The 539,508-nt window shown below is 42.4% G+C and overlaps 1 protein-coding gene across 1 annotated transcript; it reads left to right on the plus strand.

Annotated features, from left to right (window-relative positions):
* The first annotated feature begins 100,529 nt into the window (after positions 1-100,529).
* On the plus strand, positions 100,530-384,208 carry LOC126176401 (uncharacterized). Its single transcript, XM_049923558.1, has 6 exons — positions 100,530-100,586; positions 113,115-113,231; positions 222,045-222,169; positions 307,996-308,167; positions 325,962-326,140; positions 383,800-384,208. Exons 1-6 carry the CDS (start codon positions 100,530-100,532, stop codon positions 384,206-384,208), a joined length of 1,059 nt encoding a protein of 352 aa, XP_049779515.1.
* Positions 384,209-539,508: the final 155,300 nt, after the last annotated feature.

Here is a 539,508-nt window from a genome sequence, read left to right on the forward strand (position 1 = left end):
TATTTCACTGATGATAATTCTTTTTATTTTTTCAGAAAGAAGCTCTATTATTTCATCACAGATTGTTGGAGAAAGATAACTTGTATGTCCCTGCCCTGGATTTCCATATCGTTCAATGTGCTCCACGAGAAAAGGATCAAACTCGGCTATAAGTTCAAGGGACATCATAAATTGGCCATTATGTAATGAATGGATTCTATCAACGTGTCCAAGTAGGGGAAGTCCACGACTTGTTAGCTTATTCACTACTGCAAACACCCTTTTCAACACACTGCGCCAGTACATTTTTCTGTCTCAACATATGACTCGAAATGGTTATCTGTTGTTCCAAGTGACTTTTTCCTTGTTAAGAGTGCTAACTCAGAATTTTTGTGTTCAAGTGAATTCTCATGATGAGATAAAATATCAGAAATATTTTTCGAATCCGCAATACCATTACAAGCAATCGCGGCCTTACCTCCGAACAATTTACGTGGTGCACAAAAAAAACAGCGTCGGTGCTACAGGAGTATACTAGAAAATCGTAAAGTTGATTCACCATTTAAAATTTTAAGATAAAATACATTTTTGTTCAAGTATCTGGTTTTATCGCCTATTGATCTTCTTCAATTAGAAAAATCACCGTTAAAATTTTTAATAATGCCACATTGTAAGAGCATGGCGATTTGCTGATTCATTGACACACCTTTCTGCAGGATTATCACGAACGAGGTTATTTCTTTTTGTAATGCCTGACTCGATACTTAGTTTTCCGTGAAACTCGAAATCAGGAACAATTTGCTTTTTTTCGTTTTTAACTTTTGTTTCGTCTGTATTTACTTCTTTTACATCAGCTGCAGTGCCAACAGTGCCAGAAATGTCATCTGTACTACTTGGACTCGAAATCGAACCAGCAACATTTTCTGCGAAAAATTTATCTATTCTGCCAAGCGTTTTTAGAACATTGGCTTCTCGCTCTCGCCGTTACTTCGATAATGTCCGAAATGCCGCCCCACTTAATTTTGCACATTTGATTTTTACACTGTTATTCATGTTAAGGTACTTACAAAATTGTCAGTGAAAAGTCAAAACAAAAGAAAAAATTTGTAAACGGAAAGAAAGACTATCCATTTCCAATCGTACTACACCATACGTTAGCACAAAGCTTTTATACTTTAAACACGGCACACGATAACAAAGATTTTTCCTTTAAACAAGGAGCGCTGAACTGACCAACTCGGATTACTCGACGTAACTGTGCTATGGAAGAACGATAATGCAGAATAATTTAATTTAATTGTCGCCTGTTTCTCTGTTGTCAGGGTACAATAGAAGCACACCTGCTGTCTGGAATTTGTCTCGTAAAGAAAACGGGACAGTCGTTTTTTTGGCTTCTGTTTCCCGTGTCGCCGGAATTTTAGCTGAGACGCAAATCGGTTCTGAATATTCTTGACAGTCTTTCTAATTTAAAAAGCAAATAATTTTTGCAATTTCTCGCAGTGAGGTGTGCTGGATCGACTCTTATCCCACTTATTCTTATAACACTGTAGCGGTTTCTGTGGGCAGAGAAGACAGACTACAAAGTTTAAGTAGTCTTGATGGCAGTTGATGTGGTATGTTGTCATTTGTGTGAACACTGCTGTTATGTCTACACGCAAATGCACCTTTTGTTCCAACATAAAATAAAAATCTTTCCTCGAAGAAAAAAAACTTAGTTAAGAAGTTTAATGTAAAATATGCAATGCCACGTACTATTCGATTGCACAGAGTGGGAACTTTGATATCGTGCAGGCTGCAGCACAATAAATGAGACAAACAGAAGTTGGTTACTTCATTTTCGCCAAAAAAAGTAACTAAGTAAATAAAAAAACTTTTTAAAAACTGTTTTGAAGTGTATTTCAAACATTATTAGAGATTATGCTTATGTTCTTTTCGTATAAACATGTGTTTAAAAATGTAAAACATTCCTAGTATCAACATGTTTTGTTAAACGGGTGTCATTAAATCAAAGCTCAGATATTGAAGACCACAGAACTTTCACATTAATTACAGTAATGGAAGGTCGACTAGATACTTCTCCGTAATTTCTACAAGAAAGCTGTGAGGACGGGGCGAGAGTCGTGCTTGGGTAGCTCAGTTGGCAGTCTGCTTTCGGCCGGTGAGCGGCGAGGACGTCTTGTTTACGTCCCGTCCGCAGAATCGCGAGCGCGCGTAGTTTGTTTACTTCCTCACCGCAGCTAATACTCGCGTTCGTTTACACTTGAGTCGCCATGGCTCATTCGTACAGAAAAGCTACCATCAAGATCAGCTTCCAGACCGACTACGCACGACCACGAGCCTTTGAAGTCGAACGATTCATCCGTGACGAAGTTCAAATACCAACACAACACATCATCGGTATCCACCTATCCATCACAAGTAGCGTCGTTTGCGTCAAGATGGTCGATGACGAGTTATGTCACGCAGTTGTGAACAGATGCGCGAACACTCTCAAATTCAAACACTCCGATGGTCACATCGGAGAGGTTACTGTTGACCATGCTGGACTAGGATTACGCACACTAAGAGTCTTCGAACTCCCTTTCGAAGTACCACCGGACGTCGTTACCTCAGCTTTCCGCCCTTATGGGACGGTAATTAGCCACGTGGCCGAAAAATGGAACACCTTCGAGACGTACCAGGTCCTCAACGGCGCCCGACAAGTGAAAATTGAATTAAAGAAACATGTGCCATCCTACTTAATCATAGGTGGCTGTCGAGCAATTAGTAATGTACGACGGTCAACCTCGTACTTGTTCTGGTTGCGGCCAGGAGGGTCATGTGCGCTCGGCGTGTATTCAACATCGGGTTACACAACTCCCATTACATGGCACGACACCACCTCCTACGCTCACGGCCCTCCCCGTCAATTACGCAGAGGTGACACGATCGACCGTCATGACAGACAACACCCCCCCCCCCCCCACCCGGAAGACAGGAAGCGTTAGAATGCGCACCTGTCGCCGGTCTTGGATTGACCAACACCATTACGGTGTCTGCAGAGGTTGAAGAGCGCCGCCCATCGACTCCACATCAAGATTCGGACGAGCGAATGGAGCTCGACGCTAGGGTTGTACCGACCTCTGCCTTTCTACCTGAGGGGGATGCTATACGGGAACCACAAACTCTTTCGGACACAGAAACCCACTCCCGCAAACAAAGGTCACCGAGAAAACATAAAAAGCAACGTCGCACACCCTCAGACGATTGCCTCCAGCGGACGTCTTCTCCAGTTGACGACCGAAACGACGAGGAAATTGGATGACACGAGATAGCCCTCACCTGTCACTTTGTCTGATTTTGACAAACCCGATTCCGCTCTCTAGGGCAAACGGATGGCCAGCACAGCGCCCGCCGTTGGTACACAACCGGAAACAACTGCGGATTCACCCTTAGTCACTCAGCCCACAAGTGTTCTACCGCAGCCACCGTTAATTTCCGGACCTTGGGCGGATGACATTGAAGACGACTCTACGACCGCTGTGGTGGATGAGGAGAGGGGTCTCTCCTCCCACACCTCGGCCCCTCCCGAGTAGCAACAGATGACGGCGCGGACGCGGCCGGCAGATCACAGGCCCCACCTTTTACGGCGACACTGACGGCGGCCCCCACCGCAGGAGACGATCTACAGATCGCTTAACGACCATCAACATTAACACCATTCGGACACGTACGAAGTTGTCGCTGCTCCAAGACATGCTCAATGCAGCAGACGTTGACATTGTCTTTCTCCAAGAAGTCCTCGTCGCCGATTTCCCGGGTATGTATGGTTATACGGCTCATGTGTCCCACGCCTCGCCAACTAACAGTGGAGTCGCAATTCTCCTCAAAGAGGGCCTCGAGGCGGACGAAGTCCGATATCTCCCCGACGCTAGAGGAATGGCCGTAACGGTGCAAGCCGTCCGGTTTATCAATGTGTATGCCCCTTCCGGAACGAATCGCCGTCGTGACGGATCGCTCTTCTTCGCAGAGGAAGTAGCACCGCTTTTTCAGGGCAGGCACGATGACTTGATATTAGGGAGCAAAAAAATGGTTCAAATGGCTCTGAGCACTATGGGACTCAACTGCTGAGGTCATTAGTCCCCTAGAACTTAGAACTAGTTAAACCTAACTAACCTACGGACATCACAAACATCCATGCCCGAGGCAGGATTCGAACCTGCGACCGTAGTGGTCTTGCGGTTCCAGACTGCAGCGCCTTTAACCGCACGGCCACTTCGGCCGGCTGATATTAGGGAGCGATTTCAATTGCACCCAAGCACCTAAAGATCAGCTGCCACGCCATTCACCGTGCCCCGAACTTGGGACACTCATCGGTGATCTCCAGCTGGTAGATACATGGGAACATGTCCGAGGAAATAGACCGGGAGACACCCATTTCACGAGTCACTCGTCTAGTCGCATCGATAGGATTTACGTCTCCCGTTCTCTCGCGGCAACGGTGAGTGACGTGGAGGTGTGGCCAGTAGCCTTTTCTGATTACGAGGCCTATATATGTGCCGTCACCCTTCGTCGCCAACGGGTGTGGCGCAGCCGACATCCCTGGAAATTAAACCTTGCTCATCTCGCTTCTCCGGATTGTCGACGCGCCATCGAAGACACCTGGAGTTTGTGCGTCCGCCGCCTCCCAACGTATCCTACGTCGATTAGTTGGTGGTTAACCTGCGCCAAGCCGGCCCTACGGCGAACCTTTACTACGTATGGTCGTGAGACTGCTGCTTGGAGGCGGCAGACCCTTGATTTTTATTTCACCGTCCTTCGCGAATGCGCCTCCTTGCCACCCACACCGGAAAGACAGTTGACAGTTCAGCGTGCGAAAGCACAGATCGTAGCCCATATGCGCCGACACCTCGAAGGGACGATCGTCCGAGCGCGCACACAAGACAGACTCGCAACGGAACGACCCACCATGTACCACGTCATTCGAGAACGTACACTGCGAAGACGGGCGCTGATACATGCCATCACCACTGAGGACGGCCGTCATCACACCACACAACGCGATATTGCTGCAGCCTTCTTCGACCATTACGCACGACTTTATTCTGCTCAATGTTCCGACCCGACGACGGTGACAGCAGTCTCACAACTGGTGGTACGGCATTGTCCCACAGGATTTACAAACTGAGTTACTGAACAACATTACGGAAGACGAAGTTATCGACGCCATCGGTAAAGGAGCGGCGAATAAGTCTCCTGGCCCCGACGGGCTCCCTGTGGAGTTTTATAGAACATTCCAGTATTTACTGGCTCCCAAGTTAACAGACATCTGTCGGGAGCTTATGTCCCCCGCGGTGCCGCTCCCTGCGACCTTCGTAGAAAGAATAATTATACCGGTTCACAAACCTAAAGGAGGGGCTCGAATACAAGATTACCGCCCGCTAACACTCGTCAACTGCGACATGAAGATATTCACCAGACTATTAGCAACCCCCCCCCCCCCATTAACCATGGACCTTGCCGTTGGTGGGGAGGCTTGCGTGCCTCAGCGATACAGATAGCCGTACCGTAGGTACAACCACAACGGAGGGGTATCTGTTGAGAGGCCAGACAAACGTGTGGTTCCTGAAGAGGGGCAGCAGCATTTTCACTAGTTGCAAGGGCAACAGTCTGGATGATTGACTGATCTGGCCTTGTAACAATAACCAACACGGCCTTGCTGGGCTGGTACTGCGAACGGCTGAAAGCAAGGGGAAACTACGGCCGTCATTTTTCCCGAGGGCATGCAGCTTTACTGTATGATTAAATGATGATGGCGTCCTCTTGGGTAAAATATTCCGGAGGTAAAATAGTCCACCATTCGGATCTCCGGGCGGGGACTACTCAAGAGGATGTCGTTATCAGGAGAAACAAAACTGGCGTTCTACGGATCGGAGCGTGGAATGTCAGATCCCTTAATCGGGCAGGTAGGTTAGAAAATTTAAAAAGGGAAATGGATAGGTTAAAGTTAGATATAGTGGGAATTAGTGAAGTTCGGTGGCGGGAGGAACAAGACTTTTGGTCAGGTGAATACAGGGTTATAAACACAAAGTCAAATAGGGGTAAGGCAGGAGTAGGTTTAATAATGAATAGGAAAATAGGAATGCGGGTAAGCTACTACAAACAGCATAGTGAACGTATTATTGTGGCCAAGATAGATACGAAGCCCACACCTACTACAGTAGTACAAGATTATATGCCAACCAGCTCTGCAGATGACGAAGAAATTGAAGAAATGTATGATGAAATAAAAGAAATTATTCAGATAGTGAAGGGAGACGAAAGTTTAATAGTCATGGGTGACTGATATTCGAGTGTAGGAAAAGGGAGAGAAGGAAACGTAGTAGGTGAATGTAGATTGGGGCTAAGAAATGAAAGAGGAAGCCGCCTGGTAGAATTTTGCACAGAGCACAACTTAATCATGGCTAACACTTGGTTTAAGAATCATGATAGAAGGTTGTATACATGGAAGAACCCTGGAGACACTAAAAGGTATCAGATAGATTATATAATGGTAAGACAGAGATTTAGGAACCAGGTTTTAAATTGTAAGACATTTCCAGGGGCAGATTTGGACTCTGACCACAATCTATTGGTGATGACCTGTAGATTAAAACTGAAGAAACTGCAAAAAGCTGGGAATTTAAGGAGATGGGACCTGGATAAACTGAGAGAACCAGAGGTTGTACAGAGTTTCAGGGAGAGCATTAGGGAACAATTGACAGAAATGGGGGAAAGAAATACAGTAGAAGAAGAATGGGTAGCTCTGAGGGATGAAGTAGTGAAGGCAGCAGAGGATCAAGTAGGTAAAAAGACGAGGGCTAGTAGAAATCCTTGGGTAACAGAAGAAATATTGAATTTAATTGATGGAAGGAGAAAATATAAAAATGCAGTAAATGAAGCAGGCAAAAAGGAATACAAACGTCTCAAAAATGAGATCGACAGGAAGTGCAGAATGGCTAAGCAGGGATGGCCAGAGGAGAAATGTAAGGATGTAGAGGCTTATCTCACTAGGGGTAAGATAGATACTGCCTACAGGAAAATTAAAGAGACCTTTAGAGGAAAGATAACCACTTGTATGAATATAAGCAGCTCAGATGGAAACCCAGTTCTAAGCAAAGAAGGGAAAGCAGAAAGGTGGAAGGAGTATATACAGAGTCTATACAAGGGCGATGCACTTGAGGACAATATTATGGAAATGGAAGAGGATGTAGATGAAGATGGAATGGGAGATACGATACTGCGTGAAGAGTTTGACAGAGCACTGAAAGACCTGAGTCGAAACAAGGCCCCCGGAGTAGACAACATTCCATTGGAACTACTGACGGCCTTGGGAGAGCCAGTCCTGACAAAACTCTACCATCTGGTGAGCAAGATGTATGAAACAGGCGAAATACCCTCACACTTCAAGAAGAATATAATAATTCCAATCCCAAAGAAAGCAGGTGTTGACAGATATGAAAATTACCGAACAATCAGTTTAATAAGCCACAGCTGCAAAATACTAACACGAATTCTTTACAGACGAATGGAAAAACTAGTAGAAGCCGACCTCGGGGAAGATCAGTTTGAATTCCGTAGTAGTACTGGAACACGTGAGGCAATACTGACCTTACGACTTATCTTAGAACAAAGATTAAGGAAAGGCAAACCTACGTTTCTAGCATTTGTAGACTTAGAGAAAGCTTTTGACAATGTTGACTGGAATACTCTCTTTCAAATTCTAAAGGTGGCAGGGGTAAAATACAGGGAGCGAAAGGCTATTTACAATTTGTACAGAAACCAGATGGCAGTTATAAGAGTCGAGGGATATGAAAGGGAAGCAGTGGTTGGGAAGGGAGTAAGACAGGGTTGTAGCCTCTCCCCGATGTTATTCAATCTGTATATTGAGCAAGCAGTAAAGGAAACAAAAGAAAAATTCGGAGTAGGTATTAAAATCCATGGAGAAGAAATAAAAACGTTGAGGTTCGCCGATGACATTGTAATTCTGTCAGAGACAGCAAAGGACTTGGAAGAGCAGTTGAACGGAATGGATGGTGTCTTGAAGGGAGGATATAAGAATGACATCAACAAAAGCAAAACGAGGATAATGGAATGTAGTCGAATTAAGTCGGGTGATGTTGAGGGTATTAGATTAGGAAATGAGACACTTAAAGTAGTAAAGGAGTTTTGCTATTTGGGGAGCAAAATAACTGATGATGGTCGAAGTAGAGAGGATATAAAATGTAGACTCAAGTATCCCACTTCTTTCCACGTTTATTTCTCCTGTCTCTTAAACTTCAGCCTGTTCTTCATCATTACTAAATTTTGGTCGGAGTCTGTATCTTCTCCTCAGTTTGCCTTACCTTCTAATGTCTGATTTCGGAATCGCTGTCTGTCTATAGTGTAATCGATCTCTAATCTTCCCGTGTCTTCGAACCTTTTCCAAGTATACCTCATTCTGTTGTGATTTTCGAACACCTCATACGCTGTTACTAGCTGAAATCTATTACAGAACTCAAGTAGTCTTCCTCCTCTCTCATTCCTACTACCGGCCCTACATCCTCCCTCAATACTACCAACTCCTTCACCACGATAGAGTTCCTGTCGCCGATGATAATTAGATTTTCTTCTCCATTTAGATACTGAGTTTACCGTTCAGTGTCCTGATATACTCTATCTCTTCATTATCTGCTTGTGACGTCGTCATGTGTACCTCATATACTGATGTTACCGTTGGTTTGTTGTCTATTCTTATGAGAATAAGCCTATTTCTGTACTGTTCAGAGTAACTCACTCTCTGCCCTGCCTCCTATTCATAACGAATTATACTGCAGTTATACCACTTTCTGCTGCTGTTGATACTATCATATATTCGTCTGACGAGAAATCCTTTTTTTTAAATTTTTTTTTGTTCATTTCACTTCACTGTTCCCCACTACATCTAGTCTGAACTTTCGGATTTCCCTTTTCAGCTTCTCTGTCACGTTCAGGCTTCTGATTTCCACGCTCCGACGCGTAGAATGTTAGCTTTTTGTTGTTATTCAATTTTTTTCTCATGGTCACCTCTCCTGTGAGAATTCTCTCCTGGATGTCCAAAGGGGGGACAATTCCGGAATCTGTTCCAAATGGAGAGATCATCATGACCGTTTTCAACTTACTGGCCACATATCTAGTGGATACACACTAAGTGCCTTTAATGCAGTGGCTTCTGTTGCTTTCTGACTCATCATACCGTTGATCATTGCTGATTCTTCGGCCTTTTGGGAGCAGTTACCCGCTCCAGTGGCAAGAGAGCGCCCTGAACCTCTGTCTGCTCAACCGCTCTGACAAGGCCGTTGGCAAAGTGTAGGTGCTGCCATATGCCGGACATCTTGGCGATGATTTTTTTTTCAGAATTTAAGCTGTGGGGGAAATCGAACCCGAGACTCAGGCCTTTTTGATTAGTAGTCAAAGACGCTACCTCTAGATCTATCAACTTTAAACATAATTTCATCTGATCAACAGAATTCTATGGAATTTGTAGACTACAACAATGAATAGAGTACAATCGTTAAAAAACAACGTAATTGGTAGGCACCTGGTTCCTCGTTGGACCATCTGGTTTCACGTGAATTCCCGAAAGTATTTCTGGTTCCTCACCCGTCGCGCCTCATTACTTATACAGCTGGATTAGAATTCCCTCGACGTCAACGAGACTTAATTCCTAAACTTTTTCGTTTTCGCTGCAATGCTTAGGGTCGTTTCTATAACTGTAACGTTAACTTTATTTCTCGTCTAGTTGAGAGCAAGAAATTTATTTGGAGTATTTTAAACTGTTGTTTTGGTGAGTTCACTCTGGCGACCATAAAAAGACCAGAAAATTAGAAACAACAGAGATTGTATGTGAAGAAGAGTCACAAAACTTCTTTCATTGAATGGAAAGCTAATGAACAAGTATTACAAGAAATAAACAAAACAAAAACAGGGTATTGAATATCAAATACAAAGTAAAATGTTAATTAATTCTACAATAACACCAATAGCTACTGTACATCTACATACACACTCTGTATGCCATCATATGGTGCATGGCAGAGTGTACCCTGTACCACTGCTAGATATTATCTCTTTGCTGTTCCACTCACAATTGAAGTGAGGGAAAAACGACTATCTATATGCTTTCTTACGTACCCTGGTTTGTGTTTCTAGTGTTTGTGGTCCTTACGCAAGATTTATGGTGGCAGCAGTAAGATCGTCCTTCAGTCTGCCGCAAATGCCGGTTCTCTAAACTTTCTCAATTGTGCTCCAAGGAAAGAACGTTTTATTCCCTCCATTGATTTCCAATTGCGTTCACGGAGCATTTTCGTAACAATCACATGCTGATCGAACCTATGGGTAACAATTATACCAGTACTCCTCGGAATTGCCTCTACGTCTTCCTTTCAACTGACCTGACGAGGATCCCAAACACTTGAGCAGCACTCGAGAATGGGTGGAACGAATCTTCTGTACGCAGTCTCCTTTATAGATGAGCTAAAGTTCCTTAGAATTTTCCAATAAACCGAATTCGACCATAGCCTTCCCTACAACCAACATTACGTGTTCATTTCATTTCCTATGGCATGTTGCGCCATAGGGGAGTGTGTGTCCAGGAGCACACCATTGAAACTGTATTCGTACACCATAGGGTTGTTTTTCCTACGCATCTTGAACAACCTTCATTTTTTCGCAATTACAGTAAGCTGTCATTCATCACACCAAATGTAAATACCATCAAAGTTGTACTGCGCCACCCTAAAACTCGTAGGAGATGTACTGTATGAGCACGCTATAACGGCACAGCAAAACGTAGGTGAGAAGCAACATTTGACAATGTAGCTCACTCTCGTAATGCCTCAATAATCTGTACTGAAAAGACCTTGCCTACACTCAACGACATAATCTGCGTAACTTGAAATAATCGTCTGTACTAACACGACGACGTCACGTTAAGATTTGATATTCAGCTTCTCACGCTATAAATCACACTACAGCTCGCTACGACATCACTATTTGCAAAAAGATGGAAGCAGTAACAGTCTTATCGATATAATGGGGTCAATGGTAGCTATCTGGATATTAATTTCAACAACGCGACTATCAAGGATCACTAGGTTCGAAAGATAAACTACCACCAAAACTAGCATCACTCACCAGAAAAATACCAAATGCGAGAGTCTACGGCGAGTAGGAATGATACATTTACTTTACCAATAACAGCAACCTATAGCGAAGAATACTGTGAGTACTCTGACAGCACAACTGAACACTTTCTCAACAACGGAGGTGCCAGAAACGCCAGCTTTCGTATGTAACCGATGAATACGTCATATAGATCCGTTGCCTCTTGTAGTTCCTCCTCTTTTAAAGCTTCAACGAATAATGGTACATACAAGCAATCACTGTGAACGTTATAAATTCTTACATAAATTGGAGAATACGGTCACAAGGCAAAGATATAATTTAATATTATTTATGTATCGTTGTCAATCAACGACAACCTCTATAAGTAGCGCCTTGCTACAATAATATCCTTCACTTTATTGAAATTTTGTCGTAATAAACTATATCGATGATCTCAGCCTTTCAGAATTAAATGGAATAACTTTTGATTAATGCTTAATCGCTTTACAATAAAACGTAAACTTGCTTTCCTTGTCTAAATAAAGAATAACTATTTTTCTTGAACATTGTTTTTACCAATTTGGATCTACTTTGATACTAAAAGATGTATTCGAGATATTAGTCTACTTCGACATAGATTTTTCAATATTTTTCTTGTAATAGTTTAGGGAGGAAGGGCAAGTCTTGTACTGACTTTTTCAGTTTAAAACAGTTAATTATTTATTTCCTACCATTAATTAGTTCACAGCTAAAAGTCAGCGTTGTACTTGACGAGTGTTGGTTCTCTATTCAAAACCCCACTAAGCGGAAATATAATAATAATAATAAAAAACAAAGAACCTGAGTGTCACCGCCACTTTTCAATTAAATGAACTTTAAATTATCAAACATAGCTCAACCACGTCAGGCGTTGACTTCCGCGACCCACTAATATTTAAAACTTGAAACACAGCAATGGATGATATCTTTTAGAGACAATTAGCGTGTTCTGTAATAAATGGTTCTTGATTTGCCGCTTAGGGACAAGGGGAAAAGCTGTCAAATTCTCAATTGACTTCCGATTGTTTCTCAATAAATAACTGTTACGTAGATCGACCGCTCTCTTTAATATAGTCTACACATTCAGTGTGTGCAACGAGATTTCCGGAATTTACTATATCACGACGCTTGTACGCAAGTCACACAGTAAATCCTAACCAAATATCGCTAAGTCATTACTCCTCAGTGCTACACCTATACAGCCACAATAATGCCTTGCAACGCTGCTGCCCCTCAGTACGTACTTTAATCCTCAACCACGAAATAACTAAACGACTTCGCGTGAACACGTCTCTTCACATACACCGTCCAACGGAAAATCTCCCAAAAATATTGAAACACGGTTCTCCTACAAACACGTGGCTATTAAGCAGCACAGGGCACCATTAATCAGAACTAGGAGAAACTAATCTCACACTTCAATAACTCGGAGCTTTTCCTATACCTGGCGAGTCTACACTTTACCAAAACCGGCGAAATAATCGTTTTCTAAACAAGCTGACCATCTTCTCAAAATATCTTTGTAAACGATTTAGAACTGCTTCGGCCACACTTGAGTTCTATCCCGTTGCAGACTAATTCACGTATCGTACGTGTGAGCCGATCTCATCAGACTCTTGAGATAATCTCTCTCGAGTCTCATTACTCGAACAGTACTCGGATACTGAACTAAAATTCTAAAAGGAAAAGCCTATAACCATGCTCTGCGAACAAACATATCACACTAATTCTCTCTTTAACAATAAGTACTCCTCAGCAGTCGCCGGCAAACGTTCGTAGTGGTCATCTGCATAGTAGCTGTTATCTTTGCCGCACGCCGCGCTTCAGCAGTCGGCTGGGCGTAGCAAACTCGCTGAATTCACAGGCACAGCTTTTCTCGAAAATTAGGTGTAACATATCTGCAACATTTTAACACAAAGAAATGTAAGAAAACTTGACAAACCTCTTAACAGTCTCTTCATTCACTCAAAACATTAAAGTCGATAATAAGGTGAGACGATGTTAACAAGTGATGCGCTTTTTCGAGCTGAAGGCGTTTGACGCATTACAGAATGATATGTAAACTTCTAAGCGACTCAAATACAACAATTTCCCGTACAATATAGCGTCATCAGCAAACAGTCGCAAATAGCTGCTCAAGCTGCCCGGCAGATCGTTCATGTATACAGGTAGTCCCAGGAGGAATAGCCACTGTTGCGAAATATGACAGGAACGATTATTCGAATCAAGAAAGTCTAGTAAACATGGGCTCTAAAGCGCATACGTTAATAGATATGAGAACTTTTTTTTAGACATTGTGAAATAAATCTCGTCTACCGTAAGCTCTATGATTTCCCTATTTTCAGAGGTGGTAGTACGGGCTAAAACAAGAAAAAAAGCTCCTAAGGGCATACCTCAAGAGCTGTGTGCACTATCATCTTCCCTATTGTGAAAAACATCTCTTGTGCCGAACAAGTACTCATAGCTCCTAAGATACATATTTTAGAGTTCATGTTTACTAGACAATTTTTTTGTTCTGGTTCATACTAGCTCCTCCCAGTGTATGGAAAGCAAAGAGCTTGCAGTAAAAGAGATTAATTACACAGTGTCGAAGATGAAAAAGTGATTTAGCTCCTAACGTATGCATTTTAAAGCCATCGTTTACTAGACATTTTTGCTTCGAATGATCGTTCCTGTTACGCTGGTGTCCAAAATTAAAGCAACAAATGGAAAGCTTTGCAAGGTTGCATTTATTTTGCCAAAAACCAGTTTAAACAGGTAGCCTAATAGTTAAGTAGGAACAATGTAAAGAGTACAGAACGTAAACAACTGTAACATGGATAAGGGTAGACAAAAATGTTCTTAGTTTTTTCCAAATTAACGGATTTGTATACACATTTCGACAACTGGCTAATTGCTCAGTATGGGGTGTGAAAATCTAATAGTCACGGGGGACCGGAATGCAGTTGTAAGGAAAGAAGTAGAAGAAACAGTTACAGGAGAATGTGGGCTTGGGAAAAGGAATGACAGAGGAGAAATACTAACATAGTTCTGTAGTAAATTTCAACTGGTAATAGCGAATACACTGTTTAAGAATCACAAGAGGAAGTATACTTGAAAAAGGAGCAGATATAGACTCAGATCACAATGTAATAATGGTGAAGAGTTGGCTGAAGTTTAAGAGATCAGTCAGAAAGAATCAGTACTCAAAGAAGTGGGATGCGGAAGTACTAAGAAATGACGAGATACGTGTGAAGTTCTCTAAAGCTATAGGTACAGCAATAGGAAATAGCTCAGTAGACAGAAGAGTTGAAGAGGAATGGACATCTCTAAAAAGGGCATGACAGAAGTTGGAAAGAAAAACATAGGTACAAAGAAGGTAACTGTGAAGAAACAATGGGTAACAGAAGAAATACTTCAGTTGATCGATGTATAAAGAAGGGAAAATTCAGGGAAATTCAGGAAGACAGATGTACAAGTCGCTGAGGAATGAAACAAATAGGAAGTGCAGTGAAAAAAATGGTTCAAATGGCTCTGAGCACTATGGGACTCAACATCTTAGGTCATAAGTCCCCTAGAACTTAGAACTACTTAAACCTAACTAACCTAAGGACATCACACACACCCATGCCCGAGGCAGGATTCGAACCTGCGACCGTAGCAGTCCCGCGGTTCCGGACTGCAGCGCCAGAACCGCTAGACCACTGCGGCCGGCGAAGTGCAGTGAAGCGAAGACGAAATGGCCACATGAAAAATGTGGAGAAATCGAAAAAGGAATGAGTCGAAAGGACAGATTCAGCATATTGGAAAGGCAAAACAACCCTCGGTGAAATTAAAAGCAAGGATGGTAACATTAAGAGTGCAACGGGAATTTCACTGTTAATTGCAGATGAGAGAGCGGATAGGTGGAGAGAGTACAATGAAGGGCTCAATGACTTGGAAGATTCCTCTGATGTGATAAAAGAAGAAACAGGAGTCGATTTAAAAGAGGTAGGGCATCCAGTATTAGAATGAGAGTTTAAAAGAGCTTTCGAGGATTTAAGATCAAATAAAGCGTAAGATATAGATAACATGCCACCATAGTTCCTAAAATCATTGGGGTAAGTGACAACAAAACGACTATTCACCTTGGTGTGTAGAATGTATGAGTCTGGCGACATACCATCTGACTTTCGGAAAAATATCATCCACACAATTCCGAAGACTGCGAGAGCTGACAAATGCAAGAATTATCGGACAATCGTCTTGAGAGCTCTTGCATACAAGTTGTTGACAATAATAATATTCATAAAAATGAAAAGAAAACTGAGGATGTGTCAGCTGACAACCAGTTTGGCTTTAGGAAAGGTAAAGGCACCAGAGAAGCAATTCCGACGTTGCGGTTGATAATAGAAGCAAGACTAAAGAAAAATCAAGACACGTTCATAGGATTTGTCGATCTGGAAAAAGCGTTCGACAATGTAAAATGCTGCAAACTTTGTTTTCTGCCTCATGGCAGGTCTTGTCATGGGGGAAGCCTCGCCAGAGAGGTCCACCGCATGAGCTTCTTGGCTTCTTGGGAAGTGATTCCAGTGGTGGTTTCCCTTTGTCTTCCACTGGTGATGATGCAATGATAATGAGGACAACACAACACCCAGTTCCTAAGTGAAGAAAGTCTCCGACCCAGCCGGGAATCGAACCCCTTGGCTTGACAATCCGCCGCGCTGACCACTCAGCTATCGGGGCCGACAAAATGGTGCAAGATGATCGGAATTCTAAGAAAAATAGGGGTAAGCTATACGGATAGACGGGTAACATACAAGAGAGGTGGTGGTTGTTGGGATGTTTAAGGGGGACTAAACAGCGAAGGTCATCAGTCCCCCATTCCAAAATCAGGCGAGCCGAAAATCCACGGAGCAGGTAAAAACCAAAGGGGGAGGAGACGTCCCCCCAGGCGCTAAAAGAACACAAATGGAGCAACAAACATTACAGACAAGAACAGGACAGAGGAACACCAGACAGAAAGAAACAGAAGAAAGGAAGACGGCCGGAGACTGGTTGACTGACCACGAGAACAAAAAAGGGAAAGAGCCAACCATCTCACGGCGCACCAGAACAGCAACAGACACAAGGACAAAAGACACAGAAAAGGAAAGGTGCAAGACCTCCCTAAATCGAACCATAAAACGGACTACCACGGATAAAATTTAAAACTGCATCAGCCATGGAGGCATCGTCAGATAAAATCAAAGCCAAAGTGCCCGGGAGATTAAAAGATTGCCGGAGTGTGCGCAGTCGAGGACACTCCAGCAAAATGTGGCCGACCGTCAGCCGGGACCCACACCGACACAAGGGGGGATCCTCCTGACGCAACAGATGGCCGTGCGTCAGGTATGTATGGCCGATGCGCAGCCGACACAGGACTACCGAGTCCCTGCGAGAAGCCCGCAGGGAGGAACGCCACACATCGGTCGTCCCCTTGACAGCCCGCAGTTTATTCGGGGCTGTCATGCCACGCCACTCAGCAGCCCACACCCCAATCAGCTTACGGCGCAACACCGTCTGCTGGTCGCGAGCCGTAAGGCCGACCTCCAAAGCCGGGGCGTCGATCGCCCCCTTGGCCAGCCTGTCTACACGTTCGTTCCCTGGGATGCCAACATGACCGGGCGTCCAAACCAGGACCACCGAACGACCAGAACGGGCAATGGCGGAAACACTCTCCTGAATGGAGGACACCAGAGGAGAGGAGGGATAACAGCGGTCGATGGCCTGAAGGCTGCTCAGGGAGTCACTGCAGATGACGACAGACCTACCTGAGCAGAAACGCATATGCTCAAGAGCGCGCAATATGGCCACCAGCTCTGCAGTAAAAACACTGCAGCCAGCCGGCAAGGAGCGCTGCTCAACATGAGCAGCATGAGCATAAGAGTAGGCAGTGCGACCATCAACCAGGGAACCATCAGTGTAGACAGTGTCACTGTCCGAAAATGAGGCGAGGAGAGCAAGAAAACGGCGACGGAGGGCCACAGGCGGAACCGAGTCCTTGGGTCCCTGTGCCAAGTCCAGACGGACGGACGGCCGGGACAAACACCAGGGAGGCGTAGGTGCACGGACCCGGAAGGGAGGCGGAAGAGGGAAGGAACCCAATTCCGACAGCAGGGACTGAACGCGGACAGCGACGGAAAGCCCAGACCTAGGTCGCCGTTCGGGCAGATGGAGGACCATAGCAGGGAAAAGCAGGCGACGATTGGGATGATCTGGCGAGCAATGAACGTGGACAGCATAGTCGACGAGCAGACGATGGCGGCGTATCCGCAGCGGGGGAACCCCGGCCTCCACCAGTAGACTATCCACGGGGCTGGTGCGAAAAGCGCCAGTGGCAAGCCTAACCCCACAGTGGTGTATGGGGTCTAACAACTTCAACACTGAGGGGGACGCAGACCCATAGGCCAGGCTCCCATAATCAAGCCGGGACTGCACTAGGGCTCGGTACAACCGCAGCAGCGTGCAGCGATCTGCACCCCAAGACGTGTGGCTAAGGCAGCGGAGGGCGTTGAGGTGCCGCCAGCATTTTTGCTTCAGCTGAGTAACATGAGGAACCCATGTGAGCCGGGCATCAAACACGAGTCCCAAGAAGCGGCAAGTGTTCACCACTTCAAGCAGGTGGCCGTCGAGGTAAAGTGCAGGATGAGGGTGGACCGTCCGACGCCTGCAGAAGTGCATAACTCGAGTCTTGGGTGCAGAGAACTGAAAACCGTGAGTCAGAGCCCATGATGCTGCCTTGCGAACGGCGACTTGCAGCCTGCGTTCGGCGACTCCCGTAGTCGTGGAGCTAAATGAGATGCAGAAGTCGTCGGCATACAAAGAAGGAGACACCGACGACCCCACTGCTGCTGCCAGACCATTAATGGCCACTAAAAATAAGGAGACGCTCAACACCGAGCCCTGCGGGACCCCATTTTCCTGTATGTAAGAGGAACTAGAGGTGGCACCGACTTGCACCCGGAAAGAGCGGCGCAATAAAAAGCTTTGAATAAAAGCCGGGAGCCGACCACGAAGACCCCACTCATGCAATGTGGCGAGGATGTGATGCCTCCATGTGGTGTCATACGCCTTCCGCAGATCGAAAAACACGGCAACGAGATGCTGACGTCGGGCAAAGGCCGTACGGACAGCAGATTCCAGCCGTACCAAATTGTCCACTGCAGACCGGCCCCGGCGGAAGCCACCCTGGGATGGAGCGAGGAGACCGCGCGACTCAAGGACCCAACACAAACGCCGCCCCACCATACGTTCGAGCAATTTGCACAAAACGTTGGTGAGGGTAATGGGACGATAGCTGTCCACCGCCAGTGGGTCCGCACCGGGCTTCAAGATGGGGACAATAACACCCTCTCGCCATTGCGACGGGAACACGCCTTCGCTCCAAATGCGATTAAATATCGCGAGAATGTGTCTCTGGCACTCCCTGGAGAGATGCTTCAGCATCTGTGCGTGGATGCAGTCCGGTCCTGGTGCTGTATCAGGGCAATCGGCGAGGGCAGCGAGGAATTCCGTCTCGCTGAAAGGAGCATTGTATGTTTCATAATGACGCGTGTGGAATGAGAACGGCGTCCGCTCGGCTCGCTCCTTTAGAGAGCGAAAGGCGGGGGGATAGGAAGCAGTCGCAGAGCTCTGAGCAAAGTGCGCGGCTAGCCGTTCAGCAATGGCGGCAGCGTCCGTGCAGACAGCGCCGTCCAAGGAGAGCCCAGGGACACCCATAGGGGTCTGGGAGCCATAAATCCGCCGGATCCGGGACCACACGTGCGAGGACGAGACACGGGAGCCCAGGGAGGAGACGTACCTCTCCCAGCACTCCTGCTTACGCCGTGCAATAAGACGGCGGGCGAAGGCACGGAGCCTCTTAAAGGCGATGAGGGTCTCCAGAGACGGGTGCCGCCTATGACGCTGGAGAGCCCGCCTACGGTCGCGAATAGCTTCAGCAATCTCCGGCGACCACCAGGGGACAGTCTTCCTCCGAGGGAGGCCAGAAGAACGGGGGATGGAAGCCTCGGCCGCTGAAATGATGGACGTGGTTAAAACACGAACCACCTCGTCAATGTCACCCTGTGGGGGAGACTCAATGGTTGCAGCGGAAGTAAAAGCTGGCCAGTCAGCCCTGTGGAGAGCCCAGCGGGGCAAACGCCCAGAAGAATGACACTGGGGCAGTGACAAATAGATGGGAAAATGGTCACTACCACACAGGTCAGGGTGCACTCGCCAGTGGAGGGATGGGACAAGGCCAGGGCTGCAAATAGAGAGATCGATGGCCGAGAACGAGCCATGGGCCACACTGAAATGCGTGGGAGCACCGGTGTTCAAGAGGCTAAGGTCGAGCTGAGCCAACACATGCTCCACGGCCCGACCGCGAACATCGGAGACAGTCCCACCCCATAGAGGGTTGTGGGCATTGAAATCACCCAGCAGCAAAAAAGGTGGCGGCAGTTGGGCTATCAGAGCAGCCAAGACATGCTGTGCGACAGCACCATCAGGTGGAAGGTAAATACTGCAGACGGTGATAGCCTGTGGCGTCCACACCCGAACAGCGACAGCCTCTAAAGCTGTTTGTAGAGGTACAAACTCGCTGTGAAGAGAGTTAAGGACATAGATGCAGACGCCACCAGACACCCTTTCATAAGCTGCTCGGTTCTTAAAATAACCCCGATAGCCACGGAGGGCGGGGGTTCGCATTGCTGGAAACCAGGTTTCCTGCAGAGCAATGCAAAGGAAAGGATGACGGCTGAGAAGTTGGCGGAGCTCCGCTAGATGGTGGAAGAAACCGCTGCAGTTCCACTGAAGGATGGTATTAGCCATGGATGGGAAAGGCGTGAAGGGACTGGGGGGGCAGATTACGCCTCCGGGGCCCCTGCTGCTACTGAGGCGCCACCTGGACAACAGCTATCCACTGCATCTGAGGGACTGGCGAGATCCATGTCCTCAGCGGACGCCAGGATCTCCACCTCATCCTCGGACGCAGAGGGAGAAGGTTGCGGTGGGACAGGTGCCACCGCAATTTCAGGATGCTTGGGAGCCTTTTTCTTTGACTGCTTTGCGCGCTGAGCCTTAGGTGGTTCTGGCTGGGAGGGCCTCACTGGGTCAGTCTCTGGGACTGAAGACGACCGTGACGCCCTACGACCAGCGACCGGTGGTTGTTTGACAACCTTGCGGGTGTCCACTTTGGCACTGGGCAAAGCCTGGGATGGGAGGGCCCCAAGGGACCCCTTCCGAGCGAGAGGAGCCGAAGAAGGCTCACGCTTCTCCGGCTGTGAAGGGGGAACAGATGTCCCCGGTGGTTGGGGTAGTGTTGCTCCTGAAGTAGATGGAGCAGGAGCAACAGGGAGTGAAGTGCCCCCCACAACCAAGGGGGCCGGTGAATGCTGACCGAGCTGAGATCGAACTGGTGTTGCAGCAGCGGCATAACTAGTTGGCATTGGCACAGGATGTAGCCGCTCAAATTTCCGCCTTGCCTCGGTGTAGGACAGGCGGTCCAGGGTCTTATATTCCATTATCTTCCTTTCTTTCTGGAAGATCCTACAGTCCGGCGAGCAGGGGGAATGGTGTTCTCCGCAGTTAACACAGATAGGAGGCGGGGCACATGGAGTATCAGGATGCGAAGGACGTCCACAATCCCGACACGTGATGCTGGAAGTACAGTGAGATGACATGTGCCCGAACTTCCAGCATTTAAAACACCGCATCGGAGGAGGGATATATGGCTTCACATCACAACGGTAAACCATCACCTTAACCTTTTCGGGTAAGACATCACCCTCAAAGGCCAAGATGAAGGCACCGGTGGCTACCTGATTATCCCTCGGACCCCGATGGACGCGCCGGACGAAGTGAACACCTCGTCGTTCGAGGTTGGCGCGTAATTCATCGTCGGACTGCAGAAGAAGATCCCTGTGGAATATAATACCCTGGACCATGTTCAGACTCTTATGCGGCGTGATGTTAACTGAAACATCCCCCAACTTGTCACAATTGAGCAACCTCCGTGACTGGGCAGAGGATGCCGTTTTGATGAGCACAGAACCAGAGCGCATCTTGGACAAGCCCTCCACCTCCCCGAACTTGTCCTCTAAATGCTCCACAAAAAACTGGGGCTTGGTTGACATAAACGATTCCCCATCAACTCGCGTACACACAAGGAACCGGGGTGAATAGTCTCCACTGCCTTCTTTTGCCATACGTTCCTCCCATGGAGTGGCCAGGGAGGGAAATGATCGTGGATCGTATTTCCTGCCGTTGAGGTTAGACCTCGATCGCTTAGAGACTGCTGGTGGTGGCCCACCAGCGAGAGATGATGTACCACGCTTCATTGCGGGTCATCCGCCCTGATGCCACCTACTCCGACCAAGGGCCCTCCCCACGGGCGCCACCCAGCCGCAGCAATAGCCACCTGGCAGGATGGCCATTGCTGGGAGTCCTGATGCCCCAGGGAGATGGGCATCTACTCCTTGGCATACGTGGGGAGTGAACGGCGCAGGCATCAGTAGAGCGATCCCTGTGTTGTCAGGGGGCTACAACCAAGAGGGTACATGGCGGCCCCACCACAACGGGCTGGCTACCGTGCTGGATCTTAGGTGCATAAATGGCCAAGGTCGTCGTCGCAGTTAAAAGAAACACTGCAGAGTGCAGTGTGGTAATCGCCCAAGAGATCGAAATCGAGCGGGACACCATTGCAACGACGAGAAAGACGGCTAAAGGTCTAATTGCACGACGGATACAGTGCACCATGTAAGGCGCCCTTCCCCAATTGGCTCGCTCTTCGGAATAATTTAGAAAGATGGAGGTCAAACCCGAGAGGGGACCATCACATAAGGCCGAAACATGTGAGACTCCTTTTAGTCGCCTCTTACGACAGGCAGGAATACCGCGGGCCTATTCTAACCCCCGAACCCGCAGGGGGGAACATACAAGAGAGGATAATAAAAGCCAAGAGGGAATAATAAGAGTTAACGACCAAGGACGATGTGCTCGGATTAAAAAGGATGTAGTGCAGGGATGTAGTCTTTCACCACCACTGTTCAATCTGTACATCCAAGAAGCAATGATGGAAATAAAAGAAAGCTTCAGGAGTGGGATAAAAATTCAAGGTGGAAGGATATCAAAAATACGACTCTATGATGATATTGCTATCTTGAGTGAAAGTGAACAAGTATTACATGATCTGCTGAATGGAAGGAACAGTCTAATGAGTACGGAATATCGGTTAAGACTATATCGAAAAAAGACGAAAGTAACGAGAAGCAGCAGAAATGAGAACATCAGGATTGATGATCACGAAGCTTACTACCTAGGCAGCAAAATAACCAACGACGGGTGGAGCAAGTAGGACGTTAAAAGTAGACTAGCACTAGCAAAAAAAGCTTTCCTGGCCAAGAGAAGTCTACTAGTATCAAACATAGGACTTAATTTGAGGAAGATAGTTCTGAGAATATACGTTTGTAGCACAGCATTGTATTGTAGTGAAACATGGACTGTGGGAAAACGGGAACAGAAGAGAATCGAAGCGTTTGAGACGTGGTGCTAAAGACGAATGTTGAAAATTTGATGGACTGATAAGGTAAGAAATGAGGAGGTTCTGCACAGAATCGGAGATGAAATGAATATGTGGAAAACACTGACAAGGAGAAAGGACAGGATGACAGAACATCTGTTAAGACATCAGGGAATGACTTCCATGGTATTAGAGGGAGCTCTAGAGGGTAAGAACTGAAGAGGAAGACAGAGACTGGAATACATCCAGTTGCGAGTGTTACTCTGAGATGAAGAGGTTGGCACAGGAGAGGAATTCGTGGCGGGCCGCATCAAACCAATCATAAGGTTGATTAAAAAAAAAAGTGGGGTGTGACCGTTTCTGGCACCAATACAGGCCTGACAACGAGGGGGCACTGTAAATGATGTCATCAGTAGTCTGATGTTGAGACAATAACTCCCATTCTTCCTGCAGAGCTGCTCGCAAATCATGGACAGTGGTTGATGGGTGCTGACCTGATGCAACCCGTCTCCGTAGTGCATTCCAGACGTGCTCTATCGGTTTCAAATTGTGAGTACGAGGAGGCCACACCATGCGTGCAATGTCCTCCGTTTCCAAGAAAACATCAACCAGCTGTGCTCTATAAGATTGAATATTATCATCCATCAGTATGAAGTCTGGGTCCACAGCACCTCGCGACGACCGCACATGAGGCCCCACGATCTCATCAGAATACCTGACAGTAGATGAACCTTGCCGATTCACCCATACAGTGTCGTGATGAGGTGTCGGAGTGCTGAATATAATCCCTACCCAAACCATTAGGGATCCTCCTCGAAATCAGACTCTTTCCACAATGTTTGGATCCCGAAATACTGTTCCACTTTCCCTCCAGATGCGAATCCGTCGAGAATCACTCTCCACACCAAATCGGGACTCATATGTGAAAAGAACATTGGCCCATTATTAGACCCTTCAGGTGGCATATTGACGACTCCAACCTAGACTTTCGCCTCTGTGAAGACACGTCAGAGGTACAGTACAACAGGTCTCCGACAATGAGGGACACTCTGCCGAAGCCTTCCGTATACCGTTTGTCTCAATACAACACGTCCAGTGGGTGCTGCGAGGTCAGATGCCAGCTGCCGTGCAGTACTAAGGCGGTACCTTCGTGCCCTTACAGCCAAATAACGGTCCTTTCTTTCTGATGTCACACGTGGTCGGCCCTGTCCTTGTCTTCGGGATACAGTTTCGGTCACTACTGTCACTACTGTCGCCACAGCCGAGAAACAACAGAACGATTCACATTAAGCCATTTGGCTACATGAGCTTGTGACCGTCCTGCTTTCATTCTTCCTATGGCTCTCCACCACAGGCAGTCTGGTGGGCGTCTTTTCTTTGCCATACTGCACCGTCTGTGATTGTATTCACAGCGATTGTGGATGTGGGACTACCTGGCAACCTCGTTTGTAGATGACCTGACGTCATTGGCTTGGTTGTCTGCTGAACCGAACTCCCATCTTCCGGGCAGGAGACGATCGCACGGACAGATGTTGACAGTTTGTATGACTATATCGTGAATTAAACACAGTACGGGGAAATAGCGGTTTGTTCCTTTATTTTTGGATAGTTCAAAATGTTCAAAGGTGTGTGAATTCCTAAGGGGCCAAACTGCTGAGGTCATCGGTCGCTAGACTTACACACTACTCAAACTAACTTATGCTAAGAACAACACCCACAACCGTGCGCGATTGAGGACTCGAACCTCCGGCGGGAGGGGCCGCGCAATCCGTGACATGGTGCGTCAGACCGAGCGGCTACTCCGCGCGGCTGGACAGCAGTGTATATCGCTGAATACCATTACTGACCATTCCTCCTTGGACACCAAGAATAAAGTACAATATTTCTCTTATCTTAGTTCCTCGAGGCACTTCCGACGATACCTTTGTCTCCGATGGACATTCATCATTCAGAAGAACATACTGTGTTCTGTTACTTAAAAAGTCTTTGAGACTCTCAGATACCTGAAAAACCTATACCGATTGCTCAGACCCTCTTTAACAGTCTGCAGTGTGGCACTAATTGAAACCCTTTCCGGAAACCTAGGCATATGAATATTCCCGATCCCTTTCATCCATGGCCGCAGGACTTCCTGTAAGAAAACGGCAAGTTGAGTTTTGAAAGAGCGATGTTTTCTCAATCCGTATTGATTTGTCGATATAGGCTTTTCTCCTTCATGGAAATTTATTATTTTCGGATTTAGGATATGCTGAAGAATTCTGAATCTAATTTGGTGTAATGACTTCGAGCAGGAGATCGATGTTGATCCTGGAAAGGAAAGAAAAAGGCGAGCACAGAACATATGTGCGTAAACAGCGTAATCAGTGAAATGAACTCATCCCTTCATTGTCTTTTGTTATTTCTATCATGAAAGAGTACTTTCAGAAATATGGAACGAGTTATAGCATACATTTAGAACGTGAAGCAGATATTATGCATTGCATTAATAAATAACTGTTGAAGGACTGTGAATTATTTTTAGTGACTCAAGCTAAAATTAACGTATCAAAATGAAAAGGAAAGACATTGCTTCGAAATAATTCACTTCCATTTTTTTTAGATATCTGATGTTAAACTCGTATTGATATTTTAACGCCTAGATGACCTCAATGAAATTTATTATTGAACAACAGTTATTCAGTAGCTCGAAGAATAAGGTCTGTGTCTAACAATCGTTCCTATTTGTCATGTGTTGGCTAACAGCAGTTAGTCTTTGAAATTAAATGATGGAACCGTTTGTATCTTCATTTGATCCTTACTTTCTCTCACTATGCTGTTACCTTATCTGGATAGTGAATTAGAAGTTTGAAATTTGGCTCAAAGGTGCCTATAACCTTCCTCTGTAATGGCACAGAAGTTTCAAACAGAAAGGTGTAGACACATGTGAATAAAAAGGGCCAGAGCTCAGAAGTTCATGTGACGTTAGGTGCTTTAATGATGTAAAATTGGCACCAAGTTTCATCAAAATTCTCCCCAACGCCGCCTTGGACGTATCACACTATGGGAAGTTCGTAACACCCCTCTTACCCTCAACTCATCCCTTTTTTTGACGCCTCTACGATGGAGGCCAGAAAGGCGACTCCCAGCGTTGAAACACATGGTTTTCTCGTGGGTGGCAGAGGACAACGTTTAAGACACACCGCCGTTGGGAATCGGCACGAAAACGCCTCAGGGGGCGGTATGAAGGGCGTCAATGCAACCATCCCTTCCCCTGGGGCATCGATTCCTACATATTTCGGGATTGGAAATGAGCAACAGAACGACGTTCTTGACACTGCTAATACTCACGGATGTTTCAACCCTTCTGTAAGTACATTGTGGAGCTGCATCCCTGTTGAACGTATTCACTCCCATTTAGAGTGCAGTGCGACCACTGTTTCTGATATCCTGTACAACTTGGAACCACTAGGGACCGTTCAAAACCATTCTACGAAATTTGAAGGTGATCTGAAACAACAAAGAGTGCTCATGCTGTGTAAAAACATACCTGCACAGAGACATCCTGAAAAATATTCCTGGGTATCTGCAAACAGGCTACCACTTCAGCACCTATATAAGCAGGGTTTGCCTGCCTTCAGGTGCTAAAGTAACCGCGAAGCTGTGTGTGTGTGTGTCGAAGTTCCTGTCAGGTACGTTTGTAATATGCTCACCAAATGCGCGTGGTTGGCACTGAAGGTGTTGCCGAAATGGGAGATCCTTTGTCGTTTTATTCACGCATGTGTTAATGGCTGCCCTGCCCTCGGCACCTCACGCCTCCCCCAGACACCTGTGATCACTTCATAGAAGGGCGTGAACAGGACGGCTGAAAAAGCGTGAGAACCCTTTAATGCCGGCCGGTGTGGCTAAGCGGTTCTAGGCGCTATAGTCTGGTACCGTGCGACCGCTACGGTCGCAGGTTCGAATCCTGCCTTGGGCATGGATGTGTGTGATGTCCTTAGGTTAGTAAGGTTTAAGTACACTACTGGTCATTAAAATTGCTACACCAAGAAGATATGCAGATGATAAACAGGTATTCATTGGACAAATATATTATACTAGAAGACATGTGATTACATTTTCACGCAGTTTGGGTGCATAGATCCTGAGAAATCAGTACCCACAACAATCACCTCTGGCCGTAATAACGGCCTTGATACGCCTGGGCATTGAGTCAAACAGAGCTTGGATGGCGTGTACAGGTACAGCTGCCCATGCAGCTTCAACAAGATACCACAGTTCATCAAAAGTAGTGACTGGAGTATTGTGACGAGCCAGTTGCTCGGCCACCATTGACCAGACGTTTTTAATTGGTGAGAGATCTGGAGAATGTGCTGGCCACGGCAGCAGTCGAACATTTTCTGTATCCAGAAAGGCCCGTACAGGACCTGCAACATGCGGTCGTGCATTATCCCCCTGAAATGTAGGATTTCGCAGGGATCGAATGAAGGGTAGAGCCACGGGTCGTAACACATCTGAATTGTAATGTCCACTGTTCAAAGTGCCATCAACGCGAACAAGAGGTGACCGAGACGTGTAACCAATGGCCGGGTGATACGCCAGTATGGCGATGACGAATACACGCTTCCAATTTGCGTTCACCGCGATATCGCCAAACACGGATACGACCATCATTGAGCTGTAAACAGAACCTGGATTCATCCGAAAAAATGACATTTTGCCATTCGTGCACCCAGGTTCGTCGTTGAGTATACCATCGCATGCGCTCCTGTCTGTGATGCAGCGTCAGGGGTAACCGCAGCCATGGTCTCCGAGCTGATTGTCCATTCTGCTGCAAACGTCGTCGAACTGATCGTGCAGATGGTTATGTCTTACAACAGATGGGGATCTGTTAACTCAGGGATCGAGACGTGGCTGCATTCCATATTCTGCTAACAGCCATTGGATCACGACCAACGCGAGCAGCAATGTCGCGATACGATAAACAGCAATCGCGATAGGCTACAATCCGACCTTTATCAAAGTCGGAAACGTGATGGTACGCATTTCCCCTCCTTACACAAGGCATGACAACAACGTTTCACCAGGCAACGCCGGTCAACCGCTGTTTGTGTATGAGAAAATGGTTGGAAACTTTCCTCATGTCAGCACGTTGTAGGTGTCGCCACCGGCGCCAACCTTGTGTGAATGCTCTGAAAAGCTAATCATTTGCATGTCACAGCATCTTCTTCCTGTCGGTTAAATTTCACGTCTGTAGCACGTCATCTTCGTGGTGTAGCAATTTTAATGGCCAGTAGTGTAGTTCGAAGTTCTAAGGGACTGATGACCTCAGATGTTAAGTCCCATAGTGCTCAGAGCCATTTTGAACCATTTGATGCTTCGGATCACGTTTAAATTTCGTTGAATGGTTTTGAAACGTCCCTTGCGGATCCAGCCTGCACGTTATTGCAAAAAGTGTGGTCGCGTTGCACTCCAAAGGCGTCCAGTCACGTTCAGTGGGGATGTAGTCCCACAATGTACTTATAGAAGGATTGAAATATCCTTGGGTATCAACAGTGTCAAAAGTTATCAAGAACGTTGTTGCGAACTGTCGTTTTTGCCTGATAAATGTGTGGGAATCAACGTCCCAAGGAAAGGGGTAGTTGCATTGACGCATTTTGTACCACCCTCTGAGGAGCTTTCGTATCATTTCTGAGCTTCGGTGTGCCTGAAATGGTTTCCTCGGCCACCCATAAGAAAACCGCTTGACATCAAGGCTGGGATCACGCTTCTGACTTCCATCGCAGAAGCGTCAAAGTAAGGGGTGAATTGTGGGCAAGATTGGGTATGAAGAACTATCCATAGTGCGACACGTGCACGGCGGTATTGGGCAGAATTGTGGTGAAATTTGGTGCCAATGTGACATCATTAATTCACCTTATACTTCACATGAACTCTATGGCTATTTTTTTTTCAGCTGTGTCACACATTGCTGTTTCAGGCGTCGTCGAGACCGAGGGTGAGGGTGAGGTAGCGCGTCGCTACCCTTTTGTGCCATTACAGATGAAGGTTGTAGGCACGTTTGAGCCAAATTTCAAACTTATCCGTCGCAATGGGAGACAATTACATGGTTCAGAGAAAGTGCTCCTTCAATTATGTTGGTCAGCGTATCAAGTGTGTGTCAGTTACGGATAGGAAATACCGACTAGTTAAAACGGATACCGGTATTTTATTTCTGATTAACCGGTATTTTTCGGTATTTGTTAGGTCTTGATTTAGCAGGTGTTTTTTTAAAAATCGAAGTATCAATCAGCCATAGATGCAGTGCTAAAAATTTTAGTTTTTATATAAACCGTTTTTAAAAAATCAATAATTTTTTATTCGTAAAATTTGCATTTCTTTGAAACATTGGGTTATTACAAAAAAATGGTTCAAATGGCTCTGAGCACTATGGGACTCAACTGCTGTGGTCATAAGTCCCCTAGAACTTAGAACTACTTAAACCTAACTAACCTAAGGACATCACACACATCCATGCCCGAGGCAGGATTCGAACCTGCGACCGCAGCGGTCGTGCGGTTCCAGACTGTAGCGCCTTTAACCGCTCGGCCACTCCGGCCGGCGGGTTATTACAGAATATGGGAAAAGCGATCAGTGCTATTTTAATAACAATGTCGACAAAAAGGGCACAAACACATGGCACAAGAATTTCTACAGCATTGCTGAGACATTAATGTCCCTGGTTGTGTGTCGTCTCTTAAAGTACGCGTGTACGTGCAGTGTGCAAGATTAGCCCCCACCTGGTCTATATCGTAGTTTCTCGCTGTCGTCGTTGGACATGCATTGTATTACAGAATGGCATCCACCATAGTCTGGAAACGTTTTTACTGAGTGATGCAGCAATGAAGTATAGTGCTTCGTTTGCTTTAAGAGGTCAATGATTTGTCTGTCATTTCTCTGAAATAATGAGAGAGGAAGGAAATTATCATAACAGTAATGAATAAAAATCTTAACAACGCTTCATTCATAGTACACAATAAGAATATATATATATATATATATATATATATATATATATATATATATATATATATATATAGTTCTTCAGCCTCAGTTTTCTCCTTTTAGCATTGAATATTCATAGTGATAAAGTGGCGGTCTCTTTCTTTCTTTCCTGTTGCCTGATTCCCGCGACAATGCGGGGTCGGCCTTGTTACTATTAGTTTGGCAGTGTTGATTGCGGAGGGTGGCTGGATGCCCTTCCTGCCGCCACCCTGTAGCCCCCGGGACAGAATTGTGTACCCCAGTTGTCTGCATCTAGTATAAGCCAACGAATAGTGCGAACGTGTTTCAAATGTCTGCGAGTCGTGTAAAGGAGGCGGAACGCGGGGACCAGCCCGGTATTCACCTAGCGGGATTTGGAAAACCACCTAAAAGCCACATCCAGGCCGGCCGGCATACTGGTCCTCGTCGTTAATCCGCCGGGTGGATTCGATCCGGGGTCGGCGCGCCTACCCGAGTCCAGGAAGCAGCGCATTAGCGCTCTCGGCTACATTGGCGCAACTACAACAAGATTTTTGAGCAGAATTTCAAAAAATTATAATTGATAAGAGAATACTGGTGATTTTTTGAGGTATTCAACCGCGAACAGTGGACGGACGAAGTTTTCTTTTATTTGCTTATCTAACGTAATATTTTCATTATATGTATATCGAAAGTGAGAGAGTCAAAAGTTTTCACTCCTTGTTCGATTTCTACGTTCATTACAGGAAATAACAGGAATAAAAAACCACAAATCCCTTATTTCAGAAACTGGTTATTTTGAGAGGTTTTAGCCCTCAGGTTAAAATGTTCTGGAGGAAAAACCGATGTAACTCAAAACCGGTTGTTTCAGCGATAACCGTCACCCCTAGTATCTATACCAAGTGGATAGCAGTAATGTGTGTTTGTGCAGTACAGTGTTGCAATTGTTTCGTTCTTCATTGAACGAACAGAGAGAGTAGAACACATCTTCACCACATAGCTGAGTCATCTCGGACTGCTGCAAGGGTGCCGCTGAGCGTAACATACTGACGGACCACCATTAAGTGTCACATGCTTCCACTTCACAAAACATTCTAGAGGCGTTTGAGATATAACCCAGGACATTGGCAGAAGGCAGAAGGTTTCATGAACTTTGTAAGGTGGGCATGACATTTTGATTTTTGAAGTTATCAGTGTGTACGTGAGAGAGAGAGAGAGAGAGAGAGAGAGAAAGAGAGAGAGAGAGAGAGAGAGAGAGCGCAAGTTATGTTACTGTTACACAATCTCTGGTCTTGTTGTGACACAATCTGTGCCTCTGCGCAGTCTGATACGTTATTGGTTGAAGTGTGGTGGGTAGTGGATGTAACGGTAGTGCTGTGTTAACTTGTGATTGTATCCGTTAGGTGAAGAACGATTTGTTGTGAATAACAGAAAGAATGAATATGATGTATATATTGAAGGGCGAAAAGAATATCAATTTTGAATAATGTTATTTTTTTAAGAGAAGTTGAGGCAAGACTGCATCACTGAGCATCTGGTTTGTCGGAACGATTATTGTCAGCTAGTTAGCTTTGTTCACTTGCTCAGAGCTGAGAGAAAGGTCACCACACTTCACTGAGTCATACATTAGTATATCAATTAATAAAGCTGTTTGGTTTTTATAGAAAGTCTCTGCTGACATTGTACCCTTTTTAAATCATTGTTCACTTTGTTAAGCATAATATTGTTCAGATCAATGTTATGTCGTTTTGAATACATACTTCATTCTAAAATCAGTGTCTAGAATATCATTTCTCCCCAATGCACGGTTTAAACAAGGTTTATCATTACACATTAGTACATTGCGTCATGAGGTATCCAACAGACTGAAGATTGTTTAGAAATTTTATTTAAAAATAGAAACCCAGCTTAGCCACTGCCTGCTTGCTGTTGTGCTTTCGATAAATCTGCAACAATGTTGTTGATATGTCTGTGTAAGCAGGAGAAACTAACGATCAAACTCCGAAAACAATTTATTGGACTGTTCAATGAAGCAAAATAAATTCTCCAAGTATAACACCAACAGTGATCCGTCTTCGAATCACAACTACATACAAGAATCATATAGAAAACAACTGAAATAATTTCCTACTAGTCTCCGCCAGAGACTTCTCCGATATACCAAGCCTAATCCAGAGATCAACGAGAAGATCCAAGTCGGACTAGCAGCTATCCATGTCTGCTGGCTGTCGATGAACTGCCGATGTGCTGCTGCTGCTGCCGCCTGACAGGGACAGTTGAGCCCCTGTGGGCCGGTGGAGTCTAAACCGGAAGGCTATTCCTCCAAACTGACGGAGCGTGTGATGGGGCCTGACTTCATGTGTGATGTCCTGTCAGTCTGCGGGGACGGTGGTAACTGCCGATGTGCGGCCGAGCGCCGGCCTTTATAGCGCTTCGGCGGATGAGTACCTCGGAACTATTTTCTATCACGTGGTTTGACATGTGAAAATAGTTCCGGGATCTGCAGCGATCTCTTCCTTATGTTTATGTGGGCCGGTAGTGGCCCCTTGCGGCCGCTGGTGTCTTTGCTGTGGTGTTGTTCTTGTGGTTGTTGTTGTGGCCGTTCATCAATATTGCCTGTTGGTTGTGTAGTGCTTCGGTGTGCGTGCGAGGTGGGCAACCCGCGGCTGCAGGCTGTCAGTTTGGTTGCTGATACTTTAGGCGCCGTGCTGTCTGGTGGAGAAGGCCACAGCAGTTGTCAAGACGCGAAGTAGATGGAAATTGTGATTAGAGCCAGATATTGTTTTACTTCAGTTGCACTTTTAATATAAAGAAAAGTTGTATTCAGATCAGTTACAGTTCCATTCAAATTAGAATACGAGTTTAAGTTGTATAACAGTTTGTCAATACATAGTTTTGGTAATACACAGACTTTTCATAGAGTAGGAGGTAAATTTGGGCTAAATTACATAAAGAAACACAAAGTGGGGAAGTTATAACATTTCACTAGCACCTAATCTACTCTTGCCGGCCAAATACTGGCGACGAAAATCTCTTCTGCTACCAGGACTCGAACCCACTACTTTCAGATCGACCGTCACTGCATAAACAGGCGTGAGCGATCTCGGCTGCCAGGTACTTTTAATTGTGAACAGCAGAGCAGTCGTGTAGGTGCAGATGAGGTAAAATTAAAATTTAATAGTCTGTGTTAATAAGAAAAGGAAAATCTCTTTTGATACGTTAGACAGACGAGAAGCAAGCTCCATTAGTTTATACATTTGTGGGCACGATTCTAAAGACAGGGCATTAAACCCGAATATTTGCTTCTTCCAGGCTTGCGGATGAAACTCTACGCCCGGTAACTTTTTACACCGTCGCATTAGGTACTTGCGTGCGACTTAGCCATATTTCATTTCAAAAGGTCCCAAAAACTTAAGGTGTACAGAGTAAGTTCTGTAAACTTACTTGAGTATTCCTGTCGTACTGGTTATGAAACTTTCACTCTAGCTATGGAAGCTTACTCATTCGTGACCCGTCCTGGCCAGTTATTAAGGCCAGTAAATAAAATACACCACCACCACACTTTCCTTTATTAAAGGCTACCGGCTTCGCAAGATTAATCTTCCATCTCTAGCTCTTTTATGGAAGGAAGAAAGATTAATGTTTATCCTCCTATCGACGGAGAAGTCATTACAGACCGAGAACAAGCTCGGATTGGTGGGGGGGGGGGGGGGCGGCGGAGGGGAGGAGAAATGGGTATTTGCGTTAAGCGGTTTAGGGAAACGTAAGGAAATCCAAATCCGGATGGATGGCCAGAGATCTGAACCACTGTCATACCGAATGCGAGATGGGCTCTGTCTGGCACCTCGCCAGTTTCAGGCATTCGACTTCATACATAACCGAACGGCATAGGATGCGCTACCAGCCTTCGATAGCATAGACCGTGATAGTTATTCCTGTCTGTCACTACTTGTCCATGATCAAATGCCTGACGATAGCAAATCAATTTTCCGAAAGTGGTAGCTTTTAATGAAGTGAGGCAGATGGAAATTTTGTTGCCTTCATTTCTTTTCATAAAAAAGAATCACACAGGAAAAACATTCCACATTAGAGAAAGATTCTATGAACACTAATATCAACATGTCTCAGTTTTTAAGAGTTTGTAATTCGCTTTGATAAATTTTCTGTGAAGATTGAAATAACCTGAACGTGAATTTCCCTAAATGCAAAGAGTCTTCTAAACTGGTCGGAAACTAAATTCAGAAGAACACTTACAACGGTCGTCGAGATGAACGATCATTTGTTACTGCAGGAATCGTGTAAAGTTCCCAACATAGTGTCTCAGCACAATTTCAGTAAAATTCTTCAGGGTATGTAACCTCATCGTCGATATATAAACCCCTACGACATTGTTGCCACTGGTGCAAATGACCATATGCTTAGAATTTTATCTACACTGATAAAGACCACGGAAGGCTACGCTTACGCCTCATCACGCTGTTATATCTGGAGCGTTATTGACAAAACACATTCACAATGAAAAATCTTTCGATAAGTAAAATTACTAGCCTCGAGCGTCTGCAATATAGTTTTATTTTGAATCATTTTATCGAATTTTATGATTGGTTTCTGCAAACTCGCCTACTGTTGAAGCATCAAACACCAAACGGAACATCTGCAAATGCCGATTACAACGTGTTAGTGCGGGGTATTACTGCGAACATCAGACTGTGTTGCAAGCTGTTCTCTCAAGATTTATGCTTTCCCTATATACATCTTTCTTTAATCATCGCTACAAGAAAACGTCTCAGTACGTTACTGCTGGATCTCGGGTTGGCATTCATGTGTCCAACGCTTGTAAACATAAACTGATAATACAGTCGAGAGAGACATTCATTTGCTGAGTTGGATACATACCATTGTACATAGATAGAATTAGTACGATTTTGTCTCAGTGTGAAACTACTGACCACACAAGATATTAAAAATTCTCTGCATGTTTGTTGCCAATCGCCGTTGCGAGCGAAAACATACTTCCTACCTTTGGACTTCGCTGTGTTCCTTATACACTCCTGGAAATTGAAATAAGAACACCGTGAATTCATTGTCCCAGGAAGGGGAAACTTTATTGACACATTCCTGGGGGCAGATACATCACATGATCACACTGACAGAACCACAGGCACATAGACACAGGCAACAGAGCATGCACAATGTCGGCACTAGTACAGTGTATATTCACCTTTCGCAGCAATGCAGGCTGCTATTCTCCCATGGAGACGATCGTAGAGATGCTGGATGTAGTCCTGTGGAACGGCTTGCCATGCCATTTCCACCTGGCGCCTCAGTTGGACCAGCGTTCGTGCTGGACGTGCAGACCGCGTGAGACGACGCTTCATCCAGTCCCAAACATGCTCAATGGGGGACAGATCCGGAGATCTTGCTGGCCAGGGTAGTTGACTTACACCTTCTAGAGCACGCTGGGTGGCACGGGATACATGCGGACGTGCATTGTCCTGTTGGAACAGCAAGTTCCCTTGCCGGTCTAGGAATGGTAGAACGATGGGTTCGATGACGGTTTGGATGTACCGTGCACTATTCAGTGTCCCCTCGACGATCACCAGTGGTGTACGGCCAGTGTAGGAGATCGCTCCCCACACCATGATACCGGGTGTTGGCCCTGTGTGCCTCGGTCGTATGCAGTCCTGATTGTGACGCTCACCTGCACGGCGCCAAACAGGCATACGACCATCATTGGCACCAAGGCAGAAGCGACTCTCATTGCTGAAGACGACACGTCTCCATTCGTCCCTCCATTCACGCCTGTCGCGACACCACTGGAGACGGGCTGCACGATGTTGGGGCGTGAGCGGAAGATGGCCTAACGGTGTGCGGGACCGTAGCCAGCTTCATGGAGACGGTTGCGAATGGTCCTCGCCGATACCCCAGGAGCAACAGTGTCCCTAATTTGCTGGGAAGTGGCGGTGCGGTCCCCTACGGCACTGCGTAGGATCCTAAGGTCTTGGCGTGCATCCGTGCGTCGCTGCGGTCCGGTCCCAGGTCGACGGGCACGTGCACCTTCCGCCGACCACTGGCAACAACATCGATGTACTGTGGAGACCTCACGCCCCACTTGTTGAGCAATTCGGCGGTACGTCCACCCGGCCTCCCGCATGCCCACTATACGCCCTCGCTCAAAGTCCGTCAACTGCACATACGGTTCACGTCCACGCTGTCGCGGCATGCTACCAGTGTTAAAGATGGCGATGGAGCTCCGTATGCCACGGCAAACTGGCTGACACTGACGGCGGCGGTGCACAAATGCTGCGCAGCTAGCGCCATTCGACGGCCAACACCGCGGTTCCTGGTGTGTCCGCTGTGCCGTGCGTGTGATCATTGCTTGTACAGCCCTCTCGCAGTGTCCGGAGCAAGTATGGTGGGTCTGACACACCGGTGTCAATGTGTTCTTTTTTCCATTTCCAGGAGTGTATATGAATATTCCGATTCACACACATGCGATAACGACAGCTGCTTTCGTTGAGGACCACTTTCCATTCAAAGCGGTTTCCAACTATAGCCGGCGAATCGCTATGCCGTCTTTTTCATGACGGATACCACGGCCAAAAAAGAATTAAAAAGTGAGGCGTTTTTTCACTGAGGTTGTATTTATTTAGACTGCTTCTTCGTTGCGCAATTGGTTTAGGCATATCTGCAGCAACTACCAGTTAAAACATTAAAAACAGTACGATCTGCAAACCAAGACGAACGGAAGCAGATAATGTGCATACGCCGTCGTTTTCATACTTAAGTAGGGAAACCAGGGTGACGCCCGATTTTGGAACAGATATTCAAGGTTCCTTTCAGTAAAATAAATTACAAGACTGACTTTAGACCTCTATTGTACACGCTTAAGATTATATTATGCATTTTTTGAGTAGGAAACTCGCACCCAGAGGACGCGACATCGACGAAAGGCCTTCGCGGAGTGGGAGGACAGTTGGTGGGAGCTCTGAACGCCATAGTTTTCAACCAAGAACAAAATTTCAAAAACTGCTTTGAAACTCATGAGATTGTCTAACGTAGTACCTAAGAATATTTAAAAGAATGGTTTTTAACAAAATCTCGGACTCTGCAATAAAATTCACTTTTTTCGATAAAAATATCGTTATAAAAAGGTGCACCAAAAATCGAAGTTAAAACGTATAGCAAAATCATAAGTACTACAGTAGAAAAAACGCCGACTCACAAGTTACAAAAAGGTAACTGCGTGCATGTTTCATGAGGCATAGCTCTCGCCAATTTGAGAAACATTGTCCTGAAAAAACAATTTTAAAGTTTCAAAACCCTTGATCGACAATGCCAGCACCTTAGAGGTGACTTTTCTTTCTCCGATGTCGAAAAACTCTCATTTTGACGAAATTATATTGATGAACTTGCTTCCTCTTACCAATCGAAGCGCTTTTTGCACGACTGGGATTGCTTTTCGAACCCCTTCTATCCGTAGAAATGGGTTTGTTTGTCGTTTTCTAGCATTCATATTGTACTTCGTGCAAAAACTAAGCGGAATAACAACTTAACTAGAAGCGAGAGAAGCACGTGCTTCCAGGTTGTTTGTCACGAATCATGTTACAAGAGACATTTTGTTGGGAATAACATTTTAGTTGATTTTGATGCCCTCTGTGATATTATCAGAAATTAACAGAACCCCCATTCCGTCGGTATTAGAGTATTACATCGGTTGCATTCGAGTGCTCGGAGGCGCCAGATTCTCATGCAGTAAATCGCCGTTTTAACATATTTTAACATTTATGGCACACTTTATGTGAATGAATCTTAAAAAGTAGGCTCTCTAAGGAACATTTTTATCCAATAAAAAAATGAAGCTAAACAAAATTTCTGCCCTGGTTTACCCCCTTAACAGCACGTTTTTCCAATTAAACAATAGATAATGTCTTTAACAATCGGAACTCGTTGTGGAACGGAGAAGAAGTCTAAATAAATGCTGCCTGAATGCAATAATGCAGTATTCATGTGTAATAATCACTAAGACATTCCAAAGACATTACACAAAACCTCATCCTGTGGTCAGTCTTCTGAGTACTAACCGCGGCTGTAACGTAGATTTCATTGCATGAAATAGTTATGTTCTTAATTATGCAGCCTGTATGAAACGAAAGGCAGTCGTCACGAGGTGCATGACATGATTGCAAAATTCAGATGTTTTCTTATAATAATAAGAATCCTGTAGTCGAGTTAAATCAGGTGATGCATAGTGAATTAAATTAGGGAACGAGACACTAAAAGTAGTTGATGAGTTTTTCTGTTTGGGCAAGAAAATAACAGACAATAACGTAAGTTCAGTTGATATTCAAACCAGTCTTCAGACGGAAGAAAACATCAACAACAGTTATAAGGAGATTTAAGACTTCCGTGTAAAGGTATGTTTTTAATTAGCTATTTGAGATCGCGAAGCTATTGAAATATTACCGATTTCGGGTTACAGACAATCCATCTTCATATTTTTACTTCTTACAAAGAAGCTCTCCAATTTAGCTGTTAAACAGTTTTCCCATATCAAAGGAACTCTCCCTTGTTGGATGTGTGGACGCTGCTTAGGTCCTAACTTGATAGCTTTGTAACAAGGATAGCTATGAAAAAAGATTGTTCGTAATCCTAAAGCGGCAATATCTTAACAGATTTTGTAATTTCAGCCTATGACACAAAACCCCTTAGCGACTCAAATGCGTCTATCGACTTCTCTTGAATGTGTCATTACAGTTTGCAACTTTGTCGTGCATTCTCGAGGTTGTCAGTGATATTATGTATAGGCGACACATGTCATTGTTAAACACTTTGTTGTTTCGGTATTCTATTCTATGCGATTTCTAGTCCAGTTCGTCCTCTAAGTTTGAGCACTCAAAAAGAAGGTTAGGGTTTAACGTCCCGTCGACAGTGGAATCAGTAGAGAAGGAGCATACTCTCGAAATTGGGACGGATGAGGAAGGAAAACTGGCCATACCTGTAAAATTAGCCTTTCCGGAATTCGCGTTAAGCGATTTAAGAAAATCACGAATACCCTGTTATGGATGGCCGGGCGTGGATTTGAACCACAGTCGTCACAAATGCGAGTCCAGTGGCTGGACACTACTGCGCCACATCGCTCGGGTTATGCGCACTTCTCCACGGGTACTCAAATGTCATACTGGACCGCCATCTCGGACCCGTCTTTCAAACACGACAGGAATTGGTGTAGTCAGCGAGTGAAGGTTCATCCCAACCTTTCAGTGAGAGGACATTGTGACGGCAACAGCATCACTGAATATTTGGAGTCACCTTGCAAGAGACCATTGCTCACACAGCTACATAAAGACGACAACAGCCTGAAGTTCATCGGGCTGTATGAAAATGCGAGTGGTTTTCTGAACGCTCCACCCGCCCTATTACATTTCGACTGGCCTGAAAAATCACCTGACTTGAGCGCCACAAAAGATCTGTGGCACATGTCGGAACAGCGAGTAAAATGCCTGTATCAGCATCTACACAATTTGGTGGAACTGAGCGATGAAATCCTCAGCGCGAGACTTAACCTGGATACGTCATACCTGTACAAACTTACGGATCCACATCTTAACCGAATCCAGACGGTTATCCAGTCCACGGGCGCTGTTACACGGAATTAAATGTTACCTGTAACGAGTTATCTAGGGGTGACTCATTTTTTACCCGGTAAGCTTATGTTGCAGAGAAAGGGGGAAAACACAAGTTAACCACAGTCACTCGATATATGGAGTCAGAAGCTTGCTTCATTAATAGCAAAGAGAGATGGACTTGTACTGAAAGCATAAAAAGTCCAATATGCACCGTTAATTTAATCTAGTTATAACAGAAGTATCATTGTTCGCAGACTCTAACTTCACTTTGAGATGATTGTTTTAATTTTTTAAACTCATTAATATTAGAAACGACACGAAGTAAGTGTAAATCACCGAATGTACGTGAACCTATCGGATCTAAACAGTGCTTTTTCTTAGATAAACAGACTAACTTCAAATTGAAATGGCTCTGAGCACTGTGAGACTTAACATCGGTGGTCATCAGTCCCATAGAACTTAGAACTACTTAAATCTAACTAACCTAAGGACATCACACACATCCATGCCCAAGGCAGGATTCGAACCTGCGACCGTAGCAGTCGCGCGGTTCCGGACTGAGCTCCTAGGACCGCTCGGCTAACACGGCCGGCCAGAAACGTACTAACTGGCAGTAGTTGGTTGCTTTTGTTTTGCATTCAGTAAGATTCCACCTATATTTCAAACAGGCAGGTCTCATTACGTAGATGGCTCTGAGCGCTATGGGATTTAACTACTGAGGTCATCAGTCCCCTAGAACTTAGAACTACTTAAACCTAACTAACCTAAGGACATCACACACATCCATGCCCGAGGCAGGATTCGAACCTGCGACCGTAGCGGTCACGCGGTTCCAAACTGACGCGCTTAGAACCGCACGGCCACACTGGCCGGCATTACGTAGATTTTCGACAAATTAGGATTAAGACAGTGTAATATGTAAAGCTTATTCCGAAAATCCAATAACAATACGAATAAGCAAATAAATTTTCAAGTGACGACGCTACCACAAAGCATGTTAACTTCGCTTTAGAGACGCTAAATGTGTGTTCATAACGTTGGCTTCCAGACAGCTTCTGTCCAAAGCTTCTGGCAGTTGTTAAAGACCGCTAAAGAAGACTGAAAGGCAGCGAGTGTCGACCGTGTATCCCACATGCTTATAGCGTGACCTCCGACATTATCACGGTTGCCGGCAAGAGCCTTCCTTGCGATGGTCATGGGACGGCCGACCCCTCTCCCTCTCCATAAAAAACAAGTTACGATCTTCGCAAACATGTCTGTAGCAGCTCATCGACATATATCTTCTATCTGCGCTGCATAGTAATGTTATGTATTTTCGTCGCCATTAGTTATTGTTTCATGGTGCTGCAATTTACAGACTCACACAACGCGGCTTATGTTGTAACACTATTATCAATACGACCTTCTTTGTTTTTAATTAATGTGACTTCCGTACCATCAAGCTCGTTGATGTAACATCTGTGTAAGTGTTTGATTAATTATTTATGACGATTTATGTTCAAATGGGTCTGAGCACTATGGGACTTAACAACTGAGGTCATCAGTCCCCTAGAACTTAGAACTACTTAAACCTAAGTAACTTAAGGACATCACACACACCCACGCCCGAGGCAGGATTCGAACCTGCGACCGTATCAGTTGCGCGGTTCCGGACTGAAGTGGCTAGAACCGCTCGCCCACAGTGGCCGGCGACGATTTATGTAATTGTAATTAATGTATGGATGTTTTTCTCAATAGAAATGTGCTGTAAAGGAATGGAAATATTAAAACGTTACTTGTGGTACTTGTTCACGCAGAGGGAAAGCAGGTTTTCAGTCATGTAAAACTTGGAGGGAAGTCCGTCTGCAACGAAAATGGTTTGGCGGTAATAGTAAAGGTTCATGTGAGAGTTGAATTACAAGGCTCCCTTGTAGCTTGAGTCAGTCGGTGGCCAGCAGGCAAAGTGTTCGCGTCTTGCGAACTGAACAAGGCAAGAACAGCAAGATCATATAATATAGCCTCCGATGTGGACGTTTTTGGTTTGTCGTTCATGGCATACTTTGACTGGCTCTGTACTACGAAAATCCGACACTAAGAAGAGAATTTTCAGAGCCAGTTTGCACAACAAGAACTGTGGATTCTTTTGCCGTCTTTTTCTGAATGGCGCAGGGAGACCGACATAGCCACCACCGTCACCTCAAATTACCAGTTGAGTACTGTATTACTGAGTGGAGCAGTTATGCAGCTCCTTCTTCAATAATAAGCTTGTGTTCTGTAAACTTTATGTCGAGCGCCCGTATTTTATCTTTAGTCGTTTACCTAGACAGGATCGTATTCAAAGTGCTACGATATTTCCGAGCATCCTATTTTTCAAGCTGAAGAACATTCATTTCAGTAAGCTTTCACTACAGTTAATAAAACTTGCGGAATGTTGAAAGTTTAGCGTCTTACCTCCTTGCTTAGGGACGCTAGATGAAAGTTGATGTTGTCAAGCCCTGAATGAAAATTGCGCAACGGATAACTGGGGAGGGGAGCTTGAGAGCGCTACCTAGAGAGCGTGCCCTTTCTGTATGATACTAGGCAAGGGGCTGGAGGGCTCACACGCTGATGTGTGGGTCCCTGCATTCTATAGGTTTTGTTTTAAATAAATTCCTTTAACTTGACTTCTTTGTGATTTTTAAGGTATGTTAAAGATTGATGACAGTTGATTACCTATTTATTTTAAACATTATCACTCGACTTTACAGCGATTGCAGCAATTGTTTCGGTTTACAGATTACAATTTTACAACTTATAGCTCGTGTATATTATATACTAATCTGCACGCTCATTTCTACGGGTAAGACGGAATTGCGTTGGCCAAATGTATACCACCAACGTCTCCCAATATTTTACAAAGGACATTCACTATCTGAGGAGGATAACGGGCAAACTGGGGACCAGATACTTTAACACAGGGGGTCAAATTTCCGGTTAAACGAGCACATTCATTTCCTTACACAATCCGAAGCTGGAAATAAAAGAATTTGTACAAATATTCAAATACCTCTCTTACATGCGTGAACATTGAGACAGACGCACTGAGGGCACGTCTGCTCACTTACCCGTCTTCTGTAACACTCTACGAATATCGCGGGCACCCGGAGGTCTTCCTGGGGCCCGGTGGAGGGGGTGGTCGAACCACTTGGCTGTGACCAACCTCTCCACCCCAAATCTTGTGACACTGGAAAGTCTTTGACTTTTACCTGCCTGTGCTGTCTCTCTGATCCCCTACCCAGGAGTAAGGTTGACCTACTATACTACAGAACTACTTCCCAACAAAGATTTGGCCACGCTTTACGGAAAGGTGTGAGGAGGATTAGGAAAGTTCATGTGCAGATTCACATTCACGTACAAGAAATGCATAATACACGACACATATAAATACGTATTATGAAGCCTGACACATTTCTTTCCACCCGTGCACATGGGTTCTGTTGCACCCGCGGCCGTCCGCGTCGTGTGATCAAATTGGCTGCGGAGCCGCACGCCTCTGTTTCTATTTCCCGGTGCGAGCGAGCAGCGAAACCTGTTGCTTATAGAGCGGAAACTACTGTACCGTTTCAATATTAAATTTCATAATTACTCTGTGAGCGTAAGTTTTGAAGTGTTCCACATATTTATCATAAACCGGTAGTTGCAGTTTCATCCAAGTACAACTACTAAGAGAAGACTTAAAGTATTCAGTTTAAAAATTCTTCTTATTGAAATAACAGTAACTATAATTTCATGTGTGATGTTGTGTTGTGACTAAAAATGTTCAGCCTAGATCCGAGTCTACTAATAGACTAGTCTCTGGATTCCCATGCTAATAGCTGACCCAGATTTAAATCTCGTATTACAATAGCACTACTTAAGAAGTACAACTTTAATTCTTATAACTTTCGTGTACTACAGTCGACGAATAGCTACAACTATTCAAATTATACTGTATTCAGATTCATATGTTCCATCTGAGCTAAATAGTATAAGGAAGTGAATGCTCCTTGAGAATAATAATCACTACAAAAGATACAGTTACTTGAAAAGTATTTCAGTGGTAATAATTTGCAATTACTAAACTAACTAAAGAGTCTCTTGCCCAGTTTAGTAGTGCTCCACCATTAGTAATCATCTACCTGTAATGATCATTAGTTTCCTTCTGTAATGTACAGACAGTGTTACTGAGAGCCAGTTGTTAGCTAAACGTGTTAATACTCCTCCCGTGTAGCTCATGTCAAACCACTGGTACTTTACTTGATAAATCGCGCTACTGGCTTGTATCTTATCAGCAAAATAGAATTTCAGTATCACGTAAAGTCAGTCCCAATAGTTAACTTTCTTTGTGAACTATGCCATCACGTGGTACAGCTTTGCCTAATTAGGCTCGCGACCGTTTCGTTTTACGTAACTGCAGTTTACTTTATTAATAATAGAACCTTGGTTAGGTTCCAGTTTATTCTGCTACTGATCTCCTTACTAGAAATCCTTAGAGAGTCCGCCCCAGTAGCTGAGTGGTCAGCGTGACGGATTGCCGTCCTCCGGGCCCGGGTTCGATTCCCGGCTGGGTCGGAGATTTTCTCCGCTCAGGGACTGGGTGTTGTGTTGTGTTCATCATCATTTCATCCCCATCCGGCGTGCAGGTCGCCCAATGTGGCGCCGAATGTAATAAGACCTGCGCCACGGCGGCCGGACCTGCCCCGCGAGGGGCCTCCCGGCCAATGACGCCAAACGCTCATTTCCATTTCCATCCTTAGAGAAAGAAACAGTCCGATACCTTTCCATTACGCTCGATGACGGTCAAGTAAGCATACTTTCACAGGAGTAACGTTATCGGTGTATTGCTAGTTTTGTGGTAGTTGGTACTGTTATAATGTGTACATTCTGAAATATACCTCTTCCTGGACGCCCATATGCTCTAGCCTTGTTCGCTGTTGTAGTCGCGACTGCCAGTTTTCAGCTACAGGAGGAAGGGAGTTCTTGTTTGGACTGAGAAAGATGGAGCGGTCTTTCGGTACTGCTCATAAATGTGTTGTGCCCAAGAGCGACTAAAAATCAGAAGTGCGTCTGGAATTCGGTTGAAGTCAGAACGAAGTCACATGTGATGCGATCTTTGCTTGAATGACAAATTTACGAAAGCAGTGTGAAGAATTCGATTTCAGCTAACTATTTATGATAAGTAAGGCTACTAGTACTGTTGGTTCTCGTTTCATTCGCAGCAATGTATGTTGTTCCCTTTCTGATACACCATGTGTATACCCTAATTTTACACGCACCTCAATAAAGGTTTGGAATATCATAGTTTACTACAATGACTTCTAATAGTGCACCAACTGAGGTTTGTACGCCTTTTTAACAAAATAAACATAATTTCTTCTGAAAACAACAAAGATTTTCCTTACTTACAGAAAATCATTACAAAACAAAGCAGGCTCTTTCCTAAGTATACATCTTTAAAACAAAAATAGCGAAAACCTTTATCTCATGATGATGATTATCAGTCTTTAGTACTCAGTATGTCTACCCCACGTACGGATGAGTTCTTTAACTCTGCAAGGCATGCTTTGGATGTGACGATCAAGTTTATCTTGGGGTATGAAGTCCAATTCCTCAATAGCAGCTTCCGTGGGGTTCTGAGGATTGTCAGGTGGATTCGGACGCTGTGCAATGGTCACCTTCAACAGATCCCATGCATGCTCAATTGTACTCACGTCTGGGTACTGTGTCTGGTCAATGCATTCGGTTGATGTTGCAACTTTGAGGATACCGAGACACTGCTAGAGTACGGTGCGGTCTTGCTTTCTGATTGACTAGGATGGGCGGCCGGTGTGGCTGACCGGTTCTAGGCGCTTCAGTCTGGAGCCGCGGGACCGCTACGGTCGCAGGTTCGAATCCTGCCTCGGGCATGGATGTGTGTGCTGTCCTTAGGTTAGTTAGGTTTAAGTAGTTCTAAGTTCTAGGGGACTGATGACCTCAGATGTTAAGTCCCATAGTGCTCAGAGCCATTTGAACCATTGTGACTAGGATGAAGTTGTCACCGACTTCAAGTCTGTAGGGCGTCATTATCGTTTGTAGGACCTCTTGAAGTCGTCGAGGTCCAGTCAAATTGCCCTAGATGGGAATTAGAGAGGTCAAACGTACCACCATTATTGCTGCCCTTCCACTTCCACCTGCAAACGGATGGACTTCCTGAACGTATCGGCGTTCCTGGTGTCGTCTAGCACTTCTCCAACCCCTAACACGTCTAGTGTCCGTTTTCAGACCAATCCTAGTCTCGTCAGCAAACCGTTCTGCAATGGCCAGTGTTGATGTGCAAGAGCCCAGGTCCTTCGACTGCATCGGTTCAGTGCAAAACTTCTTATTGGTGTTCTTGAACGAAGACCGCCATGATGCAATCTTCTACGCTCTGTTTGGTTTGAGATACGAATCCTTGTTGCCCAGGAGAAGTCATTTCCAAAATTTCTGGCAGTTCATGTTGGGCACCATTGTGCCAACATTTGGGGGAAACGATCCTGCACTGGTGTTGTCGTACGAGGACGACCACTGCAAGGTCTATCTTTCACATTTGCCGTCTTTTTGTATTTTCTCCACGCCAGTTTGAGTGACATGTAACTGATCAGCAACAGCTTGCAATGTGTGGCCTGATGAAAGTGAAGCCTGATCCTATGGAAGGATTATATGCCCCTACATGGCGTGTCACTGCAGGGCGGAACACGAACTAAATGAAGCTGTTGTCGGTACTGGACTGCTCACAGCGTACTGCTGCGCAGTATGTCTGCCTAACCTTGTTCGTTACACGCAAGTTCTAATACAAAGCCAGTCACAATGCGCCTGCGTGTAACAAATGTAACGAGAAGTAAATAGCTTGTAAAGAGTAGATGGTACAATACCGAATGCATGCTTGTGACACACACAGTGGTTACGGTTACTACAAACCACAACACAAGTTGGGAAACGGGGTCAAATTTCTAATAGTTTACCGTCGAGTTGAGATTTTCACACACAGATGTTTTATTCATATCTTACAGAAACTAACAGTACGGCAATAAACAACCTTTTAAACAAGCCGCTAACGGCAATCAAATCATTTATAGCAATACAACAATTTAAAAAAATTTTTTTTAAAATTACCAGTACGGCAATCAAGAACCTTTCAAAACACGCTGCTAACGGCAATCAAGTCATTTACAGCAATGCAACAGTTTAAAAATTTCTTTTAAAAACGGCAATCCAGTCATTTATAGCAATACAACAGTTAAAAAAATTTAAGAACATTAGTAAACAGGCTACTAAAGTAAATATAGAACTTGTTAATAAAGTACGGTGAGGTAGTGAAGCTACCAACAGCGCCATTAAAAAAATTAAAAGTCTCAGCAAACACACGATTACTGGCTATAAAGGAATGGAGGAATTTAAAAAGTTTTAAACAAAAGTGTCCTGGAATATCATTAGAACATCACAAATATGACGGACGTGTAAGGCGGCCACAAATCACCCACTCAGGGATGCTCAGGCTAGGCAGAATACTGACCAATTTAAATACGCCCGTAAACACAATTGCCACTCTCAGGCTGGTCACTGCACCGACTTTTAGCCAGCGAAAACTTGTAATAATATGGCTTAACTTGCTGACAGAATTAGAGCTAACCTCGTGCAAGGAAACATTACGACACAGTCCTGAATGAGCGACCTCATGATCAACCAACAAGAAGCATGAATTTTCTCATAACCCACGACAGAATAGCGAAACAATTAAACTGCCAAAACTACACCTCCCATCGATCAGTAACGAGAGGAGGAGGAAAGATCACTGTCTTCAATTACACCGGTGCCAGGGACAGAAAACCCGATCGCCGGAGGCCACAAGGCAGAAGAGACTCTGGTTACGCAAACTTATTACTTAATGATTAAACCTTCCACTAACGTAACCGCGCTGGCGAACAGGAAGTACACGACCTCCGATGGCAAGGATCCACACATCCGACCGCGCACGCGCTGCCGGTGTACCCAACACGCCACGGTCACGCGACAACACGCTCTGTCATCGGAGTTCACGTCGTCTCTGCAACGTTGACGGGTAGTGACCGCTCCTTCATGTTAAGTGTCTCCTTTTTAAACTCCAGTGTTGAAACGGAGGGTTTAAAGCAGCTTGTTAACGTCCCACCAAGGTGAAATGAACAGCAACTACTCGTGGAGCGATTCTGCATACAACCAAACCGCGGGGAGCTCTTCCGTCAACTCGACACGCTCGTTACATACAACCGACATACATCACGTGGCGACTCGGTACAACCGACCACGCCTGGTCCGCGCTGGCGAACCACACTGCCCTCCCGTGTCCACCAGACTCTCGGAGCGCACGCCCCTACTTCCGCGCCACCACACCAAGTTACCACCGGTCAAAGATCTCACTTCCTCCATAGCAGCTTCCCGGAAGCAAAAACGCAGATATCGACAGCCGAGGGAAAAGACAACCAAGCAGCCACTTAATGACAGACAACATACCAATCAAACATGTCAGGGGAAGCAAAGGAAAACCAATGCAATGTAAACAGAAGGTGTCGCACGAGTCGATACACGGCTCAGCTTGTTTAAGTTGATACCTTGACAGTGTACACAGGCCACTGTGGAACCGTGCGCAGTCGCAGTGAGCACGTGCCGGATGCTGACCCTGACCGTGCTCCGGCGCTCCGGTTGCGTCAGGCCGGTGCGTGGGGCGTGAGGCGCGGCGAGTGGCGCTTAGTGGGCCGCGAGATTCGCAGGGGTGAGGGCGGAGCGCGGAGGGGCGTATTGATTTCGCGCCCGCGGGGGGCTCGTCGCAGTCGCAGTCGCGGCCCAGTCCGTCAGGAAGCCAGCAGGCCAGCGGGGCAGCGGCTCTCTGCCAACCAGCCCTACCCACCGAAAGCGGCCGCACTCTGCAGTGACCCGCTACGGAGTGTTTGAATGGCGCCTCAGATGCGTTAACAGAAAAAAATTAAAGACTTGAATTGCACAGTAATGATGTAGATGTAGATAAAGGGCCGATAAATTACCTGTCCGGGCGAATCTTCCTCGGCCTCGTTATCGGCATTTCCTTTGCGTCACACGGCTGGAATCCGCGTGCTGGTGTCGGGCGGGGCAATTTACGCGACGCACAGACATGAGGGTTTAGGTGGGAAATGTATATTGGCGGACCGAGGTCAATTTTAAGCACCGCTACCCTATTAAACTCACTCTAAGTAAGGGTAGCAAACTAACTTGACTGAGTAAACCCTGAAACTTCCTGGCAGATCAAAATAGTGCACCTGATCGGAATTCAAACCCAGAACATTGCCTTATGTGGTCAGTGCTCTTCTGATACAGCGTGTCTTACCTTCGTGAAATTAATAATTACATTTGGTTGTACTATAATAATAATTTTAGTCAGTTCAAGGTTACGGTTTATTTACGTATAAAGGCGGTGATCGAGGGCAGGAATGCTCGCCTACACCTGAAGTTTGAAGAACTGGGGCAAGCCTTACGTCTGAATTGCAGTACAGATATTTTTTAAAAGCTATTGTTATATTTTCTGTTTTTACGTCTTTACTAGATTATTTTGAAGGTGTTTACATTATTCCTTTAAAACGAAAACACGTGTATTAAGATTGGAATATGTTATTCCTTCTTTATATTGATTATTATTTTTCTTATTGACTTCAGTTATGATTATTTTTCCTTTTTTCTTGTTTTGCTTTCTTAAGGCTTACATACCTCAGTCGGTGAAAACGGAAACCTTGTACGATCTCTTTGTTGTTCGTCTGTCTGTCTGTCCATCCGACTTTTAAGACCTTTTTTCCTCAGGAACGGGTAGAGGTATCAAGTTGAAATGCTTGTCTTACACTAAGTTCTACGGTCCCTTAAGCTTCTATGTCAATGCAGTCAAAAAACACTGCCAACTACGTTAATTTTTTTTGTTACAAACTCACTCATCAAAACCTATAGTGTACTTCCCGTTGACCGACAACCATGAAATTTAGCAAGAAGTATTGCGACACGGCACAACTAAAGAAAAAATCCGAAGTTCGTTAATCTGTATTTATATCACATTTTTTTGCCTTTTGTTGTCTGTCTGTCTGTCCGTCTATTAACACACCTTTTTCTCAGATACTCGGAGCTGAAATTTATGTCAAATACTGAAATCTATGGTCCTTTGGCGGTGTGAGGAATTTAAGGTCTGTCAATGTAATAAGAAGTTACCGCCGTCTGTAAAGATACATTCTTTTCAGGAACAGGTGGAAATGTCAAGTTAAAACGTGAGTTACATTCTCAGCTCTTACAGTCCCTTGGCGACGTAACTAATTTGAGCCTGTACGTCAGTGCAATCCAAATACGCGGCTATGTATGACACATATTTTGATACTCGCAAAATCACTCATGAAAACCTATGAATGAAGTCTATATATATATATATATATATATATATATATGTCGGGCATGATGGTCTAGCGATTAAGGCTTGCATGGAAACTGAGAGGAGGCGGTTTTGAATTTCCGTTGTCCCACGGGTTTTGCAGTCTTCGTTTTAATCTGACCATCACTTCTTAGTCATGTGAGGAGTCGCCAAAAGCAACATTTGATTCGGGTTAAGCTCTAGGTCCCATTTCTCCTGTTGGATAACTGGGATAGGGTACACGCAAGTCACCGAAATGGTGTCCAACAGTAGTACTTGCACCAGACCACTGAGTACATGAAATTATTATTATTATCATCTATATACGTAAATAAGTTTGTACGAACCTCAGAGCATAAGTCCTACTGGTACCGTCCGGTTTGTTTTCTTTTTTTATGTTCTGGTTGTGACAGCACTTTGGAGCTCCCTATTTTAATTTCCATTATCTGTTCTCATAATCACTATTTTTTTTAAATTCTTGTGACTTGTCTTAGTATTAGAGTATTTTTCATAGCAATTTCCTATTTCTCTTTGTTTATTAAATAAATCTTGACGATTAATTAATTCTTTGATGTTTGTGTCTATTTTTGATTTCTATAATTTGAGTGGGAATTTAAGGAGATGGGACCTGGATAAACTGAAAGAACCAGAGGTTGTACAGAGTTTCAGGGAGAGCATAAGGGAACAATTGACAGGAATGGGGGAAAGAAATACAGTTGAAGAAGAATGGGTAGCTTTGAGGGATGAAGTAGTGAAGCAGAGGATCAAGTAGGTAAAAAGACGAGGGCCAGTAGAAATCCTTGGGTAACAGAAGAAATATTGAATTTAATTGATCAAAGGAGAAAATATAAAAATGCAGTAAATGAAGCAGGCAAAAAGGAATACAAACGTCTCAAAAATGAGATCGACAGGAAGCGCAAAATGGCTAAGCAGGGATGGCTAGAGGACAAATGTAAGGATGTAGAGGCTTATCTCACTAGGGGTAAGATAGATACTGCCTACAGGAAAATTAAAGAGACCTTTGGAGATAAGAGAACCACTTGTATGAACATCAAGAGCTCAGATGGAAACCCAGTTCTAAGCAAAGACGGGAAAGCAGAAAGGTTGAAGGAGTATATACAGGGTCTATACAAGGGCGATGTACTTGAGGACAATATTATGGAAATGGAAGAGGATGTAGACGAAGATGAAATGGGAGATACGATACTGCGTGAAGAGTTTGACAGAGCACTGAAAGACCTGAGTCGAAACGGCCCCCGGAGTAGACAACATTCCATTGGAACTACTGACGGCCTTGGGAGAGCCAATCCTGAGAAAACTCTACCATCTGGTGAGCAAGATGTATGAAACAGGCGAAATACCCTCACTCTTCAAGAAGAATATAATAATTCCAATCCCAAAGAAAGCAGGTGTTGACAGATGTGAAAATTACAGAACAATCAGTTTAATAAGCCACAGCTGCAAAATACTAACACGAATTCCTTACGAATGGAAAAGCTAGTAGAAGCCGACCTCGGGGAAGATCAGTTTGGATTCCGTAGAAATATTGGAACACGTGAGGCAATACTGACCTTACGACTTATCTTAGAACAAAGATTAAGGAAAGACAAACCTACGTTTCTAGCATTTGTAGACTTAGAGAAAGCTTTTGACAATGTTAACTGGAATACTCTCTTTCAAATTCTAAAGGTGGCAGGGGTAAAATACAGGGAGCGAAAGGCTATTTACAGTTTGTACAGAAACCAGATGGCATTTATAAGAGTCGAGGGGCATGAAAGGGAAGCAGTGGTTGGGAAAGGTGTAAGACAGGGTTGTAGCCTCTCCCCGATGTTATTCAATCTGTATATTGAGCAAGCAGTAAAGGAAACAAAAGAAAAATTTGGCGTAGGTATTAAAAGCCATGGAGAAGAAATAAAAACGTTGAGGTTCGCCGATGACATTGTAATTCTGTCAGAGACAGCAAAGGACTTGGAAGAGCAGTTGAACGGAATGGATGGTGTCTTGAAGGGAGGATATAAGATGAACATCAACAAAACCAAAACGAGGATAATGGAATGTAGTCGAATTAAGTTGGGTGATGTTGAGGGTATTAGGTTAGGAAATGAGACACTTAAAGTAGTAAAGGAGTTTTGCTATTTGGGGAGCAAAATAACTGATGATGGTCGAAGTAGAGAGGATATAAAATGTAGACTGGCAATGGCAAGGAAAGCGTTTCTGAAGACGAGAAATTTGTTAACATCGAGTACAGATTTAAGTGTCAGGAAGTCATTTCTGAAAGTATTTGTATGGAGTGTAGCCATGCATGGAAGTGAAACATGGACGGTAAATAGTTTGGACAAGAAGAGAATAGAAGCTTTCGAAATGTGGTGCTACTGAAGAATGCTGAAGATTAGATGGGTAGACCACATAACTAATGAGGAAGTATTGAATAGGATTGGGGAGAAGAGAAGTTTGTGGCACAACTTGACCAGAAGAAGGGATCGGTTGGTAGGACATGTTCTGATGCATCAAGGGATCACCAATTTAGTATTGGAGGGCAGCGTGGAGGGTAAAAATCGTAGGGGGAGACCAAGAGATGAATACACTAAGCAGATTCAGAAGGATGTAGGTTGCAGTAGGTACTGGGAGATGAAGAAGCTTGCACAGGATAGAGTAGCATGGAGAGCTGCATCAAACTAGTCTCAGGACTGAAGACCACAACAACAACAACATAATTTGAGTTTATTCTTATGCTGGTTTAAATGTTCTTTGATATTACTTTAGTGTTAAATACTTTTTGCTTATTTTATATTATTAAGTTTTTGAATTTGATCTTTAATGACTAAAGTTAAAGATTAAGGTTTTTATCTTCCTATCATTAATTTATATTTTTGTTTTGTTCTTATGATTTGATTTTCGTGATTGTGTTGTACTGTTAATTTTCTGGATTAAGTTCATTATCATTTACAACAGTGGCCGGGGGATACAACTGATTCTATTGCCCTGTTGGTATGGGCATTTACTGCGTAAGACAACATTCTGGGTTCAAGTTACAACACTGCAGACAGTTTGTATGTGGCAAGAAGTTTCAAAACTGAGCATACTCCGATTTTGAGTGAAACATTAATTTAGGGTTAATCTGGTCATTGCTCCAATGAAGGTACGTGACTACATTCAGCAATATCCCGAGATCCGAACAATGGACTGCAAAAGTACGCTGCTAATAGTCAGCATACCTCCTCGACTCCGTTCGGAACAACTTAGGCCTAAAATCTTCACAAAGGCAAAACAGGTAGAAAGTTTGAAGTCAATAAGCAAAAAGCACATACAAATTATATTTTAATTAAAATGCAATTAATTTAATCACATTAGACCTCAGCCAGTCATCTTATACTACATATCAGTTCCAGCAAACTGATGTTTCACTTTCAGATTCTTGTACGCTTTCCCTATTGGAAAATTAAGTTTGTTGACCACCAAGTGTCACTAACTCTCGATTTGAGAAATGTCAAACACCTTAAAGCATCTTTCTGATCTGGAGGACGCACAGCCTGCCTCCTGCACCTTCGAAGGCTGCTAGCTTTCTCCTTTTCCGTGAACTCCATAAAACTCCGCAAAATTGTTTTAATATTCTGGCCTTTTAGACAATCACACTCAGCAGCAGAATGCAGCCATTTTTCGTCGGTCTTCACATGCTCTCCTCCGCAAAGTGTTTCTTCCTACCACCACTTTACACTTATGTCCAATAGATGCAGCTAAACACTTAGCTTCATAGCAAAGTCGCCAGTACATAAGTCAGACTAGCAGGGTCCAACCGCAAACCACATAGAAGGACTACAGAAAGACTGACCGACCCCCACAAAGTGTACAAAGCCCCCTTTCACCAGGTACCAGAAACTGATTCTGGATTCTCCAACAGTCAATAAGATGACCGAACGTTAAGGCTAGAAATGATGTGTTATAACTCAACTATCGATACAGACCTTAACTATTCTCTCGGTACAATATATACAAGGTTAATTACAATGAGGTGACAAACGTCATGGGGTACCTCCCAATATGGTGTCGGACCTCCTCTTGCCAGGCGTAGTGGAGCAACTCGACGTGGCATGGACTCAACAAGTCGTTGGAAGTCCCATTCCGGGCGATCCGGGTGGCCAATTCATTCGCTCGAATTGTCCAGAATCTTCTTAAAACTAGTCGCGAACAACTGTGGCCTGGCAATATAGGGTATCGTCATCCATAAAAATTACATAGTTGTTTGACTTCAAATGGTCCTCAAGTAGCCGAACATAACCATTTCAAGTCAATGATCAGTTGAATTGGACCAGAGGAGCCAGTCCGTTCCATGTAAACACAGCCCACACCATTATGGAGCCACCTCCAGCTTGCACAGTGCCTTTTGGAGAATGGCTTCGTGGAGTCTGCGCTACACATGAACCCTAACATCCCGTCTGAGCAGGCCATGGTTTTCAGTTGTTTAGGGTCCAACCGACATGGTCAAGAGCCCAGGAAATGTGCTGCAGGCGATGTCATGTTGTTAGTTAAGGCACTCGCGTGCTTCACATTCCGTTAATTCCTGTGGCGTGGCCATAGTCACGTGGGAAACCATTTCATATGAATCACCTAACAAGGGAACCTCCCTATCGCATCCCCCTCAGATTTAGTTGTAAGTTCGCACAGTGGATAGGCCTTGAAAAACTGAACACAGATCAATCGAGAAAACAGGAAGAAGTTGTGTGGAACTGTGAAAAAATAAGCAAAATATACAAACTGAGTAGTCCATGCGCATGATAGGCAAGAGAAAGGAAAGAGCAAGCGTAGAAGTGCCGTGGTCCCGTGGTTAGCGCGAGGAGCTGCGGAACGTAAGGTCCTTGGTTCAAGCCTATCCTCGGGTAAAAGTTTACCTTTTATTTTCAGTTTATGTGACAAATGCTTATGTTTTGGTCACTTTTTTGGGAGTGATTATCACATCCACAAGAAAACCTAAATCGGTCAAGGTAGAAGAATCTTTTTACACATTCGCTAAGTGTACAAGTTAGGTGGGTCGACAACATATTCCTGTCATGTGACGCACATGCCGTCACCAGTGTCTTATAGAATATATCAGACGTGTTTTCCTGTGGAGGAATCCGTTGACCTATGACCTTGCGAGCAAATGTTTTCGGTTCCCACTGGAGAGGCACGTCCTTTAGTCTACTAATCGCACGGTTCTGCGGTGCGGTCGCAAAACACAGACACTAAACTTATTACAGTGACCAGATACGTCAATGAACGAACGGACAGATCACAACTTTGCGAAAATAAACTTTTCACCCGAGGGAAGACTTGAACCAAGAACCTTTCATTCCGCAGCTGCTCACGCTAACCACAGGACCACGGCGCTCCGGAGCTCAGACTATCCTTGATGTTGCCTGTCTAGCACATGGACTACCCAGTTTGTATATTTTGCTTATTTTTGCATAGTTCCACACAACTTCTTCCAGTTTTCTCGATTGATCTGTGTTCAGTTTTTCAAACCTATCCACTGTGCCAACTTATAACTAAATCTGAGGGGGGTGCGATGGGGAGGTTCCCTTGTAAGTACAAATGCCAACTCTGCCAATGCGCTGCCTTTTTATACTTGTGTACTCGATACCACCGCCATCTGCATATGTACATATTGTATCCCTTGACTTCTGTCAGCTCAGTGTAAAACTAAATGTACAAATTTCATGAGGAAACAGGACTTCCTGCACTATGCGTACACATTGTTTGCCACTACAGAACTTTGGCTGTTGGTTCAGCCTTGTAAAACTGCACCGTTGGTGATAAGTCACTGGAAATGGTAACGACAATATAATATCTAAGAATAAACCCCAGGAGCGACCCACAGTGGAATGACCACATAAAACTAGTTGTAGGAAAAGCACATGCCAGACTGAGATTCAGTGGAAGAAGCTCTTAAGGTTTTTGAGCCTTGATCATGAGTCTGGAACCCTTACCAGGTTGGATTAACAGGAGAGATACGGAAGACTCAACGAAGAGCGGTGCGTTTTGTCACAGGACCGTTAAATAAGTGCGCAATCGTTAAGGACTTACTTAAGACACTCCACTGGCAAACGCTACAAGACAGGTGTCGCGCTTCTTGGAGAGCTTTAGAGCTGTCGGCGTGTTACTTCCTCCCAATTAAGCCTGTCGTGAAATGAACCCGACCAGAAACTAAGAAAAATCAGAGCTCGTCTGGAGGCTTAGCCAACTCTCGTTCTTCCCGTACGCGATTTTATAATGGAACAGCAAATGATAGAATGGAAACGATACTTGTACCAGAAGTTCCATCTGCTTTAGGTTAGGGTGGAGCCTTCTGAATCGTGGGGATATGTGGACAGAAATAAGGAAATATTCTACTGCTCAGCCAGTGCGCGCAACTCGACGCCATTCTGCTACAGGACTATTGTTAGATAAGCTGAGCACAAGCAGCTCGAAGCTTTTTCCAAATACACTAGTGTCCAAAATTAAAGCAACAAACCATATTTCCCCGTCCTCTGTCTAATATACGATCTAATCATACAAGCCGTCAACAGACATGCGTAGGATCGAGTCCTGCACGGAAGATTGGATTCTGGTCAACGGACAATCACGCCGACGATGACGTCAGGGCAGGATAGTGTTTGCAGGGTAGTCCCGCATCCACAATCGCTGTGTACGCAGTCACAGACGGTGTAGTATGGCACAGAGAAGACACCTACCAGGCTCTATGCAGTGGAGGTCCGTGGGAAGAATAGAAGCAGGACAATCACAGACTGATGTGGCCCGATGCATTAATATGAATTGTTCTGCTACTTTTCGAATGTGGCGACAGTTTATAGAGATCGAAACTGTATCCCGAAGACCAGGGCGCTGCCGACCACGTAACATCACGAAGAGAGAATCGTTATTTGGCTGTAAGGGCACGACAGTACCGCCTTAGTGCTGGACGGGAACTGGCGTCTGACCTCGCAGCACCCACTGGACGAGTTGTGGCGAGGCAAACTGTATACAGAAGGCTTCGGCAGCATAGCCTTTATTGTCGCAAAATGGCTCTGAGCCTATGGGACTTATCTTCTGAGGCCATCAGTCTCCTAGAACTTAGAACTACTTAAACCTAACTAAGCTAAGGACATCACACACATCCATGCCCGAGGCAGGATTCGAACCTGCGACCGTAGCGTTCGCGCGGTTCCAGACTGTAGCGCCTAGAACCGCTCGGCCACTCCTGCCGGTTTTATTGTCGCAGACCTGCTGTGTGTATACCTGCACATTCGAACATTGGGCCAATGTTCTTTCCACAGATGAGTCCCGATTTGGCGTGGGGAGTGATTCTCGACGGATTCGCAGCTGTAGGGAACTTCGAATACGATTTCGTGAGCCAACCATTGTCGAAAGATACTAATAACTAGGATGATCCCTAATGGTGTGGGCATGGATTACGTTGACCACTCGAACACCTCTTCATGAAGTTATACGGTTAAATCGGCAAGGTTTAATTGTTGACAGGAATTGTGACGAGATCTTGGAAGCTCATGTGCGGTTGTTGCAATGTGCTGTGGGCTCAGACTTCCTACTGCTGGAAGATAATGCTGGACCTTATAGAGCACGCGTGGTTAATGTTTTATTGGAAACGGAAGATATTGCACGCATGGTGTGGCTTGCTCGCTCACCCGGTTTGAATCCCATAGTGCACGTCTGGGGTGCAGTAGGGACACGGGTTGAATCACGCCAGCGTCCACCAGCATCCAAGACTTGCCAACAGCGCTGCAGGAAGAGTGGGCGTAATTGCCTCAGCATGAGATTGATGACATCATTCACAGCATGCCCCGTCGTTTGTCAGGGCCGTATTGCTGCCAGAGATGGTCACACATCATACTGAGTGCATTAATCAATTGTCGGAATGTGTGTGTAAATCCGTCACGTTGGAAAAAGGAACATTTTTGTCTACCGTTATGTATGTTGAAGTTGTTTACGTTCTGTGTTCTTTATCTTGTTTCTACTTTACTATGGTCTGATTATACTGTTTTGTAGCAAAATAAACACAACCTTGCAAAACTGCGGTTTGTTGCTTTAATTTTTATCACCAGTGTATATTTGATCCAGACAGCAATCATCCAGAAGGGAATAAAGTATTGTCGGTATTGCTGATGACAATCGGCCATGTTATATGAAGTCAGTTTAAAATGAGGCATGTTTTTGAAATACACGAATGCTATTATAAATCTGTCTGCCAGTTGTATAAGATCCACCAGGTCGGTCAACATAACAGCTGGCGAAATCTACTATAAATTTGAGCAGTTGATTACATTTACAAAGTAGTAAGGGATGGGGCTGGATGTATCATTCTTCGTGGGGTTTTGTGCATCGCAATACAATATGAATTCTTCCTTCTTTGTTGAAGTATTCGAGTAACCTAATTATACGCAATAATCCCTCAGCATCCATTACAAAATTTGTTTTTGTTAAAATTTTTGACGTCAACCGGAGACGTGGTGGTAATGTAAGAAATGCTGTGAAGGGTTTTAAGAGTACGGGAATTTTCGCTTTCAGTCACAACAAAATATCATACAAGTTCTTTTCTTCTTCCACATTCTTGAATAACGAGTTCCATCCTGTTAACCAGACTCTGCAACTCCTCCTAATCCTCCAATAAATTCGGAAGACCAGAGCTCAGCAACATCATCATCAGCATCATTTTCTTTTGGTTTGCCAACTCGAACGAAAACCCCCGATTTCACATATGCGAGGAGAGAGAGAAATTCAGACTTTTCCAGTCCATCTCAATCTTACGAGCGGGAAGGGAAAACTGCATTTTGATAACTCCCAAAGTCGAGGGTTGCAGAAATTCTCTGGATATTCGAGAGATACTTTCAAATCCAGAGGAGGATTCATCTTCATAATCATCTGAAGCAGACTCGGGGGAACAAAACGTACCTTGTAGTTTTTGCAACGTCAAATACACTCCTGGAAATTGAAATAAGAACACCGTGAATTCATTGTCCCAGGAAGGGGAAACTTTATTGACACATTCCTGGGGTCAGATACATCACATGATCACACTGACAGAACCACAGGCACATAGACACAGGCAACAGAGCATGCACAATGTCGGCACTAGTACAGTGTATATCCACCTTTCGCAGCAATGCAGGCTGCTATTCTCCCATGGAGACGATCGTAGAGATGCTGGATGTAGTCCTGTGGAACGGCTTGCCATGCCATTTCCACCTGGCGCCTCAGTTGGACCAGCGTTCGTGCTGGACGTGCAGACCGCGTGAGACGACGCTTCATCCAGTCCCAAACATGCTCAATGGGGGACAGATCCGGAGATCTTGCTGGCCAGGGTAGTTGACTTACACCTTCTAGAGCACGTTGGGTGGCACGGGATACATGCGGACGTGCATTGTCCTGTTGGAACAGCAAGTGCCCTTGCCGGTCTAGGAATGGTAGAACGATGGGTTCGATGACGGTTTGGATGTACCGTGCACTATTCAGTGTCCCCTCGACGATCACCAGTGGTGTACGCCCAGTGTAGGAGATCGCTCCCCACACCATGATGCCGGGTGTTGGCCCTGTGTGCCTCGGTCGTATGCAGTCCTGATTGTGGCGCTCACCTGCACGGCGGCAGACACGCATACGACCATCATTGGCACCAAGGCAGAAGCGACTCTCATCGCTGAAGACGACACATCTCCATTCGTCCCTCCATTCACGCCTGTCGCGACACCACTGGAGGCGGGCTGCACGATGTTGGGGCGTGAGCGGAAGACGGCCTAACGGTGTGCGGGACCGTAGCCCAGCTTCATGGAGACGGTTGCGAATGGTCCTCGCCGATACCCCAGGAGCAACAGTGTCCCTAATTTGCTGGGAAGTGGCGGTGCGGTCCCCTACGGCACTGCGTAGGATCCTACGGTCTTGGCGTGCATCCGTGCGTCGCTGCGGTCCGGTCCCAGGTCGACGGGCACGTGCACCTTCCGCCGACCACTGGCGACAACATCGATGTACTGTGGAGACCTCACGCCCCACGTGTTGAGCAATTCGGCGGTACGTCCACCCGGCCTCCCGCATGCCCACTATACGCCCTCGCTCAAAGTCCGTCAACTGCACATACGGTTCACGTCCACGCTGTCGCGGCATGCTACCAGTGTTAAAGACTGCGATGGAGCTCCGTATGCCACGGCAAACTGGCTGACACTGACGGCGGCGGTGCACAAATGCTGCGCAGCTAGCGCCATTCGACGGCCAACACCGCGGTTCCTGGTGTGTCCGCTGTGCCGTGCGTGTGATCATTGCTTGTACAGCCCTCTCGCAGTGTCCGGAGCAAGTACGGTGGGTCTGACACACCGGTGTCAATGTGTTCTTTTTTCCATTTCCAGGAGTGTATTACGTATCTAGATCTGTGAAGAAAGTGGAATGGATCAAATACGATAAGTTCAAGATGCGGTTCACGAAATTTTTGAAGGGGTAGCTGGTCGCAAACAATTCCTCTGTGGGAAATGCGTGTAACAACTACTGGAACAGTTAAAAAGTGTAATCTTCCGTAGTGATTTACGTAACACTGTTCACGACTTTTATAGCTCCACAAGCTTTTAATTTTTCCGTTGTTTCAACATTTTAAATTCTGCTATTTACAATGAAGAATAATAGATTTTGAAGCAGTGTGCCTTTATCACATAAAACTTGCAATGATGACATATTCAACATTATAGGTTAACCTGCGTATTTAAATATTTACAAGCACTTTATGGCCCAAAAAGTAGAAACGATTCAATTAGCCCCACCGTACCCCACGTATATAAATGTAAAGGTAGAATATGATCAGAATGGCCTCCAGACGATGCATCGCATCATTGTGGACTCTTTTCGGATGTCCCAGCGTGTTCCCGAATATTGTGAAGGCTGAATTAGTATTGTGTTCGTGTGTACTCGTCAGTATCTGGATCAGAATGCGAGGTATCTCCGTAACCAGAACTGAAAGGCGTTCGAGTCCGTTAACACGTTGAGAGCGGAGTAGATTTTACAGGCCTTCCGTTGACGCGGCAGATCGGCGTACCTACTATTTGACGTGTGCTGAGTTCAACGAGGTTAGAATCTTTGGAGATAACTCCGAAAAAGTGAAGCCAGCGACTTACGCAAACCGCCATATGTTTGCGACCAAAACATTGTGAACAGTATGTCTGTAGTATTATTAAATGAAATAAAAACGTCAAATTACGTAAAAATTACTATTCTTGCTATCTGTGAGAGCATAAACAGATGCGGTAAATCTGCTGTTACTTTCTACAGTTAAATGCTTTAGCTACAATAATACTTTTACTTAAAAGATCGACTGTTTGTTTAGTCGTTTTCGCTCACTGACTTATGTTTACAATATGTAGGTTCACAAACGACAGCGCAAGGAAACGATTGTGGATCAAGGTTTTGCGAAGAAGTGTAGCACATCAGTAAAATACAGCGCAATATAATCAAAACGTTTCCACGGCGCTGTTTGGTCGAACCTCAAAGTAATGTATTCGCATCATAGTCCTGCATTTTTTCATCCTTTCTCTCATATACGCAGAATGTGAGTTGCATCCATTTTTTCGTAAATGACCCTCTGCCACACACCGTCAGGTGGCTTGCTGAGTATGGATGTAGATGTAGATTGTAATGTTTCAGTGTATGACCCCCGTTTTTTGACAGAATTTGACGTTAAATTCGTTTTCCTTTGCTGTTGGCAGCTGGTGTAACAGAAGCTGTCTATGCATTGTATATTGTACTTAAATTTTGCTCTTTGCTAATTGTTATGTTGGAAGATCTTCCTGCATTTTGGAAACTTCTGTTCCAGAAAGTAATAGTAAGTGTATCAATAACGTTAACATGTATTACTAATTTTATGCGTCTGTTTGTTTTCTAGTGTTGCGAAAAGACCTTCCCCTTAACCCTGATGCACCATCCTGTGACACTGCTGTTCATGTCAGGAGAAAGTTGTACACTGTGTGTGAAGTACACGTGCAAAACAGGAAGAAAACCGAGCTTCTTCAGCAGCCTCAGGCAGTGAAATAGTCATTTGAATCATGCGATGAAGGTCTTGCAGAAGAAGAACTACCCAGATGAAGAGTGTTTCAGTGCAGAACAGTACGCCCAGTGTAAACGAAGAGTTGTCCCATCAGTTTGTCAAGAGAACATGTTCTCTCGATCTTACAAAAATGTGGCTGAGCTTTAAGATCTTTTGCATGAACATGTAACTTTTATTCTACAAGAGTACATTATGACTGTGTCAGGGTTACATTTGATACTTGCTTGTTACGTTCTAGAACAGTAAGGAGTAGCAAAGTGTGCCACCTGATTTCACAAGTGATGATACGTTTATGTCCACGGAATTACGGTGATTTAATCGTTAGCTAAGTTACAAGTGTTTGTGCAAGACTTTATATGTGACCTCGAGTGCTTACGTGAGACATCAGTGGTCACTTTATTGTCATTGGGTGCTAACAGTTCAGCACAGCTCATGCAGTGAGAATGCTGAGAACCTTTCCTCACAGAAACAAAAGTGAATGTAAATACAGCGGTCTAATTGCATTTAAAGAACAGTGAACTAGATTTGTAATAAAGTGCATTGGTTAATAAGTTGCAAAATTATTTTGTGAAAGTAAAATAAAGATTTAATTTCACAAAGCACTGGAGTTTTTTTTATTGTTGCATGCAAAAAGATCATTTAAGCGCAAAACCCATTTGTTGTTTAAATCCATTATTACAGACATAATAACTAAATATGTACACACTAGTGATTGTAATAATGGTAACTTAAAATCGTGATTGAAATATATGTTCCTGATTGTGAAAACTGTCAGAAGCAAGTGGTAGTACGTAGAATGACCTGAACATCCTTAGCAGGAGGGGGGGGGGGAAGATGTGTGTGAGCGCGTGTGTGTGTGTGTGTGTGTGTGTGTGTGTGTGTGTGTGGGAAGAGAGGGAAGAGAGGGAAGAGAGGGAAGAGAGGGAAGAGAGGGAAGAGAGGGAAGAGAGGGAAGAGAGGGAAGAGAGGGAAGAGAGGGAAGAGAGGGAAGAGAGGGACAGATATTGGATTTTGATTTAAGAGGTAATGCTTAACTGTACATACGCTCAATCAACCAGTTTCAAACAATATTTTCGCATTCCTCTTAGTGTCAACATTCTGAAAATCGTACATTTTGGTAGTTAAATGATTGGATCTTGTGCTGCTCGTACTGTTAAGTACTCTGAAGAACCAAAGAAACCGGTACACCTGCCTAATATCGTGTAAGGCCCCCGCGAGCGCGCTGAAGTGCCGCAACACGACGTGGCATGGGCTCGACTAATATCTGAAATAGTGGTAGAGGGGATTGATACCATTAATCCTGCGGGGCTAGCCATAAATCCGTAAGGATACGAGGGGGTGGTGATGTGTTCTGAACAGCACGTTGCAAGGCATCCCAGATATGCTCAATAATGTTCATGTCTGGGAGTTTGGTGGCCAACGAAAGTGGGCGTTCCTGGAGGCACTCTGCAGCAATTCTGGACGTGTGCGGTGTCACATTGTCCTGCTGGAATTGCCCAAGTCGGTCGGAATGCACAATGGACATGAATGGATGCAGGTGATCAGTCATCTGTCAGAATCGATCTAGACGTATCAGGGGTTCCATATCACTCCAACACGCCCCACACCATTAAAGAGCCTTCACCAGCTTGAACAGTCCTCTGCTGAGTACAGGGTCCATGGATTCACGAGGTTGTCTCCATATCCGTACGCATTCATCCGCTCGATACAATTTGAAACGAGACTCGTCCGACCAGACAACATGTTTCCAGTCATCAACAGTCCAATTTTAGTGTTGACGGGCCCAGCCGAGGCGTAAAACTTAGTGTCGTGCAGTCATCAATGGCACACGAGGGGGCCTTCGGCTCCGAAAGCCCATATCGATGATCTTTCGTTGAATGGCCCGCACGCTGACACTTTTGATGGCTCAGCATTGAAATTTGCAGCAATTTGTGGAAGGGTTGCACTTGTGTCACGTTGAACGATTCTCTTCAGTCGTCGATGGTCCCTTTCTTACAGATCTTTTTCCGGCTGCAGCGATGTCGGAAATTTGCTGTTTTACGGGATTCATGATATTCACGGTACACTGGTGACATAGTCGTACGGGAAAATCCCCACTTTATCGCTACCTCGGAGATGCCGTGTCATATCTCTCTTGTGCCGACTATAGCATCACGTTCAAACTCACTTAAATATTGACAAACTACCATTGTAGTAGCAGTAACCGATCTAACAACTACGCCAGACACTTGTTGTCTTATATAGATGTTGCCGACCGCAGCGCCGTATTCTGCCTGTTTACATATCTCTGTATTTGAATACACAAGCCTATACCAGTTTCTTTGGTGCTCCAGTGTATTACAGGTAATAGTTCGACTTAAACTGCCGCGATATAGTCAGTCTTTCACGAATTAAATTTCGTGTTCACAGATTAAGTTCTCAACTGTCTGGTTATGAGTAAGCCACTACGAACGTATGAGTTATCTAAGTATGTACTTATATGTGACTGTCAATTCAGTGTCTTTAAGTACAGAGGTCAGGTTTAACCCAGAGTGTTAAGGGAGATACCCTTGTTTTGGTGTCATCAAGATGGCAGACTACCCCGCGCACTCACTTCAGCCAATGCCTGTTCTTAGCATAGATAACGCCACCTCCATTTATTCTAACATCCTTGATTGAGTTAGACTACGAGGGTTGTCCAGAAAGTAAGTGGCAACTTTCGGCGGCACGGTCAGAGGGATTGTAGGGACCTGCTTAGCTGACGAGAAGACAGCGCCGGATTGTCTGACGTAGCTGCTCGCTTTTGTTGAAGTGTCCCATGGTTGCTAGTTCACGGTGTCGGACTCTTGGAAACTGGAGTGTGGTTGCTGGAACGGCAGCTTGCTAAGTTATGCTTGCAACTTGAGAACGCTAGCGAATATCACGGTATGAGCCCCAAGTGTTTCACTCAGGAACGCAGTCCGCAGTTTTGCCAACCACCGTGGCCAGCAGATGCTCTGTGGCCGCAGTGCGAAAAGCAGCTGGACGTAGCCCAAGGCACACACAGTTAAGCTGCACGAACTGCCGGTAAACATCTTAGCCATCTCGTGGGAATGTACTTTACAGCTGCCAGTTAGGTTTTGATGTTCCCCTAAGCGCCTGGCTGTCGCCAAGTCTGGAAGTTTACTTCAGGCCGGGGGAAACCTAGAGCTCAGCAGCGTTCCTCCAGGACCGTCATAATGTTTGAAGTTAGAATATACTCTAGTACCCTGCAACAAATAGACGTCAGCCATATTGATACATCATTCTATGTGTCTGACCTTTTGTCCTTTTTGTAAAAGGGAGTGACCTGTGGTCTTTTTCAGTCACACGGTGTTATTCTACTACCAAGGACTTCTCGATAAATCTGAACTTGGTAAGGAGCTAATTCCTGGGCGGATTCCGCATCTTCTCACTATATACAAATTGAAGTCGCCCCCTCTCGTCCGTCTGAATTGCAGTCTAATCTCAGGAACTGCGTAAGGATTTTAATCTGGTTTGACGAATAGATACACTGATTGACGAAGAAGGTTTTTGTAAATAATTTATAAATATTTCTTACAAATCGATTAACATGTGATGCATTACAGTTAATTTGTGAAAACGAGACCTCTGTCACCTACTGAGCAGCCGCCGTAGCTCCAGAGCCGCAGTGCGTTGAGGTAGCAGAAAGCGTGATCAGAGTCGTATGCGGTGTTGTGGTCTAATGGTAGAGAGCGAGGTGCAGTGATTAGCACACTGGACTCATATTCAGGAGGACGATGCTTTATACCCGCCTCCGACCATCCAGATTTAGGTTTTCCGTGATTTACTTAAATCGCTCGGGGCATATGCGGTGAGGGTTCCTTTGAAAGGGCACGGTCGAGTTCCTTCCCCATACTTGACACATTCTGTGCTTGTGCTCGGTCGCTAATGACCTCGATTTCGACGGGACGATGAACATAAGCTTCGCTACTTGAGTCCTGCAGGGTGGGAACGGGACATGATGGCCAGGCCTTGGCTTGTCCACTCTTTGCCCTCACATCTCCCTTTGGGCGACAGGAAGGTTGCATTGAAGAAAAGGGGAAAAAAGTCGTAGAACTTTTGGCTAGAAGTATGTATTTTGTAGGATCGAATGTGGCTAGCTTACCTTTTTTGCACTCTACCTTTCGACCTAGCATTCACGTCTCATTGATATGGAGATTGGCCTGAAACGAAAGATGGCTCGTAATCCACGTTACACTGTAGCTCACTTTTCCCGGTTGTATAGCTGGTTAGGGACAACTAAGTCGCCTACGTGACATCCAGTTGATTGCAATTGTTTCAGAACAACTTCATAGCGAAAAAACATGCGAATGAAAAACCTGTGGTTTTCAATTATTTAAGCATGAAGTAACACGCAGCATGAGATGCTAATAGCGCAAAATCATGAAATAAAGTACTGTATTGTATTAAACTGGGGAGCTAGAAACGACGGAGAGGCTTCGTCCCGCCGTAGCCCTCAGTGGTTCACAACTCCACAACAGGCTACAGCAGTCCACCCACCCACCGCCGCGCCGTCCCACACCGAACCCATGGTTATTTTGCGGTTCGGTTCCCAGTGGACACCCCCCCCCTCCCCCCTCCCGGGAACGCCTCATACCAGACGAGTGTAACCCCAAATGTTTGCGTGGTAGAGTAATCATGGCATATGCATACGTGGAATCAGTGTTTTCCGCAGCAATCGCCGATACAGTGTAACTGAGGTGGAATAAGGGGAACCAGCTCGCATTCGCCGAGGCAGATAGAAAACCACCTTAAAAACTATTTACGGGCTGGCCGGTACACCGGATCTCGACACTAATGCGCTTGGCGGATTCGTTCCGGGGACCGGCACGCCTTCCCGCTCGGGAAGCAGCGCGTTAGACTGCGCGGCTAGGCGGGCGGGCTATGAAATAAGGTGTTCATTACAAAAATAAATCAGCCTATACCGGACAATGACTTCCATGAAGACCTTTGAAATGTGGCGCTACAGAAGAATGCTGAAGATTAGATGGGAAAATAGAGTAACTAGTGAGGGGGTACTGATTCGAACTGGAGACAAAAAAAATATGGCAAAACTAGACTAAAAGAAGAGATGAGTTGGTAGGGCACATTCTGAAACGCGACTGAATCATCAATTTGACAACTGAGAGAGGTACAGGAGGTAATACTTGTAAATAAATCCCACGGAATTAATCCAGTAAACAAGTTCAAATGAATTTAGGATGCGGGTTTTATTCGAAGATGAGGCTTACACAGAATAGAATAATATGGAAATCTGCATCAAACCAGTTTTCAGACTGAAGAGTTTAACAACAGATTTTGAACGCCACAGGGTGTATAACTCCAAAAGATGGGTGGAGAATTAAAGGACAGAGAAATTCGGCAAGACATCCAGAATATCTGCCGCACATTGTTCACAGACCTTACCTTAACGCAGGAGCTACGAGACACAAATTAAATATTGCTTCGAGATGTTTATGATATGTTATAAAAGTAACCAATAGAATCTCGAAGTTCAGAAAATAGCAGTCAGTTGATGCTCTCAGGATATTCGTTATGTCATGTACGTCTTATCCTATTGTAATTATTTCGTACATATTTTATTAACTGAGTTACTTATCCTGTCAAGAGATGGACATTTTGATAGGCCGATTCCGATACCACGCAGACGACATGAAGCCACGACTCTCGAGGCCAATAGCAGCTTGCTGCAAAGAGCTTAATCATAGACTGAAATTCTGTGCTGGACCGGAATTTGAACTAGTGAATCCTGAGAGCCTCGCACTTACTATCGGATAAATCCAACCATCCGTTGCGCTCCGATTCAAAGCTTCAGTCCGCTAGTAATTTTTCAAACTACACACGCCATTGCTTGTATCGTATTGGGCTAGTACCTAGGAAGGAATGATCTGATCACGAACTATGGATCAACGCATCCTTCAGTCTGTAATGGAGCGTGCGCTGAAACGAAAGAATTGCTGCATGGTTAAGGGTCTGAGCCGGGTTTGGCACATATCTAACAGTTCACTTGGTAAGAGAACTCTTAATGCACTCGAATGCCAAGGTACTGAATTCAATTTTGGGTTCGATTGCCGGCCGGGGTGGCCGAGCGGTTCTAGGCGCTACAGTCTGGAACCTCGTGACCGCTACGGTCGCAGGTTCGAATCCGGCCTTGGGCATGGATGTGTGTGATATCCTTAGGTTAGTTAGGTTTAAGTAGATCTAAGTTCTAGGGACTGATGACCTCAGAAGTTAAGTCCCATACTGCTCAGAGCTATTTGAACCATTTGGGTTCGATTTTGGATCTGTCGCCCTATTTTAATCTGTTATTTATAGCGTACACCACACTACGGAGATAAGGATTCATTACCGTAACTCGTTAGTATTTGAACCTAAACACACAAAATTCTCTCGTGGCTTGGGTACGGTTTTACGATCTTGTAACGCATGTCAGTTGTTTTTGACCGCTGTGAAATGATACTTGGAAATATTCATACTTCCCTATGGAGATCATGTGCTCCTTTTTTTAAAAAAAAAAAAAAAAATACTAGCTCAATGAGCACCTAGTAGAATTAAAAAAAAGTGGCTTCGGTCAAATATTCGTTATTTACGAACAAAGGCAAAGGCAAAGGCAAAGGCAAAGGCAAAGAGAGTTTAACGTCCCGTCAACGACGGTGTGGTTAGAGATGGAATACAGGCCCCGGTCGGAAAACGATGCTGATGAAACTTGACCGTCTCATTTTCAAGAGAACCGTCCTGGCATTTGCTTTAAGAGGTGTAGGCAGAGCACACAAAATATGACTCGGGGTGGCTGTGAGGGATATAAAGCGTTACTCTCGCGAACCAAGTCCATTCTCTTGCCACTGCGCCACCTCACTCGGTTTTCTTACGAAGACATTTATGGGACACGATACTGAGTTCAGTTGAGTGTTGATTATTGAGACCATCTAACTGAAAATATGCAACTGGTGTCTGCTATAGAAACGATATGCCACTATGCGAGGGCCATTCAATAATTAAAGAGACAAACTGATGTGGAAAAAGTGTGTCGGACCCTTACCACACAGGACTAGCAGGGAATATTGAACGTATACAGAGTAGGGCAACACGACTGGTCACTGGTTTGTTTGACACGTGGGACAAAGAACTGAAAAAAAGTGAACTGGCAGACTCCTGAAGGTAGACGTAAACTATCCCGAGAAAGCCTACATACGAAGTTTCAAGCACTGGCTATAATTGCTTATTTCGGGAATATACTACAACCCCCAACTTGTAGCCCACATAGGGATCTTAAGGACAAGACTAGATTAATTACAGCACACACGGAGGCATTTAAACAATCATTCTTCCCGCGCTCAGTACGTGAATAGAATGGGAAGAAAACCTAATGACTGGTGCATTGGGACGTACCGTCTGCCATGCCCTTCACAGTGGTTCGTAGAGTATAGATGTAGATGCAGATGCAGTTGTTGAAAAAAACTATATTTTTAGAAAATGAGACTTTTACTATTTCGCAACATAATCTCCACGAACATTAATACACTTGTCCCAAGGATGAGCTACTTTTTTTATACCTAATGCGGGGAAGTCTTCATCTTGTTGTTTGAGTCACTTTCCCACAAATTCTTCGAACCACTTGTTGTTGCTGAACTTTCCACGCAATGCCTCTTTGAGTGTACCAGACAAAGGAACGTCTTGTTAAAAAAAGGGTCACCTGCCCTTTCATAGCGTTCTTTCAAGTCTGTATACACTTTGAGTCTCGGTTCCTCATGTTATTGCGTTAACTCTCTCGGAACGCATCTTGCACTACGTCGATCTTCACGAATAATGTCTTCAACACATTTTTCAAGTGAAGGAGTTGAAACTTCAAATGGCCAGCTAGAATACTGCTCGGCAGTCACTGTGGTCCTAGAGTTTTTGAACACTTCTACCCATTTAGAAAAATTCCCGCTGTTCATACAACTTTCACCATACTGTAAAATTATCCGAGAAAATATTTGGCCGGTTTTTAAACTTCAAAATCCAGAAACGAATCACTGAACGCTGTTCAATTATTGTGGAAACTTCAAGGAGACACGCCATCGTTAAATGGAATGTTGAGCTTATGAACAAAACAATTTTTATCCGTCAACTGTTCTCAACTCATCCCAGTTTGTCAACCTAAATTTATGATAGCACAAGTCTCCTCCTACAAACTGTTTCATATCTACATCAATTTGACCCTCGTATTTTGTAGTAATAGTTCTGTTTACTTGTTGATATATCTATTTTCTACAGTTAGCAACACTTAGGAGCTCCTACGTGATAGTGGATAAAGGTCTTGTTACACTTCACGTACTGGTCAATGTGCCACGAATTACTTGAGCAAAACAATCATTAATGACCAATAGGGGTTTTATAGCAACAGCGATTTTTACTACCGTTCCTAAGGTCATAAGCCCCAGGTTCGATACTAGTCACTGCTTAGATTAATCAGATATTACATTTCAATATTTCCAGTATAAGAAGTTATCCTCATTCTCCTAAAGATCTTGTCAAAAGAGGATGCAGGAATCGCATGCAGCCTCATGGTACCGTTTTGCATATGGGGTGGTGGACTGATCCTAAAAGCTAAAAATCGATAATGATCAATGGCACGAGGATGCAAAAGGCTTTGGAAACCACCTCATTAAAGACAAATTAAGTGTATCCACAAGACACACAGTGTTCAAAAATAATCTCATGGCGACTTCCTTCGAACAAAATTTGGAGGCAAGCCAGTCCTCTGTTCCGATCAGCGGGTGGAGATTGCGCTGGATGGGGTATTGGAAGGAGAACGAATAAGCCACAAATTAGACTAACAAACTAAATTCTAAGGGATTACAGTCATGAGTAACTCAGATTGAAAGGATCACATAGATAGTGTTGTGGGGAAAGAAAACCAAAAATTCTGGTTTATTAGCAGAACACTTAGAAAATGCAACAGGATTCCTAAAGAGACTGCTTACACTATGCTTGTCTGCCTTCTTTCGGAGTATTGGTGTGAGATGTTGGATCCGCATCAGTTAGGACTGACGGAGGGCATTGGAAGAGCACGAAAAAAAAAAAAAACAAAAAAACCGCAGCACTTTCTCTATTGTCACGAAATAGGGGAGAGAGTGCTACGGATATGACACGCGAACAGGGGTGGCAGTCTTTAAAACGAAAGAGTTTTTCTTTGCGGAACTATTTTTCTCCTCGGAGGGTGAAAATACAGGGTGATTAAAAAAGAATACCACAACTTTAATAATGTGTATTTAATGAAAGAAACATAATATAACCTTCTGTTATACATCATTACAAAGAGTATTTAAAAAGGTTTTTTTCACTCAAAAACAAGTTCAGAGATGTTCAATATGGCCCCCTCCAGACACTCGAGCAATATCAACCAGATACTCCAACTCGTTCCACACTCTCTGTAGCATATCAGGCGTAACAGTTTGGATAGCTGCTGTTATTTCTCATTTCAAATCATCAATGGTGGCTGGGAGAGGTGGCCGAAACACCATATCCTTAACATACCCCCATAAGAAAAAATCGCAGGGGGTAAGATCAGGGCTTCTTGGAGGCCAGTGATGAAGTGCTCTGTCACGGGCTGCCTGGCGGCCGATCCATCGCCTCGGGTAGTTGACGTTCAGGTTTCATAACTAACCTTTTTCGTAGGAGTCTCCATACAGTTGATTATGGAATTTACAGCTCTCTGCTAGCTCTGCGAGTCGATTTTCCTGGGCTGCGAACAAATGCTTGCTGGATGCGTGCTACATTTTCATCACTCGTTCTCGGCCGTCCAGAACTTTTCCTTTTGCACAAACACCCATTCTCTGTAAACTGTTTATACCAACGTTTAATACACCACTTATCAGGAGGTTTAACACCATACTTCGTTCGAAATGCACGCTGAACAACTGTCGTCGATTGACTTCTGCCTTACTCAATAACACAAAAAGCTTTCTGTTGAGCGGTCGCCATCTTAGCATCAACTGACGCTGACGCTTAGTCAACAGCGCCTCAAGCGAACAAATGTACAACTAAATGAAACTTTATAGCTCCCTTAATTCGCCGACAGATAGTGCTTAGCTCTGCCTTTTGTCGTTGCAGAGTTTTAAATTCCTAAAGTTGTGGTATTCTTTTTGAATCACCCTGTATTTTCCTGGCCGCCACTTACATGGGGAGGAATGATCATCAGAATCATACAATAAGAGGAGTCAGAGATTTAACTGCTCCCGAGCGCCGTTCGAGAGTGAAACGCTAGAGAAATAGCTTGAAGGTGGTCCGATGAACACTCTGCCAGGCACTTAATTGTGAATTGCAGAGTAATCATGTAGAAGTAGATGTAAAAGGTCTGAATGCTGTAGAACAACTGGAGAATCTGAAAGGAGAGAGAGATGAGCAGGAAAAAAAAAAAAAAAAAAAAAACGTTGTAGGGATTAGTTAAGTGGAAAGGAAATAAAACAGAGATTTCTGGTCAGATGATTACAGGGTAATAACAACACCGTTGAATGGTGGAACGTTATTATTTCCCTGCTTTGTGTTACGATCAAATTATGGCTGTACTGCAGAACTTAAGCCCACGGTCAGCCACAGAAGTCTATTCGGTCCTATACACGGGGCACTCCTTCACCGCCAGCCGACCGCGACATTGGATGACAGAGTAGTAGCAGCACAGCGTTGACCTAGTCTCGGAAACCATACCTGCTACTTTTTAGTAGGTTTCAGTAGTTCTTGTAAGTGTGCGTAGACCCGATTCTGCCGGCCAGTGTGGCAGAGCGGTTCTAGGCGCTTCAGTCTGGAACCGCGCGACCACTACGGTCGCAGGTTCGAATCCTGCTTCGGGCATGGATGTGTGTGAGGTCCTTAGGTTAGTTAGGTTTAAGTAGTTCTAAGTTCTAGGGGACTGATGACCTCAGAAGTTAAGTCCCATAGTGCTCAGAGCCATTTGAACCAAGACCCGATTCTAGTACTCACACTCGCACCATAGCAGTACGGGAGCTCAAACACGGGCCCTTCATGTGGCAGTTTGACACACTGCATACAGAGCCGCTGGGGCGGACCGCTGTGTTTGAAATCGAGAGTTGAGATAATTGCGGGCCAGGCAGCGAAGGTGGCACAGAGAAAGCCGGCTGTATCGGCTGAGGCGCCGGCCGCAAATGTTTTGGTTCCCTGTGGCGGCGGCACTCGACCCTGCGAAGCTGGCTTCCTCGCAGTCCACAATCGATAGGCGAGGGCCGCGCTGGAGGACCGCCTCCCCCTGGGGCGCTTCCGCGCTCAGACTGCAGCCGCGGCGAGAGGGCCGCGCCACCCGCCACAGGCTGCGGCTTACAGATGCGAAAAACCGACACCGGAATTTTAGTTCTCAATAACCACTATTTTTCGGTATTTGTTTGGTCTCGATTATAACAGGTATTTTCTTATTATTTACTAATAATCGGGCAAAAAAGAAATATCAGCGTGAATTTTTTTCGTTTTTAAATAAACCTATTTTTAAAAATGAGTAATTTTTATTCGGAAAGTTTGCATTGCTTTGAAATACTGCATTTATATAGAAAGTGGGAAAAGCGATCAGTGCTGTCTTCAAAACAAAGCCCGACAGAAACATGCAACAGGCACATGACATAAGAACTGGTACACCACTGTTGACACAATAACGAACCTTTGCCATGTGGTGTGGCTTATGATATGTGTGTACACGCAGTGTGCAAGACTTGTCCCTTCTGGTCTATAAGATATTTGCCCACTGTCATCCATTGTAGATCAGAATGGCAGATACAGTGCTTCATTTGCTTTAAAAGATTAAACATTTGTCTGCAATGTCTATGAAATAATAAAACAGGAAGGAAATTATGCTAACAGTAATAAATTAAAAACTTAACAACAACTCATGGTTTACAATAAAAATAGGAAGTAGCTAATCTGTGGCCTGCGTCTGCTTGTATCCATTGGAAAAATTAACATGAAAAACAGAGTTCTGTAACCTCAGTTTTCACCCTTTAGAACTGTCTATTCATAAGGATTAAATAGTGGTATGATCCCTGATTACTCATACAATGATTTTTTGGGCAGAGTTAGAACCCACTGGAGAACACTGATGATTTTTTGTGGTATTCAACTATTTACAAGTTTTCGAGAAAATGAGCGAACGATAGAGGAATTAAGTTTTCTTTTATCTGCTTACTTAATTTTATGTTTTGATCTTATGTATCTTGAAAGTGAAGGAGTCAAAATTTTTCAATCGTTGTTCGGTTTCTAAGTTTATTACAGGAAGTAACAGGTAAATATATATTCTCGACATATTGCCGGTAGAACAACGACCAGCACTGTACTAATAAAGTGTATGTTCGTTTCTACAGTCGCAGTTAATTTAGTTTGCGTACTGGCTACTGTTTCCGGTACACAGTACCATCCTCAGGCCATCGCCTGGCAAACAGGAGTCACGCTTCCTTCCCATGCTGCTACGGTCGCAGGTTCGAATGCCTCTGGCATGGATGTGTGTGCTGTCCTTAGGTTAGTTAGGTTTAAGTAGTTCTAAGTCAGATGTTAAGTCCCATAGTGCTTAGAGCCATTTGAACCATTTGAACTTCCTTCCCAGATAAGTTTATCTAAAACTTGACTTGCATTTGAGGCATGTATTTGGGAAGCAAGCGTGACGCCTGCGTGCCGGGAAAATAGCTTGAGGATGGTACTGTGTACCGAAAACGGTATCCAGTATGCAAACTAAGTTAATTGCGACTACAGACACGAACAGACACTTCTTTTGGAAATAATAGGAATAAAAAACAGAAAAACATTATTTCAGAAACCGGTTATTTTAGTAACTGTTTTGGCAGTCGGGTTAAACCAGCGTGGAAAGAAACCGATATAACCGAAAATCGGTTGCTTCAGTAATAACCCTCATACCTAAGACGTCTTCTACATTTATATCTTCACCGATGATTCACATTATAATCACCTGGTTAGGAGCGTGTTGGTGCACCTTTGTGACGCCATAAAGCAGTAGTTCTGTGTGTCATGGATTCGAAGAGCTTTATGGAGGTACTGAAAGGTGTCTGTCGGTTCAGCCACCATTTCGATTACGGGAGAGTTCATAGGTATGTTTCCGGACCGCTTGCTGACCCGATTTCGATATCTCTCTGTAACATGGGTTACTTAGGTTTCACTGGCGATCTTTGGAGTGAGTTTCTCGGCCAATGAACACCTAGAGCGTGGTAGTGCCCCTTAAGCGCGTTGTATTTGAAGGAAGGAAACGAATCAGTTGCAAGGTGGCAGTTTAAAGAGTCAATTGTATGGAAACAGTTGTGCTGAGGCAGTCAGCCTGTTGTTGTCGGATGTGTGCAGTCCTAAGTGTGCAGTCCTAAGTGTGCTTGCTATAAAGCGCGGTGCAGGTTATTTCGCGCCCGAACTGCATGTTATTAAGAGTTGGTGCGAGCAGGCAGTGCTGAGCTGGAAGAGGTTGATTGGAAGTTGTTTGTACCGGACGAACTGTGATCTGATAATTCTGTTGCCACTCACTTGAAGAGGAGTGCACGCTATTGGTATTGGCACTGAGAATGACTGCAGTGTTAGTTTTAAGAGAGCAGGCTAGTTTTTTAAACTGATTTCCACAAACACATGTAGCTCCACACTATGCGTTCTGCTCAGCGATGCGAGATAACGTGTTACACTGCTTCCCTTTTATTACGGTTCGGAATGTATCTAGAGGCAGTGTGATTGTTTAGGTATTCTGATGAACCACGTAGCAGAGTGACGTCAAGTCTGAGGTCAGTATTCAGCAATGGTTACTTTGGCGTCCAATATTTAACCCGCGATCGGAAATTAGTAAACCATTGTTTTCATTCACCAAACAGATGGGAAATATTTCTGTATTTTCTTAACATTACCGATTGCGCAATCGAGCCGATTGTAATATTGTATTACGTGTAACAGACGCTACGTGTTATGTTGATTTACGAGATGGTTTGTTGCAGTAATTATTCTAATAAACCAGAAGTTTATATGAATTTTCCAATTTCTTTACCTCGGCCAGACTAATGCTCACATCTCATGCTTTTTATAAAATAATAATCAATAAATATTTTTTGCTTGACGATAGTAGGTGTTATTAACTTTTGCTCCTTCAGTACGTCGTCTAGGAGGAGTCTCAGTTTTATAAAAGTAAGGTAAGTCACGCTCCCGGACGACGAGGCAGCGCCTGCCGAGTTCTTATTCTTTACAGGTGGTATGGCGTTGTTAGTCCACGTATGAGTAATAATATCTGTTATTTGAATTTTTATTCTCAAATGTAAAATAAATATTCCAGAATTCGTAGCCAGAACAGCTGTTAACATGAGTGACGTAGTAGATATCTTAGGTGTTGCGAAACAACTCAAATCACTTAAGAAAGGCAAGTCTTCCGGTCTAGATGGTATATCAATCAGGTTCCTTTCAGAGTATGCAGACACAATAGCGCCTTTCTTAGCAATCATATACAACCACTCACTTGGCGAAATGTTTGTTCCTAAAGACTGGAAAGTAGCACAGGTCACACCAGTATTCAAGAAAGGAAATAGGAGTAACCCATTGAATTACAGACCCATATTACTGACCTCAATTTGCAGTAGGATTTTGGAGCATATACTGTACTCGAACATTATAAATCACCTTGAAGAAAATTATTTATTGATAAATAACCGACATGGATTCAGAAATTATCGTTTTTGTGGAACACAGATAGCTCTTTATTCCCATTAAGTAATGAGTGCTGTCGCCAAGGGATGTCAGATCGATTCCATATTCCTAGATTTTCAGAAGGCTTTTGATACCGTTCCTTACAAGCGACTATTAATCAAATTGCGTGCCTATGGAGTATCGTTGGTTGACTGGATTTGTGGTTTCCTCACAGAGAGGTCATAGTTCGTAGTGATAGACGGTAAACCATCGAGTAGAACAGAAGTGATATCTGGCGTTCCGCAAGGTAGTGTATTAGGCCCTCTGCTGTTCCTGATGTAGATAAATGATTTAGGTGGTAATCTGAGCAGCCCCTTAGATTGTTTGCAGATGACACTGTAATTTACCGTCCAGTAAAATCATCAGACGATCAATTCCACTTAGAAAATGATCTAGAGAGAATTTCTGTATGGTGCGAAAAGTGGCAATTGGCACTAAACAAAGAAAAGTGCGAGGTCATCCACATGAGTACGAAAAGAAATCCGATAAATTTTGGGTATACGATAAATCGCACTAACCTAAGGGCTGTAAATTCGACTAAATACCTAGGAATTACAATCACGAGCAACTTAAATTGGAAAGGCCACATAGATAATATTGTTGGGAAGGCGAAATAAAGACTACACTTTGTTGGCAGAACAACCCACTAAAGAGACAGCTTACATTACACTTGTCCGTCCTCTGCTGGAATATTGCTGCACTGTGTGGGATCCTTACCAGGAAGGATTGACGGAGGACATCGGAAAAGTGCAAAGAAGGGCAGCTCGTTTCGTGTTATGGGGCAATAGGGGTGAGAGTGTCACTGATACGATACGCGAGTTGGGGGTGGCAGTCACTGAAACAAAGGCGTTTTCTTTGTGGCGAGATCTATTTACGAAATTTCAATCACCAACTTTCTCTTCCGAATGCGAAAATATTTTGTTGACACCCACCTACGTAGGGAGAAATGATCATCATAATAAAATAAGAGAAATCAGAGCTCGAACGGAAAGATTTAGGTGTTCCTTTTTCACTCGCGTCATTCGTGAGTGGAATGGTAGAGAAGTAGTATGAAAATGGTTCGATGAACCCTCTACCACGCAATTTGAATTAGACAGCAATCATGTAGATGTAGATGTAAGGATATGAGCTGGCCGTTAGCAGCCTACAGAGGTTTTTTCTTAATCGAACCACACCAGAATATGTCTGAAATACTGATGGGTTGTACCGTTGCGTAATACATATACTGGTGTCTGTAGGACCATGCTTGGATTTAGTCAGATGCTGATCATCGATATAGATATGTTGCTTTTAATGGAGCTACGCAGTATGTGGTACCAGCTGTCTACCCACAGCTACTTTGCAGAGCGTGCAAACCTCCGACTTCCACGTTCTTGTGGCCACCTCGCGGTTTCAGACACCTTCAGTCACTTTTCACTGATGCTCACATCAGTAGCATGCGATCAGCAGACCAAATTCGCCGTCAACGAGCTTCAACACTCTGTCCCTTGCTAAGTCGCTTGAGTCAGCAGATTTCCCCATCTGCGGTTCGTCTTGTCGCTAGAATGGCGCCACATTCGTCTCTGTTCCATTTGAATATTTTCCTTACTGGGTCACGTGTCGAAAACGCCACCAGGTGCACGTCTAAACTTCGCAAGCCAACTTATGATGTGCGGTCGAGGTTACTTCGTATACCATTTTCACATTCCCCCTTTCCCTTTGATGTAGCGAATGATGCGCCAAGTTCCGTGATGGTTATGATTCGACACAAGACGCCGGTCGATTTGGGAGGCCAGCCTCATCTATTATGGACAACAACAAGCGGGCGGTTGATGATATGATTAGGGCAGACTCGTACGTAACCGTTCGTGCGCTAGCCAAGGACCTCGACATCAGCTGCACACTTTCCGGCAGGAGTTAGGTTAGGTCCGCCAGCTAGTCGATATCCTGGGCTTTAAATGCCGAATAAAACCCAAACCAGATGGCTGTTTGCCTGAAGCACCCGATACGTTTCAATGTTAAAGAAAGCACGTTCCTTGGCGCACTGTTGCAGGCGACGGAAGCTGGTGCCACCCCTTGGAACCGAAGTCCAAAGCGTCGACGATGCAGTGGTGATATCCATCGTCCGATCGTCCCAAGAAGTGTTCCTTGATTACCGGGTCCAATTGCGGGCCGGCCGCTGTGGCCGAGCGGTTCTAGGCACCTCAGTCCGGAACCGCGCTGCTGCTACGGTCGCAGGTTCGAATCCTGCCTCAGTCATGGATGTGTGTGATGTCCTTAGGTTAGTTCGGTTTAAGTAGTTCTAAGTCTAGGGGACTGATGACCTCAGATGTTAAATCCCATAGTGCTTAGGGCCATTTGAACCATTTGAACCCAATTTCGGTTTCAAGGAACTTTGCGTCTCCATCATTGGGGAACAGTACTGCGCAACACTGGAGAAATTACGGCTTACAAATAAGGCGAAAAGTCCGGGAAAACTGCGCCAAACGGTGCTGCTGCTTCATGATAACGCAAGTCGCCATTTCACGAATGTCGAGCACCCGCCCTATAGTCCTAATGTCTCCACATGCGAGTGTCACGCCTTCGGTCCCTTAAAAATAAGCCTCGAAGGATCGCTGGTTCCCTTCGGACGAGGATGCGCAGCAAGCAGTTACGAACTTCTTCACGTAGCAGGACACAGTGTTTTACCAAATGGGTGCCTTCAACCTGGTGCTTCGGTAGGATGATTGCCTCAATTCTCACGGCGATTTTGCTTGATTGGCACACTGATTCTGGACTGTACGGTCTTCGAAGTGAAACTTCTTGATTGCCCCTTATGTATGATAGACTAAAGAAAGGCAAATCTATGTTTCCAACGTTAATAGATTTTGAGAAAGGTTTTGGTGATGTAGATCATAACACATTCTTTGAAATTCTGAAGGTATTAGGGATAAAATTCAGAGACCTAACGGTTACCCGTAACTTTTGTAGAAACCAGACTGTTATATGATCTATTGTTATAAGAGCTGAGGGAGATTTAGCAAGCAGTAAAGGAAACTAGAGAGAAATGTGAATATGTGGAAAGACAAGGGAGTACAAAGAAAAATGTTCAGGTAATTCTGTTAATGAGGCCAAGGATTTGCAAAATCAGTTGAAAAGAATAGATAGTGTCTTGAAAAGAGTTTATAAAGTGAACGTAAACAAAGGTAAAATAAGGACAATTGAATGTAAGGAATAAAAGGTAATCGATTGCGTAACATTAAGTAAAGTGATACTGATGGAGTTAGAGTAGGAAATGGGACACTAACAGTTGTAGAAGAGTTTTGCTACTGGTACAGCAAGATAATAGACCGTGGCCGAAGCAGAGAGGATATAAAATTGTGAACGAGAACAATACACGTGTTTCTGAAAAAAGATATTAACGTTTAATGTAAATGGCTGACAAACCCAGCATTGACTGGGTATTCATTTAGTCAGTTTTCTGTTAGAAACGAAAACAAACAATGAACTGTGTTTGTAGCGTAATATAGAAAAAATTCTTTTTCATCTATTCGTTAAAACAGCTTTGAAATTATGCAACAGAATCGATGTGAGATGATCTCGAACAGTTTCTGTATTCTGGGCGAAGCTGCTTCGCATGTGGACAACGCGATTTTGTAAACGTCTCTGTGGCAACGCCTCTAACGGCTCTTTGTAGTCTATTGTTGCTGTTTGAAAGCTATCGAAAGCGCTGCACGGCGTGAGGGATTTCCTTGACTCGACAATATATATAATGTGTGTGTGTGTGTGTGTGTGTGTGTGTGTCGTAAAATGATGTATTTGAGTACGTACCTTCAGCGGCATGTGCGGATACTGACTGCGAAATTTGTTGATGTGAATATAGTTCGTAGCAAAGATGTAATAAATTTAAACGTCATGCATGATGCGGCAGTTTTTCATTCATCTCAGTGTTTATATTGCCATATCTCCTGAACTATGATAGGTAAGTGGTTCTTACCCTATAGCAATCGCTGCCTGACTGTAAGGGATACGTGTACCATGTTTGGTTGAAATCGGTTCCTTGGTTTAGGAAGAGATGTGGGAGGTGTACACACACACACACACACACACACACACACACACACACACACACACACACACACACACCACATACACACACTTCCACTGCTATAGTATGTATGGATTTAAGTTTCAGGAAGTGGACTATAAATAGTCAGGCAATAAGTGAGTGGAAACTTTTGAAATGTAGTGTTACGGATTAAATGTGTAGACGGCGTAAATACTGAAGAGGTATTGAATCAGAGTGGGGAGAAAAGAGCTTTATGGCAGAGCTCGACTAAAAGAAGGGATCGGACTATAGTGCACAGCCTGAGACATGAAGCAGCAGTCAGCTCCAATATGGAACGAGATGTGGGGATAAAAACTGTCGAGCGAGACCAAGGTTTGAATGCAGTAGAAGGTTCAAGTGTATGTAGATTGCAGTAATAATACAGTGACAAAGAGGCTTGCACACGAGAGACTGTGTGGAATGCTGCACCAAAACGCTCTTCGTCCTGATGACCACAATAACAACAACTGATGAGAGGTATCAATATCAATCAGTTGACGTCCACTGCTCTTCTAGAAATTTTCACATATTCATAGTGATGCTGATACTGCAGGTTTTCTAATTCTATGTCCAAGCCGAAGATTGAGAAACTGCATTGACCTTGACTAAAAAATTTTCAGCGATATTTAGATCGCCTTGCGAAAACGACTTTCAGAGTTATAGAACTCAGTTTTCGGGAAGAAATACAGACCTCCATTCGTGTATGGAACAATAATAAAGCTTAATGCTGTCAGCTACCCAGGGAGGAGACTGTGATTGAAAATTGTGACTTCTCACCTACAATTTTGTCATTAGAATTTCTAAGCATGTGTTACAGTTTCATTTGAAGAAAGTAAGCGAGATTGAAAGTGGATTCCGACTTGTAGTAAAGTGGTGAAGTAAGGCATGGCCCAACAGTGCACATGAAATCTAACAGGTAATGGGAAGCATGAAAATGCCGATGTCGAAGATATTGATTGCTTTTGTATGAGTCTATCAGAATACTCTTGATTTCACAGATCGTTACGCCTAAGTATAATGAGCAAGTTTCGGTACCGTGCAGATATATCGTAAAAATATTTTATCGGCGGATAGTTGGCGAGTCCACCACTAGGTGGTGAGACGGCCAGTGACTGGTGAGCGATTTTATGCCAGTATCGAGGGTCAGAAATGTGTTGAAAGAAGGTGAGCGGAAATGGTGCCCTTTGGAAGACGGCCAACATCCACCCTCCAGCAGTGTGGACGTGGAAAAAGAACCATAGAAGGGAAACTGTCAGCGAAAGAGCTGCAGAGCGGCTGATAAGGCAGACGTGGCTACTAGCTGTGAACAAACAGGCGCTATCGTATCGTGGCGCTAATACTGGAGAGTGGCAGCGACTGTGACTCCAGGCAAGTCCAGAACTGTGCTGCCGCGCCGCGTCGTACTTGACACCTCATACACTGTCTGGCAAAAAAAGCGAGCACCCGAACGACATGGTCAGAGGTCAATGTAACTTGATTCAAGTACACATCTGTTGGTTTGTAAATAATTCGAGCTGCAATCGTCTGTGACAGGCAGAACGGCAACCAGGTTGCTTTAGTCTTGTTCGTGTTTAGTGGTGTTAACAAGCGTGGTAGGGTATATAAGGGGAGTGAACAGCGTCAGATGTTGAGCGATCACTGTGAAGGACACCGAAGTACGGCATACTCGTGTGAGACAACGTTATCAGCGCCTGACGGAGAACCCACCCTGGTCAGTGTTGTGTAATCTCCGATACGCTGGATCCGATTACAGCCTCACGTTCAAGGGTGGTCGTCTCGCGACGCGCTACCACGTTCTCTGCGCAGCGGTCTGTAACAAACCGCTCGGGGACTGTGTCCAGACTCGCACCGTTCACCGCATGTAGCTGCAACAGTCAGGCGTGATACAGGGCAGACTGCCCTCAACTTTTCAGCCACTCACTTTATTTTATCTTGCTAAAAGAATACTTCATTAGCCCAAAATGTTTCGAGGCTGGATTAATAAAAAGTGGAGGAGAGTTAAGCTTGTGGTTTTAATACTTCAGGTGTTCAACATAGCCTTCCCCCACTTGATTGCAACGCACAGAACGTTCATAAAACTATGTAAAACTGTCAGAGAAGTCATTCCATTGGATGTTGGTAAAGTTGCGCCTACCGGCCGTTGTGGCCGAGCGGTTCTAGGCGCTTCAGTCTGGAACCGCGTGACCACTACGGTCGCAGGTACGAATCCTGCCTCGGGCATGGATGTGTGTGATGTCCTTAGGTTAGTTAGGTTTAAGTAGTTCTAAGTTCTAGGGGACTGATGATCTCAGATGTTAAGTCCCATAGTGCTCAGAGCTATTTGAACCATGTTGAACCTTCATGTGAATTCCAGCACTTCGTCGTCCTGTGGTAGGTTCGTATTGATAACACCAGGTATCGTCATCCGTGATGATTTTTTTCCAGAAAAAACTTGTCAGCGCTTTGCATTCCAGCCAAATCGCGGCAGATCTCCAAGCGTCGATCTTTTCGTTCGGGAGCCAGGGGGAGCAGGACACGTGGCACACATTTCTCTTTTCTTCAAAACATCCTGGAGAATATACTGAACATTTTGTTTAGAAAAGTTGCTCTGTTGCCGTTTGTGAGACGACGTTGAAACAATACATGCCGCACGTCCACTACTTAATACTGCTTGCCAACAACTGAGTGGTCGAATGCACATTTGTTGTTTAAAGTTATTAGTTTAAGCTACCACCCTTGTTCCCGAGCTGGCGTCTTTTATACGGTGGAATAAAATAAGTTTGGAAACTTTCTGGACTGGCAGTGTAATTACCCTGTTACGTTAAAAGAGTTACCAAAATGGTTCAAATGGCTCTGAGCACTATGCGACTTCTGAGGTCATCAGTCGCCTAGAACTTAGAACTAATTAAACCTAACTAACCTAAGGACATCGCACACATCCATGCCCGAGGCAGGATTCGCACCTGCGACCGTAGCGGTCGCTCGGCTCCAGACTGTAGCGCCTAGAACCGCACGGCCACTCCGGCCGGCGAAAGAGTTACCACATTGCTGCGAATGCTCTTGGCCACACGCACTTAGTGTACGCTACCTCGATGAATACAGATTCTAAGCATTTGAAGATGCAGTACTGGCAGCTTTTAGACATTTGTCGCTGAGAATGTACATTTCCTTGCAACAGTCTTATAAAATTTAGATGTAGGGAGCTGGAGAATATAACAAGAAATTCGAAGTGGCAAGTGAAAGCAGCAAGTCGTAGGGATGGTGCCGAATGTAGTTTTACAGCAGTTTGTTACAATGTTTGTACTGTTTCTGAAATTATGTGTTTACGCTCGGTCGTACCTGGGAAACACAAGGCAGATACATCTGCTGATAAGCGTCCGAGTCGTAATACCATGCGTCTGGAGCAAAAATGATCTGATTTGGTTTAAGGACATGCTTCTGTTTGCTTCATGTCATATATTAGTAATATCGAATTATTACCTCTGAATCTGCTTCAGCCGGCCGCGGCGGTCTAGCGGTTCTGGCGCTGCAGTCCGGAACCGCGGGACTGCTACGGTCACAGGTTCGAATCCTGCCTCGGGCATGGGTGTGTGTGATGTCCTTAGGTTAGTTAGGTTTAAGTAGTTCTAAGTTCTAGGGGACTTATGACCTAAGATGTTGAGTCCCATAGTGCTCAGAGCCATTTTTTTGAATCTGCTTCATTAATTTCTCATTTGAATTTTATTGCATCTAGAAGCTCCAAAATTTATCTCATGTTTCAGCATATTAATTCCGAGTGACCAAATATTGAAGTCAAATGAGTGATGCAGAAGCATTCAGAGTACACATGGAGCGCTATCGGTATATGTGTCATTACAAATAATGAACACATCAATTGATCTCTTCTAGCAGACACTTACGTCGCTGGTGCAGGTGGGACAGACGAGCCAGATTTAATTATTTATTGCAGAAGAGAAAGAATTCTGAAACGGATGCATGTACAAACCTATCTACAAATGCTTAAAGAAAGCTCACATTTGTTAAAAATTAAGGGTCGCATTCATTGGTGACTCAATATGGGCAAGAAAGCAGCGTGACTGCAGAGGGAGACACAGGGTTCGTACGGTTTTGAAGTTACGCTTTAGTCTCAGTCAGTATGGAAACAAAGTTTATTGCCCCTCAAATTTCCATATTACTGCTGTCAGCAGTCGATACGTGCAGTACTAGACAATGTATTCAGCATTAGCAAAACCAATTTATTTCAGCTTGCTTGAAGATTGCTTGCCATATTCTGTTCGTTCTTCTCTGCCAACATTCATCGCCTCCTGAATATGTTAATTCAGAAGAGGATATTGTCACTCAGTAATTTCGCAGCAGGTCAGAACAGTCAAAATCAGTGACGGCCTCATACATCCGGACGGAAAACTAAAAATCGACATCGCAGGTTCAGCAAATGTTTTTGCAGCACTTTTGTAGTATGATAAAAGCCAGACAATTCAAACTAAATCTTCTTCGTACTTTTGTCGCGTTTCCGAGAAAATTGCTATGTGTTAATACCTTGCGCTCTTACTCGGTTATGGTGCCAGATCAAAGATCCACATTTAGTACTTCTGTAAACTCTATCGGGCTCGTTTTGACTGAGTAGTTCAATTGCTATTGCCAGCATGGAACTAAGACCTCATTACTTTCAACTTTACTAAAGAAATGGGAGTTCTACATAAAAGAAAACTGGAACTCTTCCTTTGACACTAAAAGAAACTGTCAACTGAGTATGGAGTTGTCATTAGAGTGACAGAAATGTAGCAGTTTGGAGACAAAATGAAGAAATTCTACGATGATAATAGTCGCTTGGAACTGAAACATGACAGAAGCTTTCCACGAAAAATGTCGCTCATCATCAGTGCACCACAATCAATAAATGCATCGTGACACGCTTGATAGTGTCGTACGATTTTTGTTATTGACTTGCATTTACTGGATGACTTACCAATGTGCACGGAAAGTCAAAAGACATGCATGCTGAAAGGACTCAAAAAGTTACGTATTTGTACCATTTTCCACGCAAAACGTTATCTGCGTAGTTCTCGCTACTTTTTCGTTACTAAGAAACGACAAGTCAGAAGAACGTAAAACTAATTCTTTTTTTTCTTAAATTCTTAAACGCGAATTCTGAGATTTCGTCAATTTTCATCCCCATCCTTGTAGAATCCGAAGTTGAACTCCCTGTAATGTTCTCGCCGTCAGCACTCTGTTAACGCTTTGAGTATCAGTGGATACTGCCTGAAACCACTATTTTGTTAATTTTGATTTGAAATACCATCGTCTTTCGCGTGAAGCGACCGATGTTATTGAAAGACAGAGACATCTAGCAGTTTACTGAGGTACTTCAACGTATTTAGTGCATTATAATAGTTAATTTCAGCGTCCAAAGAAACATTCGGCCTGGAGTTCGCGCCACGTCATTGTAGGAGATTGTGACAGATACTTTTGTTTTGAAGTGATGGTATTGAGGAGATCATTGACAGTGAAAGTAAGTATATCTAAAGGTATTTTTGTGTAAATTTGAGTCTGTACTACTGCTTTTATAACTGGTTTGCAAATGAAACCACGGGGACACTTTTAATGTACATTTATTAAATTTGAGGCCAATTTTTGCTTGTTATTTAGGACTATAATTTATTTTAAACATTAAGAGTTAATGCAGGTTTCTAGGTGTGGGATCGTGTCCAGGAAAAATGCAAAATAGGTTTCAAATATATCTCAGGGACTCCAAAGTGTAACCACCTATACAAAAAATTGATTTTAAAATTTTTGCGAATTTCGTGTTGTATTTGTTGCTTACCATGATTAAATTTTTTATGTTAGTGAGACACAAAGGATTAAACACTAATCTCTCATTTTATGAGTGATAGTATTTGTTGCGAACAGCACGGAGTTATTGGTGTAGTGTGGTAGGTGCTGAGAAACAAGGTGAGGGCCGAGGTGGTGTCCGACGGCTCCACTGATTTCATCAGCTGCTGTTTGAAAGTGCGGACCAGGCGTTCCGCCGCGCCATTGGATGAAGGATGGAAGGGGGGAGAGCGAATGTGTTTGATACCGTGAGCAGGGCAGAAGGTCTGGAACGAGGACGCCGTGAATTGCGGCCCGTTATCTGTGACCAACGTCTGAGGAAGGCCTTCAATGGCCAACACCTGGGCCAAGGCGGTGAGGGAGGCATCAGTGGTGGTGGACGCCATGCGAACCACATATGGGTATCTGGAATAGGCATCAATGATGAGGAGCCACATGGAGCCTAAGAAGAGACCTGCAAAATCGAGATGGATCCTGTCCGAGGGTTGGCTGGGTGTTGGCCAGGGCGCGAAAGATTGTGGAGGACTAGCCTGATGACGCGCACACACTGTGCAACCACGGACCAGGTGCTCAATGTCTCCATCGATCCCTGGCCAATAGACATGTCGTCGAGCCAACGCCTTCATGCGAGACATCCCCCAGTGTCCGTGGTGTAATAAGTGCAGGACGCGGTGGCGTAAGTCCGGAGGGATGATCACCCGATGGGCGTCCGAGTCCGTGGAGGACGTCCTCGATCAACGAAAGTCTGTGTGAGACGTGACGCCGCGGGCTGAAGTCAGTTTTCAAACGTCGGGTAATGGGAGGTGCGAAAAGGGACACTAAGGGCTTGTGATCCGTGAAGAGGGTGAACTGTGCCCCAAACAAATAAATGTGAAATTTCTGAACTGCAAAAATAACGGCAAGAGCCTCCTTTTCGATATGCGCAGGGGTTAACGTCTTGGATGCATATGGCACAGGTTGTTCCGACCCATCCTCATTCCTGTGTGCCAGGACTGCCCCAATCCCGTACGCTGAGGCATCGGCCGCCACCACCAAGGGACGATCCGGAGAGAAAGGCGTCAGGCAAGGGGCAGATTTCAGCACCGTCTTCAGGCGGGTGAAAGCCTGATCGCAGGTAGAAGGCCACGTGTAAGGTACCCCTTTGCGACGCAGGCGATTTAGGGGATGCGCGACGTGGGCGGCTTGGGGTAAGAACTTCAAGTAATAATTGACTTTCCCCAAAAATACCTGGAGTTCGGATAAGTTTTGTGGACGTGGAAGGGCATCGATGGCTGTGACATTGCGGTCCGAAGGGCGAATGCCATCTGTACTGAGCCAATGTCCTAAGTACTCCAATTCCGGTTGAAAAAAACTGCACTTCTCCAGTCGACAACGTAAACCCGCAGCCTGCAGGGCGTGAAAAAAGGTACTGAGGTTGCCCAGATGTTCCTGGCGCGTGCGCCCCGTGACTAAGATATCATCGAGGTAATTGACACAAGCCGGTATTAGTTGCGTAAGTTGCTCGAGATACCGCTGGAAAATCGCAGGCGCAGAGGAAATGCCAAACGGAAGATGCTTGTATTTATAGCGACCGAAAGGCGTGTTGATGATGACGATGGCCTGTGATTCCTCATCCAACGGCAATTGGTGATAGGCTGCTGCCAGATCAATCTCAGAAAAGTACTCGCCACCTGCCAGTTTAGCGAGAAGGTCTTCCAGTCGAGGAATGGGATAAGTTTCGACCAAAGACTGAGCGTTGACCGTAGCCCCAAAATCCCCACAAAGACGAAGTGATCCATTGGGTTTCTTGATGACCACTAAGGGCGTTGCCCAGGCACTCGATTCTACTGGCTCGAGAACCCCCGCAGCCTGGAGCCGATCGAGTTCCTGCTTGACGGCCGCACGCAAAGCTACCGGAATAGGCCGACCCCGACAAAAGCGAGGCCGTGTGTTCGGCAGTAAAGTGATGTGTGCCTGGAAATCGGAAGCGCAGCCCAGGTCTGCCGAAAACAGGGAGGAAAAGGACGCGCACAGATCGTCTAGGTCCTGAAATGGAACCGTAGTTGAAACAAAATGCACTTCGTCTTGAATGGAAAAGCCAAACCGTGTAAACGCATCTAGTCCAAAAATGTCCGAAGCCGACGGGTGGTCCACCACAAATAGAGTAAGGGGCCGGGAACGTTTTTGTAGATGGCCACAACAGAAAACTGCCCACGGAGAGGGATGGAACCGTCGCTGTAGACGACCAACCGCCGAGAGGGTGGGGACAATTCTGGAGACCCGAGACGTGAATACGTCGTCAGATTGACCAAAGAAACTGTGGCCCCCGTATCGACCTGGAAACGGACGTCCTCGTTAAAGATGCGTAGGGTGAGGAATAACTTTTGAGCCAATGTGTCGGTCCGAGGGGCGACTGCGTGTAAAGCATGGACGGCCTCCTGTTGGCCCGCAGGGGCGGAACGGAGGCGGGTCGAGCGGCTATGACAGACAGATCGAAGGTGGCCCTCTTTCTCACAGAGCGAACAGGTCTTCCAGTGATGGGGACAGTCAGCTCGAGTGTGGGCCGAGAAGCACTGGGGGCACGACGGGCGGGGGCCACGCGGCCGACGTCGAGGGGCGACCGGCGGTTCGGACGCCATAGAGACGTCAGACAGCGAGGAATCTCGACGGCGGTGCTCTCTGGGGACTGCGCCCCGTCGACGACGATAAGGAGTGGAGCGGGAAGTGGACTCGACCGCTGCCACCTGGGGCCGCGCCACGAGACGTTCGTTCGCTGCTTGAGCAATTTCGAAGGAATGGGCAATACGCAGAATGTCTTCCAACAAGGGTTTGTCCAACTTTAACGCCGCAGTGTGGACCTCTGGATCGGGCGCCAGTTGAACGACAACATCCCGATTTAACGAATCTGCATATGACGCCTTGCACTGTTGATTGGTGCACGTAAAGTTGCATTTGCGGCTGAGGCCTTGCAAATCCGTCACCCAGGAACGGTAGGACTGACCCGGCTGCTTGTGGTATTGATGGAATTCCAAGCGAGACGCAACCACGTGGTATCGCTGGGAATAACAGTTAGCAACACACAGATCTCGTGAAAGGAGAGAGCCACGGGGTCGGTCAACGGTGCCAACTTGCGGAGCAAGGAAAACGTGTCCAATGAGGCCCAAGACAAGAACAACGACCGCTGCAGAGAGTCATCCGACACCCGAAAGGCCGTGAAATGTTGCTTCAGACGATGCAGGCACGTTTCCCAATCCTCCTTTGCGTCGTTGAACGGTGGGAACGACGGCGGACGTGGAAAAGTGTCTGAAAGCGGGGCACCTGGGGAAAGAGGTGGGAGAGAATCCCGCTTATTGACCCTGTCCGAGAGCAACTGCAGTGAGGTCTGTAAGACCTCCAACTGCTGCTGCTGCTGCTGTCACATGAGCTGCTACTGTTGCTCTAAGAGAGTGAGTAATTTCTCTTCCATACTCCTACGTTCCGTTTACCTCGTCGCCAAATGTAGTAACCACAACCAACAGCGGGAACGCCTTGGGCTGCGGATTGGAGCCGCCAGGCGAGGAAGCCGCCGGCGGTGGAGCACGCACCACCGGGTAAACACAGGACGAGTCGGATGACAGACCAACGACAACTGACAACAACCGACCACGACCGTCTCTGAGTGACACAACAAGGAAGAGATAAACAACGGAGGCTTGTAGAAACCACAACACCAAACAACAAACGTAAATCCACTCGGAACCAGAGCCAGGCAAATGTCAACAACGAGCAACGACCAGAACGCAGTTCCGCCGAGATAGAAACGAAATCCAGAGCGAGTACCAGACTGGCTGGACTAGGGCAGAGTGGGTCCCTATATACGAAACCGGAGGGAGCGGCTATTGGCCGCTGTCTGCACGTGGCTTGGCGGTGGCGCCCTCGCTGCGCAAGAGCCGCTACGTGGAATAGCCGCCGCAGAGGCGGAGCCCTCTATGGTCTGACCACGTCCATTTGTTCTGCCGCGTGTTCGACTTCCGCGGCGGAAGGTACTAGACTCCCAACAATATGTACTAGCACTATTTTATGAGGTCAGAATTTTACCAGGGACCTTCCAAAGTCATGGAACTTCGAAGTACAGCTGCCACAGCTCCAGTCTGCCAGCTTCTCTTCGGACCAACGGTAGTAACAAGACGACTTCGAAGCGAATGTGATGTATTCTTGATACTTGCTGCCTTGAGTCAGATTACAGTTTGCCTCTTCATTAGCTTTAGTGGAAGGGGCATCAACAGGACTACTGACACAAATCCGTTAAATGCCAGTTACACGTTAAATTACACAAACTTAAAGGCCGTAAATTCAACTTCATACGTAGGAATTACTGAACCGTGAATTTATTTTCAAAACCTTTTCTTAAAGAATTTACTTTATTTAGTAGCGATTCATCAAGAACATTAACACATTTAATCACTCTAGGTGAGCGTGGAAGTAGTTGCCAGGGAGTAACTGATGAAAATGAAATTACCTTTAACAAATGGGAATTTTATTCGTAAAAGCCTTTTCAAAAACAGATTTAAAATTTATATGCAGAAAAGCACCCTCGAAATATCAAGTTACAATTTTATTTTGAGCCAGAAAGAACAATATTGACAGTATGAACCTTCGGGCTGAGAAGCTTGCCGCTGCTTTCCAACACGGCCGTAGTCACGACCGCTCACAACAGCCTCTGAAAGACTACACTGGTGCAAATCTGCAACACACCAAATTACTTTAAACTAAAAATTTTAACAACTCACACAAACACATTAACTATGCACCCCGTAAGAGGGATGGAAATGGTACAAACACTCACACTAAGAAATTATTTGCCACCGAAAGTGCAATTTGTTTTTAAAAGGACTCTTACGGTGGGAGGGTGGCAACTTTATAAAAATGACTATTTAAATAAAACCCATGAAATTCAGACTTACATAAAATGTACAACATGCTCTACATTACACATATACTGCCTCGCAAGATGATAGGCAAGATAAAATATTTCAGGAATTCGGCCTTTCTACCTTAATTCTATAAATTCATCAACACCGAATCCGACAAACACGACGACAGAGTCAGCTATTACCGTATGGCAGACCGACAGACAGACACTAACTGCATAGCAAATGCGGACGGAAGACAAAAAATGGTTCAAATGGCTCTGAGCACTATGGGACTTCACGTCTGAGGTCATCAGTCCCCTAGAACTTAGAACTACTTAAACCTAACTAACCTAAGGACATCACACACATCCATGCCCGATGCAGGATTCGAACCTGCGACCGTAGCAGTCCCGCGGTTCCGGACTGAAGCGCCTAGAACCGCACGGCCACCGCGGCCGGGAGACAGACGAGCAAGCTGGGGACGAGAGACTGACCAAGAAAACAAGTAGAATTTAACAAGTAAATGAAACAACATTTCTCCGGTCACTTAACTTCTAATAAACTGCGATTTCTGGCGAGGGACCTGGCGCAGCACCCCCAAAACGCTCTACCGAACTGTCCGCTGCCAGCCGCTTCGACGGACGCAGGAAGGCGCGCCGATCTCCCGTCTCACGGCGTCGAAGCTCGCGCCGGCCAGACTGATGTCCTGGGTTGACTCCTGTTGCTCTCGTGTCGGCCGCGAAGCCAGTACTCCTCGCTATACGGCGCGGCCCCCTGGACTGACGTGGCATCACATGCACCGACGCTCAAGACGGACAAGTCATCTTGTGTCCCAGTGCGCGACCAACCAACCGATCGATCCAGCCGCCAATGACCATATTGCCTGAACAAACTCTAACAGACTGGCGGCCTAACACATACTAGCACTCCGGACGACAGACAGACACTGACTGCCCCACACTGGCCCGGCTGACCAACTGACCAGAGTCGCCGAGACTCACAGACTGACTCACCCCCTGCCAAGCTCATAGCGCCCCTTAAATGCACGTGAACAGGCAACTTTTCCCCTTTCCCGCCAGAGGGAGATACCAAAGCTGCGATTGCCACAGCGGCGCCACCGCCAGAAACGGAAGGCGGCTGCTTTACACTACGCGCTGCGGCGCGCTCTTCAAAACAGTAAATTTTACCACGGCTCAATTGCAGTCACAAATAACGACCATATAGATAACGTTGTGAAGGCAAACCAAAGGCTGCGTTTTACTGGCAGAACACTTGGAAGATGCAGTAGGTCTAATAAAGAGACTACCTACACTATGCTTGTCCGTTCTCTGCAAGAGTATTGCTGTTCGGTATGAGATCATTACCCTACAGGACTGACGGAGGACATCGAAAATGTCCAAAGAGGGGCCACATGCTTTGTATTACCGCGAGAGTATCACGGACATGATAAGCGAGTTGGGCTGGTAGCCATCAAAACAAAGGCTCTTGTTGTAGTAACGAGATCTTTTTACGAAATTTCAATCACAAACATTCTCCTCTGAATATGAAAAAAATTTGTTGGAGCCAACCTACATAGGAAGAAATGATCATTGTAGTAAAATAAGAGAAATCAGAACTCGTACACAAGGATTAAAGTGTTCATTTTATCCATACGCTGTTTGAAAAAAATGGTTCAAATGGCTCTGAGCACTATGGGACTTAACATCGGAGGTCATCAGTCCCCTAAAACTTAGAAATACTTAAATCTAACTAACCTAAGGACGTCACACACATCCATGCCCGAGGCAGGATTCGAACCTGCGACCGTAGCAGTCGCGCAGTTCCGGACTGTATCGCCTAGAACCGCTCGGCCACACTGGCCGGCCGCTGTTTGAGGACGGAACGCTAGAGAAGTACTCTAAGGTGGTTCGAAGAACCCTCTGCCAAGCGCTGAAGTGTGAATTTCAGAGCATGATATCGATGTAGAAGTAAATGTAGAAGACATTAATGTCGCTCGCGTATAGGCGTGCCGCTTGCAGTCGGCATGTGGCTACGTCGTGCTGTTGCAGTGAGGCGACCCCCTCCACCACGTGGTAAGCAGTGATCACAACCACCCCACGTCCATCGCTACCTCATGGGTTCACCTCTCTCTCTAGCATGTAGGATTCTCTCAGTACTTTTCTCAAGTTCGTGAAGGATACGCTTGTTGTTTGATTTCCTTTAATAATTAATTATGTTGATTCCTGCTTTCTCTGATTACTTCGTGTGCTAGTAGTTTTATCTTGTTAATGATGGCTGCTCTCGGCTGTAGTAGAGTGTGTACCATTGTTAAACTTTAATCTGTTTTAATTAGTGTTGTGGTCTCCTAATTAACTGAGACGCAAGTATGAACCATGTTGCCTTCTACAGTCGAGACTTAGGTAGATCTCATGTTAATTCCTGGCAGCATGCAACTTTCCGCCTCAAGAGGCGGGGCCAGTGCTACGGCCTGAAAACTTTATGGCGAACAGCTTACGAGCGGCTGCACGGCGTTTATTGACACAGCAGCGGGGCTACTTCAGATTACTAGTACGTAGTCCACTGCAAGCGTGGCTTTTGGACCAGTTCCGTCACACTACCATAGTCAAATAACCGGTTGTTCCACAATGTACACCTCATCCGTTACGCACTGAAATTTACACCACAATTTCTTTTGAGCCAAGTTCACGGTAAACTTCTTATCTTTCCTCTTCCTTTTGTGTTACTTAACCTCCAGCTTTAATCATTTCTCTTGAAATCCTATTATCTTCAAATGTCTTTCAGCATGCCCCAAACGGCTTTATGTACTTCATCTGGAATTACATCTGGACTGTCACTATTTTCATTATTAATTATTTGTGTTTCATTTAATATCTTGCACTATACGAACCATCGAATGCTTGTTCAATTTTATCTCCGTTGTTAGCTATTGTGTTATCTGTCATCTTGACTACTGACATGATTATGACATCTGCCCAACCTAAATTTCTGTATTATCTTCTTCATACACTTTTTAATAGTTTCCCTTGCCAAACTTTCATTATTTCTTTTGCAGGCTCTCAAAGGCGTTGCCGAATACTGTTGTTTAATTCAGCATGTTCTAGCATATTTCTATTACCGGATCATGTATTCAGACAGATGAACGGATAGCGCGCACCCAAGGAGAAGATGATATATGAATATGGGAAGGCAATGCCGGCCGCGGTGGTCTAGCGGTTCTAGGCGCTCAGTCCGGAACCGCGCGACTGCTACGGTCGCAGGTTCGAATCCTGCCTCGGGCGTGGATGTGTGTGATGTCCTTAGGTTAGTTAGGTTTAAGTAGTTCTAAGTTCTAGGGGACTGATGACCACAGATGTTAAGTCCCATAGTGCTCAGAGCCATTTGGGAAGACAATTTTTAGGCAAGAACACTAAAATGAAACAAGGGCTGTACGACCATAGTTAAGGAGAATTAGAATTGACAGAGAGAAGATAGAGACGTTAGATGACAACGCTAGGCTACCATGGGCAACCTACGCTGAAACGATCGTATCCCAACCATCGTTCAGCCCAAACTTGGTACTTTGTTTCCTATCTTTTGAATAATTCAGTTTTTGATCTCAATGATATCAACAACATAATAAATTCGTATGGCATGATTGGGTGGAAATCCCACAAAAAGGATGTTCAGTTGCCTGTTCTCAAGTTCTTTCTACGGTCGCAGGTTCGAATCCTGCCTCGGGCATGGATGTGTGTGATGTCCTTAGGTTAGTTGGGTTTAAGTAGCTCTAACTTCTAGGGGACTGATGACCTCAGATGTTAAGTCCCATAGTGCTCAGAGCCATTTGAACGAAGTTCTTTCAATTGGATAGCACTTCGGCGACTTGCATGTCCTTAGGTTACCCAATAAACCTACTGCGGACAGGGGACCTACAGTTTAAAGTCAAATCAGAATCCCGCCTTGTTCCTGGCACATGTTCACATTACTGATAGTAAAGGCTAGCGTAAAGTTCGACTGAAACTTACGGGACTGGATATCGCGACCTTACGGTTTCCAGGCTTCCAATTTGCCAGTAGACCACCAAGCCCAATATACACTGAAGAGCCAAAGAAACTGGTACACTTGCCAAATATCGTCTAGGGCCACCGCGAGCACGCAGAACGGCTACACGACGTGGCATGGACTCGACTAATGTCTGAAGTAGTGCTGGAGGGAATTGAAACCATGAATCCCGCAGGGCTGTCCATAAATTCGTAAGAGTACGAGGGGGTGGGGATCTCTTCTGAACATCACGTTGCAAGGCATCCCAGTTATGCTCAATAATATTCATTTCTGGGAAGTTTGGTGGCCAGCGGAAGTGTTTAAACTCAGAAGAGTGTTCCTTAAGCCACTCTGTAGCAATTCTGGACATGTAGTGTACTGAATTATCCTGTTGGAATTGCCCAAGTCCGTCGGAATGCACAATGAACATGAATGGATGCAGGTGATCAGACAGGATGCTTAAATACGTGTCACCTAAAAAAATGGTTCAAATGGCTCTGAGCACTATGGGACTCAACATCTTAGGTCATAAGTCCCCTAGAACTTAGAACTACTTAAACCTAACTAACCTAATGACATCACACACACCCATGCCCGAGGCAGGATTCGAACCTGCGACCGTAGCAGTCCCGCGGTTCCGGACTGCAGCGCCAGAACCGCACGGCCACTGCGGCCGGTTACGTGTCACCTATCAGAATAGTATCTAGACGTATCAGGGGTCCCATATCACTCCAATTGCACAGAGTCTCCACTAGCTTGAACAGTCCTCTGCTGATACGCAGGGACCATAATTCATACGATTGTCTTCATACCCGTGTGCGTCCATCCGCTCGACACAATTTGATATAAGACTCGTCCGACTAGGCAACCTGTTTCCAGTGATCAGCAGTCAAATGTCGATGTTGACGGGCCCAGGCGAGGCATAAATCTTTGTGTCGTGCAGTCATCAAAGGTACACGAGTGGGGCTTCGGCTCCGAGAGCCCATATCGATGATGTTTCGTTGAATAGTTCGCATGCTGACACTTGTTGATGGCCCAGCACTGAAATCTCTAGCAATTTGCGGAAGGGTTCTACTTCTGTCACGTTGAACGATTCTCTTCAATCACCGTTCGTCCCGTTCTTGCAGTATCTTTTTCCGGCCGCAGCGATGTCGGAAATATGATGTTTTACTGGATTCCTGATATTCACGGTACACTCGTGAAACGGTCGTTCGGGAAAATTCCCACTTCATCGCTACCTCGGAGATGAAGTGTCCGTTGGCTCGTGCGCCAATTATAACACCACGTTCAATCTCACTTAAATCTTGATAATCTGCCATTGTAGCAGCAGTAACCGATCTAACCACTGCACCAGACACTTCTTGTCTTATATAGACGTTGCCAACCGCAGCACCGTATACTGCCTGTTTACATATCTCTGTGTTGGAATACGCTTGCCTATACCAGTTTCTTTGGCGCTTCAACGTATATAATTGAAATTCAGTCTCCGTGTTTCTTTACGCTTTCAGAAGGTGACGTTGTTCCATGACGGTTTCAATAAATTATTTCATCTCTGAGCAAAATGCATAGCTCTGTCTGAAGGTTGCGTAAGAATTATGTAATGTCAATAAATATAACATTCTGAAGAACTTGCTATTACATCAATATAAGTATTCCCATTTAATCAGTCTTAATGGACACGAAGGCTTCCGTTATTAGTCAATCCTCTTCATCATCAGTGAAACATATGCTTCTTGACAGCCTGGCAGACCTGTAACGAAAAGAATGTACAGCTAGTATCGTTTGTATATCGTTCTCTTTCCGATATTAGAGATGTGCTCTGATACAGCGCCTATTGAAACTGCCACTTGCGCCAGGAGAGGTCAAGAATACAAGCTGAAGACGCTCGATGAAGGAAAACAAAAGTCGCTAGTTCGAATACAACGTCGGCTATACACTCTTCTCATTTCAGTTCACGAGTTATCAGCCGCGTTTCTATGCCTTGTAATTAGCCATACACTGTTTGTAAGTTGAATCAGCCAAGAGAAATACTGCCCATTAGGTGTTTCATGCGACGTGCTGCTTTAAATGGAAAACATCTGTTTGTTTCTGACAGTAAGCAAAATGATTTTTAGCGTGGAATTGTATGTGCCCTTTCGATAGTAAACAAAAGCAAAGCTTCAAGTTCTGGCCCTGATGACTCAGTGGGGCCTGACTACGTTGGGAATGGTGTCATTAGGTTGTGATATGGAGTGTCGTGGGGTCAGCTGACTACTGTCCCGGTCTTCGTCGGCGTTCTTGATGATGGAGCCTCTACTTTTCACTCTAGGAGCTTCTCAGTTGGCATCACGAAGCGGCATGCAGCCCGTTCCAGACCTCCCACCAAGGAAAAGTGTGTGGCGCTGCCGAGAACTAAACTGCGATACACAACAGACCAGCCAGACAGGCTGACCACTGATTTGCTCATTTGATACATCGGTCCCAATGTATGTAGTGCATTATGTCGTTTATGGATATCTATTCTAACACTTCTCATCCAGGGCGAGGCAGCTAACGCAGTCCACCCCAAATATACCAGAATGAATAAATGTATCGAGGTGTGGTTTTCGCTGGGTTGTAGAAGACAATATGGCGAATTTCCAGGCTTTCGCAAGTAATTTTTATCGTTTATAGTTGCCGAATTGCATAAGCGACTTCATCTTTTTCTAATGGAATTACATAATTTTTTCTGAGGCATTTCAAGGATACTTCTAAGAGAACCACAACGACATAACATGTATGGGACTTTATCAAATAGTATCAAGATAACAGAGCCGCAAACTACTGTCCCTCCGTCAGGAGAAGAGGTTCTACAGACTGCTGCCCTATTTAACCAGATGTAAGCAAACGCGTAACTCAGGTATGGTTCTTGTGTTTACCTTGCCCTCGAAGCCCATCAGTCTGCGTTCTGATGTTGTACCAATCGGGTAACTAGGTCGTAAAGCAGTTGAGGCATTCACAGTGTGTACGACTGTCGGAAAAGCGAATATCATTTATGGCGAATGTCGTCAAACCATTAAAATAACCGTACGGTTGTATGCTGAAGAGCATCCAGATCGTGGTAAGCACTCATGAACTGTCGTTGCAAACATTACAAAAAAGTTCTAGTAGCTGGAAGCGTGGAGAATAAAATTCGCTAAGCAAAAAGAATAGCCACTGATGAAAGAAATGAAACTGACCCTTTAGCAGCAGTAACACACAATGCAAATGTCACTAAGAGACACCTCGGAAGTACGAGAGGGATCAACCGGACGAGTGGTCTGTGAACACATTTTCCATCGAATTTCATCTTCATCACATTTCGCTGCATAGCTTCACGGCAATGACGTCCAAAATTGGTTACGGTTCTCCGAAAAGTGCTAAGTGATGTGACATAACTATGCAAAATTTTGTTTAAGGAAGAAGCACCGTTTACAAACCATGGCCAAATATATCTTCGCAACATGCACTAATCGTCAGTTGGAAATCCACGATGAATCGAAGAGGCGGATAAAAACAACACTCTTTGTCTAACAACGATTGGTACATGTTTTTGAAGACCCGCATCATTGGTCCGTACTTTATTGATGAGAATCTTAATACACGCAAGTTTCTCGACCTCCTAAGACATGCAGCTGCCGCAATTATTGGAAGAGATCCCACTGGACATACGGCAAGCAGTGTACTACCTATGTGACAGATGTCCTTCCAATTCCGCACATGTAATGACAGACCTTCTTAAGAGAACATTTACAGAGCATTGGAACGGTCTGCACACTCATCAAACATAACACATCTATGTTTTATCTGTGGCGAAATTTAAAACAGGTGGTCTGTTAGGAAACACCGGAGACTACTGAAGGCATGAAATGCCTTATAACACGCCATTCGCTCTAGAGATGAAATTTAACGTGCTATATTGTTCCGCCAGAATCACTTTCTAGCGTGTAGCAATTAGAAAAAACAAAGTCTGTCTCATAATTCGGCGCCTATAAACGATAAAAATTACTTGTGAACGTCAGGGAAGTCACCATATTGTCTACTATAACTTGGCTAAAACGTCACATCGATCTATTTACTCATTCCGGATATATTTGGGGTGGCCTGTCTCAGCTGCCTCGCTCTGTACGAATTTTAAAGTGCTACAAGCCTAGGACGCGGACATGTCCCATCTGCAAAAATTCTGAAAAGCATTTAGCCGTTCGCGTCTAGACTATGGATGTACAAATTATGGTTCAGTTCGAAATTATTATATATTTTCTCAATACATCCAAATGTCTTGGAAGTGCTTTGCAAGTATTTCCAGTTCTTGGTACCATTGAGACCAATACTCCGAAGCAAATAATGGGATTTGACTGGCCTTTAGTGTGTTCTTGAAGGTCTAAGAGAAATTCCGTGTTTTAAAGAAATTCTCCTGTACCACAAGTTGCGACTTGTTCGCGGATTAAAACAGTGATCCAAGAAGTGTAGAATGAATTTCTTTTATTTCTGGCAATGATCGCAAAACTTTTGGTCCTTTGACTACCGGTTTTGGTCGGCAATGTCCATCTTCAGATCTGCAGAAATACATGGGAAATGAAGTACAAGTAGTGAACAGATTATGTCTAACAACAATAAAATGTGCCCCTCACTAAAAATTATTACTTTCAGGGATGTGAAAATAAGCGCTTAAGATATGACGAGGCATACCTGTGTTACAACATGCTGTAATATAATAAAGGCATGGTGGTATCATCACAAAATGTATAGAAAATCAGCATTTCATCGTCGCACATATTTGAAATAAGGTGTAGTTCCACTTTGTTTTACTATAAAGTTAAGCAATTTTAATTATTTAAGAGTTTTCAGAATTTTTGGCTAAATTGTCCAGTACGGTTATTAACCTGAGATATTTTGGAGTGGGACAGTGTTGGCATTGATCTGGTTTGCAGGGTCTTGTCTTTCCCAAAGATATCTCTATTCGTCCTGAATGTTGTCACTGCATCGGAAAAGCCTATAATCTAACATACGAGTACTTCCATGGTACACCAATACAGTTTTATTATTCGTAGGAGAAGACTTCTGGCTCGCTTCATAGAATGTTTCAGACCGATCAAGAGTACTGGTAACCTTGCCGTTGAGCGCACTACACAGAATCATCGATCAGACGCCGTCATCATCATCATCATCATCATTACCGTCACGTGGAACTGGGACTCCCTCGGCTGTCCCTCGGCAGCGTCGCGCTGTAAAGGAGGTGAAAGCCCCCGGGGCCAGGTGAAATCGGTCGGCAGTGAAGGCTGCGCGCCCTGGTGTGGGGTGGCCGCCCTAAACGCCGGGGCTGCTGCATAAGGCATGCGGCCGGTGCGCGCTGTGGCCATGAAGGGCTACCGCACCCTCCTGCTGCGGCCGGTAGCGATGGGAGAAAGCGACCGGTTAAGCTGATACCAGTACTTTAGTTCCAAATAACGGGTATTCTTCGGTATTTGTTTGGTCTCGTTTATAACAGGTATTTTTATTTTTTGCTAATAACTGAGTAAAAAACGAAATATCAACTAGTCGTAGCAAAAGTGCTGAAACATTTCATTTTTAAATAAACCTTTCGTAAAAAAAGAAGTAATTTTTATATGTAAAATTTGCACTATTATGGAGTATTGTGTGTTACAGATAGTGGGAAAAGCGATCAGTGGTATTTTAGTAACACTGTCGACAGAAACGAGGAAGAAACACGTGGCATAAGATTTGATACGGCACTGCTGACACAGTAACGTCCCTGTTGCCGTGTTTCGTGCCTTAAGGTGCGCGTGTAAGTGCAATGCATGAGACTCGCCTCCACCTGGACTGTACGGTAGTTTCTCGTTGTCGTCGGTGGACATCCATTGGACTGCAGAATGGCACCAAACTTAATCTGGGAGTATTTTTACCAAATAAGGTTACAATGAAGTGCAATTCTTCGTTTGCTTTAAAACCCTGAAAATATGTCTCTCATTTCTATGAAATAATAAAAGATGAGGTTATGGCAACAGGAACAAATTAAAAATTTAACAACTATTCATTCATAACGCACAATAAAAATAGAAAATAGCTTATCTGTGCCGTTGTCTACATGATATACACGTATCTGCTTGTAGCCCTTGGAAACTGACAGGTTAACACGAAAAACAGACCTCGTCAAACTCAGTTTTCATCCTGTAGCACTGCCTTTTTGTAATATCCAAATACTGATGCGATCCCTGATTACAACATGATTTTTGAGCAGAACTTTAAAAAAATTAGGATCAGTACCATAATACTAGTGAATTTTGCTAGTATTCAATCACTTAGCACTTTTCGAGAATAGCATCAAATGATGGACAGACGATGTTCTCTTTTATTTACCTATTTATTTTGGAAAAAACGATATAACCGTAAACCGGTTGTTTCAGCGATAACCAGCATCCCTACGCGACGACTCACTGCGGTATCCCTAGCTGCTCACCGGCTGCCGACTAAGAATTAGAAAAAAAAATCGCGTTCGTAGTATACTTATCCTGATAAAGCTTCTATCATAATTAACAACGAAAACTGACTTGGGCCAAAGAATAAGGAATAGAAGTTAGCAAGTTGCACCAAAACTGTATCCGCAAAGGGCTCTTTTCGGAATAACTGCGAATGTGTGGTTACAAGCCGCCAATACCATCACTATGAAATATTGTCCTAGATGCTAGATGTCATATAGAGATTGTGTTGCCGCACTAAAATTGGCAACTCGAATCGACAGCACAGATTTTAGCGAGGGCTCGCTGCAGTCCGGAACGACGTGTGGGAGGCGCTCCTGAAAACCACGCCTCTCCTGTCAGCGCTGCAGCGCCCTCACGTTGAGGTCAACAAACAGCCGAGCATTCAAGAGCTCAGACCCAGTTCGTGGTCTCATCTGAAGGAGTCAACATCATAGTTTATGACCAACGTAATAGTCGAAGTTTCTGATGGACATGTTCATTCAAATGTGGAGCACTGTACTGCAAGAGAACAGTTTGTTAATCTGTGCATCAAGTGGTGTTTTAATAGTCAGTAACACATCGCTGTCATTGATAAATAAATCTTTTATTCTCTTATGTAATAAAGAGCTGGAATACTTCATGTATTCCAGTTTAACGTGCCAGCTCACTGAGCAGTCAAAGAACCAACAGTTGTGTCCGGAAGACGGTAGTTTCGTCTGGTCACAACACTTGTTACTACGAATTTTAAGAAACTTTTAAGCGACGTAAACGAAAGCTGATAGGCGTGTTCCAAGTCTAAAAGATGATGCCTGTTCAAATTTCGCTCCATTCGCATCAGAGTGGCGCTAGCTGCACCACTATCAGGATGCAAATCATATTTGCTTTAAATAGACGCTGTAACTGCCGTGGGCGTGAGTTACCTTTGAGACTGGACGCGGTGAGTTGATGATAGTCAAGAATGCCTTTAAGGCAACAAACACGTCATTATCACTGAGTTCGAACGAGGTCGTGTAATACGGCTATGAGAAGCTGGATGTTCCTTCTGTGATACTGCAGAAAGACTTGGCAGGAATGTAGCCACTGTACATGATTTCTGGCAGCGGTGGTCACGAGAACGTACGGTCGCAAGAAGACCGGGCTCAAGATAGCCACGTGGCGCTACCAAGAGGGAAGACCAGCATGTTCGGCATATGACTCTGGCGCATCGCATTGCATCTGCAGCAGCAATTTGAGCTGTAGTTGGCGCCACAGTGACACAACGAACTGTTACAAATAGGTTACTCCAAGGACAGCTCCGAGCCACACACCCTGTAGCGCGCATTCCACTGACGCCAAACCATCACCGTTTGCGACTTCAGTGGTGTCAAGCGAGAGCTCATTGGAGGAAAGGGTGGAGGCCTGTTGTGTTTTCTCACGAAAGCAGGTCCTGCTCCGCTGCCAGTGATGGTTAGGTTAGGAGGCCAGTTGAGCACCTACACCCAACCTGTCTGCGTCGTAGACACATTGGGCTTAGACCTGGGGGTTATGATCTGGGATCGATTGCATATGACAGCAGGAGCACTCGCGTCGGTCGCCTGTTGCCATAGCCCATTAATGCCAAATTTCGCTACATTGTCCTAATGGATTCGTTTGTTGTACGTCCCACATAAATTTCTTCCGTTATTTCACGCAGTGTTGATTTATGTGAGCACTGGAAACCCTATGCAGGTGCCGCTGCTCTTGGTCGTTAGGTGAAGGCCGTCGGCCACTGCGCTGTCCGTGATACGATGTAATACCTGAATTTTGGTATTTTCGGCACACTCTGGACTCTGTAGATCTCGCAATATTCAATTCCCTAACGATATCCGAAATGGAATGTCAAATTTGTCTAGCACCAACTACCATAATGCTTTCGAAATCTTAATTCCCATCGTGCCCCATAATCACGCCGCAAACCTTTTCACACGAATCGCCAGAGTACAAAGAACAGCCCTACCTACGCACTGCCCTTTTACACCTTGTGTACGCGATACTTCTGCCGTCTGTACAAGTACATATGATTTGTCACCTCAGTGAAACTTATGAAAGCCATTTACTCTTGCAAGAAATAAGCCTACTCTAATAATTTTTTACCGAAATTTGACCCGAATTCTCAAAAATCTTTCCACCTACTTAAATATAATTTCACTCTTCTTCGAGAGATTATAGTAGTTCTGAGGATCACAAGGGGTATGTTTACGCGTGCAGCATTGGCAGTAATGCGAACGTTTAATGAATCTGTTCTGTTCACATTTTCTGTGTGTACTTCGTTTCGATTCAAAAATCTAATGATATAGTGTCCGGCGACTTTCGTGCCCTGTATCTGTGACTGATGCTGGCGACTGATCAGTCAAATAACTAATATTTAAGAGACTTCTTGAGTGACAAAATATGCTAAGCACCATAATGCTGAAAGAACACACCTAGTTAAGATGACCTTTTCTATTAACTGCGGTAGCTCATTCTATAGTTCATCTCTATATTTCAGTCCCCCAAATGTCCTCCGCTGGGTCGGGGATTTTCTCCGCTCAGGGACTGGGTGTTGTGTTGTCTTCATCGTCTTTTCACCCCCACCTGGCGCGCAGGTCGCCCAATGTGGCGTCGAATGTAATAAGCACTGCACCCCGTAGAGGGGCCTCCCGGCCGATGAAGCCATACGCCTATTTCCATTTCCAGTCCCCCCAATGATTCGGTAAATCAACAGGACCAGTTAACAGATAGTTTATCACACCGTACTTCCCAGAAACGATGTGAAATTGCCTCATAACGGCCTTGTGTGTTTTCGTCCCGTCACCGGTGTAAGTTACGGATGTTATTACTGTCGTCAAGTCTATATTTACTTTCATCATTGAACAGTATCAGCTAAATTAATCAGCAATTTACCATTGCCCTTTGATAAAATTTTGCTCTTCGACAGACTCCTCCAGCATGAAGGTGGTGACCTCACCGATAATGAAAAGTATACGCGTGATAATGACGTGATGTTCGCCCTGGGGAACACTGATGCGTTAAAAAAATTTTCGAGTGCTTTTAATAGGACTACTCTATCTAGTGAAAACTATTTTTCTACTTCATCACATTCCACACGTTTCGCAACCCAAGCTGGATACCGCAACGGTCTTATGAAGTTTGTCTGGTATTGATAAACTTGATGAAAGGTATTCTGCGGCTAGAAAACTATTCTTATTATAAAGCAGGAGCAGCGTTGGCATAAGTACCGCGTCGGCATGTGAGTTATGGATAGACGGTACTGTTCTACGTACTTGAACTAGTGTACAATTACAGCTCGAAACTGCATTTTCTTTGATTCAGACATTAGGTTTTCCTGTACTAATCGCCTCTTTCGGTCTTCTACTGCCGGCCATTCTGACCGAGCGGTTCTAGGCGCTTCAGTCCGGAACCGCGCTGCTGTTACAGTCGCAGGTTCGAATCCTGTTTGGGGTATGGATGTGTGTGATGTCCTTAGGTTAGTTAGGTTTAAGTAGCTCTAAGCCTAGGGGACTGATGATCTCAGATGTTAAGTCCCATAGTGCTTAGAGCCATTTGAACCATTTGAACCTGTCTTCTACTAATCAGCGGTAAGTCTATATACAGTATGATTCAGCTAAGTTGTTTACCTTAGATGTTACCGGATCCGTGTAAGATATCGTAATGCTTTTTTTGAGTCAGATGAATTGTGAGAAAGTCCCCACTGAATGTCATAATTTCTTTTCATAACTATATTAATTACAGACATGTCATTGCCAGTTTCGTTTTATCTAACAAAACTATGGTAATTTCTGATGCTAATGTCGCAGTTCTAAACGAGGCAAATTAAACGGTATTTCACTCTTCAAAATCCGAGAATGTTTTGGGGAAATTACAATATAGAACTGAGCTGTTATCTGTACTGAACATGAAACCGATTGCTGATTTATGCGGAAGTTCATGTTGTTACACAGTATGCAACTGTCGCTTCAGGCTGATGAATAGCTCCAGCTAGAAAATCGGAATGGGGAAGAAAAGTTTAGTTTAAAACCGAAACTAATCACACTTCGCTACATCCGGTTGGAATTCAATACGAACTGGAGGGTGAAGAGCGTGGAATCCTAGAACGATTCACCAATTAAGTACGGTAACAGTTCTACTCTTATTTCTGCCAGAATCGTGAGAGAAAGGTGCCAAAAACGGAATGGATTAGAGAAAAGAGGAAATTGAAATATACAGATTGTTACATAATAACATATTTACCTGAATTTAATGACAAGGTACAAACTTACATTGTAACTTTACATCAGCAAGAGTAACAGAAAAGAAATCACAAAAAATTTAGTCATAAACACTTCAAATTTCATTTATGTTGTGAGTGTTCGAAATGCCCACCGCCTAGGGCACTACACTTTTGCGGTCACCGACGCAAGTACTTCTGGACTAAATGAAGAGATTCTTTCGATATAATTTCACTAGCTGTAACAATGCGGTGTTTTAAGTCCTCTTTGGTCGTCGGAACTTGTGCGTAATCTTCATCACTGATTTTACCTAAGAGAAAGAAGTTCAGTGGCACCAAATCAGGGGAACGCGTAGGTCCTCTGACTAAGTCGTCACGTCCAGTGGAGCGACCAGGAAAGGGCTAGTAGCGTGCTATCCTAGCCACAATCTAGTAGTGAGCTGGGTCACATCGTGCTTGTACCACAGACACATGTACGTATTTCAAGTTTTACTTCCTCTAGGAGAGCCAGTAGCATTTCAGCAAGGAACTTTGTGTACCTTTTACCCATTCAGTCACCTTATTCTTATTTCGGCAAGAAACTTTGTGTACCTTTTTCCCATTCAGCCACCTTATTCTTCTTCTTTCTGAAACGTTTCTTCTAAGGCTGGTCGTTCACAGAGTCTCTTCGAAGCTTCTCTTTTCTCCCCACAGTCTATCATTTAGCATTCCCTCCCATTACAGTCTTCGTTTCACATCATCCTTCACCTGGTCTCTGTGTCTTGTTCGTGGTCTTCCAATTCGTCTTCGCCCAGATTCTGTCCATTCTAGGATCCTTCTCGGATATCTTTCTGGTCCCATTCCTCTAATGTGGCGAAGCTATTTGAGCCTGATTCTCTCCATAGTTTCTTTGAGGGGTTGATCTGTAAGGTGTTTCGTATTATTTCATTTCTTATCCTGTCTCTTCTCGTCTTAGCCAGGATCGCTAGTAGAAAGCGCATTTCTGTTGCTTACATTCTGGTGGGATCATACTTTGTCTAACATTCTGATCTATAGATCAAAATTAGCTGGTAATACGACATGTACGCCTTGCTCCTTGTTTTGGTAGGTGTTTCCTAATTTCTAATTATGTGTGATACACAATCGCCTAGTCTCCAATAGCCCTGCAGCAAACGTTCACTGCATCTGATGCTCATCTTGCCTCAGATGGTGCGGTTTCTCAGCGGTCCAATAACACATATTTCTCACAATCAGCTTTCTATGATTTATGAAGGTGGCTTCATCGGTAAAGAAATTCTTTGAAGGAAAAAAACCGATTGTCTTGATGTCGCATCATCAGAACCGAATCGTAAAATTCCGTGCGTCTTCTACACACCCGATGGTTAATCTGCTGGCGAAGTGATAAGCGATACGGATGGAAGCTGTATGTGGTAAAACGCGAACACCACTGCGATAAATTCTTCCAGAGGCACTCGCTGTCTCTCTGGAACAAACGTGCGGATTATCTGAAGCCGCGCGGGATTAGCCGAGCGGTCTCAGGCGCTGCAGTCATGGACTGTGCGGCTAGTCCCGGCGGAGGTTCGAGTCCTCCCTCGGGCATGGGTGTGTGTGTTTGTCCTTAGGATAATTTAGGTTAAGTAGTGTGTAAGCTTAGGGACTGAAGACTTGGCAGTTAAGTCCCTTAAGATTTCACACACATTTGAACATTTTTTGGCTATCTGAAACAGTAAGCAGTAGATCTATTCCGTTCTCTCCGCTCTTTGCATGCTTGCTTCTTACCCTCTGTGTAATATTCCAGTGCCTATCCAATAATAAGTTTTTTGCACGTTTGCTGAATTGTCATTCTCGTTGGACACTGTCTCTTGGGAAACCTTTGCGCGTACAGCTCAACCGTGCGCTTCGGGCTCCTACTGCAATTTCCATAAAGAAATGGTATTTCTAATTTCTCTCAGTTTAGTGGAAGACTTTTTTTGCAGACTAACCAGCAACTGGCGCAAATGAACGACGCAGACAAAGTCAGAGGTGCATATACAATGTGCTCCTTCTATAACGGTATCGCGCCAGTAAAACACTCCTTCACCCGACGTGACGTATTTCCTTATTTTGTATGACATTAGGATATTTCACTTAACACATCAATCGTTTTCGTGTTCCAACGCATAAATCTTAAGATCTAAATATTGCAATTATTCCGAAAGAATTAATCCGATTGGGAACAGTAAAACTCTGTTGAATTCGTCTCTTTCTAACTACGATACCAGTAACAGAAATTACTGTAGTTCCGATATATTTATCAACCAATTCAACCTTTAGAACGTGCATCCTCTGTAATCTTAAGCTAAGAAACATCATTTCAATCGTTGATTCCATGTCTCTCCGTCTTCTGCTGTCTTCTGCCAGTTCAAGCCTGCGACTTTCTTCTCTTCTTACTTCAAAGACCTTTTCGTCTTTGCCTTTCTCTGGGACTCCACACTAGCACTGCCTTTGTCCATCTTCTGTCATTTCTCCATATTTCCGGCTCATTTCGACTTTAAAGTCTTTTCCCTTTTCAGAACATCCTGAATTTCTGTTATTGCTCTTATGTATTCACTTCCTTTCCGATCCTTATTAGTGAGACCTACGAGTGACCTTTCCATAGCTCTCTGAGTTGTTCGTAGCTTCATTTTGACAAACCCGTTAAAAATCCAAGTTCACACCCATATGTTAAGACGGAAAGAACACACTATTTAAAATAAACTTATTTTAAGTCTGTCGGGGTACTACATTGAAGAAGGTTGCGTTTCTACCATAAGGCGTCCAACCTAGCTTCATTCGGTGATAAACTTCAGTCTCCTTGAATACCAATTAACTGTCCCATATCAAAATATTCGTTAACATTTTTAGATAGTTGTTTTTTAGTATTATTTATCTTGCAGTTACTCACTTGTTGTGCGTAGAAAGTGTTTTGAATAGGTTTATCTTAAGTTCCACTTTTTCTCAACTATCTGGTACATTGTTTGTACACGATTTCCAATTCTTTCAATTCTTTGGCTAGGACTACTATATATAGCTCGCAAATCTCAAGTTAGAGACTCTTTTGCTACTTATTCTAATTAGCCTTTCTGACAGAATAATTTTGCACAATGCCATCTCAGGATTGCTATTTTATTTATTTATTTATTTAATCGTATGGCTAGGGCCCCCCGTCGGGCAGACCATTCGCCGGGTGCCGGTCTTTCAATTTGACACGACGTAAGCGACCTCAGTCGATGAGGATGATAGAATGATGATGATGAGGACAGCACAACACCCAGTCCCTGGGCGGAGAAAATTCTCCAACCCTGCCGGGAATCGGACCCGGGCCCAGAGGATTGACAATCCGTCACGCTGACCATTCAGCTACTGGGGGCGGACGAAGGATGGCTATAAACAGTTTAGAGGATATAGGATCACCCTGCTTTACTCCTCGTCCAATGGAACACTTCGTACAGTCAATGCCTGCATAACAGCAGTTAGGTGACATAACCAAATGCAGTCGTATAATTTCAGGTCCGCATTTAGGAACCAATATACAGCCACTAGTCGTACACTTGTGGTGATCCAAGCCGTGAGGAACCATCTCAAGAGTCCAGGAGGCGAGTTCCTGTAAAGAACCGCCCAATATACAAGTCCAAGTACAGTTTATTTACAACGTCAGGTATATTATCCTCTTAGCAGCGTTATTTATACCGATGTCCAAATTATACGGAGGGCGACTTCGGAATTATAAAACACCATCTTCACGTATCTGAAAAGGTTCTGAGCAATCGGGAATCCAAAAGTTAAACACTCATCTACGATTTTAAGAACAAAAACTGGCATTGGTCAGGATCACGACCAGGCTCCGCAACTAGTGACCACCTTGAACCTACTTACGCCAGAAATACTTCCTACGTTTCAGAACATTGGCAGCATTTGCGGTCGAAGGGGGCTCGTTGTGTAGCCTCTGCCGGGGCATGGAGCGGCCTTGCCAGCAGCAGTAGAAGTTTCTGTTTATGCATAGGATTTATTTTACTTATTCTTCTCACGTGCTTATGCGAAGAAGTGAATTGTATCTGTGTATTTTACTTCGTTGACTAGTGTATATTAAGTTACTCTAACCACACTTTAGTGTTACCTTACCTTCTGGTGTAGCTTTACGCCACCACAAGCGCTACTATTGCCTGATTCAGTTTGAATCTCGTTACCGTTGGATACAGTGCTCGCACAATCAGTGTAGCCGCAGCTGGGTTTCTCCCGAAGAATTCTGGACTGGATCAGGAAAGGGGGAAGTGACAGTAGTATAGAAAGTACCCTACACCACACACTGTAAGGTAGCTTGCGGAGTATAGATGTAGATGTAGAAGATGCTCTCTAGTTACATGTTGTACATGTGTATCCATACGCCACAACACACCTTATGGTTTGTGGCTGAACGTTCTTTGTATACTACTGTCACTTGCTTCCCTTTCCTGTACCTATAGCGAATGGTGCGAGAGAGGACAGATTGTTGAAAAGTCTCAATCTGAGTTTGAATCTCTCTAATTTTATCTTCATGGTCGTTTCGCGAGGGGAAAGTAATACATTGGTTGACCAGCAGGAAGCGATACATTGCTCGAGTCTTTTAGTAACGTAGGCTGTTGGAATTTTAAAAGTAAACTACACCATGATGCAGAAAATCTTTCTGGAATTTCGCACTTTTTATACGTATCAGTGGCGAAAGCGCTGCTCTTCTTTCGATCTCCTCCATTTCCAGCGCCCATCTCACCCGATAAGATTTCCAGACTGATGAGAAGTACTCACGTGACTCTCTAACTAGGGTTTTGTACGCTATGTCCTTCGTGACTCCACTTCCTGAAGCTTCTGACAATGAATCTACGTTTCCTGTGATTAGTTTTATGGAGTCATTGCACTTTAAATTCCTTAGTAAGCATGCGTCCTAATATGTGTTTGACTGCTTATAGTTATTGTTTGACAATCATGTAACCAAACAACGACGGGTCTGTTTCACTATTTATACATAATACGTTACATTTGTTTCTGTTGAGGTCCAACTGCCAATCCCTGAACCAGGTGTTTATCTTCTGCAACTATTTTTGTACGTAATTACAATGTTCTCCTGATGTAACTTTTCTGCTTACACCAGAATCATCCGTGAACTGTGTCACTTTACTTCCTAGCCATCCATTAGTGCAGTATCCAGAGTGATAGAGTGATTCCGTAATGATGTTACATTCTTTCAGGGATGATGAAGGAGATTAATTGTATCAATTTGAGATAAGAACCGTGGTCTGAAAAATATCAAGTTTCAAGTTATAAGCGAAGATGGTTCTGATACTTCTGACAGTGAACCTCTTCTACTGCAAGCTCTTCTTCGGCTCCCATATTTTGGGAGGAGTTAGTATGGACTAAAGGAAGAAAAAACCGTCCAGTAAACTTGGGCTCTAAAATGCGTTTCTTATATGCTAAGAGCACTTGTTCCGTGCAAGGGATGTGTTTCGCAATAGTACAGATAAGCAATTACACATAGCTCTTAAGGTATGTTCTTCAGAGCCCATTCTTGTTTTGGTCCATACTACCTGCTCCAAAAATATGGAAAGCAAAGAGCTTGCAGTAGAAGAGTTCCACTGTCGGAGGTAACAGACCGATTTTCGCTTATAATTTCCGACTCGGTCGTTTTTGGAGCAGGGTCTCTCATCTCAAACCGATACATATACACTTCTTCATCATCCCTGAAACTTTGTAACATCATGACGGAACGACCCTGCATATATTTTGAACTGTCATTCTCCTCTAACACTTTCTTTCATATACGTAACAAGCTACAAAATTGTTAAGGCTTTCGTGGCCACTTGTTGACAAACTGCCTATTGGCTTCTGTCTCGGGTTATTCGGCCGACGTTCATCTAATGATTTTTCTGACGTTTCGCCAGCACGAGTGCCTGGCATTGTCAAAGCTTCACCCTCCAGTTCACCACCGGCAATGGAGGGTGAAGCTTTGACAATGCCAGCCACTCGTGCTGGCGAAACGTCAGAAAAATCATTAGATGAACGTCGGCCGAAGAACCCGAGACAGAAGCCAATAGGCAGTTTACGTAACAAGTTATTTTTCCACATTAAGAAAGGCATGCTTCTTATGTTTGCTAGGTACTCTTCAGTCTAATCAGAAAGCTGGGCAGGTTATCGGGTCGCTCGTAGTCTGTTCGTTTTAAATCAGCATATGGTACACAAAAAGCAAGACGAGGATAATGGAATGTAGTCGAATGAAGTCGGGTGATGCTGAGGGAATTAGATTAGGAAATGAGGCACTTAAAGTAGCAAAGGAGTTTTGCTATTTGGGGATCAAAATAACTGATGATGGTCGAAGTAGAGACGATATAAAATGTAGACTGGCAATGGCAAGGAAAGCGTTTCTGAAGAAGAGAAATTTGTTAACATCGAGTATAGATTTAAATGTCAGGAAGTCGTTTCTGAAAGTATTTGTGTGGAGTGTAGCAATGTATGGAAGTGAAACATGGACGATAAGTAGTTTGCACAAGAAGAGAATAGAAGCTTTCGAAATATGGTGCTACAGAAGAATGCTGAAGATTAGATGGGTAGATCACATAACTAATGAGGAGATATTGAATAGAATTGGGGAGAAGAGGAGTTTGTGGCACAACTTGACTAGAAGAAGGAATCGGTTGATAGGACATGTTCTGAGGCATCAAGGGATCACAAATTTATCATTGGAAGGCAGCATGGAGGGTAAAAATCGTAGAGGGAGACCAGGAGATGAACACACTAAGCAGATTCAGAAGGATGTAGGTTGCAGTAGGTACTTGGAGATGAAGAAGCTTGCACAGGATAGAGTAGCATGGAGAGCTGCATCAAACCAGTCTCAGGACTGAAGACCACAACAACAACAACTTGGTACACCATAGATATCTTGACATAAAAATATTTTTAGATGTATTAATTTGCATATATATATTTATTTACTACAGTTTATTTTTATTTACCGAGACCATCGACACGCACTGCAGAAGGAATGAATGACTGTCTGTGACGTAACAGTATGTTATTCGTCTGCTAGTAATTTGCTGCAAGCTTCACACAACAGTCTTTTCTAGACGTAAATGTTTGTGGATGGAACAGCATCGCGGCGTCCAGTTGTCACAAGCTTGACATGCCGCGCACCGCCATTCTGAGAGAAGGCAGAAGGCTGCGAAAGCACGTCACACCTGTGACGCACCGGACTCAAGTCTTCCCGTGTTGCAGGTGCTGCCCGGGCTGTACGTGGGGAACTACCGGGACTCCAAGGACGCGGCGCAGCTCGAGCGCTTCCAGATCACCCACATCGTCGCCATCCACGACGCCGCACGCAAGCTGCACTCGGTATGGTTTCGTTTCGTTTCTGCTCCTCGCTTCTTTACCTCCATTTCTACTCATTATACTGAATTCATGCAGCAATAAATCATCATTTTATGAGACATATTACCTGCAGCAGTACAGGGTGCCGCACTTAAATCCGGTGAAATTTCAAAACGAATTTCCCGCCACATCGTAGTCCCGCCGGAGGTCGCGATTGGCGTTCTTGAAAACCATTGGCATCTAGTAAACAGTCAGAACCTCGAAATGATCGAGATGTTACGGACAAGAGCCACGATTGTCTGAGGTCTTTGCGCCGAGCGTTCGCCCACTGAAATACACTGACGCGTCGCAGAAACTAGTATAAGGATGCGTATTCAAATACAGAAATACGTAAACGAGCAGAATAAGAAAACAAACGTCTGGCGCAGTTGTTAGATCGGTTGCTGCTGCTACAATGGTAGGTTATCAAGATTTGAGTTTGAACGTGGTGTTATAGTCGGCGCACGAGCGATGGAACACAGCGTCACCGAGGTAACGATGAAGTGGGGATTTTCCCGAACGACCGTTTCACGAGTGCACCGTGAATATCAGGAATCCGGTAAAACATCAAATCTCTGACATCGATGCGGCCGGAAAAGATATTGCACGAACGGGACCAATGGAGACCGACGAGAATCGTTCAACGAGACAGAAGTGGAACTCTTCCGCAAACTGCTGCAATTGTCAATGCTGGGCCATCAACAAGTGTCAGCGTGCGAACTACTGAACGAAACATCATCGATATGGGCTCTCGGAGCCGAAGGCCTACTCGCGTACCCTTGATCACTGCACGACACCAAGCTTTACGCAAATCTGGACCCGTCAACACCGACATTGGACTGTTCATGACTGCGAACATGTTGCCCGGTCGGACGAGTCTCGTTTCAGATTGTATCGAGTGGATGGACGTGCACGGGTATGAAGACAACCTTATGAATAATGTACCCTGCATGTCAACAGAGGACTGTTCAAGTTAGTGGAGGCTCTATGCAGTTGGAGTGATATGGGACACCTGATACGTCTAGATACCATTCTGACAGGTGTCACATACGTAAGCATCCTCTTTGATCACCTGCATCCATTCATGTCCACTGTGCATTCCGATGGAGTTGGGCAATTCCCAGCAGGAGAATGCGATAACCTGTACGTTCAGAATTGGTACAGTATGGCTCCAGGAACATTCTTCTGAGTTTAAACACTTCCACTGGCCACCAGACTTCCCAAACATTATTGAGCATATCTGGGATGCCTTGCAACGTGCTGTTCAGAAGAGCAGGATTCGTGTTGTCATTTCCGTCCAGCACTACTTCAGACATTAGTCGAGTCCATGCCGCGTCGTGCTGTGGAACTTCTGCGTGATCGCGGTGGCCCTACACGATATTAGGCAGTTTTACCAGTTTCTTTGGTTCTTCAGTGGAGTTCGATTCTTCGGGTACCCGAGATCAACTGTTTACGATGTTGTGGCCAAGTATAATGCTTTGGAGAAGTCTGAGGAAGGTTCCCTCACCCAGCGAGGAAACATCATTCGAGGAAACGCGTGTCACGGACTGCCGCAGTCGTCGAAGAACCTCAGACGATGATTTCGGAAGACACAGGATAATCGCTGAGGAATTTGGCGTCACTATTGAATGTCAGCAAGCGAACAACGCGTCGGATGGCAGAGGAGGACCTAATACGAACCCTTTAGTCCAAAACTGGCTCTTGGATAACGTTGCCGTGTTTTGGTGAAAGGAGTTCTGGCCCCGAAAAGCCCGGATGTGAACCCCTTCGACTACTATGTTTGGAGCGTAGTAGAAAGAGAAACTAATAAGACGAGGCACTCTAATGTCGCTTCTCTACGCACCCCTATCTAAGCAGCATCCGCTTCAGGACAAAATTGGAGGCGGTCATTACGGCTGAAGGGGGTTACATCGAGCAATGTTACTCTTGAAAGATACCACTAATCATATGTAAAAGGATTTTCATTTGTATTTGGTTTTAATAAATTTGCTTTTAAAAATGTTTCATTTGTCTGGATTTAAGCGCCGCACCCTGTTGTTTCGTGTCTCTCTAATACGTGACCGTTCGTTGGCCACACCAGTTTTTCGCAAAGCATCCGCGCCCTGCGGATTGCATGCCCTTGGCCAGCAGGGGCTCCTCCCTTCGGAGGCTGTATACGCGCCTCGTAATACAGCGCGTATTTGGATTCTATACAGAATACAAACTATCTGTCGCCAGTGTACGAGCGTTGGAACTTTAATAGTGGCAACTATTTATTTACAGCTCGTACAAAATAGATACGTGTTTCAAAGTTTTACAGACCTTCACAGTAGTCACCAGAATTGTGTACAACCCGTTGCCAGCTATGTGGAAGTCGTAGGATACTTGTAGCAGTGCCAGTTGTGTTGACAGTTCGACGGTGCGGTCTATTGCTCGACGAATTTGTAGCAGTTCTCAAGCGAATACCGTGAAGTGTTTCTTTCAGTTTAGAAATCGAGTTGAACTTACAAGGGCTTAAGTCAGGGGAGTGCAGTAGGTGGTATAGCACTTAGCAGCCCCATCAGTCAAACAAATGAGTAAGAGCTTGCACTGTACGTGGTTGAGCATTTTCCTGCAAAATGATGCCCAGGTCCTGCAGAAGGTATCATCACTTCTGACTATAAGGTGATCGTAAGTTGTGTTCCAAAAATGAACAGCATGCTAACCTTAAACATGTTAAATGCGAAGCAAAATTTGGAAATTTATGGTAAGATCTTATCTGAGGCCATCGGTCCCTAAGCTTACACACTATTTAGTCTAACTTAAACTAACTTACGCTAAGGACAACACACACACACACGCCCGAGAGCGGACTCGAACCTCATACGGAGGGAGCCGCGTAGACCGTGACATGACGCCCGAGACCGAGCGGCTACCCCGGGCGGCAAATGTGTAGCTCCGGCCCGTGTGGCCGAGCGGTTCTAGGAGCTTCAGTTTGGAACCGTGTGACCGCTACGGTCGCAGGTTCGAATCCTGCCTCGGACATGGATGTGTGTGATGTCCTTAGGTTAGTTAGGTTTAAGTAGTTCTAGGGGACTGATGACCTCAGATGTTAAGTCTCATAGTGCTCAGAGCCATTTGAAACAAATGTGTTGCCCACCCATTACATCGAGAAGCTGAAGCAGTACGTCTAAAGTATGACAATGTGAATACGTCTAATATCTCCACAAACAAGGTAAATAGACGTACAAAATATAAGCGTTTGATAATTCCTACACTTTTTCCTATTGAAGGTATTCTTGAAATCACTATCCGTTTTGCCGCATTTACGGATATACGGTCAAATTTAGCTTTACAACTACAACCTATTTCAACCAGATGGGCTACCTGGACGAATGCTGCCAGCTTTTTCTGTGCTAATCTTGGAGTTAAGTAGGTAAGGGATCGTAAATTCCCTCCAATTTATTGAAGTTAACACCCATTTGCTTCATTCTGTTGAAAAGCATTAAGTTTTCGCCTCTCAATTTTATTTCCGGTTTTGGGTCGTAGATACTTTCGAAGCCTCTAATGTGGAAGTGACAGTCAAGAAAATAGATGTGAAGCAAGACCTGATATACATAAAATTAAGTTTTGTGAAATTGCCCGAAACAGGTAAACGGTGGAATCTCTAATAATTGTTGAAGAGTTTGAAAAATCTTCGCAGTTATTCTACGGAGAAGAGGGTATTGCAGCAAAAGATAGGACGAATAAAGTTATCGGATCACATCCTGATTTCGAGTTTATGAAGATGACACAAACAGAAACTTTGGCGAAAATGTAAAACGCATTCATCTATTTTTGACTTTCTCCGAAATTTGTCACCTAAGTATGCACCTGTCACTTATTGTGACGCAGGAAGGTCATTTTATACGTATCTTCTGTCTGACAAATGCATGGGCTTAAGTGAAGAAAATTTAGAGAAACTGGTTATTATATTGTATTTTAGAAGGAAATAGAAATAAATATAGAACCCAATTCTGATTTGCATATTTTATTGTCTTGATGGCACACTGTTCATATTTAATGATATGATAATGCATGAATGCATGCATGTTTTACGATTTGATAGTGAATGAAAATCCGGGCTCGAATGATGATACAAAAATGTACTCGAGATTGGTAGCGGTTTGATGTGAGCACTTCATGTCCAATACCAAATACAATGAAATCTGTATAACTTCACTGTCTCTTGGCAATCTATGAGACTGTTACTAGGTCTAAAAGTATAATGCAGAACCTCATAGTCTACTGTATGTACTACTCTGTAATTAACAAATGGTAGGTCGGAAATGTTGGCTTCTGAGCAGAACTCGCAGAACTGTGCTCCGTAGCATAATTGCAGGAAATCGTGGCACTGTGAGTTCTGCTGCACTACACTGCTGGCGACGCGTCGTCTTTTGCTTGCATCGGCGGAAGAATCTCCACCCTTGCCAGTACTGGGCAGAAGCGAAATAGTCCACTGTTGAGAGCGCTCTCTCTGGTGGCTGGCAATACTATCTGTGGAAGAGTATGAGACGCTGATGGGCATCGTGTGGGAAGCGGAAGGTAGTTCCGAATAGCGAACGCCATTTGGAACCAGCTGTGCTCAGAACGGAGATGGGCCCAGCCGAGTGGTTGTTCGTGTGTGGTAATGGTCCGTCGTGTTACCGTAGTGTACCTCTTGAGCTACGTACAGAACACTTATTTGGTAATTTGATCTATAATACTAAGCAACTGAATCAAAAATATTTACCACATCTGAAAGAAAATGATCTTCTCCCATCAGCTAATGGAATAAATTATTCTGGTGTGGCCCGTGCTGCACTGAGCCTGAACCGAAATCAAGTGCTACATGAAACCTCGGCACATTAGACTGCTGACAGATCATCGCACCGCACACATTGAACACTCCATCTCCAAAGCCTTGTAGGTTCCCAGATGGTCACTACGTACACAGTCTATTCTCAGTATCCACCGTACACAGTATAAACTGTCGTGATCAACTGCATATCAATGACAGATATCACTGTACACACTTGTTTCTGCAACGGACAGACGACCCAAAGGGTACAAAGTAGCTGAATATGAAGACAGTAGCAATATAAGAGATTCTTTCCATTAGAGGCGAGCGGAATTATCGTCCCCGACGCTCCTTTCTGCTAACTGCACATCAAAGAGTATAATGACAGCAGGAAGGTTTCAAATGCTTCTAGATTTTGTACCTTACGAGCCACCTTACGGTGTATGGTCGAGGGAACTTCTCGTACCTCCATCTACATCTACATCTACATTTATACTCCGCAAGCCACCCAACGGTGTGTGGCGGAGGGCACTTTACGTGCCACTGTCATTACCTCCCTTTTCTGTTCCAGTCGCGTATGGTTCGCGGGAAGAACGACTGTCTGAAAGCCTCCGTGCGCGCTCGAATCTCTCTAATTTTACATTCGTGATCTCCTCGGGAGGTATAAGTAGGGGGAAGCAATATATTCGATACCTCACCCAGAAACGCTCTCTTTCGAAATCTGGCGAGCAAGATACACCGTGATGCAGAGCGCCTCTCTTGCAGAGTCTGCTAAACATCTCCGTAACGCTATCACGCTTACCAGATAACCCTGTGACGAAACGCGCCGCTCTTCTTTGGATCTTCTCTATCTCTTCCGTCAACCCGATCTGGTACGGATCCCACAGTGATGAGCAATACTCAAGTATAGGTCGAACGAGTGTTTTGTAAGCCACCTCCTTTGTTGATGGACTACATTTTCTAAGGACTCTCCCAACGAATCTCAACCTGGTACCCGCCTTACCAACAATTAATTTTATATGATCATTCCACTTCAAATCGTTCCGCACGCATACTCCTAGATATTTTACAGAAGTAACTGCTACTAGTGTTTGTTCCGCTATCATGTAATCATACAATAAAGGATCCTTCTTTCTATGTATTCGCTGTACATTACATTTGTCTATGTTAAGGGTCAGTTGCCACTCCCTGCACCAAGTGCCTATCTGGTGCAGATCTTCCTGCATTTCGCTACAATTTTCTAATGCTGCAACTTCTCTGTATACTACAGCATCATCCGCGAAAAGCCGCATGGAACTTCCGACACTATCTACTAGGTCATTTATATATATTGTGAAAAGTAATGGTCCCATAACACTCCCCTGTGGCACGCCAGAGGTTACTTTAACGTCTGTAGACGTCTCTCCATTGATAACAACATGCTGTGTTCTGTTTGCTAAAAATTCTTCAATCCAGCCACACAGCTGGTCTGATATTCCGTAGGTTCTTACTTTGTTTATCAGGCGACAGTGCGGAACTGTATCAAACGCCTTCCGGGAGTCAAGGAAAATAGCATCTACCTGGGAGCCTGTATCTAATATTTTCTGGGCCTCATGAACAAATAAAGCGAGTTGGGTCTCACACGATCGCTGTTTCCGGAATCCATGTTGATTCCTACAGAGTAGATTCTGGGTTTCCAAAAACGACATGATACTCAAGCAAAAAACATGTTCTAAAATTCTACAACAGATCGATGTCAGAGATATAGGTCTATAGTTTTGCGCATCTGCTCGACGACCCTTCTTGAAGACTGGAACTACCTGTGCTCTTTTCCAATCATTTGGAACCTTCCGCTCCTCTAGAGATTTGCGGTACACGGCTGTTAGAAGGGGGGCAAGTTCTTTCGCGTACTCTGTATAGAACCGAATTGGTATCCCGTCAGGTCCAGTGGACTTTCCTCTGTTGAGTGATTCCAGTTGCTTTTCTATTCCTTGGACACTTATTTCGATCTCAGCCATTTTTTTCGTTTGTGCGAGGATTTAGAGAAGGAACTGCAGTGCGGTCTTCCTCTGTGAAACAGCTTTGGAAAAAGGTGTTTAGTATTTCAGCTTTACGCGTGTAATCCTCTGTTTCAATGCCATCATCATCCCCGTGTGTCTGGATATGTTGTTTCCAGCCACTTACTGATTTAACGTAAGACCAGAACTTCCTAGGATTTTCTGTCAAGTCGGTACATAGAATTTTACTTTCGAATCCACTGAACGCTTCACGCATAGCCCTCCTTACGCTAACTTTGACATCGTTTAGCTTCTGTTTGTCTGAGAGGTTTTGGCTGCGTTTAAACTTGCAGTGAAGCTCTCTTTGCTTTCGCAGTAGTTTCCTAACTTTGTTGTTGAACCACGGTGGGTTTTTCCTGTCCCTCACAGTTTTACTCGGCACGTACCTGTCTAAAACGCATTTTACGATTGCCTTGAACTTTTTCCATAAACATTGTCAGTGTCGGAACAGAAATTTTCGTTTTGATCTGTTAGGTAGTCTGAAATCTGCCTTCTATTACTCTTGCTAAACAGATAAACCTTCCTCCCTTTTTTTATATTCCTGTTAACTTCCATATTCAGAGATGCTGCAACGGCCTTATGATCACTGATTCCCTGTTCTGCACTTACAGAGTCGAAAAGTTCGGGTCTGTTTGTTATCAGTAGGTCCAAGATGTTATCTCCACGAGTCGGTTCTCTGTTTAATTGCTCGAGGTAATTTTCGGATAGTGCACTCAGTATAATGTCACTCGATGCTCTGTCCCTACCACCCGTCCTAAACATCTGAGTGTCCCAGTATATATCTGGTAAATTGAAATCTCCACCTAAGACTATAACATGCTGAGAAAATTTATGTGAAATGTATTCCAAATTTTCTCTCAGTTGTTCTGCCACTAATGCTGCTGAGTCGGGACGTCGGTAAAAGGAGCCAATTATTAACCTAGCTCGGTTGTTGAGTGTAACCTCCACCCATAATAATTCACAGGAACTATCCACTTCTACTTCACTACAGGATAAACTACTACTAACAGCGACAAACACGCCACCACCGGTCGCATGCAATCTATCCTTTCTAGACACCGCCTGTGCCTTTGTAAAAATTTCGGCAGAATTTATCTCTTGCTTCAGCCAGCTTTCTGTACCTATAACGATTTCAGCTTCGGTGCTTTCTATCAGCGCTTGAAGTTCCGGTACTTTACCAATGCAGCTTCGACAGTTTACAATTACAATACCGATTGCTGCTTGGTCCCCGCATTTCCTGACTTTGCCCCGCACCCTTTGAGGCTGTTGCCCTTTCTGTACTTTCCCGAGGCCATCTAACCTAAAAAACCGCCCAGTCCACGCCACACAACCCCTGCTACCCGTGTAGCCGCTTGCTGCGTGTAGTGGACTCCTGACCTATCCAGGGGAACCCGAAACCCTACCACCCTATGGCGCAAGTCGAGGAATCTGCAGCCCACACGGTCGCAGAACCGTCTCAGTCTCTGATTCAGACCCTCCACTCGGCTCTGTACCAAAGGTCCGCAGTCAGTCCTGTCGACGATGCCGCAGATGGTGAGCTCTGCTTTCATCCCGCTAGCGAGACTGGCAGTCTTCACCAAATCAGATAGCCGCCGGAAGCCAGAGAGGATTTCCTCCGGACCATAGCGACACACATCATTGGTGCCGACATGAGCGACCACCTGCAGATGGGTGCACCCTGTACCCTTCATGGCATCCGGAAGGACCCTTTCCACATCTGGAATGACTCTCCCTGGTATGCACACGGAGTGCACATTGGTTTTCTTCCCCTCTCTTGCTGCCATATCCCTAAGGGTCCCTCCTCCATGCTCTATTCACGAATGGTGCGTGACAAGAATGAATCTCGCTTAAACGTCTGTATAAGCTCTACTTTCTCTGATTTACTTGTAATTGTCATTTTGCGAAGATTATCTGGAAGGAGTTAATATGTTGGTTGACTCTTCTTGGAATGTACGCTCTCGGAATTTTAAAAGTAAACGTACTACTCGCTTGTATCATCTGACACTGGAATATGGTGAGCGTCTCCTCCACGACGAAATATACCTCCCCTCTCCGTAAACTCAATCAATCCTACCTGGTAAGGACCCCAGACTGGGGAGGAAAACTCAAGGACTGGTCGAACGAGTATTTTGTAAACTACTTTCTTACACTTCTTCCAGTTTCTATTATCCTGGCATATGTTTTTCCGGTGACATATTACCCATAGTATAATCGAACATTAATCTGTCTCCCCGCCTATTCACGCGTAGTACATTACATTCATTTATAATGAGAGCCAACTACCAGTCGCAGAACTAGTAGTCCATGCTCTGCAGGTCTTTCTGCATTTCGCCAAAGTTTTCTAGCTTGTCTATTAGCCGTACTAGAAAATTATTGTCTGTCTTTAAACACAGCTAAGTACATATCACAAGAAAATAACTCTGGTTCCTTCATGCATGCTGTTTGTGTAGAGCCAGTATGTTGTCATTCGTAAAATATAATTCACGTTTATATCATCGTTTCCTGAAATCAGTAACTCCGATATGAGGATCGGTTACAAGCTTTGAATTTTTTACATGTTGCAGCCCTGTCAGCAACTGTTGTTGTTGTGGTCTTCAGTCCTGAGACTGGTTTGATGCAGCTCTCCATGCTACTCTATCTTGTGCAAGCTTCTTCATCTCCCAGTACCTACTGCAACCTACATCCTTCTGAATCTGCTTAGTGTATTCATCTCTTGGTCTCCCTCTACGATTTTTACCCTCCACGCTGCCCTGAAATACTAAATTGGTGATCCCTTGATGCCTCAGAACATGTCCTACCAACCGATCCTTTCTTCTAGTCAAGTTGTGCCACAAACTCCTCTTCTCTCCAATTCTATTCAATACCTCCTCATTAGTTATGTGATCTACCCATCTAATCTTCAGCATTCTTCTGTAGCACCACATTTCGAAAGCTTCTATTCTCTTCTTGTCCAAACTATTTATCGTCCATGTTTCACTTCCATATCCTCGTTTTGCTTTTGTTGTTGTTCATCTTATATACTCCCTTCAAGACACTGTCCATTCCGTTCAACTGCTCTTCCAAGTCCTTTGCTGTCTCTGACAGAATTACAATGTCATCGGCGAACCACAAAGTTTTTATTTCTTCTCCATGGATTTTGATTCCTACTCCGAATTTTTCTTTTGTTTCCATTACTGCTTGCTCAGTATACAAATTGAATAACATCGGGGAGAGGCTACAGCCCTGTCTCACTCCCTTCCCCACCACTGCTTCCCTTTCATGCCCCTCGACTCTTATAACTGCCATCTGGTTTCTGTACAAATTGTAAGTACCCTTCTCTCCCTGTATTTTACCCCTGCCACCTTCAGAATTTGAAAGAGAGTATTCCAGTCAACATTGTCAAAAGCTTTCTCTAAGTCTACGGATGCTAGAAACGTAGGTTTGCCTTTCCTTAATCTAGCTTCTAAGATAAGTCGTAGGGTCAGTATTGCCTCACGTGTTCCAATATTTTTACGGAATCCAAACTGATCTACCTCAAGGTCGGCTTCCACTAGTTTTTCCATTCGTCTGTAAAGAATTCGCGTTAGTATTTTGCAGCAGTGACTTATTAAACTGATAGTTCGGTAATTTTCACATCTGTCAACACCTGCTTTCTTTGGGATTGGAATTATTACATTATTCTTGAGGTCTGAAGGTATTTCACCTGTCTCATACATCTTGCTCACGAGATGGTAGAGTTTTGTCAAGACTGGCTCTCCCAAGGCTGTCAGTAGTTCTAAGGGAATGTTGTCTATTCCCGGGGCCTTTTTTCGACTCAGTGCTTTGTCAAACTCTTCACGCAGAGTCATATCTCCCATTTCATCTTCATCTACATCCTCTTCCATTTCCATAATATTGTCCTCAAGTACATCGCCCTTGTATAGACCTTCTATACACTCCTTCCAACTTTCTGCTTTCCCTTCTTTGCTTAGAACTGGGTTTCCATCTGAGCTCTTGATATTCATACAAGTGGTTCTCTTTTCTCCAAAGGTCTCTTTAAATTTCCTGTAGGCAGTATCTATCTTACCCCTAGTGAGATAAGCCTCTACATCCTTACATTTGTCCTCTAGCCATGTCTGTTTAGCCATTTTGCACTTCCTGTCGATCTCATTTTTGAAACGTCTGTATTCCTTTTTGCCTGCTTCATTTACTGCATTTTTATATTTTCTCCTTTCATCAATTAAATTCAATATTTCTTCTGTAACCCAAGGATTTTTATTAGCCCTCGTCTTTTTACCTACTTGATTCTCTGCTTCATCCCTCAAAGCTACCCATTCTTCTTCTACTGTATTTCTTTCCCCCATTCCTGTCAATTGTTCCCTTATGCTCTCCCTGAAACTCTGTACAACCTCTGGTTTAGTCAGTTTATCCAGGTCCCATCTCCTTAAATTCCCACCTTTTTGCAGTTTCTTCAGTTTTAATCTACAGTTCATAACTAATAGATTGTGGTCAGAGTCCACATCTGCCCCTGAAAATGTCTTACAATTTGAAACCTGGTTCCTAAATCTCTGTCTTACCATTATATAATCTATCTGAAACCTTTTAGTATCTCCAGGGTTTTTCCATGTATACAACCTTCTTTTATGGTTCTTGAACCAAGTGTTAGCTACGATTAAGTTGTGCTCTGTGCAAAATTCTACCAGGTGGCTTCCTCTTTTGTTTCTTACCCCCAATCCATAGTCACCTACTACGTTTCCTTCTCTCCCTTGTCCTACTACCGAATTCCAGTCACCCATGACTATTAAATTTTCGTCTCCCTTCACTATCTGAATAATTTCTTTTATTTCATCATACATTTCTTCAATTTCTTCGTCATCGGCAGAGCTAGTTGGCATATAAACTTGTACTACTGTAGTAGGCGTGGGCTTCGTGTCTATCTTGGCCACAATAATGCGTTCACTATGCTGTTTGTAGTAGCTTACCCACACTCCTGTTTTTTTATTCATTATTAAACCAACTCCTGCATTACCCCTATTTGATTTTGTATTTATAACCCTGTATTCACCTGAGCAAAAGTCTTGTTCCTCCCACTACCGAACTTCACTAATTCCCACTATATCTAACTTTAACATATCCATTTCCCTTTTTAAATTTTCTAAACTACATGCCCGATTAAGGTATCTGACATTCCACGCTCCGATCCGTAGAACGCCAGTTTTGTTTCTCCTGATAACGACATCCTCTTGAGTAGTCCCCGCTCGGGGATCCGAATGGGGGACTATTTTACCTCCGGAATATTTTACCCAAGAGCACGCCATCATCATTTAACCATACAGTAAAGCTGCATGCCATACAGAAAAGCTGCATGCCCTTGGGAAAAATTACGTCTGTAGTTTCCCCTTGCTTTCAACCGTTCGCAGTACCAGCACAGCAAGGCCGTTTTGGTTAGTGTTACAAGGCCAGATCAGTCAATCATCCAGACTGTTGCCCCTGCAACTACTGAAAAGGCTGCTGCCCCTCTTCAGGAACCACACGTTTGTCTGGCCTCTCAACAGATACGCCTCCGTTGTGGTTGCACCTACGGTACGGCTATCTGTATCGCTGAAACACGCAAGCCTCCCCACCAACGGCAAGGTCCATGGTCCATGGGAGAGGGGGAGGGGTTCAGCAACTTTCATAAATTAATATGTCAAACATCCGCTTCAGTTGTGAAATGTTACTGGTCTTTACCCAGGTTTCAGCTATAGTAATCTAGCCTTCTTCAGAAGCATAAAATAAACTAATACTTGCCAGAGTAGGGCACGGTCAAACATAAAAAGCTAAAGAACCGTGGTACCATGTCAAGCTACGTTACTTAGCTGAGGAATAGCCCCGGCCCCTCTTCGTGGAAAGCGGTCGGTTAGCCGCGGACGCTACGTTGGAACTGTTTTAGAGATACCAATACATCTTCAACTGTACTACTTACTGAGCTATTCCTTAATGCTGTATCTATAGCTTCATAGAACTTCTGTACCCCACTTCTTTGCGTATTGATTCTTCCTGGATAATCTCTTAAACTTCAACCTACTCTTCATCACTACTACATTGTGATCTGATATCTATATCTGCTCCTGGGTACGCCCTACAATCGAGTATATAATTTCTGAATCTGAATCTGATCGTGACGTAATCTAACTGAAATCTTCTCGCACTACTTGGCCTTTTCCAGGTATACCTCCTCCTCTTGTGATTCTTGAACAGAGTATTTGCTACTACTAGCTGAAATTTATCACAGAACTCAATTAGTCTTTATCCTCTCTCATTAGTTGTCCCAAGCCTACAGCTCTTCTGTAACCTTTGCTTCTGCTCCTTCCCCTACAATCGCGTTCCAGTTTCCCACGACTATTAGATTTTCATCTCCCATTATGTACTGTATTACCCTTCCAATATCTCTATATACTTTGTCTTTCTCTTCATCTTCGGCTTGCGACGACAGCATGTATACTTGTACTATCGTTGTCGGTGTTCATTTGTTGTCGATTCCGATAAGAACAATCCTATCACTGAGCTGCTCACAGAAACACGCCCTCTGCCCTACCTTTCTATTCATAACGAATCCTACTCCCGTTATACTATTTTCTGCTGCTGTTGATATTATCCGATTCTCATCTGACCAGAAATCCTTGTCTTCTTTCCATTTCACTTCACTGACCCCTACAATATCCAAATTGAGCCTTTGCATTTCCCATGACAGATTTTCTAGCTTCCCTACCAGGTTCAGGCTTCTGACATTCCACTCCCAGACTCGTAAAACGTTACCATTCCATTGGTTATTCAATCTCTTTCTTATGGTCGTCTCCCCCTTGGCAGTCCCCTCTCGGAGACCCGAATGGGGGACTACTTCGGAAACTTTTGCCGATGGAAAGTTCATCTGGACACTTTTTCAATTATAGGTAACATGTCCTGTGGATACACGTCATGTGTCTTTAATGCAGTGGTTTCCATCATCTTCTGCATCCTCATGGCGTTGATCATTGCTGTTTCTTCCGCCATTAGGGGCAGTTTCCCACCCCAACGACAAGAAAGTGCCCTGAACCTCTGTCCGCTCCTCCGCCCTGTTTGACACGGCCTTTGGCAGAATGAGGGCGACTTCTTATGCAGCTAAGGATAGAAACTTTAAATTGGAGAAGGTGGGGATCTTATACTGTAGGCATTGTTTAATAAGGGATTTTTCGAAGATCTAACCTTAAGAGGTTGAAATAGGGGATGAAGTTTTTTTTTATTTTTAAATGTCGCTATTAAGGCAATTTTGAGGCTAGACCTACAGACCTACGAAAATTGGTACTTGTTTTCTCGATCAGAAATAAAGAAATATGTGTTTCAGCATTATCGGAAATTTAACGCTGTGGGGGTGAATCAGCAGTCTTGGAACCCAACGCACACAAATACCTCTCATGTGCAAATTTTCTGTCACCAACGTGTGGGTGGCAGTCAATGAAATTCTCATTATTTCAGAAAGGGTTGGTAAGGTTATTCGTCAATCCTCTCTCACAATGGGAAGTGCGGTGTTAATATTTTCTTCAGAGCAGTAACTTTAGCGCCGAGTCTTCTTTCTTTTGAAATTATTGATTTTCTCCTGTATTTAAACATTTAAACCGTCTTCGAGCTTGTTGTACGGAAGAACAGACTCTCCACAGGATTCCTGTAACATTGCATAGGGCTCCACTGAAAATCCGTGGAGACGAAAGCAGAATTTCAAAGCAGCAGATTGTTCGACGCGCGTCACCTCCATTGTTACAGTAGGCGACACTGAACATGCACCAGCTTGCCCGCCTGGTAATAAGCGGGAATCAGGAATGCCAACGATGGCGTGTTTGTCACACATTAAGCATGCAGAGAGCCATAAGATTAAATTCTAGTGCAAGAAATTACGGCCGTAAGAAAATTATGATCAGTCTTTACTGAACAAGCCAACCAAAAGTTGGCGGGCTTGTTCATACTTCCTCTCTTCTTGATGCTCGCATCTTCTGCCAGCTTAAATTTCATCCATGAACTCTAGACTAGGACCTCGTTCCTATCATCTTCCTTCCATCATAGCTTTAATCGGAATAGTGAATTGGGATGAATGGCGATGTAGATAGCTCAGCACGTCGCTCCTCCTAGCAGTGAGTGTTCAGCAAAGGCACCTCGTCTCTCCTCCTCTTGTTGAACGCCCTATCTCGAAAACGTGCAATTCTTTCTTTCTCGTCTTCCTCAGCATCCAAGTTTCTGCTCCAAGCAATCACATACTCCTGCTCTTTGAATCGTTTCCTGGGAGTCAAGGAGACACTGTTCGAAATCAGTAATATTCTTTTGGGATAAGTGATTCTTTTTCCAGTGGCGTTATAACATTAAAATCTATTACACTTGAACCACCCGCAGTGAGACATCTTCCGAAGTACCTGAAGCTACTGGCAGCTTTTCGCCTTAAAGGTCCACGACTGTGTTCTACTTTCAATTTCTCGAGTGCATAATTAATTTCTCTTTTTCTTCTATTGATGTTCATCTTGCATGTCTTGCGCCTTCTGCAGCTTGTCTTCATTTTTGACCAATAAGGCAATGTCATCTGCAAAACGGATCGTTTTGAAGCATACTCCATTAACTGCTATGTAATTACTGCTCGTTTCCGAGAATTCTCTACGTACAAACTAAAATAATGACGGAGACAAACAGTATCGCTGCCTTACACTCTTTAATATCTGTGGGTCGTCTTCTCATATAATAGCATTCAGATTCTTGTTGAGGTTCAGAATTATTCTTTTGTTACTGATGTCGTTTCCTATGTTCTTCCTCTCTTTGAACAATTTATTTCAGTTAATATTCTCGAACACTTTCTCTATGTCCATGAAAGCGATTAAGACTGCTGTGATGAGCCTCAAATGTGTGTCTAACTAATGGTGAAATAATACTGCCTCTCGTGTTTCTCGGTTCCTTCGGAAACCGTACTAGTCATTTTGTAAACAGTAGTCTACTTTATACTCCATGCGAAGACAGATAATCCTGATTAGTACTTTTGTGGTATGTAATATGAGGCTGGGTGTTCTGTACTGTTTGCACTTTCTTGCTTTAATGATCTTCTTAATACATATCATACCTCTGTGCTCAAAATCGTGCGGTATTACTTCTTTCATGTACACATCATTCAGCATCTGAAACATGTCTTTAGGTTTTTCTACTGTTATGTTCTCCTGGAGTTTTATGATCTTTTAGCATTTAATGCTCCACTGAATTCTCTCAATATTTGTGCACCTAGTTCATTTTCGTCAACTTCATTCACGTTTTCCAGATCAGCATGGACGTTAACAGATTTTGATGTTGCTGAGCAACCGTCATACAATTATTTTTTCGTTGATTATTTAATTACGACCCAGGTTTCGGTCTTTTATCCCATTTTCAAGTGATGACATTAGCTCAGTCACTTTAAACTGACATATAAGGCAGAAACCTAAGCAATTAATTTTTAAATGAACACACCACCATTTGACTGTATTATTGCATTATTTAAATACTACCCAGATTTCGGCCTTTCATTCCATTTTAAAGTGAATGTTAATGCTACAAACTCTGTCACTTGAAAATGGCATAAGGGGTCGAAATCTAGGTCGTAATTAAATAAACAATAATACAGTCAAACAGCGGTGTGTTCATTTAAAAATAAAAAAGTTTGGAAGTTATATGTAGCATTGTACTACTAACATTTTCATCTATTACTTTAATTTATTTTCAACCCATTCTTCGTATGCTTTCTTCGTCTCTCTGTTAATGGTATTTCACGAACCTCGAGCCTCATCCCTTGCTTTTTTTCCCTTTTCATTATCATGTTTAGAATGTTTTCCTTTACCCAAAGATTTTCTCCTTCCCACAGCATTTTCTTGCTGTCTGCATACTTAAATAATTTCCATTTTTTCTGCATGCTGTCTTCATCCGTACATTTGCATGTCAGTTCATCCGTCATATTTTCGAATGTGTCAAATGCATCTGTGTTATCAATTTTTATTTTTATTCCACATCTTTCTATTGGCGTGTATGGTTGTTCTTCTGGAGCGCAACTGACTGTCCACGCCAAGCGGATTATGATCTGAATTTTCGTCAGCGCCAGTTAAGTTTTTAGCACCTTTTATTTGACTCTTACCTCTGTTTTTTACTAATATGTAATTCAGTTGGTAGCGGTTACAGTTACTTGGTGCAGTGCAAGTGCATCTTGTTCTTTTCGGCTCCCTGAGTAATGTGTGTGCCACAACAAAGGTGTGGCCTCTCCAGAACTCTGGCAGCTCATTCCTGACTGAGATCTCACATTTACCTGCTGTGTTATTATCTCCTATCACTATATTCCAGGAACCGAGAATGCCTATGTTGTCCCTTCCTTCATTTTTCATTAAAACATCTTCGAGCTATTCGTAAACTTTGTTTACCTGGTAGTCTGCATCAGTCTGAGGTAGGTACATATGTCTGAAGAAACAAATATCCGTGAGTTCTGCCCTGATTCTAACGATGGTTATTCGCTCATTGTATCCTCAGACGCTTATTATGCGTTGTTCTACTTTCTTTTCCGATATAAAACCAACTTCTCCTCTTCAGCAAACATTCTACACTCGATACAAAGAACAAGTCAGAGAATGGAACCATGGGACAAGCCAATTAACTTTTGTAGAACACAGAAAACCTGCCAACTTTTCAAGAATATTATGAAATATATAAAACAAAGGCAGAAAACAAGCTACTACTAAAGGACCAAGTGAATATGACTAAGCGCTCACTGTTTACATTAACTGATTATACACTCCTGGAAATTGAAATAAGAACACCGTGAATTCATTGTCCCAGGAAGGGGAAACTTTATTGACACATTCCTGGGGTCAGATACATCACATGATCACACTGACAGAACCACAGGCACATAGACACAGGCAACAGAGCATGCACAATGTCGGCACTAGTACAGTGTATATCCACCTTTCGCAGCAATGCAGGCTGCTATTCTCCCATGGAGACGATCGTAGAGATGCTGGATGTAGTTCTGTGGAACGGCTTGCCATGCCATTTCCACCTGGCGCCTCAGTTGGACCAGCGTTCGTGCTGGACGTGCAGACCGCGTGAGACGACGCTTCATCCAGTCCCAAACATGCTCAATGGGGGACAGATCTGGAGATCTTGCTGGCCAGGGTAGTTGACTTACACCTTCTAGAGCACGTTGGGTGGCACGGGATACATGCGGACGTGCATTGTCCTGTTGGAACAGCAAGTTCCCTTGCCGGTCTAGGAATGGTAGAACGATGGGTTCGATGACGGTTTGGATGTACCGTGCACTATTCAGTGTCCCCTCGACGATCACCAGTGGTGTACGGCCAGTGTAGGAGATCGCTCCCCACTCCATGATGCCGGGTGTTGGCCCTGTGCGCCTCGGTCGAATGCAGTCCTGATTATGGCGCTCACCTGCACGGCGTCAAACACGCATACGACCATCAATGGCACCAAGGCAGAAGCGACTCTCATCGCTGAAGACGACACGTCTCCATTCGTCCCTCCATTCACGCCTGTCGCGACACCACTGGAGGCGGGCTGCACGATGTTGGGGCGTGAGCGGAAGACGGCCTAACGGTGTGCGGGACCGTAGCCCAGCTTCATGGAGACGGTTGCGAATGGTCCTCGCCGATACCCCAGGAGCAACAGTGTCCCTAAGTTGCTGGGAAGTGGCGGTGCAGTTCCCTACGGCACTGCGTAGGATCCTACGGTCTTGGCGTGCATCCGTGCGTCGCTGCGGTCCGGTCCCAGGTCGACGGGCACGTGCACCTTCCGCCGACCACTGGCGACAACATCGATGTACTGTGGAGACCTCACGCCCCACGTGTTGAGCAATTCGGCGGTACGTCCACCCGGCCTCCCGCATGCCCACTATACGCCCTCGCTCAAAGTCCGTCAACTGCACATACGGTTCACGTCCACGCTGTCGCGGCATGCTACCAGTGTGAAAGACTGCGATGGAGCTCCGTATGCCACGGCAAACTGGCTGACACTGACGGCGGCGGTGCACAAATGCTGCGCAGCTAGCGCCATTCGACGGCCAACACCGCGGTTCCTGGTGTGTCCGCTGTGCCGTGTGTGTGATCATTGCTTGTACAGCCCTCTCGCAGTGTCTGGAGCAAGTATGGTGGGTCTGACACACCGGTGTCAATGTGTTCTTTTTTCCATTTCCAGGAGTGTATAATGGGCAAACATTCCAATAGTTAATCACAAATAACCATCCCTCTCAAAAGTATATTCCTAATAAAAGTATATGCGCAAACACTTTCTCTCTCTCTCTCTCTCTCTCTCTCTCTCTCTCTCTCTCTCACACACACACACACACACACACACACGCACACACACACATGCACGCACACACACAAAACTGACATCAAGGCATACACAAAAAGAACTAAAACAACTAAAATAAAAAACCGGGAAGTTTGGCAACACTTACAGAAAGAAAACAATCTAGACGCAGGAAATGGCAATTGAAGTGTTATGTTATGGAAGTACAGTGACCATACAAAAAATTGGAGACTTTCAACAGGTTTTTCTCATTTTCCATTTTATTGTAAAACAATTCCATGAACTGTTTTAAATCTATAAGCAACAAGTGACCTAATATCAACAAATATCCACGAAACCCACTGAAAATGCCTTATTGAAAGGTCGAAACGCGTCTGGGTGCATAAACAAAATAGAAATAAAAATTAATGTGCAGTGTGCAAAAGGCGTTTTTCTGTAAACTACTGCAATTTATATACAGCTGCTACGAAAGTAGCCACCATAAGAAGCTTGTTAAATGAATTTCTCTTATCTCGTGTACATCGACGGGCAACCGAATAGTGCAGTCTGTCCCTAGGTCCTTGAGAACGATGGTGTGTGTCGGCTCACAGTAACAAGGTTTAAATGAGCGGACCCTCTTGTTTATTATTCCGCTAGTAGAACAACGTTATTATAAATGTAAAACACAATACTGTGTATGTTCTATAGGACTAATTTATTTCATTCGCCGGTTTTCGGCTTACAAGACCATAATCACACTTTAACTATCGTCACCAAAGAAGTTACAAGTATGTAAACAACGTTGCAAAAGATGTTACTCATCTGATTGAAGACACAAACATATTACTAGACTGGCAATACCATCGAGGTAAAACAAGAAAGGAGGTGGCATAACGTCACAAACTTGAAACCGATTTACGCCATCTTAACTTGCCCAAAACAAAAAAATGGTTCAAATGGCTCTGAGCACTATGGGACTCAACTGCTGTGGTCATCAGTCCCCTAGAACTAGAACTACTTAAACCTAACTAACCTAAGGACATCACATACACCCGTGCCCGAGGCAGGATTCGAACCTGCAACCGTAGCAACAGCGCGGCTCCGGACTGGAGCGCCTAGAACCGCACGGCCACCGCGGCCGGCTTCGCCCAAAACATATTAGTTCAAATGGCTCTGAGCACTATGGGACTTAACTGCTGTGGTCATCAGTCCCCTAGAACTTAGAACTACTTAAACCTAGCTAACCTAAGGACATCACACACATCCATGCCCGAGGCAGGATTCGAACCTGCGACCGTAGCGGTCGCGCTGTTCCAGACTGTAGTAACTAGAACCACTCGGCCACTCGGACCGGCAAAACATATTAGGTTCACCGCATTCTTACCCCCATAGTCCACGGCGGTGACACTTCCCCGTGACGTCCCTCTGTGTCGTATTACGAGAGCAAATACGCATTCAAGTACAGAAATACGTTCAAAATTGCCTTTCTGACACTTATGTTATTCATGTAAGTTCTATAATTTTTAGTATTTGAAACTGTTGTTGCTCGCACATGACAGAAATAATGAACGTGAAACACTCGTATACAGTAGTCTGCTAATGGCTCTGAGCAATATGTGACTTAACTTCTGAGGTCATCAGTCCCCTATAACTTAGAACTACTTAAGCCTAACTAACCTAAGGACATCACACACATCCTTGCCCGAGACAGGAATCGAACCTGCGACCGTAGCGGCCGCGCGGTTCCAGACTGCAGCGCCTAGAACCGCTCGGCCACCACGGCCGGCAGTCTGCTAATGTTTTGGGCTACTTAAAATGACGGCTGCCCGCCCACTCTGATTTCAAAACAACGTACAGCGTAAGTCTGCATTGCCACCTCCCTTCTTTTGTTTACTTCCGTGGGCAATACCATACACACTGTCATAGATCACTGAAGCCAGCACGTGGGATGACTGAAACACGAATGCAAAGTAAATGCCATCTTTGGCAGTGCAGCGGTAATGCTGTTAAAAAGGTCAAAAGGAAATAAATATACAGAGAGCAAACAAGGAAAAACAATACTGGCAGAATTAAAGCTGTGAGGAGAGACCGTGAGTCGTGTTTGGGTAGCTCAGTGGTGCCGGCACGGTAGATCAGCATGCTCGGTCAGACGGTTAGCTGCCGTCTGTAATTAAAAAAAAACTTAGTGAATGGTTCAATAATGAACTTCAACAGGCATCAGGGGACGTCCACCACGAACAAATGCAACAGATTATAACGAACAAAATGAGATTACCAAAAAAAAAAGTGGTAGAGCACTTGCCCGCGAAAGGAAAAGGTCCCGAGTTCGAGTCTCGGTCCGGCACACAGTTTTAATCTGCCAGGAAGTTTCAAGGAAAAAACAATGCTTGAATAACAAAGATAATAGATACTGTTTTTCGAGTTTGGTGTTAATGGTTTTTCTTATTTGCTCCCTTTGTATTTACTTACCGTTCCTGATCAAAGTTTTACGTTTTAAACTGCATTACCGATGCACAATCAGAAATGGCCTTTATTGTGTGTTCGTGCCTTCGATGAGATGCTTGACATCCTTTCCAATGGTGTTTACAAATATTGTAACTTCTTTGCGGACGACAGCCTTACGATGCCTTTGTAAGCCGAAAACCGTTTAATAAAATAAAAGTTACATAGAACATAAACAAAATTGTGCTTTTAATTTATAAAATAAATCTCACAAACAAACTGCTTGCAGAAAAACGAAACATTAGCAAAAGTTTTCGAACCCTGCTGCGCCTAGTTGAATGTCAGAGTATAAACGCAAACTCGAATGAAGTGCCGTTAACGATAACTGCGCTAGGATAAAGTGCCTGTATCGAGCTCGTGTATCATACATCCATTACACTCAGCTACCAGTCCCTTCGGCGTCCGTTCACTAGTTAGGCAGGACAATGAATACAAATATTCAGTGAAGTGGAATAGGACAGAAAGAGTGATCTATAATTTATCGCTTCCGTTGTGAAAGCTTTTGAGAAGCCATAGCACAGAAACTATTGCCGCCACCGAAAATGGAAACGTCAAATATTGGACAGATAGCAATTTAGCCGAGCGAGGTGGCGCACTGGTTAGCACACTGGACTCGTATTCGGGAGGACGACGGTTCAAACCCGCTTCCAGCCATCCAGATTTACGTTTTCCGTCATTTGCCTAAATCGCTTCGGGCAAACACTTGGATTGTTCCTTTGAAAGTGCAGGGCCGACTTCCTTCCGTATCCTTCCCTTATCCTATGGGATCGATGATCTTGCTGTTTGGGCCCCTCCCCCAAATCAACCAACAGCTGTTTACAGAACCTGCGCTCTGCCACCTGTCGTTTTGTTGTAGTATGAGGTTTCTTAGGTAAAAGTCAACCTCTTACGAGAACGGTGGTTAGTGTAGCCAACGCTATAAGCCAAAATTCGTATTAAATTTTTATGTTGTTTTGAAGTGGACATAATGCAAAATGGTTCAAATGGCTCTGAGCACTATGGGACTTAACATCTATGGTCATCAGTCCCCTAGAACTTAGAACTACGTAAGCCTAACTAACCTAAGGACAGCACACAACACCCAGCCATCACGAGGCAGAGAAAATCCCTGACCCCGCCGGGAATCGAACCCGGGAACCCGGGCGTGGGAAGCGAGAACGTTACCGCACGGGACATAAGTGCACAAAAGCTTTATCTGATCATATGTTTTGGGATAAAAGGTGAAAAGAGATTTGTAGCCAAACAAACACTCAGCAAGAAAACTCGACAGGTTCATAAAAGTGTCGGGTAGTATGGGCCATACAACAAAATACAGGATCTTAAATAAAATAGGTACCATTTTTGTAGTACACAAACGAATGTAATCCGTTTATACATTAAATGTACAATATAATAAAAATTTAAGTAAAAACTTACTCTTAGAAAGTAAAATTTACTATGAAATATAAGATTTTGGTTGTTTCTCGCAGTGCCAATTAACTAAACAATACTTTTAAAGCTTTCTAGAAATAACTGCAACCAGTAGCTTTTCGTGTCTCCTCAGTTTCTATTTACTACGAACCTCGCGATACATCATCAGATGGTACATATTTATTGAATGTTTGCAGCATTGCGAGGGTCATGTAGCTGTGTTAAGATATAAAAACGAAGCAACTAAGCACTGAATACGTCGAGAAGCATTTACGAGACCCATTTAAACGCATTCCGATGGCATACTCCTGCCTTCAGGTGGATTTCATGATGTAAATAATTTCATTTGTCCGTTGCAGTCTGCGTTGTTGATGGGTTCTGCTCGATGGAAGCTGACGCAATGTCATTTGTGCCACCAGTCCAGCCCGCAGCAGACGATGTCGAAACGTCGACGGAGAAATGTCAACACCCGTTGCAGTGTTCCAACGTCGTGCCGACACTGTGGACGAAGCTATCCTGCCCACTACAGCCGAGTGGACAAGATGGCACCCAACAGGCGCTTTGATCACATTGTATCGTCGGCGCTATGTATGGCCCTCTTCTCTTCTCTGGTTCTACATATGTCTCACTGCTGAATTAGAGTGCCCTTTGCGAGCCGCACTGCCACCGAACAACAGATCCGTCTCCTGGAGAACCATCATTCTGCTCCGTTCTAACGCACTCACGTGCCAATATTCCAGCCCGTGATGTCGACGAAGAGTACTGGAACTTGACTACATGTTTCCACTTCGTGCGACGGCACCAACTGAACGTTACATAACATTGCTGACCTCTCCGGTCACATAAAAGGAGGCGCTGTTGGGCTCAAATGGCTCAAATGGCTCTGAGCACTATGGGACTCAACTTCTGAGGTCATTAGTCCCCTAGAATTTAGAACTAGTTAAACCTAACTAACCTAAGGACATCACACACATCCATGCCCGAGGCAGGATTCGAACCTGCGACCGTAGCGGTCTCGCGGTTCCAGACTGCAGCGCCTAGAACCGCACGGCCACTTCGGCCGGCCTGTTGGGCTCATGTGCACGCCGCCGCCCTGCCATTTAAATCAATAATTATGGTTCCACTGTTCTACACGTCCTCTTATTGTGGCACGTTGCAGACTGTTGCTTCTGCGTGTTTCACTTTTTACAAACAGTAGTGTATTAGAATTCACGCCTCTGTCCGAGACGTCTCCAGACACGTCTCCGGCCACGAACCACACTGATTGGAGTAAAATTGTCTTCAGCCATGAGTCCCGCTTGAGATTTAGCCCCGCTGTCCAGCGAAGACGTATCTGCAGACGCCCTGGACAGCAGTGGGGTACCAATCTGACTGGCGCTCACCGTACGGCCCGACAACCAGAACTTATGGTATGGGGTGTGATTTATTTTCAAAGCAGGACACCTTTGGTTGTCATCTGTGGTACCCGCACAGCATAGTGGTACGTCGACGATGTTCTATGCTCCATTTTGTTGCCCTCCACGGCAAGCCATCCTGGGCTTACGTTTCAGTGAGACAGTGCCCACCCACACACGGCGAGTTTGCACTGCTCGGCTTCGTCTTTACGAAACCTACCTTGGCCTGCAAGAACGTTTGGAGAATTGTGGGCAGTGCTCTCCAAGCAGTCCGGGATTTTGACAATATAATAAGTCAGTTTGACAGAATTTGGCACAATATCCCTCCGTAGGTCATCCAACAACTCCGTCAACCAAAGCCAAGCCGAATAACAGCTCGCATGAGGGCCAGAGCTGGAATAATGTTACTGACTTTGCTCAATGTGTGAAGCTCTTTCTCTTGAGAAAATCATGAATTTTTTCTGAAACTGTAATAATTTGTTTATTTTTACATGTACATCACATCTATCGATTTTCGTCCCATTTGGATAATTCCATAGCGGTACGTGGTTTTTTTTTTTTAAATCTTGTAATGTATGTAAAGCCGTAATACTTATTGACTTGTTGCAATATGTAATCCGTTTCATTTGTACAAAATTCATAGATAGTAGAAGCAATAACTCGGAGAAAAAATGATTAAATGCTGATAAAATTGAGAAATAACCTAAACACCGTGAATATTACCTAAATTGGTCAAAAATCGGTTCGCTTGAACCGAAAGGCAAATGAAAGAAAAAATGGTGCGAAGAAAACAAAATCTAGTAATGTCCGATGGTGAGCGTAACAGAACTTACAAACATTGTGGCAGTCATACAACTCTTGAACTGCTCTCGCAGTTAGTTCCTAAAAGTCACTCTCAGTACATAAAAATAAGCCGTCTGCTACCAACCCATTAAACTCTGCAGAAGGACTACACTGAATTCAAAATGCCCTCCGTTAGCACTGACACAATCGTCAATCGCCCCTTACTACTATATGAACAGAGCAGGTAGGGTGTTGTCTAAGAACGCGTTGTAAGTTCGTCCTCTGAGTTTGGGTATAAGAACAGGGAACCCTAAAAGTCACCGACAATGTCTCAGATATTAATGGTGTACAAGGCTGTAATGTCTCTATTTTTCAGTGTCTGTGTAATACTATACAGGCATGCAAGTCTGCTGACGATCTACAGCCGTATGAAACAGGAGAAATGTATCCACAAATTGCGAATACCACTAGACATCAGCTATGTGTGTGTGTGTGTGTGTGTGTGTGTGTGTGTGTGTGTGTGTGTGTGTGTTGGGGTTGATGGGCGCTCAACATCGAGGTCATCAGCGCCCTGACACACATTAAAAGGAACGAATGGACATCATCTATAAAATTAACTAGTGACACATCAGAATTTGCGCCAAACAGAACTCGAAACCGAATTTTCCACTTAAAGTGAGCCATCGCTTTAACCACTTTTTTATTTATTTTTTAGATATTCATGAAATACTTAAAACTACAAAAAAAGGAGAAGCTAATGCCACCGCCACTTTTAGCCTAAATTTTTAAGAAGAAGCCCAAAAAGGAAAGCTCTACTACTTCAGGTGTCGGCCCGTTTCAACAAAATCTCGAATAACTTCTGCCACAAACAGAACGAAACCACTTCGGCTATATATGTACGTCTTCCGGACCAATCGAAACCTCCAAATATCGTAGTGTGTACATTTGTTAGTGTTCGAACACTTTTTGTGATTCCCACACAGGAAGAGACAATATTACTATCGCCGCTGTGGCCTGTCTTTACATGTAATATCAAGTTGCAATGCCTATATTTTTCAGTGTCTCTATAGCACAACGCTGTGTCCTTCAGACATGCACCTACATGTCAATAATATGTAAATATATACCTGAGAGAACTGCATAATCTTATAAACATACTCAAAACTACAAACATTCCAAACTTTTATTACATGCAAGACAGGCCAAGACGAAGATAGTTACATTGTCTCCCCATGGGCGCGAATCACGCGAATTAAGGAAAGTGTGTGAGCACTAAGGGACGTAGACTGTGATATATGGAGGTTTGGACCGATCTGAGAGACGTACACGGATAGCCGAAGTGTTTAAGGCAACCGTTTGAGTTAAGTGGGAAGTCTGAGTTCCAGTGCCGGTCCAACACAAATTTTCAGCTGTCACTAACAAATTGTATAGCTGACGTCTAATCGTATCCGCAATTTCCGTATACATTTTTTTCTATTAATGGTATGGTTTCGAGTATTCCTCTGACTTGTAGATTCCATTTTCTTATGATTTCTTATTTATAATTGGTGTCTGTTTTTATAATTTTTGTGGCAAATCGGCATGAGCTACCATTTTAAAAAAGAAACGCACTAGAAAGCACTTTGTGAAAGGAACAAATTCTGAGAAACACAGTCCACTTTCATAAGCTGATTGCCGTTAAGGAAAACGAGAGGTCTGAAGAATTAATTTTGACCATGAAAGAATAACAAGGATGGTTTTGTAGACGTTTTGAGGACACTGAACAACTTACATCTGTTGGATAGCTTTAATAGAGTCCATTTTCCATTTCAGTTGAAAGCACCCCTGAGCACGTGCAGATGTAACTGATTGACCTGCGAGATAATTCCCTTTTTACCTTCAAACTGTCCAGGATGTCCACATTGTTTTCCTCAGGCACACTTTTCACTTTTCCATAATAAGGTTGCAGAAGTGCTACAATATTTCACTCAACGTGTGTGTGTGTGTGTGAAGACCCTTTTTCAATTACAAAACTAAATAAGAACTAAATAACTGACGATTACATTGCAATGTGAGAGCAAAAATCTGCGAAATTGTTTGCAACTGTTTGTATGTAAACAGTTTTGTACTACACTACTGGCCATTACAATTGCTACACCACGAAGATGACGTGCTACAGACGCGAAATTTAACCGACAGGAAGAAGATGCCGTGATATGCAAATGATTAGCTTTTCAGAGCAGTTACACAAGGGTGGAACCGGTGGCACACCTACAACGTGCTGACATGAGGACAGTTACCAACCGATTTCTCATACACAAACAGCAGTTGGCCGGTGTTGCCTGGTGAAAAGTTGTTGTGATGCCTCGTGTAAGGAGGAGAAATGCGTACCATCACGTATCCGTCTTTTATAAAGGTCGGATTGTAGCCTATCGCGATTGCGGTTTATTGTATCGCGACATTGCTGCTCGCGTTGGTCGAGATCCAATGACTGTTAGCAAAATATGGAATCCGTGGGTTCAGGAGAGTAATACGGAACGCCGTGCTGGAACCCAACGGCCTCGTGTCACTAGTAGTCGAGATGATAGGCATCTTATCCGAATGGCTGTAACGGATCGTGCAGCCACGTCTCGATCCCTGCGTCAACAGATGGGGACGTTTGCAAGAGAACAACCATCTGCAGAACAGTTCGACGACATTTGCAGCGGCATGGACTGTCAGCTCGGAGACCATAGCTGCGGTTACCCTTGACGCTACATCACAGACAGGAGCGCCTGCGATGGTGTAGTCAACGACGAACCTGGGTGCACGAATGACAAAATGTCATTTTTTCGGATGAATCCAGGTTCTGTTTACAGCATCATGATGGTCGTATACGTGTTTGGCGACATCGCGGTGAACGCACATTGGAAGCGTGTATTCGTCATCGACATACAGGCGTATCACCGGGCGTGATGGTATGGGGTGCCATTGGTTACACGTCTGGTCACCTCTTGTTCGCATTGACGGCACTTTGAACAGTGGACGTTACATTTCAGATGTGTTACGACCCGTGGCTCTACCCTTCATTCGATCCCTGCGAAACCCTACATTTCAGCAGGATAATGCACGACCACATGTTGCAGGTCCTGTACGGGACTTTCTGGATACAGAAAATGTTCGACTGCTGCCCTGGCCAGCACATTCTCCAGATCTCTCACCAATTAAAAGCGTCTGGTCAATGGTGACCGAGCAACTGGCTCGTCACAATTCGCCAGTCACTACTCTTGATGAACTGTGGTATCGTGTTGAATCTGCATGGGCACCTGTACCTGTACACGCCATCCAAGCTCTGTTTGACTCAATGCCCAGGCGTATCAAGGCCGTTATTACGGCCAGAGGTGGTTGTTCTGAGTACTGATTTCTCAGGGTCTATGCATCCAAATTGCGCGAAAATGTAATCACATGTAAGTTCTAGTATAATATATTTGTACAATGAATACACGTTTATCATCTGCATTTCTTATTGGTGTTGCAATTTTAATGGCCAGTAGTGCAGATAAAAATTATATAACGTCGTGAGCGCGTCAAAGAAAAATAATAATCAAAATTTGTTTTTCCGTGATCCTTGTTGATTAGAAATGTGAAATACAAAACCAAATGAAAAGCAGTGTATCTGCATTGCCGTTTAAACGCGACGCATTCGCAGTTTTCCCATCTTCCTCCTCGTCACGTTCAGACAGGGTGCCCTGGCGGTAGCGCAGAAGTACAGGCAGGGTGAGTGCTACGGCACTCGTGCCACGACACGGGCCAAGAGCCAAATTTGTGACTGCTAACCACTGGTCGGCGAGCTGTGGACTAGTGGACCCCTGACATAAAGAAACAAGAAAATATCGACATAGGACGCTCTATGAATGCGGATCGAGTGTTATGTGTAAGGGAGTTTAGGCAGACAGCGATTACTCGTTGGTTTTTGTTAGATTACAAGAAACTTCTGTTGTAAATGTTAACCAGTGCAGAGCGCATCGCTGCAGAGAGGGAGACCGTGTTTCGTTGTAGCCTCAGCCGGCGAGAGAGGAGAGCAACTGGAATTAAGGCGCGCCGTCAGAGATTGGTGGCGGTCAGCTGTCAGCTGTCAGGCAGGAGGGCGTGGCCTGCTCGCCATTCTGACGCAGTGCGACGTGACCTCTCGCTACTGCCAGCTTACGAGAAGCGTCGCCAGATTTCCCATCTGCCACCGTCCTCACGTCCTAGAATTCTACTCTTCCCAACAGTCAGAAACTTGTAGGAAGTCTGCAAATGTAATGAAACCTTTGCTACATTCAAAGCAAGTGATTAGGGGCAGGCAACAGTATTGATATAAATGAAATGGTGTTTTCGAAACGCTGGTACATATGTAACAATAAGCTTCGCTTGCCCAACGGCGCGAAAGCACTCCCGTGCCGCGGTTCACGCGCTCCAAGCTGCGCTGATGCACGAGGTCCCACAGTACACAGAGGTGACAAGTCACAGGACAACAATGTGCGCGTATGGAGATGGCGGTAGTATCGCGTACACAAGGTATAAAAGGGCAGTACATTGGCTGGGTTGTCATTTGTGCTCAGATGATCCATGTGAAACAGTTTCCGAAGTGATTATGGCCACACGACCGTAATTAACAGACTCCGAACGCAGAATGGTAGTTGGAGCTACCTCTATCGGTTCTCCCTTCTATTCCAGTCTCGTATTGTTCGGGGAAAGAAAGATTGTCGGTATGCCTCTGTGTGGGCTCTGATCTCTCTGATTTTATTCTCATGGTCTCTTCGCGAGATATACGTAGGATGGAACAATATACTGCTTGACTCCTCGGTGAAGGTATGTTCTCGAAACTTCAACAAAAGCCCGTACCGAGCTACTGAGCGTCTCTCCTGCAGCGTCTTCCACTGGAGTTTATCTATCATCTCCGTAACGCTTTCGCGATTACTAAACGATCCTATAAAGAAGCGCGCTGCTCTTCGTTGGATCTTCTCTATCTCTTCTATCAACCCTATCTGGTACGGATCCCACACCGGTGACCAGTATTCAAGCAGTGGGCGAACAAGTGTACTCTAACCTACTTCCTTTGTTTTCGGACTGCATTTCCTGGGGATTCTTCCAATGAATCTCAGTCTGGCATCTGCTTTACCGACGATTAATTTTATATGGTCATTATATTTTAAATCACCCCTATGCCTACTACCAGATAATTTATGGAATTAACTGCTTCCAGTTGCTGACCTGTATATTGTAGCTAAATGATAAAGGATCTTTCTTTATGTGTATTTGCAGCACATTACACTTGTCTACATTGAGATTCAATTGCCATTCCCTGCGCCATGCGTCAATTCGTTGCAGATCTTCCTGCATTTCAGTACAATTTTCCATTGTTAAAACCTCTCGATATACTACAGCATCATCCGCAAAAAGCCTCACTGAACTTCTGATGTTATCCACAAGGTCATTTATATACATTGTGAATAGAAACGGTCCTACGACACTTCCCTGCGGCACACCTGAAATCACTCTTACTTCGAAAGACTTCTCTGCATTGAGAATGACATGCTGCGTTCTGTTATCTAGGATCTCTTCAATCCAATCACACAATTGGTCTGATAGTCCGTATGCTCGTACTTTGTTCATTAAACAACTGTGGGGAACTGTATCAATCGCCTTGAGGAATTCAAGAAACACGGCATCTATCTGGGAACCCGAGTCTATGGCCCTCTGAGTCTCGTGGACGAATAGCGCGAGCTGGGTTTCACAAGATCGTCTTTTTCGAAACCCATGCTGATTCCTACAGAGTAGATATCTAGTCACCAGGAAAGTCATTATACTCGAACATAATACGTGTTCGAAAATTCTACAAATGATCGAAGTTAGAGATATAGGTCTATAGTTCTGCACATCTGTTCGACGTCCCTTCTTGAAAACGGGGATGACCTGTGCCATGGGACATTCCATTTTCGGAATCGTTAGGGAATTCAATATTCCGAGTTCCACGGTACGAAGAGTGTGCCGAGAGTACCAGATTTCAAGCATTACCTCTCATCACGGACAACGCAGTGGCTGACAGCCTTCATTTAACGACCCAGAGAAGCAGTGTTTGCATAGAGTTATCAGTTCCAACAGACAAGCAACAGTGCGTGAAATGACAGCAGAAGTCAATGTGGGGCGTACGACGAACGCATCAGTTGGGATAGTCCGGTGAATTTGGCGTTAATCGACCATGGCAGCAGATGACCGCCGCGAATGCCTCTGCTAAGAGCACGACATGGCCTGCAGTGCCTCTCCTCAGCACGTGACATATTGGTTGGATCCTAGACGACTGGAAAACTGTGACCTCGTCAGATGAGTCCCGGGTAAGAGCTGGTAGTAGGGTTTGAGTGTGGCGCAGACCACACGGAGGCCATGGGCCCAGGTTGTCAACAAGGCACAGTGCAAGCTGGTGGGTGCTCTATAACGGTGTGGACTGTGTATACATGGAATGGACTTGGTCCTGTCGTCTACTGAACCGATCAATGACTGGAAATGGTTATGTTCGGTTACCTGGAGACCATTTGCAGCCATGAATGGGCTTCATTTTTCCAAACGGCGATGGAATTTTTATGGACAACAATGCGCCATGTCATCGGGAAACAGTTGTTCGCGATTGGCTCGAAGAACATTCTGGGTAATTGAAGCTAATGATTTGGCCACCCATCGAACATTTATGGAACATAATGAAGAGGTCAGTTCGCGCACAAAATCCTGCAGCGGAAACACTTTCGCAGTTATGTACGGCTGTAGAGGTAGCACGGCTCAGTATTTCTGCAGGGGACTTCTTCCACCGACATGTTGAGTCCATGTTACGTCGAGTTGCTGCACTATGCTGGGCAAAAGGAAGTGCGACACGGTATTAGGAGGTATGCCGCGACATTTATGACCTTAGTGTACAGTGGAGTTGTACCGCTATCGGCGGATGAGAAAATAAGCTCAGCGCATAAAACATTAGTGCACCTTAAAAGACCAGCCTGGTCGCTTTGGAGCGCTTCGGTGGTGCAGAACCAGTACCCGGCGCTCACGTAACCCTCCACGTACTCATCATGACAGTGAACGGTGTTGATAGTCGCGTAGTGCTGGACGAAAAATACACTTGAGACATTAGCTTGGGCGCTGTAGTGGGTTCCAGCAAGCCTAGATTTACTTCTAGAGGAGATCGAGCTGATACTGCAACAACACGAAATGTTAGCTCACTTTACTAAGAGTGGAAAAACATGAACTACTTAACTTGGAGACAATCCATCTCCACAGAAATTTCTATGTACCGGTTGAGTCAAAAAGAAAGAACGGATTTCAGTTGTTTGTTACACACAAACTATGAAAGACAAAAGCATTGTGTATATCACTGAATAGTGCCAGGTTCAAAGTTTTATGGTCGCACAGACTTTATACCATACACTCAACCTGAGCACCATATGTTGCTCGAGAGACATCTGAATGTTAGTCCATTTCATTCCACACACGAATCGACAGCTTCAGCAATTCGATTTCTCAGCTCTTGAAGGGTGGTGGGACAGAGATACTGTCTTTTATGTAACCCCTACAGTCAAAAATCGCAAGGTATGAGGTCTGGTGACCTGGAGGGCCAAAAGCAATGAACAGGAATTAGTTGTCCATCTCTTCCAATCCAACATTGTGGGATGGTGTTGTTAGGATGACGCCGCACCTCAAGGTGAAAGTGAGGCGGGATGCCGTCATGCAGAAATGTAAGCCGGTCGCTGTAGCCGATATTCGTGACATAAGCGCATCTGTCCGGAACCGCGCTGCTGCTACAGTCGCATGTTCGAATCCTGCCTCGGGCATGGATGTATATGATGTCCCTAGATTAGTTAGGTTCAAGTAGTTCTAAGTCTAAGGGACTGATGACCTCAGATGTTAAGTCCCATAGCGCTTAGAGCTATTTGAACCATAGAAGTAAAATCATTGGAATCTTCGTGAAATTGAGGAAACAACCTATTTTGTAGCATCTCCAGGTATGCCATTCCATCTCGCAGTTCCCTCCGCAAAAAGAACGATCCTTAATATTTGTGACCAGAATGGCACAAAACAAATTCAGTTTCGGCGGGGCTCTTTCATGTTCGAAGGCGAAACCAGGATTTTGTGATCTCAAATTTTTACATTATGACGGTTTACTTTACGCGTGGGATGAAACGTTGATTCGCTCGAAAACATCAGTCGTTCGGAGAAAGTGTTCTCTGCCATATCCTGGAGATCTGAAATACAATACCTTCTGTTACGGCGCTGTGACGCAGTTGCTGCAGTAACTGCAACTTATAAGGCTTCATATGCAGTCGTCGTTGCAGAATACGCCACACCGTTGTTTGGTGGAGTTGACATTCGTGGCCTGCCCGTCTTGTGGACTTCCGAAGGCTCTGTGTGAACGCATCTCTGGTACGCTCAGCATTTTCTTCAGACGTGCGTGGCCGGCGAGTACTTTTCGCTTTGCATATGCAACCAGCTTCAAAGAATTTCGTTTGTCACTCATAAATCTGCTTGTACAAAGGCGGATTCGTGCCGAACCTTTTATAGTTTGTCTCAAATAAACAGTTGAAATGTGTTCTTTCTTTTTGAATCATACGGTTTTTTTTACTGTCGCTGAACTCTTAAACTTAATCGCTCGATACAATTCAGGATGATAGTCCCCCAGTGCACCGTTGCCTGTCAACTTTGGTACACAGTTCTGACTAGCTTCACTGTGTGATTGGGGTTTTTCCGAGGCAGGTCTGAAAGCAGGTAGATCGACGTTTTTGGCTGTAACTCTGGTTCTGGTTACCTGAAACATGAAATTAACATACCACTCTGATCCTTGCAGATGTAATTTTAGCTCACCTTAGGTATTAGCTCAAATAATTTTTTTGGCGAGATTAAGGATACTTGAAAGAAAATGACCGTTTTGGATCCCTCTTTTATGACCGAAAGAAATACTAAACATAAGAAAAAGAAAACAACTACGAAGAACTGAAGAGAATTAGACTTACTTTACGGGAGACCAAAAACCATTAAAATCGGATGAAAACTGTAGCGTGGGCGACGACAACCATGTCGACAAACATGGTTTTGAGAAAGGCGCGTTTTAAGTTTGACAAGTATTTATCATATTAAGAAAAGGACAAAGCTTTACATTTACGGAATGTCACGATGCCTGGATCCATAATAACTGCCCCCCCCCCCCCCCCCCCCCCCGACTAGTGGATAGCCGCTTTCTGGTAACTTGACCTGATAATCCCTCATTTTCGTCCTCAAAGCCGTTTTCGTCGCAGAGCGCATCGCCGCTGGCGCCTCTTAGCCTCACAGAATCTGTGCATTTCATCGCCGATTTTGATTTTACGGGCATTAACGCAGTATGGCCTACACTGAATAGACATACGGCCAAATTTGAAGCAGTGTTGACAATTTCGGCTGGATGTTATTTTTGAAGCGTATCTCCATATGAGACTGTTGAAACTTTCGTTTAATTTTGAGTAAAACAGTCCAAACAACACTTCAGCAAATTAGGTTTACTCAAATCGATGTAAATAGAAGCGTGAGCGCGGAACCGGTTCTGTAAGGCCGAGGCGTGCCGTGCGTGCTCGGCTTCAAACGCTCCTAGAATCGTTACTTTTTGGAGTTCGCATGTAATATTTTGGGGAATAAGTCTTCAACGTATATAAATTCGAATTCCGAAATAAAAAAATTCGATTTTTTTTCGACAGACCTGTCGTTCCTCCTCAAGTACTCTTCCATAAGCAGCGGCCTGTGGATCCTCCTGAAGGCGTGTCTACGCCGACGTCTCTCATCAGTTGCTTCGTTAGACAGAGACTTTTCTAACTTGTGGTTCCTTGGTGAGGTACCAACATTGATATGGGACCTCGTTCTTCGGACGGTTGCATAGAATCAGAGTAGTAAGATGTGTCGAAGTTTGAACGTGACAAAACGGCATTAAGTAGCTGTCGTTTTTGGACGTTCAATATGCTACAACGTGAATTAAGTTGCCCGTTTTTGTATGTGTCAATACGTATACAAAGAATGACGTACCACTGGTAGGCACGTAACAGGACTTAGGACAGGCGCTGACTGACAGAGATGGGACACATGTGTCACGACACGTCGGTGACAGTTTTGAACCAGACAGGAATTTTCGCTGCTAGTGAATGTAGGTCAGTCCCAACCAGTTTAAGAGCGAACAATGCGAACTTAAGTCGTGCTATGGATATTTGGAGTCGGATACCTCGTAAAGGGCCATTGCTCGTGACGAACACCAAGCTCTACGTCCGCTGAGGGCCAAACTACACAGAAACTGCCTGGAGGCGGCTAGTGTCGTCAGACGAGTTTCTGTTTTGCCTCAATCAATGCAAATCATCGACTGCACTGGCGGGTCGTTTAACCAGGGTTATTGTAATTTAACCTGACCCAAACAAAACGATGCCTTTTTTTAATTCTTAAGAAAACCCATTAAAAACATAAAACCTAGCTATATTTAACTACGAAAATTTAATTAACAAGGGGTAGGGTGGGGCTTTCTGAATAATGGGTCTGCGTGGATAAAAATAAGAAAACACTTCACTGCCCAGCCCGTGTGCGCAGCACACACATCATTTACAGGACCGTCGCTAGACCATCAATCGTCCAGAAGGAATTAGAAGAGATAAGGCAATACTGCTTGCTACAATCCGCGAAGAAATATTAAGTAGCTTTGAAGTAAGTATGTTGTTGAAATTCATGAAGTACATGAACGCTAGTTATAAATCTTTCCGCTACCAGTTGTATAGGATTCACCAGATCGTTCAACAAGACAACCAGTGGCATCTATTATAAATTTGAGCAACTACTTACACTTAAAAAGTAATAACGGAAAGGGGCTATGTCAATCAGTCTTCGTGGGACTTTCTAAATTGGAATGCAAAATGTATTGTTTCTTCTTCATTAAAGCGTTCATGTAGACTAACTATATATAATAATCCCTCAGTGTCCATTACAAAATTTGTTTTCGGTACAAATTTCGACGTCGTATGGAGAATTGGAGTTAATGTAGAAATGCTGTGGAGGGATTTGAGTGCTCTGGAAATTTCCTTTTCAGTTCCGAAATACCTTCACACAAATTCTTTCTCGACATATAACTAAACTCACCTTTATAACATGGATTCAGTGCTGGAACAAAGAATGTATTTCCACAACTACATGTTCTTATAACCATGTGCTTAAATAAAGGGTTGTGATAACTGTACAAAGCTCTGGTTGCCTGCAGAAGAAAATTTAATTTACCAATTTTTGCCTGTTTAATTTAGCCGTTTTTCCAATTGATAAAGTAATTGAAGGAATGGGTTAGTGCACTGAATAAATTAATCATAAGAATTTAAATTTCCATTTGAGTTCCCAAACCATCTCCCTAACACTGCGTGTTCTTCGAACCTACGGGTAACAAATCTAGCAACACGCCTCTCAATTGCTTCGATGTCTCCTTTTCACCTGACGTGGTTCGGATCCAAAGCACTTGAGCATTACTCAAGAATAGATCACACTAGCGTCTTACATAAAATCCTCCCAATAAACTGAAGTCAACATTTCCATCCTTCACTACCGACCTTAAGTGCTCGTTCCATTTCATATCGCTTTGCAACGTTACGCCCTAATCGACGTGATTCTGTCAAGCAGGACGCTACTAATGCTGTAGGCCAACATTACAGGTGTGTTTTTCTTACTTTTATCCGCATTTGTCTACATTGTCTACATTCGAAGCTGGCTTATCTTGTATCCTCCTACACTCACTCAACGCCGACACCTTCCCGTATACCACAGTATCATCAGCAATCAACAGCAGATTGCTGCCCACCCTCTCGGCCAGATCATTTGTGTATATAGAAAATAGCAGCGGTCCTATCACACTTCCCTGGGGCACTCCTGATAATGCCATTGTCTCTAATGAACACTCGCCATCGAGGACAACATACTGGGTTCTCTTACTTCTTGAAATCTTCGAACTACTCACTTATCTGGGAACCTATTCCACATGCTTCTACCTTCGTTAGCTGTCTGCAATGGGACACAATGTCAAATGCTTTCCGGACATCTAGAAATATGGAATCTGTCTGCTGCTCTTCATCCATACTATTCAGTATATCACGTCCGAGAAGGGCAAGCTGATTTTCGTACGAGCGACGCTTTCTGAAAACAGTGCTGATTCGTGGACACGCTTCTCGGTCTCAAGAAATTTTATTATATTCGAACTGAGAATATATTCAAGGATTCTGCAGCAAACCGATGTTAGGGATATTGGTCTGTAATTTTGACGGTCCGTTCTTTTATCCTCATATATAGGAGTCACCTGTCCTTTTTTCCAGTCGCTTGGGACTTCGCGCTGGGCGAGAGATTCGCGATAAATGCAAGTTAAGTTAGGGGCAAATGCCATGGAGTACTCTTTGTAAGACTAAGGCTAGATGTAGTGTTTCTTTATAAGGTATTGGCGCCTTGCTTGTTGGGAATGACTAATTATTTCTTCGTAAAAAGTAAACTTTCAACTTTACCTACGCAATAGTTTTATTTATATGACTTTCAGAGTAGTCCTGTTCCGTGCGACTAATTCGGTGGATAAATTCAAACACTTTACTGTCATTAAATAATGTTTGTTTGCAAAATTGGTGACAGTATATGAGCAGTTTGTAACGTCCCCCTTCCCTTCTATCGACAATGTTAGAAGTATAAGACCGTGTAAGCCTGTGCCTAAACCATTGGAATAAAATTTTGAAGTGGCTATCGTTACGAATATTCAATAAAAAGTCGATAAATGAGGGGGAGGTTAACAACAAGATACCTTCTAGGACAACTTCTTCCGCCTACTTAATTACTGTAACATTTAGTATGGTTGTTCGAAAGGTTTGTGCTATCATTCACGTACTGTGCCAACGTGGATTGGAACAGAATAATAAGAGTTATTGAAATAATTGTAGCTAGAAGAAATACGGTCGGCAGCCCAATTAGGCAAAATTTCTGTTCGGTAGGTGAATTAATGAGCCGAACAGTCAATGTCAAGAAATACTCTAACACGCGCGGCAACAGAGGGCTGCACATACGTTAGCAAAAACAATTGAAACATTTACGTAATAAAGCGAGAAAGAAAATAGTTTGCACTCGAAATATCATTAACTAATAGATCTGAAATTTTGAAAACATACAAGATAACACATAGGTTAATGGTTACTTACTGTTGTAAGTGACAATGACGCTACCTCACAATAACGTCTACTATTTTCATATGAATTTTGGAAAATAGCAAAAAATAATTAAAAGAAACTCATTGACTTCTAAACAGGGAAGCAGAAATTGATAATTACTGTATCAAAAGGTAATTATTATACTTTAGCATGACTGCAAGCCAAAATGTGAACCAGAACTTTACTAACAACAAATTACAATAATCACTGAAATTTGCACTCACTCATTAATTCTAGTTAGTGCTTTTGTTCATAGTGCCAGGAATCATTTTAATTTGATTAGTTGATTTACTATTTGCAATAATTAGATCGCCTCAGATTAAAGTTCAAATTTAAAGTTAGTGAGACTGAAATTACTGAATGCTGTAAGTTCAAGTTCAAATCTTTAAGCTAACTGAATCATTTAGTTCATAAGCAAAATTAACTGGCACTGCAATTTTCATTTTTCATGAACGGTACTCGGATTATTGTAACAATAGGACAGGACGTAGGTGAACGATTTTAGGAGAATCACGGGTAAACAGTTTTGATTAAACTATGGTAATTATTCACTCGCAAAACACCACAAACCTGAGTAACGCCGTTACAAAACTAGTTGACAATAAGCTGTGATGCAGCAATCTTACTTCAGTCGATTCTCGCCGTGACGAAGTTGCTGACGACGATACTGCTGCTGGCTCCTTTCCTTGATAACTAGAGAGCACGGGAGTTATTGGCAATTATATTGGCGTGGCGGGTTCTTGATGTTGCTGCAGCCAATATTTCCACCGCCCACGCTCATCACTTGCCACGTGCCGCTAACAGTCACTCCTCCAGTACAGTGCACGCCATCCATGCGTCCGCACTTCACCAAGTTCTCTCTCTGTGTAGCGCGTGCTCTGACGTAACATCCTCCCGCACCCAGAGACGCCGTTATTCCAACGATTCTTATTCGTTGACAAAAACCTAACGTTTCCCTAACAATTCCTCAGCGATTACTCAGCGAAATTAACATAATATACATAATTGATTATGTTGTTGTTGTTGTGGTCTTCAGTCCTGAGACTGGTTTGATGCAGCTCTCCATGCTACTCTATCTTGGGCAAGCTTCTTCATCTCCCAGTACCTACTGCAACCTACATCCTTCTGAATCTGCTGAGTGTATTCATCTCTTGGTCTCCCTCTACGATTTTTACCCTCCACGCTGCCCTCCAATACTAAATTGGTGATCCCTTGATGCCTCAGAACATGTCCTACCAACCGATCCCTTCTTCTGGTCAAGTTGTGCCACAAACTTCTCTTCTCCCCAATCCTATTCAATACTTCCTCATTAGTTATGTGATCTACCCATCTGATCTTCAGCATTCTTCTGTAGCACCACATTTCAAAAGCTTCTATTCTCTTCTTGTCCAAACTATTTACCGTCCATGTTTCACTTCCATACATGGCTACACTCCATACAAATACTTTCAGAAATGACTTCCTGATACTTAAATCTATACTCGATGTTAACAAATTTCTCTTCTTCAGAAATGCTTTCCTTGCCATTGCCAGTCTACATTTTATATCCTCTCTACTTCGACCATCATCAGTTATTTTGCTCCCCAAATAGCAAAACTCCTTTACTACTTTAAGTGTCTCATTTCCTAATCTAATGCCCTCAGCATCACCCGACTTAATTCGACTACATTCCATTATCCTCGTTTTGCTTTTGTTGATGTTCATCTTATATCCTCCCTTCAAGACACCATCCATTTCGTTCAACTGCTCTTCCAAGTCCTTTGCTGTCTCTGACAGAATTACAATGTCATCGGCGAACTTCAAAGTTTTTATTTCTTCTCCATGGATTTTAATACCTACCCCAAATTTTTCTTTTGTTTCCTTTACTGCATGCTCAATATACAGATTGAATAACATCGGGGATAGGCTACAACCCTGTCTTACTCCCTTCCCAACCACTGCTTCCCTTCCATGTCCCTCGACTCTTATAACTGCCATCTGGTTTCTGTACAAATTGTAAATAGCCTTTCGCTCCCTGTATTTTACCCCTGCCACCGTCAGAATTTGAAAGAGAGTATTCCAGTCAACATTGTCAAAAGCTTTCTCTAAGTCTTCAAATGCTAGAAACGTAGGTTTGCCTTTCCTTAATCTTTCTTCTAAGATAAGTCGTAAGGTCAGTATTGCCTCACGTGTTCCAGTATTTCTACGGAATCCAAACTGATCTTCCCCGAGGTCGGCTTCTACAAGTTTTTCCATTCGTCTGTAAAGAATTCGTGTTAGTGCTTTGCAGCTGTGGCTTATTAAACTGATTGTTCGGTAATTTTCACATCTGTCAACACCTGTTTTCTTTGGGATTGGAATGATTATATTCTTCTTGAAGTCTGAGGGTATTCCGCCTGTTTAATACATCTTGCTCACCAGATGGTAGAGTTTTGTCATGACTGGCTCTCCCAAGGCCGTCAGTAGTTCCAATGGAATGTTGTCTACTCCCGGGGCCTTGTTTCGACTCAGATCTTTCAGTGCTCTGTCAAACTCTTCACGCAGTATCGTATCTCCCATTTCATCTTCATCTACATCCTCTTCCATTTCCATAATATTGTCCTCAAGTGCATCGCCCTTGTATAGACTCTCTATATACTCCTTCCACCTTTCTGCTTTCCCTTCTTTGCTTGGAACTGGGTTTCCATCTGAGCTCTTGATGTTCATACAAGTGGTTCTCTTATCTCCAAAGGTCTCTTTAATTTTCCTGTAGGCAGTATCTATCTTAACCCTAGTGAGATAAGCCTCTACATCTTTACATTTGTCCTCTAGCCATCCCTGCTTAGCCATTTTGCACTTCCAGTCGATCCCATTTTTGAGACGTTTGTATTCCTTTTTGCCTGCTTCATTTACTGCATTTTTATGATTATACAGCAAAATAAACAAATTAATTCATACATCGTGTACATATAAATTTACATAAAGATAAAAGCAAGTATATATACAATAATAAATGGTCAAAGAGCACATCTGCATGAAAGTGTTACAGGTTCCCTTTTTTTCCCAGCATTAAATCAGTGACTGCCAGAGTTCAAACGTGGCTGCACTAAATTCTAAAATAATCCATATAAAGCACAACGAACAGATGCAGAAAGATCACAGTGGTATTAGATCATCGACCATTAAAGGCCTATGCAGTATATGATGTGGGCAACTTAAGTAACGTAGCGTTTCTGTTACATGAGGACTCTACTGGCACAAGACCTTTGTGTAGTGCCGGATTTGCTAAATAACGAGAAAAGAATAGGCAAAAACCATTATAGTAGCAATTTTTGGATCAAGTGTTGCTGATGGCAAACGCAGCCATACACAGATTCGTTTGATGACCTATACTTTAGTGACCTAACTGGTTGCGGGCTATCATGCCATCTGTAGATCGCTACACGTGTTTTACTACAGTATTAGATTCGTCAATAGTATGACATCTGATCCCTTTCTGTTTAGCGCAACTTCTTGTACAGTACAGCAGCAGGAGACGTTCTACTGCAGAAACAAACTCACCCATCTGGAGACCTACGCGATATCCGAAACCGGTCAGGGCACTAAAATGGAGCTTCTTAAGAGAATCTGTGGCTGCGTGCTTTCTCCTTTAACAGTCCCTAACCGAATAACAAGACCCAGCACTGATAAAATAACAGTGTTTCGATTGTTTTATAAGGATGATTTCATGCACCGATTTTTAATGTGTGTATGGCGTTTTCAAAACGCAGCCATCAATTAATAGAGCAAGGTGGTATTGTGGTTATTAAGGTACGAGCTTCCCATTCGAATGAGGGTAGTTTTCTTCCAACCCCTTTGAAGTAACACCCCTTTGAAGTAACACTCATGTCCGAAACGAGACTAAAAGCCGTGACATCCGTTCTACGATGTATCGACACTGTACCTGGACGATAGCGTAAATGGCCTAGTAAACGTCAAATCAAAACACCTTTGGCCATATGTATTTCGAATTTTATTTTATTTATACGACCAGTTTCGGCGATTCACTACGTCATCTTCGCACCCCCTGGCCGACGTGTGGGTAGAGTCCCACCTCATGTGAGATCGAAATAGGGGCCAGTATTTAGTAACTGGTATCTGTAGATTACTTTTTAGCAAGGCGATCCCTTCGTTTATCAATAGCAAGTGTTTTTTCTCTGTCGTTTTATATTGAACAGCCGAAGTCCCTTAACCATCCTGCAGAAAGGTGGACTTACAGGTAGCAAAGTCTTGTCTTAAGGTTCAAAAACCAGGATCTTAACAATGTAACGTGGAAAGTCGTCGCACCAACTGCACTCAGCACTACTACTTCTTATGTACTTACCTAACAGAACCACTCATGAGAGACAGGTACTAGACATATGAAAATATTACAAGATTCTCATAACAGTACAGTGAAAAATAATGTTAGTATGTCACAAGATTCACATAAAAGCAAAGTGAAAAATAATATTAATATGTTGCATCAGAATATCAGGGGATTAAAAAACAAAGTAGATGAGCGTCTTGTTTGTTTAGAAGATTTAGAAACTGAGGGTGGAATAGATGTACTATGGCTGTCTGAACATCATATAGTCACAGGTAAGGAAATGGTAAATGTAGGTGGATAAAAGCTTTCAGCACATGTAAGTAGAGACACTATGGAGAGAGGAGGAGTTGCCATATACGTTAAAATCTGTCATAGTGTAAAAAATTTGGAAACTAAAAAATGTTGTGTAGAGCAACATATAGAAGCATGTGCATGTGATCTTAAATTAAATAATGGCACTTTTATTATTGTAGCCGTGTATAGGTCCCCAGGGGGAAATTTTCAACTATTTTTGAAAAACTTGGATTCTTTGTTGTGCTGTCTGTCAGATAGAGGGAAGCAAATTACTGTTTGTGGGGATTTCAATGTAGATTTACTGGAAGAGTCCGATAGAAACCTTGACCTTGAAGTATTACTTGGTTCTTTCAATTTGACATCAGTTATTGATTTTCCTACTCAGGTAGTACAGGAAAGCAACACACTGGTAGATAATGTTTTCATAGACCAAGACAAATTTAATAAAAAAAAACTTTTCCTGTTATGAATAGTCTGTCTGATCATGATGTCAAGCTAGCTACAATATGTGATATAGCTCCATACAGTAATGCAAAATAATCCTCCAAAATAGTGCAGTCGATTAACGATTTAAAAATTTAAAATTTTAGGGTAAGCTTGCAACTGTTAGACTGGGATGAGGTGTACAGGGAACATGATGCTAATTTAAAATTTAACCTATTTCATGATATTTTCGTGAGTATAATTGAAAACAGTTTCCCTAAGAAAACAATGAAATATAATTGTAAGAAACCATCTAAAAAGCCATGGCTAACTAAAACGATAAAATTATCTTGTAAACAGAAAAGGGAAATGTATTTTATAGATACGAGGGGTAATGACTCCGAAACAGTCAAACATTACAAAAACTACTGCACTGCATTAAGAAAAGTTACTAAAAAGTCCAGAAGTATGTGCATTATGTCTGAGATTAGCACATCTGATAATAAAATTAAAACAATTCGGAATATTATTAAAAGGGAAACAAGGAAACAGAGAGCACAGGAATACTGTCTTTCTATCAGACGCGATGAGAAGTTTGTTAACAAGAAGTCAGAAGTGGAAAATATTTTTAATAATCAATTTTTAAGTGTTGTAGAGGAAATAGTATCCAGCTATTCATTAGAAAATGCAAGGCAGTATATGGAAGAGGTAGTACATCTTCATCTACATCATTACTCCGCAGTTCACATTTAAGTGCTTGGCAGACGGTTCATCGAACCACAATCATACTATCTCTCTACCATTCCACTCCCGAACAGCGCGCGGGAAAAACGAACACCTTAACCTTTCTGGTTCAAATGGTTCAAATGGCTCTGAGCACTATGGGACTCAACTGCTGTGGTCATAAGTTCCCTAGAACTTAGAACTACTTAAACCGAACTAACCTAAGGACATCACACACACCCATGCCCGAGGCAGGATTCGAACCTGCGACCGTAGCGGTCGTGCGGTTCCAAACTGTAGCGCCTTTAACCGCTCGGCCACTTCGGCCGGCTAAATCTTTCTGTTCGAGCTCTGATTTCTCTTATTTTATTTTGATGATCAGTCCTACCTATGTAGGTTGGGCTCAACAAAGTATTTTTGCATTCGGAAGAGAAAGTTGGTGACTGAAATTTCGTAAATAGATCTCGCCGCGACGAAAAACGTCTTTGCGTTAATGACTTCCATCCCAACTCGCGTATAATATCTGCCACACTCTCTCCCCTATTACGTGATAATACAAAACGAGCTGCCCTTTTTTGCACCCTTTCGAAGTCCTCCGTCAATCCCACATTGTAAGGATCCCACACCGCACAGCAATATTCTAACAGAGGACCGTCAAGTGTAGTGTAAGCTGTCTCTTTAGTGGACTTGTTGCATCTTCTAAGTGTCCTGCCAATGAAACGCAACCTTTGGCTCGCCTTCCCCAGAATATTATCTATGTGGTCTTTCCAACTGAAGTTGTTCGTAATTTTTACACCCAGGTACTTAGTTGAATTGACAGCCTTGAGAATTGTACTATTTATCGAGTAATCGAATTCCAACGGATTTCTTTTGGAAGTCATGTGGATCACTTCACACTTTTCGTTATTTAGCGTCAACTGCCACCTGCCACACCATACAGCAATCTTTTCTAAATTGCTTTGCAACTGATACTGGTCTTCGGATGACCTTACTAGACGGTAAATTACAGCATCATCTGCGAACAACCTAAGAGAACTGCTCAGATTGTCACCCAGGTCATTTATATAGATCAGGAACAGCAGAGATTCCAGAACGCTTCCCTGGGGAACACCTGATATCACTTCAGTTTTACTCGGTGATTTGCCGTCTATTACTACGAACTGCGACCTTCCTGACAGGAAATCACGAATCCAGTCGTGCAACTGAGACGATGCCCCGTAGGCCCGCAGCTTGATTAGAAGTCGCTTGTGAGGAACAGTGTCAAAAGCTTTCCGGAAATCTAGAAATACGAAATCAACTTGAGATCCCCTGTCGATAGCGGCCATTACTTCGTGCGAATAAAGAGCTAGCTACGTTGCACAAGAAAGATGTTTTCTGAAACCATGCTGATTACGTGTCAATAGATCGTTCCCTTCGAGGTGATTCATAATGTTTGAATATAGTATATGCTCCAAAATCCTACTGCAAACCGAGGTCAATGATATAGGTCTGTAGTTCGATGGATTAATCCTACTACCCTTCTTAAACACTGGTGCGACCTGCGCAATTTTCCAATCTGTAGGTACAGATCTATCGGTGAGCGAGCGGTTGTGTATGATTGGTAAGTAGGGAGCTATTGTATCAGCGTAATCTGAAAGGAACCTAATCGGTATACAATCTGGACCTGAAGTACCTATGCAATTTGATAAAACTGAAATTCAATCCACCTCTCCTACTGAAATTAGGAAAATAATAAATTTATTCAAAAGTAAAAGCTCACATGGAATTGATGGCATTTCCAACAGATTACTAAAAGCTTGTTCCCAACATAAAATTAGGATTCTCAGTCACATATGTAGTAGCTCACTGAAACAGGCATTTTTCCAGATGGACTGAAATACACTATCGTTAAACCATTGCATAAAAATGGGCATACATCAGATGCTAACAACTACCACCCAATCTCACTTCTGACAGCTTTATTCAAAATTCTTGAAAAAGTAATGAATTCAAGAGTAGCATCACATATTTGTAAAAATGAAGTACTAACAAAATGTCGATTTGGTTTTCAGAAAGGATTTTCACCAGAAAATTATGTATATGCTTTCACTGATCAAATATTAAATGCATTGAATAACCAAACATCAGCCATTGGGATATTTTTGTGATCTCTCAAAGGTTTTTGATTATGTGAACCATGAAATTCTTCTAGATAAGCTTAAATATTGTTGTGCGATTGGGACAGTGCACAGATGGTTTACTTCATACTTAACTGGAAGAATGCAGAAGGTTGAAATTAACAGTACAGATAGTCTGCAAAAACCAGCAGAGTCCTCTAACTGGGGAGGTATCAAGAATGGTGTTCCACAGAGTTCTGTCTTGGGTCCCTTATTTTTCTTAATATGTATTAACGACTTGCCACTCTATATTCTTGAAGATGCACTGCTAGTTCTTTTTTATGATAATACAAGTATATTAATCACACCCAAGAAGCTGGGGAAATTGCAAAAAATGTCTTGCAGAAAATTATGAAGTGGTTCTCTGCAAATGGACTCTCACTAAGTTTTGAGAAAACATAGTTTATATAATTCTGTGCAATAAATGGCATAACACCATTGATAAATATAGACTACAAACACAAGTCTTTTGTAAGGCAGAATACTCAAAATTTCTGGGTGTGTGCATTGAGGAGAAATTGAATTTGAAGAAACATATCGATGATCTGCTGGAACGGTTAGGCTCAGCTACGTATGCTATTAGCGTGATTGCAAATTTTGGTAATAAGCATATCAGTAAATTAGCCTACTGTGCCTATTTTCATTCACTGCTTTCATATGGCATCATATTTTGGGACAAATTCATCATTAAGAGAGGAAGTATTCATTGCACAAAAGCATGTATCTAAATAATACTGTAACTGTAACACATGATCACCTTGCAGACATTTATTTAAGGAGGTCGGGATATTCACAGTACCTTCGCAATACATATATTCACTTATGAAATTTGTCATTAATAAGCCATACCAACTCAAAAATAACAGCATAGCGCGTAGCTACAACACTAGAAGAAAGGATGATCTTCTCTATTCTGGATTAAATTTCACTTTGCCACAAAAATCTTTGGTTATTTGCCAAATAATATTCAAAGTCTGACAGATAGCCAGCCAACATTTAAAAGCAAATGAAAAGACTTTCTGAATGGCAACTCCTTCTACTCAGTAGATGAATTCTTAGATATGAAGTTGTTGTTGTTGTTGTTGTGGTCTTCAGTCCAGAGACTGGTTTGATCCAGCTCTCCATGCTACTCTATCCTGTGCAAGCTTCTAGTACCTACTGCAACCTACATCCTTCTGAATCTGCTTAGTGTATTCATCTCTTGGTCTCCTTTTGCGATTTTTACCCTGCACGCTGCCCTCCAATACTAAATTGGTGATCCCTTGATGCCTCAAAACATGTCCTTCCAGCCGATCCCTTCTTCTAGTCAAGGTGTGCCACAAATTTCTCTTCTCCCAAATTCTATTCAATACCTGCTCATTAGTTATGTCTTCTACCCATCTAATCTTCAACATTCTTCTGTAGCACCACATTTCGAAAACTTCAATTCTCTTCTTGTCTAAACTATTTATCGTCCATGTTTCACTTCCATACATGGTTACACTCAATGAAGTAAAAAAAAAAACACATAATAATAATTAATTATTATGTGTAAAGAAAACCTATGTTAAAGTGGCACGTTTCACATCATTACGAAATGTCGTATTCATGATCTATGGAACAAGGATTAATGTATGTATGTATGTAATTACAACAGCGTAGGTACACATCGTCTGCAGCTGAACTCGATTTTCATTGATGTTTTATCATCTGTGGGCACCAAAACGCTTGTCTTCCCAAGAATCTTATTACAAATGAAATTGTGGTTCGTATTATGGTCTATTCTGTTTTTTTAATTCTCTTTGGCACCAGCAGCAGTGCTGTTGATACGATGATTTTCCACGTTGCATTGTTGTGACTTTTGTTTTTAACCTTAAGACAATACGTTACCATCTGTAAGTACATCTTTATACAGGTTGGTTAAGGGCCTTCGGTTATTCAAACCAAAAACATTATCGATGAACGAAGGCCTAAAGATGGCATAGTGACTCGCCGAAACTGGAAGCATAATTAAAATAAAATTTGAAATATAGATGGCTGAAGGTGTTTTGATTTGACCTTTACTTTACTAAGCCATTTAGGCTATTTAATCACATCGCCTGTCCTCAGCTGGAAGCTGCACTATCACATTCTTCAGAAATTCACAGCATTGTCACATAGCCGTATATCATATTACTTCATTTAAAGGAAACAGTGATGATGGGTGTGCGAAATTATAAGCAACCATAGTTTAGATATCCATGTTGCGCGTTGTAATAGTGCCGTCTTAGGTGACGTTGCGTTACCCGCTTCTGGTGTCTTCCTGACATTCGTATAACAATTAAGAACCTAAAGTAAGGAGACTGAACAAACTAGCACAATCCTTCCGCAAAATAAACATTAACTGGTGACAAACACTTTAATGTCTTCATACTTCCACATAATTTATTAATGAAAATTCATTTATTAAAGCCAAAGACGCTAGGCAACAGCGCTTACAGCAAATTACTTAGTACGTACCAACCCTTCCTCGAATAATACTTGGAGAACAATGCACCCTTGCAGCGATGTGTCTTTAGCTTTACTACTAAGCGCAGAAATACATCAATTGAGCGAGAGAGTTTTGCTGCCGTTATCCATTAAATCGTTTTCCATCATTGTCTGTAATTAATTATCCTCTACGAATATCCTTCCTTCGTCTATCTTTGGCCGCTTTTATCCTAATGTCACAGTGAAACTCTCAGGTACCTATAAGGTTTTTTGTAAAAAAGTACAACATTGGTTTATGTAGTGTATGTTTCGACTGATAGCCTTCCAGGTGTCTCGTGCAGCGGCTACAAGGCTAGAAGAAGACTCGTTTCAAGTTCCTGTGGGACTCCAGGAGGTATGCCATCCCTGTCGTTGTCGCTGCTGGTGGGAGATCGTAATGAGAGTCAGCTTTTACTTTGAATTCTTCCACTCGAAATCAACTGCACTCAGGAACTCGCGACATTTAATCAAATTATTACAGTTTTTAGTATGTGTCTGTTGTTCTTGGGCATCCACGGTTGTACAGAGTGTAAAAGCACGTAATGGTCTCAACCTATAACAGTGTCATAAACAATTTTCGTTCTCCCCAGTTCTCACAAAAGTCATACCAGTCTCATTTATTTCTTTTCTTAATAAGCCTGTTGCAATTAATACTGTTGCAATTGTCTTTTTTTATCTTTTCTTCGTTTTCTTGACATGGTGGTTATCGTCGAAATACTGGTCATTAACACAATTTACGCCATTTTATTTATTTATTTATTTATTTTTTGATAAGTGATAGCGATTTTCGCTCGAGTCACATTTTCTCTCTTTCCAGTGTGTATTGAAATCCCGTTTCGTACCGGCAAAAATGATCATGGTTTTTCGTGAAACTGATGACAGCACTTAGTTTATCGCCCAGCGCTAGTAATGCGTATTTTTGCTGTGAAGACTCGGCTGCCGCTAAACTGTGAAATACATTGGCTATCCGCATGGATACATGCCAACAAGCTGGCGGCCATTAGTGCTGACGGCTGCTGGGAGCTTTACGCATACGTAGCTCTCTTGCCAGTTTCGTTCCCACCATCTATACTTCAGAGAATAATAACGATCTGTAGTTCGTATCATTTATTCGGTTCTTGCATTTGGTCGCGTTTTTAATTCTATTTTTATAAGTGAAAAAACGCATTAATTTATTTAGTTAGCCGAGTAACTGACTATCGTCTATATAACGGAAACAACACTGATTAACAACTTAAAAATTTTTTACAAACAATGAGTTAGATGTAAATATAGAGAAAATGTCACCTACGACAGGACAGTTGAACATATTAAAATATTCAAGCTAGACAGTAAATAAATGTTTAAGTAACGCACCAGAAACCCTTGAGGTACTGAAAAATCTGTGCGCACACGCGTTAGGATGAGGCAGAAGGAGAGGCGGACAAAATGCGTGAAAAATCATGCCAGACCTGAATCGAAATAGGCAACAATTTCAAGAGTATTCCATAAATGGCGCTTTTATAAATGTTGGTATGCATAGAAGGGCTGAATAGAAGAGGACATGTGCACGTGATAACAGAAGGTATATATAAGGGGTGATCAAAAATTTTTCGTTAGAAAGCCACACAGTACCGCTACGGTCGCAGGTTCGAATCCTGCCTTCGGCATGGATGTGTGTGATGTCCTTAGGTTAGTTAGGTTTAAGTAGTTCTAAGTTCTAGGGGACTGATGACCTCAGCAGTTAAGTCCCATAGTGCTCAGAGCCATTTGAACCATTTCAGCCAAAACCATACAGTGCAGAAACGATATGCCAAATAGGCAAAAACACCGTGGGCGTTGAGACAATCACCCCAGTGGGGCACCAGGTTGAAGATACCCACTTGGTAAAACCCAGTGTCCTGCTGCCTGAACAAGTCCGTAACTGCCTGCTGCACATCCTCGTCCGACACGAGAAGAACAGTGGACCCTACAAGGCCTTTTTTAAGTGACTGATGGCAAGATAATTGCATGGGAAGAAACCAGGCCTATAGGACGGGTGCTTGAGTGTGTTTCGCTTGAGTTGGCGTAACTTCTAGTTACGACATTTGCAATACGGGGACGTGCGTTGTTATGAAGTAGCAGCGCTCATTCCGCAGCGCTAGTTTTTGGCACACCTGCTGCCCCATACACATTCTTTATTTTCCGGTGTTTGCACTTTGGCAGCCAAGAAAGAATAACAGCATGTTGGCCCTGCTTGGACGAATTTGGTAATAACGTCACCATAGTTCACGTTTCCACATTTACCGCATGCACATGAGAAAGTCTTGAATGTCTCACTAATCCCTTGCCTACATGTCGGTGCTTATATACCCGATAGGAGTCGCGTTACGTTGCAGATACGCTACAGCATCGCCTTCAAACAGGAACTTTTTGATCGTTCCGCCTAATACTACAATTAAATTAACGATCATTGTAAAATAAGTAGAAGACATGTGCTCTACAGTACTGGAAATTAAGTTTCAAGGTGTTGTGTAGGGAAAGCGATGCAGAAATAGAGTAAAATATATCTCCGACATGTAGGTTATGTATCTGAAAACTATGTTAAAATTCCCAAAGGTGTCTGTACTCTGTATCATTCTGTAACTGTGGTCCAAAGAATCAGTATGTTTTCCTTTTTTTGTGCGAAGTTCCGTGCAAAATAATATTTTCCGTTTTTTGAAGTTACATGCAGAATAATATCATTTTCTGCTACTGTAGCAGAGTTCCCGGCGTGTCTGATTACTTTGAGGAGGACTCGAGACCAATTTAAATGCATTAATAACACCTCCGTTGTTACGCATGTCTTAACCAGAGGTTGACACAGAGCTTGACAGGTGCCGTGGTCCACGAAAACTGACCATTGATCCTTTATTACTATTTACTTATTTTAAAATAGTGAATGAAGTGTCTCAAATTTTACGAATAAATTATTGGCTCTGCTCTTTTTTTGCTGTGTTTCAGAAGATCGTAACTCAAAGAAGATACTTCTGCCTAGATAACATGTTATTTTGATGTGCCTTTCTACACACAAACTGCTAGGCAAATGTGACATGCTGAGAACGTTCCCCTCGCTTGTTGGTTTTGAAGGTTTATGACAGCAGGAACCAAGAAAAAAGTTAGATGGGGCCCTAATTTTGATTCATGATGGTTATGCTTCGATAAAGCAAAGTATGTGACTCTAGTCAGGATAGCAACGGGTAGAAATGACTTAAAAGCAAATTGGTCTACTTTCAGTTATGCCATCAGTCTCCCTCCATCCCCCTCCCCCAGACCACTCCTCCACCACAATTCTTTGCTACCCCCCCTGGCAGAAATTCAAAATAACAGACTTATTCGATTCCTCAATCGAAGATTTTCTTCTGGAAGCTTTTGGGTTTCAGTCCCCAGATTGGTGGCCTTTTCAGATTCCATTAATTTTTAATATTTTTCTGGAAATTTTCTTCAATTTCGACACTTACATATATGTCTCGCTGTTTATTGGGATTTCTGTCCAGAAGGTACATCCTGCTGTCTCATTTCAAATAGGTTGCCCACTGATATAATTATAGTTGGTGATGACTTAAATCTTGCCTCGTCTTCTTGGCGAAAATACACGTCCAGAGCCGGTAGCAGGAATAAAACATCGTCCGAAATTGTACCAATTGCTTTCTCCGAAAATTATATTTAGAAACTGTTTCAGAAGCACACTCGAAGTGTAAATAGTTGCGAAAACATACTTTACCTCCTAGTAACCAATAATACTGAGAAAATAGTGACTGTCATGACGCATGCTAGGATTAGCAACCACAAGGTCGTTGTAGCAAAACTGGATAATAACCAAATCCACCCCAAAAATAAACGCAAATTATATCTATAAAGCGGATGAAAATTCGCTTGACTCATTCCTAAGAGAAAGTTTCCATTCCTTCACAAAATAGCTATGTAAGAACAGATGTTCTTAAATTCAAAGAAATAGTATCGGCTGCAATTGATACATTTGTACCAAATAAATTTGTAGAAGACGGAACTGATCCCCCATGGCACACAAAAATGTTAGAATATTCCAGATGCAACGAAAAGAGCAAGCCAAATTTAAAAGAACATAAAATCTCCAAGATTGGATATGTTTTATAGAACTTCAAAAGTTAGGACGTCTTCAATGCGAGAAGTGTCTAATACTTTACACAATGAAACTATTCGAAATCTGGCAGAAAATCCAAACAGATTCTGGTCGCATATAAAGTACACCAGTGACAAGACACAATCATTACTTTCACTGCGGGATAGTAGTGGTAACGTTAACGATGAAAATTCCACTAAAGCGGAATGGCTAAGTACGGTTTTCCAAAATTGCCTTACCAAAGAAGAGGAAGTAACTATTCCAGAATTCGAATGAAGAACCGCTGCCAACATGAATAACTTAAAGGTAGACATTCACGGTGGAGTAAAGCAACTTAAACCATTTAATTAAGACAAATGTTCCGGTCCAGACTGTATCCCATTTAGGTTCCTTTCCGAGTATGCCGATACAGTAACTCGTTCGACGAAAGATCTGTACCTAAAGACTGGATAGTTGCACATGTCAACACACAAGGAAAGAAATAGGAGTAATTCGCTGAATTACGGATCCACATCACTGACATCGATTTGTAGTAAGATTATGGAACGTACACTTTGTTCGAACATTATGAATTACCTCGAAGAAAACGGTCCATTGACAGCACGGATTCAGAAAATATCGTTCTTGTGGAACACAACTAGCTCGTTATTCCCATGCAGTGATGTGTGCTATCAAAATGAAATCTCAAACTGATTCCATATTTTTAGATTTTGAGCTTCAAATTAGATTGCGTGTCTGTGGAGCATAATCTCAGTTATGCGTCCGGATTCGTGATTTTCTGTCAGAAAGGTCTAAGTTCGTAGCAACTGACGGAAAGACATCGGGTAAAACAGAAACAATATCTGATATTCCCCAAGGAAGTCTTATAGGTCCTCTGCTGTTGACTAACTAAACGATTTAGGAGACAATATTAACAGTCCTCTTTAATAATTTGCACATTATCTGTCATTTACCGTCTTGTAAAGTCATCAGGTGATCAAAACCAACTGCAAAATGATTTAGACAATATATCTGAATGGTGCGAAAAGTGTCGACTGATTCTAAATAAGAAAAAACTGTGAATTCATTCACGTGATTTCTAAAGGGAATTCGCTAAATTTCGTTTACACGATAAATCACAAAAATCTAAAGGCTGTGAATCCAACTAAATACTTAGGGATTACAGTTACGAATAACTTATGTGGGAACGATCTCATAGATAATGTTGTAGGGAAGGTGCACCAAAGACTGCGTTTTATTGGCAGAACGCTTAGAGGATGCAACAGGTCTGCTAAAGAGACTGCCTAACTACGCTTGTTAGTCCTTTGCTAGAGCATTTATGTGTAGTATGGAATTATTACCAGACAGGGTTGATGGTGGACATCGAAAGAGTTCAAAGAAGGGCAATTCGTTTTGTAGTCTCGCGAAATAGAGGAGAGAATTTGATGGAGTGTAATACGCGGGTTGCGGCGGGAAATCATTAGAACAAAGACTTTTTCATTGCAGCGAAACCTTTCCGCAAAATTTCAATCGCATACTTTCTCCGGCAAATGCGAAAATATTTAGGTGAGACCAATCTGCAAAGGGAGAAATGATCATCCTAATAAAATAAATTAGAGCTCGCACGAAAATACGTAAATGTTAGTTTTCCCTTCCGCTATTGTGGAGTGGAACACTAGAGAAATAGTCTAAAGGTGGTCTCTGCCAGCACTTACGTGTGAACTGCAGAGTAGTCATGTAGATGTAGGCATCATACATAAAATGCATGTCTTCAAGCTGCCCTTAACGAGAAGTGGTTCATTTTCTACATCTTTTCATAAATTTCATATTGCACTGCGGACAAATCTCACACTATCGTGTGTTATTTTTGAAAGTAGCACCACTAATGCCATTCGGCGTACCACGGTGGACGCTAAACAAATAACCACACACATTTAGTGCACAGCCCATGATCGGTTTATCAGTACACCTCATATATGTATCGCTGAGTCACGTGCCATAATGTTGCAGGGACATATATCTGATCGTCGTGTTTGGTGTGTCGCGAAAATTAACTTACGGGGACGAGTACGATTACATTCGAGGACAAGCTCAGGGTGGCAAGACGTCGAGAGTAGTCTGTTGAGGGACACCTGCTCCTCTTAAAGTCAGGTAATGTTTCCGTTGCTTAGGAGCTTGTTTCGTGCATCAGCTGGGAGAAGAGGTGACAGTTTAGGGTTGACAGGGAGTGGAAGGGATCCCCGAACTGCTAAAATAAGGTAAGGTCTGCTGCGTCTGTTAGGATGAGTGTCGTGGTCAATATATGATTAACATCGCAGGTGATTTCGAGGTATGCAGGGTGCGAGATGTAATACAGAGCTTCCGCGTCCGGCAGCAACAACGACTGCAGCCCGACTGGCATCGAGGCGAAATGAACTTCAGCAACAAATGTGGGTACGTCATTCACGCTTCAACTCTGTCACAGTTTGTCGGTCGTAGTGGCTGGCGAGTAGAGGCGTGTCAGTTTCTCGGCAGCCCACTATCGATGTTTGCAAAGTGTGAGCGTGTGATGCGTTATGGCAAGGGACAACAGTTCAACATCTTTTGTAACGAGAGAGGTCAGGAGAGCGTGGGCAATGTGCGCTCTTGCGTTATCATGTTGAAAGAAAACGTGTCGAGTAACGTAGAAGTAAATATCCTCGGAGTAGTGAAGCAACTTAAATCACTTATTAAAAGCAAGTCTTCTGGTCCAGACTGTATACCAATTAGGTTTCTTTCGGAGTATGCTGATGCTTTAGATCCATACACAACCGTTCGCTCGACGAAAGATCCGTACCCTAAGGCTGTAAAGTTGCACAGGTCACACCAATATTCAAGAAATGTAGTAGGAGTAATCCACTAAATTATAGGCCCATATCGTTAACGTCGATATGCAGCAGGACTGCAGGAGACTGCTTAAACTAACCTTGTCCGTCCTCTCTCAGAATACTGCTGCGCGGTGTGGGACCCTTACCAGATAGGACTGACGGAGCACATCGAAAAAGTTCAAAGAAGGGCAGCATGTTTTGCATTATCGCGAAACATGGGAGAGAGTGTCACAGAAATGATACACTATTTGGACTGGAAATCATTACAAGAAAGGCGTTTTTCGTTGCGACGGAATCTTCTCACGAAATTCCAATCACCAACTTTCTCCATCGTATCCGAAAATATTTTGTTGCCACCGACCTACGTAGGGAGAAACGATCACCACGATAAAATAAGGGAAATCAGAGCTCGTACGGAAAGATATAGGTGTTCATTCTTTCCGCGCGCTATACAATATTGGAACAACAGAGAATTGTGAAGGGGGTCGATGAACTCTCTGCCAGGCAGTTACATGTGGTTTACAGAGAATCCATGTAGATGTAGATGTAGATGTAGAACGTCACAGACACCGAAGATGCGGCTCAGCGGCCGGCGTTAACGCGTCACAAATACTGTTCAAATTACCGGCTATGCTGACCAGAGGTGATCATGTGTACGTTACGGCACCGCATACTGTCACGCCCATATCTCTACGACGAATACAATCTGATAACATTTGCTCTCCTCAGAGCCTCCGTTCGTTGATGCTTGCATTTTGATGCATTACACTGAGCTGGGGCTCGCATGAAAAAACTCCTATGTCCAGTGTTGGGCGCACTACTGTCGGCACTTCTCTTTCTACTTCAGCGTCAAGAAAAGCCGAAACTATTGTCGCCGCACTAACAGTCCATGTTGCTACAAACGTCATCGCAGCGTGGCCGCACACACCTTTCGTAATGCAAACAAGCCCATTTTCTGACTCTCAGGTACGTAACACGGCTGGGCGATCTTGCAGGATCCTGTCCTCCCGGGCGCCAGTCATGTGGGTCGTTGACATCCTGAATGGCGTTGACTGTGGCTCTCGATTACAGTTTCGCTTAACAGTCGTGTGATCACCACAAATGCGAGCAGAAACATCGCGGAACGATAGATCGGAGGCTCGCTAACGACGAGCCTGCCGCTGTCGAATTCCGACACTTGCTGGTATATGGTATCCTCGTCATACGAGGCAAGACACCATGTTCTCATAAACCGCCAATATTCAAATGTAATTTCTAAATGAGAAGTCCACTGCATTTCTTTCCTTGTGAACAGAATGTAAATGGTATTAGTTCTACCTGATTTGATGCAGTTGTGCTGAAATGCTAATCACTGCCTATCCAATTGTGTGGAAAACTACTTGCAGTTGATATTCATAGGGTGCCGCCTTGGGAGTGTTGCAGTTTTAGTGGCCAACACTGTATCACAAGACTCATTAATAAAAAGGATAAAGTGCAAGGAAAAAATGACAAGGTCATTTATTGACAAGTGAGGTGACAAGCAGTTCATCATTGTGGGAGTACATGATATGAAATTCAGATCAAATTAAACACACATGTCACAGTAAAGTGTACCGAAACAATCATATCAATACACAATGTAAGCCTCCCCCCTCTGGCGACAGCGTAGGCGTGTATTCTCGCAAGCAAACAACCATAAAGGCGCCGAATGGTATCCTGCAACAGATTTTCGCAAGAACCTTGCGCATTTTGTAGCAATTCGCCAAGAGTCGGTGCAGGCCCTGCTGCACACATGAAGTTCCCAACTCATCGTGTCCCATACGTGTTCAGTTGCTGAGAGATCCGGTGATGTTGCTGGCCAGAGACTCTGTTGTACACCACGGAGAGCGTTTTCCGTCACAACAGCCGTGTGTGGAAGTGCATTGTCCTGCTGATAAAGCACATCACCTACCTGTCGAAGAAATGGCAGCAACACGAGGACAAAAGCCTGTGTAATGTAGTGGACACTGATTAGCTTACCCTGCAGAAACACCCATGCGAGTGCGAGTTGTAAGTGATGTCCCCTTCCCCGTCATACAATGAAACCGGGGATGGGGCCTTCGTGTTGTGGGCGAATACACAATGGAATAGGCAGATCACCAGGTGTATGTCCATCATTCGCATACGAACAGAGGCTGCTGACGTCACTGAGGACAAAAGGAGCCACTCCACTCTCCAGTCAACACTTTCACGACACCAGAGTAGCCAGGCTTGGCAGTGACGTAGTGTCGGCCAGAGGAAGACATGGTGTTAATCCTTCTGCAAGCAGACGTTCCGCAAAGGCTCCTGATGACACAACTTGTGCAACACATGGCCGGATTTCGTCCCTCAGTGATGTTCGCCCGACCACCACTGCTCGCACAGTGCGTCCAGTATTCCACAGACCGCTCTCGAAAGTAGCGACACTTCCGATACACTGTGAATAAAATGCACAGCAGTCCGCCGGTACGTTAGTGGAGCGTCCTGCAGGCCCACATTACGACTCCATTCAAATAAATCAAGCTGTTCAACTGCAATTTGTACTCGTAGTTGGGGGATGATTATGCTCTGGAACGAATACTGCTAACACTGTTCACCTCTAAACACAATTAGTGCCTGTAGAGTCAAAACTGAGGGTACCAGGACAAGCCTCTTAGCGTCGTCTAATCGCCGATGACCGTGGCAAATGACTCGCTAACACTCAGTATGCCCGTATTATAACCTGGTGCCACTGAACACAGTCATTAAGGATGTTGCATTTTTTACAGCAATGTATTTGCATGATGAAAGATCAATACATCAGTAGATGCATTGTTCTTATCAAACAACCAAGCGTATATTATTGAAAATTTTATAGATATGTATTGATTGATACAACCTAATGTTATGTTACTGTAAAACCTGTAAGGAAAAAGGATGAGAAGCGAATATGCATGCAAAAATTCCTAGGACCTTCAGGTAGATGAATATGATACGGAACAGCTATTTGAACGCTGCGCCGCAATAGTTTTTCAAGATATATACAACACTGATAATTAACAGCCAACCATCAGGAAATACTTTACGCTTCATAAAGCAACTAGAGACAGTTTTAATAAGATCATGACATCACAAATGATATTCTGGCTGAGCTTTGAAAAATCATCGTATTGGCGTATTTTGTCACTTTAACAAACCATTTGACAGTGTGGATCACAAAATTCTTCTTAGTAAATTGGTTTAGTCACTGATGACATCCATCTTATGTGGATGCTGCCTTACCTTTGTAACAGATAACATGGTGCCTCAATGACATACCGTGTCGCATGCATAAACATCTGAGAATGGAGAAACCTAACATGTGCGGTCCCGCAAGGTTCGGGACTGCGACCTACGTGAGTGATCTTCCACTGACCTTCAGGGAGGATTCGAAAACTGCAAAGTTTGTTGATCAAGGGTCCAAGCTCAGCCTTACCATGCAAAGCTCAGATGATAGCTGAACAGGCCTATAAACGGTTCATATGAAACAGTTTAATTTTTAAAATCCTTAAGACAAACATATTTCTATTTCAAACAAGCAAAAACGACCTGCTAGTAACAAAGAGGACACTCGTCGTACACTAAACGAAACAGTATGTGTAAAATACCATGGGGGCTCGACAAGACAGCAAGCTAGAATGGAGTTAACATATAGAGAAACTAATTAAGAAGCTATATTAAGTATACACTGACAGAAAAACACCACAGTACCAAAAATATAATTACTGTAGAGTAATGCAGTTTCTGGAACACATCAGTCTAGGTAATACATTAATGTGATTAACATTGCAAGATGACAGATTAATGTGAGCGCGAGGTGAACCACCGGAAATGTCAACTAGTGGTACATTAATATCCGATGTAGACGCCAGAATGTTGAATGCAAGCATGCAACTATGCGTTAATTGTGTTGTACAGGTGTCAGTTTGTGGGATGGAGTTCCACGCATGTCGCACTTGATCAGTCAGTACAGTGACGGTTGATGCTGCTTGCGGATGACGCTCGAGTTGTCGTCCGATGATGTCCCACATGCGCTCGATTGCAGTCAGATCTGATGATTGAGCAGGACAGGGCAACAGATCGGCACTCTGTAGAGCACGTTGGGTTACGACAGTGGTATGTGAGCTACGGTTATCCTGTTGGGAAACACCTCCTGCAATGCTGTTTATGAATGGCAACGCGACAGGTCGAATCTACAGACTGATGTACAATTTTACAGTCAGGACGCGTAGGATAACCACGAGAGTGCTCCTGCTGTCATATGAAATCGCACCCCATATCATAACCCCAGGAGTAGGTTCTGTGTGTTTTATGGGGCAGTGCACCAAACTAAATAAAATATTTATTCAGCAAGAACGAGCTACATGGATAGTCTCTAAAGCAAATATCCACACATCTTGAAGACGCGGGCCTCATTAAGGGTCATGAAATGAATAAATTCACTTCCGAGAAAACTTATGATTAATATATTCTACTGACAATGATAAGAATCAGTGTCGGCTGCCTTGTGATATGAACAATCACAATACAAGAGAAAAAAATTGTCATGGAGAATTTGCCTCTTTATGCACGGTTCATCATTTAGCCACGTAGTCTGCTACAGAGGTATTCAACGCTCTCGTCCAACATAAAGAAAGAAATAAGAAATCCCTACTGATTCCAAAGAAAATTAAAAACATGTATCTCTTGAACAAATATTCTGATTAATAAAATTCACATACCGAAAATTATTGTTAGCTACATGGCAAGTGGAACACATCATTCTACAGCTGTATGGTAAGTGACAAGTTGTAGTCTATTTGCTGTGACGGTTATCTTAGTTACTGGACAGCAAACGTTAACCATATTATATCGACAAATCCTTGAAATACAGAAAAATTAAAGTCCACAAGAAAATAAGCGAAGTAGAAGAAATTGGAACTTGAAATTCCAGATATTCCGCGTCTATCACAGGGCGCCCCCCCCCCCCCTTCCCCCCACCACCGCCACCCAAGAATCATGGACCTTGCAGTTCGTTGGCACACTTGGGTGCCTTAACGATACAGACAGCCGTACCGTAGATGCAACCACAACGGAGGGGTATCTATTTAGAGGCCAGAAAAACGCGTGGTACCTGAAGAGGGGCAGCAGTCCTTCTCGTAGTTTCAGGGGCAACAGTCTGGATGATTGACTGATCTGGTTTTGTAACATCAACCAAAACGGCCTTGCTGTGCTGCTACTGCGAACAGCTGAAAGCAAGCGGAAACTACAGCCGTAATTTTTCCCAACGGCATGCGGCTTTACTGTATGGTTAAACGATGATGGCGTCCTCTTGGCTAAAATATTCCGGAGGTAAAATAGTTTCCCATTCGGATCTCCGGGCGGGGACTACTCAGGGGGACGTCGTTATCAGGAGAAAGAAAACAGGCGTTCTACGGATCGGAGCGTGGAATGTAAGATCCCTTAATCGAGCAGGTAGGTTAGTAAATTTAAAAAGGTAAACTGATATGTTACAGTTAGATATAGTGGGAATTAGTGAATTCGGTGGCAGGAGGAACAATTCTGCTCAGCTGAATACGGGGCTATAAATACGAAAACAAATAAGGGTAATACAGGAGTAGGTTTAATAATGAATAAAAAATAGGAACGCGGATGAGCTACTGCGAACAGCACAGTGAACGCATTATTATAGCCAAGATAGACGACGCCTATACCAACCACAGTACTACAAGTTTATTTTCCAACTAGCTCCGCAGATGATGAAGAGACTGAAGAAATGTGTGATGCGATAAAAGAAATTATTCAGATGGTTAAGGGAGACGAAAATTTAATAGTCATGGAGGACTGGCATTCGATAGTAGGAGAAGGAAGAGCAGTAGATGAATGTAGACTGGGGGTAAGGAATGAAAGAGGTAAGCACCTGGTAGAATTTTGCATAGAGCATAATTTAATGACAGCTAATATTGGTTTAAGAATCATGAAAGAAGGTTGTATACGTGGAAGAGGCCTGGAGACACTGGAAGGTTTCAGATAGCTTACATAATGGTAAGACACTGGTTTAGGAACCAGGTCTTAGACTGTAAGACATTTCCAGGGGCAGATGAAGACTCTGACCACAGTTTATTTGTTATGAACTGCAGATAAAACAGAGGACACTACAAAGAGGTGGGAATTTAAGGAGATGGGAGCGGGATAAACTGAAAGAACCAGAGGTTGTAGAGAGCTTCAGAGAGAGCATTAGGAAACGATTGACAAGAATAGGGGAAGAAATAGAGTAGAAGAGAAATGGGTAGCTTTGAGAGATGAAACAGTGAAGGCACAGAAGATAGACGAGGGCTAGTAGAAATCCTTGGGTAACAGAAGAGATATTGAGTTTAACTGATGGATGGAGTAAATATAAAAATGCAATAAATTAACCAGGCGAAAAGAAATACGTCGTCTCAAAAATGAGATCGACAGGAACAGCAAAATGCCTAAGCAGGAATGGCTAGAGAACAAATGTAAGGATGTAGATGCATATATCACTAGGGATAAGATAGATGCTGCGTACAGCAAAATTAAAGAGACGTTCAGAGAAAAGAGAACCACCTGTATGAATATCAATAGCTCAGATGGAAAATCAGTCCTAAGCAAAGAGGCGAAAGCAGAAAGGTGGGAGGAGTATATAGAGGGACCACACAAGGGCGATGTACTTGATGGCAATGGAAGAGGATGCAGATAAAGATGAGATGGGAGATACGATACTGCGTGAAGAGTTTAAGACTTGAGACGAAACAAGGCCCCGGGAGTAGAGAACATTACATTGGAACTTCTGATAGCTTTGGGAGAGCCAGCCGTGACAAAACTCAACCATCTGGTGAGCAAGATGTATGAGACAGGCGGAATACCCTCAGACTTCAAGAAGAATATAATAATTCCAATCCCAAAGAAAGCGGGTGTCGACAGGTGAGAAAATTACCGAACTATCAGTTTAAAAAGTCACGGTTGCAAATTACTAACACGTATTCTTTACAGACGAATGGAAAAACTGATAGAAGCCGACTTCGAGGAACATCAGTTTGGATTCCGTAGAAATGTTGGAACACCCTCCGCAACACTGACCCCGCGACTTATCTTAGAAAATAGGTTTTTCAAAGGCAAACCTACGTTTCTAGCATGTGTAGACTCAGAGAAAGCGTTGGGCAATGTTGAGTGGAATTCTCCCTTTCAAATTCTAAGGCGGCAGAGGTAAAATACAGGGAGCGAAAGGCTATTTACATTTTGTACAGAAACCAGTTGGCAGTTATAAGAGTCTAGGTGCATGAAAAGGAAGCAGTGGTTGGGAAGGGAGTGAGACAGGGCTGTAGCCTATCTCCAACGTTATTCAATCTGTATATTGAGCAATCAGTAACGGAAACAAAAGAAAAGTTTGGAATAGGAATTAAAATCCATGGAGAAGAAATAAAAACTTTGAGGTTTGTCGACAACATTGTAATTTTGTCGGAGATAGCAAAGTACCTGGAAGAGCTGCTGAATGGAATGGACAGTGTCTTGAAAGGAGGACATAAGATGAACATCAAAAAAAGCAAAACTAGGATAATGGAATGTAGACTAATTAAACAGGTGATGCTGAGGAAATTAGATTAGGAAATGAGACACTTAAATTAGTAAAGGAGTTTTGCTATTTGGAGAGCAAAATAACTGATGATGGCCGAAGTAGGGTATAAAATATAGACTGGCTACGGCAAGGAAAGAGTTTCTGAAGAAGAGAAATTTGCTAACATCGGGTATAGATTTCAGTGTCGGGAAGTCCTTTCTGAAAGAGTTTGTACTGAGTGTAGCCATTAATGGAAACGGAACGTGGACTATAAATAGTTTAGACAAGAGGGGAATAGAAGCTTTCGAAAGGTGGTGCTACAGAAGAACGCTGAAGATTAAATGGGTAGCACACTTTGCTAGAAGAAGGGATTGGTTGGTAGGGCACGTTCTGCGGCATCAAGGGGTCACCAATTCAGTATTGGAGGGAAGCGTGGAGGGTAAAAATCGTAGAGGGAGACCAAGTAGATTTACAAAGATGTAGGGTGCAGTAGTTATTCGGAGATGAAGAGACTTGCAGAAGTTAGAGTAGCATGGAGAGCTGCATCAAGCTAATCTCTGGGCTGAAGACAACCACAACAACAACAACAACAACAACATCGCAGTGTGCAATCAGTGACATTTGATAACATGAACAAGTTCAGAGTTTTCTGCGACACAGGGCAGGATACAGGATAGCACAGATGTCGTGAGGAAATGTTTCGCAGTCCACCATCTGTAATCGAGCTTTGCTGACAGAGTCAAAGCGGCGTGACAGCACAACAGGGCGTGTCGACGAACTTGGCGGAGTCCAACGATCAGAGCAGTGTCGTAAACAGAGTGAGTGGCTATGGCAGCGAGAAGACTGTTACAGAGAGGCTTTCAATGACCTACTTGAGGTAAGGTGGCTCCTCCAAGAGAACAGGCTCCTGCTGGCTCTGCGCCCAGTTACATTGTCATTTTCATTGTTTCCCAGGCAGCAGACTTGCGTGGCCGACGGTCACGGACCACGGTTACCTCCGGTTGTGGCGGAGCCGTTAAAACTATAATGTCCACGATCTCTACCATCGATACATCTTTGTCCATCTATGGCAAAAATATTGTACCTCACTTCCCCAAAGATTCCAGTTACTGCTGGAATACTGCTCGAGGTCTTGCTGTGGTTCATGTGGCCTGCCGTCTGAAGGTACTGGTACTGGCGCAGCTGTTAATGCTGCCGTTTCCCGCCGATACTAATTTTGCTTCATCTTCAGGAGGGCATGGTGATGGATCTGGTATGTTTGGTTCTACCATTTCCGTGTTTGGCTCTCATGGTGGTGGGGTTGATTTGCTGGCTTCGGGATCCAGATGTGCTAGTGTTGTTAGTAGAGGGAACGACTACTCAGCCATTCTGACACCTTGGCTGCACATCCGATTGATATGTTGCTGAACAATTCCCATTTATTTTTGTACAGTAGTCATTACTGTGCCTTAGATTTCGATGAGAGTGCCCAGGCGTCAATAAAGTTGACGCCCATATCCACGAATGAGTAATGGATTTGTTCTCTGAAGGTATTCTGGGCTGCTGTTGCTGCTGTACATAGCTGTTTAGTATGACACAATTCTGCTCGATTTTTTCATTGATTCCACATGTAGAGCCAAGCTGCCGTTTCATCACACCGTACAGAAATTCTATCCCCCATATCCTCCTGCTGTCATATAAAGACAATGTTTTCCCATATACCACATCTCGATTAACAAGCAGCCGTCAGATCATTTGTGTATATGGACAACAGAAGTGGTTCTATCACACTTCCCTGGGGCACTCCAGAGGATACCTTTGCCTCTGATGAACACTTGCCGTGCACGCCAGTTACATAGCTGAGAACCCTTTCCATAAGTTCAGACATTCGTTAACAGTCTGTAATATTGCAGGATGTCAAGCGCTTCCTCATTGCTGTCTCTATAATGTGTTTGACAATCACGTTTGATGAATAGCTTGTCACCCACATTCCCCTGATATGCATCCGCACCATCTGAGACTAACCAGAACGCCACTTTTTTGAAAGACACTTTGCTTCGCAAAAGAAGTGTGATGGACTGGGGACATTTTACACTCAAAAATGGAGGGGACATTCCTTTGTGTTCGCACGTTGGTCAGCAAGCTATCAGAAACGGCAATGTGTGCCAGTAAGGCAGAAGAAAGGGCGCTAAATAAAGAGTCGGCGCCCATAGGTGGAGGTGGAGGCCCGCAGGCAGTGAGCATCGATCCGCGTGTCTAGCTGTCTGCCTGTGTCTGCCTGCCTGCCCGCCTGCCTGTGTCAGCTGCACAGCTGCAGAGGCGAGAGCTGCCGCCGCGGGCGGCGCGCCTTTGTCTCTCCGCTCGCAAAGGCAGCCGCCACGCCGCGCCTCTACGCGGCCCGCAGCTGCCACAATAGGCTTGTTGCAGCACGTCTTACGCCAAAACACGCCAGTTCCTCAGAAATTAACCAGTATTTCCATACACGACGTCCCAGAAATGTTGTGACAAACTTCAAGAGACTGTGGAGGGTGTCTCGAGGAACGAATCGAGGATAGGAACAAATTGATTCAAATGGCTCTAAGCACTATGGCACTTAACATCTGAGGTCATCAGTCCCCTAGACTTAGAACTACTTAAATCTAACTAACCTAAGGACATCACACACACCCATGCCCGAGACAGGATTCGAACCTGCGACCGCAGCATCAGCGCGGTTCCGGGCTGAAGCGCCTAGAACCGCTCGGCCACAGCGACCGGCCCCGAGGATAGCAACCCGTGTCCAGAAACGTCACCTCTCGACGCTACAGACCAACTAAGTTACAGGCTGCGACGCCTAACATTAGGCAAATATGGCTTTGTACGCTGGCGGACCATAGACAGAACTTCCCGCAGTGTTGATGGTTATTCAGTGATCGCGACTGATTCCCAGAATCACCACTGAAGATGGAACTAGTTGCTGCGTAGAAAGGTCTCGTCTCCTATGAATGCGATGATCTGTTGTCTTGGTGGATGACTGTTTCGCAGAAGGATTTGCAACTGCAATTTATTTTTCTCCTTTAACCCTCTAAATTTTTTAATGTTTTTCGGTACACAGGGGAAAAGTAAACTTCTGGTGGAAACCAGTGTCCGAAATCATTGCCAAGACTATGGGGCGTCGCGTTGGTGGCAGATAAGGCCTGCCTATGCAGTAGTTAGCTCCATCCACTGCACTGACAATTGTGCTGATCAATCGCCATCACTGAGTAACAAACAACAGTGCGACACGTTCCGCCTACGGTCCGTCATGATACAAAGTCATGCTTCATAATTGGCAACCAATGCTGTACAGTCGCAGATTGCTCTGCTTCAACAATGCTTGTGTAGCAGCTATAGTCATATGTTATTCGACACTCTCTTTGAGTTGTCAAGGCTGTACGCCTGGTTGGTTAGGAAGGAGTTGAAGATTGTGGTGTCTGATGAGGGTGTAATCCCGAAACCCGTAACATGTTCTAATAAAAGAGACAGTTGAACATCTCATGACTTTATTGCTATTGTACAGCATTGGTTGCCAATTATTAACATAAAAATGATCGCAGGCCTCAGACGGGATTTTATGTCCTATAGGCCGGCTGGAGTGGCCGTGCGGTTCTAGGCGCGTCAGTCTGGAACTGCGCGACCGCTACGGTCGCAGGTTCGAATCCTGCCTCGGACATGGATGTGTGTGATGTCCTTAGGTTAGTTAGGTTTAATTAGTTCTAAGTTCTAGGGGACTGATGACCACAGATGTTAAGTCCCATAGTGCTCAGAGCCATTTGAACCATTTTTGAAATTAGCGGAAGTAACCACTCGTGAGTTCAAAAGCGCTAACAGCAGTGAAGCTAGCACAATGAGTGTGCATAGGGTGTTAAAAAGAATGGTGTGCAACGGCCGAGCAGCTTCCCATAGGCCACACATTTCTGCAGCCGGTGATAAGCCACGCTTCACATGGCGTAAAGGGCGACGCCAATGGGCAGTGGGTGACTGTAAACGAGTGATTCTGAGTGATGAATCACGCCATAGCCTGTGGTAATCCTAGAGAATGTTATCTGCCATCATGTGTAATGCAACACTGAAGTAGAGAGGAGATGGCTTTACAATATGGTTGTGTTTTTCATGATTAGGGTGTGGTTTCTGAGCCGTGCACGGCTCGCGTTTATGTCATTTATGGTTTGTCATCTTCTATTACGGTAATACCGCCTCGTTTTCTTATTCCATTTACTGGTATCACTAACTTCCTGCCTTACTTACCTGTGAGCGGCAGCAGCAGCGCGTATCGATATGTCCACTGTCGTACCATCTCTGGAGCGACCGATAGTATTTCTGGGTCGTCGTGTGTCTGGCAGTCAGTTGGAGACGGACCAGCAGTGCAGTCGGGATGCAGCAGCAGTGAAGTCGGGGACGGAGCGCCGGCGAGGCGCTGACAGCCAGTGCTCGCCGACTGCTGGCGACGCACATGAACTGTCCGACGGAGGCAGATTGGAGCGGGACGACCGTTGGTTGGTCGTTCGGTTGGTCATCTTATCGGCCGACGTATATCTGGTTCTTTCCCCATTTCCGGGCCTGGCAGTTGGTCGGTTACCGTGGAGCAGCGAGGAAATCTCCGCGGCGCTGGCGGCCTCTATGCGGTGTCGGAATGTGTGGTGCTGTTCCCATTGCTAGGAGGTTCGTGGCTCACCGATCCTCGGCATGAAAGTTGAGTTTTGACTTAATCTACCAGCAATTCACGACTGTTCACATTGTGTCGTTTGGAGTTCATTGTCGGCTGTTGGGATATTCCCACGAGCAACAATGTGTGTTTTCAAGTTGGCAAATTTTAGCCACCCTCCAGTGGAGTTTAACTGTACTTGGTTATTTGAATTGAAGTGCACCAGCGGAATCTTCTGCCTTGTGGCCGTTAACATTCCGGTTACCTGCCCTGGGCGTAATTTCAGGCAGTATATTTTCCTCATCGTGTTCTTGCTGTCCAGCACGGTGTGTAGTTTGACAGCTCAATGTATAATTGATTGCGGGCGCCAATAACTTCGACGTTGTTCCATTGAACTCCCTGTTGTGTGCTGGTCAGGGGAAGCGGAGGTTATCTTGTCGGTGGGTCCGTTGACTGTCTGTCGGTTGGGTTGGCGTCGGATCGACAATGGTTCGGCCGACTGCCTGTCTCACCTAAGTGAGCGTTAGTGTTTGAATTGAAGGCCGACCCTCGGAACTTCTGAGCGCCCTTGGGTGTACTGCCTTTTCTAGTTTGCTCTTGTTGTTTGTACTTGTATGGCTTCTAGTCGATTTTTAGATTAAGGTTGTTTTGCCCTTACGGCGTCAAATAGTTTGGGCCTTCAGCCTAATTTAAGAACTGTTATACGTAAAGCCTTTGGCGTTTTAAAAATTAATGTTATTGAGTATTAAGTGCTGGGCCTTCAGCCGATTTTGAATTTATTTGCCCTCAGAGCGTCAGATTCTTTGGGCCTTCAGCCTAATTAAGAAACTGTCTTAAGATAAGGCTATGCCTTTTAAATTTCTGACTTTGGTTGAGCTTTAAGTTATTGGCTTTCAGCTGTTTTTAAATTAAAGTGGTCTTGCCCTTAAGGCATGAGATTGTACGGCGCATTCAGCCGCTAATGAAGTTCCAAAACTAAAGCTGTGTTTTTTTTTTAATTCTAGGCTCTTGTAATGTTTGATCAAATAAAAGGTTGTATGTTCGAGTGTAACTGACAGCCGCTTATTTTGGCCCCTTTCCACAATTTAAACTACCTGTCCTGTCCTGTGGGTTTAGCAGGGCGTTTCAGTTTCCTTATTGCACAAGAAAACGCTAAATGCGGACGGATGTAAACATATTTTTCAGCATTGTGTATTGTGTACAGTAAAGAAACAGTTCGTAGACGATGATTGATTCTATCAGCATTACAATGCGGTCTGTGTAAAGCAGCACCTGTGAGGCAATGATTTGTGGACAATGGCATAGCTGAAATGGACTGGACTGCCCAGCGTCCTGACCAGAACCCAATGGAGACCTTTGTGATGAGAACGTCCACTTCGTTCCAAACCCCAGGGTCTGACATCACCATCTTCTCTTATTTCGGATGCTGAAGATGAATGGTCTGTCATTGCTCCACAGACATTCAGACATCTCATTGAAAGTGTCTCCAGAGGAGTTAAAGGGGTCATAAAGGCGAAGGACGGATACGTCCCATATTATTGTAGACAAATTGGTGTTCAGGTAATTTCTATAAGATAATATACATTGTGCCCCATTTATCTTTATAATCATAAACAATTTTTTCCTTGGAGCAAAATAATAAAATGTAATAAGTAAATGTTATTCACCTATCACAGGGACATTAACCAACATGATTGCCTTTCTTGTGACTTTGTTCGTTACGAAGATACGAACAGCAGTACGTCTTTTTTAAATAGCACCATATATTTTTATTCAAGAGCTTTTGATAAATGTATCACAGTGTACCATTATCTTAAAGACATCCTTATTAAAAACGAGACATGTTTAAAAACGTGTCACAGTGTACCATTCATTTAAAGACATCCTTATTAACAACGTAACACAAAATGGCTTTGACTATGCTGTACACGTGAATTTAATGTCAAGTAATTAGCATGTCATGTAATGAAGATTTCAGTAACCTTTAATTATCATTAACCACGGCCAATTTTGACTACAGCTTAACTTTGAACAAAACATTCGGCAATTCTGATGTACACTCCTGGAAATTGAAATAAGAACACCGTGAATTCATTGTCCCAGGAAGGGGAAACTTTATTGACACATTCCTGGGGTCAGATACATCACATGATCACACTGACAGAACCACAGGCACATAGACACAGGCAACAGAGCATGCACAATGTCGGCACTAGTACAGTGTATATCCACCTTTCGCAGCAATGCAGGCTGCTATTCTCCCATGGAGACGATCGTAGAGATGCTGGATGTAGTCCTGTGGAACGGCTTGCCATGCCATTTCCACCTGGCGCCTCAGTTGGACCAGCGTTCGTGCTGGACGTGCAGACCGCGTGAGACGACGCTTCATCCAGTCCCAAACATGCTCAATGGGGGACAGATCCGGAGATCTTGCTGGCCAGGGTAGTTGACTTACACCTTCTAGAGCACGTTGGGTGGCACGGGATACATGCGGACGTGCATTGTCCTGTTGGAACAGCAAGTTCCCTTGCCGGTCTAGGAATGGTAGAACGATGGGTTCGATGACGGTTTGCATGTACCGTGCACTATTCAGTGTCCCCTCGACGATCACCAGTGGTGTACGGCCAGTGTAGGAGATCGCTCCCCACACCATGATGCCGGGTGTTGGCCCTGTGTGCCTCAGTCATATGCAGTCCTGATTGTGGCGCTCACCTGCACGGCGCCAAACACGCATACGACCATCATTGGCACCAAGGCAGAAGCGACTCTCATCGCTGAAGACGACACGTCTCCATTCGTCCCTCCATTCACGCCTGTCGCGACACCACTGGAGGCGGGCTGCACGATGTTGGGGCATGAGCGGAAGACGGCCTAACGGTGTGCGGGACCGTAGCCCAGCTTCATGGAGACGGTTGCGAATGGTCCTCGCCGATACCCCAGGAGCAACAGTGTCCCTAATTTGCTGGGAAGTGGCGGTGCGGTCCCCTACGGCACTGCGTAGGATCCTACGGTCTTGGCGTGCATCGGTGCGTCGCTGCGGTCCGGTCCCAGGTCGACGGGCACGTGCACCTTCCGCCGACCACTGGCGACAACATCGATGTACTGTGGAGACCTCACGCCCCACGTGTTGAGCAATTCGGCGGTACGTCCACCCGGCCTCCCGCATGCCCACTATACGCCCTCGCTCAAAGTCCGTCAACTGCACACACGGTTCACGTCCACGCTGTCGCGGCATGCTACCAGTGTTAAAGACTGCGATGGAGCTCCGTATGCCACGGCAAACTGGCTGACACTGACGGCGGCGGTGCACTAATGCTGCGCAGCTAGCGCCATTCGACGGCCAACACCGCGGTTCCTGGTGTGTCCGCTGTGCCGTGCGTGTGATCATTGCTTGTACAGCCCTCTCGCAGTGTCCGGAGCAAGTATGGTGGGTCTGACACACCGGTATCAATGTGTTCTTTTTTCCATTTCCAGGAGTGTATTTATTAAATGGCACGTGGACAGTAAAACTGTGCTACCAGTATTAGCATGCTATTAAGGTGACGGGAAAATTCCATTAATAAACAAAGAAAATAAGCGCAAGGAATAGACCAGTTTGTGCTGTTACACTTCCCGATTCTTTTAAAACCGCTAAAAATTTTGTCATGATGACACGATCTTTTATATTACTGTGAAAAGGACTTTTACTACTCTCTTTGTGACTTGGGACGACGATGAGCACTCTTTGCGCGATATGGTGCTTTTTTCGGTCAAATATGGAAAACTGGATGATTATTGGGGTGTATAAAATATATTGAGCCTGAGATTGACTTCCTCTTGCATCGGATTTTACTGGGCGTATCATGGCAACAACTACTTATCGTGCTAAACCCATACAGCCTGTTACGCACTCTTCCATGTATATTTAGCTACACCTTTTTCAAGCATTAAACTACGTATGGCAGACACTGTACTTTTCCGCAATGCTGAGATATACTGGTGAGCCAAAACATTGTGATCAATGCCCACCGCCAGACTGAATGACGCCCGGTACTGGTGGGGCAGTTTATGTCGTGAGCATCTACGGAAAATGGTTGAAGGACGGTGAAACCACGAGTAGGCGAGAAGGTGTGGACGACGCCGCCTCATCACAGAACGAAGAGTTCGAAGGCTTCCCTGCTCTGTACGGCGTGACAGGTGATCTCTGTGGAGTATCTGACTTCAGGATACACTCCTAGTGCAGACAAGTGTTTCAGAGCTCACCAAAGCGCACTTTGTTGGATGTGGGGCTCTGCAGCAAGATGAATGCTACGTTTCCCCATGTTGACCTGGAAATATCATGAATGCTTGCAGTGTGCAAGGGCTGAACCAAGGTTGGACTGTGGATCAATGGAAACGTTTCCCTTGATTCAAATAAGTACCACATATCATCGGGAACGACATCAAGCAGGTTGTCCGCAATAATATTCACTGTCACGGTGACTTTGGTTACTACCACAGGCTCCATGATAAATCCCAGGCGGATTTCCAACACAGTACAATACTGCCCCTTGGTCTGAGTCTGTGGCGCTGTGCATCATTAGAAAAGCTGTTCATATGGATGATGGCATATCTGGAACCGACCATCGACCTGGTGTAACAAAAAACGTTGTTCATCTGACCACGCATACAGTACACAGCATACGGACGAGCTAACTACTTGTAGATCATCGAAATAATGCATGTCTGGTGTCATGCAAACATGCTCACATTGCTTAAACGCCTGAAAACAATGCACTGCACAAACAATCAGTGCACGTAAAAAAGCTTAAGTTATCAGCGATTCGAACCCTGGTCTTCCTGGGCGGAAAGCCCAAGTGTACCACCTAACACAATTAAACCACCAGAGGCGTTTGGAATTGACGGGAAATTAAAAATGGTGGTTCCGTTTCCGGGACTCGAACCCTGGTGCTCCTGGATGGCAAGACCAAGTGCACCCCCTAACACATGGAAACCCTGCAGATGTGGGAGAGGAAGATTAGACTAGTGTACTTTATTTATTTTGGTTGGGAAACTGACGCAAATATCGATCCTAATTACGTAATTAATCACAAAGATCGGCTCTAATTATACAACAATTTGCATAGCACTACACAAGGACGGAACAAAATCGCAATACAGCGCAAAAACTAACGATAAAATTCAACTGGTGTTAACTTGCTGGAAGAAATTTCGCAATATCACCCAAAACCAGCGAAAGAAACACTCAAACTCTACCCTGTACCTACAAGCTGGCGGGAAAAAGGCTGGGGTGTAAGGTACTATCTTTATTCTTTTTGGCGGGAAATAAGTTCAACTGACGAGATGCTGGTGTTGGACCGTGAGGAGATTAAAAAGTATATTACCTCTAAGCGTACAGCATCTGTCGCTGTTTGACATCGGAGTTTGCTACACCACACCTACTAAAAACCACTCTACAACCGAGCCAGCCAAAGCCAATACAGGCAGTCACAGCTGATGGAAAAAATGCGTCACAGTTCTATTTACACTTCAAAATTGTCGTGAAGAAACCAGCACTTGTAACGAATGGGTGATAATGCAACACATGTACAGGGGAAAGCCGTTGTACTAAAAGACTGCAGAGGAGATGTAGGATCAAAAACTTCCGAAAACCGAGGCCGTCGGCCTTCCCTACCTCGAACCACCTACGGGATGAATGGATGGATGGAGGGAGGGAGGGAGCTACTCCGCCAGCAGGCTTACAACATGTGCTGGCCACTTTCCGCCTTGAGACAATGGCCCTTTGCCAATAAAAAAGTAGGTATATTTAATTAAACAATAGGAGATAAAAGAATGGTTGCTCCAAATGCTTCTTGGTCGTCTAAAGTATAGTGATAATGATTAGAGGGCGCAGGTGCAGTGACGAGCTGTCAGAGACTAGACAGGTCCCCTGCGCCACCAACAGGCCTCTCGTTCTGGGATGGAAAACACTTTTGTTTAACGTCACGTAGGATGCTCCAGCTGGAACCGGGGCAGAGCCGTGGTCTCGGAAAAAATGGTCAAATGATCCCCACCAATATACCCCTCCCTCTCAAGAATGCACATCCTACCATTAAATCGTACCTCGTTACAGCTCCATCTCAATCGATCACTCCATCCACTCTCTGTTATCCTTTAATGCAGATGCATGTAACATTAGAGGCAGATGGTTCTCTGTTTTCCTGAAAAGCGTCAAATACAGTAGTCAACTCGCGTGTATCACTGTTACCTCAACAGACATACAGTAGAATGCTGCGTCGACAAAAAAAAAGTGACTATTTCCCTGGTCCCCACATTATCTCAGATTCATCTTGCTGTCGGATGCTTGTTCCCATGTACAAGAATTGTTCTGCTCCAACCAGAACACAGAAAATTACTTCCTCAATTTCCCCGCATTTCAGTGTATTTTCGCTCAATTTATACGAATTTTCCATCATTTTTCGCTATTGTATCGATTTTTTATCTCACTTCTATCTATGTGATCATGGCGTAACCTCTCGTTCCGTGTTCTCAAACAGTTTGTAAATGTAGTACAGCTGCCAACAACTAGCGCAAATCCACTATTTTTCTGATCGGGAGACGTAGTATAGCACTGTACTCGATTGCATAGTAGGGAGAGGGGGCTTCTGGTGCATGACGTCATCCAAAGTACAGCGTACAGGCATGCAAACTACTCGTAGATCACCGAAATAATGCATGTGTAACGCTGTGCAAACACCCTCACAATGCTTAAACACCTGGAAATAATGCACTGCACAAACACTCAGTGCACGTAAAAAAACGCAACACATCAGCGACTTGAACACTAGTCGTCCTCATCGGAAAGCCCTAGTGCACCACCTAACACAATGAAACCACCAGAGGCTCTTGGAATCGACAGGAAATTATAAATGGTGGTGCCCTTTCTGGGATCGAACCCTGGTGCTCCTGGATGGAAAGCCCAAGTGCACCCCTTAACACATGGGAACTCTCTAGATGCGGGAGAGGAAGATTAGGTTAGTGTATTTTATTTATTTTGTCAGGAAATCGACACAAATGTCGATCCTAATTTCGTGATTAATCAGTAAGATCAGCTCTTATTACACAACTATATGCATAGGGCTGCACAAGGATGGCATAAAATCGCATTACAGCGCAAAAACTGACGATACCATACAACTGATGTTATCCTGCTGGGAAAAAATTTCGCAGTGTCAATCGAAATCAGCGATAGAAACACTCAAAATCTACGCTACACCTACAGGCTGGCGGCAAAAAGGCTGGAGTGTAAGGTACTATCTTTATTCTTTTTGGCAGGAAATGTGTTCAGCTGATGAGATACTGTTGTTGGAACGAGATGAGATTAAAAGGTATATTATCTGTAAGCATACAGCATCTGGCGCTGTTTGACATCAGAGTTTGCTACAGACGCCTACTAAAGATCACCCTACAACTCAGCTAACCAAAGCCAATACATGCAATCACAGCTGTTGGAAAAAATGGACCACAGTACTAATTACACTTCGAAACTGTTATGAAAAAAACCAGCACTGGTAACGAACGGGTCTTAATGCAACACTTGTACAGGGGAAAACCGTTGTCCTAAAAGACCGCAGAGGAGTCGGTAGTTGAACGAGCATTCACCTCGATGTAGAATCACAAACTTCTGAAGATCGAGGCCAACCCTCCTCCCTCCCTCCCTCCAACCACCTATGGGATGGATGGATGGAGGGAGGGAGGGAGCTACTCCATCAGCAGCCTCGCAACATGTGCTGGCTGCTTTCTGCCTTGAGAGGATGGTCCTTTGCCAATACAAAAGCAGGTATATTTAATTAAACAATAGGAGATAAAAGAACGGTTGCTCCTAATGCATCTTGGTCATCTAAAGTATAGTGATACAGTCACCCCTAATTTACAACTACGGAAAAAACAAAAACAAAAATTACTCGCCATGAAAAGTGACTCTCATGATCAATTTAATTTCAAAATAACGAGGACATTCTGCGGTGATCGGTTGATTTCATCAAAACAGTCGAAGTTTCTTTTTCCTGATTTTACGCAGGGTGGGTATGTCTCTGCTGATCATTCGTGATCAGTGGCGGTACACTTCGCTAGACGTCACAAAATAATGAGATGAGACTGAAGTGCAACATAAAAAGCTAGACCCATTTTGCTCATAAAACTAAATGAAAATGGACTATGTCTATTTTCCTGGAAAGAGGACATTTATTATCGTCGCGAATGTATTTTTTCCTATTTTTAATAGTTTCTTTGTTATAGGAGTCGAATTGATGTTAAATAGTGCATCAGTCATATGACATAGCCTGCATTTGACTTGTATACAACCATGTGTTCGGTATTTGACTTAGAGCACTGTCTACTTGCGATCATTAACAGCAAACCTCTCTGTCATCAGAGGACTTCTATCTCATGTTTGATGAAACGTGACCATGCTGTTTCGACACATTCCTCTAAACGAATGAAGATTTATGTGATGTACTCCATTCCCTTGTCCCATCTTGGGTATAAAATCAGTACTTCAGTTTCATAACTAAGATGATTCTAAGTTAACGACAGGTGTTTGTGAGACAGTGCAATCCCCATGTATACATCTGTTTGACAGATGTCCTGTTTACAGAGTTAGTGGCAGCATGACATGTAACTTCACATGTCGGACGCCACTGCTATGCTTTTATCTGCTTCCTTGTAAGAGGTATTCTCTGTGACTAATGATGCAAGCATAGTATAATTTCTGAACTGTGATTGGATGTGAACAGTGGATGCTGGTGGGGGGACTGCCAGGAGACCCGTAGAAGCACATAATTTAACTTCCTGCCAAAATTCAAACTTCCTGCCAGGGAGGCATGCCACTTTCCCACCAAAAGCCGCCATCTTGGATAACAGTCCTCACATCATCATCTGACTTCACTGCCGCCATCTTGGATGACATCCTGCGCTGTTGCCAAGTCTACATGCGGCCATCTTGGATGACGTCATCGCCACCCTCCTGTATGACGGTACTTGCGTCAGCAGTTGATGTCACAGCCGCCATCTTGGATGACGTCATGCACCAGAAACCTCCTCTCCCTACTACTTACAGGAACTTGCGGGCATATATGTAATATATGATGCAGCATCACATGATGTCCAGAAAGTGAAATGAATGTACAGATGGAGGTTTCACAGCAGTTGTCATCCTAAATGGAAGAAATTTAAGCCGGCCGTTGTGGCCGAGCAGTTCTAGGCGCTTCAGTCCGGAACCGCGCTGCTGCTATGGTCGGAAGTTCTAATCCTGCCTTGGGCTTGGATGTGTGTGCTGTCCTTACGTTAGTTAGGTTTAAGTAGTTCTAAGTCTAGGGGACTGATGACCTCAGATGTTAAGTCCCATGGTGCTCAGAGCCATTTGAACATTTGAAGAAATTTATCGCCATCGATAGCAACTTACAGGACAGTAAGTTTTTCATGTTAGAAGGAACAGACCAAGGTTCTCGCCAAAGAATTGTTGGCACAACAGAATTTGTGATGTTGGTGCTGGTTGGTGTAAAAGACTGGTATCGAGCCAATGAAATACATATTTCAAAGAACGTAGTGTGAAGAATACTAGCGATGCAGAATTACCACCCAGCTGTAAACAAAATGTGCGTGCAATGAGACCACATGATTTCGAACTCTGAGCTATGTTATTCGATTATCGAACGCAGTACTGCATTGATAAACTTTTTAAAATTTATAATGTACACCGATGAGATCTCTTTCAACCGTGATTGTGTTTTCTGCCGCCACATAGCCATCTCTAAAATAATACAAATCCATACATTACGCTCGTCTCCGAGATTATAAACGGTTCACTATCAATTTTTGCTCTGAAATACTTTGGGACGTCAGAAACTAAGTTATACATGTCGTCCCAGGCAACAGGAGTAGCACGTTGTTAAAAGAGAATACAGCTTCTAGATTTCCTACGGACACTGATCTGTTGCGGTACAGATTACATTTGCATCACAGTGTGCGAGTGAAGTGGCGAACCAGCTGTTACAACGATGAGGTCGCTCAGACAGCCATTCTGGAATAGATCCGTGACCAAGGACCGGATTTCTATATTTGAGGAACGGAACGGTTGATAGAACTCTGCGACTATTGTTTACAGAAACTTGGTTCAAAAATGGTTCAAATGGCTCTGAGCACTATGGGACTTAACTTCTGAGGTCATTAGTCCCCTAGAACGTAGAACTACTTGAACCTACCTAACCTAAGGACGTCACACACACCCATGCCCTAGGCAGGAATCGAACCTGCGACCGTAACGGTAGCGCGGTTCCAGACTGTAGCGCCTAGAACCGCTCGGCCACCCCGGCCGGCCAGAAACTTGGTGACTATGCTGAAAAATAAGTGTCATATATCTGCGTGACTTTGAAATGTAGTGCAGTATTCATTAAAAGTTACAATAATGTGTAATTTTCTCTGTGAAGTTTCCTCGTTGAACAAGATCAATTAATACAGCGTCATTTCATGGCGTCGTGTTGAAATGGGGCACGTTGCCTCACGTTTATTCGAAGTGTCTGCCACAATTGTTACCCGCGAGACGACGTGCTTTGAAGACAGCGATGCATCATCCCAGTTCGATATTAATGGCAGAGTGCGCCTGAACAACATATTTCCGCAGCGCGGTGTGGCCGCGTGGTCTAGGGCGCCCTGTAACGGATTGCGCGGCCCCTCCCGCCGGAGGTTCGTGTCCTCCATCGGACATGGGTATGTGTGTTGTTCTTAGCACAAGTTAGTTTAAGTAGTGTGTAAGTTTAGGGACCGATGACCTCAGCAGTTTGGTCCCTTGGGAATTCACATACATTTGAACAGATTTTCTAGTCGTCAGGTTGGAAGGGGAGCGCCTGTTCTATGGCACATGCGATCGCGCGATCTCACTCCTATCAACTTTTTCGAGTGGGGTTACGTCAAGTCTCTGATGTATGGGCGACCAGTAGAATCCTGAAAGGAACTGACTGTTAAGGTCATAGATGGCAGTCTTGTTATGCAACAGACAAGACGGATGTAATTTTATGTACCCTTATGTATCACTGTAAACGGGTCCAAATAGTTGTAAGTTGTTTGTCATTGTCAACTCTAGTTCGAAAACTGGTTTGATGCCGCTCTTTACAATGATGTAAATTGTGCAAGCCTCCTCATCTGTGCGTAACTGCTGCCACCTTGGCCCATTTGAATCTGCTCACTGCAGTCAAGCCTCGGTCTTCCTACAGAGTCCCAATCTCCCCATTCTCCCCTTCTTTACCAAACTGATTATTCCTTGATGTCTCAGGACGTGGCCTAACAGCCGATCCCTTCTTTTGGTCAAATAACGTCACATATTTCTTTTCTCCTCAGTTCGATGTAGTACCTCTTCATTAGTTACACGATTTAACTACTTTCTTCTGTGGCTCTACATTTCATAAGCTTTATTCTCTTCTTGGCTGATTAATTATCGTTCACATTCTACGTCCGTACAAGGCTACACTCGAGATAAATACCGTCAGAAAAGATTCCGTAACATTTAAATTCATATGGGATGTTAATAAATTTCTCTTTTCCAGAAATACTTTTTTGATTGCCAATATCCATTTCATATCCTCTTTAATTCAGCCATCATCAGTTGTTTTATAGCCCAAATAGCAAAATTCATCTAATACTTTTGTTTCCCATTTCCCAATCTAGTTCCCTCAATATCGTGTGATTTCATTCGCCTACGTATCATCACCCTTGTAAGCTTCACTTTCTTCCAAATTATTAGCTGATGGAACAGTTCATGTGTGTACTCAGATCCATAGTGTCCAACAGGCACAGGTAAAACCACGTGTATAACTGATATCCACGTGCAGGTAAAAAAGAACTGATCTCCCGGACAGAGAGTGTATTTATTTATTTATACATACACCAGAAATTCTAGAATGCTAGTACGAGGACGTCCTGAATATTTTTTTTTTTTTATTCTTCTCTCAATATCGTTCAAGTTTTCCGCTTCGCCGATGAAGGTTGGAATCCTCTGCCGCTAGAGATCTCCGAATTTGTGGTCTTTAACATGGCGATGTGTAATGCAACTATGTCGGTGCGTGAAAAACAGCGTGCTGTTATCGAAAGCACGAATTCAAAGAGTTCGTCCACACGCGGAGCACCTTCTCCTTCGCCAGGACAATGTCAGACGACACACGCGCTCTGCGACATGTACTATAGTCACTGTCATCGATCACCCTTCATACAGTCCCATCTTGACCCCACTCGATTTTCATGTTTCCAAAACGTAAAGAACACCGTCGAGGATTTCACTTTGATAGTGATGAAGCGGTGCAAAGGCGAGTTTGTGGCTCCGTCAACAGAGTCAGGCATTCCACAGTGGAGGTATAACAAACTGGCCACTTGCTAGAAGAAATGTGTTCGTTGCCACGATGACCATACTGAGATATAAATATTTAGACATTAAGAACAAAGATGTAGAATGTTAATGACATGCGTTCTCTTTTAAAAAAGGATTAAGAGTTTTCGCAAAAAAATTAGGAGGCATGGCTTGTCAGCCCGCCCTCATATTTATACAACCATCAGACATTCCAAACACACAAACAAAAGATATTTCAAGAACTTTTCTGCGAGCTGCAGCACACACTACAGCATATCCATTAGACCCTATGAACCGGCAGCGCATCCGTGAAATGCTCGACCAGTCATTATCCTCGTTTTACGTTTGTTGGTGTTCTACTTCTTATAACTTCTTTTCAAATCACTGACCATTTTCTTCAACTGCTCATCCAGTTCATTTTACAATCTGACGTAATTACAATGTCATCGCCAGACCTCAGATATATTATTTCTTCTCGCTGAACTTTAATTCCCTTTGCAAGCTTGATTTTCGTCATTGCTTGCTCAATGCACAAACTGAATAACATTGGGGCTAGGCGACAATCCTGTCTCACTCCATTCTCAACCACGGCTTCCCTTTTCATGTGCTTCAACTCTCATAACGACAGTCTGATATCCGTACAAGTTGTAGATAATGTTTCGTTTTATGTATTTTATCCATAGTACATTGAGATTTTCAAAGAGTATATCAAGTCAATATTGTCAAAAGAGTTCTCTAAATTTACAAAATATGTAGATTTTGTCTGTTGCACTTTATCTTTTAAGTTGTCAATGAAAAACTAAACTTTTATTTGTAGTAGTTAATCATGCCAAAAGTACTCATGAGTAAAAAATCCTAATAGTTTGGGACACAGTATTTATAAAGTGGGTAGTAACGGCCCTTTCGCCGATTGCTCCCTCCGACACCAATACGCCACGTTAAGGAACTCATCGTAACAATAAACCTGTGGTAAACATTACGCTTCTATTCCTCCACGATTGCTGAAAGTTCACTGGATTTCTTTTCACTTGGATTAGAATCGACGCTGTTTCGAGTGCAGTCAACTACGCTACTAAGGATACGTTTTATTCTGTGCGTTACGCACACATCGACTCAGCGATGATACGGGGCAACAGCTTTGCCGACGCATTTAATTTGTACAGCACTGGCCATCCAAGTAGTTCAACTAACGTGCAGTGATTTGAACAGTTGCAGATAAGATGTAAAAAGGGACGAGCAGAGAAAAAATATAGCTTCGAATCTGATTAAATTTTAATTGAATAGAGTGAAATAAAATATGTAAAAACTCGTGCAATGCGCTTCTTAGATGACAAAATGGAAAACATAGGATGCTCTCGTTCTTAGCTAACATAGGATTTTAATTAAAAACATGAGCAATGAAAACTCCTAACTTAAACACAGGGTAATTTTTATGCATGAGTTATGTATGATGATCAAGCGTATTGCAGGGATTTTGCCACATAGATAAATACTGAGACTACGGAAAGTATCACCTGCAGTCAGTCACCCGGTAATCTCTGAACTTCTTCCACGTCCGGATCCTAGGAATGCATTTCAATACTGGAACTGTCATCTGCTACATTGATAACGAGGCGATCAACAACAGAATCTACGATGTCACCCAAAACCCACGTTTTCTCCTCTTCTTTAATGACGTGCTATTTTACATTTTGCCAGCGTTCAGCAGTCACGTGTGACAAAGCTTCGTGCATTAGTTCCAGTATATCCTGAAGTTTACGTTACTCGATATTTCCCGCTACGAATTCCTTAACGTGACTCCGGATCAATTCTATTGAGTCCAGATGGCAATGAAATGGTGGCAGCTGTAAAAATGCATTTGTATGCTGCGCTCGATGCTGTGTTTCTACGACACTTATTACTTTGGCTCATTTGAGACCACATCTGTCGTCCGAATAAAGAGTATATGATTTTTTACATTTCTTACAAAAATTTAATTATTAATGTTTTCTTAACTTAAGCAATCTTTATTAACAACCTTATATAAAACATCGATAGTCAAGAATTTAATTTTAGAATGAAAACTGGATATTTGAGTACGATGTGTAGTTAGAAACAATAAGACGCGCATTTTTCATAAAGGTGATTATTAACTATGTGTTAATTAGCATATGTTTGATGAATTTCATATTTCCATTATGTAAGAATTCGAACTGAAGGAAAGAAAGATAGACTAAAGCGAGAATAGAACCAGAGACCCACACAATACTTACTCACTAGACTCCCACGCTACCGATGTTTTTTTCCTTCCACATCTGCATTATGTTTAGTAAATACAGTTTGTCGAAAGACTTCAAACCCCATTTTATCTACAATCTCATGAAAAACATTAAGAACAACATGTTCCTCGCCATTTTTAACGAAGTTTCTCGCTTATTTCTCTACGAAGCAGGAAAGCGAGGAACAGTGTCGGCTATTTTCACACAATCAGATCACATCTAGTGTTTGCAGAGTTTGCGACTGTATACAATTTTTGAAATGGAAACTATAAAGCTAAAGTATAACTAAGAAAAACGGCTGTTAATAGATTAGAATATTTTAAAATGTTGTACAAGGCTGGAGCAGCAACCGTAGAATCAAATATTCTTGCCGAAATAACAAACAGCCAGTCAGCTGCAAATTGGAAGGTTTATTAAAACCCCTTTACTATGGTTTCAACTTTTATAAAAACGTCTTCTTCAGAAGCAAAATATCGACAACTGGATTACATGTTGTGGGAAAGTACGTTAAAATGCAGCAAAAAGGCATCGTCAAATATAAAATTTCACCTCCTTATTAAATAAATTAAAGTACCATATGGTACTTCCTCATCAATGTAGAACCACTCATAAACGTTGAAACAATAGTTTTAGTAAACCTAAACCATAGTTTTACTAAACCATAGTTTTAGTAAATCTTCCAATTTGCAACTGACTGGCTGTTTACTATTTCTACAAGAACATTAGAATATCTTAATGTTTCATTTACGTGATATATTAATAAGATATCTACTACATAAATTGGATCCATTTCCAAGAGCATAACACCATCAACGTACGTGTGCTATAGCTGTTGACCAATCATCGCGTTTGTGTTTGTTTGCATCACGTTTACTCTTATGATGAACGAAATATAGTCACAGTGCATACAAACAATTGTACGAGCACCTCATTTGGCTTGCAGCGATGTTTCCCATAGAGAATCAGATAAATTATGTTTGCTAAGGAGTCGTTAGTTCTATATCTGGGCAAGATTTGTTTCGTATCTGCTACCCAAATTGCCCGGCAACATAATTGTATTATAAAGAGATCAAATGCGACGCAAGCCGTAAAACAGATGGACACTAATAGTGTGTGCTGATGGTGGTTTGCCGTGCCCGCGGGCTCGCTTGTCAACCGGCGACAGCAGCGCCCCTCGCGGCATAGCAGGGAGTCGCGACCTGACTGCGGCCTGGGTGCCGCCCACGCTTCGGTATTCTTAGCTCAGGGCAGACCCGCAGCGCCGGGATGCTGCGCCGCACCTTTAATGTCGGCACACCCGCTACACGCTCTCGCGTCCAGCTTTAAACAGATTTCCCTCCTGACGCTCCTCCGTCACAATGAACAGCGGAAATACGAGGGGAGTTCATTAAGTAATGTAACACATTTTCTGAAAGCAGATCGATTTTATTCGGGATTTAGTACACCACAGTATTTCTCATTCTTTTGGATACAAAACCCTATTTTTCAACATAATCCCCGTTCAATGTAACGGCCTTACACCGCCTTACTGGGAAGGGATGTATGTCCGCATGATACCACTCTACTGGTTGACGTCGGAACATCGTCTTGCTGCATAAATAGCCTCCCCATTACCCACGTACTGCTACCCACGGAGTGCATCCTTCATTGGGCCAAACAGATGGAAGTCGGAACTTGCGAAATCCGATCTGTAGGGTGGAGCTTCACTCGGGAGCGTAGACTTTTGTGAGGCCTTGCGTTGTTATGGAGAAGGAGAAGTTTGTTTACATTTTTGCGGCGACGAACACGCTGAAGTCGTTTCTTGCATTCCATGAGGGTAGCACAATACACTTCAACTTTGATGGTTGCACCATTAGGGAGGACATGAAACAAAATATCCACTTCAGGGTCTCACAAGACCGTCGCCATGAATTTAGCTGAAGTATGTCGTTGAACTAATTCTTCGGAGAAGAGGAGGTGACGCGCCGCTCCATGCCTTGCCGTTTTGTTTCTGGTTCGAAGTGATGAACCCAAGTTTCATCGCCAATGATGTTCGACAAAAAATTGTCACGATTAGCCTCGTAACGCGCTAGCACCTCCTGACAGATGGCCTTCGTTCCTCTTTATGGTCTTCTATTAGGCGGCGAGGAACTCAAGGGGCACAGACCCTTTAATACCTCAACTGGTGCACGGGTGTTTCAGTATTAAGAACAGAGATATCCAGTTGAGCGGCGAGGTGTTTCATTGTGATCCGTCGGTCGCCTCGAATGAGTGTCCGCACGTTCCAACACTGCAGGTGTCACTGCTGCGTGGGGCCGGCCGGCACAGTGTTGCGATGATGCAGACGCCTCGCCCTGTGACTCACGGTGCTTTTATTCATTGCCAGACGTCTGTAGATATTCTGGAAGCGCCTAAGAATGTCTCGATGACCTGGTTTCCCGCCAAAAGAAAGTCAGTGACTGCTCTCTGCTTGGAACGCGCTTCCGTTACAGTCATTTTGAAAGAAATATATAGCGCTGCCACCTACCGTAACTTCACGAAACTATAGGGGCTGAAGCAGGAATATTGCACGATGTCCCACAGCAAATTCCAATTTTTTTTAACCGGTACTGGCCGAGAAACAAAATGTGCTGCATTAGTTATTGAACGTCCCTCATAGCACGTACAGGTGCACAAAACGCTAACCAATACTTACACTTAACGTCTCCTTGGAATCCTGCTAGTCCGACAAAGTCAGTCGTGGTCTTGTGATAAGCTCTATTCGTCTGTAGTGATTTCGGAAATCGCGAAACAACTACAATTTCTGTTCTTCTTTCGATATTTTTAAAATGTTGCCACAGTACAGCTTAACGTCTATAGGAAAATAACTACAGAAATTTGGGAAATTTTAGGATAAGGATACGAAATTGGATTTCTCGAGACAAGCGGGATGCTTTAATGTGTAATCTTTATCTACTTGTCAATGAGGTCAGAAGTAATGTCTCGATAATGTATCCCAGTAATGTGTCAATGGGCTACACTCTTTGAAATTCTAAAGGATAAAGTACAGAGAGCGAAACGTTTGCTATAAATTACAAATGGTTCAAATGCCTCTGAGCACTATGTGACTTAACTTCTAGCGGTTCCAGACTGTAGCGCCTAGAACCGGTCGGCCACTCCGGCCGCCTATAAATTACACAAAAACCAGATTGCAGTTATGAGAGTCGCAAGATATTAAAGGAAAACATTCGTTGAGAAGTGAGTGAGACAGAGTTGTAGTCTGTCCCTATCGTTATTCGAAGCCAGCAGCTGTGGCCGAGCGGTTCTAGGCGCTTTAGTCCGGAACCGCGGGACTGCTACGGTCGTAGGTTCGAATCCTGCCTCGGGCATGGAAGTGTGTGATGTCCTTGGTTACTTAGGTTTAAGTAGTTCTAAGTTCTAGGGGACTGATGACCTCAGATGGTAAGTCCCTTAGTGCGTAGAGCCATTTGAACCTTTTTTTTTTTTTTTTCGTTATCGATCTGTGTATTCAGCAAGCAGTAAAGGAAACCAAAGGAAAACTTGGAAATGGAATTATCGTTCCGAGAGAACATATTAAAAATCCAAGATCTGCCGATGACGTTCTAACTCTTCGATAGTCAAGATAGGGCTTGGAAGAATAGTGTTATAGATATCTTAATTTATCAACAATACTTAGAACATAATCATTTCAGTAAAACTAGTAATCGGAACCAAAGTATTTGGACACCATGACTGAAAGACCTGAGTTGCTTCAAAAGGCTTTTCTGAAAGTGTCAAAATGAAGACGACTATTTCCTTCGTACAGCGTTGGTGGGATTATAGCTCACGGAAGCTGTCACCCACAAAACCTACCAAGTCACTGTAAACAAGAGGCGCTTCTGAGTTCCACTACATGTTAGTAAAGAGAAATCAAATAGGAAAACTAGAATCACACAAAGAAAACTAAGTGAGTAAATGCAAAAAAAAAAAAAAAACATACCAATATGGAAAGAGATGGATAATCTCAAATAATTTTATGTAGTGGCCAAAAAGGGTCTGTTACGGCACATCATAAGCTACTTTTATTATTTAAAATTTTAAGCAATATTTTACAAATGAGTTTTCTTCTGATGCAATTGAATAAATGTAGGTCGACAGCTTGCAATCGATATCAGACTGACAAAAGTCTGCGGGTCATTCAACACAAATAGGAATAACTTGTATCACATGCTGTCTTATCAGAATGAAGCAACCTCCGGTTCCCATCACGACACATTAATCTTACTTATTAAAGCATTCTGCTCTCCTCCTCTGGCGTTAATAGCTTAAAGTAGTTATGAAAACATACAAATAACTCGCCGTGACACTGATTGATGTAACAATTAGGTATTTAATATCATTATAGATGTACACAAAAGAAGAGATACATCGCATGCTAAATGCAAAGTGCACTGTAAAGGAGAGAGATATGGTCAGTACAGTCCACTTTCAGCTCTGTTCCGCAATCCTCACGTCTGCAATCGAAGTAAAATACACTCTAAGACAAAATATGCAACGCATCATGAAGAAATTATCCCAATGGGACGCAAATCTGTTGACTTGGTGTTCATGTATAGACAAACAAATGATTACAGTTCAGAAAAATTGGATGATTTACTTAAGAGCTTCACAAATTGAGCAGCTCAATATCGCATTAACAAACTGCCTATTGGCTTCTGTATCGGGTTCTTCGGTCGACGTTCATCTAATGATTTTAGTGACGTTTCGCCAGTCACTCGTGATTTTACTGACGTTTCACCAGTGACTCGTGCAGGCGAAACGTCAGTAAAATCATTAGATGAACGTCGGCCGAAGAACCCGATACAGAAGCCAATAAGCAGTTTGTCAACAAGTGGCCACGAAGCCTCAACAATTCAATAACGCATTGCTCTAACTCTGGCCCTTATACAAACTGTTATTCGGCTTGGCATTGACAGAGTTGTTGGATATTCTCCTAAGGAGTATCGTGCTGAATTTTATCCAGTTGGAAAATTGGATCGTCAAAATCCCGAGCTGGTTGAAGGGCCCTGCCCATAATACTCCAATCGTTCCGAATTAAGGGGGGGGGGGGGGGGGGGGGGGAATACGGGGACCTTGTGGGCCAAGGTAGGGTTTGGCAAGCACGAGGACAAGTAGTAGAAACTCCCAGAGTATGCAGGACGGCATTATCTTGCTGAAATGCAAGTCCAGGGTAGCTTGGCATGAAGGGCAACTAAACGGGGCATAGAATATCGTCGACGTAGGCTATCGCGGATGACAAGCAAAGGGGCCCTGCTATGGAAGTAAATACACTCCTGGAAATTGAAATAAGAACACCGTGAATTCATTGTCCCAGGAAGGGGAAACTTTATTGACACATTCCTGGGGTCAGATACATCACATGATCACACTGACAGAACCACAGGCACATAGACACAGGCAACAGAGCATGCACAATGTCGGCACTAGTACAGTGTATATCCACCTTTTGCAGCAATGCAGGCTGCTATTCTCCCATGGAGACGATCGTAGAGATGCTGGATGTAGTCCTGTGGAACGGCTTGCCATGCCATTTCCACCTGGCGCCTCAGTTGGACCAGCGTTCGTGCTGGACGTGCAGACCGCGTGAGACGACGCTTCATCCAGTCCCAAACATGCTCAGTGGGGGACAGATCCGGAGACCTTGCTGGCCAGGGTAGTTGACTTACACCTTCTAGAGCACGTTGGGTGGCACGGGATACATGCGGACGTGCATTGTCCTGTTGGAACAGCAAGTTCCCTTGCCGGTCTAGGAATGGTAGAACGATGGGTTCGATGACGGTTTGGATGTACCGTGCACTATTCAGTGTCCCCTCGACGATCACCAGTGGTGTACGGCCAGTGTAGGAGATCGCTCCCCACACCATGATGCCGGGTGTTGGCCCTGTGTGCCTCGGTCGTATGCAGTCCTGATTGTGGCGCTCACCTGCACGGCGCCAAACACGCATACGACCATCATTGGCACCAAGGCAGAAGCGACTCTCATCGCTGAAGACGACACGTCTCCACTCGTCCCTCCATTCACGCCTGTCGCGACACCACTGGAGGCGGGCTACACGATGTTGGGGCGTGAGCGGAAGACGGCCTAACGGTGTGCGGGACCGTAGCCCAGCTTCATGGAGACGGTTGCGAATGGTCCTCGCCGATACCCCAGGAGCAACAGTGTCCCTAATTTGCTGGGAAGTGGCGGTGCGGTCCCCTACGGCACTGCGTAGGATCCTACGGTCTTGGCGTGCATCCGTGCGTCGCTGCGGTCCGGTCCCAGGTCGACGGGCACGTGCACCTTCCGCCGACCACTGGCGACAACATCGATGTACTGTGGAGACCTCACGCCCCACGTGTTGAGCAATTCGGCGGTACGTCCACCCGGCCTCCCGCATGCCCACTATACGCCCTCGCTCAAAGTCCGTCAACTGCACATACGGTTCACGTCCACGCTGTCGCGGCATGCTACCAGTGTTAAAGACTGCGATGGAGCTCCGTATGCCACGGAAAACTGGCTGACACTGACAGCGGCGGTGCACAAAGGCTGCGCAGCTAGCGCCATTTGACGGCCAACACCGCGGTTCCTGGTGTGTCCGCTGTACCGTGCGTGTGATCATTGCTTGTACAGCCCTCTCGCAGTGTCCGGAGCAAGTATGGTGGGTCTGACACACCGGTGTCAATGTGTTCTTTTTTCCATTTCCAGGAGTGTAGTACCCCTAGCCACCACTCCTGTTTGTCCGGCCGTATGGAGGGCAACAGTCATACTAGTATCCCGCAGCTGCCCAGGTTCAAATGGTTCAAACGGCTCTGAGCACTATGCGACCTAACTTCTGAGCTCATCAGTCGCCTAGAACTTAGAACTAATTAAACCTAACTAACCTAAGAACATCACACACATCCATGCCCGGGGCAGGATTCGAACCTGCGACCGTAGCGGTCGCTCGGTTCCAGACTGCAGCGCCTAGAGCCGCACGGCCACTCCGGCCGGCAGCTGCCCAGGTGGTTTCAAGACACGTCTTCGCTGTTCATCAGGCTTCAGTTGGAGGAAGGACTCATCACTGATCTACTCCAATCAGTGAGATTATAGGCCGAAGACGTATTTGGAGACGCTCCAAACAGCGTTGGGATACTGACCTGTCTGTCACGCGTCGTACGGCCCGACAACAAGAACTGATGGTCTGGAGTTACTTTTCGTTCCACAGCAGGACCCATTTGGTTGTGATCCGCGGTACCCTTCCAGCACAGTGGTACACTGACGATGTTCTGCGCCCTGCGTTATTGGTCTTCATAGCAAGCAATCCTGGATTAATGCCCTCGCGCACACGCCGAAAGATTCTACTGCTTGTGTTTGTGCTTGCCAAACCCTACGTTGGTCAGCATGGTCGCAGCATCTCTCCCCAGCTGAGAACGTTCGGAGTATTGTGGGCAGGGCTCTCCAACCAGCTCGGAATTTTGACGACCTAACGCGCCTGTTGGACATAATTTGGAACGATATCCCTCAGGAGAACATCCAGAAACACTATCAGTGCCAAGACAAGTTACTGCTTGGATAAGGATCTGAGGTGGACGAACACGTTACTGACTTGTACGATATGTAAAGCCCTTCATCCCGAATAAATCATCCAATTTTTCTGAAGTTGTAATTGTTTGTCTGTACATGTACATCACATCTACCAATTTCCGTCCCATTCGATTGAAAATAATAATGGACAGGTAGGTGGTGCAAATCACTTGCCGTGTTTACTGTAACAATTTCATACCTACAAATACGCTGTTTTCACGTTGCACTTCGGCGCCGTCTAAAGCGTCATTGTAACGTAATTAATTAGAACAGAGATTCGACAATATTAATAATTGCAACAGAAAACGTAAACAAGTATTGTTGGCTGTCACTTTTTATCCCGTTACCGAAAACACGTAAATAAAGTGGAATCTGAGCTATGATACTGCAGCGAAAAAGCACAATACCATGAATATTCACATGTTTAAGCCAATTTCAATTCCTGGTATCAAATTGTTAATGTCTGTAAAGCGCGTATACAATGTTTCACGATACTTCTGAAGGTGATTGATTTATAGCAGCGAAGTAATAACACTCAAAATACACCAAGCGCTATATGAACTAAAATTCGTCCGCAGCTCGTGGTCGTGCGGTAGCGTTCTCGCTTCCCGCGCCCGGGTTCCCGGGTTCGATTCCCGACGGGGTCAGGGATTTTCTCTGCCTCGTGATGACTGGGTGTTGTGTGATGTCCTTAGGTTAGGTAGGCTTAAGTAGTTCTAAGTTCTAAGGGACTGATGACCATAGCTGTTAAGTCCCATAGTGCTCAGAGACATTTGAACCAACTAAAATTCGTCGTCCCAAAATCACGTGACTTGAGATGCAGCAGATGTCATGGACAGAATTCTCCTTCTGCACGTCTGAATGCTCACTCTATGAACATTTATTCTTTATGTGTTCACGAGTCAGTTCATTTGTTATTGCGCCGCTATGGCCAGACATTATTTACAAAAGATTTAAAACAAATATTATCAAGTCTTGTATATCACTGTACCCCTCTTTACAAGAACTCTCGAATTCCGTTGATAAAGTGTACCGTATTATAGAAAAAGATACTTACTTTATTACCTATAGTTCAGAAAAGATCTCTTGCATTACAGTTCACTTGCCGTGGCTATTCCGCGGGTCTGCCACTACCAATCATGTTAAGAAACTTTGTTTTACATTGTTATAAAAACGACTACGTTTTGCCCCAGTCCCAGGCAACCATGACTTTCGGTCAGTGCTGCAGTACTATTTTTCATTTCGCAGTTGAAAAACTGGCAAGAACGCTGACAGCTGTCTCTCGGCGAAGGGAGTATAGATACACGTAAACGTTCTCTCTACGCTACTTGTCGAAAACTTAGTTTAGTATCACCTACTGGCCATAATTAATTTGCCGGCCGCGGTGGTCTAGTGGTTCTAGGCGCGCAGTCCGGAACCGCGGGACTGCTACGGTCGCAGGTTCGAGTCCTGCCTCGGGCATGGATGTGTGTGATGTCTTTAGGTTAGTTAGGTTTAAATAGTTCTAAGTTCTAGGGGACTGATGACCATAGAAGTTAAGTCCCATAGTGCTCAGAGCCATTTGAACCATTTTTTTATAATTAATTTCTATTAATCAATATAAACCCTGCAGCAGCCTCTTTCCAGAGTTACTGTAGGATTCTACGTTTTTTGTGAGTGGGTTTTCCTATCAATAGGTTAGATTCTTGGATGTGTGACTACGTCACTCTTTGCCATTCTTTGTTCTGGTTCCAGTCTGGACTGTGTTCTGAAGTCGATGGTTCCGATGTTGAGAGGAAGATTACCTCTGTCTGGCCTACGATGTTTTACAGACACTATAATGAACAAGGTACTGGGTGAGATTACTTCCATTCATTCCTGCGGTGACAGATATTGCGAGAGGCGAGGGTAGACTAGCATTGCTTAGTTGTGATTACGCCGCGCTCAGGCATGGGGCCGTATTCCTACGCGCAGTAAAATGGGTGCTTATAAGTCGAACATATTTAAATGAATGGAATCTGATTATCGAACCGAGAATTATTTTTTTGTATTCGTCGTGGTGAAAATTCAAGATTGCTACTCTACCCTGAAGAAGAAAGTAGTTTTTTGCTTGTTAATAATTATGAGATCGAACGTGATGTTTCGTTTGTTTATCGAGAGTAAGGGATTACAATTACGAAAAAAATTAAATTGGAACTGTCACATACGAAACGTTGTGGGGAAAGCGGAACAAAGACTGCCTTTTATTGGCAGGACATTTATAAGACACAACATATCTGCTTTAGTGAGTGCCTACAATATGCTTATCCGTCCTCTTCTGGAGTAGCACTGCGCGTTAAGTGGTTCTTACCAGGTAGAATGGACGGAGAACATCGAAAAAGTTCACAGAAGAGCAGATCGTTTTGTATTACTGCGAAATAGGGGAGAGAGTGTCACGGATGTGACACGCTGTTTGTTGTGGCAAAGACACTTCTCGTTGCGGTGAAATCTTTTCACGAAATTTCAATCGCAAACTTTCTCCTCCCAACGCGAAAATATTTTGTTGATGCCCACCTGCATGGGGAGCAATTAGCATCAAAATAAAGTAAGAGAAATAATAGCGCGGACGGAAAGATTTAAGTGTTCGTTTTATCCCGCGTGCTGATCGAGAGTAGAACTGTAGAGTAGTAGTCTGAAGGTGTTTCGATGAGCCCTCTGCCAAGCACTTAAATGTCAACTGAAAAGTAGTAGTCGTATAGATGTACACGTAAATGAAGGTTTGTATGCCTGTGTTGGTTTGTAAAATTACTTTCTTATGTGATGAGATAATACTCATGCACACCTTTACTAATGTACATCTTTCGGATTTATTTCAAAATACCTTGCCGTTCTTTATATTCAGTCTTTGGAATCTGTGTCACGTCGCATGTCAGCCACCCTGCTTTATTTCACATGAGCTAACTAGACGACTTCCATGCACGCTGATGGACAAACAACCACCTGTTGATCTGCCACTGAGAAATATCTATATCTAAAATAATAATAAAAAAACTGTAACATCGTCGTGTATATTTGAACACGCTAATATCTAAAACTATTTGACGAATGTTCATCGAGTTTTGACTGGTAACTTGAGCATAGCTCAGGGCAACGTATAGGCTTTATGTAATCAAAATCGTATCACAGAGAAAAATATATCGTCATTTAAATTTTTATTCGAACCGCCACGTCTGTATGTTTGTACATGCTAATTTGCAAAACTACTATACAAAGTTTCGTGGGATTTTCACAGTTAACTTGAACAGGTAGCTAAGGGCAACATAAAGGCTTTATTAAATCAAAATCGGATCACAGAAAAGAAAGATATCATAAAGTCGTATCTAAGATAGGCTGCTCAAATTAATAGTTCGGGTGTAAATGCGTATAATCACCACAGAGTAGTACACCAAAGAACTAATAGATGGCACTGTTAGTTTTATAGTACAAAGAACCAATAGACGGTGCTGTTAGTTTTTAACCCAGTGACAGTTGTATTTTCTGTCGTTTACGTCTGTCGTTTACCTCAGAATTAGGCGCCGCACTCTTATCTTTATGAATACAGACTAACAATCAATTTACTTGTTTACGGTATACCGATTCACTGATTTTCCTTCATGTATTAAAAACGTAGCGACATTGCTTTGCTTCTTTCAATAGTTTTTATTTATATTCTTTGCTAGAAGAAACGAATTTATTGAGTTTGTGATTTGGGTGCCTACACATTACATTTTGATTTCGTTTTGTTTATGAATAAAAATGTCTTGCAAACAGTCGAGCTGTTCTGAATAATCCAGATGGGTAAAACACTGACGACTAAGCGGTCTCAAGAATTCAATGAATATCGTCAGGCGAGACTTGCTGTAGCTCGAGAACATCAGACTCTAACTTGCTCTTTGATAACTTCTAAAAGTGAGGCGCAACGTAACTGATTGAGAGCGTCAAGCATTATCTTGCCCCTCAGAGCCTTTCACTCACTTAGGCTGAAAGTTATTTCTGTCCAACGTAACACTGCACAAGTTTGGATGGGAATTGGTGGAGGCGAGCAAGTTTTTATACCCCGAATATCACTTATGCCTAACGATTTACTATATCTCTTTAAACACTTAGAATTCCCGATACGCTTATGTTATCCAAAAAAAAAAAAAAGGTTCAAATGGCTCTGAGCACTATGGGACTTAACATCTTAAGTCATCAGTCCCCTATAACTTAGAACTACTTAAACCTAACTAAGGACATCACACACATCCATGACCGAGGCAGGATTCGAACCTGCGACCGTAGCAGTCCAGCGGTTCCAGACTGCAGCGCCTAGAACCGCAGGGCCACCGCGGCCGGCATGTTATCCCATGACCATGAACAAAGCAGAAGGCCAGACGCTGTGTGTTGCAGGCGTAGACCTTAGTGTCAGACATTTTCGCATGGCTGACCATAAATTGTTGTTCTCGTGTTAGCGAAGCTAACAAGCTCTACGTTCATGCCCAAAATCATACAACTTCGAACATTGTGTACAAAGAAGTTTTATAAGTAAAAAATAAATTCTGTTTGTACGACGTCGTGGGCACAGCTACCAATAAGTAAAGCAACGCTGGGTTTCTCAGCTGGTTAGTAATGAAAAATTTTGCTCTGCATGCTGTTAGGTTTCAGGTGCTGATAAAGGTTAGTCGACGTGTACTGCTTTGCTGACTGCTGTGCGAAAGGCATTTTACTTCGTAACCCTGTTCTTGTAAGAGAGATAATCAGTATTTAGATACTTACTGAGATTACACAATTGTTTTTACGCACCAAATCTATGTTTACAAAGATGAGTAGACAGCTTCATGGCGCAGTTGGACTTTTTAAGCAGAAAACCACCCTTTTCATTTTGGTTCCCCATTATGTAAGTCAGTAGTCGCTGATTAATATTCAAATTCGTATCTACGCAGTGCCACTTTTATTAGTTGCGCATCATTAAGAAAGTACATAAGGGTCACTATTTCTATTAAACTTCACGAGCAGATAGGGTTTCCAAATTGTTTTTCTAGGGAATGAAATCCATACATATTGCCATAATTCGTGACAGTGGTTAGACTCGACTGTGTACAAAAATTGGGCTGTGTAAAAATTGGGACATTGTACGGGCGCTGATGACCTTTGAGCGCCCCACAAACCAAACATCATCCTTATCATCATCATACATCTTGCATAAGTTTAAAATTTTAGGGCTTAGTTATCATCACTTGTGGGAGTAGTTATTGCTATTCTATTCACACACACGGCTTGGACTTGCTGAATCCAGCGTGTAACTCTGACCTCCGTTTGGGAAGTCATGACGCAGATTGTGTGGCAGACCTCGTATTTAATGGCCTGAAATACTGGGTTTCACAGATGAAAGTCCAGCCATGAGTTCCCGAACGCTCTCTTCCTATATAATTTAAGTTTTGCTATTCTGATTTGGGTGAACTGTCCATAAAAGGACCCTAAGATAAAAATTCCTCATTATGCGCTCTAAATTTGCATCCATGTAATTCTTACAATTAATAAAATTGCACCGCTCCGAGGGAACAAATATTTCATGTAGTGAATACCAGATTCAAAAGATAATTATCTCTCCCCTGAGTGGCATAGTAGGACATGGGGACAACAGTGGTTCAGGATAAACTGACCCACAAGAAAATCTTTGAAGCCAGTAGAATAACTTTTTGCTGAGTGGAAACTCATGGTTCTGAAAGAAAATGTATTACCACTTTTACACGTTAAGTTGGGTTTGCTGAAGCAATTTGTGAGCGACTTAAAGACGGAGAACATTTCAGGTGTCTGCGAGAACTTTTCTCATTTGTTAGAAACGAAATTTGAAGAATCTGTATTTATTGCACCTGAAATTCCAAAAATATTTCATTTCGACTGAATAAAAAGTGAGCGTACGTGAGTGGGTGGTCTCGGTATCATTCAAGGAGGTGGTTTCTAAGTTCTTAACCAGAACACGGACTCATGATGTGTTTTTTTGTATTAAACATGCCGGAAAAGTTAAAGAATCAGACTGATAAGCCTCACGTTCACTTTCTGAACAGTCATCTCGTTTTTGCCTTGAAATTCGGAGTGATGTCAATCAGAAACAAGGTGAGCACATTTATGACCACATGTAAATGATGAAACGACGGTATCTGGTCCTCTGGAATACTAGTACGTTGGAAGACTACTTTTAGTCATTTTACCGAGACGTACAACAGCCAATTTTTCGGAGAAAAATCTGTATTAGTTTCCTTTAAAGAAAAGTATATATAGGCCAAGTAATACGTAATTATTTTTTCGTGTTTATACTGACCTTAAAAATTCCTTTGTATTGAAAAACTAAATCATTTTTCATTCCAATTACTTGTATTTTGCTAATTTTCTAGTTTATAACGGAGTGAAATTACGAGAAAAACTACACGATACAAAAAACCAACGTCAGATATGGACTCAAGGTAAAGAAACACAGAGTATTAAACTATCACCAAAGAAAAAATAATCAAAAATGTTTTCCTTTGTTCTGTGTTACCAGCTTATTGTCTCCCATTATAGTAACTGCTTTTTATCCTGAACTGTCTGTATGCATGTTCCTTCAGTTTGGGCTGTTTGCTATGAAATCACCAGGAGTGCTTCTAGCTGGAACAACACGGCTTTCCTTTACACTTTGCTTATCCTACATTTTGGCGTGCCATATACTGATAACACGGTGAACCATATAGTCCGTAAATGAATTCGCACGATCTTGTTGTGGGAGATGTTAACACACGTTTCTGAGAATGTAATATCTACCCACGTGAGAATGAGCACTGACCTATTCTACCTGATAGAGAATGCTTTAAAGAGGATATGTCTGTTCGGTTTGACCACGTTTCAGGAAGGCATGCTGTACAAATGTTTTTGCGTTTGAAGGCCTCTTAGCTGACCGAGCGCTCCACATCCTGAACAACATTATTAGAAATAATACTTACATTTGTTCACTAAATCTGTGATTTCTAATTCCGCTCTGATCTGTTAACTGTCTCCCATTTGATGATAGGCAGTTGCTATTGATGAAGACGTTTGTTGTAATGTCAAAGGTACGACTAGGAATACTGCAAGGATTTGTGTTTATATAGCTTTCGACACATCTCATCGTTTCGAAGGACAGAGGTTAAACTTTCTAGGGTTGGAAACTAATATATTTACTGAACTGTCAATCGAGTGGTATTGAAATGGAACATGAGGATTTTTGCCTCTAGAATAAGACTGACATTCTTTATTGTCGGTGTTAGATATTTCCAAGAGGGCCTATTTTTACCAGTTTCTGGGAAGTTCTAGAAGTATTAGTGGGGTAATGGCAGCCTTGTTCTTGACGAACATATTGGTGAAGCCGAAGGAATGGTCTGTAATACCATACATCGAATAACATTGTGAGCGTGATAACTGTATACATATTTATGTCTATCGTCAGGGGCGCTACGACCAAGGCTTCAGTAAGTAAGCGTCTTTGAGCTGCTGTTGTTGAGTAAACCAACATCTTTCTCTTTGTGCTTCCTCATTAAGACGGGCAGTTCTTATCCTTACCGAGAAGGCTTGCTTCACCTTATAACAGTAGATAGGTAGCTATGTTTGATGTATGTTCTCCACGTTTGGAACACCGCTCGTCACTGCAGCAGTGGCTAATGTTATTCAGGGATCTGAGGCATTTATGTCGTTGACGAACACTGGGAATACACCACGTTGTTTATATTGTGCTGGAAGCATATCTGATCTGGCTACACTTTGGGTCTTGTTCCATACAAATAATGTGCACGGAAATTATCTACGATTCTAAAGTTAGACAAAATCTGAAGTTTGCTAACAGTTAATTTCCTTTCACTGATTATTTTCTTGATGAATCTCTTCACGTTCATAACTTCAACAACCGATTCAGTGTCAGATAGCATTTCCTGCTCGTGAACTTCAAAAGCTACTCCTGGAATAGCACCTTGCTTACGTACCATGCAAGTAGGAATGAATTTTTCCCAAAAGAGGGTTATTAATAATTTTGCCTTTGGTTCCAGAATGAGCCAAATATATTATTTTCCCATCTGAATTGACTGTATTTTGCTAACAGGATCCATTAAATCGAATTGGATAAAAGAAGTTCGTGGGACAATTTGACTTAAAGAATAGTCCAGTTGATAGGACACATCTTAACACATTAAGAACTCGTCTATTCGGCATCAGAAGGATAGGGGGGCAGGGAGTAAAAATTGAAGAGGGAAACCAAGGCTTGACTACATTGAGTAGTTTCAAGTGGATGTAAGTTGCAGTTGTTATATAGAGATGCAGATGCTTGCACAGGATATACAAACGTGGAGATTTACATTAAACCAGTTTGCTGACTGAAGACCGCAACAACAACATAAATATAAAAACGGCCATAATCACTTTTTAATGTGGAACCAGCAAAAAGTTTCAATTCGAAGGTTGTACAGTCCAGAATGGGCGTGGCAATCAGGCAAAATAACCGCGAACATTGAGGCAATCATCCTGCCGAGTTGAAGATACTCGTTTGGTAAACGACCGTGTTCTGCTGTATGAAGAATTCTTTAACTCTCTGTTGCACGTCCTCGTCCAACACTAATCTTTCACCCTTCAAGGGATTTTTTATGGACTAAAGGCGTGATAATCGTATGGGGAGTATAGGTCGGTTGCTCAAGTGTCCCCCACTTGAGTAGGCATTCCATAACGGTGGTTTTCGGCAGACCTGCTGCCCAGTATGAGTACTTCATTTTCCGATGAATTTCTACAGGCGTTTGGACTTCGGCAGCCAAGAACAGAATAACAGCACGCTAGTCCTGTTTGGACACATTTGGTAATAAAGTCTCCATAGTTCACGTTTCAGCATTTACTGCACGCTAGTCGGAAAGACACGAATACCAGACTAATTTATTACCTGCCTTCTGTGCTTAGATACACGCATCGGAGTTGCGCTACTTGTATATACACTACGGCAGCGCCCTCAAACGGAAACTCTTCGTTCGCTCCTTATACTTCTGTTCCTAGCTAGAGCGTATATAGGTGGAGACTAAAGGGAGTAGCAGAGAGCAATGAAATGAGCAAATAATCATAATAAAAATAGGTCCCGATAGCAATGGTTTCCCCGGAACGACGTATTGCGACTGATTACATAGATGCCTTATAATAGAGTCCACAAGGATTCAGAGTGTAGATATGCACTTGAGAACAAACACATTACAACAAATTTTCCACATAGCGATCGTTTATGTAAAGGCAGGCTTCAGAACGTCGTCTCACCAATGGCTGTGCACCTTCATAAATCCAGCCTGTTCCGAATGCATTGACAACCATCCGCAACCCGTTCCCGGAGTTCATGGGCACTATCAACGGGACTTGACTACACCAAAGCTCTTCAGTACTGCCCCGCAACAAACTGAAAAGGTTCATGGTATTAACCATAGTACTGGCGAGCCGCGAGCGATACACTTGATGTCGAAATAACATTTACTAGTACCAAGGTATGCGCTATGACGACAAATTCAAACGGCAGCAGTTTATCACTTTGTAATTTACACCTGACTTGCGGAGTTTCGAAATTAATGCAACATTAGACATTAACACTTTTGTAATCTTGGTATGACTGCACTTGTTGATACGTCGTATCGGGGAACCCATTAGTTGCCAGACCCATATTTATTAGTATTAGTTCCTTGTTTCGTTGTCCTCTACTCTCCTCTTTCGTCTTTATCGATAACAGTCCAACGGACTATATGTCATGGGGGGTTGTACTCATGGTAAAATTATTTTTCTCGGCATATTGCTCAAATTCTTCTGAGTGGAAACACCTTCTGCTGACATAATTGCGAAACTATTTTTCGCGGGACCCCTTACCCCAATAACGGTCCCATTGTCAGACATTACCGGCTTGTTTCTATTAGGCGCCGTGAAAATGATTAGCTGGTGCCTGGAGAGAGAGCCATTTGAAGCCGATGGTTTTGCTAATGCTGAACTCTCTTAGTTGGAGTGATTGAACTGTTTATGTACACAGGGACCGTTTGTAACGTGTTAGACGAACTGGCCGTTAGTACTCAGGTTACATGTAGTAGTGGATGAAGTTTTCACTGCGTTTATTGATCGCAAATTTTCAGAACTAGTGTTGTTCCAGCTAGAAGCACGCCTGGTGATTTCATAGCAAACAGCCCAAACTGAAGGAACATGCATACAGACAGTTCAGGATAAAAAGCAGTTACTAGAATGGGAGACAATAAGCTGGTAACACAGAACAAAGGAAAACATTTTTGATTATTTTTTTCTTTGGTGATAGTTTAATACTCTGTGTTTCTTCACCTTGAGTCCATATCTGACCTTGGTTTTTTGTATCGTGTAGTTTTTCTCGTAATTTCAATCCGTTATAAACTAGAAAATTAGCAAAATACAAGTAATTGGAATGAAAAATGATTTAGTTTTTCAATACAAAGGAAGTTTTAAGGTCAGTATAAACACGAAAAATAATTACGTATTCCTTGGCCTATATATACTTTTCTTTACAGGAAACTAATACAGATTTTTCTCCGAAAAATTGGCTGTTGTACGTACTTCCATATCGACTGCATTCTCACAATGACTGTTCACAGTATACTGCGCTTTGGCTATTGCTGCAGTAACACTACCTTAGTAACGATACTACTCTAGAACAATACTTTAGAGTTGATAGCTTGGCTGATTTACATAAAAATGCGTCGAACACGTCCATGTTTTTTGCCACCGGTGGATAACTTCCTTCCATAATGGATCACAGAAAGTATGGTATATTAATAAACTGCCAAAGGTAGGACACTCTATCCGATGATTTCAGTGATGATCATAATTCCGTGCTTACCCATTCAATTGACCACTACTTGAACAGCGGTTAACATGATTGCGCTGCCCTTTCCAAGAAAGTACGTGCCGCTAAGATAGCTCGCCTCAGAGTGGTAGATTGACAGTCACTGCTGACATATGGAACGACACTAGTGCACCAGCCGTATGATTAATACTTCGTTTTAGCCGGCCGGAGTGGCCGAGCGGTTCTAGGCGCTTCAGTCCTTAACCGTGCGACTGCTACGGTCGCCGGTTCGAATCCTGCCTCGGGCATTGATGTGTGTGATGTCCTTAGGTTAGTTAGGTTTAGGTAGTTCTAAGCTCTAGGGGACTGATGACCTCAGCTGTTAAGTCCCATAGTGCTCAGAGCCATTTTTGAATACTTCGTTTTAACTTCTTTCCCACTTAAATGACAAAATAATTATTATATTTTTGCGTTCCAAGCTTTAGTAAATTATTGAGAAAGCTGTACACCCCCGGTAGCTGAGTGGCCAGCGTGACAGACTGTCAATCCAAAGGGCCGGGTTCAATTCCTGGCTGGGTCGGAGATTTTCTCCGCTCATGGAATCGGTGTTGTGTTGTCCTAATCATCAACATTTCATCCCCATCGACGCGCAAGTCGCCGAAGTGGCGTCAAATCGAAAGACTTGCTCCTGGCGAACGTTCTACTTGACGGGAGGCCCTAGTCACACGACGTTTCTTTTTTTTTTTATCGAGAGAGATAAATGATCGTGAAATAAACGTAAAAACAGCCGAATCTCACTCGTTCAGTGTCATAAGCCACAACTTACTCATGAAGAAATACTTTCGAAAATACTTATGCAGGTAGTTGTATACTGTATAAGTAGCTTAATACGCTGTTCAGCGGTAGGGCTGAACAGAAGGCAAGAAAGCAGCGTTCACTGTTGAAATCATGCGTCATCTTTCATTTAAATAAAAGCCAACAATCTTATGACGTCAGTAAAATAGCTTTTAAAAACAAGTAAGAAATTAAAAAACTTGTCGAATATTAATGAGGAAATGAGGTTAGCAACTGACGTCAGCAAAAGATCTTTTAAACAATTAAGAAATTAAGCAATTTGTCAAACATTAACAGGTATCTGAAGTCGGTCAAAAACCTTAATATTACCAAAACTTTTCAGTTGACTTTTAAATATAATATCTTAAATGATTGCAGCATATTTGGTAGCAACAATAGCAACACAAGCAATGCGTCACGTTCATTGGTGACATAAGTTTAGAACCAGAAGAAGTTATACAGATACAGACGGCATAACCCGAGGAAACGGGTGGGCGGTGTGAACTCGCCACCCACGGGTGTGCTGGGGGATGGAGCAGTTCCTGTACAACGTGAACTATAACAGACTAAGAACTAACCGTAGAAAACTAGTAACAGTGCACTGCATTACAAAGGACGACACATATTTCATTATATTACCATTTAAGAGCCAAACATAAATAAAACATCTGTCCAATCAGCGAATATGGCGATAAGCAACAACTGGCTAGACCTCTGATTGCAGTAATGAGAAAACCTATAAGGCTTAGTGACTCCAAAATTAACGGGCAAACAGTTACTTGTATTAATTATTCAGCAGGCACAGTAATTAAACATTATTTTGAAATGGAAGAAAATTCAAACTCGCTGACTTCTAATACGTTTTGCAGTAAGAAACTAGCCATAAGTAACGAAGCGGACAGCTCTTACTAAGGTAAGGTTCACTATTTCAAATAGCTAAGCAACCGAATCTCAGATGTCAAATTTGCTTTATCAGGCTACCCGTAAAAACTGAAGTGGAAAAGTACATTCTTATTTTAGCAGAATTTACCATAGATAATGGCGAGTCGGCTTACAATCCAACCAAAATGTTTTAAAAATACTTCACTAAAACAATTACAGTTAAAAAGGCACTCTGGTTAGATTCATCCCACCAAAATGTTTTACGAATGCTTAACTAAAATGATTACAGTGAAAAGGCACTCAGATTAAATTACACTTCACTGTATTTAAAAGCGATTGCTTGATCGACGAGAGCCGGCACGGCTCAGCTAAAATAGAGAGAATATAAACAACGCTGCGTATTTCTTTTCGTATGAAACGGTACCATTACCGTCATGGTCTAGTCTTCTATCCATGTTCCATATGAAATAACGGAACGTGGGTAGAAGAATGGATCATATCGGTAATGATTCCATTTCATAAAAAAGTAAATTCACAGCGTTGTGAAAACTGCAGAGGTATTTTATTAATTTCACTTGCCAGCAAGATTCTTCTAAATGTTATCTATGAATGCCTGAGAATCTATTTAGATAAAGAAATACCACCAGAGCAAGCTGGGTTTGTGCATAATAAAAGAACACGTGAGCAGAAGACAAATATGGTTTTGTTTTTTAGTTTTGGTAATTTTTATTGCACCACATACGCTTCCCATTGTAAAAAACTAAGTTACAAATAATATAAACTTTACTATTCACACTCATCGGATATCGTATTCACGTGTAGTTTGCCGTCCGCTAACACAGAGTATAACAAACATGAGCTGGAGTGTCGTGACTATCACTGTTTCGCCAGAGTGAGGATACACCTCATCGACCCCATCGACACAGAGTGGTACCAGACTGATTAAATCAATAAAAACAGTGCGAACCTTAGCACAACGTAACTCTCACGCTATTTGATGATGATAATAATAATACATATATAAATTATATGGTTCTACTAAGAAAACCGTCAATGGGACAGAAGGATTTGGTCACCAAAAAATTCTTTAAGTTCGTTTTAAACTTTACTTTATTACTAGCTAAACTTTTATGGCTACTGGAAAGTTTCTGAATAATGGAAATTTTTGTAGGCCAATGTTTCTGTAAATCTTTATTTACATTATTTTTATTTCTAGAACTGATTCAATAATGTGAGCTGTAGCTTTGGAAAATAGCTATTTACGACAGGTTTCATTAATGATTAAGCGTATTCGGAAGTAGTAGTATTCTCAGTTCGTTGCACATACCTCTACAGGACGTTCTTGAAATTACACTACAAAGAGATCGTGTTACAAGTTTTTGGAAGTAGGTGCTAATAGGGTGTTTCTCGGAGTTTGATGAGGTTACAAAAAATGGGATTAGCTGACGCTCACGCAAATTCACCTTACACTAATATGCGGTGAATGTGAAATTTATGTATGCAGCTAGCAAAGTAAGTGTGGATTTATAGCGCCCAAAGCTTACATTTCTACCGTCTGCACTGATATCAACAGTGAGGGCACGTTTAGCTCTTTCTGTTACTTCGGTTTATTCGTATATAAAAAAAATCGTGATGGTTACAGTACAAGTGTTCTGCAGGGAGCAAAATAGTCAACCCGATAATCGTGGTAACCAGTGGTGCTACTGTGTGTGTGTGTGTGTGTGTGTGTGTGTGTGTGTAAAATCGTCAACCTGATCATCGTGGTAAACAGTGGTGCTACTGTGTGTGTGTGTGTGTGTGAGAGAGAGTGTGTGTGTGTCAAAGTATCCACTGCTCTCATTCCCACCAGAAATGTTTGGGAGTTTGATAACTTACAGTCTTTTGGGCCGAATTGTTTTCATGTGTATAAATGTGTGACCAGAAGTGCAAAGATTCGAGTTCGATCCTTGCGTGGTTTTGGGATTTTCCCGAAAGCCGCAGTGACTTACAACTGACCATATCGCACGGTGACTGGATTACACGTCAATCCGTGTATACTACAAAACTAGTTTGATTGGTTGGTTCGTTGTTTGGGGAAGGAGACCAGACAGCGTGGTCATCGGTCTCGTCGGATTAGGGAAGGAAGTCGGCCGTGCCCTTTCAGAGGAACCATCCCAGCATTTGCCTGGAATGATTTAGGGAAATCACGGAAAACCTAAATCAGGATGGCCTCCTCCCGAATGCGAGTCCAGTGTCTAACCACTGCGCCACCTCGCTCGGTACTAGTTTGATTACTTGGTCCACAAGTTAGAGGGAGGCGAAAACACAGTGCTTTCCACAGAACTGTAAGCCACTAAACAGTATGTTAGTTACGCAGTAAAATGCCTATTCCATTCATCATGTCCATATTTATATTGCTTTTGTTGTTGTTGTTTTATTTTAGTTTTTAGTCCAATGACTGGTTTGATGAAGCTCTCCAAGCCAAGCTAGTCCGTCTTCTGCATAAGTACTGAACCTGCTTACTGTATTCATGACTTGGTCTCATCCTACAATTCCCCCCTTCCTCCCCCCCACCCCCACCACGCACCCACTCTTCCCTCCATTTCCAGTTTAGCTATTCTTGATGCCTCAGAAGGTTTCCTACAAATCAATCCCTTCTCTCAATCAAGTTCTGCCATTAAGAATTTTTCACGTCTAGCTCGGTCCGATACCTCCACGTTGCTTATCCAGTCTACCAGTCTAGAGTATAGCATTCTTCTGTAACACCCCTATTTTCCTCTCAACTGTTTATGGTCCACACACATTTAATGCTATACCCCACAAAATTATCATCATAAAAGAGCTTAAGCTTATATTGAATGTTGATACACCCTGATGAAGCAAAAGTATAACCCCTGCCCACTGCGATACTGAATACCGCCCTGTGGCGTTGCGGTCACGTGACGTGGCAAGGAAAGTATAAAAGTAGAGAAGAACGAGTGGCTAATCAGTTCAGAGACTATACGGACCGCAAATAACTTCCCAGCTGTATGAGTGGCTCGAAGACTTCTTCGGAAACCAGTACGTTGTGCGAGTGTTCATCAGAGACAAGGGCATCGCCACGACTGCCCCAGGGAAGCGTCATAGCACCGCCCTTGTTCTTTGTACACATAATGAGCTGGCGGACAGGCTGAGCATCAATCTGCGGCTGTTTGCTGATGATGCTGTGGTTTACGGGAAGGTGTTGTCGTAACTGACCGTAGGAGGATACAACATGACTTAGAATTCCTCGTTTGTGTAATGTATGGCAGCTTGCTTTAAATGTCTAAAAATGTAAGCTAATGCGAATGAGTCGGAAAAACAATACAGCATTAGCAGCGTCCTTCAAATATCTGGGCGTAACGTTGCAGAGCGATATGAAATGGAACGAGTACCCCTATGGTGGTAGGGAAGGCCACTGTGGTTTATTTGGAGAATTTTATGAAAGTGTGTTTCATCTGTAAAAGAGACCACGTATAGAACACTTGTTGCCATCCGTTCTTGACTACTGTTCGAGTGTTTGCGATCCCCACCAGGTCAGATTAAAGGGAGACATTGAAGCAATTCAAAGGCCTGCTAATAGATTTGTTACCGGCTGGTTCGATCAACATGTGACTAATATGGAGATGCATCGTGAACTCAAATGAGAATGCCTGGAGGGAAGAAGACGTTGTTTTCACGAAATATTATACAGAAAATTTAGAAAACCTGCATTTGAAGCTGACTGCAGAACGATTCTATTGCCGCCAACATACATTTCGCGTACGGACCACGAGGGTAAGATAAGAGAAATTGGGGCTCGTATGAAGGCATACACAGGGTGTAAATTTTAAGTTGACAAACCAGAATAACTCTAAAAATAAGCTTCACACAAAAAAAATCTGTTGAATCCAAACTTGATTATTTCCGAGGGGGACATCTGCTGGTGCTAAAATTGGTTCGGCACCCAAGCCCCCTGGGACTGGGGCTGGAGGCAACTTTAAAATTTCAAATGGGAACCTCTATATTTTATTGCAGAATCATATTTTACATAAAAAAACTACGTACATTTTGTCTTAAACATTTGTTTTGATTCTTGGTAGTTGGCGCTGTAATTCAAGAAAATCTATGTTCTCATTTTTGCGTGGAAAATGGTTACAGATAAATAAATAATACTTATTTACTTCGCAAATTTTGATTCGCTAAAATTAAAACTTTCCATCTCTACCCCTAGGGTGGTGTTTGAGAGAGAGTAATTACAGTTTTACAAATGTTGACCCAAATACTGTATTAATGAGAACATGGATTTTCTTGAATTACAGTGCCAACTACCAAGAATGAAAACAAACGTGTAAGACAAAATGTACGTAGTTTGTTATGTAGAATCTGATTCTGCAATAAAAAATGGGGGTTCCCATTTAAATTTTAAAGTTTCCTCCCGCCCCACCCCCAGGGGGCTGGGGTGACGGGCTAATTTTAGCACCAGCAGATGTCGCCCTCGAAAATAATGAACTTTGGATTCTACACATTTTTTCGTGTGAAGCTTATTTTTCTAGTTATTCTGGTTTGTCAGCTTAAAATTTGCACCCTGTGGAACAGAAAAAGAAAGAGACTGGTGTTAGTACAAGTTTGCGGAGTATGTATGTAGATGTAGATGAAATGGAGAAATCCACTGACATAAGCGTCTTTCACAAAGAGTAGATTATTATGGTCTGACGTCTGGGAATGAGCATCCTGCACACGGCGAAGCATCGACGGAAAGTTGAAGGTCGGTGAAACCACGAGCAGCCGACGGTGTGTTCTGTGCCCACGTCTCATCATGGAATGTGGATACCAGAGGCTTGCTCGCTCTGTAGCGTACAATAGACGGCGATTTGCGGCATATCTCACGAGATAGTAGCCGTGCTGGCGCAGCTAGAAGTGTTTCGGATCACACCATTCAGCGCACATAATTCAACATGGGGCTTCGCAGCTCCCTATGTTTCCGTATTTTGACCCAACCATTGCAGAGTGTGCGGGTCCATTAAGACTGGACCGTGGATCAATGATCTGATGAATCAGGTTTCTTGCTACGCCAGGTAGACCCACTATTTTTAGTGCCTCATTTCCTAACTTAATTCCTTCACAGATTTTAGTATTCTGCATTACCTTTTTTATACTTTTGTTGATGTTCATATCCTCTTTTCAAGGCACTGTCCCTTTCGAACTCCTGATCTTCCAAGGTTTTTGACAGACTTATTATGTCATGGGCAAACCTTAAAGTTTTTATTATTTGTCCATGAATTCATTGTTGGTTTCCTGTACGTCATAATGCAGAGACTGAATGACAAAGGTGATTTGCTATAATCAATTCACTCTTTTCCCAAATACTGCCTAACTTTCCTGTCGTTCTATACGCATAAACGAAGTCTGTTTTCTGTACAAGTTGCAGATAACCCTCCGCTCTTAGTATTACCTCATAATTATACAGAATATATTCCTATTTAAAGTTATTAATAGGAAACAACATACGCACACTATCTGTTAAAACATATATATTAGTAGTGGAAGTAGTTATTAAATGAAAACGAATTATATCAAGTTTTACAATTGCTTTTATGTATTCTCTTTCAGGAGCAGTGATTCAGAGCAGTGGATGAATACTTTTATATTTAATATAATATTTCCTTTACGTCCTGTAATCATGTCACAAATACCAAACACTAATATCATTTGTAGTGATCCAATTAATATTGTCATTCTACATTTCGTTTCTCTCCTGACTGATACGTTTCTACAAATACACTATGTGAGATTTTTACATCCACTGTGATGAAAAACTTAACAGAATAAAAAAATCCGCTCCAGTTACTAGTAATTTCTAATTTACTGCACGACCGATTTGAAAGCCTAAACTTTCGTCTTGAGGTGCCGGTAAAGAATTATGGAACACAATGTGGCGATTATTATGTTTCCATAGTACTTTTGTGGCACCTGAAGACGAAGCCTTCCGCCTCGAAACCGGTGGTGCAATAAATTAGAAATAACTGGTAACTGAAGCGGATTTTTTGTTCTATTGGCATGTTGCCGAGTTGATGTTCGCCTGATCAAATGTCTTGTTGATAAAAAACCCTTTCCTTGCATCATCTCAGAGCCACAAATCTCTCATCTATACTGTTTCTTTCGGTTGTTAATGAAACGTGACCAAGTGATTTACATGGAAAGGACAGAGGAGAGTGAGACGGCGCCCCGTGTGTTGCAGGACAAGCACTACCTGTGCGTGATGGCGTCGGACACGCCGGACCAGAACCTGACGCAGTACTTCTCGCTGTGCAACGACTTCATCCACGCGGCCAGGCTGCGCGGCGGCAACGTCCTCATCCACTGGTGCGTCCTGCAGCCGGCCCGCTTTGCTCTGCAGCTTCTTCCAAAAATACTCCACACATATGACACACACACACACTCACGAGTAATTGCATAAGAACAAACTTACCTAGTGGCGTGTGGCAACCCCAAACGTCCTGTGTGGTGGTGCGTAGCGTGACATAAACTGGCCGAGAGCTCGATCCGTGACCGCTCAACTGCTGCCCACGATACATGAAGAGTGGTAAGAAAATTGGCAAATTCCGGGACAGTGAAACTGTTGAGAAGTCTTTCTGCTCCATGGTCGCCAAACAACTGGCCGTGACACACGAAGACTGATAGACATGTACGCAAATTCCAAGAGATCGAAAGCGTTGCAGAGCCATCCTAATCTATGACCACCTAACCATCGCTTGTGACACACAAAGACTGGAGGGAAATTAGGCAAATTCCGAGATAATGAATGGATTGAGAATACATGCGATACATGACTGGTTGAGAAATAGGCGAGACAGAAAAAGGGGTTGGTGTGCCATCCTGCTCCTTGACCACTAAGCAACTGACTGTGAAACACAAAGACTAATAGGAAGTAGGACGATTCCGAGACAGTGATAGAATTTGGGAGCCATGCTGATCCATTCTGAAGCTGCCCGAAACTCTTGAAGATTGGTAGACAATAAATGCGTTCAGGAACTTTCCTGGTCCAAGACTGCTCAGCTGTTACATGTGGTGGATGCAGATGGGTTGGAAAATATGCAAATTCCGAGGCATAGAAAGAGTTGGGAAGCCATTCTGCTCTATAACTGCTGAACAACAGACCGTGACTCACAATGACTGCTTGGGAAATAGGCTGATTCCGAGACATTGATGGTACTGGAATCCATCCTGATGCTGCCCGCAAACCTTAAAGACTGGTAGGAAAATAGGCAAATTCTGAGACTGTGAAGGCGATGGGGAACTTCCACGACCGTTCAACTGTTACCTGTAACACATGAAGACTAGTAGTAAAATATGCAAATTACCGACAGGGAAAGCTCTGGGGAGCCATCCTGCTCCACGATCACAAAAGAACTTAATGAGACACACGAAGACTTGTTAGAATACAGGCTGATTCCGAGGCAGCGATAGCATTAGGAGGTCATCCTCATTCACGACCTCTCAACTGCTATCCACTGCACGTGAAGACTGGGAAGAAAATAAGTGAATTCCGAGACAGCGAAAGCATTGGAGGGTCATCCTGATCCATACCACTTAGCTACTGCCCATGTCACGTCGAAATTGGAGGGAAGGCAGGCAATATGCTAGACAGTGAAGGTGATGGGGAACCAACTTGATCCATGACCACTTAACTACTGCCCATGGCTCTTGGATATTAGAAGGAAGATAGACAATATGCGCGACATCCTGATCGATGACTACACAACTGCGCCTCGCCATATACGGAAACTGGTAGACAGACAGGCAGATTAGGGTTTAATGTAGCGACAATGGCAAGATCGTTGGAGATCGAATTGAAGTGTTGTGGGAGGATGCAGAATATAGTTGGCTGTGTATTCTTCAATTAAACACTCGCGTGATGCGCCTTAAGTGATTTGAGCGAACCACGAAAAATCTGTAACCTTGCTGAACAGACGAGACTTTGAACTATTTCGAAGTGTGTTGAAGTCGCGTGATGGCATCCCAGATGAGTTCCGTAGGACTCAGGACTCGAATCGGGTGCTTTAGAGAGCGACTCTGGCCCCCACTGGAGCTGTGCTATGGTTCATTATCTTTTTGCGTATACAAGTCGCCCTTAGCACGCTATATACAACGCACAAGCTCGGGTCTGGACTGCAGGCTATGTGTCGGTTGGCAACGAGAGATGATTGCAGACGTATCATAAGTCTGTTTCATCCTGTGTGGCATTAGCCCTGTTGTTGTCTCCATGCCTTATTCCATGCAGTGATGGGAGTATACGTGTTGAGCGCTGGTATCTGCACACTATAGTGGGGCTCTGCAGGTATGACTTTCCATTGGTGGGTGGTTCCGCACTCACGATACACACATAAAAAGACCACTGCCTTCACGCCCTCAATAATTCACGAGCCGACCACGATCGAATGTGCCGATGTGTCACTTCTTGCCCATCCTGCACTCCTATGTCACACTGACAGTCACACTGGCAGCCAATGCAAGATCTGAGGACACCACAGTCACGTAACACTAGCACTGGCAACAAGATTGATCTCCCTCTAACACATCAGTTGCCCTCAATTCACTTTCGCAAGAGCGTATCACGTGACTGCCGTGCTGTCGTGCTTCCTTCCTTTCACACTCCATTTTAAACCCATGTGACCAACTGGCAAGCCTATTGGCACCAGAAGAAAATCGGAAGTTGCCCAAAACCCTGACAGGTCATCCTTCAAGAAACCTTTTCTGAAGCCACACGCAATGCTGTGTAGGGTATGGCAGCCGAGGTCGCGTGCCTTGATTGATGTTTCGATGAGGGCTCAGGTTTGTGACAAGCGAGGAAAAAGAAGAAAGGCAAAATAAAAGGGGAAGAAGCAGGGAGAAGTAGGAAGGAGAAGGAGAAAAAGAAGATGGGAATGGATTGGTACTAAAGTGGGAACTAGGCGGAGATGTATTAAAGGAAAATTTTAGGAGTTTCGTACTGGACTGTTTTGAGTTCCTCTCAACTGAAGGTTTTAACGGTTTCTTCCCTTTATGTTGTTAATCACAACATTTAGGGATTCACTGATGTGGATGCCAGCTGACATTTGCAACGTGGCTCATGGATTAAACGATACAATAGTATATTGAAATGATAATTGAATCGCAACCCTTAGCTGCCGACAGGTGTTGTTGATATACATCAATGGGGACAGCTGAAAATGTGTGTCCCGACCGGAACTCGAACCCGAGATCTCCTGCTTACATGGCAGACACTCTATCGATCTGAGTCACCGAGGGCATAGAGCATCGTGCGACTGTAGGGACTTATCCCTTGCACGCTTCCCGAAAGAACAGATACCATTGATGCACAGTCATCAATGGTATCTGTTCTTTCGGGAACAGATACCATCTTCATATAGTTAAAGGCTACCCGGCCATTGACCTCCTTCTGTGCGAACGCGCACACTTTGCCCGAACTCTTACGGGACTCGTCAGCTTAGTCTGGTGCGAGTAATGAGTGAATGGGCAAATATCTATTAGGAACACTACGAATGTAGGTTGTGGCTAGTTGGGAATGTGGGTCTCACGGGTAGCGTGCAAGGGATAAGTCCCTGCAGTCGCACTATGCTCTATGCCCTCGGTGGTTCAGATGGATAGAGCGTCTGCCATGTAAGCAGGAGATCCCGGGCTCGAGTCCCAGTTGGAGCACACATTTTCAGCTGTCCCCATTGATGTATATCAACGACACCTGGCGGCAGCTAAGGGTTTCGATTTAATTATCATTTCATTCTAGAGAAGCTGCACGGTCATCAATGATATCTGTTCTTTCGGGAACAGATACCATCTTCATACAATTATATATTGTTTTTCTATATAGTTAAGAGAAGCGATCCTCACTACAAAATATTTCACTTGGAAGAGACTCCGTGCATATACAACATCAGCGAGGCAAGCCATTTTTCACAGACTATGTTACATGTTTTTCTTTTATTTGGAACAATTATGCTTCCAATTCATAAAATCCTATTTTATTTCTCTCATACCGTGGTATCCCAAGGACTCATTAGCAGTTGAGCTAAAAGATAATTACGCCTCTTTGCATCCTGCTGCAGACAAATGGTAATTGCATACTTTAGTCCACTAAAGTAAGCCATTATACTTTGGATGTCTGTTAGTTTGTTCGGCTCTGTCAGACGTTTACACCTTACCTTTACGAAATTTCATTTTGTCTTTCACAACAATGTTAGAAACACTAAACCATCTGACATGTTTCACACATGGTTGCGTTGATCATTTCTATTTGAGCAAGTGTTCACTGATTAACTGAAACGTGAAAAAGCAGAGTCTTCTGCAAGTAACCAGTACTAGGTGGAGTTTTTGAGCTGTTAATATGTATATAGTTTTCTCTACAAAAATCCACCTATTTCCTGTGACTTGCATTCGGGAGTTGTCCTTATGACCACTAAAAAACGGACAACACTTTTTTGGTTCTCACATGCGAACGATAAGACATGCTCGCCAACTTTGCTCAGTAGTTTATGCAAGATCTGCAAGACCTATACCTGATCGATCACGTTAGAGATCTATTTATTTTTCTCTGGCGGAATTTTCATACCGGGTGATACATCTAAACGAGTTTTGCAGCAGAGTGTCGCGTTTCTTGTCTGTGGTGTGAGTCATAAATGTAACAACATTAACGTACTGTTTTCCTAGCGAGGTGACATGGTGGTTCTGACACGGGACCAGCATTTCGGACGATCAGGTCTGAGATCCCTGTCTGTGTACGCAGAAACTCCGAATGTCTGGAAGAAGGGACGTTTTCGATCCCCATACATGCTCTACCAAATGGCCGCGATATCGACAGAAAGTTAGTCCCAACTCGACATACATTTTTCAGATATTTTGAATATCGTTTGCATCTGCGCATTCACATAAATCTCAATAACGTTTCACAAGCTGAGAGCGACTTAATCCTCCTTATCAATTGGCGGATTCATTATTCTATGTCACGTAAGCATTCATTTATTTTTGAGTACTTTATCGCTGACAGCTGCCTACCTACCAATGATATCGATTGTCTGTTTGCGATTACTTTAAATGTGGTATTAGCCTTCCCCACACTCGCTATAACGTTCATTATTGGACTAAGAGGAAATTCCTTATAGTCTGACTACGAAGTGGAATATTCCTCAAAGAAAGTTAGACAGGTTCCTGTGTTATAGATTGGATGTAAAGAGAAAAGGACTGATGACCTTAGAAGTTAAGTCCCATAGTGCTCAGAGCCATTTGAGCCACCACGCTTGATAAGGCAGAACAACAAAATTATACCAGAGGCGCATTGATTTACGACTTTCACTGTTATTCCTTTCTGAAACAAAACACTTTTACTGAAATTACTGGTACTGTTGCTGTTATTAGAACTGTTTGTCCCTTCAGATAGCTAATATGTGTTTTCCCTGTAATTGGTTCAAATGGCTCTGAGCACTATGGGACTTAACTTCTGAGGTCATCAGTCCCATAGAACTTAGAACTACTTAAACCTAACTAACCTAAGGACATCACACACATCCATGCCCGAGGCAGGATTCGAACCTGCGACCGTAGCGGTCGCGCGGCTCCAGACTGTAGCGCCTAGAACCGCTCGGCCACTCCGGCCGGCTTCCCTGTAATTGTTATAGAACGTATTACAGGTGTCTTTCTGACTGTAGAATAGCAACTAATATCAAAAATATGTTGAACAACATTAGTCTTACTGTAATTTGTTAAAATACAGACCTGTTGTGTAGAATATTATTGCTCTTTTTCAAATACACAACTTATTTTGAAAACTTAGACCGGTTTTGTAAAGTATAAGCAACAGCCACTGTAGTGAATATTAGTAAAAAAAAGGAAGAAAGATCAACACCTATGATGTTAAAGCGGTATTCTGCAGTAGACTGGAAGGTATTACTTTTCAAATACTGATGCTTCCAGACATTTTCATCTTAATTTTTGACAAAGACCTGCAGATGATAGTAAAGTTTAGTGTATACTCCTTTATTGTAATGGAGAAGGGCTTAATAACATTCATAATATAATGTGAACTTGTATTGGATTACTAATGTTATCACCGACACAGTATGGGCATTACCGTTGTCGTGATTAATACCGATGCTAAGGAGATGACTTCTGTGCCTCAGAAAGATTATTTGTGGTCAAAACCAGTAGCAAACTAAAGTGATTCATCTTATCAGCTGTCGAGATTAACGTGACGTTCTTTGTAACACTTAACGAAGACGACTTGAACAACTGATGCAGAAGTTGCAGTAACACATCAGTTTTAAGTCAGATTTCCACTGATCAATATTTCCTCTACCAGCAGCAGTCAGAATAAAGCCGCAGTGTTACACAAGAGTTACTTACTAAAGATACCTCGAACTGATAATATTTACAGTATCTCTCAATGTATATAGTGGCAATGCCTGAATTCAAAATATTTATAAATGTTCGATAATGTAAGGTATCATTTGTCTTACAGCCTTGTCAGTTATGATCACAGAAGTTTTCTAACGCTGTAGTCGTGAATGTTAGGTGAGAACGTATTCCTTCCCCTTCATATCCTTCTCTACCTACCGAGCAAGGTGTCACTGTGTCTAAGGGTGCGACATCACTGGTCATATTTTACGGTAATGTTCGGTTGCAATAATGTTGCACCAACGTTGTAGCGCCGGCCGGTGTGGCCGAGCGGTTCTAGGCGCTTCACTCTGGAAACTGGCGACCGCTACGGTCGCAGGTTCGAATCCTGCCTCGGGCGTGGATGTGTGTGATGTCCTTAGGTTAGTTAGGTTTAATTAGTTCTAAGTTCTAGCGGACTGATGACTACAGATGTTAAGTCCCATAGTGCTCAGAGCCGTTTGAACCAACGTTGTAGCAATGTGGTTGTAATACACGGCAATACTGCTGGTGGAGCAGGCTGTTGCAGATCCGTGGCCGAGATGCTGTAGCTGTTGTGCACATGAGGTGGCGAATCTTTTTTTAGGGACAGGCCATACATCCCTCTGTCTTTGTGAATACTCCCCTTTCAGTTTCGTATTTGTTTCCTCCTCCTGCGCTGGCGCTGCCTGCCGAGTAACTTGAGCTGCGAACTGAAACAATATGATTTTTTTTCCCAATACTAAAGGTTTTGGCACGCAAAATCTTGTCACCCTAAATGGGAATATTTTACTGTCATGATTAACAGAACGTTAAAAAGCCTAGTCGACTGAAACGACGAAGCGGAAGAGCTGAACATGTAGCCAGGGTGAACGGATATAGGGATCGTGATGCATAAAACGTACATAAGAAAATGTAGTAGGAATACGGGACAAGAAGGAGAACGTAGGTCAAGTCGACAAGAGGTTTCTTGTCAAGTCGTACAGTGGTGCACTATCCGACAGAGTTGTGTAAGTTTTCAGAAGAACTAAAGTTAAGATAGAGCTTAAGGCAAAAAGCACGACTGGCTGCGTCAAAAGTTGGCAACAACAGCAATAAATACTTGAAATCCTGAGTCTAGATGATCAACTGCCAGTACTGTGAAAGGTTCTGTATTGATCAGACGGGAAGGGCTTTCAAGATTCCATGTGCAGTCAAATTAAAAGTGCTTTCGGTTCGCATTTTATAAAGATAAACATGCGGCCGGAACTGTGCAGGATAATCTAAAAGCATCGCATAAGGCACCGAAAGGACAATTATTAAACGTACTGGAGGAAATGGAGATGTACATGCATAATAAACGGAAAACGGAGTGAGTTTAACATTAAAGCCTACTTCGATGTGTTGACGAGCTTACTACTGCCGACAGCGCCGCGTGCCGCAGCAGCTGGACACGGTGCCCCGTACACTGGGCGCCTACGTGATAGTGTGCTGCTCTGGTTCAAATGTGTCTGAGCACTACGGGACTTAACTTCTGAGGTCATTAGTCCCCTAGAACTTAGAAATACTTAAACCTAACTAACCTTCACACACATCCATGCCCGAGGCAGGATTCGAACCTGCGACCGTAACAGCAGCGCGATTCTGGACTGGAGGACCTAGAACCGCTCGGCCACTTCGGCCGGCCTGAGCTTGTCTGCCGCCACGAACAGCTCCACAGGAAAGCAAAACACTGCAGAGGAGGGCCAAGAAGCAGCGCCGGATGGGCTACTCTCTGCATGCACTGTGACCATCGAGATTTTTTATGAAATAGGTACTATTTCATTAAGCCACATGTCACACAATGTCGTGTTTCATTCGTCATACCAAAAGATTTATTGTTTGTACATGTAAACCACTTTGACACGTTTCATTCTGATTTTAAGTATGGATTTTTTTGCTACATATTGTATCAAATTTTATGTTTTACTGTTAGTCACACACATTCTTTATTCATGTGATACGATTTTAATTAACGACTGTGAATATTCTGTTTTAAACTATTTAATCTGTGATGATGGTCACTTAAGGGCCCTACACACGCACACATCGAGCGACCAACAAATTGGACGCGTGTAGGCGTTTTGACTGACCGACCGATGAACTTTCCCTGTCGGGATGTAGGGCGGGTAGGACCACACGGCAGCCGAGGCCGCCCCTTTCCACCACTTCACCGAACCAATTGTGTCGTGTGCAGCGCTGTCGGCCAACCGCCCGACAAAGGTTCGTCTTCTGACACACCACACGGGATTAAATGCTGTTCTGCAGAGTGCCAAAGCGGACGAAACGTTGACAGAGTTTCTGAAAAAAATTGAAGACTGGAGATGTTTGTGCGACACGTCATGCAAAGAGTATAGCAATAGAGGTGCAAAAAATGAAGTACTTGTTTCATTTACAACGAATTCATAATGGTTGATGTGGCACATAGAGAGAGAGAGAGTAAAAGTCTATCGATGTTCTGTATTTCGGTTTTTGGTTCTTATTTCCGATACTTATCGGAAATTAAATTTAAGAATCGACATACAGACAGAACAGACAGATTAGATTTCACATTTTATTTCCAATGCGTATAGGACGTAAAACCTAAGAAGACAGTCAATTGACATTTATTCATAAAAATACTTACTTAATTCTTTTAACTGTTAAAAATCCAGCCTATATCCAAACCTTCTACTAGTAAGAGCAAAGTGTTGGATTTTTCTGAAAGTTTACCTAACAGAACGTAGCCGCGCCAGTGGCTTTTATATAAATGCGATTTAAAAAAACAGACTCTGGCAACGCTGTAACGGCGTGAAGGGTGCCCAAGAACAGCTAGCATGAACTCTGGGCTGTACTGGAGCTGTTCCATTAGTTCAGCGAGACTCGGCAGTGTCGTAAAGAACAAATATGCAAACTCGCCGATGCTCGAGACGCATTCGCGCCAAACATTTTTCAGTTACAGCATCAAATTGTATCCAATTTACAATTTCACAATGCTGTATCTTTTTCTTTCTGTTGCTGTTTCCTCCATTTAAATGTTACGACATAACGTGAAATTCTTAGGGACGTAAACGATGACTTTGTTTCTCCACGACACAAAAATAAAGCCAATAGAAAATAATGTGGATTCAGTAATATCGTCTGTAGGCAGTGAGGAACAAAAAACACAATACGTAAGCTACACTATAGTGCACTTTATGCTATGCATAATAATTCAGTTTTGTACTTTGACGTCCAGCACGAGCAACGTTAACTTTCGAGAAGATAATCAAACCGACCACCATGCATTTGCGAATACTTTGTAAGTAGACTGTTTAGGTTTTTACATTGGTAACGACATGTAGCGCTCTATATGAAAATCACTGACTGTGCTGTGTGCAGTCTGAGGCTGCTCGGCATTGTTGCAATATTCGCCATTGTAGCGCTGGGCAGTTGGCTGTTAAACAGCGCGTAGCGTTGCGCAGTTGGAGGTGAGCCGCCAGCAGTGGTGGATGTGGGGAGAGAGATGACGGAATTTTGAGAGCGGATGATCTGGACGTGTGTCCATCAGAGACAGTACATTGGTTAGACTGGATGTCATGAACTGCTATATATATTATGACTTTTGAACACTACTAAGGTAAATACATTGTTTGTTCTTTATCAAAATCTTTCATTTGCTAACTATGCCTTAGTTAGTGACTTCAGTAGTTAGAATATTTTATTTAGCTGGCAGTATTGGCACTCGCTGTATTGCAGTAGTTCCAGTAACGAAGATTTTTGTGGGGTAAGTGATTGATGAAAATTATAGGTTATTGTTAGTCAGGGCCATTCTTTTGTAGGGATTATTAAAAGTCAGAATGCGTTGCGCTAAAAATATATTGTGTCTCAGTTTAGTGTTGATCAGAATAGGGAAAGAGCGAAATGTCTGAGTACGTTCAGTTCTGCTCAGCTGTTTGAAAATCAAATAATTGAAGAGGTTTATCAGCACAGTAATTCATTAATTTTTCTAAGGGGACGTTTCAACTTCACCACTCGCTCGGCAGACCGGATGGTCACTCATCCGTGCTAGCCCATCCCCGACAGCGGTGATCTGACGGGAACCGGTGTTACCACTGCGGCAAGGCCGTTGGTAGTAGACACATGCATGCCGTTTAATGGATCCCACTGTCATGTGATAAAATGATGTTCTGCTTATAAAAGGGGAGGAAAAAGGAACGGACGTCTATAAAATAACTATAGCTCCATGGTGGATGAGGGTTTGATATACCGGCAGTTTACTCAGGGAGCTCCGATGACAGGTATGGTATGGCGGGAAAGTTACATGTTCCCTCTGCACATTCCGATACGATGCATGATATGACAGTGTTGTTAACTCCTCGTTTTCAAAATGCACCAGATACGATTACACTACACAAACTTTTGTCTTGACTCTGGATGAGATGTCGCATGCCGACCTCCATGTGCGGCAATTTCTCTTCGCATTTATATGTGGCATTGTATTTAGTACATGACGTGTGCCACCACCATTTGCAGTCTTTCTTCTCCTCATCTGAAATGAATTTCTTAAATGTATTTTTAGTATCTTGTATGCTTCATACATAAATAAATTAATAAAGCTTACATGAACATTTATTTATTTTGAACATGTATTTATTTTGCTTTACGATCGTTTATTTTCTCAGGCAACTATAAATCACGTTGGTGGTTTCAGGAATCATTTTAGATAATGATTGTGGGGATAGAACAGCACTGAATTTTAGGTTCTCTTGACCTCTGCCAGTAGCTAGAAACCGTAACGTAGCTAACAGCCTATCATCTACATCTACATCTACTACATCTACATCTACATGATTACTCTGCAATTCGCATTTAAGTGCTTGGCAGAGGGTTCATCGAATCACAATCATACTTACTATCTCTCTACCATTCCACTCCCGAACAGCGCGGGAGAAGAAAGAACACCTAAACCTTTCTGTTCGAGCACTGATTTCTCTTATTTCGATGATCGTTCCTACCTATGTAGGTTCGGCTCAACAAAATATTTTCGTATTCGGAAGAGAAGACTGCAATTTCGTAAATAGATCTCGCCGCGACGAAAAATGTCTTTGCTTTAATGACTTCCATCCCAACTCGCGTATCATATCTGCCACACTCTGTCCCCTATTACGTGATAATACAAAACGAACTGCCCTTTTTTGCACCCTTTCGATGTCCTCCGTCAATCCCACCTGGTAAGGATCCCACACCGCGCAGCAATATTCTAACAGAGGACGAACGAGTGTAGTGTAAGCTGTTTCTTTAGTAGCCTTGTTGCATCTTCTAAGTGTCCTGCCAATGAAACGCAACCTTTGGCTCGCCTTCCCCACAATATTATCTATGTGGTCTTTCCAACCGAAGTTGTTCGTAATTTTAACACCCAGGTACTCAATTGAATTGACAGCCTTGAGAATTGTACTATTTATTAAGTAATCGAACTCCAACGGATTTCTTTTGAAACTGATGTGGATCACCTGACACTTTTCGTTATTTAGAGGCACCTGCCACACCATACAGCAATCTTTTCTAAATCGCTTTGCAATTGATCCTGGTCTTCGGATGACCTTACTAGACGGTAAATTACAGCATCATCTGCGAACAACCTAAGAGAACTGCTCAGATTGTCACCCAGGTCATTTATATAGATCAAGAACAGCAGAGGTTCCAGGACGCTTCCCTGGGGAACACCTGATATCACTTCAGTTTTACTCTATGATTTGCCGTCTATTACTACGAACTGCGACCTTCCTGACAGGAAATCACGAATCCAGTCGCACAACTGAGACGATACCCCATAGGCCCGCAGCTTGATTAGAAGTCGCTTGTGAGGAACGGTGTCAAAACCTTTCCGGAAATCTAGAAATACGGAATCAACTTGAGATCCCATGTCGATAGCGGCCATTACATCGTGCGAATAAAGACCTAGCTACGTTGCACAAGAAAGATGTTTTCTGAAACCATGCCGATAAGGTATCTATAGATCGTTCCCTTCGAGGTGATTCATAATGTTTGAATATAGTATATGCTCCAAAATCCTACTGCAAACCGACGTCAATGATATAGGTCTGTAGTTCGATGGATTACTCCTGCTACCCTTCTTAAACACTGGTGCGACCTGCGCAATTTTCCAATCTGTAGGTACAGATCTATCGGTGAGAGAGCGGTTGTATATGATTACTAAGTAGGGAGCTATTGTATCAGCGTAATCTGAAAGGAACCTAACCGGTATACAATCCGGACCTGAAGACTTGCCCGTATCAAGCGATCTGAGTTGCTTCGCAACCCCTAAGGTATCTACTTCTAAGAAACTCATGCTAGCAGCTGTTCGTGTTTCAAATTCTGGAATATTCCATTCGTCTTCCCTGGTGAAGGAATTTCGGAAAACTGCGTTCAATAACTCCGCTTTAGCGGCACAGTCGTCGGTAACAGTACCATCGGCACTGCGCAGCGAAGGTATTGACTGCGTCTTGCCGCTTGTGTACTTTACATACGACTAGAATTTCTTCGGATTTTCTACCAAATTTCGAGACAATGTTTCGTTGTGGAACCTATTAAAAGCGTCTCGCATTGAAGTCCGTGCCAAATTTCGCGCGTCTGTAAATTTTAGCCAATCTTCGGGATTTCGCGTTCTTCTGAACTTCGCATGCTTTTTCCGTTGCCTCTGCAACAGCGTTTGGACCTGTTTTGTGTACCATAGGGGATCAGTTCCATCTCTTACCAATTTATAAGGTATGAATATCTCAATTGCTGTTGCTACTATATCTTTGAATTTGAGCCACACCTCTCTAAATTTGCATAGTCAGTTCGGAAGGAATGGAGATTGTCTCTTAGGAAGGCTTCTAGTGACACTTTATCCACTTTTTTAAATAAAATTATTTTGCGTTTGTTTCTGGTGGATTTGGAAGAAACGGATTGAGCCTAGCTACAACGACCTTGTGATCACTAATCCCTGTATCAGTCATGATGCTCTCTATTAACTCTGGATTGTTTGTGGCTAAGAGGTCAAGTGTGTTTTCGCAACCATTTACAATTCGCGTGGGTTCGTGGACTAACTGCTCGAAATAATTTTCGGAGAAAGCATTTAGGACAATCCTGGAAGATGTTTTCTGCCTACCACGGGTTTTGAACAAGTATTTTTGCCAACATATCGAGGGAAGGTTGAAGTCCCCACCAACTATAACCGTATGAGTGGGGTATATATTTGTTACGAGACTCCAATTTTCTCTGAACTGTTCAGAAACTATATCATCGGAGTCTGGGGGTCGGTAGAAGGAGCCAATTATTAACTTCGTTCAGCTGTTAAGTATAACCTCCACCCATACCAATTCGCACGGAGTATCTACTTCGACTTCACTACAAGATAAACTACTACTGACAGACACAAACACTCCACCACCAATTCTGCCTAATCTATCTTTCCTGAACACCGTCTGAGACTTTGTAAAAATTTCCGCAGAACTTATTTCAGGCTTTAGCCAGCTTTCTGTATCTATAACGATTTCAGCTTCTTTGCTTTCTATAAGCGCTTGAAGCTCAGGGACTTTCCCAGCACAACTACAACAATTTACAACTACAATTCCGACTGTTCCTTGATCCAAGCAAGTCCTGTATTTGCCATGCACCCTTTGAGATTGCAGCCCACCCCGTACTTTCCCGAGGCCCTCTAACCTAAAAAACCGCCCAGTCCACGCCACACAGTCTCCGCTACCCGTATAGCCGCCAGCTTACAGCCTCTCTCGTGATTATGTTCTTTCTCGTTACGAGTGTTCTGACGATGTTCAGCAGCTCCGAAATGCATGTTTCATCCATTCTTAGATAATCACGAAAATCATTGGCTATCAGCTTCTTAAGTAACAGAGCGTGAGTGGATTTCTTTGTTCGCATTAGCCACTTCTTGGCCACTTTTTGACCTTGTTACCTCTAAAACTGCCAAGGAAAATTCCACTTTCCGTTACTGTTTAAAGGCAAAGGGGATCTAGTAAAACTCAATGAACATCATATAAACAAATGACAACAGTTTTTTGAAGGAATACACCGCCATTTGACTGTATATTTCCTGTGTACAATCCAGATTTCGTCTTTCGCACCATTATCGAATAGAATGCTGAAAGCAAGGATATGTGAATAGTAAAACATAAAGCAAAATATTGAAAAATTCATGCTTTTAGCACTGTATTCGATAGTGGCTTAAAAGCCGAAATCTATATTGAACACAGGAAACATACAGAAATATGTAGTTAAATGGCTGTGTATTCCTTCAAAAAATACTGCATGACTGTGGCTCAACACCACCGAAAACTTTTTAAATCACAACAGGGCGGCGCTGCAATCGCTGAATGCAATCGGTCGTGACTTGTGTAGGCTACCATGAAACTGCTCGGTCGGTCGGTCTGTCGGGCGATAAATTGGTGCGTTTGTAGGGGCCCTTATGTTACCTCATCATAGCGCCCTCTACTTGCTGTAGCTCGTGTTTGCGTAAGCGTAGGATATATTACATTAATAATATGTTACACTGTTAGACGGACGCTGTAGCCATGTGTAACTATATTAATATTGATAACTATGAACATCCTATTTTAAACTACTGAATGCCTGATGCTGGACACTTACCTTATCACTAGCGTCCTCCGTCGGCTACAAATTGTGTTCGCAAAAGTGTAGGACTTCTTCAGTTCATCGCTAGCGCCTGTTCCTGTACTTTCGTGTACAAGGCATTTAGTGTTGATACTCGTATCAGAATACTCCTAATCGAATGCGATGGCTCTCAGCCATGTTATCCTTGTTATGTACCTTTCATTGTTACAGTAGAGTTTTTTTCCTCTTTTGTCATAGATCTGATGATAGCTGCAAGCTGAAGCCGGTAATATTGTAAAGTCTATAAGAATGTGCAGTCATGACGGACAATTATGAATAAAATGTCAAATAAGACCGTGGACTCGTTTATAGATTTGGTATATTCAATTGACAGACTGATTTACTCTTACATACAGAGTTGGCAAGCCACTGTATAGTGCATGGCGCAAAGTACTTCATACCATTACTAGCGATTTTCTACCCTCTTCGCATAATGAGCTCCCTAATCCCGATCACGATTCATATACGAGGAATACGATGGGCAAAGCAGAATGGTCGCACATTGCTTTTGCATTACGGGTTCTCCAAAATTACCAAACAGGGTCTGGCGACTTCATCTGTTTTCCAAGCATACCCATTTGAGTTCTCCGAACATTACTGTTACGCTTTCGTATCCTGGCAGCGCATCTTTGACTTCATTGAATATGTCATGCAAACTTTGATAAGGACTCCAAACGTTGGAATAATGTCCTAAAGCAGGTCGCGCCAGCGTCTTGCCTGCCACTTCCTTTGAAGATGCGCTATACGTCTCCAGAACCCACCCAACAAATCCAAGTCTTTCATTAATCTTTGTTGATACTGACTGCACGTGTACGTCGCTTTTCAATTACAGATATCTTTCAATGTTTATACGAGGTGATATGCTAAAGATGTTTAACAATAGCCTTGTAATCCTATAGTGTCGGACTGTTTCTCTTTGTTATAGGAATTGTTTTACACTCATCCACACTTAAAGAGATCTATTATTCATTACACATAGTGGAAATTTGTCCAGGTCTTTCTGGTCCCCTAACGATTATCCAACGGTGATACCTTCCTTCAGACAACAGCTTAGTCAGCGAGCACTCTGATAATACTTTTCACCCTATGTGATATTTCACGCACAATGAGATGACATGAGTCATGGGATATCGATATGCACATTACAGATGGCGGTAGTATCTCGTAGACAAGGTACAAAAGGGCAGATGACAACCAAAGGCATCCTGCTATAAAATGAAGTTGCACGCCAGGTCATGACTCCAAGTTGTCGGGTCGTATGGCGCGGGACAGTCAGGTTGGTATCGCACCGTTGTCTTCGCTGGTCTTTGGGGCTTAATTCTGTGGGACTCATCTCTGGAGACAATTCTACTCCAGTGAATGATAAGACGTGTCTGGAGGCGCCGCGAATAGCGGTGGGGCACCGACTGACTGTCGACCGTCGTAAGCCCGACAGCGAGGAGTGATTGTCTGGGGTGTCATTTATTTACAGCACAGGACCGCTGTGGCTGTCACGACGGCGGTATGTTGGCAATGTTGTACTCCTCATTTTGTTGCCATTCATTGCAAACAATCTTGAGCTTCCATTTCAGCAAGATAATTCCCGACCGCACACGGTGAGTTTCTACTGCTTCTACTGCTTGTCTTCGTGCTTGCCAAACCCTACATTGAACAGCAAGTTGCTGGATCTTCTCCCTTGAGAACCTTTGGAGTATTATGGGCGTGGCGGCTCTCTGGTCTTCTCGGGACAATCTGACGCTTCAACTGGACAGAATTTGACATGCCGTCCCTCAGAAGAACAGCCAATAACTATATCAATCAATGCCAAGCCAAATAAGTGCTTGCGTAAGGGCCAGAAGTGGACCAACTCGTTATTGACTTGCGCAACAAAAAAAAAAGGTTCAAATGACTCTAAACACTATGGGAGTTAACATTTGAGGTCATCAGCCCCCTAGACTTAGAACTACTTAAGGTTAACTGACCTAAGGACATCACACACATCCATGCCCGAGGCAGGATTCGAACCTGCGACCGTAGCACCAGGGTGGTTCCGGACTCAAGCGCCTAGAACCACTCGGCCACAGCGACCGGCTTGACTTGCTCAATTTGTGAAGCATTTTCTCTTGTATACATCATCTGATTTTTCTAAATCTGTATTAATGTGCTTGTCTGTAGAAGTACATCACATCGACCACTTTCCGTCCCATTCGGGTAATTCCATGGCGGTGCTTTTTTTTAAAAAAATTGTTTTAGGGTGCACTATTTATATGTCTGTTTCCTATTGATACGTATGTGAACATGTTGTAAATGTCAGGATAGTTTTAAACATAAATGCAAAAAACTTGAAAATTTATCAGATCGTGCTCCCTATTAGACTGGCGTGTCGTGTTCTTCAATAGAGGATTTGAGTGTAACACTTAACAGTTTCACTGTAACTTCTTTTCGCAGGATATCTTGCACGAAGGAAAATGAGCGAAAAGGGTACAGGTTTGTGGCGTCGCAGAGCGGTGCCCTGGCGTGCGGCAGCGCGACCTGTCCCGACGTGACCCCCGCCTTCGCAGCCCACACAATGTGTACCAGGCGGCGCCCCAGATCCGCCGCCATTATGCGCCGCGATACTCTATTAGGCCGCCCAGATCGACGGGCGTCCCACGTCGTTTGTTGCTGCCACACAGCTGAACCCTATCAGGCCGGCGCCACTCCTCGCGGAGCCCGGCACGCTTACCGGGAAACCAGCCACCTGCTGTCGTCTCACGTCTGATTACGTGTAGAACGAGTTTTCGTAGGTCCGTGCGCTGATGGGCTGAGAGACATCAACCACGGACATTATTCACTGACAGTGGTTTCAAATCACCTACCGGGGTCAAAAGTTGGTCACATGCTATTAATACCCCGCCCACTTCACAGTCCTTAAAATTTATACCCAATGTCGTGGCCTCCACTTGTCAGTTAATTTGATTAATTTGTTCAAAGGTGCTTGTAAGAAAACATGACTGCAACCCCATCTCAAAATTATTCGATGAAAAACTTAAAATTTTGTGAAAAGTGTCGGAATTTAAAGGGATATACTCGTGAATACGTGAGTAAAGATGGATGTCAAAAAATTCATAGCTTCACGAACAAATCTTCAACCACCCGATGTTGTTGGAAGTGACACATTTGCTACCCTTTTGAATAGTTAGCCATGAGAAATCAAAAAGTATCTGTCTCCGAATTGGTGAAGTGACATTGTCCAGTGTTACAGACTGTTTAATTAAGAATGAAAAATTATGTGTCAGTGATATGCGTCATTACATAATAAAGTCTTTTAGCCTTTCGGAGACGATATGGTTGCGAATTCTGCAGTGTTTTCATCCCTATTTTATGGGGAAGCGTTAACGTATTCTGAAAAGTCTACTGTTTCAGTGGAAACCTTTGGCTAAAGCAGTAGGTGCACTACGAACGAAGCATGGTCACAGGTGCATTAAGAGCTCTGCTCCCGCGTTAGCGTTGATAGGAAGTTATGATTTTTCCCTTTACTCATATAATGTACTCACTGTGGTAATTAAATTATTGTTGGTGTTCATTTATAATGTCATAAATTATGTTCTGCATACCTCTTAATCTCTTTATGAGAATTCCTGTGTTTTTGATATTTACATCCGTTGATGTACAAAGACGAGCCTCTAGATTTCATTTCAGAAAACGGAATTTTTTACTAACGTCAACTCAAGACTCAGGTAGCTATATCAAGATCAGGGAAAAATTCGGCTGACAAGGAAGTTCAAGTGAGAAGAGAGAATCCAACTTCTTGAGACAGGAGACTTCACATTGAGGATCAACAAGAGAAAAGCGGCATCGCAATAGACGAAATGTTTAAAACGAATGATCCGGTTCGTTTACGGCAAAGTTCATTCACTATTTTGCTTTCACTAGATCAGAGGCTCCTTACGCCTCAGAATGTGTCACGATAAACAGGAATTATCTGTTCGAGAATTTAGTATCCAGGCCTGATAAGAGAGAAATGGTGAGCACAAAAAGCAAAGTAAACAACAAACTATATTTGCTTGCATGTGCAAAAGGTATCAGACATTTTGAGGGAAAGATAGACTACTTTCTGTGGTCTTGTAACACGAATGAACCCAAGCTGAGTGAGCAAGCCCGTTTTCAGATATTTTCTGGGCAGAGAAACGAATGATTCCTGGTTTACTGAGTTTGAACATTTTCGAGAAGTGGATATCACAAATGAAAACCTTCAGGAAATGATCTGTTCTAGAAGGGATCGCACCAGTGTTTCCAAGAAAAACCAGGGAAGCCAAGAAAGGAGTCTCACAGGAAACGAAGGAGAGAGTACTTTGCTGCATATTAAGTAAAGACACGGTTGAAACAGCGTGTTCTATAACTGGATATAAAGAAAGAACAAGGAGGAGATGAACATTACCAGTTAAGCCTGGATCTTGGACTCCGATTGCTCTTAAATATACCGGGTGGTTATAATTAAAACGCAACTTCTCACGGAAGTCTAGTGTGGGCTGTAATTATATTATGATAGTGAAACTTGGTAGATATCCCAATAAAAATAATTTTGGCCACCAGGTGCAAATCTGGCGCTTTACAGCATCTCGTCCAATACTCCAGCTCTCATACTGAACACATTGTGTAAGCGGCGGATAATAATAAAACCAAACAGTATGCCATTCTCACTTGTCTGATCTTTCCTGCCCACATCCCGTTCCTAATGCGTTACATATGAATACATTTCTATACGTCTTTCTTGTATTCACAGTGCAAGATTTGGACACGGTGGCCAAAATTGGAACCAATTCTTTTCAGCTACGTTGGTTCCGCTTTAACGCATTAGAATATCTGCCAAGCGTCGCTATCATACGATAACTACAGCCCTCGCTGGACCTCTGTTAATAGCTGCGCTTCTATTATAACCACCCGGTACTTTATTAGAGTTCCTTTTATACAGTTTCTTCGTCGCTATCGAAAATAAATAAATAAATACACTTTTTAGATGTTGTAAATAATGTGCCTAAATTAACAAAGTATTTATACTGTAACTGTCACAAATGAAGGAAGAAATAAATATTAGGGTTTAAAGTCCCATAAGTGTCAAGGTAATTAGTGACGGAATAGAAGTTCCGATTGGAGAAGAATGAGAAAAAAATCGGCTGTGTCCTTTTAAAAGACATGCTAGAATTTGCTTAAGTAACTTAGGAGAACCAGGAGCTAACTTACCCAGGATGGCATGTCAGGTATGTGTACTTCGATTCGTCCAAATGTGAGATTAGCCCTCTGGGTCTAAGCACTATGGGACTTACTATCTGCCGGCCGCGGTGGCCGAGCGGTTCTAGGCGCTTCAGTCCGGAACCGCGCGACTGCTACAGTCGCAGGTTCGAATCCTGCCTCAGGCATGGATGTGTGTGATGTCCTTAGGTTAGTTAGGTTTAAGTAGTTCTAAGTTATAGGGGACTGATGACATCAGATGTTAAGTCCCATAGTGCTCAGAGCCATTTTGAACTTAACATCTGAGGTCATCAGTTCCCTAGACTCAGAACTACTTAAACCTAACTAACCTAAGGACATCACATATGTCCACGCCCGAGGCAGGATTCGAACCTGCGACCGTAGCAGCAGCGCGGTTCCGGATTAGCCCTCTGGCCATCTCGATTTCCGTTCAGGTGAACGATGCTAAGCTTTCTTCTACAACGCGGCGACAGAGTCCGTGCACTGTCATTGCCCATTTCACTTAGTGCTCCGTCAGTACTGATGAAACACTTTTACTTCACCGCTGAGCAGAGAATGCTGGGTGCGTAAGCTTGCAATCGACTCGTAGCACATTGGGCGCTGAGCCAATCAACGCCGCCTCCTTCTCCCGGAGTAGCCAGCTTATAGCTTATAAAAGAAATGAACGCGTAATTGTTTTCTGGGTCGCAGAAGTGACACCAACGTTGTCGACGAGTCGCTGTTAGGACGAGGTACAATGCAAGAAAGACATATAGAAATGTTTCCATCTGTAATGGATTAGGAATGGGACGTGGGTGCAAAAGGTCAAACAAGTGAGAAAGGCATAATTTAGATTTTATTATTAACCGCCGCTTACATAATTTGTTCAGTACGAGCACCAGACGAGATGCTGCGTCCGTAAAACGATGTGATCAGTAGTTGCATAGAGCATTTGCTGTGGAATGAGACCAAAGTGTTCGTGTATACTGGACGTCAGATCTCGTAGATACCGAACGCGTCCCTGCTACACACATACACCCAGAGCCAAGAAGTCACATAAATTCAGATTAGTTGATCTTGCAGGCCATGCATTTGGAAAATCTCTGGAGATAACACGTTGATGGAAGGTTGCATTAAACAGATATTTTGCTCGTCGAGCGTCATGACGTGTTACCCCATCTTTGATGGAAACAGTGCTTTCCACACAGTTGCGCTGTTCAAAAGCAGAAATCACTTGCTGTTCAAGACGGTCACGGTAACGTGAAAAAGTCAGGGTGCACCTGGCAGACCCTCTGGGTGTATTCTCTTAGGAGAAAGACGAACGGACTGACAATTAAGGTGCTTACGAATCACAACACGGTCACACGTGGAGAGCGCATGGCATAGCAATAACCAAATTTCGGTTGTTCTGTGTGTTCACTGCACTCAGCGGTGTAACATTTTCGTCGTCACTTCGTAAAATATTACCCGGCCACGAGTCATCAACTTCGATCCATGCTAGGAACCGAAGAAAAATTCAGAACGTTGCTGCAGATCATAAGTTTTCCGTTACTGCACCATCTGGATCTTGTACTGATGACAGCGTAAAATAGAACGTAAAACTTTCTGTGCTGTTAACTATAGGATGGACAATTTTCGTGACACTGTAGGAGCACTAGCATTACCCGGGGCATCTGCTGTATAGTCAGATACAGCAATAGTAACGTCATCAGTATCTTCCGTGGTTTCAAATTTCAGTATGATCTTTTTTCAACTATTTAATGACATTGGGCCTCTCCTCAGAGCTTTCAGTCGGCGATACTCCGTCACTGCAGCACTAACTCCACACTGTCTCCGTTCTCGACAGCCATACTGTTCACTCACGTTATAGCTTGTCAGACGAGAGCATGGATGTCATAGATTCATATAAACAGTGTACAGCGCCAATTTGCACCTGGTGGTTACAACTTGCACTAATTTGTTTTCCAGGGTGAATCGGTTCCGCATTAACAATTAGCCTATTTACTAAGTGTACGATAATTATAGCCCACTCTGGAGCACCGTTGAATCGCCGCACTTTAATTATACGAGCAGACACTCGGTATTTACTCGACGGCACCCAAAATAAAATCTTATCTTTAAGAGTTGCGTAAGTCAGTAGCAAGGACCGGGAAACGGCCAGAACAGAATGTGTCCTCTCGTCAGGACGCAGTACCAAGACAGAGCGGGCTGCCGGCTGGAGAGGACGCAGCGCGTAAGTCGCAGCGCCCCTCTTCCAATCCCGGTAATGCAGGCGCCTCGGCGCTGCTCGCCCGGTGGGCCCTGCAGACAAACGAAGCACTCCCCCGCCGCGTCTCATTTCGCAGAAGCCGCCGGGCGCGCCGGGCAGCCGCCGGCGTCAGGTGCCAGGTGGCGCCCTGTTTGGCCCGCACAGCAGTGGGGCCGCTACGAAAACAACGACGCCTGACCCAGCACCAGTCTCCGTCGTAAATACCACCCCTCAAAAAGACGAGCTTCAGGTCACGGAGCTGTGAGAGGTGCAATACACACAAACACACACACACACACACACACACACACACAGTAACAGGCAGACTTAAAATCTGTGCAGAATTTTGGTACACTTCTCCAGCAAAGTATTAACGATCATGTCGACTTCAATTAGATCAGTTTCAGCATAAAAACTCGTTAATTTATCAGGGACACCATAATTAACACTCAGTAAACGGTAATAGTAACTTTTATCTCGTGCAGTTCTCGGGACAGATGTTGGTCAAGTCTTGGCGTCCACTGATCATCGTTACGGAATGGAATTTACACTACTGGCCATTAAAATTACTACACCACGAAAATGACGTGCTACAGACGCGAAATTTAGCCGACAAGAAGATGATACTGTGATATGCAAATGATTAGCTTTTCAGAGCATTCACACAAGGTTGGCGCCGGTGGCGACACCTACAACGTGCTGACATGAAGAAAGTATCCAACCGATTTCTCATACACGAACAGCAGTTGACCGGCGTTGCCTGGTGAAACGTTATTGTGATGCCTCGTGTAAGGAGGAGAAATGCGTACCATCACATTTCCGACTTTGATAAAGGTCGGATTGTAGCCTATCATGATTGCGGTTTATCGTATCGCGACATTGCTGCTCGCGTTGGTCGAGATCTAATGACTGTTGGCAGAATATGTAATCTGTGGGTTCAGGAGGGTAATACGGAACGCCATGCTGGATCCCAACGCCCTCGTATCACTAGCAGTCGAGATGACAGGCATCTTATCCGCATGGCTGTAACGGATCGTGCAGCCACGTCTCGATCCCTGAGTCAACAGATGGGGACGTTTGCAAGACAACAACCATCTGCACGAACAGTTCGACGACGTTTGCAGCAGCATGGACTATCAGCTCGGAGACCATGGCTGCGATTACCCTTGACGCTGCATCACAGACAGGAGCGCCTGCGATGGTGTACTCAACTACGAACCTTGGTGCACGAATGGCAAAACGTTATTTTTTTCGGATGAATCCAGGTTCTGTTTACAGCATCATGATGATCGCATCCGTGTTTGGCGACATCGCAGTGAACGCACATTGGAAGCCTCTATTCGTCATTGCCATACTGGCGTGTCACCCGGCGTGATGGTATGGCGTGCCATTGGTTACACGTCTCGGTCACCTCTTCTTCGCATTGATGGCACATTGAACAGTGGACGTTATACAGGGTGGCGCAGATGGATCGGGTAGTTTTGAAGTGGACTGTACGTCTGGAGGGGGGGGAGCCAGGTGTTCGGCGACTTCGTCCTGTGGTGGGGGGGGGGGACGGGAAGTTTCAGTTGCAGGCTGGCAGTCAGTCGCGATGGCTACGTGGTCCGTTGAGCATCGTGTTTTCGCAGTGGAAGAGTTCATACGCAATAACGAGTCAATTGTTGCTGTGACGCGTGCCTTTCGCCGGCGTTTCAACATCCCACCTCGCGGTAGTGTTCCTAAGCGAGATACGATATTGAGTTGGGTGCATAATTTCCGCACTACTGGTTCATGTGCTCCAAAATGGACGCCTAGACCGCCAACAATAACAACGCCTGAGAACGTGGAGCGTGTGAGACGCGATGTCACTGCGAGCCCACGTCGATCAACGAGACGTCGTGCTCAAGCTCTTGGAATGTCACGTCGGAGCCTTCAAAGGATTCTTAACGAAGAACTGAAATTCCACCCCTATAAAATCCTGTTGGTACAGAAGATTCTCCCAACAGACCATCTTCAAAGGCTTCAGTTTAGCCAACAGATGTTGGAGTTATTGGAAGATGTAAACCTGATTATCATGATGTCTGACGAGGCTCACTTTCACATTAACGGATACGTAAACAAGCAAAATTGCCGTTACTGGGCCGACACTAACCCAAGAGATCTACACCAACGGCCTCTCCATAGTGACAAAGTGACGGTTTGGTGTGGGGTTTCTAAGGTAGGGATAATTGGTCCTTACTTTTTTGAAAATGAAAGGGAGCAGGCGGTTACTGTTAATTCGCAGCGTTATGTGAACATGATTGAAGATTTTCTTCTCCCACAACTTGAAGAGAACAATTACGACATGGGCAATATGTGGTTCCAACAAGACGGGGCAACTGCACATACCGCTAGGATATCAATGCAAGCCGTACGCGCTCTGTTCCCTGGCCGTTTGATTTCCCGTAATGGAGATGTCCATTGGCCCCCTCGCTCACCGGACCTCACGGTATGTGACTTTTTCTTATGGGGCTATTTAAAAGCAAGGGTCTACATGAACAAACCCCGGACCATTCAGGAGTTGAAGGCAGCAATTCACACCGAAATCACATCAATTCCTGGTGATGTGCTTGAGCGGGCAATGCGGAACGTTAAGGACCGACTCCAAGAATGCGTCGCTCGAGAAGGAGGGCATTTGATGGATGTAATTTTTAAAAACTAACATTACTATTTTTTTGTTAATAAACTTCCATTGTAACTACACGTTTTGCACTTTATTTCAATCCAATACCTTTACAATTGACAGTTTGACAAGTATTTTAAAACCACCCGATCCATCTGCGCCACCCTGTATTTCAGATGTGTTACGACCCGTGGTTTTACCCATCATTCGATGCCTGCGAAACCCTACATTTCAGCAGGATACTGCAGGACGCATGTTGCGGGACTTTCTGGATACAGAAAATGTTCGACTGCTGCCCTGGCCAACACATTCTCCAGATCTCTCACCAAGTGAAAACGTCTGGTCAATGGTGGCCGAGCAGCTGGCTCTTGATGACCTGTGGTATCGGGTTGAAGCTGCATGGGCAGCTGTACCTGTACACGCCATCCAAGCTCTGTTTGACTCAATGCCTCGGCCGGAGTGGCCAGGCGGTTCTAGGCACTACTGTCTGGAACCACGCGACCGCTACGGTCGCAGCTTCGAATCCGGCCTCTTGCATGGATGTGTGTGATGTCCTTAGGTTGGTTAGATTTAAGTAGTTCTAAGTTCTAGGGGACTGATGACCTCAGAAATTAAGTCTCATAGTGCTCAGAGCCATTTGAACCATTTGACTCAATGCCCAGGTGTATCAAGGCCGTCATTACGGCCAGAGGTGGTTATTCTGGGTACTGATTTCTCAGGATCTATGCACCCATATTGCGTGAAAATGTAATCACATGTCAGTTCTAGTATAATATATTAGTCCAATGAATACCCGTTTATCATCTGCATTTCTTCTTGGTGTAGCAATTTTAATGGCCAGTAGTGTAATATACAAGTCTGTAGTCTATAGAAAGAGCCAGTCCACATCCTTTCCACTACCAAAGACAACATTTCTCTAAGCTCACAGTACTATAGTATACGAAATAAGTCTGCTGTTAACCAGTGCAAAACTGTACCCAAGAACTTCTGTGAAGAATTCCTTTCGTAAAATTCTCTAGGTCAAGGGCACAAGTTCAGTATGAACAGCCTACCCTGTGCCAATATTATGCAGGGTGTCCCAGAAATGGTGCGACAAACTTCGAGGGCTTGTAGCAGGTGTCAAATGGAGGATAGGAACCCCTTGTCCAGAAACGTCATCCAACGATGCTACAGAACGTCGAATTATAGGCGCTGGCGCCTGCTACTAGGCTACCCCTTCGGCAGCAAAAGCGTCTTTGTACGACGACGGGCGGTAGGCGGAACGTCACACAGCCTTTTCTCTTATTCATTGCTCAAGAGTGATTGCTACGATCGCCAGTGGAGAAACTGGAGCTAACTTCTGCATTGGCAGGTCTTGTCTCCTACTAATACTCTCTCGCCTTGGTGATGATGGTTTCGGACGCGAGTTTCCATCCGTGGTTTTTTGTCCTGTATATCGAAAAAAACATTGAGATATTAGAATGTTTCAGGAGAAAAATACACCGCGGGTGGAAACCCGTGTTTGAAACAGCATCGTACTCATAGGCGACAAGACGTTTTTCCTTCTCCACTGGCAATCGTGGCAGTCACTGAATAACAAATAACATTGCGAGGCGAAAGAATGACCTAGGGGCCGTTGCCGGCGCCAGCAACTTCGATGCTCTGTAGCGCCGTTGGATGACGTTTTCGGGCACGGATTCCTACCCTAGATTTGTTCCTCAAGACACCCACTATAGCCCCTCGAAGTTTCTAGGACACCCTGTATGCTCTTTCACATATAACCTAAACCAGTTTAAGTTACAATGGCGCATTGTATCTTCTTCTACTACACATTGCAGTAGTGAGGAGACTATTGCAGAATTTTGTGATCTTAGAGACAAGAGTTAACACTAAATTAGAGCCGGCCGGAGTGGCCGAGCGGTTCTAGGCGCTACAGTCTGGAACCGCGCGGCGGCTACGGTCGCAGCTTCGAATCCTGCATCGGGCATGGATATGTGTGATGTCCTTAGGTTAGTTAAGTTTAAGTAGTTCAAGTTCTAGGGGACTGATGACCTCGGAAGTTAAGTTCCATAGTGCTCAAAGCCATTTGAACCATTTTGGAACTAAATTAGAATTATATTAATACCTTCAGCTGCTGACGGGCGTTGATATATATCAACGGGGACAGGTGAAAATGTGTGCCCCGACCGAGACTCGAAGCCGGAATCTCCTGTATACATGGCAGACGCTCTATCCATCTGAGCCACCGAGGGCACAGAGGATAGCGCGCCTGCAGGGACTATCTCGCGCACGCCTCCCGCGAAACCCACATTCTCACCTTGTATGTCCACACACTACATTCGTAGTGCCCCACCCCAGAACACTCATCTCGTCGAAGACATTCTTACCAAGTCCCGTAAGAGTTCGGGAAATATGTGTGCATCCGCACATAAGAAGAAGGTCATGGCCAGTGTTGCCAGAACTATATACTTATATGGATATGGTGTCTGTTCTTTCGGACACTCGTCGAAGTGGAAGCCTGTATGCAAGAGAATAGACTTTTTAATGGGGTCGCAACTGGTAGCTTTAGTAAAGAAAGAGCACTTGCAAATCAATCACTAGTTACTACACCAACCTATGAAAGACTATATAAGCCGTTACATAATTTTCTTACGCTCCCTCCATAATTTTCTTATATTCTGTCGAGTCATATTTATGCGACCACCTGTCAAGGACCCGAATAACCACATTTTGCAGCGTTGAGAGAAGGGCAGATAGAGAGTCAGTTAGGTTGTGGAAGATACCGACACGAATGTGTAGCCATGCCCATTCCAGTGTCGTGGTCAGCTGTGCTACATTCTCATTCGAGGATCCATGATGCGAACGGTCCGATTGAGGCTATTCTACACATTCTCGGTTAGGTTTTAATCGGGTGAGTTTGGTGGCCGCTTGAGTACGATAAACTCATCCTTGCGCTCTTCGAACCACGCACATACACTGAGAGCTGTGTGACACGCTGCATTCTCCTGCTGGTAGATACCATTCCTGCCAAGGGAAAACAAACTGCATTATTGGTGGACATAGTTCAAAAAATGGTTCAAATGGCTCTGAGCACTATGGGACTCAACTGCTGTGGTCATAAGCCCCTAGAACTTAGAACTACTTAAACCTAACTGACCTAAGGACAGCACACAACGACCAGCCGTCACGAGGCAGAGAAAATCCCTGACCCCGCCGGGAATCGAACCCGGGAACCCGGGCGTGGGAAGCGAGAACGCTACCGCACGACCACGAGATGCGGGCGGTGGACATGGTCCCCAAGCATAGAGACATACTTGTGTTTTGATCCAATGCGCCTTCCATAATGACGAGATTATCCACGAAATTGCGCAAAAATATTCCCAGAACCATAACGCTCCCTCCTCCGGCCTGAACCCTTTCGGCCACTGTCACAGAGTGTTTCTTTCACACGTTTCATGTCGTATATGCCACCGGTCACCTGTCCAATGGAGCATAAAACGTGATTCATCTGAAAAGGCGTCCTGTTGACATTCAGTGGACTTCCAGTTGCGGCCCAATAAACAGCAGTCAGCGTAGGTGCATGAACTATGCGCCTGCTGCGGACTCCCATACGCACCAACATTCTTAGGCGGTTCCTTATAAAATCGTGAAAAACCGTGATTTTTTTGTAGCAAAAGTACCAGTCTTGAGGATTGCCACTACGATAACTTCATGGCAAATTCTCGAAATTTTTACCTTATATTCCTAAGATGATATTCTCGGGGAACCTCGAAAAGTTTTTTTATATTATTATCCGTTACCGATATGCAGAGATTCAAAGTTAACGTACTTATGTACGTAAAATATGCACGTAATATCAGGTCTGACCGTAGTTCGTGGTCTCGCGGTAGCGTTCTCGTTTCCCGAGCACGGGATCCCAGGTTCGATTCCCCGCGGGGTCAGGGATTTTTCACCTGCCCCGAGGGTGGTGTTGTGTCGTCTTCATCATCATCATTCATCCCCATTACGGTCGGAGGAAGGCAACGGCAAACCACCTCCATTAGGATCTTGCCTTGTACGGCGGTGTGGGTCTCCCGCATCGTTCCCCTACACTCTGTCAAGAAACATGGGACTTCATTTCCATTCCAATATCAGGTCTGAGGCGTAAATGTTGTTTTAACTGATGCAAGTTTTCGAGGTCACCAAAGTTTTATTCGCCATTTTCGTACCAATAAAACTTCATGCCCCCCCATGAACCATGGACCTTGCCGTTGGTGGGGAGGCTTGCGTGCCTCAGCGATACAGATAGCCATACCGTAGGTACAACCATAACGGAGGGGTATCTGTTGAGAGGCCAGACAAACGTGTGGTTCCTGAAGAGGGGCAGCAGCCTTTTCAGTAGTTGCAAGGGCAACAGTCTGGATGATTGACTGATCTGGCCTTGTAACAATAACCAAAACGGCCTTGCTGTGCTGGTACTGCGAACGGCTGAAAGCAAGGGGAAACTACGGACGTAATTTTTCCCGAGGGCATGCAGCTTTACTGTATGATTAAATGATGATGGCATCCTCTTGGGTAAAATATTCTGGAGGTAAAATAGTCCCCCATTCGGATCTCCGGGCGGGGACTACTCAAGAGGATGTCGTTATCAGGAGAAAGAAAACTGGCGTTCTACGGATCGGAGCGTGGAATGTCAGATCCCTTAATCGGGCATGTAGGTTAGAAAATTTAAGAAGGGAAATGGATAGGTTAAAGTTAGATATAGTGGGAATTAGTGAAGTTCGGTGGCAGGAGGAACAAGACTTCTGGTCAGGTGACTACAGGGTTATAAACACAAAGTCAAATAGGGGTAATGCAGGAGTAGGTTTAATAATGAATAGGAAAATAGGAATGCGGGTAAGCTACAACAAACAGCATAGTAAACGCATTATTGTGGCCAAGATAGATACGAAGCCCACACCTACTACAGTAGTACAAGTTTATATGCCAACTAGCTCCGCAGATGACGAAGAAATTGAAGAAATGTATGATGAAATAAATGAAATTATTCAGATAGTGAAGGGAGACGAAAATTTAATAGTCATGGGTGACTGGAATTCGAGTGTAGGAAAAGGGAGAGAAGGAAACGTAGTAGGTGAATATGGATAGGGGCTAAGAAATGGAAGAGGAAGCCGCCTGGTAGAATTTTGCACAGAGCACAACTTAATCACAGCTAACACTTGGTTTAAGAACCATGATAGAAGGTTGTATACATGGAAGAACCCTGGAGATACTAGAAGGTATCAGATAGATTATATAATGGTAAGACAGAGATTTAGGAACCAGGTTTTAAATTGTAAGACATTTCCAGGGACAGATGTGGACTCTGACCACAATCTATTGGTTATGACCTGTAGATTAAAACTGAAGAAACTGCAAAAAGGTGGGAATTTAAGGAGATGGGACCTGGATAAACTGAAAAAACCGGAGGTTGTACGGAGTTTCAAGGAGAGCATAAGGGAACAATTGACAGGAATAGGGGAAAGAAATACAGTAGAAGAAGAATGGGTAGCTTTGAGGGATGAAGTAGTGAAGGCAGCAGAGGATCAAGTAGGTAAAAAGACGAGGGCTAGTAGAAATCCTTGGGTAACAGAAGAAATATTGAATTTAATTGATGAAAGGAGAAAATATAAAAATGCAGTAAATGAAGCAGGCAAAAAGGAATACAAACGTCTGAAAAATGAGATCTACAGGAAGTGCAAAATGGCTAAGCAGGGATGGCTAAAGGACAAATGTAAGGATGTAGAGGCTTATCTCACTAGGGGTAAGATCGATACTGCCTACAGGAAAATTAAAGAGACCTTTGGAGATAAGAGAACCACTTGTATGAACATCAAGAGCTCAGATGGAAACCCAGTTCTAAGCAAAGAAGGGAAAGCAGAAAGGTGGAAGGAGTATATAGAGGGTCTATACAAGGGCGATGTACCTGAGGACAATATTATGGAAATGGAAGAGGATGTAGATGAAGATGAAATGGGAGATACGATACTGCGTGAAGAGTTTGACAGAGCACTGAAAGACCTGAGTCGAAACAAGGCCCCCGGAGTAGACAACATTCCATTGGAACTACTGACGGCCTTGGGAGAGCCAGTCCTGACAAAACTGTACCATCTGGTGAGCAAGATGTATGAAACAGGCGAAATACCCTCAGAGTTCAAGAAGAATATAATAATTCCAATCCCAAAGAAAGCAGGTGTTGACAGATGTGAAAATTACCGAACAATCAGTTTAATAAGCCACAGCTGCAAAATACTAACTCGAATTCTTTACAGACGAATGGAAAAACTAGTAGAAGCCGACCTCGGGGAAGATCAGTTTGGATTCCGTAGAAATACTGGAACACGCGAGGCAATACTGACCTTACGACTTATCTTAGAAGAAAGATTAAGGAAAGGCAAACCTACGTTTCTAGCATTTGTAGACTTAGAGAAAGCTTTTGACGATGTTGACTGGAATACTTTCTTTCAAATTCTAAAGGTGGCAGGGGTAAAATACAGGGAGCGAAAGGCTATTTACAATTTGTACAGAAACCAGATGGCAGTTATAAGAGTCGAGGGACATGAAAGGGAAGCAGTGGTTGGGAAGGGAGTAAGACAGGGTTGTAGCCTCTCCCCGGTGTTATTCAATCTGTATATTGAGCAAGCAGTAAAGGAAACAAAAGAAAAATTCGGTGTAGGTATTAAAATCCATGGAGAAGAAATAAAAACTTTGAGGTTCGCCGATGACATTGTAATTCTGTCAGAGACAGCAAAGGACTTGGAAGAGCAGTTGAACGGAATGGATGGTGTCTTGAAGGGAGGATATAAGATGAACATCAACAAAAGCAAAACGAGGATAATGGAATGTAGTCGAATTAAGTCGGGTGATGTTGAGGGTATTAGATTAGGAAATGAGACACTTAAAGTAGTAAAGGAGTTCTGCTATTTGGGGAGCAAAATAACTGATGACGGTCGAAGTAGAGAGGATATAAAATGTAGACTGGCAATGGCAAGGAAAGCGTTTCTGAAGAAGAGAAATTTGTTAACATCGAGTATAGATTTAAGTGTCAGGAAGTCATTTCTGAAAGTATTTGTACGGAGTGTAGCCATGTATGAAAGTGAAACATGGACGGTAAATAGTTTAGACAAAAAGAGAATAGAAGCTTTCGAAATGTGGTGCTACAGAAGAATTCTGAAGATTAGATGGGTAGATCACATAACTAACGAGAAAGTATTGAATAGGATTGGGGAGAAGAGAAGTTTGTGGCACAACTTGACCAGAAGAAGGGATCGGTTGGTAGGACATGTTCTGAGGCATCAAGGGATCACCAATTTAGTATTGGAGGGCAGCGTGGAGAGTAAAAATCGTAGGGGGAGACCAAGAGATGAAACACTAAACAGATTCAGAAGGATGTAGGTTGCAGTAGGTACTGGGAGATGAAGAAGCTTGCACAGGATAGAGTAGCATGGAGAGCTGCATCAAACCAGTCTCGGGACTGAAGACCACAACAACAACAAAACTTCATGATTCGGTCCTCGCTCCTCGTTGAGGAGGAGACACTGTCGGTAGCCCCCTAGTTCTTCTTGGCGATCATTTGCTCAACAGTTACACGTCTGTACACATCTCCGGGGCTGTCGTTCATCCCTATCATCTAAGGCACATCGTGCACCAGAGTTGCCACGCCGCCAGTTTTAGATAACGCCATTTTGCCACTCACAGTATACGAGTACTTTATCTACGGCAGCACGCGAACTGTTTACAGACTTAGCCGTTACGGAAATGCTTCTACTCTTGCCCCAGAAGCTAATGATCATGCTCCGTTTCCGCGTTACGACAACGGCTGTACTGTTTTTCACGAATTTCCTGACTGGCGAATTCCAAAGCGCAACGTCAACTGACGGTCGCTAACGGAGAACGAAATATCACAGGCAAAAGGTACCAATTGTAAATCCTTAAATAACTCAACTACAGAAAAGTAAGTGTTGTAGTTTATGCAGATTAACGCAGCTAAATGACAAGTAACAACTATTTAAGGGACAAACTAAACTTTTCCTTTATCCGCACAACATATATTAATGTGGTCGCGAAATGGAAACCACTGGGAAAATCCGGTAAAGCTTTGCACTGATGTGTTGGGCAGTGTCTCTAGTACGCCCTTTTCAGTTTTGAGTGAAAAATGAGCACGTAAAGATGCATAGGGAATAGCGTCTCCCGCCAAGTATGAGAGACTGGTTAGAGATTTCGCCTGTGTGATGAAGCTCACATAACACAACTGTCGAGCAGTTTCTTCTTCATGCCAATTCTCAGCCGCACACTGCAGGGGCAATGAAGACGTTCCTGCAGCGTTTCCGATGAGAAGTGTTTGATTACCCTCAATACAGTCCGTAATTGGCTCCCCCTGAGTCTCATCTCTGTTCACAAGATCCGCTGGCTATGAATACAACATTTTTCCACAGACAACGAGCTGCAGACCAGTGCAGATAACTGGCTGAAAGCACAGGCGGCTGCTTTCTATGGCGAGGATACTGGAAAGTTGATACAACACTACGACAACACTCGAAATTGGAGCGGCGACTATGTAGAGAAGTAGCTGGAAGGTGCACCTAACTGTTGTTTTCACTGTGGCTTCCATTTCGCGACCGATCGGAACTTACTTTCTGGACAACCCTCGTATTACGTTGCCCATCAACAAACATGGAACATCTATATTCCACAGAGTATAATGCGCTCTGCGCATCATATCTTGTGCGCCACTATGCACGCTGGAAAATGTTTGTTCACATATACCCAACGGTAAGGCATAACAAATGATGGTTCTTGAGGTGGAGGTTACCATGGAAGTTGAACTGAGCTACTACGAGGTAGATTATTTCTACTGTAGTTGTTTAGCCTTTTGTCTTTCTTTTCGCTGGCATTATTCCCGTTTAGCACGGGGGATGTCTTCTTGACGCCGAAGTTCCTGAGGTACCCTAACGGAGGGAAGTCGTGTACGTCATCTGTCTGTGAATCGTGTAGGCTTCGTTCCATGTGTTATCGTACTTCAACTGTTTGTGTATCGTATCCTCAGCAGCCCAGGATTTGTGTAAACGATCGTCGGAAACCGCCTGAAAAGGCTCACTCAGGCTGGCCGGTATAACAGCTCACGGTCGTTAAATCCATCCAGGTTTGGCTCACCTAGCTGTCTCACGACCTAGAGCGCCGCACGTTGAGCTGTAGGGGCAGAGTAGGTATTTAGCCTCATGTCTATTTCTTTTATACAGGGTGTTTATAAATGAATATCGGGGGTTTAACGCTTTATGACATTTATTGCCTTAAATTTACAGTTATAAATGATACGTCAAATGAAAGAGCAACTCCAACAGTTTTACCAAGAACCTTATAAATGTTCAGTGTGAGCACTGGCATAGCGAAGTACGTGGTTGGTTGAACTTCACTGTACCCAAGCGCTGGACAGGCCGCAAGGGTGCCAATGACAGGGCTTGCTTTGCATGGCCTCCATGTTCACCCGACCTAACGCCATGCGATTTTTTCCTTCTGGGATTTTTCAAGGATAGTGTGTCCGTGCCTCCGCTACCAGCAGACCTCCCTGAATTAAGAAACCGGATTGAAGCAGCTGTTGCTACAATCACTGAAGACACACTTATCAACGTTTGGGAAGAACTCGGCTCTAGACTTGATGTGTACCGTGTGACAAATGGTGCTCACATTGAACATTTATATGTTCTTGGTAAAATTGTTTGAGTTACTCTTTCATTTGACATATTTATAACTGTAAGCATTAAAACCCCGATAGTCACTTATAAACACCCTTATAAGGGGCGATCAAAAAGTTTCTGTTCGAAGGCTACACTAACCCGTTGCCTATATGTCGATGCTTATGTATCCCCATGCTGCAGTATCGCCCTCAAACGGAAACTTTCTGATCACCCTTATGTTTATATACTTGGTCGTACATAAACGTGCGATATATCAGAAGTAAGATATTGAAGTAATTTATATCAAACGAAGATTTTGAACTGTTTAGCATTAAAGTTTAAGTCTAAATCATGTAATTAATTACTGGTGATTTTTTAATTCAGCCTGTAATCATGCTAAGAAACAAATCATAATTTCGGAATACTTTTCCTACATTCCTGTATGCGCGTTATTTTATTTTAGGATGTTTACAGTGTGGAAATAAAGACTTTATTTTTTACTTGGGCTAATAATGAAAACAGCTGTAATAAAAATGCCCCCCAAGAAAAAACCAATCACATCACATGGAAGCTCGTTCAAAACCGCTTGACTCCGAGATGAACATATGTAACTAGGGTAATATTTCAGTGAGTCTGTTTGATTCACTGAACACATTTTGAAGAAATGCATATTTTATTATTAATAGCACTAAATACATACTTATAGTATTTTGTGAGGTATCCATACTGCCATGACAACCGTAAAATTCCATCATTGAATAGTATATCAGGTGGTTCTAATGTTTTTGTAAAAGAAGTCTTATTTTCCTATGTAAGCAGAAGTCAGTTACGTTGGTCTGGAGACGGGAGTTCACGAGACATGGTCACGGCAGGGGATCCTTGGTTCGGAGCAGCGATCTAGACTAAACGTGTTCCGTGCAGTTCGCTCAATGCGGCACAATTGTGGTCGGTAGGTTTCAGTATTTATGAAATGTTTCCTGGGACTCGGAACAAACTCTGGGAGGTGCTGTAGCCGCTCTCGTTTCAGACTCTAAATATGGAGACGTCCTGTCGCATTGGGACTGTGCTGCTAGCGAGGACAGCTGGTTGTTAGAGAATAATAAACTGTGAAATTGATTCAATTCAGATGATAGTTCTAGTATTTATGCATGTTAAGCGCTATCCATCTTCCATTTTTCTCGGAAGTGTGACGAACTTTTATGACAATTTTATCTGCCTTTTGTCTGGTTTCAACTGCAACTGAGGAGCTGTATTTAAAATTATTATGGGTTTTATTCTAAGGTCCAACCCAGTTGATTGGTTTTTGCTAACTTTTTAGGGTTCCGCGCCTCAGTCGGTAAAAACGGAACCCATATAAGATCATTTTGTTCTCCGTCTGACTGTCTGTCCAATTGTTAAGATCTCATTCTCTCAGAAACAAGTAGACATAATAAGTTGGAATTTATGTCACATATTAAGGTCTAACGTCACTTATTAGTGTATTAATGGAAGCTTATAAGTCAATTAAATCAAAAGATACGGCCACTTATGTCACATACTTTGACTCTCGCATACACACTCATCAAAACCTATAGCGTACTACCCGTTGACCTAGAATCATGGAATTTGACAAGAAGCAATGTTTTACAGTACAGGTAAGGGAAAAATTCTAAAATTGTTAATGTGCCATTATGTCACACGAAAAAATATTATAGTCATTTGTTACCCGACTGCCAGTCTGTCGGTCCTTCTGCTAAGATCTCTTTTTCTCAGGACGGGTAGACGTCACAAGTGAAAATTTCTGCCACATTCTCTGGTCTAAATATACTGCCATTTATGGCACATATTTTGATATCTTGCCAATACCGATATCGATAACAGGCAAAATTGTTGAATCCTTGGATGGATGAAGTATGTGTGAGTGTATATATATAGATAACTAAGTATTTTGTAACCCTTGGCGCGCGAGTCCTACACACACTTATCCGGGTTTATTAGCGTTCCAATTCATGGTTTATTAAATGAACTGCACAGTATTCAATAACTCATACTGTGGCATTCATCATCATGATTTTATTCAATTTATCATTTTCCATTTTAATATGTTTAACAATTGAATATTATTTGTTCGTTTTCAGGATTCCATACTTAAATCACTAAAGCGGAACACGTGCAGGATCACTTTGTTCGTCTGTCTGCCTGTCTGGCTGGCTGGTTGTCCGACTGTTAAGAACCGTTTCTCTCATGAACAGGTAGACGCATGACGTTGAAATGTATGTCACATACTAAGACACATGGTCCCTTAGCGGTGTGAAAAATTTAAACTTCTAAGACAATGCAGTCAAAAAGTGCGGTCATTAATGTCACATATATTGATACTTGCAAACCCATTCACCAGAACCTATAGGCTACTTGCCGTCGACCTAGAATCATCAAATTTGGCGACAAGCAAGGTTTAACACTACACTTAAATGAAAAACTGGAAGCTGTTACTTTGTAATTATATCACACGAAAAACATTTTTGTCATTTGTTATCCATCTGTCTGGCCGTCTGTTAAGAAACCTTTTTCTCAGGAACGGGGAGACATGTGAAGCATGTCACATACTAAGGCCCATGGTGCTCAGCACTGTAAAGGATGTAAGCTTATATGTCAATACATTCAAAAGATGCGGCCATTTGTGTCGCATGTTTTGATATCTTGCCAATATCGATATCGCTAACAGCCAAAAATCTTCGAAATTATCGATCCCCGGGACGAACGAACTATCTGTATACGTAATGAAGTTAATACGGAACCTTCGATGCGCGCGTCCTACTCAGGATTTTATTTTACATTAACAGCAATGATCTAGATTTATTGCAGGGACATTATTGTAAGAGTGTGCTACCCTCCACCTGACGAATTAAGAGCCAGTAGGAATACTAGGGTCGTAAATCAGTCCCTGGCTCCTTCAACGTCGGTTGTGCATCAGTTATTTAAGTTTTTCCGTATAGAGTATCGAGTAGGGCGGAGAAGTTAACTATTTCCGACATACCTCTCTGTTGTTTCATTGCAGTAACGCTCGTTGTTGTTTGCAAAATAAAATGTTTATTTTATAGTGAAGTTGCTGGAAACTACATTTGCTTAGGTACGTAAACCTTTTCAAAGTGTATTTCATTATAAATTACACCAGTTATTTAAACTATTCATGTGGGTTCAACAGGAAACGGCGGAGTTCTGACTGCCTTCAAGTCATCTGCACATTATACACGCAACGCAGCGTGGCTAACACGTCTGAATGCAATGTTCCGTAACATGGCTAATTTATCACTCTCGTGTGATGTATTGTAATACGGAGGGTCATAACTTACACCTGTATTGACATTTACGCTTCGCACGTTGCTATATACCTCTGTCCAGTGGTGCAGATGAATTCTAATGTCCAGGTCCCACTCAACATCATTAACTACGGAATTGGCTGACAATGTATACACAGGATCAGTAATTACAGTATTATAGTATCCGCCGAACGTACAGACACCTCGGGTCAAGTCGTTTTTTATTTACTTCGACAGCTTTGCCTTAGTCAATGTTACGAAGCACTTTAGGTAAAAGATATTAATGACACCTTGTTCTACATTCAATAAATTAATTTCATTTGCACCGACGTTTCTGTTTCGTGTGACTCATTGTTAATAATGGAATGAGCCGACGTAAAGACACTTCTTGTGTTATGTAAAATATTAGAGAAATTGACTGACATGCTTATTATTTTTGGAATTTTATTTCTACTGCTTCCGATCTGAAGTCTGCCAAGCAGATATCGGTATTGCACAAGCAGGGCTATCTAATGTCGCTCACAAGCGAGCAACAACAAAAGCTCACTTCCCTTCAACGTGATTAGTTTATGGGTTATATAAATTATTAACCGTTTATTACCGGCTGAAAAATGCTTTTGTCGGAGACCAAAAAAAAGGCGAATACGCTTCTCTTTAAAGACTCTGACGCAAAAAAAAAAAAAAAAAAAAATGGTTCAAATGGCTCTGAGCACTATGGGACTCAACATCTTAGGTCATAAGTCCCCTAGAACTTAGAACCACTTAAACCTAACTAACCTAAGAACATCACACACACCCATGCCCGAGGCAGGATTCGAACCTGCGACCGTAGCAGTCCCGCGGTTCCGGACTGCAGCGCCAGAACCGCTAGACCACCGCGGCCGGCTCTGACGCAAAAATGAGGAACCAGCTGCCTCAATCCTCATTCCGGCTTCCTCACCAAAAATTATGCGTAAATCTCTTTGTAGAGAAGCCTTCATACTTAGCAGATGCCTCTGACTGCCACTGCCTATGTATGTCTCTCCCCCACCGTCTCCTTTTTCTCCTACTGACAATTTCTCCTGCCTGTCTCTCCCGCTAGCAATGTCTTCATCTCTTTCTATCGCTCTTCCTTACCACTGCTCCTTCTCTGGCACATTCACTGTCTCTCTCTCACTCCCACTTCCATTTTCTTTGCCCCATTCGTTTCCTCTCCCACTGCCATTGTGTCTTCCTTTCTCGCTTACAGCCTGATGTCTTTCTCTTCAGCCATCATTTTCCCTGCTCCACGCATGTCCTTGATGGTTTGCTCGGTGTTTGGCCCAGAGGCTACACGTGGGTGTAGGGGATGGGAAAACCTAGCCAATTTTTTCATATTTAAGTTCGCTGGTCTGGGGGGATCTAGATCCCCCACCCACCAAGCCTATGTATGGTATCCACTCATCCCTCATCTCTACTGTCTCCTTTCTATTTTACTCCCACTGCTACTATCTCCATCCATTTGTCTTTCTCTTTTACTTATACTGTCTCTCACCGACTATCACTGTCTCCTCTCTTTTTGGCTCCACTACTATTTTTCATCTTTCTCTTTCACTGCCACTCTCTCTCTTTCGCCACTGTTGTCTTCACTGTCTCTCACTCACTCTTTCTCCCCAAGCCACTGTATCTTCTCTTCTTCACCGTCCCTGTCTCTCAGCTACTCTCTTCCAACACAAAAAAGGGCGAATATGTTCGCATGCCAAAATCTTTAGTGAAGAAGGCTAAATGAGAACTGAGGCAGCTCCGTCCCCATTTTCCTGTCAGAGTCTTTTAAAGTGGAGCATATTCGCTTCTTTTCCGTTTTACAAGGGGGTGTGCTGCTTATATAAACGAATTGTTTAGGTCAGTAAAGTTTCGACAGTTTGTTTATATACTTCGACACATTTACATATTTTTACGCATGTAAAAAAAACAAATGCGTACACATAATATTATGTTAACAAAAGTCATCTCCCATGCAACGCAATTCTCTTTACGCTACTTTACATCAAGCGAACAACATTTTTAAGGCCACACCTACAGTATACAAAAAATGCGCTGTTTCGTTTGCAAGCAAAAAGAATTTCTTACGAGAGAAGAGGGTTCTGTAAGTAGCCTACGCCACCAGGTAGCACCATCGAATGATTCCCAGGTCAAGACGGCCTGTATAGGAATGAAGTGCCCATTGTAGAGAGACAGCAAGTCAAAGTTTTATTGGTAAAATGGCGACTGAAACATACTTTCGTGACCTCAGAACCCTTGCGATGACTCCAGAACCATTGCCATGTGCTCATTACGTCAGCTGAAACAACATTTGCGCCTCACGCCTGATATTACGAGCAAATTTTATGTGCTTATGGACGTTAACTTCGAACCTTTGTATATCGGTATGCTCAGGAGCATACGGTAAAAATTTCGAGAATTTTGCGTAAATAGAAGTTATCGAAGTGGCCATCCCCAGAACTTATTTTTCACAATTTTCTCAGGAACCGCCCATGAACTAATGGTGCTTTTAGAAGCCGGCTAAGGCCCACCCTTGACCACACCTTGTGACATTACCTAACGGTTACAGCTAAGTGCAGTTGCTCTTCCCAATAGTATCCCATGTGAGCATACAAGCTGAGTCTTTACCTGTGGTTACTTGTCTTTAACTACTTGGGCTATGCACGGCCTTGTTTAAAAAGAATATCTCGATGTAGTCTAGGGTCGACCCACTCATGATCAATAAAAATAGTCCCAAAAATCAAGATTTATTCTTCCTATAACTGTTATAATTTCAACAACAGAATTAGTTTCAACATCAACCCTAATTTCAATATACTATGGACTTAAGTTAATTAAACTAATAACCTTCAAAGTTATGATTAAAAGAATAATCTTTTAGGCCTTATTAAAACTTTACACCTCTAGAATTGCAGTCTAGAATCATATTTGAATATAAGACCAATAATGATACGAGAGAAAATATCTCATAAGTACATTTACAGTCTACCACCTATAACTTCAGCCATCTTACCGCAACCGAGCGAGGTGGCGCAGTGGTTAGCACACTGGACTCGCATTCGGGAGGACGACGGTTCAATCCCGTCTCCGGCCATCCTGATTTAGGTTTTCCGTGATTTCCCTAAATCGTTTCAGGCAAGTGCCGGGATGGTTCCTTTGAAAGGGCACGGCCGATTTCCTTCCCAATCCTTCCCTAACCCGAGCTTGCGCTCCGTCTCTAATGACCTCGTTGTCGACGGGACGTTAAACACTAACCCCCACCACCACCACCATCTTACCGCAGCCAGCCGCTGTGGCCGCGCGGTTATAGGCGCTTCAGTTCGGACCGCGCTGCTGCTACGGTTGCAGGTTCGAATCCTACCTCGGTTACTTATGTTTAAGTAGATCTAAGTCTAGGGGACTGATGACCTCAGATGTTAAGTCTCATAATGCTTAGAGCCATTTGAACTATTTGAACCCTCTTACCGCAAAAATAATTATTCTCAACAAACCATAAGGACATTGGCACTTTATACTTGCTATTTGGAGCATGAGCAGGAATAGTAGGAACATCAAAACTCATACATATTCGCGCTACGTCAACCAGGATCACTAACTGTTGACGACCAAATCTATGATCTTATTATCACAGCTCACGCATTCGCAATAATGTTCTTTGTAGTAATGCCTATTATAATTGGTGGATTTGGTAATTGACTTGTACCATTAATAATCGGGGCTAATTCGCTGCAAACAATACCCTGTAGCCGTTTTGCTGCAGTCAAATAGTCTATGCACTGGCTAGAACTGGGAGTTAATAAAATACACAGAAATTCAAAATACAAGTTAAATGAATAATTTATTAACAAGGGTTCTGTTCTAACGTCTCTAATAGGTGACAGAAAATTACGTTGAATAATGTTTATTCAAGAAAGGGCACCGCAAATAAATGAGAATTGGTGCTACGATATTCAGTTAAAATACCTATCACATGCAGTAAACTCACATTGAGAGCGTTATGAGAATGGTAGCAAAGTCTCCATACTACACTGTTACGAAAGATACACGAAGCCAAGATACACGAAGCCTAAGTCCATTTCGTGATCACAATACATGAAATATTCATCAGCTCAAAACAGTTCATAGTTCAACATGATGTTCCACAAATATTCGCACGTGATGCAAAGAATAATAACTCATACTCTGTCTACCCTCAATTTGATAACACAAGAGGTAAAAGTTAGAGGCCTACTATGGAGCACATTCAGACCTCCCTTCGAAGCCAGAGTATGGTAGCAGCCGTTCACCGCAGAGAATCAGTACTGCTCGTTACCACAGGTAGGTCTGTTTTCTTCCAGAACTCGCGTAAATATGCCCAGAATCGCTGCCCTGAGCTCTTCACTTGAAAAGTGGTAGTCTCCACTTGGCTCCCCTAGCGCTCCGCTACTGTCTGCTTTTCCATTGGCTGATGGCCATCCCCACCAAAAATTCATCAGTCTTACGTTCTACAGACATTGACACATCTTGACCACTTCCTGGACTAATCTACTATATTACAACAAGAGTTAAATAAAGGAATGTTATAAATATTCGGCCACACTCAGACCATTTACAATAAATGTAAATAAACGCTTGAACTTAAATAAATAAGCTAGTATTGTTGCTCAAGTGCGCTCACTATAAATGACAACAGATTGTTGTAAAATATTGTTTAAACAGTTATTTAGAGCTGCTTGTCAGAAGTGTATTTTGGCACTCCCTTACAAAGGTGGTGTCAGCTAACAGATGTGATTGACCTGTTTTTAAATGATCCCATGATTTCATATTATGAATTGTAATTAATATTGAAATAAAGTTACTGGCAAGATACTAAAGCTTTCATTAAATAAATACAAAACAATGACAAAATATGAGGTATTAATACTGTACTCATTCGCTGTGTAATTGCAGTGTATGCGATGTTCTGACAAACATTTGCACACTGAAAAAAAGTAATAAATCAAGAAATAAAATAGATACAAATATGTAACTCTCCGAGATGATAGCTACAGTGTGAAGTTACCATTTGAGATATTGTATGCTGAATTTGCATGAAGCATTTAAAAGTTGTTAATTCAGAACTTCATTGTGAAAAGGTTTATTTGCAGTGAAATATTAATTTCTGTAATTTTAAAGATACTGACAATTATTATGTCAGTGGACGTACCTAATTTTTCTGAGGTCGCAGATGTATTCCATTTTCCTTTAATACTTGACTGTGAATTATTATGAATTCTCAAAGAGCTGTAAGAAGCCACCTTTCTGTTTGTCTGACACTCTGCCATTTACGGCGCATCTCCTGCACAAAAGCCGTGCGGTCAACAACCATCCAAATTCCCAGCTTTGAGATTTACCCATTTCCGTCTTTGTATCTTGACTTGCCCGTACCGCTTACCTTATCGGACCTACTGCAGCGCCACCTGCATACAGGCCCCGCTAGCGTTCAGCCGTACAATTCCATCTCACCCGACACCAGTACTGGGTGCCGAAGCACTGGCCTACATACGTGTAACTTTACAACATGATGCAAAAGTAGCAACCGACGTGCTCAGCTTGCCTGTGGTTGACGAAATCTGCAGAGGAGAAGGTCCAAATATAGGCTAGCTAAGGTATTTACACAGTAAATTTTTCTCTTTTAATGATTAAACTATTGAAGAAATCCTGGAATGGTACAATAACATGTGCCACTCAAAGTTATTAAAAAAACAATGCAAAACACCGATTTTTTTGTTGGATCTAAGTATGGGTTACCTTTAATATGAATGAAAAAATATTTAAAAACAAGTTTGAAGTGCAAGTTTATTTGAAAAAATCACAAAAATAAACTGCATTGTGCATCCCTGCACATTGAGCATCCGCCCACATACGGCACCAGATACACTGAATCCAAATTTCGCCGCTGTCTTCCGCTGAAAATCTGCTGTCTCAGGATATGCGCGTTACACTCGTCCCAGAAGGCGCGCGATCTTCATAAAGTTCGAAATCACTTTTCTCGTCGTCTAGGGTAGACTCATTCTCATTAGATAAGTAGTCAGACAAAGATAGGTTTACTCTCTTTTTTTTCGTAGATTTTATTCTTGGCTTCTTTATTTTATTTTCGAATCTGCTTTCATTTTTGATCAGGAAACGTTAGCTGTCTCTTCCTCTTTGGTTACCTGTCCAATGAAATTGTGAGCTCTTCGTTGTACGGTGATCCTGTAATGAAGCAAGGTTATGTGTGCTGTCTAGCATAACAACGCGAGGGATGCTGGACGTGAAGCAATAGGCAGAATCAGGGGATCCCCCCAGCGTGCCCCAGGATCCCCCTTGTTAAGTCTCAAGTTGGAGTGCGTGTGCATTACTTGTATATAAAAAAAAGAATCCAACAGTGGCACCTCTGCTCATATTCTAGCTTCCATAAATGGCAACTGGTGCTACTAGCCGACACTGGACGTCTACAGTAGTGAATTCTATGTGCATGTGTGAGAAAGTGGTTCTAAAGGTTGCGTAGCGCGTATCCGAGGCGGGAGATGAGTGTTAGTATGCCAATCAAGTAGCGATATGTGAGATACCGCCTGAAAACGACCTCAAGGCTGGCCAGCACACCGGCTCTTGTCGTTAATGTTCCAGGAGGACCCGAACGGGGCCCGTCGCGCCACGCATCCAGGAAGCATGCTCTTTCACGCACACGGCTGTGTGCGCGAAGACGCTGAAAATGTGGGCATTCCATTCACCTTGGGCGCCAACACTGATTCACTGCTGACACCTCACGCCTAAGATCTTGGGTAGTTCTGCGGAAGGACCTCGTCAACCCGTCTAAATTCGCTAATTGCACGAACTCTGCTAATGGAATATTGGATTATCTCCAATGTAACTCATTCCGTATAGTGATCGACACAACGATCCATTCTTCCAGTAAATAAAATACGTTGTCATGCGTTCGCGTTTACAAGTTGTGACTGTATATAGGACTTCCTTGCCGGTAGATCTCAACAAGTCGTTCTTAATGGTATAAAATCGACAAATGTAAAGGTAACTACGGGAAAACGTCAATGGAGTGTTATAGGGCTGCTACTGTTTACAGTTTATGTTAACGATCTAGTGGGTAACAATGGAGCCTGCGTGAGGCTATCCGCAGACGAAGCTGTTGTCTGTAGGGAGACTGCTAAACCAGAAGACTGTGGGGAAATGCAGGATTATCGCACAGGATAGACAATTGGAGTACCAATTGTCTGCTGGCCATGTACTTGTATAAATGTAACATGTTTCGCGTAAATTGGCGAAGAAGTCCACTAATAATCGGTTACGTTATTGGCGACGAATTGCTGGTAACAGTAACTGCCGCAAAATATCTAGGGGTAATCGTCCGGAGCGACCCGAAGTAGAATGACCACATAAAACAAACAGTAGGAAAGGCAGATGCCAGACAGATTGACTGGGAGTATCTATAAGGACTGTAACTCAACCACGAAAGGACTGACTTCCGAAAGACTCGTTCGACCAGTTTTGAGTATTCTTCACGAGTCTGGGACCTTTACCTAGTATAATAAATGTGACAGAGAAAGTACAATGAAGACATGATAGGTAAGGGCTGGTGGAATAGAAGGACTGGACCCAAGTCAGGGATGCACGAATGCTGATAATGGTGAATGCTCACTTCGACTTTATATCATGCAAACTTCGATGTTGTGAAAATTATGAGAGTATATTGTTATTACACATTACTGTTTATAAAAATTGCAACACCCAGATGGAATGGGATCGATAAGTCCCAAATTGGAGGATGTGTAGAACAGTGCAATCGTAATGAGCGATTAGGACTGCACAGAGATGGCGTGCACTTAGGCCCAGCAGCGCCCGCTTTTTTTATACCCAGACAGGTCAGTGTTACACCAAGCTCAGCCAGCGAAGAGCAATCAAACGAAGTGGAAACGACCAAGTAAGTGTCGGTATGCCTGGTCGACGTCAAAGAATGCAGTATCAGCAGCGGAATGAGCTGGAACAGGACGGAATGATTAATTTCCGGAAACGAGTTTGTCGTATCGTGACAGGACACGCTGTTCTGACAGCTACGTGTATGTCGAACCAGTGGGCAGAAACAATGTGACCATAGGGAGGTATGACCGCCATCTCGTCCGCGTGGCCGTGACCGGTAGAACAGCCTAATCTGCAGCGTTCACTCGACGTTGGAGCACTGCAAAGGGTATAGACATGTTTTGTCGACAGTTCGATTGCTTCTGCTGAAGACTAGACAGGTCCTACGTATGCCAATGAATCAGCTTTCATTGTCCGGAAGCCACCAACGCCTCAGGCATGCTATGGGCATGTGAACGTCGTCACTGGTGTTCGAGGTAACAAAACAATTTTTTCGCGCGTGTCCCGCTTCATCTCGTCCTAAAGCGATGCGAGCATACGTGTTAGATGATACCGTGGTGACAGCTATTGGGCAGACTACATTTTGATTGGTGTACCTGACATACACTGTGATGGTTTGGGGTGCCATTGTCTATTATGTGCTATCTCACCTCCTACGTACGAGAGCAATCTGAACAGCAACCGCTACGTCAGAGAAGTCCTAGACCCCAAGGTACCACCGCTCCAGCAGGTATCTCCATATGCCGTATTTCAGCCGGACAATGCCTGCCCACAAGTGGCGAGGAATGACGGGAACCTCTGCTATTCTGATCTGCACGTTCGCCTCACATGTCACCAATGGAACATGTATAGCATATGGTCGGTCGGCAACATGTTTTGTTCTGATTCCCCTGCAAACACTACTGATGCTTTGTCGATGTGCTTACAAACCGCATGGCAGAGTGTTTCCCAGCAGCGTATGCACGCCCAGTTCTGAAATTATAATCATTTCTGTATTGTTGTCCATAATGTGTGGAATAAATTTTATTGTAATCATATGTCTCCTTCATGGTGTTGTAATTTTCAAAAACAGTAGAGTAACCGTCAAAATCATTTTATGAAATAAGTACTTCTAACAGGTTCGGACGAACGCTTTCCAAAATCAATCTTTCGCTGAGTGTAAACTTCTTCCAAGCTACGCTAAAGAAATGTACTAAGCAGTGATGTAAACAACTTATTGTGGTTATTGTACTTAACAGATTAATACGTTTTATACAGGGTGAAGATTAATAAAATCGACAAACTGCTGAGACAGATTTCTGACTGAAAATGTGGGAAAAATGTCTATGAACAGATATGGACGGAGCATGCAGCGACAACAGATCGTGCCGTAACACAGTACAGAGCTGCATTGCGTCCACGTCACAACAAGTGTTCTAAGTTGGCTCAAATGGCTCTGAGCACTATGGGACTCAACATCTTAGGTCATAAGTCCCCTAGAACTTAGAACTACTTAAACCTAACTAACCTAAGGACATCACACACACCCATGCCCGAGGCAGGATTCGAACCTGCGACCGTAGCAGTCCCGCGGTTCCGGACTGCAGCGCCAGAACCGCTAGACCACCGCGGCCAGCAGTGTTCTAAGTGACCTGTATGGGAATCAGTGCACGTGTTCACACTTCGCGTTAATGGTTGCCGCACTCTTTTGCACGTTCCAGTCTCTCTCTGAACAGCGCCAAAGGCGCCACGAACAAGCAGTTGAAGCGTCAGCACATCAGGAACTAGTTCAGCATACATAACGCTTTTCATTTGCTCCCCCCCCCCCTCGAGGTAAAATTCCAGGGGGCTAGGTTCGGTGATGTAGCAGGCTGCTACAGGGCTTCCGCGTTCTATCCAATGCCCGGGGAAAATTTTGTTGAGGTGTCGACGAACTGTAATGCGGAAATTGGATGCTGCTCCGTCATGCAGAAGCCACATAACCTGTCGTATTGCCAAAGGCACATCCTCAAACTGCGCAGGCAGAGTATTCCGCAGGAAGTTCAGGTACGTACGTCCGACGAGGCGTTGTGGAATAATAACCGACCCAAGTATGTGGTCGCCAAGATTACCTGCCTCTCTATCGTTTCCATATAGTTGGCCGTACACAAACACCATCTCGGTTTGTTTCCGACATGAATACCGAACCATTCTGGCGCTTACAGTATGCTACGTCAATTACACAGCCAGCAACGCAAAAGGAACACACTACACGGTGTCAGAGGAACTTCAATTTGTCGGCGCCATCTACAATGAAACTGATGCATGTCCAGGTGGTGTATGAGAGGAAATACACGGAATGAATTTCAGTGAATGGAGATGGAGATACTGACAGAGGGAAGTGACACGCATTCCAACCTGCAATCCCACCCTTGGGCAGTGATCAGGAGGGAGACATCCCTCGTTTGGAAAGAGGACAGGGTTCAGGGATGGTCAAGAAATCTGCAAATGGCGATTGCCTGAGAAACAGGAGCAAGCTTCGTCATATTTGTAGAGGGAGAATCCCCGCTTCTGTGAGGAGACTGTCAATGGGACTAGGGCGAAAGGCGCCAATAGCCCGATGCACCCCGCAATGGTGAATAGAATCGAGTATTTCCAGAGTGGAGGGAGCCGCTGAGTCATAAACCTTACTTCCAAAATCTGTTCATAGGACCTTTCTTGCTCCTTCTGCAGTCAGGAATCCATCCTTGCAGCTTGTAGTTTATCAGTTTTATTAACGTTCACTCTGTACATATTTAATTATTATTATTAATGTAATCACATTCATATATGGCACATTAAAAGGGGGACTGACGGCAAACTAAATTACTTCCATTGCTAGTGGAGTGCTTAGCTGCTCAAGCAAGGCTCTGCCTCCACCAGCCAGAGCGGGCCGCACAGGGCTGGCGGGCAGCGCTCGGTGCGCGCCCGGGGCGGTTTGCGGGGCGGCGGCTGTCGCCTCCTCGTCCCCCCGCGGCGTCCCTTTGTCTCTCCGGCGCCGCCGAAAACCGCCATTGTTGGCCGCTACTACTGCCGAGGTGACGGCCGGCATTCACCTTCTCATTCTAACCTTGCTCTGGTTCTTTGTCCCTGTGTTCCTATAGTTCTCAGACGGGAGGTCACAAAACGTACAGCGGATATGCACACGAAACTGTCTTACTTGCAGTCCAATTTGGGGCATTACTATCTGCAGTATGACCTTTTCGAATGTTGTACATTTATAACAGCACTTTGTATTGTATAAGTATACGAGTGAGTACATCTAAGAGTGACCCAGTGTTAGTCTCATACCAAGCATTCCAAAAATACTGCACCAGCCCTTTTTTTCTCGAAAAAGGTTTTTCGGTTATGATTTAAAATTTCAAATGGGGTCATGGTACAAAATTAGCAAAGAAGACAATGGTTCTACAAACTGAAAAAAAATAGCGACATTTCTGGTACGCTGCGACGATATGATATCATTTAAGAATCTTTCTGACGTTATGAGTTTAAACGACAATAAATAGAAATATTATAGGATAATGAAATTGCTTAAAATATGTCTTTAAAGTTGTAGCTACGACAAGACGCACATTGATGAGCCAAAACACCGTGATCACTTGCTTAACAGCTTGTTTGTCCGCCTTTAGAACGAAATACATCACTGATACTGCGTATCAGAGATTCGACAGTTTTTTGGTAGGTTTGTGGAGGTATGTGGTATTAGACGTCTACGCACAGGTCATGTAATTCGCGTAAATAACGGGCTGCTGATTTGCGTACGCGGTGATAGCGCCAGATAGCGACCCAGATGCTTTCCGAGACATCAACGTGAGCTCACTATACTGCTCCTCAAACCACTGTGGCACCGTTATAGCTCCGAGACACGGACATTTATACTACTGAAAGATGACCTCGCCTTCCGGGAAGACATCGAGCACGGAGGGATGCAGGTGGTTCGCAGCTGTCAGCGTGTCTTCTACCATAGTTCCCTTGAAAGTGCGGGAGAATATCCCCCATAACGTAATACTGCTCCCACCGACCTGCGTCCGTGGCGCACTGCAAGTTTCGAGCCGTCATTCGCCTCGGTGACGGCAATTGTGAAGACGACCATGGACCTAGTGCAGCAAAAATGTGATTGACCCGAAGAGCCGACACGTTTCCATTGATCGACAGTCGAATACCGATGGTCCCGTGCCCACTCCAACCGTAATGGACGGTTTCGTTGGGTCAATATGTGAACACGTAGGGGTGGTCTGCTGCGGAGCTCCCTGTTCAACAATGTACAATGAACGGTGTGCCCCGAAACACTTGTTCGTGCACCAGCATTGTGCTCTTTCGATAGAGATGTCGCAGATCACCATCTATCCCACATTACAAGCAGTACAGCTTCCAAACACCACGTCCTGTGAAGAGTCGTGGACGTCCAACCATTTAGCGCCTAGTGGTAGTTTCACTGTCCTACCTCTTTCCGTAGATACTCACGACAGTAGCTCGTGAACATTCTACCAGATTCGCCGTTTTTGTACTCGTTCACAGGCTTTGCGTAATAACAATCTGTTCTTTGTCAAAGTCGCTTATCTCAATGGGTTTCCCCATTTGCAGCCCATATCTTCTCTAGGGTGATCTCCCATCCGTGTCTGCTCCGCTTCACGTGCTCGCCATACCGTGAGGCAGCATCCAACGTGACGTTGGGCAGTGTTCCTAATGTTTAGGCCGAACAGTGTGTACTTCTTATACTTTTAATTATAATATTTTTTCTCACTTTAAAATCTTAAATAGCTCATAACTTTTCAATAAAATAACCATTTTTGTCTGATATTTGTTACATTGGAACCCTTTTCCGTATAGTGAAATAGATATTCGGAGGCCTTGGTTCTAATCTCAATTGGTCCTTGCCTTTATGTACACTAAGTATCCCGAAATATCTTTCCTGCCGGCATCGTACCGCATGCATCCCGAATTCAGTCTCCCACCACATCTGTCGATTAGCCACTTAATGCACTTCTCCCAAAGAAAGTACTAAGTACTTAAATCCTTAAATCTAGTGACCGGGATGCCTAAGTCATAGGTACCAGGTTCTGAGTCCGCCGCTCACGATAAAAATTTATTCTCATATGTGACCACCCATCAAAAAACACACATAACTTATCGTACGTTTTCTTCAAACTAGAGGAATTTGGGTAATGTGGCATATTGTCACTCAGTCGATGGGTGCTGCTAATATTTAAAGCAGCACTCAGTGGATAATAAGAACTGAATGAGAAAGAAAACTTTTTTGCCACAAAATGTGTTGTTGGATCTTCAGTCCGAAAATTGGTTTGATGCAATTCTCCATGCTAACCTATCCTATGCAAGCCTCTCCATGTCCGCATTGATTACTGCTACCCGCATTCTTTTGAGTCAGTTTGCTGTATTCATCTCTAGATCTCCCTCTACAACTTTTACCCGCCATTTCTCTCTAATTCTAAGTTGTTGATGTCTCAGAACTTGTTCAATCAACCGATCCCATCTTTCAGTCAAGTTGTGCCACAAATGTCTTTCTCCCCAGTTCTATTCAGTTCCTGCTCATTAGTTACATCATCTACCCATTTGATCTTCAGCGTTCGTCCGTAGCATCACATTTCAAAAGCTTCTATTCTCTCACTGTCTGAACTGTTTATCGTCCACGTTTCACCTTCATAAAAGGCTACACTCCAAACAAATACCTTCAGAAAAAAACTTGGGAACATCTAAATCTATATTCGATGTTAATAAATTTTTCGTCATGAGAAATACTTTTCTTGTCATTATCAGTCTACATTTTATATCTTCTCTACTTCGACCATCATCAGTTATTTTACTCCCCAACTAGCAAAACCCATTTACTACTTTTACTGTCTCATTTTCTAATCAAATTCTCTCAGCATTGCCTGATTTAATTCGACTATATTCCATTATCCTCGTTTTGCTTTTTTTGATTTTCATCTTACATCCTCCTTTCAGGACACTATCCATTCCACTGAATTGCTCTTACTCCTTTGCTGTCTCTGACAGAGTTACAATGTCATCGGCAAACCTCAAAGCTTTTATTTCTTCTCCTTTCTTCAAATATGTCCTCGGTTTCCTTTATTGCTTGCTCAATGTACCTAATGACTAACATCAGGGTTAGCCTACAATCCTGTCTCACTCCCATCTCATTCCCTCCTTCACTTTCATGCCGCTCGACTCTGCCGTCTGTCTTCTGTATGAGAGCCCCTCGCTCTCTGTATTTTATGCCTGCTACCTTCAGAATATCAAAGAGAATACTCCAACCAACGCTGTCAAAAGCCTTTTCTGACTCTACAAATGTTGAAAGCGTAGGTTTTCCTTTCCTTAACCTATCTTATAAGATAAGTCGTAAGGTCAGCATTGCCTCCTGTGTGCCCACATTCCTCCAAACTCCAAAGTGATCTTCCCCGAGTTCGTTCTCTACCAGTTTTTTCATTCTTCTGTAAAGAATCTGTGTTGGTATTTTGCAATAATAACTTACCATACAGATAGTTCGGTAATATTCGCGCTTGTTAGCACCAGCTTTCTTTGGTATTATAGTTCTATCATCCTTCTTGAAGTATGAGACTATTTCGCCAGTATTATACATCTTACACAACAGATGGAAGAGTTCTGTCATAGCTGGTTCTCTAAAGCTATCAGTAGTTTTGTACAGATTGTCGTCTATTCCGAAGAGTTGTTTTTACTTGTGTCTTTCAGTTTTCTTTCTAATTCTGCTCACTGTATCTTATTTTCCATCTCATATTCATCTACGTTCGCTTTCCTTTCTATAAAATTGCCTTCAAGTGCGTTTCCTTTGCACAGCCCCTCTATATATTCCTTCCACCTTTCATTTTTCCTTCTTTGAGCTATTGATATTCATATATCTATTTCTCTTTTCTTCTAAGGTCTTTTACTGTAGGCGGTAGCTATCTTTCCCCTAGTGACACATGCCTGTATATGCTCACGATTTTGGATTCCCTTTCAAGTGCTTCATATGCTACATTTATATATTTTCTCTTTTATCATTTAAATTATCTCCTGTAATATCCAAGGGCTTCTAGTAGGCCTTGTGATTTTATCTATTTGATCCTGTGTTGACTTCACTATTTCATCTCTCAAAACTACCAATTCGGTCTGTATTGTATTCCTTTCCCACGTTCCAGTCACTCGTTGCCTAAAGCTACCTTTCAAACTCTCAACAGCCTCTGGTTCTTTCAACTTATTCATGTCTTATCTCCTTAGTTTTCTACCTTTTTGCAATTTCTTCAGTTTTAATCTACAGTTCATAACCGACAAATTGTGGTCCACATCTTGCCCTGAAAATGCCTTAAAGTTTAAAATCTGTTTCCGAAATCTCTGTCTTACTGTTACATAATCAATGTGAAACTTTCTGGTATCTCCAAGTCTCTTCTTTGGTGATTCTTAAACAGTTAGCGATGCTTAAATTATACTTTGTGCAAAACTGTACTGGGGGGATTTCTCTTTCATTCCTTTCCAACAGTCCATTTTTAGCAACTATTTTCCTTCTCTTCCTTTTCCTATTATCGAATTCCAGTCCCCATTCACAATTAAAATGTCTTCTCCCTTAACTATCTGAATAATTTCTTTTATCTCATCATGCAAATCTTCTGTCTCATCATCAACTGCGGAGATAGTTGACATATAAACCTGTACTGCTGTGTTGGCTGTTGGCTTCGCGTTTGTCTTGGCTATGATAGTGTGTTCACTATACTGTTAATAGCAGCTTACCAGCACTCCTATTTTCCTATTATTATTAGAATTACTCCTGGATTACCCCTATATGTTTTTTTATTTTTTTGTTAACGCGGGCACCTCAGTCCGTTTACAATCTGCACCACGCAAGTAACGAGCAGCCCTTAGTGGATCGCCATCACAGTTTTTTTATCTTAAATATTTTTGTGACTAATGCCCTTTTGGCATATTTATTATTTTATAACTGACATATAAGTACTGCCAGTCTTACACGATGATCCCGTACTTATACTTTGTGTCATACGTCTTTAGTCATTATTCTGCGATCATGGTATAGACCATTCTTTGATTTAAATTCTGAGGAAGACACTTCTAGTAGTGTTGAAACCCGGTTAATTCGTTAAAAATTAGTGACCGAGGGCTGCTTTCTTTCAATTGTATCCGGATAATATTGATTAAATAGTGTACAGTGAGCATGATGAAGCTCGCAACACCATAAAAGTTATAAAAAGTCCTCAACGTCGCGGGGGAGCCAGGCAGAGCCGCATACCGGGAAGTCACGTGATCTTCCACGATAAACGTTTGCATTTTGCTTAACTTTTCGGCTATAATGGCTCTCCTTTATTTCCTATCTCTACGGGTATCGTTATTCATCTTATTTAGTTCTAGCACGTAACTGATGAGGCACATAGAAAACACCTTTGACGACTGCCTCTTTAGAGAACTCGCGTAAGGAAACTGTTGTGCATATTTTTGTTGCTAGTTTCGTCTAATATTCATTGTGGTGCCAAAGTTGACTGTTGACGTTGACTGTTTTTCGTGATGGCGAACTGCTTTACTGAGCCTAAATCTAAAACTTAATAACAAGGTAAACATCTTTTTATGTAACTTTTATGTTACTGAACTCGAAAATCCTGCGTCGTATTGTAGTTCTATAGACTGCATTTGAAAAGAATTCTTATTTCACGCAATTGTAACTATTGATAAACACTATTTTTTTCTTTTCAATTTGAAGGTACTAACAGGGCTGAGCACCACACACACACACACACACACACACACACACACACACACACACACACTCTGTGGTGAACGTGTGGGTGCTATTCTGTCATTCTGCGCAACGGATTAATCTGAGATGTACCCTCTACCCTGTGGCTCCTGCAAGATATAATTTCCATCCTCCACACTACTAAAGAAGTCAGACAGACGCTCCTAACGTTCTAAAGAGAAATGCCTGAAAAACTTCCAGCAATAAATATGTTCTGGCGTCGTCCACTGTAAGGAAATGACACAAAAATTCACCAAATGTCTTACCTAACTGGTGGGATACTTGCGTACTGGAGTAGTGCTAGTTAGTGTAAGAAAACCATGAAACTAACGTAAATTATTATTTTTTTTGCAAAAATTCTGAGAATTCACTATGGCACTTTTAGTTTTGAACTGAACAAGTTATTTCTGGTTCTTTTTCGCAATGTGAAGTTACCTCTTAAGGATAGGATTCGCTAATGAAATTTCTATACAAAGTTTAAGATTGTTATTGACTTGGCAGAATGGCTGAGAGCCGCACCTACTCAACTTGAATAATTAACAGTTAGAATGTTGCTAGGTACAGTCGAGGCAGTCGCGTGTGAAATGTACTTTTGTGGAGGAAATATGGGGCTCGCAAGAGCTGTAGCGCACAACACCGTAAGCTGTGTTGACTGCTGTCTGCGCCGCTCGCTGCTGACAAAGAAGATAACTCTCGGTCTATCTGAACTGAACTTCGCCACTCAAACTCTTCCTACGCCTTGATGAAGTCAAGGACTCCTATTCACCCCTAGTCTAACTATTGGCGTGGTACACGAGTCAGATAACCAGTCCACCGCGATGCCACTCAAAAATTCGCTCATAGGCGTATAACTACAACTCTGTCCGCCACACCGCACAATAAGTGTGGTGGCCAACACGGTGAACAACACTTAATCGCAAGGACTTAATATAGAGTTGCACTCCGATTCGCTCTCGACAGAGGTGCTCTCCCAGTGAAGTACTGAGGAGAGAATTGTTCCTCGCTCTTTGAGTACACGTATGAGCGCACACGCTCTCGTTACGTGTTCTCGCTCCAAGAGCGACAACGGAACAGCCCTTATCCATGCCTGACGTGAAGGGGTATATCTGTCGGTCTCTTCCATTACTACTTCAGCACAAGGCGTCTGCCAAACGTTTCGTTTAAGGCAACCAATCCAGAAATCTGTAGCATGGGAGTTTGGCGTTTGCTGTCTCCCTATGACTACCTCTGAAACTGCGTCCTATATTTGTAAAGAGTGTGTAAGCTGGGCGCTCCCACACAATGTAGCGGAATTTGCTTTTAAGCCGAACACAGGGTCATTCTCCCCTTCACTCGGGAAACGCTATCTGCTCTACGGGTGGTCTCCAGCCGACGTAGATAGTTTGACTTGTCCTGTGAAGGGACCGGCCTCCTGGCATGTGGTTTGTCTCTCCCGAACTAAAAGCTTTTGTGACCGTCGTGTCTTGAATGTGTGTGTGTACACCAGCCTCGAGTATTTCAATCTCGGTGCGCACTTGCGATTAACTTGTTATTTGCATATCGTTTACATGAATTCATACAACACTGACTTTATCTTATCGAGTGTGGGTTCGAATGAAGCGTCTTGATGTGTGGAATATGATTGTGAGGGCGGAATATGCAAGCAATGAAGGTCAGGAGACCACGACGTCTTATATACTTCCCTCCTTCGGACAAATTTCTTGTCTGGGGCTGTCAATGCCGAGGAAAACATTGACATTGACATTGTTCTTTTAGATTTTCCAATAAACTTTTCTCAGCTATTCTTAACTATTTTTTCTAATGATTTCTTTGTAGCTATTGTTTCTATTTTGTAATTCTACAATTTATGTTTTGTTGTTAGGCAAAAATAGACTTTACAAAGGTTGTTATTCTTTGTTGTTGCCAGTATGTGTCTCTGTTTTTCTTTTTCATTTCCAAAAATTGTTTCTACAATATTAATTTTTCTAAACTCGTTAGTGTACAGTGTATCATGTTTTAGTGTGGTTACATCTTTTCTTTAGTTAAGCTTCGTGTGAATGTTCGCAAAAGCTCTGTTGTGTGACTTTGTTTTATTTATTTAGGCATTATTTTTCTTTTTTTGTGTCACTGTTTTAAGAGTGAAGAAGTGTTTTTCTTTATTCTATCCTCTTTCAACCTATGATTAACCAAAACCTTTTTTATATAAAAAACTAACTTGGCTTTACAGGGATTTTTGAGATTATCTACTTACACTAATTAATTTTCTTTACATAATATTATGTTATGGGCTTTACATATATGATAAAATAATTACTTTTACAAAAAAGGAAGAAAATATTTTCAAAAATATATAATTTTCTTAACTCTACATTTGTATTTTAACAGTCTTTTTGTTTTGTGCTGCGTCAGTTTCTGTGCTCGACGATCCCCACTGAAATACTGGAAGGCATCGACTCATTTGTGTGGTTGTCACAAATCATGAGAGAAGCACTCTAACATGCAATGCCGAGTGTTACTTGTTGACATTGTCATCATGTAGTGGTACTTTTAACCGATGATGATGAGTGTGGTTTACTGCATAAACAGTGAAGTCTTGGTACTCGTTTGCTATCACACCTGGGACAGTATGGCAGTTCGATGATTGTAGTTGACTACCAATGATCGTCACCCAATATTGTGCTGTGACGTCTTGGTACTTCACACCTGGTTCGATATGGCAGTTTGATGATGTGGTCGGGAGAATACTGTTCATTTGGCTGAATCTATGTCTAGATAATGTTAGTTGGTACTACTTAATATTCCGTTTGCCGTTCACTTGTATTTGTTTGTGATTCAAGGTTTATTTTTGGAGAGGTGGTTGTAGTAGTTGTCATGCCTCAAATTTTGTGGAAAAACGTTTGTAGCAATTTACTTTGTAGGATAGGAGAGAAAGGTATCTTGCTGTCTTCTGCCCTTCTTCATCTTGCATCTTCTGTTCTTCTCTTCTTTCTTGCATTCATCTGTTCTTCTTAGGCTAGGAATATGTGAATTTTAGAGTAGGAGTGATACAGGATTTCTAGGATCTGACTGCCTTTCCAAATGTTACTTGATGAGTTTGTAGATCTTAGTAATTTTTTGTACCTTCATTGTCGTCTCGTCGTATTATGATTCTCCCCATGCTCTTCCATTGTGTAGCAGTCTCGTGACATATGAAATGTCCGTGCTGCGCGTTGTCCTCCTGAAGTCCAACCTGGTTGCAACCTACATTTCCAGTGTGGCGTTGGTCTCCATGTTGTTGTTATTGCCTTAAGTGCTTTCTCAACATGTCTGTACCCTCTCCGTCGCTATCTCGAAGCATCTGGTGTTAAGGGAGCTGGTGATTGGTATTGGTGGCGATGTCCATTTTTTCGTGCAGAGAAATTTTTTACAATGTTTTGTTTCATACAGACAACAAGAGATTTTGACTCTATACAATGCAATGTTTATAAAAATGAAGAAAATTATTATTTATTTCTCATATGATAATTTAATTAAAGCATATATCTTACATTTTTATAGCCTACCACTTCTTCATTCTTTTAATTGTTGTGTACCATTTATTGTTTGTGTGCATGTTGTAGTGTACTTGATACTACGAGAGCTTGTTAGTGTGTATTGTTTCTCTTTTTCTTTTAATTAATGTGTCATTTTGTTGATACTTAATTGATTTTTTGATTTAGTGGTTAGTACGCGATTTGCGATTACCCCTCTGTCTCTTTTCCTTTCTTCTGTTTTACCATTTCTTTCATTCACATTCTTTTAGGTGGCTCACGTGGTAGATGCCAATACTTTGACCTGTTTTTTTTTTTTTTCATCGTTCAAAGTCTGAATAAAATATAGTATTACATCACCTATTGTTACGAAGCCTTGTGGTATGCAAATGTGAACCTTATGCTCATTAATGAAATCTACAGCGATTATCATATCAGCCGTAAGTTTTGGTACGATTATAATATTGTTTTCAAACTCGTAACCTTGGCAGTTGAATGAAAGACGTGTTTCGTTTTTCACCTCTGTTGCATTTTTACCTAAGGCTCCAAAAACTCTTATCCTTTTTGTCCTTAAAAGCGCTAATTCTTTTTCTCTATTGCACCTTTCAAATAGGCTTTCTGATATAGCCGTCACTTGACTCCCACTGTCAATGATTGCTTGTGTCGTGATTTCACCAATGTTTATCTTTAATATGGGTTGTATAATTGTGGATGTTACGATTTCCTTTTCTTGCATCAAATCCTCTGCTATAGATTCATAGCTTAACCTGTGGATAATTGTACCTTCCCTTTGTGTTTGTGTTTGCTTTGGTGTTGACTCCGTGAGCAAAACCGTTTGCGATCGATCTACCTCTTTTCGTTTGTTTTCGAGCTCCTGTCTCTCCTTTTACTTCATTTCTAAACATTCCCAAATATACTCTCTCTCTATCTCCTCATAGACACCCATGTTGTATACATTATACGGCTTTTGTGTTCGTGGCGTCTGTGTTTTGTTTTTATCTAGGATACTCTGCTCTGTTTTATCGCGTTCATTTACTTGCCTCCCGTCAAATATATTGCTAAGTCCGGTTAACAGTTCTTCATCGCTTAATGCTCGTGGCAGTTCTGCCTCGCTTTCAGAATTTTCCCATTCTATGCTGTTTTCCCAGGCTATGTAGCGTAATTCAAGTGTGTCTGGTGCTGACTCTTTATCGGAAATTTTCGTAAGTCCCTATTTGTCTGAATTTTGGCTATATTTGGTGGCCTAATTTCTACTTCTGGTTTCCCTTTTCTGTGTTGTTCTTTTCTCTGTGGACCATAATTTCCTCGGTAATTATTCGCGCCCTTGTCTCTCCAGTTGCTGTTTCTAACATCGTGACCTCTTTCAAAGTACCCTTGACCATTGGCATTTTGATTCCTAAACCCATATCCGTCACTGTATGAGTGTCCATTACCGATCCTATTTCGGTACCAATTATTTTAGTTATCGTTTCTATGCCAGTTGTCTCCATTGTGCCACTGTCCTTGTCTGTTAAATTGCCTGAAATTATTGATGTTAAGATTACGATTATTATTATTGGAATATTCGTTCCTAGTCCTCTTCTTTTGCTGTTCCTTTTCCTTTCTTTTTTCTTTCATCTCGTCTTCTTTAAACATAAATTCAAGTTCCCTTAAAACCTCTTTGAATTCTTCGGTATTTTCATTTTTTCCTACTGTCGCCTGTTGATACTTTACCGGTAATTTCATTCTACATAGACGTATCAGCTCTCCGTTACTATATGGTTTGTCTAGGCATTGATTCTTTTTGTCCATCGTATCAAAGAATTTTACCACGCTTTTCTCTCCTGAGTTTTCATATGGTGTCATCTGAAGTAACTCGTATCTAATTTTGTTTTGCGCCTCCTTAGACCAGTATCTTTCGAGAAATGCTGTTCTGAAATGTGGGTAAGACGTACAGGTAGCCGCGATCTTTTGCATCACCTCTGCTACTGGCCCTGACATGTGTGAACAAATGAAGTCAAGTTTGTGAGCTACGCTCCAGTGGTTTGGTAAGCCTACTTGAAACTATTTACAATTTGTACAGAAAGCAGATGGCAGTTATAAGAGTCGAGTGACGTGAAAGGGAAGCAGTGGTTGGGAAGGGAGTGAGACAGGGTTTTAGCCTCCCTCCGATGCTATTCAATCTGTATATTGAGCAAGCAGTAAAGGAAACAAAAGAAAAGTTCGGAGTAGGTATTAAAATCCATGGAGAAGAAATAAAAACTTCGAGGTTCGCCGATGACATTGTAATTCTGTGAGAGACAGCAAAGGACTTGGAAGAGCAATTGAACGGAATGGATAATGTCTTAAAGGGAGGATATAAGATGAACATCAACAAAAGCAAAACGAGGATAATGGAATGCAGTCGAATTAAGTCGGGTGATGCTGAGGAAATTAGATTAGGAAATGAGACACTTAAAGTGGTAAAGGAGTTTTGCTATTTGGGGAGCAAAATAACTGACGATGGTCGAAGTAGAGACGATATAAAATGTAGACTGGCGATGGGAAGGAAAGCGTTTCTGAAGAAGAGAAATTTGTTAACATCGAATATTGATTTAAGTGTCAGGAATTCGTTTCTCAAAGTATTTGTATGGAGTGTAGCCATGTATGGAAGTGAAACGTAGACGATAAATAGTTTAGACAAGAAGAGAATAGAAGCTTTTGAAATGTAGTGCTACAGAAGAATGCTGAAGATTAGATGGGTAGATCACATAACTAATGAGGAGGTATTGAATAGAATTGGGGGGAAGATGAGTTTGTGGCACAACTTGACTAGAAGAAGGGATCGGTTGGTAGGACATGTTCTGAGGCATCAAGGGATCACCAATTTAGTACTGGAGGACAGCGTGGAGAGTAAAAATCGTAGAGGGAGACCAAGAGATGAATACACTAAGCAGATTAAGAAGGATGTAGGCTTCAGAGGTAATGGGAGATGAAGAAGCCTGCACAGGATAGAGTAGCATGGAGAACTGCATCAAACCAGTCTCAGGGCTGAAGACCACAACAACAACAACTTGAAATTGATCGATGAATGTGCGTGCATGTAAGCTACTGCCTTCTTCCCTGAAATGTTGAAATTTTCTAACTGTGAGGAAGTGGTCTGTATCATATCTACTCATAAATCCGGTTTGTGGCTGATTCATGGACTCAAATAATCTGCCACTGCTTGTGTCGTCGTGTTTATTCTCTGGTAATCTACTGCCTGTCTGCCTATTCTCCTGACTCATATCCGTGTCATATCGTATAACTGGTGAACAAAAGTGTTGTTCGTGTGTTTCTACTCTCGTCGTTCGCGGTATAGTACCTGTGCTCCTATTATGTTGTGTCATTGGATTTACTGGTTCAGTTGCCTGTCTTTCGATTGGTATCGGCTGAATGTATGTGTTCCGCTTTTCTAGATACTGTGCCTGGTCCTGTGGCATGTCATGTATTACTTTAATCCGGGTTTTCTGTTTCGATTTCTGCGCGAGTGTTACGTCTAGCCTTGGTTCTACTTGAACTTTCTTAGACGGCGCGTGTTCGTGTACTGAATTAATGCTTGACGTGTCAGTTGTTTCACTACAGATGTAATCAGTCTCGATCTTTTCTTCGATAGTTTGTATCGACTCTGTTCGAAACTTTTCAAACTCATCATTGTTTTTAAGTTCTTTTTTATTGATCCGCTGATCATATTTTTTCAGTGCAACTTTTGCCAGCTTGCTTTGAATTGCTTGTTATTCCGAAATTTGTATTGCTGTTCGAGTGGCTTTTTTCGTAAAACGTTCCACCTTTTTGTCAATGTTTACGATGTCCAATTGGACCTTGTCCACGTCAGTGCGTAATTGCTGCTGACCTTGTGTTAGTACCTGAATTCTTTCTCTAGATTCTTTCGCGTCTTTGTTTATCTGAGTGATCTGACTATCAATTCTGGCGATCACTTCTTCCATCTGGATTTTAACCTGTTGGATCTGTGTCTTAATAGCCTGATTATCCTGTTTCAATTCCTGATACTGATTTGTCATCTGTGTATTCTGTTTCGTTATCTGTGTATTAATATCCTGATTCTGTTCCGTCATACTAGCGTTCATTTTTTGTAACATCTGCATGATCGCGTCCTGTCCTGTAACACTACCTTCTGCTGAACTATGAAATCTCGATCTATTGTTTTCTACTCGGTCAGTTACGTCGTTTACTGGGCTATGCTGTGGCGTTTCTAAGTTTGATAACTGCAATAACCCGTGCTGTCTGTGTTGAGGACTAGTTGCGTTTGTCATTGAACCATTACGTGCCGCAAACAACTCCGCATTCTGCCCTCTCTGTTGTGTACGTCTTGTGTTTGCAGGTACAGTTTCGTAAACCACATCAAATACTGACGAACCGATTCCACAGACCGAACGTGAGGAGAGGGGCTAGTGTAACTGGTTAATACAAACCATACAAAAATGCACGGAAGTATGTTATTTTTAACACAAACCTACGTTTTTTTAAATGGAACCACGTTAGTTTTGTTAGCACATCTGAACATATAAACAAATACGTAATCAGTGCCGTTTGTTGCATTGTAAAATGTTAATTACATCCGGAGATATTGGAACCTAAAGTTGACGCTTGAAACCTCCGACGTTTAGTTGCGTGTTGTAACAAACACGAGCCACGGTGGGCGAGCAGCATCTGCAGGGACATGTTTACGATGACGACCGTGTTTACGAGTGAGGCTGTAGTGCACTGTTGTGGTTTGGTCTAGCTGTCGCAGTGTCCGCATGTAGCGCTTGCTGCTATTGTTACTCTGCATTCGTCTCCGCACGCAGACCAACTGTAGTACACCGTGTTCCCAGACGTCTGTGATAGTGTAGTGTTGTAGGAACTGTGACCATGGTGTATTCGAACTCTGAAAAGGCGGAGATGATACTCATCTATGGCGAGTGTCGACGAAATGCAGCTGAAGCCTGCAGGGTGTATGCAGAACAGTACCCAGACAGAGAGCATCCAACGTGCCGCACATTGCAAAACATCTACCGCCAACTGTATGCAACAGGTATGGTCGTAGCACGCAAACGGATCCGTAACAGGCCCTTCACAGGAGAAGCGGGTGCAATTGGTGTGTTAGCTGCTGTTGCCATAAACCCACAAATGAGTACACGGGACATTGCGAGCGCCGGTGGACTGAGTCAAAGTAGTGTCATTCGCATACTGCATCGTCACCGCTTTCACCCGTTTCATGTGTCGCCACATCAGCAATTACATGGTGATGACTTTAATCATCGAGTGCAATTCTGTCAATGGGCATTAACAGAAAATGCGTTGCAGTTCTACCTGTTTACCGATGAAGCGGGTTTCACAAACCACGGGGCAGTGAATCTATGGAACATGCATTACTGGTCCGTGGACAATCCTCGCTGGCTCAGACAGAGGGACAGCGACCGTGGACTGCAAATGTATGGTGCGGAATCATTGGCGACCACCTTTGGTCCTCACTTCATTGTAGGGATCCAAACAGCTGCAACATACATCGTGTTTCTACAGAATGATCTGCCAACGTTGCTCGAAAATGTCCCACCGGAAACGCGTCGACGTATGTGGTATCAGCATGATGCTGCACCTGCACATTCCGCAATTAACACTAGGCTGACGCTTGACAGGATGTTCGACGGGCGTTTCATAGGACGTGGAGGACGCATAAATTGGCCAGCCCGTTCTCCTGATCTTACAGCTCTGGACTTCTTTCTGTGGGGTACGTTAAAGGAGAATGTGTACTGTGATGTGCCTACAACCCCAGAGGATATGAAACAACGTATTGTGGCAGCCTGCGGCGACATTACACCAGATGTACTGCGGCGTGTACAACATTCATTACGCCAGAGATTGCAATTGTGTGCAGAAAATGATGGCCACCACATTGAACATCTATTGTCCTGGGCCTGACATGTCGGGACACATTCTATTCCACTCTGTAATTGAAAACGGAAACCACGTGTGTACGTGTACCTCACCCCTCATGGTAATGTACATGTGAGTCAGTGAAAAAGACCAAAAAAAAGGTGTTGGCATGTGCTGTTCCAGTCTCTTCTGTACCTAAGGTCCATCAGCGTTCCCTTTAGATTCCAACGTAATTCGGTGCTCTCCTATGCACACGATCGAACAGCGGAGGAGGTACTCAAGCGTCAACTTTAGGTTACAATATCTCCGGATGTAATTGACATTTTACAATGCAACAAACGGCACTGATTACGTATTTGTTTATATGTTCAGATGTGCTAACAGAACTAACGGGGTTCCATTTAAAAAAACGTAGGTTAGTGTTAAAAAACATACTTCCGTGCATTTTTTTATGGTTTGTATTAACCAATTACACTAGCCCCTCTCCTCACGTTCGGTCTGTGGAATCGATTCGTTAGTATTTGATGTGGTTTACGAAATATATGCAGCGGTAATGTTAGGTGACTCACCCTGTATACTCAAAAAACAAACGGAGTTTATGGAATAATTAACTTCTTTTAAAATCGATAATCAAAATTATACTCCAAAGAACTTCAGAAAAACTTGGAATAACGTGAAATTTAAATAAATATTTCCATATAATACACCGACATCACAGGCTCCTCTCTTATAGAACCGAGCGAGGTGGCGCAGTGGTTAGCACACTGGACTCGCATTGGGGAGGATGACGGTTCAATCCCGCGTCCGGCCATCCTGATTTAGGTTTTCCGTGATTTCCCTAAATCGCTCCAGGCAAATACCGGGATGGTTCCTTTGAAAGGGCACGGCGGACTTCCTTCCCCGTTCTTCCCTAATCCGATGAGACCGATGACCTCGCAGTTTGGTCTCTCCCGCCAGAACAACCCAACCCTCTTTTATAATTCAGACTTGCAGTTTTAGGTAAAACGTAGCTGAAAAAAGAATGGGATCTCAAATTTCGTAATACATGCTTAGTATCGTAATCTACTATTGATCAAAGATCCCCTAATTATGATTCGTTACAAGCTAAGCCAGTATGCATTACCCTTCATTAGGGGAAGAGCAATGCATAGATACTACGCAGAAAATGGATCAAAGCGTAAAGCCAGACGAGTTATCCGTCTAATATCTGAAGTAAAGATAAAGAAGAAGAAACTGTACTGACTCTGCTTCGGAGACTACATTGGTACAATAGCATAATACCAACATTATCTGCCTTACTTGTAGAATAGAAGTGAGTACAGTGGGTGCACATAGTTTGGTTTTGTTTGGCCTTAATGATACCGTCATACTAGGCTGGCACGGTCGGTCTTCGATCGCTGTGACCACGCAACCGTAGACATAACAAATATCACCAGTACATCGTTGACACTGGATATGTCACGCACGCTATGCACTTGTTTACTCTCAGAACTGGAGAGATCGGTGCGCCGACACCGCACGCGAATCACTGCTTTGTTTTCGTTTAGTCGGAAATGAAATTTTTCTTTTGTTAAAAAGTATTGATTCACAAAACTATAAACAATCATACCTGCAGGTTCACTTTTCCCATATAAGTGTGAATATACTATATACTCATCATTATAACTACTGAAATACAAATATTATCATTGTTTCTTTGAAACACTTAGCGTGTCTAATATACGGTAACAATGAAGTGGCCATCAACTGGATAGTGCAGTAAGTGACTTGAACGGATGGCAAAATGATAATGAGTGCACAAGGAGCATGTAGGGGCATTTTCTTCAGAAAGTGTAGTTTACAACAAGAGGTGTGCTTCCTCAAACGACTTTCGAGCAAAATACAGAACAAAAATTAACCGCAGCAACAATAATGGCCATGGTACCTGTAAAAACAGCATTATCATGCGGCACTCTTAGTTCAGTTAGCCTCGTGGTTGCATCTGAAAGTCCAGATGTATTTGCTATGTCAGTCTCTGGACACCCTGAACTGACGATCTATCATTACTTAAATTCTTAGCAGCTGCAGAGCCAGTTCTCAATATGCTATCATTACGACTTGAAATTTTGAAATGCCACAACGCACTGAACTGAATAGTAAATAACCATAGCACTATGAGCTTCATTGAAAGTGCTGACTAGTTTTTGTGAGCAGCAGTTTCTACTTTTCATTTTCTTCTCGCTCACACTGCCTCTGCTGGTACTATAGCCCCGTCTGTATTTTTTTTTTTTTTGTCACACGTCAGATGATACTCTCGAAACCTGCTACCCTGGTGTGTTTTAAATGGCTCTGTGTACAGCAAAAGTTCTAAATGGTGACAGTCCCTACTTTTGTGCTGATTTTATCGTAAGGGTCAGTTTAATTTTTTCTTATTTTTAACGATAAATCTTGTCAGTCCTATGAAAAAATTTTTTGTCACGTGCGCGAGTTTTTAGATACAAATATACCAGCTTATTTACTCTGATCGTTTCCTGCATTTCACCACAGCCTAACTGACTTATTTTAAGTCCTATATTCGTCATTAAAGCTGCGTACTTCCTAACTGAAAAGTGAGTAGTTAATTTCTCTGTCGTCTAGTAGAGTATAATGATGGAAAGAAGTATTTACGTTTGGGTAATTTAACTTAAAAACATCTGCAGTGATTAACCATTCTGCTAACCAGTAGTATGACTGGAATTTCCAGCGGCTGTTTTTTCTCACGTGCTCTCAGTTCTCAGTAGCAAAGCGTGTATTACGTGAAATAACAGGATTTCTTAAGCAGCGAGCTATTTTCGTTGTGAAACAGTACGTGTGTATATACTATAAATATTCGGAGTGCTGTATTTTTCTGCTTTAAATGTTGTGTAGAGAAAAGGTGCTGATATAACAGGAATGGAACGCACTTCACATTTACCTACAATTTTTTGACACATAAACGCTTTATCGCTTAAAGCTGTGAGGCAGCCATCGGTCGTCAGGCTTTGTGATCAACCTCACTCTTATTTTGGATTTCATAAACCAGTCTATTACGTCGTGTGTAGTTGGATAATTTCTTTGACCACCTACAATTCTGTTGTAGTACATGCTCGATAGATACGCGAACGTCAAAGACAAAACATCGGTCTGGGAACGTTCTTTGTAGGCTCGGCTACAAAGGTCGCAAATGCTTTTTAAATAATTTGCCTGCACACAATCATCGAGCCATATAAATCTAAATACCCAAAAACGTTTCGCGCTTCATATTCAACTTATTTAGACATACGTAGCTTGTGTTTAAAAAGATTCGTACTCACGTGATAAATAAACATGTCGCAGTCCGAGTGCATCACTCGGAGAGTTTATTAGGGCAAATACCCGGAGGAACTTCAAAACCAAAAAACTTAATTACCAAAAAATATTTATAATAATCGTAGATGACTGAACATGGTTTTCACGTTAATGTTTCCTGTATATTAAATTTAGTCACCCTCAGTGGTCCCTGTAAAGTTTTCACAGCTTATTAAATGAAGTGCGATGAGCTCTGTCACATAACACTTCAAATTTATTACTGTTTGCAATTCACTGCAAACGTCTACCCTTCTGTTCATTATACTGAATCACGTTTAAAAGTTGTTACTACCTGACGACGTATCTAAAACTGAAAAAACATGAAAAACAAACAAAATTCGCGATTCCTTATATGCGTTCGTCATCTTCCTTTGAGATCTGTCAATGTGTAGATGTGATCGCAGAGTTTCGATGTTCTACTTCGTGACTGGATAACTTCGAGGCCATATCGCGACTACCGAAATCGCTCTATATTGAAATAGTATTTTCGTCCGCAGCTGTGCTATCAATTTCGTCGACACGAGCTGTTCGTAACGGAACTTCTGGCAGGCCCGAAGATCGGGGATGGGCCCCGGCGAACTAGGCCATAACTGAAGCGAAACCCCGTTCATAAGTGGGTTTCAACCAAGATCAGATATTGACGAATGATCCAAAGTACGAAAGTAGCTACTGGCTCTTTTTTTAACGGAGTAATTACTGTAGTGACTCAGTTGACGGCTCCTGTACTCACACAATTTTTCCATTTTAAATAAATAATATCGCTCATCTACGTAATCTTTAACAACGGTGAAAATGACAAGGGCTCAAATCAGTTTCGACGTTTACACCCCGTAAGGTTTGCTCCGCCAGTCTCTTATTTCAGTCGGTTGTTACTGCAGTTTAATAGGCAATTGGATTTCGATTGTCGATCGATGACTTCGGCAGTCGGTGAATGAAGGGAGTAAGATTAACAAGCATCCCATATAACAGCTCTATAAGCTTTACAATACAAGGTCTCTGCACTTGTTACGCAACATACGTCCGATAGCAACAACTCCGCTTAGTGAGGTTCGAACAAGCCACGATTACTGGAAAGAAAGGGCAGGTATCACGTGCACATGTGCTGTGAGTGTTGACGTCAACGCTGACCACTTCGTCTCACTGGGGAGCGTCTCGCGCCAGTAAAACGCCTGGCTGCATTCACGTTTTGGCATCACGTGACTGGCTGCTCTACACTCCTGGCTGTAATGACAGATGAACAGATGGAGCTCTTGTATATTCGTAGCTATAAACTTCGTGTACTTTTCCTCATTTTGATCTATCAATTATCAACATGCGGTAAACAAATCAGCAAGTGTATTAAATGGCTGACTTTTATTAAAGGGGAAAATATTGTGCCTATTACATTTCGGCTGTGCTTAAAAACTTTCGCCTGGCAGGAAAAGAAACACGTGATTGTTATTTTTGTAACATACATGTGTGACCCCGTTGTGAAAGTAGACTCAAAATTAAACAGTAGTCAGCATTTGTTGTAAAGTAGATGATTAAGTGCATTAAATACTGCAGCTTTTCCCGCAAAATCAATAAAAGACCATACTACACGCTACTGGCACATTGGAGATTACCTTAAATACATTTATACAGATACTTTAAATGTAATTAGTATCCTAAGCCCATAAATTACTTTCATGTCGTATAACTGTTTGTCTACACCAAGTAAAAATCCTTCAAATTTCATAAACCCTCCTCTCTTAGTGCTTCATGTATGACACAAAATCCTCATATTTTTCTAGGCACCTGTATCGCTAGTAAAGGTAGTTCATTGACAACTTGATCCCAACGAACTTAAAACTATTAAGATCTTTTCATGTCTTTGTCATAATGACTCACACAACTTTTGATCATTCTCGGAATGAGGCATTTTTTACCGTACAATGGTAATACAATTAATATTGTAAATCATTGAGAAGGGTGACGAATATGATGCAGTCACGTACGATATTAAACAATCCTTTGATAGCTCTTTTTTGCCACGGGAATGCTGTCAATGTACAGTATAGTTCCCACAGAGACTAATACAAATGAGAACATGTTAACAGAAGTTAGTGTAGCATGTAAGCAACCGTTTTTCACTAAGGATGAAACCACTTTTAATAGCTTACTGTGTAACTAGTGAGTGTGTGCTTACCATTTCAGTTTGAGATCTAGGTGTATGATTAGCCGTCTGACCGAGCATACTTATTAACTGAGTTACTGATTTTGTGATGGAAAATGTATATAGCATCAGCTTCAATGCTTTGCCTCCTTTCTGTCCCACTTTAAATATGGATCGATTTCTCGGGTAATTTGACAGCTGTTAAGCGAGTTTTCAGAATACAAAAAAGGCCATTGAAACCATAAAAAATATTTGGCCTAGAAACTCCTGTAAGTCCCTGCTTAAGTGTTTAGGTTCAAATGGCTCTGAGCACTATGGGACTTAACTTGTGAGGTCATCAATCCCCTAGAACTTAGAACTACTTAAACCTAACCTAACCTAAGGACATCACACACATCCATGCCCGAGGCAGGATTCGATGGTTCAAAATGGTTCAAATGGCTCTGAGCACTATGCGACTTAACTTCTGAGGTCATCAGTCGCCTATAACTTAGAACTAATTAAACCTAACTAACCTAAGGACATCACACACATCCATGCCTGAGACAGGATTCGAACCAGCGACCGTAGCGGTCGCGCGGTTCCAGACCGTAGCGCCTAGAACCGTTCGGCCACTCCAGCCGGCGAAGTGTTTAGGTGTTTTACCCTTGCCGTGTATTTACATTATGGAGACACTCTTTTTTTTAAAACTAACGTAATGGGCAATGAATAGCAGACTATTAAAACAGTGACAATCATCACCATAACATTGTTGTTGTTGTTGTTACTTCCGTCCGAAGACTGGTTTCATACACCTTGAAAGGTGGCTGCACTGAGTCACAGCGCCAGAGATTGCGCCAAAGATTATTATTCCGCGGCCTCCACTAGTGCAGTAGTAGTTCAGAGGATGTCGAGTGCAGTTGTTCTGTTGCGCGGGAGAGTAGATGCTGTTCGGTTGGTGTAATGTATAGATGGAAGATGTTGCAATTATCACAGTGTATTTTTCGTCAATATATATTGAGGTAAAAAAAGTATTACAGATTTCTTTAATGACAATGCCTCTTGGTCACAGGCTCAATCAACAAAGCTTCTGGCTCGTGTTCATGTATTAGACTTGTAATTCTGGTTTTTATGTGCAGTTATAGTATTTCTGGTTTTTTAATTAGTTCATTGTAAATGGTGTTTAAAATATCTTGTCGTATTGAGGAAGAACCGAGTCAGATACGTGTACGTTGAGTCACACTACCACACACAGAACAGTTACACTTGTGCTTTGCTGTTTCGTAGTTTTTATAGTTGCAAGGGACTTAATTAATCAATTGTGTTAATGGAAATTCCTTGTTATTCTTTATTTTTATATTTTATGCAGTCAGATTGCGTGTTAATACTAGTCAGGGCCAGCCGGTTACGAAAAATGGTTCAAATGGCTCTGAGCACTATGGGACTTAACATCTGTGGTCATCAGTCCCCTAGAACTTAGAACTACTTAAACCTAACTAACCTAAGGACATCACACACATCCATGCCCGAGGCAGGATTCGAACCTGCGACCGTAGCAGTCGCGCGATTCCTGACTGAGCGCCTAGAACCGCTAGACCACCGCGGCCGGCCAGCCGGTTACGAGACTTTTATTTAGCTGTCTGTGTAATAAATAAGTAGAGTCCAGCCGCACATATAAAACAGAAACAAAAACAAAATAATAACAAAAGTTAGCGAAATGAGAATAAACGAGCTACATGAGAGTAGGCGAGCGTAGCACACGACTTAGCAGCTACTTTCAGAATGTCAATTTCCGGTCTGAAACGTAAGCGCCGCGTCATTTTACTGGCGAGACACTGCCAGCCTCATTGCTACGAATAACACACATACCGTGCACACATATTGATAACAAATACATAGCTGTGAATACAACCGGAATTTTCTTGCTATGGTATACTGTTATTATTATTAGTGCTAACTTATTTATTAACTAAATAAATAAATAGATTTTCCTTTATTAAAAAACACAATGACTTATAAGATATGTAACGTAAAGACGTAGCTCTTACAATGTCTTCAGATGACCATTTAGTACACCATCTTTCCATAGCCACTGCTTGTCGACAGTCAAGACAAGAACCCTGAAGCACTCTCTGAAAATATTAGTAACTCAGCACTACACTAACGGAGAATCCACGCTTGCGCTAACCTTGCACGCTTCTGCATCGCTAACTCGAATGAATGACTGCTAGGGGTTGCGCTCTACGAAAATATTGTCCGGTAGTTTTTGTTCAGTTCATAAATCACTTAGTAAACGGTAGTATATCAGTGGTTGTGGTAGCATCGGTAGGGAAAGAAACATAAATTACTCTGTGAGATATAAAGTGGGAGCCGACGACTTCTCTTTGATTGTTTTGGACATAATCAAAATTACGTATCATTCAGTGTTAATCCATTGTGTATTTTATATCCTTACAAAATGTAAACTGCATCTTATAAGTAATAAAAATTAGCTGCCCGCGTAACTTCTGCGTTTTCATGCAACCAAAACAGTTACTTTTGATGCAAGCAGAGTTTACGTGCATAAACGTAAAAACTTTATATAATTATTGTTATTTTGTACTCATTACAGCTTTTTCATAGTGATGAAAAGCGTGTGTTACCTGCTATTATTGATAAATGCGAAAGTTGTTTGTAAATAACAGAAACACGTTTTAAATAAGGTCGATGAATTATTAAAGGCCGGCCGGAGTGACCGAGCGGTTATAGGCGCTACAGTCTGGAACCGCACGACCGCTACGGTCGCAGGTTCGAATCCTGCCTCGGGCATGGATGTGTGTGATGTCCTTAGGTTAGTTAGGTTTAAGTAGTTCTAAGTTCTAGGGGACTTATGACCACAGCAGTTGTGTCCCATAGTGCTCAGAGCCATTTGAACCATATTTGAATTATTAAAGCGATGATTCATAAGTATTTTTTTTTACGAATTATCGTTCTGTACCGCTATATGATAAATCTGTGTTTTTTTTATTTTTTACTACAACATCCCTCTGTTTCACGTTCCAAATCAATAATTTTCGGCGAAAACCTGAGTTTTACATTCACAATTTCAGTTTTACTATACCAAGAAACAGATATGAGGATAACTATGTAGAACAAAAATGTTCCTTAGGTTACGTAGCCCTTTGTATGTATATCCACGCACAGTTCCTAGATAGTTCTGTGCTTGTGGTTTCTATGGGAATCTATAAGACGATAATCGCAAACACAAATGAAGCGATCGAAATGAGGTAACGCCCGATTAGTATGCAACATACGTAATTTACTGCAAACACCGTTATGATTTTAACTGATCAAGGCTACCAGGAAAACTGCCGTAGTCTCCATATAATTATGATATTCTGCGGTACCCTATGGTAGTTTTACAACTCTAATGCTTTCCCATTTGTCTCTGCTCCGCTAACATGCTTTCCTTGCCGCGTCATGTGCCTGCAGCGCCACTAAGCGACATTAAGTCTCGGGTTGACGGTGGTAATAATGTTTTCGCTGATCCGTTTATTTCTGTACAAGAAGTGGCAGCCAATGTAGTTAACCATCAAGGGTGGGCGTAACGAGGCTACAATAAACAGGATACGTGTGCTGCAAGCAGTGCACGTATCATGATGTAAGTCATCAAAAGCGAACTGCTCTTCACGCGATGGTGTACTGCTGCGCTGTGCTGTTATTTTTCTCCTTCATCAGTTCTATAACGACTAGTCGGCGGTCACTGTTTGTTGCTGTATTCTGTTGATGTTTATAGGGGCATACAGTTATGCTTCGTATTGCAACATATTCATTCTCTTTCGTTCAATGATTCAGCAATGTCCATCAAACTATTTTTTCATGTTCCCAAATCGTAAATGGCGAAAAAATATCCTGCAATTTTATACGATCGGAATCGTAGTTACTAAACTCTGACGTCTTTTTGTCTTTCCATTGATGCGGAATTGATGTCATTATCACTTTGTCAATGTGGCACTGAGACTACAATATCTAACGAAATAATTGTAGTGCAAAATATTTAAAAATGAATACTTTTGCTATTGAATGGCTGATTTTAAATTCCTTATTTTGCTCACTGAAACTCCATTACTGTTGCCTAAGGTAATATCAAGTGAATGGAACTAGCAATAATGGATGTTTTTCTTACTAGGAGTCACAGTCATTTATGTGACAATCGACGCCGGGTTACAGATATAAATTGATGTTTCAGCATCTTCTGAGTACTTCGTGAGAGCAATCTGATGAATGTATTGAAGAAATTCAAATATATATCTGTTTGCGTAGCTTTACGGATGTTTAGCTAAATGGGCGTAGAGTTATGCTTGGTGCTGCAACATATTCATTCTCTTTCGTTCAATGATTCGGCAATGTCCATCAAACTGTTTTTTGAATGAAACTATCTTTGCTGCGTATTGTTAATTTTCCATCTCTATACACAGGGTGTTCATTTTACATGAAGACAGAAAAATCTCGAAAACTAGACATCTGAGCAAAAAAGTAATAATTCCAATTGGCTTGTCTCGGAGTGGGACATCCAATGATACCACACTCGACCACCACCTCAACCCCTGAGTGGATAGTGGGGGGAGGGGGGGGGGCAACTTTGGAATCTTTAATGGGAACCCCCGTTTTTTATTGCAGATTATGATTCTACGGCAAAATCTACATACGCTGGTCTGAAGCAGTTTCTTCGTTTCGCCACAGATGGCGCTGTAATCGAACGAAAGGATTGGATACACAATCATAACTTACGACATGCTTGCTACTCAATGGTCCGTGAATATCCAATGGCAAGTGGGACCCCACCTCCCTTCTGTAAGGGTGGAACCGGCCAGTGCTTCATAACGTCTAATTGGAAACTCTCTTCGCAAGGTTGTATTCCTCCGATATATCGGCGCGCCACTGTTGCCGTGTCGCGAACTACGACGTATCATAACAGCCAGTACAATGGCAACAGAGCTCACGTGTCGTGCAGACGTAGAACAGATAGCGACTCTAAACATTACAAAACGTGCGCAGAGTTTATTGTTCTCATAAGTACCTATCATTTGGAGAACAAACGTGCAAGTGGATGATAAATGTTGCAACCACAGAAGAAAATACTGAAATGATCCTGATTTACGGAGAATGTGAGAGAAACGTTGAGGCTGCTTTTCCCTTGTACGCCGAGCGTTTTCCAGACAAAACTCGCTCTCGTTCATTCTTTTACAAGTTTGTGAACCCCTTTATGTCTGATGGTAGCGAACAGACTGGAAAAAGGAAATGGAAGTGTTATAGGAGAAGCTAGTGAAATACCTATACTAGCGGCAGTGCATCACAACCCACGGATAAGCACCCGGGATTTACAGTGCGATTTCGATTTATCTGTAGACAGTATTGTCACAATATTGTATCGTCATGAGTATCATCCTTACCACGTGTCACTGCATCAAGAACTTCATGGCGCCAATTTCGATAACCGGGTAGTGTTTTGTGAATGGGCACGTCAACAAATGCAAACAACCCCCACTGTCTTTGCCGAGATACTATTTTTCGTTAAGTCTATGTACACAAACAATGGTAGCGTTAACAGGTATAACGTGCATTACTGGAGCATAGAAAATCCCTGCTGACTGCGGCAAGCTGACCATCAACGTCCTTGATCGCTTAACGTATGGTGTGACAACATGGGGAACAAATTCATTGGTTCGTATTTTATAGACAGTACGTTGAACGGACGAAAATATCGAACGTTTCTGGAACAGGAACTATCGGTAGTACTGCAGGATGTTGCCCTGAATGATCGACAGCGTACGTGGTTTTAGCATGGTGGTTGCCCAGCATATTAGGCGAGAAGCACGGAAGTATCAGACCATCTTTGACAGTGGACCGGCGGAGGTGGCCCTCTTAATTGGCCCGCAAGGTCGCGGATTTTCCATCATCGAACTTCTTTTCTGTGGGGATATTTAAAAGAAAAGGCGTACCAGCAAGTGCCAAAAAGCTCAGAAGACGTTGTCGATAGCATCAGAAACGCCTGTGCTGACGTTCCCGGAGATGCTTCTATCCTGTGTATGGTCATTTGAAAAGCGGATAGCTAAGTGTATTGAAGTTGACTACACTACGTTTGAGCATCTACTCAAATTGGAAAAGTAGAATAGCGTTCACCTCGAGCCAATACAAATTCAATTGAACAACTACTAAAAATATCTGTGCAGACCATTTAGTCTTCACGGGCAAAGCAGTGGGCGCTAAGTTAGTGCTTTATAATCTTTAATAGAAATATGTTGGCCTCTGAAAAGCAATGGCTGCTCAGGTCTACAAGTTATTAGCGTGTAATCCAGAGCTTAAAAATGTCTGGCTTACTAAAACAGATTACTTTAGCTGTTCCTACCATTCCATCAGAGAATAAAGATTCCGTTTCCTGTTCGTAAACCTGTGAAATTAGTGAAATTCCTACACCACATATCTTGTTACAAGCAATAAAAACCTAACAGACATAATTTACTTATTATATAATTGTCTTCGGTCCTTGGATAAAATTGTTGACAAGCTAAATGATACTTTCAAAAATCAACAATTCGTGGTAGACCAGTAGTTAGTTGGACCAGTTATTAGTTTGCACCGACCAGTACTGTATAAAGTAAAAAAATGCTACGTAGATGAAGATATCAAAATTTCAAGGGAACCTAATATTTCTGTGTAGTAACAAAGCCCTGTAGGACCACAGTGTTACATTATTTACGTCCTTTCTGTCTCCCTCGCTCAAAATTCGTGCTATCACAGCAACTCCAAATCTTGCGTTCAATGACACAGAATATGTTGCACTAGAGGTTTATGGACCTTAGATGGCTATAAAAGTACAACGGAAATTATCTACATTTATTTATCAATTCACAATTAAATGCCTGACAAGAGACTCATCGAATCACTTTCAAGCTATTTCTCTATCGTTCCACTCTCCAAATCAAGTACTTAAATCTTTTTCGTGGGCTCTCTGATTTCTCTTATTTTATTATGATGATCCTTTCTACCTACGTAGGTGGACACCAACAAAATATTTTCACACTCTGATGAGAGAGTTAGTGATTAAAATTTCATGAGAAGGTTCTACCATAGCGAAAAACGCTTTTGTTTTAATAACTGCCACGCCAATTCACGTATCAAATCCGTAGAACTCTCTCCCCTGTTTGGCAATAATACAAAACGAGCTGCCCTTCGAACTTTATCGATGTCCTCCTTCAGTCCAATCTATTGCGCATCCCATGCCGCGCAGAAATGCTCTAGCAGAGGACGACCAAGTGTGGCGTAAGCAGTCTCTTTAGTAGACTTGTTGCATTTTCTAAGTGTTCTGCCAATAAATCTTTGTCTCTTGCTTGCTTTCCCCACTGCATTATCTATGTGATCGTCCCAGTTTAAGTTATTCGTAATTATAATCCCTAAGTAGTTACTGAAATTTATGGGCTTTGGATTAGTGTGATTTGTAGTGAGACTGAAATTTAGTGATTTCTTTTAGTACCCATGTGGATGTCTTCACACTTTTCATTATTTAGAATCAACTACCACTCTTCGCACCAAACAGATATCTATCGTAAATCATGTTGCAACTGGTTTCAATCATCTGATGACTTCACAAGATGGTAAATGACAGGATCAACATTTCCTTGGGCAACGCCAGATATTACTTTGGTTTTCCTCGATGACTTTCCGTTGGTTACCATGAACTGCGACTGCCAGGAACTCGCGAATCCAATCGCACATTTGAGGCGATGCTCCGTAGGCACGCATTTTCATTAGTAGATGTTTTTGAGAAACGGTGTCAAAAGGCCTCTGGAAACCTAAAAAAATGGAATCAATTTGAGATCCCCTGTCAATAACACTCATTACTTTTTGAGAATAAATAACTATTTGTGATTCACAAGAAATTTTCTGAATCCGCTTTCTTCGATGAAATTCATAACGTTCGAACACAGCGCCTGTTGGAAAATCTTAGTGCAAATCGACGTCAGTTATATAGGTCCGTAACTCAAGGGATTACTCCTGTTTCCCTTCTTGGTCACTGGATGTGACATGGGCAACTTTCCAGTATTTAGGTACGGATCTTTCGTCGAGCGACCGCTTGTGTATGACTCCTAAACATGTAGTTATTATATCAGCATACTCTGAAAGGAACCTGACTGATACACAATCTGGATTGGAGGCCTTGTCACACCGAGGATATCTACTTCTATGTTACTCATCGTGGTGCTTTGGATCGAATTTAGAATATTTACTTCGGAAAACGGTGTTTATTAACTCTGCATAGTGGTACTGTCAGTAGTGACATCACCATTGTTACAGCGCATTGTGATTGCGTCTTGTTGTTGGCATAGTTTACATATGTCCAGACTGTTTTTCGGTTTTCTGCCAGATTTCGAGACAGGGTTTCGTTGTGGAAACTATTGAAAGCATCTCGCAGTGAAGTTCACGCTACATTTCGAGTTTCTGTAAAACTTGCTCAATCTCTGGGTTTTTGCTTTATCTTAAATCTGGCAAGCTTTTTTCATTGCTTCTGAATCAGTGTTCTAACCTGAGTGTGTACCGGAGGTGATCAGTACCATTGCTTATTGATTTACTTGCTGTATACATTGAAGAGCCAAAGAAACTGGTACACCTGCCTAATATCGTGTAGGAACCCCGCGAGGACGCAGAAGTGCCGCAACACGTCGTGGCATGGACTCGACTAATATCTAAAATAGTGCAGGAAGGAACTGACACCATGAATCCTGCAGGGCTGTCCATAAATCCGTAAGAGTACGAGGGGATGGAGATCTCTTCCGAACAGCACGTTGCAAGGCATCCCAGAATTGCCCAATAATGTTCATGTCTCGGCAATTTGGTGACCAGCGGAAGTGTTTAAACTCATAAGAGTGTTCTTGGAGCCACTCTGTTGCAATTCTGAACGTGTGGGGTGTCGCATTGCATTGCTGGAATTGCCCAAGTCCGTCGGAATGCACAACGCACATGAATCAATGAAGGTGATCACACAGGATGCTTACGTGTGTGTCACCTGCCAGAGTCGTATCTAGACTTGTCAAGGGTTCCATGTCACTTCAACTGCACACGCCCCACACCATTACAGAGCCTCCACCAGCTTGAACAGTCACCTGCTGACATACAGGGTCCATGGATTCATGAGGTGTCTCCGCACCCGTACACGTCCGTCCGCTCAATACATTGTGAAACGAGACTCGTCTGAACAGGCAACATGTCTCCAGTCATCAACAGTCCAATGTCGATGTTGACGGGCTCAGGTGAGGCGCAAAGCTTTGTGTCGTGCAGTCATCAAGGGTACACGAGCGGGCCTTCGGCTCCGCAAGCCCATATCGGTGATGTTTCGTTGAATGATTCGCACGCTGACTGACTGATGCCCAGAATTGAAATCTTTAGGAATTTGCGGAAGGGATGCATTTCTGTCACGTTGAACGATTATCTCCAGTCGTCGTAGATCGCGTTCTTGCAGGATGTTTCTCTGGCCTCAGCTATGTCGGAGATTTGATGTTTTACCGAATTCCTGATATTCACGGTACACTCGTGAAATGGTCGTAAGGGAAAATCCCCACTTCATCGCTACCTCGGAGAAACTGTGTCCCATCGCTCGTGCGCCGACTGTAATACCACGTTCAAATTGAATCTTGATAGCCTGCCTTTGTAGCAGCAGTAACCGATCTACCAACTGCGCCAGACACTTGTTTTATATAAGCGTTGCCGACCGTAGCATCGTATTCTGCCTGTTTATACATCTCAATATTTGAATACGTACGCCTACACAAGTTTCTTTGGCACTTCAATGTATCCCTCAATTGTCATCGATACAGTGTCTTTGAATTCAAACCATACCTATCTAAGTTTACGCAGCCAGATCGGAAGGAGTGGAGACTGTCTCTTAGAAAGGCGTCAAGCGAATTTTTACCTGCTCTTTTAAACGGATGTACCTTGCGTTTATTTTTGGTGAGTTTGGATGTTACGGTATTCAGTCTCGCTAGAACTGCCTTGTGGTCAGTAATACCTGTATCCATCATGATGCTCTCTATTAGCTCAAGATTATTTGTAGCTAAGAGCTCAAGTATGTTTTCGCAACACCTTACTCTTCGAGTGGGCTCCTGAACTAATGTTCAAAATAATTTTCTGTGAAATCGATCAGGACAATTTCGGACATTTTATGCCTACCGCCGGTTTTAAACATACAGGGTGTACATAAAGTCCGGGAACACTTTCAATTATTTATTGCACAAGAACTAAACATTGCACAGATGTCATACATTGTGTATTTTGAAGAGAATCTTTGATTTTTTTTACAAATCCCACAGAAAAAAGTCATACGGAGTGAGATCTGGTGATCGGGGAGGCCACTTCATGAAGCAGCTGTCCCCTTTGTAGCGCGGCCGATTCATCGATGCGGCAGCTCCGTGTTCAGGTACGCACGAACTACACGATGAAAATGGTGTGGAGCGCCATCCTGCTGAAAGATGAATGGAGAGTCCGATTGCATTTGAGGCATCAGCCATTGCTGCAACACGTCCAACTAGGAATATCAAGCGACAGTGCTGTCGGCGAAGAAGGATTGCCCGTACAGTTTTCGACGTGTCAAGGCACAAAAAACGTTTACCTCTGAGGAATCATGCTCAAATTCAGTGTATTCGTGTGGATGCTTTGTACCCCAGATTCGAAAATTATGCCTGTTCATTTTCCCATTAGTGTGAAAAGTGGCTTCGTCGCTGAAAATTAAGCGATCAGCAATGTCATCCCCATCCTCATTCACTTGTTGCAACTGCGAACAAAACTCAAAACGCTTGTCTTTGTCGTCGTCATTGAACTTCTGCATTAGCTATAATTTGAATGGTTTCATAAACAGCTTCTGTCGCAGGACTTTCCACACTGTCATTGGAGCCATTTCGAGTACACGGGATACACGACACACCGATTTCTTTGGACTCCTTATGAATGTCTCTCGTACGCGCTCCACATTCACTTCACGCACACTGGGACGTCCGCTTCTCTTTGCCGGGCACAAGCAACCCGTCGTAACGAATTTGTTGTACCAGTGGTAAAGGCCTTCCTTGGTGGTGGCTTCTTACCGTACTTGGTTCTAAACATCCGCTGAACAGGTGTAGCACACTTGTTTGTGTCAAACGCCAACACTCAGAAAGCTCGCTCCACACCTGAACTCGCCATGTTTGTGACTAGCGCTGACTATCGGCAAATTATCGAACTACGCTGTGGCGGTATACATGGAAAAAACTTTCAGGGTTTCTCTTCAAAATGAAATATGTATGATATCTGTACAATGTTTGGTTCTTATGCAATAAATTATTGGAAGTGTTCCCGGACTTTATGTACGCCCTGTATATTATTTCCAACATATGGGGGTAGATGTAAATTATCACTAACTATAATTGTATCAGTGGTGCATCTATTTGAAATAAGACTTAAGTTTACTTTGAACTGTTCAGGGACTGAATCATTTGAACCAGGGTGTCGAAAAAACGAACAAATCATTAATTTATTCCGGTTGTCAAGTACAGCCTCTAGCTATACTAACTCGCGGGAGCTATATATCTCTGTTTCACTACTGCAATTTTTAAAAGACGGAATCGTAGTAAGCAGCGATTAACGAGAAACTTAAAGGCGTAATTTTTAAATAAAATGCTGGAAGTTCCGCCAGAAAGACGGACATCACGTCAAAATAATTGCAGGAAGTATACAAAAGAGAAGAAGATAAAGAACGAAGGATGGAAGGTCACTGTCAAACAATGATCATTACGATCTTTGGAGATGTCTGTGTCTACCTAACGCATAGGCATTGCGAGGAGGGCGTTGGAAGGCGAATCCTGCGGCCATCAGTGAGACGCAAATATCTGACGGTAGTATTCATTCCGCCGCGTGTGTTATCGCTGTTATCTGGCATCAGCGTCACCAGTTCGGCGGCTGTCACTGCCGCTGTTGCCCACCACGCTTGCCGCGTGAAGGCGATACTTTCGGAACATGCGCCTAACGTCCCGTGCATCGACCTCACTGCCCTTAGTTTGCTGCGTGACTTCCAGCCATTCTTCCACGCACACATGGTTGCCTGCACGCACGGCGCTCTTCGTGAAACGTAAGACATCTTACGAACGCTATCCGACAGACTACAGCGTCAGCTCTACGGCTTTGTCAGTGACAGGGGTGTCGCTTATCCTCCACCTATTGTTTTGGTATTTACCCCTCACATTTTCTCATTTCATGTTTTGTGCCTTCTGTCATTGGCTTTTTGCGCACTCGGGTCACTATCTGCTGACTGGAAGATACAATTGCGGTGTAGATTGTGCGTAGATAAGTTGTTGTTCCAAAGAATTTTCCTAAAATCATGCGTCGTTGCTCGCATAAAAGACATTTTGTTGTAAATAACCGGGACAAGCTGCTAAAAGGTATTGTTTTACTATTTTGCAACCAGTTTCAATTTTGAGATCACCATCAAAACGATTTCAAAGGTTGAAACTGCTTGCAGAACAGTAAAACATTAACTTTAAACAGTTTGTGCCGCTTATTTGCAACAAAATATAAGTTATCATCCCATACAAATGACTACTTCGCTCCTTTTCTGTACAGAGGTACGTGATTTATAATGTTATGAACGTGTCGTGGAAACCATGGATGAAGAACAACGGGCAGGGTCCATATTACTAAGTTTCCGGAAAGCGTTTGACAAGGTGTCCCACTGGAAACTGTTAACGCAGTGGATCTAAGACTTCGTGAGTAGCAGTACGCAGTATTTTGCTCGCGAGGGCGAGTGTTCATCACAGAAAAGAGTATCGTCAGAAGCTTTTGTCCTCTATGTAAATAAGTGATCTGACGGGCGAAATCAGCAGCTATCTGCGGCTGTTTGCTGATGACGCTGTGGTGTACGGGGAAGTGTCATCGTTGAGTGACTGTGGGAGGATGGAAGATTACTTAGACAAAGTTTCTGGTTGTTGTGACCAATGGCAGCTTGCTCTAAATGTAGAAAAACGTAAGGTAGTACAGATGAATAGCAAGATCAATTCCATAATGTTCGAATACAACATTAGCAGTTTGCTGCTTAATACAGCCACGTTGATTAAATAGCTACGCATGCCATTGCAAAGCGATACGAAATGGAACGAGCACATAAGGAAGGCGAATGGGAGGTTTCAGTTTACTCGGAGAATTTTCGGAAATTGTGTTTCATCTTTAAAGGAGACCGCATACTGTAAAATAGTGCGACCCATTCTTGAGTACTGCTCAGGTGTTTGAAATCCTCACCAAGTCGGACTAAAGGAAGACATTGAAGAAGTTGAGAGGTAGGCTACTAGATTTGTTACCCGAAGTTTCGATCAACATGCGAATGTTACGGATATGCCTTGTGAACTCAAATGCAAATCCCTGGAGGGAAGGCGACGTTCTTTTCGCGAAGCACTAGTGAGAAAATTTAGAGAAATGGCATTTGACATTGGCTGTAGAACAATTCTAACGCCGCCAACGTACATTTCGTTTAAGAACAGGAAGGTGACAGAAATTAGGGCACGTACGGAGTCATATAGACAGTCGTTTTTGTATCGCTCTGTTTGCGGTTGGAACAGCGAAGGAAATGCTACGAGTGATACAAGGCAACCTACGCCTTGTTTGCGAAGTACGTGTATAGATGTAGATGCAGATGTACACATAGAAATGAAAATTTGTGCCAGACCAGGGCTCAAAACCAAGATTGCTGCTTTTCATAAGTTGTTGTCTTAACCATTAGACCATCCGAGGATGCCTCCACGCCGGACTCAGACTTCGCCGCTGACGTTTCCAGCTATGAGTTGGAGACATCTAGTGTGTGAGAATAGCACAACTAAGGGAAAGTAATTCATCTGATTTACGGCAGATGTACAAAGGTCATGGAAGGCACTGGATGTGATGTCGGTCGTCCGCCGCTGCGTTTCATCTGTCTCCACACAGTCCTGGTGGAAATACTCTCCTGACACCCCACAATGAGATGGGCGGCTATCTCACTCACAGTAGACCGTCGCACGCCCATTAGCCTCTGTGGTGGCGGCGTGATGTCCCTTCGTGCGGCGGTTTATGCGCGAAGCAACATTCTCTCTGCGATGCTGTAGATCCACCGTGAACAGCGTTGACCTGTAAAATCCTAATTCCACAATCAGTGACCTTTGCGTCACGCACCAATTATCATCACACGTTCAAAGTCGGTTAACGCACAACCTACTGCAGCGTTCACTAAACAACGGTCTGTAGCGAACTGTTCAGACATCGTGCCTGCACTCATACGCCGCAGCAAGGTCTCACCACCACTTTAATGTGTCTGTGAAAGCGTTCACCACGCTCCTCGCCGACATCACTTGATCTCCAGGTAACAAACCGAAGGTAGCTGTTTAAGTGTGTATCTCGAAGCTTATTACACAGTCTGTTGGCTATAATATAAATATAACGTGGGTCTCTTTTGCGTGCTAAGAACTTCACCTCCTTGAATGACACCAAAGACCCCTCTGTCACTGTCATCTTTTATTATAATTTTGAATTGAACTATTTTTTTTTAATTTCAGGTCCAAGAAACACGCCCTCTTTCAATGTCGCTTCTGACAGAACAGCAAAGGATTACTTCAAACATTCTCTCTCTTAACAGAGCTTTTTGTATTTCGGATCCAAGAGGTTCTTGAGCAAAACGTTGTACTCTCCGGACTTCACAGATTTTTTCGCAAGCCGGTTTTCTCTAAACCAATGTTTATCTCGTGCCCTACTGTCCCAGTTTTGCAATAAAGAAAGGTATTTAGTATAGCCACTTTGCTGGTCAAGGAGTAAACACGACAATTTTAAATCGCCGGACATATTCCAAGTATGAACGGACTAATTTATTTTAACTATAAATAGATTTTAGTAATTTTCCTTCATATTTACATCAAGTGCTATGGTACTAATTCATAGTCGTATATATTAAGCCTTTAGACAACATTTAGAAGAATCCAGAAACACTCTACATTCCTTTAGTTATATTCCGTTGCAAAGTTATTCATTAAACTGATAACTGAGATATGCACCAAATCTTCTTTGAAATATTGACAAAAGAGTGCTTTTTTTCTATGAATATAAATGTTCCAACAACAAGTATTTTTCTTTGAGTCTGGAACCAAGCTGTCCAGCTTATCCCCTCATTACGTCCGAATTCCTTAGTCTAGGATATTTTAATGTATACAGCTTTGGTTTTAAAATGTCAGAAGTGGAATTCAACTGGTTATGAGCTTGTTCACCTGTATGAAGTTGGATGCCACAATAGTTACATAAGTTATCGCCGTCAAGAACTTGTAGTGCTTTAGGAACAGGAATACATAGACCATTATCCGCACGCCAAATGGCAGTCGAGAGATTTTGGTACGTTGTTACTTTCTTTTTGTTTTCTGAGTTGTAAAACCTGTATCATTAACTCTGCAAAAGTAGCTATCACTGGTATGGTTTTTCTGTTTCTCTCCATATTATTGGAGCAGTAAATCAAAAGGTTTGTTTCCTTTATCGTTTTCTGCGATCTTCAGTATACACAAAGCGTCGTAATGCGATACCCACGGCTTATCCTGGTCACTAAGTTTATTTCTAAAGTGACAAAACTATACTTTCTATACGAAATATGTAATGTTCCTCTGACTTTTCTTGATAGGAAACTCACTATAAACTTAACAAACTGCCAGGACAAACACGCCTAGCCATTGTGCTAAATACATGCAACAAAGATAGGAAGTAGAGTTACATTGTTAAAAAATAAGCAGCTGTAAATAAACTACAAAAAAGAAGGGGCTTCTCATAGTAGTTACAGTCGCTACGAATCAGTGTACTCCATGCTCCTGTAAATTCCTATTACTAATTGAAATATGTTAGATTAAAATAGATGAAAATGGTTTTTTGAAACATTGGATGTTGATTAAAATGGTGTGTAATAGATCTGCATGTGTCAGCAAGTCGACTGTTTTTACTAACATGCAACACCCAACTTGCATCTGCAAGGGCGCTGTCAACGCCAGCTGCTGTTAAGTTGCTGCAGCATAATTCAATCACTGCTACCTAGCAACAGATAGCATCTAGTTCGCAGCCATCTATCTCACTTATGGGAGACTCGAATGATAAAGAAAGTTATTGAGTGAGCATTTTTGACTCAGTTCTTGCCGCAATACCCACGCAATACCACACGCCACTCTAGAGCCAGAAGTGGTCATCATAAAACACACAGGCACTGCTGCTCCCCACCCCCTCTCCCTTCCCGCCTGCCGTAACATTGTACACACGTTGGACAGTCTGCATTGACAGGCCAAGCTGAGCAGCTTCATTTGCTGTGTAGCCATGGACACGTTCAAACTGGATAGATCTTTTCTGGCATTCTGTCATGTCTCTAGGTTAATCCATCTTACTGTACTGATTCCATGTAACCGGCTGGCACATTCAAACCATTTCACAGATGTTTTCCCAGCAGTGTAGGGTCACATGAACAATTCTACACGAGCTACAGCGCTCCAAAATGACCAGTGTGCTGTTTTAAGGGGGGTGCCATGTTTTATGGTGAGTTGACTATACATGTATCTTTCTAAAGTACGCAGTTGGGTGTAACCTGTTTGCGCCTGCCGTGTTGCAGCCTGGCGGGCATGTCGCGGTCTGTGACGGTGGCCGTGGCGTACATCATGAGCGTGACGTCACTCTCCTGGAAGGAGGCGCTCAAGGTGGTGCGCGTCGGGCGCGCCGTCGCCAACCCCAACTTCGGCTTCCAGCACCAGCTGCAGGAGTTCGAGTCCTACCGGCTGGCCGAGGTAAGCGCAGTCCGGCCTCGTCTCGGCCGGCTGAGGGTGCGTTTGGTCCGTCACTATACTGGGTTCCCAACACACACAGTAAGTCCGCAGTCCGGCACCAGTGCTAGCCTAAAGTTGGCGACATTTTATTCCTTGTCTGAACTAAATAGTGCTTGTGTTATGTTATGCGAATGTTTCACTCTGTAGACTTGAATTTCCTTTTTTTCGTGAATATTTGTGTTTGATAGACCCTGCCAGCACAGTTTAAAAACAAAATAATACAATGTGGCCTAAAAGTCTACTAAAATTTGATAATTCAATACTTCACGGAACTGCCACACATGCTTGAAATGGTGTGAGGTTTTATTGAAATCAAAAAGTGCACAACATTACAGAAGTAATAATTATCACCACAGTATAGCAGTTGATTTTTAACAAAGACGGTGTTCTTTATAACAAATGTTCAACATATCGGCCGTCATTCATCAACATCTGTAGTCGTGGAACAATGTTGTGAGTAGCACTGTATAGCATATCGGTACGAATGGTGAGAAAGTGCCGTGGGATTTTGTCTTTATGCATACTTAATGAAGTCGGATGTTCGCGGTAGACTTGCTACTTCACGTAACCCTACAACCAATAATCACACAGTCTGAGGTCTAGGGCCGGCCGGTGTGGCCGAGCGGTTCTAGGCGCTTCAGTCTGGAACCGCGCGACCGCTACGGCCATGCCTCGGGCATGGATGTGTGTGATGTCCTTAGGTTAATTAGGTTTAAGTAGTTGTAAGTTCTAGGAGACTTATGACCTCAGATGTTAAGTCACATAGTGCTCAGAGCCATTTGAACCATTTTGAGGTCTAGGGTCCTGGAAGGCCAGGCGTAAAGAAAGTGGCGACTCAGCATGTGATCCTCACTATACGATGTGCGCAAGATACCTTCTACACGTATAGCACTATGGGGTGGAGAGCCATCCCACGTTAAAGTCATACCTACAAGCAAGTGTTTATCAGCCAGGCTAGATACAATGTAATTCTGTAGCATTTCGGCGTACCTTCCACTCGTCACACTGACAGATTGAAAAACATCACGCCTCATTTCCTCTAAGAAAAAGCGTTATATTAAGATTGATTTGATAATTCCGCGCCACACCATGACTTTCTCGTCATGAAATGGCGTTTCCACGATAGTACTAGGATTTTCGGTACCCCAAATTCTGCAGTTGTTGGTGTTGACTGACCCTCGGAGTGTGAATGGCTTACTTATTCGGCCCACAACGCGTTAGGCAAACAATCGTCATCTCCCCCCATTTTTGAAGTGCCACTCCGCAAATGTTCTCTGCGTCACAAAATCGGTAGCTAACAGTTCAAGATGACGCTGGATTTTGTACGGATATCATAGGAGACAATGTCTTAGCGCACTCCAAACAATAGTGTGTGGAATGCCGCTGCGACGTGTGACTTCACGAGCGCTGACGTCACCACGCGACGATGCACCCGTTAAAGGCTCCATTGCTTCCTGAACTGTCCGAGCAGAAGTAGCACTTGTGTCTGGTCTCCCAGTAATGAGCCGATCGACTAAACAACCCTTGGCTTCGAACCTTGTCATCATTTCCTTCACAGTGACAGTTGTCACAAGACCTTAATGCGTTCGAATATGGCGACATCGTAAAGGTGCAGTATCGGACTGTCGATTCTGATAGTAAAGCTTCGCTAATAGTGCTTTTTTTGGTAACATCAACATGCCGCGATTGCTGGTGCATCTGACTCCCTTTCTCACTGCAGGTGATTTTATACGCGATTCTCATACAGCATCATTGAACTCTTGCTATCCAGCACCACCTGTTGGCCGGTTTTGTACTCGATTCTGGTTTCAATAAAACCCCATATCGTTTCAGTCATGTTTTCCAACTTTTACCTCTCTACGTATATTATTCCGTGAATTAGAACATTTTCAAAAGTTAACAGACTTTTGGGTCACACTGTACATAGGAATCTAGAATCGTGTGTTGTTGAAGACAATACAAAAAAAACGGTTTACAAATGAATGCAGCTTCTAATTCAAAAGTCTCTATTTCTTTTCTCACAAAACACACACAAAATTTGAAATCTGTCATTTCTCTATGTAATCTTCCTGTAACCGTGTACAATATTCACAACATCGACACCACGATTCAGTTGTCACTTAGATCGCTTCCCGAGAAGTCTGTTTTGACCACCACTAGAAAATCATTGATGGAATAGCAGCGCGATTGAAGGATGTTCCACCACACAATGTGTCAGTCATCATCCGAAAAAGTCATAAATCTATGTGAGGCGGGTCAGGTTGAACAACGAGCGTGAGAGACAACTCCAGAGTTGTTTTCACGAAGAAACTCCTGCGTCGCGTCCGCCTGATGCGTCAGTGCATTGTCTTGACGAAAGATCACATTTGCAGCCTTTTTTCGCAGTGCCGGAAAAGTCCTTGTTCATAAAATCATCGTGGGAATCGCACCTGTCATTGCACTGCCCTTTGAATCGCAGTTGACTAAGGATTACGCCAGTGTTCCAACCCTTTTTTGGGCATTAGTGTTAGCCCGAAATTTGGTGGTGGTGCGATTGTGTACATACACTGGCGCTTATGTTCAGGTTTCAGAAACAGCATCCATATCTCATACATAGTCACTATTGCTGAAAAGAAAATCACATTCACGGTCAACATCATTTCGCAAATTTACACACGTGCAGCCGTCATGTTGTCCATAAGGATTCGTGGTCCTCTTTTGGAGTACCCTTTCAGTGTTTTCGGATCGACATGCAGGATTTTGTGTTACCAAAACGTACACCTACACCCTTCATGGTAAAGCACCCTGGTCGCACATTTCAGCAAGATAATGCCCTTCCGCACACGGCGAGAGTTTCTACTGGTTGTTTTCGTGCGTGCCAAACCCTACCTTGGCTATCAAGGTCGCCGGATCTTTCCCTAATTGAGAGTGTTTGGCGCATTATAGACATGGCCCACAAACCAGCTTGGGATTTTGACGATCTAACGCGCCAATTGGACAGAGTTTGACGTGATATCCTTCAGGAGGACATCCAAAAACTCTGTCAACCAATGCCTAGTTGAATAACTGCTTACATAAGGGCCAGAGGTGGAGCAACGCGTTATTGATTTGCTTAACTGGTAAAGCTCTTTCCCTTGAATAAACCATCAATTTTTTCTAAAATTGTAATAAATTGTTTGTCTGTTCATGCACATTACACGGATTTTCGTCTCATTCTGGTAATTCCTCCGTGGTGCGTCTTTGTTTTTCTTTTTTTTTTTGTGTGTTACAGCGTGTGTCGTCAGACTTGATGGTGCTTGATGGAGACTGTTTTGATTCGTTGTCTCACGACGTTCGGCCTCCTTTAAACTGTCGTACCCACGAATGCACGTTTTCACGTTAATAACGCCATCACAACGCAACTGGCAATGAATGTAGAGAAGACTAATGTTTACTCTCTGTTCTTGTACTGAAACGGTCATCATTCGTGGTATCAAAATCACTCATCACTCTCGCCGGAGTCGCTACAGTTCTCTGTGAATAAGGCTTTGCCTTAGTGTCATGAGTATACAAAGAATGCCCGCATATTTTAAGCCATGTCGCATGTTTCTAGCTGCTCCTTGTTTTCAGGAAGGAAACCTGATATCTTAGAAACAGCTCAGAGGTGGATTATGACTAAGGACTGCGCGGAATTCAGAGACTGGAGGGACACCAGGGGTGACCACAGAATGGTAGGCTGGTGGGGTAGTTGCACCAGTAGTGCAGAGTGGAAGAGGGTAGGAGCAATATGCGCAGGAATTATGACCTCTGACCTCACGTATGTAAGACCCCGCCAGCACGTGTTTGGTGTGTTTAGTTGGCATTTCGCATGTGCTACTAGAGCGCATGCGTGTTTACTGCAGATCTGTGAGCTGCACTGGGCGCCCTCCGTGGTCAACTATTGCCACATCGATACCAGCTCGATTGTCTTCGTACAATAACGACGATGGCAACTCAGAGCATGACATGAACCCATGCAGAATTTAACAGTAAGTCGCCGTCCCGATTGATAAGGCATTCAGACAGTCATATTTCCCCTGATTCGTTAATGATGGAGCTCCAAAAGTTTGACATATGGCCAGACTTTTTGTTGCATTGAATTTCTTCAAATGATCAGTGGAAATGCAAGGTTTGGTAATAGCGGACTTGTTCAATTGAAGGAGATGAATATGCCGTTGATGATCTACAAAGGGACCCTGCGCCGTGCGCATTGTGCCTCATTCGCACGGAATACTATAAATGCCTGCCTTGTGCAACTCTTTTAAATCGTATTTGACGGTGCCCAAAAGTGGCAATATTTTGGAAGGAGGCCGAAAGATTACTTTAAGTCTTCTTAACACCTATTTGGCACTTGGGTTTTGAAATGAGGAAATATACTAATTTTCCCTAAAATAATAGACGCGATCAGGAAAAGACGTGTTACAAATTGGCCATCTAGATAGAATGAAGGAAGACAGATCAACAAAGGTGATCCACACCTTTATCCAAAACAGGCAAAGATAGTGGGTGGGGAAGCAAGACGAAAAAGGACGCAGAGGAAGTGTAGATCGTATGGGAGATACTGTCAACACAGACACATTCAGATTAGAAGCAAAGATATTCAAGTTTTCATTACGATAAACAAACAGAAAAGTAGATGGCGTCAGATGGTTAGATGAAAGGAAAAGAGCTGAGGCTGAGAAAATGAGACAGCGTTGTAGCAGGCTGACGGAAAAGAGAAAAAATAGTTATCTTTTTGAGGTCCTTAGTTGGCCTGTAACGAAATAAAAAAAATAAATTACGTCTCTGCTTAGTAACAAAAAATTTCCTCAATGTTACTGCAAGTGTTTCTTCTGCACCAACATAATCACATAACTTAGTTTTCTTTCTTTTATTAGTTTTAATATTGGATAACAGTAAATCGAAAGGTGCTACAGACACACATTGATATCAAAGAATTTATGCGCTTAGTCCGTAACATTCTTCTGTGGCAACACATACTTTCCTTTACTCAGACGATTCATAACAACTCTATGAATCCAAAGTTTTCGTAGACGATTATGTCTTCTGCAACGGCGAACAACGTATAAAGCTACTGTAGGTAAGTATTTAAGTCGAGAGCCGGCCGGAGTGGCCATGCGGTTCTAGGCGCTACAGTCTGGAACCGAGCGACCGCTACGGTCGCAGGTTCGAATCCTGCCTCGGGCATGGATGTGTGTGATGTCCTTAGGTTAGTTAGGTTTAATTAGTTCTAAGTTCTAGGCGACTGATGACTTTAGAAGTTAAGTCGCATAGTGCTCAGAGCCATTAAAGTCGAGAATGGCGCCCAAATTGCTAGATGTGTGTCGTACATTGATTATAGCACAACTGCAAAAGCCCCAAACTTTTGTCGCAAGTGTGACGTCCAATTTTCAATTTAGCGCTACCCTACCAGCCGCAATTTTGCAATTATAATACTTTCAAGTATGGCACTCTTCAATTTCAGCCGCAAATATTGTCTAACCGTGAAAATCGCCTAATGTGGCATTAATTGGCCTCGACAGTGTGTATTCCGGGACCGGAGTATGGACGCGTAGGCGCGTGGTCATGTTAAAGACGTGCAAGTAGAAGTAATACAGTTCGTTAACAGGCGAAAGACGAAATGATATTGAGCGTCATAGATGTATCTTGCGTTACTATTATTATTATTATTATTACTATTATTTTACTATTATTATCTCCAAAATAGATATCACAAGTACAAGTAATGTTTTCTAGCGCGCACAGTCGTTCCTTCCATTTAAAAAAATTCTTGCTGCATCATTAAAAAGTGTGTGGTTGTATGACGTTGAAAAAGCAGCCGAAAATTATGTTTAGATGTAAACTGCTCTGGTCTCTATTCGAGATGGGAGTAGTCTGTGAACTTTTTAAACGTAGGATATCAGTGTAAATTCTTAAAATAATGCACTGTGATAACTATTAAACGTTTAAACTGCTACATTTACGATCTACGGAAGTTTGTACACTACTGGCCATTAAAATTGCTACACCACGAAGATGACGTGCTACAGACACGAAATTTAGCCGACACGAAGAAGATGCTGTGATATGCGAATGATTAGCTTTTCAGAGCATTCATACATGGTTGGCACCGGTGGTGACACCTACAACGTGCTGACATGAGGAAAGTTTCCAACCGATTTCTCATACACAAACAGCAGTTGACCGGCGTTGCCTGTAGAAACGTTATTGTGATGTCTCGTGTAAGGAGGAGAAATGCGTACCATCACGTTTCCGACTTTGATAAACGTCGCATTGTAGCCTTCATGATTGCGGTTTATCGTATCGCGACATTGCTGCTCGCGTTGGTCGAGATCCAATGACTGTTAGCAGAATATGGAATCGGTGGGTTCAGGAGGGTAATACGGAACGCCGTGCTGGATCCTAACGGCCTCGTATCACAAGCAGTCGAGATGACAGCCATCTTATCCGCATGGCTGTAACCGATCGTGCGGCCACGTCTCGATCCCTGTCAACAGATGGGGACGTTTGCAAGACAACAACCATCTGCACGAACAGTTCGACGACGTTTGCAGCAGCATGGACTATCATCTCGGAGACCATGGCTGCGGTTACCCTTGACTTGCATCACAGACAGGAGCGCCTGCGATGGTGTACTCAACGACGAACCTGGGTGCACGAATAGCAAAACGTCATTTTTTCGGATGAATCCAGGTTCTGTTTACAGCATTATGAAGGTCTCATCCGTGTTTGGCGACATCGCAGTGAACGCACATCGGAACCGTGTATTCGTCATCGCCATACTGTCGTATCACCCGGCCATTGGTTACACGTCTCGGTCACCTCTTGTTCGCATTGACGGCACTTTGAACAGTGGACGTTACATTTCAGATGTGTTACGACCCGTAGTTCTACCCTTCATTCGATCCCTACGAAACCCTACATTTCAGCAGGATAATGCACGACCGCATGTTGCAGGTCCTGTACGGACGTTTCTGGATACAGAAAATGTTCGACTGCTGCCCTGGCCACACATTCCGTAGATCTCTCGCCAATTGAAAACGTCTGGTCAGCGGTGGCCGAGCAACTGGCTCGTCACAATACGCCAGTCACTACTCTTGATGAACTGTGGTATCGTGTTGAAGTTGCATGGGCAGCTGTACCTGTACACGCGATCCAAGATCTGTTTTGCCTCAATGCCCAGGCGTATCACGGCCGTTATTACTGCCAGAGGTGGTTGTTCTGGGTGCCGATTTCTCAGTATCTATGCACCCAAACTGCGTGAAAATGTAATCACATGTCAGTTCTAGTATAATATATTTGTTCAATGAATACCCGTTTGTCATCTGCGTTTCTTCTTGGTGTAGCAATTTTAATGGCCAGTTGTGTATTTTGAAAAAAAGTTAACAAAACGGTAAGAGATTCCAATAAGGCTGCCAACTGTTCAAACCTAGATTGTCAGTGTAAATTGTTCAACAACGCACCGAGGTAATTCGTAAACATTTAAACTCTCGTATTTAAGACCTCAAAACGTGTGCACTTTGGAAAAAAAAAACAGCAAAATTATAAAAAAAACAGCCCCAAAAACTGTAAATAGCAAGATCATAAGTCGGAACGCGTGCAGAAATGCTTTTGGACACAATTATCAGCTTTAAAGAAAAAAACAAAACAGTGAGAGAGAAGAAAAGGAAAAAACTGGAGGAGGGGCAGAACCCTTTTTCAAGGTCTAAATAATGTACAGAACGTTGATGCACGTGTCGGGAGTGCAGGTAGGTTTGTAGACACAAGAGTGAGAAGGAATCCTAAACGTTGTATTTGCGATTTCAAAAAATTTTGTTTTTGGTACGATCAGTGAAGCTGTAACAAATAGGAAGTTGTGAGGTGCTTGTACAAATGTCACGGGGAATGACACTCTGATGAAAAAAAGTGAAACAAATATCCAGATAGAACATTAGAGGGGAGTCCATCTGAAGGTTAGTCGGAAACCTTGCGCTATGGTGAACAGAATACAAGTGACGAGTCTAAGACAACTGGTCTAAAATCATAGGTGTGCGTTTTTGGAACAAAAGTCGATGTAATTAGGTAATAAATAACGCTGATAAAAGTAATATGTCATTAATTACACTAATTAGACAATAACATGGACTACCTATGCCAAACAAGAACGTCGCCTTAATGCTTTCCACATGCGATGCCTGAGATCCATCCTCGGAGTCACGTGGAAGGACCGAGTGACCAACGAAGCAGTGCTATCTAAAACTAACTGCAACAGTATTTCAGCTATCTTGAAGCAGAGACGACTCCGCTGGTTGGGACACGTCCACCGTATGGATCCTGACAGATTACCACGTGAGGTGATGCTTCGAGAGATCTCTATAGCCAAAAGACCTGTAGGACGTCCTGTATTGAGGTTCCAGGACTCCTGTAAACGAGATATGGAGAGCTTTGGAATCGACACAGATGGGAGGCACGGGCTAGCATGAGACCAGAGTGGCGTGATGATATATCATCTGGAAAGTCGAAGCATGATGAAGGCTTGTTAGACAGATTAAGGCAGAAAAAGCTTCGCAATGCTACCACTGCTCCTGCCTCAGCAGCCAGATACACTTGTGACAATTGCGGCAAGAGATGCCGTGCTGCCATTGGCTTGACAAGTCATATGAAAAATTGCAACCTATAAACACACAGACACTGCAACAATCATCTACCAAGATGTCGTGGCATATATATATATATATATATATATATATATACAATAAATTATGACAGGGAGTTAAAAAAAGTTATAGGTCAAGTGAGTGGGTTGCAGAGAACAATGGACCCCTGTGCCTGGGAGGACACTGACACAGGAGAACATTAACACCTGATGTTGAAGATAAGTCACGCAACTGCCACAGAGAGGATGGCATTGAAGCCTGTCCTTTACCTTTGATCTTGCTGATAATGGGAACAAGAAGTCCTTTATTCTCACAGGAACATTTCTGCAGTGCTTTAATTTTCCAGTGGGGGGTTGTATTACAACTGTTTGAATGTTACGTATTAAGCAAATCTCACAAAACTGGTGAAATGAAGCAGTTTATTATCGCAAAAACACATGAATAATATTCAGTAGCTTAAATAGAATTTTTGAAAAATGTCGTCACTAGCTTCACTGCAGTTTACAATCCTCTTGGGGAAATTACCATAAGCACTTCAGATAATTACGTGCGGTCGATCTGTCGGATAGAGAATGTAAAATTTTAATGATGTGTTATTTTACGAATAGGATAGACGGATTCTTTGTTATCCTGACCCATATCATATCATACACAGCCAAAGTAACACCTTCCTGTAGCAGTAGTAGCACAGTTTGCAGTAAGTCCCCCTTATATGAGAGCCCTTTTGGAGCATTCGATAAGGCAGTAGGTCAAATGATCCGTTTGTCGGTTAGTCCGTACTACACATATAAGTGGCAGCCAAATGAAAACGAGACACATGGAAAAAGTAAGTAAACCGTTTATTACTTTAAACTTAATCACCTTAATTTTTCTTACATTGACCCCACTGTGAGACAAGATGGAAAAATGTTTTGCGGTTGCATGGGGAACCGTGAGTGTATCCAGGTATTAACAGTTATGGTGATTAATTTAGATATAAGAAACAGTTCCCTTGTTTCTTTTCCATCTCTTTCGTTTTCATTTGAGAGCCTTTTATACTCTCAGAGGCGCTATGCGTCTTGTTGCCGCCTAGAGCGAAAGTAGTTTGATCAGTGCTTATCATGAATGAAATTCATTAACGATTAGCAAATTACTTACGAAGTTACTATCTTCGAGCTTCGTGAAATACATAAAGGTGTTTTAACAGTCAAAGAAGTAAGGATATAATTCCCATTAACTAATCCTTGCCATATTTTTCATCGTGAACATTGATTGTGCCCAAATTCCTCGTATGCAATGCTTTAAATGGTTCCGTTGCTGCAGAAAATGAGTTTAATTTACAGATTCGAGTAAGTCAGACAGCTGTGCCAATGTTTTTCATCAGACTTACGCATGGCCATGGAGTTTCCTTGTCATTTGATAAATTTCGCCAAACCACCACGTCTCTGAGTTTTAGTTTTTAACACTTTGGTAAATCATGAAAAAGTTGTCTCGGCCTCTTTAACAAATACCAGCACCTAAAGAATACACATGAAGTATTGAGGAAAGCGAAAATTGTAGCTTTCGACAACTGAAGGTCTTGGCTCATCCCGGGACCTATGGCCAATTTCGTTGCTATGTCATCTGTATACACCATTCAACAGAATAGCTGCTAGAAATTATGCATTTCTTATTTGAGAACAGATGAATTTTGGCCATGGAACTGGTGTGCATCACAGGCACTGAGTTAAGCCTTGTATTCGAACATAGATTGAAAAACAAAAATATAATAGGAGCTGTCTTCGTTGATATACCGACCGCATACGGTACAGTACACTATTACAGTTACTTTCTGTTGCAGTGAACAACCAACGCGAATACTATAAAAAGAATCAACTTCCGGTGAACTCCACACAGAAGCTTGTTTTTGCTTCCCATCTGAAAAAAAGGTATGTAGTAAGGAAATTGGAAAATAATTCTTATTGAGGTGAGTCAGAACATAATTTTTCCCCAAAGTATCTGGGCATATTCTTGATCTACAAGACATTCTGCCTCAACACAAAGAAAATATTGCAATTAAAGAAATGCATCTAGAGTTGTCGGTGACCGTTTGTGGTGCACATCCTCAGAGTTAAGAAACACATTTATCCTTATGCTATTCAGCAAGTAAACATCTCAACCTACAAAGCATCAGCCTTTACACGCACACGAAGGTAATTTTGCATCATATGATTCACGTGGATTTATAAATGGATGTCTGAAAGCTAAATCCACCTACAAACTTCGTTATGAGGCCAGCATCGTGCCATATTGTGTGTGTCATAATCTTACGTCTCAATATGAATATAGCAAGGCAATCAACAGTCAGGCACATCTTCTTTTTAGACATGAACATCTAAGGACACAACTATAATCCCAGAAGAGCTTTAAGAAGACTTCTCAACAACCAACCATTAGCCAAAGAGTGGCCAGACTGCGTTTAGGACAATCTACAGCACACAGTGAATGTTTCACATTTAAGGAAAATCTCCCTTCTGGTATAGATACGAACTGGGAGCGTTGGAGGGCTCTCAATGAAATCTTTTGTGGCGTTGGAAGATGCACTGAATATCTTCGAAACTGACTGTTTTCAGAATAAGATGGTTCCTGTGAAAGCAGAACGTAGACAATGGGACACCTCTGTAAGTGCCCATGAACGTACTTTGCAGAAGATCTGATACAGTGTCACAACAACGATGATGATTGGTTTAAACACCTATGACCTTTGGTGTAATTCTTAACTGCAGTTTAAAATTAATTGTTGAGATTTCGTTATTATGTAGACTTCGACTGAATAGGTTAGTCTTTCTTTTGTATTCAGTAATGCCTACTAATCTTTGTATCGGTACACAAGTCGCTTCCGATACAAATACAGAAGCATTTACTGTATGTGATGCCAGATCAGTCCACATCAGGACTGAATACATTAAATTCAGACAGCTGTACCATTACACCCATTGTAAATTGGACACATATTTACACGAACTTTTAGTTGAATTCTGACCCCTGAAATGCTTTTAACCAAAGCCGGCTAGTATGCTCTGAACAGCCTCGGCACTCCGTATCTCTCGCTTGTTACACCGGGTAGTTCAGCCGGCCGCCGCCGAGCGCTGCCTGCCAGCTTCTACTGTGTGGAGTGTCTATGTGTTAAACACGCCGCACATTTCGATTCAGGTGTTATTGCAGAGGAAGGTACCTGCTTCAGTGAAACTGGCACACAACCATTTACACACTGGAGCACAAAAGTAACGGATGATTTTATCAATTCTGTTTATTGGCGAAAAAAATACAACTTCTCTATAAAACAGATTAAATCAGTTTTTACTGGTATTCTACATATATGTGTGCGACACATATTGTCTACATGTCACATTGCATGGTGTTGTACACGCAGTACCTTTCGGTTAAGTGGTTTGGAATTCAAGAACTTCGGTTTTTCGTAAGCTTCTGTGGTAAATGAAGCTATCTGCTTCAGCACAATTGGTAAAAAATATTTACACATAATGACTCTAAGAAATTTCGAATGATTTTCCCCACTGTCACGACATAAACAAGCTGCTTTTTCTGGTTCTGCCACTTTATACATTTACAAATGTTTTCTCTCACCAGTAGTTTGCAAGTACGGTAGAGCACTTGCCACAAAATCTGATACAGTATTTAGCAGAGTCACAAAAATTTCCTGTGACGTCACGGGAATATATTAAAGCCAATAAGGAAGATGTGTGCGAACTGGTTGAAATCCGAAGTTCGCAGGACGTACAGAATATTTCATTTAATACTTTCTTTACGAGATGTCCACCGATGTACATATGCCATTGGTGATAATTTAACAGTATTAAGCTGTGTATCTGGAAAAAATATAAAACTCATTATTAGCATGCTTAGGTAAAAAAAAATCAGTCTTAGTAAAAGTGATCGCAGGCAGAAAATTTTACTTTCTAAGAAGGATGTACTAGATTTCTCTAATAACGGTAGGAGCATGAGAGCATTTTAATACAAACACTTATGTTGCATTTCTCGCGTGGCAGTTAGTACTTAATAATATGACCAGGCAACTGTTCTTTCCCTTTGTTTACCTCTTGGCTATTGTATGTTTATGGTTTTGCGTGTGAACTTCTCCATACTGGAAGTGCTTTTTTGTCCGTGTGTGTGTTGGTACACGAAAGTACCGATAACAAAGCTGTTTTCAAAATTCTGTTCATACTGCAAGTCACTGCTCTGCAATCCAACATGTCGTTACCGTCGGCTTTAAGTAGCTGTCCACTGAAGAACATTTCCACACAGTCGCTGTTAAAACTGCGACTGAGGACAAAGTGAAAGCCAATATTTTGCAAATATTTTATGCATTCGACTGTTGAGATGGTCGTTAATTTTACTGCTTCATATGTTTCATTACTTAGGCATTGCTTCTCAGTTCTAGTACTTTCATTTTTAATAGTGTCTAGATACGGAAGAAATTGATTTTGTAGCCATTCTAGCGTTTCATCGTCAATTGGAAGGTACAGCATTCTGCCATCATTGCGACTAAGTGTATGATGTGATGTACTGCTAACATAATGAAGTATATGCCATTTTAATACGTGCTTCCATGTATTTTATCGTAGCTCCTGAAGAAATGAAATCCGAAGCTTTCTCGTGAACGTGACTATTGTTTTTAAGAAGCTTTAGTGCAGAAATTATTTCTGGCGAAAATATCTGCTTATCACGCTTAACGTTAATTTTTTCGGTGTTAGTGAGATCAACGTGCTTCCTAGAAAGAAAACTGACACGTTTTGTGATTTCTGTAGTTCGTACAACTGTTGCACGTATTTCCCAGAACTCACTTCCTCACCATCAAACATAGCTCTTTCTAAAGAAAGAGATCTCAGATTATTTAAAATGTGACACTGATCGAAAGCTAGAAACAGCGGCTGTTCAGTTCTCTGGATGTGGCACTCTACGAGACAGTGATTTACTTCCACACAAGTTTTTCATCATTGTGACGTTTGTTACATGATTACCTGTTACGATGCGAAGCACGAGAAAGTCACTTTGAGTCACAGACAACGTAAGTTTATGCAGCTGCGTACCAGAAAGCTGTTTAGTAAAAAAATACGCTGCTGGCAACCTGAATTTAGTGGAAAGTTCATTTATTATGAAATATAACAAACGATTAGCCAGTACTAGTAATTTTCTTTGCCCACATTACTTTGAGTCGACACCATTTTCAAGCTGCTCCGCCTGCATTGCATCTCGTTCTCCGAAGAATGCATCTAATTTTCTGCCGTACTGGAGTTGTTGCTTAATTGACATTTCATCAATTACTAAGCTACATAGCAACTCCGCCTTGTTTAGACAGGTAGCTTCTGCTTGCAACCCTGACTTTATCACCTGTCTCCCGTGAAATGTCACCAAGAAACCGACAAAGAGGACGGTTACTGGGCAATTTTAGCACAAAATCTCTGGCATATTTGTAACCTTTAGGAGAGCAGTATTGCCAAATGCACTGTATTATTACATTCTCGCCCCAGCGCAGCTATTTTTTCTCTGCATTTTTTATTTTCTGTAGCAAAAATTCTATTTTAAAAGTATTACTTTCTTGTGATATTAACGACCCCAGGGTTTTACGATACTCATTATTTTCATAGTGTGAAAGTCGTTCTGACAGCGCGCGGATGTTATGTCCCTGCCTTTTCAGTCTGCTCGTTAGTCTCCATGCCTTAATTTTGTGTGACCTTAGTTCTTTTTCTAACAGTTTCAGTCTGGAAAGCGCGTCGTCTTTGTCTGAACTCCAGCTGACGTGACTTCATTTGATAAAACATTTGTGCGCGTTGCTTGCCCAGAGCCTGAACTTCTTTTGCGTTTACGGGATATCTCATAATATGGAGGCTCCTTTTCAATTTGTCGTATCGATATTACTGCTACGGGAATTTTATGGGGAGGATGATCAGGAAATCTGCTAGGAAGGCTACCTGTTTTGAGAATCTTTGTCTTGGAGCTTGATTTATTATCTGCCTCCGTAAAATGTTCATTGCAAACTACTGATGAGCTTGACAGTGTATTATGTTCAAATGTGTATGAAATCTTATGGGACTTAACTGCTAAGGTCATCAGTCCCTAAACTTACACACTACTTAACCTAAATTATCCTAAGGACAAACTCACACACCCATGCCCGAGGGAGGATTTGAACCTCCGTTATCTCGAGAAATCAATCTTAGCCACGTTTACCTTAGGTCATTATCAATCGGAAACTCGTGGTAACTTATGCCAAACGTTTTTCCTCTTCCGTTTTTGCAGAACGGTACAGAGCAGTACGGCATCTGTAAGAAATTACTGCTTCTCAGACTATTATACGTCGCAGAAGCCTAGAAGCTACGTACTTTCATTTCACATATTTCTACCTGTCAGCAAGTTGTACAACTGTAGTACGAGTGGAAATACTACATATTTTTAACCCTATATGCTTTCTGTATTAGTTACTGTATCTTCGTTAAAAGATGACTTCAGGTAGATCATAATCCTCGAAAACAAATAATGCAGCAAACCACTATTCACAGATAAGATGACCCACTGTTCACGACCTGCACAAGCACATGTAATTTCAACAACAACTATTCCTCAATACGGTCCCATGGCTCTGAGCACTATGGGACTTAACTACTGAGGTCATCAGTCCCCTAGAACTTAGAACTACTTAAACCTAACTAACCTAAGGACATCACACACATCCACGCCCGAAGCAGGATTCGAACCTGCGACCGTAGCGATCGCGCGGTTCCAGACTGTAGCGCCTAGAACCGCTCGGCCACCTCGGCCGGCGCGGTCCCATAATGCCCTCGTATAGCGTACTATTATGCTGCGAATAGACGGCCAGTGGCGCTACTAGCGGCAACAGTGGGAACTTCCACAGACACGTTAAATCCCATTAGATTTTGTTAGGCTGTTAAAAGCATACTAGCGGGCTGTGTTTTCACTGACACTGCAACTACCATGTATATTTTTTTTCTGCTGATTCGTTGGTATGAATATTTACCACCCCATGCCCCATGATGGGCTTAGAAATAAATAATAAAGTTTGGAAGGTAAGAGATGAAGCATTGGCGAAAGTAAAGATGCATGTGAAAATTCATGCTGGAAATAAATGCAGCAGTTTTATTCATTACTATTCCCAAAGAGTACTTGCTGCAACTTATTTCATTGCTAGGATGGAAAAGACATTTCGTCACTTAAGGGGATTAAATTCCTTAAATTATGTAGTTTGCAAACACCACCTTGCATGGTAACATACATTATTTCCTGATACATTTAATTAGTTACAATGTATCTCATACTGAGATGCTGTTTGTTGTGCTGAGATAATCTGTACTGTGCTGAGACGCTGGATGTCGTGCTGACAGCTATATGTAATATGGCGCGCTGTATGTTTATTTATTTATCAGTTTGCGCGGGACCATAAGAGCTCCAGCTACTAGGTCATGGAACGAGTCAGTACATAGTTTACGGAATGCTAATTACAAAATTTATAAACAAAAGAATTAAAATTAATGAAACACAATAAATTGTGAGAGACTGTACAAATTAAAACGACATTACCGCAAAAATTTCTCAACTACTGCAAGGGACTCCTGTTCAGAATAGAAGGAGTGTGTCACAAGAACATCTTCCAACTTGGATTTGAACGCTTGTGGCTTAACACTCAAGTTTTTCAGTTGTATTGGAAGCATATTGAAAATGAAAACCGCTGAATAGTGCACAGCTTTTTGTAGAAAGCTTAACAAACTATTATCCAAGTGAATATCGTTTCTCCATCTAGAGTACACTGGATGAATGTTGCTGCTCCTTCTGAATGACCCATTCATGTGAAAAAAAATTCCCGTGTTTGTAAGAGGGTGTTAGGGGGGGGGGGGTATAATTACAAATATTTTCATTGGTGGCTGAGGACAGTGTACTGAACAGTGGTACATCGGTATTTACTTCTTTTGCAGACTAATAATTACAGCTATTAGGAATAGTATGTTTTGAGGTTGGTTAGTATCTACAAGCACGTGTGGCAAGAGCAAGGCATTAATACTTATTTTCTCCTGGGCAGGACGAAACGTGTTAAAGTGTGGATGCGTGGACGCAAAACGGTGAATCTATACTGACTTAGTGGTGTAGTTACGACCAAGCAGAAAAGATCAGGTAGTAAGTTATCGGATATGTTTGCGGCAAGACTGTTAATCGCAGAGAATAAATAATTAACACATTGACGTGGGTACACATACAGGTACCAAGATCACTATATCTGCTCTTACACCTCTAACACTCCTATGTACAGGGGAGTTAGAACTCTGAGACACCTAAACAAAGCCCTGCACAAGGTTCGCGAAAGGTAAAAGCAGATCATTCTGACCGCTCATTTCTGGATTAAAAATATTCTTTTTGGACACACAGAGATACCTCCAAATATAACATCATATGAGATAACAGAGAGAAAGTAATCAAAGACTTTTCACTCCAGTTTCAGAGACGATATAATTTTATTGGGAAGTTAGCAGCATCCAGTTTCTGCACAACGTCTTCTACACGATACTTCAAAGAAAGACTTCCATCTACCCTCAGTCCTAGGCACTCAAAATGATGGATTTCACCGAGAATTTTGTTATTTGTATGTGTTTTTAGCGGCAGAATATTAATACGTATCAAGAAAATCAGTGGACCCAGAACAGAACCCTGTGGTAATCCACACTTTACATGACCACAGTCACATTCAAACCGCTTCCCCGATTACTGATACTGGAGGACAACCCTCTGCTTCATCCTTTCCACATATGACGTAAACTATTGTTGAGCTTTTTCTACAATCCAACACCGTTCCAATTTACGGGGACGTATTGTATGATCTGCACAGTCAAATGCTTTTATTAAATCGAAGGAAACACCTGCTGCCCTCAAGCTATCGATTAGACCAACTAGTGCCTCACACACAAAAGAAAACATAGCATTTTCTGTGGATACTTCTTTCCTGGAGCCAACCTGCGTGCCTGAGAGCAAGTTTGCGTGTGTTAGGATGTGCCACCACACTCCTATATATTTTTGTTGGCCACGATTTTTGAAAACGCTGGTAGCAAGAAATTAGCCGGCCTCTTGGCGTGCTGTTCCAGGAGCGCCGCCGGCTGAAGGAGCGCTTCCCCAGCCTGGCGCTGGTGGCGCAGGACGAGCAGCAGTGCCGGGCCATGCTGCGCTCCTACCAGTCGCTCGTGCTCTCCAGGGACATCTGCGAGGGCGACTGCCCGCGCGGCACCGTCTGTCCCACCGGCCTCTGCAACACGCCCACCAAGAGGTAACGCCGAGCCGTACTCTTATTTTACTCTATTTCGTTTCAGGCGGAGTCCTTTCCACCAGATACAATTATTCCACATAATGATACGAACAGGACATTGGTCTGATTTCCTTACAAAATATAGTATACAATTAAACTAGATAAGTAGTCAACACAGTACATTAGTTTTATTGCATCATTACAATAAAAATGCAAGAAATTTTATCATAAAACCCAATTTTATACATACATAATGAAACATTAAAGACACCCTCAAAATTTAAAGTTCCCTTTTACAAAGAAGGAATGAAACGTCAAATGCTTTTGGCTCCAGGTCTATTTGTGGAAACAAGAGCTACCCTGACAGAAAAATAGTCCTTAATTTTTAAAATATTGTACTGAGTAATTGTTCTTGGATAATGGTATTTACCGCATTGCATGAATACGTGTACAACAGCCTCGTCAATGAAGCAGCAATCACAGTTTGAAGAAGGAATGAATTTTCGTGAGACCTAAGTTGAAAAGTCAAGAGTAGCTTGGAATCTGTTGTTGAATCGCCTAATACCATGTGGCTTCGATGTTGTCAGTGTTCAGTAACTTTGTCCATTCCGGTTTTCCTTGTCTGATGAGTCTACTATGAAAATCAATTTATGGTAGGCCTATGTTGATGGGAAGGAGATGCTGCACCATTTTCCCCAGTTGATCTGCACGTCCGTTAACCCTAATTCCAACATGTCAGAAGATGAACCCATTAACGCAATTCCATTGCTCGATTGAGACTTCACAGTATATCGCGTGCCAAAGAACTAACACTTTTTTCTTCGACTGCCCTCATAAGAGACTATAGGGCACTCATCGATGATGACGATGATGATGTTTGGTACATGGGGCGCTCAACTGCGCGGTTATCACCGCCCGTGCAAATTCCCAACCATTGCTCAGCCCAGTTTCACCACTTTCATGAATGATGATGAAATGATGAGGACAACACAAACACCTAGTCATCTCGAGGCAGGGGAAAACCTTGACCCCGCCGGGAATCGAACCCGCGACCCCGTGTTCGGGAAGCGAGAACGCGACCACGAGACCACGAGCTGCGGACGGCACTCATCGGGTCAGTCCATATTAGCACCTTGTCGTCTTGTAAGTCCACTACGTAAAATACAGCTTGATGGATGGCCTACACCTCCGCGGTTAATATCGACAGCTATACCTCAATATTAAATAACACCTCTGAAAAAAAGGTCCTGCTACAAAGTAGTGGATATGAAATCTGTATTGCCAAATTGCAGGTTCCCAAGGTTTGGTGCAAAGTCAAAGTAGTAGCACTTCGAAAGCCTGGGAAAGAGCCAACGGACATATTCAGCATTCAGGAAAATCAAAACAACCTTCGGTGGCGTTAAAAGCAACGGTGGTAACATTAAGAATCCAACGGGAATTCCACTGTTAAATGCAGAGGAGAGAGCGGATAGATGGAAAGAGTAAACTGAAGACCTTTATGAGGAAGAAGGTTTGTCTGATGGGATAGAAGAAGAAACAGTAGTCGATTTAGAAGAGATACGCGACCTAGTATTAGTATCAGAATTTAAGAAAGCTTTGCAGGACTTGAGATCAAATTAGACAGAAATTCCTTCAGAATTTCTAAAATCATCGGGGGAAGTGGCAACAAAACGACTATTCACGATGATGCGTAGAATGTATGAGTTTGGCGACATATCAAATCGTTCAAATGGCTCTGAGCCCTATGGGACTTAACATCTTAGGTCATCAATCCCTTAGAACTTAGAACTACTTAAACCTAACTAACCTAAGGACATCAAACACATCCATTCCCGAGGCAGGATTCGAACCTGCGACCGTAGCTGTCGCGCGGTTCCAGACTGAAGCGCCTAGAACCGCTCGGCCACACCGGCCGGTGGTGACATATCATCTGACTTTCGAAAAAAATATCATCCACGCAGTTCCGAAGACTGCAAGAGTTGACAAGTGCGAGAATTATCGTACATTCAGCTTAACAGCTCATGCATCCAAGTTGTTGACAAGAATAATATAAAGAAGGGGGGAAAAAATTGGGATGTGTTGGATGACGATCAGTTTGTGTTTGGGAAAAGTAAAGGCACCAGCGAGGCAGTTCTGACGCTGCCGTTGATAATGGAAGCAAGACTAAAGAAAAATCAAGACATGTTCATATGATTTGTCGACCTGGAAAAAGCGTTCGACAATGTAAAATGGTACAAAAAGTTTGTAGTTCTGAGAAAAATAGTGGTAAGCTGTAGGGGGAGACGGGTAATTTTGTATCCCGCCTCGATAGGCGGTGCGTGGGTCTGCTCCTGTGAACTGCTTCTGTAATGTAGGCCGAGAGTGAAGGAAGTGAGTAGGAGCAGCATATGTGAGCACTTCGGTACTGCATGTAACTTTAACACGCTTAATAGAGTCAAAAACACAAGTAAATATCAAATGCATACATAACTATGGCTACGACGAGCACGTAAGCGTGAAGCCGTAGTCCATGTCTAATCCTGTGAAGTTAGGATGACTGTTCTGTCTTATCTCAAAACTAACAAATACTCGTTGCTGTCCAAACTTTAACTGAACGTAACTAATTCAAAGTCTCAATATCAAGCTGGCCACTCGATAGTAGAAACGATGTTTCCAGGCCGTCTTCTCTTGACGAAATGGGCGAAATCAAGACGGCAGTCCCTGAGCTCCACAGCGTAGGCCAGAGGGCGCTGTGGTCGGCGTAGTTAGTCTTCTCTCGTAGTGCCAAGTTACGAGAGCGTTCACCTACGTGTGGCATCGTAACTATCGACGCCACAGGTAATACACAATATGTACAAGAGCCAAGAGGGATTAATAAGAGTGGACGACCACGAACGAAGCACTTGGATTAAACAGGGCTAAGACAGGGATTTAGCCCCTCCCCCATACTGTTCAATGTACGTCGAAGAAGAAATGATGGAAATAAAAGAAAGGTTCAGGAGTGGAATTAAAATTCAAGGTAAAAGAATATCAATGATACGATTCGCTTATGACATTGCTACACTGAGTGACATTGAAGAAAAATTATGTGATCTACTGAATGGAACGAACAATCCAATGAGTACAGAAAATAAACTGAGAGTAAATCAAAGAAAGACGAAAGTAATGAGAAGTAGCAGAATAAGCGAGAAATTTAACATCGCGATTGATGGTCACGAAGTAGATGAAGTTAAGGAATCCTGCTACCTAGGCAGCAAAATAACCAACGACGGACGGACATCAAAAGCAGACTAGCTGTGGCAAAAAGGGCATTTCTGGCCAAGAGAAGTCCACTAGTATCAACATAGGTCTTAATTTGAGGAAGAAATTTCTAAAAACGTACGTCTGGAGCACAACATTGTATGGTAGTGAAACATGGACTGTGGGAAAACCGGAACAGAAGAGAATCGAAGCATTTGAGATGGGGTGCTACAGGCGTATGTTGAAAATTAGGTGGACTGATAAGGTAAGCAATGACGAGGTTCTGTGCAGAATCGGAGAGGAAAGGAATATGTGGAAAAAACTAACAACGAGAAGGGACAGGATGGTAGGACATCTGTTAAGACACCAGGGAAAGACCCCCTGTTACTAGAGGGTGCCGTAGAGGGCTAAAACTGTAGAGGAAGACAGAGATTTGGAATACATCCATCAAATAATTGAGGACGTAGGTTTCAAATGCCACTCCGAGATGAAGAGGCTCGCACAGGAGAATAATTCGTGGCGCCCCGTAGCAAACCAGCCAGAAGATTGATGACCTAAAAAAAAAAAGAAAACTGAAGATGATGTTTCGCAGATACTTGAAACTTTTTTCGCTATCAGTATTCGTTACCAAGATCCAGAGGTTCAAAGTTACTCTACTTATACATCTAACATCTACTCGTAATATCCAGGCTTATGCGTAAATGCTTTTAAACAGACCTAGTGAACACATGGCAAGGGTTCTAGGGTCATCGCGAGGGTTCTAAAATCAACAAACTATCTTTTTAGTCAGCATTTCTTCACCAATAAAACTGTAACGCGCTGTTTCTTTATATTGGGTACTTCACGCCTATACAAAAGTGTCCAAAGTGGTACTACAGTGACAAAATTGGCTAAAAAGGGTTTTAATATGCATGAAAAGAACTTAAAATGAATGCCAAAAAATATGTAAAATTGGAAACACTGCAATTTTAGTCAAATATTGCTAATAACTTTTCACTCTTTTAAAATAAAAATCATAAGCCGGGCGTTCTCGGTGAACTGCGATCAAGAAGCAAAAGTATCCCGGAAAAATCTAAAGCAAACGATTTTGTGTCAGCTTGATATTATGCGTACTTTTTGTTGTTTCTTTGTGTCAAAGTATGTAAATGTCTCGAAATACAGGGTGAGTCACCTAACATTACCACTGGATATATTTCGTAAACCACATCAAATACTGACGAGTCGATTCCACAGACCGAACGTGAGGAGAGGGGCTAGTGTAATTGTTTAATACAAACCATAAAAAAATGCACGGAAGTATGTTTTTAACACAAACCTACGTTTTTTTTCAAATGGAACCCCGTTAGTTTTGTTAGCACAGCTGAACATATAAAAAAATACGTAATCAGTGCCGTTTGTTGCATTGTAAAATTTTAATTACATACGGAGATATTGTAACCTAAAGTTGACGCTTGAGTACCACTCCTCCGCTGTTCGATCGTGTGTATTGGAGAGCACCGAATTACGTAGGGATCCAAAGGGAACGGTGATGGACCTTAGGTACAGAAGAGACTGGAACAGCACATTACGTCCACATGCTAACACCTTTTTATTGGTCTTTTTCATTGACGCACATGTACATTACCATGAGGGGTGAGGTACACGTACACACGTGGTTTCCGTTTTCAATTACGGAGTGGAATAGAGTGTGTCCCGACATGTCAGGCCAATAGATGTTCAATGTGGTGGCCGTCATTTGCTGCACACAACTGCAATCTCTGGCGTAATGAATGTCGTACACGCCGCAGTCCATCTGGTGTAATGTCGCCGCAGGCTGCCACAATACGTTGTTTCATATTCTTTGGGGTTGTAGGCACATCACGGTACACGTTCTCCTTTAACGTACCCCACAGAAAGAAGTCCAGAGGTGTAAGATCAGGAGAACGGGCTGACCAATTTATGCGTCCTCCACGTCATGGTAATGCACATGTGCGTCAGTGAAAAAGACCAATAAAAAGGTGTTAGCATGTGGACGTAATGTGCTCTTCCAGTCTCTTCTGTACCTAAGGTCCATCACCGTTCCCTTTGGATCCCTACGTAATTCGGTGCTCTCCGATACACACGATCGAACAGCGGAGGAGTGGTACTCAAGCGTCAACTTTAGGTTACAATATCTCCGGATATAATTAACATTTTACAATGCAACAAACGGCACTGATTACGTATTTGTTTATATGTTCAGATGTGCTAACAAAACTAACGTGGTTCCATTTAAAAAAACGTAGGTTTGTGTTAAAAAACATACTTCCGTGCATTTTTTTATGGTTTGTATTAAACAATTACACTAGTCCCTCTCCTCACGTTCGGTCTGTGGAATCGGTTCGTCAGTATTTGATGTGGTTTACGAAATATATCCAGCGGTAACGTTAGGTGACTCACCCTGTATACAAATAAACTGTCAAATCTTTGCTGACCTACAGAATTTGTTTTACGTAAGCAGCACACCATTCTGTAGCAGGGAAAAGCAGGGAATCGGCGGACAAATTCTGCTGTCGGAGCACAAAAAAGGGTGAATATGTCCCTCATTAAAAGATTCTGAAAGACTAGAGGGGACTTTTGGCCTGCGAACATATTCTCGCTTTCTTTGTGCTGAGAGACAGTAGCAGTAGCAGGGAGGCTGACGGCGAAAGAGAGAGGAGACAGTGATGGTGGGAGAGAAAAAGTGACAGTGAAAAAGAAAGGGAAACGTATGAAGGCAGTAGCAGTGCGAATCAAAAAGAGAGAGAAAGAGATTAATGGAGACAGGGACAGTGGGAGCAAAAGAGGAAGGAGACGAAATGAAAATTACGTGTAATAGGAGGCCAAACATAGTATTGGGAGGGGTAAGGGATGTAATCTCTAAGACCGGCGAACTTTAACACGCTGGTACACGGGGGGGGCGCATTTTAAACACATGGCTATAGAGGCAAAAGTAAGTTGAACCTCCCAGAATTTTTGAGCTGCCGAAGTATGGTGGAGACAGTGGCACTGGGAAAGAAAAGCAAAAAGAGACTGAGAGTGAGAGAGGGGACAATGGTAATGGGATATACCTCAAATCAATGGGAAAAAAGGTGACAGTGGGATAGAGACGTACACTGATCAGCCATAACATTATGTCCACCTACCTAATAGCCGGTTTGTCCATCTCTGGAACGGATAACAGTGGAGACGCGTCGTGGTATGGAGGCAATGAGGCCCTGGTAGGTCGCCACATTCAACCACATCCGACATTTGTTAGATCAGATTCTGATCTGGCGAGTTGGTGGGACAGCACATAAACTGTAACTCGGCACTGTGTTTCTCGAACCACTCCATCACACTCTTGGTCTTGTGACAGGGTGCATTATTTTGATGAAAAATGACACTGTCGCCAGGAAACATGATCGTCATGAAGGGGTGTACGTGGTGTGCAATCAGTGTACGATACTCCTTGGCCGTCACGGTGCCTTCCACGAGCTCCACTGGACCCATGGATGCTCACGCGAATGTTCCCCAGAGCATACCGGAGCTGTCTCCCAGGCCAAGGCAACATGTCGGAACTCAGTAGAGCGTGTTGGGTTACAATAGCGGTTTGTGGGCGAGTGTTATCCTGATGGAAAATACCCTGAGGACGCTGTACATGAATGGATGCACAACAGATCGAATCACCAGACTGACGTACAGATTTGCGCTCAGGGTGCACTGGATAACCACGAGAGTGCACCTGCTGTCATACTAAATCGCGCCACAGACCACATAGTTCCAGGTGGGACCTGCGTGTCTAGCACGCAGATAGGTTGGGTACAGGCTCTCAGCTCTAAGAAACGTGGAATACTGGCACCGAGGCAGACCCAGCTTCCATCAGAAAACGCAACCGACCCCCACACTGTTCTCCAGTGAGCTCTCGCTTGGTACTACTTAAGTCGCAAATGGCGGCGGTTTGGGGTCAGTGGAATACACACTACAGGGTATACGTATTGGAGCCGTCTTTGAAGTAACCGATTTATAACAGTGGTTGTGTCGCTGTGGTGCCAACTGCTGTTCGAATTGCAGCTGCAGACGCAGTAGGATGCGCCAGAGCCATACGCCGAACACGATGGCCTTCCCTCTCGGTAGTGCCACGTGGCCGTCAGTAGCCCGGTCCTCTTGCGACCTTTTGATTCTCGTGATCACCGCTACCAGAAACCATGTACAATGGCTACTTTCTTGCCAAGTCTTTCTGCGATATCGAAGAAGCAACATCCTGCTTCTCGTAGCCCTGTTACTGGTGATAATAGCGTCTTTGGTGCCTTGAAGGTATTCTTGCCTAACACAAATCACCAGGTCCGCTCTCAAACGCAACTAACGCTCACCACCGTCACAGCGTGTTTTTAAAGCAAAACCTGATGTGTATCCTCGTAGCAGAGCTACCAACACCACTTTTATGCGACTGGCGAGAAATCTGAATGGACATCACCTTTTTGGATGTAGGAAGATGCGTATCCTTCTCGGTATTATGATTTTTTTTTTCCTGTCAGTGTATAAGCAAAAACGTTGCAATAAACACAGACCCGCAGACGAGTCGCTCAAGATTAATGTACGAAACTCTGTCACGCAGTGAAACATCTTGAAGTAACATCGGTAGTGGTGTTAAAATTAAAGCGACTGAAGCACTGTACACCAATAATTGTTTGTATCTAATCAGCTACAGTCCGTTATGGACGACATGTAAGTTAGCAATGTTTGTTGCTCTTGAGTAAACAGCTATTTCCCATAGCTAAAAAAATCGCATACGTTTTCCAAGAAGAACGTTTCTTCTAAATCATTCTGGAATAACGCTTATTTTATTGGCGGATCTGTATCGACGTCTAACCCAGTAGCTCAGTGCGTAGTAGATCACAATACGTCTTGTTCTAAAGCTTCTCCATCTTCCACCATCTCTGAACCTGCCGCACCTAGGATGTCTTTAAGCGCTGTTTATAATCAGACCTGTTCTTCTAGCGACTCACTACATGTATCACACAACCTGATCATTCCAGTCGGCACTCCCCTTAAGCCTCCTTTGTACCATTTCCCTTTCAGTTTCATTCCCGTTATGGAAATATATTTATCTTCGTATGATTCAGACAAGCTAAAAACGATCCACTAAAAACATGTTGTCATAAAGCAGGGTCACTGACTCCACAAAAATCCATCTTTTTGTTCCGATAGCATAGAAATAATTTCGAAGTAGTCCCATTCTTTCCAATATTCTGATACTAAAATACTGAGCAGGTAATACGTTCTCCAGTTCTCAGGAGTTGTTCTATTACCGCAACAAACCTCTGTCAGATCCTGTCACCTGGCCCTTGTGAACGAGCGGTTCTAGGCGCTTCAGTCCGGAACCGCGCTGCTGCTACGGTCTCAGGTTCGAATCCTGTATCGGGCATGGATGTGTGTGATGTCCTTAGGTCACTTACGTTTAAGTAGTTTTAAGTGTAAGGGACTCATGGCCTCAGATATTAAGTCCCATAGTGCTTATTGTCATTTGAATGATTTTCAAATTCTGTCACTTTCAATGTCAATTATTATTTCCCTTGATTCCCTTGCCAAGTCCTTAAGGTTAACTGCTCTCCCAAAGTACACAGGCAGACTTTGTTTGAATATGCTCATATCATAGTCTGATTTCACAGTTGTAGATTCCAGAAGTTCGTCTTTTATTTTTCTCAGTTCTTAAGGTAAAATTATTAGGACGAGTAGAATAAGTTACATGCGTTGATTCACTGTTCCGCCGGTTCTTGGTACAATATTTTATACATTTGGAATGAAAACACACAAAACATTGGTGTAATATTCAAAAATATATTTTATTATTTGTTTCACAAACCGGTTTTCGGCTGTTACGCCATATCAGGTACAAAGATAAATATATGGTCCAGTGAAATTTTGTAGGATCAAAACTATAACTAGTACATTTACAGAGTATCTCCGATACCAGATATGAAGAACATTAATGTTAGATTTAGGAATGAAACGAGAGGAATTATTTCAATGTAGATGCAATGAGAGATCATTTAACTAAGATAAAATATGTGGCACATTAACTAATGGGCTAAATACAAGTTAGAGCAATAGTTCATAGAAGAACATAACTTGAAATATAAACTTTGGTGACTTGTTCCAAGGATGTGGGTGAGCAAAATAATCTTGTATTTAATAGGACCTAAATTACAAACAGATAAGATATACTATGAGATGAAACAGGTAAGTGAAACAGCTATGATTAAATAAAGTAATTTTTTTCATCACAAGAGAAATTATAGTAAATGAAATAACCGAAAAAATGGGTCATATGAGTAAGAGGTGTAATTTACAACACGGGGCCTAGATGGGATTATGACTAGAACCTGCCGTTAGAAGTGGCGAGTAAGGGAACAGAGTCTGGTCAGTAGTACTAAGATTGGGCAGGTGGACATACGTTTATTAATTTCCATTATTTCGAAATACTTCATCTCGCTTGCTTTATGGATGTCAAGTAATAGTTCATGTTGCACCTTTTAACTATGAGCTTCTTTAAGCAGATAGTCTGCAAAAGCAGAAGATCCGTTTCTAAGTTTCCAACATCTGTGGTGTTCCTTCAGGTGGGTACATATTGCAATGCCAGACTGACCTACACAGAGTTGGGCACAATTAAAAGTGACTTTATATATTCTACTCTTTTCTAACACTGGAGTGCTGTCGTTACCACTGGTAAAAATGCGTCCAACAGTGTTGTGCACAGAAAATGATGTTTTTAAGTTCCTGGATTTAAGCTTTCTGGCTACATTCAGTGAAGCTTTTCTTTAAATAGGGAACTGTGCACCATTTACTGCTTGCCTGACCAGGGATGTCTAAGCATTCTCACAGACTTAGTTGATAAATCGGGCACCAATAAAAAGGTGTTAGCATGTGGACGTAATGTGCTCTTCCAGTCTCTTCTGTACCTAAGGTCCATCACCGTTCCCTTTGGATCCCTACGTAATTCGGTGCTCTCCGATACACACGATCGAACAGCGGAGGAGTGGTACTCAAGCGTCAACTTTAGGTTACAATATCTCCGGATATAATTAACATTTTACAATGCAACAAACGGCACTGATTACGTATTTGTTTATATGTTCAGATGTGCTAACAAAACTAACGTGGTTCCATTTAAAAAAAACGTAGGTTTGTGTTAAAAAACATACTTCCGTGCATTTTTTTATGGTTTGTATTAAACAATTACACTAGTCCCTCTCCTCACGTTCGGTCTGTGGAATCGGTTCGTCAGTATTTGATGTGGTTTACGAAATATATCCAGCGGTAACGTTAGGTGACTCACCCTGTATACAAATAAACTGTCAAATCTTTGCTGACCTACAGAATTTGTTTTACGTAAGCAGCACACCATTCTGTAGCAGGGAAAAGCAGGGAATCGGCGGACAAATTCTGCTGTCGGAGCACAAAAAAGGGTGAATATGTCCCTCATTAAAAGATTCTGAAAGACTAGAGGGGACTTTTGGCCTGCGAACATATTCTCGCTTTCTTTGTGCTGAGAGACAGTAGCAGTAGCAGGGAGGCTGACGGCGAAAGAGAGAGGAGACAGTGATGGTGGGAGAGAAAAAGTGACAGTGAAAAAGAAAGGGAAACGTATGAAGGCAGTAGCAGTGCGAATCAAAAAGAGAGAGAAAGAGATTAATGGAGACAGGGACAGTGGGAGCAAAAGAGGAAGGAGACGAAATGAAAATTACGTGTAATAGGAGGCCAAACATAGTATTGGGAGGGGTAGGGGATGTAATCTCTAAGACCGGCGAACTTTAACACGCTGGTACACGGGGGGGCGCATTTTAAACACATGGCTATAGAGGCAAAAGTAAGTTGAACCTCCCAGAATTTTTGAGCTGCCGAAGTATGGTGGAGACAGTGGCACTGGGAAAGAAAAGCAAAAAGAGACTGAGAGTGAGAGAGGGGACAATGGTAATGGGATATACCTCAAATCAATGGGAAAAAAGGTGACAGTGGGATAGAGACGTACACTGATCAGCCATAACATTATGTCCACCTACCTAATAGCCGGTTTGTCCATCTCTGGAACGGATAACAGTGGAGACGCGTCGTGGTATGGAGGCAATGAGGCCCTGGTAGGTCGCCACATTCAACCACATCCGACATTTGTTAGATCAGATTCTGATCTGGCGAGTTGGTGGGACAGCACATAAACTAGAACTCGCTACTGTGTTTCTCGAACCACTCCATCACACTCTTGGTCTTGTGACAGGGTGCATTATTTTGATGAAAAATGACACTGCCGCCAGGAAACATGATCGTCATGAAGGGGTGTACGTGGTGTGCAATCAGTGTACGATACTCCTTGGCCGTCACGGTGCCTTCCACGAGCTCCACTGGACCCATGGATGCTCACGCGAATGTTCCCCAGAGCATACCGGAGCTGTCACCAGCTTGTCTCCGTCCCGCAGTAGACGTGTCAAAGAGCTGTTCCCCTGGGAGACGAGGGATTCGCGCCCTACTATAGGCGCTTCAAAGACGGCTCCAATAGATACCATGTAGTGTGTATTCCACTGACCCCAAACCGCCGCCATTTGCGACGAAAGTACAGTCACGCTCATAATTTAAGGATAACGCTGTCTTCAGACACACAGTCTACAGACAACTGAACAGACATGGTTTATTCGCCCGCAGACCTGCAAGGTGCATTCCACTGACCCCTGGTCACAGGAGAGCCCATTCATCAGATCATGCTTCGTACTGCCAACGCGCCAACGTCCACTTCCCATGGTCACGTGCCCATTTTAGTCATAGGTGTCGATGTCGCGGTATTAACATTGGCACATGCATTGGTAGTTGGTAGCAGAGAGCCATAGTTAGGAGTGCTCGGCGTACTCTGCCCAGCATTAAAGTCTGATGTTAGTTCCGGCACAGTTCGCCGCCTGTTCTGTTTCACCAGTCTTCCAGCCCGCGACGTTCGACATCTATAGTGAAGGGTGGCGCACAACCCCACGACGTTGGATGTGGTTTCACCTTGGTTTCGACACCCGTTGAAGACAATTACCACAGGCCTCCTAGCACATGCGACAAATCGTGCAGTTTCCGAAATGCTCATGCCGAGCCTCCAGGCCATCACAATCTGCCCTCGGTCAAACGAAGATAGATCGCGCGCCTTTCCCATTCTGCATACGGATAGCTCGCTCACTGATACTACATGCACCGTGCGTGTTTCTGACCAGCAATCATTCCTCTCCAGATGACGCTGCTATCGCCTGGACGGGTTTATATCGACAGTACGTCGGTGATCGTAATGTTTCAGCTAGCTGATCAGTGTATATAGAAATTGGCATTGAGTGGAAGATAGTGAGAAGCATTTACTACGAAGAGAGACTGTGTAGACGGATTTAGAATATTCTGTGTTAAAAGAGCTTGAGTTCGTTCGTACGGAAGGCGGAATGAGGATTGGAACAGTTTGGCATTGAGGATGGGTATGAAAGAGGTCACGTTATCGATGTGGCTGTCATTGATCCTATAGTAACTTATGATACAGTCAGATGCTAAAATCTGTTTATAAAAGTATCTCCAGTCACAAAGGAGAGCCTCTTAACCCAGTTCACCCAGTGTCCGATGCAAAATAGCAGATACTTTGTCAGCCTGCAAAATAAGAAAAGCCGGTGGAGGACTTGCAAAGATGTCCTCCATCAGGGAACTGTGCTTTCCCCTCGGTTGTATAACATTTACACAAATGACCAAGGAATCAATAGTGGAACAGAAGCGTTTATTTTGTACTGATGATACAGCGACTGATGACCGAGGTAAAATCTTTGAGAAGGTGGAACTGAATGTGACGATAGCTCTCGAAGACCTGGCCAAGAATGATGATATCTTAATGCAAATCCTCGAAAGACACAGACTTTTGCATTTCATCTAAAAAAATAGGAAAGCTAAAAGGAAGCTGGGCATTATTATCAGAGGAGAACAACTATTCCACTGCAATACTTGCAAATATCTTTGATAAAAATAGATCGTTCCCTTATATTTAAAACGACTGTGAGGAAACAAATTCAATCTACATGGATATCCACTATCCGCAGACTTACAGGAACCATCTGGGGCACTCAACCAAAAGTTGTTCGAATGTCTGCCCTGGCCCTGGCACTGTTTCTCCGCAGCAGAATATTCTGCACCAGCTTCTCAAAATTCTGTACATGCCAGACTACAGCTTTGAACGAGACTGGACGCGTCGTGACATGCTGTCTACAACCAACTCCAGTCAGTGACCTGTACCAAATTACGGGTATAGCACCATCAAATATTCGTAATAAGTAGAGAAGAAGAAACAGGAAACTGATCGCAGACAGCCGGCCGGGGTGGCCGAGCGGCTCTAGGCGCTACAGTCTAGAACCGCGTGACCCCTACGGTCGCAGGTTCGAATCCTGCCTCGGGCATGGATGTGTGTGATGTCCTTAGGTTAGTTAGGTTTAAGTAGTTCTAAGTTCTAGGGGACTGATGACCTCAGATTTTAAGTCCCATAGTGCTCAGAGCCATTTGAACAATTTTGTACTACTGTTAATCTTGATGCACATACAAAACAGTAGTCAAAACCGCCGAATAATGGGATTTTCGTAAAAAAATGGAGAGCGTTGTTTAACTGTTTTTTTTATTTTCCTGTGTGTATTTTATAAATTCTTGCTGTGCATATTAATTCTAGTACTAATATTGTTACTTTCTCTCTGCGTTTGGCTGAACTTTTTCTCTAACTGATGCTTTGTGTGTAATTAATCTTCACGTTTACATTATTAATGGTCTACCAATATTGTAATAATTGCGTTCTAGACGCGTAAAATAAGTAGATAATCCCAATACTTATCCCTTTTTTGCCACTGTACTAACAAGAGTCTCAGCACATACAAAATGTATCCGGACTAATAGCGAAAAATTACATGGGTGGAAGTATACGATAATACACTGACAGAAAAAAATTTGCAATACCAAAAATTAATTAATATACAGTAATGAACTTTTGGAAATACGTTTGCCTAGGTAACATATTTAAGTGAAAAACATTTGAAGATCACCGTTTTACGTATGTGAGGGATATGTAATTGCAAATTTAAAATTCTGGTGCATTAATAACCGGCGCAACCGCCAGAATGTTGAACTCAAGCGTCCATCCGTTGTGTTGTACAGGTGCCGGATGTGAGTTTGTGGGATGGGGTTCTATGCTTGTTGCACTTTCTCGCTCAATACAGCGACGGTTAAAGCTGTTTGTGGATAGCAGTGCAGTCGTCGTCTGTTGATGTCCCATATATACTCAATTGGAGACACATCTGGTCTCCCAGGCCAAGGCAACATGTCGGAACTCAGTAGAGCGTGTTGGGTTACAATAGCGGTTTGTGGGCGAGTGTTATCCTGTTGGAAAATACCCTGATGACGCTGTACATGAATGGAAGCACAACAGATCGAATCACCAGACTGACGTACAGATTTGCGCTAAGGGTGCACTGGATAACCACGAGAGTGCACCTGCTGTCATACTAAATCGCGCCACAGACCACATAGTTCCAGGTGGGACCTGCGTGTGTAGCACGCAGATAGGTTGGGTACAGGCTCTCAACTCTAAGAAACGTGCCATACTGGCACCGAGGCAGACCCAGCTTTCATCAGAAAACGCAACCGACTTCCACACTGTTCTCCAGTGAGCTCTCGCTTGGTACTACTTAAGTCGCAAATGGCGGCGGTTTGGGGTATACGTATTGGAGCCGTCTTTGAAGTAACCGATTTATAACAGTGGTTGTGTCGCTGTGGTGCCAACTGCTGTTCGAATTGCAGCTGCAGACGCAGTAGGATGTGCCAGAGCCATACGCCGAACACGATGGCCTTACCTCTCGGTAGTGCCACGTGGCCGTCAGTAGCCCGGTCCTCTTGCGACCTTTTGATTCTCGTGATCACCGCTACCAGAAATCATGTACAATGGCTACTTTCTTGCCAAGTCTTTCTGCGATATCGAAGAAGCAACACCCTGCTTCTCGTAGCCCTGTTACTGGTGATAATAGCGTCTTTGGTGCCTTGAAGGTAATCTTGCCTAACACAAATCACCAGGTCCGCTCTCAAACGCAACTAACGCTCACGACCGTCACAGCATATTTTTAAAGCAAAACCTGATTTGTATCCTCGTAGCGTTGCTACCAACACCACTTTTATGCGACTGGCGAGAAATCTGAATGGACATCACCTTTTTGGACGTAGGAAGATGCCTGTCCTTCTCGGTATTATGATTTTTTTTCCTGTCAGTGTACAAGCAAAAACGTTCCAATAAACTCAGACCCGCAGACGAGTCGCTCAAGATTAATGTACGAAAGCGTGGTTTCGAGCAGCCCCTGACTTCACTCTGAAACAGTGTCCTAGTTAGTGCAAATATACAGGAAATGTGAAATTTTAGATTAAAACCGGACATAATTAAGCTTTAGTTTCACTCTTGGGCTATTTTAGTAAGAAATACAATACTGTTTCAGCGCCATTCCGTGTTGTAATTTACTGTTAATGGAAGTATTTCACATGTCGTCCTCACATTTAGATGCACTCGTCTCTCCATTGAGTTTCGAATTCTTTCAAACACCCCCAGACCATCGCGTGAATTCCGACAAGCCAATAAACTTCGCTACTTCAGTTCTTCAACTGTATCAACGAGAGTGATGTACAGTACACTTTTAAACTGATTCCAGACAGAAAAATGTAGAGGATCCATATCAAGTGATCTTGGCGTCTAACGTACACGTCCTGTCCGATCTATTCGTCTTGGACCAAGTCGGCGCATTACATGTCGCTCATCAACAACAACATGTTCAATCATGCATATGCATTATTCCCCTACCGTGGGCCAAGGATAAAATTTGGCACAAACTAGATGGGGACCAAAACGGGAAGTTTATATTTCACATACGATTGTACTAACTAGGACGTATTTCGTACTACAGCACATTCGCATTTATCTCGAAAATGGCCCCTTTAATAATTGAACTGGATTTTTTTTTTGTGTGTGTCCGCTAACATATTCTTTGAGCGGTGTTCATGTTCTCTATTGATTATCATATACAGTACAATACATAAATTACGACACACATCCACTCTCTCTCTCTCTCTCTCTCTCTCTCTCTCACTCACTCACTCACTCACTCTCACACACACGCATATATATATATATATATATATATATATATATATATATATATATATATATATATATATACAGGGTGGTCCATTGATCGTGACCGGGCAAAATATCTCACGAAATAAGCGTCAAACGAAAAAACTACAAAGAACGAAACTTGTCTACCTTGAGGGGGAAAACAGATGATGCTATGGTTGGCCCGCTAGATGGCGCTGCCATAGGTCAAACGGATATCAACTGCGTTTTTTTAAAATAGGAACCCCCATTTTTATTACATATTCGTGTAGTACGTAAAGAAATATGAATCTTTTAGTTGGACCACTATTTTCGCTTTGTGATAGATGGCGCTGTAATAGTCACAAACGTATAAGTACGTGGTATCACGTAACATTCCGCCAGTGCGGACGGTATTTGCTTCGTGATACGTTACCCGTGTTAAAATGGACCGTTTACCAATTGCGAAGAAGGTCGATATCGTGTTGATGTATGGCTATTGTGATCAAAATGCCCAACGGGCGTTTGCTATGTCTGCTGCTCGGTATCCTGAGCGACATCATCCAAGTGTCCGGACCGTTCGCCGGATAGTTACGTTATTTAAGTAGTTACGTTATTTAAGGAAGCAGGAAGTGTTCAGCCACATGTGAAACGTCAATCACGACCTGCAACAAATGATGATGCCCAAGTAGGTGTTTTAGCCGCTGTCGCGCCTAATCCGCACATCAGTAGCAGACAAATTGCGCGAGAATCGGGGATCTCAAAAACGTCGGTGTTGAGATGCTACATCAACATCGATTGCACCCGTACCATATTTCTATGCACCAGGAATTGCATGGCGACGACTTTGAACGTCGTGTACAGTTCTGCCACTGGGCACAAGAGAAATTACGGGACAATGAGAGATTTTTTGCACGCGTTCTATTTACCGACGAAGCGTCATTCACCAACAGCGGTAACGTAAACCGGCATAATATGCACTACAGGGCAACGGAAAATCCGCGATGGCTGCGACAAGTGGAACATCAGCGACCTTGGCGGGTTAATGTATGGTGCGGCATTATGGGAGGAAGGATAAGTGACCCCCATTTTATCGATGCCAGTCTAAATGGCGCAATGTATGCTGATTTCCTACGTAATGTTCTACCGATGTTACTTCAAGATGTTTCACTGCGTGACAGAATGGCGATGTACTTCCAACATGATGGATGTCCGGCACATAACTCGCGTGCGGTTGAAGCGGTATTGAATAGCATATTTCATGACAGGTGATTGGTGGTCGAAGCACCATACCATGGCCCGCACGTTCACCGGATCTGACGTCCCCGGATTTCTTTCTGTGGGGAAAGTTGAAGGATATTTGCTATCTTGATCCACCGACAACGCCAGAAAACATGCGTCAGCGCATTGTAATTGCTTGTGTGAACATTAAGGAAGGCAAACTACTCGCTGTTGAGAGGAATGTCGTTACACGTATTGCCAAATGCATTGAGGTTGACGGACATCATTTTGAGCATTTATTGCATTAATGTGGTATTTACAGGTAATCACACGGTAACAGCATGCGATCTCAGAAATGATAAGTTCACAAAGGTATATATATCACATTGCAACAACAGGAATAAAATGTTAAAAACGTTTGGTATTATAATTTAAAAATCCTACCTGTTACCAACTGTTCGTCTAAAATTGTGAGCCATATATTTGTTACTATTACAGCGCCATCTATCACAAAGCGAAAATAGTGGTCCAACTAAAAGATTCATATTTCTTTACGTACTACACGAATATGTAATAAAAATGGGGGTTCCTATTTTAAAAAAAACGCAGTTGATATCAGTTTGACCTATGGCAGCGCCATCTAGCGGGCCAACCATAGCGCCATCTGGTTTCCCTCTTCAAGCTAGACGAGTTTCGTTCTTTGTAGTTTTTTCGTTTGATGCTTATTTCGTAAGATATTTTGCCCGGTCACTATCAATGGACCACCCTGTATATTATCTGACTTGTTTGATACTCTCGCTGTCGTCTTATTCTTTTCTTCGCATTTCTGCATGCGCACTACGAACAAATAGGTCCTCAGTCAGATCAGAGATAAACATGGTTTCTGCCATTTGAAACGTTACTAGTCGTCTGTTTCTCGAAGCTTCCGTAGGGTCGCGCGAAGCCTCCCTTGCGGCCGTGGCCGGGATCCACGCGTTCCAGGAATCTGTGAGGCGCGCGGGACGGATTAGATAGACTACATGTTGCTCAGGAGACATAAAAGGAAAGGTTTATTGGCGGATCTGTATTAATTCTCAGCGCAGCAACATTACTGAAACCTAATTAAAAGTAGGCTGCATCCCTTAAACTTTTGACTGCTGAAAAACCAATAATTAACTGTCGGGAGTAGCGAACTTCATCCAGTGAGATTCTGAGAAACGACCATTGGACTAGAAAATTTACCCCTGTACATGTATGCAAAAAGTGTATAAAACATTTCAATGATTTAAATAACGCACACGTTTCTCCACCAGTGTCACATGATGCACATCTTCCCTGCCGCAACAAATTCAATGACGAGAAAAATAAATTAATCCACCTGAATATGATGGCACAATCACCGAAAAGCATAGTGGTGTTAAAATTAAAGCGACTGAAGCACTGTACACCAATAATTGTTTGTATCTAATCAGCTACAGTCCGTTATGGACGACATGTAAGTTAGCAATGTCTGTTGCTCTTGAGTAAACAGCTATTTCCCATAGCTAAAAAAAATCGCACACGTGTTCCAAGACGATCGTTTCTTCTAAATCATTCTGGAATAACGCTTATTTTATTGGCGGATCTGTATCGACGTCTAACCCAGTAGCTTAGTGCGTAGTAGATCACAAGACGTCTTGTTCTAAAGCTTCTCCATCGTCCATCATCTCTGAACCTGCCGCACCTAGGATGGCTTTAAGCGCTGTTTATAATCAGATCTGTCCTTCTAGCGACTCACTACATGTATCACACAACCTGATCATACCACTCGGCACTCCCCTTAAGCCTTCTTTGTACCATTTCCCTTTCAGTTTCATTCCCGTTATGGAAATATATTTATCTTCGTATGATTCAGACAAGCTAAAAACGATCCACTAAAAACATGTTGTCATAAAGCAGGGTCACTGACTCCACAAAAATCCATCTTTTTGTTCCGATAGCATAGGAATAATTTCGAAGTAGTCCCATTCTTTCCAATATTCTGATACTAAAATACTGAGAAGGTAATACGTTCTCCAGTTCTCAGGAGTTGTTCTATTACCACAACAAACCTCTGTCAGATCCTGTCACCTGGCCGTTGTGAACGAGCGGTTCTAGGCGCTTCAGTCCGGAACCGCGCTGCTGCTACGGTCTCAGGTTCGAATCCTGTATCGGGCATGGATGTGTGTGATGTCCTTAGGTTACTTACGTTTAAGTAGTTCTAAGTGTAAGGGACTCATGGCCTCAGATATTAAGTCCCATAGTGCTTATTGTCATTTGAATGATTTTCAAATTCTGTCACTTTCAATGCCAATTATTATTTCCCTTGATTCCCTTGCCAAGTCCTTAAGGTTAACTGCTCTCCCAAAGTACACAGGCAGACTTTGTTTGAATATGCTCATATCATAGCCTGATTTCACAGTTGTAGATTCCAGAAGTTCGTCTTTTATTTTTCTCAGTTCTTAAGGTAAAATTATTAGGACGAATAGAATAAGTTACATGCGTTGATTCACTGTTCCGCCGGTTCTTTGTACAATATTTTATACATTTGGAATGAAAACACACAAAACACTGGTGTAATATACAACAATATATTTTATTATTTGTTTCACAAACCGGTTTTCGGCTGTTACGCCATATCAGGTACAAAGATAAATATATGGTCCAGTGAAATTTTGTAGGATCGAAATTATAACTAGTGCATTTACAGAGTATCTCCGATACCAGATGTGAAGAACATTAATGTTAGATTTAGGAATGAAACGAGAGGAATTATTTCAATGTAGATGCAATGAGAGATCATTTAACTAAGATAAAATATGTGGCACATTAGCTAATGGGCTAAATACAAGTTACAGCAATAGTTCATAGAAGAACATAACTTGAAATATAAACTTTGGTGACTTGTTCCAAGGATGTGGGTGAACAAAATAATCTTGTATTTAATAGGACCTAAATTACAAACAGATAAGATATACTATGAGATGAAACAGGTAAGTGAAACAGCTATGATTAAATAAAGTAATTTTTTCATCACAAGAGAAATTATAGTAAGTGAAATAACCGAAAAATGGGTCATATGAGTAAGAGGTGTAATTTACAACACGGGGCCTAGATGGGATTATGACTAGAACCTGCCGTTAGAAGTGGCGAGTAAGGGAACAGAGTCTGGTCAGTAGTACTAAGATTGGGCAGATGGACATACGTTTATTAATTTCCATTATTTCGAAATACTTCATCTCGCTTGCTTTATGGATGTCAAGTAATAGTTCATGTTGCACGTTTTAACTATGAGCTTCTTTAAGCAGATAGTCTGAAAAAGCAGAAGATCCGTTTCTAAGTTTCCAACATCTGTGGTGTTCCTTCAGGTGGGTACATATTGCAATGCCAGACTGACCTACACAGAGTTGGCCACAATTAAAAGTGACTTTATAGATTCCACTCTTTTCTAACACTGGAGTGCTGTCGTTACCACTGGGAAAAATGCGTCCAACAGTGTTGTGCACAAAAAATGATGTTTTTAAGTTCCTGGATTTAAGCTTTCTGGCTACATTCAGTGAAACTTTTCTTTAAATAGGGAACTGTGCACCATTTATTGCTCGCCTGATCAGGAATGTCTAAGCATTCTCACAGACTTAGTTGCTAAAGCGGGCATATCGGATGACAATTGGTTAACTCCACAAATGTGCCTAACACAAAATTATTTCCGTTTCAATGGCAGTTGCATGATCTAACTATCTGATTCGCTCTCAGTCCTGTCCTAGCTGAAATCTTCATGAACAATTTTGTAAAACAGTTTTTGGAAAATAATCCACTCTCTTCCAAGAATGGTTATTAGTTTAGGTATGTTGATGATGTGTTGTCCTTATGGACTGGTACTCGTACTACCAGACAACTTAAAATAATTACTCAAGCAGCTAAATTCTAAACACAACTGTATAAAATTCACCGCAGAATTTGGGGGGGGGGGGTAGTTGCATAAATTATTTAGATCTAACAATAGACATCAGTGATAATATGATAATATTCATACTTCCAAGATTTGTAGGAAACCTATTGCCACAGATATTGTAATATTTGCCAATTCTTAACATTCATTGATCCATAAACATGCTGCCTTTCATTCAACGATACATCACCTAATATCCATCCTCATAAGTGAAAACAACTTCCAAATGTAATGAAATGTAGCCAAACAAATAGCATCAAACAACGACTACGGTGGATACTGTGACGCACAAAAAAAAAAAAAAGTGGAAACTACACGTGTACTCTCTTTGTCCTGTTCTCGACTCACCACTTCAAGAACACAACAAATGGGGCTCAAGTCTATATTTAGGAAAAGCCTCCCTGACTGTAGCCTGAAAGTTTAAATCCAGGAACTTAGAAACATAATTTAATGCTCACAACACTTTGGAAACTCAATCTTTGAGGAGAGTGGAATATGTAAAATTACTTGTGACAAATTCTATATAGATCACTTTGGGCGAGCAATATGCACGCGCTTGAAGGAACACAACAGAAGTGGGAAATTAGAAAAGTACTTCTGCAGACTACCTCCTTAAAAAAAGGCCATAGCTACAAGGTGCAACATGAAGCGTTACATCACATCCGTAAAGGAAGAAAAATGAACTATCTTGAAATTATGGATATTAATAAACAAATATTCATCTGCCCGAGCTTAGTACTGAATGACCAGACACAGTTCCCTTACTCGCCGCTTTTAACGGCAGGTGCTACTCATAATCCTATCTGGGCCACGTTGTAAATTTCTTCTCTTATTCACATGCCCCATTTTTCCTTTATTTGTTACTATAATTTCTCGTGATAAAAAATTTACTTTTTTTAATCACAGCTGCTTCACTTACCTGCTTAATCTCACTTGTATATCTTATCTGTTTGAAATGTAGGCCCTATTAAAGACACGATTATTTTGTTCACGCATTCCCCTTAGAACATGTCACCAAAGTTTATTGTTCAATTTATTTTCTTCTATGAACAATTGTCGTAACTTGTATTTAGCTCATTACTTAATGTACCACATATTTTATCTTAGTTAAATAATCATACGTCGTATCTACACTGAAATAATTCCTCGAACTTAATTCCTATATTTAACATTAACATTTTTCGTATCTGGTAATGGAGATACTCTGTAGATCCACTAGTTTAAAGTCTTTGAACCTACAAAAATTCACTGCACAACATATGTATCTTTGTACCTGATGATGGCGTAACACCCAAAATCCGGTTTGTGAAATAAGTAATAAATATTGTACAATATTACGCCAGTGATGTGTTTGTGTTTTAGTTTATGAAGTTGGATCCGGCATCTCGTAAGTCGTTATTCTCCTGCTAGCGTCTAGTCCGCAATCTACTTCTACATTCATACTCTGCAGACCACCGCGAAGCGCATTGCAGAAGGTGCTTCCTGGTGTCCAGTTATTGGGGCTTCTTCCCATCCTGTTCACGTATGGAGCGCGGGGAGAACGATCGCTTAAACGCCTTTGTACTTGCTGTAATTTAGTACAATCTTGTCGCGATTCCTACGGGAGCGATACCTAAGGGGTTGTGGGATATTACCCGACTCTACTGAGTTAACAGTTTTTCGTAAGTCAACAAATACTGAATCCACGAGACTGCCTTGAAACTTTCTTAGGATGTCATGTCAGAAAAGAGCGAGCTGGGTTTCTCATGACTCAGGGCTTTCGGAATCCATGCTGTCTGGCATGGAGGAGACCGTTCTGCTCCACCTCATTACATTTGATCTCAGAATACGTGGTGGCGTCAACTGTAAACCTTAAATACTTTTTACATTTTTACTGAACAAAATTGGAACACAGGTGTATCAGTTTTCGACATAGTCTTCCTGTCGTTCAACACACTGTCTCTAACATATAGAAAGTGTAAGGGTTCCTCTGAAAAAAAAAAAAAAATCTTTTGGTCGTGTGCGCAGCCAGTCGTGCACTGCCTTCTGCACCATTTCAACGAAACGAAATTCAGACATGTGACAATCATTCGGTGAGAGGTCTGATGAGTATGGCGGATGTTGCCCAGGCAGTATGAGACCGAGCATTCCCATGTAGCAAAATGACTCCTGTTGTCAGAAGGCCACGTCGCTTTGATCTTATTGCAGGCCGAAGTTGATTTCTTGACATATTGGAATATGACGCATTACTGATGATGTTTCTTTTAGTCGTGTAGTGTTCCAAGGTAACACCTTGTTCATCCCCAAAGCGACTCAGCAAAACCTTCCCCGCACCTGGGTGCGTTCGGAACTTCTTGGGTTCTGTTGATGAGAAATGCCGCCATTCCCTGCTTGCTCTTTTTGTTTCGGATTCGTCATAGTGTGCTCAGGTGTTATCTCCTGTAACGATCCTCGCAAAAAAGTCACCACCTTCTTGTCCAAAGTCACACAGAAGTTCCTCACAGGCGTCGTTGTGGCCCCCATCTTGCACACAATTTGCGAAACTGAGTCACTCCATGAACGATGCGATGTGCTGAGCTATGACTAATGTTCAGATTTGCGACTATTTCATCCACCATCGCTCGACGATTTTTCATGAATGTGGTTGCAACTGCTGCGGCAGATTCTGGTGTCACAACGCGGTGTGCCTGATGCGTGCGCCCACCGTCTGTCACAGAAGACACGCCGTTCCCGAACTTCCTACTCCACTCATACACTTGCAGCAGTGATAGACAAGCATCACCATACTGTAAGTACATTCTCCGATGGATTTCAATAGGTTTCGCACCTTCACTGCTCAGAAAACGTATGACAGATCTCTGCTCTTCCTCGGTGCATGTCGCAAGCGGGGCAGCCATTTTGAGCTGGTATTGTCCCTGTGTTTCGTTTGTCTGTAGTATGTTGCCGCCTGTAGGGCATTCCTTACATCATTGGTAACAGTACTACTAACTTATAGAGCAATGGCGTGACATGTCGATTTTTAATTACACTTTTAAAGTTTTCATTTGACTCCTCCTCGTATGTTCCAAAGTTCTGCAACAAATGAATGTCAAGGATGTTGGACAGTAGTTTTACGGTTCACTTCTGCTACACTTCTTGTAGACGGGTGTGACCTGTATTTTCTTCCGACTGCTGGGCATTGCTTTTTGTTCGAGGCATCTACGGTACATTATGGTTAGAAAAGGAGCAACCGACAAGAATGTTATTGGATATGATGCACTAGCACAGCTTTTATGAATGTAATTAAGTAATTGCGCACGCCATTGTTAAAGAGGCATCCCATGACTTCCAGATTTCATATTTCACGTGGGTTATGGTCACATGCTTTCTAAAATGGTTCAAATGGTCGCGCGGTTCCAGACTGTAGCGCCTAGAGCCGCTCGGCCATTCCGGCCGGCACGTGCTTTCTACTAAATGCCATTACTTACACCGTTAAGAAAAAATGTCTTCCACATCGCACTGCCCTGTATATGGTGTGACAGCGCATAAGCCTCGTCGTCGTTACGAGCACGTTGGCAAGTTAGGTTTTGATTTCAGTTTCCTTAATCGGTGAGGGCGCACAGCAAGATGGTTTCTGAAAACTGGCTAGCCGCATATTGAGCACAAAATGCTCAATCCATGACCTGACTTTCTGAAAGACTAGTGTGTCTGTGTTGAGCATTATCCTGGATATCTCTCGACGTGATTCCTCTCACACACAACATGGTGTAGCGTAAGACGCAACTCTAGGAATAAATGAGAATATACTACCCGTCTAGTGGATCCTGCCATTCTGAGTACAACCTGTTTAAAAATTGCTACCCGTTTTTAAATTTTTTACATAATTTTTTTTTATTTTTACTGTAGAAGATTCTTTTACTGGTAAGGTCTTGAATAGATTTACTACATCAAAGGATAAAAATTGACCATCCACAGGCTTGAAAGCTGTTTCGAACAAATTCATGGATGAATGGATCGTGTAGAATTGAGTTTAGTAACGAGAGTATACTTTCCTGTCATCGGTACCTGAACGCCGCTATTGGGGGAGTGGCAGCTACCTTGGTGTCGCAAGCGGCGGCGTACAGGAAGAACCCGTTCATCATATTGTTTTTTCATAGCCTATAATGAACGTACAGATAAGATATTTGTTTTGGAAACACTGAAATGTGCAGGATACTTAGTCGTTGATGAGTCTTCCGATCTGTACGTCCAAAGCTGCTCTGGGCGGAACGTCAGGAACCTAAAAGTTTTCTTTGACCAGAGCCATACAGCTCGGAAGACCCATCAGTAACTATGACACCCAGTCGTGAAAGCTTTCAGTTGTGTGATCAATGGAGGACACCATCCAACCCATTCGGCTTACGATGCTGCAAAGTCATGGAAAGTTACCTCTTTCAGCTATAATCGTTCATATATTTCTCATGGTACCCAAGGCGCTCCTCAGCATTTTCGTCAATTCCCCTAACCAGCAATACCATTAGATCCGCCCTGCATTGAAACTGTTTGGGATATGATGAAACAACGTTAGATTCAGGCAGCAATATGGAAATTATTGCAAAAACATTGACGTCCAAAGAGGACATAACATACCATTATAATCCTCTTTGAACTGGACCTCGAAAGGCTTTACGAGGTACTAAAATTGTTTTCTATGTCAACCAGTCAACAGTAATGTGTGTTAGCAATCGTGTGTACCTATCTGTAGAAATAGTAAACAGTCCCTTTAAGGGGTTTTAATATCACTCTCCGGCTGTTGCTCCAGTCATTTACAAAATTGTAAAAGAGCATGTATATAATGTGCCACCCATACCCCGTGAATGAAACTTGATTCCTAGGGGATCACTGCCTCAAGAAGTTTAATTATCGACTGCCGGCCGTGGTGACCGAGTGGTTCTAGGTGCTTCAGTCTGGAATCGCGTGACCGCTACGGTCGCAGGTTCGAATCCTGCCTCGGGCATGGATGTGTGTGATGTCCTTAGGTTAGTTAGGTTTAAGTAATTCTAAGTTCTAGGGGACTGATGACCACAGATGTTAAGTCCCATAGTGCTCAGAGCCATTGCGAAACAAATATTTTACATGGTATGGACCTGATAAGCCAAAATGGTCACATAATCCTTGGCAATAATGCGACATTTCAGTGCCAATGTACGGCTGCCCTAATCATCACCGAACACCACCAAGTTTCACTCGTGGGACGGAAACTCGGCCAAAGTTGGAAACAGCGTGAAAGAAGACTCATCCGATCAAATTACTTTCTCCCACTGCTACAGCGTCCAGATTTTATGGCTTCAGCACCAAGTTTTCCTGTTACGGGCATTTGCATCACTGATGAGTGGTTTTTAAATTCAAGGTCTCCTGCAGTTCCCTATTCCTGGAGCTCCCCTCGTGTTGCTTTGGTGCTGACAGAGTGAGCGAGTTCGACATTCAGTTCTGCAGTGAGTTTTACGGCTGTCATCCACTTATTTTTCGTCAAAATCCTCTTCAATGACCATACATCACTGTCACTCAGCACACACTTTCGTTCGTGTTGTGGCGTAACCGATGACGTTTTTCCGCTTTCCTTGTATGCAGTATAAATTTTGGTTACGATGGGTCTTGAAACACCAAACACTTCAGATACCTTGGTTACGGAAGCACCCATCATACCTGCACCAACGATTTGCCCACGTTCGAATGCACTTAGCTCCAACATAATGCACTCACGGCTACACAGAACACTACTCTGACACGACTAACATTAGCAACGTACTGAGGACACTATGTAGGCGCCGTTCGTGGTCAAACACAACAGCGTAACCTGCGGGCTTAGCTGGCATCTGCTTCTATGTTGATGCAAGCATTTCTCGCCGTGTTTCCGTATTGTCCAGCCTCTGTACGTGTACACTCCACAAATCAGCTCAGGTCATACGGCGTAGGAAATTTCTAATTTCGCGAATGGTGTGCGGGAACAACTATCAGTAAAATTCAAGTCGGAAATCGAATTTTTCTAAAACTTCTATAAATGTTATCAATGTTTCTTGATATTTGTCTGCCCAGTTGTTGTCAGATAATGCGCCTGTATCATGGAATTTTCTAAGATATTGGTGCAAGTGAAAAAAGAGCGGTGGCATTCTATCAAGTAGTCACCATCCCATTCTCACCACAGTAATTATAAGCACGTAGAATGCTTTCAGATGCTTTATTTACCTCTGATTGTAAACAGCAACCTTGCCATATATTTGTCATGGAATTGAGGTGCTCACTTATGACGAATGTTTAATGCACTCTTTGCGTTGCACATACTTTCACATTTTCGAGCGACCAGATGAGTTATGCCACTTCACCTTTCACATGTATCACTTGTAATACCCTTTGAATAGCTCCATCATCATAAATTTCATATAGTCACGGCCTCTGGCGAGATTTATCCTATATTTTCATGTTTCGCCCAATAAAAAACTATGAGACTACGACAAAAACGTTTTTAAGACGATAGATATTAGTACAGTTTATACGACTGTGAAGTACAGTATATACACAGTTAAAATCCAAGTACAAATTTGTACCGTATTGGTCCCTTCATCCACTACCCGTCACTCTATTTTCCTGTTCTTAGTGACATTTCTCCTCCGCTAGATAAATTTTGTAGCTTAAAACACTTTCTTATTCAAGTTTCTCTCCCATTTACGCAGTATTATGCAAAGAAGTCCACATATGGTAGGTGTGAAGGGCAGCGTGGACAAGAATCCGGTTATACTGTTCAGTACAGAAATGTGTAGCGACTGAGAATGCCGAACTTACAGGTGTGTGCTTTGTATGTGCAGTAAGGAGCTTGAACAGTTATTTATGGAGAAATGTTAGTCATCAGTTGGCGTTGGCGTTAAATTTAGTCACTGGGGCAAAAGCGCGGATCGGAATAAATTATGGTGGGTATAATACAATAAGCAAAAAAACTGCAGCAGAGTGACGTAAAAGTGTTTCATTAAGCTCTTTTGCTGCATATACAATCACAGGCAGACGTGATCAGCAATCAGTAGCACTTCACGGTAAAGCGAGGGAGAGTAGTTTCCCGTTAACGAGCCGCTCGGCGCGAGTGACGGACATTTTAACTGCGTCGAGCCGGCAGTATGGACTGCGCAGCGGACAAATCAATCGCCAGACAATAGCAGAATTGGCGCCTCACGCAGTGCTGTGGCGTTATGAAACACCTCATCCATAAACAAGAGCCACTTGCATTTCGAAAGACACGGTAACGTCAGTCGACACCCGGTCCCATAACTTTGCTTTCCAATAACAGATGGGAACTCTCTTACCCGGATATTATCAACAAGCTTGAGAACTTAGCAAGTGCAGAAAGTTCACTTCAGACATCAGAACAAATTTCGGGTGAAGAAGTTACTGTTCGTGCGCGTCAGTTCCATCATAAGTAATAGAAGATTGTCTACACTGTTAGTACCTACATTTGTACACTTTGTTAGATACGTGCCATGTTATGTGTCCAATAAAAGCTAATAATATTGTACCGATTAGAGTAGTACTAGCCACTAGAGAAGCATAAAACCAAAGAACACTTTATGTGGAGCATATTTCTAATTTTTCGACTATGTAGGGGAGGAAAATTCGTCGAGATTTAAGGGGTGATTTTTTCTCGGTTTAAACTAATTTTTATTGCTTACATTTAAAAAATTGATGTAACGACATATTACTATAATGTCCTTTCGTATACCAGTGCATACTTATAACAGTGTGGTACAAGATAAAAACAACTAATTAGGTGTACGTTAGTGATGTATTTCTAGACAACAACTTCCCGTAATTTCCAGTTCATTCACAAAAGCTCGGATCTGACTTTTCGACGTACCTTGAGTAGTTTGAATTTGTGGTTATTCCTAAACCACAACGTTTGCTATATGTAGTCCCTAATTTATTCCATTCAAGACGTTCATATGAGGTGGAAACATTCGACCCTCATTGACGAAATTTAATTTGATAAGTTTTCGGAATACGCATTTCCAGAGTGCAAAAGCATTTCTTGCAATTAATTATGTGAAGAGTACTGTTATCATATAGTTATTAGTTTTATTAATGACGTCCAGGTATTTAATTTATCATTTTCAGCTCACAGTGCGTCCCAACGTGTGGCACCCTACATCGCCCGCGTATTTTCCGTATTCCCATAAATACTCAACCTATTTTATTACTCCAACACTGTAATACCGGTACCTGTGATAAGTAACAATTTCGAATCCCCTGTTCGTCCTGGAACGAGCGCCATTTAAATGTTTCTTTATGTAACAATTATTAATCTAAAATAATCCTTCTTAGATACTTGCGACAGTTTATTGAGAAAATTTCTGCTTTGAACAATGTATTTATTTTCATAGTTCAAGTTTTAAGCGGAGGACATCTTAGTTTCTGATTGTCCCTTTTTGTGTAAATCACGGCAGTTAACTATGATTTCATTTTGACACAACGTTGACAAACACAAGTGCTGGGTGGAAACATTTTCTGAATTTTGTCTTATATTGATCTTGCAGCAGGTTTATTGAAATATTCAGTTCCTGGTGCACTGTACTATCATCTGCATTTTTCTGTACGTGCTGTAGCCAATATCTTGAGATATGTCAGCTCAAACCATCGCCTTCGCTGCATGTTTTACATTCAAATGGTTCGACCGTTATCGAATAACCTACTACTGGAAATCTTAAGATACGCACACCTTTTTACACCAACAAAATTTTACATAGTAAAAGTTGCAGCGATAGCAGCCCTCGGTCCTAAAAACGGAGTCTTTTGACCCAGGTTTCGGCACTGCTGTGAATGCCTTCATCAGATATAAAACTCTCAAAATGGCATGCCACGTATTTTTAGTTTAATACGTGACATGGCAATTAAGAGTTTTATATCTGATGAAGGAACTCATAGTAGTGCCGAAACCTGGGTCAAAACACTCCTTTTTTTACGTCCGAGGGCTGATATTGCTGTTAATTTTACTTTGTAAATGGTCGCTGACCACGCATCCTTGTTCAAAACATTAAAAACTAACATTTTACGTATTTTTTCGTCAGTTCTGTCTGTATCCGTTTCTTCTATTTTCTGGATCCTCTTGTTTTGTAGATTACTTGAACAATAGTACAATACTGTCCATTAAAATTGCTACACAAAGAAGAAATGCAGATGATAAACGGGTATTCATTGGACAAATATATTATACTAGAAATGAATGGCTGGCTCTGAGCACTATGGGACTCAACTGCTGAGGTCATTAGTCCCCTAGAACTTAGAACTAGTTAAACCTAAGGACATCACAAACATCCATGCCCGAGGCAGGATTCGAACCTGCGACCGTAGCGGTCTCGCGTTTCCAGACTGCAGCGCCAGAACCGCGCGGCCACTTCGGCCGGCACTAGAAATGACATGTGATCACACTGTCACGCAGTTTGGGTGCATAGATCCTGAGAAATCAGTACCCAGAACAACCACCTCTGGCCGTAATAACGGCCTTGATACGCCTGGGCATTGAGTCAAACAGAGCTTGGATGGCGTGCACAGGTACAGCTGCCCGTGCAGCTTCAACACGATACCACAATTCATCAAGAGTAGTGGCTGGCGTATTGTGACGAGCCAGTTGCTTGGCCACCACAGACCAGACATTTTCAATTGGTGAGAGATCTGGAGAATGTGCTGGCCAGGACAGCAGTCGAACATTTTCTATATCCAGAAAAGCCCGTACAGGACCTGCAACATGCGGTCGTGCATTATCCTGCTGAAATGTAGGGTTTCGCAGGGATCGAATGAAGGATAGAGCGACGGGTCGTAACACATCTGAAATGTAACGTCCACTGTTCAAAGTGCCGTCAATGCGAACATGAGGTGACCGAGACGTGTAACCAATGGTAACCCATACCATCACACTGGGTGACACGCCAGTACGGCGATGACGGATACACGCTTGCAATGTGCATTCACCGAGACGTCACCAAACACGGATGCGACCATCATGATGCTGTAAACAGAACATGGATTCATTCGAAAAAATGACGTTTTGCAATTCGTGCACCCAGGTGCGTCGTTGAGTACACCATCGCAGGCGCTCCTGCAGCGTTAAGGGTAACCGCAGCCATGGTCTCCGAGTTGATAGTCCATACTGCTGCAAACGTCGTCGAACTGTTCGTGCAGATGGATGTTGACTTGCAAACGTCCCCATCTGTTGACTCAGGGATCGATGCGTGGCTGCACGATCCGTTACAGCCATGCGGATAAGATGCCTGTCGTCTCGACTGCTAGTGATACGAGGCCTTTGGAATCCAGCACGGCGTTCCGTATTACCCTCCTGAACCCACCGAGTCCATATTCTGCTAACAGTCATTGGATCTAGACCAACGCGAGCAGCAATGTCGCGATACGATGAACCGCAATCGCGATAGGCTACAATGCGACGTTTGTCAATGTCGGAAACGTGATGGTACGCATTTCTCCTCCTTACTCGAGGCATCACAACAACGTTTCACCAGGCAACGCCGGTCAACTGCTGTTTGTGTATGAGAAATCGATTGGAAACTTTCCTCATGTCAGCACGTTGTAGGTATTGCCACCAGCGCCGACCTTGTGTGAATGCTCTGAAAAGCTAATCATTTGCATATCACAGCATTTTCTTCCTGTCGGTTAAATTTCGCTTCTGTAGCATGTCATCTTCGTGGTGTAGCAATTTTAATGGCCAGTAGTGTATGTTTCAACTCTTCTCATGCCTAAGGTCTTTCTTATTGTTAGTGCCTACTGCCAGATAGTGTTACCCCAAAGTCTAAAATTATATCTATCACTTTTTAAACTATCCACGCGTTTTCCATCCCTCTCTATTTCTGTTTTCTTCCTTCCATTTTCTTCTATTATTTCTCGGTCTTCCTCTGACCAGTCAAATTCTTCTCCGCATTGATTCCTTCTGTTAGATGTTACATTCGCCGAGAACGTAAGAAGGAAATTACTTAATACAATTTTAGTACAATTGACATTTTATAAATTCCGTACAGCCACACAAAAATCTTGACCAATGAGTATACCATGTTAGGTTTGAAGGTCAGTACGCCCATGCAACATTGTGCCTCCCGTCACGATAACATCTGGATCACCAGAGCGATCATATTCGACAATGTTCCTGGATGCATACCTTTCGCCGGAGGCTGTGGCCGAGCAGTTCTAGGGGCTTCAGCTCGGAACAGCGCTGCTGCTGCGGGCGCAGGTTCAAATCCTGCCTCGGGCATGGATGTGTGTGATGTCCTTGTGTTAGTTAGGTTTAAGTAGTTCTAAGTCTACGGGAGTGATGACCTCAGTTGTTTAGTCCCATAGTGCTCAGAGCCATTTGAACCATTTGAGCATACCTCTCGCCGCATGAACCTACATCCAGAATAACTACTCAGACTGAAACTACTCTGATTCGAGAAGAGCACACGACCATCCTCTTCGTTGGTCCAGTCACTATGCTCTTGGCAACATTGTGAACGGTGTCGCGGAACATAACATACTCATCGTCGGGCAAAGAGACGACAGCCATGCAGTCGCCGTGCTACTATGGAGCGTGAAATTGAGCGCGTTGTAGTCCCGTTAAATGTGACTGCAAGCTATTTGACTTGGGTCTCTTCTTGCCTGCTGCACAACGCAGCGGTCGTCTGCGGCTGTAGGAGACCGTGGCCGACCACCTTCTCTTCTTTGGGCATCAGTGCCTTTGGTTCGAAATATTGTCCTGGAACGCGTAGAATGCTGTGAAAAACACCAAACTCTTGGGCCACATTCGTCACACTTCGTCCTTCTTCCATCTTTTCAATGATTCTTCAGCATGTGTAGTCATCCAAATGTCGTCACCGGACCCAGATGTAAAGGAGAACACCATTCGTTTAGCAGGCGCAAAAGCGTCACAGAGACACCAGGAAACTCCAGTTGCCGACGCAAAAAAGAGGTCCGTAGTGCTTCGCAATGTGAATTACTGTTAAAATTCTGAGAGCGCACTTTCCTAGAAGATTCAATCGATATATTGCAGCCTCCTGCGTATATCTCGCGAAGAGATCATGAAGGCAAAATTAAAGAGCTTAGAGCCCACGAATGCCGGACATTTTCCACGCCGGACATTTTCCACGCCGGACATTTTCCACGCCGGGCACTTTCCATGCCGGACATTTGCCACACTTGCCCCTTCGCCAGGTAGCTTGAGTAGCGATCCCTCAGGTAAGGGATGCCCTTTCTCGTACTTCTGTCCACTTTCAAACCGCAGTCTCCACATCTTACTTGATACAACCAGTACATAAGGGACCTTCTTCTTCGACATCTTGGCGAAATACAGAGCTTCTTTTCCGAAATCGAAATATTTGTAGCTTTTGGGAAACGAAAGCAATACTGACAATTAGTTCTGCCAAGTATAAATATAGATCCTCTATCTGTACGGCAGCTTCCTTTCACGCTTAGTGATTGCAATAGAAACAGTCCATCGGCAGGGGAGCAACAAGAAAAAAATGTTCAAATGTGTGTGAAATCTTATGTGACTTAACTGCTAATGTCATCAGTCCCTAACCTTACACACAACTTAACCTAAATTATCCTAAGAACAAACACGCACACCCATGCCCGAGGGAGGACTAGAACCTCCGCCGGGACCAGCCGCACAGTCCATGACTGCAGCGCCCTAGACCGCACGGCTAATCCCGCGCGGCAGGAGCAACAAGAAAGGAACGATGTAAAGAGAATGCGAATGTACGCTAATCATTTCTTTTTGATCACTGCATTTCTGCCTACTTTAATTACTACAACTACACGCCCAAAAGACAATAAAGAAAGAAGAAATTGGAATGTGAATGTTTGAAAAGAACGACATACTCCATATTAATTTACTCTCTAAAATCCGATATCCCTTGCGGCGAAACATTAGTTAATAAAGTGAAGTGGGACAATGTTCAAAACACGACTGAAAATACGTTCACTAAATAGAGATAAGAACAGCTATGACTAACATGTTTATCTAAAGTCGACGTATAATTTTAAAATGTTGGAAATAAGGAAATGAAGCAATACAGAATGCTATGCAGTAACGTACATTGTTGTTCTACATTGTTTAGCTCTGTTATTTACAGGGTCGCAGAGAAAGCATCCTAGGTTTTGGAGGGAAAAGCCATAATTGTAACGATCTGCGCTACAACAGAAACAAGAAGCACAAGTCAAGGAAAAATAATGTAATGTGTGTTTCAGTTCACAAGCGACTTTGAAGCAGATAGTTCCTGTGACTTAGTGTGGGCAGAGGTTATATTCGACAACCGGAGTAAATTAATAACTGGCTCCTTTAACTGACCCCCGGTCTCAGATGGAACAGTTGCTGAACAGATCAAAGAAAACTTGAGTCTCATCACAAATAGGTACGCTACTGACAAAATTATAGTTGGCAGTGACTTCAATCTACCTTCCGTATGTTGACAAAAATACATTTTCAGACCCTATTGTAGATAGAAAACAACTTCCGTAATTGTTCTAAATCCTTTTTTTTTTAATTATTTTGAACAATTAGTCCACGAGGCCATTCAAATTGTAAATGGTTACGAAAACACACTTGACCTCTTAGCCACAAATAATCCTGAGCATCACGACGGATACATGGATTAGTGAACACATAGTCGAGCGAGGCTCAATTCTGTAACAAAGAAATTCACCAAAACTAAACGCGAAATATATCCATTTATAAAAGCATCTAAAAATTCGATTGTCATCTTTCTAAGAGACAGTCTCCAATCCTTGCAAATTATGTAAGTGAAGACCATATGTGGCTTAAGTTCAAAGAAATAGTATCAACAGCATTCGAGACAATCATACCAAATAAATTAATAAGAGACGGAAATGATCCCCCATGGTACACAAAACACGACAGAAAGCTGCTGCAGGAGCACCGAAAAAGGCATGTATAATTTAGATGAACGCAAAACCTCCAAGATTGGCGAAGTTTTACCGAGGCTCGAAATTTGGTACGGATTTCAATGCGAGATGCATTTAATAGTTTCCACAACGAAAGTCTCTCTAGAAATGTGGCGAAAAATCCAAATAGATTCTGGTCCTATGTTAAGAAAACCAGCGGAAAGGCTCAGTGAGCAGCTTTACTGCGCGACAGTGATGAGTAGGAGGAGGGGGAGACAAGGGACCCAACCCTTCGGAGCAGGTAAAATCGTGGCAAATGTCTGGCGTGGCAAATGTCCGCACACAGAGGCTTACCTGCTGTCGTTTTTCCAGGGCGCCAGTCATCATTGGGACAAGAAAGGGGGTCAGTGAGACGAATGCTGGTCATTTGCCACACCGGACATTTGCCACGCCGGACATTTGCCACACTTGCCCCTACGCCAGGTAGCGATCCCTCAGGTAAGGGGCGCCCTTCCTTGTACTACTTCTGTCCGCTTTCAAACCACCGTCTCCACATCTTACTCGATACAACCAGTACGTAAGGGACCTTCTTCTTCGACATCTTGGTGAAATACAGAGCTTCTTTTCCGAAATCGTAATATTTATAACTTTTGAGAAACGATAGCAATACCGACGATTATGTCAGTATAAATATAGATTCCTCAGTCTGTACGGTAGCTTACTTTCACGCTTACTGATTGCGATAGAAACAGTCCATCGCCATGGGAGCAACAAGAAAGGAACGATGTAAAGAGAATGCGAATGTACGCTAATCATTTCTTTTTTATCACTGCATTTGTGCCTACTTTAATTACTACAACTGCATGCCCAAAACACAACAAGGAAAGAAGAAATGTGTATGTGAATGTTTGAAAAGAAGAACGACATACTCTATATTAATTTACTCTCTAAAATGCGATATCCCTTGTGGTGAAACATTAGTTAATAAAGTGTAGCAGGACAATGTTCAAAACATGACTGAAAATACTTGTACGTTGACTAAATAGAAATAAGAACATCTATGATTGACATGTCATCTAAAGTCGACGTACAATTTTAAATGTAAGAAATAAGCAAATGAAGTAATACAGAGTGCTATGCTTGTAACGTACGTTGTTGTTCTACATTGTTTAGCTCTGGTATTTACAGGGTCACAGAAAAAGCATCCTAGGTTTTGGAGCGAAAAGCCATAATTGTAATGATCTGCACTACAACAGAAACAAGAAGCACAAGTTAAGGAAAAATAATGCAATGTGTATTCCAGCTCACAAGCGACATTGAAGCAGATAGTTCCTGTGACTTAGTATGGGCGGAGGTTACATTCCACAACCGGAATAAATTAATAACTGGCTCCCTTTACTGACCCCCCCAGTCTCAGATGAAACAGTTGCTGAACAGATCAAAGAAAACTTGAGTCTCATCACAAATAGGAACCCTATTCTACAATTATAGTTGGCTGTGACTTTAATCTACCTTCCGTATGTTGACAAAAATACATTATCAGATCCTATTGTAGATAGAAAACAACTTCTGTAATTGTTCTAAATACTTTTTTTAAAATTGAAGAATTAGTTCACGAGGCCATTCAAATTGTAAATGGTTACGAAACACACTTGACCTCTTAGCCACAAATAATCCTGAGCATCACGACGGATACAGGGATTAGTGAACGCAGTCGTAACGAAACTCAACTCCGTAACAAAGAAAGACCATATGTGGCTTAAGTTCAAAGAAATAGTATCAACAGCACTTGAGAGATTCATACCGAATAAATTAATAAGAGACGGAACTGATCCCCCATGGTACACACGGAAAGCTGCTGCAGGAGCAACGAAAAAGGCACGTATAATTTAGACGAAGTTGGCGAAGTTTTACCGAGGCTCGAAAGTTGGTGGGCATTTCAATGTGAGATGCATTTAATAGTTTCCACAACGAAAGTCTCTCTAGAAATGCGGCGAAAAATCCAAAGAGATTCTGGTCCTATGTTAAGTAAACCAGTAGAAAGGCTCAGTAAGTACCTTTACTGCGCGTCGGTAATGTTACTGATGAAGTGGAGTTACTAAATGCAATTTTCCGAAATTCCTTCACCGAAGAAGACGAAGTAAATATTCCAGAATTCGAAATGAGAACAGCTGCAAACATAATATAGAAGTAGATATGCCTGGTGTTGCGAAGCAAATCAAATTACTCTATCAAATAACTGATGTTGCAGAGGTGCCTGAACTGTCAGTGACAGAGGAAATCATCAAATATCTTTTCAAAAAGTTCATAATGTATACGAAAAGTAGGCCTAATACGTTTCTGATATTCTTCAATAACAATTAAATTTCAGTAGTAGCTCCTTGCCTAGTTTCAGTTGCTTTTACTGGCCTGTTTAAAGATAATCAACAATTTCGTAAGGAATTTTAATTTTTCAAGGACTATTTCTAAATGTACTTAAATAGATTTACATCTACTATAAATGTTTGCAGCTAAACTTAAATAAAAAAATATTTGAGATGCCAAAATTGTCAGCCTTAGGATTAGATCAGTTTTGGGATGTCAATTTTAGGTTCAATTCAAAGATTCAGTTCCCATTTTCTTTTACAAACCTTATACTATCAGTTTAACGAAGCATGATATTTTAGGTGATAGTTGCGACTCTGAAGCTTAAGAAAATAATTTTAGAACTCACAATTATTTAATAGTATGGCCATAATATTAGAAGGTAGAAAAAAATTATCTTAACGTGACAACAATAGGAGCTCTTACTTAAAAAGGAAATTGCTATTGAAAAAATATTAGATGTAACTGTAAATTCTGGTTACAGGAGGATCATTTGAGTGATGCTTAATGTTGACTTCGTTAATTAGCTGCTTCTCGATTACCCGCTAGTAAACCTAGCTGGGACCAGCTAGTTACATCGTTAAGCTACTTAGGGATACTTTTGTGAGGCTTGAAACACTCTTTAATTTTTACAATAAAGGCTGATTCCCATTACACTTTGCACAGGCTTTGGACTGTCAAAATGATAAATGACCATTTACCATTTTGGCGTGTTTAAAATGAGCCTAAACAGGCTGAAGTAATGCACACTCTATTTATAATTACAACTTAATATTAGCGCCGATAATGCTGCTTCAATGTTTTAGTAATTTTAACTCAGTAATCTGCGAGGTCTCAGTGGTATTCATAGTTTTAATGCATTATTTTTAACGTATTTTAGTCCAGTTTCTGAATATGGGCAATGGCCTTCAAGCAAGGCCTCATGTTGCCAGTCTCTTCATAATTCTTTACGATTCTCTCTATCCTGTCGTCCAGCTGCAAGTACTTCTTCTTCCTCTTCTTACCTTCAAGATTCATTTCCAATTTCATGTAAATGCAGTTTGTGAGCTCTGCTTCCTTTTTCAAGCACTCCACCAAATAGGTGATTCTAGGGTGAGGGTTTCCAATAATACTATGTATTTATTTTGTTTGCCACCCTTCAACAGCATTCGTCGTTCGGTGCTTTTTTCCACAGCAGTTCCACATTTCTATTGGGATCTCTCCATTTTCTAGCCAGTTGTCCACAAAGTAGTCAAAAAATTGAGCATTTCGTTATCAGGAGCTTCTGCACGAAGCTCAATCCATCCATTGCTTACATCCTCCGGTTTTACAAATGCCAGCGCTGCACACATGCTGACGTGAAGTCTTAAATCCTCGTTCTGGCGGTACTCCTCAGTTAGACCGAGAACTTGAATTCTCCTCCATAAACTCTTCTACATGTGGAAATAGCATCCATTTATTTCAGTTGTGGGAAAAACTTGACGAATGGCCGATATCGCAGCTGCCTTAAAATCGACATTCACTTCTTTAGGACACCACTCAGGGATTGCCTGTTTTATCAGACGAAACAGACGAACGTATGTGTCTTTCTTCTTATTTGGGAGCAATGCAAATACAATAGGAAGAACGTTTGTTTCTTTAATCGGGCCTCCTAAGTCTACGTGTATGGTGTAGATTTGTGCGAACTGCTTTCTGCGGCTCTTAAATGTTCCATCCACAAAAAAAATGGGAACATGTTTTTAAACTTTCTTTTCCCTTGCTTCCACTAAAAATCATTATTCTCTCCTCTAATCTATCGTCTTCTAGAAGAAAACCAGTGCCATCTCCCATTTTTAATAGATCTTCATGAAGATCAATTTCGTAAGAGTTCGTAGGCTCTTGTTGGTTCCCCCGCGCTTGACTCCGTCGGCGACGCACGGTTCTCTTCATAGATTCTGAATTCAGCATCACTGTAACAAAGTCATAACCTTTATTATGAAGATTTCCCATTTCATCCGCGTAAATCTCCGATAACTGTATAGTTTCTTCTCGAGACCTTCTCTTCGCCCTTTCCACTTGCTTTCTCATTTCCAGAGCCACATCGTCAGGTGGTCCACAGAGATGTTCTGATACGTTCAATACTTTTCCGTTCTTCGAAAGCAGCTTTCCCTTGCAACGATCCACTTTTCGGCGTAAGCACATCAACGTAACAACACCTTCTTTAGATTCCCTCTGTTTAAGATACACGTAACCATTGTAATGAGCAGAAGGCGTGCCCTTGTTCGTTGTAATAACTTCCATACTGATGGTCACGTTAGGAACTACGAAATCAAACTGAGTGTAAGGACTTTTGTTGCGACCAGCGTGCGGGTTCGGTGACTGTCCACGGGCATTCCAGGGGTTGGTCGGCGGGTGAGGAGGAGGAGGAGGGGGAGGGGGAGACAAGGGACCCGACCCTTCGGAGCAGGTAAAATCGTGGCAAATGTCCGGCGTGGCAAATGTCCGTACACCCAGTGAGACTGGTACACCAAGTATCATGCGCCGCAGCCGTGAGGTGTGAGATGTAAATGTAAATGCCAAGAAGCTATTGCACTTTCATTCGAGAAATTGTGTTATATCACATCGATCTGATTCAGGATTCAGACTGTTTTCGCTACCAGGCATGCCCCTGGGCCTGTGATTCCAAGCCTTTCTGAGACCATTATCTCTGAGTGCAATCATATATTAGCTAGTACCTCCTCGCCTCTCCCCACCGTATCAATAGTATAGCCTAACTAAGCTTTAGAATGAACAACAGTTTTCTCTGAAAATTTTTATTTTTAAAATGACGAAAGGTAAATGTTATTACATTTCTAAGATGTTTTATTCAACCACGACTTACCTTGGCAGTGAGACAATTGGTACTGCTTATTTCCCACAACTCTTTTTTGCAGAATGATGAAGCAATTCTCAATGCATCGCCATTGCTACCTACAAGCCCTCTCAGAGAAGAAATGTAACGAACCACACTGAGGGCAGACATGTGTTACAAAACGTGCTTCCTCTGCACCATTCCTCTCCTTAGCGACCCTTACTTCACCCACACCCTCGCAGTCCCATTTGAAATCAATCAAGTGAAAATGTGTGTACTATACTTAATGTTCGTAAATCACTTGATTGCTGAACTAATTCCTTCTGAACTGGTAGAAATTGAAAGACTCCCTGCTGCAAATGTTTTGCGTATGACCGACCACTGCCACTAATAATGACAATAATAATAATAATAATACAGTGTAGGCCCTGCAGCAGTGTAGTTGCCATTATGTAGTTATTTGTTACGCTGTGCTGTCAATTAATTCGTTTATCTGTTGTGAAGTGAATAATATATAAGGTATATGACTGGTCAGAATGATGGCGGGTGGGCGTTAGGGTCTTAGGGCGAGCCGGTGATCAGCATTTGAACACGGTCGAATAATTTACTTTAACTTTTATTAAAAACTTGTTACATACATACTCAGAAGAGGTCAGTGTCCTCGCAGCCTACCGACCCGAACGCGACGCGGAAGCCCGGTGTCTGCCGACGCAGCAGGGTGTCTGATGACAACAGCCGCCCGGCCGACAGAAAGACCCACTTTTATTCTGCGTTGCTAGCTGACTCGCGCGGCAGCGACCCGGCAAAGCGGAATCAGCGGTGACGGAAATATGTGTACCGCGCTGGAGGGTGAACGATCGCTTGCCTACTTCACCCGTTCCCTTACAAATGAATCTATTTCTGATCCATTGCGGGAACTACCTACAACTCGGAGAAGGCATTTTCTTTATATACTTTTTTGTTTATTTAACCTGATCTGATTAGGTCCATCATGCCCTCTCTTACATCAGAGCAGGGTTTCACATATACAGTACCTTTTTTGCACCAGCCTAAGAAATAACAATTTTAATATGACAAATATTATTAAAAAAAATGGCTTGAAATGGCTCTGAGCACTATGGGACTTAACATCTATGGTCATCAGTCCCCTAGAACTTAGAACTACTTAAACCTAACTAACCTAAGGACAGCACACAACACCCAGCCATCACGAGGCAGAGAAAATCCCTGAACCCGCCGGGAATCGATCCCGGGAACCCGAGTATTATTAAAATAATTTGAGTATCTGTATTGAGAGTGTGAGTAAAAATATTAAAATATTTGCTATGAACTTATAAAGTTAATACTGGCAGTACTTCTACTGCTGCCGGCTTAGTGGCCGAGCGGTTCTAGGCGCTTCAGTCCGGAACCGCGCGACCGCTACGGTCGCAGGTTCGAATCCTGCCTCGGGCATGGCTGTGTGTGATGTCCTTAGGTTAGTTAGGTTTAAGTAGTTCTAAGTTTTAGGGGACTGATGACCTAAGATGTTAAGTCCCATAGTGCTCAGAGCCATTTTTTTCTACTACTGCTGCTGCTAATAATGATAATGACAGTAGTAATAACAACAATAATCTATACAAACAAAAACGTAAATGTTCGTTTGTTCAGAATCGTGTATCTCCAAACTTTCTTAACTGAGTCATTTGAAATCTTGGCACAACGTTGCGTTCTAATACAGGCGCGTTTTTGCTACCTATTTCTTTAATGTATAAAGGGAAAACGTGGTTATCGAAAATCTCAAAATGTACCTTTCCGATTTACTTCAAATTTTTGCACTTTACTGTAATAAACGCTTAGACTCCTTTACATTTATAAAAAGTACAATAGTGAAACATTGCTAGCACACACGAAAGTTGTTTTTTCAGCTTTTTGGTTTATGATCAGAATATTACTACAAAATCTGTCTTTGCATAACAATGGAAATGGAAATGAGCGTTTGGCGTCATTGGCCGGGAGGGAGGCTCCTTACGGGGCAGGTCCGGCTGTGTATATAAAAGGTGGTAATGATTTATTTATTTTAGTCAGCAAAATGTCTTGGGTAAATGAGTATTTAAGCACGGGCAACCATGGCTCTATACAATACGACGGAGGTGTTTTATATCCGGGACCTGAGGAAGACATTGAAATGGGGGAAAGAATTCCATTAACAAATGTTAATCGTTCACGTAGCAGTAATGATATTCGAACAGTGCACAGAGAGGATGCTGCTACTCGTATACGGTATGGAGATAATCCAGCATTCGACATTTAGATACGAGTGGCGAAACAGTTGAATTTGAATGAGTGCCAGAAACAAGGCCGGAGTGTGTCATGGACAGAGCCGCAATTAGCACAGCTGGTGTCACAAGTTCAGGGCAGATAACGATAGTGGCTAGCGCGGCTACAACTGCTGCTGCTGCAGTTGCTGCTTAAGGCGTTAAAAAAGTAGTTGAACGTGTACAGAACAAAGGATAATTGTAATTTATTTTTATTTGTTGTAATAATTGACAATAAAAATTATACACTGTACAAATTCTTGTCTTTTATTTAATAAGGAATATTATACATTTGCAACAATGAAAAGAAAGCTAAAGGATAAGGCTTTTTTATTGCATTTGTCAATTCATCAAACTTTTTCCACCTAATAGTTCTCACACAGACATTGTTGAAATCAGGATGACTACATACAATTGGCTGAGAATTAGAAATTAACAGTAATGGAGTATGTCTTAAAACAGCATCTCGTTTATATTTTACATGAATGTTGCATGCAATTCCTTCATAAACTTTTTTGAAATCCTGTACAGCACCTTCTTCTAATGAAATTTCATTTCCAATGATCATACGCCTATTTATGGCGTCTTGAGGAGCAAATTGATTCGTCTTATTATTGCATCGGTCAATGTGGCCTACATTAACTCCAAGATGCGACCCTGCGATGTTAATGGTAATCAACTTTTAACCACAGTATATAATAAAATACGTACCATAGACAAATCAAAGCAGAAATTTAAAGTAGGAGAGTTTGTAAGAATCAGTAAAAACAAAGCCATTTTTGATAAAGGATACAAACCAAATTGGTCTACAGAAATATTTAAGATAATTGGAGTCCAAGAAACAAATCCTAGGACATACACTCTGTAAGATTTTGAACTAAATAATATTGCTGGTGCGTTTTATGGTCATGAATTACAGAAAACAAAATACCCCAATACTTATCTAGTAGAGAAAGTATTGTACAGGTAAGGAAATAAGGCATTTGTGAAATGGTTAGGTTTTGATAGAAAACATAACAGTTGGATTCCAGTAACATAAAATGTAATTTTATTATATAAAATTACAGTTATTTTTAAAGAATTATATAAAAATTACAGTTATGTTTTAAAGATATACCAAACGAAAAAATTACAGTTATGTTTTTAAAAGATATACCAAACGAACAACTGCTACTTCAAGTTCCCAATAGTTATACCACAGATGCACACCATCACACAACACATCAGGAATTTTAAAGCATTTACAAAAAAGGCCTGAGTACTAGGAAATGAAAATAAGCTTCACAGTTTTCACATGATTCACAATTGTCTAACAGTTCACACTTGCCTGATTTTGTGAGGGGCCAGTACACTCTTTACTCCACACTGTTCGGCTTAATGTTTTAAGTAGTACTCTTTGTACCACTTCACCAGCAGATTTGTATTCAATTTCGCAGTTACTGGTTGGTACCTGCCAATACCATTCAGCTTACATAGAGCATTTAGTGAAGGGTAGCCTTTCTCCTCCACATTAGTTATTAGGCAGTCAGGAAGAACTCTCTTACCCATTTCACTTTTTCAGTACCTTTAGTAAGTACAGTGCAGTTTGTTGGTACCACTGATTTGATGGAGTTTAACGCACTATCCAGCGAGACTCCAACTGAATTAATGTTGTAGTGTTGATGGTTCTCTGCCAACCATTTTGCTGATTCGATATCAAGTTCGTAATACGGTGTTGTACATTGAAGAATGTAACTTCCAGAGGCAAACACTGTTCCATCATCGCACAGCATTTGGAATGCTAAGTCCTTAGGAACAAATTCATTCGCACATGTCTTGAAGCCTTGACAGTCAAAGATTACAGTATACATCTTGTAAGAAGGTTACACACACAAGCTTGCTGCTGTTGCTCGTAGATGTCGACGTTATCGGTTCAGAGGACATAATGTGCTGTGCTCCAAATCACCCCCCTTATGTACTAAAATTCGAGTACAGCCGGTTAAAACAACTCCTGTTATCAACACGTGTCAGGCAACCTTTTGCTGGCGTGGGTGCTTGCTCAGATAATTGTCCTAAAAGGACAAATTATCTCGGCGGGACAGTGACGCCGCCATCGCGACCTTGGGGGGCCCCTTTTTTTATTAGTTGCTGACCCTCATGAATCGAAACATGACGCGTCGTCGTTTCATGACCTTTTGCTGGCGTGGGTGCTTGCTCAGATAATTGTCCTAAAAGGACAAATTATCTCGGCGGGACAGTGACGCCGCCATCGCGACCTTGGGACCCCGGGGGCCCCTTTTTTTTTTATCAGTTGCAGACCCTCATGAATCGAAACATGACTGTGTCGCGTCGTTTCATGATTCGAGGGTCTGCAACTGATAAAAAAAAGGGGCCCCCGGGGTCCCAAGGTCGCGATGACGGCGTCACTGTCCCGCCAAGATAATTAACAAGCATGGAGGACGTGGTCGGTGACTGTGGTGACGCTAGTTAGGAGTGTGGGTCGGCTGAAAAGCATGCCGAAAGAGTCCGTGCATTAAGATTAACACCGAGTCCGGGAGGGGGGGGGGGACACAGTGGTTAATGCAACTGCCTAATAAACAGGAGATCCCAAGTTCGAGTTCAGGTCTGGCGCACATTTTCACTCATAGCCACTGATTCCGTATAAACTCCCGTTGCAGCTGATCTCATTTGATTCATTTCCTTTCCATGCCTTTCTCCCCCCCCTCCATCTTCAATATACGTAACAGAAACAAGGCTCATGTACAGGGGGGGGGGGGTGAGAGGAAATGGACATAGAAAACGAGAAGGATAGAGAAAGGGAGCAGGAGGAGATAGAAAAAGACGGGAGGGGGGGGGAGCAGATGGACAGGAAAGGGGGAAGGAAGTGATTGACTGAGAGCGTGAAGAGAGAGGAGGCAGCAGGAGACGGACAGAGACAGGGGAGAGAAGGAGATTAGGACGTACGTCCAGTTCCCATATATATATTAGAAACGTGTGCTTCTCTTTTGTTTCTTCTCTATTTAAGCAGACTGAGCTACAGCAAAGCATCGCCTGCTACAGCTGATAATAATAATAATAATAATAGTAATAGTAATGATAGCGGCAGATACAAAAATAATTTATTGGTGTACAAAATAGATGTTTTCTGATATAGTTGGTTATGGAGAAAGGAAATTTCAGAAGACTGGACCAGCTAAGAATACTGAGAAGCGAGGAAGATTTGGTTGGAAAGAATGGTGTAAAAGGATAACAACTGCGTACAGGGACAATGGTAATCACTATTGTTGCTTTAGTAAATACGCAGTTAACTGTAATTCTGAACCTGGAGATTCGGGCTAATGAGCCTAGAATGATCAACCAACACCGCTCAAGTTTCGGATGGGATGAGCTTTAAACCTACACTCTGCGCATATTTTGTTAATGCACACATGTCGGTACTGATATTCTCGATAGCTGTCTTCAGGTTTATTGATTTTTGACTTAGACACAACTGAAGGTCATCAGCATACATGTGGTATTTGCAGTAGGAAGAAACTGATGACGCATCATAGACATCCAATGAAAAGAGTATAGGACCTAATATCGAACCCTGGGGGAAGCCAGATACTACCTGTCAGCATTGTGACTTTACGGTGTCGGATTGCTGGCGAGACGTCAGGTATGGGCGAGAAATTTAGGCTGCTAAGTTTGGCAAGTAAAATGTCGAAACCTTTTCTTTACTGATTATTGATTTCGGCTGATTACCAAGCCATTTTCAGCTCAATCTAAAATTTACATAACCAACTAAGATTTTTACTGCAGTACTTTATTTACATAGGCTGACTTAGCACTAAAAATACAACGACGTTTAATGAATGTCATACACTGAACAACATTTTAGATCGATCTGAAGATGTCTCGCAAGGAGCCGAAATCAGTAATCAGTAAAGAAAATTTGCGGTCTTGACATGGCATTTTCATCCACACCTTTTAAATCAACATATCCTATATTTCCCCCCATGTCAAAGAATAACACAAAATGTCAAAGTCGACAACGTCAAAGGCTGTGCTAAAGTCTAAGAAGCACATGGTGTTTACCTCTTGTGCATCCATGGCAAGCTTCAGGTCAACACCTTTATTAAGGCAGAAGTTGCGCTGTGATGTTTATGGAACCCTGAACGGTATTCATCTAGTAGGTTGTTTGTGGTTATGTAGCTATTAGCTGCTTCAGGATTATATATTCTAAGACCTGACAATGTAAGAAGAATGCAAATAGGTCTGAAATCAGAGGGTGCTGTGACTTAGTCACTGTTTCCAGCCTCAGAAAAAACACTTGCGCTTAAGGAGTGGTTCAAGATATCTGTTGTAGTGGGCAGTAGTTGGTCGTAACTAAAGGGAAGTTTGTATGATGTAGCAGCTTTGGGAGTTGAAATAATTCAACAGCTACATTTGAAAATTTGTGACCAGACCGGAACACGGACGCTCTACTTCTCTAGAACGGTTGCCTTAACTTCCTTCGTCAGCCGGGCACGATTCACGTCCACATTAGATTACCAAGAGCTGCTCACCAATAATGTTGTGACTTCGCTCACTCTTCCCCTTGCTCGCTGCCTTACTGTATCACTGCAAGGAGACGAATGATGGTATCTATCCACATTGAAATAACCGTATGCCCCTCAAGGCGTATCTACACATGTTTGATGTCTGTTTTCTTGGACAGTCCAAATGAACAGACGCCACACGTGTAATTGAGAAGAGGGTCAATAATAAGTTCCATCATTTGAACCGTGATGCCATCATGTCCAGTAGATGCTAATACGCTTGATGCCTTTTCTGGCTATATTGCAAGAACATGTTGTGCATGTTTCTCAGTTTTACTGTCATAGATGTGTCGTACAAAGTATGCATGTAATAGGCGGGCTATGTGAAGAAGATGTCCACACATTCATTTCACATGCTGTAAGCTCCACCATATAGCGTCCCCCTTTAATACTAGTATTTGAAAAAATATATATAATTATTGATAACGTATGTTAACAGTATAAAAGTCTTAGAGAGCAGGGATAATCTTAACGCTCTGTTAAAAATAATTTAGATTTGTGACAAAAAAGTACAATCAAAGCCTTTTGTTTTTACCACTCAGGAGGTAATCAACCTCAATCGAGTAAATGCGAAACGATAGCTGCTTACTACTGCGGCGTGAAATGGACGCTCGTACGAAACGGAAGTAATCTAACCGACTAAATGAAAACTTTTACGAAAGAAAAGGCTAATGAAACGAATTTAATGATGATAAATCTCTAATTAAAAATTTATGAGACAAGCTTTTACGTATATTCATTACTGTTCATATGTGCAAGCTGTGAACTGCCACTGCTTTTAACTTCGGATGACAATGAAGCTATTTTGTTTTGTAAATATCGGTTTTAGCCTTGCAGCAATATTATTCTACTTCCTAATTTTTCTTTCTTGGCACTTTGAGCTGATAAACCAACTTCACTTCCAACGGAAACAACTGCTTTGTGAAACTTGGAAGGAGTTTCAGTGTTCGTATCAGTTCTGTAGTTTTCCTTCGTGATACCAACCTGGTATTATTTACTTGCATGTCTGGACCAACAGTCATTAATGGTGACTGACAAAAAGAATTAATTCGAAATGACGTGCACGAATAGCCGTAGTGGTTAAGGTGACCGCTCGCGATAAGCGGGAAATCCGGCGTTAAGTTCCACTTAAACACAAATTTTCATACATCACTAACTGGTAGCACATCTATACCTAACACAGCAGATGTCAAGATATTCGCAGTCAGCGAATTAGCTTCGAATTAACTTAGGTATTACTTTAAACGGAGACAGGAGGGTGCATTAAAATTTAGTTTACAGTCAGTTCCACAAGAAAGCGTACGCCGTTATCTGCATGAAATAAGACACTGTTATAAATATATGTTTTGTATTAAAATACATGTTATTACTAATTGCATAGTCACCACATAGTTAATCTAATCGCCACCATTATTCATTTAACTTGGCACCGTAGCCCTCTCTCCGGTAAATCATCCACGCTTCCAAGCTCTAATAATCGTTTGACGCACTTCGCAACAAATATCTTCGAATTTCTAAGAATTTTAGCAGCTGCTCCATATGAAAGCTTTGGTTCTTTTGAATGATTTACAAGGAACACTGCCTCGTGACGCTTCAGATATTTTGCACCCATTTTAAACTGCAATCGACAAAACGAAACATTCAACTCTCACACTGTTTATCTGTTATCTGTGCAAAGGCGCACTGATTACAGATTCGAGACTATTACCAGAGCTGTCGCTGCGGACGTTACATTTAAAATGATGGCGTATACTTTTTTGCGGAATTGACTGTATACAAATGTTCTGAATTGGGCCCAGACCTGTAAGTTCACACTGACATATTGTGTAATATGAATCATATTTGTGCTATAAATGACGACTGATAAGTGTTGCAAAGACACTTTTATCATGTTCTGTCTTCGACCATAAATATAATAGACTGGCCCTGACGTCATTTTCGTGGCTCCAACATCTCTGGGCTGAAGTCACGTGAACGTTGGCAAAACATGGTTGTTTCGTGTTGCGCTTATGGCTGTACTCAGCGTTTTGTCGGGAAAATGGCATTACATTTCACGTGTAAGTGTGTCTAAGATAGTGCAGATGCGTTTATTGAAATCTGCTGAAGTGACTTTTATATGTTTTTTACACTTGAAATAGAGTATCACGTAAATTAAAGTGTTCAAAGTGATGCCTGTAAAGTCAGACTCATATTACATTTTGGAAAGTATCTGTGATAATTCGGTTACAGAAGTAAGTATAATCGTTTCTCGTTGCTACTCACAGGTTCCCTAAGGATGAAAACCGAAGGTAGCTTTGGATACAGGCCCTGAAACGGAAAAACTTTAAGCCGTTTGCACATACGCGCCTTTGCTCGAAGCACTTCGCGGAGAAGTGTTTTGATAGGTTAGTTATTATTTACAATGTATATCTATAATTTGTATTTACAGTGTCTGTCATTTTTAAACCTAGGCTCCAAAATTATTTTCTCAAACTGCAAAGTCTCACCTTTCGTCTAAAATATCATATTTTTTAAACTGATAGTTTAAACTTTTGTAAAAATAGTGGGAACTGAACCATTGAAGGGCACCTAAAATTGATACTATAAAATGGACCTGCTCCTAAAGTAAACAATTTTGACACCTATAGTTGACATAATTCCCATAGCCCATTTTCTTTTATAAGTGACTAAAGCTCGAAACGTGGCGAATACAATGTTTAAAGTTTTGACACGAGCCCACTCTTACTGTTTAAAAGAATTTTAACGACTTTTTACTATAATTGATAGTTTATAGTAATTTCGTTCCGCTGCCCACCAGAGTGGCGTTCGATGTATTTGTTAGATTTTATAAATGGTACTTTGAACAAATCCAGGTCAAATGTAGTCCTGGTATAATTTTTCACAAATAAAAAAGTAGTTTTTGTTGGAAGCGTTTGGCAGTCAATTGAGAAATGTGGGGAAAATCCGATACAAACATAGGATGGCAGACCGCTGATTTGAAATCCCGCCACGTTTTGCCAACAGTCACGTGGTTTATGTTGGAGCCACACTATCCCCATAGCTTCTGCACAGCATAGGCCAGTCTACTAGTATCTATGGTCGAAGTGTTCTGTCCGAATTATGAGACGTGTTTCAGCTTTTTCATTATGTAACTGTTGGACTGAAATGTCTTCTTCTTCATAGTTCTTTTCCAGCAATAATCGCAACAATAATTCGCGACCATTAATTTGAGAAACGTGCATCACTTGCACAAACTGTTCGTGACTGAGCTACAGGCTACTTGCATGTGGCACCATTATGCTGTATACTCTAGCGATGGGAAAAACTGTCCTTTTCAGAGACTGGATCAAAATCGGTCACTCACTGGAATGAACTAGTTGTTTTCATGACTCACCACTCACTAAGAAAAATAAGTAACAGGAAGGCACACTGACTTTTTAATTCAGGCCGCTAATTCTGTATTTTAGTCTGGTTTGATCCTATTTTGGAAGAATATACAAAGAGGAGTAATAATTTTTTGTTATGCCCCAAGTAATTTTGAAATACAAAAATTTTAAATATCGTTTGCTGTAAAAATTATAAACACTGCGAGAAAATTCTAAATATTTTTTATGAAGTGGAAAAATTTTAAGAGTGAAGACTGATTCTTGCTATGTACCTGCCGTCGTCATTTATAGTCAGTATTACAGTATATGTACCACAACAGGAAAAATTAATCAGTATTGTCATTTATAAATAAAATTTGACTCATTTGGGTCTATGTGAGTCCGTCTCTCTTCTCGGTGCATATTTGTCGTGCTTGTAAAAATATTCGTTCACAGGGCACTGATGTTGCTGCGATACATAATTATTTTAGATCCAATTGATAAAACGTTGGCCATAGTAATTTTCTTGTTTCCCCATCAGTTTAAGGACTCGCTGTTTCTAGGCAAATATCCGTCCGCTGACTATCTGCCCAGTTCGACATTTGCCACACTTTCTAAGTCGAGAGTTGCTTGAAGCTGACCGATAGTTCCGTGAACTCCTCCTATGTTATAGTGGTAACTGGTTGAGAAATGAGCTCTGTTTGTTCTGTTGAACAATAAACGCTTTCATTTCTGCAATAGACTTCATGTAGCAATCCTGAAATGTTTCATGTGCTGAAAATCCTTGCCTTTTGAATCGGGGTTCCAGTAACGTTGCCTGACCAATCAGTTCGTTCGTAGAGATAACACCAAACCACTCTGATAACCCTTTAAGCGAATTGTAAACCAATGACTATTTCTTGAGGAAATTCTTTATTTTTCTCTTTAAAAGATTTATTTGCCATTCCATTAATTTTGGAAAGATGTTCATTTTTGAAAGCGAGACTGATTTCTCTGAGGCCACCACTTGATTACCTCTTCAATAACTTTCAAAATATGTAAAGCCTGTTGCGTTATCTTCCAGTCTGTATCTCTTAAGTTTAATTTGATCGATTTTCCACCTAAAATAGCGAGGCAAGAAGTTATGGCATATTTAAAGTAAATCTTTGCAACATTTCGTAAGTGGAGTTCCATCTGGTCGGGATATCTTGTTTCGGTACCAGTCGGTCGTTTTTTTTTTTTTAATTTTCTTGCATTTCAGCAAGTTTGCTTAAAGCAAAGGGTCTCTCCTTAAAGAACGCAACTCTTTTGACCTCGTCAACAGTTTTGTGTATAGACTTCTGAATTGTGTGTTGCACAGTGAGGTTTAAAGAATGAGTAAGGCATGGGATATGTAGGACTTTGAGAAGCATAGCAAATAATTTCATATCTGACGCATTATATGTTATTACAGAAGTGTTTTTAAAATTTATATTGTATTTGCCATTAACAGACTTCACACACTTTGAGATGTTATGTGCAGTGCGTCTGTCCTCGAATTGTGAGCACTGTAAAAGGTATGACTTTAGTTCACTCTTCTCCCCTATGAAATGTGAAGTGAGAGATAGAAACTAATGTTACACTCGTCCACGCATCAGACGTAAGACAGACTACCTTTGAGGTGGCCAAATCATTTTTAATTTTATCGAATACCTCATGATACCATTTATGAATCAGAGAGTTTGACAATGCTTTTCGACTTGGTAAATTGTAATTTGGACAAAGCGTATAATAATTATTTTTAAAGTTCTGTGCCTTCAACTATGGAGAAATTTCTCCGCAAATTATTTTTAAAAGCTGTACATATGATGCCACACTTTTTATTTAATGCAAGCAGCTTTATAATATTCAAATATTTAGTCATTGGTTGTTGTAACTGGAAAGAAGTTGGGAGTGATGGCATCACAAAAGGAAATAATTCGGACCTTGGTCCAGAACCTGACGACACTGATGCGCTGGACAGAGCTTGAGACTCAGTTTGTCTTCCTGAGAGGATACCTCCACCTGAGGGGAAAGCGGACGGTTCACGAGAAATGATTTCTCTAATTTCTGCATCAGTTGATGGCGATCTTGATTGGCTTCCTGACCCACATCGTTCCAGAGGTACTGTAGGATGCTTCGATTTTAGATTTCTTTTCAGGTTTTATGCTGTGCCAGAAGCCATAGAAATTATCTGTTGACATTACGGATATTTTCGTTTTTCTTCCATTTTAGTGAAGCGGTACCGTACATCACTCATAATTCTTCTAGTCAAACTCCAATGTGGTTAACATATTGTTGTGCAGAATTGAAAAGTATGCTGGAAATATTAAAATATTCACTACTAACATAGATATTTTAAATTGTAAAAACCAAAGTGAAAATAAATACACATGCAGCACATTCTGTAAACAGAAGTTATAGAGTAGGAAGTAGGGCGTAATGATCTGCGAAACCTAGACTCACAGTCGTGAAGTTTGTATGATATACGAAAAGATCTGAAACAGTCATAGTCACTGAGGAACTCGCGAAGACAATTCTGATAATACGTGAAAAGATAAAAATTTTGGAAGTAATATCCGAATTTGGTCTCCCCAGCGTATGAGTAAGACATAACGGGATAATGGTGCGGAAAAAGGCTGAAAAAAGCAGTGCAAATGTATTCTAAAGTCTGTGGTTTAGGAGCTGCGAACTTGTCTACGCATGCAGCCACAAGTTCTACCAGCGTGTCTGTATTGTTACTGTAGAACATAGTTGGTCATCACTTTCAACTCATTTCGACGAACTCCGCCACGTTTTTCAGAGAATCGACATCCATGTCTTTCTTCTAACGAATGCGGACACTTTACTCAAACCAAGCATGCTCTCCAGTTCCGTAAATATAGACTCCATTGTGCTAAGACACCACAGAAGTAACAGATGAGGAGGTGGAGTAGCGGCATACAAAAGCTTTGGCTTAATACCGGCTTGTGCTACTTACATCCAACAGTAATGAAGACAAACAAGTCCAATATATGTCCGTAAATATCACGTCCCTTAACAAAATTTGCCTAATCTGTGTCCTCTATAGCCTCCGAATGTAGGCGGGATAGCCTATTTCAAAACTGACCTTTAAAAATTCGGTTCGACTCAGGAGCATACAAATAATGCAAGTAACACATAAATATTCTTCCCATTCACTTTGAAATTCAAGTGTGTAGGTTCTTCTTTAAATGTGACAGTATTTCAGTTTGCGTCTACCTGTAATGCAGCCTATATTCACAATGTCATAAGTATATTTGCCACAAAATCCACAAGCAAAGAAATTCGTACCTGGAATCAGCTCACAACATCATTTTCGTGACTTACTCTCTAAAATATTCTAGGAATAAACCATAACAGACAACATACAGTGACTTTAAGTGTATCATTGTACCTGAACTTGTAGTGGAGGCACAAGAGGTAATTTGGGAGACGACTTACATTCCGTTCCATTCCTGGACTTGAAATACAAACTCCATGGATTTACTATCAAACTAACTCGATTACACAGGAAATATGCTAGCCCAAAGACCGGAAACCTGAACGGAAAACCTGCTCCTTGGCTAACGGAAGAGCAAAAATAGTTCATGACTTTCGGAGTTTTGTAATTACATATAAAACTCTGGTCTGATGTAAGAGGGATCCTAAAGGCATTAATCTCTCCAGGTTAAATGAATAATTAAAAAATTAAATATAACACACAAGTTGTCTCAGGATGAATGGTCAATGTTCAGGGATGACAGGTAGGAGCACTTGAAGCAAAAAACTTCATGTGGACATATGCACTATTCTGAATGGTTTCCGGGACAGAATACATTTAATTTACATCGTTATTGTCAGTGTTTACAACGTACCACAGTAATGTACACAAGTCGAGATGAATAATTTGATATTGGACATGGTCTATCACATCAGAAAACTACCTCAAACTGACATACAAAACGCACCTACATCTCGGCGCGTGCGCGTCGCAGAGGATTTTTTATATTTTCTTGTTCCCTTGACGCAAACTAGCAGTATTAGAGACAAAGTGAATAGGGCCTTTTTATGGGAAATTTAATGTCGTTTAATTTTGTAGCGTGACATGTTTTCGCTTGGGACCGAGCTATTCAAGAAAAACATACAAAAGTAACTTTAAATGTGTTCGATCTGAGAAACAATTTGGAATAGGGCACATTGACAGTATTTAGATTTTTGCTTGAAATTATCGATCTTGCCATATCCCTGAATATTGACCATTCTTCCTGAGGCACCTGTGTATATGGACAGATATGTTAAAATAAAATTATTTGTTACACATAACATTATTGAGGAAAGTGAGCTGCAAGCTGTATCGCTAGGCCAAGAGTGCAGAGAACAAACTGACACCTCGAGTCGCCATGTCATCTGCTCTGTGTGATCTCATCCGTGGGAGTGGTGGGAGCAGCGAGCTACCTTGCAGTTCGATCCATAAAAGTGGTGGGGGAGAAGTGGGCTAACGAGGTACCTAGCAATCCAATCCCTGTAGTGGTGGGGAGCAGTGAGCTAGTGAGCTACCTTCTGGTCCGATTCCTCAAGGTGGCAGGGAGCAGTGAGCTTGTGAGATGGCTCATGGCCCGATCGGTGAAAGTGTGAAAGTGGTGGGAGCACCAGGCTATTGGGAGGGGAGTGACGGATGGGTCACTTTGCTATATGCTCCAGCCGCGCAGTGACTGAAGACAGCAGCTTATTTGACCATTGACAACACATTTCGAGTTCGATGCTAAATCAAAGAATAAGAAATAACAACTCTCTCTAAATTATGTAAACGGTTATTGAGCCCTTGAAATTTGAGGTTTTCTTTTCATATGAAGAGCGGAAACATGATGCTGGAAGTGTTTTCTAAGTTAATGTATCGTTCCAAACCGCCAATTACTCGTTAGCCTGTGTAGCTGTGTGGTCAATGTGACAGATTATGAAGTAAAATGGACCTCAGTTCGTTTGTTGACTGGGTTGAGTTTTTTTTTCACTTGAAGACTGGCTGTTGTGTTGTGCTTACTTTCGTACCATCGTAAGTGGCATTACTGTTGAGATGGCTGAGTGGATGTGGTCTGATAGCAAAAAAAACCTGAAAATAAGGGAACTTTCTTTATTTTCTGCTGTTTTCATGGATGAGACATGCTGCACGTATTTATAAGGTGTGCAGATCCACAAGTGCACATTGTTTATAAAACATTTTTTGTAGGTTGAGAAACGTTTCCTTAAGGATGTGGCGCCAGGTGCCGTTGCAGCAGCCTACTCCATAATTTTCATTCCACTCAGTACAACCACCAGAGACACATTTTTAAATCAGATGAGCTGCCATTCATTTACTATCAATCACCCATCACCCATTGCTTAGAGGGATCTGGTTCTATGAATCAACTGAGGAGCAGACTGCTTAATTCTTGTGTGCTCAAACAAAATACTTTAACTTCTATTTTCTCCATACTGTAGAGAGCTGTGGCTTGCCTTCAAACTCTAAAACCGATATTTGTATGTTAGCTACATTTAATACACAGCAATTAAATGAACCCAACGTAAAGTACCCAACGACCACATTTTTCACTGCAAAACCTTCAAATTTTATGCTGCAGAGCCCTAGGAAGTTAAGTATGACAATAACTATCAGCAATATCGAAAAAATAAAAACTTCGTCATCGAATTGTGATACGAAAAATCGAATTAGAGACATTATATACAGTAGTGAAGAAAATGCATTAACACGAAACAAGTCGTTTTTAATTTTTTAAGAGGAAAGTAAAATCTCTACCAAAAAACTAACTACGGGAATTGATGCAGCTTCGCTTCTTTCACATACTGTATTTTTTACATGTTAATGCGCTTTTATTGTTTACAGCAGGAAAATCAGGAAACTCGGCTATGAGCCGCTTCTTGGGAACAGCTCACTACTTTCCTGTATGGGCATTTGTATTCCTACTCATTATATACCTGGTGATCAAAAAGTCAGTATAAATTTTAAAACTTAATAAACCATGGAATAATGTAGATAGAGAGGTAAAAATTGACAGATATGCTTGGGATGACATGGGGTTTTATTAGAACAAAAAAAAAAAAACAAAAAAAACAAAGTATTGCTAGATGCGTGAAAGATCTCTTGCGCGCGTCGTTTGGTGATGATCGTGTGCCCAGCTACCACTTTCGTCATGCTTGGCCTCCCTGGTCCCCAGACCTCAGTCCGTGTGACTGCTGGCTTTGGGGTTACCTGAAGTCGCAAGTGTATCGTGATCGACCGACATCTCTAGGGATGTTGAAAGACAACATCCGACGCCAATGCCTCACCATAACTCCGGACATGCTTTACAGTGCTGTTCACAACATTATTCCTCGACTACAGGTATTGTTGAGGAATGATGGTGGACATATTGAGCATTTCCTGTAAAGAACATCATCTTTGCTTTGTCTAACTTTGTTATGGTAATTATTGCTATTCTGATCAGATGAAGCGCCATCTGTCGGACATTTTTGAACTTTTGTATTTTTTTTTGTTGTTGTTGTAATAAAACCCAATGTCATTCCAAGCATGTGTGTCAATTTGTACCTATCTAAATTATTCCGTGATTTATTGTTTTCAAATTTACACTGACTTTTTGATCGCCCGGTATATTTCTAAGTTTTAACAGTACATCAAACAGCTCTTTACTTGTAGTTAACCCCGGCAGCTGAAATGCACAATTAATAAAATAAACGAAACGTATCTGTTCGCCTTCGGCTTTAGACACAGCCGTCGATTTCAATGCGGCAGACTCCGCGCATGCGCACTAAATTTTGGCGCACGGATTGCAGCCGAGTGTCCTTTCCGTATATTCTCTATTCTGAGAACATTTATGTTGTTTCGTGTGTAGCTGCCGCCTTTTCCAACGCAGTTCCCGCTCCCTGTGCAGGAGCGTGCTGCGGCGGAAGTCGGCAGGCCCGGGCCCGGTGAGCGGGTCGCGCGGGCCCACGCCGCCGCCCTCGCCGCGCATGCTGCCGCCCACGCCGGCCGCGGTCACGCGCAGCACGTCCTCGCTGTCTGGCTGCGGCCGGCGGCCGCGATCCGGCCCGGCCGGCCTGCACTCGTACACGTCGGCGCCCGCGTCGCGAGCCGGCTCGCGCCTCGACATCTCGGCCATGGGCGGCACCGTCGTGCTGTCGGCGCCCGCCTCGCCGCACCACTGGCCGCGCCGCTCGTCGCCGCCGTCGCCCGTCACCAGCCACGTGTCTCCGCCGCCGACGCCGACGCCCGCCCTGCCCGCCGCGGCCACCGCCGCCTCCGCCGCCTCCGCCGCCGCCGTGCACAGCAGGACTGCGTAGTACAGCTGGCGGCCACGGCGCGGCGCTGCCGTCCCGTCACCTCCGCTCGCCACGGCACACTGCGACATCTCTCGTCGCCGCCCGTCTCTTCCTCGCTGTCGTGGGGAACCCCCGCTGCAGTCCTTGCTCACTTAGCTTTTTATACGCGTTTTGAGAACTCGTTACTGAGAACATTTCTGCATAGATCATCATTCCGAAAAGAATAGTTCCATCAGCAGCAAAGAGTGTTTATTTCCTTTCGTCCGTAATATTTCTCATAAGAGAATTTAATATAATCTGGGCCCTGTCGTCTACTATCCCGCTCTTTTTCCTTTGTTTCTCGACACCATCGTCCACAATCGGCTAAGATCGAACCACTATGGCCAACCTTTACATTACGTGCATCAGTTTACCATTTCCATTAACCAATACCGATACATTAACAACCACCCAGTCATTGACACAGAAGTTTTCTGAGTACTGTATCGCGTCATAATATAAAAAAAAAAACTTTGCTGGAAAAACCTACGTTTCGGCCACGGTTACAGCGAACTACTTCTGGATCTACTGATCATCAGTACACCTAGAAGAAGACCACTGTAACCGTGTCCGAAACGATGGTTTCTCCTGTATAATTTTTTACATTACGACGCGGTGCACTAATCAGAAAAATTTGTCGACTTGACTCTGGTGGCAGAAGCCTACGCAGTTTAACGTAGTCCCTGAACTTCCCTCTCATTTTTCACATCTGTCAATTTATGAAACGCTTTCATCGTTTAAATTGAAGTTTTCTTACACATTGTAAGTCGCAATGTAATCTTTGCATTGTTCGCCCAATCCTTGAAGACACTCGGTGCGGTGGTTAGTTGGGACTAGCTACATCGATAAAAATCGAAGTTAATCGATCGGCAACGTCAGCTTTCCAAAGCTACCAACCTAGACTGCCTCTGTAAGATCACAACACTGAGTTTAGCTTGTTACCTGCTTCTCTATACGAAAACAAATGTGCACGTGGAGGTAAGAACACACGAAACAATTCACAGCACGGCAAACACAACGAGGAATGGCGCAGCAATACCAGTATGCACCCACTGTCTGCTAGGCTACAGTTGGTAGTGATTGGAAACGAGTGAGTATCCATCTAATGTTGCGAATTTCGTTGATGCTGCTTTCCCCATCAGACATTGCACTGGCTATTCTCTGGATTGGGTGATTCGTAGGTGTCCTGTCTGCTTAGCTGAGTGGTAAAGTGCTTGCCTCCTATGCACCGGGCGCGGATTCGATTCCCGGCCAGGTTGGAGATTTTCTCCGCGCGTGGACTTGGTGTTGTGTTGTCCTCATCAACATTTCACCCTCATCACCGCCAAAACCACACGCTCATTTCATTTTTTTGTACGAAGCAGATGTTTGTTTGGCTAACAATACTGGAGGAGAAAGCTGGTGTTTACACTTTCCCTTCCACAGCTTTCTATGTACACCTGATTTTCTATCTTCATACAACACTCCCGCCTTCCTCCCCCCTACCCACCCCTCACCCTCTCGTGCATATCAGATCACATTCCATCAAAGGTCACAAAGAAAAATACTGATTTTAATTAATATTGTTACATATACAATACATATCCTGCTTTAAGTGATTTACCTAAATCACTCCCGGCAAATGCAAGGATGTTTCCTTCGAAAGGGCACGCTCTTTTTCTTTCCCCATCCTTGACACAATCCGATCTTGTGCTTTGTCTCTAATGACTTCGATGTAGACGGGACGTTAAAGCCAATCTTCATTCCCTCCTTAACAAATCTCCAGTCATCACAAGCCCTGCAAGTCACGTGCTGCTTCCACAAACTGCCGCCATTCCCTTCTGTTTCCTGCTCGCTTCCTCCAGTTGTCTACAGTCCCCAGCCCTGCCTGGTCCTTCGCCCGCAGTGCCTTCCATCCAGCAAGTGCTTTCTTCACCAGTCTTTCTTCTGGTGTACAGGCCAGATGACATGCCCACTGGTTTCTTTTGCTCTTCAACGTCTGTAGGATTGTTGGTTGTTGCATCAGGAGGTAGATTTACTCATTCTCCCACCTCCATCATTCTTTATCTGAGATCGGTTCTCATATGTTCCGCATTACTCTTCTTTCAAATACTAATAGTTTTTTTTTTTCTTTGGTCGATTATTCATGCTCCAGGCTCCTGATCTTTACATGACTGCTGGGCATATATATGTGTTCTATATTTTCGTCTTAGCGTTCGCTAATATTGTTTTTGAGCTGAGCGTTTCCCTCAGGGAATACATGCACTTCATTCCTGTTGCTATTCTTTCCTTGATGTTTATTTCTATGTTGTTGTTGCTGACAAACCAAGATCCCAAGTATTTGAAGTGGTGAACTCTGTTGAAACTCACGCCATTTATCTCAAGAAATTCTTGGTGCTGTTGTCTTCATCCTAATTGCATGAACTCCGTTTTGTCTTGATTCACCTTTAGCCCAACCTTTTGTGCATAGCTGTCCATTTTCTGCTACATTTCTTTCATTCATGGTTTGATTCGCTAAGCAGTCCTGTATCATCCGCTTATGCGAGAGAGTTGACGTTACCGTCCGTCTGCACTCCAGCCCATCCCTGTTTCCTGTATTCCCTTATTACTTTCTCTAAGATGACGTTGAACTGAACACACGAGAGAGTACCCCGTTGTCTGAGACCTGCGTCAGTCTGGAACGTTTCTGCTGTGACTTGACCCATCCACACAACTTTCCACCATTCTCACTAGCGTCTCAGGGACTCTGAAGTCACGTAGTGCGTTGTATAGGCTATTCCTGTGGATCATGTCATATGCACGCTGATAATCAACTAACAGACTATAGATATCTTTAACATATTCCCAGTGTTTTTCAAATAATTGTTTTGGGATGAAAATGTGATCTACTATCAAGCAGTTTCAACGAATACCACGTTGACATTCCTGTATGTATTTTTTTTATTTTGTAAGGATAATGACAGAGAGTATATTGTAGATTTCATTCAGCAAGCTAAGTCTCTGTTGTTAACACATTCAATTATGCTTCCCTGCTTGTACGAGGTATACTCGTAAAGTAAATTCCGGTCAAGAAATGGAAACCACTGTGAAAATCTAATAAAGGTTTGCAAATATGTGTTCGACAGGGTCTCTAGAATGACTGTCGGTTACATCACTTCGTTCTTTTCAGTTCTGAGCGCATGGTGAGCACATAAAGATGCGTAGAAAATAGTGTCTCCCGCCAAGCATGAGGTCCTGGTGAGAGATTTCGCCTGATGTTATGCAGCCCGCATTACAGAACTGCCATACGTTTCCTACTATGCAACAATTCTCGGTCGAAATCTGCAGGGGGAATGAAAATGTCCCTGCAGCTTTTTCGATCGGAGGTGTTTGATGACCCGCACTACAGCCCGTAATTGGCTCCCTCTGTGTTTCATCTCTGCTCACATTAACTATTGGCTATGAAGACAACATTTTCCCACACACAACGAGCTATAGATGAGCGTAGAGAATTGGCGGGAAGTACAGGCGACTGCCTTCTATGACGAGGATACTGGAAAGTTGGTACAACGTTACGACAAATGTGTAAGTCGGAGTGGTGACTATGTAGAGCAGTAGCTGGGAGCTGTAGATGACTGTTGCAGATAAAATATTTCTGATTTTCAAAGTGGTTTCTATTTCGCAATCAATCGGAACTTACTTTCCGGATAGCCCTAGTATATAGGATATATTGCGGCCGATTTCCGTTTTTCTGGAAATGTCTCACTTGTTAGCTATTAAAATATTTTCTTGTGATGTTTGACACCTTTTCCCTCTGTTTCCCATAATTCCTTTCTCTTATTTAGTCTGTTGCTTTAGGATGGATAAGAAACGCTACAAGGACTGAAGTGTGTTTTGCTGGTAGCTGGTCGCCTATCAGAAATATTATTTTGTCAGTTCTCATTGTAAAGGCTTCTATTACTCCCTTCTTTTACACACAGTAGTACAGGGTGTTTCGCATACTACGCCAGTACTTTGTCAACCGTTGTACAGGAACTAATACCACAGAGAGCAGGCTCCGATCGCCGCATTCGCTCCGGTCCGTTTCGTGGACTGCTGGCAGATTGTGCATGTATTTTAGCAGCAACTCTTGACCAAACTGATGAGGATTTTCAGAACTCCAACATCGATAGTTGTGTGAGCTCACATACTTCAATAAGTGCAGCGGTTCTTTTGCAAAACAATGGTACAGTATGGACAACAACAAAACTGGCGGAGAGAATATTCATGCGCCTTAAGATTGTCAATCCAACTTACGTCATCTCCACCGGGGGCAAATGACGTAAATTGACTGTCTATCTTAAGATGCATGAATATTCTCTCGGCCATGTTTGTTTCGGCCAACCTGTATTTCAGTATGAATCCCTTCCATCGTGCTCCGTCGATGCGCTGCCGTTGTTTTGTAAGGTGTAATTTGGAGTTGCTACTCAGCTCTGCCAGCAAACGCAATTTACACACCAGTTTAAAAAGCTAAGTGGTGCAACGATTTCCTCTGATTTCTTTCCACGACTGTTATTTGCTCGTCAAGTATGCCTAACACCGGTACTCCTTGATGCTAGAGTGCCAGAAATGAACAAGAGCGCCAGACACAATCGGACCCTACTCCCTACATATTCATCGGTGCACCTGAAACACCCTGTAGATAATAGTGCATATTGCATATCACAAATACTGTAGTTCCAAATGAAAATTACGTGTTCTGTCGTTTACCTTCTTTAGAGATGACGCATGACGCGTTTTCCTCCTCTCCATCCGAAATTGAACATGTTTGAAAATGTACCCGCGTGTGCTGAAATGATGCAGTTCACCTCTCTAGCATTGTGTACACTGCAACACATAATTGTGGCAAGGTAAATCTCCACGTAGTGTCGATCCCTACTTTCCGTGTGTAGTGGAAAGCAACTGCCTAGGTACAGGTCTTGCTCCAACACACAGATTTACGCTGATAACCTCCACGTTGAGCGCCTGTAAGCTCCAAACACACACACACACACACACACACACATATACACACGCAGATTTGTGATTATTTGTGTCAAAATATGATTTACGATCACCACAGCGTTTGGAAATTTTGTGCACACTGCACAACACATTGAAAGGGGTTTTTCTAAATCCCGTAATTTTCCCACACTGCGACGCAGAAGTTTAAAATTTGACTTAAAGATGCCTACGAACTTCCTCTGTAATGATGAAAAAGCATGATATTACCCTCGGGCTCGGCGACGCTTTATACAAGGTGTCAAAACATCCTGAGCTGTAAAGTTCGTATGAGCTGTACGATGGATTAATGATGTCAAAATGGCACCAAATTTCATTACTATTCTGTCCAACGTCACCGTGGCGTATCACATGATGAGAAAGTCGTTATATCCCCGCTTACCCAAATTTTGCCTCTTTTTTGACGCCCCTGCGATGGAGGTCAGAACGGCAGCGGGCTCCGTTTATATCACGCGATTTTGTCATTGGTGGTGGGGTGGAAGGAGGGGGGGGGTGAGGAAATCATTTCAGACAGCTCAGAATCGATGGCAAGAGCCCTCAGGGGGTGCCATGAAGGGCGTCAATGAAACCACCCCTTTCCTTTAGGCGTTGTTTCTCACACATTTCGAACTCATTAACGACAGTTCGCAGTGGGATGAGTAACAGGACGATATTCTTGACAACCTTTGACATTGCTGACACCCCCATGACGATACAACACTTCTCGAAGAATCGCACCCCTTTCGAGTCTATTGCGTCTGCAATCTTCGATCTGGAGTACAAGCCGGGTGCCGGGTGCTTACGCCTTTGCAGCCGTATTGTTTTGCGCACTCTTGTGACGTGATCACGGGGGGAGAGGAGGAGGGGGATTCGAGATTGACACATGCGTCAATAAAACAATGAAGTGCGACTCTAACATCCGCCAGTTCGGCATCATGCTCAGTGTCACCTGTGCACCTTTGTTGAGCAGTTTGAAAGTGCACCTCTGCAGAGACAATCTGTGACAGGGTCCTAGGCACCTGCTAACATGTATTTAGTATCGGAGGGGGTGTCGAGGGGTCGCCTGCTTGCAGGCGCCTAGGAGTACTTCAAAGGCTGTCTCATTAAAGGCACATTTTTAAAATTCTCAATAAATGTGGGCAGGTGACACCAAAGGTGTTAGCGAACAGGTGGGTGGGGTGGGGGCTTGGAACCTTATTTTATGCCATTTTGTTAACGCCTGGGGTACAATCACAAGTACCCTTTGCTGCTTCATATAATGTTCAAACTTCATGAAATAGTTTAAATGGTCCCTAGTGGTTCCACACTGTACACCAGAGCAAAAATTGTACTTGCGACGTACTCCATAGATATGTGATAAAATTCAATGGAGTTGCAGGCCCACGATGTTCTTAGACAAGGGTTTAATCGACCTGGGGGATGTCAGGTTGTCAAGAAAATTGTGCTGTTGCTCTTCACACTGCAAATTGACGTATCAACGCCTGATGGAAACGGCCGGTTTCACTGACGCCCTTTACGCCATCCCTGAGGCGGTGTATCTGAAAGTTTTTCCTGGGTCACTCATAAGAAAACCGTGTGATTCAACGCTGGGCTCGTGGTTCTCACCATCGCAGAGGCGTCAAAAGCGGAGACGAAATGTGGGTAAGACGGGGAACGTCCCAACGTATGATACGTTCACAGTGGAGTTGAGAAGAATTGTAGCGAAATTTGGTGCCAATGCGACATCATTAACTCACCCTGCACGCTACAAGAACTTCTGAGCTCTGGCTTTTTCTTTCTTGGATCGACACTTTCCGGTTTGATGCGTCGACAAGCCCGAGGTTGACGTTCCAGGGCGCCATGCTTTTGCACCATTACGAAGGTAGGTCGTAGGCACCTTTGCGCCAAATGTCAAACTTCTACGTTGCAATGAGAGACAGTTACAGAATTTCGAAAAACTGACCCTTTAATCGCGTTGCGCAGTTTAGAATTCGAGGTCACGGCCATTCAACCTTTTTTTCTGTTTCACAGAAGTTGCCCATTTTCCTTTCAAAATACTGTGTCTTACGAACGTAATTTCGAAGAAAAAACTGTATTAGATTTGCTGTTACAGTCGTAAACAAGTGTTATCGATTACGGTGGTTATTTCATCTTTGGATATCCCATCTTTATAACCAACTGTTGTGGTTCTTGATCTCTCTGGGGAAATGGTCTTCAGTAACCTTACCCAATTGAACACGTTGATTCTGGTCAGCTGCAGAAGATTACTGCAGACGACATACTCAAACGGATCTTGAGGTTCAAGAGGCGAATATTAATGCAGGCATTCTGACATAACTATCCAAACCAGCAACGAGTGTTGAATTTGTTTGCAACCGTGACTGCAAATAAAACTGACAATTTCCGGTGCTCTGCGATCATACAGACATCTTAAATAATGTAATTTCAAATTTTCTTCCTAATTTCCAACTCTTCTCACTGAAATTAACCTTCTGGTGACACTAGTCCCTTTTACTTTCTTACGACTCTAGTTTATTTTAATGCGTGTTAACCAACATTTGCTCTGCTTCACAACTTTGTTCGCTCCAGCATTGACAGATTTATTGTCCTCGATCTGGGTTTTTACCGACATTTCCAATCTTCTCATATGGCTTCTTTGATTCTGATTCACTCCCTAGTGCCATTTTTCTCTGAATCGTGTACTACTTAATGTGTTTAGTTCTATAAATCTTCTAAGCCCTTCAGGTGCTCAGCTAAAGTAACAGTATTGTCCACAAATCTTAGAATTTTTGTTTCAGAAACACACATGTATGCCATTCACTAGTTGCAAGCAGTTGCACGTTTGAAGTAGTTCAAGTGATGTTATGATAAACTGTGATACTTTGTTGCCCGTCTTGTATGACGTTATCAGTCGACTTCAGTGCACCAGCCATCGTATTACACTGTACAAAAGCTTTATAGATAAAAACGAATGTTGTAAATTTACAGCATTTTCAAATAGCAGTTCATTTAGTAACGTAAGGACAGATTTGATGCTCCTGTTAATGTGAATGCCGGTTCCAGGAAATTTAAAGCAAGATTGCTGATGTTACTATCCTTTTCAATTTAATTCATACTTACTCTCATTTTTCTGTCAAGCGGTCTGTTTGCACAGAGTTGCACTTTCACAGTATTACACCACATTCTGGAGAACCTCAGAGAAAAGTAAGCCAGCTATATCTGACACTTCAGCTTTGGCAGAGCACGTCAAACTTCATAAAATGTCATATTACTTTTTAGTACAGATCATTCTCGTGTTTCCGTCGAAGGTAGTGGATTGTAATGCCATCTGTAGCGTAGGCTGCTACATCAGTGTTCTTTGGTTATCCTACAGCTCATTAGATCACATATATATTACAAACCTTACAAACCATGTTGTAGACTTGTCACGACATTAGAAAAGTTATTCTTTAAAGCTCAGCGCTCACTTTCGTAAAGGCTCTCCGCTTAACGAAAGAGATGATTTTAATCAGCAGATAAGCCCCTAGATGCCGAAGCTGTTTTGATCCAAGCAATTTCAAACAAATACTCGGGTGTACCATTAATAGAAACCCTGTAAATAAATAACTCCCGTGCTTGAATGGGTTTTTTGGCGTCCGTCCAGACTGTTAGTGCCAAATAAATAAAATGTTATTCAGGCTGCATCAGTCATGCCTGCATAAGCCTGGCTGCTCCAAGAAGAAAGCCCATACCACTCAACTGAAGAAATTATTTATAAAATTTTAACATGTGTAGCTGCCGAACTTTAGTTTTGCATGATGTATCTTCACTATCATAAATCTTTGGGAGATATCCCATAACGTTTTCTGATTAAATTGTAAACTAATAATCGATCTACGACAGTCTGACATTCTACTGGTGTAATCAGTAGAACTAACTGGAATAACAGACTGTATTGTTAAAAACGTTAGGCTATCCTTATGTTCTTTTGTGTGCAGCAAATTCCAGATACTGATGAAGCAGTTCATCACATATATCCATATTCCTTTTGTTGACTTAACAACTTGTAGTGCTATGTAGCCACCAAAGCTACAAATTCGACCTCTTAGAATCAAATGTAGGTAAAGATTTAACAGTGATCAGTTCAGAAAAGAAACATAAGGAAACAGTTGGATTTTGAACCAAAATTTATGTTTAAACAAAAACTGGTACATTCTTATTTTTATAAATGTTGCGTCCCTTTACTAAATATTCTGTTGGTGCTGAAAAAACATATTGATGATGATAAATGGAAACACAAGACTGGTGACATTCCATGAATTCAGACTATTCTGCTCTGGTTTTCAGCTTCGTCAACAATCTGATAAATTCTTATGGTATATGGTAGCAAAGTTGGCAGCAGGAACAGACAAAAATGTGCATAAAAAGACAGATATTAGATCAAAACTTAAATAAAACTCCTGCCTAATAGATACCATCGCAAATGACTGAATATTCCTTTATGGTAAAGAAATTCCAGTTCTCCACTGGTTACACAGTATGGACCATCCATGATCATTATATGCCCAGTTTCACAAAATGTTATGGCATAAATAAATGTCTTATATGAAAAGCATATATAACATGCTGCTTATGAATGTTGTATGGCCATCTAAAAATTCTTTTGCTACTTTTTTGGGATATGAAAGTCATTGAACCTTTCTTTGCAATGCTTTGATGAAACATCGTTTCTCCTGAGTCACTGTGTGTTCAAATTTTCCAGTATCATTGAACAGCTGTTGTTTCGTTGATTTATCATACTTTTGAATACTGATCATACAATACATAAAATTTATTACTCATACATGATATTTAGTGAATAAAAGAATTCTAAAATTGAGACTATTAGTGCAAAAAGATTCAAAAATTACACTAAGACCACAATAAATTGAATTCAAAATTTTAATACATTAAAGTATATGGTTTTTTACTATCTCTGTGAGACACTATGCCTTGTGTAATATGATAAATTCAGAATGAAGATTGAATTCCATATTCTTTCAGGAGATGTTAGCACAAGAAAAAATAAAGTAGATGGATCTCTGAAACAGCCAGCTCCATCATTTGAATGCCATTAAATACAAAGAAGAATAAAATGTTGATAACAAAGAACTGTATTGAGGAAAAGGAATATTAAATATATAGTACCTGGACTGTATCTGAACATTTTATTACTAATGGGAGGAGTCATTGTGATAAACTGTTAAAGTGAAAGGTTTTTGCATGATGGAAGGAAAATGCAGAAAATTTCTTCTCAAAAAGCCATTTGGGATTTATTGGTAGTGCTATTCTTTTATAAAAGCATGTTAAGTGGTTATGACAGATTTGTTATGATATTTAATCATTTTAATAGAAAGGTTTATTTAAATCCAAAATTTTGTTGTTGAAGACCTGGTGACCTGTGATGAAATATGATTCCATAGAATGTATTCAAATAACTTCACAAATCTGATTTAAAACTACTGTATTACCAAACATCATTAACAGACATTCAAATATATAATATTGTGTATTTTTGTACCATGTCAAATAGTGATATATATTTGATACCATAATATGGTGAAATTAATCAAAGCTACAGTGCAAAAAGAAAAACAAAATGAAATGTATGATCAGAGGGAGCAAATGAAAATATTTGAAGAAAAATATAAAATGGTGTTACAGTAATGATGTGAGCTTACAGAGAGGTAGATATTGTATTGTTACTGATGATGTAAATTATATAGAGTAGAGAAAATCTGAATCTGTATACAAGAAAGTGTATCTTACAATACAGAAGCTATTGTTGAAAATGAACATAACTGGCTGCTCTAGAGTTGTGCAGGACCAGATATTTGCTCTAAAGTGATACTGAATTAGAATTGTTATAAACTCACATTCTTACAAACACTATGCTTTGCCTGACTGAGTTTGTGACCATCTTCTATGATGTGGTCCATGTGTAGTCAATATTACATATATAACTTGAATTATTTTGCAGTTGTATGATAGAAGATTCATAATATACACAAAAAGTCTGGTTACTATTTGGGGATTTGTTTACATGAATAATAAATCCTATGCCCACAGAATAGAAGTTAGGTCCTCTTGCTGGCAACTGTCACTATTCCTTTTCAGTATGTGATGAGAACCTCTTTTGTCTGATTGACAAAACAAGAAGTAAGCAGGAATTTCCAGTGCTTTTGTGTTTTGCTGTATCTATTAGAACCTCAAAAAACTAAGCAAATGTAACTGCCCTACAGTTAAATAATGGGCAAAAATCAACTACTAATACTAATCATAATTCCTTGTTTACTCGATTGCTATAATCCAATATTTTTCTACATCTCAACAATTAAACCATCATACAGCAATATTTTCATTGTGCATAGACACCATTGAATATCAGTATGTATTTAAATATTCTTTTATCTCTAGTTATTTGGCTACAGCTACAACTTATGTGGGAAGAAATGTCAAACTGACCCCTACAGATATTCTTTTCTATCTGGGGGTTGTGAATATACTCAAACTGTGCTTATATTCAGGGACTACTGTATTGCAGATAGCTTGATGGTAAACTAATGTTCTGATGAGAGGCAAGAAACATTTATCAAACACTTTTTTTACTTTTATATTGCTTTATTGCATATATTGTTGTAATAATACTGGCATTTTCTGTCTCAGTTTTCAGTGGTTCATTTGTCATCTGTTCTGAGTTTGCAAGAATACAATTTTTTAATTTTGATCATTGCAAAAGGTTTAATGAGATAAGCTCCAAACTCCTTCACAGTGTTGCCTCCATAGTGTCAGGTATTACAAATACTTTCTTCAAAGTGGTATCTGAATTTTGTTCATAAAGATCTACTGATGTAATAAATTTGCTAATAATCAATACTATTTTATACAATATTTAATTTGGTATCAAGAATTTCGTTAACAATGCTTTATATTTAAAACTTTTATAACTTTTAATTCCAAGATTTCAGATTAATATACATTCCTGTGGAAAGCAATGACACAAAATCAGTAATGTTATTACTGTTACACACTGCTACATAACAAAAATATCTCCTTTAATGGTGACACCTGTTCAGAACACAGACCATTCTCATAACTAGCTTCCCTGTTATTAAGCTAATCCCTCTCATATAAAACATGAGTTAGTTTCAAATACTATGTATAACAAAATATTCTAATGTTCTCATAGTAACAAAAGAGTGCATCAGTATACTAACTGAAATGTTTCAGTTGCAATCTATAATATGCACAAGCTAGGCAGCTAATGTACAGTCGATATAGCTATTCAGTTTTACACTAATGTTTTCATGTGATGATAAACATAATATAAACTCACAGTGGTAATCAATTATTAGGCAGAAAGCAGTAATCCGCTGTTATGTATGCAAATGTCATTTATACAATGATACACTTACCTTTAAATGATGACTGATATAATTTCATGAATCTTAAATTTTATTAATAATTATTGGATATGAAGTCCACCTGTTAGGCAAAATGCTGTTTTTTCATATAAAGCCAAACATGTTTCATCACCATATTTTGCTGACTACAGTGGGGTTGTCTTTACTTAAATCTGCAAAACCTGAAGATGTTTTAGCTGATAATTAATCCACGAAAACTAAATCTAAAATATTTTTGGTTTGTTGTTATCATTAGTATAATTTTTGAAACTTCCTAGCTGATTAAAACTGTGTGCCAGACTGAGATTCAAATTCAAGAGCTTTGTCTTTGCAAAGGTACTGATTTCTAGTCTGTTCATGGCACACAGTTTTATTGTGTGAGGTGCTCGTCTGCAGAGTGAATATTTCATTTTGGAAAACATAAATTTTTATTTACACAGGCAGACCTTACATACAGCACTTATTTTCGGTAAACATGGCCAATACAAGAACAACTAAACCTAATAATGAATATTAAATTTTGTAGCTTTAATGAGCTTAATCTCTTTGCCTTCTCAGTCATCAGTTACTCGCTGACAATTTGTTTTCCTTAGGAACGTAAGGAAAATAAACATATAATACCTATCTTGTCAGTAGGAAACATCTAACTTACATGTTCAAACAGATTTCCACATATTCTTGAAAAACTTCCAGTTACATATCTTCTTTGGTTGCTTAAAAAAAATCAGATCAACTAACAAATAGCAACCTACCATAAAAAGGATTACTTCCATTACTATAATTAATATTGACTGTTGTTGACTTTATGAGGTTATGGGAAACATCTTAAATTCGTGTAATGAGAGCTCCCTCTGCCTAGTTCCTTCAATAATGTTATCTACTACTGTTATTTCCTAAATACTCCTCATCTCTATTAAATGAAAAGGATAGAAGAAAGTGCAACATTAAATTTTATATGATATAACTGTCAAGACCTTGGAGACATGTCAATAATCCAGGATGAATCTTTCACTATGAAGTCGACTGTGCGTGCACAGTTCTTAAAACTACCTGGAAGATTAAATCTGCCTGCACGACCATGACTCAAAACCAGAACCTTGTCTATAATAGAAAATGTTCTTACTAATAGAACTATCCAGACATGAATCACAGCCTGCCCTCACAGCTTTAGTTCCACTTGGAATGTAGGAGAGATGTACTAGCGGAAGTAATGCTGTTAGAACAGGTTATAAGTAATGGGTGGATGACAAATTTCCCACGGAAATGCGAGGTTCTGAGTTCAAATCCCACTCCACTGAACCTTTTAATCTACCAACAAGTTTCATGTAAATGAAGTTTCACTATATGATCCTAGGATGGTTCATGTACTTATAGAGTTCAGATAATTAATTTTTGACTTCCACATTGCTTGGAGAATTATTGTATGACTAATTTAATAAATGTAATTATTTGTGTTTTGTATTAAAGTGTTCATATAATTAGGGATACATTACGTTTTAAATTTTGTAGTCAACAATTTGTACAGCAACTGCAAACTTCTGTTGACCTTCTCTCCTATATTTAGTTGCATATGTAGAATACACTGAATCAAGACAGAGTTTATTTTAAATATAATATAACTTTTTATGTGGCAAACAGAAAAAGATTTTGAAACACTAAGAAAATTAGTTCTATTTTTATCAATATTCTTAAAATTTAAGCATAGCTGTAGCTGTGGTCACAGCATGATACAAAAAATGAAAGCTATTTTTCTGATTTCATCATAATACTATTAGCTTGTGACTGGCTTAAGACACAAAAAATACACATACAAGTACATCATCTAATAGAGAGACAGTCTTAAACATAGTACAAATTGGAAAATACCTTCTCTCATTTTCTATTTTTCTGTGAAGCTTAAAGAATTGAGGTTAGAGTAATGTATTAGAGGATGACAGCTTGCACCACAAATAAAAATATCTGTGTGAATTTATATGGACTATCAATGGTTTGATTATAATGTCCTTGTAAACATTTTCACGCATCTCACAAACAGTATTCTATCCTGTTATAGAATTTTTGTCATCCTCAGTACTTATGTGCGACAAACTCTCAAATTAATTACAAGAAAATAATATAATAAACAATCAGATTTACTCGCCTTTAATTATTTCTACTGAAACGTAATTCTGCATAAGATGAAGAACTATGTGATTAAAATATGCAGTGCATCATTTGCAGCATCACAAGATCAACTATTATACTGTATCATAAACTATATCTTTCTCTGTCACATCTACATATTAAAATTTATATGTCCATGCAGTTGAAATTGGATAATATATGACCACTGCACAAAAACTTTTTCTGTGTAGCGTATGAATAAATTATGTGATACCTGAACATTAAACCTCCTTTAGATATTTTTTACTAATTAAAAATTCATAAAAACAGCATCTTTGATGCATTTGTCAGACATATCGTAAGAAATGATTACAAGTATTAAATATCACTGATTGTGCACTGTCCATGTGATATTAGTCAGATAAATTATTGACACAAGAGATAGTTAATCTTTCATTTCTATCTTGAACTCTAGCCACTTAATGACGTATGAGCATCAAGAGGATGTAAAAGGTGATTGGAAAAGTAAGTTTTGCACATTGTTGTTAAAGAGAGATCTGATGGGGCAATAATGGCGAAGAAGAGTCTGATGATTGATGATACAATATTGTACATATTTGTTGAAAGTATTGTTGTCCACAGAGTTTATGAATGTATGTTGAAATATAAAGTGTACAAATGGTGTAGTTACGTTGATTTTAATAAAACCAAATGCATTTTTTAACCCACAGCATGCAGCACATTTATTTAATCCTGATGGTCAACACAAAAACTCTGAGTTATTTTTTAATAGTGATAATATTATCAAACAAAAAAATCTACAGAACCAGAATACCTTATGAAATTTTTACATGAATAATCTTCTAAAAGAGATTTACACTTGCTCTCACTTAGGCCATACATAGTCCAGAAAGAAAATAAAATACTACTAATTTCATAATTTCACAAAGCAAAAGTTCAGTCATCATTCTCACTAGAAAAATACTTCATATGTCAATTCAAAACAAGGGTTCTTTATTCCTACTAATAAAATGTACCTTGATATATAAGTTCAAAAGCAAGTAAACTGATTATGTACAAAAGGCTAGATAATGGATCATATATCAATGTCTTGTGTTTACATACATTAGCATCTGTCACTGTAAAAGATGTGTTTACTGGCACTGTAAAACACGTTGTCCCATCACAACAAATCACTTGTAGGCCAGTTTTTCTCAGTGCGTCTAGCATCGCAGGTCCATCTGCATTTGCAGACAACGACATTTCATTGTGACTCTAATGGACCACGGCGTTATAAGTTGTTCTGTTAGGGAGAGTTCCCACTGTAAGGTGCGCCTGTGGAGATGGGAACGGGGGTGGGGGGTAAGTCTTCAGCATGTCAAAGCTGCAAGCATTGGCCTCGGGCAGTTGGCATGTTGCCAGCTAGGACCGCCCAGAGTCAGTTGACTGCAAATAGGCCCGCCCTCATAGCGTTAAGAACAGCAAAAGCAACTCAGGGGCGGAGTGTGAGTAGCCTGCTATACAGGAGCCTCTATTTCTCCCATACACTGGCGTCATTTACCCATCGCATCATGAAACACATCTTAACATAAAAATTCAATACCTAGTCTACATATAAGAAAGCTCTGTCTACACATGATATTGAAACCAGTCTGCATCGTTACAAAAATTTTCACAATCTGTTTCTTAGTGCCCTCATATCTCTTCTCCCATATTTACTTTAGAAGTGCAGCTTTCAATTATATCCCTGAACTCTATTTGTATATAAAAAAACATTCAGTACTCAGAATGGTGGGGCGTCTCTTAGGACAAAGGGTCGGAAATTTAAACTTATAAAACCAAAACCGTAATACCACTAACTTGCAACTTATCATTTAAAAAATCCAGATGTCACAAACACCTACATATTCTGTAACTGCATTGTACCTGACTTTCAGTGGTACAGGAGTGTGTCATCATTTTGCTTGTACCTTTCACACTAAACTATAATCACAGACTACACTACCAATTTTATAATGCCCTATATAGTCGTCGCTATTGTTATTCATTCCTTTCCCTCTAATAGCTGCACAAAATCAATAACTAAGACATCGACCTAATTATACACATGATGAGTCAAATCTACAAATTACTCAAAAACAAGCAAAGCTATTGGTACTGAGTAGTACTAAAAATTACACCAAAAATGGAAGAAAAATATTATATCCATTGTCGAGACTCATCCTGGCTTGATCTATCATTACCAGGCGTATTTTTGCTCTCAGATCTGTGAGCACTCATAGAAAACTGCACGTATAATAAACTCAATTCCACAACTGATATAAGCATTGTTAACATGCATCTTCTTTACTTGTATTATACTTTTTCCTTTAATAGATATTCGTTTCCCTTCTTTATCCCTTCTCAACAGATCGGCGTATGCTCACATTTTGCGAGTTTCTCATCATCATTTCAGGAATTAATTCTGTTTCTTGTATATTACCGAATCTCTTATCTTCGATGTTGTGGTCCCGGTGATTTTTCATGGGTTCTATCGCACATAGTCACTCTATATAGCACTAGAAAAAGCATGAATATTAGTCACAAGTTTACAGTGCCTTCTTCGATCGTACGATTCATCGCTGCTCTGCCAGGAAATTTATTACTACATCTACACAATTCTACTCACCTCTGTACCCATTAGCAGGCATTCACCTCAAATATTTAGCACAATGATCTCGTTTGTAACTGCCACTTAAAATCAATGGAACGTTTTCTTCACGTCTATAGGCTAGTTCATATCTTCGTTTCAGGTGTCCTTCTTGAATCTTTAACAAAATCCTCTTCATGACCCAATCAATCCATCACAAAGATGAAAACGACGAATCCGTGGGATCAAGCCAAATTAGTGTTCACATATTTAGAAAAGACAACTAATAACTTTCCAACAGGTCATGAAAGGGCGATGGACACTGTATCAATAGAATGTAAATGATGTACACATATTAGATATTTACCTACCAGATTCTAGCTCGTCAGGATACTCATGGAACTTGATGTATGATATATGCCACGTGTCTCCAATTCAACCACATTTTGGTGAAAGACCCTGCGGATCTGAAAGATCCGCTATAAGAAATTATTACATAAGAACTTTTGCTTCCTGGATCAAAGTTGAGCTTTAACTAACCCTTGCGTCAAGCGTACGAGTAGATCAAGAAGTGTACCCTTCGCATTTGCTTTCCATCTCTCTGTGGCTCTTCGTATTCGCTCAATCGCCATCCATACAATTACAGTATGTCTATGTCTTCCTGTGTCGATACCGCCACCCACATATTCTCTACCGGATAGAGGTCGGGCGAACGTGGAACGAACGCAGTTAACTTTACTGTGTCTTGGACCTGAAACCAATACAGAAGAGTTCTGCTTTGATAAATGGAACTGTGGGACTATAAATAAATTGTTATTTATTTATTTCATCTATTTGTATTTTAAAAAACATATTTGTAACTGTCACACTGTATATATATTTCCTACAGCATGTGGGAATTCAAATCCTGTCGTAGTTGAGACACTTAGTTTAATGAGTCCGATTAGGAACGTGGCTTACCGAGTCAATTACATGATTAGAAACGTAACCTACTGGGAGACACATTAACACCAAACGGCTGAATCAGATACGAATGGTGTGGTTTCGAACTGAGATGTGTAAAACATTAGGCAACTTTAACTCCTGGGTTGCAAAAATTCTGTGCAAAAAAAAAAAAATTCGATGTAATAAACAAGCAACAACTGTACAAGCCAATTCGAGGAATATGACAATATGGCATAGTAGAAGTTGCGAATTCAGAAAAAAACATGGCAATGCAAGTGCTATCCATGCATTACGAAACAGGATGTTCACAGTAACTTCTAAGAACCTCAAACATTGAATTAACGTCAGTGAGGGAAAAGAATAAAGAGACTGGGTACTAAAGTTAATCATGTCGATTTGTTCAACTATCTCGGAAGTTGTCCTATAGTTATGGCAGATGGTTAACACATGTGAATAGAAGAGTAGTAGTAAAAAACAGGTATTTACGATTAATACATTCCTACAATTTAATATATCAGAGAAATACAAAGCTCCAATGCAAAAGCAACTATATGAGATTTACGTCTCTGTTAACCCTGATGAATCAAGAAGAGAACTGGCTGAAAGGAACAGTAATTTACACGCAGAGAACAAAGTACAGAATAATCTAGTTGGAAACAATAAAAATGTGAAAGCAGTACATGGAACAAATGAGGCAAATGGACAAAATAAAAAAGGAAGATACAATTTATTCGGTACACCTTTAGACACACCGTCTCCCTCATCAATGTATCCAGGGACAACATATGAGGGTAGAAGCTGTGAGGGCGACAGAGGAAACTACTTTCAGGACATCACGACCAGAACAAAATGCAACGACAATTCCGTGGACATCAGGATAATACCAAACGACAGGGCAGTAGCGTTGCTTCGATAAGTTGTAGCCTTTAGGAAACTAATGGGTGAATGTTTGAAAACTATTGAAAACTTTTATGGTATTTGCTGTTCATATGTGTAGGATACAGGAGCTCAACGCTTGGTTTCATTATGTATTCCAGAATACTAACATCGGCCTCTCCACAGGCGCCGTGCTCACCGAGCCGAGATGTAACCCCAAATGCCAATAGGAGTTGACCACTTCTCTCCACGAGATACTTCGGATTAAAGCGCACTTCCCAGGGCCAGTCCACTTACTAATGTCAAAACCATTTGTCTGTTACTAAAATCGCTCACAAATTCATTTATTTGACAAATGCAAGATGAAACAAGTGTAACTATAAAACAAGGGAAACAGATTTTATAACCAACTTTTTGCATTACGATAATGTATAGCTAGTTTTATCTAAAACATTTACATTTACAATACTATGTACTATAAGTTTACTGATATCTCACCTGAATTGAGGCATTGGTAACGGCACAAAATATTTTGTAGTCAGAAAACGTGACTCTGCTCGTCACAGTCAGTATGCCATTCCGTAAAAGTCATACGGTCGACCTTCCGACAAGCAGTCACGAATTGCTTTATAGTAGCTCTTCGGCATCGAAATATTTTATCATTCAGTCTCCTTCTCACAGCTCTTGCGCTTCAAGGATGCTGAGAAATCTGTCTCATTTCACGGCAACTGAGAAATGAATTGGCACTACGTTGTCGAACAGACGCTGGTCTTCCCTCTCACCGGACACAGGGGGTGCACACTACCACTTTTCCGCCCGGTACGGGCTGTTTCGACACTAGCCTACCACTAAGACCTAGCAGACATTCAACCCAAAATGGAGTATTGCTTAAGGTAATCGAGTGTTAAAGCGACTGAACTTCGATGATACCCATACGAATATTTTGATAGCCGAAAGGACCCATTAGCGCTCAACTGTAAGGAATTAATTAAGATCAGACTGCAAGAACTCGAGAAAATACGGAGAGGCTCTGCCATTAGTTCTGTTTTGTTAACCACTTATTGCTATTTCGTGTCTCAGTCTTAGGCGTACTACAAACATAAATTCTCATTGGTAGACACTTTTCGCTTTTCTTGGCACAGCATCAGCAGCTGTTGCATTGTAATCGTTGAGAGTAGATGATAGTAACAACTGTATGATCAGAATAGTATGAGTGCTCAGTGAATGTGGTGGTGTTATGCTGTCCACCTGGTTTGAATGATGTTAGTGGAGAGACAGTTGCTCTAACGCTGACTGCCTCAGTAGAGATAGCGTGGGGACGTCGGCCCTTCTTACGAGAAGTAACTCTGATTAACCTCTAGTTACTTCGTCCTGTTCCATGAGCAAGCATACAAAATACAATGACGTGTGAGTGGGAACATCTGCGCTGCTATACCACTTCACTGCTAACATTTGAAGGGAAACAGCCGTCAATTTTCTCAGTCTAATATACGAAGCACATGCCTCATTAGCACGAAGCAAGCACAGAGTTCATTCTTATGGCAATTACACAAATTATGCCGATAATTCCTTAACAAATATTACGGTCTGATATGCGATTGAAATGACAGTCAATACACATGTTTTATATGTTACAGTTAGTTAGGTAAGACGCTCGCTGCTATTCTACTTCCACTGTTATGAAACACACTGACAGTTAGTTATTTCAACATGTAGGTGCTACTGTTGGATTCAAATGTATTTGACATGAGTTAACGCCATCACAAAACAATGACTACAGGAAAGATGCTATTAAAGTGTTATTACACATATAGCAAGACAAATGGGCTGAAATCACTTGTATTTTCTCTATAAACAAATTACGTATAAAATACCGCCAACGGACTTCAAGGACTGCAGCTAAATTGTCCTACTACGTTCGCTAGATCATTATGAATAATTCTGATGAAATATTCTGAACAATTCGTGCGTAACAAGTGATAGTCAGTTGGAAAATTCGCCTGCAAAAAGGCTATTTTACGAGTAAATTACAGTGTCTCTTCTCATTTACGTTTCGGTTAACCTGATTCTTTCTACCTTTGCCTCTACTACAGCAATGAGAGAATGTTCACATTCTATGTGGCTGGTTTAATTTTCAATGGCATGACTTTTTCTGCCCACATTTTCTGTCTCTGTATATGGTTTTCTGCAGTATCCTTTCTTGATTGGAAGTTTATTTTGTTCTCACCTAACAAAGTCTCTCTGTGGATATTCACGTTTTGCAGTCAACACTTGTCTCTTCATTCCTCTGTTTAGGGAATAGTGCCAATGACAGCGATCTCAAGAAAAATGTTTTCTAAGAATATAATTATGAAGATGTGTGCCAACTCATAATGTTGACAGCCTAAACACTGGAGATGCTACAAAAATGAGAAGTACGCCTGAAGATGAGCTTTTTAATTTTCAGTACGGTTACGACAGAAAAATACAAATAATTATGACAGTTCTTAGCGTATGACGTTTAGTTTGCGAGACATGTACGAGTGATTTCGATTTACTGTTTTAGGAACTTTGTCACACTTTCCTTAAACATCCTTTACTAGACGAGGCTGGCTGTGTGATGCATTCTAAGGTAAGCAGGGATGTAGTAATAAAAAACTGTATAGCTGAATCATCCGTTTCATCCTGAAAAGATATGCGCTACAACTTAAATAAGTTTGCAGTAATGGAGCTACATTTGTAAGCTTGGTGAAATCTTGATTAAAAATTTCTAAGTGAACATATAATCTAGTAGTGTTAATGTAAATAAGAGTTATTTTGAATTTCGAATTCTGTTGGTGTTTTTCCTTCGCTATCGCTACTACGTAGTTTCCTTCAAGTTGTTTTTCAATAAATTTTTATTGCCCAACTTTTTGTTGCTAATGTCCATGAAAATCTCCGATACGTTGAAAGCGGCACTGATCTTCGATGTTGAATAAACTGAGGGCCTAAGGAAGTCCATTAGATTAACAGCCATTGGCTGACGAGATTTCAAGGTTAAAGTGAGGTTGTCGACCCTAACATACCTAATCTGTAAGCAACGGAGACAGCCAAACAACCATAGGATGATCTATTACGTCAATGAGACCTATGATTGATGTCTAAAGGGAAAGTGTTAGTTAAAAAGAATACGAGGCGGGAAGTAAAATGCACACTACACAGCTTCCTATGCCCTCACGCCATAAGACACTGCTCAGAGGTTTGGAGTGTAACCCAGGACACTGATCAGTTGGTGCAAGGTTTGGCGATCGGGTTGTTCAAGTTACTGCTGCTTCTTCCCTTATAGTAACAAGCGAGGCGCTGCAGTGTCATGTCATTGGATTCGTGTTTGGTACGAGCGGGATTCATAAATCAGTCAAGTTGTGCAGGTTTAGTTTTGTATGATTTCGCTAAATCAATGACAGAAATATCATATTTCCTTCCCATCTCCTCCTATTCGAGCTTGTGTTGTGTCTCTAAAGAGCTTGTCGTAGACGAGACGTTATGCAACGTCTTCCTTCTCGCGTAAATACACACATCAAAAAAGTTTTACATCACCCCGGTTACCAGAACTCTGGAAGACAGATGTTGACTGTGGATATTGTATCACAGATACAGTCCCTTTGACTGTTCAGAGATGTCACTAAACCCGCCCTGAGATGTAAACAACCATGCATGAGCAGCGCGTATTAGACGGAAGGGTCCGACAGCCTGTCAGTTCCAGTCATTCCACCATGAAGGAGGTACATGGTTTGTGTTGTCTCTAGATCAACCATGCCTAGACGGTCAATACCGCGGTTCGATTATGTCCGCATTGTTACTTTGTGCCAGGAAGAGCTCTCAACAAGGGAAGAGTCCAGAAGTCTCTGAGTGAACCAAAGCGATGTTGTTCGGACCTGGAGGAGGTACAGAGAGACAGGAATTGTCGATGACAAGCCTCGCTCAGGCCGCCCAAAGGATACTTCTGCAGTGGATAACCGCTACCTACGGATTATGGCTCGGAGGAACCCTGGCAGCAACGCCACCATGTTGAACAATGCTTTTCGTGCACCCACAGGACGTCGTGTTACGACTCAAACTGTGCGCAACAGGCTTTATGATGCGCAACTTCACTCCCGACGTCCGTGGCGAAGACCATCTTTACAACCGCAACACCATGCAGCGCGGTACAGATGGGCCCAACAACATGCCGAATGGACCGCTCAGGATTGTCATCACGTTTCTCTTCACCGATGAGTGTCGCATATGCCTTCAACCAGACAACCGTCGGAGACGTGTCTGGAGGCAACCCGGTCAGGCTGAACGTCTTAGTGTCCAGCGAGTGCAGAAAGGTGGAGGTTCCCTGCTGTTTTGGGGTGGCATTATGTAGGGCCGACGTACGCCGCTGATGGTCATGGAAGGCCTCCTAACGGCTGTACGATACGTAAATGCCATCCTCCGACCGATAGTGCAACCACATCGGCAGCATATTGGCGAGGCATTCGTCTTCATGGACGACAATTCGCACCGCCATCGTGCACATCTTGTGAATGACTTCCTTCAGGATAACGACATCGCTCGACTAGAGTGGCCAGAATGATTTCCAGACATGAACCCTATCGAGAATGCCTGGGATAGATTGAAAAGGGCTGTTTATGGAAGACATGACTCACCAATCACTCTGAGGGATCATCGCCGAATCGCTGTTGAGGAGTGGGACAATCTGGACCAACAGTGCCTTGATGAACTTGTGGATGGCATGCTACGACGAATACAGGCATGCATCAATGCAAGAGGACGTGTTACTGGGTATCAGACGTACCGGTGTGTACAGCAATCTGTACCACCACCTCTGAAGGTCTTGCTGTATGGTGGTACAACATGCAATGTGTGGTTTTCAAGAGCAATAAAAAGGGCGTAAATGATGTTTATGTTGATCTCTATTCCAATTTTCAGTATAGGTTCCGGAACTCTCGGAACCGAGGTGATGCAAAACTTTTTTTGATGCGTGTAGTAGGGGTGAAAAAGTCAATCAGCTCCAAGTTTAATCCCACTAGCTCCGAGTCGAGCCTCATCTCATAGTTGTCCGTTAGCGACAAAAACTGTGGAGACGAATGGGGAAATCACAGAAAATCAGGTTGGCTGGACGGGGAGTTGTGTCCCATTTCTGCGGAATATTACACTATTTCTCAGCTATCGACTGTGTGAAGACAAGAATGTGAAACACAAGAGAATGTGAGGAATGGAATTCTTATTGTTGGAGGGTCTTGAGTAATATGTTGATCGAACAGTCCACTGGTGTACTGCCGGTTCATAGTGTCCAACTAGCGCAATACTTCGGACACTGGCGAAAAACAAAACCGCCGGGAGAAACTGAAGAATCACACGTGAGTAATACGTGTGTAGTATTCCGTCACGTGATTCTGATGTCTCCGACATGGCGTCATACAAGACAAGAGAGAGCCGGTTTCTTCCGATTCGCACCACGCACATTTGCAAAGAATAGCACTGTGTCCGCAGGGAGTCCACCGCGTCCTCTGGGGCAGAAAAAGCTGAGTGAGACAAAGTAATATCTGGCTCTACCCAGGGCAGTGTTATAGGCTCTCTGCTGTTCCTAATCTATGTAAACGATTTAGGAGACAATTTAAGGAACTCTCTTAGATTGTTTGCAAAAAGTGGCTCTAAGCACTACGGGACTTAACATTTGAGGTCATCAGTCCCTAGACTTAGAACTACTTAAACCTAACTAACCTAAGGACATAACACACATCCATGCCCGAGGCAGGATTCGAACCTGCGACCGTAGCAGCAGCGCGGTTCCAGACTGAAGCGCCTAGAACCTCTCGGCCACAATGGCTGGCTGATTGTTTGCAGACGATGCCGTCATTTACAGTCTACAAAAATCATTCAGAAGAGCAAAACCAATAGCAAAATAATTCACTCACGCTATCTGTACGATGCGAAAAGTGGCAATCGCCACTAAATAACGAAATGTGAGTACTAAAAGAAATGAGTTAATATTCGGTTACACGATAAATCACACAAATCTAAAGGCTGTCATTTCAATTAAATACCTGGGAATTACAATTGCGAACTACTTAAACTAGAACAATGAAATAGATAATGTTGGAGGAATAGCGAACCGAAGTCTGTGTTTTATTGGCAGAACACCTAGAAGATTCAACAGGTCTACTAGAGACGCTTGTCCGTCGTCTTCTGGAATAGTGCTTCGAGGTATGGAATCGCTAAGAGACAGCACTGACAGATCACATCGAAAAAGTTCAAAGAAGGGCTCATTTTGTTTGATCGCGTAGTAGGGAAGAGAGCCTCACAGATATGATACGCGAGCTAGGTTGCCAATCATTAAAACAAAGGTGTTTTCACGATATTTCAGTAACCAGGTATCTCCATCGAATATATAAAAATTTTGTTGGCGTTCTCCTATATTTGGAGAAATGATCGTTGTATAATAAGAGAAATGATCATTGTATAATAAGGGAAATCAGAAACAGCTCTGACAGATTAAAGCGTTTTTCAAAGCGATGTTCGAGAATGCAACGCTAGAGAAATTGTCTGAAGGTGACTCGATACTCTCTGCCAAGCACTTAACTATGAATTGTGGAGTAGTCACGTAGCTGTAGATGAGGCTTACGTATGTTTCGCGAGATGTATGGACGATTTAGCAGATTTGAGTAATATACTGATGATGCTTTACACAAACTCATCAGCCTCGTTTCCAGGCTGTTTATATTACGCTGTTTGTCCGGGTATTTAGGATGAGCTGAAACTGCTAGTGCTCACGTAAGATGTTCACCAATGAACAGTACAAATGGAATGGATTTAGTTTTAGGTTAACCAGATGAAAATAAATAAGTCCTGAACGACACCCGCATAATATCATTCAATACATACTGCTCGATATCATTTTAAAGGAAATAAACATACAGGTGAGGAGTGATACGCACACAGGTCCCACCGCACCGCCTGAGATGACATTTAGTGATCAAAACTGTTCGAAATTATTGCATTTAATGAGCTAAATAATAATTATACAAAAAAGAGACATGTAAATATTTTAACAGTTGGATTTTCTATAAAATGTTATCATTTTTGTTTGCATTTCTGATTAACACATGTTCATAGATTTCACAAGCAAGACAAAAGACTGCTAAAAGATTATATGAATCGAAAATGTACTTAAACATGTTCACTTGGTCTTTTAGAAAGTTTCTTTCCCATCTTGAAGATACTCTGGTCTTTTATTTGCCACCTTCTCGACTGATTTACATCACCCTTGCGTTTCGATGCTACAAAAGTGTGTACTGTTTATCTGTATCTCCGAAAACCACTACTACTTTCAACTGAAACGAGAGCGTGAAAAACTGATGAAAAATGCAGGAGATGGACAAAAATATGGAAGCACCAAAAAACGCAACACATTGCCATGTCTCATACGGCGTAGGAAACCGTTGGCATTTGAAACAGCCTCCGGTCATCTCGGAATTAATAAGCGAGGAAATCCTCCTGAAAATAGTTGTAAGAGGTCCGAGCAGATGTAATTTCGATGTATTGCTCATGCGCTGCCTGCGATATGCAAGGTCTCTGACCAGAGAGCAGTGTTGACTGCAGTAGGAACTGTGTAGCTGTAGCAAAGACCTTGTAAAAAATAACTAGACTCACTGATGGCGCTGCAGTCGCGGGACAATTTGAACCTTCGGCTGGACGCCATTATAGTGGTTGTAGTCTGATGTGTTGTGTAGTACTGTTGTTTATGAAGACCCTGATTCAACGTTGTATGTTTGTTGGGGCGTACATACAGTATTTGTTACTCGTAAGTCTACTGTCTGTACGTTCCAATCAAAAGAAGTACAATGGTGAAGAGTTGTGCAGCGATGAATTGTACAAATAAATTCGAGAAAGGAACGAATATTACATTTCACAGGTATGTGGATATTTTAAGTTGTTTTGTATCTCAGTGCACTTGCTTGGTAAATGTTTTTGTAACATGGTATTAGCATAATGTCTGTGCATATATTTGCAGGTTTCCTTTCTCAAAACCACAGCTGTTACAAAAATGGTTACACGCTGTCAGGAGCCAAGATTTCCGACCGACAGAATACCATTTTATATGTTCCGATCATTTTGAAGAAAGTTGTTTCCTTGAAAAGCAGAAAGATGATGCTGTTCCATCCATCTTTCTTTTCCGGACCATATACAGCAGAAGATAAATTTTTCTTTGTGAACCACATTTTATTTTAACTATAAAAGTTGAGTTGCAAGCAACATGAAATTTGAGTTAGCAGGCTTTTTATCGTTATAAAATGCAACTGAATGTGTGTAATTGTAACCTGATTTCACAACTTCTCTCGATGGAACAGTTGTTGAGTTTTATTTATTATATGAAAAAACCACACATATAAACTGAAGTGTACATCTTCGAAAGTAAATATTGTGACTAATGCGATACTGGATGCCTGCCTGAAGTCTTGTTTGTTGTAAATGGCTAATCGGTAGTGTTTTCATGGTCTAGGTTAGGTTGAAACTTGATAATTTGGTCGTGAGTCACCAAAGCACTACGCCATATATAACGCACTTTTCGTCGTAAAATCGAAATCAAGGTAGAGTCAGAAAATATCTATTAACATAGTGGGAAAATCTTCGAGTATTTTGATGCATTTTGCGTACATCTATCGTAAATGAAGTACGAAAAATGCTAGGGGTCCAGTGCATAACTTTTAGCTACGGCAGATTCCATGTACTACATAACATAAATTCATAAACAGTGACTAGTTGCTGTTTGGTCATAAATTAAAAACTGTATTGTAGTAACGTATTTAAATGAGGCATTATGTTTGTGACCTAACTCTAGGGAAGACATTTTATAACCAAAAGCGATGTATAAACATTCGAAATCCGCACGTCAGTTTACCACTCTAATGGCCGCCGGCCAGCTATTCAATTTGTCCGCTCTTCACAGTCGACTACTCGTGCGGTTGTGGGGGCCTGAGCTGTAGCAGTAAGTTGTTGCTAGTCTGGAGTCTGCTCTGGTCTGGTATGGTGTATCGTGTTGGCTGGCCTGTCGCGGTGCAGCGATGCCGGAGCCTGAGTATTATTGTATAAGGTAAAAAGCAGCCTCGCGCATATGTAGTAATGTTATCTCAAGTCGCATATAAGTGTTTTAAAACTCTCGTAATAATAATGTTCCTCATAAAAAGTAACTTTTAACAACCATTCATTTCAATTTAAAGAATTTACTAATTTCTCCCAACCATGATCATCCCGATTATTGCAATAGAAAAATCAGTTGCTCCTTTTCATAAATGACAGATAGGTCGGCCAGCATTGCACAGAGCTGTCCTGGAAAAATTTATTGTAAGAGCAGATATATCCGGCGACTTCATTGAGGTAAGAATTTTTCCTTTTTTTACTCGGAATGATCTTTCAGGGCCATGACGCAGCACTGCTGTCGTCCAAAATTTACCAGGTTAAATTCACAGTGAATTATTGAAAAGTCATAAGTGAGCGACAATTTAATTGAGAGGTTTGTTACATTGTTTTATTACCAGGTTACTGAATTTTTTTTTATTGGGATGTTATACTGAATGTGAGACATAAATATAATTTTTACTGTTGAGAGGTTTAGGAATTTTTCTGTTTTGAGGTTACGCTAAATGTGAATGAATTTTGAGCTTAGATTAAATGAGAAAGAATTTTGTAGGGAGGTAACAAATGAGAAATAATTTTCTGTTGTGAGGTTACACTAAAATTAGAATCTTATCCATAACATTATCATTATTATTATTATTATTATTATTATTATTATTATTATTTGTGGGGAGGTTACACTTGGCGACAACCGGCCAGGATCGTATTTGCTTTGTGAATTTCTGAGAAGTAGTCATATATCTGCTCTTATTTAAATGTAGTTTGCATCTGGCGCAACGCATTTACTAATTTGTCACTATTTCTTTCACAGATCATCGGCAATTTATTGCTCTTTGTTGTAATTGTGTTTGTTCCATTTTTGCTTCATCTTTGTTTCATTTTGTGCTTAATTTAGATTTGTGATAAATGCCGCGAAAAACTGTTAATAGTACATCGCGATGTGCAATGAGTGAAATAGCCGACTCGAATAATTTGACAGATAACACTAGCGACACTCAGTGTAATAGTGATTATCGTCTAATTATAGATAATCAGTGCGTACCGATCACTAGTAATGATTTTAATGCTAATGATGAGCAAACAAATTCAGTAGTGTCCTCTGTTAATTCAACAACAATTGATGACGCGGCACGTTCCGTTACAATGAACGCTGCTCAGCCTGACACACCCGAGTTGCAAAATTTACGTAACGAACAGATAGTTGTTTCTAATGAAGGTGAACAATGTACTCAAAGTACGTCAGATTTATTTGATTCCGATGTAGTGACCAACAGTGCTCATCCGAGTAGCAAACCTTTTCGTGAATCAAATGATGGTCAAATGTTTACACAAAACGTGATACATTCAGATACACCATCATACAGCACAGAAAATAGAGCCGCTAATTTTGGCTGGGATCAAGTTATGGCATTATTACTACAAATCAATGAAAAAATAGACAATCAGCACAAACAATTTAATGAAAAACAAGACAACTATTTCAAACAACTGAGTGAAAAACTAGACAACAATTACAAACAACTTAATGAATCGAACAAACAACTTAATGAGAGTTTCAGACACTCGAATGAAAAACACGACAACCTTAACGAACAGAACAAACAACTTAGTGAACAGATTACAGCCGTTACCGTGCAATGTCATGATACTGAACAACAATTACGTGAGGATACTAAGACTTGTGCTAGGAACAGTAGTGAAGAAATTAGATCTGTTGCACAAGAATTAAGTAGTACACGTGTAGCCACAACGAAATTACTTAGAGATGAAATTAGTGCAGTCACTGAACAATGTTCAGAAAACGCAACACAGATACGCGACGAGTTTAAATTAATGTCAGCAGAAGTTTCACGCACTCTGGATACGGAAGTCGATAAGAAATTTGAACAACAGATCAGCCAAATTGACGAACGTTTTAAAGTGACAGAAATGAAAAATGTTTCAGTCACTAACACGTCACAGCATACGCCACGTTCCGAACATTTGTCACACTCACACAGCCAGTATGATTTAGGTAATTTACAGAGAGTACGTGAGTTAGATTCCGAACAGTCACAGACAAATAGATTCTCATACAATCCTGAACCTGTTGAGACATACAGAGACGATAATTTTTATTACAAACACTTTCTATCTGTTAGCAAATTTAAAGTGCTTAATAATGACAGAACACAGATTCACGCTTTGGACTGGATACGACAATTTGCTTTTGTATTCTCATCAGCTTGGCCTGTAATGCAGAAACTAGAATTGGATTGGATACAACAACTTGCTTTTGAATTTTCACCGGCATTGCCTGTAACGCAGAAAACGCAACACAGATACGCGACGAGTTTAAATTAATGTCAGCAGAAGTTTCACGCACTCTGGATACGGAAGTCGATAAGAAATTTGAACAACAGATCAGCCAAATTGACGAACGTTTTAAAGTGACAGAAATGAAAAATGTTTCAGTCACTAACACGTCACAGCATACGCCACGTTCCGAACATTTGTCACACTCACACAGCCAGTATGATTTAGGTAATTTACAGAGAGTACGTGAGTTAGATTCCGAACAGTCACAGACAAATAGATTCTCATACAATCCTGAACCTGTTGAGACATACAGAGACGATAATTTTTATTACAAACACTTTCTATCTGTTAGCAAATTTAAAGTGCTTAATAATGACAGAACACAGATTCACGCTTTGGACTGGATACGACAATTTGCTTTTGTATTCTCATCAGCTTGGCCTGTAATGCAGAAACTAGAATTGGATTGGATACAACAACTTGCTTTTGAATTTTCACCGGCATTGCCTGTAACGCAGAAACTAAAATTTATTTGTAGCGCGTAATTGACCTCAGGGGATTCATTTCACTTCGATGAATATGTGCCGTAGCGTGCACAGGGCCCCGAGCCGTAGTAGTGCTATTTCATCTTTAGTTTTCTGCACTGCTGCCTTCTCTTTTACTATCCTTTATATCTATCAAAACAGCTCTTCAACTATCGATTTATCTAGGATTAGAAACGTGTAAAGAAAACCTGATACGACAAGTTTTAACGAAAGTGACAATTTCATTAGACACTCCAGAACTACCAGCGTAATTTTAATGAAAGAAAAAATTTTAATTATCAGTATCGTCAAAATTATCAGCAACAGGAACCACATTTTGGCAACAATAGAGGTTTTTCCCAACAACAGCAACAAAACCAGCCGGTTAGCATACCTAACCAACAATATGATGTGCAAGGTCAACCAAGCTTTAATGTTTCGCCGCCTACACGTATAGCGTCGGCTCCACCAAATAGTAACGCACAGGATCAAGGAAATCAGTACGTACAGAAAACACACCATTTCAACTCATATCGCAATGCACCGTATAGCAATGATTATCATGACTGACGTAAAAGTAATGAGCACAGCCGGCCGCAGTGGCCGTGCGGTTAAAGGCGCTGCAGTCTGGAACCGCAAGACCGCTACGGTCGCAGGTTCGAATCCTGCATCGGGCATGGATGTTTGTGACGTCCTTAGGTTAGTTAGGTTTAACTAGTTCTAAGTTCTAGGGGACTAATGACCTCAGCAGTTGAGTCCCATAGTGCTCAGAGCCATTTGAACCATTTTCTTTTAATGAGCACAATTTTCAGCGTACGTTTAATAACAGTCGGTCTTACCAGCAGCAGAATCATCCGCAATAACAAATTATCATGAATGAACCAGACAGTAGATATCATCCCGAACGTAATACGTCAGGACGAAATAACAGAACAGTACAAATAGTCGAAATGCCACAGCATCCTCCCGCAAATAACAGCACGTCAGATAGAATTTGACTAGATACAGTACAGGTCGCATCTTCCAGCAACGTAAGCAATACTTTTGACACACAGAATCTTGTTCACGAAAATGTTATCAGTTTTGACGGCATCCGATACACACTTTTGCATGAAAGACATAATCACAGCGTATGTAGACGACATTCTTATTGCAGAAGTTAACTGGTCTGAACACAATCAGATTCTTGAACAACTGTTACGAACTTTTCGTGCACAAGGACTCACAGTTAATCTCAGTAAATCGCACTTTGGCAAAACTTCCATAAAATTTCTTGGTCATCTAATTTCAGCATTGCGCCTGACCCGGAAAAACTTCAAGCTTTACGTGACATTACTGTTCCTACGACGAAGAAACAACTACGCAGCTTTTTGGGTTTAATTAACTTTTTTCGTAAATTTATTCATTACTGTGCTTTAGACACCCCTAGGTTATGTCAATTGACGGGTAAAAACACGATTTGGTCCTAGGATAGCCAAGCACATCCTGAATTTGTCAATCTGAAACAAGCTTTGTTGAATGCACCACTTTTATCACATCCAGATCTTACTAGAAATTTTTCCATTGCCACCGACAGTTCTAACACCGCTTTAGGCGTACACATTTTTCAGGACATTGAAGGAGATGGTACTACAGTAATTAAAAACATCGCCTTTGCGAGTCGCATTCTGTCACCTGCTGAACGCAATTATTCTGTTACAGAACTTGAAACATTATGCGTTGTTTGGGCATTTCCGAGATTTCGGCATTTTCTTTATGGAAGACATACGACCGTTTACACAGACCATAGAGCGATACAGTTTTTACTTTCCGCTAAATTTACACACGACAGATTAAGCAGATGGAAACTTCATTTACAGGAATTTAATTTTACAATTGTTCACATTCCCGGCACACAAAATATTGTAGCAGACGCACTATCCCGTTCTCTCAGCAACAATCAGCAAGAGATCGCAACCAACTTCTGCCAAGCAAATTTTAGCGTCATGTATATTCAACAAGTTGCATTTGAAAATTTCATTTCGGTGTCATTACGAGACATAGCACAAGAGCAGAGTAAAGACAACGTATGGAAAGAAATTAAACACCTTTGGCAAGATAGGAATAATGTTACCATTTTAAACCATTATACTGTACGCAATAATATTCTGTTTCGCCGCTCTCACCCTGACAGCAACAAGTGGTTACTATGTATTTCTGACGAGCTTGTTAACAAATTAATTTGGTATACTCATTTAAGTTACGCACATTATGGAGCCAGAAAAAGTTTTCTTATACTGAGACAGAACTGTTATTTTGCCAATATGGAGAAACGTATTCGACGAGTTTTAGCGTCATGTAAAATCTGCCAGAAAGCTAAGTCAGATACGACTTCACATATTCCTCCGTTACATCCCATTGTACCTGTTAAATTGAGACACATGGGCGCTGTAGACATTTTTGGTCCGATTCCCAGATCTAATAGAGGTTTTTGCTACATCTTTGTCGCTGTTGAACTCACTTCAAAATTTGTTACCTTCACTCCGTTAGCAAAGCTACTGCTAAATCAGTTTCGAATGCATTTGTAAAACATTTTTTTATTTCATGTAGGGCATGTATTGAAAGTAATTTCCGAGAATGGATCACAGTTTCGATCTGCTATATGGAAACGTATGTTACGAGCAAGAAACATTTCTCCGATTTATATATCCAAGTATCACACTTCTTCGAACCCTTGTGAACGACTAATGAAAGAAATTGGTAAATATGTATAATATACTGCTATAAAAAACATATTGATTGGGACACACGCATACTGTCATTCCAGGATGTAATTAACTCGATACCAAATGAATCCACTATGCTATCTCCGACTGTTATACTGAAAAATGTTGAACCACCTAACAAAATTAAAGAATTAGTATCCTTTCCTACCTCTCGTCGACTACGACACCATGAAATAATTGACATTGCACTCAACAACATCAAACGTGCCGCAGAGCGTCGGAGAAGACAACAAAAACAGGTTTGTACACGCCGTGACTTTCATATTGGACAAAAGATATTAGTACGCACACGTTATTTATCCAACAGAGGAAAGAGTAGATGCAGTAAATTTGAGCTTCTATATGCAGGTCCATACAGAATTCGCAGCATTCCTCACCCCAATGTAGTACACGTCGAAACTCTGAGAACCAGAAAAAGTAAAGGCAATCACCATGTCTCCAATATTAAACCCTTTATTGAATGAACATACTTTATGATTTATCACACTGTAATGCCATTTTCTGATTTTTATATGACCAGTGATGCAATTATATTTATGTGACTACTTACTGATGATTATCATATTTTTTCTTGGCAAGTGCCCGGCAAGGTAAGGTTAGCAGGTCGCTTTTCTTGTCGTTACGCATCAGACCGTGCACATTTTTCCAGATAAACTTACATATTTTATGACCAATTATGCCATGCTATCTATGTGAGTACTTACTGATAATGATCGTATTTTTTCTTGGCAAGTGCCCGGCAAGGTAAGGTTAGCAGGTCGCTTTTCTTGTCGTTACACATCAGACCGTGCACATTTTTGATTTTTCGTGTATGTACGATTGTTTTCCTGTATGCACGATGAAATGTTTAAGATGTAACAAACACCAGTTGACTTTGACATTTTTCCTTATTATATATCAATATCTTGACTATTCTACACTTTTGGCTACTGCATTATGAGACTGTGTGTACATTTTTGCACCTGAACACTCTCTATATTTTTGACATAATACGTTTCCTGTCATGCTATGCTGTATGCTTAATTATATCACTAGAAACAAGTTTTTATTTAATGAGTATATGATTTAAACGCAAGATATTAATCCTTATTCATCATTTTCAGAATGCAATAACGTGTAAAAGAAATAACTTAAACAAACCACAGTGGATTACTATGAAATGGGAATTTCACCTTCAGAATGAACGAAAGAAGATGCAATAGCTTGTCATGAAGAGTAAATGGATCAGAATTAACAAGCATTAACAAGAATATACTATACACATTAAATGATAGCAGTCTTAACTAATTTTTTCTTTCAGAATACGAGGCGATTGATGCAGGCTGTCAGACAGAACTACACATTTTAGTTTTAGTGATGAAATATGCTAGAAATAAGAAACTCTATACTATGAATAGTTGTATGAAGTAAATGGTAATATGAATAATGAATAATGAAGTGTCTTTTTTGCAGATGATAATGAATGATGATGAATAGTTATATGAAGAATATGCTAATATGAGCAATGAAGTTTTTCTTTGCAGGTGATGATAGTAATGAAGTTATGGTAATATGAATAATGAAGTTTTTCTTTGCAGATGAGAATAATGATGAAGTTTATATATTTACTATTAGTTAAGAGATGCTATGTAGTTATTTAAGTATTTGTTGCAGTTCGTTTTGACAGTATGTCTTATATCGCATGGTATAATGACTGAATGTTTTGTAAAGGACACCTAGAGTACATACATATTGAGTACACATTTCATTACCTGTTAATTCAAAGTTCACTACTTTTCAGTATAATATGCGTTTCTTCTTTCAGCTCAACAATCCATTTTGTATTTTTTCCAGGAGAAGCTATTTACGAAATTAATGTGCTATAAGCAGTTTGTCATTAAACCTGTTCTAGTACTTGCATTTTTTTACCCATTTGTGTGTGTCATTCATGAATGTGATCACATATACTCTATTTGTTTCATAACCTTGCTACAGCTGACTCATGACGAATGATGTTATTAATCCTTATTTGCAGCAATAAGTCAAAAGCAAATATTTTCATGCCCCAGCAATTAATTATCGATCCCAACGCAATGCATTGCTGGCACAAAAAAAAATGTATTACCAGTCCCAAATAATGCTACTAGTTTAAGAGATATTTATAGTACTAAATATAATGCAGATTTGTCAGTAGTATTGAATCCATTATATCTATGTATTATTGGACCACAGACCTTGAGTAATAGTTATGGTGTGTTACATTTTAAATATGTCTTATGTCACTTGAATGATAAGTTCTGAGTAATACTGAATGATGTTTTGTAATAATGCATAAATGCTATGCCAATAATTTCCGTAAATAATATTTTTGTTATACTCTATAAATGCTATGCCAATAATTAACTCTCATTTTGAATGATGACTTCTGAATAATACTGAATAATGTTTTATAAAACTATATGAATATTTTGTAATTGGCCTATGAATGAAACTGTTTCTTATATTTTAAATTTGTCTTATGTCACTCACATGATATCATATATGAATACAAGTAGCTTGATACTACACTCATTAGCTCCTGTTTTGAATGATGACTTCTGAATTATGCATAAAAATGGTTTGTAACTGGCCAATGAGTGATGAATTATGTAAATGGTATGCCATTAATTAACTCTTGCTTTGAATGATCACTTCTGAATAATGCATAAAAATGGTTTGTAACTGGCCAATGAGTGCCAATGATTACTATAACTAGATGAATTATGTTCATGCTATGCCATTAATTAACTATTGTTTTGAATGATGACTTCTGAACAATGCATAAATATGGTTTGTAACTGGCCAATGAGTGCCAATGATTACTATAACTAGATGAATTATGTTCATGCTATGCCATTAATTAACTATTGTTTTGAATGATGACTTCTGAACAATGCATAAATATGGTTTGTAACTGGCCAATGAGTGCCAATATTTAGTGTCATCAGATGACTTATGAATAATATTCTGTAATACTCCATATATAGTACAGAAATGTTTAGTAACTAGGCAATGAGTGCCAACAATTACTCAAATCGGTTGATAGACTAGTGTAATTCTCAATGATGACTAGCATAAGACTTAATGTCCTTCACCTTCTGACCTACTTACCAGAAATTACTGCAATATCCGTTTGTCCTGTCCATCCTCATGATCATGGAGCACTATATTTGGATTTTGCACTAATTCTACGTTGGTGTACCTTACAAGAATGTGGTGTTGACACATCATGCTGTCCACCACCTTGAACGATGGAGATGTTATTATGGTCCCACTGTTTGGTGTACCTAATATACGACCAAAATGATAACATTGAATATTACTACAACATTTCAGGCTACACTGATTAATACTACGGGGAAGAGAACGTCAGATTGTCTCACTTGATGTCGTGCTTCTGTAGAAAGATATGGACTTTCAGTGCAACTACATGCAACCTACTGTGCTACAACCATGATGCAATCCTTCCCTTTCCTTTCCTAGTTCTTATAAAATGGTATATATATATATATATATATATATATACAGTGTGTATGCACTTTATGTCATTTATTAATATGTTTTGTACTCATTGCGTATCCTAGTTCTTGTAAAATGGTAAAAAATATATACAGTGCATGTGCACTTTATGTCATTTGTTAATGTTTTGTACTCATTGCGTATCCTAGTTCTTGTAAAATGGTAAAAAATATATACAGTGCATGTGCACTCTATGTCATTTGTTAATATGTTTCGTACTCATTGCGTATACTTTTTGTCATTTCTTGATATGTTCTGTACTCAGTGCATGTGCACTCTATTTCATTTCATGTTCTGCACTTATATATATATATATATATATATGTATATATGTATATATATGTATGTATGTATATATATATACTCTGTGACTGTAGACTTAGTTAATTAAGTAGATTATAGAAAAATTTGTTGCTCATGGCAAGTCCAATTGACTCACCATTGCTGCCAAATTTTTGCCCCCCCCCCCCCAGTGGAGGGTTATGTAAGAGGTCTGAGCAGATGTAATTTCGATGTATTGCTCATGTGCTGCCTGCGATATGCAAGGTCTCTGACCAGAGAGCAGTGTTGACTGCAGTAGGAACTGTGTAGCTGTAGCAGTAAGTTGTTGCTAGTCTGGAGTCTGCTCTGGTCTGGTATGGTGTATTGTGTTGGCTGGCCAGTCGCGGTGCAGCGATGCCGGAGCCTGAGTATTATTGTATAAGGTAAAAAGCAGCCTCGCGCATATGTAGTAATGTTATCTCAAGTCGCATGTAAATGTTTTAAAACTCTCGTAATAATAATCTTCCTCATAAAAAGTAACTTTTAACAACCATTCATTTCAATTTAAAGAATTTACTAATTTCTCCCAACCATGATCATCCCGATTATTGCAATAGAAAAATCAGTTGCTCCCTTTCATAAATGACAGATAGGACGGCCAGCATTGCACAGAGCTGTCCTGGAAAAATTTATTGTAAGAGCAGATATATCCGGCGACTTCATTGAGGTAAGAATTTTTCCTTTTTTTACTCGGAATGATCTTTCAGGGCCATGACGCAGCACAGCTGTCGTCCAATATTTACCAGGTTAGATCTTTCAGGGCCATGACGCAGCACTGCTGTCGTCCAAAATTTACCAGGTTAAATTCACAGTGAATTATTGAAAAGTCATAAGTGAGCGACAATTTAATTGAGAGGTTTGTTACATTGTTTTATTACCAGGTTACTGAATTTTTTTTTAAATTGGGATGTTATACTGAATGTGAACGACATAATTATAATTTTTACTGTTGAGAGGTTTAGGAATTTTTCTGTTTTGAGGTTACGCTAAATGTGAATGAATTTTGAGCTTAGATTAAATGAGAAAGAATTTTGTAGGGAGGTAACAAATAAGAAAGAATTTTCTGTTGTGAGGTTACACTAAAATTAGAATCTTATCCATAATAATATTTAATTATTATTTTTGTGGGGAGGTTACATAGTGACAAGTTCAGGTAACGGTTAACGAGGTGAACAGCAATCACACACACACACTTCCCTCCAAAGTGAACCACAAAGGACCAACAATACTGAGATCTGGTGACCGTGGTTGCCAAGGGAGATGCGACAGTTCATGCTGGTGCTCATACAACCAGTCATGGACGATGCGAGCAGTGTGATCAGGAACCCTGCCGTCTTTCTAACACAGCATCACCACTGGATGCACCTGATCAGCCAAAATCGTCACATAATCCTCGGCAGCAATGTAGTCTTGCAAAGTTACCATGGGCTAATGGATTACCACAATACGGCTGCTCAAATCATCACCCGACCCCCACTATGTTTCACTCTCGGTACGTAATCTCGGACATAAGTTGAAAACACTGTGAAACAAGACTAATCCGACCAAATTACTTTCTTCCATTGTTCCATAGTCCAGATTTCATGGCCTCCACATCTACATCTACATCTATACTCCGCAAGCCACCTGACGGTGTGTGGCGGAGGGTGAGTACCTCTATCGGTTCTCCCTTGTATTCCAGTCTCGTGCTGTTCTTGGAATGAAATATTGTCGGTATGCCTCTGTGTGGGCTCTAATCTCTCTGATTTTATCCTCGTGGTCTCTTCGCGAGATATATGTAGGAGGGAGAAATATACTGCTTGACTCCTTGGTGAAGGTATGTTCTCGAAACTTCAACAAAAGCCTGCACCGAGCTACTGAGCGTCTCTCTTGCAGAATCTTCCACTGGAGTCTATCTATCATCTCCGTAACACTTTCACGATTACTAAATTATCCTGTAACGAAGCGCACTGCTCTCCGTTGGATCTTCTCTATCTCTTCTATCAGCCCTATCTGGTACAGATCCCACACCGGTGAGCAGTATTCAACAGTGGGCGAACAAGTGTACTGTTGTTTTCGGACTGCATTTTCTTAGGATTCTTCCAATGAATCTCAGTCTGGCATCTGCTTTACCGACGATTAATTTTATATGGTCATTCCATTTTAGATTACTCCTAATGCCTACTCCCAGATAATTTATGGAATTAACTACTTCCAGTTGCTCACCTGCTATATTGTAGCTTAATGATAAAGGATCTTTCTTTCTATGTATTTGCAGCACATTACTCTTGTCTACATTGAGATTAAGTTGCCATTCCCTGCGCGTTGCGTCAATTCGTTGCTGATCCTCCTGCATTTCAGTACAATTTTCCACTGTTACAACCTCTCGATATACTACAGCATCATCCGCAAAAAGCCTCAGTGAACTTCTGATGTTATCCACGAGGTCATTTATATATATTGTGAACAGCAACGGTCCTACGACACTCCCCTGCGGCACACCTGAAATCACTCTGAAGTGAGAAGACTTCTCTCCATTGAGAATTATATGTTGCGTTCTGTTATCTAGGAACTCTTCAATCCAATCACACAATTGGTCTGATAATCCATATGCTCTTACTTTGTTCATTAAACGATTGTCCTTTGTCCCGTGATGGTTTTGGAATTCTGGCTCGCCCTCTAATCCCTGCTTATGCAGCGTCCTACATGTTATTTTGGTGTTGACAGGTTTTGCGAATGTGACATTCAGTTTTGTAATGACGTTTTCAGCTGTCGTCCTCTTATTTTCACAGTCACGACATTACATTTTACGGACCCTAGATTTTTCATATTTACTATTCTTCTATTACGACGCACTCGTGTATCTGTATTATCTGACGTCCTGAAGGGAATTTTAAGCCCATTTCTCCCGAGTAAGTGCTCAATATTATCTGGTGTTATACATACGTCTTTTCGTAGAGCGTACTTGACCGTATCGGATGCAGGTTGTTTATGTGGTTTATCTCTGTTCTTTATATACTTTTTAATTTCGTTATGTACGACTAACTATTTCAGGTGATGTGACAATAAAATATATCGAGATATCAGATGGTCCACAGGTCGCTTTGGCTATTAATATGATACGAAAATACTGACATCATATATAACAAAATTAGAAACAATATATACAAGAGAAATAAACAACAAGTACAGCCTTATAACCCTGCCACAAAGATATTAGCAGGGACAGTGCTACATTATCCTTGCCACATCAATTTCTGTATTCGGCCAATCACACATGTTCCTTCAATAACATATAATAAAACGGTTTAATTGATGATAGTTAATGTCGGATCACAAAATGTATTAATTATTGAAAGTCGTCTGCTTCAGGCCCCTTTCAACAAATTATTACTTGTAATGGATTAACTTGGCTCCATTTAGTTCAGCAGATTGCTTATCTGTTACTTGCATGACATATAATCATACCTGGGAGAAGGACTGTGCAACTGTACTCGGGCTCGTTCACTATTTTTCACGTGGCTCATCTGCAAAGGGGGTTGGTAGTGAACGGTTGCATGTGCGCCCCTAATACTGAGTCATATATTGGCTAGCCTTTGAACAGCATTGAACTGAATACACAGTTGTCTATACCACAGCCTTGCGCAAAATGAAGTACACTATACAAGTTCAGATTGAAACTTATTTATTAAAAAAAAACCTTCTAACTTTGTGGCCATGCATTTTTAAATTCACAAATAGATCCGATCTGGATAATTAATATTCGGTGCAATTCGTACACATGGTTTATTGTCTCGCACCTACGCACTTTCACGTTGTTTCTTCACAGTTTGTTCACATACACTGGCGTCCATGCTTACACTCGCGGCACTTTGCCGCTCCGAACTTACCACCACAACGGACAACGACCAAAGACCTCGATTTTCCTGCTCATATCCACAGTCCTGAGTCTGGTCACGTGACACTACATTAATCAAAATAATTCCGAAACATGGCCACAATTCGTTTACAATTTTATAAGATTTAAATACTTAAACCTAAATCATCATCATCATCATTTAAGACTGATTATGCCTTACAGCGTTCAGTCTGGAGCATAGCCCCCCTTATAAAATTCCTCCATGATCCTCTGTTCAGTGCTAACATTGGTGCCTCTTCTGATGTTAAACCTATTACTTCAAAATCATTCTTAACCGAATCCAGGTACCTTCTCCTCGGTCTGCCCCGACTCCTCCTACCCTCTACTGCTGAATCCATGAGTCTCTTGGGTAACCTTGCTTCTCCCATGCGTGTAACATGACCCCATCATCTAAACCTGTTCGCCCTGACTGCTACATCTATAGAGTTCATTCCCAGTTTTTCTTTGATTTCCTCATTGTGGACACCCTCCTGCCATTGTTCCCATCTACTAGTACCTGCAATCATAGCTACTTTCATATCCGTAACCTCAACCTTGTTGATAAGGTAACCTGAATCCACCCAGCTTTCGCTCCCATACAACAAAGTTGGTCGAAAGATTGAACGGTGCACAGATAACTTAGTCTTGGTACTGACTTCCTTCTTGCAGAAGAGAGTAGATCGTAGCTGAGTGCTCACTGCATTAGCTTTGCTACACCTCGCTTCCAGTTCTTTCACTATGTTGCCATCCTGTGAGAATATGCATCCTAAGTACTTGAAACCGTCCACCTGTTCTAACTTTGTTCCTCCTATTTGGCACTCAATCCGTTTATATTTCTTTCCCACTGACATTACTTTCGTTTTGGAGATGCTAATCTTCATACCATAGTCCTTACATTTCTGATCTAGCTCTGAAATATTACTTTGCAAACTTTCAATCGAATCTGCCATCACCACTAAGTCATCCGCATATGCAAGACTGCTTATTTTGTGTTCACATATCTTAATCTCACCCAGCCAGTCTATTGTTTTCAACATATGATCCATAAATAATATGAACAACAGTGGAGACAGGTTGCAGCCTTGTCTTACCCCTGAAACTACTCTGAACCATGAACTCAATTTACCGTCAACTCTGCTGCCTGACTATCCATGTAAAGACCTTTAATTGCTTGCAAAAGTTTGCCTCCTATTCCATAATCTCGTAGAACAGACAATAACTTCCTCCTAGGAACCCGGTCATATGCCTTTTCTAGATCTATAAAGCACAGATACAATTCCCTGTTCCACTCATAACACTTCTCCATTATTTGCCGTAAGCTAAAGATCTGGTCCTGACAACCTCTAAGAGGCCTAAACCCACACTGATTTTCATCCAGTTGGTCCTCAACTAATACTCGCACTTTCCTTTCAACAATACCTGAGAAGATTTTACCCACAACGCTGATTAAAGAGATACCTCTGTAGTTGTTACAATCTTTCCTGTTTCCATGTTTAAAGATCGGTGTGATTACTGCTTTTGTCCAGTCTGATGGAACCTGTCCCGACTCCCAGGCCATTTCAAACCTAAATACATTACATAATTTTACACACATTTATCACCACATAATTTTATAATTCGTTGCAATTAAAAAAAAAAGAAACACTATGCAACGGAACTACGACGCTCATCAAAACACAAAATTATTTTCATATCGACAAACTGCCTATTGGCTTCTGTCTCGGGTTCTTCGGCCGACGTTCATCTAATGATTTTTCTGACGTTTCGCCAGCACGAGTGGCTGGCATTGTCAAAGCTTCACCCTCCATTGCCGGTGGTGAACTGGAGGCGAGCTCGCGGCCGCAGACTATATGTACCTGGCGCGCCAACGTCCGAGGGCTTCTCCACGGTCATTTCCGGTGCGGTTCTCCTCTTGCTACCTGCGACGGTCGTTCGCTGCAGTACGGGAAGCCAGGATCCGTTTACCTTAAGGCTTTCCTCCTTCTTGTTGAAACTGTTCGCGTGTTTTTGGATTTCTACAGCTTCTCTGAACAAGCGCGTGTGATAGTGCTTCTCTACAGCCAGAACTTCCGTGTCGGAGAATTTTATTACGTGGTCGGTCTCATTCAGTGCGTGCTCTGCCACGGCCGATTTCTCCACCTGCCCCAACCTGCAATGTCGCTTATGCTCATTGATCCTGGTGTTAATGGATCGTCCAGTCATTCCGACATAAACTTTTCCGCATGTGCAAGGTATACGGTATATTCCCGACATTGCAAGTGGGTCTCTTTTCTCCTTCGCCGATCTAAGACACTCTTTGATCTTCCTTGTCGGTTTGAAAATCGTCTTTACGCCGTGTTTGCGCAATATACGGCCGATTCTGTCCGTCACTCTGGGAATGTATGGCAGAAAGGCCGTACCCGACAGTTCTTTTTCTGGTTCCTTACTTCGCCGAGTGTTTGGCTCTGTTACACTTCTAATGTAATTTGTGGAGTACCCATTGCTCCTCAGAACAGTTTCCAGGTGTTGCATTTCTCGTTTGAGGTGTTGAGGCTCACATATTCGTCCTGCTCTCTTTACGAGCGTACTAATCATGCCTCTTTTTTGGCTCGGGTGGTGGTTTGACAGTTTGTGCAGGTATCGGTCCGTGTGTGTCGGTTTTCGATACACGCTGTGTCCCAGGTTTTCGCCGTCCCTTGTGACCAGCACATCTAGAAATGGCAGTTTCTTGTCTTTTTCTACTTCCATGGTAAATGTTATGTTGGCATGGAGGCTGTTCAAGTGTCTCAGGAATTCACCGAGCTGTTCTTCACCATGGCTCCACACCACGAAGGTATCATCGACGTACCTGTACCACACCTTAGGTTTGAAGGTCGCCGAGTCCAGTGCCTGTGCTTCGAATTGTTCCATGAAGAAGTTGGCCACCACTGGACTGAGAGGACTACCCATGGCGACGCCTTCCAGCTGTTCGTAGAAATCGCCATTCCACGTGAAATAGCTCGTGGTGAGACATGCATGGAAGAGCTTTTTGATGTCTTGCGGGAACATGGAACCGATGTGCTCCAGAGCGTCGCTGAGTGGCACTTTCGTAAATAACGAAACAACATCAAAACTGACCAGGATGTCGTTTGGCGCAAGTTTCAGTTTCTTCAGCTTCTCAATGAAGTGTCCTGAGTCCTTAATGTATGTGTCGGTCTTTCCCACGTGTGGCTGGAGCAGAGAGGCCAAGTGTTTCGCCAGTTTATACGTTGCTGAGCCAGGAGCGCTAACGATCGGTCTCAGTGGAACGTTGTTCTTATGGATCTTGGGTAATCCATACAGCCGAGGTGGTAGGGCTTCTGTGTTGCGCAGGTTTCTCTGTATGTCCGCCGGCAGAGAAGACGCCTTGATTAATCGATTCGTATTCCGAGTGATACGCTGCGTCGGATCTGCGCTTAGTTTTCGGTACGTCGTCGGATCTAATAGGTCTCGGATCTTTTGCAAAAGATCCGAGATCTATTAGATCCGACGACGTACCGAAAACTAAGCGCAGATCCGACGCAGCGTATCACTCGGAATACGAATCGATTAATCAAGGCGTCTTCTCTGCCGGCGGACATACAGAGAAACCTGCGCAACACAGAAGCCCTACCACCTCGGCTGTATGGATTACCCAAGATCCATAAGAACAACGTTCCACTGAGACCGATCGTTAGCGCTCCTGGCTCAGCAACGTATAAACTGGCGAAACACTTGGCCTCTCTGCTCCAGCCACACGTGGGAAAGACCGACACATACATTAAGGACTCAGGACACTTCATTGAGAAGCTGAAGAAACTGAAACTTGCGCCAAACGACATCCTGGTCAGTTTTGATGTTGTTTCGTTATTTACGAAAGTGCCACTCAGCGACGCTCTGGAGCACATCGGTTCCATGTTCCCGCAAGACATCAAAAAGCTCTTCCATGCATGTCTCACCACGAGCTATTTCACGTGGAATGGCGATTTCTACGAACAGCTGGAAGGCGTCGCCATGGGTAGTCCTCTCAGTCCAGTGGTGGCCAACTTCTTCATGGAACAATTCGAAGCACAGGCACTGGACTCGGCGACCTTCAAACCTAAGGTGTGGTACAGGTACGTCGATGATACCTTCGTGGTGTGGAGCCATGGTGAAGAACAGCTCGGTGAATTCCTGAGACACTTGAACAGCCTCCATGCCAACATAACATTTACCATGGAAGTAGAAAAAGACAAGAAACTGCCATTTCTAGATGTGCTGGTCACAAGGGACGGCGAAAACCTGGGACACAGCGTGTATCGAAAACCGACACACACGGACCGATACCTGCACAAACTGTCAAACCACCACCCGAGCCAAAAAAGAGGCATGATTAGTACGCTCGTAAAGAGAGCAGGACGAATATGTGAGCCTCAACACCTCAAACGAGAAATGCAACACCTGGAAACTGTTCTGAGGAGCAATGGGTACTCCACAAATTACATTAGAAGTGTAACAGAGCCAAACACTCGGCGAAGTAAGGAACCAGAAAAAGAACTGTCGGGTACGGCCTTTCTGCCATACATTCCCAGAGTGACGGACAGAATCGGCCGTATATTGCGCAAACACGGCGTAAAGACGATTTTCAAACCGACAAGGAAGATCAAAGAGTGTCTTAGATCGGCGAAGGAGAAAAGAGACCCACTTGCAATGTCGGGAATATACCGTATACCTTGCACATGCGGAAAAGTTTATGTCGGAATGACTGGACGATCCATTAACACCAGGATCAATGAGCATAAGCGACATTGCAGGTTGGGGCAGGTGGAGAAATCGGCCGTGGCAGAGCACGCACTGAATGAGACCGACCACGTAATAAAATTCTCCGACACGGAAGTTCTGGCTGTAGAGAAGCACTATCACACGCGCTTGTTCAGAGAAGCTGTAGAAATCCAAAAACACGCGAACAGTTTCAACAAGAAGGAGGAAAGCCTTAAGGTAAACGGATCCTGGCTTCCCGTACTGCAGCGAACGACCGTCGCAGGTAGCAAGAGGAGAACCGCACCGGAAATGACCGTGGAGAAGCCCTCGGACGTTGGCGCGCCAGGTACATATAGTCTGCGGCCGCGAGCTCGCCTCCAGTTCACCACCGGCAATGGAGGGTGAAGCTTTGACAATGCCAGCCACTCGTGCTGGCGAAACGTCAGAAAAATCATTAGATGAACGTCGGCCGAAGAACCCGAGACAGAAGCCAATAGGCAGTTTGTCAACAAGTGGCCACGAAAGCCTCAACAATTTTGTATTTTCATATCCATTTTGCATTACACTATTTTCACTCTGCATTTAATACATAATTTTATTCTTAAGCACAGAAAATTAAAATCAGAACTACTTTATGACATGCAATCAGATTTACATAATTAGAAATAACTCCATCTTTTGGTACAGTTTCACCCTCTCCCTTCAATTAATGACGTATTTGCACGAAACATGAGATATACAAATACTTGTCTGGCACTACAAAGACCGAAACTGAGTGGTGTCTTCATAATAAAATAACAACTTACTTCGCAGTTGTTCTAAACATCTTTATAACTTCATTCTACGATGAAACATTTGGATTGAAGTACACCAGCCCAACATATTATTTTTCTGCTGTGCTTTAAATTTAAATTATGAACTACTTGGAAGACCTCCATATTATCCCCCGTTACCTTACAACTGCATAGGGAACCAACTTCATTGTTTTTATTTCTTATCAGCAATCTAGTATATTTCCTGTTATCCGTAATTCTAAACGTAGATAGTTCCGTGATGAATAAAATTGTGAATAATTGAGGTGCTTGTGTAATCACAGAGTCAGAATAGCTTTCTTTGTTCTCGTTGCAGAGGCGTGGGAACGTCTGTTGACTTTAGTTTTCACAGCTGGCTTCTAATGTGACCGGGCTCGACACAGTAGTTCCATTCTTTTCAAAAAGGTCGTCTTATAGTTGGTCCGGTACAGTGATGCAGAAGCCATGGAAATTTCCACTGCAATCTTGTCAAATTTTGTACGGTAAACTGGTGGGAAGCTTGAGCAACCGGCGCTGGATATTTTAGCATCCACCCTATGGGACAAAGCGCCTAGCGCTGCTGTGCATTTCTTGATGACTGGCTGTCCTCCGACCCCACTCAGGGATGTTGCACCAGACCATAGCGTCTAGGAAATTTTGGAGATTTTCTGAGTTAGTTAGCCATGGATTGACAGTGTGGTGAGTAAGTAGTGCTGCTCTTGAACACACTTAGTACAAAACATTTTGGTCGAGATTTAGGTTAGTCGTTTCGTTTCATAATGCGCGTAAAACCTGTAGTAATTAATTTCAGTTATCAAAGGAGTTACGTGGCTAAATTTTGGGTGTGTCAGTTTTATCGATTTTGGTAAGGGTGACTTAATTTTACTATCCACCCATGTTAGGATTTTTCGTTTGTACTCTGCAGTATTACTAGCATTTTCTTTGGTATAGTGGGTAGTAACTTCCTGTCCCAGCTGTAGTGAATGTTTCAGTATAAACCCTTCTCAAGAACACTCGTATCCCATCCTTCGATGACACGATCCTTTGCTAAGAGAATTACGTCGAGAGAATTTGTTGAGACCCTCGCCCTGCCCCCTCCCACCCTTAAGGAACCATATTATCAAATGACTTTTCTTTGTTAAAAGATTGCTAAAATCTAGGAGCAGTCACCTCGCTGATAATAAACGTCCTCTCCGTGGGACATTGTTCGTTAGTCTTTTCCCACACCTACATTCCACCACTCCCTTCCAACTCCTTGATTGCTGACAATAGCTGTCCTGCTTCAGAGATGTCTTTCCATATGATTAATGAAATTCATTTCCTGATCAGTCAAGCTGAAGTCGTTTATTTAGATACCGTTGCACATAACAAATAAATCACTGTGCCATATTCTATTAAATTCTCTGAAGGACTTCAGACAACACTGGACTCAGTGGAACTTGCAAGTAGAAAGGCGTTGCCTGCTCATGGTAAGAAGCACAGTGGTTTCATAAAGACGACGGTATGTGGTAAAAGATGCATTCTGTAAATATTACAAGAATATTAATGGGCATCTTTTATATGGCGACATCTGCCTTGAAGCTGAGATATTGCGGAACTTTTGATCAACTGTTTAATTCAAATGGTTCAAATGGCTCTGAGCACTATGGGACTTAACTTCTGAGGTCATCAGTCCCCTAGAACTTAGAACTACTTAAACCTAACTAACCTAAGGACATCACACACATCCAGGCCCGACGCAGGATTCGAACCTGCGACCGTAGCCGTCGCGCGGTTCCAGACTGTAGCGCCTAGAACCGCTTGGCCACCCCGGCCGGCTGTTTAATTCAGTGAAGCGTCTAATCCGTAAAACTTCTCTTGGAGGAGTCATGAAATTCTAACTCGCCTAAAACAATGTTGAGGTACGACATTGTATAACATGATTGTTGTATTTTTCTTGTGCATTTTGGGGGTTTGTTTTATACGTATGCAAATTTTTATGTAGTCGTGAACGTGTGGACTAGCGTAAAGTATAGCTTTTGGTGAGTGTTAATGTGGTAAATTAAGGGGAAACAATTTTACTTCAGTATTCCATGTGAGTTTTGTCATTTTCTTATTTTTCTGTTTGGGTATGCACGGATACACTCGGTCTGAAAGTAAAAGCTGTTCCAAAATGAACTTCGTGTGTGGAGAAAATGCGAGTAGGAGCACTTACTCTGCACTTCAATTTTCCTTCCTAGATTCGTGTTCTGTATGTTGAATTTCTGTATAATTAGATTCTGAGGAGTGCTGCAGTCAGACACAGTCGTAATAGCCGAGGCTACTCTCGACGCAGTCTCTGAGTGTGTTGTTCGTTCATGGAACTCGCCCTGTGCTTGCTCCGTGGAACCGACAGGTGCCGCTACTTGTTTGGGCCGTCTCCCTCTACATCTATAACTGCATGGATACTCTGCAAATCACATTTTAAGTGCCTGGCAGAGGGTTCATCGAACCACCTTCACAAATCTCTATTATTCCAATCTCGTATAGCGTGCGGAGAGAACGAACACCCTTATCTTTCCGTTCGAGCACTGATTTCCCTTATATTACCATGGTGACCGTTTCTCCCTATGTAGGTCGGTTTCCACAAAATATTTTCGCGTTCGGAGGAGAAAGTTGGTGATCGGAACTTCGCGAGAAGATTCTGCCGCAATGAAAAATGCCTTTGTTTTAATTATGTCCACTCCAAATACTGTATCATTTCAGTGACACTCTCTCCCGTATTTCACGATAATACAAAATGTGCTGCCAAGCTTTGAACTTTTTAGATGTACTCCGACAGTCCTATCTGATAAGGCCCGCATCTCGTGGTCGTGCGGTAGCGTTCTCGCTTCCCACGCCCGGGTTCCCGGGTTCGATTCCCGGCGGGGTCAGGGATTTTCTCTGCCTCGTGATGGCTGGGTGTTGTGTGCTGTCCTTAGGTTAGTTAGGTTTAAGTAGTTCTAAGTTCTAGGGGACTGATGACCATAGATGTTAAGTCCCATAGTGCTCAGAGCCATTTGAGCCATTTATCTGATAAGGATCCCACACCGCGCAGCAGTATTCTAAAAGATGGCGGACAAGCGTAGTGTAGGCAGTCTCCTTAGTAGATCTGTTAAATTTTCTAAGCGTCCTGCCAATAAAACGCAGTCTTTGGCTAACCTTCTCCACAATATTTTCTATGTGTTCCTTCCAATTTAAGTTGTTCGTAATTGTAATTCTTACGTATTTAGTTGAATTTACGGCCTTTAGATTTGACTGATTTATCGTGTAACCGAAATTTAACGGATTCCTTTTAGCACTCATGTGGATGACCTCACACTTTTCGTTGTTTAGGGTAAAGTGCCAATTTTCGCACCATACAGATATCTTTACTAAATCGTTTTGCAATTTGTTTTAATCTTCTGACGACTTTATTAGCCGATAATCGCTAGCGTCATCTGCAAACAACCTAAGACGGCTGCTCAGATTGTCCCCCAATCGTTTATATAGATAAGGAACATTAAAGGGCCTATAACACTACCTTGGGGGACTCTAAGTGTGTAATGGTTAGGTCTGTGTTCAAACTTAACTGTATAGTGTCCACCGAAAGAACTATCTCGTTCTGGGAAAAAATCTCCACACCATTCTCACTAGTGCTCCTACTCGCAATTTCTCCACACACGTGGTCCATTTTGGAATAGCTTTTATCTCCAGACGGAGTGCATCTGTACGTGTTGTTGTTGTTGTTGTTGTTGTTGTCTTCAGTCCTGAGACTGGTTTGATGCAGCTCTCCATGCTACTCTATCCTGTGCAAGCTTCTTCATCTCCCAGTACTTACTACAACCTACATCCTTCTGAATCTGCTTAGTGTATTCATCTCTTGGTCTCCCTCTACGATTTTTACCCTCCACGCTGCCCTTCAATGCTAAATTTGTGATCCCTTGATGCTCATAACATGTCCTACCAGCCGGTCCCTTCTTCTTGTCAAGTTGTGCCACAAACTCCTCTTCTCCCCTATTCTATTCAATACCTCCTCATAAGTTATGTGATCTACCCATCTAATCTTCAGCATTCTTCTGTAGCACCACATTTCGAAAGCTTCTATTCTCTTCTTATCTAAACTATTTATCGTCCATGTTTCACTTCCATACATGGCCACACTCCATACAAAGAGTTTCAGAAACGACTTCCTGACACTTAAATCTATACTCGATGTTAACAAATTTCTCTTCTTCAGAAACGCTTTCCTTGCCATTGCCAGTCTACATTTTATATCCTCTCTACTTCGCCCATCATCAGTTATTTTGCTCCCCAAATAGCAAAACTCCTTTACTACTTTAAGTGTCTCATTTCCTAATCTAATTCCCTCAGCATCACCCGACTTAATTCGACTACATTCCATTATCCTCGTTTTGCTTTTGTTGATGTTCATCTTATATCCTCCTTTCAAGACACTGTCGATTCCGTTCAACTGCTCTTCCAAGTCCTCTGCTGTCTCTGACAGAATTACAATGTCATCGGCGAACCTCAACGTTTTTATTTCTTCTCCATGGACTTTAATACCTACTCCGAATTTTTCTTTTGTTTCCTTTACTGCTTGCTCAATATACAGATTGAATAACATCGGGGAGAGGCTACAACCCTGTCTCACTATTTTCCCAACCGCTGCTTCCCTTTCATGCCACTCGACTCTTATAACTGCCATATGGTTTCTGTAGAAATTGTAAATAGCCTTTCGCTCCCTGTATTTTACCCCTGCCAGAAAAGTAAGAAAAAGACAAAACTCACATTGAATATTGAAATAAAATTTTCCCCTTAATTTACTATATTAACATTCATGGAAACAATACTCCATGCTAGTCCCCATGTTCACTAACTGAGATTCAAGCAAGCTACATAACAATTTACATATGCTTTGCAAAATTGCTGCGCCAGCGAACTGGACAGAAGTGTGGGAAGCCATAAATCATATAACAGGACTGAATTGCTACAGTACGTCTTTCAGCAAATTCTGCAGAACAAGGAAGCATTAAAGCAACGAGGAGGTAGTAAAAGTTTAGAATAGGGCGGAGTTGCTAACTACTGTCACTGAATAACCTGCACAGATGAGGACTCTAATCGCACCTGGTCCTTCGCAGTAAGTGACAGTGTGGAAGTCCAGTCGCTGTTACAACTTAAACACAATCAGACAAATAAACAGAAGGAACGGGGAATCGTTGCGTGAACTTTAACACGCCGCAGACTGCAACAAAATATGGTAAGCAGTGGTACAAATGCTGGATTCACCACAGTAAACAACCGCATCTGTACTGATCAGTAGGACTGAGCGTGTTAGAGGAAAGATTGTGTCAACTTTGCCAGGCACCGGTGCGGATTAGATGAATCAAAGGAGACTTGTTGGTCGACATAGACGAGAATGATACTCATTATCATTTCTTCTTGGTTGAGAAATAGACGTATGTGACTGGATCCATTTGAAGAGGCAATAACCATGTCTTGAAGCCCTCTACTAGAGATTAATTTTGTCTATGGATATTTGCAAGGAGAGTCGGCGAATGCTCTTCAGCGTGTGAGATTGTAAGGCGTATCAGGATTTCAGATGCACATTTCTATTTGAGTTCTTGTCTAAGAGTATCTAGGACCACATAACAATGAGTATTGTGATGACGGAGACGTATGGTGAGTCAGGTTATAGTAACCCAATCCATTATTTCAAGGAAATGGTAAAATAAAACCAATTCCTTTGATTGGCTATTTGATCCAACGGAGCTAATGAGGATATACTTGACCAAGTTGTCTAACTTTTGTAACACAAAATAGTAACTGCTGGGAGGCACATGAGTGATGGAGTAAAGGAATCAACGATCACCTTGAACGGGTGTCTTGTGAAGTCCGCCCAAACAAAACGCAACAAACAAAATGAAAAAAAAAATGGGTAGAGCGTCTGCCATTTAAGCAGGAGAGACCGGGTTCGAATCCCGGTCGGGGCACACATTTTCAACTCTCCCCGTTGACTTATATCAACGCCTGTATGCAGCTAGGGGTATTCATTTCATTGTAATTAGATACTATTAAGATTTTAAAGACAAGAAGTGATAAAAATTACATTAATTATCACTGTCAGGTATTTTAATGAAATGGCAAGTGACAAAATTAACTTTTACTCGACATGTGTGCTGCATGTTACGTTAACTAAATTCTTGAAGGGTGTATTACGTCGATAGTATATGTATCATGAAAAGTGCGCTCTTCATGTGGTGCCAAGCGATAAGGGCTGCAATAAACAGTGTCCAATTTGTTTATATTGACTGACCGACCGACACTGCAGCAAATGCTACGATTTAAACGGAAAAACATCATCTTGTCTCTGAATGCTGTATGCAGATATGACTCAAATGGTTCAAATGGCTCTGAGCACTATGGTCGTCAATCACCTAGAACTTAGAACTACTTAAACCTAACTAACCTAAAGACACCACACACATCCATGCCCGAGGCAGAATTCGAACCTGCGACCGTAGCAGTCGCGCGGTTCCGGATTGAAGCGCCTAGAACCGCTCGGCCACCACGGCCGGCGCAGATATCACTATCGGTACGTTCGTCGAATACCCAATGTGAAACCCTATTCAGCCGGCCGCTGTGGCCGAGCGGTTCTAGACACTTCAGTCCTGAACCGCGCTGCTGCTACGGTCGCAGGTTCGAATCCTGCCTCGGGCATGAATGCGTGTGATGTCCTTAGGTTAGCTACGTTTAAGTGGTTCTAAGTCTAGGGCACTGATGACCTCAGATGTTAAGTCCCATAGTGCTTAGAACCATTCGAACCATTTTGCAATCCTATTCACAGATTCGATGAAGCAAGTAGAACCAGTATCGCGTCATTTGTAATCAGAATACTAACCAGTGACAGTTTGTCTACTCGCTTTTGATCCCAGGGAAAAAATACTGCTCAGAAAGTAAGATGGGCTGATATCAAAATGTACACATCACACAAAAAGAACTAAACTTTTCTGCACTACGTAGTAGTTCACAAGTAATTAATTTTTTCTCGGAATCATATATATATACTTTTCCTCCTCTCATGCCATAGCACTCGTTTTAGTATTAATTGTGAAGTTAAAAATTTTAATGTTCAGAAGCATAATATGGCACGAGATTCTTATCGTATCGACAGTCGGGATCTTTGTCCCTCCTTTAAAAAGCGCTCGACGTCGAGTGCTTTTGTTCCAGCAAAATCCTTTCTAAAGCCGAATTTCAATGTTGATTTTCTTTATTGATTCGCCATGATCTTGTCGCGATACGGCGTCGCGTCGTTGTCGGCCAGAGGTAGTAAACAAAGCGAGCGTGCTCGCGATGCAGGCGGAAACACACCGCACGTCCGCTCTGCTCAGCTGCTGAAGCCGCCCTGCCACTAGTCGACGCAACGTGCAGATATGGTTCCGTAACACCTCGCGAAGAATGGCATATCTCCCTCCAGACATTTCCATATCCTGGAGTCCTTCCGGATGGTACATATTGCCGGGATTACAATTTTGAGGAGCGGGCGGTTATACTGGCTGCCTTAAGTACAACTCCGACTTAGACTCTTCAGCAGCCAGCGGGCGGCCGAATTTTATGTGTAATATTGTAAGTGTGGGCAGATGCAAATGCTCGAGCGATCGGCATCGCTTCAGTACCACTGTATGTGCAAGAACAGTCAATGACAGACTTATAAGACCATACACTTTAGGAAACAAACACGTGCTTTGCACCAGCAACTTCTGTGCGATGAGTTACCTGTGCTACTGTGAATCGTCACTCCCGCAGAAAGATGACTGTAGTTTACGCACGACGGGACATCACACAGTTTTCTATGTACCATGTCACAGTACTTCACAGCGTTTCGTGGGCGATGAATTGATCGAGATGATCCAGTAGCATGACCTGCCCGCTCGCCAGGCCGGAATCCGTTGGATTTCTGGCTGCGGGAACATTTAAAATCAATGGTGTATTCCCAGCCCGTCCACAATGAGGAGACGGTCGAGTAGCATGTAACACATGCGAAACAATTCGAATAGAGCTGATGTATTTAAAAGAGTGCGTGATTCAGTGAGAAGAAGGGCTGAAGGATGTGTTAGGATACGCGATAACCCCAAGGAGCAGTGCCTATAGTGTCTGCTTCCAAGTAACAGACAGATGGGAATGAAATGACAGATTGGTCCGTGTCTCGAGGGGCATTGGTTTCCTGACATATCGTTATAGGAGCCTATCTTTTAGTTTTGACCATACTTCCTGCTGTAAGAAGTAATACTTTTTTCGAACATGGTATAAACAAATTGATTCAATAGTTTAACCTTGTGGCAGTTGGACGGCTGCTCACTGCTAGCACCTGCACCCGATACCTCTGTGAAGCGTATGGCGGAGGGTACTTGCCGTTGTTTTAGCTATTAGGACTTCTTTCCGTTCCATTCATGAATGCAGCCCAGGAAGAATGATTACTTAAATGCTTCCGTTCGTGCTGTGATTAGCGTATTATTGTCCTCTCGTTTCGGCAGCAACACTTAGAGGTTTCTCGTATATTCCTAGATGGCTCATTTAATGCGGAGTCTTGGAAGTTTTTCGGCACAATAGGCTTACACTAAACAATTGGCGCCCATCTTCAAGTTCAGTCATTTCAAATTTCTCAGCGTCTCTGTGATGCTCTCCCGTGGACCACACAACGTGTGACCATATGTGCTGCCTTACTTTGTACACGTTTAGTATCCCATGTTCTATTTAGTGCGGATCCCACACATAAAGCAGTGATTTAATATAATATGCACGAGTGTTTTTTAAGCAATTCCGTTTTGTCAACAATACCGTTTCCCATTGCCCTAATAACATATAGAAGGGTCCCATCAGCCTTAGATGTCCTAGGGCACGCCTGACGATACTTCTACATATTAGGTTGGTGCCTGAGAATATGGCGTTTTTGTTTTGCATGTTGGTATCACGATCATTTTTTTATTTGTTATTTATTGTTGTTATTTGAGTTCACATATTGTCATTTTGTCATATGGAGGTAGTGAGTGGAGCTGTGGACGCTAGAAAATGGAGTACCAAGTGGAGAAATCGGAACATTTCCGATGTATTATTCTGTCTGATTTCCATAGAGGGGTGGCAGCAGCAGAGGCAGCCAGAAATGTTTGCGCCGTGTGTGGGGATATTGCGACTGGACAGAGCACGGCAAGAAAATTGTTCTCTCGTTTAAAGTAACATCGTTTTGACGTTAGTAACTCTTCACGTTCAAGCAGACCATCGGAGTTTTACGAAGATCGTTTAAACGCATTAATGCACAGTGGTCCACATGAGTGAACTCGAAACTTGAAAATGCGATGCAATGGGGAACGTTCAAAAATCGGTTGTATGGGTACCACATAATCTAAGCCAAAATTACAAAAATCAGCGGATGGTAATATGTGCATCTCTGCTTGCTCGCCATCAACTGGCTAGTCAACAACGCTGACCATACCCACCCTGTATCATTGCTGCTGACGAGAAATGGTGTCTTTATGCTAACATAAGTAAAAGAAGGGATGGTTGAGCCGAAACAAAGCGACAGTTCCCAGTGCAATGACCTGCGCGTACCCATAAAGAATGTCATGCATCTGGGGGAACAGCGCCGGTGTGGTTGACAACGAATCGCTTCCCAGAGGTATAACCGTCGCTGCTGACATTTATTGTCAGCAACTCAGACGTCTTTCAGAGACAGTCCAAGAACAACGACCACTAAGTCTGCGTGAAGTGATGCTACTCCATAACGTCCGTCCGCATCCAACTAGACTGACAAAAACACTGCACAGTAGTTGGGTTGGGAAATCATTTCGACTTTATTCACATGAACTTTCGTCCTCAGATTTTCACCTTTTCCGATCTCTATCGAACAGATTTAAAGGACCTTCCTTTCCTGACGAAAATGCACTCCGAATATGGCTCGGCGAACTTTTCGCCTGAGAACCACGTGATTTCTAGAGTCGCGGAATCGAAAAGTTACTCCAGCGTTGGCAGATCGTTGTAAACAGTGAACTAGAATATACACTACTGGCCATTAAAATTGCTACACCACGAAGATAACGTGCTACAGACGCGAAATTTAACCGACAGGAAGAAGATGCTGTGACATGTAAATGATTAGCTTTTCAGAGCGTTCACACAAGGTTGGCGCCGGTGGCGACACCTGCAACGTGCTGACATGAGGAAAGTTTCCAACCGATTTCTCATACACAAACAGCAGTTGACCGGCGTTGCCTGGTGAAACGTTGTTGTGATACCTCGTGTAAGGAGGAGAAATGCGTACCATCACGTTTCTGACTTTGATAAAGGTCGGATTGTAGCCTATCGCGATTGCGGTTTATCGTATCGCGACACTGCTGCTCGCGTTGGTCGAGATCCAATGACTGTTAGCAGAATATGGAATCGATGGGTTCAGGAGGGTAATACGGAACGCCGTGCTGGATCCCAACGGCCTCGTATCACTAGCAGTCGAGATGACAGCCATCTTATCCGCATGGCTGTGACGGATCGTGCCGCCACGTCTCGATCCCCGAGTCAACAGATGGGTACGTTTGCAAGACAACAACCATCTGCACGAACAGTTCGACGACGTTTGCAGCAGCATGGGCTACCAGCTCGGAGACCATGGTTGCGATTACCCTTGACGCTGCATCACAGACAGGAAAGCCTGCGATGGTGTACTCAACGACGAACCTGGGTGCACGAATGGCAAAACGTCATTTTTTCGGATGAATCCAGGTTCTGTTTACAGCATCATGATGGTCGTATCCGTGTTTGGCGACATCGCGGTGAACGCACATTGGAAGCGTGTGTTCGTCATCGCCATACTGGCATATCACCCGGCGTGATGGAATAGGGTGCCATTGGTCACACGTCTCGGTCATCTCTTGTTCGCATTGTCGGCACTTTGAACAGTGGACGTTACATTTCAGATGTGTTACGACCCGTGGCTCTACCCTTCATTCGATCCCTGCGAAACCCTACACCTCAGCAGGATAATGCACGACTGCATGTTGCAGGTCCTGTACGGGCCTTTCTAGATACAGAAAATGTTAGACTGCTGCCCTGGCCAGCACATTCTCCAGATCTCTCTCCAACTGAAAACGTCTGGTCAATGGTGACCAAGCAACTGGCTCGTCACAATACGCCACTCACTACTGTTGATGAACTGTGGTATCGTGTTTGACTCAATGCCCAGGCATATCAAGGCCGTTATTACGGCCAGAGGTGGTTGTTATGGGGATTGATTTCTCAGGATCTATTCACCCAAATTGCGTGAAAATGTAATCACACGACTCAATGCCCAGGCATATCAAGGCCGTTATTACGGCCAGAGGCGGTTGTTATGGGGATTAATTTCTCAGGATCTATTCACCCAAATTGCGTGAAAATGTAATCACACGTCTGTTCTAGTATAATATGTTTGTCCAATGAATACCCGTTTATCATCTGCATTTCTTCATGGTGTAGCAATTTTAGTGGCCAGTAGTGTGTTACTGACGACTAAAGTCTCCATTATGTGTTTATTAACATTATGGGAAAACGTTACGAACTTATGCACCAACCCAATATATTTACTACTCTCTATTCGTGATAAAATAATGTGGCTTCCTTATCAAAATCAACGACGGACACAAATCTCACTTTATACCCCATATGATATTTCCTTCATTACTACGCATTCTTGTGGTACTGAGTTAGTTGCTTTTCGGACTGAATTCTGAATGGGCTACGATAGAGCAGAAAATAATCCAATTTCAGGAATAACCATTGCGGTATCCGTTCGAAATGATTTTAGGAGCTTCCGGATGCGAGCCCAGTATCTTCAGCGCTCCGCCGCCTCACTCGGTACATCCAGTGGGTGTCACGGAACACTGCATAAGTTTGGTGACGTAGTGAATGTCCCAGACGTTGGTAGATTCCTCACCCATTATGGGTGTGCGGTCCGTCCTCATTTTTCGCGTACCTGTTCGTGTTGCGGCTTACGTGACAGACGGCGTCGGCCTTGACCGGCCACCAGTTCACTTGCGTCACGCTCGTGAACATCTTCACATGTGAGAAAATGTTACACGCATTGTTTAACGCCGAGACCTCTATAAATATTCAATTAGTGTGATTTTACTTGTCACTCGGTCACTTAGCTCGGGGCACCCCGGAGGGACGTTTTTACGTTCAGAGATAATTTTGTCTTATGCCTAATACGTATTCAGACTTTCTCCGTGGAACAGAACAGAAAAAAAGCTAAGTTGAAGTAGAACAGGTTCTTCGTTCTTGATGGTTTTACTGCTGCTCAATGAGTAACTGTCTTTTTTTTCCTTGTGCTAATTCTATTTAATAGCAAGACCTCATAAACGAATTTATCCTGAAAATAAAATGTACTAGACTAGAGAAATTTTCATAAAATTCTCACAGTCTGGACCGCACTCATTCGTAAAAAGAAGCTTTCTGCCACTGCTGTCTTTGAACAACTAAACCTTACTGGACGCTAATACTTTGTCACGAAATCAGAGAAAGGTATTTGCTAATGCGATTCTGAAAACTAAAATTTTAGCTAAAGACTTTAAAATGGACATCAAGCTCCCGTGGCCACCTACCCGTGTATTGGCCAATAGAAATCCACGACGTGAATCCTCTACTGGTAAATAAAATTCCTCGATTCGAAAAAGTTAATGTGACGCAACTAAAACACATATTAAGAGCCTCGTCATAAACTGGAAATTCAGCTCTAAATTAACGATTTATGTATAGGTTCGCTCTCATATTGTCCGAATCATCTAGAACGATCACCAAATCAACAATTCATAACGCGGAATTTTCTTTTCGTCACACCTGCACTCGTTCACAAGTCTCTATGTATCCACTGCATCGATAAATATCTGCCATAATGGCGTAATTTCGATCTTATGTTTTTGATGATATCCTTGCTGTTTCATGTTGAAACTCTGGTAATACAAAGGCAGTAGCGGTGAACTAATGAACTGTTATTCCCGCACTTGTTAAAAATTATCCGTTGGTGCTGGTTAATGTAGTCGAGCAATTACACCTACAGCGTATTGAGGGTAAAGGCTCCATCATCTAAGCAAATGCATTGTTTTCTGCTGATACCAAGATATCTTCAGTTAGTATGTTATTGCACGATGCCCTGGGGCTACACCAACATGTCCCCAGGAGTGATTCGAACTTCTATTCTCACTGTTGTTTCTACGTATATGCCATTCCGAACATTACTACCAGAACTTTTCCCGCGGGATGCATTGGAATAGCACCACTGAGGACCGGAGCCGCTGAAGGATCGTGGCTTATCCTGCCACAAAGTATATACAGTACACGGTGCGAATCACCCAAAGCTTACACTGCAAAATTTCGGAAACGGAAAGTGCTATTCACTTGCACTTAGCACATAATGGATTGGTAGTCATGGGCTCGTCTTGTTAGTCAATAAACAGACTGTAATAATAGAAAGAGTATTTTTTGCGCAAAAACACACTTTTTAAATGGATCAATGCCTATTGACATTAACAAACTAAAAGCAGGGTAAATTGTAATGTCAATGGTGTTTGTTGCAGGATTCTATTGCTAGTTGTTTACCAGACATCGTGTTTTGAAAAGTTCCCACAGTGACACTTGTGCAATACTTATGGTAGCACACACTAAAGAACAACACACGTGCAAACACTGGTTGTGTGTATTCTGACCAGTAACGAGACAATTGACCATCACAGGTGGTTTTCAAAATGACCACCGGCAGCTGCAATACGCTTCCAGTCTTGTACTGAACAACTGTTGCATACATGCTAGCATTTCAACGGAGATGTCCGAGCAGACTGTAGTAACACGTCGTTGCGTGTAGTTGGTATGTCCTTGTAGACAGCGTTTTTCAGCTTTCCCCACAGAAAAAGGTCTACAGGCGTCAAATCCAGGGAACGGGCCAATCCAACGATTTGGAAACAATTGGTGAAGATATGCTACGTAGTACTTCGTGCACTGTGGGCTAAGCAGCGAACATGTTGGTACCACAGGTTCGTGTTAGCCCCCTGACGAACGTCGTATAGCATCTGGGGAAGACGGTCTGTTAGAAGGCTGTGATACATGTGCGCGTTCAGGGTTCCGCTTGTGAAAAATGGGCCTATAAGCTGAAGGTTCACTATGCCACATCACATGTTTATACTCCGTTGACGCTGACGTTCCACCTGACTAAACCAAATGGGATTGTCAGCAGACCAATAGTGCATGTTTCGGCGGTTTATCTGGCCATGACTGGTAAATGTGGCTTCTTCACTAAATAAGATACGGGGTACATCTGGAGTATCCTGTCTTAATGCACATGCACATAATTTAACTCGATTCTCGTAATCGTTTCCATACAGCTCTTCATGGTGAGAGATGGTATTGAGATGGAATCTACCGTATGTCGATGGAGAATACATAGGAAACTTGTCTGATTCATGCCACTTTCTCGTGCGATTTCGCGGGAGCTAACGTGCGGATCAACTGTAAGAGCAGCAAGAACATAAATTTCCTCCTCTTCTATCGTCACTTGTTTCCTTCTGTTACACTGTCCAGGTGTTACATTACTATTTTCATGTAACTGGGTGAAGACGTTGATAAATAACTGCCGAGATGGTTGACGTCTATTGGGATATCTTGCGCACATCTCGTACAAGAACGAACGGCATTCTTCCTGCACTCTCCGTACACCACCGAGCGAGGTGGCGCAGTGGTTAGCACACTGGACTCGCATTCAGGAGGACGACGGTTCAATCCCGCGTCCAGCCACCCTGATGTGGGTTTTCCGTGATTTCCCTAAATCGCTCCAGGCAAATACCGGCACGGTTCCTTTGAAAGGGCACGGCCGACTACCTTCCCTGATCCGACGAGACCGATGACCTCGCAGTTTGGTCTCTTCCCACAAACAACCCAACCCCCTTCTCCGTACACCATGAGCATATCAGCTTTTTCAGTATTGGCAAATCCCATCGTCCTGTCACGACTTCCTGCTTCAATTTACACACGCTAATTGACTAACAAGTAGCAATGCACTCAAGGTACGCACAAGCACACCGTAAGCAAACATAACAACACGGTACCTAGCAGCTAAGCGGGTTGACTGGTACAAACAAGTGTCGGTGTGGAAACATTTCAAAATATGATGTCTCGTAAGCGATTCCCACTATAATCCTGCAACATACACCACTCATACTCTAATTTACCCTACTTTTAGTTTGTTAATGTCAATAGTCATTGCTCCATTTAAAAAAGTGTATGTTTGCACAAAAAATATACTTTCTAAGTATTATTACAATATGTTTATTGGCTAACAGTATGAGCCCCCGACAACCAACCCAATCTGTCAAAGCCGCACGTCAATAGCAGTTTCCATTTCCTCAATAGAGGGTGGTACATTGATCATGCCAGGGCCAAATATCTCACGAAATAAGCGTCAAACTAAAAAAACTACAAAGAACGAAACTTATTTAGCTTGAAGGGGGAAAACAGATGGCGCTATGGTTGGCGCGCTAGATGGCGCTGCCATAGGTCAAACGGATATCAGCTGCGTTTTTTTAAATAGGAACCCCCATTTTTATTACATATTCGTGTAGTACGTAAAGAAATATTTTCGCTTTGTGATAGATGGCGCTGTAATAGTCACAAACATATGTCTCACAATTTTAGACGAACAGTTGGTAACAGGTAAATTAAAATACAGAACGTAGGTACGTTTGAACATTTTATTTCGGTTGTTCCAATGTGATACATGTACCTTTGTGAATTTATCATTTCTGAGAACGCATGCTGTTACAGCGTGATTTCCTGTAAATACCACATTAATGCAATAAATGCTCAAAATGATGTCCCTCAACCTCAGTTCATTTGGCAATACGTGTAACGACATTCATCTCAACAGCGAGTAGTTCGCCTTCCGTAATGTTCGCTCATGCATTGACAATGCACTGACGCAGGCGTTGTCGGTGGATCACGATAGCAAATATTCTTCATCTTTCCCCACAGAAAAAAATCCGGGGACATCAGATCCAGTGAACGTGCGGACCATTGTATGGTGCTTCGATGACCAATCTACCTGTCATGAAATATGCTATTCAGTACCGCTTCAACCGCACGCGAGCTATGTGCCGGACATTCATCATGTTGGAAGTACATCGCCATTCTGTCATGCAGTGAAACATTTTGTAGTAACATCGGTAGAACATTACGTAGGAAATCAGCATAAATTGCACCACTTAGATTGCCATCGATAAAATGGGGGCCAATTATCCTTTCTCCCATAATGCCGCACCATACATTAACCCGCGAAGGTCACTGATGTTCCAATTGTCGCAGCCATCGTTGATTTTCTGTTGCCCAATAGTGCAAATTATGCCGGTTTATGTTACCGCTGTTGGTGAATGACGTTTCGTCGCTAAATAGAACGCGTGCAAAAATCTGTCATCGTCACGGAGTTTCTCTTGTGCCCAGTGGCAGAACTGTACACGACGTTCAAAGTCGTCGCCATGCAATTCATGGTGCAGAGAAACATGGTACGGGTGCAATCGATGTTGATGTAGCATTCACAACACCGACGTTTTTGAGATTCCCGATTCTCACGCAATTTGTCTGCGACAGCAGCTAAAACACCTACTTGGGCATCATCATTTGTTGCAGGTCGTGTTTGACGTTCACATGTGGCTAAACACTTTGTTTCCTTAAATAACGTAACTATCCGGCGAACGCTCCGGACACTTGGATGATGTCGTCCAGGATACCGAGCAGCACACATAGCACACGCCCGTTGGGCATTTTGATCACAATAGCCATACATCAACACGATTTCTTTTCCGCAATTGGTAAACGGTCGATTTTAACACGGGTAATGTATCACGAAGCAAATACCGTCCGCACTGGCGGAATGTTACGTGATACCACGTACTTATACGCTTGTTACTATTACAGCGCCATCTATCACAAAGCTAAAAAAGTGGTCCAACTAAAACATTCATATTTCTTTACGTACTACACGAATACATAATAAAAATTGGGGGTTCCTATTTTTTAAAAAAAGCAATTGATATCCGTTTGACCTATGGCAGCGCCATCTAGCGCGCCAACCATAGCGCTAACTGGTTTCCCCCTTCAAGCTAAATAAGTTTCGTTCTTTGTAGTTTTTTCATTTGATGCTTATTTCGTGAGATATTTGGCCCGGTCACTATCAAATGGTTCAAATGGCTCTGAGCACTATGGGACTCAACATCTGAGGTCATCAGTCCCCTAGAACTTAGAGTTACTTAAACCTAACTAACCTAAGAACATCACTCACACCCATGCCCGAGGCAGGATTTGAACCTGCGACCGTAGCGGTCGCGCGGTTCCAAACTGTAGCGCCTAGAACCGCTTGGCCACACCAGCCGGCGGTCACTATCAATGGACTACCCTGCATATGCATTATAAGTCTGAGGTGGTTCACCTTGTGTATGTACATGAACTTAATTAAATGCAATGTAATGAAAGCAATGGATAGATAGAGATGAAATCGTTGATACTTGACTGTATGACATAATATAAGCGGAAGCGTTGAAACTGCAATGTAATGGATAATAGAAACGTAAGTGACTATGAAAGTTTGAGCCAGGACTGAAGACGAGCTCAGGTAGATCGCAAAACTAATTTTATCCGTAATGTATGCTGTTGAACTCCGTGACTGTTCATTTAAAGTGTTGTGTTGAAGAAAATTTAGGTTTCAAGACCAAAATGAAATGAAATAAAATGTGGCCTTACCGGAAGTATCAGTTAATCGAAAATTTATTTCTTCAGAACATTTCAACTTAAATGATGACATTAGAGCGAACAGTTGATTGAAGAATAATATGTGTTTCATCCGACGATCACAATACATCGTAAAGTTTTGCGGTTAACAAGAGATTTTATTTGACCAACCATTTTATTTTCACAACATCAGCTGAAACGTCAAGAATTGTGAAGAATATTCTGAAGATCAAAAAATTCTACACGTCGACGCAAATTTCCACTACGAAACTTCAACCACAAAAAGTTCACTTTAGGAGAACTCATTTACTTTATAGCGTTTTTGTTCAGCAACGAAAAATTCTGAGAGTACAGACAAATACAAATAAAAAACTAAAGAATAAAACAAACACGACAAACCCAAAACGTAAGTAAAAACTGTAGTCTAGAGGTAGAAACAAGATAGCCTAATGCTCAGGTGGCTGCTGGCGACAAGTACGAAATCCAGGTTCTAGCTCCAGTTAGGCACAAATTATAAGTTATCACTAAATATTCATCACATTACTGGTTCAGCATATCCGAAGAGTTTGCTCTGATATTATTTCATGTCAATGCATCCTCATTTATTTTATCTCTACTGATCCATTCATTTCATTTCAATGTATTGAATTTATTTTAATTGTGTATTAGCCGTTTTTTGTTCGTTGGCAGCTCACTGCTTGAAAAGTGTCTTTGTGCATGCAATCTAGCAATGAAGAACAGGCCGGCCGCTGTGGCAGAGCGGTTCTAGGCACTTCAGTCCGGATCACACTGCTGCTGCGGTCGCAGGTTCGAATCCTGCCTCGGGCCTGGATGTGTGTGATGTCCTTAGGTTAGTTTAAGTAGTTCTAAGTCTAGGTGACTGACGACCTCAGGTGTTAAGTCCCATAGTGCTTAGAGCCATTTGAACCATTTTTGAATGAAGAACAATATGTGAGATTATCAAACGATCATGATATCAAAAACGGCACTTATCACCTTCGTGTAGAGTATTAGCCGAAATGAATTCTCGTGACAGATTAAAATATGAGATGGACATGAACTCGAAATGGGATCTGTGGATTGTGTATATCTCAAATTCGGATTCCTCTTGCTTCATAGCCTTATCTGACACACTGCAGCTATAAAGCTTCCGAACTTGAAGCGGATATCGGGTTATTAAGTGCGTGGCCCATTTATTTCCCAGGTTATGTGCTTCGCTTTATCACGTCAGCACTGAGAAACAGTAAGGCCTGACAAAAAAGATAGCATCTCAAGAAATGTGTACACCAGAAGCTGGCCGGACCAAAAATTATCCACCCTAGTGCACACTCACAGATGAATCGTCAAGCCTTTACTGATGGCACAGTAACTGAGCCACGTACTCGACCGCGTGCGCAATGCCTCTATCCTAGAATAAAATGGTAGCGACCACTAAGACACGTCCTTCAAGCGAACCTTGTACGTAAACATGGGCCCTCTACGTGAGCATAAGGCAGTGGCGATCAGTGAGACATTGTATGTAAACACGGATAAATATATGGACATGCGAGTGGCAAAATGGGGCAATCGTGTTTGGCCGTACCGATGGCCATACTGTGTGTGAAGTTGCTAGGTTTGTTGGTATTTCGCGGCAGACCTTTCAAAATTTCTACAAGGAATGGTGTAACACACGTGACCACGAAATACGATGTCAGAATTATGGTCCGAAAAATATCCTGGCTTAGAGGGATACGAAATGCATTTCACGGATTGTGAGGCAAAACCGCTCCGCAAGTCGAAACCCGACAGGAATCGCTGCAGGCAGTGAATCAGAGTCCATCCCAAACTCTTAGCGCGAGAATATTCTACGGGAATTGCATGCAAAGAACACTTTGAGTAAATCATCTGGCAAGAGGGCATTGCTCACATAGGTACATAAAGCTGCGCAACTTCAATGGGCTAGAAATCATCGAACATGGACAGTAGCTGACTGGCGGAACGTAATGTGGCTCGAGAAACACATTTCCGCCTATATTCAAACGAAGCATATCGTCGGGTGCACCGAAGGCTAAATGAAGCATTCCATTCTAAACGAGTGCGAGGTCATTTCAAGCCGGAGTTGAGTCTGTGAATTTTTGGGTGATTTTTTTTTATCATGAATTAGGCTCACTCACTAAGGTGACCACTAACGTCAACCAGCATGTTTATTTAAACGTTGTGACTGAGCAGCCATTGCCTTTCAGTCAACATTTGAGTGATGAGTATGCTATTGATACCCCTATTTTTCAAGATGACAACAGAGAAGTTCACAGGGCTCGAAGAATATGTGATTGGTTAAATATGTGACTGGTTATCTGAACATTCCCTCACCTTATTACATCTCGATTGATCTGCTGAATCACCTGACTTGAACCTCGTAGAAAATCTGTGGAACAGCGGGCACCCCGCAGTTAAGTGGAACTGTGCGATCAAACCGTCAGAGAGTCGCTTAACCTGGATGCGACGTACCTGCGCAGTCTTGTGGATTCACTTCCTAACTGAATCCAGGCAGTTATCAGTCCAGCGACATAATTAAAAGTTACTAAAAGCTGCTTGTAATGATTTCTGTAGGAGTGACTAATTTTTGGTCCGGAGAACGTATTAGTGTTAGCTGCAACGAGACATTTGTTTGCTGACAGTGGAAATTCATTCAATAAGCCATTCCGGCGTAAGTCACACGACATTCACTCTTACTTTACAAAAAAGAGTAACTGTGACATGTGCTACATTTTTACACCCTTGTGCTAGTAACGCTTGTGAAATCACAAATCAAAGGAAGCAACAAATAAATCACAACACGTATCGTTTACACAACGATGAAGAGAGAGCCCAGATTTCTTATTCTACGGGAAGCACGCTTAAATTAAAAGACTCAACGTTTCGGTCACTAGTACCGGTGGCATACATGGTCAGCTTGATGAAGTCATTTGCAGTAGTATACGAAACATTGGATTTTATTTCCCGTCCTGATGTCATTACACACACAGAAGAACTTTACTGAAAGTACATCTATGTACTATGAACTGCGCAAATATGCAGTTAATTGCACTCTGAGACATAAAAGGCTATGTTGACTCTGGAGACCTTACATTGTAAAAAGACTAGACAGTATTGCAGCTATGTTTAAAACTGTTACTCTGATAATAGAAACACTGCCACTATGAATGTTGTAAGGTTTGGCGATCCTGTTATTGTTGTTGTTGTTGTTGAGTTCGAAGAACGATTTGAGGCAGCTATCATGCTGCTCTATCCTGTTCAAGCCCCTTCATCTCCGAGTAACTACTGCAACCTACATCCTTCTGACTCTGCTTACTGTATTCACCTCATGCTCTTTCTCTAAGATTCTCACCACCCACACTTACCTCCAGTACTAAACTGGTGATTCCTTGATGACTCAGAATGCGTTCTGTCAAATGATCCCTTCTTTTAGTCAAGTTATACCACAGATTTCTTCTTTCTACAATTCTATTCAGTACCTCCTCATAAGTTACCCATCTAATCTTCAGATTCTTTTGTAGCACAACATTTCAAAAACCTCTAATCTCTTCTTGTCTAGAAAGTTTACCGTCCATGCTTCACTCTCATACATGGCAACACTCCAGACACATACCTTCAGAAAATATTTTCCAACACTTATATTCGATGTTAAGAAATTTCTCTTCTTCCGAAATGCTTCCCACGACATTGCAGGTCAACATTTCGCATCGTTTCTATGTCAGCATCGTCACTTATTTTGCTGCGCAAATAGTAAACCTCACCTATACATTTAGTGTCTCGTTTGCTAATGTAATTCCCTCAGCAACACCTGATTTAATTCGACTACTTTCCATTATCCTTGATAGCTTTTGTTGATATTCATGTTATATGCTTCATTCATGACACTCTCCATTTCGTTCAACTGCTCTTCCAAATACTTTGTCTCTGACAAAACTACAGTGTCGTTGGCAAACAAAGTTTTTATTTCTTCTCCTTGAACTTTAATTCCTAATCGCAATCCCGTCTCACTCCCTTTCATGCCCCACGACTCTTATAACTGCCGTCTAGTTTCTGTACAAGTTGTAAATAGCTTTTCGCTCTCAGTGTTTTACCCCTGCCACCTTCAGAATTTCAAAGAGAGTGTTCCAATTAACATTGTTAAAAGCTTCCTCTAAGTCTATAAAAGCTGTAAACGCAGGTTTATCTTTCTTTAACCTATCTTCTAAGATACATCGTAGGGTCAGTACTGCCTCTCGTGTTCCTGCGTTTCTCTGGAATCCAAACTGACCTTCCCCGAGGTCCACTTCTACCAGTTTTGCTACTTTTCTGTAACGAATTCGTGTTAGTATTTTGCAAAGATGACTTATTAAACTGATTGTTCGGTAATATTCACCCCCGTCAGAACTAAAAGCACTTTATTCTTCTTGAAATCTAAGGTAATTCGCCTGTCTGATACATCTTGCACATCAGATGGATCAGTTTTGTCATGGCTGGCTCTCTAAAGGCCATGAGGAATTCGTGTACTCTAGCAGCCTTGTTTCTACTTACGTATTTCAGCGCTCTGGCAAATTCTAGGCGCATTTTCATATCTTCCATCTCATCTTCATCTACGTCCTCTTCCCTATCTGTAATACTGCCTTCAAGTTCATCTCCCTTTTCTAGGCCCTCTATATGCTCCTTTCAGCATTCAACTTTCTCTTCTTTGCTTAGAACTGGTTCTCCAGCTGATCTCTTGATATTCAAACAGCTGCTCCTCTTTTCTTCAAAGGCCTTTTTAATTTTCCTGTAGGCGTTGGTCCTATCTGTCTTTCTCATAGTCAAAATAATTATACATCCTTTGACAATAACACACAGAACTTACCTAGTAAACAGAGATATGTACTCAGGCCACTCAGCGTCCTTGCTGAGGACATTGTCGTCCGCACACATTAGGCGCGTACGAGAACACCCATGACTTGCGCCCACAGCAAACAATAGACTGAATCTGAAGCAGGTAATTCAAGTCTCACGCTCTGTTATTAATGTGAACAGACAGTGGCGTCTTGTGCCTTGCAAAAGTGCAGGGTCCCCTGTGAGTGGGTCAGCTGATAGCTGTGCGCTAGGCAATAAAACGCTATCAATCGAGGGGTTGTCATTAAGTTTTAATTATCCCTTCTAAAAAGCAAATTCACGTAATTAAATCTTTGTTTTTCTGTAGTTCCGGCACACAGAGAAATTCCAGCGTGTCAGTAATGTAGCACGGTGTCAGAGGACAACATGGCACAGCACATTAATAAAGTGGCTATAGTATGCGACATTTTGTTTTGCCGTCTGTAGCGGCAGGCTACGATATGTAAAGGCTGTAATTTCGCTGTGAACCAGAACTGCAAATGAACAAACATTAATTACGTAGTTTCATTTTTCCGAGGTGCGCTTCCAACATGGTTCGACGAGTTCTTCGCTTCAAAACCACATGATTTCTGCAGTCGCGGTATCGAATAGCGGCGTTGGCAGACTGTTGTTAGCAGTGAAGGAGAATATATTATTCATGAATAAAGTCTCTATTATGTGTATCTGTTGTGTTTATTAAACTTATGGAAAAACGTTAGGAACTTATGCATCTGCCTAATACGCACTGAGGTGACGAAAGTCATGGGATACCTCCCAGTATCGTGTCGGCCCTCCTTTTGCCCGGTGGAGTGTAGCAACTCGATGAGGCATGGCCTCAACGAGTCGTTGGAGTCGCCTGCACAAATGTTGAGCCGGCTGCCTCAGCAGCCGTCCTTAATTGCGAAAGGGCTGCCGATACAGGTTTTTTGTGCGCAAACTGACCTCTCATTTATGTCCCCTAAATGTTCGATCGGATTCATGTCGGACGATCATTCGCTCGAAATGTCCAGAATGTTCTTCAAACCAGTCGCGAACAACTGTGGCTCGGTGACGTGGTGCATTGTCACCCACAAAAATTCCATCTTGTTTGGGAACGTGACGTCCATGAATGGTTGCAAATGGTCTCCAAGTGGCCGAACCCCCGGAGCACCCAGTCTGTACTACGTAAACACAGCCCACACCATTATGGAATCACCACCAACTTGCACAGTACCTTGTTGACAACTTAGGTCCACGGCTTCGTGGGGTCTTCGCCACACTCGAACCCCGCCATCAGCTCTTACCAATTGCAATCGGGACTCATCTGCCTAGGCCATAGTTTTCAGTCGTCTATGGTCCAACCGATATGGTTACGGGCCGAGGACAGGCGTTGCAGACGATGTCGTGCTGTTAGCAAAGGCTTCGCGTCGATCGTCTGCTGCCATAGCCCTTTAACACCAAATTTAGCCGCACTGTCCTAACGGACACGTTCGTCGTACGTCCAGTGTTGATTCCTGCAGTTATTCCACGCAGTGTCGCTTGTCTGTTAGCACTTACAGCTCTACGCAAACGCCGATGCTTTCGGTCGTCAAGCTAAGGCTGTTTGCCACTGCGTTGTCCGTGGTGAGATGTAATGCCTGAAGTGCAGTATTCTCGGCACAGTCTTGATGCTGTGATGCTGTGGAATATTGAATTCCCTAACGTTTTCCAAAATGGAATGTCTCATGCGTCGAGCTCCAACTACCATTACAAGTTCGAAATCTGTTAATTCCCGTCTTGCGGCCATAACCACGTCGGAAACCTTTCACATGAATCACTTGGTACAAATGAGGGCTCCTCCATCGCACTGCCCTTTTATACCTTGTGTACGCAAAACTACCGCCATCTGTATTTATGCACATTGCTATCCCATGACGTTTGTCACCTCAGTATATAGGTGGTTTTCGTCACGGGTACCAACAGGAACAAATTACGGTCACGCCGTCCGACTGCTTAGCTGAGTGATGGCGTGTTTGCCTACCAAACATCGGGCCCGGGTTCGATTCCAGGCCGTGTTGGAGATTTTTCTCCGCTCGTGGTTTGGGTGCTGCATTGTCCTTATCATCATTTCATCATCACCGACGTGCAACTCATCCAATATGGCGTCGCCTGAAATAAGACTTCCGAACTTCCGTGGATGAGGTCGCCCGGCCAACAAGGCCACACAATCATTTTTTTACGCTCACGGCTTTACGTTGCTTACATTCGTTGACAAATGCTGATGATCTGATTGTGCCTTTGAGTATTTTGCCGGTTTTACGGTTTGCTGTATTATTTCAGTGGTACCTTGCACAGTTTTTGTTTTCATGTAGGTAAGAGCATTTTACGATTCCTTTTGGTGTTGTAGCCTATCGCTTGAAAATGGCCTTCAGACGAAAAGTACAGTAATGGAATTTAAACAAAGTACAGCAATGGCGAAAATATTATCAGTCAAAGTAACTTCAGTAATAAAGGAAACAACAAGATACAGTTGTAAGCTATGCAGTAACAGGGTTCTATAAAATAACTGAAATGAAGAGTAGCACTTCGGACTTCGTAGATTCGTTGGAGAGAGTCGCCTACACGGTTCTGCAATGCCATTAAACCCAAGGTCACTAAACAAGGCTAGTCTAGTACGGCACGAGTTTATGCAGACTAAGGGATTGTATTTAACTAAATCACCCACTACGCGTACTGGGGTTGTAAACTTCTTGAAGCAATGCAGCATTCGCTAGAAGTGTTTTGGGGTGTCTGCACCTGCTACTCTAGAACACAAGTCCATTGCGTTAAGCTCTGTCACTTGTCTAACTTCCACTGACTAACAAGTTAAGCAAGCAGAAATAGCACCACTGGGAGAAATAATAAGAGTAAGAATACGAAACATAGCTTCAAAACAACCCTCCCCACATTGTTGCTTTATTTCTTTTTCTTCCTACCTCTGTATGTCTGTAAGGACTTTGCTTTCCGCAATCAGTCGACGTTAACACTACCAGAGGCATAGGTTCATTTCTCGTTTCACTGATTCGGGGAGCTTCATTTCCCCGTTCGCTCCGCTCGGAATGAGATGCTTCGTTTTGTAAGCAATGAGATATACGAATCCGATTTGCGGCAAGTCGATTGGTTCACATTCTAGTTAGACGGAAAATTGAAATATTGATATAGAAGCCTGAAATAAACAGCGCTGAAGCAAGCGAGGAACTCAGAGTATAATATTCATTTTAGCTCCGATATTTATCTTAGCCTTGAAGTTAAATAACAGTGTGGTAATTAAAATCGCGCCTCTTCATATCACCTCGGTAAGAAAGCGGCATGTAAACTGTTGTAGCCACGAAAGTATCATTTTTCAAAAGAGCATTGCTTTAAGAGTTCATAGTGTCTGTGCTCCAGGGTTCCAAGAGGGAAATTGAACTGTATTCGGTATTGAGTAATGGACTAATGCGAAGACATGAGAGTCCTCGTGGAGCAGTGGAAATGAAACATTGTCTTCCTACGTAATGTAACTGTAAAAGTAACTATCAAAACCATCAGTGTAATCAATTATATAAATCACACGTATAAAATTAATCTTTGTATTAGAAATATTATCTTCAAATACACATTTGTTTTGTATATTGTTTAATAATTAATTGCTTTTCAACTGCGTCCTGGAAAAGATAGTCAGAGAGTGGGACACAACCGTACTGCCAGGTTACGGGATTCAAATTGGACACAAAAGAAATGGCCTCAGTGGAAACTGTTTGGTTTTTGCTGATGATCTGGCACTCATTGCAAATAATATTGACGAAGCTGAGGTTCAAGTGTCCAGCTGACAATCAATTGCTGCTAAGACTGACCTAAAAACAGCATTTAACAAAACTGAATTCATCACAAACATAAAACACGCTCCTCCTCATATTGAAATACAACAAGAGAAAATCAAGCAGTCGAATAAATTTAAATACCATGGAGAAATAATTACACCTGACGGTTCACAAAATGCAGCTGTAGAAAGTAGGTGTTCTAAACCAGAAGGTGCTTTTTATCTGTGCAAAGACTTATACAAAAGCAAAAGCCTGTCTTTAAACCTAAAACTTAGTCATTCTATCTATCTATCTCTATCCGAATCCCGCTCCAGCTACTGCCGGGTCTGGGTGCTGACGAGTCCTCTCCATTTGGCTCGGTCCTCCCACCACTTTTCTTCCTCCACTTGCTGCCAGGTCACACCTCTCCTTTCAACAGATATTCTCACTTCCATTTTCCACCGTGTTCTTGGGCGCCCTCTAGGTCGTTTCCCATCCATCTTTAGTTCTTCCATAATTTTGGGGAGTCTCTGCCCATGCATTCTCATAACATGCCCATACCATCTTAATCTCTTTCTTTCAATTTCTTCTCTCATACTTTCTTGTTTGAGGTCCTTTCTAATCTCTACATTCCTTACTCTGTCCATTCTTGTTTTTCCGTTAACTGCTCTGAGAAATTTCATTTCCCCTGCTTGCAGTCTGCTCCAGTCCCTTTCTTTCATTGTCCATGTTTCTCCACCATAGGTGACAATAGGGAAGTAATAATTCTTATACATCAGGAGTTTTGCTCTTTCTGAAACTTCATTATTCCAAATCAGATGTTTTATTGTTTGGTAGAAATTGCCTCCCTTCTGTAACCTATTAATTTCGTTAGTTATTCTTCCATCCCTAGATATTTCACTCCCTAAATAAGTGAAACTTTCTACCACTTTGAGGGGTTCTCCATTCAAGGTAATATTTCCATTGATTCCTTTCTCTCTTCCAAATACCATTACTTCACTCTTATCTTCATTTATTCTTAATCCATACCTTTTCATTATTTCCTTCCACGCATCAAGCTGTAACTGTACATCTACTTCTTTATCACCCCATATTACCATATCATCTGCAAAAATCATCTTTTTGTCTTTTTCTTTTACTATATCTTTAACTGCCCTATTCATTCCCTCCATCACAACATTAAAAAGCGCAGGAGATAGAATACTTCCTTGCTTAAGTCCTTGTCTTATTTCGAAGTATTCAGAGTTCCCCAATGGTGTTCTAATTCTACAATTGTGGCCTCTGTACATTGTCTTTATAACATTAATGTATCCATCTTCTACATCTATCTTCTTCAGTTCTTCCCAGAGTCTTTCCCTGTCAACTGAGTCATATGCCTTTTCTATGTCTATAAAAACCATTATCACCCTTTTGTTATACTCCCAACTTTTTTCCATCAGTTGACGGATAGAAAATATCAGGTCGATTGTGCTCCTTCCTTTCCTAAACCCATGCTGTTCTTCACTCAGCTCCTTTTCTATCTTTTCACTTATTCGATTTAGTAAAATTCTTTCAAAAATCTTGGCTGTATGACTCATGAGGGTTATTCCTCTGTAGTTTTTACAAAGTCTTTTATTGCCTTTCTTGAAGATGGGAACAATGTCTCCTGTTCTCCAGTCATCAGGTATTTTACTATTTCTCCACACGCTTGATAGTACTCAATACAGCCACTGCATTCCCACTGGACCTGCTGCTCTTATCATGTCCACTGATACTTCATCAGGTCCTGGGGCTTTCCCCCCATTCATCTTCTTCACAGCTTTTTCCATTTCTTCCTGTGTAATTTGTCCTAATTCTGCTTCCCAACTTCTCTCAATTTCTCCATTATTTGTTGTTTCCTCATGTACCTGGTCCTCAGCGTTTAACAGCTTCTTAAAATGTTCTTTCCAGAGATCTTTTATATTCCCTGGATCTTCAATAATGGTACCGTCCTCTGTTTCCATCTTTACTGGTACTTCAGAAGCCTTCCTTTTATTTTTCATCATTTTATATAACATTTTCTTATTGCTCTTCACATCTTCTTCAAGTTTTTTTGTAAACTCTTCCCATGCCTTTTTCTTTGCTGTTTCCACTATTTCTTTGCACTTCTTCTTTTCCTCTATATATCTTTTATGGTCTTCGTCATTTTTAGTTTTCCACCATTTTCTCCATGCTCCATTTTTTCTTCTAACTGCTTGGATTGTGGTATCATCCTACCAACTTGTCTGTCTTATTTTTTCCTTTCCAGATGTTCTGCCACATACTTTTTGTGCTGCTTCGACTAAAGTGTCTTTGAATAAACTCCATTCTTTTTCTACATCGCAGAAAACTTCTTTTGGAAATTTTTGTGTTATTAATTCTCTGTACTTCTCAGCACATTCACTCTCCTTCAATATCCAATCCCGTATCCTCGTCACTTTCTTCTGTTTTCTATTTTTCACACACTGATTCATTTTCCATTGTCCCACCAGTAATCTATGGTCTCCATCAGCACTCACACTTGGAATTACCTTCACATTTGTTACTTTCTCTCCCCATTCCCTATCTACTAGAATATAATCAATTACACTCTTCGTTGTTCCATCCCAACTGTATCTGGTGATAACATGACTTTCTCTCTTCATAAACCAGCTGTTTGCTATTTTCATTCCATTCCTCTGGCACAAATCCAGGAGTCTTTCCCCTTCTTCATTTCTACCTCCATATCCAAAACATCCCAATACTTGCTCAAATCCCTTTCTGTATTTGCCTACCTGTGCATTAAAATCTCCCATCACTATATTAGCACTCTCTATATGGTTTTCTAACACATTTTCAAAGTCCATCTTCTCTTCTTCGCTACATCCCACTTGAGGTGCATAAATCTGGATTACTTTTAGTGTTTCTTTTTGGAATCTCAGGTTTAAGATTATGATCCTGTCTGATATATATCTCACATTTTCAATACAGCTTTGTACATTCTTATTCACCATCACTGCCACACCATTTCTTCCAGACCTGTTATTCCCACTCCAGTACAGTTTTCCTCCTCCTCTCAAATTCTTCTCACCTTTTCCCTTCCACTTTGTTTCGCTTAATCCCAATATATCTAACTTCCTCTCTGTCAGTACATCTGTCATTTCTTTCATTTTTCCACTGAGGGTTAATATATTAAGGGTGCCAATATTTAGGTTATTTTTTAGTCCAGTTGGTTTCTTCTTCTTGTACTGATGAGTAACATCAGGTCTCCCGTCATTTGCACCAGTACTTGAAGAAGCAGTGGGGTCAAATCCCGAGTGGTTCGTTCCGAGGCTCGTCTGTGTTTTGAAAGCAATATATGAACACTTTCCTACTGGCTTGCTAGGCCTAACGCAAGGAAGGATTTTCTGTTGGGGTTGTCTCCCTTAGCCTTTGGAGTTTCTCCTCCACCACAAGGCAGTGGTTCCCTTCTCATTTAATCCCCAGAAAGGACGGTTGCCTCATCTGCCAGCTACGCCGTTCCGAAGTCTTCCTTCTCCGCCGTCGCTGCCATTAAGGTCTTCACCCGTAACCCTGGGCATGGGTTCCGTGTTATACCCCACGGGATTGGGTCCCTGCCTGAACTCAGCCATCCTAGCACTCCGGCCTACTGAAGTGTAGGATGCCCACCCCCGCGACGTGGACGCGCCAGACAGGAATTACCCCAGTGGAGGAATAGGGAAGGGCACCCTACCTCCCTGGAGCCAGGTTAATGATTGTGTATGGTGCCACAATCAAAGGCCAAAACTTAGTCATTATAACACCGTAATTTGACAGTCAACTTTGTATGCATCAGAATGTTTAAACATGACGAAGAAAGGACCACTAAAAAACTTGAAATAAAAGACCGAAAAATTTTGAGGAAAATCCTTGGCCCTATCAAAGAAAACGGAGATTTCCACCGAAAACACAACTGTGAATTATACTAACATTCAGAAGACATTGTTACCAGCATGAGGAAGCGGAGAATGATGTTTTTTGGCCATCTGGAAAGAGTGAACCCGCAAAGACTTACTCATCGCATACATTCATCAATGTCAAAAACAAAATCGTATTCAAAATGGGCAAGCCAGCTTAAAAAGGATTTACAAAAACTGAAATTTCATTTGATGACATTCAGGATCGAGAAGTTTTCAGCGAAAAAGTCAAAATTACTAAAAACCTTATTTCGGTTACTACGCCAGTCCCACGTTCTGCCTGCAAATGGTCAACAGAGAGAAAAGAAGCACAGTCAGCCAAAACGAAATTCTACTGGCAAAAGAGGAAAACACAATCAGGGAAGAGATAAAAATGGTCGTGGTCCAGAGCAGGCCGAAATGATAGCAAAAAGAAAAAAAATAATTGTTTAATAGAAAGATACTGCTTCACCACAAATCTAATGCTGTCGCATTTGTAGCTTCACGCCAAAATTATTATCACTTTATAGTGAAAGTAAAACACTGCATAAAACGCCAAACGTTGCTACATACGAGTATTTCAGCTCTCGATTCGTGCCTAGCATAACTGACACTAATGAGCCCTTTTTTGAAAAGTGTAATATGTGTATCCCACCAACATACTTAATCCCCAGTGGTCACTGTGGCAAGAACTTCCAGTTCTGCGCAGTTTTGTTGGGGTTCACACTATCTGAGCGGTCAGCATGAAAACTTTATCTCCAGTTCTAACAACGTTGTCCATAAATGGACGTAGCTCAAGAGCAATGTACAATACGTTTAGACAAGTATGTCCCGACAAAAGTTGTGAAGAATGGGAAACACCCGCCGGGGTGTTTCCCATTCAGCCATGGTATAAAGCTGTTACGAAAGCAAAGAGAGCTTCACTGTAGATTTAAACGAAGCCGAAGCCTCATAGTTAAGCAAAAACTAAACAAAGCCAAAATCAGTGTAAGGAGAGCCGTGTGAGAAGCGTGCAACGGATTCAAAAGTAAAATTCTGTCTACCAACGTGACAGAAAATCCTAAGAAATTTCGGTCTTACGTTGAATCAGCAAATGGATCGAAATCATCTGTCCGGACACTCTGTGATAATAATGGCAAGGAAACGGAGAACTACACAGAAAAAGCCGAAGTGCTAAACGTCCTTTTCTAAAACTGTTTCACAGAGGAGTTAAAAGCATAGATGACGGACGTACCCCATAGAGAATCGAATTGTATTTGACATGCTCCCTGATGTATAATTGAGGAAAAGAATTATTTTTAAGAGGACATTACAGAGACGCAACATTTCTGGTAGAAGGTAGCATGCACTAAGTTTTATTCACTGCAGGCGCTAACAGCGAAGTACTGTAGTTTATTGATTTCATTGTGTTTGACAGTGTCTACGTGTTGGTATCCAGGGTGAATTATCAGTCACTGTTCTACTTTCCTCCCATTATCGTTAGTTAAAAGTATTTCTTTTAAAAGGCAAGCGTAAATTTTACGTAATTTAAATTCTCTGTGTAAAAGTCGTTTTTATGTTATATGGCAATTACAAAAAGTTATTGTTTGTGCTAGTTCGAGTTTCATTTCTGTTTCATTAAAAGGATTCAATATAATTTCAGAATACTTTCCTTCTGTCATTTATAACTATTTTATGAGGATTGTCCTCGCATATTAGATTTGGAAAAACCAGCACTTTCTCGCTTTGCACTATTGCGTGGGCATGGAATCGTACTTTTAGGAAACATAACAAAAGTTAAATTTACGAAAATAAAATAAGGCAGTTTGTCGCGCAGTGGTTTATTCCAGGTCATGCATTTCAGCACTTCACATTCTTGCAGAGTGCAGACAGAGTTATCCGTTCCAATGTAAGAAACAATTGTAGAGCCTGTGTTAACCTTTTGGTTAAATTAGGACCAATATCCATTAGCAACATTTACAGATCAGTAGACACATTTTATAACAGCGCACAGTTTCGTTACGCTACAGTTAGCCATTGTGTATGATTGTTTTATGAGAAAGCCATTCTGAGCGTCACTGCTAACCATTCTTTATATTCAATCTCGTTTACAAATAGATGCAATTTAGATTAATTGGTATCTCACACAGAGCAAGTAATTTACTTAGTTATGCTCATGTTCAAAAGTAAGTTAGCTAAGACTATTCCACACTGAAGGCCAAAGAAACTCGTATAGGCACGCATTATCAAATACAGAGATATGTAAACAGGCAGAATACGGTGCTGCGGTCGGCAACGCCTCTATAAGACAACAAGTGTCTGGCACAGTTGTTATATCGGTTACTGTTGCTGTAATAGCAGGTTATCAAGATTTAAGTCTTTTATCAGTATATAGTAATTCATTCGATTGTAATCTAAAGGAATCACATTTCATTCGTGGAGCCGTTCAAGCAATATTTTACGGGGTCCGCCGGCCGCGGTGGTCTGGTGGTTCTAGGCGCGCAGTCCGGAACCGCGGGACTGCTACGGTCGCAGGTTCGAATCCTGCCTCGGGCATGGATGTGTGTGATGTCCTTAGGTTAGTTAGGTTTAATTAGTTCTAAGTTCTAGGCGACTGATGACCTCAGAAGTTAAGTCGCATAGTGCTCAGAGCCATTTGAAACATTTTTTACGGGGTCTAAGCTTTTGAGACCATTTCCTTAATCACGTTTGTAATATTGCACAATGCTGAAACATGTTTTAAATAATTACATCGTGTTTTACCCTGTAAATTGCTATTATTGGCCAAACACTGACTGAATTATCTTAGATAAGATTTTAGAGTGAGAACATGAGTAAACTACATTTAGATTAATGCACTGACAATTTAACAAAACAAGAACTCTATACCGCATGGAGGTAAGCTTCTAAACTGTTTTGTTTGTTTGATACTTCAATAATCGTTCATTTTGTTGACATGCACAAGATAAGATAGCATGCGTTGCTTCTTTCTTCATTGCACACGTGTGTGGGCTAACAAAGAACACGTAGGTAAGTTTTCTGGAAATGACAGTAATAAAAATGTTGTTCATACGAGCTGAAAGATGAAAATATAGCCGCGCGGAGTGGCCGCGCGGTCTCAGGCGCCATGTCAAGGGTTGCGCGGCCACTCTCACCGGAGGTTCGAGTCCTTCCTCGGGCTTGGGTGAGTGTGTGTTGTTTTTATCATAAGTTAGTTTAAGTAGCGTGTAAGTCTGTGGACCGATGACCTCAGCAGTTTGGTCCCTGAAGAATTCACACATATTTGAACATTTATGAAAATATAATGAACAAGAAGCAATATCAGTAAGCAAAGAATCATTGGTTTTGGAGTTCCAGCTTCATTTGATATCAATACAAATACAGTAAAAGTAGAATTAAATGGATTATAAAACGAACCTTATACTTCTCTTCTTGGTTATTCGAAATATATCAACAAAAAACAAGTTACATTAACGAGGCCGAATGTGTCGTATCTATAGCGCCATCTCCCTTCTTTTTTTTACCTCCATAGACACGATACCACAGTCTAATATGTACAGTCACAACACACTCTGTGGAATTTGTTACCACTTTACAACTGGAAAGACATCAGCGCTCCAAACGGTGAGAAAGCACAATCACATGCACCATACGGAAAAGTTTCTTTTTAATCATTTTTTTACGTGATTTGCGAAATACATATCCTGATTTGCCTCCAAGTACTTGTATAAAATCAGAAGAAATGAATGATTCCGAAATAAATGTACGAAATTTCGAATCCCATTGACTCAATTATATAAAATACAAGTTACTCATAAAGAAATATTTACGAATATGTGTATAATTTCAGCTTATTCTGCTGACAGCAAGAGAATATAAACATACATTTCAGGCATGAGAAGAATATATTTCAGTTGTTGTCTGTTGGTATTATGACAGATATTTTCTTTGCCACGCAAAGAAATTTAATGGAGCCTAATAATTCGCCCATTCTTTCATTTCACTCAATTTTTCCAAAACACAAATAGTTCTGTAAATGTAATTACTTTTGCTTTAAAAGTGAGTGTGTTGTAGATTCTTGCCATTTGTGGCTCAGATGTAAGAACAGTCGTGGAACTGATTTCTTCTGCATACAGAAGCAGTTTTATTGCTTTTGGCTCTTTATCATCACAATCAGTGAATGTGATTTTTACGTTACACATTCACTGATTTGGCTGGAGCCAAAGCTAACAAAACTTCGCGTTGTTGGAAAGGTCCTGCGAAAGGTCAGGTCTTCTGGCGTTTACTAGCAATTTTTGTTATTAAAGAAAAACGATATTCTTCAGTAAATGTCTATACCTTATTAGATAATCGTAAATAGGTCCTGCAATGTTCCGTATCATGGCTCCCAGGGTGCTTAGGAAACTTAAGAATGACACATTTGGGATAATTTTTTAGTTATCGTCGGTTTTTATGTCAGTAGACACACTACCTATTATTTAAATTAAGTTACAAATCAATATAAGCGATGGTATCTGCATTCATCTGATATCGTATTTAGAAGTGTCGCTTGCTGGCCACTTGGCGCGCTGCTGTTTCAAATCATCAATGGTGGCTGGGAGAGGTGGCCAAAACACCATATCCTTAACATACCCCCATAAGAAAAAATCGCAGGGGGTAAGATCAGGGCTTCTTGGAGGCCAGTGATGAAGTGCTCTGTCACAGGCTGCCTGGCGGCCGATCCATCGCCTCGGGTAGTTGACGTTCAGGTTTCATAACTAACCTTTTTCGTAGGACTCTCCATACAGTTGATTGTGGAATTTGCAGCTCTCTGCTAGCTCTGCGAGTCGATTTTCCTGGGCTGCGAACAAATGCTTGCTGGATGCGTGCTACATTTTCATCACTCGTTCTCGGCCGTCCAGAACTTTTCCCTTTGCACAAACACCCATTCTCTGTAAACTGTTTATACCAACGTTTAATACACCACCTATCAGGAGGTTTAACACCATACTTCGTTCGAAACGAACGCTGAACAACTGTCGTCGATTCACTTCTGCCGTACTCAATAACACAAAAAGCTTTCTGTTGAGCGGTCGCCATCTTAGCATCAACTGACGCTGACGCCTAGTCATCAGCGCCTCAAGCGAACAAATGTACAACTAAATGAAACTTTATAGCTCCCTTAATTCGCCGACAGATAGTGCTTAGCTCTCCCTTTTGTCGTTGCAGAGTTTTAAATTCCTAAAGTTGTGGTGAGCTTCAGCGCAGAAAGGTATAAGGCCAGAACAATACATTATTCCCTTTAATGTAAATATGGCTGGGACCAAGGCTAAGTGGCTGGACGGCTTTAAAAGGGTCAGGCGGCGACACGGCAAGAAAAATAAAATTCAACTGTAACGAGACAGCGATTTGCTGAAATCATACTGGGTGACGCAGATGCAACACCGTGGGGAGATCTCCATTATATAAAAGCATTTTGAGAACTAAAATTTCTAAAAGGTCTCTCTCGTCTCGTGGTGGACCACACAAGTGTGTGGAAAATAGTGAGGGCATTGAGAGCTTTGCTTCTGTGAAGTACCATCATGCATTAGGCGACACCTAGGGAGGTGGCGCAGGGGCTAGCACACTGGACTCGCATTCGGGAGGATGATGGTTCTGTCCCGCGTCCGGTCATCCTGATTTAGGTTTTCCGTGATTTCCCTAAATCGCTCCAGGCAAATGCCACGATGGTTCCTTTGTAAGGGCACGGCCGGCTTCCTTCCCCATCCTTCCCTAATCCGATGAGACCGATAACCTCGCTGTCTGGTCTCCTCCCCCAAACAATCCAATCCATTAGGCCACAGTAAATGTTGAACTAAGATTTTGCTCACTCCAACTTGCATACACTTTGACCATTGATTATCAAAAGCTAGGATAGTAACCTACCCTCACATTGAGTACATGAGAGTTTTTCATTGGTTTAAAAAGTAAAATTATCCTCCACCAATTCAGTGCATTGACCAGCTACACCATCATAGATATAAGTGGGCTGATGAAGATTTTTAATCATTCTTGCCTGTGATAAAAATTTTCATATGTAGAGATAACGGATTTAATAATCGCCTATTTAATATGTCCAAGAGTTAAATATTTTGTTATTGAGTGTTGGAAGTACTTGAATATGATTGTTGTGTATCACTTGACCCCTGAAAGCACAGTGATAAATTTTATGTAGAATGTAAAAGTGAATAGCTGTTTTGTCTTTCTAGGATGGATTCTAACCTTTCAGTTTTATTAATTTATGCCTTCTAGTTACGTGACAGCAGCACTTTTAATTGCGCCTATATTTAGTTGCATTAAAGGGCCATGTTTATATTTATCTAGAATGTCTGTTTAACACCCTGGGCTTGAGAAGACAGTTCAGACGTTTTGTTCATTTGCGTATCTCACAAATAGCTACTCTGCCAATTTTCGAAATTACGGCATTCTGGTACATTGAAGGTTTGCTTTTGAAAGATACAAAACACATAATCCCCCCAAACAAAAAGCTGACGCAAAGTGAAAAAAATGTAAATGTAAATGTTACTCAACTGTGTAGTAAGTGTAGATAAGATTGAATTCATGTATTTCTTATTTGCTGGCGCAACACATCGTTGAATTGTGTTTTGTTGAGTTCTGACTCAACTCCAGTAACCAAAACGCTATATAAAAGACGAGAAAACGGGTTCAAATATTGAATTTAGGACCGTGGATGATATTTTGGAGTAGAATCAAGTCATATGATCAGATGTTAACGCGTACTCAGGTTCGAAAAATTCGCGAACACCAACGCTTAGTGGAACGCTCAAAAATGACAGAGAGAAATAACAGCAGCTATCCAAACTGTTACGCCTGATATGCTACAGAGAGTGTGGAACGAGTTGGAGTATCGGGTTGATATTGCTCGAGTGTCTGGAGGGGGCCATATTGAACATCTCTGAACTTGTTTTTGAGTGAAAAAAAACCTTTTTAAATACTCTTTGTAATGATGTATAACAGAAGGTTATATTATGTTTCTTTCATTAAATACACATTTTTAAAGTTGCGGTATTCTTTTTGAATCACCCTGACATTGCGTGAAGTTACGCAACAAAGCGTCAAAAAGGTTAAACAACAGTATGCTTAAAAGTTACTATCTACAGTCTCAGCGTCTGATTCATTAGCAACGCCGTTCTCATGTCCATTGTATGGACCATATTGAACATCATGTGTTGCATTTTCGGTCTCATTCGGTATTTTTGCGTGTTCTGACTCGTATTGTTCACGCTGATCTACATATAGCGTGTCCAACTCGATCCTATCAAGATCTTCCATGACTTCTCTTTGTCTTAATATACAGGGTGATTCAAAAAGAATACCAGGTCAAAGCTTTTGCCATCAAAGTGACGACGGAAGTGAAACATGGTATTGCTGAGACGACATAATACAACAGAGAGAGTACGGAAATTACGTGTGACGTAAGACGGAAAGGCACATGTGGATGTCAGTCAGAAACCGCAAACAGCGAACAGGAAATTAGTCCATCCAGCGTATGCCAGAACATCATGGTATCCGTAGGGAACAGTGTGGATACGACCACTTGTTCAAGGAAGAATAACAGGTCAATCAGGAATACAAGAGTGTGGTTTGCAGCAAGGTTCTGTACGTCAAGCACAACGCGTGACTTAACGCTGATCAAACCATAGAGACGCGCTACGCAACGCCACAACCTGTCGGACGAATACCGACGGTTTACAGTACGGCGTCTAACCATCCAGAATTGCTGACACGTCAAGATACAGAGCCGGTAGCGGGCGTTGTGCAGGCATATTGCGCAGTGAGATCTGCAAGTGATTCTACGGCAGAAATATCTCAGAATGAACCAAGTTACGCACGTCTGCGTAGATTTGATGCAAACCAAGGACAGAATTCCAGTCTTCAAAACCCATAAGGTACATCACAGAGAGAAGCCAGAGGTTTTGAAGATAACTTCTTTCTTACAGCGCGAAAATACCAGCACTATAAGGAAAATGCAAACATTCTCCACCCCTGTACATTTATTGACCAATTTAAAGTAGGAATACCGACACATTGGCCATTGAAACATAAGTTAGATTTCATTTGCGCACATATGGAGGGAAGTGTTGCTGAAACTACGCAGAAGATAGCAGAAACTTGCGATTCGTATGATTCTTTTAGAGCTGCCTTTATAGCAAGATGTTGATCACCAAACGCTCAGATAAGAATAAAATATAGATTATTACAAAACGTCTCATTCGAAAATTCGCGTGGGAAAACAACAATCAAAGTCTTTGAGACTATGGCTAAAAGGAACCAATACTTAGATAACTCATACAGCGATGGAGAATTGATTCAAATATGCAAAACGTAACTGCCAATGAAGTATCAACAAACCTTGATAGGACGTGGGGGCGATAATGAAGAAACTTTGAAAGGTGTTTTGAGAGAAGTAGAATTCATGTATGAAAACGACGCTCAAAGACGTCGTGATTCAGGGCAGAATAATTTTGAAAGAACACGTAATAGTAAGGAGAATAATAATAATAATGGTAGCAATGGTAGGCCGGTAGTGGCACTGAATTCTTGAGGAAATGGGAGTAATTACGGAAATGGGAGTAGTGGAAACACGAGACCACAGCGTAATGGATATGATTTTAATAGTGGTTGGAACAGGCAGAATATAAACGAAAATAGGAATGAAAACTAGAGAACTCGGGATAACCGACAGACTGATTTTAATCAGAGATCGCCAGGTCCATGGAGAGAAGCAGATGGGGAGGTGGTGCGAGAATGCAGCCACAGGCGAATACTTCGGGTAATTACCAGAGAAACGAACCACAGTTGGAGGTCGAATTACGACCACCAAATCCTGGGAAGCGTGAGGATTGACTGACGTTAGGTATTGCAGGAGTTCAAGCTGATAATACACTTTCTGCAGAAACGGATGACAAGGCGACTATAGCAATAAATCGGTTAACGTGTGACCTACAAGAATTAGAATTGGGAACAAAAGCAACAGAAAGATAACAAAAGTATCCGTACAGATACTTCAAATGGGAAGGAAGTCACAACTGAAATGTTGGGACGAGATAGAATGGTTGACACTGACTATGAGGATGAACTCCCAGCATTACCTAGTAATGGACCATTTGATTATGACGAAGTATTAATGTATATGGTGCAGATGTTTGATTCTGCACAGACGAAAAATGATTTTCAGCAGGATAATACTAATAATACTGTAACCTGTAACGCTACGATTGATTAAGATGATGGGATTAACCGACAAAATACGGCTAATACAGGTCATAGGAAAAAGAGGCAAGTACGGATAAGTACACCTGATCAAAAGTTCCACACGCTACAAGATCTACTAAAATCCTTCCACGAAAAATTGGAAGAAAAGCAGAAAGAGTCTGAGTCGTTGTGGGAATCGAACAAAATCGGGAAGAACAGGTCGATAATGGAGAGGAAAATGACAGGGCTAATCCTGTCTGGATCGGAAAACGAACCAGATTATAAAGTATGTGAAAAGTCTGATAAATCAGATTCAAAGGTATACAATTTTGGCACATATGAGGACATACTACGTCAGTATTACCGAGACTATATAATCATCACACCAGACACAGAAAACAGCGTCACAATAAATGACGACACAGATGAAAATTTGAACCTGCAACTCTCAGTGGCAGATAACAAATATGATAACGAGTTGAATCAGGGTGTGAGTACAGTCCCCACTAATGTAGAATCTGATGACTCCCCAGAATCTAAGTGTGAAGTACTGTCATTCTTAAAGAATACTTGTCAGGCTCTAAAATCCAAATTAAACACAAATACCCAGATGTGTGACAAGGAGACAAACTTAAAGGAATTAGCAAGGTGTGAAAATGAGGATTTAAAACCTAGATTGGTTACGGTAGAATCTGATCTAGAAGCAGCGAGGATACAGTAGGACAATTTAAAAAAGGGAAATACTTCTCCTCAAACCCTCGATGAAGACCATCAAATGTTGATGGAAGATGATGAACTGTGGATACCCATAAACAACCAGTAGTGACAGAATAAACACACATACATCGGTTAAATTAGGAAGTAATTGAGGACATACTAATGAAGGAAGTCGAAGACGAGAGTACTTCAGAGATAAGTCCGATACTGCATCTAATAATCAAGGGTTTTGTCATTAACGCAATAGTAGATAGTGGGAATGAGTGAACAGCGATATCAGAGCCGCTATTCAATCGTTGCAATGGTGACAATGACTTATTCGAACGGAACAGAGATCCAGAGGTGTTAAAGGTCAAACACAAGTGGAAAGACAAGAACTCGGTTGACATTCATCAGCACCATTTGCTGAAGAATTATGTGTTGTTCTACAGACGCATTGGATAGGAATTCTAGCAGTGGTCATACAGCAATTAGCCATGAAAACAAAAATATAACTAGAATACAGATGATACAACAAACCAATGCAGATATGTTTCAGGTAGTAGCAGACCTCAAGAGACAGACAGGATGAGCCACAAACATTAAGGATAAAGAAACTTGTAAGTAGTGGTAATGAGGTGAAATAGAGAACACACACAGCGCCACATCACTACAATCGTCAGGTGGAGGAATACAAGATAACAATAGAAACGGAACCTACAGCCTGAGTGTGAGAGTTTATATGATTGCACAGTAGGGCATTGGCGACAACCAGAGGCCGAAGTAAGGAATTTACTGACTCATGCTTCACATTAGTGGGGAGAGCGAGCCAGGTGTATTTTGAAGAATATTGTCCCACACCTCACCTCAATAGCGAGAGGACAGGGAGAACGAGCAGCAGCAGCAAAGGACAAAGGACGCACACCTGCGAGGAAAGCGAAGCGACCTCATTAGCGGCGACACAATAAAAGCGACTGACAACAGCAAACCCTTGGTAACAGCTCCATAGTACAAGCACATGAAAAAATAAACTCGGAATAATTCTCTCAATACCAAATGGAGAAGCTGATAAATGAAACAGACATATCACTTCCGAAATTATCTATTCAGACTTGACTATATCTCATAACATCATAACTGGTGATCCTTCTGAATAACTTTCTCTGAATAACATATCTTATCCCTATGCCCAAGAAGTTCCAAGTTCCAAGAAAGAAGACATGAAGATACAGCAAGAAACAAAGGAAAGAAAGAGTCCCAAGATAAGGGCAGACGACAGCAAGATTCCTTTCTAAATACTATATCTTAAACCAGTATGAAATTTGGCAGAATCAACTGAAAGCAATATCCAACAAAACTGTGGCAGTTATTTCATTCAAACTGTCAAACCAACCAAAGGCAGTCAAAGCATCAAACAGAGTATGAATAATGGGGACATCGAACTGCAGCAATTGAAGAGGGGCTACATTCATCAACCTCAATGGCAACTACACCAATAAAGGACAAGGTCACCTATGTCGTCACATCATGGCATTGCCTTGGATGAGCAGTTTGTCGTCAAAACAATGTAACATGAAATTGACTCTGTAATGGCATTCATGATCGAACACTCAGAACTGTAAATGTCGATAATCTTCATCAACATCGCGCCGAGTCAACAGCTGACTAGCAGCATCAAGCACCACTGATCTACAGCAGCATTGGGAAGCAAACCCAGTCTAAAGCTTAAAGTGTAAAGTGTGTGAGGAAAGAAAGTGATGCATGTGACAAAGTCATTCTAATATTTTAAAGAGTGCAAAAGATAGTCACTTCAGCAAGGAGTTGAGATGCCTACAAATATTCAGTTGCACCTGCACCACTGAGAATTTGTACTTTATGTGTTTCATTTGTATTTTATATTTCAATTTGCAAATTGTTAAAGTATATTCATTAATGCACCATGTTTTATATTTTGTATTTCATGTATAAATATGTTAATGTCTATTCAATCTAAATATGTTAATAAGAATTTGTGTATGGTAGATATGTTGGAAACATATGTTTTTAATGAGAAATAATGTGTATGAATAAAGTTTGTGTCATGCAAAAATATTAACTATCTTAAATATGATGACAATTCAATAGTGATGTAGTACTTACGTGTTGAGAATAGAGAGAAGAGAAACAAATGCTTCCTTAACTTCACTCATCTTTCACAATCATCAACATCATGAATGTTTGAGAATTGTGGAATGCCTAAAGTTATTGTAAGGAGAGAATCTAAAGGGTGGATGCACATTTTAATTGAAGTTAACCACAAGTACTAGAGAGAAAAATGTTGTACAATTAGTCAAAGAACTCATATAAAGGATAGTAAAGCCATATAATAAACATCTAAATAGAAAATGCTGTGTAAAGCAATATATTTCAAATAAAAAAAGAGTGTTAAAATGACATCATCTAGTATAAGTTATACCAGTGGCTGAACAATATTTAAAATTAATTTAATTTATAATTTTGTTCTGCAATAAGCAATACCTCAACCACTGACCACAGCAGCACAAAATTAATTCAGAAGGAATGGCATGTGTAAGGTGTTCAGATTTTATGGACCTTACATGAGCTTGATCCATAATGACAGTATCATACAGTATGACATCCTCAGAAAGTAATAATTATATCGACAAAAAGCAATTCAGTAATCTCATGTACCGAAAACTAACAAAAGGATATCTACCAATTTAATTACGGGGTATGCACAAGTAAGTTAAAGTTAAGCACATTTTGGAGAAGAACCGAGCAGGTGGTTAATGGCATTGGAAACCCTCATTTAACAAGAGAATGGCGAGCTTCAGCGCAGAACGGGATAAGGTCAGAACAACACATTATTCCTTTTAACGTAAATATGGCCGGGACTGAGGGTAAGTGGCTGGATGGCTTTAACACGATTAGGTGGCGACCCGGCAAGAAAAATAAAATTCACCTCTAACGAGACAGAGATCGGCTGAAGCCGTACTGGGCAATGCAGATGCAACACGGTGGGGAGATCCCCGTTATATAAAAGCATTTTGAGAACTAAAATTTCTAAAAGATATCTCTCGTCTCCTGACAGACCACACAAGTGTGTGGAAAATAGTGAGGGCATTGAGAGCTTTGCTTCTGTGAAGTGTGGATGATATGTTGCTTGAGGCTTTCCCGACGGACATGTTGTATATATGGTTCTCGGGCGAGACGTCGGATGTCATAATGAAAACTCCACAACATTTCGTCAGCGCAACTGGCCGACATCTTCAGGTGCGACGAACACACTGCTAAGACAGGACCAGAGCCCCCTATTTATGCCAGTCTTAGGCAGGAAGTGCGCATGAGCGGAGGCGCCAAATTCGATGGCCAATAGCGACGATATCAACCGATAGCTGGAATGACAGCAACGCCACTTACAGGATGAAGAACCAAGGACTTCGGCGCACGCGCGGAGGCTGCCGCCGCTGCTCAGCGCTGCCATCGGCCGCCCCAGCGACCTCTGTCGGAAGCCGCAGGTGGACGATATGCTTCACATATTGTGGCGACAGATAGCCAAGAGGTAGTTAATTGGGGAAGGAAATTGTGCACATCGCTCCAACCTTTAGCGAGTGTGCAGTAGCCATTATTTTGACTAGGGAAAAATTAACATACGGAACGTAGGAAAGTTGAAACTGAGTGAATTCATTCAGTCAAGGGCAGAGTAGGGAACTAGCATTTCAGATCCAGCACGGATACAACGCCGTTGCAGATCCCGCTTGGTAAAATACCATCATGCATTAGGCCACAGTAAATGTTGAGCTGAGATTTTGCTTACTCTAACTTTTGTGCACTTTGACCACTGATTATCAAAAGCTAGGATACTAACCTACCCTCGCATTGAGTACATGACAGTTTTGCATTGGTTTAAAAAGTAAAATTATTCTCCACCAACTCAGTCCATTGACCAGCTACGCCATCATAGATGAAAGTTAGCTGATGAAGATTTTTGATCGTTCTTGCCTGTGATAAAAATTTTCATATGTAGAGATAACGGATTTAATAATCGCCAATTTAATATGTCCAAGAGTTAAATATTTTGTTATTGATTGTTGGAAGTAATTGAATATGATTGTTGTGTATGACTTGACCCCTGAAAGTACAGTGATAAATTATATGTAGAATGAAAAAAGGCAATAGCTGTTTTCTATTTCTAGAATGGATCTCAACCTTTCACTTTTATTAATTTATGCATTGTAGTTACGAGACAGCATTTCTAATTGCACCTAATATTAGCTAACATACAATGCCAGGTTCATATTTATCTAGAATGTCTGTTTAACACCCTGTGCTCGAGAAGACACTTCAGATGTTTTGTCCATTTGCGTGCCTCACAGAATGTTCTCACTGTGTGGATCTGTGTTAATGGTGATCAATATAATCAAGCGTGTTTTCACAGATTTTTGAGGTACGAAACTCAAAAACGGCGAGATGTTCTCGCAAAAAATAAATCAGGCGTTAGAAGAGTTCCTGATGATGATATTTGGTTTGTGGGGCGCTCAACTGCGTGGTTATCAGCGCCCGTACAATTACCCAATCTTTGCTCAGTCCAATTTCGCCACTTTCCTGGATGATGATGAAATGATGAGGACAACACAAACACCCAGTCATCTCGAGGCAGGTGAAAATCCCTGACCCCGCCGGGAATCGAACCCGCGACCCCGTGCTCGGGAAGCGAGAACGCTACCGCGAGACCACGAGCGGCGGACAGAAGAGTTCCTGATGAAATGCAGGAACAAGAGATAGGAAGGCTTCTTCTGGTAGAGAGCCAAGAAGGTGAAGGAGACAACATACTACAAATAAGCAAGAGATAAGAACTAATAACACACTAGTCACAGCAAAATGTCATATATATCAAGCCTTGCTTTGAAATATTTTGTACATATTAACTTTTAAATAATTAAAACTCATTAACATATCATAACTGCTTATTCCCTTCTTCTCACAGATCCCACTTCCCTCGTAAAATACATCCGTAAGTTTATTAAAACTTTAATCACAATAAGTAATACAAAATGCTATATACTAGAGATAAATGTATTTTGTAAGTTATTTTGTCTTCTCTAATGTAGGTCCCTCTCATGACCGGCTTTCACCAGCTACTAGCCCAGTAATAAATAAGAAAATAAAATTAATCTCCATTGGTCAGCTTGAACATTAATGAAACCGACAAACTACAGGTGGGGATTCCTGACTGGAAATGGAGGAAAAAAGGTCCTACGAACATGTGTCCGGAAACGCATCGTTGCCACAGTAGATGGCTCTGTCGTGTGTTCCTTGTATGTTGCAGGCTGTGTAATGGATGCAGCGTACTGTAAGCAGCCGAATGGTTCGGTATTTATATCGGGAACAAACCGAGATGGTGTTTGTGTACTGCCAAGCAGATGGAAATGGTCGAGAGGCAGCATTGCTGTAGCAAAAGAAGTACCTTCACAGACATCAACCACACCACACAACATTTCGAGCCGTTTTTGGGCGTTTGTGTGATCATGGATCCTTTCAGGAAGAGAGAGTCGGCGGATTGTGCGTACACCAGATTGGAAGGTCCGAGTTCTACAGGATATTGATAAGAACCCTATTGAAAGTTCCAGGTAAGTGGCCCGCCAACACTGTGTAAGCCAATGTACGATTAAGTGTATCCTGCATGACAACCGCAACTGTCCCTATCACCTACAACGAGTGCAAGGATTATCAGCTGCCGATTTCCCTCTAACGGTAGGATTTTGTCAATGGTTTTTGCACCGGACCATCACAACTGTGCGATTTCTATCATTAGTCATCTTTACTGAAGAAGCAACCTTTACAAAAACTGGCATAATTAATCTGCTTAAACGTCATCTATGGGCTACAGACAATCCCCGCAAATGATGAGGTGTCTCATCACCATCAGTTCAGCATCACTGTGTGGGCTGGGATTCTTGGCGACCACATATTTGGACCGCTTTATATTCCACAATACCTCGATGGAGGAACGCACCTGGACTTACTGCAGAACACTCTGCCTGGGCTGCTTGAGAACGTGCCTTTGGCAATACGACAGGTAATGTGGTTTCGGCATGACACCTCAACATCTTCCTCAGACCTTGGATAGGATGCAGAGGTATGCTAGATCACCAGACTTAAACACCTTGGATTTTCACCTCTGGGTGCATATGAAAAGCGTTATGTACGCTGAACCAGTTTCTTATGTGCAGACCCTTCAACAGGTTGTTTACGACGCTTGTGAGGCTATTCAGAGAGAGGCAAGAACGTGGAAAAGAGTGCAGCAATTCATGATGCGACGTGTGATCTCGTGCACTCCATCCCATGGATACCACTTTGAATATCTATTGCGACGTTGATGCACTGCAACTCTGTATTATGTTCAGGAACGATATGTAGTCATTGCACGCACGCCATTCATTTCTGGACACATGTTCATAGGGCCTTTTTTGCTCCATTTACAGACAGGGACTTGACCCTGCGGTTTGTCCGTTTTATTAATGCTGGCACATTTCCAGTAATCAACATTTGCTTAGGCACAGTGAATTCAGTTATTACAGTAACACGAGACCTAAACATTAATTCGGTCTCGAAACAGTGATACCTCAGAACGTTTTTCATCGGAAAATATATGGTTTTTACTCACAAAACCAGAGCTCGGAACTTAAACAAAATCGTTCAGTCATACTTTTCATCTCAAGTATTTTTGAAGAAGGTGACATCTCGAACTGACCAAGAGAACATCAGTTGGGAGGCATCACAGAAATATGCCGTATCAAAGTAATCAGCCTTGGTGTCGAATATTTAATTGGCGAAATGTATGTTGAGAAATCAGCTGGGAGAAAAAAACAAGTATTTTTAAAATTAGAAACAGTTTCATTTGTCGGCAGCAACATGTTCATTTGTGCAGTTCGATTAGAGAATACTCAGTCAACTACAAAAAAAAGTACTTTAACAAAAATTATAAGAAAAACAGCTCAGTGTTTGGATGAAAACAGTGTAATAAGCATCACATTTGTTTTGTATTTCATGAAGATGGTGAGTGCTAACTAGAAAACATACTGTCATTTCGTTGCAAAAACTCTCTTCTGGTTTTTGGTATATTCCCATACGAAAATATATACATGCCACTTTACGAAATCATGACAGTCTGCATCGGGTTCAGAGCAATGATTGCTGGTACTGTGGAATCTCTTACAGTTCATGTAAATGCTGAAACTGCTCTCTCCTCTGATTTCTACAGGTTCGAATGGAAGCAGTAACGCGGTCTTTATCGCCTCTATCTTCACTTCATTTGATTTCCCAGCGCGTCCTATTCTTTCAAGATAGACGCATCCTCTGTCGTGAAATTGTGGTAATACCTTCAACCTGACATCGAAAGAAGGAGCACGGTGTCCTAATTTCCGTCTAAATGACGGTCCAACCTGAGCGACACGTATTCAAGAACACTGCGTTGCTCAGTTGGGTTCAAATGGCTCTGAGCACTATGGGACTTAACTGCTGAGGTCATCAGTCCCCTAGAACTTAGACTAATTAAACTGAACTAACCTAAGGACATCACACACATCCATGCCCGAGGCAGGATTCGAACCTGCGACCGTAGCAGTCGCACGGTTCGACTTTAGCGCCTAGAACCGCTCGGCCACTCCGTCCGGCGCTCAGTTGGGGGACTGGCCAAGGGGGGGGGGGGAGGGAGGGGTTCCGAATCACATGAAAGTTGGGATTGAATGCCGCCTTTCAGCCCCACCATGACTAGGATTCCTCTCATCTCCATCCCTGCTCTGCAGCAACGTGGAGCTGTAATCACTCTCTCTCCCACCTTTCGAAAAGTCTGCCATTTACAAGAATGAAACACTCAAAAACCAAAATAATACATACCCAACAAAAAACTGCAATGATTTATTCACATCACAAAAAATTTTATTGCCTAAACCTTCACAACCAAATTCTGTCACACAACCCCATGTTACCTTCGTGACACACATTTTCATACCCCAATTAATATTACAATTCAACAACTGTGCTATTAGCGGTCCCAAGCCTGAGGCCCTGTCTAGCAAGTGACGGGGAAGGAGGAGGGGAAGGAGTAGCAACCTTGGTAAAAAACTTAGGTCCATCTGGCTCCAGATGGTAGTACCCTGTGAGGTCCCCTCCCAAGGGTTACAGGTGAAACCCGACCAATGGTCTGATTTAATTCCCAACGGTGGAGATAACGGAAGAGCCTAGTGGAATGAACCACGAATAACAAATCAGATTTCGTACTTACAGTCCGATATTATCTTGGAATTCAATTCCTTACTTTGAATGTAATACAATTTCAATTGCAGTATGGAAAGACCGCAAAATGAAAGCACTACCCCAGGTGGTAACTCGAGAGAGAATTCCACCAGTGCGTCGCACAATGCATTGGCACCAAGGGTTCTGGGAAGTCCCAACAACGGTAATCAAAAGGTTGAATCGGAGCAACATTGTAATTCTTCTAAATTAAAATTCAAAAAGAAATTCTTTCTGAGCACTTTAAATGTAAATTCTCTAATCAAGACTTGTAAACAAAAAGAACTAGAAATATTTTTAAAGAAAAACAAAATTCAAATTGTAGCAGTTCAAGAAACAAGGTTCCCAGATGAAAATGTAGTAGATACTTGTAAGTACAGAATCTTCAAAGGCAGACCACCAATCAAAATTATGAATCAGATGTCATTCTTGGGTACAGCCTTCTATGTTCATGAAAGTATAATGGGAAATGCTACAGAATTTAAATTCACGTCAGACAGAGTATGTTTCCTATAAGTTAAATGCACTAACAAGATATACACACTTGTTAATTGTCATGCACCAACAAATGAAGACAATGGAAAATATCCACAAAAAACAGACGAATTCTGGGATCTTCTAGAAATTGACATATCTAAAATTCCAAATAATGAACACCATATTACTACTAGGCGACTTCAGCGCACAATTAGGCACAAAAAAGAATTTTAGTAGAAGTGTAGTAGGACACCACCCACCTCATAAAAAAGCCAACACAAGTGGTGTGAGACTAATCAACTTGTGTCAAATCTCTCAACTAAAATCAATCTTCTTAGGAAGCTCCCAAGAAAAGCTGAAACGTGGATATCACCCACCCCAATGTTAGGAGAATTTCAGTTAGATCATGTGGCTATTTCGCAAAAAAGTTCTATGGAAATTATGAATGTAAAAGTAGTAAGGAATGATGAATCTGATTCTGATCATTACCTCTCTAAAATTAAAGTCAAACTCCTACCTATAAAGATCAAAGTAAATCGCAAAGGTTAATAAAATATAATGCAGACAAGACTTGCTATAACAAAAGAATCAGTTAAAGGCTATCAAGACGAAATTAAAGTGACTAAACATGGCAACTGGCAAGAAATATCCAAAGCAACTAATGATGCTGCACAGAAAATATTTGGGTCAATAAAAAATAAAAATAAAATATAGTGGAATGAAATACGCAAAGAATTAGGACTAAAAAGTGGCAAAATTGAAAATGCTCAAAGAAAATTGAAGATTATGACCAATTCAAACAACAAAGAAAGAAAACAGATAGGGTACACAGAAATACCAAATGGGCCTTTGAAAAGGAGAAACTTATGGAAATAGACAAAAATGTTGTAAAATATAGTACTCGTAACTTTTATCAAACTTTTACACACAGATTAAAGAGGTACCAAACTACAAATGTCTGTTTCAGAAATGAAAACGGCAAAATTGGATTAAGCAATACAGAAAATTGTGAAATACTAGCAAGATATTTTCATCAGCTTCTGAACTACCCTGAACCAAGTCATAAATTGGAATTCTCAGATATTAATCAAAATTTGGAAGAAATTTACTACCAGCTACAGAAGAAATTGAAGAACTAATTAAGACCATCAAAAACAACAAAGCTAGTGGAGAAAATTCTATTACAGCTGAACTTTTGAAGTGGTCCTTGCCAATTATAGCAAAGCAGCTATATTTATTCTCTGGAGAAATCTGGAAAACAGAAAAAATCCCAGAGGAACGGAAAGTTGCCTTGATACACCCACTCCACAAAAAAGGTAATAAACAGGATGTAAACAACTACAGACGAACCTATTTACTGACAGTAGTGTATAAAGTATTTTCCAGGATTTTAATAGCAGAACAGAAACAACACTAGACAGTCATTTAGGTGAATATCAAGGTGGTTTTAGCATCCTTAGAACAAATATTTAATCGCAAGTCAGTAATTCACCACAGATCACGTAATTCAGAGGATATTTTACTCATGCTTGTGAATTTCGAAAAAGCTTTTAATTCTACTGACAGAGAACCTATTGATAAAATAATTCGAGAATTTGGTGCGAAGTCCAAATTCTCGAACCTTATCTGTGAAACACTTACAGATACAGTCTGTAAAGTAAAATTTATGAGAGAAGTTTCACAGCCTTTCAAAATAAAAACAGGTTACGACACGGTGACGGCCTATCCCCAGTTCTTCTTAATAGTGTGTTAGAGAAAATAGTAAGACTTGGAACGAAAAACTTATTGAAGACAACATCTCACCTATAAGGGTAAGAAGAGGGAGCAGAAAGATCGAAGTGAACTGTCTTGCATTTGCAGATGATTTTGCTATACTTCCTGAAAATGTGGCATCTGCTATAACACAAATAAATCTCCTGGAAGAAATAGGCAGCAGAACTGGCTTAAGAATTTCTGCAGAAAAACAAAATTTGTAACAAACGTTAAGGATGCTCCAAAATTTCTGGGAGAGATATTGGACAAATCGAGAGAGCAAGAAAATTCAAATATCTAGGGGAGATAATCCAAGAAAATGCTTTGGAAAAATCTACAATAGAGGAAAGTCTATCCAAAAATGCAAAAATAAGGCATTACAACACAATAGTGAAGCCAGAATGCCTATGTGCAGCCGAATGCGTGGCTTTAAAGTTTAATTTAGATAAATTAGAAGTACTGGAAAGGCGAATTTTATGGAAAATGTTAGGACCACAAGACACAGAAGGAGGTTGCAAATTACGAAGTCATGCTGAAATGTATAGAAAGTTTTTCAAACATAATGAGAAAAAGAAGAATCATGTAATTTGGACATATATTTCGAATGCAAGACAGTAGATTAACTAATAAGATTGTTAAATATGTGTGGGGTAGGAAGTCCACAACAAGCTGGGCCAACGAAGAAAAAAAACGGACTTAGAAAGAAACAATATAAAAATAGAGGACACAAACAACAGAGAAGCCTTTTGGGAAAAAGTATTGAAAATGAAAGGATTCCAAGGCAGGATAGCTAAAAAATCAGTTCAACTTAACTCCCTAATTGAGAACAACACATTACTAAATACACTTTCTTACTTTTTTGACCTCAACACATATATAATTTCATGTGCAGGACATGCAAGATTTCGTACTCGCCCTTCTTCCTTCTAACCCTCACTTTCTCCCACTTTCTCCCTGGTGGATGGCAATAATTACGCTATTACATCTGGGGCACCTCGAGACGTTCGCAGGCGTCCAGAATGAACTATTGTTAGATGGGTCGTTAACTGATGACATTGTTTCAGTTATCTGATACAGTTCCTGGTAACAAAATTTTAGGTATTAACCTTCATGATTTAAGGTTCAAATGACTCTAAGCACTATGGGACTTAACATCTGAAGTCATCAGTCCCCTAGACTTAGAACTTCTTAAACATATCTAACCTAAGGACATCACACACAGCCATGCCTGAGGCAGGATTCGAACCTGCGACCTTAGCAGCAGCGCGCTTCCAGAGTGAAGCGCCTAGAACAGCTCGGCCACAGCGGCTGGCTAGGATATAAGGGCACGGAACATTACCAATTCCCCTACCCCACATTGTGCTAATTTCCCCAAGCGATTTCCCACCTGCTCTTGACGTTCCAGGGCTTTAGTGTTGGCTCGCCGAATAAGACTCCTTGCCGGCCGGGGAGGTCGAGCGGTTCTAGGCGCTACAGTCTGGAACCGCGCGACCGCTACGGTCGCAGGTTCGAATCCTGCCCCGGGCATGGATGTGTGTGGTGCCCTTAGGTTAGTTAGGTTTAAGTAGTTCTAAGTTCTAGGGGACTGATGACCTCAGACGTTAAGTCCCATAGTGCTCAGAGCCATTTGAACCATTTTTTTAACAAGCCTTCATATCTGTGTCAATGGTTTGGCAAAATTCTTAACAGGATCACCGTCTTTCTGATTTTGCGTCTGATAATGTGAAGTGGCGAAGGCCTCTTCCTTCCATAACAGTTGCATACAGAGATAGCTTAGTCATAGTACGGACCTTCGAATTATATGTGTCACAGTAAAAGACAAGTAAGTGACGCTGCCATTATGGTGCAAGTTTACATAGTGACTCAACTTCTTACCAATAGTACACGGTACATGCTTAGTTTTACCATTTGTATGAAGCGAACTAGTTCTTAATTTCTGTATCTATAGCGAATGTCATAGTTGTTTTATCAAATGCATCATAAAATTCGACCCTTGGTTCACAATTATGGTTTCCAGCACACCGAATTTGAGGAAACAGCTGTTGACCAATGGTTGCATCACTGTTGCTGCTTCTTGATTAGGGATGCTGATCATTTCTAAATAATGATAGAAGTGATCAGTAACAGTTAATACTAAACGGTTCCCTGTAGGAGTCCAGTTAAACAGTCCAAGAATATCCATCCAAACATTTGAAAAGATTTAGAAGCCTCTGACAACCTTTGCAATGGTATCAGCTTATTGTTGATATCTACTCGTTGCACACATTATGCAAAATTTCTTACATACTGGTCACATCTTCCTTCCTTGTTTTCTAGTGGTAACTTTCCACTACTCTTCCATTTGTTGTTCTATAATATCCATTCCCAGACAAGATGTGATTGTGTACTTTCTTCAGAACTTCATTCTTCAGTTTATCTGGCACTACTACACATCACACATGACTCCATTGTAGTTGTCTTTCATAATGACCTGTCACATACAATGAACTACAGCTGCAGCACATACAGCATCAGTCAGCTTTAGGCTGCTGTGCTGCTAGGCACTGTGCAAGGCTGGTGTTTCCTAGTTTCCTGCCATTCTTACGTACAATTTCACATTCAAACTCAATCTTAATGCCCATCTCATGAGCCTACAAGAAGGGTCCTTTAGCCCTAATCATCATTTAAGAATTTCATCATTGGTTACCACCTTAAATTTCTTCTCATATAAATAACATCGAAAATATGTATTCCCATGTATCAAACTGAGTATTTCCTGTTTGGCTGTGAAGTAGTTTCTCTCCACTCTGTTCACTTGCTGATAAGTGTATGCTACAGGATGTTCTTCGGCATTTACCACCTGACTCTGAACACACCCCAATGTCTGACTGGTAGCGTCACATGAAATCATAAACTTTTTCTCACAGTCTAGGAAAACAACACCGTACTCGATGTTAACGCTCTTTCAGTTTGTCAAAAGTGGCCTGGCATTCCTTTGCCCACTTGAACTTGACACCTGTCTTTAATACCTGCGTAATTGGTCTGGCCACATCTATGAACCCTCAAACAAATTTCCTGTAATAATTTACTGAACCTGAACAACAATGCAACTCCTCACTATTCCTAGGGACTGGAAAATCTTACACTGCCTGTACCAGCCTTGGGTCTGTATTAAACCATTCACTGCTAATGCCCCAAGTATGCCCCATAAATGTTTGGTAGAATTCATATCGGGCGATATGGGTGGCTAAACCTTTCGCTCGAATTGTCCAAAATAGTCTTCAAACTAATTGCGGACAATTGTGGCCCAGTAACATGGCGCACTGTCATCCATAAAAATTCCATTGTTGTTTGGGAACAGGAAGTCCATGAATGACTGGAAATGATCCCCAAGTAGCCGAATATAACCATTTCGATTCAATGATCGGTTCAGTTGGAGCAGTACACCAAGTCCGTTCTATGTAAACACTGGCCACATCTTATAGAGCCACCGTCAGCTTTCATGGTACCTTGTTGACAACTGGGACTCACTGACCAGGCCACGGTTTTCCAGTTGTCTAGGGTCGAACTGATATGGACAGGAACCCCAGAGAGGTGCTACATACGACATCATGCTGTTAGCAAAGGCCCTTGCGTCGCTCGTCTGCGCTTCTCCTGGGCTCCTTTCCATATCAATAGTTCATTAACGTAAAATTTCGCCACACTGTAATTACAGATATGTTCGTCGTACGTCCCAAGCAGATATGTGGTAATTTCAGGCAATGTTGCTTGTCTATTAGCACTGACAACTCTAGTCCGTCGGCCAGTGCAGTGTTCGTGGTGAGAGGTAATGCCTGAAATGTGGTATTCTCGGCAAACTCTTGCCGCTGTGTCTCTCGGATTACTGAATTCGCTAACGATTTTCGTAATGGAATGTCCCATGCATCTAGATTCAACAACCAAACCGCGCTCAAAGTCTGTTAACTCCCGTTGTGCGGCTATAATCGCGTCGAACCTTTTCACAGGAATCATCTGAGTATCTGAGTACAAATGATAGCTCCGTCAATGCTGTGTCCTTTTATACCTTGTGTGTGCGATATTACCGCCATCTGTATATGTGCATATCGCTATCCGATGTCTTTGTCACCTCAGTGTATTATTGCACCAGGCACTGAGGGAGCTTCAGTCGGCTTCTCATCGTGAGACAGCACGTAACTGGGTTTGCTGAGGGAAGGAAGGGCGGTACAGCTACAATTATGCAATGAAAACTTCTCTAACCATGGTGGATGGTCCATCACACAAGACGTAGACCCCAAGTTCTTCTCTGCTGTATCAGTTATACTGGAGTCCATTCCAACTTCATCCGCCATATCCATTTCTATGACAATGACTGAGTCATTCAATTACGTTCTTTCTGCGAGCTTGCAGAATTGGGGACTTCATGTTTCTGAACAGTATGATGCGGAGTGCTATCAAGGACAACAATGCTACCACCAGGGTTATTAGTAATCAGTTTCTCTTCTACTATTTTGTGACAATTATCCCTTCTCATATCATCGTGATAATCTTTGGATTTAAATTTCGAATCATAAATTAACTATACTCCCTCTATGAAATCCATTGCTCCTCCACCGTGGACAATAGCTCTTTGGCCTGCAGTGCTGTTAGTACGGTAGGAACTTCTTCATGTTGCCAGAACTGTTTCATGCAGTTATGTGTTTCTACCTCCGTTTCGTCAGTGAATACTACTGGTTTATTTTTTTATATTTTCTGATTGCTCTGATGTATCCTGCACGCTTTGGAACAATGTCGGAACGATCTCTTTGGATGGCTCTTTTATTTTTGCACTTTTTAAGCGAAATCTCATCTCTATCAAAACTTTCCAAAATGTTTGCCATCCCGCCTAACAATTTATCTCAGATTTTGAAAATATAAGCAGCTTTCTCAACGTTGGAATTTCGCTCTTCCACTTGTAATGCTCCCAAAATTTTCTCCGAGAAATTGCTTTCTGAAAGTCAGCTAGAGAAACTACTCGTAATTTTCCAGAATGTGTTTGTTATCGAGGACTGTTAACTTTGCCCAGGTTCCCTCTGCTTTCTTAAAGGCTTTCAAAATATCTTTTACTGTTCTTTCCGACTTCCTATCATTTTTGCTGTCGACAAGATTGCTTTCTGTAGATGTATCATTACCTGGTTCTGCTCTTATTCAGTATGGTAAAACTGTACATCTCTGAATTTAAACTCTGTTATACTTTAATGTAGCCCTTTTCGTGACATCTTCATCTGTTTTTCATTCTCAGAAATATTCATGACTAAGGATAACACTGCACTTCACTGCTGACGACATTTCACAAGGACACGCTAAACCGCTTGACAGTGTATATTGAGATGACGGAAGTGATAGATATCAGTCCTTTGACAGAGCTATCTATTGTACTCAGGTGATTCATGTGAAGAGATTCCCGATATGATTGTGGCTGCACTATGAGAATTAACAGACTTTGAACGCGGAATGGTAATTGGAGTACACGTGTGGGACATTCCATTTCAGAAATCGCTAGTGAATTCAATGTTACGAGATCCAGTGTCAAGAGTGCTCTCAAAACCAAATTTCAGGCATTACCTCTCACCACACAACACATTGGCCGACGGCCTTCACGTAATGACCGACAGCAGTAGCGTTTGCATACAGTTGTCAGTGCTACCAGACAAGCAACACTGTGCGAAATAACCGCAGAAATCAATGTGGGACTTACAACAGACATATTTGTTAGGACAGGGCACTTAAATTAGGGTAAATGGGTTATGGCAGCAGACGACTAACGCGAGTGCATGTGTTAATAGCACGTCATCGCCTCAAGCGTCTCTCCTGGGCTAGCGGCCATATCGCTTGTAACCTGCTCGGGTGAGTCACGATTTCAGTTGCTGATGCTAGTATTTGAGTGTGGCGCAGATCCAACGAAGCCATGGACGCAAGTTGTCAAGGCACTGTGCAAGCTGGTGTGGGCTGTGTTTGCAGGAAATGGACTGGGTCCTATGATCCAATTGAACGATCATTGACTGGAAATAGTTACGTTCGGATACTTGGAGACAGTTTGAAGCCATTCATAGACTTGTTGTTCCCAAACAACGATGGAATTTTTACGAATGACAATGTTCTATGTCACTGGGCCACAAGCGTTCGCGACTGGTTTGAAGAATATCTGGACAATTCGAGCAAATGATTCGGCCATCCATATCGCCAAGCACGTATGCCATCGAACATTTTTCAGACATAATCGAGAGGTCAGTTCATGCAGAAAATCCTGCAACGGCAACACATTCGCAATTATAGATGACAATAAAGTCAGCATGACTCAATATTCCTGTAGGGGACTTCCAATGTTTTTCTGAGTCCATGCCACGTCGAGTTACTGCACTACGCCAAGCGACTATATCAGGAGGTATTCCCTGACTTTCGTCAACACAGTGCATGACATGAAAGCATAGACAGTGAGATACGTTTTTCTTAGTCACCACTGTACTTGTTTACCGTAATGTTGCTGCGTGTTTCTGACAACAGCCACGGGAGGCAGAAATATTGTGGTTGGGCAGTATGTGCCAGTCTTCCGTCTGCAATTCCCATAAGGACGCCACTTCTTCTAGATGCACAGCAAAACACTACAGTATTTTACCATTTGTCTGTGCAAAAAGAAAACCACTGATGTTTTGCAGATTCTGCATTCAATTTTACACGACAGAGCTATTTTAGTGCACTCACCACGGTGTATTGTAGTCGTTTACATCTATACTTAATCCAAAGCACGTCAGGTCAAAAAAAGATACACGAGAGAGCCCTATAGTACCGGCCACCTTAACATTTTCACTCGTGAAATGTGAAATATTTAAAAATTTGGGAATTTAATACTGTAATCTGGTACTTAAGCTAATGCCTTATGGATACACATGAACGATTTTTCTGAAATTTTACAAAATGAACAGTTCATGTGGATGTAAAAACAGGTCGTTTTACAGTCAGTACAAAAATTGTCTTCCATTACTGACCAGTGCCTCTATAGAATGAATTTTCAGGCTTCACTGACAAATAACTTCACACAACTAAGAAAACCATGAAACACATTGTTATATGAACAAAATTGACTAATTTCAAATGCCATTGTTCGCTTACTACAATGATCACAAATAAAATACAATATACGTTCTTGGTCTACACAACCAAAATGCACACACTCTTTAGTTTTCGTACATTGTACCCATTTTTCTTCAAATGATTCACAGCATATTACACATATTGTGCTCTCGTCCGTTGTTGAAATTTCCCCACTAAATTTCAGCTTCTTTTGACATTTGCTGCATCACTATTTGAACTATTTACTTGTTTGCTTCTGTTAGATGCATCTGACATTTCTTTATTGAGCGCCTGACTTAGCTACAAGTCTCTTTCTGACATCCTTTTCTCTTCTCTTTGTCTTTCATTTGATCACCGAAAGTGCTCCTTGGGATATGAAAAGAACCAGCTGCCTGCCTTTCTCTCACATTCCCCAATATAACTTTATTTATTCCCATCCTCAAATATTCTTGTCCCTTATTCTCGGCCATTTTACTCTGAAAAGTAAAGAGAAAGAGTTATTATTATTTTTCCCCTAACGTGCTGCCTGGTCGGTACTGAAAGACAAATGGCCGGCTTATACTGTACAATGATCACGCGATAAAAACTATACCGATTGCGTATTATTTAATATACAATGTCCTGAAAGTTTTACAGCTACAGTATCCTTAAACAATACAATTAAAATAAATGTATAAATAAGTTCAATTACTCACCTTATAAACGTAAACGACAGTCTTGAAACGAACGTCTTGCGCTGTCCTCTCACAGATCTTGCGCTGTCCTCTCACAGAAATAACATAAAAGGCTGAAACTTCCTGACAGATTAAAACTGTATGCTGGACCGAGACTCGAACTCGGGACTGAGTTCGAGTCGCGGTCCGGCACACAGTTTTAATCTGACAGGAAGTTTCATATCAGCGCACACTCCGCTGCAGAGTGAAAATCTCATTTTGGCAACATAAAAGGCTCACAACTCACACACAATCGAACGCAGTACAAAATGCATGACATATCATGAGAGGGATCATGGCGTCTTTCAGCTCACTCCTTATATGTGCTGCAACCTAGTATTAGAAAGAAGAACTAGCGATGCCCGGTACTGCAAGATGGTTGGTGCTGTGGGACTCTCCCCAATCATTTTCTGCGCTAGAAGGCTGGAATAAAGTGTGATATTTCAGAGAGGATGAAGATGTGACCTACAGGATTAGGAACTTACCAAAGTCTATGGATGCAACACAGCTTCACATGCAGTCACGGAGCTGTGAATTATGCATTCCAGTTGGCATTCTGCACGATAATGAGGCAGACTGGAGAGACGATAATTACCTTGCTGCAGTTTTAAGCTGTTAAAAGTTGATTCTCCCGGCCATTTGAGGTTGATTCTCGGATGTTTCCCACATTTATTTAGTCATATGTTGGCCCTGGGCTACAGTTTTACCTAACCAACACAAATAAAACTAGTTTTCAAAACATGTTTTCTTCAACTTCAAATACGGTAGTCGACACTAGAAAAGGAATATCATGAAAGTAATGTAATAAATCTGTTAATGTGAACAGATGTGAAGTTTTATAAGCAAACCAAGTTTTATAGGTGGCACAACAATTTCCCTACTCCTACAGGTATTAATGTGGCATTTTTGCCGATATCGAGCAAAATCTTCTCAGTCATTCTGACATTTTTTCCTATTTCACTTTTTAAATTGTCAGTATCTGCCTAACATTATGAGGGCATCAGTAAGTTACTTTTCTGAATATTTTCTAGTTTTAATTCATAGCTAGTTGGATACACTGAAGTTAAACATAGGAAGATGTAATCTCAGATAGTTGAATCAAAAATATGGCATCCATATTCATGTTAATAACATGAAAAACGTAGATTGCATGCAATACTGAAATATTTTTACCATTTAAGGATGAAAGTGATCTACATTAAAAATACCAAGAAGATAATCATCAGTCCTTAAACGTAAAACAAGGTTTGTGTACTTCTCGTTAAACTTAATTCGTGGGGCAACACGATTCCAAATTCACCGAATCAGTCACATCCAGACTTGTAAGTTGTGAATCTTTCTCCACCTACGAAAAATTTCTGCGGACGTCAATGACTAGAGGTATGTGAAACTAGCAAATAGGCTTTGGAAATTTATCATTTTGAAATTGAATTTAGCATTTACTTAGCAGTTATATTTTTCATTTGTTCGATTTTTTTCTTTTTCACTATTAAGTTTTATTTAAAAAAGTAGGGAAAACTGATTATTTCTGTAGCACAACGCCATAATGTTAGTTAACATTCAAATTAATACACATTATAGACCTACATACAAATGTTTAACTATTCAAAAAAAAACAACCACTGAAGTTGTTTCAATAGTGTCTGGATTCACTGTAGTCCTTCTGTCATTCACAGCTAAACTGTATGTTGAGAATTACCTCTCTGCATCCACATTACTGACAAGTGCCCAAACTGCGGATAAAGCAGCTCTTCCAAATTCATCGAATAAGTTTTTCACAGAGTAGAAGTTTCATTATATCAGGCTTCTCATCACGTACCAGTTAACAAGGTGTTGATGAAATGCTTCAAAAACCTGTCGGATGGAATGCTTTCAAATTGTGGACTTTTTGTGCTATATGAAGAGCGACAGAATCGTTCGAATATAGCTTTGCAGCACAAACTGCAGAGTTGAAGAGCTTGCCAATATTATCAGCTGGGTCTTGTGTTGTGTGTTTATCTAGTTTCTGTAAACTCTTTAGAGCAGCAGATTTGAGGCAATATTTTACAAATGCTTTCTGTGCCTCGTTCTGGACTGTATCAAACAATTAATAGCGCCTGGTCGAAAACAGTTTTCATGCTACCACATGTGTCACTTACAAATTTGCATTGTGACAAGACTAAATCTGATTAAGCTTCATTTTTAAACGATCAAGAATGAGCTCAATGGCAGCGTTTTTGTTTTCCAGTGATCTGAAAAATTGTTTTCCCCCAAGTACTGCACTGTATGAAATTGTTTTCTTAGCGCCATGGTCCGCAGCTCGTGGTCGTGCGGTAGCGTTCTCGCTTCCCGCGCCTGGGTTCCCTGGTTCGATTCCCGGAGGGGTCAGGGATTTTCTCTGCCTCGTGATGACTGGGTGTTGTGTGGTGTCCTTAGGTTAGTTAGTTTTAAGTAGTTCTAAGTTCTAGGGGACTGATGACCATAGCTGTTAAGTCCCATAGTACTCAGAGCCATTTTCTTGGCGCCTTGAGCGCTTCCAGACGACTCTTGACATCGTGCAGAGGCGTCATCCGCTCTTTCCCTCTGTAGAAATAAGAATTCTATCTCATGGTTACTGGATCGGAAAAAAGTTTTTTGACAGATGAGGAAATTTCTCTTAAAGAAATTGAAGGTATGCGCTTATCATTTTGCGAGGGTATAGAAATGCCATTCTCACATTACTGACAATACAGTTTAGCTCTTTTAGTTCTTTCGTGAAGGTATCACGTATTAAGTTCATTTTGTGCCCCCAGCATTTGAGAAGTATTAAATAGTCTACAACTGAGTCACAACAAGATCCCATGTATGCAGCAGCGTCTGATACAAAATCCACAACCCCATATTTAATGCTGCAGTCTTTTAGGGTGTCGACTCTGGTGCTGGACAAAAGTACTCGTACTTCTATCAGCAACATCTCAAAAGTTACAAGAAGCCAGATGCAACTGATATTCTGATGTTTCAGTCACTGTCCGAAATAAAATGGCAAGTACGCATCTTCCATTTTTGTTTCGTTAGCAATAATCACAATAGAAACATCCTTCACAACATCTTTGATTTCATCATTGACTTTGTCACTGCACTGATTGACATATTCTCGTCAAAGTCAATCTGAACCGGGTATACAACCAGCATCGGGTACACATTCATTCATAAATGACCAAACTTCAATTTTTTCAATTACATGTTTGCCTTCAAACACATTTTAACAACATCATGGTTGATTCATATTTATTAATTTTTTGGCATTGTCTAGTATCTCACCACGTGCCTGCAGCCACTGCACACGCTTTTTTGGCTTTAGGCTTGCATTTTTAATGTGTTTTTTTTTTAAACTGTCCTTCTGCCAGCTGAGTTTCGCACTACGAAAATGACACGTAAAAGAATTTTTGTCGTGAACTTCTAAGCCTTCTTCTGCCGGATAGGTTTTGCTCTGCTCCTGGTAACTGAATTTATGCCTACCCATTTTTAACACGCTACAGTCACTTCACAATAGTCAGGAATTAACAAGACGTTACACCGTAAGGATTAAATAAGGACGTTCAATTCCAGTGATACCATAGCTATCTAGCGAAAATATTTACAGAAAAATTGTAGCTGTGCGGCTGGTCCCGGCGGAGATTCGAGTCCTCCCTCGGGCATGGATGTGTGTGTTTGTCCTTAGCATAATTTAGGTTAAGTAGTGTGTAAGCTTAGGGACTGATGACCTTAGCAGTTAATACCCATAAGATTTCATACACATTTGAACATTTGAAAAATTGTAGCTTTGTTCGTATTTTAGAATATGTTGCTCAATAATTACGAAAAGTGAATAGCAAGCAATGCACCAAAAGACAAAAATAAACAGCCATTCCAAAATTCAAGCGACTAATGTATGTTTGTCGTTTTCCTAACAAACATTTCTGCGTTTAATGACATGATGCTACGTTTATATCTGGAGAGCGAATGAAGCAAATAAAAGTGAAGCAAAAAGTAGGTAAGCATCAAATCAAAAAATCCTTTCTTTTACGCGCAAGAAAGCAGTTTTCTGAAGTCATCTAGTAACGTTTTGTAAGCTGTATATGGAGATTTTCTACTACGTACCTCGACTTCGATGCTTATTTCTTGCCACACTTTTATTTGTTCATTATTCTATCCGTGTATAAATAAAACATCTTAAGTTCACCGTTCGTTTCGAAGAGGAAAAATATCACAGGGACGTATCTCGCTTCATCTCCTACGTAGTAACTCGATAGTGCGTAACATGTGTGCTGGACAAGTTAGCAGAAACCCGTATTTGGTACATATGTATTTACATAACAAGTAATTCTTTACAATGGTACTTTTCGCTCTATGTCAGTAGATGAATATTCAATTGACACCTTCCTGAGGGACAAGCTCCACTCCTTCCAAATGAACAATGCACCGGTAAGTGTAGACCAGATGTGCCTTGAATTCAAAGAAATAGTGTCGGCAGCAATTAAGGAATTTATACTATATAAATTGATAAATTACGGAGCTGATCTCCATTAATACACAAAACGGATGAGTACACTGTTGCAGAAGCAACGAAAAAAGCATGCCAAATGTAAACGAACGCAGGATCTCCAAGATTCAGGATCTTTTACAGAAGATCGAAATTTAGCGCTGACTTCAATGCGAGATGCGAGATTTCCACAATGAAACTTTGTCTCGAACCCTTGCAGAAAAGCCAAACAGATTCTGGTCGTATGTAAAGTATGCTAGTGGCAAGACACAAGCAGTGCCTTCTCTGCGTGATAGCAATAGAAATGCTATCGATGACAGTGCTGCTAAAGCAGAGTTAGTCAAAACTGCTTTTCTAAATTAGTTCTCCAAAGAAGACGCAGTAAGTATATCAGAATTCGAATCAAGAATAGCTGCCAACATGAGTAACTTAGAAGTAGATATCCTCGGAGTAGTGAAGCAACTTAAATCACTTAATAAAAGCAAGTTTTCGGTACAGACTGTACACCATTTAGGTTCCTTTCAGAGTATGCTGATCCAATAGCTCCAATCTGACAATCATATACAATCGCTCGCTCGACGAATGATCCGTACGCAACGACTGGAATGCTGCACAGATCACACCAATATAAAAGAAAGGCAGTAGACGTAATCCACTAAATTACATGCCCATATCATTAACGTCGATATGCAGCAGGATTTTGGACCATAGTATATTGTGTTCGAACATTATGAATTACCTCGAAGAAAACGATCTATTGACACACAGCCAATACGGAATTAGAAAACATCGTTCTTGTGAAACACAACTAGCTCTTTACTCACATGAAGTGTTGACTGCTATTGACAAGGAATTTCTAATTCATTCCGTATTCCTAGATTTCCAGAAAGCTTTTGACAGTATACCTCACAAGAGGCTTGTGGTCAAACTGTGTGCGTACGGAATATCGCCTCAGTTATGTGACAGAGTTCGTGATTTTTTCTCAGAGAGGTCACAGTTCGTAGATACTGACGGAAAGTCAACAAGTAAAACAGAAGTGATTTCTGGCGTTCCCCGAGGTTATAGGGCCTCTGCTGCTCCTCATCTGTATGAACAATTTAGGAGACAATCTGAGCAGCGTCTTAGCAGATGATGCTGTTGTTTATCGTCTAACAAAGTCATCGGAAGATCAAAACAAATTGCGAAGCAATTAGAAAAGATATCTGTATGGTGCAAAAATTGGCAACTGACCATACATAGTGTCATTCACACCAGTGCTATAAAGAGTTCGTTAAAATTCCGTTGCACGATAAATAGGTCTAATCTAAAAGCCGTAAATTCCACTAAATACCAAGGAATTACAATTACGTACAGTTTAAATTGGAAAGAAACCACAGAAAATGTCATGGGGAAGGCGAATCAAAGACTGCGTTTTACTGACAGAGCACTTAGAAGATGCAACAGATCTACTAAAGAGACTGCCTGCACTTGTCCGTCCGCGTTTGGAGGACTGCTGCGCGATATGGGGTCCTTGCCAGATAGGATTGACGGAGTACATCGAGAAGGTTCAAAGAAGAGCAGCACGTTTTGCATTATCGAGAAATAAGGGAGAGAGTGTCATTGACATGATACACGATTTGCGGTGGACCTCATTAAATCAAAGACTTTTTCGTTGCGGAGGAAACTTCTCACTACACTTCAATCACCAACTTCCTGCTCCGAATGCGAAAAAATTTTGTTGACGCCGACTTACGTAGGGAGAAACGATCATCATAATCAGAGCTAGCACAGAAATTCACTACTGGCCATTAAAATTGCTACACCAAGAAGAAACGCAGGTGATAAACGGGTATTCATTGGACAAATATATTATACTAGAACAGACATGTGATTGCATTTTCACGCAATTTGGATGCATAGATCCTGAGAAATCAGTACCCAGAACAACCACTTTGGCCGTAATAACGGCCTTTATACGCCTGGGCATTGAGTCAAACAGAGCTTGGATGGCGTGTACAGGTACAGCTGCCCATGCAGCTTCAACACGATACCACAGTTCATCAAGAGTAGTGTCTGGCGTATTGTGATGAGCCAGTTGCTCGGCCACCATTGACCAGACGTTTTCAGTTGGAGAGAGATCTGGAGAATGTGGTGGCCACGGCAGCAGTCGAACATTTTCTGTATCCAGAAAGGCCCGTACAGGACCTGCAACATGCGGTCGTGCATTATCCTGCTGAAATGTAGGGTTTCGCAGGGATCGAATGAAGGGTAGAGCCACGGGTCGTAACACATCTGAAATGTAACGTCCACTGTTCAAAGTGCCGTCAATGCGAACAAGAGATGACCAACGTGTAACCAATGGCACCCCATACCATCACGCCGGGTGATATGCCAGTATGGCGATGACGAATACACGCTTCCAATGTGCGTTCACCGCGGTGTCACCAAACACGGATCGACCATCATGATGCTGTAAACAGAACCTGGATTCATCCGAAAAAATGATGTTTTGCCATTCGTGCACCCAGGTTTGTCGTGGACTACACCGTCGCAGGCGCTCCTGTCTGTGATGCAGCGTCAAGGGTAACCGCAGCCATTGTCTCCGAGCTGATGGTCCATGCTGCTGCAAACGTCGACGAACTGTTCGTGCAGATGGTTGTTGTCTTGCAAACGTCCCCATCTGTTGACTCAGGGATCGAGACGTGGCTGCACGATCAGTGACAGCCATGCGGATAAGATGCCTGTCATCTCGACTGCTAGTGATACGAGGCCGTTGGGATCCAGCACGGCGTGCCGTATTACCTTTCTGAACTCACCTATTTCATATTCTGCTAACAGTCATTGGATCTCGACCAACGCGATCAGCAATGTCGTGATACGATAAACGCAATCGCGACAGGGTACAATCCGACCTTTACCAAAGTCGGAAACGTGATGGTACGCATTTCTCCTCCTTACACGAGGCATCACAACATTTCACCAGGCATCGCCTGTCAACTGGTGTTTGTGTATGAGAAATCGGTTGGAAACTTTCCTCATGTCTGCACGTTGTAGGTGTCGCCACCGGCGCCAACCTTGTGTGAATGCTCAGAAAAGCTAATCATTTGCATATCACAGCATCTTCTTCCTGTCAGTTAAATATCGCGTCTGCAGCACGTCATCTTCGTGGTGTAGCAATTTTAATGGCCAGTAGTGTAATTTTAATAAATTTTCCTGAAACATCCCGATTTCGTATTTTATCGCACTTTGAAATCAATCGAAAACATGACGCACTGAACCCACGTAGCGTTGGAGTCACCATTTTTTACGCTTTCAAAATATATCGCATTTATAGCACAAGCGAATTTCACTTAGCTCTACCCATGACCCTCTGTCGTCCACCTCACGGTCGTATCCAGAGTATGCGTGCAGACGTAGATGTAGATAATGTACGACAACAAAAAGTACATCGTGATTTAATATCAAACTCACACTTACAGTCAGTGTATAGTGTTCGCACAAGTGTTTTATTGGAAGCTGAATATGTCATCGTTATTTGTTCATTAGATCTCTTTTGAAATAATATTGGAATAGATTTTTCCTTCCTTGTCAATAATGTGTGTAACTTGACCAAGATATCTTCTTGAAATTATGCAGTTCCACTAAGATTGCAAAAGTCGTGGGGTACCCCTTAATGTCGTGTCGGACCTCCTTTTGCCCAGTGTAGTGCAGCAACGCGACGTAGCCCAGGCTCGAGAAGTCGTTGGAAGTCCCCCGCAGAAATATTGAGCCAAGCTGTCTCTGTTGCCATCCATATTTACGAAGGTGTTACCGGTGCTGGATTTTGTGCACGAACTGACCCATAAATGTTTGATAAGATTCATGTCGGGCGATATGGATGGCAAAATCACTCGCTCGAATTGTCCAGAATGCTCTTTAAACCATCACGGAGCCACCACCAGCTTGCACAATGCCTTGTTGATAACTTGCGCCCATGGCTTCGTTGGATCTGCGCCACACTCAAACACTAGCATCAGCTCTTACCAACTGAAGTCGTGACTCATCCGAGCAGGTAACGAACGGTTTTCCTGTCGCCTAGGGTACAAGCGATATGGTCGCTAGGCCAGGAGAGGCGCTTGAGGCGATGTCATGCTATTAGCAAATGAACTCGCGTTGGTCGTCTGCTGCCATAGCCCATTAGCGCCGCACTGCCATAACGGATACGTCTGTTATACGTCCCACGTTGATTTCTGTGGTTATTTCCCACAATGTTGCTTGTCTGTTAGCACTGATAACTGTATGCAAGCGCCACTGCTCTCGGTCGTAAAGTGAAGGCCGTCGGCCTCGACGTTGCCGTGGTGAGAGGTACTACCTGAAATTTGGTATTGTTCGCACACTCTTGACACTGTCGATCTCGGAACACTGATTTTCTTAACGGTTTCCGAAATGGAATGTCCCACGAGTTACCATTCCGAGTTCAAAGTCTGTTAATTCCTGATGTGCCCCTATAATCGTGTCGGAAACCTTCTATGTGACTCACCTGAGTACAAATGACAGCTCCACCAATGCACTGCCCTTCTATGCCTCGTGTACGTGATACTGCCACCACTTGCATATGTGTATAGCGGTATCCCATGACTACTGCCATCTCAGTGTACTTTTGGCATTGGCTGAAATTATGTTAATGTTGTTCATTTCACCTGTGTATACCATGTAAGTCTATGATTGGTCTTTCCTGTTTAATACAAATAGAATATTCTCTTGAATTACTTCAATAGTAGCTTCTTTTCGGTCGTCGGTACTATCTGCTGTCCAAAGTGTTGACCTGGCGTTAATGTCTGCAGATATCGATAGCTTCGTACCTTGGCAAAATATGCCACATTCCGGTCACATCCGTGTAGGGATCTATTGCGAGTGACTAGAGTGTGTGTAGTGATGCTATCACTAAGGTTTGTCTGTGAATGTTTATCTCAGCCGTTAGTGACTGTTGCAAAGCAGTTATCCTGGTTACACTGAAGTTCACGTTAAAAACAATTGCCTTCATTGCTTTACGATCTCCAGTGGTCGTAATGACGTAAGGTTATGATAGACACGGAACGTCTGGTTTATATTTATCTGTCAGCGGTGTTATTCCGCTGCCACTTGAATGACCCTCTTCGTATAAACTCACCTTACACCTTCGATGGACTTCTGAGCTAAGGCCTTTGTTTCGCATGTCCCGACACCTTGCTTTTTGAAGGGTCGACGAGCCCTAGAGTGACGTCGCCGTGCGCCACACTTTTACACCATTGCGAAGGAAGGTTGTAGGCACATTTGAGCCAAATTTCAGATGGGAAATAATTACAGGGCTTCGAAAAAATTACACCTGCGCAGTTTTACCGCATGCATGTTGTTGTTGTTGTTGTTGTTGTGGTCTTCAGTCCTGAGACTGGTTTGATGCAGCTCTCCATGCTACCCTATCCTGTGCAAGCTTCATCATCTCCCAGTACTTACTGCAACCTACATCCTTCTGAATCTGCTTAGTGTATTCATCTCTTGGTCTCCCTCTACGATTTTTATCCTCCAAGCTGCCCTCCAATACTAAATTGGTGATTCCTCAATGTCTCCGAACATGTCCTACCAACCGACCCCTTCTTCTAGTCAAGTTGTGCCACAAGCTCCTCTTCTCCCCAATTCTATTCAATACCTCCTCAATAGTTATGTGATCTACCCATCTAATCTTCAGCATTCTTCTGTAGCACCACATTTCGAAAGCTTCTATTCTCTTCTTGTCTAAACTGTTTATCGTCCACGTTTCACTTCCATACATGGCTACACTCCATACAAATACTTTCAGAAACGACTTCCTGACACTTAAATCTATACTCGATGTTAACAAATTTCTTTTCTTCAGAAACGCTTTCCTTGCCATTGCCAGTCTACATTTTATATCCTCTCTACTTCGACCATCGTCAGTTATTTAGCTCCCCAAATAGCAGAACTCCTTTACTACTTTAAGTGTCTTATTTCCAAATATAATTCCCTCAGCATCACCTGACTAAATTCGACTACATTCCATTACCTCGTTTTTCTTTTGTTGATGTTCATCTTATATCCTCCTTTCAAGACACTGTCCATTCCGTTCAATTGCTCTTCCAAGTCCTTTGCTGTCTCTGACAGAATTACAATGTCATCGGCGAACCTTAAAGTTTTTATTTTTTCTCCGTGGATTTTAATACCTACTCCGAATTTTTCTTTTGTTTCCTTTACTGCTTGCTCAATATACAGATTGAATAACATCGGGGAGAGGCTACAACCCTGTCTCACTCCCTTCCCAACCACTGCATCCCTTTCATGCCCCTCGACTCTTATAACTGCCATCTGGTTTCTGTGGAAATTGTAAATAGCCTTTCGCTCCCTTTATTTTCCCCCTGCCACCTTTAGAATTTGAAAGAGAGTATTCCAGTCAACATTGTCAAAAGCTTTTTCTAAGTCTACAAATGCTAGAAACGTATGTTTGCCTTTCCTTAATCTTTCTTCTACGTAAGTCGTAAGGTCAGTATTACCTCACGTGTTCCAACATTTTTACGGAATCCAAACTGATCTTCCCCGAGGTCGGCTTCTACCAGTTTTTCCATTCGTCTGTAAAGAATTCGCGTTAGTATTTTGCAGCTGTGACTTATTAAACTGATAGTTCGGTAATTTTCACATCTGTCAACACCTGCTTTCTTTAGGATTGGAATTATTATATTCTTCTTGAAGTCTGAGAGTATTTCGTCTGTCTCATACATCTTGCTCACCAGATGGAAGAGTTTTGACAGGCCGTCAGTAGTTCTAATGGAATGTTGTCTCCTCCTGGGGCCTTTTTTTCGAATCAGGTCTTTCAGTGCTCTGTCAATCTCTTCACGCAGTACCGTATCTCTCATTTCATTTTCATCTACAACCTCTTCCATTTCAGTAATATTGTCCTCAAGTACATCGCCCTTGTATAGACCCTCTATGTACTCCTTCCACCTTTCTGTTTTCCCTTCTTTGCTTAGAACTGGGTTTCCGTCTGAGCTCTTGATATTCATACAAGTGGCTCTCTTTTCTCCAAAGGTCTCTTTAATTTTCCTGTAGGCAGCATCTATCTTACTCCTAGTGAGATAAGCCTCTACATCCTTACATTTGTCCTCTAGCCATCCCTGCTTAGCCATTTTGCACTTCCTGTCGATCTCATTTTTGAGACGTTTGTATTCCTTTTTGCCTGCTTCATTTACTGCATTTTTATATTTTATCCATTCATCAATTAAATTCAATATTTCTTCTGTTACCCAGGAATTTCTACTAGCCCTTGTCTTTTTACCTACTTGATCCTCTGCTGCCTTCACTACTTCATCCCTCAGAGCTACCCATTCCTCTTCTACTGTATTTCTTTCCCCCATTCCTGTCAATTGTTCCCTTATGCTCTCCCTGAAACTCTGTACAACCTCTGGTTTAGTCAGTTTATTCAGGTCCCATCTCCTTAAATTCCCACCTTTTTGCAGTTTCTTCAGATTTAATCTACAGTTCATAACCAATAGATTGTTGTCAGAGTCCATATCTGCCCCTGGAAATGTCTTACAATTTAAAACCTGTTTCCTAAATCTCTGTCTTACCATTATATAATCTATCTGATACGTTCTAGTATCTCCTTCTCTCCCTTTTCCTACTCTCGAATTCCAGTCACCCATGACTATTAAATTTTCGTCTCCCTTCACTACCTGAATAATTTCTTTTATCTCATCATACATTTCATCAATTTCTTCATCATCTGCAGAGCTTGTCGGCATATAAACTTGTACTACTGTAGTAGGCATGGGCTTCGTGTCTATCTTGGCCACAATAATGCGTTCACTATGCTGTTTGTAGTAGCTTAGCCGCACTTCTATTTTTTATTCATTATCAAACCAACTCCTGCATTACCCCTATTTGATTTTGTATTTATAACCCTGTTTTCACTTGACCAAAAATCTTGTTCCTCCTGCCAACGAACTTCACTAATTCCCACTATATCTAACTTTAACCTATTCATTTCCCTTTTTAAATTTTCTAACCTACCTGACCGATTAAGGGATCTGACATTCCACGCTCCGATCCGTAGGACGCCAGTTTTCTTTCTCCTGATAACGACGTCCTCTTTGAGTAGTCCCCGCCCGGAGATCCGAATGGGAGGGAATATTTTACCCAAGAGGACGCCATCATCAGTTAACCATACAGTAAAGCTGCATGCCCTCGGGAAAAATTACGGCTGTAGTTTCCCCTTGCTTTCAGCCGTTCGCAGTACCAGCATAGCAAGGCCGTTTTGGTTAGTGTTACAAGGCCAGATCAGTCAATTATCTGTCCAGGCTGTTGCCCCTGCAACTACTGAAAAGGCTGCTGCCCCTCTTCATGAACCACACGTTTGTCTGGCCTTTCAACAGATACCCCTCCGTTGTGGTTGTACCTACGGTACGGCTATCTGTATCGCTGAGGCACGCAGGCCTCCACACCAACGGCAAGGTCCATGGTTCATAGGGGGGGCGGACCGCATGCATATTAATAGAAATATGGCTACTCCTGAAGAAATACTGCCCTTGTCTCTCACACAGCTGTTATTATCTGTTATTTTGCAACCCATGAGCCAAATTAACCATCTTCCAGCAAAACATGTGTGCAAACGTTGTTCACTTGCTGGAACAATGAGCTTGATATTAATCATGTACTTCTTGGTATCATTAATCATCTACAACGACATCTTCTTTCATACTCTGCAATTCACTGTGAAATGAATGCTAGAGGAAACTTGGTATTATGCGAATGAATATTTTTAACGTTATAATTAACGTTAACAGTGACTAAAATTTTAAACTAACTTTCAGTAATTTTACTTAGAAAACTGGTGAATACTGATCGTCCACTTTTTTGTCATTTGCGTCACATTGTTGCTTTCATTTAATGGTCCGAAAACACCATATTAGTACTTATTAGTACACAACAAGAATAGCAAATTATTATTCTCCCTCAGGCGAAAAAAGAATTTTAAGACTTTTAAATAACTATGACTAATGGTAACGAACTTTAAATCGATGAATTAGTAATTCGGTACTAACACATGAATCAGATGAAAGCATGTGGTTACTTGTGTGAGAGTTTTTTTCCGTGACGTAAGCAATATGATTATAGTCAATTTGTCGTTAATAGGATTCTGCAGATGAGGACTTTATGTATGGGTTTAATTCATGGTCAACTTTTCATCAATAGGTTTAACACAGATGAGAATTTTATGTATGGGTTTAATTCCTTTGCTTTCGAAGATCTATCTTCTCAACAAGGCAGTGGTGTCATCAACTGATAAGCCCTGTACATTGCGATAATTTAAAGAATATATGCCTGTCTTGTGCAAGCCGTACCACACGTTGGCTTTGGAGATACAGGGAAAGAAAAAAAATATGATTGGTTCAAATGATTCTGAGCACTATGGGACTTAACATCTATTGTCATCAATCCCCTAGAACTTATAACTACTTCAACCTAACTAACCTAAGGAAATCACACACATCCATGCCCGAGGCAGGATTCGAACCTGCGACCGTGGCGGTCGCGCGGTGCCAGACTGAAGAGCCTAGAAGAGCTAGGCCACAAAAAAAATATGGAAACATAACACTAATTCCATGCCTCATACCATATAGGAAAACCGTTGGTGTTCTAAACAGCTTCCAGCGATCTCTAAATGGATAAATAAAGGTCCTGTACGGTTTTCAAGGGAATCTTTCGCCTTTTTTCCTGCAAAATAGTGGCAAGTTCGGATGACAATGATGCAGGTAGATGGCGATCACGCGCACTTCTCTCCAAAGTAGACCACAAAGACTCAATAATATTGAGATCTGATAATTGGGGTTGCCAGGAGAGATGCGACAATTCATTATCGGTCTAACAAAACCAGTTCTGGACGTTGTGAACAGGGACCCAGTCGTATGTCGACTTGGAACACAATGTTGGAGAATAAACATTGTACCATGGAATGCATCTGATCAGAAAAATGGTTACATAACCCTGGACAATAAAGTACCCTTGCAGAATAGTCAAAGGCCCCAAATCATCACAGAACCACGCCATGTTTCACTCTTGGACGTAAAATCAGCCAGAAGTTGGAAAAAGTGTGCAACAAGAGTCATCCAACCACATGACTTTCTTCTACTGCTCCATAGTCCAGGTCTTATGGCTACAACACAACTTTTTCCTGTTACGGGATTTTGCACAGTTGATGAGTGGATTTGAAATTCCAGCTCGTCCTGCAATCCAGTGATTATGGAGCTCCGTTTGTGGTGTTTTGATGCTGTGTTCACGAGTGCGACTTTCAGTTCTTCACTGACTTTTGCAGTTGTCGTTCTCTTAGTTTTCGTCTCAATCTTCTTCAATTATCGTCTGTCACTATCACTGAACACACACTATCGTTCACGATATGACCTAGCGGATCATGTTTTTCCTCTTTCCTTGCATGGGGTATAAATATTCGATCGATGTCTCTTCAAACACCTCCTACTTCGGCTACCTTAGTTACGAAAGCACCTACCATGCAAACACCAACAATTTACTCACGTTCGGATTCTCTTGGCTCCGACGTGATGTACTCACATCTTCACAGAACAGTACCAACATGGTGTTTTCCCAGCCACCTTTATAACGTTAAAGATGTTGATTCCACAATGCGCAGCCAAGACAGTGAAGAAGAAGCCGACTAACTATGTATTTTCAGTACCCAACAAATACTAGCCGCAGCACACGAAGTTAGATCAGAAGTTGAACCAACTGAAGATTCCCTTGCCAACATCAATTACAGTGTTATTAAGTATACGTTATAAAGGATTTATCACTTTATTGGAACAGATCTCAAAGATACAGACATCAATATATAGCTACATTTGATCAGAAGGTACATGTATTTGTATATCACATTAATGTATGATTGGAGTTTTTTATAGATAACTATATCAGAATATTTCATCTGAAAACACGGTGTAGAAACAAAAGTGGCTAGTTAATAAGTGGATATCATCTTAAACCACATAAATCAGTACATATGATAAAAGTAAGTGTGGTGTGACTGTGCATTCCACAAATGCATCGCAAGCGAATTTCGCAGGCCCAAGGGGTTGTTTGATGTGGTAACCGTCCATACCCCGTCTATGAACAGGAGTTTGTTTCGAAACTGCAGGGGATAGTTATAAAGATATGGATGTCTCAAGATGGCATTTTATCGCGATGATGTAATAAATGTAACCGTGGTTTGGCCGTGCGTGCCGCTGTAACTCCGCTACACACTCCCGCTGGCCCTTATGAGCTCATGGTACGTAAGCCCTCCATCCCCCATCCATGAAGAAGGTTTGGTTTGAAAGTGCAGTGGTTGTGTTCGAAGATAATGTCAAAAGAGGGCACTGCACCAATTGGCTTCTTGGAGGAAGACGGTGAAGCAGATTGGAATCTAGTGTCGAAGTGGCCAAGACACTGCCAGAATGTTCCTCCCGAATGTTCGAGAATGTTGTATAATATTCCAAAATGTTATAGAATCTTCCAGATAATTCATGAATGTTCTAGATCTCCGAGTTAATCCGGAATTCATGGGAGCTGCATTGCATACACATTCTGGACATTTTCAGCAAACGCTACCAGTTATCCCAAAATCATCTCCAGCGGCTACAATCAATGCTTGTTTGAACATATTAGTTCTTGGTCTCGAGTGATGAAAGTAAATGGAGAACAAATATGAAAGTTTAACTTCCCAGGGGTGAGGAACCGAAATATTTCGTCGAAAAACTGTAGGAAATTATTGAAGGCCCAATTGATTGTGAAACTGGTCAAATTGAACCTAGAAACGATTTATGTAACAGTGTCAATAGCTCCAAAACAGTTTTCCCAAACATTATTCAAAATTTTCAGATTGTTTATTTGATACAGTCATTTTAGCAGTAAGAAATGAAGTAGTTGACGATATTAACTTGAAAATTGTAAACAACAAATGGTCGTGAACTGTTATCAAACAATGTAATTGAAGCAAAAATAATATATGGAAAAACAGTTATTACTCCGAGGATTCCGCGCATATCTAACGAACTGGCGTTTCAATTAAAAAGATAGAAATTTCCAGTAAGATTAGCATTTAGTACCACCACAAATACAGCACAAAGACAAATTTTAACATGTTTTGGTATTTATTTGAAAAAATCAAGCTTTTCTCGCAGTGAGGTATATGTAACATGCTCTAGAGATGGGAAAGCCGCAAATTTGTGTATCTGCTCACCAAATAACAAGATGTTAAATGCAGTCCATGAGCAAGTATTGTGATAGAATAGGTTAATTATGAAATACAGTGAAAAAAGAGCAAAGTTTTCTTTTACTAAATTAGATATAGCTGGAATGAGGTACCGCAATTTAGTAAAGCCTTAGAATTTCAGTATTTGAAGGTTGATTATTTTGGACCGCCAGTCACCGGTTTTTGTGTCAGGTGCTATCATTGTTTCCCCTGATGTGCACAACAGTGGTTGTACAGTGGTACTTGTGTTTCTGGAGGTATGAGTGAATTGACCGCTATTACATTTTGGTGGTCATCAGGATATCTTCCACCTCTTTCGCATCAGTACATATTTTAAGGAAAAATGTTCGAAATTTATCTACGTTGAAAAATTTTTTGAACATTTTTGAATGTTAACAAACGTTTTTGAATGTTCTAATACATTCTCGAATGTTCTACATTTTAGAATGTTCTAGAAAGTTCCTGGAGTTTTCTTAACGTTCTCGAATGTTCTGGAATGTTCTCGGTGTTCTGTAAAGAAGTGGTTGTCAGAGTACTGTATTCCAAATTAGGCAATTGCAGAACACTTCAGTGGATTTAAGAACCCTGGATAATGTTTTTGAGCATTCGAGAGTATTTTTAGCATGCCTTACTTACACTTTTACGGTTTTTCGAATGATCATTTGTATTATATTTCGACTGACCTGGAATATTCGCAGAAAACAATGGAAATAAATACCATGCGAAGCGTCTGTTTTCAGATAGTAAATAAATAAATAGACTGTTTTCCCCGCCATATATTATTTACTCTCTGACTGTTTTCCCGCCGCGCATTATTTACTCTCTGTTTTCCTGCTACAAATGATAATTTCTCTTTGAATACTGAATGCAAACGAGCAGCTGTCAGTTTGTGACACTTGTTGTTCATTTAGCCTTCGACAGTTGCGCACAAGGCAAATTCGAAACTTTCAGTTTTCTATAAAACAGTTCAGGAACAGAAGATTTCATTTTCTGTTTCCAGCATCCAGCAGAAAGATTTTTTCAGCGTAAAGGTAATAGAAACTAACTTCTGTAGCGCAAGTTGAGACTGACGCGTAGTCGGTAGTGATTATGCTCAGAGGTAGTTGCGGAAATTTGTGATGGTGTTATTAGGGAATGTGAAGAAATGCTTACATTAAGAAAGTTGTATTTGTATTACACAAGGCAACATAAATGAAACACACACGTGCTTGAGGTGCAAGTAGGTTTTCATGTTCTGCCGCTTCCGCGACAGTCATTTCCATCACGATCACACTTAGGATAACTGAAACTGAATTTCTGCCAGTTGTCAGCGGCTTGGAACAGATAACAGATTAGCTGTGTGTGTCTTTAATGCCGTAACGCCATGGTAAGTTTCTTAAGAGTTGCAAGATAAGATAATGCGACAAGATAATGGTCGTACGAGGGTAAGTCAATAAATAAGTCGCAGACGTCAGAATATTGTATATCGTTTTAAATTTCGCGCCCGTACGTATCTAGAAGTCGGAAGCGCACGTCACCTGGAAGGTAGCCGAAACATAATATTCTGCGGTCAATGGTGAATGATCTGCAGTCAGGCCAAGATGACAGGTGTGCTATGAGTGTGTACCCGACTAGAACAACGCAATTTTTGTAAGCCGAAAAATTGTCCTCAGAGAACGTCCATAGCAAAATTCGACTCACGTATGGCTAGAACTGTGTTTCATTGAAATTTGTATTCAGTTGGACATAGGAATTCAGCAAAGGACAAGAAAAAGCCACAAACAGGAAGCATCCTGCCCACCCTGGTTATCAAGTGCTGGGGCATTGTTTTCCCGTCTACGGATATTTCGCTACTCTCAGGATGCATCGGTCTTCTGGGTTGCATCAATTTAAAGATGCAGACAAACTTGTTATATCCAGATAGGTCACTCGTTAGATGCAACGCTGCCACAAGAATTCTGTGCTGCGGGCTTTTAACGTCTTGTCGAACGATGGGTGAAGTGTTTAAATTTATAAGAGAAGTATGTTGAAAAGGAAAATATATTTCAAGCTGGTACACACGTCTCTGATGTGTCTATCCCAGTTTGCGAATTATTTTTTACTCACTCTCGTATTTTGTTAACATCCTGTTAATGGAACTGCTGCCTTCCACCCATTTAGTAATACCCATCTGTTGCAATAGTTCCACGGACCGTGTTCTATGGAACGCGTTTAGTCAATACTAGGACTGTCTGCAATAAATACAGACTATTTATTAGAACGTAAAAGTTTCATGCGCCCATCTTCGATATTGCATACGAGCTTCGAATGTAACGGCATTTAATATTTCCCTGTTGCAAGTTTCGCGTCACAAATATAACGCAAGTTTCCATCAGTTACGTGAAATCGCTTCACAACGTAACAAATATTAACGGCTTCTGTTTAGTGAATGTTTCTGTGGCTTCATGTGTTGATGTGTGGTTGTAATTGAGGCTTTTTACGTTGAGTTGCACATTTGATCTTAAGAAGCATTGGCCCCCAAATTTTCTTATATTTCCACCCAACCTGCCTACTCTGCCAGCTCTGATTAGTCACTCTCATTTCGTGATGCTTTTATCTCGTCAGTTGTCTGCCGATCCATACAACCATTCTTAGAAGATATTCAAATAGCCTGATCGAATCTTTTAATACAGATACAGCAGAGTCCATACTTCTGCTTCCAGAAAAAGTAATAGCATGTGATCGCGCGTCTGTTCACTATCGTTACAACACAATGCAAGACACCCCTTCGTAGTATTTTCCGATCTCAGTCGTAGCGAACCTCCTTGCATGTGCCCTGATTTACGTAGAACAGATTCTTCGTAATAATTTTACTCTGCAGGTTATCAGAAAGCACGGGAGCACCCATCCTTGCAACAAATGCGTCATGCGACAAAATCAAACACTTTCCGCTATGTAATCTTACCGAATTGTAAAATCTACGCGGGCGTAGTGAAAAGTAATGCCACAAAATTTCTTACGTGTTCTCCATATCGGCTGAGGTATTACATGTCATGCCTATTACTCGGTCCACTTTCCCGTTTTGCTGACGCAAGCTGCAACCCTCTGCCGATAGTGGGATCCGAGGTCTCGAGTGTAACCTGGCAGTGTGTAATGTAGCTATGTCGGTGCGTGAGAAACAGCGTGATATATTCAAGTTTTCTACAGCAGGAAACGTTCGTCCACATATGAAGCACCCTCTCCTTCAGAATGAGAGACAACGACAGACAACACACGAAAGCTACGACAGCAACAACAATCCGACGCCTTGGGTTCACTGTCATCCGGATCATCCTCCATAAAGTCTCGACTTGGCATGAAGAACTCTATCCCGGACTTTACTTTGACATTGATGAAGTGGTGCAAGCACAGGTGAGGTTGTGGCTCCTGACTATGTTCAGAAATAAATGTGCAGACACGAAGAATAAAGATGTAGAATGTTAATAATTTTTGTTTTATTTAAGAAAGCTTTAAGAGTTTCTGCATAAAAAGTTCGGAGGTACTATTTTCAGCACGATCTTGTATGTTACAGTACAAGGGATAACTACACTCCTGGAAATGGAAAAAAGAACACATTGACACCGGTGTGTCAGACCCACCATACTTGCTCCGGACACTGCGAGAGGGCTGTAAAGCAATGATCACACGCACGGCACAGCGGACACACCAGGAACCGCGGTGTTGGCCGTCGAATGGCGCTAGCTGCGCAGCATTTGTGCACCGCCGCCGTCAGTGTCAGCCAGTTTGCCGTGGCATACGGAGCTCCATCGCAGTCTTTTACACTGGTAGCATGCCGCGACAGCGTGGACGTGAACCGTATGTGCAGTTGACGGACTTTGAGCGAGGGCGTATAGTGGGCATGCGGGAGGCCGGGTGGACGTACCGCCGAATTGCTCAACACGTGGGGCGTGAGGTCTCCACAGTACATCGATGTTGTCGCCAGTGGTCGGCGGAAGGTGCACGTGCCCGTCGACCTGGGACCGGACCGCAGAGACGCACGGATGGACGCCAAGACCGTAGGATCCTACGCAGTGCCGTAGGGGATCGCACCGCCACTTCCCAGCAAATTAGGGACACTGTTGCTCCTGGGGTATCGGCGAGGACCATTCGCAACCGTCTCCATGAAGCTGGGCTACGGTCCCGCACACCGTTAGGCCGTCTTCCGCTCACGCCCCAACATCGTGCAGCCCGCCTCCAGCGGTGTCGCGACAGGCGTGAATGGAGGGACGAATGGAGACGTGTCGTCTTCAGCGATGAGAGTCGCTTCTGCCTTGGTGCCAATGATGGTCGTATGCGTGTTTGGCGCCGTGCAGGTGAGCGCCACAATCAGGACTGCATACGACCGAGGCACACAGGGCCAACACCCAGCATCATGGTGTGGGGAGCGATCTCCTACACTGGCCGTACACCACTGGTGATCGTCGAGGGGACACTGAATAGTGCACGGTACATCCAAACCGTCATCGAACCCATCGTTCTACCATTCCTAGACCGGCAAGGGAACTTGCTGTTCCAACAGGACAATGCACGTCCGCATGTATCCCGTGCCACCCAACGTGCTCTAGAAGGTGTAAGTCAACTACCCTGGCCAGCAAGATCTCCGGATCTGTCCCCCATTGAGCATGTTTGGGACTGGATGAAGCGTCGTCTCACGCGGTCTGCACGTCCAGCACGAACGCTGGTCCAACTGAGGCGCCAGGTGGAAATGGCATGGCAAGCCGTTCCACAGGACTACATCCAACATCTCTACGATCGTCTCCATGGGAGAATAGCAGCCTGCATTGCTGCGAAAGGTGGATATACACTGTACTAGTGCCGACATTGTGCATGCTCTGTTGCCTGTGTCTATATGCCTGTGGTTCTGTCAGTGTGATCATGTGATGTATCTGACCCCAGGAATGTGTCAATAAAGTTTCCCCTTCCTGGGACAATGAATTCACGGTGTTCTTATTTCAATTTCCAGGAGTGTATTAGAAGAAGGGCTGCGGCAGCTTGTCCCAGAGACCGAGGACCTGTTGCTCGCTGGCCGTCCAGCCACCTTTGAGGAGACGGGTGGCAGCTGCGTTACGTTGACCTCGCCCGTACCAGCTGCCCGACAGGAAGCTGAGGACGGCCGCTTCTGTTGGCAGTGCAAGAGAACGCTACGACGCCTTTGGTCATTGAATGCTTGCTAATCGAACATCTATGCGGTGTAGGTCATTATGAAATATCCACCCTATAGTGTCTTTGTTACAACGTTCAGCATGCGGTGAAAAGTGTCTACACGACCTAAGTGTGTGCATTCCAAGATATAAAATTTACGATTTTATACATAAACATCATATACTTGTTTTCTCCTCGACTAGGGCAATCCAGAAATCTGAGTACCAGAGTCCGTAGCACTGTGTGCACACTGATTTGGGCATCCGATCAGAATCTAAATAAGGGTCGCGTCAGGGATCACTAAACATTATCACCGATCTACTGAGAAAAAGCAAATTTATGATACGGACAGCGTTTCAGACGAAAGAGAGACATCTTTATCAGTTTAATCCATCGATCACAGTTCAGTAACAGTATCCCAGCGGGACTGCATGTGAGGATCAGACCTACATCCACAAAGATCATAAACCCTCATTTTATTTTCTGCCCAGCTATTCCACTTTACTTAATGTCTAATCAATGAATACATGATCGAGATTACAATATAACAGTCTTCAACTCCTTAAATGTTTTCAGTTGCTCGATGAACCTACACACTACACTGCAGCACTGTTTTACACAAATTTCGAATTAGATACGATGTTTATAGGAACAGTCTATCTCTATACATAAAAGGAAATGTCTTGATTGACTCATCATCGTGCAGCACAATCTCCTAAGGATAGAAAGTTGAAATGTGGAGAGAGTGTTGATCTTATACTGCAGGCATCGTTTAGGAAGAGATTTTTAGATATTACACATCTAAACGGTGTAAGTAAGAAAATTTGTATTCGACCTCGGTTGCAGGTCCTGTATGGGCCTCTTTGGATACAGGAAATGATCGACTGGTGCCCTGGCCAGCACATTCTCTAGATCTCTCGCCAATTGAAAACGTCTGGTCAATGGTGGCCGAGCAACTGGCTCGTCACAATACGCCAGTCACTACTGTTGATGAACTGTGGTATCGTGTTGAAGCTGCATGGGCAGCTGTACCTGTACACGCCATCCAAGCTCTGTTTGACTCAATGCCCAGGCGTATCAAGGCCGTTATTACGGACAGAGGTGGTTGTTCTGGGTACTGATTTCTCAGGATCTATGCACCCAAATTGCGTGAAAATGTAATCACATGTCAGTTCTAGTATAATATGTATGTCCAATGAATACCCGTTTATTATCTGCATTTCTTCTTGGTGTAGCAATTTTAGTGGCCAATACTGTACTTTCCCATGTCATATATTTTTAAAAATTAGATTCCGGAAGCACACATAAAAATCAGCAATTTTGTGTATGAAATGAGGTAACAAGTTCGTCCTTTTGTGGTTACCTAGCAGGTTGATCTCTCTGCGTGGCTGAGATCATATTCTTCCTTGAAATGCGTTTTCTGCAAATGAGAGAGCACCTGCGTTGTAGTTAATTTGAGAGGAGCGGAAGTTAACACATCATCTACTTTTTGGTAAGTACTTTCCTCTCTTATAATTTTTAAAAATTAGATACTGCAAGTTTCCAATCAATCGCCTATTATATATACCTATGTTGTAACAAACTCACCCTTGTGTGGCTACTCAGCCATAACCACGCTGTGTGGCTACGGTCGTACTGATCCACCGCCTGCGTTTTCCTGCAAATGACACAACAAATGCACCATAGTTACCCATGAGTGTGGAACTTAGTACATCTTCTTTCTTTTGGTGGATATTTTATCTCTCATATATTTTTAAAAATTTCATACTGCAACTTTTCATAAAAATCACCTGTTTTATAGACGAAATGAATTAGCAAGTTCGTCTTTGTGTGGCTGCCTAGCCGGTTGATATGACTGCTTGTGTGCGATCATACTTCAGTCGACTGCGTGGACACGGCACATAGACACAGAAGCAGCTAACTAATACAGACTGTCTGTTGCCTAATCTTCGACTTTCATTTATGACTCCAAAGATGTTATGTTTTCTTAGTTCCTATAACTATATACAATTTTCTGTAAACAGTTAGAAGATAGTAAAGTTTATTGTAAAATGATAATTATTATTTCTTCTGTCATATTTCCTTCATACGTTACACTACATATCAGCAGTTTACGATTAACATACATGAGCTGGAGCTGTAGATGGCTATCTTGTACGTGTATGTAATATCCCCCCATCACTTCATACTGAAGCAGTGTAGAGTAACGTTATTCAAAACTCTCTTAAAGCTTTACACGTAATGGGCGTCTGCAAATAAGAGTAATCATGTGGTTTATATGTTGATACGGCTCAAGCGTATTTCATTCACATTGTTGGAGACTCATCGTGTAATATGTGATGGCAAATGGATACGTCGACGAGGACCAGTGCAATTATCTATGCTTTCCGCCGATGTCAGTACTTACTAAGCATTCTTTGTGGTGTTATCTAAGGCAGCTGATGTGTGCACTGGAAATTCCTAAATAAGACATGCTTCACTAAAAGGTCATAGATACAGACAGAACCATTTAACGCAGTCCAGGAGTATTTCAAAGTTTACGACAATTGCGTGTGGACGGATGGCTGGGGGGCGGGGGGGGGGGGGGGGTGAGGGGTAGGGTGGGAGAGGGGTGTCTTGGAAATCGTCGAAGGATTTTTGCCAGGTATACTACATACAAATTTTTGTTGTTGCAGTAGAAGAGACGGATATGGCTAGTGAGAGCAAGTGCCATGGTATCGGATCCATCCTGGAACTCGATAAGAGTGTTACTAGCAAGTAGAAGAGATGTTTGGTAAATCCATTTTGGCACTGTTCGGCAAAGGTACACATTCAGATTCATTGTAGGACAGCTACCACTGTTCGTTGTCTGAAAATTTTAATTATATCCTCGAAAAAAATGATGTTTCGACCTTGAAAAATAGTGAAGGTGTCAGACTTTGTGTATGTACTTGCCCTGCAATACGACACGTTTTCCCAGTCATGAGTGTCATGGCGGAGACATTGGTTTTAAAAGTCATCATTTTTGCTGTTCATAGAAATTCACCTCGTCGTCATTCTAGAAATGACTACCTCGGTTAGCCGAGCGGTTTAAGGCGCTGCAGTCACGGACTGTGCGGCTGGTCCCGGCGGAGGTTCGAGTCTTCCCACAGGCATGGGTGTGTGGGTTTGTCCTTAGGATAATTTAGGTTAAGTAGTGTGTAAGCTTAGTGACTGATGACCTTAGCAGTTAAGTCCCATAAGATTTCACACACATTTGAACTGCCTCGCGATTGTATCTTCATCTGAGGAAAGAGGAAGAACTCACCGGGTATCACGTCAGGAGATTACGGGAATGTGGCGATATTTGGTAGCCCAAAGAAGCAGCAAATCCGACTATGTCCTGTGCAGAATTAACTGGGGCGTTTTCGTAGAGTAAAATCTCCAGTCTCGGACACCTCCCCGGAACCAGAGCCGTTCCAAACAGATCGTACGGCCTTGCCCCCCCCCCCCCCCCCCGCCCCCCCCCCTCTCCGGGCCGACAATGTGCTTACTTTCGCCCTTGACGTCAGACTATGACTGGGACGTTCGTTTTCAAATGGGTCGCTTATTTGTGATACCGGATACGAACTTAAATCAATCCAGTTGTAATACAACTTGTGAGGGTACGAGCTTTACCAGATGTTTTGTGGCCAAAGTTTTTGAAAATAAATAGTTTGTTTGAATGGGGGGGGGGAGAGAGGGAGAGAATTTCGTGCGCGTTTTGAACACAAATAAACAAGCGTTATTAACAGAAGATCTGTTCATTTGTTAATCTGGAAAAATTTACGGTGATTAAAAGTTTAATTATTTTGATCCAAGATTTGGTAAGGAAAGGGTCTTGTTCCGTTATTTTTCTGAGGTATTCCACATGAGCTTTGTGCAGTCCCAGGAAACAATCTTCTGCACGAAACATGACGTCAATGAAAGTTTAATCATGTAAATGCTGCTGTATATACTCTTGTTTTTAGCTTTGGAATCTTGAAATTGGTTCCAAGGAGATGTACCTATCTGATTAACTTTAGCTCTCGCTTGTAATAAAAGGCATAATGAAAGCCTTCACACAAAGCTGAGTTCTTGATTTTAGATATAAGTAGAATTCTTCTACAGACATAAGAAGAGCTTATCAACGAGTTGGTGGTTTACAGACTGCTCGGAGTTGAAAACCAGCGACGAGGTAATTTAAAAACTAGCTAAACACTCGCAAACTCAATGAGTAAAAGACAAAGCATTTACTAAGCATCTAACTCAGTGTCTGATGGTACATCGTCTTTTGTTTCCCCTAACACTTCGGGACGTCGGAATTGTACGTCAGAATTCCGTCATCGTCATTCATCATTAAATGCTCTATTCATTAATACTGGACACCCGTTCATCGAGCAGCTACAGTGAACGTTTTCGGCAGACAGCAGTTGAAAATATGAGGTCATAGTCACGAAGGACTGATGGCTGCGGGGACAGGCATCCGTGGTTTATATCACATCTTGTGGCTTCATTGTTTTAATTATAAGAAATAGGTTTAAAACCTGAATTTCAGAACAGTATTTTGTAAAAAATGGTTTCTCATTGCAAGTTTTATCACAAGTTTTTAAAAATCGGGTTTTTTTATTTTCATGGTTGGGGGCGGTAGGGGAGGGGCGGGGGTGTGTATCTTTGAAGAGGTGCGTTGCATCACCTAAAATTTTATAAATTAAGCACTGCCCCTCTAACATTCGCGTGGTTTCTGCGACTGTTCTATATCGTGTCTCCCTACCACTTTCGCGCAACGACGCTCTGAGCGTGTTTTTTAGGGAATTGACTAGTTCGAACCTGGGGCCTGTTGCTGATAAGGACACGCCAGACCACACATGACATGTAGAATTCAGAAGAGTTCAGTGAGACTAGCGATGATATAACCAAATACTTAATGATTTCAGCGTCAGCTCCACTGCACTACCTGTAAAAGAATCTTAATACTAACTAAATTTAGTGGAAGGGGTTCAAGGCTTTCCTATTTTTAGTTAGCTGGTATAATAACGTCGAAAATGCAGTTAAGTTTACCATTGGAAATTTTATTCTACTCACAAAACATCGTTTATAAATTGCACTATTGATAAAAGGAAATGTTTTAATACAGAATGGTAAAAACCAACTGCGTTCAACAAAAATGTGAACGAATATTCCCTGAATGGGTTTCCAAGTTCTACAATGGATCGAAGGATGACCTATGCCATATAACATCTATAATCTAGGTTTAAATTAAGTTTCACAAAAGAGCAAACTAACAAAATGGTCTACAGTGACCCTGAATTATCTTTAATTACTTATCTAACTTGCCGAAAATTACAGTGGCTGATGTGGCTTCTCAATAACTATATAACAGAAAAATCATCGCGTTTCAAATTTTTACTTCAAGTGGCAAATGTGAACACCATCAGCTTTAATTGACGATCGACACTAGTATTACGCAAAAAGGGGGTGTAACAGATGAGACTTCTGCAGTTCAGAGTGAAGCTTTATGCGCTGTTATGCGGCATCGCGTGCGTTCATTACCTTGTCGGTGTTCGTCAAAAAATGGCTATGAGCACTATGGGACTTAACATCTATGGTCATCAGTCCCCTAGAACTTAGAACTACTTAAACCTAACTAACCTAAGGACAGCACACAACACCCAGTCATCACGAGGCAGAGAAAATCCCTGACCCCGCCGGGAATCGAACCCGGGAACAGGTGTTCGTCAGGGAGCGGCGCGCAGCACAGCTCCGCTCACCTCGCCGTCTTGGAAGCAACTCTCTCCTAACTTCTCCTTACTACAATTTACCGAAGCTGGTTTAAAAAGCTATCTGGCTGTGTTTTCATCTGACCAATCAGGGTCTCAATGTTAACCTTAAGCTCCGCCTACAAAAATTCTGTCTATCCAATGAGAAAAGTTATACTTTTCGTGGTGGAGCAATGTTTTTAAAGTTTGCAACGTAACAGAGACGCGAAAAAGTCTCACGCTAAAACTTGCGTCTGGGGTAGCCCTTTTTGTGTTATCGTAAGATCTATACTGTTCTTCTGGGGGGCTCTATCTTTTAACATGGGCTGTGGGGTGGTCCTAGCGGTTAGATGGCGACGTGGGTGGGGCCTTCCAGCTTAACACGGTTCTGCTCTTGGCTTCTGTTCTCGTTTCTCCCCTCGGAGCTGCGTCTGTCTCACGGTGGGAAGGTATGACATGCGTTTAGGCATTCTTGTGTTAGTATGTGGTATTCCATTTGCTCACTCGTTACTCGTATTACTTTGGTAATTTAATGTCACGATTTATTCGGAGCTATGTGACATACTACTGGATTTGCTTATCATGTCAGTGTTTTCATGGAAGGTGTTGGATTTGCCTGACACCTTACACCCCGGCCCAGCTATCCACTTCCAACCCCTTTGTGTAACTTTTTCCTCAGAGATCTATGAATTTTGTAAGTAGTTTTAATAAAATGAAACTTTAATTGCTCCCGTAATATAGTTAGTCAGTCACACAAAACTTATTCTGGAATTGTTTTATTAATTTCCACAGCAGATCGTTCTAAACGAAGTATGAGAACAGGAAAATTACATACCCCCTCCATCATTACTGCTTGCTTTCTCCACATTCGCTCCAGTTCTCAGTCTGCACAAATCGGTATAAATTGGCAGCCTTCAGCCAAATAGCATATGTTCTTCGGCAGCCCCTCCTCGACATCTGAAATCCTACAACAACATAGCGAAGTAGCAGTAAAAACTCGATTGTTGCATGCGAACGAGCTTTGTAGGCGGCATTTCACATCTGTAAGAACCAAGCGCGCTGTTACCACATAAACAATGTCAGCAAGACATGAACTCGACCGTAGTCCTTTTTTCATGGTGCTACCTGGACGAGATAACGTAGTGTATAGTCGCGGTCAGAAGGATATGCAGCTTCTGTTAGGTAAGTGGTAGAAACACGTAGGGTATAACTCACGTAACTCTCCCATTTAATTATTAAATCTTTCTTGTTTCTTTTTTCGGTCAATTTCTACACCACTCAGTTCCTGGTACAACCATCTTTCGAGCTTCCACTCCTGTATCAAATGTGGAATTTAATCGGCGTGTCAATACGTGGCATAGTATCTGTACACTCGACAGCAAAAAAGTGGATCACTGCCGAATACAACCAACATAACGTAACTGTGTTGCAGGTCCTCTAAACACCAAAACCCCGTGGTGTACAGTCGTTTGACTACACACACTGGGTACCACAAAAGACTACTAGAGACCAAAGGTCTTTATGGCAGTCAGTCTAAGCGTCAACTAATATCGTCATACAAAACATATGAGAAAACACGTTCTTAGCGATGAGACACCCCATAACACTCATAAACTAACCTTAATTACAACAAGTGACATTCCAAAAGTTCTACGAAAACGATTTCTTTTACATATATCGTACAGTAATCCTTAGTCAAAATTAAGTACTTGAGACAATATGTGGAGGGTCAAAGCTGTACGGCAATTGGAAAGAAGTTTTTCTCTCTCGAAAAGGTTTTCCACCCGCGTGCTGAACGTCGCTCAACGGCGAGTGGCTCTGGAAACTGGATATTGGACTAACCAGTAAAAAAAACGCGATTAACGGCAACAAGCACTCTACGAAAATCTCGACATTAACAGCGAATCACCAGTAATATCATTGTTCTCGTAACACATCAACAGCTGCGTGTACACAAATTTGAACTTTAAATGACATGACCAACGTCGTCGTTCTGGACCTGGATTCAAACCCAGCACTTATAGCCATTGCTAACTAAGCTAGGCTTTGTTTGTGCCTTATTGAGACCCGATCACTAGGCATAAAGAGACGTGAAGTATAGACGTTTGCACCAGTATCAGTTATCAATTCAGATCCTGAAAATAAATGACCAAAATGTTTGTACTGAACTGGGAATCCTGTCATAACAGTTACCTTCCTGGGAACTATCCCCAACGACGTTTAATATGGTGTCATTCACAAGGAGAAAAGTATGCTCATATTTAAAATTGAAATGCCATCATGTAAAGCTTGTGACAGGGATGCGAACCCAGCACCTAATCGGATTATTAACGAAGTACCTAAAATCAGAAGTTAAATATCAATTGTTTCACCAATAGCGAGATGTTGGAACCTTAAATGACGGTAGAATTGTTTTTGCCTGGCTGGGATTCGAACCCAGCATCTAGCACCGTCGTTTTCTAACCAGGAACAGACGATAAATAGCTATTCTTGGTTCACCAGTAGCGAGATGTGCGCATGTTTAGCTAGGCATCAGGCGACGAAAAGTTCTATGCTGAATGGAATTCAAACCCCGCACACGTGGTCATGAAGACACTTTAACTATCAAATTCTTTTCCAATAATAGCTAGGAGTGGCATGTTTGTACATTCAATGATGTGATGGAAAATACCCTGCTGGTTAGAAGTTGAATCCACAGCATATCGTCGTTGGTGATCACAACGAACACAATGTCAAACCCAAATCCGTTTTCGCCAGTAGGATGGAGAGGAATGTTTGAACTTGAAAAGATGTAAGGAAACGTTTGATCTTGTAATGTTGTGATAAAAAGCTCATTATGTACCTGTGAGTTGAAACGAACACGTTACAGCTGACAACGCACGAAGAGACGCTGAAAATGCAACTACACTCCTGGAAATGGAAAAAAGAACACATTGACACCGGTGTGTCAGACCCACCATACTTGCTCCGGACACTGCGAGAGGGCTGAACAAGCAATGATCACACGCACGGCACAGCAGACACACCAGGAACCGCGGTGTTGGCCGTCGAATGGCGCTAGCTGCGCAGCATTTGTGCACCGCCGCCGTCAGTGTCAGCCAGTTTGCCGTGGCATACGGAGCTCCATCGCAGTCTTTAACACTGGTAGCATGCCGCGACAGCGTGGACGTGAACCGTATGTGCAGTTGACGGACTTTGAGCGAGGGCGTATAGTGGGCATGCGGGAGGCCGGGTGGACGTACCGCCGAATTGCTCAACAAGTGGGGCGTGAGGTCTCCACAGTACATCGATGTTGTCGCCAGTGGTCGGCGGAAGGTGCACGTGCCCGTCGACCTGGGACCGGACCGCAGCGACGCACGGATGCACGCCAAGACCGTAGGATCCTACGCAGTGCCGTAGGAGACCGCACCGCCACTTCCCAGCAAATTAGGGACACTGTTGCTCCTGGGGTATCGGCGAGGACCATTCGCAACCGTCTCCATGAAGCTGGGCTACGGTCCCGCACACCGTTAGGCCGTCTTCCGCTCACGCCCCAACATCGTGCAGCCCGCCTCCAGTGGTGTCGCGACAGGCGTGAATGGAGGGACGAATGGAGACGTGTCGTCTTCAGCGATGAGAGTCGCTTCTGCCTTGGTGCCAATGATGGTCGTATGCGTGTTTGGCGCCGTGCAGGTGAGCGCCACAATCAGGACTGCATACGACCGAGGCACACAGGGCCAACACCCGGCATCATGGTATGGTGAGCGATCTCCTACACTGGCCGTACACCACTGGTGATCGTCGAGGGGACACTGAATAGTGCACGGTACATCCAAACCGTCATCGAACCCATCCTTCTACCATTCCTAGGCCGGCAAGGGAACTTGCTGTTCCAACAGGACAATGCACGTCCGCATGTATCCCGTGCCATCCAACGTGCTCTAGAAGGTGTAAGTCAACTACCCTGGCCAGCAAGATCTCCGGATCTGTCCCCCATTGAGCATGTTTGGGACTGGATGAAGCGTCGTCTCACGCGGTCTGCACGTCCAGCACGAACGCTGGTCCAACTGAGGCGCCAGGTGGAAATGGCATGGCAAGCCGTTCCACAGGACTACATCCAGCATCTCTACGATCGTCTCCATGGGAGAATAGCAGCCTGCATTGCTGCGAAAGGTGGATGTACACTGTACTAGTGCCGACATTGTGCATGCTCTGTTGCCTGTGTCTATGTGCCTGTGGTTCTGTCAGTGTGATCATGTAATGTATCTGACCCCAGGAATGTGTCAATAAAGTTTCCCCTTCCTGGGACAATGAATTCACGGTGTTCTTATTTCAATTTCCAGGAGTGTATTTTTCAGTAGTAGTTCGGAGTGCACATGCTAGGGCTTGAAATGAAATAATGAATATTTTGTGCTGATCAGAATTCGAAACCAGATAGGTGCCTTTCGAGAAGGCCTAGAAGAGTCTGCAATCTTGAGGAACACAGTGAAATCGAATTCGAATCCCAGTCCAGCACCACAATTTTCACTGTCTCAGTTTCAAATAAAGTAAGAGCCTTTTAAACTTACATGGCCATTGGTTCCTTAAATGAAATACGTTTTCTAGTTTACGACGGCTTGCTGGTGACAGAGTCTCTGCTTTCCAGGGTTTCTCCATCAGGCACAGCTCAAACAAATGCCGCTCTGCTCAAGTCGGCAGCGAAGGGGTTACCTTTACTGCGGATATTGAACTACGGAGCTTACTGGCGTTCTGCACTTGGCGTTATTAGGGGTGAAGGAGAGTTACTTGTGTGTGTTAAAAATCTGCGCCTGACGTGAGATGTGAACCTACACGTATTACACATCAATACAAGATTAATCAAAAATTCAAATGGCTCTGAGCACTATGGGACTCAACTGCTGTGGTCATAAGTCCCCTAGAACTTAGAACTACTTAAACCTAACTAACCTAAGGACATCACACACATCCATGCCCGAGGCAGGATTCGAACCTGCGACCGTAGCGGTCGTGCGGTTCCAGACTGTAGCGCCTTTAACCGCTCGGCCACTCCGGCCGGCCACAAGATTAATCCACCAGACCACAGACTCCCCTGCCAAGCACATAATTATGAATTGCAGAGTATTCATTTAGATGTAGATGCAGATGTCAAGGGACGGGTAACAGGAAGGAGGGCAGGATCTGGGAATGGATAGAAGTGCAGAAGTGCAAAATATAAGCGTGAAATGATTGCAAAATATTGCTTACTTAGATGTGTGTCACAGTTCGTTTTATCTTACGACCGAGTGATAAGGAAGGACTGTTTTCAGAACGGGTTATAGGGAATGGGAGATCAAAGAATACGGTTTCATAGGTGTTGAGAAGAATGATAGAGAGTAAAGACAGCAGCAATTAAAAGATAAAATGTAGCGTCAATGGAAACCGCTAGATTTGTTTACAAAGTTTTAGGGGACTGGAATAAAAGTGCACTTGCGGCGATAGTGTCAGAGAGAGGGAGTGTGAGAGTGAATAGAGGAGATATTAACAACGAGTAAACATAATATGAAATCGTTTGCGTATTGTGTGGAGGACGGAGGGTGTATTCATGTATGGAAGGGAAGAGAGAGATGTATTTGAAATAACAAAAACTACCGTGACAGAGTCCATCTACGCTGATTAGTTTGTAAGTATCTGGACAGGGTATAAATGAAATCAAAATAGAATATTTAACAAACCGTATATTCAAAAGATACCCTCTTGAATTAAAAAGGCAACTCAAAGGAAAACTAACCCATATTGTATCTTTTCTATTTCCGCGCGATCTTCCACTAGCTCCCAACGAAGAAAAATGACGAAAAAGAAGACACAACAAAACATTTTAAGGACTCTAATATTTTATCCAGAATCCTTCATTATATTGTACTTCTATCATGTGTCTTGGCATAGAATGTATAAGCCGGCGGACGTAACAGCCTGAAGAAGCAACTTCCTCCCAGGCTTCCAGGACGCAGTCCCAAAGAGCGTCGGCAGTAGTTGGCTGGTTTCGTGGCCAGATCTCTGTTAATGTTCTGGCGACCTCAGCCCACATGTTTTCCATGGGGTTCATATCAGCCGCCCATGGCGGCCAGTCCATGACGCTGACGCCAATCGTGGAGAGCCGCTGCTGAACAAATGCAGACTTGTGAATGGGAGAATGGTCCTCTTGCAATGTGACGTCCCCTTCTGCGTACAGCATTCACACTGACGGAAGCATCACATTTTCCAATATGTGGGCATACTGCACGCTGTCCAGAGTTCCTTCTATCCTGTGAAGAATTCCCGCCCCTCTCGTAGAAATCCAACCCCAGGAGGAAACAGATAGCCGGCCACTTCTTCTCGTCGTGGTTACATATTCGCGTCGATGTCGAGTCCATTGCGGCCTGTAAACGCTTCGTGGACCGTCGTTACTGGTGGAAAATACCTTCTCATCAGTGAAAATGACGTTGTCCCACGACGCCCTCAGATGGAGCTCCGCAAATGCTAGCCGGTATAAAACGTTGTCTTCGCTGAGCTCTTGTTTCACGGCTGATCGTCGTGCATGCAGTCCAGCGTCCCTCAGCCTTCGGCGAATCGTGTCACTGGAGCAGGGGAAGTTGGTCTCCCGCCGCAACTGCTTCGCGTTCAGAAAGGGATTTTCTGTCCTCCTAGACACTAAGTCCCTGTCTTCCAGCTGTGAGCTCACTCTCTTCCTTCCTGAACCAGGAGCCCTGTTGGTGGTGCCTCTTTCAAGGCAAGATCCTCCACAATCTCGTTACAGTGGTATGTGGTACGCCATACCGTCTGCCAGCTTCTCTGATGGAACATCCTCCTTCTTTAATGAGAGCGACGACTCTATCTCGAATAGACCTCTCCCAGTGAGCCATTACGGCAGACAGCCTGATGTGTCTTTGTGCTTGCCGCTCTTATACTGATGCCAGGAGAAGAGGTAAGCATGTATACGTCAAGCGGAGCGGCAGAGGCAGCGGCATGCGGCGTAGCCGTGCTGGCTCGTCCCGGGCTGTTGGCCCACCACCGCCAGCCTGGCTGGCCCGTAGATCTCGAGCCGCGGCTAGTACAGACCCGTGCCGCAAGGCCACGATCACCCCTTGAAGGATCAAAAGTTACACCTAACCTACGCAAGTCTGTAGTATAAAGTAACGCAGCTACAGCTGTTATTCTATAACATTGCAAGCACACCTATAGTTGACGTTTCATTCAAATATTTGACGAACAATACGTTCAAAAATACATTCATTTTAAACATAGCAACCGCAAAATATTTCACCTAGCTAGCAATAGCATGACTCAGGGAACTATTCTTTCTTGTAAGCGCTCCGCATTAGATGTTGCCTTAAGAAAATGTCTATTCAACCACGACAACTAAGCGGAATGTAAGAGTAAACAGGTTTGGCGGCAGCTTCTCCAAATAATAGTATATACGTAGTATATGATACACGTTTTTTGCATTTATAGCATGTACTCAGTGTCTCTGAAACAATACGTGCTGCACGACGGAAATTACTTTCTGCTGAGGCACTTCATTTACATCTCAATGATACACGACTACTAGAGAACATTGCTCTTTACGGCAGTCAATCCACTTGTAAATTAGCACCATGATATCGCAGATATAGGCAACACGTTACTAGGGATGAGAAACGCCTTAAGGTTTGCAACTAAACATGCTACTCCTAGCTACTACTGAATAAGAATTTGATTATTTACGTGTCTTCATAACCACGTGTGCGGCGTTCGACTCTCAGTCAGCATAGACGTTTTCGTCGCCTTATTTCTAGTTAAACGTGCGCACATCTCGCTAATGGTGGACCAACATTTGCATTTCTCGTCTGTTCCTGGTTAGACAACGACGGCGGTAGGCGCCGGGTTCAAGTCCCGGTCAGGCAATACAACTTCAGTCGTCATTTAAGGTTCTAACCTCACTACTGGTGACAAACTGTGATATCTATATTCTGATTTTACGTACTTATTCAACAATCCGATTAGGTGCTGGGTTCGCATCCTTGTCACCAGCATTACATGGTGGCATTTCAATTTTAAACATGTGCATCCTTTGTTCCTTGACAATGCAACAATATACGACGTCTTTCGAGGTTAAGTACCAAGAAGGTAATTGTCATGTTAGTGTTCCTGGTTTCTACACACATTATCGTCATTTACGTTCGAGTTGAGAATTAGTAATTGATACTGGTGCAAACGTCAATATTTGACGTCTCTTTCTGCCTAGTGATCGGTAAGGCACAAAGTTTTGTTTGGTTAACAATGGCTTTACGTTCTGGGTTTGCATCCGGATCCAGAACGAAGGCGTTGGCCATGTCATTTAAAGTACAACTTTGTGTACAAGTAACTGTTGATGAGTAATGTGAACAATGATATTACTTGTGATTCGCTGTTAGTGTTGGGATTTCCGTAGAGTGCTTGCCGCCGTTAGTCACGCTTTATTTTAACTGCTTAGTATTATATAAAGTTGATGCGAAACCACTCCCCATTGAACGTTGAACGACGTTCAGTATGTGTTGGGTAGACCTTTTAGACAGCAAATAACTTGTTTCCATTTGCCATACAACTTTATAAATCCATATACTGTCTCCAATATTTAATTGTGCCTAAGGATTACTGAACGATTTATGTGACAATATTTGTTTGAAATGTCACTTATTGTAATTAAATTTAGTTTACAAACGTTCAGGACCGTCTGATCTCTTCTGTACTATCGTGGTGTTACCTTGCATCTGGACAGACTGTCATAAAGACCGGTGTTCTCTAGTAGTCTCTAGTGGTACCCATTTTGTATCTTACAACGACTGTACAGTGGAGGGTTGCGACGATGTGCAACACAGATATGCTATGTTGGTTCCATACATTCAGGTGCAGACTACACATTGGAATTCAGGCATGACCCACTTTTTTTGCTGTCGAGTGTGCATTTATTAGAAGTACTAATGTTGGTCTTCGTTCAATGTCATTTCTGGCAGCTGAATAAAAAGACTTGTAACCGTTGTCCTTCGGAAAGAATCCATCTGGACTAAGTTCAATTGATCAGAGTCGAGATGAAGGCTTGAACGAGAGGCATCGAAGATTCTGTGACAAGCTAGGCTGTGACTTCCTAGACTTGCGCCACAGTGTTGAGACTTGCAGGGTTCCTCTAAATGGACCAGATATGCACTACGCTCAGAGATTGATACACAAGTAACTGACTTTGTGTGTGTGTGTGTGTGTGTGTGTGTGTGTGTGTGTGTGTGTGTGTGTAGGCAGGGGGGTTGAGGGTGCACACAAGGGGCTTTTCTTTCTCTGAAAGAGGGTAATAGGAAAAACAACCTTGAAGTATTACTCGGTTCTTTCAATTTGGCACCCGTTATTGATTTTCCTACTCGGGTGGTAAAGGATAGCAGCTCACTGATAGATACCTTCTTTATAGACCAAGATAAGTTTAACCTGATAAATGCTCAGCCTGTTGAGAATGGTCTTTCTGATCATGGTGCACAGCTAGTTACAACATATGACATAGCTCCATTCAGCAGTACTAAACAGTCCTCCAAAGTGGTACATTCAGTCAACGATTTAACAATTGCAAATTTCAGAGAAAGCCTACAGCAGTTAGACTGGGATGAGGTGTACCACGAACCTGATGCCAATTTAAAATATAATTTATTTCATGACACTTTTGTAAATGCATTTGAAAACTGCTTCCCCAAGAAAATAGTTAAATATACTCGTAAGAAACCATGGCTTACTAAGGGTATAAAAATATCTTGTAACCGGAAAAGGGAAATGTATATCACAGCAAGAAAGAGTAGTGACCCAGAAACTATCAAACATTATAAAAAATACTGTGCTATATTAAGAAAAGTTATTAAAAAATCCAGAAGCATATGTATCATGTCTGAAATCAGCAACACTGATAATAAAATTAAAACAATTTGGAATATTATTAAAAGAGAAACAGGTCAACCAAGAGCACAGGAAGAAAGTATTACCATTCAATTGAATGAAAACTTTATGAACAAAAAGTCGGAAGTTGAAAATATTTTTAATAATCATTTTCTAAATGTTGTGGATATAGTAGGATCCAGGTGTTCATTAGAAGATGCTAGGCTGTTAATGGAAGAGGCAATTTGATATAATTGAAATCTCACCCACTTATCCCTCTGAAATTAGGTAAATAATAAACTCACATGGAATTGATGGCATTTCCAACAAAATACTAAAAGCTTGTTCTCAACAGATAAGTAAGATTCTCAGCCACCTGCGTAATAGCTCTCTGGAACAGGACATTTTCCCTGATAGACTGAAATATGCTATTGTTATACCTTTGCATAGAAAAGGGGATAGATCTGATGTCAACAATTACAGTGCAATCTCCCTTCTAACAGCTTTAACCAAAATTTTTGAGAAAGTAATGTATTCAAGAGCAGCTTCACATATCTGTAAAAATTAAGTACTAACAAAATGTCAGTTTGGTTTCCAGAAAGGTTTTTCAACAGAATGTGTCATATATGTTTTCACCAATCAAATTTTGAATGATCTGAATAACCGAACACCACCCATTGGGATTTTTTGTGATCTCTCAAAGGCTTTTGATTGTGTAAATCATGAAATTCTGCTAGACAAGCTCAAGTATTGTGACATGAGTGGGACAGTGCACAAATGGTTTAATTCGTACCTAACTGAAGGGTGCAGAAAGTTGAAATAAGCAGTTCTCATGATATGCAAAGATCAGCACATTCCTCAAGCTGGGGAACTATCAAGAATGGGGTTCCACAAGGGTCGGTCTTGGGTCCTTTGTTGTTCCTATTATATATTAATGACTTGCCATTCTATATTCATGAAGAGGCAAAGTTAGTTCTCTTTGCTGATGATACAAGTATAGTAAACACACCTGACAAACAAGAATTAACTGATGAAATTATCAATAATGTCTTTCAGAAAATTACTAAGTGGTTCCTTTTAAATGGACTCTCGCTGAATTTTGATAAGACACAGTACATACAGTTCTGTACAGTAAATGGTATGACGCCATTAATAAATATAGACCTTAATCAGAAGCATATAGCTAAGGTAGAATATTCCAAATTTTTAGGCGTGTCCATTGATGAGAGATTAAATTGGAAGAAACACATTGATGATCTGCTGAAACGTTTGAGCTCAGCTACTTATGCAATAAGGGTCATTGCAAATTTCAGTGATAAACATCTTAGTAAATTAGCTTACTACGCCTATTTTCACTCATTGCTTGCATATGACATCATATTTTGGGGTAATTCATCACTGAAGAATAAAGTATTTATTGCACAAAAGCGTGTAATCAGAATAATAGCTGGAGTCCACCCAAGATCATCCTGCAGACATTTATTTAAGGATATAGGGATATTCACAGTAGCATCTCAGTATATATACTCTCTTATGAAATTTGTTATTAACAACCAAACCCAATTCAAAAGTAATAGCAGTGTGCATAACTACAATACTAGCAGAAAGGATGATCTTCACTATTCAAGATTAAATCTTACTTTGGCACAGAAAGGGGTGAATTAAACTGCCACTAAAGTCTTTGGTCACTTACCAAATAGTATCAAAAGTCTGACAGATAAGCAACAAGTATTTACGAAGAAATTAAAAGAATTTCTGAATGACAACTCCTTCTACTCCATAGAGGAATTTTTAGATATAAATGAAGAGAAAAAAGAAAAAAAATTATTAAAAAAAAGAACAAAAAATAAAAAGGTTGTTATATTAACTTAATTATGGTGTTAAATTAACTTAATTATGTCATGTATTGGAAAATTTGACTCGTTCCACATCATTACGAAATATCGTATTCATGATCCATAGAACTAGTATTAATCTAATATAATCTCTAATCTTCTTTACATTAGCCGATTCTCCATCCAGTAGAGATTACAATAGCTACAGGAGACCCAAAACATCGATATAAGATTCAAAACACCCTTGGAAACATGTGGCCGGGCCCACATGTTTCTAATGTTGTTTCGACTACGCTGCATAAGTTTCAGTGGGAAGTTCTTACTTATCCTCCATACAGTCCCGAATTCGCCGCTTACGGTTTCCACATTTTTGGAACCCTGAAGAAAGACTTTCGTGACTTATTTTTATTTCAATTTACACATCTATAGTTCCATAGGAAAAAACTGAGGAGAAAATCTCAAAGGTCATGTAACGTGTCAGTACATGAAATTTCAACATAAAAGTAATAACAGATAAAATAAAATCGTTATGAAACCAAAAAAGTCAACCCATAAGTTTAAGTAAACGCAATCAACAATATAGAATAGCAATCAGTGTAAGTTTTCAAGGAATTCCTCGATAGAATAGAAGGAGTGGCCCATGAGGAAACACTTCAGTTTCAATTTGTGAGCGCGTGGATTACTGCTAATATTTTTGAATTCTTGTGGTAGCTTATTGAAAATGGATGCAGCAGTATACTGCACACCTTTCTGCACAAGAGTTAAGGAAGTGCGATTCAGATGCAGGTTGGAATTCTGCCTAGTGTTAACTGAGTTAAAGCTGATAATTCTTGGGAATAAGCTGATATTGTTAACAAGAAATAACAGTAAAGAATATATTTATATATATTGAGAGGCCAATGTCAGAATATCCAGATAAGGGAACTGGTTCGACAAGAGGTTCGCGAACTTAAATCACTTATTGCCCGAACTGCCCGTTTCTGAGCCAAAAATATCCTTTGAGAATGGGAAGAGTTACCCAAAAATAAAATACCATATTACAAAAGGTAATGAAAATAAGCAAAGTAGACTGTCGTAAAGGCCCCTTATTGTTAGAGGGCCCGCAGAACCGGCACGCAAGATGGGTTGCTAACCCCCTTTCAGCAGCGCGGAGAGAAACATCGCCAGTGGACAGAAACAGTAACAGACTTTGCAAATAAACACGGGACTACTTCACCAGAGAACATGTGACAGTGTTCCACCAATCGGAACTCATATGACTGTTGTAGCACTCCGCCGACCTGGTTTTATAAGCATGCCCTGACCGTCGCCGGCCGGAGTGGCCGAGCGGTTAAAGGCGCTACAGTCTGGAACCGCACGACCGCTACGGTCGCAGGTTCGAATCCTGCCTCGGGCATGGATGTGTGTGATGTCCTTAGGTTAGGTTTAAGTAGTTCTAAGTTCTAGGGGACTTATGACCACAGCAGTTGAGTCCCATAGTGCTCAGAGCCATTTGAACCCTGACCGTCAGACCGGCAGTGTTTACCAACCATTAGGAATAGCTCCGCGAATAGCTCCGCCCAGTACTTATACGCCGGCCCTAGCCTTGTATCACTCGCCGTAGTCTTTTAGTAGTACGTTGTATTTTGTAGAGTAGTTTTGGTCAGTATTTTCTACCATTGTCTTGTTTCCTTATCTGTTTTGCTACCACAGAGTTGTGGTTTTTTTCTGCGTTTAAAACTTAGTGTATGCCAAGAAGGCGTTTTTTATTTAATTGTAATAAAGTGTGTTAAGGTTCACTGTTAGTTCTTTCCTGCCGACCGCAGGACACTACATAGACTAATTTTCGTGTCGGACGATCACTTACTCCAGATAGCGTTCGAATACTAAAAATGGCAACATTAAGTCTTTGAACAGTTTACTGTCTATATGAATACGTAGAAATTTGAACTGTTCAGTTTATCGATCTGCTTCAGACGATGAGCTGCACGCTTTGGTACAGTCATAGTTCCACAGGCAACTGCAAAAACTTTTTCCATCAAGGCACTCTCAGTCTTGTCTCTCAGAAGAATAAACTTATAAACTGTTTATGGCTATTACTTTTACCGTCTGTCTCGTTTTCATTTAACAGCCTCTTATATCTTCCCCCGTCATAACGTCGTTATTGAAGGCGACTTAAATTATACAAAACTCAACTGAAAAAGTGACAGTTTTGTACGTGTGGAGGTAGCAAGACATCCTGTAAAACATTACTAAACGCCTTCTCTTAGAATTACCTTGAACAAATACTTCGCAAACTCACTCATTATCAAAATATAATAGATCTAGCGCAATAAAATAGACCTGATCTTCTTCTGTCCACATCAAAACGGGTATCAGTCACCACGACGTAGTTGTAACAACAATGATTACCAAAGTACAAAAGGCAACTAAAAGAAACAGATTTATATGTTCAGTAAACTAGATACAGGAGTAATAGCGTCGTCTCTCAATGACGAACTTGAAACATTTAGCTCTGGACAAGAGTATGGAGGAGAACTGTGGCTCAACCTTAAAATAATAGGTGACCAGGCACTGGATACCTACTTACCAGAGCAGTATGTGGTAGGAGGAGCCCCTCCATGGTGTACTGTCTCTGTTAAGAAACTTTCAGAGAATGAAAGACTAAATGAGAGACTAGTGCTTAACATGGGTGGTGACTACGCCTCCAAACGACGATCTGTTGTATGAAAAATTATCTTTGTCAGACGTTTTAAGTGAATTGATTTGTTTCTTGGGAGAGTGGCTTGAGTCAGTTCGTTAAACGTGTGTTAACGTTTTGTGTACATACTCAGCAATATCACCAATAAATATCGTCAGTTTTATTACCTGGAATTCCCACAAAGGTCTAAAACGAAGCACAGGACTTTAGATGGAAAACTGCTGAATGAAACGTGCTTGGCTGCCAAATAAAATAAAACGTGAAGCTTTTATCGATTACAGTGAGTAGCAGAATATTATCGAAAGATATCTCTCAAAACCCTAAGAAACTATGGTCATTTGCAAAGGTTGTTAGCAGCATCCAAGTTAGTCTCCGGAAACTCATGGTTGAGACAGGAACTGAAAAACAGAAATGTTTAACTACATAATAAAACGTTTCTTTACAAAAGCAAATCATGAATTATCGCCTATTTTATTTCTCGTGCAACTGCAGAGATGACTGAAATAGAAGTAATTATCAGTGTCGTTGCTTAACAGCTGAAACCGCTAAAATTCAACATTACTCCAGGCCCTGATGAAACCTCTATTAGACTGTACGGGGCGTCCGTACCTGATAGGAGTAATAGGGGATACTGAAGGTACACGTGTAACCTCCGTATTGATATACCTGCCGAACTGGGTTATGTACGGGGGTTATGTACGGCTTTTTTTTTAAAAAAAAAAGAAAAAGAAAAAGGATGGCTCGATAAGTGTGTAGGGTCGAGCCGCACAGTTCAACTCGCTGCAGCTAAACTCACTGCAAATAATATGTAACTGTGATCATGCAGTCAGATGGTCTGTGCATTTGTTAGAACTGCGGATTAATAAAATAATCAGAAATTATAAATAAATTTAAATTAACTGCCATGTTCAAAGGATTTATTCTAACATGTGAAATTGATATAGACAACACCAAAAAATTATGGTGACTATTGTTTTTCCCGCAAGTAAGCTCCAATAAATGGAAAGTGGTTCGATTATTACCAGTTATGCAACAGCCAGAAAGATGACGTTATTAAAAAGCAATTAAGTTGCGTTAAATGCGTTACAAGTCCGATAGAAGAATCCTCAAGCTAACTAGTCATACAAGATTCGTGAATAACTATGTCAATTTCGTAATCGGAATAACGACATATTCGCCGGTTCGAAATATTTCGGACTTCAGCCTGACGATCACATTTTAACACACGAGATATAAAGAGTACAAACTCATACTCTGTCTAGTTTTTAATTTCGTAATACAAGCGAAAAATGAATAAGTTTAGCTGGGACACTGTCACACTTCGCAAAAGTTAAGGTATTCTAGTGTCCGTTCGCTGCCCAGAATCTATCACCTACACGACTGATACCACGCGTTACCTCCGGCAGATCTACTTTCTTCCAAATCTCGACGCAAAGTGTCCTGAATCGCTCCCTTGAGTGCACCAACAAAACCGGTGCCTGTCTTCACTTGAATTCCTGTATAGTTGCGCCATTGCCTAATTATCATTGGCTGAAGGCCATCCCCATCAAAAATACGTCGTCATTGTGTTCTACAGATATGATTTGACTCAACCACTTTCCTCAGTATACTAATATTTTATAATATTATTTAATAAAATGAATGTTATAAACATTCGGTGACATTCAGACCGTTTACAATAAGTGCAAGTAATAGTTTATTTGTAAGTAAATAAGCTAGCATTCTTGCATATATCCACTCACTTTAAATCATAATAAAATGTTGTTAAGTATTGGTTAAATGATCATTTAGGCCTGTTGACAGAAGTCTGTTGACACCTTTTCAGTGGTAGTGTCAGCTAAACATGTGCTGACCACTTTTAATTTACAGATGTTTTTAATACTAACTGGAACCATCATTTAAATAAAATTACTGGTAAAAATAGTAAAACATTCATTAAATAGTATGAGTATGACAAGATACGAGGCATTCAGGCTGCTTTCAGTTTACTGTACTATTGTGAAGAATACAACGTCCTGACAGACATTTGCGTAATGAAAAGACATAAAAATGTAATAAATCAATAAGCAAAATACAGATGTGTAGCTTTCAGAGATGATAGCTATTGTGCTATGCTGTCGTCCAAGACATTGGTTTTTGAAATCGCAAGAAGCATTTAAAAGCTGTTACTTTCAAGATTTATTGTGGAGATATTCAGTCACTGTAACTTATTAACTTTTGTATTTTCTAAGATACTGAAAATAATATTGTTTCTTTAGATTCACCTGAATTTTATAAGATTACAGATATAACCACATGTGCCTTACTATGGAACTGTGATTTATTATTGAATTTATAATCGTAGGGGGAGACCAAGAGATGAATACACTAAGCAGATTCAGAAGGATGTAGGTTGCAGTAGGTACTGGGAGATGAAGAAGCTTGCACAGGATAGAGTAGCATGGAGAGCTGCATCAAACCAGTCTCAGGACTGAAGACCACAACAACAAGAGTTGTACGAAAACATACTTCAGACTGCCTTAGATACCACCGTCATTCGTACATCTTCTGCACCACCGTCGGGTTTCTCCTCACTCTGGGGTTACAATATTCCCCCACACGCCGACTATCTTCGTACCAGAGCTAGCCATGCAGCAGTTGATCGGCCTCTTCGCCCCACCCACTCGCACCCCGCCAAGCAAGCAAATTCAGCTCTCCTCAGTACTAACCATAGATGGCCGAATACATATAACGTTACACAATGCAGCACAGGTTTCTTTTACCTGTGGGAAAAAAAGTAAACTGACAGATGCTTGAAAACAGATGCAAAGTATTCTGCGAACCCCTATTCACAAAGTTTCAAGAAAAAAATTTGTAAACGAGAAATCTAGGAATATACTGCAACCCTCTACATATTGCTTACACCGGGTTCGTGAAGAAAAGATTGACTAATTATAGCACACACGAAGGGATTTAAGCAATATTTCTTTTCACGCTCCATACTAGAATGGAGGGAAAGACCCATTATAAGGCCTGGCGCACGTTGGGACGCAGCTGATGGAGGGGAGGGCAGGGCAGCGCAGCGAAGATATTTGTGACTAACGTGCGGAAGTACAACAAATTATGGGGGAGGGCAGCGCAGGGCATCACAGTGCCTGCTTCAGCCTTCATTGCGCAGAGTCTGGGACACAGTTGGCTGCACGAGCACCACATGTGCTCCCGCAATCTGAGGGACGTGCAGAATTTGGGCATTTCTTCGTTAATCAAGCACTGATGTAAGGAACAACCAAAGACAATGAAGAAACGTGATATTTCCAAACTTATATAACATTCCACTGTGCTGCCTGAATAAAGGGCAAAGGAAATAACGACTGAACATAAAAAGATTGAGGACTCAAATCCTCCCAGCGTCCCAGTCCACAATTTCATGTCGATGTACAAGGCAACTAAAAATATGCCCCCAATAAGTCAACATTTCATCCAAGGTAAAATATTTCAAGAGATTTCGCAAATTGAGGCATCTATCAAAGGAATTCAGTCCCACAGCTATAGAGCCCGAACCGCAAGAAGAGATTCATATCCATCGTCCTCGTCGGACCCCAGTTGTACGTCTTTGACAATTCTTCAGAACTCAGTGGACGTAACTTCAAGAGTAACTGCTGTACCTACATTCAACTCACGAATAGTAACAACAATTTCCCTAATTAATTTTCCAGAGTAACCTCTTGCTTATGTCTTTAATTTATAAGAAATTTCAGTAAAATTATCTTAAGAACCAATGAGTTTTTCTTCACTTCCGGTTGGTTTCTGGGCATTACAAACTTCAGAAAATATTTATTTCCGCACCAGGTGGAAGGTAATCTGGTCCAAGCGAATTCGTAATGAGTATTTCTCTTGTTCATATATCTTCTTTTCATTCTTATTTGTTCGGTTTTCAAGTATTATACAATAAAATCAGCATGTGCTTTTCCTCATCAGAATACAACTCTAAATTAAAATTCGTGAGTTCAGTCATACCTCCATAAGGAAAGACTTTGCACCAATGGCTAAACTGCCACCCAGTATGCGCACACACTGTGTCACATAGTCCTTCCTTCGCTACACTGCCCTGCTCTGCACTTCACCGGCTGCGTCTCAGTGTGTGCCTCGCCTTAGTGGTACAGTGGGAAGCACTCTCACTGTCACGCACTCCACAGTGACGTGCGATGTATGGGTGTAGATGTAGATGGAGGTTGAAATGTTTACCCAAGTTTTAGTGCATTTCAGGACAGTGCGTTTTCGCGCAGTAGCGCTGAGACGATTTTATCGCAGACAACAGACACTGCGATTACAATGAAATTAATATCTCTGTAATTGGAGTATCTATGTAATTTAAGCGAACAAGGACTCGCAACTTTTTGTTCTTTCTCTTCCTTTTCAGCTATTGTCTGGTACGGTCATAAAATATATTGCTGAGTCTATGTTATGTAAAGATTTTGTTATCTGTCCTCATTTTGCCTAACAATGACTATTTCATTTCATTATGTTTGTTATTACGAGTAATCATACCTTTTTGCTCAGCTTTATTTTCGTGAATTTGGTAGTTAAATGTGGCTTACTTTGTGTGGGGATGTCTGTTAGTGAATGATCGCATATTAACGGCACCAATCAGTGTAATACGTTTGGTTTGCTTTCAGAATAGAACCTGCATCTGAAATTTCACTTTTCACAAAACGAAGTCCGATAACTTTTAGGCGTAAATCACGTCCCAAAATTATACTCGCCAACAGACAATTCCGGTAGAGGAGCCTAACTAAATAATATCAATCATTAATTATTATGGTGTTATCATCTCGCAAATTGCATTCAGTTTCAATATTTAAAAATATTTTTACATAATTTTTCAAGTACATAATTTTCTTGTTTTAATTGAAGACTCATTCAGACGAAGATAATTTTATTTTGATTCATACTTGCATTTGAGTTCAAACATTTTAAAAGCCAGAATAATATAAATTTAAATACTGTGTTCAAAACCCACTAATAATTAATAATAATAAAAAGCCACCATTAAAATGGCTCCCTTAGTACAGGACCTATTTATATAGGTTCGCATAAGAGCTTCTGTGAAGTTTGGAAGGTAGGAGACGTGGTACTGGCAGAATTGAAGCTGTGGGGAGGGGTCGCAAGTCGTGCTTGGATAGCTCAGTTGGTTTGTTCAGCAAAGATTATAGCACAAAAAAAAAACCAATATGTTATATACTGTTTTATTTAATCTTTTTTTCTAATATGTTTTGTTTTGACTATCAACAATCATTTGTATATGTTTAAATGGTACCTTGAAGAACTGTTACATTGTGTATATATTTATATGTACTGTTACTTTGATCAATAAAGATTATTGGGAAAAAAAAGTGTTCGGTGAGAGGGTTAACTGCCTTCTGAAATAAAAAAAACTGAGTGAATGGCTCCACGATGAACTTGAACAGGTGTCGTGGAACGTCCGCCCCGGACAAATGCAAGGAAAAAAAAAGTTGGTAGAGCACTTGCCCGCGGATGGCTAAGGTCCCGAGTTCGAGTCTCGGTCCGGCACACAGTTTTAATCTGCCAGGAAGTTTCACTAGTTAATTTCATTGTGTTTGGTAGTACGACTAATCATACCTTTTTTTCCTCAGCCTTTTTTCATGAATTTGATCATTAAATGTGGCTTACTTTGTGTGGGGATGTCTCTTAGTGAATGATCGCGTATTAACGGCACTAATCAGTGTAATACGTTTGGTTTGCTTTCAGAATAGAACCTGCATCTAAAATTTCACTTTTCACAAAATGAAGTCCGATAATTTTTAGGCGTAAATCACGTCCCAAAATTATACTTGCCAACAGACAATCACGGTAGAGGAGCCTAGCTAAAAAAAAATCAATCATTAATTATCATGATGGTTATATCTGGCAAATTACTTTCAGTTTTCAATATTTAAAAATATTTTACATAATTTTTCAAGTACGTAATTTTCTTGCTTTTTATTGAAGACTCATTTAGCCAAAGATAATTTTAATTTGATTCGGACTTGCATTTGAGTTCAACCATCTTAAAAGCCAGAATAATATACAATTAAATACTAATTTCAAAACACTATAATAATAAATAATAATAAAAAGCCTCCATTAAATATGTTACGCACAGGTCCCGCAATTCCCATAAGGCCATGATTTGTGCAAGTGGAGGTGATGCCCAATGGCATCTTGGATGTGTTCTATGGAGTTCAGATCCGGTGAATTTGGTGGCAAAGACATCAATGTGAGTTCACTATCATGCTCCCCAAACCAGGGTAGCACGATTATGGTCTTATAACATGGGCAATTATCCTGCTGGAATATGCCATCGCCGTCGGCGAAGACATCAAGCATGAAGGGACGCAGGTGTTCCACAGTAATGTTCATGCTGTCTATGACTGTCGTGGTGTCTTTGATCACTACAAGTCCCCTGAAAGCACTGATGAATGCCGGCCGAAGTGGCCGTGTGGCTAAAGGCGCTGCAGTCTGGAACCGCAAGACCGCTACGGTCGCAGGTTCGAATCCTGCCTCGGGCATGGATGTTTGTGATGTCCTTAGGTTAGTTAGGTTTAACTAGTTCTAAGTTCTAGGGGACTAATGACCTCAGCAGTTGAGTCCCATAGTGCTCAGAGCCACTGATGAATATCCCCCATAGCAAACTACTGTCCCAACCGCCCAGGTCCAGTGCATATTCCGAGTAGCTGTTCGCCTGGATGACAGTGTATCCGAACAAGGCCATCGACCAGATTCAACAAGGCATAATGTCTGAAAGGCATAATGTTGATTTTATTATTTATACTGCTTACGTAGTTTGTTAAATATGACCACCAGAGATGATAACGAGAGCTATACAGCGTCAAATTTGCACCTGATGGCCAACATTGGGACAAATTTTTTTTCCTGCGTAAATCGGTTACACACGCATTGGCATATCTACCAAGTTTCGCTGCCATACTATAATTACAGCCCACACTTGACCTCCGTTAGTAGCTGCCATCGACTAGATGCAACAAGGCATATTTTGTAACCATTGGTAACAGAATCCGTACTTTCAAACCGTTGACTATGTGACCGAGCGGTTCTAGGCTCTTCAGTTCGGAACCACGCGGCTGCTACGGTCGCAGGTTCGAATCCTGCCTCGGGGATGGATGTGTGTGATGTCCTGAGGTTAGTTAGGTTTAAGTAGTTCTAAGTCTAGGGGACTGATGACCTCAGACGTTAAGTCCCATAGTGCTTAGAGCCGTTTTTTGAACTGTGGACGTGTTGTACCACTCACCTGTTTGTTTGCACTGGGCGCTGTGACCGAAACTTTAATATTACACGTATTTCCCATGTTTTCATATATTTATTTTTATTAATGCCAATGAGGAATAATTGTTGCCTCTACGAATGTGAATCGAAATACGTCAAAGGAGGAAATGTCATTTTTAATGTGTGATCACCAGAAATGTCCAATTACAGGTACCATAGTAGTAAGAGTCGCTTTATGTGCTAAAAGATTTGAGGGTCTGTGTAATAAAAAATGAAATGATCGTGTGGCGTTATTGACTGGAAGACCCCCTCTGGGATTGTTCGGCCACTTTTTTTTTATTTGACGCCACTTCGGCGACTTGAGCGTCGATAAAGAAATGATATTGAGGCCAACACAACAAGGAAAGAAGTGTCCGACCCAACCAGGAATCGAACCCAGGCCAGCTGTATAATCACGAAACACGCTGACCACCTAGATACGGAGGCGGTAAGAAAGTGGTATTCTCGTACGACTCATTTATACGGCTGCATGAAAATATATTTTTTAAACAAGTGCGAGATGAGTTTGGTAGTATGGTAGTATGCTGTTAATCA

Source organism: Schistocerca cancellata, chromosome 3 (assembly GCF_023864275.1).
Source record: "Schistocerca cancellata isolate TAMUIC-IGC-003103 chromosome 3, iqSchCanc2.1, whole genome shotgun sequence".
In the NCBI taxonomy this organism is placed as follows: domain Eukaryota; kingdom Metazoa; phylum Arthropoda; class Insecta; order Orthoptera; family Acrididae; genus Schistocerca; species Schistocerca cancellata.

What these genes read in the sequence shown, in the direction of transcription:
- LOC126176401 (XM_049923558.1), top strand. Translation starts at nt 100,530, where the DNA reads ATGCGGCCGGTGCGCGCTGTGGCCATGAAGGGCTACCGCACCCTCCTG. An exon ending in AGTCCTACCGGCTGGCCGAG is followed by an intron (nt 308,168 to 325,961) that starts GTAAGCGCAGTC and finishes GTGCTGTTCCAG; the next exon opens with GAGCGCCGCCGGCTGAAGGA. An exon ending in TGCAACACGCCCACCAAGAG is followed by an intron (nt 326,141 to 383,799) that starts GTAACGCCGAGC and finishes CTCCCTGTGCAG; the next exon opens with GAGCGTGCTGCGGCGGAAGT.